The sequence below is a fragment of the Schistocerca americana genome, chromosome 6 (genome assembly GCF_021461395.2).
Source record: "Schistocerca americana isolate TAMUIC-IGC-003095 chromosome 6, iqSchAmer2.1, whole genome shotgun sequence".
Lineage (NCBI taxonomy): Eukaryota > Metazoa > Arthropoda > Insecta > Orthoptera > Acrididae > Schistocerca > Schistocerca americana.
This window is the reverse complement of record NC_060124.1, coordinates 450,850,078-451,426,793: the sequence shown is the minus strand read 5'-3', so window position 1 is coordinate 451,426,793 and position 576,716 is coordinate 450,850,078. Positions and strand designations below refer to the sequence as shown.

At 41.0% G+C, this 576,716-nt stretch overlaps 5 protein-coding genes and 1 non-coding gene across 9 annotated transcripts; 2 read left to right on the top strand and 4 right to left on the bottom strand.

Annotated features, from left to right (window-relative positions):
• Nucleotides 1-60,035: 60,035 nt before the first annotated feature.
• On the bottom strand, nt 60,036-60,142 carry LOC124620908. Its single transcript, XR_006980419.1, has one exon. It is a non-coding gene; the product is annotated as a U6 spliceosomal RNA (small nuclear RNA).
• A 25,226-nt stretch (nt 60,143-85,368) lies between these two features.
• Nucleotides 85,369-140,227, top strand: LOC124619815 (protein ATP6V1FNB-like). Its single transcript, XM_047146411.1, has 2 exons — nt 85,369-85,454; nt 139,521-140,227. Exons 1-2 carry the CDS (start codon nt 85,412-85,414, stop codon nt 139,778-139,780), a joined length of 303 nt encoding a protein of 100 aa, XP_047002367.1. The 5' UTR covers nt 85,369-85,411; the 3' UTR covers nt 139,781-140,227.
• A 31,491-nt stretch (nt 140,228-171,718) lies between these two features.
• Nucleotides 171,719-247,850, bottom strand: LOC124619897 (digestive cysteine proteinase 1). Its single transcript, XM_047146527.1, has 11 exons — nt 247,270-247,850; nt 246,681-246,821; nt 240,448-240,620; nt 240,203-240,307; nt 237,821-237,983; nt 232,666-232,858; nt 225,113-225,333; nt 209,981-210,081; nt 199,885-200,016; nt 178,477-178,666; nt 171,719-172,686 (listed from the first exon to the last, which is right to left on the bottom strand). Exons 1-11 carry the CDS (start codon nt 247,310-247,312, stop codon nt 172,502-172,504), a joined length of 1,647 nt encoding a protein of 548 aa, XP_047002483.1. The 5' UTR covers nt 247,313-247,850; the 3' UTR covers nt 171,719-172,501.
• On the top strand, nt 247,643-306,385 carry LOC124619898 (ethylmalonyl-CoA decarboxylase-like). 3 transcript variants are annotated; one of them, XM_047146528.1, is made up of 4 exons: nt 247,643-247,782; nt 302,056-302,270; nt 303,248-303,481; nt 304,411-306,385. In XM_047146528.1, the coding sequence occupies exons 1-4, from the start codon at nt 247,757-247,759 to the stop codon at nt 304,857-304,859; spliced, it is 924 nt and encodes a 307-aa protein (XP_047002484.1). In that variant the 5' UTR covers nt 247,643-247,756; the 3' UTR covers nt 304,860-306,385. The 3 variants fall into 3 exon arrangements, with proteins under 3 accessions (XP_047002484.1, XP_047002485.1, XP_047002488.1); XM_047146529.1 differs by lacking the exon at nt 247,643-247,782 and adding an exon at nt 250,245-250,368; XM_047146532.1 differs by lacking the exon at nt 247,643-247,782 and adding an exon at nt 272,681-272,802.
• A 6,520-nt stretch (nt 306,386-312,905) lies between these two features.
• Nucleotides 312,906-417,457, bottom strand: LOC124620199 (zinc finger protein PLAG1-like). The gene is made up of 6 exons (XM_047146867.1): nt 417,105-417,457; nt 416,970-417,017; nt 416,280-416,426; nt 389,296-389,567; nt 350,305-350,392; nt 312,906-315,225 (listed from the first exon to the last, which is right to left on the bottom strand). The coding sequence occupies exons 2-6, from the start codon at nt 416,989-416,991 to the stop codon at nt 312,929-312,931; spliced, it is 2,826 nt and encodes a 941-aa protein (XP_047002823.1). The 5' UTR covers nt 416,992-417,017; nt 417,105-417,457; the 3' UTR covers nt 312,906-312,928.
• A 497-nt stretch (nt 417,458-417,954) lies between these two features.
• Nucleotides 417,955-516,723, bottom strand: LOC124619475 (GMP reductase 1-like). 2 transcript variants are annotated; one of them, XM_047145882.1, is made up of 6 exons: nt 516,564-516,723; nt 516,341-516,460; nt 514,772-515,029; nt 479,510-479,698; nt 453,703-453,905; nt 417,955-421,051 (listed from the first exon to the last, which is right to left on the bottom strand). In XM_047145882.1, exons 1-6 carry the CDS (start codon nt 516,648-516,650, stop codon nt 420,853-420,855), a joined length of 1,056 nt encoding a protein of 351 aa, XP_047001838.1. In that variant the 5' UTR covers nt 516,651-516,723; the 3' UTR covers nt 417,955-420,852. The 2 variants fall into 2 exon arrangements, with proteins under 2 accessions (XP_047001838.1, XP_047001839.1); XM_047145883.1 differs by lacking the exons at nt 516,341-516,460; nt 516,564-516,723 and adding an exon at nt 516,089-516,194.
• Nucleotides 516,724-576,716: the final 59,993 nt, after the last annotated feature.

Below are 576,716 nucleotides of genomic sequence, written 5' to 3'. Positions count from 1 at the left end.
TAATAGATTTGGACATTAATGTAATTAATTCATTTTGAATGTCGTGGCTCAGATAATGCTGGCAAAGTTGCTTTTCGTTAATACGTTGCAAGTGCCCTTTTAGTGTTAGATCATATTTGGATAACAATTTAAATAGGTCTATAAAATTACCACTGTTTGCGCTATCGTTCAGGTTTCTCGATACCCTCTAAACCTAAGTATTTTACAATATCGATCAATATTTCAAACAAGTTATACCAATACTTTTGTGATTCCCTAATCAGTCTCTCGGTTTCCTTGTACGTTGTTTTTCCGTATTTGATTCCTTTGCAGAATTCCACCCGTGTAATCATGCACTCTATGTTTTTCACCGTTACTCAATTTTCTAATAAAATGAAATTCAGAAAATGTCTTTTATTTGCACCTTTGGGGAAACTTTCATCAGGTTTCTCTAGGTTTTGTTGGGGACCATTTTGAATTAAATCATGACGCTGCGAACCTGTTACTGGAAATACCCACTTTCCCGGACCTGCCGGCCGAGGTGGCCGAGCGGTTCTAGGCGCTACAGTCTGGAACCGCACGACCACTACGGTCGCAGTTTCTAATCCTGCCTCGGACATGGATGTTTGTGATGTTCTTAGGCTAGTTAGGTTTAAGTAGTTCTAAGTTCTAGGGGACTGATGACCTCAGAAGTTAAGTCCCATAGTGCTGTGCTCATAGCCATTTGAACCGTTTTTCCCGGATCTAATTCTATAAGTGACTCTCTTATAAGAACGATTTGCTCTTGATTGTCACTTTTGAAATCTTTATTCGGCTCACAATCTCGGATAACAGCAATTTCACTCAACTCTGATGCTGTATCAGAAAGGGTAACAGATTCATTCGGCCTTGAAGCTGGTTCTGTTTCAGGAACTAAAGACACTTGGATAAGAGCTTCATCACCGAAGGCCTCTGGAGCAGTTACACTTGAAGTTTTCTTAAGAAATTTCATCATACTCGGGCTCATAGCATGGCTGGATGTAATGATCTTAGCCTTTCTTTTTCTTTTTGATGCACCAGATTCCCATTTTCTCCCTATGTCTCTGTCTCTTCTGGCTCCTCCAGACATGATGATCTAAAAAGCATTGTACGCTAAGTACGTTGATAAGTACAGTAGGGTACTTAACGTACTCAATGTCATAGTATAGAGCGAATGGGCTGTGTGATTATCATACGTGGCAGAATACTTTTTATTATTCTGTCGTATATGATAGCAGCCAAATAAATACGCCAAGAAATGTATTTGCATACTGACTTACCATAGAATGGGGTTCTTTAAGTACGTGTGGCTGAAATTGGTACAACCACAGCATCAGAGATAAAAGACTTGTTCACGGTTTCAGAGAGCTGGCATTACTGGCGAAGACAATTCTCCTGCCTGTATTGTCTCTTCCACAGAGCATTGTTGCATTTACCTGTTATTGGATCGGAGTGTCAGTCCGGAAAAACTGTGCATACTAAGCGGGCTGTGAAGATGCTATAAAGAAAAGTAAGTGTATTTTCCGTTTAACATGAATCTTTCTTTAATATGGCGATCACCTTCCTCTCTACGTATATAATTTAATAATTTATTTTACAATTTTTTTTTTAGTCTGTGTGAACGAATTTACTACAAAACATTCTCCTTCGAGTTCCATTCGTTACTGCCGACTAGTGCGCACGAGATGATTCGCGACAGATATATACCGCGCGAATTGTGCAATGTACACCACTGGCCATTAAAATTGCTACACCAAGAAGAAATGCAGATGATAAACGGGTATTCATTGGACAAATATAATATGAAATGTAGGGTTTCGCAGGGATCGAATGAAGCATAGAGCCACGGGTCGTAACACATCTGAAATGTAACGTCCACTGTTGAAAGTGCCGTCAATGCGAACAAGAGGTGACCGAGACGTGTAACCAATGGCACCCCATACCAAGTGCCGGGTGATACGGCAGTATGGCGATGACGAATACACGCTACCAGTGTGCGTTCACCGTGATGTCCCCAAACACGAATGCGACCATCATGATGCTGTAAACAGAACCTGGATTCATCCAAGAAAATGACGTTTTGCCATTCGTGCACCCAGGTTCGTCGTTGAGTACACCATCGCAGGCGCTCCTGTCTGTAATGCAGCGTCAAGGGTAACCGCAGCCATGGTCTCCCAGCTGATAGTCCATGCTGCTGAAAACGTCGTCGAACTGTTCGTGCAGATGGCTGTTGTCTTGCAAACATCCCCATCTGTTGACTCAGGGATCGAGACGTGGCTGCACGATCCGTTACAGCCATGCGGATAAGATACCTGTCATCTCGACTGGTAGTGATACGAGGCCGCTGGGATCCAGCGCGGCGTTCCGTAGTACCCTCCTGAACCCACCGATTCCATATTCTGCTAACAGTCATTGGTTCTCGACCAACGCGAGCAGCAATGTCGCGATACGATAAACCGCAATCGCGATAGGCCACAATCCGACCTTTATCAAAGTCGGAAACGTGATGGTACGCATTTCTCCTCCTTACACGAGGCATCACAACAACGTTTCACCAGGCAACGCCGGTCAACTGCTGTTTGTGTATGAGAAATCGGTTGGAAACTTTCCTCATGTCAGCACGTTGTAGGTGTCGCCACCGGCGTCAACCTTGGTTCAAATGGTTCAAATGGCTCTGAGCACTATGGGACTCAACTTCTGAGGTCATAAGTCCCCTAGAACTTAGAACTACTTTAACCTAACTAACCTAAGGACATCACACACATCCATACCCGAGGCAGGATTCGAACCTGCGACCGTAGCGGTCGCGCGGTTCCAGATTGTAGCGCCTAGAACCGCTCGGCCACTCCGGCCGGCGGCGTCAACCTTGAGTGAATGCTCTGAAAAGCTAAACATTTGCATTTCACAGCATCTTCTTCCTGTCGGTTAAATTTCGCGTCTGTAGCACGTCATCTTCGTTGTGTAGCAATTTTAATGGCCAGTAGTATAATAGCCCCACCAAAAACAATCTGCAATCCCAAACTTATACGCTTGGCGCGCTGCCGCAAAGGTGTACACCTCAGATGGATTTTGTAATGGGCCTTAACTTTCATAATGTTGCCAGACAACCCTAAATAAATACTATTACATTCATACGGACACAGAGACGGACAACTAGGTAGCTAAAATTTTAACAGTTTCAACAACTTTTTTGCGAGGGCCACACAGGCGCGCCGGCCGTTGTGGCCGAGCGGTTGTAGGCGCTACAGTCTGGAACCGCGCGACCGCTACGGTTGCAGGTTCGAATCCTGCCTAAGGGCAAGGATGTGTGTGCTGTCCTTAGGTTAGTTAGGTTTAAGTAGTTCTATGTTCTAGGGGACTGATGACCTCAGAAGTCCCATAGTGCTCAGAGCTGTATGAACCATTTTTTGAACCACAAAGGCGCGAGGCCGTCAGCGACCGCCGACGTCGCCGACGCCTAGCACCGCCACTGACTCGGTTAGTTACGGATACGGGGAGGATCCTGTCGGGCAGTTGTTACTGAACACACATAAGTTGCTAAAGTATTTGGTACTGGACGATTCGCAACTAACACTGTCAAATCTCTTATCCTAAATGATAAACTGGTCGGGTCTTACTTCATAGCGATGCGATCATTGCGTCGAGGTTCATTATACCACGACAATGTAGGGCCACAGGTTTTCCACAATAACTTTGAGCCTCCAGCGCTCTTCTTAAACACCAGTTAACCTTGATGCTTTGCACTGTGCCCAATTACTTCTCCACATTCTGCCTGTCCATCCGTACGTGGGGTCTTGCCGTGAAACAAGGATTGCCTCTCGCAGCAGAATTCCTCCTTTGCGTCCGATCCGCTCGCTCGCTACTAACCGACTCTCGTTACCACCTGGCAGACAGTGCCCGACTGCGCAGCGCTTCTGCGCCCAGCAACAGTACGACAATAACAGTAACCTCTTTGGTTTACATAACGATAATACCCGACTTGGTCAGTGCATCTACTACGATTATTTACGTTCTCTCGCAGCAGAATTCCTCCTTTGCGTCCGATCCGCTCGCTCGCTACTAACCAACTCTCGTTACCACCTGACAGACAGTGCCCGACTGCGCAGCGCTTCTGCGCCCAGCAACAGTACGACAATAACAGTAACCTCTTTGGTTTACATAACGATAATACCCACTTGGTCAGTGCATCTACTACGATTCTTTACGTTCTCTCGCAGCAGAATTCCTCCTTTGCGTCCGATCCGCTCGCTCGCTACTAACCGACTCTCGTTACCACCTGACAGACAGTGCCCGACTGCGCAGCGCTTCTGCGCCCAGCAACAGTACGACAATAACAGTAACCTCTTTGGTTTACATAACGATAATACCCGACTTGGTCAGTGCATCTACTACGATTCTTTACGTTCTCTCGCAGCAGAATTCCTCCTTTGCGTCCGATCCGCTCGCTCGCTACTAACCGACTCTCGTTACCACCTGCAGACAGTGCCCGACTGCGCAGCGCTTCTGCGCCCAGCAACAGTACGACAATAACAGTAACCTCTTTGGTTTACATAACGATAATACCCGACTTGGTCAGTGCATCTACTACGATTCTTTACGCTCTTTTTCACTGGTTACTTTGCACAAAGGAAATTATTAAGATATATATATAGCACTCCGTCTTCAGGCCACAAGTGGCCTACCGGGACCAACCGACCGCCCTGTCATCCCCAGAGAAGGATGCAGATAGGAGGGACGTGGGGTCAGCACACCGCTCTCCCGGTCGTTATGAAGGTATTCTTGACCGAAGCCGCTACTATTCGGTCGAGTAGCTCCTCAACTGGCATCGCGAGGCTGAGTGCACCCCGAAAAATGGCAACAGCGTATGGAGGCCTGGATGGTCACCCATCCAAGTGACGACCACGTCCGACAGCGCTTAACTTTGGTGATCTCACGGGAACCGGTGTATCCACTGCGGCAAGGTCGTTGCCACATTAAAATAGATATACATCACTATAATATGCACAACGTATTTATACACTTCATTTAAATGTACATAGTTAATAGAGCAGGGAAAAAAATATATGTGGGCACTGTGTTATTGTGTTACACGTTGACATAGTCTAATTCGCGTAGCGCACTCTTGAAGGAATCAGTGTAATCGTTGCACCTTCTGGTGAATAGTTGTTGTTAGTGCAGAGGTCATTTGACGTAACAGTGCCTCATAATTTCCTCGCTTCTCTGCGGCTGGTTCAAAAGCCGATTCTTCTTAATTAGCGACTCAAAGAACTTAACCCGACTACAGAATCCTGACCCGTTTAGATCTTTGCCCAGCATAATCTCCTTCTTGATCCTTTCCCGCGTGTCTTGCGACCAAAATGTGTTAAGGAACGCGTCCCTTAACTCTTTATGTCAGCGACAGCTCTCAGCAACACTGCTCATATGTTCCTAAATCGATCCCTCTAAAAATCCGGAGATAAACTCCAGCTTGTATTTCAGTGGCCACAATTCCGGTAGCCCTTTGTCGCACTGAGCAATCCAACTCTTTGGATATAATGTATTGCTATTCTCTTTCTACACTTGGGAATTCCGAATGGTAAGAAATGTTTGAGGGCGAATGGTTCTGCATTTCTTGTGAACGAATTTTTCCTCGTTTCTGCAGCACGCGAGCGACTCCATAAATCGAGATCCAAACGATCCTTGTACACTGTTAGGGCCTCTTCTTGTGTCGTCAATTTCGCAGAGTAATGTTTCCGTTCGTCGAAGACGTGCACAACTGTGTTCTGTTTCGGTTTCTGCCACACTTTGCGTCTCCGACGTCACGCGCTCTTTCGTGCGCCCTATGGCGGCTGGTGTGTTCTCCTACGGCATTCACCCTTGTGCCGGTGATGTAGCCTCATATTGCGCATCGAAATGTTGTAATACAAACTGTTCTCTCCTTACCTGGTCATGGGGGAGTGCTGCCGTACCAAGCAGTGATTCTAATTGCGCAACCCGCAAACGTGCTTGCTGGACGTCATTTGCTATCTCGTTTTGTTGTAAGGTGATTCGAGCCTCCAAGATTTCTGTTCTTTAACCTCTGATATTTCTGTTTGTTTGTTCTCGATCTGCTCGATGCGCTCGCTAATTTTTTCTTGCTTTTTCTGGATGGCCTTTCTTCCACGTTTTTGTAGCGTGGCAGGAACGTTTTTGGGTTTGCGCATTTCGTTTTTGGCCTGTTTTACTTATTCTTTCGTTAACCAAACGTCCTTGCTTGCACTTTGCGCTGGTAATCTTGCAGCCCTCGCATCTCGTTTAGCCTCGCTCGCGACCTCTATTGTCTCTGTCAATGGTTTCTTGATGCTTTTCTACCTCTTCTTTAACACCCACTACTTCCTTCTCAACCTGCTCTATACTTTCAACAAGCTGTTCAGCTACCATCCGTATCTCCTTTGTCTCCTTAGTGACTAATTTCTTCGTCGCCTTCGTAGCTATCTCCTGTCTCTCTTGCCTCTTCTTCTCCGCTTCCTGTATGAATTGAATGAGGGTCTCAAATATACCTCCAGGACTAGATGAATGAGATTCCATCGCTTGTAAGTAGGCTCTTTAGGTTTTTATGTTGGTAACGTCACGTAGCGCTCTGTATGAAAATCACTGACTGTTCTGTGTGCAGTCTGCGGCTGGTTTGCATTGTTGGAATATTTGCTATTGTAGTGTTGGGCAGTTGGATGTGAACAGTGCACTTGGAGGTGAGCCGCCAGCAGTGGTGGATGTGGGGAGAGAGATGGCAGAATTTTGAGAGCGGTCGATCTGGACGTGTGTCCGCCAGAAAAAGGAAATTTGTAAGACTGGATGTCATAAACTGATGACTTTTGAACATTATTAAGGTAACTACATTGTTTGTTCTCTATAAAAATCTTTCATTTGCTAACTATGCCTAACAGTAGTTAGTGCCTTCAGTAGTTAGAATCTTTTATTTAGCTGGCAGTATTGGCGCACACTGTATTGCAGTAGTTTGAGTAACGAAGATTTTTGTGGCGTGAGAGATTCATGAAAGCTATATGTTATTGTTAGTCAGGGCCATTCTTTTGTAGGGATTATTGAAAGTCAGATTGCGTTGCGCTAAAAATATTGTGTGTCAGTTTAGTGATGATCAGAATAAGTAAAGAGAAAAATGTCTGAGTTTGTTCAGTTTTGCTCAGCTGTTTGAAAATCAAATAACGTAGAGGTTTATCAGCACAGTCATTAATAATTTTTCTAAGGGGACGTTTCAGGACTGGTTTTCGACACCCACTTAACTTAGCTTCCCTATCTTCGTCAGCTTAAGCAAAAGTGCTAACAACATCTTAAAATTATTCGTTGTCTGAGTCATACCGACTGGGATGCAGATCGCTCTGCACTGTTGCAGCTGTACAAAGCCCTTGTACAGTCCCGTCTTGATTATGGGAGCCTGGCGTATGGTTCAGCATTGCCCTCAGCATTGTGGGTGCTTATCCTATACGCCACTGTGGAGTACGACTTGCGATGGAGGCTTTCCAAAAACAGCCTACTCATGGAAGCTGAGGTTCCCCCATTTCTGATCAGGCGACAACTACTGTGATCTATCTCCAGCAACGGTGCACCAGATCGGGGTTTCCAAATGCAGTCCGTGTTCGGTCTCTTCGAGTCTTTCCCTCTACCACCTCCCTTCCGCGTCCACTCAGGTACACCTTCATGGTGTATACATCGATCACAGCTACGTCTGGGTCCCCAAAGACTCAGTTCATTCTGCGGCACTCCGCTGCCTATTTCTCTTTATATTTGAAGCGTCAAAACGTCCAGAGGTAGTTTACATGGCTCGATGGTGATGGTGACGTTGGGTCCGCTTATGCTCGTGCATGACATACCGATTTGCGCTTCTTGCCAGAAGACTGCAATGTTTTCACTGCAGAGCTGGTAGCTATCTCTCACGCTCTTGAGCATATCCGTTCCTGGATTAAGGAGTCCTTCCTCATTTGTAGCGACTCCTAGAGCGCCCTACCAGCACTCAGCCAGTGCTATCCTCGCCATCCTTTGGTAAAGGCCATCCAAGAGCCCGTTTACGTCCTTGAACGATATGGACGTAAATCCTGGGATACATCGGAATCCTGGGAAATGAACTTGCCAACAGGCTAGCCAAAGAGACTACTTGCATACCGCTCTGGAGGTTGGCAAACCGGAATCTAATCTTCGATCAGCCTTCCGCCGTAAAGTTTCTTGGTTCTGGAACGCCGAATGGCGGTCCCTGACTTTCCCAAATCAGTTACATATGATAAAAGAGAAAACGAATATGTGGAGGTTCTCCATGCGAGCCTTTTGTAAGGACACCATTGTCCTTTGCCAGCTCCGCATCGGCCATACTTGGCTGACTCACGGTCACGTCCCATGTAGAGAGGCTGCACCTCAGTGTCACTGAGCTTTACGTTTCACAGTGGTCCACATCTTGTGAACTGTCCATAGTTAGCCACCCTGAAACGGACTTTGAATCTCCCTGACGTGCTCCCTTCGATTTCAGGTAACAATACCTCAACAGCTAACGTAGTTTTAAGTTTTAAACCGTGAAGAGGGTTTTTATCATTATTTTTAAGGTTGGGCGCCTTAGCATCATCTTTCAGGCCCTCTCCCTTCCTGCATTGTAGCTCCTCTCTCTCTATCTCTCTCTCTCTCTCTCTCTCTCTGGTTCTGTCAGTTCGATTTGGCGTTCGTTGTTTCACATCTGAGTTTCTCTTGCCTTGTGTTTATAGTTTATAGGCCGGCGATTTTAATGTGTTGCAGAATGGCTGTCTCATCTTTTTTTTATTCTTACGATCATCCAGGCAAGGCCGTCTGCTATACTGTTTTAATAACTTTTACCGCTTTTTTTCCTTTTACTTAATGTTTTCAGTTTTGGCTTGATACTTTCGTTTTCTATTCCAGTATGGTTACACACATAGTTTTGTGTGTTTTGTTCCTTCCCCGAATTCCAGGCGATAGGATTCTTTTAGTGAATGGCTTTATTTCAACACCTGTGTGACTAAAGAAAAAGGGACTGATAACCTTGCAGTTTAGTCCTTTTAATCCACAAACCAACCAACCACAACGCCGTTCTCCATCAGGAACAATCAACAAGTGACACAGAAATCACAACAACAAATGAATAAAAATCCAGACAAACGACCAAACAAAATTTACAAATCATCGATGTACACTCCTGGAAATGGAAAAAAGAACACATTGACACCGGTGTGTCAGACCCACCATACTTGCTCCGGACACTGCGAGAGGGCTGTACAAGCAATGATCACACGCACGGCACAGCGGACACACCAGGAACCGCGGTGTTGGCCGTCGAATGGCGCTAGCTGCGCAGCATTTGTGCACCGCCGCCGTCAGTGTCAGCCAGTTTGCCGTGGCATACGGAGCTCCATCGCAGTCTTTAACACTGGTAGCATGCCGCGACAGCGTGGACGTGAACCGTATGTGCAGTTGACGGACTTTGAGCGAGGGCGTATAGTGGGCATGCGGGAGGCCGGGTGGACGTACCGCCGAATTGCTCAACACGTGGGGCGTGAGGTCTCCACAGTACATCGATGTTGTCGCCAGTGGTCGGCGGAAGGTGCACGTGACCGTCGACCTGGGACCGGACCGCAGCGACGCACGGATGCACGCCAAGACCGTAGGATCCTACGCAGTGCCGTAGGGGACCGCACCGCCACTTCCCAGCAAATTAGGGACACTGTTGCTCCTGGGGTATCGGCGAGGACCATTCGCAACCATCTCCATGAAGCTGGGCTACGGTCCCGCACACCGTTAGGCCGTCTTCCGCTCACGCCCCAACACCGTGCAGCCCGCCTCCAGTGGTGTCGCGACAGGCGTGAATGGAGGGACGAATGGAGACGTGTCGTCTTCAGCGATGAGAGTCGCTTCTGCCTTGGTGCCGATGATGGTCGTATGCGTGTATGGCGCCGTGCAGGTGAGCGCCACAATCAGGACTGCATACGACCGAGGCACACAGGGCCAACACCCGGCATCATGGTGTGGGGAGCGATCTCCTACACTGGCCATACACCACTGGTGATCGTCGAGGGGACACTGAATAGTGCACGGTACATCCAAACCGTCATCGAACCCATCGTTCTACCATTCCTAGACCGGCAAGCGAACTTGCTGTTCCAACAGGACAATGCACGTCCGCATGTATCCCGTGCCACCCAACGTGCTCTAGAAGGTGTAAGTCAACTACCCTGGCCAGCAAGATCTCCGGATCTGTCCCCCATTGAACATGTTTGGGACTGGATGAAGCGTCGTCTCACGCGGTCTGCACGTCCAGCACGAACGCTGGTCCAACTGAGGCGCCAGGTGGAAATGGCATGGCAAGCCGTTCCACAGGACTACATCCAGCATCTCTACGATCGTCTCCATGGGAGAATAGCAGCCTGCATTGCTGCGAAAGGTGGATATACACTGTACTAGTGCCGACATTGTGCATGCTCTGTTGCCTGTGTCTATGTGCCTGTGGTTCTGTCAGTGTGATCATGTGATGTATCCGACCCCAGGAATGTGTCAATAAAGTTTCCCCTTCCTGGGACAATGATTTCACGGTGTTCTTATTTCAATTTCCAGGAGTGTATTTAGCGTCAGTTATTCTTATGGTTAGGCGAAACTAATTTACCTCAGTGCACCAATTGTATTTCGGCATGGGAGAGCAGAAACCTTGTATCGGAAATTGCATCTGAGAGTCACAGAAGGTGTCATCGATTCAGGATCATGCCAGCGGTAGCCAAATGGCAGCGGCTACGCTGGACTTGTGGTATGTTTTGGAGGGTGACAGGCGACTATGAGTTTACGCCCTGACAACAATCACTTTACTATTATGCCTTCCACTTGACTATCTGGCCCATGTGTCTGCTAAATTGATTTTGCTCTTTGACTGTGTTTGTTGTTGATAGGCTGCATTAGAGGTTATTGCATTTATCAGACTCTAAATGAACTTGAATACTGAAATAATATTATTGGAATGGTGGCCATGACATTATTTTAGTCAACTGTTGATGGGTGACTAATATATCAACGTGGGATTGATCTTTTATAAAAGTTTTGTTACAAGTTTATTGATTAAAAATATGACAAAAAATACGTGTTATGTGTGACGACAAATAGACATGAACTGATGGAAGCACAAACAGTTAACACTGCCTGGGTGGTGACTGGTTGGCAAAGACTAAGGTCTGTCTCGTGGAACTATTTACTTTGGCTTAAAACACCATAAACGCAGTCTGAAATTATCTGACACTGAAGAGACTTTAATGGATTTATTCTACACATAAGTTATGCAGCTGAGAACTAGTGGCGAGACTTTGATCCTGTTTGCCCTAACAAGCCGGAGCAGCATTACAACGCCGGCCGGTGTGGCCGAGCGGTTCTAGGCGCTTCAGTCTGGAACGGCGTTACCGATACGGTCGCAGGTCGCAGGTTCGAATTCTGCCTTGGGCATGGATGTGTGTGATGTCTTAGGTTAGTTAGGTTTAAGTAGTTCTAAGTTCTAAGGGACTGATGACCTCAGATGTTAAGTCCCATAGAGCTCAGAGCCATTTGAACCATTTGAACCAGCATTGTGGTTGGTTTGTGAGATTGAAGGGACCAGACTACTATGGCCATCGGTCTGAAACAGCATTACAACACCCCTTTTCTCGATGTTTGGCGCTATCGCAGCTGACGTTGTAGTTCAAGTGATGTGCTGGTCCTGCAATTCGCTATTGCGGGCATGAAATATGCAAAGTCGCGGGTGGCGATCTGTTAGACAGATTGCAGTTACTCTCTCATGGAGCCCTGAAATCTCGGCAGATTCCAGCGTGTGACACCCCCTATCGCCAGTCATACCATAGATCAATTTGACTCACTTATACGGCAGTGTGCACAAGGAGATCAAACAACAAGCTGGCAGACCAGTCATGAATAAAAGTGCACTCGGCTCAGCGAGTTGTCCGAGATGACTGGGATCTAACCAGTGGGTACAGCTAAGTCCTCCCCATAGGCTTCCCAGTCAAGACCAGTGCTAGTTCAAAGTCACGCTCAGGACAAGTGTCCCACTAGTAACAAATGTCAAGACCACAATTCTCTCCAGCCCGGAATCTGAAGACTTCTCTATACCAGAATCTGAATCAGAATATCGTCTCCAGGCTGGAGTCTGAATCGGAAGATCCATTCCAGACCAGAGTCTGAACCGGAAGACGTAGTGTGTCTTCTCCTCATTTTCCACCAAACTCACTGAACTCCACAAAAGCACTCCTGCAACTGCCCACACAGTGGTTTCTTACCAATCACAAGATTCCATGAGCTCCATGTCTCCCCTCTAACTGATCAACTCGGTCCATTAGCCAAACCTAATAAAAGTTAACAACATTCTTCTCTTTTCTGGAGAAGCAGCCAGTCCCTGACTCGTAAATTCCCGAACAGAGAGGAGGAGACATTGTTGTCACGACTTGTTTCTTCACACGGCCACTTTAGGTAGGGTGTTTGAGTTCCTTTATAGCTCTAAAGTGAACAACACATTTATCATTGTGATCATTATCTGGACGACCCAAATGTTACTGTGTGTCTGACCAGGGGCCCCGGCTAAACTAAGAGAAGTGGTTTTGTGTCCCAGCATAGATCATTTCATTTCAGAGCCACCAGCAATGTGGCGTTCCTTCTAAAATTATTTTGAAGGCCTGAGGCTTCCCAAAATGCTCTGCAGGCAGAGGGATGACAGCACGTGACGGCTCTCTTGATAGCGTGTGGTCCACAGTGAACGTAGAAACTCACGATTTTTTATGGTCACTATACGTGTTCACAAAGGGCGTTTACAATACTGTAATAACTTGTTGACCGGGCAACCTAGATTTCTCTGGCGCCCCTGCCCCTGCTGTGGCAAGAGGCACCTAGCCGGTGTCAGGTAGGGAGCTTTCTCAAAAACTGGTTCAAATGGCTCTGAGCACTATGGGACTTAACATCTGAGGCCATCAGTCGGCTACAACTTAGAACTACTTAAACTTAACTAACCCAAGGACATCACACACATCCATGCCCGAGGCAGGATTCGAACCTGCGACCGTAGCGATCGCGCGCTTCCAGACTGTAGTGCCTAGAACCGCTCTGCCACACCGGCCGACGGCAGCTTTTTCGCCTCTTCGACCGAACACATTGTCTGCACACCGGTGCAAGACATTCTTGGGACCAGCATTGTGGCCCCAGTAAGTACTTCGAGATGTTCCTTTCCCTAATAGCTACGTGTGGCTTTTAAGCCCCAAAGTCCACTCCAAGATTTACTGTTTAATGACCAAACTGCCTTCTTGCTCTCAGTTCCAGAAATTATTATTCTAAGGAGAGCCACCATAAAGATCCTGCACGCATGAACAACGTACATGCTCCTCAATGCCTGCTCATATTGGTAACTTCCTGTCATATCATAAAAACGATGTGTTGAGTGTAAAATCAACGTTAAATTGTCCCCTTGAATATTGAGAATAGTAAGAGGGAGTAACCCGTCTTCTCTCACAATTCCCATTCCCACTTGCATCTTCATGGTGCTGATTATTACTGATTCTTCGTCTTTAGGTGCAGTTTCTCATTTTAAGACAGAATGTTCTGCACCTCTATTCGCTTCTTCACACACTTCTCGTCACTAGTAAAAAGAGGATGAAATTTCAGAAGTCGCAGTTTCGATTTTTGTTTGGAACTCAACTAGTGACTGTAGATCGAATGTCTTTGGAATAGTAATCAAAGATAAAGGCCTCTAGACCAAGGCTGCTACAGAGACCAGGTGCTGAACAATAATGTACATGGTGGATATCTTGCGTACCGGTATGTCATTATATACAACTTGTATTTCATGTATGACTAACACTGAAGAGTTTACACTTAATATACTAAACGGCTTAAATGATCACCAGTTATATAAGTAGCATGCAACTGGAAGAGGAATGACTGGAATTCCAGTTGCAGGATGCCTATCCATCAGCTTGCAAATGGCTCTGAGCACTATGGGACTTAACATCTGAGGTCATCAGTCCCCTAGAACTTAGAACTACTTAAACCTAACTAACCTAAGTACATCATACACATCCATGCCCGAGGCAGGATTCGCACCTGCGACCGTAGCAGTCACCCGGTTCCGGACTGACGCGCCTAGAACAGTACGGCCACCGCGGCCGGCCCATCAGCTTGCAGGGCCAACAGAAATCTGATGCAGTATTTCCTGTAGTTGCTGGAACTGAACAATTTAAAATTTTGTCATTAATTCACTCATTAAGAGCTATAATCTTATGTTTTATTACTGTAAGACAAGTAGGAAAGTTACTAACTGCATATATGTGTTGCCCGCGAGGGGTTGCCTGTCCCCCCTCAGGCGCCTCCCCAGGTGGCGGATAGGGGAATGCTCACCTGCTCAGCAGATATGGTGGGTACCGGGGAAATAAAATACCCCGGGGTGGACCAAAACCAGTGAAGAGAACAACGGCTCGGATGCCGGAAGAGAATGTTTTTATAGCATTCCAATGGTAGAAAAGGCGGAAGGCATCTCTACGGGGCAGGCAGAGCTCAGGACCTGGGAAAGGCAATCTTCCTAGGAAACGATAATCCAAAATGTTACTCAGCAAGCTTGGAATCTGTGAGGTGGCAGCCCCATCACCAAGCTTAACCTGCACAACGCTCGTAGCGCGGCCAGGGCGTTCTATACCTACTGGCTCACATCAACGATTTGCCTTGGATGACGGATTCAAAGGAAACGGACATAGGCTATGGAACAGGAATTCGCGAGATGGAAACAAGAAACACTGCTCCACATTTGGGACATGGAACGATCGTAGTCTTAATAAACCAGCTGCGGCAGCGACTTCGATATCTGAACTAAAAACATACAAGACAGACCTTGTAGCACTACAGGAAGTTAGGTGGCTTGGAGAAGGGATACACACGGAGGATAATTGCGTCATTTTTTACCAGGGAGATAAAAAACATCATGAATTTGGTACTGTTTTTGCTGTTAAGAACAGGATTGTTAATCGGGTTAAGGAATTCCATCCCATTAACAAAATAACGTCTTACATAACAATCAAACACCAGTGGTACGATATAATATTCATAAATGTCCATGCACCGACTGAAGATTCAACTGAGGATGAGAAAGATGAGTACTATGAAGAACTAGAGAGAGTAGTCGACAGTATTCCAACAAGAAATATGAGAATTATCCTAGGGGACTTTAATGGAATAATAGATAAAGAGGATATGTTCATCCCCATAATACGAAAATATAGCAAGCACTCGACCACAAACGAAAATGGATTAAAAATAATCAACTTTGCACTGTCAAAGAATATGAGAATTTGCTCGACGATGTTCCCTCAGAAAGATATACACAAAGGTACATGGTCAACTCCAGATGGGAAAACAGTAAATCAGATTGACCATGTTACGACAGATCAACGTTTCACTTCATTTATAAGAGGTGGCAGAACGTACAGAGGAGCTGAAATTGGCTCAGATCATTTCCTAGTGGTAGGAAAGGTGAAAATCAAGATGATTTGGAATCAACAGCCAAAAGCCACACCAAAACCTAATTTAGACATCGAACGACGGAAGGAACTGTCTGTTAAAGAAGCCATGCGATTGAAATAAAGAACCGATTTCAACATTGCAAGAAGCCGAGGAGGAAAATAGTGTCGAGAAGGCTCGGGAAAGAATAAAGACTGTAGTAACAGATGGAGCAGAAAAAGCACTGGGGAAAAAAAGAAAACGAAGAAACAGAAATGGTTGAAAGAAAAGTGTCAGAGGGCAGTGGAAATGAGGAAAGAAGCCAGGATGCTGTGGCTGCATAATAAGGAGAGTGAGGACAGGAGAGAGAGGCGGTTAGTAGAGAAACAGCAAGAGTTCTACGAACAGAGAAAAGGAAATATCTAACTGGAGTCCTAGAATCTATAGAAGTGGAAGGCAGGAATGAAAACTCAAAGAAGCTGTTTCAGTATACATAGAAAAGTAAGAGAGGTTAACAAAGTGAAAACCTATTCAAAAAAAAAAGATAAAAATCAAAATATGCTAACACAGCTGGAAGATATCCTAGAAAGATGGAAAGAGTATTTCTCAGAAATTTTAAATTGTACTGATCCGCACATAACCTTCAATTACGCAATGTCTGAGAGTGACAGCACTAATAATGGCGAATGTAGAATCACAGAACAGAAAGTGATCCACACCAATGAAAAGCTCAAAAACAACAAGGCAGCAGGCGAGGACCAGATATCAGCACAGATGTTAAAAGAGGGCGGTAGCAAACTACACAAAGAAACCTGGAAAACTGAAACACTACCTGAAGATTGGAAAACTGCAATAATTTGTCCCATACACAAGAAAGGAAACAGAATGCAATGTGGAAATTACAAAGGAATTAGTCTGCTGAACATAACATACAAAATCCTGTCGTGATCATTCCGGAAAAACTTAAACCTTACGCAGAAAACATTGTTCAAGATTACCAGGCTGGATTTCGAACAAACCGTTCCCCAACTGATAATTTATTTACTAGACGACAGATCTTTGAGAAATACTCGGAATTCAACAAAAACATCCACTGTCTCTTCATTGACTTCCAGCGAGCCTACTACAGCATCCACAGAAGTAGCCTCTAAACATATTACGAGAATTTAGTATACCCAGTAAAATCATTAGGATGATACAACCGTGCATGGATGGCTCCCAGGCAGCAGTGAAGTTCAGAGGATGCACATCCCCCGCCAATTAAAACAGGATTACGACAGGGAGACGCTCTTTCATGTGTCGTATTCAACCTAGCATTAGAGAAAGTGGTTTGGGAGAGTAATTTACATCTATACAATGGTCTCCGATTCGAACACAGTGAAGTAAAACTCCTGGCTTATGCAGATGATATATTATTGCTGAATGAAACTGAAAAAGAACTGAAAGACATGTACAGATCTCTCAGGCACAGTGCCAACTTTTGATTAACCAAGAGAAAACCGAATATATGGAAATAGGTCGAGTCATAGACACAAATCCTTACTTTGAAATTGACCACCATTCTAAATTCAGAAAACTTCTCCAGTTTAAATACCTTGGATCACGTTTCAACTGTAAAAATATCATAGCAATGGATATAAATGAAAGAATAGCCTCAGGGTCAAGATGTCTACACGCACTAAGCAACCCAGTCAAAAGTAAAGCTTTGCCAGTCACCTCAAAGATGAAGATATGCAACACTATCATCTGTCCCATAGCACTGTACGGTTAAGAAAGCAGGGCGCTTACAAAGAAAGAGAAAAACTGAATGTTTTCGAAAGAAAAGTAATGAGAAAAATCTGGGGACCTGTGTTGGAGAATGGCGTATGGAGAATTCGAAAGAACAATGAAATTTATCAGTTAATGAAGCAATCCACTATCATCCATAAATGAAAAAGTAGGAGACTGCAATGGGCTGGACATGAGGCTAGAATGGAAAACAACAGAATCATCAAGAAAGCATTTTAAGGAACTCTCCAGGCAACAAGACCATTGGGCCCACCTCGTACAAGGTGGAAAGATGACATAGAGAAGGACATCGCAGCATTAAGAATTTCCGCAGGATGGAGAGAGGCTGCGAGAGATAGAAGGCGGTGGAAGCAGCTCGCTGATGCATCGCGTGGTCTACAGGGCTTGTGAACGCTGAGAAGAGAGAGAGAGATCTATATACACTATTTGCCATTAAAATTGCTACACCACGAAGATGACGTGCTACAGACGCGAAATTTAACCAACAGGAAGAAGATGCTGTGTTATGCAAATGATTAGCTTTTCAGAGCATTCACACAAGGTTGGCGCCGGTGGCGACACCTACAACGTGCTGACATGAGGAAAGTTTCCAACCCTTTTCTCTACACAAACAGCAGTTGACCGGCGTTGCCTGGTGAAACGTTGTTGTGAGGCCTCGTGTAAGGAGGAGAAATGCGTACCATCGCGTTTCCGACTTTGATAAAGGTCGGATTGTAGCCTATGGCGATTGTGGTTTATCGTATCTCGACATTGCTGCTCGCACTGGTAGAGATCCAATGACTATTAGCAGAATATGGAATCGGTGGATTCAGGAGGGTAATACGGAACGCCGTGCTGGATCCCAACGGCCTCTTATCACTAGCAGTCGAGATGACAGGCATCTATTTCGCATAGCTGTAGCGAATCGTGCAGCCACGTCTCGATCCCTGAGTCAACAGATGGGGACATTTGCAAGACAACAACCATGTGCACGAGCAGTTCGACGACGTTTGCAGCAGCATGGACTATCAGCTCGGAGACCATGGCTGCGGTTACCCTTGACGCTGCATCACAGACAGGAGAGCCTGCAATGCTGTACTCAACGACGAACCTGGGTGCACGAGTGGCAAAACGTCATTTTTTCGGATGAATCCAGGTTGTGTTCACAGCATCACGATCGTCGCATCCGTGTTTGGCGACATCGCGGTGAACGCACATTGGAAGCGTGTATTCTTCATGGCCATACTGGCGTATCACCCGGCGTGATGGAATGGGGTGCCACTGGTTACACGTCTCGGTCATCTTTTGTTCGCACTTACGGCACTTTGAACAGTGGACGTTACATTTCAGATGCATTACGACCCGGGGCTCTACCCTTCATTCGATCCCTGCGAAACCCTACATTTCAGCAGGATAATGCACGACCGCATGTTGCAGGTCCTTTACGGGCCTTTCTGGATGCAGAAAATGTTCGACTGCTGCCCTGTCCAGCACATTCTCCAGATCTCTCACCAATTGAAAACGTCTGGTCAATGGTGGCCGAGTAACTGACTCGTCACAATACGCCAGTCACTACTCTTGATGAACAGTGGTATCGTGTTGAAGCTGCTTGGGCAGCTGTACCTGTACACGCTATCCAAGCTCTGTTTGACTTAAATCCCAAGCGTATCAAGGCCATTATTACGGCCAGAGGTGGTTGTTCTGGGTACTGATTTCTCAGAGTCTGTGCATCCAGATTGAGTGAAAATGTAATCACATATCAGTTCTAGTATAATATATTTGTCCAATGAATACCCGTTTATCATCTGCATTTCTTCTTTGTGTAACAATTTTAATGGCCAGTAGTGTATGTCTTGAGAAAGCGTTAACTGACAGTGTGCACATCACCCATACTATACAGAGTGATTCTTGTGAATACTTAAAAAGAAACCCTGAAGCGACTTAGATGACGCTGAGATAAGTAATTTGATATGAGACAAGCGGTCAGAAACGTCCGAAAATACCCCAAAAGTGGATGATAAACGTTGAACAAGCGACGTCACCGGATAACCTACTTCTTCACGTGTGCAGTGGTTGGACCTGTCGATCCCACTCTTGCTGGTAGGGGGTAGTGCTACACATCGCTCCCCCAGGCTACTCTGTTTCCGTAAATGTGAACCGATTCATCGTAGTCTGGCATTACTTCTACCGCGAGCACTACCGTATCACACCAGATATTGCAAGAATGTATACAGAGAAGGCTAGTGTAGCGATGTGTATCACTGCCCCCCTACCGGTAAGGCTAACATCGACAAGCCCGACCGCTGCACGTGCGCTGAGGTTCTTCATCTGGTGACGTCACGTGGTTAACACTTATCATCCACTTTTGGGATATTTTGTAATATATTGATTATTCCTTACTACTGTAGTGTTATCTTGAAGTTGTGAGAAAGGAGGACAGGCGCTCCAAGGCGCGGAAGCAGAGACGAAGCTGAGGGCAGACGAAGCTAGGAGAGATATTGTTACATGAAGTAAACCGTAAGGGGAGAGCCTTGCGAAAATTCAGACGGCCCCAGACGCGGTCCCAGGGCGCTAGTTACTCTTCAAGGAATTAACATGCAACTTCATATGTCGTCTATTCGCTGTGGTAGGTTGCCACCGTAGAACTTTGTAACCAACAGGCACGTACTGCGTATAAAGCCAGCTTGATACCAGCCCTGAAAACAGCAACGTCAGTAGACTCACAAGGGTTAGAAAGAGAGCGAAAACGCCAAAAAACTGTTGACCCAGCAGTCCCTACACCGGGGAGCCCGAGGGGCGGGGAAAATGACGTATAACAATAATGATGCAAACCTTATCTGGCAGAGCAGTTACGTTTAGCTTTCAACTGAACAATGTTGATACCAAATACGGAGTTAGTTAGTGCAACTGCATTAACATCCCCGCCTTAGGAGCAGTAGAAGGGGCCTAACTAAACCGTGATTGACAGGCGCCTGCAAGAGACCTGCAGGATTGGCTGGGTGGCTTTAAGTGGGACAAACAGTACTCCCACGCGACTCATAAAAAACCCTAGATTCCGCATTTTGGCGGAGTTCTCAGTGAGACGATCTTGGCGCCGAATCCGCGCTCGTTGACTCCGGCCTCGGTCCAGCTACGCGTAAGTCTGCTCTCTCACTTGGAGTGCCTCAGTGAACAGTGTCATATTCAGTATGTTTTGTTTTGCAACTAATCTGTTGCCTTAAGATGCTACTAGTGTTTGCTACTGTGGTTAGCATCCACTCCTGGGACTTCTGCACTGGCTTCTGTTGTAACAGTGTTATTCATGCTTTTCTAACCCTAGAATTGGCCTCCAGTGTATTAGTTAGTCCTGTCTGGAATAAACAACTATTTGAAAACTCTGTTTGTCCAAGAGTCTCCACAACGAGTTCCCTGCCAAGTCTCACCACCTGCATTTCCAGTAAATGCCTGCACCAGTGTTGGCTCAGATAGAAGAAAACAATCAAATGCCTTCACTGTGAACTGTCCTTCTGCCTTCTTCTCTGTACCGCTCGGGAGCGCAGACTGACGAGTAACCCCTTTTCTCCCTCTCCCACCTATGTCAGGACACGACAATTTTCGATATTTGCGGCCCTATGCGTCTTATATTAAATTACTTGTCTCAGCATCATCTACGTCGCTTCAGGGGTTTTTAAACGTTAATAAGAATCACCGAGAATTCATTCAGTATTTGAGATTGAGATTTTGCGACTTCCAACAAACGTGAAACATAATTTCAAACCATTTCGAAATTTTTTCTTGTTGACACCTACTACAAAATAATGAAAGGAAAAAACTAATCGCTCACTACATTTTCGCTGCTCATGCAACAAAACCTGAACAGAGGGCATGGCTTTTTAATCCATTACTTGTTTACTATTGGTTCTATTCACAACACATATTTCAGATTGTATTCACATATACCACTGATCGCACCTGCAAACTTTTATCATTGTACAATACTTAGTTCAGGTGGAATGACGTCATAAACATTGAGATGCGTGAAACAGTAGATTTTCTTAAAATGGAACGTCTTCAACCGTAAGGACTTTACACGCTTAGCATCAAATATTTAACACATTAATTAATGTGTAAAATAATCAGACGTTTGAAGCTATTTTATTCATGGAAGTTCCATTTCTTACGGCGTCAGTGGACTGTTTACTGGTCCTTAATGTTACGACCTTGTCTAGAGCAGTTATTTACTTTTGTCGCATTAGCTATCTTATTTGACTTTTCACACGATCATTGTGCTATGTCAACCTTTTACATCAGTTAACTGTATTATTTTGTCTAACTACCACAGCACCAATCGGTCTGCGTGATTCTCTCTCTTATTGTATACAATAAATATTACAATGGCCACACCATCGTCAGATGCATGTCTACGTCTTCTACAATGTTAACTCTACATCGTTAACCAAATTAGTGTATTTATTCAGCACTTACTGTATTACTGGCGTCCACAGGCGATGTTTGCGAGGTGCCATCTATACGATCGAGAGATTCTGCATTGCCTTGCGTGTGTAAAAACAGTGATCAATACACACAGCAAGCACGAGCCAAGCGCCAGAGCAGCAGGCGGAGAAAGCTAAACTCAGTACACACGCGATGCGACATTAATGTTTGCGGCACATCTTTGACCGTCAGTTAGTACTGAATGTGTTCGCGCTAACTTTGCTGAACACGAGAAACACAGAGAATAGCAAATGATGCTGATGATGGAATAAAAAACTAAAACAACACGGGACAATCAACAAGTAATGTAACACATTTTTTTCTCGAAGCATGTTGGTTTTATTCAGAATTCCAGTACGCCATATTACTCCCCATTCTTTTGGCTGAAAAACCATATTTTTCAACATAATCTCCGTTGAATGCGACGGCCTTACGCCACCATACTTGTAGGGCCTGTAAGCTCGCATTGTACCAGTTTACTGGTCGACATCAAAGCCAACGTCTTGCTGCAGTAATAACCTCCACATAATCCATGTACTGCTTCCCGCGGAGTGTAGCCTTCATTGGGCCAAACGGGTGGAAGGCAGAAGGTGCGAGTTCCGGGCTTTCGAGTGGATGAGGAGGAACAGTCCAATGAGGTTTTGTGAGCCCCTGTCAGGTACGCAGACTTCTGTGAGGCCTTGCGTTGTCATGGAGGAGGCGAAGTTCTTTTGTATTTTTGTGGCGACGATCAAGCTGAAGTCCTTTCTTCAATTTCCCTAGGGTAGCACAATACATTTCATCTATTTCTTCATCATCTGCAGAGCTAGTTGGCATATAAACTTGTACTACTGTAGTAGGCATGGGCTTTGTGTCTATCTTGGCCACAATAATGCGTTCACTATGCTGTTTGTAGTAGCTAACCCGCACTCCTATTTTTTTATTCATTATTGAACCTACTCCTGCATTACCCCTATTTGATTTTGTATTTATAACCCTGTAATCACCTGACCAAAAGTCTTGTTCCTCCTGCCACCGAACTTCACTAATTCCCACTATATCTAACTTTAACCTATCCATTTCCCTTTTTAAATTTTCTAACCTACCTGCCCGATTAAGGGATCTGACATTCCACGCTCCAATCCGTAGAACGCCAGTTTTCTTTCTCCTGATAACGACGTCCTCTTGAGTAGTACCCGCCCGGAGATCCGAATGGGGGACTATTTTACCTCCGGAATATTTTACCCAAGAGGACGCCATCATCATTTAACCATACAGTAAAGCTGCATGCCCTCGGGAAAAATTACGGCTGTAGTGTCCCCTTGCTTTCAGCAGGGAAGGAAAGCGTTTCTGAAGAAGAGAAATTTGTTAACATCGAGTATAGATTTAAGCGTCAGGAAGTCGTTTCTGAAAGTATTTGTATGGAGTGTAGCCATGTATGGAAGTGAAACATGGACGATAACTAGTTTGGACAAGAAGAGAATAGAAGCTTTCGAAATGTGGTGCTACAGAAGAATGCTGAAGATAAGGTGAGTAGATCACGTAACTAATGAGGAGGTATTGAATAGGATTGGGAAGAAGAGAAGTTTGTGGCACAACTTGACTAGAAGAAGGGATCGGTTGGTAGGACATGTTTTGAGGCATCAAGGGATCACAAATTTAGCATTGGAGGGCACCGTGGAGGGTAAAAATCGTAGAGGGAGACCAAGAGACGAATACACTAAGCAGATTCAGAAGGATGTAGGTTGCAGTAGGTACTGGGAGATGAAGGAGCTTGCACAGGATATAGTAGCATGGAGAGCTGCATCAAACCAGTCTCAGGACTGAAGACCACAACAACAACAACAGCACAATACACTTCAGAGTTGATTGTTGCACCATGAGGGAGGACATCAGACATAATGTCTTCGGTGTCCTAGAAGACAGTCGCGATGACTTTACTGGGTGACGGTGCGTCTTCGACTTTTTCCTTGGAGGACATGTGATGTGGCGCCACTGTATGGATTGCCGCTTTGTTTCCGGTTCGAAGTGATGAATCCATGTTTCATCGCCTATGACGATGTTCGACAGCGAATCGACACGATCACCTCGTAACGCGAAAGCAATTCCGCACAAATGGTCCTTCGTTGCTCTTTATCATCTTCTGTTAGGTGGCGAGGAACCCAGAGGACACACGCCATTCAGTACGCCAACTGGTGGACCTGTGTGTCGGCAGTAAGAACAGAGAAGTCCAGTTGAGAAACGAGGAATGAGAGTGTCTGCACGTTCCAACATTGCAGGAGTCACGGCTGTGCTGCACGCCGGAGATCGGACAGGTTTGCTCGACCTTATTGCTATGATGACAGACGCGTCCACCAAAGACTCGCCGTGCTTCTGTTCACTGCCGGTCTCCGTAGATATTCTGCAAGCGCCTATGAATATCTGCGATACCCTGGTTTTCCACAAAAGGAACTCAATGACAGCTCTCTGCTTGCTGTGCACCTCCGCTACAGACGCCATTTTGAAGGCTGCGTATAGCGTCACCTCCTGTCGGAACTTCATGAAACCATAGGAGTTTGGGCGGGAATATTCTATCTTGTCCCACCAGAAATTCCGCATTTTTTCAACCGAAACTGGCGGAGAAAAAAAAAAGTGTTGCTTTAGTTAGTGAACGCCCCTCGTATCGCATGTGCAATGAAGTGTGACTAACACGATGAACTGTGATTTATTTTCAAAGAATATTCTCAAGAAATTATTTTATTTACTAGCGATTCATCAAGAACATTAACACATTTAATCACACTATGTAAGCATGGAAGTAGTTGCCACGGAGTAACTGATGAAATCATAACCAAATTCCTTTTAACAAATGGGAATTTTATTCACTTTAATAGTGCCTAAAAGCATTTTTTAAAAGAAACAGATTTAAAATTATAATCAGAAAGCACCTTCTAAATATCAAAGTTACAATTTATTCAGAGGCAGAAAGAAACAAGTTTTGACTGTATGAACTTTCGGGCAGAGAACCTCGCCACTCCCTTTTGACACGGCCGTAGTTACGACCGCTCACAACAGCCTCTGTAAGACTACACTGGTGCAAATCTGCAACACATCAAATAACTTTAAACTAAGAGTTTCAACAATTTACACAAGCACACAAACTATGCACCCCCCATAGGAGGGATGGAAATGGTACAAAACACTAACAATTAAAATATTAACCTTGCCACCGAAGATGCAACTTGATTTTAACTTGTAAGAAAAGTCTTACGCTGAAAGGGTGGCAATTTTATATACTAAAATGATCATTTAAATAAAAGCCCATGAAATGGAATCTTATATAAAATTCTACAAGGTTAGCCAAACAATAGTTAGGATGCTCTACAGTGCATAGATACCGCCTCCAAGATCATAGGCAATAATATCAAAGTTTTCAAAGATCAAAACATATATCAGGTATTAGGCCGTTACACTCCAAGCAATAAATTCGTTAACACACCAAATCCAATTAACATGACAGAGGCAGCTATTAACGTACGGTAGGTTGATAGGGAGATTACCGAACAACCCAAATCGCAGGTTGCTCTAACTGCCCCTACTCCACAAGGGAAAAACGTACCACCCAATTTATAAACAACCACCTTCCCGCGGGTGGGCAAACGGAGAAGAATGGTGGGACGACCCCAAAGCAAAACGGCTGGGGACCTCACCAAGAAAACAAGTAGAATTTAACAAGAGTAAATCAAACAACATATCACCAATCACTTAACTTCTAATAAACTGCGATTTCTCGAGAAGACCTGGCGCAGCACGCCCGAATCGCTCTCCCGAACCGTCCGCTGCCAGCCGCTTCAACGGACGCAGGAAGGCGCGCCGATCTCCCGTCTCACGGCGTCGCAGCTCGCACCGGCCAGACTGATGTCGTGGGTTGACTCCTGTTGCTCTCCTGTCGACCGCCGAACCACTCCCCTCGCTATACGGCGCGGCCCACTGGACTCACGTGGCGACCTCACATGCGCCGACGCTCAAGGCGGACAAGTCATCTTGTGTCTTAGTGCGCGACCGACCAACCGATTGATCCAACCGCCAATGACCATTGCCTGAGCAAACTCGAGCAGACTGGCGGCCTAACGCGCAGACTCAGATGCAGGAACTCAGCCCCGACCGGGCGATCACTAGCTGAGTTCTCTTACTGGCGGAGTGGAAAGATTCTCATTTTACCGGCTTTAGTGGTTGATCCGATCAACAGAAATACTAGCATTCCGAACGACAGACAGACACTAACTGCCTAACAAATGCGGACGAGAGACAGACTAGCAAGCTGGGGACGAGAGACTGGCCCAGACCGACCGACTGGCGAGCTCATAGCTCCCCTTAAATGCACGTGAACAGGCAAACTTTCCCCTTTCCCACCAGAGGGAGACACCAAAGCTGCGACCGCCACAGCGGCGCGACCGCCAGAAACGGAGGGCGACTGCTTCACACTACGCGCTGCGGCGCGCTCTTCAAAACAGCAATTTTTACCACGGCTCACACGAACTTTCGGTTTATTTCTAGATCCTACTTGCAAATCTACTGTATATTAAAGTGACCTGACAAAATATTTATGATCCCTTTAAAAGAACACAGTAGTCTTGGAGCGCTGCAGATTGTGTAGAACTGGTATCAGACGGCGCGGCTGTCATAAGTAAACTAATGGCGCTGCTGTGGTATGGGTGCGCATGTCGGCTGCATGGTATAAGCGCAGTTAATATGGGTGGGTGTGGAAAGGTGACAGAACGGCGGAAAGGAACTACCGGGTTTGGACGTGCCCCATGACCACGCCGTGAATCTAGACGCTCCATTTGTTGGTGTATCGCCGCGAACTGCACAACACGGTTACAAGGAACGGTATACCAACTGCATCCATGTAAGGGAGACCGGGGCGGAACAGCCTGCCTAACGTTTGGAGCAAATTTTTGACGTCTCAGTGACGAAAAAAACTTAGAAACATTAGGGACGATTTATTCAAAAATTTTTGTAATAAAATTTACCACTGAAGATAACATAAAATTATGTATTTCTATTATTATATTAATATTAAAAATATGTCTTTAAGTCCATTTACCCCGTACACAGGGCAGAACGGAACGCTTTCTTTTTTTTTTTTAACTTTCCCGGTAACATATTTTATAAGCTGGGCTTCATCGTCCTCAGCATCTACGCCAGCACACGAGCTATGAACACACTGCTTGCACTTCTGACATGCAATCCAAACCTCAGTTGAAGTGGAATACAGTTTCTTGCAGAATATACGTGCCATATATTAGTCGTCTTCGGATGTTTCATTTTCTGCGGAGTCAGTTTATTTTTCTTTGTTCTTCCTCTTCTTTGACTGAAGACCTTTTCCTTGTCCTTTCACTTTCTTCTGCTCTTCTCGAGCTACCAGCCTGATCTTTGCTCCGTTCTCTTTAGCATGTTTAACTTTCATGGATTTTTTTGACCGCTTCTTGTAGCTTATTCTTGTAGAGAGATGATGCGAGAATAGCGGCTTTACCATTCATTCTTGTCTCTCGTGCCTGCCTTGGTGTAACTGTGGTTATTGGTGTAACATTTTCCCAGATAAAAGGAGGGAAGTTTGACCAAGTGAAATCTTAATGGATGCATTTGGAGTAGCGGGCATCAAAGAACAATCAGGGATAGATTCCCGCTCAGTGCTTTGTACGAGTTCACGAGGTGGGTTTGAGGAGTCAATAGGAGCATTCGTAGCTAGATTTCCAGATAGACTGCCTGATGGAATTTCAGTGGCAGTGGCTGCTGCTTCAATCGGAGTATCAGTCGTAGCAGCTGACTGGAAGTCATCATCTCAGAAGAGATTGAAATTCGCTGGCCAAATACCAATTTTCTCAAATCCTTTCAAGTGAAGTTCTCATGTTCGCAGCTTGTTCCTAGTTTTTCGAGGACCAATTTTGTCTCTCCGTTTTCGGTAGATAATTACGTACCATCTGCAACGAGAAGGACAAAACATGTGGTAGAATTCGACAAACGAAGAATAAAAGGCGACCGCGGCTGAACGGACTGTACCAGTAGATCATTCCGCCCCAGACACACATCAACTGAGAAAATATTCAGTAATCACCGAGCAGTTTTTTTCCAACTGTATTGTACACAAAAATAGCTAAGAACACGCTGATTTAAGTGGACTAAACGTTGATTGTGAAGAAAAAGTCCACAGGCTCTAAGCGCTGTCATTCGCTCTCCTCATAGCTTTTTTGCTGCTTGTACGTTGTTGGCAGTGCATTAGATCAAGGCAAGCTGAATTTTCTGTTCTTGCGTGCGATATCGTAGGCTCACATATGATTTCAGTTTTCCGTGCGATGGTGCATATGGTAGTGAGCGAAATGAAGGGAAGGCCAACGAGTGACGCTACGCAGGTCGGTGTGCGTAAAGGTAAAAAGATATTCGAAATAGTTATAAAGTTGTGGTATCGAACGTTTGGAAGGTTTTCTTTTACTGATTTGACTAACAGTGAAGAAGCCAAGAATAATATAAATTTTGTGCAAGTTCATGAAATGACAACAAAACCTTCTGATCCCCGAATGAGATTTTCACTCTGCAGCGGAGTGTCGCTGATATGAAATTTCCTGGCAGATTAAAACCGTGTGCCGGACCGAGACTCTAACTCGAGACCTTTGCCTTCCGCGGGCAAGTGTTCTACCATCTGAGCTACCCAAGCACGACGCCCGCCCCCTCCTCACAGCTTCACTTCTGCCAGTACCTCGCCTCCTATCTTCCAAACTTTACAGAAGCTCTCCTGCGAACCTTGCAGAACTAGCACTCCTGAAGGAAAGGATATTGCGGAGACATGGCTTAGCCACAGCTTGGGGGATGTTTCCAGAATGAGATTTTTACTCTGCAGTGGAGTGTGCGCTCATATGAAACTTCCTGGCAGAGTAAACCTGTGTGCCGGACTGAGACTCGAACTCGGGGCCTTTGCTCTTTTCGCGGGGAAGTGCTCTACCATCTGAGCTACCTAAGCAATATCCTTTCTTTCAGGAGTGCTAGTTCTGCAAGGTTCGCAGGTGAGCTTCTGTAAAGTTTGGAAGGTAGGAGGCAAGGTACTGGCAGAAGTGAAGCTGTGAGGACGGGGCGTGAGTCGTGCTTGCCCGCGAAAAGCGAAGGTCTCGAGTTCGAGTTTCGGTACGGTACAAGTGGTTCAAATGGCTCTGAGCACTATGGGCCTTAACATCTGAGGCCATCAGTCCCCTAGAACTTAGAACTACTTAAACCTAACTAACCTAAAGACGTCGCACACATCCATGCCCGAGGCAGGATTCGAACCTGCGACCGTAGCGGTCTCGCGGTTCCAGACTGAAGCGCCTAGAAGCGCTCGGCCACTCTGGCCGGCTGTCTCGGTACGGCACACAGTTTTAATCTGCCAGGAAGTTTCAAAACCTTGTGATATTCCCGAATCGACGGCATTCAGTATCAACAGTGCGTTAAAATCGGCAGAATCTCTAGTTTGAGTAAGTGTTTTGGTTCTCCAAGAAAGGGATGTAAACGAAAACCGAATTTCGGGAATTTGGTGACTTTGGAAAAAAGTTGGCGTATAAAACTGTACTGCGATACTACGACAAAGAAGGGTATCCGACGGCTAGAAAAATACACGATGGTCTCCGTGAAAAAATTAATTATCCTGGTTCAGGAACATCCGCTCTTAGTTTTCACCACTCACTTGGTTCTGGATTCAGAAAGTGTAATGATGGATGAAACGTTTTAATGTGATGCGGAGACACTGCAGTAACAAGAATGAAGTTTTGTGTACAATACACTTACTGCGATCTGAGGACATTAATCTTGTAGTACACTGCCAGAGGACGTGGGCTGCATAAAATCATGCGCACAAATATATTTTCCTTGACTTCAAAGGAAATATTGACTTGAAAGTATCTACAGTTACTTTTTTGTATAGCGTATATCGGCAACTTGAGTGATGGGGGCAGTGACGAAGGGTAAAAGTTTGCAGGAAGTAGTGAATATTCTCGGTCCTGTCAAAGCGAGCCGTCGAAACTAAACTCTTGGCAGTAGCACGCAAGTACTCGAGCGCTGTCGCGCACGGAGTCTCTCGTAAATCAAATACGTCCATTTGTGACACGATATCATAGTGACATCTCAGATGTAACTAAAATTAATTTCATAGTTTTCTTAACAAATTTCTTGCTGGAAGTTTCTACAAGGTCCAACACAACTCAAATTCATCAGCGACGTCATTTTTCGTAACAAAGGTGGAACAGTTACACATCTCTTATGGTATTTTATTTTTCATCTCAGAATAGTTTTATGTTTTCACGATAAAATAAGTATCACATGCAGCTATAAACTTTGAGAATGTTTACACCTTTTTTTCAGTCGAAATACGTTAGTGGTTCCGTTTTTTTCAACAGGATGAAGTAATTTTTTTTCTCGAAAAATTCCTTGTAACGTTGGTTTATAATCTTTTTTGTAGCAGTTGGAGAGAATACTTTTTTGGAAAGTACTCCATCATATTCTAGACTAAAAATGGAGATGTCTAATTTTTTCCGGAATTTTTGCTAAGATTTGGAATTATCACTACCTGGCAATGCTGTAGGACGGTCAGATGTTCTAGAGGTGCAGAGGTATAAGACAGCCGCTGTAGCCACTTGAAGACGACGCTTGCGGTCGGTAACCTAACAGGTGTGATCCATTTTCGTTGTGTGCTTTCTTTCTATGCGCGGCAAGTTTATTTTGCGCTACAGAATATCTGAAGCTGGCAGAGAATTGTGGTTTCTAAACTGAATATACAGAGACCCGTTCACTTCACATTTTGCGTGATCAGACACATGAGTTTGTGCGGTGCGGCAATATTTCGAAAAGGGGGGAGACGACCCTGATGCGAATCTACAGCTTCTAATGAAGGTAGAAAGAACGGCAGACGCTTTGAAGATTCATAAAAAAAACACTGTAGTGCAAATTTATGAGGAAATATACTGTCCAGAACAGGAAGGCTTGGTTCATCTAAACTGCAGACGCCCAGTAAAGAGAAAACAGAACAACAAGTAACGAACTTGGACTCATTCCAACCAGATGCTTTTCGTCGTCACATATACAGATATTACCAGACAAAGGAACTTCCAGAAATGAACAAACTATGCGTTACTCTCAGTGAGGCAGAACTATTCAGCGGCAGCAAGACTTCTTTGTTAACAACTGTCAGAACCCACCCTTTCAGGTACGGTAAGTTAGTGGACGCAAAATTGTAATTGAGAAAAGTTATATAGTCTTGTCACGTTCCCGATTTTCAAGAGACATTGTTAACCATTTGCAGGCACTGTGTGGCTCGCTCTTCTACAAGAAACATCGTTATTAAGCAATATCCCTCTTGGCAAGTATGATGGAGCACATGCACATTCAGTTTGTATTATTTTAACGTTGTTAGTTATTGTATTCATATGAACGGTTCAGATCCATTTGAACCCCCCTCTCATATCGAATACGCCAGCTACACGTAAATCGTGCTGGTTACCGTAAAAGACAGTGCACATCCTGTGCTTTTGTTACCTTGTTCCCGCCGTTCGCCTACAGGGATAGGCCACCCCTCATACAATGGAACATCACGTGTTTGCTTTCATGCAAGGCGTTGCCTCCCCCACGTCGATCACCAGGACGACATACGGCAGTACAAGCGCCACCAGAGGTCATCCTTGCCAGGGATCTATTTCCTCACATGTGCGAAACTGAATAGGCAAGAATTCCTCCGCACCCCGGGTGTATAGGGCGGCGCCAGCCAACTCCTCGGCCAATTCATGCCCCGACTCTTAGCAGCCCATCAGTCAGAGCCCAGCCGGTCGTTGTGACCGAGAGGTTCTAGGCGCTTCAGTCGGGAACCGCGCTGCTGCTACGGTCGCAGGTTCGAATCCTGCCTCGGGTATGGATGTGTGTGATGTCCTTAGGTTAGTTAGGTTTACGTAGTGCCAAGTCTAGGGGACTGCTGACGTCCGATGCTAAGTCACGTAGTGCTTAGAGCCATTTTTTTAGTGAGAGCCCGGTCGGAGGCCACGGCAGCGGGATCTACGACTTTCCAGCGATATCGCGAGTCGTACCCGTTGGCCAACTACACCGAACGCTCGATCTCCGTAGTTAGGGATTATCAGTGACATATTGTTCACGCCCCACTACGTTTATTCACTGTTTGTTCCAGGTGTATACCTGTTAGTCTCTGAGAAGTTATATTATTTTTTCTTTGTTATTAAATCTCTCTACTGTGGTCGTAATACCCCTGCTCTTAATGAGATTTTCACTCTGCAGCGGAGTGTGCGCTGATATGAAACTTCCTGGCAGATTAAAACTACGTGCCGGACCGAGACTCGAACTCGGGACATTTGCCTTTCGCGGGCAAGTGCTCTACCAACTGAGCTACCCAAGCACGACTCACGCCCCGTCCTCACAACTTTACTTCTGCCAGTATCTCGTCTCCTACCTTCCAAACTTTACAGAAGCTCTCCTGCGAACCTTGCAGAACTAGCACTCCTGAAAGAAAGGATATTGCGAAGACATGGCTTAGCCGCAGCCTGGGGGATGTTTCCAGAATGAGATTTTCACTCTGCAGCGTAGTTTGCGCTGATATGAAACTTCCTGGCAGATTAAAACTGTGAGCCGGATGTTTCCAGTATGAGATCTCATTCTGGAAACATCCCCCAGGCTGCGGCTAAGCCATGTCTTCGCAATGTCCTTTCTTTCAAGAGTGCTAGTTCTGCAAGGTTCGCAGGAGAGCTTCTGTAAAGTTTGGAAGGTGGGAGACGAGATGCTGGCAGAAGTAAAGCTGTGAGGAGGGGGCGTTAGTAGTGCTTGAGTAGCTCAGTTGGTAGAACACTTGCCCGTGAAAGGCAAAGGTCCCGAGTTCGAGTCTAGGTCCGGCGCACAGTTTTAATCTGCCTGGAAGTTTCAACCCCTGCTCTTGTTTACCTGTGTCTTATTATTTCTCATCGAGCATCTCCCCTGGGAGGTACAGCACAAATAATAGGAAAAAGGTATCATTTTATGCACAAGAATGCAATAGAGCGACACTAACACAACGATCTTGTAAAGCGAATTCTATACTCCACGTTAACAGGGCACGTGAGAACACAGTACTGATATGCTCAGCTGTTAACTGCTAGAGCCGTACTGCACGGTCGCGCACCGGTGAAACGACAACATCGCCTCCTTTCACGCTCAGGTGTGCTTTGTTGTCAATATTTTGTTATTCTGATCCAGGTATTCCGAAAACGTCGATCGTGTGAAGTCAAACTCACTCTTTTCTCACATGACATGCTGAAAGCTTTTGATCAAGGCAGTCAAATAGATGCAGTATTTCTTGAATGCCAAAAATCATTTGACTCAGTACCACATCTGCGCTAATTATCAAAAGTACGATCGATGGGGTATCAGCCGAAATTCGTGACTCGATTGAGGGTTTTTTGGTAGGGAGGACGCAGCAAGTACTCTTGGATGGAGAGTCGTCAACAGATGTAGAGGTACATTCGGGTGCGTTCTAGGGAAGAGTGCTGGGACCGTTGCTATTCGTGTTGTATATTACTGCCCTTGCGGAACAATATTAATAGCAACCTCAGACTTCTTGCAGATGATACAGTTATCTATAATGAAGTACTTTCTGAAAAATGCTGCATAAATATTCATTCAGACCTTGATAAGACTTCAAAGTGGTGCAAAGATTGACAATTTTCTTTAAATGTTCATAAATGTAAAACTGTGCACTTCACAAAACGAAAAACGTCGTATCCTATGACTACAATATTAGTGAATCACAAATGGAATAGGTCCAAATATCTGGTGTAACACTTTGCAGGGATATGAAATATGTAAACTGGCATGAGCTCTTAGGACCGCGCGGCATTAGCCGAGCGGTCTAAGTCGCTGCAGTCATGGACTGTGCGGCTTGTCGAGGCGGAGGTTCGAGTCCTCCCTTGAGCATGGGTGTGTGTGTTTGTCCTTAGGATAATTTAGGTTAAGTAGTGTGTAAGCTTAGCGACTGATGACCTTAGCAGTCAAGTCCCATAAGATTTCACACAAATTTTTTGAGCTCTTAGGCTCAGTCGTGCGTAAAGCAGATGAGAGACTTTGGTTTAGTAGTAGAATACTGGAGGAATGCAATCGGCCTACAAAGGAGATTACTTACAAATACCTCCTGCGACCGATCCCAGAACATTGCTCCAGTTTGTGGTACCCGTACCAGACAGGAGTAACAAAGAAGGGCAACACAAATGGTAGCAGGTTTGTTTGATGGGGGCGTGTCACCGAGACGCTGAAGATACTGAACGGCAGACTCTTGAAGACAGACGTACACTATGCTGAGAAAGCCTACTTACAAAGCTTCAGGAACCGACTTTAAATGTTGAATCTAGGAATATGGTACAACCCTCTTCATATCGCTACTAGGGATCGCGAAGATTTAAACAAGGACGGTGCAAATATCCTCCTTGGATGGTTGATAGGTCCGCTCTTAATTTGGACATGATGGAATACAAGATCAGCACTTCACTTACAGTTTTAAAAAGGAGTTTAAACAGAATTTTATTGGTATATCGGGAACACTCAGTGGTTTTTACCGAAGGATCAAAGTAAGGAGAAAATCTCGGGAGTTTTGTTATTTTCCCTCATTGTATCATTAAAATCTGCCACTAAGTCACTTCTCAGTGTACTAGGCAGCACTTTGGGCGTCCAAAAAGGCACTGGAGCACGTGAAACTTCTTGGTGGAGGGAAATTTCTCGTCTGCACGGAATTTCTTAGCGCTCTGCAAGCTGTTCAGCAAATGTTTCCAGCAGATACCGTAGTTCAGATGGTCCGGGACACTACGCACATGCCGGCCAATGTTGCCGAGCGGTTCTAGGCGCTTCAGTCCGGAACCGTGCTGCTGTTACGGTCGCAGGTTCGAATCCTGCCTCGGGCGTGGATGTGTGTGATGTCGTTAGGTTATTTAGGTTTAAATAGTTCTAAGTCTAGGGGAATGGCCTTCTACCAGGTCCCTAGACACACGGGAATCTAGGGGCGCAAGGAAGGGACAGAGCAGCGAAAGCAGTCTACCTGGAAAACACCACGTTCCAGTGCTGGCTTGCGTGTCGTTGGTAAAAACGAGAGAATGATAGCTGAGTGGGAAAGACAAGTGACTGGAACAGGCCAACAACAAGTTATTGGACAGTGACGCAATTCCTTTCCAACCACTAGAAGGGACGTAGTGGTCCTCACTCGCCTTCGTATCGGACACTACGCAATGAGGCATGCTATCTCTTGCGGCATGAGGGTCAACCGGAAGGCAGTGTCTGCGGAGTCACACTCACGCTGCACTACGTTTTAACGTCGTTTGTTTTGTATGCCGATAGGAGGGAAGCCTTAGTCTAGCGAAGGACTTACCCTCAGTTTTAGACTATGATGAAACGATAGTAACGAATTTGCTGACGTTTTGTGTGGCGTTAGGACTCCTGCCAAGTTTAATTAGCTAACGGTTTCATTATGTTTTTTGCTGGCTGACTCAACCAGCCACCTTAATGCCATCCACTGTTTTATTAATACTATTAAAGTACAACAACGGTAAAAATAGATATACTAGAAATCGTATGAGAAATTTTTTCATGATTGTGCCTGTAGGTATATGGCCTCTGTCTATCTTTTTAACAAGAGAAGTACACATACACAAGAACCGCAAGCTTCAGAACGAGTGCTGATGACCAAACCGTTCAGTGTCCCACAGTTTTAAATCGCTCCATCCTTGCTTTCGTAACCAAACTTGTGCTCCGTCTCTAATGACCGCATTGTCGACGGGACGTGGAACTCTAATCTTCCTTCTTGAGCGTGTCTTAGGCGAATTAAAAATACACCCTTAATAATGAAACGTATATAATATTGCGTGAACTTACAAACTATTAATTGTTTATTTGAGGTTATTCAATTATTAATTGGCAATTTAGAAAACAGCTTTATCATTAGTTCTTTTATACCACAGTAAGTCTCGTACATTTTCCGGAATCTTGATGTTTACCTTACTGCCCAAGTCAGCTTTCAGTGCGTAAAGCACACTCCTTGAGACCGATGCTCAATGTCGACCAAATTTGAGACCCTGTCGTATCACTATTCATATCGCTTACGTGTTACATATAAAATTGCTTACAGTATTTCTATTTGGTCGAAAAGAATGAATATATTTTGCAAAAGTATTTTGATATTGACTGTTATCGGCCAATACCTGGATTAAGTGTGGCCAATAAAGATTAACGTAATCATCGAAACTTTAATTAAGCTAAAGCATCATCCTTAACGCTGAAATTCTGGGACGTCGAAGATTTCTAACTACTATCTGAAACCCCAAATGGGACTGTGTAGCCATCCGAATTAACTTAGTGGTTGAGGGACGAAGATAGTTACAGTGAACTGTGATGAGTGATCTCTATACTATCAAGTGGAGAGGCTTGGTCTTGGGAAATGAAACATTCCTACAGATGTATGTAGTCTGCATCGTCCGTCGTGTTGTAGTGATCAAATATTTTCGAATCCTCTTTACTTTTATAAAGGATTATTTAGTTAATTCTAGTTATAAACCTGAAGTCATTCACTATAACAGTGTCTCAAGCAGGTAACTATCACATCACTACCAGTTTGTCATACAGTACTTCACTAGAAGATACCTCATAATAAAAGTAATTCCTTTCTGCACATAAGCTATGGATTTTAGAATCTGCAATTTTTGTGCAAGTGGTAACAGAAAAATATGACGAACTAATTAATTTAAAAATGTAAACGCTTATTTGTTGTATGTATCCCGCAATGTAGTGACAATCATTTGTAACATCACTCCCGAAATTCCTATCTCTTACACTGCTTTAACAAGCCACATATAGAACCCAAGAGTACAGATTATCTTCCTGACTACTCGATATTAAGGCCCTGTTAATAGAAATACACCGTTACATTTGCTTTGCGTATTTCAGTGCGAATGAATGGCAACATAAATACTGGTAGGCATTCAGAGACCAACATTGTAAAAATATATTTCCTTTCATATTGAGAAGTACGTGCCCTTGCACTTTCTGATATCAGTTTTGGCATATTCGAGCAACCAACGACAGTTTTGTCCAAGAGGCATCTGTACACTCTCGATTTTAGGGATGTTGTAAATTGGCAAGAAACGAAGTACGAGAGAATCTTTTGCCGACACTCTCAGACAGCTGCAGTTCAACATCAACCTTTAATCTGTAATTTTGAAACGGCGAGACTTTCCAAGGGCTACCTGAATGGAATCCTAAATGGGAATGTGTACCTATCCTATTTATTTCAGTGGTCGAGACACGATTGAGATTGTAATGAACTCAGGCCATTGATCTGTATTGTACCTGGTTGCAGAACTCTGAACTATGAGCATAGATCTTCAGCATGCCTGCAAATTACTGTCATCTGCATCGTCCGCCATGCAGTGGTTAAGTAAAATATTACCATCTGTCTGCATATGCTTGTTGATTTACTTGTGGTTGCCTATGGCTCTTATGTCCACAGCTCGTGGATATCATTGGATTGCGGGGCTCTGGGTTCAATCCACGGCTGGGTGAGAGATTTTCTTTGCTCGGGGACTGGGTTATTACCTTGTCCTAGTCATATTATTTCATCTTTCCCACATAGTCGCCAAAATGGTGTTAAATAGAAAAATTTATACCAGGCGGTTGAACAACCCCAAAAGGAGTCTACTGGACATTAGTGCCTTACGATCATTTCATATACCTTACTTCATTTATGTAACAGTGTGTGAAACAGGGAACTATAGGATTAGTAGAATTTCCAATTACTTAATTATATGACCGCCAAATAATCATAATAATCCCTTCTTTCCCATGAACTAAGGATTTCGCAGTTCGTCTTATGGTTTTACTCCCACAAACGGCAACAGCAAATTATGTCCAACTCATGAAATTAAATTTGTGTAGACACATTTAGTATGTGAAAACGGTAGGAAATTGATGAGCTTCTGTAACACTATACGGGGTGCTTCAGTTCCCGCTACCGATGTCGCTTTGTGCAACCTTCAGTGTTATATCTGGCCTTATAAAGATTAAATTTGGATCGAACTGTCAGCGTAAGCAGTTCATTTTCATGTTCTGTGGCTCGCTATGTGTGAACTATTAGTCCTACAGAAGAAATGAACAGGATCTTTCAGTAGGAAATTTAATGTGGTTAAATTTTATACTGGGATATCTTTTCGAGCTGTTCAAGAAAAACGTACTCAGCCACCGCCGGTCAGATTACAAGTATGTCGTTGAGGCACTCCGTCTTACCACTGTACAATAATCTGCGATGAGCGAAATATTTCCCACATTCAACCTTTTATGGTTTTCATTGACTTGTCTTATTACGTCGCCGGCTTGGTGGAGCACTTAAAAATTGTAAAATTTTCGTTTGTGTCAATTTTACCTAACTATTTTATGAATTTTAACAGCATAAAGTAAATAAGTACATCGTTGCATTTACCAGGCGTTCTTACTACGAAACTGCTGTGCTTGTAACGGTTAAGTTTGGATCGAACTGTCAACGGAGATAGTTTTAGCGTAACGTTTGCAAAAGTCGTTTTTCTTTCATTATCCTCACTGGCATGTTTAAATTAATAACGTTAACGAAATATATGACTATGCTGATAGAGTAACAGCCCAATCAATAGAGACGAAAACAGGTCGAGTATCAGGAATAGTTTGTATACTCGGAAGTCTTCGTACAGTGGTAGGAGGGAGTTATAACCCTACCTCTACTATTGTTATTTAGTATGCTTTTACCTAAATAACAGAATAACCTTTCTCTAGGTTGTCACGTGTACTATATCCCAACAGAACCAATGGTCCAGTTACGGGAAAAGCCACGTATTCCCCTCCTACTAAAATTTAATTTAGTTTCCATATAATGTACACTATGGGAGGATAGTCCTGTTAATAGGAAAAGATAATCAGTAGAGTAACCCCTTTTACAGGATTTGACTGTGTGATGTGACTAATGGATAAGTATATCAGACTATTCAATTTTTTCCTAAGATTTTTACCCAGCGGTTAAATAGAAACGCAGTACGAATGGTATTATCTTGAAGCCCGGACAACTCAGTCCCAAGTTCATTTAGTGGTTTGAAACAAGTGCTAATGGTCGCTAACATATCCAGGCAATGAAACAATGAAGTACTGGAAAAGCAGAAGTTGAAGTTTTTGCCTACTTTCTTCCTATTGTTTAATTTGGTTCTTCAAATAAATATTACTGCACTAAACAATGTTAGTGCAGACACTGGAATTTCTTTTTGACTACTACACCCTTATGCATTACGTTTTAAAAAGAGAAAAAGTCCAGTAGATAACTTCAGGGAAGTCAAAAAAATTTAGCCAGCGGGGGACATATAGAAAATCATTTTCCATAATAAACAAACTTAAATACAAAATTACTGAGATACTAAAGCACACACTCTTTATACTGATCATTTCACTTCAAGAAAACCTCTTTCTTACTGGAATTTACTTTCAGAAGCTATTATTCTTTGAACTAACTCTGCATAGTCATTTACCAGATTCTAGTAACTTGGCTACACTCTGATTGAATTTTTCGTAAGCAAACTTTTACTGTAACGCTTTGCAGTTGTTAAGAAAACACAAAAACAATTGAAATGGTGCCTCTTTATATTAACTTGGCACTTCGTAAATCTGTAAAATTAGGTAATCGGATTCGTTAAACACCAGGAAGGAACCTTAGATAGGTGTATGATTACAGGATTTGACTGTGTGATGTGACTATTGGATAAGTATATCAGACTATTCAATTTTTTCCTAAGATTTTTACCCAGCGGTTAAATAGAAACGCAGTACGAATGGTATTATCTTGAAGCCAGAGGTCTGAATATGGGAAGATGGGGGCAACAGAGAAATATGACGAGAACGCGCAGAACTTTAGTACACCCAAGCATTATGACATTACTGACGAGTTTAACTTTTTTGCAAATAAATATGCCTCTGTAATTATTAACAAGATCGTAACATATGTGTATAGGATTAATGTAAGAGTAGAAAGACTAACACTTGATGACAGAGCGAATAAAAAAATATTTGAGGATCAAGGTGCTCTGGAAAAAGTAAGACTCGCTTGTAGTAATAAGCTAGGTCCGTTTAGTTTAAGGCCGGAACGTTCTTCAGGCGTTCCTTGGCGAAAGTACAGTAGAAGGAATCGTTTTAAATTTGTTACATATTCAAAGCCAGAGACCAGTGCAGATATAACTAAAGTAAAATCGTGGACCGATTTGTAGAATCAATGCAAATGTAAGAACAAGCTGTTTCAAGGTGTCAATCCGTTTTATATTGGTTTAGAAATAGCTGGAGACGAACCAGCGAAAAACGATGTTGTACAAAGTGAAGTAAAATATGTAACGTTTGTAGTTAGGAACAGAGTGTATATGACTTTCGGTAAACGTAAAGGTACGGTTACATTCTAAATAAAGATTATTCTTTACAGCATATGTCTGCGTTGGAATTTTTTTATGGAAACTGGGACCATATCCGGAACTACCCGGACGACCTGCGCCTGGCCTTCCTTGTTCCTACCACTCAGCAACGAATCGACGATTTAGCTTTAATGTTCAAGAACGATTACTAAACCACAATTTAAATTAATGGTTCACGCTGTACAAAAGTAAATTTATTATAAGAGTATTTTCTGGTAGCTGTAGGCTTGGGTGTGGCGATCAATTATGGCGCCTACACTACCCACAGTACGGCCTGCAAGTCTCTTGCTGTATGGGCTTAATTTCTCTTTTTGGCGTCGTTCAAGTCTACATACAGTAGCCCAACAACTCGCAGCTATGCCGTCAGCCGTTTTCAGTCTCCATCCGAGGCATATTGTGCGAATTTGCAGGCAAAACTTCTCCTCATCCACAAAGGTGTTGCCTCAATCACTGCTGCCTGGAGACAGTGACTTACTTCCCGCGCTTGCTCTAGGTAGAGCGCCAATTCGCCCTTGCCACCTTTTCCATTCCCCAGAGCTACTTTCGTTTCAAATAACACACTGACTTTTACATAACTCCTATTTCTTATTGTTGCTAAGCGTGACCATTTCTTAAATTGTCAAATTTGCATTAACGAGAACACTACAATGGGACTTAACATCTATGGTCATCAGTCCCATAGAACTTAGAACTACTTAAACCGAACTAACCTAAGGACAGCACACAACACCCAGTCATCACGAGGCAGAGAAAATCCCTGACCCCGCCGGGAACTGAACCCGGGAACCCGGGCGCGGGAAGCGAGAACGCCACCGCACGACCACGAACTGCGGACTTAACGAGAACAATTTATACACACAAATATTTTGAAATACGAAAGGTCATCACAAAATTATTTAACATTATTAAGCAATTTACATAGTATTTCACGTACATTACTCATTTACAATGCAAAGAACTTTAATCTCTAGTATAGTACACTTTACATATACAGAAAATTTAGTATCAATCTGTGAAAAATTTTTAAAGCAAAAAAAGTTATAAAAAATTTAAATGAACCATAAACAAATATTGTTATAGAGTGCCATGAACAACACACTAGAAATCTAGACTGGTGGGTACTGAGAGTGGGAGAGGAGGTGCGTTGGAAGTACTTTCGTAGGTTTTCCTTGAATAACTCGAAAACAACGGCCTCTAGCGAAAGTGTATCCAAGTACAAAATTTAACCGCATAATTTCCTACAAAAACGTCCTGTTCATTTTTTGTGCAGGACTAATAGTTTACGCGTAGAAAGCCATTGATGACCTTCAACTGTCTAGAACGAAATTAGAATTACACTCCTGGAAATGGAAAAAAGAACACATTGACACCGGTGTGTCAGACCCACCATACTTGCTCCGGACACTGCGAGAGGGCTGTACAAGCAATGATCACACGCACGGCACAGCGGACACTCCAGGAACCGCGGTGTTGGCCGTCGAATGGCGCTAGCTGCGCAGCATTTGTGCACCGCCGCCGTCAGTGTCAGCCAGTTTGCCGTGGCATACGGAGCTCCATCGCAGTCTTTAACACTGGTAGCATGCCGCGACAGCGTGGACGTGAACCGTATGTGCAGTTGACGGACTTTGAGCGAGGGCGTATAGTGGGCATGCGGGAGGCCGGGTGGACGTACCGCCGAATTGCTCAACACGTGGGGCGTGAGGTCTCCACAGTACATCGCTGTTGTCGCCAGTGGTCGCCGGAAGGTGCACGTGCCCGTCGACCAGGGACCGGACCGCAGCGACGCACGGATGCACGCCAAGACCGTAGGATCCTACGCAGTGCCGTAGGGGACCGCACCGCCACTTCCCAGCAAATTAGGGACACTGTTGCTCCTGGGGTATCGGCGAGGACCATTCGCAACCGTCTCCATGAAGCTGGGCTACGGTCCCGCACACCGTTAGGCCGTCTTCCGCTCACGCCCCAAAATCGTGCAGCCCGCCTCCAGTGGTGTCGCGACAGGCGTGAATGGAGGGACGAATGGAGACGTGTCGTCTTCAGCGATGAGAGTCGCTTCTGCCTTGGTGCCAATGATGGTCGTATGCATGTTTGGCGCCGTGCAGGTGAGCGCCACAATCAGGACTGCATACGACCGAGGCACACAGGGCAAACACGCGGCATCATGGTGTGGGGAGCGATCTCCTACACTGGCCGTACACCACTGGTGATCGTCGAGGGGACACTGAATAGTGCACGGTACATCCAAACCGTCATCGAACCCATCGTTCTACCATTCCTAGACCGGCAAGGGAACTTGCTGTTCCAACAGGACAATGCACGTCCGCATGTATCCCGTGCCACCCAACGTGCTCTAGAAGGTGTAAGTCAACTACCCTGGCCAGCAAGATCTCCGGATCTGTCCCCCATTGAGCATGTTTGGGACTGGATGAAGCGTCGTCTCACGCGGTCTGCACGTCCAGCACGAACGCTGGTCCAACTGAGGCGCCAGGTGGAAATGGCATGGCAAGCCGTTCCACAGGACTACATCCAGCATCTCTACGATCGTCTCCATGGGAGAATAGCAGCCTGTATTGCTGCGAAAGGTGGATATACACTGTACTAGTGCCGACATTGTGCATGCTCTGTTGCCTGTGTCTATGTGCCTGTGGTTCTGTCAGTGTGATCATGTGATGTATCTGACCCCAGGAATGTGTCAATAAAGTTTCCCCTTCCTGGGACAATGAATTCACGGTGTTCTTATTTCAATTTCCAGGAGTGTATATTAATATCTTCAGCTGCTGACGGCGTTGATATAATCAACGGGGACAGATGAACATGTGTACCCCGACTCGGCTCTAACCCTGGATCTCCTGCTTACATGACAGACGCTCTATCCATCTGAGCCACGGAGTGCACAGAGGACAGTGCGACTACAGTGACTACCTCGCGCACGCCTCCTGCGAGACCCACATTCTCACCTTGTATGTCCACACACTACATTCGTAGTGTCCCACCCCAACACGCTCATTACTCGTGGAAGACATTCTTACTAAGTCCCGTAAGAGTTCGTCCGCAGCTCGTGGTCGTGCGGTAGCGTTCTCGCTTCCCACGCCCGGGTTCCCGGGTTCGATTCCCGGCGGGGTCAGAGATTTTCTCTGCCTCGTGATGACTGGGTGTTGTGTGCTGTCCTTAGGTTAGTTAGCATTAAGTAGTTCTAAGTTCTAGGGGACTGATGACCGTAGATGTTAAGTCCCATAGTGCTCAGAGCCATTTGAACCATTTTGAACCCGTAAGAGTTGGCGGAATATGTGTACATCCGCGAAGGAGGTCATGGCCCGTATTGCCAGAACTATATACTTATATGGATATGGCGGACATGTCCGAAAGAACAGCCACCATATCCATATAATTGTATAGTTCTGGCAATACAGGCCATGACCTCCCTCTTCTTCTGTGCGGATGCACACATATTCCCCCAACTCTTACGGGACTTAGTAAGAATGTCTTCCACGAGTAATGAGTGTGTTGGGTTGGGACACTATGCAAAATAAATAAATAAAAAATAAAATAAAATATTAATTATTATATATGTATGATAGTGATTGGTTGTAATTAATAATTGCTTATCTAGAACATGGACGTTTAATTATTTGGTATCAGACGCTTGATAAAGGCTTTTTCGTAAATGCAATGTTATTCCTTGTTGACCGTGAAATGTAACTCAAATAATCGGACTTCGTATTTAAATCGTTTCCAAAGACTGCTGCGGTAGGTGCGGACTCAAAATCTCAGCATTAGAATAATTTGCACTACACACCGGAAGCAGCTACTAGGGTAGCAGAGTACGTGTGGCGTGCACACGGGGGTTTTTTAGGTTAGAGGGACCCCCCCTTGGGCGAAACGATAAAATACCTGACGGCTTACCAGAGAGGACATTATCATCGTTGATAAAGAACGTCCGTCCTCAGAGACCAAAAACAGGAAAAGTTAACGTAATATTGGTAAACTGCAGGAGTATCCAGGGCAAGGTTCCTGAATTAGTATCTCTTATTGAAGGAAATAGTGCGCATATAGTATTAGGAACGGAAAGTTGGTTAAAACCGGAAGTGAACAGTAACGAAATCCCAGACACAGAATGGAATATATACCGCAAGGATAGGATAAACGCCAATGGTGGAGGAGTATTTATAGCAGTAAAGAATTCAATAATATCCAGTGAAGTTATTAGCGAATGCGAATGTGAAATAATCTGGGTTAAGTTAAGTATCAAAGGTGGGTCAGATATGATAGTCGGATGCTTCTATAGACCACCTGCATCAGCAACCGTAGTAGTTGAGCGCCTCAGAGAGAATCTGCAGAACGTCGTGAAGAAGTTTCGTGATCATACTATTGTAATAGGGGGAGACTTCAATCTACCAGGTATAGAATGGGATAGTCACACAATCAGAACTGGAGCCAGGGACAGAGACTCTTGTGACATTATCCTGACTGCCTTGTCCGAGAATTACTTCGAGCAGATAGTTAGAGAACCAACTCGTGAAGCTAACGTTTTAGACCTCATAGCAACAAATAGACCGGAACTTTTCGACTCCGTGAATGTAGAATAGGGTATCAGTGATCATAAGTCAGTGGTTGCATCAATGACTACAAGTGTAATAAGAAATGCCAAGAAAGGAAGGAAAATATATTTGCTTAACAAGAGTTATAGGGCACAAATCGCAGAATATCTGAGTGACCACCATCAAACATTCATTTCTGAGGAAGAGGATGTGGAACAAAAATGGAAAAAATTCAGGAACATCGTCCAGTACGCCTTAGATAAGTTCGTACCGACTAAGGTCCAAAGCGAGGGGAAAGATCCACCGTGGTATAACAATCATGTACGAAAGGTACTACGGAAACAAAGAAAGCTTCATCATAGGTTTAAGAGTAGTCGAATCATAGCTGATAAGGAAAACCTGAACGAAGCGAAAAAGAGCGTAAAGAGAGCAATGAGAGAAGCATTCAACGAATTCGAACATAAAACATTGGCAAACAATCTAAACAAGAACCCTAAAAAGTTTTGGTCATATGTAAAATCGGTAAGCGGATCTAAATCCCCTATTCAGTCACTCGTTGACCACGATGGCACCGAAACAGAGGACGACCGAAGAAAGGCAGAAATACTGAATTCAGTGTTCCGAAACTGTTTCACTGCGGAAAATCGTAACACGGTCCCTGACTTCAGCCGTCGCACGGGCGCCAAAATGGAAAATATTGAAATAAACGATATCGGAATTGAAAAACAACTGCTATCACTTAGTAGCGGAAAAGCATCCGGACCAGACGAGATACCCTTAAGATTCTACAGTGATTATGCTAAAGAACTTGCCCCCTTTCTATCAGCAATTTATCGTAGATCGCTGGAAGAACGTAAAGTACCTAGCAACTGGAAGAAAGCGCAGGTCGTTCCCATTTTCAAGAAGGGTCATAAATCAGATGCGAATAATTATAGGCCTATTTCGCTTACGTCAATCTGTTGTAGAATAATGGAACATGTTTTGTGTTCTCGTATTATGACGTTCTTAGATAATACAAATCTCCTTCATCATAACCAACATGGATTCCGCAAACAGAGATCATGTGAAACTCAGCTCGCCCTATTTGCCCAAGAAATTCACAGTGCCGTAGACACTGGCGAGCAGATTGATGCCGTATTCCTGGACTTCAGGAAGGCATTTGATACGGTTCCGCACTTACGTTTAGTGAAAAAAATACGAGCTTACGGAATATCGGACCAGGTTTGTGATTGGATTCAGGATTTCCTAGAAGAAAGAACACAACATGTCATTCTTAACGGTTCAAAATCTGCAGATGTAGAGGTAATTTCGGGAGTACCGCAGGGAAGCGTGATAGGACCTTTATTGTTTACAATATACATAAATGACTTAGTTGACAACATCGGTAGCTCCGTGAGGCTATTTGCAGATGACACGGTTGTCTACAAGAAAGTAGCAACATCAGAAGACTCGTACGTACTCCAGGAGGACCTGCAGAGGATTAATGCATGGTGCGACAGCTGGCAGCTTTCCCTAAACGTAGATAAATGTAATATAATGCGCATACATAGGGGCAGAAATCCATTCCAGTACGATTATGCCATAGGTGGTAAATCATTGGAAGCGGTAACGACCGTAAAATACTTAGGAGTTACTATCCGGAGCGATCTGAAGTGGAATGATCACATAAAACAAATAGTGGGAAAAGCAGGCGCCAGGTTGAGATTCATGGGAAGAATTCTAAGAAAATGTGACTCATCGACGAAAGAAGTAGCTTACAAAACGCTTGTTCGTCCGATTCTTGAGTATTGCTCATCAGTATGGGACCCTTACCAGGTTGGATTAATAGAAGAGATAGACATGATCCAGCGAAAAGCAGCGCGATTCGTCATGGGGACATTTAGTCAGCGCGAGAGCGTTACGGAGATGCTGAACAAGCTCCAGTGGCGGACACTTCAAGAAAGGCGTTACGCAATACGGAGAGGTTTATTATCGAAATTACGAGAGAGCACATTCCGGGAAGAGATGGGCAACATATTACTACCGCCCACATATATCTCGCGTAATGATCACAACGAAAAGATCCGAGAAATTAGAGCAAATACGGAGACTTACAAGCAGTCGTTCTTCCCACGCACAATTCGTGAATGGAACAGGGAAGGGGGGATCAGATAGTGGTACAATAAGTACCCTCCGCCACACACCGTAAGGTGGCTCGCGGAGTATAGATGTAGATGTAGATGTAGATGTCAATACGTCGTACAGAGGTAACTGTCTACTAAACATAAAAAAGTTTACACAGTTAGTTAAATCAGATATATTCAACGAATAAGCCTACAGTTAAATAATTCAACTTACTTTCATAAATATAGAATCTTAACAGAGTCGAGTGCCTAGTGAGATTGCAACTCGCAGTGTTCTTATATATGGCGGTGTGCCAGTTAATAAAATATACGTGCTTCCCGCACCAGCCATTGTACAAAACCTATTTCTTCTTAATGAAACATATGAGTGTCGTAATTGTATTTTGTTTTATCAGCGACATAGCGCTGCAGTTCTGTGCCATAGGCATTATTTATTTGTCAGAGATTAATTATTTAATTAAGATTTCGTGTTTTCGAGGAAACTTACGCACGGCATGCAAATGTGCCTTTGTAACTACGAATGTAGTGTGCGGGCATACAAGGTGAGAATGTGGGTCTCGCGGTAGGCGTGCGCGAGATAGTCACTGCAGTCGCGCTATCCTCTGAGCCCTCGGTAGCTCAGATGGATAGAGCGTCTGCCATGTAAGCAGGAGATCCCGGTTTCGAGTCCCGGTCGGGGCACACATTTTCACCCGTCCCCGTTGATTAAATCAACGCCCGTCAGCAGCTGAAGGTATTAATATAATTCTAATTTTCAGATGTTGTTCAGGCATACTTACTGAGTATTTTAGTATGAGGGACACACTGCCTTCAGCGGCCCGTTACAGAGTAATAATGCAGTTACAATTTATTCGGTTTATTACCATGGCTATCCTCGTTTCTGCGAAAATACTGGCACATCAGTGAAGATGCCTGTAATATGCAATAACCAAAACGAACAACACACAACACAGAGTAATACAACAACCCCCAGAAGAAACGCTGTACTGTGATGTGAGTGACGTCGGTGTTGGCATCGCTCAGCATAGCGTCGTGGTGCCGCTCGTCCATTGCATTCGGTGAAGTCATACACGAGGTGCATATCGACCAACTATCCATAGTAATGCTATATACCCACACGCCAACCGAACAGGTCTCGGAAGACCCTAACGGCACCGACCGGCCGCCGTGTCATCCTCATCCTACAGGCGTCACTTTATGCAGATGTGGAGGGGCATGTGGTCATCACACCGCTCTCCCGGCCAGTGTCAATTTTCGTGACCGGAGCCGCTACTTCTCAATCAAGTAGCTCCTCAATTTGCCTCACAAGGGCTGAGTGCACCCGGCTTACCAACAGCGCTCGGCAGACCGGACGGTGATCCATCCATGTGCTAGCCCAGCCCGACAGCGCTTAACTTCGGTGATCTGACGGGAACCGGTGTTACAACTGCGGCAAGTCTGTGGCAATACTGCTGTGTATCACTGTTAATGTAGAATTAACACTGCTGGACAAAACAGAGCAGTACTGAATGCAAACTTGAAGGCAATGATTAACGAGGACATTACTGTTGTCAACAGTAGTAACCGTGAGCAAATAGAAACAAGACACGCCGCAAAAACCGTCGATATTTGCGCTGTACTGCACTATTTTCAGTGCACAACAGATGGATAAGTAACTGGAGCAAGAAACCAAACAGAATGCAGTAATTGTAATGAGCCGCCAGAGACCGTGTGTCCCTTATATTAAAATACTCCGAACATATCCCTAAACAAGCTCTGATTTATCGGTGGAGTTCTGGTTCACCCTGCATAGTCCCGAAATAATCATCACACTGTGCTCGTCTCACTATATTAAAGATAGGCCACATTTAGTACTCAAAATGCAGATTATCTTCCTGATAACTAGATATTTGACGATCTTCTGAGAGATGTACGTTATTGCTGTTGCAGTGCGCCTCTCTTTGTCAGTGACAATGTAAATGCGCTGAGGCAGTATATTCCTTCAGTTACCAAAGATACGAACGTGTGTTTCACTTCAGATAACAGATGCCCTTGCGCCTTTTAATATCAATTTGCACTTAAAGAGTAGGTACATTTTTATTTTAATCGTCAGTAGCGGCACGTATGAGTAAGCAATGTCAATTTTTGTTCAAGGAGCGTCCTCATTTTTTACGATACTTTGTTTTATGAATGTCATAGTTAGGCAAGAAACGAAGTACGACTATTTTTCTCAGAATTTCCTTGCATGAAATGATGTCCAGTTCCGTGGGGATATTTATTGCGTGCGTTTTGCTTCTTCTTCGTCTAAGCGGCACGCTCAGGAGGCTGAAGTTCGACATCTTCTCTAAAGTCGTAATTCTGTAAAGTCGTGGCTTTTCAACTGATATCTGAAAACAATTCCAAATAGTCACGTGAGGTTGGAATGACGCTGTTGTTCATCTTTCGCGCGATGAGATAAGCTTTAATATTGCTAGTATTTGAACTGTTTTCACATATTTATTTATTAGTTATAGCAATAGCAAGGACTTGACGCTGCTACGGATGCAAATCGAAATTCGTCAAAGATGGAAAAGATACTTCTCGTGTATGAGTACTGTGATCGTCTAATTCTGGTTATACTAGTAAGAGACGTTTAATTTGTTGATTAATATCTAGAAAGAGTGTAATAAAGAATTACTATTGTACGACTAATTTATGTAACTATATGGCCTTAATTTTAGGAGACAAGTACTAGATAAAATACGCAGTATGGTTGTGAGAGTATTCAGATTTAGAGGAATTTTCGCCTGCAGATAAGACTTACATATGTCAGACTCAATCTTTACCACCAAATTATACATTTTTCCAAAACATTATTTTAAAGTAGTCACAATAGGAATGTCTAGTACTACTACATAAAATTATATCTAAAATCATTAAAGCGATCAACATATTCTTTGTTTCCCTAAGGGTGAACGAAGAGTAAACATATGACACCCTCCGCCACACACCGTCAGGTGGCTTGCAGAGTATGGATGTAGATGTAGAAAATAATAACGGGATAATTTCTTACCTAAAAATATTGAGTGATTGCTAATTTTCGGTGCGTCATAGCTACATATCCAATGTTCTCCAGTGACATCGAATTCAGAGTATTAAGATGGCTCTGAAACTTGTGTACAAAATCCACTGTACTTCTGAATGGACTCTGTATTAGCGTTGTAATTACATTCAGGATCTGCAGCGCGGTTTCTGAGACACCTTACGCCACAGTATACTCACGTTATTTTGAAATCAAACGTATATTAGCGACAAAAATTCTGTTCTCCACAGCTGAATGCTCACTCCATTGATTTTTCTACTCTGTGGCCGAGACACGAATATAGCTCTAGTGAACTCTGTTAGTATGAGTATCTTTGGTTGACAGAACTGGCCTTCTACCCTCTCTGGTGCAAAGAGCGTCTCTGATGTAAATTGTTTAAAGCGGTTACTGCGCGCACATGTGCTCGCTGCCTGTTTTCAAAATTATCGCCGTATGACGTGGCTGCTCCTCTCTTTCGGCATTTCCTTAGTGATAATCTAGTTATGTATAATCAGCAGTTCCGATGGAGCGGCGCCTACGACGCGCAAACACAGCGGCTAGGCTGCGAGCGCGTGCTCAAAGAAGCAAAGATGACACTGCGCTGGTTGCACGAAAACCGCGACCTGGCGTACGGACGGGCGGGCGAGCAGCGGTCCCCCGCCACACAGCAGTTGCTCAATGAGCTCGAGTACCAGGGCTTCGCACCGGGTCCACTCGAGACGTGGTTCACGGGACCTGGCAAGGTGAGCCCGCAACTTTCTCTACATGCAAGTTTTGTAAACATCCTTGTTCGCTGCAACCATGTTTTTAGGATTAGTGCGCATGTACCAGGAGCTTACTTGTGCAGACTACGGGGTATTTTCAAAATGAGTATTCGGGTCGGTTTCGTAGCATTTATTACATTCAGTGTACTATTATAATTCATCAAATGAAGGAGAAACCGAGGTAATTTCCAAGAATGATTGCCTCTCGAAGGCGCGCGTCCAAAAGATACATATCGATCGTGCGATCCTAAATCGATCACTAGACTCAGGTGACGGGCGTTATGAGTATGTTTACAGTGGTCACTACAGCAACGACAAAAGAAGAGCTTTACAAAAATACTTGTAATTACGAAGGAGACGACTTACCTTACTTGTCGGTGTTGTCGTCATGTGAAAGTCCATGTGATGTGTACGCTACAGGAACAATTCCCTTCTTGCCATTAATTCGCGGAGGTGTGTATCTTATAGCAACTAAGGGAACGACATAAAACAGATAAAAATGACGATCGCAAATAATTGATCACAACGATCGCCACCAGAGTCGCGTGATCGATTTAGGATCGCATGCTCGATATGTATCGTTTGGACCCCGCGACTTCGAGAGGCAATCATTTTTGGAAATAACCCATATCCATGCCTGAGGCAGCATTCGAACCTGCGACCATAGCGGTCACGCCCTTCCAGGCTGTAGCGCCTAGAACGGCCGGCTCTGTGGTTCAGTTTCTTCCAATTGAGGAAATAGGTATCATGGTAAGAAACATCAATTACAGATGCTTCACCGAAAATAAAGGCCCATGAACTTGTCGCCGGGACATGGCATAAAAAAAGAAACATTCAGTTTGGGGAGGCTGGTTGCAAATGTACCATCTCGAGGGGATTTGCTGACCACCAGATGTTCACATTATGTGTATTCACTTTTCAAATTAGGTGAAATGTTGAATCATCACTGAAGACGTGATTCAGAAATACTTCGCGCGGTTTGAGGCGCCATGTCACGGATTGCGCGGCTACTCCCGCCGGAGGTTCGATTCCTCACCCGGGCATGGGTATGTGTGTTGTTCTTAGCAAAAGTTAGTTTAAGGTAGTTTGTGTAGTGTTTAAGTCTAGGGACCGATGACCTCAGTTGTTTGGTCACACACATTTGAACATTTAGAAAATCTTCATCATCATGCAGCAAAATTTCGTTTGAAGTGCTGGCATGTAAACCATAGTCTGTTGGCTTTAGAGCTTGTTACAACTGCAAACGTTAAGGACGTAGTTGTAAGCGTCCTCTTAAAAGTCTTCACACAGACGTCAATGGAGCTGCTAACTCAAGGCTAGCCCTCCGAACTGATTTCTTGAGGCTACGCGTGAAAGACTGTCACTTGTTCAACACGTACTTGAGTCACTCTTGGTCGCTCCACGCTCTCCCTTTGCATTTTCATTTAATGTATTATTTATAATTGTAAATTGAATGTTATAAATGCTACAAACCCTTAAAACCCGCATATTCATTTCGAAACACTCGGTACTTTACAGCGAGGATTTCTCTTTCATTGTGGCTCCCACTTAGTTTTCCGCCTTTTTACTCTCCCAGACACTTTTTTGGGAATGGTTTTAATCTGCAACCTGTTAGTATGTGGAAAAAGGGATTTATGATCATCTACTTTGATCCCTTTCTCTCCAAACCAAACAACCAACCATCACTTGTTTTCCAAGACAGCTTACGTTTTATTTTTTAAGATTGTGTTGTGTGTCGTAGTTCCCACCTATAGAGTTCCTTTTTTAATACTCGGTCTGTTTTCTTTCTGATAAACGTTTCTCTTATTAACTTGCTGTAACTCGAAATATTTTTTGCGTCATGCAGTAAAAATATACATCGTCTCACACATGTTCACTATGCCGTTGGTCAAAGCCGACGGCTAGTATCGCAATTTTCACTCTAGCCAGCCATTCTGTGTAGGTCGGGAACAGTCAGTACCCAAAGGTTACGCTCTCTGTCTGTTGCCCTTACCAGTTTCTTGTTGGTTGTATCTGTGTCGATATTTACTCCTCTACTTGTTATGCTATTGTTAGACTATTCCATTTTTCGTTCCAGAAAACGGTAGCTACGAATAAGATCAGCTATGGACACATCATTTTTTTGTGATACGTTACAATACAGCATCACCGGTCTTTTGCGGTCTAACTGTGTTGGTGAGGCAGTAAATTTATCCACAGGGCAGTGACACTGCGTCACTGCAATCCACTTGGGAGGTGTGGCGGTGGGACTTGTAGTCCAGTACCACCCTCCGACAGTGACAGCACTACATCAGTCAGGCAGAAAAATTTAGCCTAACGTGGGCAGGTAGGATGGGAAAGTACTGGACGTAGAATGGGGGCTAGTTCCGCCAAAGTATGCATTCGTGGTGGGCGTTCCAGGCCTATCGTTAGCCATGGTTGGAATCCGATTCCTCTAGGATGGTTAGGGGAACCGGATGTCGATGTCTCCGGCGTGGAAGTGTGGTCCCAACGTGGCATAACTCATGGACAGTGTCCCGCAAGGCATCCATTTTCTCATAGAGCCGCCGCGCGTTGTTGCGTGTGGTCGTCTTTAGGGGGACGATATCTGCTTCCTCGTGGAGAGTGACAATTCTCGTGAGTGGCGGGGCGTGCAGGCTCCACCGGAGCACCTTGTTCTGCAGGCGCTGCGATGTCCGCATCCTGGTGACACTAATCGTGGCCCATGCAGCAGATCCATACGTGAGGCCAGGCAGGATAACTGTTCGGTATATGCGGAGTTTGGTATGCAGGTTAAGTTCCCTACTGCGGAAGAGTGGGTGCAAAGCCCTGGTCAGCTTTTGCCCCTTGTTGGCGACATACTCCCGCATGACAGTGGATGAGCAACTTGTGGTCCATCTGGACCCCGAGATAGGTGGTTGTCGGGGACCAGGGCACCTGCACACCTGCGATCGAAATACTGCGGCGGAGGACAGGGCGCCGTTTCGTGAATGGACTGCGGTAGTTTTGGCGGCATTGAGAGCTATTTTGTTTGTCTGGCACCAGGTGATGGTGGCGTCCACCTGTCGCTGGAGGCGGGCGACGACGGCGTGAGTAATGCGGCCAGTGGTGTATAGTGCTGTGTCGTCAGCATATTGTTCAAATGGCTGTGGACACTATGGGACTTAACTTCTAAGGTCATCAGTCCTCTAGAACATAGAACTACTTAAACCTAACCAACCTAAGGACATGACAAGCATCCATGCCCGATTCGAACCTGCGACCGTAGCGGTCCAGAGGTTCCAGACTGTAGCGCCTAGAACCGCTCGGCCACCCCGGCCAGCTGCATACTGTGCTAGGTGGCCCTCAGGAATGACCAGTATATCATTTACATAGACATTACATTGGATGAGAGGTAACACCGATTTACTCCCGCTATATATACTCGTTGCCCTACATTGTAACTACGAGTAGACATCGTCGTCTGCATTGGAGATAAGTATATTTTCGTCACTACAGTCATAATTATATGAGCATAGACGAGAATTTATCTATAAGTGCGTACAACAGTCTCGACATACGTATATCCACGGTAAAGGAATTGGTTAAATTGTTGTAGGTATTGCTTCGTTGATGATGACTATTTTGGCTCTCACTGGTTCACATCCTCTAAATATCATCACTTTTGTTTTTGAAGTCTAGGTATTTAACACATTCGTGAGCGGCCTCAGTCGCCTTCGAGCGAGCATCTGGATTGCATTTCTTAACACATTTTCCCAAAAACATAGCTCTGTATCTGCAAATGCAATAAATATGTATGATGTTTCATTATAAACGACGAAACACAGTTTATGCCATCTTAAAACTCTTATTATGAAATATTAAAACTAGCAGACATACGATCCGTTATACTGAATCACGTTTTTATTCTGAAGGAAAACTTGTGCACACCGTTCTTACACATAATTTGTCGGTGTGGGGTACTGTTTGAAACATTCCAGCATGTAGACAGCTGCATCACAATTTGGACAACACCAGGCTGTTTCTTTTCGGTACGTTTTTGCATTCTGCTTCTTATTGACATTGGAACACACTTTGCACACACGTGTTGGGTGCGGTTTTTTATGGTACGTTTTACTACCTGAGTTGTTTTACCAATGTTCTTTTAAGCGATTCGAACGCTTCACTAATTTATTTCCTTTTATTTATTGCTTACTGAGCATTCAGCCATACAGAAACCTGGACCAATATCAGAATCATCAGCTTCCCCGTCTGAATTGGAATCACTGATATCTTCTTGTAAGACATTGCCAACATAGCTATCATCGAAATTCCCAATATCAAAGCCATCCTGAGCGCGAGGAGTGGGTCCAACAAAGGTTCAGGTAGCCGACGAAAGTAGTATGGGACTCAACATAGCTCAGGAATATAACAAGCGGTTATGTGCATTTCGTTTCACAACAATGGATTTGTCGCGGTGATCCTAAAGGAAGGAAGGAAAGTACTCTACGGCATTGGTCCCCTATTTAGCTTGCATTTATAGCGAATTTGTCAGCCAGCGCAAAGAAAGTTCCAAGCGACTGGAAAAAAGCGCAAGTGACTCCGGTATATCAGAAGGCCAAAAGGCAGTACCTGCCGAATTACAGGCCAATATCCGTAACATCGGTTTGCTGCAGAGTGCTTGAGCATATTCTCAGTTAGGACATAATAAATTTCCTTGAGAAAGCCTCTGGCCATAAATCAGCACGGCTATAGAAAGAATCGCTTTTGCGAAACTCAGGTTGCCCTGCGGATTCCATTTCCTAGACTTCCGAAAAGCGTTTGACGCGATGCTCCACTGAAGACTGTTAACGAATGTTCGAGCATACGGAGTAGGTTCACAGATATGTAAGTGGCTCGTATACGTCTTAAGTAATAGAATCCAGTACGGAGTCCTCGACGCGAGTGTTCATCAGAGACAAGGGTCAGGAGTGCCCCAGGGAATTATGATTAGGACCACTGTTATTGTCTGATCTGACGGACAGGGTAAGCAGCAGTATGCGGCCATTTGCTGACGATGCTGAGGTGTATGGGAAGATGACGTCGTTGAGTGACTGCAGGATGATACGAAATAATTTAGATACAATTTCTAGTTTATGTTTTGAACGGCAGCTAGCTCTAAATGTAGAAAAATGTAGGTTAATTCAGATGACACAGTGGCGTTGATGAAATATCTAGGCCTACAGTGGCAAAGCGATATGAAATGGAACGAGCCTGTAAGGATTGTAAAATGGAAGGCGAATGGCCAACATCGGTTTATTGGGAGATTTGTAGTAAAGTGTGGTTCATCTGTAAAGGGCACCGCATATAGGTGCGATACATTCTAGACTACTGCCAGAGTGTTTGGAATCCGCGCCACATCGGGCTAAAAGAATACATCGAAACAATTCAGAGGTGGGCTGCTGGATTTGTTACCAGTAGGTTCGAACAACATGCAAGCACTCGTATTCCGAAAATGCTTCGGGAACTCAAATGGGAATCTTTGGAGGGAAGGCGACATTCTTTTCTAAGGACACTATTGAGAAAATTTAGAGAATCAATATTTGAAGCTGACTACAGAACTATTTTACTGCCGCCAACGTACATTTTGCATAACGACCACAAAGATAAGAGAAATTACGGCTCGTACTGTGGCATAGGAACAGTCAGTTTTCTCTCGCTCTGTTTGCGAATAAAACAGGAAAGGTAATGACTAGAAGTGCACTGTACGGTAGCTTGCGGAGTATCTGTGTAAATGAAGAAGAACCTAGTTTACGAGACTTCGATCGATATTGACATAGATCTTGTTACTATTATTGCCGCAGCTGCAGGTTATGTCGTGGGAGCAGGAGGGGGGGGGGGGGGGGGGGGGTTGCAGTCATGATGTGTACCCAGTACCCAGTTTGACTGTGAGTCGAATTTTGTGTCGTGAGATCCTTGAATGTGCCATTCATGTGGTGGTGCGTTGCTGCACACGCTGCTGTGAAAATGAAGTTTGACCTTATCAACAATACATGTAATGGTACAGCTATGCACTCGTTATGTAGCGTACAAACAGCACTACGATATTACTGTATGTGTTTCGCTTTAGGATTGTTGCATTACTTTTGTGTTTGGCGTTGTACAGTTTGGTGATAGCATATTATAGACTTTTTCACTGTGGTGAAGTTTTTTTCACAGAAGCAGGTGTACCTGGGATAACAGAACGAATAAATTATAATGACATTATTACTCTATTACTCTATCCCGAGGGCATGCAGCTTTACTGTATCATAAAATGATGATGACGTCCTCTTGGATAAAATATTCTGGAGGTAAAATAGTCCTCCATTCGGATCTCCGGGCAGGGACTACTCAAGAGGACAACGTTACCAGGAGAAAGAAAACTGGCGTTCTACTGATCGGAGCTTGGACTGTCAGATCCCTTAATCGGGCAGGTAGGTTAGAAAATTTAAAAAGGGAAATGGATAGGTTAAAGTTAGATATAGTGGGAATTATTTAATTTCGGTGGCAGGAGGAACAAGACTTTTGGTCAGGTGCATACAGGGTTATAAATACAAAATCAAATAGGGGTAATCCTGGAGTAGGTTTAATAATGAATAAAAGAATAGGAGTACGGGTAAGCTACTACAAACAGCACAGTGAACGCATTATTGTGGCCAAGATAGACACGAAGCCCACGCCTACTACAGTAATACAAGTTTATATGCCAACTAGCTCTGCAGATGACGAAGAAATTGATGAAATGTATGATGAGATAAAAGAAATTATTCAGGTAGTGAAGGGAGACGAAAATTTAATAGTCATGGGTGACTGGAATTCGAGAGTAGGAAAAGGGAGAGAAGGAAACATAGTAGGTGAATATGGATTGGGGCTAAGAAATGAAAGAGGAAGCCGCCTGGTAGAATTCTGCACAGAGCATAACTTAATCATAGCTAACACTTGTTTCAAGAATCATGAAAGAAGGTTGTATACATGGAAGAACCCTGGAGATACTAAAAGGTATCAGATAGATTATATAATGGTAAGACAGAGATTTAGGAACCAGGTTTTAAATTGTAAGACATTTCCAGGGGCAGATGTGGACTCTGGCCACAATCTATTGGTTATGAACTGTGGATTAAAACTGAAGAAACTGCAAAAAGGTGGGAATTTAAGGAGATGGGACCTGGATAAACTGACAGAACCAGAGGTTGTAGAGAGTTTCAGGGAGAGCATAAGGGGACAATTGACAGGAATGGGGGAAAGAAATACAGTAGAAGATAAATGGGTAGCTTTGAGGGATGAAATAGGTAGAAGAGGATCAAATAGGTAAAAAGACGAGGGCTAGTAGAAACCCTTGGGTAACAGAAGAAATATTGAATTAATTGATGAAAGGAGAAAATATAAAAATGCAGTAAATGAAGCAGCCAAAAAGGAATACAAACGTTTCAAAAATTATATCGACAGGAAGTGCAAAATGGCTAAGCAGGGATGGCTAGACGACAAATGTAAGGATGTAGAGGCTTATCTCACTAGGGGTAAGATAGATACTGCCTACAAGAAAATTAAAGAGACCTTTGGAGAAAGGAGAACCACTTGCATGAATATCAAGAGCTTTGATGGAAACCCAGTTCTAAGCAAAGAAGGGAAAGCAGAAGGGTGGAAGGAATATATAGAGGGTCTATACAAGGGCGATGTATTTGAGGACAATATTATAGAAATATTATAGAAATCGAAGAGGATGTAGATGAAGATGAAACAAGAGATATGATACTGCGTGAAGAGTTTGACAGAGCACTGAAAGACCTGAGTCGAAACAAGGCCCCCGGAGTAGACAACATTCCATTAGAACTACTGACAGCCTCGGTGAGCAAGATGTATGAGACAGGGGAAATACCCTCAGACTTCAAGAAGAATATAATAATTCCAATCCCAAAGAAAGCAGGTGTTGACAGATGTGAAAATTACAGAACTATCAGTTTAATAAGTCACAGCTGCAAAATACTAACGCGAATTCTTTGCAGACGAATGGAAAAACTGATAGAAGCCGACCTCGGGGAAGATCAGTTTGGATTCCGTAGAAATGATGGAACACGTGAGGCAATACTGACCCTACGACTTATCTTAGAAGGAAGATTAAGGAAAGGCAAACATACGTTTCTAGCATTTGTAGACTTAGAGAAAGCTTTTGACAATGTTGGTTGGAATACTCTCTTTCAAATTCTGAAGGTGGCAGGGGTAAAATACAGGGAGCGAAAGGCTATTTACAATTTGTACAGAAACCAGATAGCAGTTACAAGAGTCGAGGGGTATGAAAAGGAAGCAGTGGTTGGGAAGGGAGTGAGACAGGGTTGTAGCCTATCCCCGATGTTATTCAATCTGTATATTGAGCAAGCAATAAAGAGAACAAAAGAAAAGTTCGGAGTAGGTATTAAAATCCATGGAAAAGAAATAAAAACTTTGAGGTTCACCGATGATATTGTAATTCTGTCAGAGACAGCAAAGGACTTGGAAGAGCAGTTGAACGGAATGGACAGTGTCTTGAAAGGAGGATAGAAGATGAACATCAACAAAAGCAAAACGGGGATAATGGAATGTAGTCGAATTAATTCGGGTGATGCTGAGGGAATTAGATTAGGAAATGAGATACTTAAAGTAGTAAAGGAGTTTTGGTATTTGGGGAGCAAAATAACTGATGATGGTCGAAGTAGAGAGGATATAAAATGTAGACTGGCAAGGCAAGGAAAGCGTTTCTGAAGAAGAGAAATTTGTTAACATCGAGTATAGATTTAAGTGTCAGGAAGTCGTTTCTGAAAGTATTTGTATGGAGTGTAGCCATGTATGAAAGTGAAACGTGGACGATAAATAGTTTAGACAAGAGTAGAATAGAAGCTTTCGAAATGTGGTGCTACAGAAGAATGCTGAAGATTAGATGGGTAGATCACATAACTAATGAGGAGGTATTGAATAGAATTGGAGAGAAGAGAAATTTGTGGCACAATTTGACTAGAAGAAGGGATCGGTTGGTAGGACACGCTCTGAGGCATCAAGGGATTACCAATTTAGTATTGGAGGGAAGCGTCGGGGGTAAAAATCGTAGAGGGAGGCCAAGAGATGAATACACCAAGCAGATTAAGAAAGATGTGGGTTGCGGCAGTTATTCGGAGATGAAGAGGCTTGCACAGGATAGAGTAGCATGGATGGTGATGTTTAGCTTGTAGGGCGCTCAACTGCGGGGTCATCAGCGCCCGTACAAAGTCCCAATTTTTTCACAGTCCAATTTTTACACAGTCCAGTTTAGCCGCTGTCACGAATGATGATGGTGAAATGATGAGGACAACCCAAACACCCAGTCCCCAGGCAGATAAAATCCCCAACCCGGTCGGGAATCGAAGCCGGGACCCCGTGATCCAGAGGCAGCAACACTAGCTACTTTCTTTTTCTTTTTTTCCTTTTTATCTTTTATTTTGTTTTTACGTGTCATCCTTGCGCAGGGTCCATGATAATCTACTCTGCATCGTTCCAATTTTAGTATATGTACCGCCGAAGCGAGTACTCCACTAGACCACGAGCTGCGGGCGAGTAGCATGGAGAGCAGCATCAAACCAGTCTCTGGACTGAAGACCACAACAACAACAACTGTTAGTTCCATGACGATGCTAAGTAAATGCTTCGTAAGTTAAAAGAGGTATACGAAAGATAGGGCCTCACAATCAGCTTGACAAAAACCAAATAGGTTAGCGACAATACCAGAAAGAGGGGGAGGCCAAGAAATCATTTCGCAAGTCGTGCTCTGTCTCGAGTGCCATAGGACTCAGCCTGCTTGCGCACTTCCCCGTCATGCGATACTGCCTCAGTGGGAGGAAGGGGAAACTGCGAAGCGCAATGTTTCGATGAGAATTCAGTGGCACTACGTACGACTTAGTTTCATATTTTCAACAGCATAGATCACGAACAAAACAAATTTTCGATATTATATAATTATTTCTTTCACCCTGCAGACATAAAACATTTTTTATCTAGTAAACTGTCGACCTACGGACAGACGCAGCCCATTTCACAGACTTTCGCCCACGGCTTGCCTCGTAATCGTGACTTATTTAGTTTTGTAGTCGAAAAACAGTCCTTCACACATATATGATGATCGAAATATTATAGTACTTCTGCAACCTCACTGTGGAGACCTGAAACTCAACCTGACGTCCTGTACAGTTTTAACGTAAAAGCATTTGTTACACTCCACATCAGTCATTTACATCGGCACATGTACATGGGCACTTTCAACCGAAACGGCAAATGGACTAGAAAACAACTCAAAAACAGATGTAAGATTGGCAGTGTCCGCAAAACGCTTAGAAAACTATCCTTGTAATTCTTTCAAGGCCACAATGAATACTTTCAGACCTTGCATTTCTTTCATACCTGTGAGCTTAGGGAACTGGATTCTGTTTGGCAGGATTTGTCCCTTCTGTAATGTAATTTTCTTTTTAAATGCATCCACATCATATCAGAAATGTTCCTCACCATGCAATGTCTCATTATAGGCAGTGCACAGTGAAATCCACTTAAAATCCGAGGGGTGCAATCCATTCCGGGTGTTCTAATTCTCGTTCCTGCGCTTCTTTTTCCTTCATAGATTCAACATTAGTGGGTTTTAAATCGAAAACTAGTTTCAAGCCTGTCCCTACCCAACATATGTTGCAGTCATACATAGTCTTCATACTCTTTATTCACTTCCGTCGAAAAATGTTGCAACTGACAGTAGAATAATATGCTACTGGTCATTAAAATTGCTACACCACGAAGATGACGTGCTACAGACGCGAAATTTAACCGACAGGAAGAAGATGCTGTGATATGCAAATGATTAGCTTTTCAGAGCTTTCACACAAGTTTGGCACCGGTGGAGACACCTGCAACGTGCTGACATGCGGAAAGTTTCCAACCGATTTCTCATACACAAACACCAGTTGACCGGCGTTGCCTGGTGAAACGTTGTTGTGATGCCTCGTGTAAGGAGGAGAAATGCGTACCATCGCGTTTCCGACTTTGATAAAGATCGGATTGTAGCCTATCGCGATTGCGGTTTATCGTATCGCGACATTGCTGCTCGCGTTGGTCGAAATCCAATGACTGTTAGCAGAATATGGAATCGGTGGGTTTAGGAGGGTAATACGGAATTCCGTGCTGGATCCCAACGGCCTCCTATCACTAGCACTCGAGATGACAGGCATCTTATCCGCATGGCTGTAACGGATCGTGCAGCCACGTCTCAATCCCTGAGTCAACAGATGGGGGGGGGGGGGGGGGGGGACGTTTGCAAAACAACAACCATCTGCACGAACAGCTCGACGACGTTTGCAGTAGCATGGACTATCAGCTCAGAGACCATGGCTTCGGTTACCCTTGACGCTGCATCACAGACAGGAGCGCCTGCGATGGTGTACTCAACGACGAACCTGGGTGCACGAATGGCAAAATGTCATTTTGTCGGATGAATCCAGGTTCTGTTTACAGCATCATGATGGTCGCATCCGTGTTTGGCGACATCGCGGTGAACGCACATTGGAAGCGTGTATTCCTCATCGCCATACTGGCGTATCACCCGGCGTGATGGTATGGGGTGCCATTGGTTACACGTCTCGGTCACCTCTTGTTCGCACTTACGGCACTCTGAACAGTGGACGTTACATTTCAGATGTGTTACGACCCGTGGCTCTACCCTTCATTCGATCCCTGCGAAACCCTACATTTCAGCAGGGTCATTCCACACCAAGTGGTCTAAAACTGAAAAAAGTTCCCACCATCATGGTCTCCAATTTTCGTCAAATTTTAACTGTAGCTTTAGTCAAGTGTTGAAGTAAGTTTCCCAAGATTTCAGGCCTCTAGCTGCAATAGCTGCTGATCTAGACCCCCTTGTCTGAAGTGTACTTAGTCCGTGTGCATGCAACATAAAAAAAATGTCATATTTGGAGTCTAATAAAATCGAAACTAATTCATAAGAATGGTTAGTAAGATGCGACCCTGTACAGTTTTTTTTGCTGATTCCAACGAAATTATGTATAACATTACTCATGCAAACCCCGGTCAAATAACTCGACTCAAAGTATACTTCAAAATTTGTCGTGACACAACGCGACAAATTTTGACCAATATTAAGACTGCAATGATTTCCTTGCAGTTGAAGATATGGACTTGAACTTTTGGCCAAGCTTCATGCTTGTGCTAGACATAATGCAGCCGGATTTGCAATGATCCAGGCCATATGGTCGCCCTGCAGTATCTCTTCAAATTAGGCAGTGTCAGCACAAACGGTAAAATTTACCAAAGTTTCAAGCCAATTACTAAAAAATAGTTGGCCTGAATCTGCTTGTGAATAGTATCACCTAAAAGAGAAACTCTTGCTCTACAAGACTGACATTTGTTTTTTTTGCAACGCGACCATTAAGTACTCATTAACTCACATCAAAGTTGTTATATTTTGTATGCGCGATGCACTAATTTTTCTTCATTTCTAGGAATTTGAATCTTAATAGTCGCTTAGAATTAATGATATAATTGGATATTTCATTCGTGTTTTATTCAGTGATTGGCCAGTGAGAGATGTCAGAAGTTAATGAAGAAGAAGAATCGTTGGCCCCCTGTTCAATTGGAAAAGATGCTGCTGCATCGAAGTGCCATGTTATCTTCTATGCTAAGAAGACTGGATTCAAAGCGTTTAGTGATTTCACAGAATGTGACCAGAAATTGCTTGTTTCGCGTTCAGAAGCCAAACTTGACGAAAATTCCATCATTTGCTTCCACCATGAAGCCCTCTTCCTACATGAATATCAAGCGATGCAAAAGAAATGTTGCAATCCATTCAAGAAGAGGAATCACAATGTAAAAGCTGGACTTAGACTGCTTGATAATGAAACAGCTGCCAAACTTTGCCTGTTAAAGAAAAAAGAAGTGATTGATATAAAACCTGGTCAGAAGCTTTGCCCTCGCTGCATGTCGGCACTGAACCAAAAGCTAGAAGATTCATCATCACTATCAACCCAATCTGAACAAGATTTCACAACGGATGAAACTGAACCAGCCATCAACAAAAGTTTATCATTTATTGGTGCTTCACCATTGAAAAGAAGACAACTAAGTAAAAGAGATAAGCAAAGCTATGCAAAAAGAAAGATCTTGGATGCACAAAGTTTAATTGGGAATCAAATTGCTGCTGCTGTAGGAATCAATTACGATGAACAGCCAAGTTCAAGTAAAAGTCGCCCATGCAATAATTGTGCAGATCTTGATAATCTTATAGAAGAGTTGAAAGAAAAATGTAAAGTGTCAAATCGTAGGACAAAAGTTCAAATATTGACCTTGGTTCCAAGAAGCTGGACAATTAAAGATACGACAACAGCATTTAATGTATCAGAAAGAATGGTAAAGCAAGCGAGAAAACTGAAGAATGAGCAAGGTGTTCTAGCTTTTCCAGCAAATCGGCAAGGAAGGAAGCTTTCAGATGAAGTTGTTCAGAAAGTACATGACTTTTTTCAAGATGACGAATTCAGCAGACTTTGTCCAGGGAAGAAAGACTGTGTGCCTGTGAGAATTTCAGGAACAAAGGTGTACAAGCAAAAGCGGTTGTTGCTTTGCAATTTGAAGGAAATGTACGTGTCTTATCAGAAGCAAAATGGACCAGAAATTGGCTTCTCAAAGTTTTGCGAGCTTAGACCAAAATGGTGTGTTACAGTTGGCTCTGCTGGAATGCACTCAGTTTGTGTCTGTACAATACACCAAAATGTCAAGCTTATGCTCACTGGTGCATCAATCAATGAAGACTACAAGGAAATTCTTAGCAAAGCTGTTTGCAGCTTGGAAAACAAGGATTGTATGCTTCATCGTTGTGAAAACCGCCCTGGTCCAGAAGGTGTAGAAGCAGTTATTGCAACATATTTTGAAGATAATGACCCTGAAGAACTGATTGAGTACAAACAATGGATTCATACCGACAGGGATACTTTAGAAACAAAGCAGCTTTCAACAGAAGAGTATGTTGAAGATATTGCAGCAAAAATTTGGAACCTGTCTTGTCATCACTACATTGCCAAGCATCAAAGCCAGCACCTGAAAGCTCTCAAAACTGATTTGAAAGAAGGCGAATTCATAATACTAATGGATTTTGCTGAAAACTATTCATTTATTGTTCAAGATGCAGTGCAAGGCTTTCACTGGGAAAACAGTCAAGCAACAGTTCATCCATTTGTAGTCTACTACTGTGAAAACGAAGAGGTGCAATGTGTGAATCTTTGTGTTATTAGTGACTGCCTTCGACACGATACGATTACTGTCCATGTTTACATTGGAAAAGTAATCAATTACCTGAAGATGCAATTTTCCAAAATAAGCCACATCCACTACTTCAGTGATGGTTCAGCTGCACAATATAAGAATTTCAAGAATTTTCTCAACTTATGCTATCACAAAGAAGATTTTGAAATAACAGCAGAATGGAATTTCTTTGGAACAAGCCATGGAAAGTCGCCTTGTGATGGCATTGGAGGCACAACAAAACGGTTGGCAGCAAGAGCAAGTTTGCAACGTCCATATGAAAACCAGATTCTAACACCCAAAGATCTTTTCAACTTCTGCAATGATAATATCAATGGAATCAAATTCTTTTTCATCAGCAAAGAGGAAGTTGAAGAAGAAAAAGCTTCTCAAGAAGAAAGATTCCTGCAAGGGCACACTCTAGCTGGCACAAGAGAAAACCACCATTTTTTGCCCATTGATATGACGACAATTAAGGTCAGTAGAGTTTCTAATGATGCGACATCTTTTTTGGCCAAAATTAGTGCTGCTGAAGTAGTAGTTCAAGTCATGGATCTTCAGCCTGGGCAGTATGTTGCTTGCATTTATGAAAAGAAATGGTGGATTGGAAACATCGTTGAAATCTCAGTCGAACAGAAAGATGCTTTCATAAGCTTTATGCATCCTCATGGTCCTGCAAGTTCATTTTATTGGCCCTTAAGACGTGATACTTGCTGGATTCCAGAACAACTTATCATTGGTGTTATTCCAGCTCCATCAGTGACATCATCTGGTCGGCAATACAGTTTTCCTGAAAGCATTCTCTTGCAAATCAACGATGCTTCCAGAATGATGAAGTAACTGAGGAAGACAGGCTTGGGAACCTGCATAAAGAAACCCACAATCAGGCTTGGGATCCTGTGGTAAAGACACCCTGTAATCAGGCTTGGGAACCTGCAGTAAAGATACCCACCCGTGGCTGTTACTGCATGGCTATCGGGCGTGGCCCCTATGGCGATGGGGATGCTGGTTTTATTGTGATAACCAGTAATGGCTCAGCCATCATGGACCAACGCAGGGCACTGCGCACACAAAATATAAGATACTTTGACCTGAGTAAATAAGCACTTAATGGAAGCGTTGCAAAAGAAAAATATATCCATCTCGTAGAGCAAGAGTTTCTCTTTCAGATGATACTATTCACAATTAAATCCAGGCTGACTATTTTGTAGTAATGGGCTTTGAACTTTGGTAAATAAAGCCATTTGCGCTGACACTGCCAAATTTGAAGAGATTTTGCAAGGCGACTATAAAGCCTGGGTAGTTGGAAATCCAGCTGTATTATGTCCAGCACAAAGATAAGACTTGGTAAAAAGTTCAAGTCCATATCTTTATCTGCAAGGAAATTATTGCAGTCTGAATATTGGTCAAAATTTGTCGCATTAAGTCACGACAGAATTAGGGGTACACTTTGAGTCGACTTGTTTGACCGGATTTTGCATCAGTAATCTTATAATTAATTTCGTTTGAATCAGCACAAAAAACTGTACAGGGTCTCATCTTACTAACCATTCTTATGAATTGGTTTCAATTTTATGAGACCCCAAAAATGGCATTTTGTCTGATGTCGCGCGCATGCGAACTTACTACCCTTCAGACAAGGGGGTGTAGATCAGCAAGTATTGCAGCTAGAGGCTTGAAATCTTGAGAAACTTAATTTAGCACTTGACTAGTGCTACAGATAAAATTTGAAGAAAATTGGAGACATGATGGTGGGAAGGTTTAGACCACTTGGCATGGAATGACCCAGCAGCATAATGCACGACCGCATGTTGCAGGTCCTGCACGGGCCTTTCTGGATACACAAAATGTTCGACTGCTGCCCTGGCCAACACATTCTCCAGATCTCTCACCAATTGAAAACGTCTTGTCAATGGTGGCCGAGCAACTGGCTCGTCACAATACGCCAGTCACTACTCTTGATGAACTGTGGTATCGTGTTGAAGCTGCATGGGCAGCTGTACCTGTACACTCCATCCAAGCTCTGTTTGACTCCATGCCCAGGCGTATCAAGGCCGCTATTAGGGCCAGAGGTGGTTGTTCTGGGTACTGATTTCTCAGGTTCTATGCACCCAAATTGCGTGAAAATGCAATCACATGTCAGTTCTAGTATAATACATTTGCCCAATGAATACCCGTTTATCACCTGCATTTCTTCTTGGTGTAGCAATTTTAATGGTGAGTAGTGTAGCTGCCTCTTTTGCTGCAAAAAGCCACATGAATCTGTGGAAGTCCTTTATACCGCAAACAAATAACGAAGGGTAAATAGCGCTGACACCACAATTCTGCCGACCTGAGAGAATTTTGCCGCCCGAGAAATGAATGAATGAGTAGTCGAGCTGTACTGGGTTCTTTCCGAGAGGTACCGAGCAAAGCTGGGATGTTGCCCGATCCTCGGCCCATACGTGACCCGCACATCTGGCTGTTTGTATGCCTTGGCCGGCCCTGGAGGTTCGAGCGAGTGTGATCAGTGGATGTAAGTCTTTTAAGTATCTGAAGATTATGATGTCATCAAACGGAAAAGTGATGGTGACATAAACAAGAAAATAGGACAGAGCAGGAGGGCCTTATGACAACTGAACTCGGTCGTTTGGAATAACAAAATAACAAAAAGGTCCAAACGGGGTATACACTGTCCAGTTGTTGAAAACAGCGCTATGCACCGAGCAGAAACGTGGCTAATAAACAAGCGTCAGAGAAACAAATTGCTTGCACTAGAGATAGACATTCAGAGGTGAAGTCGTGGCATCTCCAAGCTCAACCGAGTATCAAATGCCACCATTACAGAACCTTTGGGTGTCGATAAATCAGTAATAGACACCAGAGAGATGAAACGTCTAAAATGGTACGGACATTTAGACAGACGATAACCGATGTGGCAGCGGACTCCAGCGGAAAGAAGAAGCGTGAACGGCCTAGGAGGGGCTGGAGTCGAGAGGTCCATGATACAGTGGATGTCAGAGGACTACAAGAAGGAGACTGGCTCGATCGGAGGAAGTGGGACACAGCAAGCTAGAAGTGGCGCCAGCCATAGAATACTCGCAAGATGAAGATGATGATGATGATGCACTGTGAGTTAACGGGATTAACCTCACATACTTTTCATATGAGAAAAACTCATTGTGTTAATGCGCTTTATTTGGGCAGTCACTGAATATCGATAGTTCTAAATACGCACTGTGGTAACGTCACAGCGACCATACACGGTGTTAGGGGAGGAAAGGTCAATATTTTACACAGTGATAGTATAAGTAATTCTGAACAAAAAATGTTATATGAACATAGCTGTTCAAAATGCTTCGTTAGGGAGGTATGGGTATTGAAAGGAGCTTTAATTCTGCAAAACTGATGTGCAGAACTGAACGTATACGCAATACAACTGGACTGTAACGTGATTTTCTTGAAAACAATGTTACAGAGAAGTACAGTTACGTTACACATTTTTACATAATGTTTATTTACTTTGCATTTAGTACATAATGCATTACAACATGCATGTTACATGTATTCAGTTGAAAAAGACGTACCACGTCTTTTACAGACGTCGTACAGTTCACAGAATAGGTTCGACTATCCCATCGTGAACGTCAATGCACTTTTGCGCTCTAGCGATAACATGTTGAGTTGTTTGTTCAGTTGCCTGTGGTTGGTTCCTAATCAATTCAGCAGCGACGAAGCAGTTCATTTCGTGTACTTACCTTCACTTTGTGCACCTCTGATTTCATCCAACTCCATAAACAGAAATCTAAAGGTGTAAGGTCAGGTGATCTTGGAGGCCACGTGCACGCTCGGACGAAAAATGTCTACTTGGAAGAGAGCCTGTTGCACGCAAAGTGATAAGCACTTTGGTAAACACCCTGCGATCAGGTAATCGTCAAGCCGGAAAGCGTGTGTGGTATTCTTCTCTTGAACTGGTAGCACTACCGTCGCAGAAGCCATAAACATAGGCCTACACCAATCTACATATTCCTCATTACTGTAGACGTCTGGCGTTGTTAGCAGCGCTAGTACGAACACAGTTAACAGCATGCACTACACAGCTAACCGATCCGTCGCCGGTACACTACACAATGCGGCTTACACGGCACAAGTGCGCAAACAACGGCTGATTATACTCGTACTACGTAGTACGTGCGTCACATGACCATAATATGCGGTAGGTTGCATAGCGTAAACATAGCATGAACTAGTGCATTGTCTGGAAGAAAATCACGTTACGGTCTCGTTGTATTACGTATACGTTCACGTTGTGCACATTAATTTTACAGAACTGAAGATCCTTTCAATACCCACACCTCCCTAACGAAGTATTTGCGGGCCTATGTTCGTATAACATTTTTTGTTCAAAATTACTTATACTATCACTGCTTAAAATATTGATCTTTCCTCCCCAAACACCCCGTATTATTCGCGTTTCTGGTGAAAGTCGACTGGTTGTATCACGCACTCTCCTTGACCCGAAAACTTCACGATACCCGATTAGTGCAAACACCAACATGCAGAAGATGTGGTCTGCATGATTTTAGTTACTCATTTTACACAATGAGGACTGTGCGTATGGAAGTGATAGGAACAGAATACTCAGTCACTTGCATTAAGATCGCTGTTTTCGTTGGTTTTTTTTTTTTTCGTGAAACTGAACACTGGGCGTGCACTATTTTGACTACAGTTTTGTCTCGGTGGACATGATGAAGTTAGTTAGTTACATGTTTCAGAGATCATTTGAACGATCCATTTATCGAAATGATCTGGAACGAGTCAGTTTACAGAACATATACAGGGTGTTACAAAAAGGTACGGCCAAACTTTCAGGAAACATTCGTCACACACAAATAAAGAAAAGATGTTATGTGGACATGTGTCCAGAAACGCTTAATTTCCATGTTAGAGCTCATTTTAGTTTCGTCAGTATGCTCTTCCACCTACGCTCAATGGAGCACGTTATCGTGATTTCATACGGGATACTCTACCTGTGCTGCTAGAACGTGTGCCTTTACAAGTACGACACAACATGTGGTTCATGCACGATGGAGCTCCTGCACATTTCAGTCGAAGTGTTCGTACGCTTCTCAACAACAGATTCGGTGACCGATGGATTGGTAGAGGCGGACCAATTCCATGGTCTCCACGCTCTCCTGACCTCAGCCCTCTTGACTTGCATTTATGGGGGCATTTGAAAGCTCTTGTCTACGCAACCCCGGTACCAAATGTAGAGACTCTTCGTGCTCGTATTGTGGACGGCTGTGATACAATACGCCATTCTCCAGGGCAGCATCAGCGCACCAGGGATCCCATGCGATGGAGGGTGGATGCATGTATCCTCGCTAACGGAGGACATTTTGAACATTTCCTGTAACAAAGTGTTTGAAGTCACGCTGGTACATTCTGGTGCTGTGTGTTTCCATTCCACGATTAATGTGATTTGAAGAAAAGTAATATAATAAGTTCTAGCATGGAAATCAAGGCGTTTCCGGACACATGTCCACATAACATTTTTCTTTCTTTGTGTGTGAGGAATGTTTCCTGAAAGTTTGGCCATACCTTTTTGTAACACCCTGTATACGTCATTTGGTAGGATATGTTCTGAGGCATCAGAATCACCAATTTGGTATTGGAGGGCAGCGTGGAGGGTAAAAGTCGTAGAGGGTGACCAAGAGATGAATACACTAAACAGATACAGAAGGATGTAGGTGGCAGTAGGTACTGGGAGATGAAGAAGCTTGCACAGGATGGATTAGCATGGAGAGCTGCATCAAACCAGTGTCAGGACTGAAGACCACAACAACAACAACAGTGTTAACATTAATGAACATATTTTTAGTGGTGCTCGTGCAACAACACTTAACCGGACGACCCACATGTGGTCTGAAGTTATGGTCTGTAGCTAAAAGTCGTTATGGTTATCTTTTAACTTTTTCTTAAAAGACTGTGAAATCTTGCTTCTTGAGCGTTTTAGTGTAGAGTCGAAAAGTTCAGTGCTTACCGCACACATTTGGTGCTTATTCATTTCATCTCAGCAAATGAGGATTCTTGTGGCTATCATTTTCTGGTCATGAATCTCAACCGAGCGGTTGGCTCGAAACTAATGCAGAGATTTTGAAAAATGACTTCAAACTGGCAAAATGTTTTGCGTTTTTGGATCAATAAATTTTTTTAATGAGCTCATGGTGTGCCCTTGACATGACTTACGGCTTATTTCATGCATAACATTAGGACTGCTAGAGGTCTACAACCAACGAAAATTGAACTCAAGAACTTTTTATGCCTGAGCTCTTCAACCCACCGCCTTCGTATATATTCACTGTTCCTCTTTCAGTACGCTACGTGCCTGTGAATACTGCATCACAACAAGGTTCCAAAATACTGTGAATAAACAGTGTGTCACAAACAAAAACTACAGCTTATATCTGAGAATTTGGCGTTCAGTGTTTTTCATTTTCTTGACACTCCGTTGGAAATGGAAGAAGCGTTCTGACAAGGGTCAAGGAACTGTTATACATTCGGTCAAGAAACTGTTATACATTCGATCAAGAAACTGTTCTACGTTATCTAAGGAAAAATAGCAGGATGCCCCTACGTAATTTCACGAGTGGGGAACCAGCCAGTATAAGACGAGTTGGGAGAAGTGTTGTCTTGCCAGGGGCCCTATTCTGTATCGTTCATACCGAGCGGTGTAGTAGGTTAGTTTCGGTAGTGACGTCATTTTCGGTTCTTTCTCGAAATATTCTATTCAGTAATTTTCTGAGACTTGTTACCGAAAGGTCTTCCCACCGATTTTACGACAATTGTACCGAGAGGTTTTGTATTTCGGTCTGGCCCTGTCGATCGGTGAACTGTGGTTTATGTACACCTATAATTTGTTATTTTAAACATATTTAGCGGTTTTAGCTTTGGATTTAGTGATTGTGTTACTAAAGAATCACCAGAGGACGCATCCAGTTGGAAAGTGAGCTCGTAATAGACTATTTTCCTTCGTTAGAAATATGGTTAGGTTAGGTTGTTAATGTGAATGATTACATAAAAAAAGTTTTCGATCAATATTCTCTCAAAATACGTGTTATTTTTATGCAAATAAGAGTTTAAAGATCATTAAATATGAAGACATCGGCTCTGCTTACGTATATTACATGAGTGTGAACTGACGTTACTAGTGCCTTTGTGTACCTTTTCCCACAAATAGGTTAGTTAGTAACTATCGAAACGTGTTTACAACTTTCAAGTAACAATGGAAAGCAATTATATGAAGCCTGATATTGGAAACCTTCCAAACTATCACGCATTTATGACTTACGCAGCACCGTTTGGCAACGAAGTCAGCCTACGTTTCTCTACACAATACTACAACAAATGAGCACTGCGTGTCTGTTGTCAGGCGTGGCCAAGTGGTGAGTAGTTGGCCTTTGGCTGTGCTGCGGTGAGGACGCTCTGTTTGTGTTCCTGCCGCGGATCGAGCGCTCGTGTTGTTTACATCGTACTCGGCCGTTTCGCGCGTGCCGTACTCAGCATATAGATCACTATGGCGCACCAATACAGAAAATCGACGCTCTAATTTACGTTCCGCAACGAATTTGCACGGCCTAAAGCACTAGAAGTCGAACGATTTCTACGAGAAGAAGTTAAAATCCCGGCGACCGACATTCTCGGCATTCACTTGTCCATTGTGAGTAGTATCGTATATGTCAAGATCATCAACAACGCAACATGTGAACGGATCCTTCGGGACACGAAACAGGGCCTCCGTTTCTCCCATGCTGATGGCAATGTGGGCACTGTGCACGTCGATTATTCTGGCATGGGACTTCGCACGATCACTGAATATCGGTGGCTGCCGTGCCATCGTCATCTACGATGGGCAACCGAAGACCTGCTCTGGTTGCTGGAAGGAGGGACACCTCAGATCAGAACGTATCCAACGTCGAATCACTCAACTGCCGCCAGCTGACGCGGACCCGCCATCGCAGCCGACGCTGCTTCCCGTGACTTATGCAGCAGCCCTCACGACAGCTACCATTTCACCACGACAGCCGACATCCACTGTTGGGTCTCGGCTCCATCCTCCAATACAGGTCGATGATGACGCACCCGTTCCACAAGCTACGGATTCACTTCCGAGGCCGCCGCCCCCGTCGACGGATAACAACATACATGACGATAGCATGGTCGTAGACTCGCTTATTGTGCCTACGGCCGCCTTTGTGCCGGAACGTCGTGAATCTTTGCCATCGTCTGACATAGAAGGACACACCAGGAAGTAACGCTCTCCGAAGCGACGGAAGCGGAGGCGTAGAGCAACTTCCGAACGGGATGAGACACAGCCTCCAGAGGACGACGACTCCACCTTCAATGACGACGCTACCACAGAGACAGCCGCCATTTGCTGCAGTCACCGAACGGAACTGAGGACAAACCACATATATCTCCAGTGGCAAAATCGGATGCCGATATGCAGGACAGATGCTGCCCACCACCTTCTGCCGTGTCCTGAGGAAGCTAGGGAAGCCGATCTTGCTTTGAGTTCCCCGACGTGGGCGGATGACCACGACGACGACGGAACCATGCCAGTTACGCCAACAGGGCCCACGCCATTGGCGGCGGCTCTGTAGAAAGGACTGCAGGTGAGGTTTGGGGGGATGCAGAGGTGTCAATACAGTCAGAAGCGTCATAGGTAATTCCAGTCTTAATGGATAACTTAACACCTGCGGTTCGGCAACAAGCTTATCGTATCGCCACGCTTAACCTCAACACGATACGAACGGCAGTGAAGATACAGTTGCTGCGTGAGATGCTTCGTTCTTCGGATGTTGACACTGCCCTGTTGCAAGAAGTGTATATAGCGACCCTCCCCGTTTTCTACGGTTATGTGACATATGTGTCACCGGCGGATCGGAATGGCAGCGGTACGGCAATACTAGTGCGCGACGGAATTGCCATCGACGAAGTGACTTACCTTCCGTCAGGCAGGGGGCTGGCGATCACAGCACTGGGCACGCGCATCATTAACATTTACGCTCCATCAGGAACTGACCAACGCCGCGAACGATCGCTGTTCTACTCGGAGGATATCGCCCCCCTCTTTATCAGCCGCTTCGATCAATATATCTTCGGCGGCGACTTTAACTGTGTGCTCCACCCCAAAGACCAAGTCCCACATTTCTCGACTTGTCAAGAACTTCGGCTCCTGGTTCGAGATCTGCTTCTCACCGACACGTGGGAGACAGTGCACAGTGACCGTCCCGGGCCGACATACCTTACTAGTCACTCAGCCAGTCGCCTAGACCGCATTTATGTCTCACGAGCTCTAGCGCCGGGAGTATTGGACGCCGAACGTTGGCCGCTTGCCTTCTCTGATCATAGCGCTTTCATATGCACACTCACTCTACAACAGCAGCGGATATGGCGCAGCCGAGGACCCTGGAAGCTGAATGTGGCACATCTTCAAACCCCGGAATGCCGTCAGATTATCGCCAACACATGGCTGGATTGCGAAAGTCGCATTTCCCCGATACCCTTCGACTCTAGCTAGCATGGTGGGTGGACTGTGCAAAACCAGCGTTTCGGCGTGTGCTAACACAATTCGGAAAAGATATCGCAGCTTGGCATCGTCACACATTGGACTTTTATTACACGATGCTCCGCGAACTCGCCAGCCAACCACCATCTCCAAACCGACAAATGGAAAGCCGCCGAATTAAAGGTAAAATATTGTCTCTTACGAGGAAACGTTTGGAGGGGGTCGTTGTGCGATTGCGACGTCAAGACCGAGCGGAAGGAGAAAACCCATCTATGCATCACATCGTGCTCGACAGCTGCCGACGCCGACAGCAGCTGATCACGGACCTCTTATTGCTAAGTGGTAGGGTCGTAATGACTCAGGCGGCGGTTACAAAAGCCTTTGCAGATCACTATCGCCAGTTTTACGACGAGGTGAATACAGAGGACGAGGAAGCGGACGATCACGACATACTGCAGCACGTGTCGCACACCCTCGACAATGCAGCAGCGGCGACACTGTTAGGTGGAATTACACGGGACGACATCGAGGACGCGCTTAACAAGGGAGCACTCAACAAATCTCCCGGGCCAGACGGACTGCCGCTCGAGTTTTATCGGACTTTCCGCGATCTAATGATGCCCCGATGGATTATCATGTACCAAGAACTGATCACCCCCGGTTCCCACGTGCCACCTGCATTCGTGGAAGGTCTCCTTATACCGATACACAAGCCATCCAGAGGTCGGACCGTCGAGGACTACAGGCCAATTACAATGCTCAACTCGGACTATAAAATCTTCGCCCGCCTACTCGCCAGCCGCATAAAGAAGGTTCTGCCCCTACTCCTCTCAATGGAGCAAACGACACAGGGCGGAGTGACCAACATGCAAATGGCAACCAGCGAATGCAGGGATTTAATAGCCATCGCCACATCCTGTCGCCTTCGAGCTGCTCTGATCTCCACTGATTTCGACCACACCCTCGACAGAGTTCACCACAAGTTCCTTCTGTCCGTTATGGCCCTCATGGGCTTCCCGCCTGACTTTCTCGACATCTTTCAGCGCCTTTTCCGTGGAGCTGCATCCCGTGTACTGGTGAATGGACGGATTGCGGGTCCCTTTCCGATCCGACGGTCAGCTCTCCAAGAATGCCCACTCTCCATGATCCTTTACGCGATCGCACTCGAACCACTTGTCGGAGGGTTGAAAAACAGGCTCTCGGGCATGTCATTGAGGGATCACACCTTTCACTGCAGGATATATGCTGATGACCTTCTATTACTTGTCCGATCTGCTGACGAGGTACGCTCGGTGATACAATGGATCAATCGCTATGGATTGGTAGCGGGCAGCCTCATGAATGTGGCCAAGTCGGCAGCAATGCCCATTGGGAGAGGTCTACAGGAGGACGCTTTAGCCCCACTCCCACTAGTTAACAAGATCCGGTTCTTGGGCATAAAATTTACACAGGATGTGCGCCGCACCGCTGCCATGAACTATGCACGATTACTACAGGCAATACGCACAGAAGTTCGCCGGAACTTACTTCGACGGATGGACCTCCTACAGCATGTGGAATACCTCAACCTTCACGTGGCGACTAAGATGATCCACATGGCCCAGGTCCTACCGATATCGACAGCGATGGCACACAGACTGCAAGCAGCGTTTGGATATTACCTTACCGCCGCACACCTATTCAAAGTCCGCTACGAAACACTCACCCTCCCTCCGCGTGATGGCGGACTGGGACTTATAAATGTACGAGCGAGAGCTACAGCGTTATACTTGTGCACAATGATGAAATTGTGGACCCACAAAGATGCTTCCCTTACGGGACGTCTGTTAGAGGAATTGCTGCCGGCGTCTCTTCTGCCACGTGTCACGGTTGCGCACATTACGCCCTCACTCTCGCACCTCTCGGCATCTATTCTTGAGTATAGTTACGTGCATCCAGACCTTCCCAACACTCGCACTCCCAAGGCGAGAGAAGTTTACAGACTGCTGCTAAGGTCCATCCCTCGCAATGTGATTGAGAGAAAGAGCCCTATGACCCTATGGCCTGCAGTGTGGAGAGCGGTCTAGAAGCCGTTCCTCCCCACGCGGGTACGAGCCGCGTGGTACCAGGTGGTGAACGGGAAGGTTGTAACACGACAAAGGCTGCACGCTATTGGGATGACGGATTCCCCCCTTTGCCCACGTTGCCACTTCGTGGCTACTGACGAACACCGTTTAACATGCGGATCGGCGTTAGAGGTATGGCTGCTAGTGCAGAAGATCCTCGCCTGCTACCTACGTATCGCGCCTCGCACAATTGAGCCACGGCTCCTCCTTTGTCCAGAGGATACTTATTTCCCACCTGCGAAAACTCACGCTCTCACATGGTTTAAAGGCATGTCCATATACTACCTCTTTCGAGATGATGAGAAGATGGTGCTTGATTATTGGCAATTTCTCCAGGACAGTCATAGCACACTTGAGTGTACACCCCGATACCGACAACTATTTGCGAACTATTTGCGCAGTGTATTTGATAACCCCCCTCACAGTTGGGGAGTACCGGGCAGAGGATGACCGCCTTCATGGGGCTCCACACGCTGCGAAATGTTGTGCCAAATTGGAACATGGAATCTGTACGCAGATGGGCCATGCACATGGAATGGCGTGCGGGAGTTGGTTACATTTTTCTTTCTTTATTATCTATCATCACACTATTCATTTCAAATTCTATTTCTTTAGGTTAGAAGGAACTCTTGTTCTGTTGTTGCTACGGATGTACATTCTAATTGTCGTAACTGAAAGACGCCTTTTCCATATATTAAAAAAAAAGGTTGGCAGAGAAAATAATTTACAATTTAAAAAAAATTTTTAAAACGAAAAAAAAGTGTTTAGCGCGCGGGAATGCGATACCAAAAGGCACAGGTTTGCGCATGGCGGGATGCAAAAAAAAATTTATTTTTCGTCCTCATATATGGAACACGTTCTGAAACATTGTTATTCGTGTAAGTTAAGATTTTTCTGCAATATTCGTTATTACTTACATGTAAGAGCGCACTTTCTCAGTAATGATTTCTGTGTGTTTAAAATACGAAATATGAAATTGTCGGAGATGAAATAATTCACCATTTTTTCCGAATATGTAGCGATTTCCGAGTATACGGTTAGACAGGAATCTAAGAGCACCACTTAAATTACTGGGAATGTAACTAGCGGCAGTCATCTTCATAATCTTGCTTGTCACAAGTATTTATCTGCGATCGAATCCTCAACCACAGTAGACAGAGATGAAAGATCTCTGCCGTAATATTTTTAGACTGTAGAACCATATACGAAACATTTTCGTTCATGAGATACATGTTATAAACTTCGACGAACTGCGGGAGCTCTCGAAAATGCGTTTTTTTTTTTTCAATTTTTGTTTTCAAGACCCAAATCGTTGACGCATCATATAGCGAAGTGGGCTACTTAATCATTTGGAGCTCTAGGAGCGTGTTGTAACCACATTCTGTTCGTCTTCTTATTCTTTGGAACTCTCAGAATCAATTTTTCGAGTGTTTTTATAGATGTATTAGAACAATGTGGTACTACACACTATTCCTAACTCATTTTCCGAAACGTAAAATCGAAAACACGATGTCAGTGTGAATGAGAATAAGATGACATAATGCGGTATTTACGACAATCTGCAGAACACAGTCAAATACGCTATCTTTATAAGGCATGCATGTAAACATGCGGTCAGAGAAACTGTAAAATTTTTTATGCATTTCAGCTGAAAATCATGGAAATGGATATACTGCGCCTGATACTGTTAAGGAGGAGGCAAGGGCGATGAAGGCGGGCACGTCAGCTCGATGGAATGCGGCGTCATGCGTTATGGCAACGTAAACGCAATTTTCGGTACTTGGAAGAATAGCGCGCCTGTGTCGTCTGCTAGCCGCTTTGTGTTCGTGGCGCTGTGCGCGCTGCAGTGCGCATGCGCGGGTCTGCGACCGCTTGCTTTTGATTGACTTGCGCTACACGAACCGACAACAGCGCTTCGGTTCTCTAGACCCGAACGGTATCGCTGCCGAAATGCATATTGAATAATGCAGAGACTCTAACTCGAGTACTAGACCGTTCGGCGCTCTTGAGTACCGAAACGATCGGCGCAATGGCGGAAAGATACAAAATGGTCACCCAGTAGAGAAGCAGTAACAGCAGAATGGTTCGACCAGGAGAGCTCAGTTACTCAAAAGCGGGCGACGCCTGAGTAACAAATTCATCAGGAACATTTCTCCCCTTCTAAAACAAGAAACAACCACAAACAAACCAAGACCAGGCAGACCTCATGTACTGACGGACAGAGACCGTCGAGCATCACGGAAGGTGGTTGTAAGAAATCGCATGAAACTAGCAGAAGCAATCACTCGTGAGTTCCATAGTGCTACCAGCAGCCCAGTTAACACAATGATTGCGCATAGAGTGGAGTAGAGTGGTCGAACAGCTCCTCATAACCCACACACTTCCGTAGTCTATATTAAACGATGCTCAAAATGGTGTCAAGAGCGACGCTACTGAACTGTGGATTACTGCGAACGAGTCATTTGGAGAGATTAATCACGCTGTACTTCGTGGCAATCCAATGGAAGGGTTTGGGTTTAGCAAATCTATGGAGATCGTTACCTGCCATTATGTGTAGAGCCAATAATGAAGTACGGAGGAGGTGGTGTTAGGGTATATGGATATTTTTCGTGGTTTGGTTGTGGCCCCCTTATGGCGCTGAAGAAAACACCAAATGCAGGAGGATACGAACACGTTTCACAACATCGTGTACTGCGTACAGTAGAGGAACAGTTCAGAGGACATTATGGTTTTATCAGCATGGCAACACAGCATCTGCGAGGCTATGCTTTGTGGACTATAGCATTCCTAACATGGACTGACCTGTCCAGAGCTCCGTCGTGAAGCCAATGGAACATCTTTGGCATCAGTTACAATGTCGACCTTAATCCAGACTGCAGCATCCAACATCACTATCAACTCATGTTTCGGTTCTTGAGGTAGAATGGGCTGCCAATTACTGCACAGAAATTCAGTCATCTCGCTGAAAGTGTCCCCAGCAGAGTTCAGGCTGTCATGTAGGCGAACAGTGGTCACTCAGTTTCTTACTGTCCACTAATAGCTGCCCAGATATTTTTCTACAAACAGCGTATACGAGATCTGTTCAGAAAATTCCGGAACTTTCTCCACAGAATTTGTTCACCTTACCTTTTACTTACGCGCGACGGCCTTGCCGCAGTGGTTACACTGGTTCCCGTGAGATCACCGAAGTTAAGCGCTGTCGGGCATGGTCGGCACTTGAATGGGTGACCATCCGGGCCTCCGTGCGTTGTTGCCATTTTTCAGGGTGCACTCAGCCTCGTGATGCCAATTGAGGAGCTACTCGACCGAATAGTAGCGGCCTCGGTCAAGAGTACCATCATAATGACCGGGAGAGCGGTGTACTGACCCCACGCCACTCCTATCCGCATCCTCCATGGAGGATGACACGGCGGTCGGATGGTCCCGGAAGGCCACTCATGGCCTGAAGACGGAGTCCTTTTTTTTTTTACCTTTTACATATTGTGCACGGTCTCCTTCGAAATACTCTCCTCCATAATTGATACGCCGCTCCCAATGCGCGTTTCCACTTATGGAAGCAATCTTGGTACGCCTCTTGCTGAATCGCGCGAAGTGCCATCTGCGAATTTTCTTTTATCTAGTCTATCGTTGGAAATCTTCGTCCTTCCAACGGGGTTTTCAACTCTGGAAAAAAAAGTCCACAGGGGCCACATCGGGAGGGTACGAAGAATGAGGCACCACAGTGATTTCGTTTTTTGTGCAACTAGTACGCTCCAACAGGGATGACTGTGCGGGTGCGTTATCGTGATACAAGAGCCACGAATTGTCTCGCCACATTTCAGTTCGCTCTCACATTTTCTCACAGGCGACACAACACATCCCAATAGTACCATCGATTAACAGTTTGTCACTGTGGCATGAATTCATGATGAACTAATCCTTCAAAGTTAAAGAAAGCTATCAGCATGGCTTTGACATTTGACCTGTCCTTGAAACGTCCCCTTTGAACAATTATACATGACTGTGCTTAAACTGACACACAATATTCTTAGCGCAACGCAATCTGACTTTCAAAAATCCCTACACAATAATGGCCCTGACTAACATTAACCTATACCTTTCACAAATCACTTACCTCACAAAAATCTTCGTTACTCAAACTACTGCAATACAGCGAGCGCCACTACTGCCAGCTAAATAAAAGATTCAAACTACGGAAGGCACTAGCTACTGATAGGCATAGTTAGCAAATGAAAGATTTTGATAGAGAACAAACACTGTATTTACCTTAATAGTCATAATATATATAGCAGTTCATGACATCCAGTCTTACAAATTTCAAAATTCCGCCGTCTCTCTCCCCACACCCACCACTGCTGGCGGCTCACCTCCAACTGCGCAACACTACGCACTGTTAACATCCAGCTGCCCAACACTACAATGGCAGACAACAATGCAAACTAGCCACAGACTGCACACAGCACAGCCAGTAGCGTTACCAATATAAAAATCTAAACAGCCTACTTACAACCTGACGAGCTTTTTTGGTCTTGGTCAATCTTTCTCGACCCATTCTAAAGATTTAAGATTGAACCTTGGTCTCAACGTCATAACTGTGGACCCGCATCTCATTCTCTTAAGGAATATCTCGTTCTCACAGCCCTTCACAGATTGCGAGGCGAAGATCTTTCTGGTGTTGACTCACGATCCGTGGGACGAACTTGGCGACAACACAATGCATTCCAAGACGCTGTGTCAGGATTTCATGACATGATCCAACTGAAATGTTACATTCTTCTGCACTCTCTCGGACAGTCAGTCTTCGATTGATCCGCACCATTTCGTTGATGTCCCCGACACGAACCTCGTCAGTAAATGTCGAAGGGCACCCTTATCGACGGTCATCTTTAACATACGTCTGGCCATTTGTAAACCGTGTGAACCATTCGTAACACCGAGTATGGCTTAAGCACCCTCAACGTGGGCTTCCTGCATCGTTTGGTGTGTCTCTGTAAAGGTATTCTTGAGTTTCACACAAAATTTAATACAGACGCGTTGCTTCTTTACTCTTGCCATCTAGAAATTCGCAAACTTTGCAACACAACGTTCTACTCAATGCAGCACTGAGCAATAACTAACGGACATACGACAATGAAACTTTCGGTAGTTACACATTGAACACAGGCGTGTGCAGGGATGTCAACCGTATTTCGCTCCAACACAGCATTGGCGCGATACTACGAATGTTCCGCAGTTTTTTTGAACAAACCTCGTGCGTGCAAATTTGTACCGTTCTAGAATTTACTTAGCAAATGCTGAAATTTCATTTGAACTAAATCCTGTTGCTAATTTCAGCTCCCGAGAGAAATGTATACAGTTAAATTAGAATCCTTGGAAGTTTCAACGATGCTATACGACGGTTCCTTAAGCTGATACCGTAAATCATCTTGCTATTCCTTTCCTAAGGGGGGAGACTTAATCTCCCCTGTGTTCGTACTTTAAAAAGATGCAATAGTAATTCAAAACAAAAATATAAACAACTTTCTACTAAGAGCACTAAATGTGCGAAGACATCAGTTTTGTAGCCCGCGCCGCCGCACCATGAGTATTGGGGTGTCTGCCTGCTTGAGACTCGACTGCCCTCAGTCTCTGCCTATCTTCCCTTACCTGGCTGTGTGCGCCTGTGCGTCCTCGGCTCCCCTCCACTTCCCCTCTTCCACGAGGGGCGGTGCGCTGCACTTGCTAGCAGGTATCGAGACTAGTCTCTGCCGCTTCTATGCTGGCTTTTAACACGGAAGTGAACAGTCGCGCGGTTTGTGTTCATAGCCATTCTTGTGTGATTTTAGTGCATGTTTTCGGATGTCGCCAAAATGAGTGAGCGAGCAACTGAATACCTTATAGAATTTTTTTAAAACGCCTTTTTCTACATTAACGTACCGTAGGAAAAAAGTGCGAATTGAAGGACAAACGACCTACTCCTATACTCAGTGTTGTTTTAAGTGAAGCCAAACAAAAACTCACTTTTCAGAGAGCCTGGTACGAAAAGTATACTTGGCTGACTGCGAGTGCAGTTAATAACAGTTTATATTGTTATATATGTCTTCTGTTTGGTGGTGAAAAGGAATGGTGCAATAGGGCATTTGTACAATAAAGAAGTTTGACAGGAAAGCAAGCACCAAACCATCAGATATCAAAACGTTTCCTGCAGAACAAAGAATCATTTCAGTTATTGGGCAAAAGTAGAATTGAGCACGCCCTTTCTGAAGCCGCTCGTCTGACACCAATAAAGTCAACGAAAAAGTTGCATCCAACAGGAGAGTATTGGCTTGTACTATTCAGGCAATTGTATTTCTTTGTAAACAAGAACTAGCCTTTCGCGGCCATCGAGAAGATGAATCCTCTAAAAAAAAAAAAAATCTATGGTCATCAGTCCCCTAGAACTTAGAACTACTTAAACCTAACTAACCTAAGGACATCACACAACACCCAGTCATCACGAGGCAGAGAAAATCCCTGACCCCGCCGGGAACCGAACCCGGTAACCCGGGCGTGGGAAGCGAGAACGCTACCGCACGACCACGAGCTGCGGACATGAATCCTCCACCTACAATGGTAACTATATGGAAATGTTGGATTTACTAACTCAAGGAGAGCAGTTAATCCAAGACCATTTGTCATCATCTTCAACCTTTAAAGGATGTTCTCCAGATGTATAGAATGCTGTAATAGAAATGACAACTCTGGCAGTTAATGAGAAAATAAGATCCAAAATTCAGAACTACAATTTGATTTCGATTCAAGCTGATGAAATATTAGACGTGTCATGCAAGAATAAAAAAAAAAATGGTTCAAATGGCTCTGAGCACTATGGGACTTAACATCAGAGGTCATCAGTCCCCTAGAACTTAGAACTACTTAAACCTAACTAACCTAAGGACATCACACACATCCATGCCCGAGGCAGGATTCGAACCTGCGACCGTAGCAGCCGCGCGGTTCCGGACTGCGCGCCTAGAACCGCGAGACCACCGCGGCCGGCCGCAAGAGTCAAATGAGTATAATATTCAGATACTGTATTGCAGACAAAATTGAGGAAAGATTCGTTGAATTTTACGATGTTTCTAGAGATAAAATTACTGAAGGTTTGTCAAACATTATTCATGCAGTATTGAAAGAATGGAATGTGGAAAGAAAAGTGGTTAGTCAAACATATGATAGCGCTTCAGTACTGGCGGGCAGAGAAAGAGGACTACAACAATTGGTGAAACAGTTCTGTCCCTATGCGCTGTTTATTAATTGTTATGCACACCAACTGAATTTGGTACTGTTACGTGCCTCCAAAATCATACGACAAGTACGCATGTTTGTAAGTGATTTTACTGCATTCCATTCGGTTTTCAGCAAATCATCAAAACGAACTGTATTGCTAACTGAGAAAGGATTTAAACTGCCACGTGTAAGCAACACCCGCTGGAACTTACATTCCAGGGCAGTTTCAACAATAGCTAGTCATTTCTCAGAACTATATATAGTGTTTTTAATTATACAATTGATGATACAGACTCTCAGTGGAACCCAGAATCTTTGAGCTGTGCTGTGAGAATGAAACGACGGATGGATGAGCCTACGTTTGTCTACTTGCTTTGTTTCTACTGAGGGTGCTTTGTTTATGTTGTTCATTTCTTTAATGTTCTTCAGTCAAAATCTCTCAGTATAACTGCTTGCCACGACGAAATAAGAACTGTTTTGAGTAACTTACGACAATTAAGAACGGAAACATTCATTGATGAATGCATTAAATGCAGTTTGTGTTTGAATGGCAACTTATCATTCCGTGACAATCAAAAGACACCTCTCAGGGCACTAACTTACGAGATACTGGATTTGCAAATTGTTCAGATGGAAAGAAGATTTCAAGAATTTCCCCAAATTCAGTTTGTGAACTTTTGAACGAAAAGTGTTTCCCGAACTGTCAAAAAGAATTCCCAAAGTTGCAACTGCTTCACTTATTAGAACAGTACCCTTTATTCAAACAAGAACAACTTGAAAATGCACTGTGTAACATATACGTTGATGTGAAAAAAAAACACTTATGTCCAAGAATCCTCTTAAAGCACATTGTCAAGAATGATTTAGACTCTGTTTATGAAGAAACAACGAAGTTTCTGCGTTTGGTTTTGACCCTACCCGCAACTACAGCAAGCAGTGAACGAAGCATGAGTACTCTTAAACGAGTGAAGAATTGTTTAAGGAATTCAATGTCCAACACTCGGCTGTCGTGTTTGAGCACGTTAGTAATAGAAAAGACACTACTTGGAGAGCTATCCAGTGATTAGATCTTTGTAGACCGAGTTATAGACTCATTCGTGGAAAGAAAAGGCGCATTGCGCTTATGTACAAGAAAATATAAGTGCTTCTTCTCTTGCTGCTGGAGTTCTACAAATTTGTCATCGTTTCTTGAACAAATTAGTTATTATTATTATTAGTGGCGGCGGTAGTGGTAGCAGTAGTAGTAGTAATAGTAGATGTTGTTTTATTTCATGCATTTTGTTTCATTGGTTTAAATTGTTGTTTATTGTACTATTTTGTCTCCCTATAATAAATGTAGTCTCCCCAACCTTTGCAGCCACGCTACACCACTGCTTTCCTTACCTAATAAAATGCTTTAGATGTGATGCCACATAAAAAAAATGACTACACAAATTCCCTCTGCTGAAAGCTCTATCCCCGTTTCAGCTGAGCGACGAACGTACTTGTAAGAACTTGGTCACAGTGGATGAACAAATCTTAATAGCTTTGTTTCTTTCAGATAGAGACCTACCTGGTGCCTCAGAAACTTCCTCCACTCCCAAGCACCGACCCTCGCTGCACACTGCATACCATGCGGCCAATTCCAGAAGACCAGGAGAAATTATTATACACAGGTAACGACTCGGCTGTGGTGGGACTAGTTTCCCTGTCCTAGTAAGCAACTGAGAAACTAGAAATATCAATAAGTGTTGCTAGCATTCCATTCTCTCTATTGCAGCCTTGTTTGCAGTGAATGATTTCAGAGACAATATTCATATTAAGTAACCGGTTTTTGCCGTGCGTGACCAACTTCAGATCGCCTTCATGAACAACATAATTCGGTGGAGAGTGTCGCTACAGCGCACTGCATTGTGACTGCGATAGATAGCATAGCGACGATAGCAAAGATCAAGAAGGGAACAGCATTTGAAATGTCGTGTTAAGACTAATGCTCGAAAATTAGATCGGTAGACCAGATCATTAATAAGAGGTACTGAATCGACTCGGAGAGAAAAGTTGTTTACAGCACAACTAGGCTAAATGAAGGGATCGGTTGATAGGCCACCACCTAAGGCATCGAGGAATTGAGTAGGGCCCCATTAATTCGAGCCCCGGTATTTCGAAGTTCCGTGTAATTCGAGCTGGATTTTAAGAAAATCAAAATTTTACATAAAACTAGAGTAAAAACCTGTTTTCACACGTTGTCCGCATATACGTTTTACGCACTTTCGAATGTACCACATTTTGAAGTTTCTTTCAATTTTCCGTGTAAAATACCGGTAAAACTGTCCCACTTACGGTTTTCGTTCACAGTGAGTAGAAATAACCTTGGCCTCAGATATCTGATGCATTTCTATTACAGATGGATACGTTCCGTTAGGTTTCGATGGTTGCACTTGCTCTTTCTTTGACGATCCAACAGTGGGACCGCCTGACAATCAATTGTAACATCCATATTGTTACCACGTTTTTGTGACTACTCAGCAACAGTGGTCTTTAAAATCAGTACGCCCAACTAACAATACAGTACACCCTTGCTGTACGTGTATGTCTGTTGGTTGTGTACTGTATTGCAGTTGTGTACTAACATCTGTATTGTAATGAGCCCACCTGTACGTGTATGTCTGTTGGTTGCGTACTAACATCTGTATTGTAATGAGACCACATGTGTCACGTTAATTTTAAAGAGTTGAATGTATGTTGTTGTTGTGGTGTTCAGTCCTGAGACTGGTTTGATGCAGCTCTCCATGCTACTCTATCCTATGCAAGCTTCTTCATCTCCCAGTACCTACTGCAGCCTACATCCTTTTGAATCTGCTTAGTGTATTCATCCCTTGGTCTCCCTCTACGATTTTTACCCTCCACGCTGCCCTCCAATGCTAAATTTGTGATCACTTGATGCCTCAGAACGTGTCCTACCAACCGGTCCCTTCTTCTTGTCAAGTTGTGCCACAAAAACCTCCCCAACCCTTTCAATACCTCCTCATTAGTTATGTGATCTACCCATCTAATCTTGAGCATTCTTCTGTAGCACCACACTTCGAAAGCTTCTATTCTCTTCTTGTCCAAACTATTTATCGTCCATGTTTCACTGCCATACATGCCTACACTCCATACAAATACTTTCAGAAACGACTTCCTGACACTTAAATCTATAATCGATGTTAACAAATATCTCTTCTTCAGAAGCGCTTTCCTTGCCATTGCCAGTCTACATTTTATATCCTCTCTACTTCGACCATCATCAGTTATTTTGCTCCCCAAGTAGCAAAACTCCCTTACTACTTTAAGTGCCTCATTTCCTAATCTAATTCCCTCGGCATCACCCGACTTAATTCGACTACATTCCGTTATCCTCGTTTTGATTTTGTTGATGTTCATCTTGTATCCTCCTTCCGTTCAACTGCTCTTCCAAGTATGTATGTACAGTGTACTATTCATGTGTAACTAGGTGTTTCTTAATGTTTTAATTTATACATTACAATGAGTGGCTGGAGTAAGAGGAAATTTGTGCCGTTGAATGTGAAACTGGAGGTTATGGAAACACTAGACAAAGGAGAAACATTAAAAAAAACTTGCTGCTGAGTATGGAGTCGGTGAATTGACAGTTAGAGATTGGCGAAGAAACAGAGACAAAACTGATCTTCGCGATCTGTACGCAGAGAATCCATATGGGAAACACGTGGAACAGTGCAGCTGACCTTGACTTGCTTGTTCAAACCTCTCCGTTTGTTTGCCTCTTATGAGAGAGTCCTTCACAGAGAAGTCGCTGCAAGCACTGATTGACCTGCTAGACGATAGGTTGGCAACGTGACAACGTCGTTTAGCAGACGTCTGACCTACTTCCCCTACGCACAGTGTAATGTCATGCTGCGCCATGTACAAACGAATCATACTTGCTTCTGCAGATTAGGGAGAAGTAAAATAGGAAGCACACAACATTTCTTTTACAAATTACAAAGAGTTGCAAAGAGTACTAAAAATGATGATACAGAAAATGTGGAAACAATTTCTTTGTTATCTTGCATTTCCAAAACCATAGAAACGATCATGAAAAAAAAACGAATGTAGTACCTAGACAAATACAACTTTCTCTGCAATTAACAAATCGGTTTGAGGCCCACAAGAGGTACACAGTCAACTACAGTACAGTTTACCTGAAGTTGTACTCGAAGCACCAGACAAGGGCGTGAACGCAACAGGCGTTTATTTATAACTGGAGATGGGTCGAACTCGTTCCTTCCCGTGAACTACTTCATTCATTTCACTCTTTGCCGTGAAGCATTCAAATGAAGTAGTTCCTTCACCAAGTACGGAAGCCTGGCGAAGTTGCCCAGTTCGCCGCTCAGCCGCGGCTACGCTCGCTTCGCCTCGCTCGTACAATAAAGATTCGTAATACTTAATAATTTTACCAACAGATGGCCGAACTATGCAGTAACGTGCACGCAACGTTTCACGCTCTTACAGCTTCTGAGTCAACTTACATAGAGCATGGTCGAAGGGGACAAAAGGAAAGATAAACAGAGAAGCCTGTCACATACAATTTAATCTTGCTCGAAATTTTCTCATGAAGCGCCCAAAAAAGTCTTTATTTGCCAAATGAAACATTATTTGTTGTATTCATGGACTGAAAACTAGGGCTACCAACGAAATGCAGTCCAATCTTATGTTCCTTTTAAAATTTAATCCGAAATAGAATGAATGTGTTTACCACTGTCACAAAGTCTATATACCTACGTTAGGTAATTATTCATAAGTTTTCCTGTAGATTTAATTTTTGTTGAGAATAATAACCCTCCAGATTCAAAACGTAAACTGTCACCTGTAGTCATTGGTACGATTTCAGGTTAGATCCCTCTTTCAGTGTTACTAACAAACCTTTTATTTTCATGTTGGCTGTGCGTGATCACACAGCCAGCCTCTTCGTTTGTATCTTTAATATTCATTTGTCTGCAAGCGCTGCCAACGGTAGGTTACCCTAGACGCGAAGTATAACTGCACAAATAGCCATGGGTAATGAATGATGCCAGCATTGCAGGAAGCAGCTGACGCTGCCTTCCCCTCGCCCCTCACCTCCACAACCCCTCCTAAACCTATCGTTCCCCACAAACACCGCGCTATTCGTCGACAGGCAGTAGAGGGAGGACTGAAGAGAAGGGAGGATGAGTGACGTAGCGCCGATGTAGTGGGAGAGGGAGAGGGGAAGACAGTGAGTGGACTAGAAAATAGTGTGGAGTGTGCTATCTGTGAAGAGTTTGAAGTACCAGTTCATTGAAATTGAGTGGTTAGTTCACACTTCACTGGAGTGAAGCGTTCATTTGAACGACTCATTCACTAGCTCCCCATCACTATTTATAACTGTCAAAGGTATTTGATGCAGTTGACCACAGTATTTTATTACGCAAGTTAGAACTATTATGGACAAGGGATATGGTAAAGAACTAGCTTGTCATACTTGGAAAACCAGGTGCAAAGAATTGAAATCTCATATGTTTCTAAAAGACTAGTAGTAAAACACTTGTCAGATCCGAAACATATTTAATATAGGCGTCCCCCAGGGAAGTTTATTGCCGCAATCCTCTTCCTTATGCATGTAAATGATTTTTCACAGATTGTCAGGCACGGAGAAAATATGCTATTTGCTGATGACAGCACCGTAGTTGTTACAAACGAAAATTTAACACAGTTAACAGAAAAATCCAATGAAGCTCTTAGAGACGCCTACAACTGGTCATTAAAGAACGGAGTAACTTAAAACGTGAAAAAGACAAATTGTATAAACTTCCGACTAAATAAAAAACCCAATTATACTACACTGAAAATAAACAACGATATACTAGATTGTGTAACTGATAGCAAATTCTTGGGGTTGAATGTAGACTGTCAATTGAACGGACAGAACAGGTGAGGATTCTGGCAAAGAGGCTATCCTCAGCATGTTATGCCCTGAGAATCCTTGAGCCACAATGCAATACTTCATGCCTCATAGCAGCCTATTTCGGATATATGCCTTCAATCCCCAGTTATGGGGTAATTTATTGGTGAATAAGTGCTGGGAACATCAGACTATTTTTAAGATACAGAGAAGAGCTGTATTAAAAATAACGAACAATAGTAACAGGGCATACTGTATAGAATTATTCAAAAATCTATAAATTCTGGTTCTGTGTGAATACATTTATCACAACATAATGTAAATAAGAAAAAAATCTTAATCTATTCACCAAAAACAGCACAATGCGATACCATGGAATCAAATCCAGACACTGTTTACATCTAAAGAGATGAAATAAGTCAAAAACTCAAAATGGTGTATTATACCATGGAATAAAATTGTACAACAGACTGCCACAAAAAAGTAAACATGTAAATATTCCCCACACCCGTAACCAAAGGCTATATTTAGTAAATAATAGCTATTACACTGTAAATGAATATTTAAAATAACTAGAGATAATAACCTAACTTTCATGAACACTGTACAACCTAAAAATGTATGACATGATTACGAAAGTAGGACTAAGTTTAAGAGCTATAAATACTGTAAAAGACACGTTCATTTTAATAAGAAACATTGTACAAACATTTGACGACACCCATACAAAGTATGTTGCTCTACAAATGAATAAATAAATGAATCAATCAATAAACGATTAATTGCAGTTGCCACTGCAGAGATTATTCTTCACATCAACTTCCTGTGGTATGATCATCTGGACAGCCCTAATGAAAGGTGTTGCTAAGTCGATTTCCAATTTAGGCTCATGTAAAGTAGAACATACACACCACGTTGCGCTCATTTCTCTAAAAAAGATACTTAACTTGCCTACAAGTGAGACAGAGACATTGACTATGTGCTTATGTTGTTGCTGTGGCTCCAAATTGGCTTTCACGAGTGCTTGTCTCCCATATGACACATAATTTCCCCCTTATTTACTACGAAGTGAACATAAGGGATGAAACTTATGCAAATTCCCATTCCAAATTATGGTGGAAAATTCTGGTGTAGTTCAGAATATGATGCAACCCGTCAGGTCTGACCCTCATGTCAATCAATGTAGCTGCTGTGCAGTCCATCAGTCACATGTTTTTCCGACTACTCACAATCGATTACTTAAGAACTATGTAACAATTAAGTGTTAGGTATTCTGAGTACATTTTGTTATGAGATGACTGTAATTCCATTTCCTGTCAAGGCTTACCTGTGATCATAATTGCAAAAATTGTACTCGTCTGATTATATTGTAGTAGCATCAGTTCTTCCTGTGCAACCATCAGTAAAATAATGTAGAACATGTCGCGTATTACTTTGATCACACTGTCATTCTGTTACGGTTGGACCACTGCAGCTATAGAGATTGTACGGAGCTAGGTAAAAGGGTATATCATTTCTACATGAAGCTCTGTGGGTCGTCAGAGAGAGACCCTGGTGAAATGCGTAAGTACATTTCGTGAAAGGAGGAGAGAAAATACGACACTTTGAACACTTTATGGGTCCTACTAATGATTGTCTTCTCATCACTGCATCATACGATAAGCGCACCAGACAGAATGTTAAACACTCCCAGGGACGTCATGCTACTACCCTGCAGTTCTGCCTCTATCTACATAAATAAAAATGTAAATGTTCATTTGTCCAAGATCGTGTGTCTCTGGTGTATCTCCGAAAGTGCTTGACAGGTTGCTTTGAAATTTTGACACAGCGTTGCATCTAATATAGACATGTTTTAGGTACCTATTTCTATAAAGTTTTGTGAGTTTCTGTAACGGCGTTTCTCTATTATTAAATTTATAAAAATTATATATTACACATATTAAAGAATAGGTATATAAAAACACAATTGCATTCCAATGCAATGTTGTTTCAAAATTTCAAGGCATTCGGTCAAAAACTTCCGAGATTTGCGAATACAAACATTACATTTCTATATAAGTACAAATGCAGGTGTTCGTTTCTTCAAAATCTCAAAAGTTCTTCATGGATTACTTTCATATTTTGACACAACATTGTTTTCGAACACTCACGTGTTTTTATACCTACTGGAAGACCCTCTGGTAAATATGTAATATGTACGTAATAAAAGGGGCAACATTATAAAAATGTATAGTTGGTTTTCTCAAAACCGTTAATTTCAGAATGTTCTTGACCGATTGGTTGGCGTGTTACCTAATTCTTCAATACACGTATATTTTTAACACACACACAATCACACAGGGAAATTATTCTTACCAAAAATCTCAAGATGTACCTTTCTGATTTACACGTTGCTGTAATACATGTTTAGACACGTTGAAAGCAAACAAGAAAGTTGTATTTATGGTTTATTGGTTTATGATTAGAATCTGAATTTGCAATAACAATTAACAAAGCTCAAGGTCAGAGAGAGAGAGAGAGAGAGGAAGAGAAGATGGACAGTGGGATCGGAGAAAACGGGCATAGAAGACGGGAAGGAGGAGATTGACGGAGAGAGGGACAGGAGAAGATGGAGAAAGAGAGAGAGATGGGGTAGGAGATCATGGACACAGAAATCGAGGGAGACGGTGATGGACTTAGAGAGGAGGAGAGAGAGGGGGTAGTAGGAGATGGAGAAAGAGAAGGGGGAGGAGAGGATGGACATAGAGAGGGGGGGGGGGGGGGGAAATGATGGACAGAGAGAGAGGGAAGGAGGAGGAGATGAGGAAAAAAAAAGGTGAGCGGAAGATGGACAGAGACAGGGGAGAGAAGGAGATTAGGATGTATATCCAGATCCCATACATAGTACAGGATTGTGTTTTCTCTTTTCTTTCTTCTTTATTTAAGCAGATTGAGCCACAGCGAAGTGTGGCTGGGTACAACTAGTCCTTGATAATGGTTTTAGTTCAGCGAGGAAAAGGGTCCATCAGCCCATCACGTATGCCATATCCAGCTGATGATCCCGTAGACTTACCAACTTTAAAGGCACATTTGCAGGATGGGCTTGGATATATAGCAAAAACGTAGATATAAGTTCAGAATATAAATAAAGAACTACTTAAGATATCAATTCGTATAAGCGGTTGCATCTATTGTGGTTTGCAGCCGCTGCAACATTATAATAATTATGCAGTTCAGTTGTCTTGCCGAGAAGGCGACAACTTTTTTGTTGTGGTAGTTGTCCAGATAGGACGCATATCTGCCATTGCGGTAGATAATTATTTGGCACACCGCCATTATTCTATGAGATGCAATCTCACTAGGTGCACTCATAGTTGCACACAGCAACAGAATTAATGTGTCTATGTAATTTAGTTTAGTATAATATTTTGTGAATACAGTGATATCATTTAATCTTGTGTTTCATTTATGTTGCAAGCTATTGTTCCAATTAAATGGCGTCTTGGCAAGGCTAAGGTTCCGTGTTACAAATTATATCAAAGGTCCAGTACGAACCAAAGCTTTGGAATTCAATCTACGTATTCAATCTACGAAGTCCAATAAAGAAATATTTACAGAAAAATCACTCACGGTCAAACTTACAATGAACGGACCTTACGCAAAAAGCCATTGTCAAGCGCGCAAAGTTTGTATGTATAAACTGATCACATGTTATTATCATTATTTATTATTGTTTGTTTGTTCTTCGATATTCTCAAAGCAGACAGGAGAAGCCACTATAAATGAAACAACCTGCAGGGATGATGATGCCACATTTCACCTGCTGTTCCAAATAGTCCTCGAAATTTAATGTGTGATTAAGATTGGGTGATTTAGAGGGCCAGTCGATCTGCAATAGGGTGTTTGAATGTTTGTCAGTCCATGGAATGTATGCATGCAGCTTGGAAGATGGGAGTGTCCACTGCGCATATGTCATGAAGATGCAGAAGAAGTGGCAACACTTACTGAGCTCATCATCCAGGCCATGAAGGCCCAAGGGTCGCCGAAAATGTTGAAATAAACATCCTGATTAGAGTTGCGCTCTGTCAAAACTACGGTTCGGTAGATCTAGAACAGTACATAAATAATGCAGCAGACAGTAGGACAGTGGGTGGTATTGGTAGCAGTGGTACGAAAGAAACGTAAATGAATGAGTGAAAAACTGGGAGCCGACGTGTTCTCTTTGTTTTTTTGCTTTACTCGTAATTAGAATCGCACGCCGTTCAGCGTTAGTCCATTGCATATTTTATTTCCGTACAAAATACAGATTGCTTTTTATAAGTAATAAAAATTAGTTGACCACATAACCCGTGCAGTTTTATGTAACCAAAGCAATTACTTTTGATGCAAGGGCAGTTTACATGTACAATCACAAAAAATCCATATAATCTTTGTTCTTATTTTGAACTCAATGGAACGTTCTTCAACATGATAAAAGGCAAGAATTTCCTGTTAATATTGATGACTGAGAAAGTTGTTTAGCAATAACACGAACATGTCTCATATAAGCTCAACGAAGTACAGAAGCTATGTCTGAAACGTTTTTGTTTTGCGTTTTTCTTTAAATTTTACCTTTTTTTTAGGAAATTGCGTTTTCTATCGCTGTATGATAAACCTATATTTTTAATTCATCTTTACTACAGCACCGTCTCTTTCACGTTAGAAATTAACAATTTTCGAATAAAACCTCAATGAAACATTGAAAATTTCAATGTTGCTATAACTACTATTTATTTCTAACTAGCGCACCGGAGGACAATTATGTAGAACAACAACGTTTCTAGGTTTCTTTACACACCCTCACTCCGTTTCTGGACAGTTCACCACGTCAGTTTCTTGGGGAATCTAATAAGACACTGATGACATATGCAGACAAAGCGATCGAAATGAGGTAACTCCCAATAGTATGCTACACACCTAATGTACAGGTAATGCAGTTACGATCTTATCTGACTAAAGCTACTAGGAAAACTACCATAGTCTACGATTACTTACGATAATGTGCGGTAGCCTATGGTAGTTTTATGGCTCTGATCCTGACTCGTGATCACAATTGCTATAGTGAGTGGCCCAAAATCGTGGTACGAGAACACCCCTAAAACATCACAGAACCATCTCCGACCTCAAGTACATCCTCCATGCAATGCAATTTAATCGCCTCGTTGAGTAGCCCTTAACGCCAAGCAAAGCATCACTGGGACAAAAATCGCGACTTGTCGAACTACATTGCAGTCCATCACCCAACTATTGTCCTGTTTCTGTGTTTTTGGAATTCTGTACCTATCAGTAAAACCGGAACCCTTATAGGATAATTTTGTTGACAACAAAGTCTATCTGTCTGTCCCTCCCACAGTTCAAAACCCCTTTCCTCAAGGACGGGTAGACGTATAAGTTTGAACTTCATGCCACACTATAAGGTCTACGTTCCCTTGCCAGTGTAAGAAACTGAAGCTTCTAAGCCAATACAATCAAAAGATACGGCTGTTTATGTGAAAATTCTGACACTCAAAAACTAACTCACGCATCAAAACCTTTAGGGTATTTCCAGTTAATTTGGAATAATGAAATTTGGAAAGAAGCAATGTTTCGCAGTACAGTTAACGGCAAAAATTGGAAACTTGTTAATTTGTAATTATATCACACGAAAGAATTTTTTTATTTGTTATCCAACTGTTTGTTTATCCAACCGTCTGTTAAGACCCCTCTCTCTCGGGAATATGTCGATGTATCAAGTTGAAATTCATGTCATATACTAAGGTCTAGGGTATCTTAATAGTGTACCAAATGTAAAGTTAAGTCAATGCAATCAAAAGATACTGCCATTTATTATTTTGACACTCGCAAACTCAGTCATCAAAATCTATACACTGAGGTGACATAAGTCAAGTGATATCTCCCAGTATCGTGTCGGACCTCCTTTTGTCCTGTATACTCCAGCAACTCGACGAAGCATGGACTCAATAAGTAGTTGGAAGTCCCTTGCAGAAATATTGAGTCATGCTGCCTCTAGAGCCGTCCAGAACTGTGAAAGTATTGCCGGTGAAGGATTTTATGCCTGAACTGACCTCTCCATTATGTCCAATTAATGTCCAGTGGGATTTATGTCAGGTGATCTGGGTGGCCGAACCATTCGCTCGAACTGTCCAGAATGTTCTTCAAACCAATCACAAACAATTGTGACCCAGTGAAATGGCGCTAATTTCATCGTTGTCTGGGAATACCAAATCCATGAATGAGTGCAGATGATCTCAAAGTAGCCGAACATAACCATTTCTAGTCAATGAGCGTTTCAGTTGGATCAGACGGCCCAGTTCATTTCATGCAAACACAGCCCACACCATTGTGGAGCCACTACCAGCTTGCACAGTGCCTTGTTGACAAATTGTGTCCATGGCTTCGGGGATCTACACCACACTCGAACCCAACCATGAGCTCTTACCAACAGAAACGGTGACTCATCTTGCCAAGGCCATGGTTTTCCCATCGTCTAGGGTCCAACCGATATAGCCACAAGCCCTGGAGACGCACTGCAGGCGATGTCATGTTGCTAGCAAAGGCACTCTCATTGGTCATCAGCTGCCATTGTCCATTAACACCACATTTCGCCGCACTGTCCTAACATGTACATTCATCGTATATCCCACATTGATTTCTGTGGTTATTTCACACTGTGTTCCTTGTGTCTTAGCACCAACAACTCTACGCAAACGCCGCAGCTCTCTGTCGTTTAGTGAAGTCCCTCGACCATTGCATTGTCTGTGGTGAGAGATAATATCTAAATTTGGTATTCTGGACTCACTCTTGACACTGTAGAACTCGGAATGTTAAATTCCCTAATGATTGTCGAACTGGATTGTCCTATGCGTGTAGCTCCAGCTACCATTCCGCGTTCAGAGTTTATTAATTGTCGTCGTGCAGCCATAATCATGTTGGATGCCTTTTCACATGAATCACCTAAGTACTAATAACAACTCCACCAATGCACTGTTCTTTTATACCATGGGTACGTGATACTACCGCCGTCTGAAAATGTGCATATCGCTATCCCATGACATTCTCACCTCAGTGAAGAGCACTTCCCGTTGACCTAGAATCGTCACATTTGGCAGGAAGCAAGTTTTCACAATACGAGTAAAGGAAAAAAATCCGAAAATTGACAATTTACAAATATATCACACGAAAAACATTCTTGAAAGTCTTGGAGCTCCCAGGACTGCTATGATGCCAGTATCAACGTCGGCATCAGGCAGAAATCGTCGAGATTCTTGATTCTCGGAATGGATGAAGTATTTTTACGCATAATTAAGTTTGTTCGAAATCCTCAGCATGCGAATCCTACTCGCTCCTGTACAGGTTTTTTGTCGCACGGAAGACGTGCAGCTTTAAGTGGCTCTGTGAGCAATGGCCTTTTACGGAGTACCCGACTCCAAACGTCCATTTCACGCCATTCCCTTTTCAGTCGTCAGCTCGGAAACTAGATGAGACGGAGCTGCCTTCACTAATAACAGCAGTTCCTGTCGGATTTGAAACTGATTGACAAAGCAGTACACTCGTCTCTGGCCGCTGTAGGTCTTTTATGACCACTCCCTTAGGACATGATACATGATTGTGAATTGTACGCTATATCTTGTAGACATGTTGGACAGTCTGTACGGATAAACTAATCAATCGGCAACTGCATTCATCAGTATTATAGGCAATACCATCCTTAGTACTTTCGCTGTGACATCTCATGTGTGGGTTGCCCACATGCAAGGGCGGGGCTGCGACGAGGAGAGCGCCCGAATTAGCGCCAATATCGCAAAAGTGGGATATCTGAAACTTGTTCGCCGTCTTTTTTCTTGTAAGTCAACCTCTGACTCACAAAGATATTACAACGGTAGTTCATTCTAATTACCCCTGAGCCGCTACCTTCCCTTACATGTTCGACCTCTGACACTTGCTCCAGCGGTTTTTTTCTCTCGTGTTCTAGAAATATGCTAGCGATTCTAACGGAACACGTGTGACGTGTAGCTGACGCATCGCACTTCTAACAAAGTTCTCAAGTTACATCACTATTTAAAAATAAGAGCCAAGTCGGAAATTGTATAGTGTCCCACAAATCCTTAACGTTCGCTTTCTTGATGTCTCCACAAAAACATTCCTGCCAAGTATAAGCTGTTTACCAAAATAGCCCAGAATTTCATCTTTTCTGTTGTACACCATTCCAAAATACTAAAAAGAAAAATTCTCTATTTTATCATCTCAGGACTTTCTAAATGATTTGTTTCAGCATTTACGAAGCTAAACTAAATCTAACAAACACTAGTCTTAAAACCAGCAACCTAGAATTACGCGTATATGGCATTCAAGTTCAAAAAAATCACTAAACTCACAGACTTTGAGCGAGATGCAATAAATCGTTGATCAAGAATATATCTAATTGCATTCTCCTCAGATGAGTTCGTAATATACACATAATGACTTCAGATTCAAAGATTGAATTCAATATCATCCAGTGTGTATTCCAAATACCATCTTCACTCATAATGTGAATTCTTTCGCTGTAAATCGAAAAATTATCATAGACTCAGTTCTCTTCGAGGTACTGGAAGCATCTGGCTAGTTCAGCTTTCAGTCACTAGGACCGCTAGTCAGACCACCCCCCTCCCCCTAAAATGTTCAACACCCAATGGTTCATACTGAGATCACGTGATACTGCGTCATCACATCCATATAAGAAATCTCTCTCCAACTGTCTTTCTCACGCGTCCATTGTTCGTCGCATCATTCGTTTGTTCGTGTGTGTGTTCGCCATTTCTTTTATCCCTGCAAAGATGAAGAGAGTTAACTCCAATAACAACATCTCAGAGTGTAGTGGGAAGAGACATAGAGTCCAGGATACGGGATTGCCAAGTGAGTAAATAATTTCTTTTTTGATTGTGAATTTTCTTGTTTATGTTAAATTCGCCTTATTAATTATGTCTCCTTGCTATAGTACATTTCGCGGATTTTGTCCTCGAGTGTGAGGAGCGGGCTGGGCTGCAACAGGCTCTGGAAATCCAGCCTCCTGTGTTCGATACAGTCGGAATTCTCTTGTGAGTATAATTTTCATTCTAATTTGTACTTCTTCTTCTATATTAGCCATTCAAATTTTTTTTCTTATTTCATACTTTTTTTTCTAGAGCACCTGAAACAAATTCAGATTCAGTTGGAGACAGAGCTGGGAGATGTTTGACGTAACAATGCTGCAATAGATAGTTGTTTTCAGCTCCCAGCTGTAGATAACCGAGAACAGCACTCACGTAAGTACTGAGAAAAATATCAATGTGTGTGATCTTTCAGTGTAACTAGGCAGTCAAAATAAATAAAATTGTCTCTCATCCTGATACAGGAGCAGCTCTAGACGATCTGGATTTACTGGACAGGCAGCTGAAGGCTGTTCATCGGTGGATGCGGGAGCAGCCTCCAGCAAGTAATAATGAGATGGCCAGGCAGCATACTTGTAAATTAAAAAAAAAATTACCTATCTCTAATAGTAGTGCTCTAGGAGAGGACCAACCGACAAGATCAATCATATCTCCCGCTCCTGTACAACAACTATGATGATTTTTTGATGGTGTGGTGGAGTCATCTGATGGATTGTTTATGCCCTGGACCAAGAGCGAAAAGGGTAAGTACTCACTCTGTTTATAACCATGTGCTCGTTATAATTCATTCTTTCATCGGACCAGCAGTGGTAAACAATGTACTTAACTGTTATTATTTATTTTATCTCTACTTGTTTTTCTACAGCGATTGTGCCTCATCACGGCATTGTGCGCATAACGGTGCCAGCTAAACCATCCTCATTATCATCAAAGCAGCGTCCGGAAAGGCACACATCTCCTATAAGGGCTCCGCTAGTCGCTGCACGTGACGCGCTTGTCGCAGCGGCCATGGCTGCCGTACCTGGGGGTGACCCTGTCCTGGGCTGCTCTCACTGGGAAGAAGCCACCGCAGCCCACCCCACCACCACCGCTGCAGCTGCTGCTATCCCAGCCGCTACATCATCACTCTTCTCGCCATGGGCCACCCTCTCGCAGCGGCTCAATTCATCATCAGCGTCTCTTCCTGCACCGTCACATGAGTTACAGAGCGCACACCTATCCACCTCACCAACTGTTGAATAGTTCTAGTTATAGTATTAGTGAAGATCCTGTGGCTAGTGGCAGTTCCCTCCCCTGTTCTTTTAGTGAAGGACATCAGGTCAGTGATACGTGGTGGTCAGGTACCACAGTTGCAGAACTCGATGATTGCCAACGCCTTTGAGGAGCAAATCTCGTTCACCAGGATTGAAAACCTGGCAGGAGAGTTCTGTGATCCTGTTGGATTTCTAACCACGTGCCTTCCTGTCATGGAAACAGAGCTCCTCAAGGTAGTCAATGATTCGCGGTATCCCGCCATTAAATGCAGTGCAATGCTTTGCATTGAATTATCGCCCCCCTCCCCCCAAAGTTTAGTCTGGCGTTGGAGAGACGAGTATTCATTACCTTTGGGGCGAAAATGGAGTGATAATGCTGAGCACATCAATCACCGAGTGGTTTCGTAAATCCACCTTGAGTGCTATATTGGGCTGGTTTTCAGAGATGGAAGTGAAAGGCTCAGCTAAGGCACTCAGCAGAATTCTACACCTGTACATCCATATACATGTCTACAATCCAGCAAATGGAAGGCCTAGCTATATCAATCTCCATAAAGATATAGCTAATAAGCAGGCATGCATTAATGTCGAAATTAGAAAGGATCAGGCTTGTTTTGCATGGTCAATCCTGGCTTGCAAAATAAAGTACAATTGAAGGGATTATCCTGAACATCCCAGTACATACCATGTAGGTGATAATATTCATTCGTGTTATGAATTTTATGGTATAGAGTTCCCCATCAAGATCCAGGACATACCTAAATTTGAGGCCCAGAATACCAGCATATCAGTTCATGTTTATGGCCTGGAGAAGAAAAGCAAGTCAGATGAGCAAGACAATCGTCAATCCCCTCCATATCTCAAAATTTGCCAGTGAGTGTGAGCTGCATGTAAACATGCTGCTCCTCTCTGAAGTTGATCAGTATCATTATGTTTGGATCAATGACATGTCCCAAATCCTTTCCTGCCAACTATCAACTAATCATTGTGTAAAACATATTTGCTTAAGGTGTCTCAATTATTTCTCATCAGATGATTTATTAGACATGCATGTAGTAGACTGCACTTCCAAGGAACTGGTGCATGTTATTATGCCTATGATGACAAAAAATTCATAAAGTTTAAGAATGCTTACCACCAGGAGCGATGCCTGTTTGTAGTGTATGCCGACTTTGAATGCCTCCTTGCTCCTGTGACCCACTGTGAAGGTGAGCCTACAGCCTCACACTCAACCTGTACAGAGAAACACGTACCATATGCAGCAGCATACCAAATTGTATCATCATACGATTCAAGTCTTAACCGATACAAATCTTACGTCGCAGACGGTACTGCAATTTGGTTGCTCACTGAGCTCGAAAAATTTTCACGGGAGGTTGATAAGCTTTACAGCAGCAACATTCTCATGACCAAATCGAGGAGAATGAAGATTTGTATAATAAAAGTGGTTGATTGTCATATTTGTGGGCTGCCATTAGACATAAGAGCGGAAACTCCTCGTAGGGACCATTTTCATCTTACAGGGAAGTCCCATGGGGCAGCTCACAACGCATGCAATTTCAAGTACCAGCTACCTAGACACATACCCGTTTTCTTCCACAATTTAAGTGGGTATGATGCTCACTTTCTAGCTGAGCACTTGGCTGATTTTGGTTTAGAGAAAGATTAGGTCAGTGTCCTACCTGAGAGCGTCGAGAAGTATATTTCATTTTCCAAATGAATGACGCCAAGAATTATGCTCCGCTTCCTTGATAAGCTATGTTCTATGCAGGCATCACTCCAGAAACTCGTTGAAACTCTACTCGGGGGGATATGCATATCACTTGAGCTGCATTTCCCGACTAGGAGAAGGTTCAGCTTGTGACTAGGAAGGGGGTTTTCCCATATGAGTATGTGGATAGTATGGCGAAACTCAACAAAACCAGGCTACCTATACATAACTGCATTCTCCAGCAACCTCACAGGCGATGCCATAACGAATGCAGAGTATGAGCAAGCTGTGAATGTCTGACGGGAATTCAATATTTCCACTTTAGGAGAGTACCAACGGCCTTACATGCATGGACACAGACATGCGCTTGCTTGCGGACGTTTTTGACAAATTCCGGAGTCTAAGCATGACCACATATTCTCTGGATCCTGCCTTTTATTACATGGCACCTCGGTTGTCTTGGGACACAATGCTCAAGAAAACGAAGTGCAGCATCAAATTATTGACCGATCCCGGCATGCTTCTTTTCTTTGAGCGAGGGATCCATGTGGGACTTTGCCAATGTGTCCATAGGCATGCAAAGGAAAATAACCCACAGATGGGTGACAGGTTCAATTCATCCCTTGATTCGAGTTATATAATGTACCTTGACATGAATAACTTATATGGGCATGCCATGCAGCAATCACTGCCAATTGGCGAGTTTCGGTGGGTGCCCAAAGACGAATGCAAGGGATTAGGTGGAAAAATCATGGGGGGTATGGCAGCTGATTCTGATGTAGGGTTTGTGGCACAGGCAGAACTCTCATACCCTATTAGTTTGCATGATGCGAGGAGGTTCCACACCAAAACTGATGGCAACGCTGGGGGATAAGTGGAGATATATTATTCATTATTGTAACCTCCAGCAATGCCTCAGCTTTGGTATGGAGCTGGTTAGAATCACCCAGGCTATCTCCTTCAAGCAGTCCCCCTGGTTGAAGGAGTATATTGATATGAATACGAGACAGAGAGCTTCCGTGACTCATGACTTTGAGAAAGATTTTTGTAAATTAAATGAATAATTAAATTTTTGTTAAAACTATGGAGAATTTGAGGGGGTGACGTGAAATTTTTATTAGAACCGAATGGGATGGGCGTTATGGCATGAGAAAGTGCATTGACACACCAAATTTTAAGTGGGTACCATATTCAATAAGAACTTTGTTGCTGTGGAGATGGCAAAGACTGGCTTCGAGTTTATCAAACCGATTTATGTGGGGATGTGGATACTAGACCTATCCAAACTCCACATGTACGGCTTTCATTATGAGTTTGTGAAAACTCATTTCGCAGATTCTAGGTTACTTTTTATGGATACAGATAGCTTCATCTATTGGGTGGCACTGTACACTGTACTATAGTCTAAAATCGGTCTGTCACCTCATGACAATAAAAGGGTCATTCGTGATTATGGGACTGAAACTCGCCCGTAGTCACACTACTCACTTGTAGTGAGAGAAGGGCTGGGGGACTCTGATTGAGTGATAGTGAAAGAGTGAGAGAGAGAGAGAGAGAGAGAGAGAAGCTGTGTCTGCAGAGTAGTAGTATGAACCTTTTATCATAGTGTAATTAATTTTGTGTGTGTGTGTGTGATGTAAATATTTTTGTGTGCAATGTACTCGTGTATATATAGAGAGAGAATGTGTGTAATATATTTTTGTATACTATGTACATGTGTATCATAGAGAGAGAATGTGTGGAAAAGAAAGGATAAAATGGAAAAAATAGAATAAAATTTTATGTTTATATATTCACACCAGGTGTGTGAAAGGAAGAAAAAGCACAAAAACCCAACAATAGAAAAAATTATATATTCATTTATTTACAACGTATTTCTATACTGTAAAAAAAAAAATCTACAGACCATGTGTGTGTGTGTTTTTTTTAAAAAATAGAATAGCTTTTAAGTTTTTCACCTGCTGCTAGCCATTCAAGTCAGAATAGTTTTTTAAGTCTATATATATAGCTCACAGTCCATCAGAATTCTTATTGTAAAAAAACCTTTGCTATTGTGGGCTGTTAAAATTAGATTCTAAGCGTGTGCAGTCCATCAGAATTATTGTAAAAACTATGCTAATGGGGCTGTCAAATTTAGTTGTAGTAGTAGTAGTAGTAGTAGTAGTAGTTAAGAAAGTATCTCCACTTTAGGTTTTAGCATAGATTTATAAAAAAATGTCATACCACTGTTACCGTTGTAGCGTTTAAGTTAAAAGTATTTCTGTATTGGAATAGCAGAGTCAATTTGTACCTCAAGAATACTATATTTTACCTCAAGAATACTATATTGTACTTCAACAATACTATATTGTATTTGTGTGAACTGAATAAAGCAAGAAAAAAATTAGTTGCCGTACATCTTTCTTGTTGTTATTTACAAAAACCCTATCCCTATTGCATTATGTATGTATATGTATGTATATAAAGGCTGTGCATGTCTCAAATGATATTAGTTTTGCTGAGGATGAGTGCTATTAAGGAGGTGAAGTTTAACATGGATGATAACAAAATATATAGAATGGTTACATGGAATTACGCCTATCATGCAACATGAATTGGGTTATGGGAGCAGGAGGCACGTGACCATGTCTGCTTCCAAAGATATATAGCAAACGTGTCTAAAATTATATCTCCTGTACTTGAAGAAAAGCACAGACATACATTGTCAAAGCAGGAACAGGGTTGGGAAAAAAGAACATAGAGGTTGTGAACTAAAAATTCAATTATTTCTCATCCAATTTAAAAGTAATTTTACATTTTCATAAGCAGATACAGCAACACTTTCTTGATACATGTTCTTGAGTCGATGGAGAGAAGGACACCCATAGAATTCCAGGTCTTGAATAGTGGCAAACTTAAAGACTCGACGCATCCATGAGATCTTCTCCTTCCCCTTCACGTAGACAATGGTATCTGTGTGATCTAATACTTTAAGCGCAGTCACCATGTCTTTATAGGGTACGCCAAGATCATCCCAGTGAATTCCATGGTAGAAATGTGCTAACAACTTTGCACTCTTCCATGTCTTAGCACACCTCACATACTTGAAAGATCTTGGTGATGCAATGTTTGCTGAGAATGTGTCTATTATTCCAGCATCTTGTGTCTATGCTACAAACGCAACATCTTTAAATACAAACTGTCTATGCCTACCATCATAGAAACCCTGAGCATCCACAATGATGTTCACACCTTGAGACGTCATTGTGAAAGGCTCTAGGTATCATGCAGCATCTATTCATTTACAGTATATAGCTCATTGCACAACACTGGTGAGCAGGCAGTAGTTGATCACACAGTCATGTAGAACTAGAGCATACGCAGCAGTGTGTTCTGCGAAATTTGTTGATGATTCACATTCAGTTCACACTTCTATAGATCCTGATTCAATTATCTCGTTCTGCTTCGAGCAGTCTATTATGATGGTCGGTGAAAGCTCCTTTAACTTACGTGGTCTTAGTAGACACCCTCCTCCCTCTAAAAATGGTTCAAATGGCTCTGAGCACTATGGGACTCAACTTCTGAGGTCATCAGTCTAAACCTAATTTGCCTAAGGACATCACACACATCCATGCCTGAGGCAGGATTCGAACCTGCGACGGTAGTGGTCGCGCAGTTCCAGACTGAAGTGCCTAGAACTGCTCGGTCACACTGGCCGGCTCCTCCCTCTCCTTCGGCTATTTCATAGTAAGGACCACAAAACCTTGCATATATGTCATAAGCTAGACTGTATACATTTTGATTCCACTACAGATGTAAATCATCATATGGGTAGAATTCTGAATTGAGGTAGACTTCGGCATTAGTTAACTCGCAGTTGTCGAACATGTTGGAATCATTTGCTATATTACCTCTCCTATCGGTCTGAAATGCAAGCATGATGAATCTGGGTGTCTCTAGATGGGAGGAGGTTTTAACAGCCCTTCTTTGTCTGCTCGCAGTCAGTAACACTGGGTACTCGAAAACCTCCCACAAGCTAAATGTCAGTGGCAGAAATGTACCAGAATTCAGCACTTTTAAAAACTTCGAACGCTCCTCGTCGGATACACTGATGTGAAGCATTTTTTATATTATCTTGCTGATTGTGATCATATTCTCCTCTTGAGCTCCTTGAAATATGAGTTATTGTCGGTTGCACTCCGCACCAGAATGACTTCCTGTTTAGCATTCATAATAATCTGTCTAATGTCCTCAAAGTATCCCATAAGCATTTTTAGAGGTATGCACACAGCAAATCGCTTGTACACTGCAACTGTTCTATCCTCTGAATCGTCTATGAACCATCCCGCGTTTTCTAAACTATGCAAATCTGCGGGTGATGCAGAGACATGTGTTTTAAGGGTTGATGTTATGCCGACATTGAGTGTACTGTCGATCTCAGGTCCATTGAGTTCATAGCTTACTCGTGGAACAGGAATGCTAAAGCATTACTTGTAAACTTGGATCCCACTGTATCGCTGCCATCAGTTTTCTTGAATGATCCCTCTAGATGTATGGAACTCTTGCATGGAAGCATGAGTGCATCTTGGTGCTGGATGACAATTTCATTGTTCTTTTTAAATGTGGTTGAAGCGTAAGGTTTATGAGAGAAGTATTCTCATCGTACTCTACTGGACTGGCTATATTGAGTGAGGATGTCATTGCGCAGCTTCAGACCAACTGATTTAAGAAACTCGGTGTTCACACGTGTTATCACTTTGCTGTTCGATAGCGAAGTGCCATGCTGTGGATTCTGTGCACTTGTTTTATACTGTGTGCCCATCCTGCCTTAGATGTAATCGTACAACGATTTCCTCACCATGAAAGTCAACAAGTTGATTATATTTGTCAACAATACACAGCTCCAAATAGTCCAATGTCTGACCTGTCACTGGAAGGTACATTGCATTGGCAGGGGTCTCAACAATCTTATACCCCATTGCAACTGAGAGGAAGAATCCATAAATTGTGTGAATCAGACTATCGTTCAGATAGGAGTTTGTTGCAATGTTACACTCAACTCGGATTGTGCTGACGGGAAGTATGTCCACAGTCTGATCTGATTTGTAAAATTTACTTGGATCCTTCTTCAAAACCTGTCCTTTTGTGAAACCCAGCAGGTGTCCTATTGAACCTTTCAGTTTAAAGTCAATGGCTGTATTTATCGTCCTTATTTCAAATTTAAGTGTATTAATCTTTACACGTAGTTCAATACCTTTTCCAGACTGTTTTAAGACTTTGTTTAAATTGTTGATGTCATATGCACCTGGTTCTATTTCGACAATATCTTTTTCACTGTTAATATCCAGATGCAGTTTGTTGTTAGTCTCAGTGATATTAGGGATGTTGTTGTACTTCTCCAGTCTAATCAACGCAATACTCCAGTCACCAACGCTCATATCAGTTGGTGAGAAGTAATTTGCACGCAATACAGATGATCGTTCTTTTAACGTCAAAGTGTACGAAATTGCATCTGAACCTCAACTGATGAAGAAATTTTTAAAGCTCCTTCTTGTATAGCATGTTTCTTCTTTTTCTTCTTCTTCTTTGTGAACGTCAAGATAATTGTAGAACACACGTCTTCTGTGAGTGAAGTAGCGTTGTAATTCTTCTGGTGGTTGCAGGTCACCAAATGAGTCGACATAGTAGACACTATCCGCATTTTTCATAACATATGATACCCAGTGGGTGTGGGGGTCTCCAGCAACATCTAAATTCACAATGCCACATTCAACAGTTTTCCATGTAGTCTTCGGTAACGTATCCCACATAAACACACCATGGAACCTTGGTATCTTGAATTTGTTTCTAACAAACTTAAGAAGATCGGTATTTGTAAGTGGTCGATCTGGTACGACCGTTAATGGGCTTTTTTTTATTTATAAATAGAGCAAGCCTTTTCCTGCATAGTTTCAAGTATAGTCCTTTTCCGATGGCTGCAGCTTCCATCAGCTAAAATCCTATCTGCAATGTGACGACTTGATAGATCTTTATTTGCAGCATATGCAATGTCGTGTTCCATACATGCTTCGTTGAGCATATTAAGCCCCTTATCACATCGTGCCAAGCGTTTCTGAAGCTTTGTCCCAAGTCCACAGTAGTTATACCCAGGGATGTGTAATTCTACTGGCCGTTTGTCTAGAATACCACCACCTCCTCTAATGTGTCTCCTAGCATGCATGTTATGCTACTGTGGTGGTTGTGGATTATGCACCCCCATTGTATAGCAAATCGTCTGCATCAGTCCAACTGTTTTGTGTAGCAGGAAAACCAAGCCATTTGACTAGTGCATTATGTCTTCTTGCCTCTTCTAACTGTGCTTGGGAGTTTTGCGTGTTCTTAACTGTTCAAGCGATAGCTGCAGTACCACCAGCGAGGGAACCTACCGCCGAGAGCGGGGAGAGGGCTGGGATGAGAAACAGAATAAAACTGCCAAATGTCTTGGGTATCGGTAGAACTCAAGGTGCTTTAACTGATCTTCTCCTTCTTCTTCTTCCTGAATCTTTCTGCTTTGGTGCATTGTTAGCTGCTTACAGCGCTGTCAGGATACAGTTCTTCAAACAGCCCTGCTTCTCACCCTTGTCCTTCTTCTTGTTTGGAGCACAACATGCAGCATTCATAACTCACTTGATATTCATCACTCCTCAATACAACTTAATTTTTCCTCGCACAGTTTTATCAACTTCAAATGCTGCGATGCATTGACCTATACCAATATCCCTTCTTCTCTGTATCGCCTTAGCCTTATCAGCTAAAATCCTATCTGCAATGTGACGACTTGATAGATCTTTATTTGCAGCATATGCAATGTCGTGTTCCATACATGCTTGATTGAGCATATTAACCCCCTTATCACGTCATGCCAAGCGTTTCTGAAGCTTTGTCCCAAGTCCACAGTAGTTATACCCAGGGATGTGTAATTCTACTGGCAGTTTGTCTAGAATATCACCACCTCCTCTAATGTGTCTCCTAGCATGCATGTTATGCTACTGTGGTGGCTCTGGACTATGCACCCCCATTATATAGCAAATCGTTGGCATCAGTCCAACTGTTTTGTGTAGCAGGAAAACCAAGCCATTTGACTAGTGCTTTATTTCCACGACATCTTATGACTCTCTCCATGAGAAAAACATCTGGTTCCGAGCTTTTCTGCAACTCCTCAGTGTAGAAGCAGCCTGCAATTTCTTCATCTTTACTATCCTTCAATATATAAGTTCTAGGATTCGTTCTTTGCACTTTTGAAACTTTAAATATCTCAGCTGACTAGTTCAGTAGGTATGATTTCTCAAATACCGTCTTGTGTTTTGAGGTACACACCAAATCACCTACATTAAATTTCTGTCAGCGTGAATCCAGCATCTTAATGCGATAGTACACCATATCCATGAGTCCATTGTCACAAACATCGATTGGTCTCGTTTTAATTGTGGTATGTTTGGTTCGATTATACTGAGCAATTATTTCTGGGAGGATATCTGTCCATTAGTGTGAACCTCGAATGTTCATAAGCATCAACATTCAACCTTTTATTGTTCTGTTCAGATGCTCCTCAATACTTGCCTTCAGGTGAGTGAATGTCGAGTAGTGATTTATTCCATACTGCTGCATAAGGGTCTTGAAATACCTATCGTAAAACGCCCCACCATGATCGGTTTGGAGGTTGTCTGGGCATCGATTCATCCCTGTCTGTAGCAAATGCTGAAAAACATCTGCGACATTGCTACCCTTTTTTTGTTTTGACAGGTAATGCTCAGGCAACTTTGGAGTATGTATCAATAACCATTAAAAATATATTTGAATCCATTTTTCACATGTGAATATTCCGTCATATCTACCCAATCATCTTGCCATAAATCATCCAAACCTTTAATCATAACATGCCTACGAGGGTATGTTTTGTGTGCTGGTTTTTACAGCTCTCAAACTACTGTCTCCAAACTTAATCGATGATACCTCTCTCTCTAAACTCAGAGATTATTGAAACAACCTCATTCAAATGAGCTGTTTTACCTGCAGCAGCTTGTAACCTCCCCCTCACTTATCGACCTTAATGACAGTGAAAAATTAAATCGTGTGCACCTAATGGAAATTTGGGAAAAGCAATCGTCACCGAAGTTAATCTGCCGGTAAAGAGGGAGGAAAGAGTTGCATCTAAATGAAAGGTAAAATGCAAATGAAATTGGTGGAAATTAATTTTGAAAAGGTGTAAAGTTAATAAAGAAAGTAAATGTGTGGTCGTTACATTAACAATTAATTGGCGTTAATTAGATATTTGAGATTTGGGGAAAATTACGGTCGCCAGTCCCATGGACAACTACTATAATAACTAAAAATGAAAGATTAATGCACATATATTTAGCACTAAAACCGTGGCAACGGAACGTTGACACGTGTTGTGTGAAAACTGAATGTTTGTCAGAAGTAGTAAATTTCGCTACACTCTTGACTTAATTTAGCAAAAGAATTAATAAAATCAGAAAACTGAAAGTTAATTCAGTGACTGAAATTAATAGTGAATTTTGTTCCTGAAGCACTACGAAATTCAATAATAAGCATAGTCTTGGGCTACCTCAACAATCATTTCAAAAGCTACTTGAATCTATGCAATTCAGAAATAAGAGATTTAACTTTGAACTTGAATTAAATGATTCTGAACAATTAACAATAGTAAAATTTAGTACGTACCAAGCTGAGCTGCAGTCACAGGTAAGCTAAAATATAGTAACAAAACTCGCACTCTTAAATTCTGCTTATGTAATCTAAATATTGTAGCCAGCTATGAATACATTAACTGAACTTTGAAATTAAAGCAGTGAAATGGAATGATATTACTTTAATGCTGGCGTATGAATTTCAACAACACTCGGGTTCATTGCAGAAAAGGAAGGGACCCTACTTGGTAATGCAATTGGGACAATGAGCAACAAAGGTTCATGCTAAGTTGCTGTATTTTTGTGATGCAACAGTTTTAAAAACTGAGGTCTACCATACAGTTCTAAAAGTTTATGTGCTTCCAGTCTTCCTTGTTGGTTGATTGAAGGTTTGAAGCCGTTGATCGAGGAGGTGGCGACAGTCACTCATTGTCGGCCGTCGTTGTTGCAGAAGCTGGATGTTGACGCACCTCCTTCTCGACTCGGTCACCACGCGAAATGGGCTCTTGATGTGTGCCAGCTAATGCTTCCCGTCCGTGACACCGTGTCAGAAACTATCATAGCAAGTCGTGCACAATTACATGCTGCCAAACCCTGAAAGCGCGGCAACTTGTGGGGGCGTCACACAACACACCTGTTCCACCTCCCTACCCCAGCCAGACTCCCTCTGCCCACACTCCATGCGGCAGAGTTAACGCTACCAAAGATCCTAAACACTTTGGCTCTCCACACGACCTATCGATGTAATAGTTCGATAGCATAGTTTTCCCTAAGCCAGACCCAGCGTAAAAATACAAATAATATTTACAAAACAAACCAATTATACATCGACATAAATGCATAAGTATATATATATATATATATATATATATATATATATATATATGTACAAATAGTAAAACAATTACAATATATAAATACACAGAAATGTCGTATCTTCAGGTAACAAAATAAGGAAAAAAAATTATAGTACAATAGATGGAAATAGGAGGATATGCATTTCCGGCGTTACACGTGCCCCACATTGTCTGAGGATGTTTGTGTAACCTAAACAGACTCAGAAAATGTCCCAAAAAGGAAAAGAAACAGCGGAAATGAATATGCTCAAAACATCAAGAAAATTTAGCATTAGGCGAATTAACCATAAACCAATTTTTAGACCATAATAACTGAGTGGAGACACTCCTAAACTTATTCCACTCTGTCATCTGACACAAAAGAAAACAGGTTGACAACATATTAAAATTCATAGAAAACATAGAAAATGGTTTAGCTATTCAAAAAATCAAAATTCTTAACAGTATCAAGAAATGGAATACTATTTACAAAATTAATCATAGTTTATGGTCATAAAAACAGGTAGATCAAAATACGCAAATTAATATTTAATTACATAGAATGCACATTTTTATATAATCTTTTGATAATTAATATTCTTGTCATGAGAGTCCACTTAACGCTAAACAAGAAAATAATACACAGCAGATCGAAAAAAACATAAATATTGACTGCAGAATTCTTTCAGACCAGCTGTCCGGGAAGAAAAACAACTCCGCCTTCCGTACCTGCAAGTACAAAGAATGCCGAGAGCAGCACAAGAGCCGACAGCTGCTCCGCCTTGACAGTATTGTTGCGCCCGCCTTTGCGGCACGCTTGATCCCACTGGCCTGTGTAACGGCATTTCCAGAACGTCCGTTTCACTTAATCCTTATGGAAAAACTCACTCCCGAGTAATCTCAAGGAGTCCATTAACCCACAGTGGATAACTCAACACTGTCCATCATCACATGCATGTACTGGCCTGAAACTTAAAACAGCGTCTAAATACTAGTAAATCACATATTTATGAAATCTTACAGCTAGTTACAAAATCATATTTACATCTTAATCTACTGTGACTCAACTGAAAACTTAAACTAGCAGCTTGGATTTTTCAATTGATTAATAATCAGTTACTCTTAAATCATTTAGTCAAAATTACTTATTAATTACAACTTCTTTAGTGTCCTATTGGTCAGGCAAAAGCATGACAATCTAGCAAATCGTTAAATCTTACACTCTATATATACATACTGTACAAATTACCCATTCTGTGGTATTAATCAATCCTTGGTAGGTACAATTCCAAGTCTACAATGTTCCGTATACCTAATAGTTTTCCAGAGCTTGGATACTCTAAGCAATAAGCATTTGTGTGAGGTATACCAATGACTTTATATGGACCATTATAAACAAACTTAAATTTAGAGATTTCATTGTCTATCTCACTGAGATTTCTCATGAGCTTTTACAAGTACTAAGTTACCGATTGTAATCTTAGCAAAACGCACTTTAGCGTCATGACGATGTATGCGAGCATCGGCTTTTAGCTTCATTATTTCTCGCAAATGATCTTTTTTCACACCAATACTAATGTCAATCCGTGGAGGGAATTTGATTATCTCTTCCACTAAACTTTTACTTCTGTCATCTAACAGGATTTCCTCTGGAGAAAATCCCGTAGATTCATGTCTCAAGGTGTTCATAATTCTCTCAAATTCTGCTACATATTTGCCCCATGCCCTATGGTTGTGATGGCAATAGGTACGGCAAAGTTGGCCTAGCTCACGCATATACCTCTCAGCGGGATTTCCAGCCAGACAGTAAGCTGAAATATGGATCACTTCGACCCCATTACTTGCCATGCCTTCATTCCACAACTTAGAAGTAAATTGTGCCCCATTGTCTGATAGAATCGCCTTGGGCTTACCAATATGAACAAAATAATCGTTCACAAGCTTGCTATAGACTGCTTTGGCTGTAGCTTTCCTAATCGGGAATAGTTTGACGAACTTGGAAAAAGCTTCTAGCACTACTAAAATGTAGGCAAAGTTTCCTGATGACTTGGGCAAAGGTCCATACAAGTCCACGCACAGTAATTCAAAGGTGTCGTTAGGCCCTATACTTTGCATAGGACCACGACTCGTACAGTTCGTAACCTTTACCTTTTGACATAAATCGCAAGTTTTCACTCTGTCAGTAACGTGTTTTAACATGTTGTTAAAATGTACTACTTCACTCAGCTTTTCCGTACATTTCTTTGGTCCACAGTGAAAATGGTTCAAATGGCTCTGAGCACTATGGGACTCAACTTCTGAGGTCATTAGTCCCCTAGAACTTAGAACTAGTGAAACCTAACTTACCTAAGGACATCACACACATCCATGCCCGAGGCAGGATTCGAACCTGCGACTGTAGCGCTCTCGCGGTTCCAGACTGCAGCGCCTAGAACCGCACGGCCACTTCGGCCGGCGGTCCACAGTGACCATACGCCAAATGGTAGTAGTCTATTACTTCCGTGACGTATTTGGTGGGTCAGCATACCCGCCAAATATTACTATCTTCACCCTTACGTATGTACAAGATATGATTGTATATCTTGTAATACTTCCTTAATTTCTCTCCTTCTGGACTCCTTTCATCATATCGGGTTTTCACCATATTTAAACAACAGTTCTCGTTCTGATGACGACGTAGATTCTTACAGATGTTCACTATTAATTTACATCCCTCAACTTCTTTAAAATAGTATAATTTGACCACTCCATCTGCCTCATCTTTCAATACATCTCGATTAGACTCGGGCAACCGCGACAGCGCATCCGCTACACAATTGTCGGTCCCTTTTATGTAACAGATGTCATAGTTAAATTGCTGTAAATACAGTGACCACCTAGTCAGTCTTTCGTGAAGTAGTTTACAATCCTTCAGATAAGTGAGCGCCTTATGGTCCATATGAATAATCACCTTACGGTCCCATAGGTAACCCTTGAACTTCTTGAATCCCCACACGATAGTGAGACACTCTTTCTCAGAAATCGTGTAGTTTCGCTCACTTTTTGATGAAGTTCGACTCGCGAATGCTATCGTCCGGTGTTCCTTATCCTCTCCTTTACCAGCTTCTTGGAACAGTTCTACCCCCACCCTGTAATTCAACGAATCCGTTCCCAGATGGAAGGGTAGTGTTAAATCAGGATGAAATAGTATGTTAGATCTTAACAACTTGTCTTTTAATCTCTCGAAAGCGGCCTGACACCCGTCAGTCCACACAAACGGAACATTTTTGCGTAAGAGGTTATTCAAATTTTCATCATTAAACACTTGTTCTTTTAAATTTACGGTAAAATCCTGTGAGCCCTAGAAAACTTTTTAACTGTTTCCTAGACTTGGGTGGAGGACAATTCCTTATTGCCTCTAGTTTCTCTGGGTCTTTCGTAATACCAGCAGTGGTAATTACACGTCCTAAAAATTTCAGTTCCTGCTTCACAAATTCACATTTCTTTAGCTTTAGAGTCATTCCGCCATGGCGCAATGCTCTAAAAACTTCATGTAACAGGTCGCAATGATCATGCCAAGTGGCATTGGCCAACAATAGGTTGTTAACATATACAGTTAATCTTGAACTCAAAACCGGGCTGAGCACTTTATCTAGGGCCCTGATGAGTACGGACAAAGATATATTAAGTCCAAACGGCAGTACTCTATACTGATAACACCTGCCCGCAAACAAGAAGACGGTGTATGGGCTAGATTCTTCTTCGAGTTCTATTTACCAGTAACTAGCCGTCAGATCGAGGTTAGTCATGAACTTAACGTCATGAAAACGTTGCAAAATCTCCTCCAAACTCTCTGGTCTGTCTGTTTCGCATTGAACGACCCTATTCAACATGCGTGCGTCAATCACAATACGCACACTGCCATCCCGTTTTGCTACAATGACCAAACCGTTATTGTATGGACTCGTACTTCTTTCAATCACTCCCCACTCGATCATCTTATCTATCTCCCGTTGCACTGCTTCCTTTTTGGACAGCTGTATAGCATACAGTCTCACGAAGAATGGTTCATGCGGAATTACATGTAACTTGCATTTATATCCTTCCACAAGTCCCGGTTTGTCTGAAAACACACTCTTATTCCTCATTATTACTTCATACAGGCCTCGTCTTTGTTCGTGTGTTATGTTTGACACACCGTCTACAATACTTTCCAATTCACTTTCTACACTATTGTCAATGCCGACATTCCTCACGTTACAGTAGTTCAAATTCATACCTACGTCAATAGCATCCGGGCAGTTAACAATGTGTATAGGCTGGTATTGCCTATGCACACCGTCTCCTGCCTCGTCAAAACTAACTACTATTGTTTTATCTTGTGACGTACATGTCAAAGTTTTCCTTTCGCAATTAATCACTGCACGGTACTTAAATAGCCAATCTAACCCGATAATTACTTCCGTAGTTAAGTCTGGCACGACGACAAACTCTTGTTCAAATCGTGCCTCACATATCTCGAAGTTGACAAAAATCGGTTTTGTGACCGATTTACTGGCCTTCCCAGTAGCACCGATAATTTTCACTCCTGTTACTGGCGTAACTACGATGCCAGGTCTGTCTTTCAGTAACTCAAATATTTTCCCAGATACAGCACTCAATTCTGCACCGGTGTCAATCAACACGTTTAGTTGTAGGTCGTGCATATTAACAGACACTACTATCTGTCTACACTTGTCCTCGACTGTTTCTTTATTTTCCCACTGTAAAACCTCGTCTATATCCAGGTCATTCCAGAAAAAAACATTTAGCTTTGATCCTAAATCTGGCTTATCTGGCGGCTTTTTCAGCCTCTGTTCACATACAGTGTTAATTTCAACACGTTTGTCCTGAGGCTTAGCCTGTAGCTTCGCCTCCAATACCGAAACCTTTTCCTGTAACTCGTCAACTAGTGAGTGTTGCTTTGCTATCAATTCACTAATTGTCACCTTCATTGATTCCTCTTTGGCCAGATTGATCTCATCTGCCAATCTACCTGGACGAATGTGCCCAGTAGTATCTGCAATTACTTCCTCTGGATCTGCGCAGCCCATACTGCTATCATCCGACCGTATAACGTCAGCTCTAACCTCATACACGCTGTAATCTGCGTGCTTTTCTACCAATTGTGTCCGGCTATCACTAAAATTCTCATAATCTTTCTCCTTAATACTTTTGCAATGTTTAAACTGGAGTTTTGCGTCAGATGGGTCGGCCACTTCTACCACTATAACTTTCGGTAAAGTCTGCCGGTCAGGGCGAGAACTTTCCGTTACTACTTCAACATCTAACTCCTGCGGGACGAAACACGACGAATCTTGCTTGTGCTCCCCATTAGCATCAACTATTTCTGGTAAAGTCTGCCGATTAGGGCCAGAACTTTCTATCACTTCACAAACACTATCTTCCTGCGGGACGAGATGCGGCAAATCCTGCATGCGCTCCCCATAAACACTTATCCCATACATGCCCCTATAATCTCTTAGTTCGTCGTATAAGCGACCGAACTGCCTTAACCAGACCTCATCCCTCTCTGCATCCCCTCACTCGATGACGGACGTGTTATCCGACATCTGGTCTTCTCTCAACAATTGCGAATCATTCTTAAACTCAATCTCCAGTTCTACTGTGGGTGTTACAGCTGCCACTTTATAATCGATTTCCGGAACACTACTTACATTGTTCTCACTGACAGTGAATGTATTTTCTACTGCCGTGTCTACAGCTGATCTACTACTTGTGGGCGCACTCCTTTCTCTTAACACTGGCTCACTCTCCCGCCAATGAATATTCCATACGGAATTTTCATAACGACGACACCTGGGTTTTCTCCTGTTATTGGGCCGCCAAAATTTCTCCATGCCCGGTCGGCCCCTCACCGGCGCGGCTAATGGTTTCCCTGTCTCGTCTCAGCAGATACGCTCCCCGGATGCTGCTGAGGTGGCTTATCACACCCTCTGGCATTATTACTATTCTGTGAAGCCCGTATCATGTTGGTATGATATAGGTTTCCACCATTCCTGTTATTATTTGCATTGTACCAATTGTTATTACGGTCCGAACCATTATTGTTATTGCTGCCATGGTTGCGGTATGCATTATTCCCATAGTTATCGTTATTGTGGTTCCCGTTGTTGTTACCACGGCCTCTACCACTGTCGCGATTATTGCGCCAATTGTCCTCGTCCTCAACTCTTTCCAGGAAATCATTGATTGTCTTGTAATTGCTTCCTATGTAGCGTTTTGTATCATCTGGAAGCTTCTTGTAGAGTTCCCAGACTATTTCGGATTCCGTGCGGCGATCACGCGAATATTCCAACTTGCGGATCCAGCCCTCACAAAACTCCTTCATCGAGCCACGCGAATTCGCATCGAAAGGCCTCGATACGACAAATTCACGCCAGACACTTCGTTGTTTTTGCTCTGACCAGTATTCAGCCAGAAACAAATTTTTAAACTCGTCAATAGTCAGGTTCGTAATGCTGAGGTTTAAGCCCCAGCGCTTGGCATCACCAGCCAACAGATCAATAACCGCATTAATTTTTCTCTCATTAGTCCATGATCTGGGTAAAACTCTTACACAATTTTTAATGAAATCCGTCGCGTGTATACTGCCTTTTTTCGTGGGGTCGAACCGCTCCTCTTTTGTCAACAATTCCGAACTATGGGCACAGATTGGCACATAGCTCTGTTTTGCCTCAAGTTTCTTTTCTATTTCCGACACTCTCGTAATTACTTGGCAAGTGGTTGTCGTAAGCGTTTCCACTTGCCTCTTTTTCTCTTCGCAGGTATTAGCCTGCTTCCTCACTTTAGTATCTACTTCGGACACTAACGCCTTTAAAGTTTCCACCTTCTGTTGATCCTCTTTTTTCACTAATTGAATTTGTTCCGTCACCTTATTCTCAATGATTGGAGCAACTGCTTCTCCTCCACTTTTCTCGATTCTGCTAATTTCGGAATCAAAACGAGTATTTATGCTCGCAATTTCCACCTGAACGCCTATCATTTCCTGTTTAAGATTACCGATTTCGGTATTAATTACAACAATATCTTCTTTGATTTTATCAACTTTTGCGTTCACAACTCCAACATTGTTGTTAACAACATTAATAGCTTTAATAAAGAAAGTAAATGTGCGGTCGTTACATTAACAATTAATTGGCGTTAATTAGATATTTGAGATTTGGGGAAAATTACGGTCGCCAGTCCCATGGACAACTACTATAATAACTGAAAATGAAAGATTAATGCACATATATTTAGCACTAAAAGCGTGGCAACGGAACGTTGACACGTGTTGTGTGAAAACTGAATGTTTGTCAGAAGTACTAAATTTTGCTACACTCTGACTTAATTTAGCACAAGAATTAATAAAATCGGAAAACTGAAAGTTAATTTAGTGACTGAAATTAATAGTGAATTTTGTTCCTGAAGCACTACGAAATTCAATAATAAGGTTAGTCTTGGGCTACCTCAACAATCATTTCAAAAGCTACTTGAATCTACGCAATTTAGAAATAAGAGATTTAACTTTGAACTTGAATTAAATGATTCTGAACAATTAACAATAGTAAAATTTAGTACGTACCAAGCTGAGCTGCAATCACAGGTAAGCTAAAATATAGTAACAAAACTCGCACTCTTAATTTCTGCTTATGTAATCTAAATATTGTAGCCAGCTATGAATACTTTAACTGAACTTTGAAATTAAAGCAGTGAAATGGAATGATATTACTTTAATGCTGGCGTATGAATTTCAACAACACTCGGGTTCATTGCAGAAAAGGAAGGGACCCCACTTGGTAATGCAATTGGGACAATGAGCAACAAAGATTCATGCTAAGTTGCTGTATTAATGTGATCCAACAGTTTTAAAAACTGAGGTCTGCCATACAGTTCTAAAACTTTACGTGCTTCCAGTCTTCCTTGTTGGTTGATTGAAGGTTTGAAGCCGTTGATCGAGGAGGTGGCGACAGTCACTCATTGTCGGCCGTCGTTGTTGCAGAAGCTGGATGTTGACGCGCCTCCTTCTCGACTCGGTCACCAGGCGAAACGGGCTCTTGATGTGTGCCAGCTAATGCTTCCTGTCCGCACAATTACATGCTGCCAAACCCTGAAAGCGCGGCAACTTGTGGGGGCGTCACACAACACACCTGTTCCACCGCCCTACCCCAGCCAGACTCCCTCTGCCCACACTCCATGCGGCAGAGTTAACACTACCAAAGATCCTAAACACTTTGGTTCTCCACACGACCTATCGATGTAATAGTTCGATAGCATAGTTTTCCCTAAGCCAGACCCAGGGTAAAAATACAAATAATATTTACAAAACAAACCAATTATACATCGACATAAATGCATAAATATATAAATATACAAATAGTAAAGCAATTACAATATATAAAGACACAGAAATGTCATATCTTCAGGTAACAAAATAAGGAAAAAAAATTATAGTACAATAGATGGAAATAGGAGGATATGCATTTCCGGCGTTACAAGCTGATGCCACGAGCAGCCTTAGTCGATCATTAGCTTGTTGGGGTCGTCATAAAAAATACACTGCGGGATTTGATTGTTCATTGCTTTATGCTCAATGTCAATACCATCACCACTGCTGCTGCTGCTGTTGTTTTCGCTTTCAAGTATTGGTTTTATAATGGTTTTATATTTCTTGTTGCTCAGGATTTTCGTGATCTTATGTACACCAGTCATATTCAGTATTTCACAATACATTTCCCTATCATTAACTGAATAATTTATAGGTTTTTTGGTAGGTCTTAGGAAAATAAAATTCATTAAGCCGAGTGCTCTCTCAAACTGCCTGTAACCAATCTGTATTGTGTCATCAGTTACAGTTATTGGATGCATATCCAACATGTACGGTCTTCCCCTGCTAACGCCGAATGTTCTATCTATCTGACCAGGGGTGTGATGGATAATGAATTTGTCAGTGGCAACACCCTCATTATCCTGTGCTTCTGTTTTTGCTGAGAGCTATTGGAGATATTCAGTAACCGGCTTAAAGGTCTCTCATAGTGTTTGCTGTCGATCCATATGCCCTAACCTCAGCAACCGTAATTTCTCATGAACTGCTTTCCGCACTTGAATCACTTTCTGCTTCATCTACATCTTGGTGTATACTAATCAGACATCTCCACAGCATGAGGCTTTATATATCTGGTCATTTTCTTCTTCCTCTTACGATGTACATGCTCCCCCTTCTTAACAACAAGGAACTCGACCTTTTCAGTTAAGTCAGCTACTTTCTTACCGACTTAATTAACTAGCTCATTTAATGCAGTCATCATTCTCAAAAGAGTCCGATAATATCTCTCTAGTCCCCTGCGCATACCTCCAACTTTATGCACAATAGCTTGAATTTTCACATCCATGTACAGGCGTATGTTCTGTCTGTGTACATCCATTCTCTCGGGTTGAGAGCTAGACATATGCGCAAATTTGTCCATGGTGCAGCTTATACTGATGTACTAGCCTCTCTTACAATGCTATATATGCAAAATCTCTTGAAAGTTTCGCCTGTACCTACCATCACTCAGTTTTCTTGTTTTATCAATAATGAGAAACCCATACTGTGAATGATTCTAGCAATCAGCGCATATCCTTACAAAATCGTTGAACAACATGTCAGTTCTGACGTGTGCCTGGTAAATGTGTTTTAAATTCAGATTTTCTTGTTTGAAGGCTATAATGAGAGTTACATTATCCCTAACCAACTGTTTCGGGATTCTGGAATATGTTTGGCTTAGCTAAAATACATCAACACCCATATGACGACCGAAATAGAAATATTTTCGAATTTGGTTTTAGTTTTCCACGGCAACATCGTCAAATATGAAGACAATGTTTGGGTTTGCTTTTTCAGGTGGAGGGATATCACCGCTTTCACTGAATGTCGTGTATGTAACACCATGTGTGTGTAACACCATCTACACCACGCAATATCTCCTGCAATAGCTGATACCTGAGTTGAAACAGCATTTTTGAGAATACACAAAAATGCTCAAATCGGACTCCATCTACATGTGTTAGCAGCATCATGAGGACATTAGTCTACCCACAATTGGATGGACCTGCAATAATTGCTTGTGTATTATCAGTAAAGAGAATTCCATTCTTCTTGTTCTTCTTCAGGTCTTCTTTTTTATCTTCTTAGGACCAGTCACAGACAACAAAGTCTTTGTGATGAGGGTGTTTCACCCACCATGCCATGATACTAACTACACCAGGTACCGACACGCAGATGACATATGAGCTGCTCGGGGGAACACAATGGTAAGCGCCATCGCCGTGTATTTTGTGGTTGATGGCTAATGACACCACCTGTGGGATGCACAATGCAGTAAACTTACTAGTAGTTCCAAATTCACTCAATAGATGTCAGGGCGGAGCTTAATGGGAAGCGCCACTGTCCGTCTGTTGCGGAAACATAATGGTAAGTGACTAAGAGAAAGGCGGCCAGTAAAAACATCTCTGAGATTATGGCAACAGTGAACATGGCAGAAGACGGGGAATATACTTCCAATGATACTAATATCTTCGAGAGGGATCCAGAATACATTCCTAACGAATCAGATGACTCAGAGGTATGTTATTTTGTAAATATACTGTCTTTAGTACATTTCACGAACATAATGGTAAGTGCATGTACATACCATTATGTTCCTGAAGTACAATTGAAAATTACGTTCGCTGACAAGTACAAGATGTTTACAGTCCAGATCAGAGGTGCAACATCACCAAGAAGTCGGCTAAGAAGAATCCATTGTTTGTATATAATATGAAAATAGAGGATTTCTATCAAACATGACACTCTAAAGAAGCGTTTGTCTTCAGAAAGAAGACAGTTGATGGTCGAGATGTCAACCTAAGGAAAGTATGTATGGAAGGTGACCTCTGGATATCCATCATCTTTATTCATCAGCGAGACATTTTGTCATGACATTTGGCATGAAATAAACTTCAGGAAATGTGGAAGGCAAGGACCAGTTCCTACGCTTCAACAATGGACAATGGACCAAGGCTTATTCAAAAGAAGAAAGTTGCTGACGTCCTGTCGCTCCTAAATTACATACCTCCTGTCTACCATGGATTTTTCCTGTCACTAAAGCCAACAGTTTTGGATGAAAAAGACATTAGTAATGAGAGTGATGAATGATTTTGCAATTTCAGTAACGTCTTGAAGACTTACTGCAAAATTTAATATGTAATGTTCTATCACTATGTGTTGTTAGTGGTGTATGGTAATGTAATAATTTTTGTATATTTCATTTGTTTTAGTCAGTTCTGAGTTTCATTTATGTCTGTATAGTAGCAGATAGATGTTAGAATCACTACAGAATAAAAGGACTGTTAAAAAAAAATTCAGATTTGCAGATCAATTGAAACTTCAGATGCGCTGTATCTCGAAACTGTGATTTTGGCGCTTACCATTTTGTTCCCCCGAGCAGGTCATTTATAGAAAGATACATTTGAAAGGATAATAATAGTATGTGTAGCCACTATAGCTCCATCACTTAACTGACTGAGCAATATTGACTACACAGAGAAAACAGCTATACATATATTTATATATATATTTTACCCATGAAGAGTAACTTAATCATTCATTATGTGAATAACTGATACAGCACTGGAAAAAAATATTAATTATTGTAATACTTTGAATATAATGAGAGAGGTATGAAATAAAACACAAACACAGTTTGAGATTATATATGTACATAAATTGTTTATTTATTTCAGTATCATACATAGGGCATAGTATTTCAGGAATATCATTACAATCTGTATGTATCTTCTTCTTCGTACCTGTACAATATTTGCCAAATAAAGCTTTTTGATGTGTAATGAATTCAGCAGTCAAGCCAATAGATGCCTCACAGTACTTAGGTTTTTCACACACACATTTAATCTGTTTCTCTTTAGGTTCAGCGTTCATGTGCAGACAAAAGTGCTGCTTAAGATCATCAACATGTACTCTATGCACACATAGGGAATTTAGAACATCATTGTATGCAGAGTCTATGCTAGGCAACCAGTGATTCAGTCTCTCCAAAGCAACACATAGCACAGTGTCAGATCGTATAACTACATAACTGAGGCATGCCTTAGATAAACACAGTTGTCACCCTATTTCACACATAATGCACAGTCATCACACACAGTTTTGTAATAGAAAGTGTCACACCAGTAAGGCAAATGTCGGGGGGGGGGGGGGGGGGGGGGGGGACCAGTTGGATAATACTCTGCAGCCATCTTCTGATTGATGTAGCACTCTGCACGACATATTTCGTCCCAGTCGAAGTCGGGAATTGGCACATTAACACCCCTCGATACATTTTCAATTTCCATTCTCACATGCAAGCCCCAACCCCGATGTGCTTCTATACCAATGTATACACATGTTGTCCCACTGGGAGTTAAATTGTACATGGTAGTGAAAAGCATGGGTACACTCGATACCTTCTTATCCTCATCATCTGCACTCTGTGGTTGCACTATCACAGGGATGTTCTGCTGGGATGGATCGTATGTTGGTGACCAGTACTGTCCTCCATCTTGATGTTGTTTAGGACCACTAGCAGCTGCCTTTGATGTGTGGGGGCAGATTGTGTGTCCTCATCACACAAATCAATGAGTGGGATGGACAACGGCAGCTTGTTGTCCTTCTCCAGCAATGGGCAAAGTGCACTACAGGATTCCATGTGGCTGCTACAGGTTCAGATGTGCTGGAGGTTATTGCTGCCACAGCTCTAGAGGTAGTTGCAAGATGGCAGCTGGGTTTACTACAGGTCCGGACGTGGCTGAGATTGGTATGCTAGCGCTCAACCCTGCGTCAAGGGCTACTGCTGAACAAAGACGAGGAAGCATTAGACATGGACCAATATGAAGAAACAATGAATAATAATAGTAATAATAATAATGCTAACCACAGAGAACGATGTGATGTGGGATACTTACTTTTCCGTTTCCTCCTGTTCTGCATGACCAAGTTGGATTGCGACTGCTGTTGATGCTTCATGGTTCTTCTTCTTCTTCTTCTGATGCTGCTTACTGACTGAGCAAGACTGGGGTCCCAGAGCTGCTGAGCCTCCCCTATACCCCCTCAAATAACATCACCAAATACCGCCATCCAACTGGCTGAAATCTGACTGGATTAAGGGTTCTTATTGGTTTCCGCCATTTCCCCCACACCAGACAATCATCTTGGATTACATCACGGATGACAGCGCCCTCTGACAGTGGTACTATGTACTAGGCCTGGACCTCATGGCAAACACACTGTTACCCTCCATCTTGGATAACAGTACTTGCCTCATCAGCTGATGTCATGGCCACCATCTTGGATTATGTAACAGAATGGACGACAGTGCGCTCTGGTGGTGGTACTGTGTACTAGATCTGGACCTCATGGTGAACACACTATTTGCCACCATCTTGGATAACGGTACTTGCGTCATCAGCTGACGTCATGGCCGCCATCTTGTGTTACGTAACGGAATGGATGACAGAGCGCTCTGGTGGTGGTATTCTGTACTAGACCTGGACCTCATGGCAAACATACTCTTTGCCACCATCTTGGACAATGGTACTTGTGTCATCAGCTGACGTCATGGCCGCCATCTTGGATTATGTCACAGATGAGAGCACTCTCTGCTGGTGGAACTGTGTACTAGGTCAGTTGGAGTCTGGACCTCATGGTGAACACACTGGATTGCTGTACTGCATCAAGCTGTTTAAATAAAGACTGGTGCATGCAAAATGCAACCCGCCATTTCCTAGGACGAGGTGGCAGTTGAATGACTTAGGTTAGTGGAGATAGCCTAAGTGACCTATTTTCCTGCCATTTTCTTAGGTGTATTGCATTGTCCTGATGGAATTTGAAATTCCCACTGTAGTGTTGGCAGAAGAGCCAACACTGTGTTACTAGAGGAAGCCGAAATGCACGCATTTAATTACACGCTGACTGGCGTGAGGTCTGGAACAGTTAAGGGAATTAATAGTAGCAAATAAAGTACGTAGTTGATATAATACTTAACTTTAATCCACAATTGTAGAACATCTCTCGTTACGGTACATGCTTCACAATATTAATTATCAAATGCTATGGCACCTTGCTAGGTCGTAGCAAATGATGTAGCTGAAGGCTATGCTAACTATCGTCTTGGCAAATGAGAGCGTATTTGTCAGTGATCCATCTCTGGCTAAGTCGGCTGTTCAACTGGGGCGAGTGCTAGTAAGTCTCTCTAGACCTGCCGTGTGGTGGCGCTCGGTCTGCAATCACTGACAGTGGCGACACGCGGGTCGAGCATATACTAATGGACCGCGGCCGATTTAAAGGCTACCACCTAGCAAGTGTGGTGTCTGGTGGTGACACCACACCCACCATTTTCTGGGGAAGGGGGGGGGGGGGGGGGGTTAGGTTACTAGAGGTAGCCCAATTGACCTATCTTCCTGCCAAAATCAGCCATCTTGGATGACATCATGGCTGCCATCTTGGATGCATCATGTGCTGTTGCCAAGTCTGCACGCCGCCATCTTGGATGATGTCATTGCCTCCATTTTGAATACATCTGGCAACAATGGAAAGTGGGGCCATACGAACTTTGTCCCACTACTTGTGGTAGGAAGTCAAATGGTCGTCTTCAGTTTATTGGGAGAATTTTAGGAAAGTGTGGTTGACCTGCAAAGGAGATCACATGTACGACACTAGTGAACAATTGTTGAGTATTATTAGAGTGTCTGGAATCTGAACCAGATTGGATTAAAGGAAGACACTGAAGCAGTTCAGAAGAGGGCAAAAAAATTGGAAATTTATTGTAAGTTCCTCTGGGACCAAACCGCTGAAGTCATCGGTCCCTAAGCTTACACACTGCTTAATCTAACTTTAAGTAAGGACAACACACACACACCCATTCCCGAGGGAGGACTCAAACTTACGACAGGGGGGATCCATGCGGACCGTGAAAGAGGAGGGCTGCTAGATTTGTCACCGGTAGGTTCAAACAACATATAGTTATTTAGGTGCCTTGGGAACACAGATGGGAATCACTGGATGGAAGAAGACATTCTTTTCGAAATTGTGATGTTTTTGGCAGTAGGTGTTTGATTATGTCACCTGAAATGACAATGACAATAATGAGTTTAAAAAATGAATACACACGCATACATACATAAACTTGTCTGCTATCATTGTCAGTACCTAGGTGTGCTCATTAGGCAACAGTCAGTTAGGGAGTATGGTAATGAAGGTATGTTATTTTTTGTATGAGCTATTTTTGCTTATAATAATTACTTTACTGATCGAGCTATAGCACCTATACGTATTTTTAACTTCACACTCATGTTACACTCATTTTTAAACATTTTTATAATTATTTCACCAAGCCATAATTAAAAGGACATTTTCAATGGGACATAATGTCATTTGGTTTCTTGTAAACAATACAAAACATAATTTTTTTGACCCTAATTTAGACAATCATACTTCTCAGTATTGTGTACATTAACTTCATAGAACAGCCGCTGCTTCATAAAAGTCATTTTCTGTCATCGTTTATCATAATGCATGCCACTGTATAATAATCCATTGCTGGCAGTTCACATTCTACTCTGTTAACCACATAGCTATGTTTCTTACTTGAAGTGTTCACAAATTTGAGAATGACAATCTTGATGAGGTGATCACATTGAATGAAACAAACTTGACTTCACCTTCATTTAGTTATGTTAACGCATTTCTTTGATAATGAAGTAGTTAGAATCTGTACACACACACACACACACACACACACACACACAGATATATATCATCATCCTCCAATATACCGAAGCATGTGGGTCAAGACTTGCCTGGAACAAAGAGTGCAGTAGGCCCTCATCTTCTGCACTTATGCAGTCAGGTTACTGCATGGGAACATGTATATTGTCTGGTTCTCAGCATCAGAATAGTATGGAACACCTGCAAACCATCTATCTTTAGAGATGAAGCATGGGAATTAGAGTATATTTGGTTATCAGTGGCAATGAGGAAATTTTTTCTGGCATCAACAGAACATCCGGAGGACTCTCACATGTGCAAGTTGGAGACAGCAATGGATGGGGGGTGCAGGTAACTGCCTGGAGTCCTGTTGACCTGCTGTAAGTTATGCCAGAGAGGTGACACTGTGGGTTGGTGTGGTCTGTGGCATATGGCAGTCCTGGTGCAGGGAGGCAGGTGGGAGACAACCAGAATGCACTGGCCACAATAGTGAGGATGAGTAGGGAGGTAATGCCAGATGCTGCACACTGGTCATTGCCTGATTCAGTGCTCCTATGCTGTAGGGAGAGGGTAGGATGTGGTCAGTCCTGTACAGGCTGCTAGTTCTCCTCACATAAGTCCCAATCTTTCAAGCATATCTGAATCTTAAACTGCAGTGTAATGGTTTAAGTAACATGTTATAATGTTTAAATAAAAACGTCACTGCTTCAGCATTATAGTGTTGAAATAAAAGTATCTATATTACTCCAGCATAATGGTCAAATAAGAACATTCTTGCTCCATTATTACCACTTGAATAAAAATGCCAAATGTCCTCACTTCATTGTAAATGTTTAAAAAAAATCCTTTCTCTTTGTTTAACAAAACCAAATGTCAATGACACTCCTACTATAGCACTGAACACTACACAAATGCTTGGCAGTAGTGGGGGCATTTGGAGCAGCAGGAGTGGTGTGTGTGGTGAGGTCTGTGGAGTTAGTAATTGATTTAAACACCTATATAATGTAACTGCTTAAATGCCATAATCATTTACATAAAATGGATGCTACGTTATAATGTTTTAATGCTACATATGCTTCTGCCATCTTGTTAAAGGTGTGGGGGAAAAAATGAGGAAGTCCTTTGTCTGTCCTACAGTCAGCCATCTCCGATGGGGGTGGGGATTGAAGAAGAAGGGAAATCCTTTCTCTGTCTCAAAATTCTCCTATGGTTAAGGGGGAGGGTTGGGGAGATGGTGGAGGTGAGTTTGACCTTGAGGGAGTGGCGGGGAAATATTTTGTCTGTCCTTATAGTTGCATTCAGCCCCTACCTCCAAGGAGTCGTGTGGTGGATACACTAGCTACCATTGGTTGATCCCACTGGGACTGTGGCTAGCAGTGGTAGCTCACCAGTGACTCCGCACCAGGGCAGATGCACCCATGCCATGCTTGCTAGAAAATATGAGATCTGTTCAAAAAATTCCAGAACATTCATAATTTCGTGCCAATGGTGTATTGGAACAAAATGGAGCTGGCACCCCTACACACATATGTGTTTAATATGCAGCTGCCAGGAGTTTCAGTGTTGTATGTCTGTTAGTTATTATCAGTGCTGTATTGAGTAGAATGTGTCACACAGTTTGCGAATTCTGAGATGGCAGAGTTTGAGGAGCAACGCCTCTGCATCAAATATTGTGTTAAATTGAGGTAAACCTTTACAGAGACACAACAAATGATACAGGAAGCCTACAGTGATGAGTGCTTAAGCTATACTCGATGTTATGAATGATTCACACAGTTTAAAATTGGCCAGATGGATGTTCACGATGACCCTCGTTCAGGACACCCTTTGACATCTACCAACGACATTAATGTCAGGAGCCTCCACAAAATTTTCCATACCAATTGAAGACACTGTTTGAGAGGTTGCAGAAGAACGTAAAATTTCAGTTGGATCAAGAGATAAAATCCTGACACAACATCTTGGAATGTATTGTGTTGTCACCAAGTCTGTCCCATGGCTCGTGAGTCAAAACAAGAAAGACCTTTGCCTCACAATTTGTGAAGACCTTTTGGATCGCACAAATAAGAATGAGATGTTTCTTAAGAGAATTATAACTGGTGATGATACATTGGTGTACAGTTATGATGTTGAGACCAAAGTTCAATCTTCACAATGGGTCAGGAAAAGTTCTCCAAGACCAAAAAAAGCTTGTCAGGTCAGGTCAAAAATCAAGCCAAGCTGATTTTTTTTTTCTTTTCTTTTTTTTTTTTTTTTTTTTCAAAGGATTACTTCATCAGGAATTCTTGCCACAGGGATAAACTGTTAATGGGTGGCATTACTGGGATGTGTTGTGATACCTGCAAGGAAACATGAGAGCAGCCTGAAACGTGGCAAGACAATTCATGGCCCTGGCATCACAATAATGCACCCGCACATTCACCCCTTTTGGAGTGTGACTATTGCACAAAAATTGAAATCACTGTGCTGCCTCATCCTCCATACTCTCCAGAGTTGGCCCCTGTGGACAATTTTTTATTTGCAGAGTTGGAAACCCCATAGAAAGGATGAAAATTTGCAATGATAGATGCGATAAAAGAAAATTAGCAGGAAGAGGTGTATCAAGACTGCTACTGGAAGTGGAAACAGCGTTGGGAGTGGTGTATCAATTGTTGGGCAGAGTATTGCAAAGGAGACCATGCACAATAAGTAAAAGGTAAATGTAGAAAATTTTTGTGGACAGAGTTCCAGAACTTTTTGAACAGCCCTCACAATGGTAGCTCTCTCTTCTTTCTCATAAAAAATATAGTAGATATCCGTGACACTGGTTGAAAACATTATGACCGTGCATTTCTCTCTTCAAATTTGTAATTCAAGTTCATTCTAGACACAGAATGCAAATCTTTATGATGCATGTGAAACATATGTACAAAGTCCACTGTGTGGGCAGAACTGGTATGTGTCTCCCCTGTGTGTGTTCTATGATGGTCTCATGGGTACCCTGGTCATTGTCTCTGAGAAGCCTTGTGCTATTGCACTTGGTCTAGACATGACTGAGCACTAATGCAGGCAAGGTGACCAGCCCCATGATATCATGGATGCTTGGCACACATGCCACTGTCTTTGTGCTGAGAATTCACCTGTGTGTTTCACTGTTATACACTACCACAAGCCCTGGTCATAGTGGTTGCTTGAATATTGTAACATCAACTGTTGTGTTTTGCAGACCATAAATTTTTAATATTGTAATAGTATTTCATTAACTTCTTCAGGCATCAGCCAGGTATCTACCCTCTATGTCAGAAAACCTGTGTGCCTTGGGTGGTGCTCCATTGGCTTCCTGACCTCAGAACACCACTAATCATGGTGTCCTAGTCCCAGTACACTGCAGGTAGGACACTGGACTCATATTGACGATGACAGCAGTTCATATCCTTGTCCACTCATCCAGATTTATGTTTCCTGTGATGTCCTTATATCACTTAAGGCAAGTTTCTTTGGGAAAGACATAGTCAAATGCCTGCCCCAATTTGAGCTTGTTTTTCGTCTCTAATGACCTCATTGTCTTCCTTTATTTGTGAAGTCATGTCATCCCTGACTGCTAACTCCAGCTGTATCTCAACTTATACTTGAGGCCAAAGAATGTACCATGTACAAATCATCCTTGTAAGTTGAACCTCCACCAAGAGAGTAGATACATCAGGATCAATTTCCAGCTTTCAGATCACTCCACATTGGATGAAACATAACCTCAAAACAGTCCCTCATGCATTTCAAATGGTGGCATTCACACAGATTAGATTAGATTAGATTAGATTTACTTCCATTCCAATTGATCCGTAGTGTCAGAAAAACAATAATACATGACAAATATTTACAACTGAAACAAATAAACTAATGTACCTTCCACAGGTCCCAAGTGGAATGATCGTCATTTTTTTTAATGAACACTATATCAAAGAATCATTTTACAAACATGCATTTACTAAGATCACATGACTGCACTGAATTTAAAATTAGAAAAAATGTTGTTTTTTTTTGTTATAAGGTAATAAACATATAACAGAACTACTACAATATTTATTTACAATGAACACATTACTACACTGAAATGGTGCAGAAGTTAGATTGTACTTAGACACACGGGAAGAAAGTTTTGATACGGATAATGATGAAGGGGAGGTGGCATCATCATTGGAAGTTAACCTATTCTCACCACACTCACTTATATTATAGTAATGGATTTTGTACTTTTGTTTCTTCTTAATCTTTGTATTTTTGTTTGGTTTGTTTTGGTGACACATTGCAAAGGTTCTACGAGGACTTGTCTATTTTTCCTATGATAGTTCTCCCCTAAGAGGCCAGATATCTTAAAGTGAAAATTGATTCACATTTTGCAGTATGTGGACAAAGAGAAAGCCTATACTGCACCAATTTCCACTTAAAAAGAAAAAAGAAAGAAAGAAAGAAAAGAAAAGAAAAGAAAAGAAAAGAAAGAAAGAAGAAGAGTTAATTTAACAGAGAAAAAGTCAGCTGTATTTATGTTACTGGTATTTATAAAGAAGGAAAACACCTTGGATAAGGTAAAAATACTATGTATAGCTTTCTAAATATTGTTTACATGTATACAGTTTCTCTTGTAAATAAATGTCAATGTTTTGAAATACACTGACATGGTAAAAGATCATAGCACAAAAAGGTAATTAATGCAGACAAATGAATTTCTGGGACTACATTTGTCTATATAACATACACTAACAGAAGAAATGTACACTTTGTAGAGGCTTCCAGTTCCTCAAGATTTATTATTGCAAAAGTGCATTTGGAATATGTGAAATGTTTACAGATCAATAGCACACGCAGCTCTGAGGTATCAGGTATCAGTCCATGCTGAAACACCCATATTAGTACACAGGTACATCCAGTTAATCACACAGATGGCAAATACTATCCTGGGATACGTTATGCCATGCCTCCTCAACCTCTTCACATTGTTCTGTAAGAGTCATTGGTTGACAAGTTGCGTGAGTCACTTCTTGTCCCATCATAGCCCACACATACTTGATTGGAGACAAATCCAGAGATCATGTTGGCCAGATAAGTTGCTGCATATCTTGCAGAGCATGTGAGCATGTGGAGTTTCGCAGTCAGTGTGCTGGTGAGCATTATCCTATTGAAACAACACATCACCTTCCTGTTGCAAGAAGAACATACTGGGCACTGGTTAGCATCCACTCCAGAAATACCAAATGTTAACAAGAGTTGTAGCTTATTGCATCCCAGACTATAAGGCCCGGGGTGGGGCAAGTGTGTCTTCAATGAATGCACTCTAAGAGACAGTGCTCATCAGTACTAAGTCATACATGCTGGTGTGCATCACTTGCGTGCAGGCAGAATCTACTTTCAGAGCTGAAGACCAAGACACATCATTCCATCTTCCAAGTGATCATCTGACAACACCAGTTGAGCCATGCAAATTGATGCTGTGGCGTGAGTGGAAGACGGGCTAGAGGTGTGCATGCCTGCAAATAACCAGTTTGCAACAATTCGTTTTGACACATCTTGGATCACAAGCCCTCTTATCTCTGCTGTGGCAGCTGTAGGATCTTCCACTGCTGCTCTTACAATATGATGGATGTGGCAGGCATCTGTGTTGTATGGACACCCAGGACCTCATCTATGCGTGTGAGAATATTCATATGACCACTGATAGCATCATTGCACAACTGCCACAGTACATCCAACTTGTTTGGCAGTTCTCTGAAAGGACTATCTGACAATCGGAAGGCCACAATTTGATGCCTTTCAAACTCACTCTGTTGGCTGTAGGAAGCACGAGTGCAGCTCCATGGCATGATTACCTACTTGCTTCACATGTTTGCACCACACTGAGCCTTCTGGCTGTGAGTGTTCACCATTAAAGGGTAGACACAGATGGTGCTCTGGTAGTCATGCCAGTATGCTATACAGAGTGGTCCATTGATCGTGACTGGGCCAAATATCTCATGAAATAAGCGTCAAACGAAAAAACTACAAAGAACAAAACTTGTCTAGCTTGAAGGGGGAAACCAGATGGCGATATGGTTGGCCTGCTAGATGGCGCTGCCATAGGTCAAACGGATATCAACTGCATTTTTTAAAATAGGAACCCTCATTTTTATCACATATTCGCGTAGTATGTAAAGAAATATGAATGTCTTAGTTGGACCACTTTTTTGGCTTTGTGACAAATGGCGCTGTAATAGTCACAAACGTATGGCTCACAATTTTAGATGAACAGTGGGTAACAGGTAGGTTTTTTAAAATAAAATACAGAACATAGGTACGTTTGAACATTTTATTTCGGTTGTTCCAATGTGATACATGTACCTTTGTGAACTTATCATTTCTGAGAATGCATGCTGTTACAGCGTGATTACCTGTAAATACCACATTAATGCAATAAATGCTCAAAAAGATGTCCGTCAACGTCAATGCATTTAGCAATACATGTAACGACATTCTGTAAGGCTCGCACATGCATTGACAATGCGCTGACGCATGTTGTCAGTCGTTGTTGGTGGATCACGATGACAAATATCCTTCAACTTTCCCCACAGAAAGAAATCGGTGGACGTCGAATCCGGTGAATGTGTGGGCCATGGTATGGTGCTTTGACAGCCAATGCACCTGTCATGAAATATGCTATTCAATACTGCTTCAACCACATGGGAGCTATGTGCCAGACATCCATCATGTTGGAAGTACATCGCCATTCTGTCATGCAGTGAAACATCTTGTAGCAACATTGGTAAAACATTACATAGGAAATCAGCATACATTGCACCATTTAGATTGCCATCGATAAAATGGGGGCCACTTATCCTTCCTCCCATAATGCTGCACCATACAGTAACCCGCCAAGGTCACTGATGTTCCACTTGTTGCAACCATCGTGGATTTTCCATTGCCCAGTAGTGCATATTATGCTGGTTTACATTACTGCTGTTGGTGAATGACACTTCATCGCTAAATAGAATGCATGCAAAACATCTGCATCATCCTGTAATTTCTCCTGTGCCCAGTGGCAGAACTGTACATGAAGCTCAAAGCTGTCGCCATGCAATTCCTGGTGCATAGAAATATGCAGCTTCTCATAGCCCTGTTAAGGGGAGCCGGAGGTGTTCAAATCCAAAAAATTACGATTTTTTTTTTTTTTTTTTTTTTTTGCTACTGAAAATTAATTGGAACATTCCTCTTTAATGTAATCTTTGAATTATTGTTCTACTCGCCCTAGAAGTGGAGTTATTACCATTTTCCCCCACGCCTGCAGAGGAAATGGGCAGCCGCTGAATGCATCTAACACCCTCTCGTGACTTCCTGGCTACATTGTTTTCTGTGACAAATGAAGCACTAAGAGCGCGGAACATCGTCTCTTTGCTGCTTACCGTTTTGAATTAGTTCAGTGTTGCGCCTGTTGTTGGTAGTAATATAATTCTTGTGTAAAGCATTGTTCTGGTTATGCTGCCACGTTTTAGTAACCGTGTATAAGAAGAGGAAGAATGTAGGGAAAAGAAAATTAACACTAATACCAAGTTGCGATACTACAATTACTGAAACAGTGCGTTCTTCTGCTAACCAACACATGGCAGGCCATAGGCCTGTGACATCTTCTAGCAAGAAGCTGACTGGTGGAAGTGACAGATTTCGTGAATATGTTAGTGACAGTGATGATATTAACAAAGTACTGAATATTGGATTATTATCTTCTGTGCTGAAAGAAAGTGTTCTGTGCAGAATGTGTTCAAGTGTAGGAGTGGGAATAGAGATAACAAAGCACTTTGGTTTAGCTTGTGAGATGAAGACAATCTGTGCATGTTGCAAGTATCAAGTGACTTTCTACAATTCACATGCCAGTCTCTTTGGTGAAAATGGACGATCTAGAGTGTTTGATGTGAATGTTCGACTTGTGTATGGCCTTCGATCCATTGGAAAAGGGTCTGCTGCTGGTAAACTGTTTTGTGGTGTTATGAACTTGCCATCGCCTCCAAGCAAATTTGGGTACTACTGTGAACTGATAGGATCCTCTGTTGAAGATGTGGCTTTGAAAACCATGAAGGAAGCAGTGGAGGAATCTGTAGATATGAATGGTGGTTCTAGAGATTTGGTAGTGGCATTAGATGGTTCCTGGCAAAAGAGGGGTCATAAATTCTTGAATGGGGTTGTAACTGCTACTTGTGGTGATAGTGCAAAAGTGATAGATGCTGCAATATTATCAAAACATTGTAGGTGCAAAAATAAAATCAAAGGAGAGCACAGTGGAACCTGTGAGGCAAATTTTAGTGGATCAAGTGGAGCAATGGAAGTGGACAGAGTGAAACAAATTTTTGAACGTTTAGTTCCCAGGTACAACGCTAGGTACAAATACTACCTTGGGGATGGTGACTCCAAAGGTTCAAGACTATAGAGGAACTGAAACGATATGGACATGAATTTGTAGTTGAAAAGTTGGAATGCATTGGGCATGTGCAAAAGCGTATGGGTGCACGGCTTCGAAGGCTCAAACAATCTTTGGGTTCAAGTAAGCTCAGTGATGGAAAGACAATAGGAGGGAGAGGCAGACTTACTGATGAGGTGATTGAACATCTACAGAGATACTATGGGTATGCTATAAGGCAAAATACTAGTAATGTTAGTGACATGCAAAAAGCAGTGTGGGCATTGTTCCTTCATACTGCCTCTTCCAATGAATACCCTCAACACAGCCTGTGCCCAAAAGATTCCTGGTGCAAATATAATGCAAAAAAGGACTATGATCACAAACATGGTTTGCCAGCAGCTGTGATAAATGCAATAAAACCAATTTTTCATGACTTAGCACAGCCAGAATTGTTACACAATTGTCTACACGGAAAGATGCAGAATCCTAATGAGAGCGTAAACAATTTGATTTGGAAAGTGATTACTAAAAGGGTGTTTGTAAGCATAAAAACACTGCACTTTGGCATTTATGATGCAATAGCAACCTACAACCAAGGGAACAGTGTGAAGTGTGAAGTTCTGAAGGCATTAGGATTTACAGCTGGGGTGAACACTGTACGAGCACTAAGAAATATTGACAGAGAAAGGATAAGAGGAGCAGAAAGAAGAGAAAGGCATATGAAGTATGATGGAACAACAGGCCAGAAAAGAAGACAGAAGAGGAAGCTTTTGGAGGATGAAGAAGAAGACCCTGATAATCCATCCTATAGTGCAGGAATGTATTGAGAAACTTTGATAGCCATTTCCCGTAAATTAGAATTTTTCGAATATAAGGAACATTTTCTCAAAATCCACTCAAGCTAGAGAGATGAAATTTTTATACAGCACTCCTAGTGGTCAAACTTACATTGTAACACAGCCATTTGGCAATATGATCAGTATTTTCATTTCAGTTTAATTATAAAGCGATTATTTGTAAAAAAAAATTGGGTCATTAATAAAAAAAATAATTGGAAGGAAACTAGAAAAGATACTCCAAAATCCCTCTGTCATAACTGTAATACTAAACCACTCTATATGTAAAAAAAAAAAAAAAATTCAAATTTTTCTATTTGGTATTTTATTCATAAATGTTCCTCAAACTTAGTGATTTTAACATGGGCAGCATAGGCACCTCCGGCTCTCCTTAACCACAACCCCATTCTACCTCAGTGAAGTGTTGACAAGGTCATCTTTGTTGCCTTAAAGGCATTTTTGACTGTCAACTTACAAAGGCCAGTCTCAAAGGTAACTAATACTCACGACCTTTACAACATGTATTTAAATCAGATCTGATTTGCACCCTCATAGTGGTGCTACAAGCACCACTCTTATGCGACTGGTGCAAAATTTGAAAAACAGTCATCCTTCAGATGTAGAAACATGCCTACCAACTTTTGTTTATATTGGACATCTCCTTCATGGTTTCACTTTTTTTTTCTGTCAGTGTTTTTGGACACAAATTTCCCTATTTTTAACTTTCAGCAGATTACCACACATACTTTGTCAAAAACCAATGTTATGAACATTGCTTTGTCCATTCCATCATTGCTACTTCCTTAATTCTGTAGTAACTTCTGACTTCTTGTATAATGGATGATATATCATAATCTCACTTTCACCATTTGCTACTGGGTTAAGGGGAGTGACAATGTGTGAATACACCAACATTTGACGCAGGTACAGATCCAAGGGGAGAACAGTTTACCAAAACCATTTATCTTTTTGCATGTATTGAATCCCAAACTTTTAATGAACTTATACAGAATAATGTAACATAAAAATAAGTGGAAAGACCTTCCATTAAGAGAAAAAGATGCCTTAAGGCCATAGGGTACTTCTGAGTGATGAAAAAATTGAATTTTGTAAAACTTTATTAAATTCTATACACTTTTCTTATTACACTGATATACACATTATTGGGTTTAGAATAAAAAATTGTTGCTATATACTTAATGTTGGAGTTATGGCCATGTACACTGCCACACCCCTTTATGTCAATTATAGAAAACCATTATAATTTTGCAAAAAACTGGAAAATTTTTTTCTTCCAGTGATTCTATTTGGGATATATTCTATATATGTTTGCAACACTGCTGATGTCCAGCATCTGCTCTGGTGAATTGGTTTCTGTCTTACAGAAAGTCTGTTGCATAAGTGCTACAGATATTTGTGGTGTACATATTACTTTGTGTGCAGTGACGCATTCGATGATAAGCATTAAATGTAGCTCTAACATGAAAGACCAGTTGCTTGTCGGTGACAGAATACAGGTGCAGGAGGTTGAGAGGTTTGCTCTTCCAGTCACAATGTTCTGAGGCACAATTTATTTTATTCACAATTTCCAGTAAGTTGTGTTTTTTTGAATTTAGGTGCATATATCTACTGAATGCTATAAAGCATTACACCAATTTTTTTCTGCAGCTTGCAGTTGTCTATACCTCTCTGGTAGATATAAACATTATTGTAGCTTCAGGTAAATTGCAGAGAAAGAAAATTTTTAATTAGGACAAATTTTCTGAAAATTAAAATATAAGGAATAATAATATTTTTCATGTTAATACATGTAATGTGCAGAACTGAATGTATCTGGTATTACATCAATCATGTGATATACATTTGGTAAAAATTTTGCTTTCTTGTATATGTATTATGCAATTAAAAGGTACCTGGATTTTTGAGGAAGTAATTTAGAAATTTTGTACATAGATTTTTTTGTTATTTTTTTAAACATCAGTACTTACTGAATTGTTCAAAATGTTTGTAAATTGTTTAGAAAGTATTCTACATTAACTGTGATAAGGTATAAAAGTGTAAAATGTATGCAAAATAAACAGTGCTTGAAAGAAACAGGTACTGACTTTCACATAATATGACGATGAAAAAATATCCTGTGTCCTTGACAATTAATTTTCATCAAATGATCAAAAAAGATAGCGGTCCCCCATTTCAGCTGAAAAGTCATAATGGGTAGTATATGTTGTATTTTGTACTATGTAAATTATTATGTTTCCAAAGTTGGAAAAGTTTGTTGCTATTAGTGTTCATAAACTAAATGCTATGACTGATTTATTTTTCAACTTTTGACACAAGTGCTTTTCAAATGATATACACTCTAAGACAAAAACAGATGCACCATGAAGGAATTATCCAAATAGGATGGCAATCTGTAGATGTGACATACATGTACAGGTGAACAAATTATTACAATTCCAGAAAAACTGGATGATTTATTCAAGAGAAAGAGCTCCACAAATTGAACAATTCAGTAGCACGTTGGTCCACCTCTGATTCTTATGCAAGCACTTATTTGGCTTGGCATTGGTTGACAGAGTTACTGGAGTCCTGAGGGATACTGTGCCAAATTCTGTCCAATTGGCAGGTTAGATCATTAAAATCCCTATTGGTTGGAGGGCCCTGCTCATAATGATCTGAACGTTCTCAACTGGGGAGAGATCCAGTGACCTTCCTGGCCAAGGTAGGATTTGAAAAGCGCAAAGACTCCTTTGGCTCTCATCTGTGGAATCCTTACAGCACAGCAGTATATCAATGATATTCTATGCTTGTTGCCCCTCATGAAAAGTCATTCTGAGCTTACATTTGAGCAAGATAATGCCTGCCTGCACACTGTGAGCATTTCTATTGCTTGTCTTCATACTTGCCAAACCCTCCCTTTTCCAGCTTGGTCACCAAAGCCCTCCCCAATTGAGAACATTTGGAGCATTATGGGCAGGCCCCTCCTACCAGCTCGAAATTTTGATGGTCTAATTCACCAATTGGACAGATTTGGCATGATATCCCTCAGGAGGACATCCAACAACTCTGTCAGTAAGTGGTAAGCTGAATAATTGCTTGCATAAGGACCAGATGTGGATGACCGCATTATTGACTTAGTCAATTTGTAAAGCTCTTTTAATCATCCAATTTTTCTAGAATTGTAATCATTTGTTTATCTGTAATTTCCATCAGCCCCACTCCCCCCTTGATCTAAACAGAGATGAAAAGAATGAAATGCATGTTAAAAATGTCCTTAACAAACTGTGCCCCATCCCAGAATCGAACCCAGGATGTTCATCTCTTTTGACAGTGATGTTGTCTCCTATTCTGTTGAACTCCACTGTGGATCACCCTGACATGTGAGTGTTTCAGGGCCAACAAGAGATGGCAGGCTGAAGTACCTGTCACTGCGGGAGAAGGTTTCGCCCATTGACCGGTACTACTACCCCGCCTCGGTGAACCAGCGCTACGGCTGGCTGGCACCAGCAATGCGTCAGGCACTGAACCGGCCAGAGTGTGCGAGGAGCGAGCAGCCACGGCGTGCTGCGCTGCGCAGGAAGGATGTGCGGCCAGACCCACCTGGACTCCGGAGGCCACTCACTACTAAACCACCGGAACGTGCCGAACTCTAGTCCTATTCTACTGCTGTCCCAACCCTCAATGCCACTTTTTCTCTACTATATACTGAATATTGTTTGCTCCTGTTATACCAAAATTTGTACCAACGCCACATTCTTGTTCCTAGCTTTTGTTTAGTGGACTGAATCCTTGCTTTATGTTCCCTTTTAGGTTAAAAGGTCACCACACATGAACTTAATCATTTCACATGCTGAAATGAGATCTACACAAGGTTAATTTTTGGCAAGTAAACAAGTCTCCATGAAGACTCATTTTTAGATTCCAAATTCCACACCTCCTGAGGCTATACTAATAATTTTCATGTTTTCTGTTCTGTCCTGAGGTGTATGTCTATGGTTTCTTTTGGTGTCTGAGGTTATGTAACTCTTGTGTTACCAATGAATAACAGAAACCCTTTGTGTAATGTTTGTTTATGTTTTTCACTTGCAGCTCAAATAAAGATAGAAATGAAACACACATACTGGTTTGAATTCCAGGATGACTGCATCAGTATTATTTTATTTACTTGTTTATTTGTTGCTGTATCTGTTAAACCTATAGCCTTGTTAGCTAAAATGAGTAGCAATCAACACACTGTCATCGGAAAATTTATATTATACAAGTTGCTTCATTTATTAAATCAATTTACAGTTAAAAGTACCTAAAACTTATCACACTGACTATTAAGAAAACATAACCATAAACCAAAGCTAATAATCAAAACTTGGTACTAAAAACTGATTTACCATATGGAGGAAAAAACAACTACTGATTCCCATTAGCTAAGTGACTCTTCTGGAAAAAGACTAACTCTGTTCATATACTGTACCAGCAAGCGCCTATTCCTATTGTTGATAACAGTGACTCATATATTGTTACTACAGCTACCTCCATTGCCACTGGTATATTCCACCAAATCAGTGAAATTCCCAATTTGTTTCTGAGGCAAGCTACGGGTCTAAATACAACATACTCTAAACTGCTTATATTTTATGATTAAATGAAACCACTGTAACACATTAAAAGTACCACTACATAAAAAAACTGCTTAACTGCTGATTAACATTCAGATGAACATTCAGATACCATCTACACTATGTAGAAAGAATTTTAAAGACTTAGTTGATGACGAAATGGCAAAAAATTATGATTGACAGAAAAGATTTATTATCCCAGACATCGAAAAGCGCCTTGTGCTAAATTTTCAGGCAGGAGGCAAATGATGAAATGGATGGTATAAATAGGAAATTTTCTTAAGTCTCATGCATTATTCCACTGTCTGTTGCAACAGATTTTGATGGAATTGAGTAAAGAGTATGGAGACTATATAAACTGCAAAGTATGTTGGTTAAGTAAAGGGGCATGCCTGGAATAATATTTGATTTAAAAACCAATAGTTTTGAATTTGTGAAGGAAAAAGGAGAGCAGGAACAAAAATTAGAATGACCCCACATTTCAAGTGGCTTGACTGCACACTGCGCACAATATGACATTGTAAGGTGAGAAACAACTTATTTCTGATTTGATGAGGATGCATTTAAAAAGAAAATTGCATTATGAAAAGGACAATTTCTGACAAAAACATCATCCATTTCCCTTAGTTAACTGGCATTAAAGAAAATGTGAGGAATCTTGGTTGGCAGTGTTCCATAATATAACCAATGTCACAGCATTGAGCACCAGCATCTGGAAGGAATGACAGCATAAAAGACAAGATGTCACAAGTAGTAGTAGTAGTAGTAGTAGTAGTTTGTTCATCCAGCAACAATGTACATTGTATGCATTTTGTCAAAGAACATAGTATAGCAAAATAAGATAAGGGTGTACAGTTTCTTACGTAACGCAATGGTTCATTGTACCCATCATAATATTTTTGGGCAATACAACTTTGATTACTGTTATAATATAAAAGTATGAGAAGGATCTTTTATATGAAATACATTACAATTAAATAATTGATTTACCACTTTTGTTTGGGTCCTTTTACATGAAATATATTGCAAGTACATAATTGATTTAACACTTTTGTTCAGAAAAATTAACACTGAGGCTGCGTCAAGCATTTGCTTTATGGTATTATTAACATATAGTTAATTAATGTAGTTACTTGCTACAAGGTTACTGCAAATATTCATTTATACTATAATAGCAGTTGGTCATTAAGAATTTAAATATTGCTTCCTTGAATGTAGACAATATTTTTATTTCTTTTAGCTGAGTTGGAAGTTTTTGTGCAAAATAGTACCTTCAATGTTGGTTTCTTTTTGTGTTAAAGCCTTGTTTACTCTTTTTATGTGGACGTCATTGCACATTCTTGTATTGTACAAGTGAAGATCTGAATTGGTTTTATAATTATCAATGTGCACTTTTATATTAGCAACACTTTGTTTCATATAGAGGCATGGCAAGGGTAGAATATTTATGTGTTGAAATAACTGTTTGGAAGGTGTTAGCCTTTTACTGTTTGAAATTATTCTAATAGCTTGTTTTTTGTAGGGTGAAGATGGTTTTCATGTTTGCCTTATTATGAGCCCAGAGGGTTAGGCCATAGGTGATAACAGAATGGATGCAAGCAAAGTACACAGATCTGCTACACACTATACTACACACAGAACTAATTATGCGTAATGCAAAGCAATCAGAGTTTAACTTGTTAGTGAGGTAGAGAATGTGGGCTTTCCAGTCTAGATTTTCATCAATTTGCACACATAAGAATTTTGTGGCAGCTACCCTTTCAGTTTGTTTATTTTGAATTTTGAGGTTCACATCATGATGAGACTTTGTTTTCCTGTAATGTATATAATCAGTTTTTGAAATATTTAAGTTTAGCCTGTTCTGTTCAAACCATTTTTGTATGTATTCCAAAACTCTGGTTGCAGATGTTGACAATACCCTATTTATGTCTGTTACAACAATATTTGTGTCATCAGCAAACAAACTTATGTGCGTACCTCTGATTGGGATCTTGATATAAGAAATAAGGGAGGTCCTAGAACACTGCCCTGAGGTACTCCGATCGGTACAGTCTGTATGTCTGATCTGTACACAATGCCTCGGTTTTTATTGTTTGCCGAGGTAATTTCTACTACCTGTTTTCTATTGTGGAGATATGGCTGAAACCATTTTAATGCAACTCCTCGTATACCTATAGTTGCTAGTTTGTCTAGCAATATATCATGATCAACAGTACTGAATGTCTTTGATAAGTGCAAGTTTATTCCTACTGTGCTGTTATTACTGTCAAGTCCTATTACAATGTTTTCGATGAACTGGGTAACTGCCGTTTCTGTACTCATGCCTTTGCAAAAACCATATTGATTTACAGACAAGAGACTGAATTTTTCGAGGTAATTTGTAATTATATTTTTCATGGCAGTCTCTATTATTTTTGAAAATACACATAACAAAGCTATTGGTCTATAGTTTCCCACTTCATACATATTACCCTTTTTATACAATGGTTTTATTTTTGAAATTTTTAATCTTTGCGGGAATGCCCCTTCTGTTAATAATATGTTTATGATATGTGAGAGTGGTTCTGCTATGACACTAGGGCATTTAATTATGACTGAACCTGATACCTCATCAGTTCCAGAGGACATTTTATTCTTCATTGTTTTTATTATCTTAAGAACTTTTAATTTATTTGTGGGACATAGCAATATTGAATTACTACTTTGCTCTCTTTGAACTGTGGTACTACTATTACTAGCAAAATTTTTACTCAGATTGACTGCAGTGTTTATGAAATAGTCATTTATGTAATTTGCTAGAGTATCATTTCTGAGTAACACACCACGATCATCTTTTAATACAATGTCATCTTGCTTTTTAACACTTGTTTGTTTCCTTTTTTACTACATTCCATATTGTTTTCGACTTGTTTGCTATCCCTATGATTACTTTGTCATTGTGCATTGTCTTGCCTGTTTTAAATACTTTCTTATAAAATTTTATATGTCTTAACATAGTCTGCAAAGTGTTCATCTTGGTTGAGTTTTCTCAGTTTATTGAGAAGTTTTAGCTTTTGACTATATACTCTGACAGCAAGTGTTATCCACTGGCTGCTGTTTCTTGGCATGACATTAATTCTTGTCAGTTTTTTTGGAAAACATATCTCAAATATGGACGTGAAAGTATTATAAAATGCATTGAATGATTCATCAGCTGATGATTTTGAGTACAAATCTTCTCAGGTTTCTTTTGCTAACGATTGGATAAAAATATTAACCTTTTCTGGGTAGAAGTGCCTTTTATATTCCCACTTGTATTTAACAACCTCAGGTACAGAAGAATTTAGTGTGTTGTGGTCTGAGAGACCTAAGTTTATGTTTTGTGCCTCAGTAACATAATTTTCTAAATTTGTAAAGACATTATCTAATAAGGATGACGATGACTCTGTTATTCTAGTAGGGTCTGTGAAGAGTGCTTTCATGTGAAAGCTGTTTAGGATACTCAAAAGCTGTCTTTTTTTCTTCATTTTCAATTAACAAGTTGATGTTAAAATCTCCACATAGTAATAAGTTCACTTCATTGTTATACAAAATCTTTAACACTGCTTCAAAATTTTTAAAAACTATGTTTTTATCACCTAGTGGTGACCTGTATATTGATATGACAATTAGATTTTTACACTTCTCCTCAGATTTTAGCTCTATGGCACATGATTCAAAGTGTTTCTCGATATTTAGAGGGTATGTTTCAGATCTAATTTCATATTGCAGCCCAGCCCTAGTGTATATGCATACTCCACCATTTTTACAAACGCTGCAGCAATAATGAGATGCTAATTGGTTGGTTGGTTGGTTTGGGGGATTAAAGGGACCAGACTGCCATGGTCATCGGTCCCTTTTTCCAAAGACAAAGAACACCCACAGAGAATAAAAACAAGGAACAGAAGAGATCACAGACGACACAGAACAAGAGATACTGAGACAAAGACAAGACAAAACAAACTAAAACCACACAGAGTGTGACGGTGGTTGGCCGACCATAGACATAAAAAGGAAAGGCCAACCACTGAGAAACACATTAAAAAATCAGTGTAAAACCATAGGCCAAAGGCCAGAATCAACACAAATCATTAAAAGAAAACAGAAACACTCAGAGTAAATGATAAAATCCCCCTGCCCGAATAAAACGTAAAACTGAGTCAGCCATAGTGGAGTCGTCTGTTAAAAGGGCAGGGAGCGTAGCAGGCAGCGCAAATGTCTGCCTGACCACAGCTAAAAGGGGGCAGGCCAGCAAAATGTGGGCCACTGTCAAAGCTGCCCCACAGCGACATAGAGGAGGGTCCTCCCGGCGCAGTAGATAACTGTGTGTCAGCCGGGAGTGGCCAATGCGGAGCCGGCAAAGAACTACTGAGTCCCTGCGAGTGGCTCGCAGGGATGACCGCCACACAGCCGTCGTCTCCTTGACAGCACGGAGTTTATTGCGCATTGTCAGTTCCCGCCATTCAGCGTCCCATAGCGCCAAGATTTTGCGGCGGAAGACTGCCCGCAAATCAGTCTCTGGGAGGCCAACGTCCAGAGATGGCTTGCTGGTGGCCTCTTTCGCCAGGCGGTCAACATGTTCGTTACCCGGGATACCGACATGACCGGGGGTCCACACAAAGACCACAGAGCGGCCGCAACAGGCGAGAGTATGCAGAGACTCGTGGATAGCCATCACCAGACGAGAACGAGGGAAACACTGGTCGAGAGCTCGTAAACCGCTCAGGGAATCGCTACAGATAACGAAGGACTCACCTGAGCAGGAGCGGATATACTCTAGGGCACGAAGGATGGCGACCAGTTCAGCAGTGTAAACGCTGCAGCCATCCGGCAAGGAACGTTGTTCGGAATGGTCCCCTAGAGTGAGCGCATATCCGACACGACCAGCAACCATCGAACCGTCAGTGTAAACAACACCAGAGCCCTGATACGTGGCCAGGATGGAATAAAAGCGGCGGCGGAAGGCCTCAGGAGGGACTGAGTCCTTAGGGCCCTGTGCCAAGTCGAGCCGAAGGCTAGGGCGACGAACACACCATGGGGGTGTATGCAAAGTAGCCCGGAAAGGAGGTGGAACAGTGAAACCCTGGAGCCCAGAGAGAAGCTCTTTGACGCGGACCGCTATTGTACAACCAGACCGCGGCCGACGTTCTGGCATACGGACGACCGACCGCGGGAACAGGAGGCGATAGTTTGGATGCCCGGGCGAGCTTAGTACATGGGCAGCATAAGCGGCCAGCAAACGGTGGCGTCGGAACCGCAGTGGAGGTACACCTGCCTCCACTAGTACGCTGTCCACAGGGCTGGTGCGGAAAGCACCAGTGGCAAGGCGTATCCCGCTGTGGAGAATCGGGTCCAGCACCCGTAACGCAGATGGGGATGCTGAGCCATAAGCCAGGCTCCCATAATCCAGACGGGACTGGATTAACGCCTGGTAGAGCCGCAACAGTGTAGAGCGGTCGGCGCCCCAGTGGGTGTTGCTCAAGCATCTCAGAGCGTTTAGATGCCGCCAACACGTCTGTTTAAGCTGCCGGATATGAGGCAGCCAAGTCAACCGGGCATCGAAAACCACCCCCAAAAACCTGTGGGTCTCCACCACAGCAAGGAGTTCGTCGGCAAGATAAAGCCGCGGCTCAGGATGGACTGTTCGGCGCCGGCAGAAATGCATAACGCAGGTCTTGGCTGCCGAAAAATGAAACCCATGCGCTACAGCCCAAGACTGCGCCTGACGGATAGCGCCCTGTAGCTGACGTTCAACAGCTGCAATGCCAGTAGAGCTGTAATAAAGGCAGAAGTCGTCAGCATACAGGGAAGCGGAGACAGAATGTCCCACGGCCGCAGCAAGCCCGTTAATGGCTATTAAAAACAGACAGACACTTAAAACAGAGCCCTGTGGCACACCGTTCTCCTGGGCGTGGGAGGAACTATACGAGGCCGCGACTTGCACGCGGAAGGTACGACACGACAGAAAATTGCGGATAAAAATCGGCAGAGGACCCCGAAGACCCCATCCATGAAGCGTAGAAAGAATGTGATGACGCCATGTCGTATCGTACGCCTTCCGCATGTCGAAAAAGACAGCGACCAGGTGCTGACGGCGGGAAAAGGCAGTACGGATGGCCGACTCCAGGCTCACCAGATTGTCGGCGGCGGAGCGGCCTTTACGGAACCCACCCTGAGATGGAGCCAGAAGGCCCCGAGACTCCAGTACCCAATGCAAGCGCCGGCTCACCATCCGTTCAAGCAACTTGCAAAGAACGTTGGTGAGGCTAATGGGACGGTAGCTGTCCACCTCCAGAGGGTTCTTTCCAGGCTTCAAAACGGGGATGACAATGCCTTCCCGCCACTGCGACGGAAACTCCCCCTCGACCCAAAGACGGTTGTAAAGATCGAGAAGGCGCCGCTGGCAGTCCACTGAAAGGTGTTTCAGCATCTGACAGTGGATGCCATCTGGCCCAGGAGCGGTATCAGGGCAAGCAGCGAGGGCACTGCGAAATTCCCACTCACTAAATGGAGCATTGTAAGATTCTGGGTGGTTGGTGCGAAACGAAAGGCTCCGACGTTCCATCCGCTCTTTAATGGAGCGGAAGGCCTGGGGGTAATTCGCAGAAGCGGAACTCATACCAAAATGCTCTGCTAAGCGATTGGCAATGACGTCGGAGTCAGTACAAACTGCTCCATTCAGTGAGAGCGCAGGGACGCTGGCAGGTGGCCGATAGCCGTAGACGCGTCGAATCTTGGCCCAGACCTGCGAGGGAGTGACATGGAGGCCAATGGTGGACACATACCGCTCCCAGCACTCCTTCTTGCCTTGGCGGATAAGGAGGCGGGCCCGCGCACGCAGCCGTTTGAAGGCGATAAGGTGGTCGAGGGAGGGGTGTCGCTTGTGACGCTGGAGCGCCCGCCGGCGATCTTTAATCGCTTCAGCGATCTCAGGCGACCACCAAGGCACAGCCTTCCGCCGAGGGGACCCACAGGAATGGGGAATGGCAGATTCGGCGGCAGTAACGATGCCGGTGGTGACCGATTGAACCACCGCATCAATGTCATCGGTAGAGAGAGGCTCAAAAGCGACAGTGGAGGAGAACAAGTCCCAGTCAGCCTTATTCATAGCCCATCTGCTAGGGCGCCCAGAAGAGTGGCGCTGTGGTAGTGACAAAAAGATCGGAAAATGGTCACTACCACACAGGTCGTCATGCACACTCCATTGGACAGACGGTAAGAGGCTATGGCTACAGATTGAAAGGTCAATGGCGGAGTAGGTGCCATGCGCCACACTGAAGTGTGTGAAGGCACCATCATTTAACAGCGAGAGATCGAGCTGCGACAATAAATGCTCAATGATGGCGCCTCGACCTGTTGCCACTGACCCACCCCACAGAGGGTTATGAGCGTTGAAGTCGCCCAATAGCAAGAAAGGTGGCGGCAATTGGGCGACCAGTGCAGCCAGGACATGCTGCGAGACATCACCATCCGGTGGAATGTAAAGACTGCAGACGGTAACAGCCTGTGGCGTCCACACGCGTACAGCGACAGCCTCTAAAGGCGTCTGGAGAGGGACAGATTCGCTGTGCAGAGTGTGAAGGACATAAATGCAGACGCCACCAGACACCCTTTCATAAGCTGCTCGGTTCTTGTAATAACCCCGATAGCCACGGAGGGCGGGGGTTCGCATCGCCGGAAACCAAGTTTCCTGGAGAGCAATGCAGAAGAAAGGGCGAAGGCTGAGAAGTTGGCGGAGCTCAGCTAAATGGTGGAAGAAACCGCTGCAGTTCCACTGGAGGATGGTATTGTCCATGGCTGAGAAAGGCGTGACAGGACGGGGAAGGCAGATTACGCCGCTGGGTCACCTGCTGCCTCCGATTGAGCACCCGTGCTAGTGTTATCCATGGCGTCTGAGGGACCGGCGAGTTCTAGGTCCTCAGCGGACGCCAGGATCTCCACCTCGTCCTCAGACGCAGAGCTGTAAGGTGGCGGTGGGGTGGCTGCCACCGCGAGTTCCTTGGGCTTAGAGCTCTTCTTCTTTGATTTCTCACGCTGCTCCTTGGGTTTAACTGGCTGGGAGGGCTTCACCGATTCAGTCTCCGGGACTGAGGAGGATCGTGAAGCCCGTCGACCAGCTGATTGCGGGCACTTACGCCACTGGCGGTCGTCAGCCTTCCCACTGGTGGAAACCTGGGAAGGGAGGGACCCGAGGGACCCCTTGCGAGCGTGAGAAGCCGAAGAAGTTGGACACTTCTCCGGCTTAGAAGCAGGGACGGACGTCCCTGATGGGGGGGATGGTGTTGCCCCTGAGGTAGGTGGCGCAGGAGCAACCCGGTGGGTAGAGCCCCCCACTGGCAAGGGGGCAGGAGGAGTCTTACTGGTTATCGAGCTGGCTGGAAGTCGTGAAACTGATGGGGCGGGCACAGGTGTCGTAGCGGCGGCGTAGGATGACGTCATTCGCACGGGATGTAATCGGTCGTATTTCCGCTTGGCTTCAGTATAAGTCAGTCGGTCCAGGGTCTTATATTCCATGATTTTGCGTTCTTTCTGGAAGATTCTGCAGTCTGGCGAGCAAGGTGAATGGTGCTCCCCGCAGTTGACACAGATGGGAGGCGGGGCACATGGAGTATCGGGATGAGACGGGCGTCCGCAATCTCGACATGTGAGGCTGGAAGTGCAGCGGGAAGACATATGGCCAAACTTCCAGCACTTGAAGCACCGCATCGGGGGAGGAATATAGGGCCTGACGTCACATCGGTAGACCATCACCTTGACCTTTTCCGGTAACGTATCACCCTCGAAGGCCAAGATGAAGGCACCGGTAGCTATCTGATTTTCCTTCGGACCCCGATGAACGCGCCGGACGAAATGTACACCTCTGCGCTCTAAGTTGGCGCGCAGCTCGTCATCAGACTGCAAAAGAAGGTCCTTATGGTAAATAACTCCCTGGACCATATTTAAACTCTTATGCGGTGTGATCGTAACAGCAACATCCCCCAACTTATCACAAGCAAGTAACCGTCGTGACTGGGCAGAGGATGCCGTTTGGATCAGGACCGATCCAGAGCACATTTTTGACAAGCCCTCCACCTCCCCAAACTTGTCCTCTAAATGCTCGACGAAGAACTGAGGCTTTGTTGAGAGAAAAGACTCCCCATCAGCTCTCGTACAAACTAAGAATCGGGGCGAATAAGTGCTACTGCCATCCTGAGATTTACGTTCCTCCCACGGCATGGCCAGAGAGGGGAACGTTTTCGGATTGTACTTTTCAGCATTAAAGTGAGCCCGAGAACGCTTAGAGACTGCTGGCGGCTGGCCGCCAGCGACAGATGATGTACCACGCTTCATTGCGGGTCATCCGCCCTGATGCCACCTACTCCGACCAAGGGCCCTCCCCACGGGCGCCACCCAGCCACAGCAAAGGCCACCTGGCAGGATGGCCATTGCCGGGAGTCCCGATGCCCCAGGGAGATGGGCATCTACTCCTTGGCATACGTGGGGAGTGAACGGCGCAGGCATCAGTAGAGCGATCCCTGTGTTGTCAGGGGGCTACAACCAAGAGGGTACATAGCGACCCCACCACAACGGACTGGCTACCGTGCTGGATCTTAGGTGCAAAAATGGCCAAGGTCGTCGTCACAGTTAAAAGAAACACTGCAGAGTGCAGCGTGGTAATCGCCCATGAGATCGAAAACGAGCGGGACACCATCGCAACGACGAGAAAGACGGCAATAGGTCTAATTGCACGAAGGATACAGTGCACCATGTAAGGTGCCCTTCCCCAATTGGCTCGCTCTTCGGAATAATTTGGATAGATGGAGGTCAAACCCGAGAGGGGACCATCACCTAAGGCCGAAACGTTTGAGACTCCTTTTAGTCGCCTCTTACGACAGGCAGGAATACCGCGGGCCTATTCTTACCCCCGAACCCACAGGGGGGGTGAGATGCTAATTCAAAATTGCTTATATTTATAAGACTTAATTCAGTGACCCTGCACCAATACTCTGATGGAAACTTACAAGAGATATCTACAAAGTTGTTTATGGCAACGTCTAATTCTAACACTTTATTCTTGAGACACTGAATGTTTTGACTCATTATCTTGAAAGTTTTGTAAGTATTTGTTATTTTATCAATACCTGGTGAAGTGCTGCTTTGTTGTTGGTTTTTGACACTTATCTGCAATTTTTCAGGCTGTTCTGGCACAATCTCTTCCTTTTCTTCGTTTTGGTGCCATAAAAAATCATCACTAAGTCTCTTGCCATTAAATACGTAGGAGTAGTAGTAGCTTTATTCATCTGTAGGTCTCTTTTTACAAGGATATAGGACATGTCAGAGTATTTACATGTTTAGACAAATTTAAATATAAGCTAATTCATATATGTATACATTTACAGACCTCTAGTTAGAGACAATCGTTAGATTTACTCCTGGTATACAATACTTTTTTTACAAATAACTTATTAAATAATGTAATACCACACTGTTCACTCATATCTCACCATCAGTCACTGCACACACTACACACACATTGTTTCATAATGCTTCACTCACTACACACACGCGTGCACTCGTGCACGCACACGCATGCGCACGCGTGTGCTGGTGATCTCTGGGCCATTTCCTGTACTGCAACTTCCCATTTGCTATCCTGAAAAACTGAGTCAGCATCGCTCTATGATGAGTGAGATGTTCAGCTCAGAATGATGAAGAAGTGGTACTATTGTGCTATGCATAGCTTGGGGGTAAGTTTTTCTAGAAAAGGAAAAAAACATAGTGTGAAGGTTTTATGTGGAATGTAGGATGTTTTATAATCATTATTATTATTTATTTGTATAACATTTTTTTACCAAATCCCTACTCTGTTTTATCTAAGTAATCCTTCAATGTATAAAATATATTGCATAACAGGTACTTCTTAGCTACCTTTTTAAATAAGTGTATTTTTGCAATTTCTTAATCTCTGTTGGTAGTTTATTGTACAGTTTTATTCCTTTGTAGAAAATGGTGTTTTGAGTTTTATGTTTATTTTTCCTTGGTAACTGTAAGTTGAGCCTAGCTCTTGTCCATGGTGATGGGTAGAGCTGTTTGTGCAGTAATTACCAATGTTATTTTTGATGTGTACAACTGACTGGTAAATGTATTCACATGGAGCAGTTAATATCCCCAGTGTTTCAAACAGGTCTTTACAATGAGCTCAACTACTATTTTTGGTTATTATTCTTAAGGTTCTTTTCTGGAGTTTGAAAATTGCGTTCATATTTTGCGTATTTGTTCCCCAAAAAAGAATGCCATAGCTAAGAACTGAGTGTACATATGAATAGTATGTAACTAAAATACATTGCATGTTACACACTGACACGTTTCCAGACCATATTGTCATAAGTAGGCCAAACTATTAGATTTGTGGAAGAACAATGTACTGAACACAAAGAGCACACACACACTTAAGACAGTTGGGAAAGTCGGCAGTCACAAAGCAGTCCTTGGAAATTGACACTGCATAAATTTCAACCACAAAACCTGCTAACACATACCTCCAACATCTGGAATTCCACTGCGATGGAATCTACTGAATTTAGATCACAGATAACCACATTAACTGTAACTTTGACTATTGCCTCAGGAAAGTATGGGATAATGCTTTTGATGTGCTTAAGAAACAGCAGAAACTTACCCCAGAGTATGAGAATGGAAAAGCAAAGATCAAGCAATGAAATGTAGAGTAATGTTGGGGATGACAGACAAAATGATAATGCATTAAATGAATTCACAATTGCAAATAAGGACAGCCACCAGCTATAGAATGGAGTGATGGCAATGAAATTGGTGCCGAACTGGGACTCGAACCTGAATTTCCCACTTATCATGAGCAGTCGGCTTAACATTTGGCTACCCATGCACGGCTCACGGCCAGATCCAAACTTTATCATCAACCATGCAGATGTACTTGAAAGTCACTTGCCCAGTATTAGCAGATAAATACGATAGTGCAGTGCCTGTGTTATCCTGATTACGATGCATAGCTCCTAAGGCAATATGGTGACTACAGCTGTTATGAAATACATTAAATGTATTTGCAAATGTATTATCAGTTAGGATCCTACTGTCTTTATCCATCCATGCTGTAGAGTTAATTACTGAGATCAAATTGTAGGACCCAAATAAGGTTTCCAGATTATTTTTCCTATTAGCGTCCTTTAAGAAATCTACATTGAAGTCAGCACAGACTTTTAATTGTTTGTTGCTGTCTGACAGATAACACTGAAAGGAAGCCAGACTCTTCAAAAAAAGTCCATTTATTTCCAAGTTAGGATCAACACTGAAGAGCCAAAGAAACTGGTAAACCTGCCTAATATCATGTAGGGCTCCCGCAAGCATGTATCAGTGCTGCAACACAATGTGGATGGACTTGACTAATGTCTGAAGTAGTGCTGGAGCGAATTGACACCATAAATCCTGCACGGCTGTCCATAAATCAGTACGATTATGAGGATGTGGAGATCTCTTATGAAAGCACACTGTAAGGCATCCCAAATGTGCTCACGTCTGGTGAGTCTGCTGGCCAGCAGAAGTGTTTAAACTCAGAAAAGGGTTCTTGGAGCCACTCTGTAGCAATTATGGATATGTGGGGTGTCACATTGTCCTGCTAGAATTGCACAAGTCCACTGGAATGCAAAATGGACACGAATTGATGCAGGTGATCAGACAGGATGCTTACACACACGTCACCAGTCCGAGTTACATCTAGACTTATCAGGGGTCCAATATCACTCCAATTGCACATGCCCCACACCATTACAGAGCCTCTGCCAGCTTGAACGGTCCCCTGCTAACATGCAGAGTCCATGGATTCATGAGGTTGTCTTCATACCCGTACACATCCATCCACTTGATACAATTTGAAACGAGACTTATCCAACCAGACAACATGTTTCCAGTCATCAACAGTCCCACGTCGGTGTTGACAGACCCATGCAAGGCGTAAAGCTTTGTGTTGTGCAGTCATCAAGGGTACATGAGTGGGCCTTTGGCTCCGAAAGCCCATATCACTGATGTTTCGTTGAATGGTTTACATGCTGACACTTGGTGGTGGCCCAGCACTGAAATGTGCAGCAATCTGCGGAAGGGTTGAACTACTATTATGCTGAACGGTTCTCTTCAGTCGTCATTGGCCCCATTCTTTGCAGGATCTCTCTCCAGCTGCAGCAATGTCGGAAATTTGATGTTTTATTGGATTCCTGATATTCATGGTACAGTCATGAAATGGTTGTATGGGAAAATCCCCACTTCATCACTACCTCACAGATACTCCCGCTCACGTGCCGACTATAACACCACATTCAAACTCACTCAAATGTTGATACCTTCCTTCGTATTAGTAGTAATCGATCTAACAACTGCGCCAGACACTCGTTGTCTTATATAGGCGTTGCTGGCTGTAGCACCATATTCTGCCTGTTTACATACTTCTGTATTTGTATATGCATGCTTATACCAGTTTCTTTGGCACTTCTGTGTGTGTACAGTTACAAGTGAACTATTTTTCAGTATTAATTCAAAAGCACACACTTATTTGTACTGATCACTACAAAATCTGCCTGTCTCAGTACTTTTGAACTTGTGTTCTGTCACAATATATGGAACAACTCCTCCTTTTCCGTTATTATTTCAGCATTAGTAAGGTGCTGGAGTGTCATCTCTAATATGTAACTTGTCTAACCCTGTGCTTATGTGGTGCTCAAATAGGCACAGGATGTCTTTATTTTTTCAGAGCTTCCTTCATTCTCCAAACAGACAAGAAGCTCTTCTACCATATTACTCAGTCCTCTAATATTTTGATGAAATAAGCTAACCTTATGAGGCATGAATTTCCCCCAACATATACAGAGGTCAAATAAATTACAGGAATATAGCCAGGTGACATCACTGACAATCATTGACATTTCAACAGGGGCATACAATACACTGGTCCTCCACATTCCTGATAATATAATCAATATATGACATGGGAGGATGACGTACGAAGTGACTGGGAGGAATATGGTAAACACACCCCTTACACAAACCAAGATCATCCTTTACAGAACCTAAAAGGACCCTGATCTTAGACAGTGGTTGAAAAACACATTTCACATCATATTTCCGCAAACTATGACCATTCCTGTTCGAAATGCTCCATGCGCAATGCAAAATGGCCATAGGCTTTAGTGTCATGTTGGTACTATCATCACTCACCTGGTGCACAGTTGGTCAATAGCACAACACACATCTGATCTGTCTTTCACTATAATCTTTCTGATGAAAGACGACCTCAGGATGAGCTAACTCAGCTGACAAACTCTCAGGGTCCAAGATGACATGTGAACCAGGGTATGAAGTATGATGCAGCAGATCAGAAAGGATACGAATTGGTCAATCAGGCATCTTCTCTCTTGGCAGACATACAGAGGAAACTGTCCAACACAGAAGCCCTGCTTCTTTGTTTACCAAGTACATTGGTTCCATTTTCCTGCAAGACATCACCAAGCTCTTTCATGTACATCTCACCACAAGTTATTTCATGGGAAATGGCAACTGCTACGAATGGCTGGAAGGTGTCGCCATGGGTAGTCCATCCACTCCAGTGGTGGCCAACCTCTCCATGGAACATTTCCAAGCACAGGCACTGGACTCTGCAACTTTTAAACCTAAGGTGTAGTGTGGGTACATAGATGATACTTTTGTTGTGTGGAGCCATTCTGAGGAACAGCTCGGAGATTCCTAAGACATCTCAACAGCTTCCATGGCAACATAAAATTTACCATGGAGGTAGAGAGGGAGCAACAGCTATCCTTTCTAGATGTACTGGTCATGAGGAGTGGTGGAAACCTGGGACACAGCATGTATCGAAAACCAACACACAAGGACCAATACCTGCACAAACTGTCAAATCACCATCCAAGCCAGCAAAGAAGCAATATTAATACACTTGTAACGTGAGCCACAGCATCTCAGATGCGAGATGCATCAAATAGAAAATGGTCTGACAAGCAGTAAATACTCCACCAGTTACATAAGAAGAGTCTCAGGTAAAATGCTTGACAGAGTGACACATCATAAAAAGAAATATTGGGAACGGCCTTTCTGCCATACATACCCAAGGTGATGAACAGTACTGGCCATATATTTTGCAAACATGACATAAAGACTATTCACAAACTGACAAACAAGATCAAAGAGTTTCTCAAATTGTCAAAGTAGAAAAGTTCCCACCTGCATTGTCAGGAATATACCACATACCATGCAGAAAGGTCTCTTTTGGAATGACTGGATGATCAATATACATCAGGATCACCGAACATAACCAACATTGCAGGTTGGGGTAGGTGGAGAAATTGGCCTTGGTGGAGTACACGCTTTGTGATACCCATCACACAGTAAAATTCGCCGACATGGAAGTTCTTGCTGTAGAGAAGAGCTACACACACACACTTGTTGAGAGATGCTATAGAATGACACACACACATGGCAATAGCTTCAACAAGAAAGATGAAAGCTTTAAAGTGAATGGATCCTGGATTCCCACGCTGCAGGTATCAAAGGGAGAATGGCAGTGGAAATGGCAACAGAAAAGCCCTTGGACGTTTGTGCACTAGTTACATATAATCTGCAGCTGTGAGCTTGACTCCACACAACCACCAGCAATGGGTGATAAAGTTTTGACAATGCCAGCCATTCATGCTGGTGAAACATCAGAAAAATCATGAAACAAATATCAGCCAAAGAACCTGAGAAGAAGCAAACAAGCTGTCTGTCAGCAAGTGACCACAAAAGCCTTAACAATTTTGAATGAAGTACCCCTTCACAGTGAGCTGTATGGTGATAACTACAAATACATGTGAGTCTGCAGATACACGTCAGTCTGCAGATACATGTCAGTGTTAGTAGGCTTCCCATAAATGGCACATCCTGATGTACCATCAACCTTCCACCTGTCCAATACATCAAGGAAGGGAAGACAGCCATCCTTTTCTACCACCATTGTGAAATAAATATTTGGTTGGATTGAATTCAGGTGTTCTTAAAAGTCGTTCAAATTCACATTGCCATGAGACCAAACAACAAAAGTATCACATACATATCTGAAATAAATACACAGGTTTTGAAGCTGCTGACTCCAAGACTTTTTCCTTGAGTGTCTTTCATAAACAAACTGACAACAATAAGTGACAAAAGACTCCCCATCACAACTCCATCTGTCTGGTTGTAGTACTGGTCATTGAATAAAAAGTAGGTGGAAGTCAACACATGTTGAAATAGGTTGAGTTAAGAGAGAGACCATGTAAAACCTTACTAGAATGTCAGTCATTCAAATGCATTCCCTCTAAACGATGTAAGAAATCTGGTGAGTTCTTAATGTGCTGCTCACACCGACCTGCTATTGGGCTCAGCATAGTAGTGAGGTGTTTTGCTACAAGATAGGATGGAGCACCAATGTTACTCACAACCAGTTGAAGAGGAACCCCTTCTTTTTGGACCTTAGGAAGGGTGGAAGGCTATATAACGTAGAAAGAACAGCACAATAAGAATTAAGACTTAGAATAGGAACTTTTCTTCAGAAGGCTGTTACTCTTACTCTTAACACCTTTTATGGGGTCTGGGGTAAGCACTGATTCTGTGATATGCTGAATCAGACAGTAAACACTGCATCTATTGAATGTAATCCTGCATATCTGAAACAATGGTAGCATTGCCCTTGTCTGCACATAAAATAACTATATCTGAATCGAGTCTAGTCGAATGTAAAGCAATGCTGTCAACTGCTGTAATGTTAATCTTGGGTGGACGTGGCCTGGTCAACACATGACATGTCTCCCTCCCAGCCCCCTCTGCAACATCAGGAGGTAGTTTAAAAACAGCTTGTTCAACGGAACATGTGTTTCATTACTTCTGCTGCCACCATTTGCATCAAGCAATGTGCTGGCCCAGTTCTTGTTCATGAAAGGACCCATTGTGCTCATTGACAGTTGGATTTTGTTTCCAAGGAATTCTTTGGGCTTCATTTAATGGTTGTCTCAAAAATTTTGCTTTTTCTTGGGATTGGCTGAAAAATGTTCATGGTCCCAGTCTGACTGGGAATTTCACTCTGTAACTGCCCGGCATTTGGTGAAGTCTGAACGTTTGCGTGACTCAAGAGTGTAATACCATAACTTGACATTCTGTGATAAATCTCGAGGAGAAAGCTTTCGACAATGCAACTTTATCCGTGTTAGGGAAGGATTTAAGTTTTGCACCAGTGCCCAAGTGTTTTCCAATGGTTGATCTTATTAGTTCTGTTGAACAGGCTATTTTTGAACTACCTCTTGAGTTGCAGAGGAGGCTAGGAGGGAGGCATTTAGTGTGTTGACTGGGCACGGCCACCCAAGAGTAATACCACAGCAGCTGAAAGCGCTGCATTATGTTCACTTATAGTTGATCCAAATACTTTTATTTTACTCGCAGACAAGGGCAATGCTACCAATGTTTTGGACAAGCAGGATTATGTTCGAAAGATGCAGTATTGCCTGTCTGATTCAGTGTATCACAGAACCAGTGCTGACCCCAGACCCCACAAAAGGTGTTACAAGAAACACCAACAACCTTCTGAAGAAAAGTTCCCTGTAACAGGAGACTATCTGGAGTCTTAATTCTTATTTAGCTGTTGCCCCTAAATTATTTGGCCTTCCTAAGGTCCACAAGGAAGAAGTTCCTCTTCATCCAATTTTGCTCCGATATATCATGTAGCAAAACACCTTGCTACTCTATTGATCCCTATAGCAGGTCGGTGTGAGCATCAAATTAAGAACTCAGTAGATCTCTTAAGCTGATAACAGGGAATAAGTGTAGATGACTCTGATATTCTAGTAAGTTTTGATGTGGTGTCTCTTTTCACTCATGTTCAACTGTCTTGAATCTTTACAGTTGATTGTTGACTTCCACTACTTTTTATTCAATAAACAGTACTATGAGCTGACAGATGAAGATGCATGGAATGTCTGTTGTCACCTATTACTGCCAATTTGTTTACGGGAGACTTTGAGGAATGTGTCTGAGACAGCAGTTTTGAAATTTGCATACTTTTCCAGATATTTAAATGATATTTTTGTTGTTTGGCCTCATAGCAGTGTGAATTTGAACGATGTTTTAGAACACCTGAATTCAATTATTATTATTATTATTATTATTATTATTATTTTGGTCAGGCTATTAGGGCTGTTGAGAAGCAATGTAATGAACTAAAGCATTACACATGCTTACAACAGCCAAGCAAATTTTCCATTGCAGGACATTGTCTTTGCATCATTCATCCTATGGAATATAATAACGTGGATTTTCTGACAGGCACTTCCAGCCATTGAGATGGTGTTATTAAGGAATCAATTGAAATTAAATTAGCAAGTAACTTTATAAATAGAGATGGTTGTTTTAGTTCAAATTCTGCATGGACTCCCACTCTCCTCTTCGTCAAGAAAACTTAGGGATGAGCTAATGCTATGTTACCTATTGAATATATATGTCATTATCAATAACTTCTGATGTTAGTCATCTTTGGTTTGTGGTGGCACTAGCTCAACCAATTTGGCTACAGGGGAATGCCCTAAAAGTGCTAGAGAAGGGTCTCAACTTTGCTCCAACACCCATCCACTGTCTCATTAGCATGTGGAACAAGCTGCTACTAGACTTCCTTTCAAACAACTGAGGAGATCATATGGGAGACATGTTGGATCCTCAACCATGTGCAACCACGAAAGACAACATTTCAGGTACTGATGGGGACAACCTTGCAATACCTAAGGAAGATAAAGAACTAATCAAATAATGGAAAATCCAGGATGGAATGTAACAATATTAGAGAATGAAAGTTGCTACTCACCATACAGCAGAGATGCTGAGTCACAGATACGCACAACAAAAAGATTCTCACAATTATAGCTTTCAGCCATTCAGGCCTTTGTCAACAACACACACACACACACACACACACACACACACACAGGACTGCAGTCTCAGGCACTGCGAGCAGCAGCACCAGCATGATGGGAGTGGTGACCTGGTGGGGGTAAGGAGGAGGCTGGGGTGGTGTGGGGAGGAGGAGAGATAGTATGGTGGGGGTGGCAGACAGCGAAGTGTTGCAGTTTAGCTGGAGGGCAGGGGAGAGGTGGGGGTGGGGGAAGTAGCGGAAAAGGAGAGAAATAAAGAGACTGGGTGTGGTGGTAAAATGATAGCTGTGTAGTGCTGGAATAGGAACAGGGAGGGGGCTGGATGGGTGAGGACAGTGACTAATGAAGGTTGAGGCCAGGAGGGTTATGGGAACGTAGGATGTATTGCAGGGAAAGTTCCCACCTGCACAATTCAGAAAAGTTGGTGTTGGTGTGAAGGATCCATATGGCACAGGCTGAGAAGCAATCATTGAAATGAAGGATATCATCTTTGGCTGCATGTTCAGCAAGAGGGTGGTCCATTTGTTTCTTGGCCACAGTTTGTTGGTGGCCATTCATTCAGGCAGACAGCTTGATGGTTGTCATGCCTACATACACAGTCATTTCAGACTTCACTGCACTGACATTCTTGTCACCTTTGACATAGTTTCCCCTCTTCCACAGGTGCCACTTTAAGTGTTTATAGCTGATTGGCAAGAAATTCAATGACAAGATGGCAGATCTATTTAGGCACATTCTTACCTCTACCTATTTTCTTTTTAATGAAGACTACTATAAACAGACTAATGTGGTAGCCATTGACACAAACCTTTATATGGAACACTTCAAATAGGAAGCCTTAAAATCAGCTACATGTAAGCCAGCTTGGTTCTTTCACTATGTAGACAACACATTTGTGATTTGGCCACATTGGAAAGACAAAATAGCAGACTTGCTACAACATAATATAAAGAGGAGTAGAGAAGACAGCATATTAGGACATTGTGTTTACCCTAAACCCACTCTAAACGCTGACAATCACCACCATCCAGCACAGCGTAATGGTATTCTCAAGGGCTCACACCTACCCAATCAGATTCTGAAAACTTAGCAGCCAAACTTGATCATCTGAAAACAGTATTTCACACTCCTTGCACCCTCTGACATGCACTAATGAAACATAGGATACAATGCAGGAGAGGAGGTAGATAAGCCATGAACAACTGCTATCCTTCCATACACTAAGTACAAGGGATAATACATATCATCCCTGCATGTGAAGACTACATCGCTCCTGCATAGCATAAAAACAATTTAGGCCTCCGCAAGTAGGGAATGTACCACATCCCTTATCAATGTGGAGGAGCTGTATGGATTTCAGTGTAAGCATTACATGACATCAATTTTTGCTGCTGGTTGAGGAAGTTATGGACACAGTGAATCACTGGAATTTCTTCATAGACATTTTCATAGAGGTCTCCTGTATTTTGGACAATGTATAGCATCACAAAGTCCTGTTCATAATTTTTAAGCAGGGGATTTCTGCATTACACAATAGTTTCATTTGGCCATACCTGCAAGAACATCATGTATTTGTGCCCAGCATTGGGATCTCTTAGGCCACAACATCCCACCAACTACAGTGGGAGACGGACAGCTGACTTCTTAGTCACTTTCATCATTGGAACAATTCTGGCAAACAAAGCAGGGATCCTTTTCATTTGTATCACACGCAACATTGCATCCAATTTTTCACTGCATCTGAATAGTTTTCTTACACACATTGCACACATCATTCTTATGGGTATTACATTCATATTTTTCACTACCTTCTTGTTTGCTCTCATAGCCTTTTTCTCTTTTAAATCAGTAATAAAAGTAGGATCTGTCAAAACGAATTGTGTAACCATCTTCTGTTTGTTTTTGGGAGATCCCAAAGCCAATGGCCATAGGACTGAGATCCTTGAAGCTACTTGTCCCATTCACAGTGTCTTTGGTGACCTGTTGTTGATTGTGCCTGCAGTTCCTCCACCCAATTATCTCTTGGTACAGTTATCACTTGTGGATCTGCTGTTCTAGTGTCAAGATTTTGTACTGTGGAATTAGTGGGGTCTTCAAACACAGTAGCGGGAGCAGAAACTTGCTCAGGATAGCGATTCCGGTTGAAGGGTTGAATCTCACAGGCATTGAAGCCTGTAGCTGTACTGTTCCATACTTCAGCAAAAATAGCTCCATATGTCACTTCAGTAATGCCTTTCCCTGGATTTCTTCTTGCGTACATCCTGCACCAATCACTGTAAAATGTGTCTAGCGGAGAGAAGAAAGAGACATTAAGGGTCTGTAGCCTGTGAGTACTGTAAGGGGGCAAACACAAAAGATGCACACTGTTGGCTATAGCCTCCTCCAGAGTTGAAGGATGTAAACAATGAGAGCTATGGCCATCCAAAAAGAGAACAAAGAGTTCAGGAGGCTTCAAATTAATAAAATGGTCTAAGAACTGAGAAAACTGTTCCCATTTCATGTAGCCACTCTCTGAAGGATTACTTTTGTAACAGGAAGCATACCCCTTTCATAACAATGAAAGGAGGAACCTACTGATCTGTAGCAGAAATACATGCCATTATACTTACTGTTTCTCCTTTTCTGCAATTAGTTTGGCTAACAATGTCTCTCTTACCATGCTGTGACATAACTTTTTTTGGTTTGTAAATGAGCTGTAAACCCGTCTCCTCACAGATGTAAATGTTTGAGGATTTTTTCCACAAGCTCAGGTTATCTAACATTTCTGTAAATTGTTGTAAAACACAGCAACCTTCTCTTTCATCATTTCTTTGGTTCTAGCATGTGAAAGATCTTCAAAAACTCTTAGACCAATATTCTTTTGTTGACTAAGAAGTCCTTGAATCCAATCCTTACCTGCCATTTGTAAGTCATTATTAAATGTGTGTTTTATCCAATTTACAAATGCATAACAATATACCAGACTGCCCAAGTCTTTGTACATTAACTCATCTCCGATGGAGTCTGGTTTCACAAGGCATTCTACCAAATGCAATTCTGTACTTTGGGAAAAATTGTATGCTGCCAGAATTTTGCTAATAACTCATCATCATCTTAATGAACAGTGTGAAACTGAAAAGGTTGCAGCTGCTGTGGCCAGCAGCATGCCATTTTTTGAAAAGCCTTCACACCTAAGTGTGTAATCTCTTCCGTCCAAGAGCATCCGTCTGTGTTCCTTTTACAATTACGGACCATTTTGTAAGTAAATACAGTATTCAGTCTCAACTACTGACATGTATTAAAATTAAAATTAGTAGTCAGTAAAAGATATTTGTAATATTACAAAAAAATCAATGAGTCCGTTTGTGCCCATGAACATGTGTCTGGTTTCTGCCTGCCATCTGCTTTACACCTTCTTCCTGTTTTCATGCTTGATTTGTGTTCAGTTTTTGACGGGCAATGCTCTAGGACATCTTACCGCTAAATCTGAGGGTTTGAGATGGGAAGTTTCCCTTGTCAGGAAATAACGGGAAGATGGAAGAGATAAGACAAGACAGCTTGCAATCTATAGAGGAAGTTACATTAGAGAAGGTGCAAGAGCAACATGGATGCTTTTAGATCATATGGAACCAAAAAATCTACAGGAGGCCTTTACCCTGCAGTGGATTTCAAATTGCTGATTATTATAGATATGATAAAGCAAACAATGGAAAATCCAGGATGGAATGCCATTATATCAATTATATGTTTTGCATCATCCCGGTTCCCAGAACTCCTGAAGATATACGTTGACTGTGGATATTGTACCACAGACTCAGTCCCTTTGACTTTTCAGAGATCTCACTAAACCTCCACCAGGAAGGAGGTACACGACTCATGTTGTCTGTAGTTCAATCGTGCCTAGATGGTCAATACCGCAGTTCGATCGCATCCGCATTGTTACTTTGTGCCAGGAAGGCTCTCAACAAGGGAACTGTCCAGACGTCTCGTAGTGAACCAAAGCGATGTTGTTCGGACATAGAGGAGATACAGATAGAGAGAGGAACTATCCATGACATGCCTCCCTCAGATCGCCCAAGGGCTACTACTGCAGTTTATGACCGCTACCTACAGATTATGGCTCAGAGGAACACTTGACAGCAATGCCACCACTTTCACTAATGCTTTTCGTGCAGCCACAGGATATCATGTTACAACTCAAACTGTGCGCAATAGACTACACGATGTGCAACTTCACTCCCGACTTCCATGGCGAGGTCCACCTTTGCAACCATGACACCCTGTGGCATGGTGCAGATGGGCCCAACAACATGCCAAATGGACCACTCAGGATTAGCATCATGTTCTCTTCACTGATGAGTGTCACATATGCCTTCAACCAGACAATCGTAGGTGACGGTGTTTGGAGGCAAACCGGTCAGTCTGAATGCCTTAGACATGCTGTCCAATGAGTGCAGCAATATGGAGGTTCCCTGTCATTTTCGGGTGGCATTACGTGGGGCAGACGTACGCCACTGGTGGTCATGGAAGGCGCTGGACGGATGTATGATATGTGAATGCTATCCTCCAACCGACAGTGCAACCACATCGGCAGCATATTGGCGAGACATTCGTCTTCATGGATGACAATTCGTGCCCCCATCATGCACATCTTGTGAACAACTTCCTTCATGATAACGACATCGCTCGACTAGAGTGGCCAGTACGTTCTCCGGACATGAACCCGATTGGACATGTCTGGAATAGATTGAAAAGGGCTGTTTATGGACGACGTGATCCAACCACCCCGAGGGATCTACGCTGAATCGCCGTCGAGGAGTGGGACAATCTGGACCACCAGTGTCTTGATGAACGTGTGGATAGTATGTCGTGCCGAAGACAGTCATGCATCAATGCAAGAGGACGTGCTACTGGGTATTAGAGGTAGCAGTGTGTACAGGTAGCAGTGTGTACAGCAATCTGGACCACCACCTGTGAAGGTCTTGCTATATGGCCGTAAAACACACAATGTGGGTTTTCACAAGCAATAAAAAGGGCAGAAATGATGTTTACATTGATCTCTCTTCCAATTTTCTGTACGGGTTCTGGAACTCTCGGAATGAAGTGATGCACTTTTTTTTTTTAAGTGTGTGTAATTTTATCGGTAGATATAATAAAGCCGTATTAATACACTGACAGTAGTTTAGCACAAGTGTCGCACTGTCTTGCTATTTCACGAGTACTTTCTCTTGCACTTACACATCTTGTTGCTTACATCATTTGGAAGCTGATGCCGTCCCCCCCCCCCCCCCTTCCCCTGCTGCACTAAGGGATTAGCAGTGTACAGCGCACAGAGACTTTGGAGAGCGCTGAGTGAGTATGAGCACAGGACACAATTGGGAAGGCTGTGTTGCCGGATGTACTCCACGGCCTGATACAAGGCGAAAAGCTTGGCTGTAAATACTGAGGAAGCCGATATTGAAAGACATGGGTGCCAATGACAAATGCACACCCAACCCCACGGTCAGTCCGAGAGCCATCAGTGTATATAAAGGTACTATCGCTAAGTTCCATGCGAAGGTCGTGAAACTGGAGGCGAAAGACCGAGGCTGGAGTAGTGTCCTTAGGAAGCGAATTAAGGCCAAGGTTAACATGGGCCACTTCACGAAGCCAAAGTGGTGAAGGGTTCACACCAACAGGGAAAGTTGCAGGTAGTGTGAAGTTAAGCCGCCGTAGCAAATGGTGGAAGCAGACACCGGGAGGTAACAGAGAAGAGTGACGAGCCCCACAATGACTATCTAAGGAATCATCAAAGAGGGAGGCATAGGAAGGGTGGCCATGCATGGCAGACAAATGGCATGCATACTACCTGCTGAGGAGAAAGTCACGGCAGTAGGACAGTGGTAGTTCAGCAGCTTCAGCATACAGACACTCAACCGAGCTGGTGTAAAAGGCATCCGTGGACAAACGGATGCCACGATGGTGGATAGTGTTGAGACGGCATATAAGGGATGGGCATGCAGATGCATAAACAAAGCACTCATAGTCGAGTTTCGAATGGACAAGGGACCGGTACAAACTGAGGAGGGTGGTTCGATCGGCACCCCAAGAAGTACCATTGAGGACACGGAGGACATTGAGGGACTGTGTACAGTGGGCTTGCCAGGTAAGACACATGGGAAGACATGAGGGTTTCCTATCAAGCATGAGACCCAGGAATTTCATAGTGTCAACTAACCTAAGGGCTACAGGCCCAAGATGTAGAGATGGTGGGAGAAACCATTTGCGCTGCCAGAAATTCCTACAGACGGATTTGTCAGTATAAAAGCGAAAGCTATTGGCAATGCTCCGGGAGTGAAGACGGTCAAGACGGCACTGAAGACTCTGCTCAGTGAGACAGGTCTGTGGAAAACTGCAATAGATGGCAAAATCTTCGACAAAAAGGGAGCTGGAGACACCCGGCGGAAGACAGGTCATGATAAGGTTAATGTTGATAACAAAGAGGATGGCACTCAGGACAGAACCCTGAGGCACGCCATTTTCCTGAATAAAGGTGTCCGACAAAGCAGAACCCACACGCACCTTAAAAACTCAGTCTTGTAAAAATGCGCGATGAAATCAGGCAGGCAGTATGGAGGATACCAGTTCTCCGCAGATGTCGTAGACCTTCTCCAAACTGAAAAAACTGCCACAGTCTGGGATTTCCAAAGAAAACTATTCATGACATGGGTGGACAAAGTAACGGGATGGTCAACTGGAGAATGCCGCGCTTGAAATCCACACTGTGCATTCGTGTGTAAATGGCGAGATTCAAGCCACCACACCAGCCAGGCATGAATCATACATTCCATCACCTTGCAAACACAGCTGGTAAGAGAGATGGGGCAATAGCTGGAAGGAAGGTTTTTGTCCTTACCAGGCTTAGGTATGGGTATGACTGTGCCTTCATGCCAGCATCCAGGAAATGTGCCCTTAGCCCAGATGCAGTTGTATCTGTTAAATAGAAAGTGCTTGCCCACAAGAGAGAGGTGCTACAACATCTGAATGTGGATAGCATCTGGCCCTGGGGCGGAGGACCGGGATGAACTGAGAGCATGATCTAGCTCCCTCATAGTGAAAGCGGCAATGTAGCACTCACGATTCGGAGAAGAGAAGGGTATTGTCCGAGCCTCCTCCACTTGTTTCCTATGGATAAAGGCAGGGTGATAGTGGGAAGACCTCGAAACTTCCACAAAATGGCGGCCCAAGGTGTTGGAGATAGCAACAGGATCCACGATGACATCGGCACCTACTGTTAGGCCAGAAATGGGGGATGAGGTTGGCCCACACAACAGAGGAAGGAACTAGTGAATAAAATCCAACTAGTTCTTTTGCTATCCTGAAGAGCTCGACGACACTTTGTACGCATCTGTTTATAATGAATGCAGTTTTACAGAGTAGGGTGGCGGTTAAAAACGCGGAGAGCACATCTCCGTCCCTGAATTGCATCGCGGCACGTCTCAGTCCACCAAGGGACTGGGACACGACGTGGTAAAGAGGAAGTGCAAGGAATGGAATGTTCTGCAGCAGTAAGGATAACGTTTATGAGATAGTCCCCCTGCTCATCACAACTGAGGAAATCTTGTTCTGCGAAGGTCACCACGGAGGAGTAAAGCTGCCAGTCAGCCTTTGTAAGCTGCCATTTGGGCATGCATGTGGAAGGGGTAGGAGTCAGCAGACGGAGAGCACACGGGAAGTGGTCGCTCAAGTAGGCGTCAGAGAGAACGGACCACTCAAGACGAGGGGGCAAGCTGGGCAGTGCACAAGGACAGGTCCAAATGGGTATAGATGTGTGAGGAGTCAAAAAGGAAAGTGGGTACACCAGTGTTAAGGCAGCAGAAGAGGTTGAGTTGGTTAAGAATGTCGGCCAAGAGGGCACCTCTCTGGCAGGCCCTGGGAGAACCCCTAAGGGGATGATGCGCATTAAAGTCACCGAGTAGCAAAAACGGTGGAGGTAGCTGCCCAATAAGCTGAAAGATGACAGCCCTGGTGACACTGAAGGACGGAGGTACATAAATGGTACAGAGGGAGAAAGTCAGGTGGGGAAGGAAAAGGCGAACGGCAACAGCTTGAAGACGGGTAGTCAGGGAGATGGATTGACTGTGAAGGTCATCCCGTGTAAGCAGCATGACGCCCTCATGAGATAGGAATGCGACCTCAGGGGGAAGGTCAAAACGAATCAGTAAATAATGTGGAAGCTCAAAGCAGTCTTTGAGGGTGCAATTTCGTTTCCTGAAGGCAAAATACAAGAGGATGCTGTGATGTTAGAAGCAACCGTAAATCCTCTTTGTGGGACCGAAGGGCGCGAACGTTTCATTGGAGGACAGTCATGAGGAGGAAGAGATGTAGAGGTGTCAACTCAATGTGCGCTGAGGGACAGCTGGTGGAGTCGCTACTACAGTGCACAGAAGCAGGAGGATCCTGCTCAATGGGGTCCACACAAGCACTGGCATTGGTGGTGTGCACCAGCGAGACAGAGGCTAGCCGGGCTAAGTGGCCATATGGTGACACCATCGAGCAGGATCTTTGAGTTGGTGAAGGAGAAGACCATTTGTCTTTAGCAGACTTCTTTGAGCCCTTCTGCTTAGAGGAAGACTTGGGTTTTGGTTGGCTGGAGGGACGGAGGAAGTCTTCCCAGGAGTACTCCTCCTGGCCTTTCCTACCTGCCAGTTGTGAAGTGGGTAGCTTCGCCTCATGAGGTGAGAGTTTGACAGTTTGTTGCACAGCAGGACGGGAGGGGGGGGGGGGGGGGGGGCAGTGACGCTACCTTGACACTGGGCGACTTCACGGCCTCAGAGCCGAATTTGAGGTCACATGTCTGTGTTGCCATGTCCCTCATGGAGTGAGGGCTAACTAGAACTGAACTATAAGAGCCAGAAGGGGGAACACAGGGTTTTCGGCTAGCCAGTAACTTGCGAGCTACTGGGGAAGGCACCTTTTCCTTCACCCAAATCTCCTGAACAGTCCACTCATCGAGATACTTGAGACAATCCCAAGAGGAGGCAACATGGCCGCACAGTTGAAACAGCGGGGAGAAGGAGGCGGACATTCACCCTCATGTGCATCCTTGCCACAGGTTACGCATTTGGCTGGGTGTTGACAAGATGTTCTAGTGTGATTGAACCAATGACATTGGTAACAGCGCATCAGTTTCAGAATGTACGGCCAGACTGTGATGATTTCATAGCCTGCTTTAATCTTGGACGGCAGCACCACCCTATCAAAGGTGAGGAAAAGAGTGCGGAGGGTGACCAAGGAAGAATTGACCTTTTTCATGACACTATGAACGGCAATGCAATGACACCCTGATCAGAGAGGTAAGACTGTATTTCAGCCTCAGACAGACTGTCAAGCAGCCCGGTGTAAACTACACCACGGAAAGAATTCAAAGTTCTATGTGCCTCGACACGAACAGGGTAGCCACGGAGAAGCGAGGCAGCAAGTAGTAGTTGTGCTTGAGTATCAGAAGCCGTCTCCAAAAGCAAAGTTCCATTCCGTAAATGAGAGCAGGATTTCACAGGGCCAGCAATGCCAATAACACCTTTGTGAATAATAAACAGATTGACCGTGGCAAAGGACGGACCATCGCAGTACGTGATACAACAAGGAATCGCGGTGCAGCGGGAAGGGTCTTTCAAATCAGTAGCCTCATTATGCTTTCATTTTGTCGACGTCGCAATGGAGAGGACGAGTGACTCATCTCGAGGAAATCTCCCGCAATTGCCAGTGTCTCCGATGGTGCGCTCCTTTGAAGTGGGTGCCCCCTACACAAGGGAGCGCACCCACCTTAGGTGATTGTTCACACCTCAGGTCACACCTGCCGAACACCTGACAGAGGGACCAATGGGCAATCTGGGAAGGTTACAACTCATGCAATCACCCCTCCCTGGGCCTGGCCTATACAAGGGGGTATGCGCAAATCCTACCTGTTGACCCGGGGCTGGGAATTATACATTACCCAGTCACCTTTTACGTGTCAGACACATGGGGCAGCTTTCAGGAGCGCACAGGGAGGAAGAAGAAAAAAAGAGGATCCTCAGACGCTGAAGCATAGGAACGAGAGAAGAAGGGAAACAAAGAAAGGAAAAAAGGAGCCAAAAAGAAAGTTGAGACTGTTCGCAGGTCAGCAACAGAAGGCAGAACATTCCCAATAATACCCCAGACATGTTCCCCAAAGGAGGGAAAAAAGAACTACAAGATAGGCATGCAGCACGGAAGGGAAAAAGTGCTGCAAAGGCTGGGGCCCCGTGGTAGCCAAGCACGAACCCGCCAAAGAGTGGCGAACCCCCTGGGGGGCTTCCACAGGGTGTAAGCGCATTTTTCCTTGTTAAAAAAACACTTTTTCCACGTGAAAATACCTTGCGCGAAGATACATTTTTTTGTGTATTAAGTGACAATATGATCACCCATGGTGCTGTAAAACTTATCAATCCTTTGAATGGTAAAGGTTTTATACCAACTTAGAACTTCCTGGCACTTTAGGAAACAAAGTCCAACAGGACAAAAAAGTATTGGAAACATCTTTGATGCATGGCACTGTGTACATAGCATATTTTTGTAGTACAAAAGTACAAATATGAATCCCACCAAATACAGCACACTATCTTCCAAAGACCTGAAATCGAGACTGAGCTGTGCGATGCACTTTTGATAGCCAGTCACAGCTCATGTCACACGATCTCGCCAGCCAATGACATCAGATATTCAGAGCTTAGGACATGTGGTGTAGTCAGCCAAAAGAAACATTCACTGTTAACTAGTGCATACACAAAAATAGGAAATGTAAATGGTTGAAATTAATATACTTACAATATAGCTACAAGAGAAGCTAGGCTTTCACATATAATATTGGTCATCAAAAAGTTTTTGCTGGTTTTTTCTTCTGAAGGATTGGTTAGGGAAGCCCTACAAGCACAGCATAAATTGCAACTACTGAATATTTCTGACAAGTATGATTATAAATTTCAGTGTGGTGCACAGGATATTTTGTGGATTACCAGGCTGAATACATGTTCCAGTACACACTTAGACTTTTCCATAGATAAGCCAATTATGTGTGAAATTGCTCAAGAACTTACCGCACTTTTTTAAGATAATTATACTTTTTGCCATTGTTATTGCATAAATTTTAATCTTTGAAAGAACTAAAATAAATACGAAAAACTACCTTGAAGCTTGGTCTTTTTTTAGTTGTAACCATTTAAGATAATCGACACGAATGTGCGAGTAAAATTTTAAATAATGGCATAAATGGCTGGTCTTCCGGGCCAAAATGTTTCTGAGTGGCTAGTCCTGAAAGTGTTGAGCTTTGAATGAGTCAGGCACCCCGTGATTTAAAAAAATTCTCATGTAACACAATTGATCTTGCATAAAAAGAAACTTACTTTAGAAGTAACACTTCTCAAACCACCATTTTCAATATTTTCCCAAGACCTGTTAGAAATGTAAACACGTGTAATGTCACACTCACCAAAAGCACTTTGTTGTTACAAAGTATTGCGTAGGCTTCGTCCTAAAGCTTTTGCTGTTGGCAAATGCTTGCGTATACACTGTGTTTTGCTGTTGTAAATCACGTATTTTCTTTGCAGTTGCAGTTTTATTGTGGTGTTATTCTCGTGTTTATGTTTTATTGCTGCAGTATTATTATGCCGTTGTGGGCTAAAGTAAAATTCTTGGTTAGACTATCAGTCAAAATTACAGAAATTTAACTGAAAACTAAAAATCTGAAAAATTTCGGATTTATCCCACATGAAAAGATTCCTGCATTTTTCCCCGATTTCCCAGTTGTCCCAGAGTGTACACTCCTTGTTCCAGTATTTGATTTAGAAGTGAATGGCTGTTGTTACAACACAATATTTAGAATCTGTGTCTTCTGTGCTTGCTAGACTAAATTAAATGGCAGCAGGGCTTATAATGCATTGAGTTTATGCTTAAATTAATGCACTGACCTTTCATATTGGAGAATTTTGTACTTTTAAGTCTCCTTGCTAGTTCAAAATTTTACTTAGAAATAAGGAAATTTTTCTACTCCTCAACTTTATTCTTTGCTACAGCTGTAAAATTGACATCATACAAAAAATCTGAATAACAGGATGCACAATGACACAAAGCTTCACAATTTTCACATCAATTTACACGAAAATTTCCTACTCAATGAAATTCGTTAATACACATAAAAATAAGGGTTCACGCGGTTTAAATATCACACTGCTTCAGAAGCTAGCATACAATGTCAGAGAAAAGGTAACTGTAAAAAAAGAAAAAAAAATATCTGGTAGAAAAAGTAACAGAATCCTAATTGACTGAATCCAAGCATGTTAAGTAAAGTGTCTGTATAATAATAAACACAATAGTTCAGCAACCTTCTGAAAGGCTGAGAAAAATTTAAAAAAACAGTTAAAAAATATCAAAAAATCACAGTTCCCTTTTCTTGTATCACAGATCTGTATATGCCAGCAGCCACGAAAGACTAAGTACAAAATATTATGTTAACATTTCTCAGACACTGGCAATTTGAAATGTCCACCTTTTAGGAACTCAAATTTGCTTAGCTTTTTAATGTTAAGCTAGTTATATTATATGCAATTGCCGGCTCTTTTATATAAAAGTCTGTAGAACAGTTTTAATAGTCTCCACCTTTCAGATTCACATTACAGATAAAGAACCATGTGATTAATATCCAACAGAAATAATGCACATTATAATGAATCACTCTTTGCTCTAAAGTGTGTCTACTGCTCAAGTGTCTGCTTGAACAAATCATCCAATATCGACTTTTTTTCTTATTAAGCATCACACTAGATTACATTGTGACATATGTTGGTGCAGTCATAACACCACAGTTGTTCTCTTTGGGAGACATCAAAATATAACCATCATTTCCCCAATATGTTGACCACGAGTTTTTAACAAGCCAGTACTTTTTGTCACCAAGTGCTCCATAACCAACCAATAGAACAGCATGGTCAAGTTCATCTGGAGTGTTACCTGAAACATTTCAAACACCTACAGACACAGGCTGAAATTATAAGGAGAAAATATGCGAAACATTATCACACAATTCTTTACTTTTGCTAGCAGCAAAAGAAAGGTAACACTACATACTGTTAATACTGCTGCCAAAATAACAAATGAGAGCCAGATAAAGATCTACCAAACGAAATGAAGTGGAATAGAAGAAAACAATCATGAGCATCTTAATTTTGAGCATCTTGCTATTTTGTTAAAGAAACTCTAGGGTAGTTGGAATGTGTTCACTCCAAATGAAAGAAATATTTTTTGTAGTGTCTTGCATGGTGGAATAATTACACTATGAAAAATTGGCATGCTACTGTTGACTGAAAGGTGAGGAAATGTGTCTGCATGAGTTTATGAGGGTGGAAGAAAAAGAAGCCATGTAAAATTCTCTCTTGCAAATAACATAACATGAACACATAACAATAAATTTCTCTTCTTTTGTTTTTCTAATTAAAATGTACAGGCAGGTACCTGCACTGGGACTGTATATATACAATTAATTTCAGTTTGCTCCATACTTTCCTTTAAGAATGAATAAATCCTATACATTTTGAGAGTGGATTTATTGCATTTTGTGGACAATTATCACATTTATCACGGCTTTTTTCTAACGTTATATAAATATGTTTACCTACAGTGTTATTCTTTCACTGCTGTCAGTACACTATGGAAACATGCTATTACACACAAAATCAGCCACAATAATTAGTGTATTGAGGAGACAAGTTGTATAGATGAAACTCATCTATTTTGTATCCTTCCACTTATATTATAACAATGAGAAATAATTTCAATTGATGATTCAAACGACGTGGTGTCTGCTGCGTAGACGGTGTGGCAAATTACTAACTGAAGGGGACCTAGTTCAATTCCTGGTCAGGTCAGAGATTGCCTCCACACTCAGACTGAGTGTTGTGTTGTCCTCATATTTGTATCATCATAATTGGCATTCCACTATTGAGATTGCTGTATGGGCACAAAAACCTATGTAGTGAAACTCCACACGATACGTAGACATGACATGTTGTGCCGAACACACTTAGAAAGTTTCTTGGACATAAAATTCTTGATGCTGCTCATAGGTAGCATTGCAGGAACACCAGCACAATGTGCAGTTATCTGACAATGTGACAGGAATGCATCAGTGGCCTGACTGGGCTTTTAATACATTTCTGAATGGCCGTTGTAGACAACCTCTTACACAAAAATAGTGAATTTACTCCAAATTTTAATTTTGTAAAACTGCATGGCTTCAGGCTTCAGGATTGCTATTGTTGATTGCCTCCTCATCAATGTGGCATATTAACCTCCAGTTGTGACATGGATTCCTGGAATTCTGATATCAAAGGAGTCGAGAGATTATCAGATGACCAATTTATGTGCTGGCTAATGTGCTTCATTATTTGGATGGATGGTGAAATCTCCATAACATTACGCATACTGTATGCTGATAAAGTCCCTACGAATGCAACACTGTTCCTGCAGCTTGTTCCCTCCAACAACTTTCACTTTCTGCCTGACCCCTCAGCAAGTGTATTAAGGAGTTTTACTGCACATTATTCCATTGCTTTTTAAGTTGTACAAAATGAAATTTGAAGTTAATTGTTTGTCTAAATGTCCATCATTTTTATGAAGCACATAGTTAGGGACATTTTGTTGCTGTAATACTACAACATTATTGTGGCCAAGATAGCACGAAGCCCAAGTCTACCACAGTAGTACAAGTTTATATGCCAACTAGCTCCACAGATGAAGAAGAGATTGATGAAAAGTATGATGAGATAACAGAAATTATTCAGATAGTGAAGGGAGACAAAAATTTAATAGTCACGGGTAACTGTAATTCGATAGTAGGAAAAGGAAGAGAAGGAAACATCATAGGTGAATATGGAATGGGGGTAAGAAATGAAAGAGAAAGTTGCCTGGTAGAATTTTGCACAGAGCATAACTTAATCATAGATAACACTTGGTTCTAGGATCTTGAAAGAAGGTTGTATACGTGGAAGAGGCCTGGAAATACTGGAAGGTTTCAGATAGATTATATAATGGTAAGACAGAGATTTAGGAACCAGGTTTTAAATTGGAGGAAGAAGAAGAAGAAGAAGAAGAATGGGTAGCTTTGAGGGATGAAATAGTGAAGGCAGCAGAGGATCAATTAGGTAAAAAGACGAGGGCTAGAAGAAATACTTCAGTAACAGAAGATACATTGCATTTAATTGACGAAAGGAGAAAATATAAAAATACAGTAAATGAAGCAGGCAAACAGGAATACAAACGTCTCAAAAATGAGATTGACAGGAAGTGCAAAATGGCTAAGCAGGGATGGTTAGAGGACAAATGTAATAATGTAGCGGCATTTCTCATTAGGGGTAAGATAGATAATGCCTATAGAAAAATTAGAGAGACCTTTGGAGAAAAGAGAACCACTTGTACGAATATCAAGAGCTCAGATGGAAACCCAGTTCTAAGCAATGAAGGGAAAGCAGGAAGGTGGAAGGAGTATATAGAGGGTCTATACAAGGGCGATGTACTTGAGGACAATATTATGGAAATGGAAGAAGATGTAGATGAAGGTGAAATGGGAGGTACAATACTGCATGAAGAGTTTGACAGAGCACTGAAAGACCTAAGTTGAAACAAGGCCCTGGGAGCAGACAATATTACATTAGAACTACTGACAGCCTTGGGAGAGCCAGCCCTGACAAAATTCTACCATCTGATGAGCAAGATGTATGAGACAGGTGAAATACCCTCAGACTTCAAGAAGAATATAATAATTCCAATTCCAAAGAAAGCAGGTGTTGACAGATGTGAAAATTACCCAACTATCAGTTTAATAAGTCACGGCTGCAAAATACTACAGCAAATTCTTTACAGAAAAATGGAAAAACTGGTAGAAGCCGACCTCGGGGAAGATCAGTTTGGATTCCGTAGAAGTACTGGAACACGTAAGGCAACACTGACCCTACGGCTTATCTCAGAAGATAGATTAAGGAAAGGCAAACCTACGTTTCTAGCATTTGTAGACTTAGAGAAAGCTTTTGACAATGTTGACTGGAATACTCTCTTTCAAATTCTGAATGTGGTTGGGGTAAAATACAGGGAGCGAAAGGTATTTACAATTTGTACAGAAACCGGATGGCAGTTATAAGAGTTGAGGGGCATGAAAGTGAAGCAGAGGTTGGGAAGGGAGTGAGACAGGCATGTAGCCTGTCCCTGATGTTTTTCAATCTGTTTATTGAGCAATCAGTAAAGGAAACAGCAGAAAAATTCAGAGTAGAAATTAAAATCCATGGAGAAGAAATAAAAACTTTGAGGTTCGCTGATGACATTGGAATTCTGTCAGAGACAGCAAAGGACCTGGAAGAGCAGTTGAACGGAATGGACAGTGTCTTGAAAGGAGGATGTAAGATGAACATCAACAAAAGCAAAATGAGGATAATGGAACGTAGTCAAATTAAGTCCAGTGATGCTGAGGGAATTAGATTAGGAAATGACACTTAAAGTAGTAAAGGAGTTTTGCTATTTGGGGAGAAAAACAACTGATGACGGTCAAAGCAGAGAGGATATAAAATGTAGACTGGCAATGACATGGAAAGAATTTCTGAAGAAGAGAAATTTGTTGACATCGAGTATTGATCTAAGTGTCAGCAAGTCGTTTCTGAAAGTATTTGTATGGAGTGAAGCCATGTATAGAAGTGAAACATGGACGATAAATAGTTTGGACAAGAAGAGAATAGAAGCTTTCGAAATGTGATGCTACAGAAGAATGCTGAAGATTATATGGGTAGATTACATAACTAATGAGGAGATATTGAACAGAGTTGGGGAGAAGAGAAATTTGTGGCACAACTTCACTAGAAGAAGGGATCGGTCGGTAGGACATGTTCTGAGGCATCAAGGGATCACCAATTTAGTACTGGAGGGCAGCATGGAGGGTAAAAATCGTAGAGGGAGACCAAGAGATGAATGCACTAAGCAGATTCAGAAGGATGTAGGTTGCAGTGAGTACTTGGAGGTGACTAAGCTTGCACAGGATACAGTAGCATGGAGAGTTGCATCACACCAGTCTCTGGACTGAAGACCACCACAACAACAACAACAACAACAACAACAATGCACCTGTAGCTCAAACCTGGCACAGATCCCAGCAATGGGGACGGCATTATAGTTGGGGTTAAAGCATCTGTAAGGCAAATGAGAACTGCAAGGTTGCAGCACAATTGTACCATAATTATCGTACATGACAATTCATGTTCTGTGAAAAGATGGCTCCAAGAACGCAGAGGAATATACAGTGTAATGTTCACATTTGTGTTCAACTTGCACTGAACACGGTGCTGTCAGTCATCAATTCTGCATTATTTCACAGATGACTTCAGATTTTTGTTGCAATATTTGCATAAAAAAAGCTTTGAGATGTTGCGAAAAGCAACAATAGTTTTGATTCACCATTCAAAAGTACATGATGTACCTAACAATGAAATACCTACATCCCTATAAAGATAAAAGCGGCTGCAGTGCTGCAACTCAGGCAAACTAGTAAAGTATGAACTTTTAGAACAAGGCATACATTTTGAGAACACTTGAGATTTAAATGTTATGCCCCCTTCTCAAACAAAGCATGCATCAGCAGGAACGGAATGCTGTGCTAGTGTCCATGATTATGATGTGGGATAATCCTTAAAAAGCAACTACTATAAACATTTGAGGACAGGTATATATTTTTGATAACTGCACGAGAAACTCAATATCTGACATACTGTCATGCTATCTCAGAATGCATGATAAGTTACAAGAAACACTACCTTCCATCAACTGAATTGTGTAGATGTTGCTTATGTGCATCCTTAGTTGACTTTCAGCATTTAAATGAAATATGTAAAAACTATATTGGAGCTCTAATTCCTGTCAATATAAGATGCTACATCATGTGAGTGAGTAACAAAGGCATTTGAGAAAGAGAAAATACCTTCTTTGAACTCTTACAATAAGTACAGCAAACAACTGCATAGTAAATCTTTATATATTTTTTAGACATTTAACATACAAAATTTTCTTTTTTACAAGTGTTTAGTGGTAGAAGTATTAGCCTAAAAAATGATTGATAATGAAAACAAATACTGTTAAACTATAATAAAGAATTGGTCAAACAGTCCAAGGGTGTACTGCCGGTTCATGGCGTCCAGTGGGCACAAAATTTCAGCAATCAGGCATCATCATCATCATCATCATCATCGGGTGTGCTGACAAACTGACCTTCTGGGGGTGCATGGCCAACTTCCACTCTCTCCCACTACAGGATGCTCTCCACAGGGTTTGCAACTGAGGGCTGAAAAGGCAATTACATCAGTATCTGTAATCAGCGACACAAAGCACGGTGCCCCGGCAGCAGTACTGTGGGTGTACACACACCCCTGGCTGTCTGCTTAATTAGACCCAGTGCTGGTTGCAAAGCCTTGTTGTTACTATAGTCTCGGTCCCAATTGATAAGATTGACCCTGGGGCGATGCTGTCACCTCTTCAATTGCCAACAACGGCTCTAGGGCATGGACTACGTAGGGAGGGGCTCTTGGGTAGAAGGCTCGGGTGTGCACCCACAAGAGGTAAGTTTGTCAGTGCACCTGATGATGGTGGCATGTTATAAGCCGGAATATTGTGCCAGATGCACACTATGAAGCAGCAGTACCTGTGTGGGACTGTTCAAGCAACAAATATGCCAGGAGAACCTGAAAAATCACACAATTAAGAATTACTTACCACATTTTGTTTCAAAATATACTCCATTAGAGTAAAATGTGAATGACTTATGGGACGCATCTATACCAACAGATATTGGCCCATGTTTCAGTAAGGCAACTTTCAATGCATTTGCATCATCTGGGGTAACATTTACATAGCCTGTAATCTTGGCAGTGAGAGTTATATTATCCACATGACAGTATCCATCCTGTAAACAATAAAACCAATAGAGACATCCTTTTTTTTCTTCACGAATACATGCAACACATTGTATTCTTTCATAGGAAAAACCTCTTGGAAAAATTCTTTAAACAAACATTTTGTATTCTGCTCTGCTCTGCTCCTGAGAAGATCTGTCACAGATCATAGTTATTTATACTGTGATTAATTTATGTTTTTTACATTTCAGAACACAGTGGCATATTTTTGGAACAAAACAAGAAATTTAACATTAATTTCTTGTAAGTTTTTATAAAATAATTGGAATACTTTCATTAGTATTATATTAAAACAAGACCAGAGTACTAAATACTCTTTCCTGACACAAACTGCAATGACAAATACGGAAGATAAAACATGATAAATTCTTGACCTTTGGAATGTGTAATTTATTTGCTTACATGAAAAGGTGCAATGAGAGAAATGGGGGAACACAAAATTTACAAGCAGTACTGGCAAGCATGTTTGCAAACAATGCTTGGAGGACAGTCTAGAAAAATCCTTTACACTTACCTCAAATTAAGGAATTGTTGGTTATAAGAGATCAGTATTTCAACAGCCCTACTTTTTTATTGAACAGTAGGCATGCCTTCTATCAGGGTGTATACATGGACAAGGAAAAAAAATTTCCGGATTTTTCCCGGATTTCATGGTTGAAAATAAACTTTCTCCCGGGTGAAAATACACTTTATCCGTGTTAAGTGACAGTATACTTTTCCTTGGCACTGTAAAACTTATCAGTCTTTTGAATGTTTATGGTTTTCTACACAGAAGTAGAATCTGCCGGCACTTTAGAAAACGAAACCCAGGGGAAAAATAACACGTTTTGGAAAGATCTTTGATGTGCAGCAACATGTATGCTGCATTTTTTACGGAGGTATAAATTCAAATTCCGCCAAACACTGCATGTTATTTTCCGAAGCAATGAAATTGAGATTGCGATACGCTTTTGTAAGCCAGTCACAGCTCATGTCACGTGATCTCGCCACCTCATGACAGCGTAGGACACGTGATGTAGTCAACCAATAGCAAGATCACTCTTAAATAACGCGAACACACAAAAAAGAGAAGTTAATGGTTTAAATTAATATACATAGTGTTGTTACAAGAAAAACAAAGCTTTCACAAATAATATTGGTCTCTAAGATTAATAAGCTGCAAGAGAAGCTAAGCTTCCACATATAAAATGATGATCTTTTCGCGAGTGTTACACTTAAAGATACATCACACAAATGTGCCAGTAAAATTTTTAACAACGACGTAAATGTCTGATCTAGGCTCGAAATCCTTGAAGATGGTCGTCCTCAAAGAGTTTATTTTTAAATGAGAGTTAAACGCTCTGTGATTTAAGAAATTCATTGTACATTCTTGCATATAGTTCATCTTGCGCAAAAGGAAATTTACTTTCAAAGTAACACTTTTCAAACCACCATTAGCATTATTTTCCCGTGACCTGCTAGAAATTGGTTCGTTTCGGCAGTCGCCAGAGAGCGCCAGATAACAGGCGTCACTGCGCCTGCACAGCTATGATGACGCAGGAAGCCCGCATGTTCGTACGTGTAAAACATTAAAAGATCTTGCATTATGTCAAACTTGTGAACCATACTAAAATGCATAATTCGGCTTAAAGAGCACAATCGTATGTCCAGATTCGGATGTAAATTTTCTTGAGTACCAGTACCGTATTATCTCATGTTTGGTTCTTTATTATGGCATAATGCCATACGAGCTAGAATATGGAAACGTGCACTTCAGATACAGCGAACAGTTGAAAACTAGCCAGCAGTGTGAAATTAAACACTTCGTTTCAAATAAATGGACTGTCTCAATGCAAAAGATTAATAAAAGCCAAATCTCTTTAGCAAAGCGACAAAAGTAACTTCATTCTTCTGCAGCGCGATTAATGCTTGACTGTCGGAAAGGTGGAAATAAAACCTGAAACTAACAACATATTTTAGCCTTCCGTAATTATGCAAACGTATTTTAATTCATTTGGTAGCTCCCGGCCACAGAAATCCATTTTGTTTTCATTTAATGCGAGAGCAATAAACGAAGAGCAAACAGCAAAATCACTAAATGTAAACACAGGTCACGTGGAGACTACCCATCTCCCCACAACAACTCAGACTGCTCTGTGCGTCAGCCCCGGATCTACAATATTTCCGAACCGGAGCAATTTAGATAGTGGCGCCCAGCCACTCATCTGTAGCCAGAAGCTGGAGAAGGTACTACTCATACGCGACTCAACTGCACATTCGCAAGAGCCCACCTGCAACTGCTCAAATCAATCTAATGTAAACAGTTGTCATGTCACGCTCATCGGAGGCAATTTGTTGTTAGGAAGCACTGTATATTCTTCCTAAAGCCTTTGACACACTTAGGCTGGCAGACGCTTGTAGGAGCACTGTGTTTTGTTGTTGTATATGGCGCATTTCCTTTGTGACTCAAGTTTTATTTTCGTTTTTTTCCCCTCTCGTTCATGTTTTGTTGCTGCAGTATTATTCTGCAGAAGCGGGATACAGTAATATCCTTCGTGAGAGTATTGGTCCTTACCAGTCAAAATCCCAAAAATTTAACTGGTAACTAAAACAATGAAAAATTCCCGGGTTTTCCCCGGTTTTCTCCTGGACGAAAAAATTCCCGGGTTTTTCCCGGATCTCCCGGGTCGTATACACCCTGTATATGCTAATGCACTTCATTCTTATAGAAAAATTAAATTAAGAAACAGGAAGTGAAACAGACCAAAATGAAATGAGATCTAAATTGTTATTACACAACTTAATATAATGTGACTTGTCAAAGCTGACACTCAGAAAGTGCAAGTGTGCTCGACTGTCCTCAGAAACAAAAAAAAAAAAAAAACTGAAGTGCATTTTGGACTAAAGTTTTTAAAAAGTTACACTTTTTTAATAAAGAAATGCCAGCTAAGTTGCTTCATTTTTCAATAATGACAGATGTGGGAAACATTTGAGCCTGTTCACACTCTTGCCGTCCCCTTATTTTCCTTTCACTGTTCGAGCAAGAACACCTTAATTCTCCTCTTCTAAAACTCTGCAGCTTTAATGGCCTTGTCAGAGCATAAAAATAGGTCTTCCACAGTGCAAACAAACTCAAATCTTGAGCATATGAGCAAATATTCAGTCGTCTTGTGTTTCTCCAAATTCACACAGGTCACCTTCAGACTAGCCCCACTTAACCATGTTTACTTTGCATGTTGTGACTCCAGTTCTTAATCTATTCAGCAATATCCATTTGCTGTACTGTAATTGCTGCTCTTGTGCGATTTTCTTTTTGGGGTGCAGGTTTGTTTTCTTGCAGAATCCAACAATGCAGATCTCATGTCAGCTTTCTGGCGGTACTGTACGTTGGACCTCCCTTGACTTAAGATGAGTTGGAACTGTTTGGTGGTTAAACATTAAGTGCCATGGGTCAGTTGTTTTTTGTCTCTCTCTAGTTTCGTAGTTTATTAGGCAGACAGGATTTAAATGAGATAGCAGCAAACATGAAAGAATACATGGCAAAATGTTTATATTCATATTATTCTTATGGTGAAGAGACTACTGCATGTGGTTCACAATTCATAAAAGTTCCTATTAGCAACCATCTCTTCTCACAGGTAGGAAAGAATTCAGAATGTAGAGTTGGCCATATTGACAAACATCCCAAACAGTCTTGCCAGTCGGATTTTCGTAGTACACTGGAATACTGCTACATTTGGAGATGAACAATACAGAATTTGTATTTACTTCGTTGGATAATGTATGAAAATGCAGTAGTCGAAACTCGGGGCGGAGAAAAAAGCTCACCTTCCACCTTTTTTTTTTTAATTTATTTACTGACGCAGAGGTTTTAGCGCCAGTATTTATCTTTATGCCTGTAAAGCATGCCTGTGTAGCGCTACAAATATTTGACGGCAGAAGTTAGTTGTGGCGGCACCTACCAACATTTTTCAGAACTTCCACTTACTTTGCACTCGATTCTAAGCTGCCGGCAGTTTTTTGGATCAGAAAAACTGGAAGAAAAGTGCAGCTTAGATTCGAGTAAATACGGTAAGTTGAGTCTAGCTCTTGTCCATGGTCATGGACAGAGCTGTTTGTGCAGTAATTACCAATGTTATTTTTGATGTGTACAACTGACTGGTAAATGTATTCACATGGAGCAGTTAAAATCCCCAGTGTTTTGAACAGATCTTTACAATGAGCTCGACTAGTATTTTTGGTTATTATTCTTATGGCTCTTTTCTGGAGTTTGAAAATTGTGTTCATATTTTGTGTGTTTGCTCCCCAAAAAAGAATGCCATAGCTAAGAATTGAGTTTACATATGAATAATACATAACTAAAAGACACTGCATGTTACAGACTGATGACAGGATTCTAAGGGCATAACATGCTGATGACATTCTATTTGCAAGTACCTTTGTGTGTTCACACCACTTCAACTGAGAATCAATATTCCGTCCAAGAAATTTTGCATTTGTTACAGAGTCTATAGAGGTGCCATCTACATTTAATTTAACATTGTCATTTTTCCTCTTCTAACTGAAATTCATGGCACTAGTTTTCTTTATGTTCAATATCACTTTATTGCTTATTGACCAATCGTAAACTTCCTTGAGAGTTTCATTAGCTTTCTCAGTGACTATAATATTGCTGTCATCAGCGAAGAGAATTTTTTCCACCGTGAGTAATATTACTGGGAAAGTCATTGATGTATATCAGGAATAGTATTGGTCCTAATATGCTACCTTGCAGAACCCCTATATTAATGTATTTTGGTTCTGATAAGTGTTTTACTAAATGTTTAGATCTATTTGAAGTATGTGTTATCTCTACTCTTTGTTCCCTATCTGCTAGGTATGATCAAAACCAGTCATTAGCTACCCCTCGTATTCCTTATGCTTCTAATTTATTTAATAGAATCTTGTGGTCGACTGTATCAAACACCTCAGAAAGATCAAAAAATATGCCTGTGACACACTCATCTTTATCAAGAGCACTAAGTACAACTTTTGTGATTTCTACTATGGCTGACTGTATTTTTGCCACTTTGGAAACCAAACTGTGATTTGCTTAAAAGATTGTATTTATTCAGGTAATTCATTAACCTGTCTTTCATAATTGCTTCTATTATTTTTGAGAATGCTGGCAGCAGGGAAATGGGCCAGTAATTTTTTATGTCTTCTGCATTACCTTTCTTAAGCGAAGGTACAACTCTTGCCTGTTTTAACTGCTCTGGAAATGTCCCTGATGTGAAGGATTCATTTATTTTACTTGTTAAGGGGCCTTGAACAATGCCTACACATTGTTTCAGTACACACATTGGACCTTCATCTAAGCCTACAGACTTTTTCTCTGCAATACTTGAAAAATACTTGTTTACACAGTTTGCTAAGTGTTGTGGATCATTTATTACCTTATCCCCCTCCCTCAGCAGTATGTTATTCTGCGTTTGTTTGCCTCTCTTCGTTTGCTTTTTTATAACATCCCAGCCTGCTTTGCTTTTATTCTCTGTGTTATATATTATTTTATCATTAAATGACTTTTTTGTAGCAATCAGCACCTTCCTATAGATGTTTTTGTATCTATGATAGAAATTTAAGAATTCTAGATCACTGCGAATCTTCTTTCATGGAACTGAGGTGTTTAAGTGTTTGGGAGGACTTCTTAATATCTGCTGTTATCCATCTGCTTTTGTGAGATGTTGATACAGATGTGCATACTTTTGAAAATGACTTTTCAAAGTTCAATTTAAGCAATGTGGAGAATTTCATGTTTACATTGATTTCCTTATACACTTCATCCCAGCTTTGTTTTTCTAGTTCTTTTGAAAAATCTTTTATTTTGATTTCTGATAGATGTCATTTGTAGGCTTATAGTTTAGGGAATGATTTGATGCCTGATTTTACTGTTGTTATTTGGCAGAGATGGTCTGATAATCAGAGATCTTTTACAGCTACATCACATTTTTCCCTGTCCATATTTGTGGCCACATTGTCAATTACTGATACAGTCATTGTAGTGACCCTTGTTACACTATTGACCAATAGGGACATGCCAAAACTTTGGAGGATGTTTAAGAAGGTGCTGCCAGGTTCATTTACGATATTAGTGTTGATGTTTATGTCCCCACACAGAATTATGTTGACCTTTGTACTTGAGACTTTATCTAGAACTTCTGTTAATTAATTGAAAACTGTGTCCACACTACCACTGGGAGATCTATACACACATAAAATGATTAATTTCTTGGTGATAACAAGCCCTGTTAATTCAATAGCTGATATTTCAAGGTGTTTGTCTTCACTTGCTGTACTGAAGTCATGTCTTGATTTAAACTGTGTTCCTTTTCTGAAATAAATGCATGATCCTCCACCCCATGAAGTAGTTCTGCAGTAAGAGTTTCCCCCTTTCATACAATGGTAATGCTAGATGTTGGATTTCTGTGTCTCTACACCAGTGCTCAGTAATACAAAGTACTGTGCAGTTCAAAGATGGGAGCTCAACTTCTAATAGTTGTATTTTATTTTTTATTGATTGCATGTTTTGATGGAGGATTGTCAAGTCTGTGAAATGCCCCATGTTACTCTTTCCAATGGCTTGTTTTTCTTTGTGACATCTGGTATGTGTGACATTTGAAGTGTTAAAATCTGTATTGTAGGTGATCGTTTCAGTATTTTTTGAACTGCTGGAGATACTCTTTAGGCAGGTGAGCCTGCCGTCTGTATTTATCCTAAAAAAGACTTCTCCTACCTATGACAACAGGTATTTGACCATGTGTGGCCCGACATCCACCCCCTATACTTTCATGAATCTGCTGTACCAATCTTCCCTTCCCAGTCCTGTTTAGGTGTAGGCCATGCCTAGTGAAACCCCACCTGTTGGTGGTCCTGACAGGCACCAGAGACACATGAGCAAAGTTGGCCGTCCTCAGAGCCATCCCTAAACCCCATATTGATTCGCCTCACAGCTCCATCAAGGTGCGGTCGATCATGACGCCAGAACAGCTCAACGAAGTGTACATTGGTGCCACGAGTCAGGGAAGCTATCTATTCCAGGTCACCATCTATGTAATATGCCCCATCCCTGTCCAAACTGTTTACCACCCCACCCACAATCACTACATGGTCCTCTTTTGTAAAGACTTACATAAAGACCCTAGGTCCTTTATCACATGACTTAGCCCTGCATTTGGCTTTAAGATACAGTTGGCCTGCTACAATGCCCCTGAACTTTCCTGTAACTGAGGGCCTACACCTCGCCCATGCCTACTACCTAGTAGCAGCACTTTCTTCTTCCTAACGCTTAGTACATTCCTTGGCTTCTTGGCCTTGGTTGAAGTGTGCTGTACATTTCCTGCTCCTCGTTCTACCTGAGTAGTATGTTGGTGGTCATAATATTGTGGCTGATCAGTGTAAAGTGTAAGTTAATTTAATTGTTGTTGAATTAAACCAAGATTAAACTGTGATTTTGCTCAGACATATTTACCTCGGTAATATAAAAACAACTAGTCTTTACAAAATACTTGCGTACAAAGTGCACCGTGACCAGCTTGTGTTACAAAAACAGTGTGCCGACTTGAGGGTTAATTAAACTGCAGTAATCTTAAGATGGATAAATAAATAATAACTGAGTTAGTGGGAAGCTTCAGCCCAATGTTTCTGGAGGAGGAAGGCAATTGGATAGCTGGCAGACACCAATGCCATCGCAAAATGGGTCACAAGATGTTCCGCGAGAACCAATGGTTCTGTAAAAAAGCCATCCGGGAGGGCAAGGCCCAGGATGCAAGAATAGCTGTTGGCAACCTCGGAGGGTGTGGAGCACAGCCCACACCCACTACGAGGGGACAGGAGAACCTAGGGAGGAGACAAAGCATTTCCAACACCCTTGCTTGCTCTGTCTGATTAAGTAATGGACTTTTACACGAAGAAGTTTAAAGGAGGATGGGTGCCACTTAAGGCATTGCAAGGCTTGATGGTGATCACAAATGATGATGGCAATAGCTGTGCTCCACCATGGAACCAACTAGTGGCATAAGGTACCCATCGAGCAGGGGGTGGCAATGCTGGTGGCACAGGTATCGTGTCTTAACACGTCACTACCAACTTCATCAATACAAACTGACAAAGGGGGTAAACGGGATGTATACTGAAACTTTGGAAAGCCCAGTGGTATAACCTGGCCACTGGGAGCCAGGAAGCGAATGAAAGAATCAACAGGAAGTGATCACTATTGCAGAAACCATCATGCAGCAACCAGCGTAAAGATGGGAGAAGAGGAGATAAAGTAAGTGAAAGATCAGTGGCAGAGAAAGTGCCGTAAGTGGTACTAAAATGGGTAGGGGAACCATTATCAGGAAGGCAAAGGTTGTGGCCCACAAGAAACTTGTCTATGAGGAGACTCTGGCTAGATGCAAAAGCACTTCCCCACAAGGGGTATTGGGCATTAAAATCCTCAAGGAGGAGGAAGGGAGGGGGAGTTGCTGAAGGAGGGCAGTAAGGGCAAAGGGCATAGGTGGTCTGTCAGGAGGGAGACAGAGATAGCAAACAACGACTGCAGAGTCCAAGTGGATCTGGATGGCAACTGCTTCCAATATGGTACAAAGGGGGATCCACCTACCAACAATATCCATACAGACCAACGTGCAAACTCCACTGGAAGTCTCCACATGGCTAACCCAGTTTCAACAGAAAGCATGGAACCCACAAAGGGTCAGTGAGTGAGGCTTGGTTAAATAAGATTCTTGCAGAACAAAACCTGTGGAGTAAATGGAAATAAGGGATTGCAACTCCAAAAGGTGACAACTGTATCCATTACAATTTCATTGAGTAAGCATGGAATGAGGACCCACAAGAATGGCGAATGGGCCGAAGCGGGTCATGCCACCGGGTCACCAACTGGGACAGTGTGACACCAATACACAAGAGCTCAGTCGCAGGTTGACAGGGAGGAGTCAGCACCTCTGGGGGCACCGGAGAGGTCTTTTACCAGGACTTATGTTTCCTCCTCCTCCTCCTCCTCCTTCATAGTTTGAGGGGGCCAGCGGCCACAGAGTTAGCAGGCTTCAGCAAAGTACTGAACTGAGAAAAGGCACGTGACTTGGGCAACTTGTAGCAGCAGGCTTCCGGTCTGGAAGATAGGAGAGGTACCCAATCATATTGAAATCATTGCTGGAGACTTTAAGCATCCAACAATTAACAGCAAAAGTTAAAGCTTTGTTAGTGGTGGGCATGATAAGGCAGCCTGTGAAACTTTACTAAATGCCTTCTCTGAAAACTACCTATAACAGGTACTTAGGAACCTCACTCATGAGGGAAATACATTGGATCTAATGGCAACAAATAGATCAAACCTTTTTGATGATGTCCACATCGAAACTGGTGTAAGTGACAATGAGCATGTAGAGAAACTTCGGCTCAAGTTTAAAATAATAGTTGACCATGCACTGGATAAATATGCAGCCAGTATAACAGTTTATAATGGGAGGGAACCTTCATGGTATACAGTCACAATAAAGAAACTTCTAAAGAGAGAGCGATTACTGTATAACAGGTGCAAAACAAAGAGTTGAACTATAGATAGAGAGATGGTGAATGAAATGTGGCTATCAAGACATCAATGCATGATGCCTTCAGTGGCTACGGTAGCAGAACACTGTCAAGTGACCTTTCACAGAAACCAAAGAAATTCTGGAAGTATGTAAAGGCTGTTAGTGGCAGTAAAGTTAGCATCCAGTCCCCAGTGCATTAGACAGGAATTGAAACTGAGGGTAGCACACAGCAAAAGCTGGAATGCTTAGCTGTGTTTTCAGTTTTTCCTTTGCAAAGGAAAACACAGGAGAAATGCCCTAATTTAATCCTTGTAACACTGAAAAAATGAATGAAAAATACGTATTAGTGTCAATGGTGTTGAGAAAAAGCTGAACTTGTAATAAATGAACAACGCTCCAGAAATTCCTGTCTGATTATATACTGAATTTGCAGCTCAGTAAGCTCCTCTTCTAACTATAATCTCTCATAGATACCTCGAACAAAAAACCATGCCCAGTTCTTGGAAAACCATAGGTCACACACCCGTATACAAGAAGAGTAGTAGACGTCACCCACAAAACTACCATCCAATAACCCTGACAGCAATTTGTTGTAGAATCTTGGAACATAATCTGAGATCAAACATAATGAGGTATCTTGAACAGAATGACCTCCTCAGAGCCAACCAGGATGGATTTTGAAAACATCGATCATGTGAAACCCAACTCAACTTCCTCACACACCATACTAAAAGTTTGGACCCAGGCAACCAGGTACACGCAGTATTTCTTGATTTCCGAAAAGCATCTTACTCAGTACCACACCTACACTTATTGTCAAAATGTGTGATCATATGGGGTATCAAGTGAAATTTGTGACTGGATTCAAGACTTTTTGATAGGAAGAACAACATAGATTGTTATCTTGAATGGAGAGTCATCGTCAGATGTAGAAGAAACTTCAGGTGTGCCCCCATGGAAGAGTGTTGGGACTCTTGCTGTTCATGTTGTATATTAATGACCTTGCAGTAAAATTGGGCTTATTGCAGATGATGCAGTTATCTATAATGCAGCACTGTCCAAGAGAAGCTGCATAAATATTCAGTCAGATTTTGTTAAGATTTCAATGTGGGGCAGAGAGTGGCAACTTGCTCTAAATGTTCAGAAATGTAAATTTTTTCACTTTACAAAATGTAAAAAAAAGAAAAAAAGACTATGACTATAATATCGATGAGTCACTGCTGGAATTGGCCAACTCTTAAAAGTACCTGAGTGTATCACTATGTACGGAATGATCACATAGGCCCAGTCTTACGTAAAGCAGGTGGTAGACTTCACTTTATTGGTAGAATACTGGGGAAGTGCAAGCAGTCTACAAACGCCATTGCTTACAAATCACTTGTGTGACCCGTTTAGAACATTTCTCAAGTGTCCAGGTCCTGTACCAGATAGGACTAACATGGGATATTGAACATATACAGAGAAGGGCAGCATGAATGGTCACAGGTTTGCTTAATCCGTAGAATAGTGGCGGAACTGAGCTGGAAGACTCTTCCTGATAGACGTAAACTATCCAGAGAACCGGCTTTAAGTGATTACTCTACGAACATGAGGATAAGATTAGAATAATTACTGCATGCACAGAGGCATTTAAACAATCATTCTTCCTGCACTCCATATGCGAATGGAACAGGAAGATACTCTAATAACTGGTACAATGGGATGGTTTGCAGAGTATAGCTGTAGATGTAGATATAGCTATAGCTGGTGAAGGGAAGGGGCCCTGGAGGGGTCCCGCAATCACCAACAGGTGCCGAAGATGGAGGGCACTTCTCCTGCCATGTAGCGGAAGTGGCACTGAGAAAGGGGTGGGGGGAGGGGGTGGGTGAAAGAGGGGAGTGGGAACCACAGGTGAAGGGGAGAGAAGAAAGCAGCGTGACTGGGGTGAGGAGGAGGAAGGAGTGGGACAGGACGTAACAGAGACAAAGTCAGATACCATAGACACAGGGTGAAGTTGGTCATATTTCTGATGAGCCTCACTGAACAATAAACAATCAATGGACATACACAGCAGTATCTTCTTTTCCTTCTTATAAAACATGCAATCATGGCGATCATGCTAAGTGATGATCATGAGATGACAACAAACATACACAGCGAAGAACCCTCATGGAGTGGATATCCACATTCATCGCATAAGGGGTGCACTTTATAGAGAGAAGACATTGCCACAATACAAACACTGAAAATTTGAAAACTAAGTTTCCTACAAAAAATGACTCCCTGAACCTATTAAATGACTGGGAATGAGTTAAGGACACTGAGATGTTGCCAAGACGGTCACACGAAGGGACACGGACAGGGCAGCAGGATAAGGTCTGAATAACAGCAAACCCAACCTCATCTTACCCAGTAAGTCCTCTCTGCCAAACTTGTCTTTGCTAGTTTCCATGAAAAATAATGGCTTGGTGGTGGTAAAAGTAAACAGCCAGTCCTGCTGCAGCCCAAGTAGTAGGGAACGATTTCACTCCAAGCCGGTGAGTCTGGCCCTCGTCCCAAGGGGTAGCCGGGGAAGGGAAGTCTGCAGGGTCATATGAACCAGCATTAAAAGATCCTTTCCTAACTAAAGAGATGGCCTTAGAGGAAAGGCCAGTTGTTTTGAGCTTAATGCACAAAGTGTCCACTCTGATCCACCCACTCTGACCAGGACATCTCCCAACGGGTGCCTAAAAGCCACAGCAAAGGCCACCTGGCAGGGCAGCCATAGCCAGAAGTTCTGATTCTCCAGAATGGCAAGCAACCATTCCTGGACATACGAGGGTGGTTTTTAAAACCTCTCAGAACCGAATAGAAAAAAATTACTGACATCACTGAAACCTTTTATTTTTCAATATAGTCTCCTTGTAGATTAATGCACTTGGTCCAAGGATGTTCCAGCACCTTGATCCCATCTCGAAAATGAGTTTCCTCCAGGCCTGTAAAATAGTTGTCAACTCTGGCTATCAACTCTTCATTTGAAGTGAATCTTTGTCTATCATGAAAAATTTTCAATTTTGGGAAGAGATGAAAGCCTGACAGGGCCATATCAGACGAATAAGGCGGGTGTGGCAACAAATCATACCTTAGTTCAAGCAATTTTGCCATGGCGACGGCACTTGTGTGCGAGCACACATTGTCTTGATGGAAGATGACTTTCTTCCTTGCTAAACCTGGCCTTTTTTTAATATAATTTGTTGCAATGATTATAAAGAATTCACCTTAATTGCAAATAGAAACCGGATATCGACCTAGGTTTCAAGCGCAGGTAAGTTTCAAGTGCAGATAACCACACCTTCTTCGAAACACACTAAAACTACAAACTGCCTAAAGAGGCGCGGTCCAACATTAATACAGAAAGTTCTCATTTGTTGCAATTTGTCCAAGAGGTTAGCACAGTATTCTCCAGTAATTGTTTGTCCAGTTGGGAGATAATCTACAAAAAGAATCCCTTTCGCATCCCAGAACTCTGATCCCATGACCTTTCCGCCGAAGAAACTGTCTTTGCTTCCTTTCGTGGTCGAGAATCAGCATGTTTCCACTGCTTTGACTGTTGTTTTGTCTCAAGGGAATAGCTGGTCACAAACCAGTACAAAACAATCTTTTTCATTTCTCCTTAAATGGGCCAAGCATTGTTCCGATATGTCCATTCTCACGCATTTTTGATCCAGTGTCAGGAGTCACAGCATCCATTTGCAGATAATTTTTTCATTTCTAATTTTTCAGTTAAAATGTGATATACCCTTTCAGATGACATCCGGCAAGCGTGAGCAATTCCATGCTCTTCCAATCAGCAATCCTCCATGACCATTTAGTGCACTTTTGCAATGATTTCTGGAGTAGTGTCTCGTCTTGGCTGACCATTGCGCAGATAGATCATCATCTAACCTCTCCCAACCAAATTTCCATTTTGCAACACTTGAATATGAAGGAGCACTGTCTCCCAGTGTATTCTGGAAATCAACATGAATGTCCTTTGCTTTCATACCTCTCTTTATGAAGTACTTAATCACTGCTCGAAGCTTGATTTTTTCCCATATTCGCAAATCACTATGCGGGAACAACAATACAGCCATGTCATTGCCACAGCTCTCTTCCAAGAGCATTGACATGGCCCATGTTTACAGGCAACAGTCCAATGAATATCACAGAACAACTTGTGCTAGCGCTGACCTCTCATGGTGATTCCGAGAACTTTCCAAACCACCTTGTACACAGGGAGGTAGCAGCCCAAATATCACAAGTGTGAACCATGTGCTGTCAAGCGGCTCAACAAAAAGGGTACATAATGAGCCCACCACGCAGACACTACCATGCTGGCTATACAGCTTTGAAGGACAACAGCATTGAGGAAAAGATGGAAGAGGTGGTAAGGTCACACACCAGAGATACTAAGTAAGGTGTTCCTCCCTGGCTGGCTCACACTACGGAGACAAAATTTAGAAGTGGAGGTCACACCCAAAGGGGGACCAAAAATGCCAGAAAAAGGGAAAAATGCATGCAAGACAGCCAAAACCACAAGGATAGACATGCCAACATAAGCAACAACTCCGAGAGATGGGAAGGAGGGAGCAGAGAGGAAGGAGCGAGAACTGAGAGGAAGGAGCACGGGGAAGGGAAATGAGCTTGGTAAAGAAGCAAGGGCCACAATAGCTCGGAACCCCATGTGCACCACACACGATCTCATAAAAGAGCTGTGAGCCCCTTGGGAGTAGGAGGGTGGTGGCTGGAACAGGAAAAGGGGGGAGCAGCAGCGATATACGAGCACCCTCCACCACATACCTTAAGATGGCTTGCAGAGTATAGATGTAGGTGTAGGTGCAGATTCCTTGCAACTGCATTTACAACTTGATACCTCCTACTTGGCTCAAAACTAAAGATAGACCGGCAGTTCTACAAACAGTGCCACTGATTGTGAATTTCACCATGCGAGTTATCATAATTTTCTCTGTTTGTTGGCAAAGAATCACAATAAGAGTTTAAACCCCAAGTGATACATGCAGGCATGTAGACAACAACACAGTGTTATTTCCAACATTCATGTGTGTGTACCCTCATTATATGCAGGTTTGGCTGCCCAAATAGCGCACGATGAAATTTCTTCTCCATTCCCAGAGGCCTTCCTGTTAGTTACAACAAGGCATCACTAAACTAACAACCGTCAAAAAAAAAAAAAAAAAAAAAAAAAAATAGTGGCATATTTAAACACTACTTTCTGGATTTACTGCACAGTTTATACGAAAAGGTGCCATCATGCGTAATGTGAATGGCGATTCCCAGGAGAAAATTTCTAGCTTGAATGCAGGGAGATTAAATTCCACTATTACTAGAAGAAAAAGTATTTTAACTTTGAGATGCTATACAAAAGTGAAGATGTTATAGAAAGTAAAGAATAAGTTGTAGCTTTGAAAGAATTTCGAACTTTGGAGGAACCCACCATAAAGTGCTGAGGCCAAGGCAGCGAAATAAAAATATGAATGGTGGGGGAAGGAAAGATAGCAAACAGAAATTATACATTTAAAATTAAACAAGTGCAGAATTTTAATGAAGAATTCCTTGTTCATGTTTTAATGCAAAACAGTTACGAAAGTATTTAGCAGAGGAATGGAGCTCAACCTCCACGAAGTCATTATGGCAGGAGTCACGCGAACTGAATAAATGTCTGTCCCCATGTTTAGACCTAATGAGTACTCAAATATTTAATGTATTCCATGCTGAAGTTGCTTTATAGACTGACCCATGGAAAATTAAAAGCATAAACAGTCTAGGCACGCTGTCTTAGGAGAACACAGTAACCACCTTTAAAATGATCTTCTGTTAACTGTATTTGAGCCTCAGGTCACATAAATGGTATCACTGACTTTTCAACTTCGTAGCATGACATCATTACATGACCTATTTAAAAGAAAGAAAAACATGATAGAACAACACTAAGTAACTGAATTACAAATTCAAACGTACTAATACTCTTGAAAATGTTATCTAACAACTCAACAGGCCAGGACAGGTGCTCACAGTGTAGACATTACTGTGATATCATAGCTGGAACTGAAAGCAACAGTTAACAATGTAACAGTATGAAGTTGGTACCTCTTAAAATGAAAATATAAGAAAAAATATTCACAATATAAAATTGCCCTTCTGAATACGACAGTAAATAAATTACGTAACGACTGCTGTAGTTAATATACACAAGCACTACAAGCAGGTTAAATGATGCCTTCTACAGATGTGATCCACGAGTATAAACTGGTCACCAGCAGTTGTAAGTGTATTCGAAACATCCAGTGTAAAACAGTTAAGTATTACAATGTGCGGCGGCAGAAATACTTCGAAAAAGGCTTTGCTATGGAAATCACTTTGGGCATTTCTGTTTTTTGTTTTTTATACTTTAGTAAACATTTCCAGCTCTTTAAGAGTATCAGAATGGCATCCTTTAAGAGCATGATTTCTAATGTGTGCTACTTGAACCAAAAGCAGTTTTATTACTATCGATGTTACAGTGTTCTTCAGAGTGTACACAAAAGAGCTGCCTGCCTGACCAACTTAAAATTTTCACCAGGCACCAAATTTTATCTTATGCTCACAAGATGGAGTATTTATTTTTGTTTATGCCAAATTTTGTGTTGAAGTTGAATCTCAGTACGAAAGACTACTTCTGTTTTATTCTTAATGAAAGAAAGATCAATGCTGTCTTTTCTTCTTTTCCTTAGTCATCTATACAGTTTATCCAATACTGAAACACATTCAACTTCTCAATAGCCTCTGTCAATTAGTCTTGAGTATCAACCCACAATGAGACTATGTCACTGACAGCCAGTATACAGTTAATAAAGAGAAACTAATCATAGCGTTATACATATACCGACACCTTGATATCTGTCAGTAGGCATAAAAAGGATGTCTGAGTACATTTAGTGCTTGGGGAAAAAAATAAAAGAAATGCACATAAATCGTTAAATGAACAAAGCGATTTCCATAACACAGCCCTTTTCAAGGTACGTTCTGGTTTGTTACGATGTGTCTTCCCCCTGGATGTGGTCTCTCTCTCTCTCTCTCTCTCTCTCTCTCTCTCTCTCTCTCTCTCTCTCTCTCTCTCTCTCCCCCCCCCCCCCCTTTCTTAGGAGAGGGGAGTTCACTTTTATGTAGACTCATTCTGTTTGAGAGTGATGTCTGTTGAACAGATGTTTCACACAAACCGTTTAGCACACACTTGTGACACCAGTAACCAGTAGACAGGCATCATTACACCTATTTCTAGTGTATGTCTAGCTACCTTACCTACACTGGTGACCACATATTATTTTGATTAGATTTGAATTTTATATATTAGTATTCCTAATCTTCATTTTTGTAATTTAAAGTTACCAACTTTGTACTAGCACACTGTTAATTGTAGCCTTCAGTTCCAAAAATCAGTGTGCAGGTATGTTTACGTCATCAGCCAGTGACATGTCCCAACATCTCACAGGTAGCGCAAACTATATATGGCTGAACAATTTGTCTGGCATAAAGTCATGCACAAGATTCAGAGAACACTGGGTAGCTTAATATCATCAGGGTCGCGATAGGCACAATAAAAAGATTCACACAATTATAGCTTTCGGCCATTAAGGCCTTTCTCAACAACACACACACACACACACACACACACACACACACACACGTCTGCAGTCTCAGGCAACTGAAACCACACTGTGAGCAGCAGCACCAGTGCATGATGGGAGTGGCAACTGGATGGTGGTAAGGAGGAGGCTGGGGCGGGGAAGGGGGAGGGATAGTATGGTGGGGGTGGCAGACAGTGAAGTGCTGCAGTTTAGACGGAGGGCAGGAGAGAAATTGAGGAGGGGGGGAAATAGCGGAAAAGGAGAGAAATAAATAGAAATTAAATTAAAAGATTGGGTGTGGTAGTGAAATGACAGCTGTGTAGTGCTGGAATGGGAATACGGAGGGGGTTGGATTGGTGAGGACAGTGACTAACAAAGGTTGAGGCCAGGAGGGTTATGGGAACGTAGGATGTACTGCAGGGAAAGTTCCCATCTGTGCAATTCACAAAAGCTGGTGTTGGTGGGAAGGATCCATATGGCACAGGCTGTGAAGCAGTCACGGAAATTAGGGATATCATGTTTGGAAATGCGTTCAGTAATAGGGTGGTCCACTTGTTTCTTGGCTATAGTTTATCGGTGGCCATTCGTGCGGACAGAGGCATGCCTACATGCCTACATAGAATGCAGCACAGTGGTCACAGCTTAGCTTGTAAATCACATGGCTGGTTTCACAGGTAGACCTACCTTTGATGGGATAGGTGATGTTAGTGACCAGACTGGAGTAGGTGGTGGCAGGAGGATGTATGGGACAGGTCTTTCATCTAGGTCTATTACAGGGGTATGAGCCATGGGGTAAGGGATTGGGAGCAGGGGTTGTGTAACAATGGACAAGTATATTGAGTAGGTTCGGTACCGGCGGAATACCATTGCAGGAGGGATGGGAAGGGTAGTGGGCAGGGCATCTCTCATTTCAGATCACAACGAGAGATAATCAAAACCCTGGCGGAGAATGTAATTCAGTTGCTCCAGTCCTGGATTGTACTGAGTTAGGGGAATGCTGCTCTTTGGCCAGACTGTGGGACTTTGGGAGGTGGTGGGAGACTGGAAAGATAAGGCACGGCAGATTTGTTTTTGTACAAGGTTGGGAGGATAATTACGGTCAGTGAAGGCTTCAGTGAAACCCTTGGTATATTCCGAGAGGGACTGCTCATCACTGCAGATGCGGCAACCACGGGTGGCTAGGCTGTACGGAAGGGACTTCTTGTTTAGAATGGGTGGCAGCTGTCGAAGTGGAGGTATCGCTGGTGGTTAGTAGGTTTGATGTGGACAGAGTTACTAATGTAGCCATCTCTGAGCTGGATGTCAACATCTAGGAATGTGGCCTGTTTAGTTTAATAGGACCAGATGAAGCAAATGGGCGAGGTTCTGGAGGAATATGGATAGGATGTCCTCACCTTCAATCCAGATGGCAAAGGTGTCATCAGTGAATCTGAACAAGGTGAGGGGTTTAGGATTCTGGATTTTTAGGAATCCTTCTGTGGTCGTCGCATCTGCAGTGACGAGCAGTACCTCTCAGAATATACCGAGGGTCTCACTGAAGCCTTCACTGATCGTAATTATCCTCCCAACCTTGTACAAAAACAAATCTGCCGTGCCTTATCTTTCCAGTCTCCCACCACCTCACAAAGTCCCACAGTCTGGCCACAGAGGAGCATTCCCCCCCTAACTCAGTACAATCCAGGACTGGAGCAACTGAATTGCATTCTCCGCCAGGGTTTTGATTACCTCTCGTTGTGCCCTGAAATGAGGAACATCCTGCCCACTGTCCTTCCTATCCCTCCCACAGTGGTATCCTGCCGTCCAATAAACCTACCTAATATATTTGTCCATCCCTACACAACCCCTGCTCCCAACCCCTTACCTCATGGCTCATATCCCTGTAATAGACCTAGATGCAAGACCTGTCCCATACATCCTCCTATCACCACCTACTCCAGCCTGGTCACTAACATCACCTATCCCATCAAAGGCAGGTCTAGCTGTGAAACCAGCCATAAGATTTACAAGCTAAGCTGCAACCACTGTACTGCATTCTATGTAGGCATGCCAACCAACAAGCTGTCTGTCCGCATGAATGGCCACCAACAAACTGTGGCCAAGAAACAAGTGGACCACCCTGTTGCTGAACACACTGCCACACATGATCTCCCTCATTTCAATGACTGCTTCACATCCTGTGCCATATGTATCCTTCTCACCAACACCAGCTTTTCTGAATTGCGCAGGTGGGAACTTTCCCTGCAATTCATCCCACATTCCCATAACCCTACTGGCACCAACCATTGTTAGTCACTGATCCTCACCCATTTTCAGCCTCCCCATTTCCATTCCAGCACTACACATTCGTCATTTCACCGCCACACCCAGTCTTTTAATTTAATTTCTCTCCTTTCCGCAACTTGCACCCCCCGTCCCGTCCCCACTTTTCTCTCCTGCCGCTCCGTCTGAACTGTAGCACTTCACTGCCTGCCACCCCCACCATACTATCCCTCCCCCTCCCCGCCTCCTCCTTACCCCCACCTAGTTGCCACTCCCATCATGCACTAGTGCCAATGCTCGCAGTGTGGTTTCAGTTGCCTGAGACTGCAGATGCGTGTGCAAGTTGGGTTTTTGTGTGTGTGTGTGTGTGTGTGTGTGTGAGAGTGTGTGTGTGCGTGTGCGTGTGTATTGTTGACAAAGGCCTTAATGGCCAAAAGCTATAATTGTGAGATACTTTTTGTTGTGCCTACCGCAACTCAGCATCTCTACTGTATGGTGAGTAGCAAATTTCCTTCTCTAATATTGTTACATTCCATCCTGGATTTTCTATTGTTTCAACATCATCACTTTCATATAACTTAAACAGTGTAGGCAATGCAGGTGGAAGTTCTCAGGACTCGTGAATGTTATCTGCTCCATATTTCATTAGTTTTTGGAGTGACTTCTCATGGCAATTATGGGAGCAGATCATTATGTAATTAATCTGTTTACTACCAATGTAAATATTCCATGTGGATCATAGGTGCAAGCATGTGACTGGATATATATTTTAATTTGTAGCACATCATGTATCTGAGACTGCCTGAGAGGACCATGTCTGCAGGCCACAAAGAAAATAAAACAAAAAAGAAAACACTTGATGATGACAGCACCCCTCCAGTAAAGCTTAGTACCAACCAATTCATTGTTAAGACTCATGGCTGCAGTTCTTTGTTGTAGACCATTTGTGGCAGACTTTTTTGCCCTATCATACAAAGAATCGTATTCACATCCATGTTTGATTCAAGGAAAGCAGGAAGCTGAAAGTTGACTCATCTGCTGCGCTGCTGACAAAAAGATATTTTACGCAAATGAAGCGAAGATGCATCCCATGCTGAAGTAGTTTTTCAGAAAATATTTTACTTTTTGCATAATAAATATAGAACCACAGATTTTGGATTTGCATGTTTTTTCACTATGTAGCTGTTCTGAAATAATATTATGAAAAGGAAAGTTGCTACTCACCAATAGCAGAGATGCTGAGTCGCAGATAGGCACAACAAAAAGACTCTGACAATTAAAGTTTTTGGCCATTAAGGCCTTCATTAACAATACCCCCCCCCCCCCCCCCCCCCCACACACACACATACACACTGTAACACAACTCACACCCATGACTGCAGTCTCAGGCAACTGAAACCACACTGTCCTGAAACAATTGCAATAAACTGGATGTCACTTTGGCAACTTGCATGCCCCTAGTCAGTTATCCAACTAGGATAAAGGAGACCTACAGTGTAATGTGGGATCTAAACCTCATTTCACTTCTGTTAAATCTCCACATTACACAGATGAATGTTAGGTTAAAAGACAAAAGTGGATGCTACACACAGGTGTAGCGATGCTTTTCCTTGTGCTCAGACAGCTGCTGTATATTTCAAAAGTACAATAAAACGTGTCTTTTACTATAATGCAAGAACTGTTTTATGTTATTTCAAACTGCATAGACAATGAGGAAAAAATCTGAAAACATTCGCAATTAATACAAAAATCTTTTAGTGAAAGACTGGTAATGTTTACCTGGCCTAGATATGGCCCATATTCATCTTCTGTAGGAAGTCCACCGTGTTTCATCATCCATTGGTAGGAGCGGAAATCTTCACCACCATCACAGCCATTGTTGCCATAACCCCAGCTACAGTCTATCAGTGCCTGAAACATAGTATTGTTATTTAGAAGCCAAACCCTGCTCGTCACCTCTTTACAATACTATGATTCCCTGTCAAGAGCAAACCAAGAAACAGTAAAAAGAGCAGTTTATACAAGAAAGTTTTTATGCATTTGGATGCAGCAGTTTTATTATTATTCCTTTTTCAGACGTTAAGTCTGGTTAAAAATGGAAAGTGACGCGGATCTTGATCAAGTGTGACTTCCTTTTAACCGTACGGTATATGTTACATTGCATTTAGGAACTTTCGGGTAATTGAACACGTATCAATAATTACAGATTTCTGTAGTTGTATATATAAGTTTGGATGTAGCTGTATTGTGTTGATGTACTGGTGGATATTGTGTGGTATGACTCCTGTAGTTGATAGTATAATCGGTATAATGTCGACTTTATCCTGATGCCACATGTCCTTTACTTCCTCAGCCAGTTGGATGTATTTTTCAATTTTTTCTCCTGTTTTCTTTTGTATATTTGTTGTATTGGGTATGGATATTTCGATTAGTTGTGTTAATTTCTTCTTTTTATTGGTGAGTATGATGTCAGGTTTGTTATGTGGCGTTGTTTTATCTGTTATAATGGTTCTGTTCCAGTATAATTTGTATTCATCATTCTCCAGTACATTTTGTGGTGTATACTTGTATGTAGGAATGTGTTGTTTTAAAAGTTTATGTTGTATGGCAAGCTGTTGATGTATTATTTTTGCGACATTGTCATGTCTTCTGGGGTATTCTGTATTTGCTAGTATTGTACATCCGCTTGTGATGTGATCTACTGTTTCTATTTGTTGTTTACAAAGTCTGCATTTATCCGTTGTGGTATTGGGATCTTTAATAATATGCTTGCTGTAATACCTGGTGTTTATTGTTTGATCCTGTATTGCAATCATGAATCCTTCTGTCTCACTGTATATATTGCCTTTTCTTAGCCATGTGTTGGATGCGTCTTGATCGATGTGTGGCTGTGTTAGATGATACGGGTGCTTGCCATGAAGTGCTTTCTTTTTCCAATTTACTTTCTTCGTATCTGTTGATGTTATGTGATCTAAAGGGTTGTAGAAGTGGTTATGAAATTGCAGTGGTGTAGCCGATATTATTATTATTATTATTACTATTATTATTGTAATTGGATTAAGTTCTTTGCTGCACAGCAGTTATTATTATTATTATTATTATTATTATTATTATTATTATTATTGTTAGTTAGCAGCAAATCTGAAATTATTCTATACATAAAATGAAAGTGTAGCTCCCTACACGTCAACCTTCACAGGTTCACGCGAAGTGCAGTGTTGTGCAGTGGTGCTAGGGTGTTGCGCGTGCATACCAATTGAATCACTGTTGAGTAGTTCCAAGCCTGGCTCTTCGTGCTCACATTTACTCTCAGATTTAAATTTATGCTCTGTTGTTGTTCTACTCGACTAATCTCTGACATTGTGCTACGGAATTTCTCTCTGTTTGTTATCACTGTGAAAAATAAAAAATAAAATTTTCCTGTTAGTTACCATTATCTGCATCTTTGGATTATGGATAAAACAGAGTAACTACATGGGTGACTGAGAGGAACAGTACTGCGTCAGAGTCTCTGTGAATCGTGCAATGGTCAAACACTGCCCCATTTCAAGATTAGCACTTGCTTACCACCATTCTGGCCTGACAATCCTGTCCTTTGGTTCGTGCAAGCAGAGGCAAGTGTGTGCTGCACAGGAGTAACAGCTGACGTGACTAAGTCTGCCCTCATCCTAAGTCAACTGGACCACAGATTTGCAGCCAAGGTACAGAACATCATTACCGCACTACCCAATCCGGACTCATACACTACACTCAAGACAGAATTGATATGATGTGTGGCTACTTCCCAGGAAGATTGCATAAGGCAAGTGCTAACACAGTACGAAATAAGCGATAGCAATCCATCACAGCACCTGCATCATCTGTGCAGCAGTTGACACAGGCACAGTACCAGATAACTTTTTATGCACATCATGGAGTAGGCACATGCCACCACAGATCACAGAGCAAGGCAACTGTCACCTCACAGATGGACATGCTGCTGGATGCCATAGCGAAGCTAGCTGACTGCATTCTAGACGCATTTGCAACCGCTCAGGTCAATACAGCTGTGGTGTCAGATAACTGTGTAACAACCACATCAATGGTAGTGTGAGCAGACAGTGACACACTTGTAGCAAAAGTTGAAATATTGTGTGTCCAAGCTGGCACATTGTCATCACGCGACAATTCCGTAAACAGTAGAGGACATTACCAATGACATTCGAGGAGTAAATCTGCTACCCGCACTACGACTCAATCGAATGATACACAGATGTGTTGCTATCAACACCGGTTCGGCGATCAGGCAAAGAGGTGCTCATCACCATGCCGGTAGTCGGCAGTAGGCAACCGATTGCCAGACATGCTCTAAGAGACTGGTTTTCACTGATAGAGGATCAAGCATGAAATTCTTAACAGTTACTGGGCCAGATGTAAGCATCTTGCCTCGAATGTCAGTGTATTGCTACCTGCTGTCAACTGCTTTCCATCTGACCACTGCAAACAACTCCAACTGCAATGTACAGCATTCAGTGGTTGGGGGCAACCTTGGACTGCAAGATTTCACCATCGCGAACATCACAGAGGCCATCATCAGAGCAGACCTGGCACACTACTGGCTACTACCCGATGTCATGAATTCCTGGTAGGCAGACAGCATCACCAGCCTCACTGTCACTGGCTTCCATTGCAGCACAGCAGTCTACAGTGCCAAGTTGATACAGGCTTCATGTGGTGAGTACACTGCATGGCTGAGTGACTACAGAGCAGGCCACTCAGTGCCCTAAGATGCATACCACATAATACAGTGCACCATGATGGACCCCCTTTGGCATGCAGGTCTAGACATGCTATTTAGCAATTGCAAAGGCTGAATTTGATCTGATGTTATGGGATGGTACAATATGGCCATCTAAAAGCCCATGGTCCTCAGCACTGCACTTGGTGCCAAAGAAAGGTGGAACCTAGTGCCCATGCAGTGACTGTCGCACACTTAATTCTCAAACAGTTCCTGGCAGATATTCTGTACTGCTGTTAAGGGACTTCAGTGACGCACTACGTGGTGCCACTATCATCACCGTCTTGGACCACGCAAAAGCTTACACCCAGATACCTGTAGCTGTAGAAGACATACCAAAGACTACCATAATCATGCCTTTTGGTTTATGCAATGCAGCTCAAACTGGGCAGAGATTTATAAATTCCATAGGCCTACCATTCTGCTTTGCATACCTGGCGTTCTCTGCCAATCTGGAATGACATCGTCAGCACCTGTTTTAAATTTTTGGACAACTAGAACAATATGGAGTTGTACTGAACACAGTCAAGTGTGATTTTGGGCAGCCAGAAGTGAAGTTTCTTGGTCATAAGATCTCAGCTGCAGGCTCCCTTCCTCTGACAGAAGGTAGAAGCAATACTACAGCTACCCAGACCAGCCTTAGACCCAGACCAGCCGTAGTCAAGAAATTGCGACATTTCTTGGGTGTGCTTAATTTTTACAGGCGATACCTTCTCAATACCACAGATCTACAAGAACCTTTGATGGCAGCATTGTTGGGTGATTATGTTAATGGAAAATTTCTTGTGCATGGGAAGATATGTGCTCCGCTTTCAAGGCTGCAAAGAAGAGCATGCCTGACACAGAGCGTTTAGTGCACCCAAAGGTTGATGCACCACTAGCTGCTGTTGTGGATACAAGCCATACAGCCATTGAGGCAGCACTCCAGCAGCGGATGGATGAAGCCTGGCAGCCATTGGCATATTACTCACACAAACTGTCTCCTTCACAAAGGAAATACAGTACAGATGACCGTGAGCTCCTGGCTGTGTACCAGGCAGTCAGATATTTTCGTCTGCAAGTTGAAGTGGGAGTTTTTACTATCTGTATGGAACACAAGCCCTTCACATTTGCATTCAGACACAACAGTGTCAACAGCTCACTTAGACAATTTAATCATCTAGAATTTGTGGTTTAGTTCATTAGATGCATATCTAACAGTTAACAATGTCATTGCAGACTGTCTGTCTCGGGTCAGCAGTGTCTCAAGTCCAACAGATTTTTTTCACACTTGCCCAAGTGCAACAGGAAGACAATAAGCTCATATATATGTCAACGACCCAGCACCAGAACTGAAGTTGCAGCTCTTGGGTGCATCAGGAGAAGATACACATCAGTGTTGTGATGTCTCAGGAGGTCAACCTCACCCTTTACTACCACCACCTTTCAGGAGGAAAGCTTTCAACATGATTTACGAGTTTTGCCATCCAGGTGTGCAACCTACCTTCCATCTGGTGTCTCAGCACTATGTGTGGCCGAGCAGGAAGATAAGACTGCCACAAGTGGGCCAGATTCTGTCTCAAGCGCCAGCGAAGCCGAGTGAGTTACATCTTGTCTCAAGTGCCAGTGATGCACAATTTCTTGACAGGTAAATGCTCCAACTGGCCATTTTCCAGATACCACCACACGTTTTGCTCACGTGCATTTGGACTTTGTTGGCCCACTTCTCCCATCTGATGGACAGAGGTATTTTTGTTGTCCTTCATTGATCGTAATACCTGCTGGCCTAAAGCAGTACCGGCAGCCAATATCACAGCCGAGGCATTAACTTCGTCTTTCGCAACAATAAAGTTGGTGAGATATGGGTGCCCGCTGCATATCGCTACTGACCGCAGGCACCAGTTTGAGTCAGACTTGTTCGCCCAGCTGACCAAGTTTAGTGGATACAACCATCACAAGACCACGAGCTACCACTTGGCTAGCAATGGGATGATCAAGCGCAGGCACCACTGTCTGAAGGCAGCATTAATGTGCCTCCTCAGGGGACACCGCCTTAATGTAGCACTGTCCGTGTGGGTGAGGAGGTTCGTGTGCTCTGGATCCGGAGGGCTATGCTGGTGGTAGCGTACCTACCAGCAGGGTCACACATGCTGGACAAGCCGAAGGGGAGGAGCCAGACCAATGTGTCCCTCAACGACCTGTCGAAAACCTGTCTCCTATCCTTTTCCCATCCCTAGCCCAACCTTTTTCTTTTCCTTCCCATTTCCCCTCACATAACCGACGCTAGTATAGGGGTGCGGAGGAAATGCCAAGCCCATTTGCCAAACATCTGGCAAATCGTCAGTGCCTGGGCGATAAGGTGGCAGCCCCACCAAGGCAATTGGAAGCGGTGGGCCAATCACCCGCCCTTCTTAAAAAACCTGATTACTGAAACCGAGACGAGAATACAAAACCAGATGGATAAACTGGTAACGACCTTTGGCATGAAAAGGAAAACGAAAATTGGCTTTTGGAATATATGAACCTTGAGGGAGAGTAGCAAGCTGAAACAAGTGACAGGGGAAATGAATAACTGTAAGCCTGATATCCTGGGATTGAGTGAAGTGAGGTGGCCACAATTTGGTGAAATGCAGACATCAGATGGAATTACGTTTTTATATTCAGGATGTGAAGAGGATGGAGTTGGGCTGTTGTTGACCAAGGCAGCAAAGAAGAGCCTCTTAGAATGGAGACCTGTGTCTATTAGGATCATGACTGCCAGATTTAATATGAAGGTCCAAAACATGACGCTTATCCAATGCTGTGCTCCCAGAGAGACATCAGAGACTGAGAAGAAGGAGTTCTATTACATGCTACGATAGACTGTAAGGAAAGTGAGCAAGAAATATATCCTCATTGTTATGGGAGACATAAATGCCAAGGTGGGAGATAACAATGCGGGTTTGGAACAGATAATGGGGGTACATGGCTTGGGTGAAATGAATGATAATGGGGAAAGATTTAGTGACTTCTGCACGAGCCATGACCTTGTAATAGGAGGGACCTTGTTTCCTCATCAGAGATGTCATGTATCCCCAGATCATATTACAAAAAATCAAATTGACCACATCGCAGTATCCAGGGAGTTCAGGAGAAGCCTGGAAGATGTGTGGAATAGAAGAGGAGCAGACGCAAGCAGCGACCACCATCTTATTACTGCCAGTTTCCGAATGAAGATTGTGGCTTCCAGAAAGAAACTCGAGCCAAGAAATAGATGATTCGATGTACGTAAACTGAAAGACCCACAGATAGCTGAGGGGTTCCAGCTGGAACTCCAGAATAGATTCCAGGCGCTGGAACTGGAGATGGCTGAGGATAAGGACATGGAGGAAATGTGGACGGAAGTTAAAAATACTTTTGTGAAAGTGAGTGAGAGACAACTTGGCTTTAAAAATCGCCTGCAGAGAGATTGGACGTCCGAACACACCTGGAGAAAAGTCACCCATAGAAAGGAGGCCAAGGGAAGAGTAAATCAGAGCAGGACCAGGCAACAAAAAGCACAGGCACAAGACTATATAGCAGCAGATAAGGAAGTGAAGAGGAGTGTGAGAAGAGACCACAGAAGATGGATAAATGAACAAGCTGATACAGCATAACAGGCAGCGCGCAGGGGGGATGTGAAAGAACTATATGATATCACTAAGATGCTCTCAATGAAAAAGCTTCCAGAGGAACCGACCAGTAAGGAATAAGAAAGGGGAGATACTAACTACACATGAAGAACAATCACGTACGTGGAAGGAACACGTTAAAGAAGTTCTAAATAGAGACCTTGGTGGGGAAGTAGAAGAACAAGAACAAACGGAAAGAAACGGAATACAATGATCCTAGTCCCAGCATTGGTGTAAATGCACCCACGAAAGCAGAAATTCGGATAGCACTGAAGCAGATCAAGAATGGGAAGGCACCAGGACCAGATAATATAACATCCAAGATCCTGAAAACAGACTTGGACACCACTGTCAAGATATTGCACATACTCTTAGAGAAGATATGGAGAGAGGAGAAACTGCCAACAGATTGGAAACGAGGTATTATCATGAAAATACCCAACAAACGAGATGTTACTAACTGCAACAACTGGCAGGGCATTACCCTATTGTCAGTACCGAGTAAGATACTTTTGTGGATCATTTTAAATTGCATTAAGGATTCTGTGGAAACACAACTGAGGAGAGAGCAGGTGGGTTTTAGAAAACATCGAAGCTGTGTAGACCTCATCAATACTCTCAGAATTATCCTGGAACAAAGTGCAGAGTGGCAACACACTCTCTACCTTACCTCCATTGACTTTGAAAAGGCTTTCGACTCTGTCAATCGAAGAGTCATGTGGGATACTCTTGCAAAATATGGCATCCCAACAAAGATTATTAACATCATCAAGGAAACGTATGAAGACTATGAATGCCAAGTACTACATAATGGAGAACTAACAGACCCTTTCCAAGTTAATTCGGGAGTACGACAAGGGTGTATTCTTTCGCCAACACTATTTCTTTTGGTGTTGGACAATGTGATGAAGAGAGTGATGGGGGGACAGGAGAGAGGCATACAGTGGGGGATGTGGGATACGCTCAAAGATCTAGATTTCGCAGACATTTGCTTAATGGCACAATGAGACATTGAAGAGAAACTGGCCAGGTTACAGAGAGAGGCGGAAGTTACAGGCCTCAAGATAAATGTTTGCAAAACTAAAGAAATGTGGCTAAATTCGACCATCACAAATAGGCTGGCCTTTAATGGAGAGGACGTAGAACAGGTCCAATCTTTCCTCTATCTCTGAAGTATAGTCACGACTACAGGAGGTGCTGAGGACGACATCCATAGTAGAATCCGCAAAGCATATGTGCATTTGTACAACGGTACCCTGTATGGAGAAATAGGAACATCTCAAAGAAGATCAAACTCCAGCTTTTCAATAGCAATGTGAAAGCTGTTCTGTTGTATGGTAGCGAAACTTGGAAGGTGACTAACCACATCAACAACCAGCTCCAAGTTTTTATCAACCACTGTCTCCGGCGTATTTTAAATGTGAAATGGTGAGATATAATGACAAATGAAGATCTTTGGAGGGAGACAAATGAGCAACCAATCAATATACAAATCAAAGAAAGAAAATGGAACTGGATTGGACATACACTGAGGAAACCAGATGGAGCTATTGAAAGGATGGCTTTGGATTGACGTGGAAAAGGATGATTGAGAGAGAAGCTGCAGTGTGAGGAAACCAGATGGAGCTACTGAAAGGATGGCTTTGGATTGACGTGGAAAAGGATGATTGAGAGAGAAGCTGCAGTGGATGGGAAAACCTGGAGTGAAGTGAAGACACTTGCTAGAAATCGTACCAGGTGGAGGAATTTCGTCACGGCCCTATGTTCCAGAGGGAACGACAGGAACCAAGCATGCAGCAAGTGTTAATGTGCTGTGACGAATCTTTGAAATTGGGACTCCTCTTGGTATTACTCGGCTTACAGACAACTTTCAAGTCACACATCATCGCATCAGCAGCAGAAATAATTTGCAGTGAAACATCACGTCTGCCTGGTGATTTTGTCAGCACAGGAACAATCAAGACAACTGTACAAGACCAACTAGATTTTTCACAGCATTAAAGACAGCATGCCTCCAAAATCTGGCCACCACAGGCTTCGCAACATGGTTCACTGCACTCTTTTATGCACAAAGACCTCGAGCATTGTACTCACGTGATGTTCCAAGCAGATGGCGTTAAATGTCCACTTCAAGCCCCATATTCTGGCCTCTAAAAGGTACGCCAGGAATAGGAACAAACAGTAAACATTCTGGTGAATGGCAACACTACAATTGCCTCACTGAACCGAGTAAAGCTAGCATATGTATTCCACGAGACGCCATTGCCAGTGGCCCAGCGTAGATGACAACTAGCCTCCCATCGGGACTCCATGATGCATCTGTCGCCTCTACAGTGCAGCATCCACCGACTGACGCAGTACTTCCTCCAGCGTGGATGGCCCGCAACAGCCACAGAGTTCGAAACTGACACTCCACTTCTGCTAGGGAGATTATGTAATGCCCTACGTGTCAACCTCCATGTATTCATATGAAGTGCACTGTTATGCAGTGACAGTGCAGTTTATGTGTGCATACCAAGTGAATCGCTATCGAGTAGTTCCACACCTGGCCACTAGGAGCATTGTGTTGCACATGTGATTCATTTCTCCATGCACATGTTTACTGTTGGATTTAAATTTATTTTTTGTTGTTTTTCTATTTGACGATTCTCTGACACCACGCGATGAGGCTTCTGTATATCTCTTACCCCTTGCAAATGAAATAATAAAGTTTCAGTTAATTGTCATTATCTGCATCTTTTAATTACGGATAAAGTTGAGTAACCACAAAAGAAATAGGGGTCTTAAAACACAGCTTCTGCAAAAGCTAAAGCAAAGATAATTAGTTTGTCATATTAACTTTCAGCACAATTTATAGCCGTAAGTAATGCATTAAATAGTTTTCTTATGCTCTCTCACTTATGTAGTATCTGAGATTCAGTAACTACATAATGTTACTGAGACACATACTTGGATTTCAATGGAGACATATTCCAGCAAGTGAAAGCCTCTTCGTCTCTCACATGCAACATTCAGAGACTATTACTTTTGTTTAGGCAGTTCCTGGTGGAGAAGGGATTGCTAGTAATGACTAATGCTAAATCAGTAATGAAATAGAAAACTATGAAAAGGGTATTGGATGAAATGCTGTTTCACCTTTCAGAAGGGAATGTGAGAGGCAATAAAGACCGAGACGAATCGAATAAAGGACAGAAGAGAGTCAGATATACAAAAGGTAACAGTTTTCTTCTTTTAAAAGAGCACATGAGAAATAACAATAACCTAGCAGGAATAAAAAAACGGTAAACAACAATACCACAAAATAAAGCAAAGAGCATAAATATTTATACAATAATACACTTTTCTGAAAATAAAATTAGAACAACTAAGAACACATAATGAGTAAATGAATGTGTGTGTGTGTGTGTGTGTGTGTGTGTGTGTGAGATATATATATATATATATATATGCATGATGAAATTTGACATACCTGTTGTGACAGGCGAACTTGATACCCATGGGTAACAAAGAATGCTCCTTCAATTGCACCTGTTGTGCCAAAGCTCCAGCAAGAACCACAGACAGACTGATCTGTAATAATATGTTGAATAATATGCAGTTATAGATAGCATGCATACTTCAGCAATTTATTTGAAAGTACTGTAGCCACAAATATATATACAGGCAGCAAAGTTACGATGTTTTGAAAAGTTACTTTCATCAAAGACCATATGCACTGTTAGCCTCCTTATGCAGAAGACGTGTGCTATGCTCCATGACTCTTTTTTTTTTGCTACAATGTTCTGGCACACTAAAACAGAAACTGACAAAAACCATCTAAAAAAAATTAATGCTTTTTGCAGCTTAAGCCAACTTCTGGCATTTCCTTTGTGTGTAAATGGGATTAAATGTCAGATACATTCACTTTTAAAATCTAGATCCTAACATTTTACTATAATTTAAATATTTTTTTGTTGATTGTATCACTTCTTGTCTGTGTGTCATAATTTTTTTGTGTTTTCAAATGCAGAGTGCTGCAGAAAAATACATTCCACACTTTAAACTCCTCTGGGCCTGGAGCATTATCGATGTGTTGTAAGAAATCCTACCAACAAATGTACCACACAGACCAAAAATGTAGTGAAAAGCTGGAATAAAATTCCCATTGATTGCGAAAAATAAAATACTTAGTAATGAACCCAAGGACACCTAAATTATATGGACTACCAAAAAGCCACAAAGAACAAATCCTAATATTAGTAGAAAGCTGAACATCTGCTCACAAAATACTATACATCAGAAACTATTCACAATATAAAACTCAAGAACATTAATACACAACATAAAAGACATAATAATTTTTAAAAAATGGAAACTTCTCTACACCAATATTCCAATAAAAGAATTCATACCATATAACACAACTTCCACAATATAGAAAATGACAACACATGAATGCAGGAGAACATTGAGCAGCTAAAGCTAGTAATAAGCCAGAATTACTCCGAGTTTAATAATGCATTATACACACAAAAGGTGGATTCAACATGTGGCGTAGCATAGCTGGCACCACAGCTGATATGTTGTTTAAACACATTAGAACAAAAAATTTTTTGCCCCACAAACATACTTCCAAAGAAAACTGTAATATATTACCATTCTGTACATGACAGATTGTTCCAACACAGACATTCAACAAATACATAAAACATTTAATGAACTTCATACGGACATGAAATTTACAGTGAAAACGGATAACAATAAAACAATCAACTTTGTGGTCCTAACAACAACAAAAACTCATGACACACATCAATCTGAAGTCTATAGAAAACATGCATCATTAATGCAAATTCCTGTAATCCTAAAACATACAAACATGTATACTTTCATATAATTATAGACTGACTGATCTACCATTACAACAATCTGCAAATAAGAAGGAATTGGGGATCCTTTAATGCACAGTACAACATAACAACTTCAATCCCAACAAAGTCGACCAAATCTAAGGCTAACAAAACAAACAGATACAAATTAAGATTCACAGTGACATAAAACTGACAAGAGAGGTACCAACAAAACAGGAACTAACATACAAATCACATATATATATAGGAAATATATCAACAAACTCAACATACTGCTAAAGTAAACTACAGTAAGTTTTGCATAAAACACTGCACACAGCCTAAGAACAAAAATTCACTCCAGAAAAACAAGACCACCTTTGCACACACCCAGGCTTGTACAAAATTGACTGTAATGATTGTCAAAAATTCTTTATCGGCCAGATGGGCAAAAATTTCGAGATTAGATAAGAAATAGACATCTATATACATCAGCTCTTGTGAGTAGATCTAATGTTGAAACTAGTATCAGTGACCATGAAGTGACTGTATACCCTGTTCATCATAAGAATAAACCTGGTGTAAGCAAACACAAACACGATGGATTGGTCAGAAGCCATAGCACACATGAACTGGTGCTGTTGTGCTCTTTGAAGTAGGTCCTACTTACATATTAGATGTATTATTACTAAGTTACGTTAAATGAAACTTTAAGATATTCTGATGTATTAACAGCCATCAAAGTTTTTCTTAATCATGCTTTAGCTACGTAGCTTTTAGTTCAAAAATCATGTACAGTCACAGTCTCTGTACTGTTGTTCTCCGATTGTCGCGCTATTAATATGCAGTATGAAAGTGTTTGAGGCTGCTTCCTGATCTGTGGTGAAGCACACGTGTGGAACATGGTCAAAAGGTGCCGAGAAATAGGTTGCTCTTAATGTTTTTCATACATTTACGGGAACAAACTGCTTTGAAATTTCCAAGGGACTGTATTCGACAGTTGAGGTGCTAATATAGACTGAATGTATAGCGGAATCAGTAGTGTGGTACAGTGATAACTAAGTGCAGTTCATGGATCGCCTTGCTCACCTTTTTCTCCTTCACTTTGAAATACCTACATCTCATAATTGTAAAATTCATCATCGTTTTTTATGAATAATGCACATCTTCTTGTTTCTAATTACATATTGCATGCAAAACTCCTGTTTTCATTTCAAATATAAATTCTTAATTATCGATATTTTATGAAAGATTGTTAACAAAGATCACTTAAATTACAATAACATAACAATTTAACTTTTTAGGACAAAAATGAAAAACAAAATACTCTTTATTTGTACTACGTCCATTGTTTTATAGCACAGATGTAGTCTCACATCAACCAGAGTGATAAATTAGGTGGACACATGAAAAACAATCAGTTTCGCAATATCGAGACCACCATACAAATGCTGTTTTTGTTTTTTTTTAAATGTGCCACTGTACCATTACAATATGAACTCAAAAGAACTGATCTGGAGGCAAGGTAGACTGTTAAGCTGCCAGACGTACTGCACTAACAACACAGCTTTTTTGCATGTCACTGCCGAACGTTGGTGGGATATAGAATGGTATGTCATAAAAGAAGAGGAGCAAATGTGGCCACCTTAGTAGCTTTGTGGATTCTGTTGTTGATCGACTCTCAATCACCGTAGCACATGGCAATTCTAGAAATGAAATGTATTTCCTGGATTCGGAAAAGGAAGGAGCTAAGAGATTACCAGACGATTGACTGTAATTAATATCTTCAGTGGCTTCAGTATTAACCAGTACAGTGAAATCCCTGCATCATGCTTTTGCAACACACGAAGCTCGTTCAAAGGAATTATCCTGTGTTTAAGTTAGGAATTTTCATCACTCTTGTTTGTAATTAGAATACTACATTAGGTGGGAATGAGAGCATTTTATGCTTTCCTTCTGGACACATATGTCTCACATTATCCCTCATTTATGTGTGTCTAACACAGCATAAGACATATCCTTATGATCATACTCGACACAGATTGGTTTCCGCTCCACATGAAATGAAATCCAATGAGATTCCAGCGAACGCAGAATAATACGTGGTGTAATGTTTACATCAGGTTTATTCTTATGATGAACAGAGTATAGCACTAACAATAACTAAAGTACAATGGGCAATTAAAACAAGTAGGAAGATTTAAACATTCAGCAACCAAAATAAACACGTAGTAGCGTCACATCTAAACACTGTGGCATGGTTGGCACTGTCCCAATTTATGACCTAAGTTGCAATACCAGAGAAGGAAAGTTACTACTCATTATATAGCAGAGATGCTGAGTCGCGATAGGCACAACAAAAACATTCACACAATTGTAGCTTTCGGCCATTAAGGCCTTTGTCAGTAGTAGACATACATACATACATACATATGCATGCATATACACACACACACACACACACACACACACACACACACACACACACACACACACTCAAACGCAACTTGCACACACATCTGCAGTCTCAGAGAACTGCAACTACACTGTGAGCAGCAGCACTAGTGCATGATGGGGAGTGACGACTGGGTGGGGGTGCCTCTCAAAGTACCACAGTCTGGCCACAGAGGAACATTCCCCTCGTAACTTAGTACAATCCAGGACTGGAGTAACTGAATTACATTCTCCGCCAGGGTTCTGATCACCTCTTGTGCCCTGAAATGAGGAACATCCTGCCCACTGTCCTTCCCATCCCTCCCACAGTGGTATCCTGCCGTCCAATAAACCTACACAATATATTTCTCCATCCCTACACAACCCCTGCTCCCAACCCCTTACCTCATGCCTCATATCCCTGTAACAGACCTAGATGCAAGACCTGTCCCACCACCACCACCACCACCACCACCACCTACTCCAGTCCGGTCACAAACGTCACTTATCCCATCAAACTCAGGGCTACCTGTGAAACCAGTCTTGTGATCTACAAGCTAAGGTGCGAGCACTGTGCTGCATTCTATGTAGGCATGACAACCAACAATCTGTCTGTCCACATGAATGGGCATCAACAAACTGTGGCCAAGAAACAACTGGACCACCCTGTTGCTGAGAACACTGTCAAACATGACATACTTCATTTCAATGACTGTTTCACAGCCTGTGCCATATGGTTCCTCCACCAAACACTAGTTTTTCTGAATTGAGCAGGTGGAACTTTCCCTGCAATATATCCTAAATTCCCATAAGCCTCCTGGTCTCGACCTTCATTAATCATTGTCCTCTCCCATCCAGCCCCTTCTCTGTTCCCAACCCTGAACTACACAGCTTTCATTCCACCATCGTACCCAGTCTTTTTATGTCTCTTCTTTTCCACTAACCCTCCCCTCCCCACCTCTCCCCTGCCCTGCATCTAACGTCCAGACTGCACATAGCTGCAGTACCCTCTCTTCACCTCATCCCTGCACACTCCCCAGCAGCACGTCACTGTCCGCCACCCCAACCTACTATCCCTCCCACTCCTCGCACCAGCCTCCTCCGTACGCCCACCCAGTCACCACTCCCACCACACACTGGTGCTGCTGCTTGCAGTGTGGCTTCAGTTGCCTGCGACTGTGTGTGTGTGTGTGTGTGTGTGTGTGTGTGTGTGTGGTCTATTTTTGATGAAGGCCTTACTGGCCAAAAGCTTTATTTGTGAAAGTCTTCTTGTCATGCCTATCTGCAATTCAGCATCTCTGCTATATGGCGAGTGGCAACTTTCCTTTCCACAGAAGGTTATTTGAAGTTTTACAGGGAGCAGTGGGCAGTGATGAAATTAGCAAATGAAATACAATAGAAGATGGATGGGTAGATCTGAGAAATAGTGAAGGTAGCAGAGTATCATATAGGAGGAAAGATAAGGCCTATTTAAGATCCTTGGATAACATACATGAACCTAAATTTCATTGAAGAAAGAACAAAATATGAAAACCAAGCAAATTAGTTAAACAAAAGTGACATAGATGTCTAAAAAATGAGGGTGGCAAAAATGTGAAAGCTTACAAAGCAGGAATGGTTGGGAATAATTGCAAAGCTGTAAAAGGACGCATAACTATAAGAAACCTAGAGTGCGCTTAAGAGAGCTTTGGAGAAAAGATAAGCACCTGTGTGAACATCAACAGCTCAGACAGCAAGCCACTGCTAAGAAATGAAGGGGAGGATCAAAGGTGGAAGGAATACGTAGGAAGGCTTTATAATGGCAAAAAACTCAATGGCAGTATTGTGGTAAGGGAAGAGGGAATGAAAGTGAGATAGGAGACGTGACACTGTAAGAAGATTTGACAAAGTATTTAAAAGATCAAAACTGAAACTACCTACCTACCTACAGAAAATGACACTCCACCTGTACTATTAAGATCCTTGTGAAGAATCAGCCATTGCGGGCGGGGAGGGGGGGGGGGGGGGACCACCAGGTGCAGACAGGTGTGAATATTACTTAACTATATTCAAAGAAATGTGACTGATGCCTGAACAGGGACTTACATGCATCGAGAATAGAAAACAGTGAATTGAGAATGGCTAGCCACTAGCCGAAATCTGTATTTGCGTAATAAAATCTAAAAAAGGATGACTGGTTGCTGCACTCTATAATTTATAAACCACATAACAATCGCTGAGAGCACCCACTTTCTGAATTGAAGGTAACCTGACTTAACTATCAGTTTACTAAGTCTTGGTAACAAAATGTATTAATAAGAATTATCAACGTAAGGATGGAATGAAGTAAAAGCCTACCCAGATGAACATCAGTTTGGGTTTTGAAGAAATGTATGATTGTAAAAGTAATACCGCCACAATGCTTATCTTAGAAGATAGGATCTTAAAAGACAAGTAGGAAAAAGCAAACCAAAATTTATAGCATTTGTAAATTTACAAAAATCTTTTGAAAACGCTGCCTGCAATATATCTTTGAATCCCAGAAGTTATAAGGGATAAAATACAGATAGCAAGTGGCTATCTACAACTTGCACAGAAATGAGACTGCAGTTATGAGCCTGAAGGCATGAAAAGGAAGCAGCAGTTGAGAAAGGTGAAAGGCAGGGTTGCAGTCTGTGCCCCATGTTGTTCGATCTGTACCTTGACTATGCAATAAAGGAGAGAATTAAAGTTCACAGAGAAGAAACTTTGAGCTTTGCCGATGACATTGCAATTTTTTCAGACAATAAAGGACTTAGAAGATGAGTTGAACCGAATGGACAGAGCCTCGAAAAAAGGTAATAAGATGAACATCAACAAAAGTGAAACAATGGTAAAGGAGTGTAATCAAATTAAATCAGGCAATGGTGACAGAATTAGGTTAGGAAATAGCCCATGAAAAGCAGTAGATGATATGCAAATGAAAAGCAGTAGATGATATATCATTTATTTTTGAGAAAATTTCTCCTGGAGAAATAGCGGTCTTCATAAAAGTACTTTAAAAATGAATCATAAACAATCTTGATTGCAAAAACATTTATCTCAATGGTAACAGGTTTTTGTTAATATTTGCCCATCCTCAGACCCTCACACCAAGATGTTAAGCAGTGGTAGTGAATGGAGGAATTGTTGTGACCTCCATGAATGAGCATTTGACACTTGTGGAGTCACAACACACACACCATTCATCGCCACTGCCTACCATCACGGTACAAGGGTCTGAGGGTAGTCAAATGCAGACCGAAACCAGTATAGTAGCTGTCAATGGCAGAAACAAGGAGGATATAAATTGCAGACTGGTGGTTAACAAGGAAACTGTTTCTGTAAGTGAGATTTGTATTTCATTAGTATTTCACTGAAGTGCTTGAAAGTCTCTCCTGGTGGGAAAAATGCTGAGTGTAGCATTATCTGGAAGTGAAATGTCTGTGATCAAAGTATAGATTAGACAAAATACAAGCTTTTAAAATGAAATGTTACAGAACAATGTTTAAGGTTAGATGAGTAGCTCAAATAACTAATAAACCGGTACTGCATTAAACTGGAGAGAAAAGAATTTCATGGAACAACTAGACTAAAAGAAGAGAGGTTGAAAGGACAGATCCTGAGGCATTAAGGACTTGTCAGTTCAGTTAGGAGGTTAATAATTGCAAAGTGGCTCTAAGACCTGACTACAACAAACAAGATCATGTGGATGTTGGTTGAAGTACTTATTCAGAGATAAAGAGACTTGCACTTAACAGACCAGTATGCAGTGCTGTAAAAAAAAACAGTCTTCATAGTAAAGATCACAAAAAGAGCAACAAAAACAAACATTTCAACAAGCCTGGATGAAATTATGACAGGTATGAAGATCGATGATGTTTGACTCCTTAAACCTACTGTAAACACAACTAAATCTGAAACTTCCTGGCAGAAAGGATTGCTAGTTCTGCAAGGTTCGCAGGAGAGCTTCTGTTAAGTTCGGAAGGTAGGAGACTAGGTACTGGCAGAAGTAGGGGTGTGAGGACGGGGCGTGAGTCATGCTTGCGTAGCTCAGTCGGTGGAGCACTTGCCCGCGAAAGGCAAAGGTCCCGAGTTTGAGTCTCTGTCCGGCACACATTTTTAATCTGGCAGGAAGTTTCATGTCAGCGCACACTCCGCTGCAGAGTGAAGATCTCATTCTGGACAACTAAACCTGATTAGAGGGCATAAGATTTTCAAAACTGAGTAGAGGGCATAATTTTCAGCTGTGAACTGTGTGTACGGAAATCCACAGCGTTTTTATCGGTTAAAATAAAATATTATTTCCTTTTACAGATTAGCTTCATTTATTGTGATACATCTGACACACACAGCTTGTAATTGCTAACCACAATACAGCCACAGAATGCAACAGAACTGTGTCCATAGTACAAGGAACAATGGCTTTTCAGAAACCAACGTATAATGTCCAGATTTAGATTTCAGTCATAACAATGTACTTCACACATTGAGACATGTGGATATCTGTATATAGTAATTGAGAGATGCACACAAATTATAGGATCCTGTTATACAGAATTACAATACAACAATAAAGATAAATATAAAAATACAACCACCTACATTAATGCTGAACAGGAGAAGAAGAATTAGCATAAATCCCAATGAAGCTACCAAAATCATGGCAAAAACAAACAAACTTTTGAACTCTCATGAAACCAGAAGACTTCCCAAAATCAACACAAACAAACCAATAAGAACCAACCATGAACACACAAACCCCCCCAACCGCCCAAGAAGTGGCAGCAGCACTCAAGGAACTGAAATACTACAATACTTGACACAGAGGACTTAAGAGTAAGTAGCATCGAACTGGAGAACATGTAATGTGATTTCGGAGGAATAGCCACCAGTTTGAAACTGCAACCACATCTAGATAAGGCTCTTATCACACCAATCCATCAGTTCAAGCACCCCAGATCGTAATAACATCCACAGTTTCCACTGAAGAAAGCAATGAAAACTATATAAAAACTGAGTGGTTGGAATGGAGGTACACACTATTTTAAGTGTAGGGCAATCACAGACAAAATATTACACGATTTGAATAACAAGACTGCTGTGGATGTTAGAATTCCTTATTGGAGAACATGACTGGTTCACAAATAAATTTGCATCTTCAGGTGCTTCACTGTATACAATGGGGAAAAAAAAACTTATCAGAAATTTAGTCATGCCAAGAACCAGACAAATAAAAGATCCTTATGGTCAAAAGATAAAAGGTCCTATTTAAATCGAATAAAGCCATTCCCAACATTTATATCCAGGTATTTATTATGTCCGACTCATGAACGTGCAAGTGTCTATGATAAAATGTATTGGAGGCTAAGATCAACCCAAACCTAAGAAAGAACCCAGTAAAAAAGTCAAAGTAAGGACGTAGTAGCTATTAAAATAATTTATAAAGAAAAAAATAATGACAATACTTAACAAAAACATCGCATTTGAAACATTAAAAGAGAAACAGTTGTCAAAAGTGTCACACTTTACCTCCATTATAGACAACCTGGCGAGGAAGCGTTCCTGTTGGCGGCACCGACCAACCACTACCTGTAGCAAGGTCTACACAGAGAGCCGTGCATGCACAGTGTTGCAAATATTACGCAACCAGATACCTTGACTGAAATGGTGGGGGCTGGATACACCTGGAGATGCAAATTTAATCTGTGAAACTGTTTGTGTTCTCCAATAAAGAATTCCAACAGGCACAGCAGTCTTGTTTATTCAAATCAGAAGTGGAGGTCACTAACAAGTGTGATCTACAATGCAAAACTGCCTGTTCAAGTCAAAGGAAACACATAGAAGTGAGTGATAAGATAAGCTCTAATTTAGGGTTCATAATGTTGGGCCATGCACAGATCAGATGAATGGAAGCTCCAGGTTACAGACACAAGAATGCTACGTACGTCTGTAGGAATGACTCTAAAAGAGAAGAACAAGAAACAACCACATCCGAGGCTTGTTTATGGCAGCAAACATAGCAGTTAAGCTTGAAGAAAACTGTCTACACTGATAAGGGCATGTCCTGTGTATTGAACCTTAGTCTATGGCAAGAACAGCATTTGATATAACCGAGCAGAAAAAAGGTGCCAGATGACTACCAAATGCATGATCAGGACCCAAACGAACGACCTGAAATGGACAGGACTGTACTCTGAAACAACACAAAAAAGACACAGAAGAAGAAGAAGTAGTAAACGTTTTCACCAAAATTTGGAAATATGTCTGAGACTGTTTGGATCTACCTATGCATGGCTCCATCAAAAATTCTGACAACAGAAAAATTCCTTGGACTTTGCACAATGGATAAATCCATCTTCTCCACAAAAAATGAGATATGAGCATTCCAGATAACTACAGAGGTATATCCGACTGAACAACATTCGGATCAAAAGGTAGGTGAAAACCAGGAATGCCTAAGACTATGGAGAAGTGCGCAGAAAAAAATCATCACTTCAGAATAAGTCACGGAATATTACAAGAAATACTTAGGCACCAAGTGCAATAGGTGCCAACAAGAAGACACACAACATACATCACAGCGACATTACTTTATCCCACACAAGGCAGAAATTCAAACCAGCCAGCTTACTAGCAGATTGACAGGGGGTGACACAAGTAGGCATGCTAGCAGCGACTCCATCTACATCGATACTCTGCAAATCACATTTAAGTGCCTGGCAGAGAGTTCATCGAACCACCTTCACAATTCTCTATTATTCCAATCTCGTGCAGGGCGCGGGAAAAACGAACACCTTCATCTTTCTGTACGAGCTCTGATTTCCCTGTGCTCCAAGACACGGGCAGCTTCTAACAGCACACACAGGCCAAACTGTTTACAACTTTGGCTGAAACTAACTTGAGCTAATTTAACAGTAGTGTTACTCCACAAGACAACTATTTAGGGTAACACCACAATGGCAATCAGCAGTTCCATTGCAGCCAGTAGCAACTTTAAGAACTTGTCACAAAAATTCCAAAGAACGCACTATAATACTGCTGGGTCAATATTAATGCACAACTGGGAAGACAGAAAAAAACTTCAGGAACATTGCTGCGACTACCCAGCTCACAAAAGGACAAATAAGAATATCAAATGACTAATAGAACTACACACAACGATCAACTAGTAATGAAATTCACAGCTTTTAACCCTTAAGTAGCTACATCGGGTGAAAATGACCCGAAAAACTTTTCTTTTGCTTAATTGCTTTGGCACTTTACAGCTCAAACTTGCAGACGGCATGTATTTTCTTTTACTGTTAAGCTGTTTCAGACAGTGTATTCAGAATCACCACTGCCTTCACTGTACTTGATTTGACACAATTGTTTGCATGTTCACACTTATTTTTCACCTGTGGCCCAATGGGAGTGCAAGTGTTCAACCGCAAAATACAGAGGCAACAAGAGTACGAACAACTGCATTTCTTCTTTCCTGCATAAGTAAATCAAATAATTTACCAATATTATTTTTATTTCATATTTTCTTCCCTCAGTCGAAAGTAATGTGACTTGCATCCACAACTAAAATGGGAGATCAAGGAAATAATCAAACCCCTCAAAAACAATAAAACACCTGGGGAGGATTCCATAACTGCAGAATTTTAGAAACATTCAAATAACAAATATCTGGTCAAGCTAACTGAAATCACTGAAAACATTTGGCTAACAGGAGTGATTCCCAAAGACTGGAAGACAGCCTTGATCCAGCCACCGCACAAAGTAGGTGATAAAACTGATGTTAACAACCACAGAGGCATTTCTCTCTTATCGATTACCTACAAAATCTCATCAAAAGCACTGTTAGCTAGGGTAGAACAACAACTCAAACCTCAAATTTTTTTGATTAGATTAATTTACTTTTTGTTCAAATTGATCCATTGTGAGGAGATCCTCCAGGATGTAGAACACGTTAGAAAAAAAAAGAATACACAAAAATAAACATTTACAATGAAGAACAAATATGCTAATGTATATTCCATAGATCCAAAGTTGAGTGATCACCATGAACATGGAACAAGTAAACAAAATTTTTGAATGTATCTTCAATTACGAGGCAATAAACACTAAACAGAAAAATCATTTTACAACAGTTATATACAATGAGTGCATTATTGCACTGAATTTGTACAGACTTCAGATTGTACTAATACTCGCATCATTTGATATCATTAGTGACACTCACATATACCAGTCAGTTCTACTAAGAAAGTCATCAATGGAGTAGGAGGAGTTACCGCCAATAATCCTTTAAGCTGCTCTTAAACTGAGCTTTATTGGTAGTTAAACTTTTTACAGCTACTGGCAAGTAACTGAAAATGTGTGCTTCTGAATAATGGACACGTTAAATCTTTGAGAAGATTATTCTTATTTGCAGAATTGGTTCCGTAACTGAGCTGTTTGTTTCAAAAAATCATATATTTTAATAGCAAATTTCATTCAGCAGTAGTTTATATCCCTAGTGCCCTAAACAGGTCTCTGCGGGATGTTCTTGAGCTTACAACATAAATAATTCTTATTATAAGTTTCTAGAGCTGGAAAACTTAATAGCTTGGCTTGATGAATGGCTCCAAAAAATAACCCTGTGTGATATTACAAAATGAAATTGTGCGTAGTATGTCAGCTTTTTCATTTTTATATCCCCTACATATAACAACTTTCACATTGCAAATAGAGTTTTGTTTAGGTGGTTCAGCAGTTTCTGTGGTGTGCTCCTCCAATGTGGATTTATTATCAAGCTGTAATCCCAAGAATTTATCACTATCCACTTCTTCTACCAGTTTATCATCATATTTTAGGCATACACTGGTGGGAAACTTCTTACAAGTTCTGAACTGCATGTAGGGTGCCTTTCCAAAGTTTAGTGACATAGAATTGGCTACGAACGATCTATTAATGCCCGTGAAAATTTCATTAACTGATTGTTCTAAGGCCACACCTGATTTGCTATTTATTGTAATGTTTATATCATCTGCAAACTAAATAATGGCATCTGGTAATGTTACTGATGAGCAATCACTGATATACACAAGAAAAGTAAAGATCCAAAATGTAACCTTGTGGAACACCACATGCAATTAGTTCCCAGTTGGATGATGTACAATAATTTAATACATGCCTCTTTCCTAATGACATCCTCTGTTTCCTGTTGGAGATACAGGATTTGAACCATTTTGCAGCATTTCCTGTTACACCGTAGTATTTCAATTTAATCAAAAGGATATTGTGAGTGATTTACACGATCAAATGCCTTTGACAGATCACAAAACACACCAGTAGCCTGTAATTTATTATCTAATAAATTAAGTACATTTCCACTGTTTGTGTAGATGGCCTTCTCAGTGTCGGGACCCTTTATAAATCCGAATTGCAACTTCGACAATATATTATTTGTAGTCAGATGGTACCTTCAAAGTCTACTAAACTCAGAAGCACACTCTATAACTTTGTAGACATTTTATCCTAACTACCAGGAAATTTTGATTTTAAAGGTTTTAAGGTGGACGTTACATCTGGTGGGGCAGTGGTTTTAGAAAGAACAGGGCATATTCAGAGTGGATTTTCAACTTAAAGGCAATAATACCATATCTAAAAAAACATCAATCAAATTGGTTGACTTTAGGTATGTTTATGACTCAGCTGATAAGAAGTCACTGTGCGAAATTCTCAATGAACTGTGCATGTGTAGTAAAACCACAGCTCTAATTAAGCAAACAGTCATAAACACCCATTCTGAAACGAAATTTAGAGGTGAAAATTCTGAAAGTTTTGAGACTAAAATTGGAGAGTCAGAAAGGATCGTCTCTCTGCCCTGCTACTTGAGTCCTACAAGAAGTCATAACAGAATGTCATTAGCAAAATTCCATAACAATGAGGGAGTTAGATTAGTTGACAAAAGGGGCACTCTACAAATACACTGTCTTAACATTTGCATATGACCAAGCCATTTTTGCAGCCATTGAAGAGACAACTGCTGCAAGACCAAGCTTAAAAATCAGGCTTACAAATCTCCTTTGACAAAATCAAGTTCATGACAACAATTAAGGCAGCCCCTAGATAATGGAAACTACATATGGAAAAACAGAACTAAAAAGTTCATAATCTAAGAGAAGTAACTGAACAAGACATTTCTGGGAAAAAAGCAATTAACATAAGGGTTTAATACAATGAAAACAACATACCACCTCATGAAGGGTCATAGGTTTTCCTTGTGAATATGCTGCTTGAAAAAGTCTTGGGGCATGCAGCCAGATTGACTGATCACTGGAGAACAAATTTTTAACAGCTTAATGTGCCATAATCATCATCATCATCATCATCATCATCATCATCATCATCATCATCATCATCATCATCAGGTTACTCCTGCTGATTGACATCCTGGACCAGTGCGCGATTTATATACCGGTTGTCTCCAACCTCCACTGCTCCTATGTATGGACTGTGCCATGTGCTTGATGTAGCTCACACCCACTGCACCAGGATGTCGGTCAGCAGAAGTAACCCGAAGACGACATGTTACACCACTGAAAATTCGTTCTAAGTGATCAGTCAATCTGGCTGCATGCCCAAGAGACTTTCAAGCTGTTTAACTATTGAAAAAAGGGCAATGATGAAAGCAAAACAAATCATAGAAAGAAAAGTACTACGGAAAATTTTTGAACCAGTTAAATAGCAATTACGATACAGAAGATGCCATAATAGTGAACTTTACGTACAGACTGAAAAAATTAAGAGATATGGTTAGGAAAAGATGAATCCCAATGGACTGACAAAAAGACGGTTCATATATTCAGTAAATAAAAAATGCATAACACATACTCCAAAGACATTGGAAGGAACAGGGATGAACTCTACATTATGCCACAAGACACTGAGGAATGACTGCCACTCAAAAAGAAATTGCAATTTTCTAAAGGTTTCTGTGAAAAATCCAAGAAAAAGACTGAAGCCACATAAACAGAACAAAGAAGAGAGAAATATACAGAAATGTGGAAGGAAAGAAAGGAGAAACAGTTGCAATAACAGTAGTTCATAGTGGCTCATATGTAAAAGAAGAAGGAGACAAACAATGGTAACGATGATTTCATACGAAGGAAGACAGTTACGATCTGAGAGAATGTAGTAGTAATGGATCAACAGGAAATCAAATTTTTTTTTTATATATAAAATTGACTAAAGTGGTCCAAGAGCATGTAAACAAACACACAATGAAGAACAGTTCCATTAGCTAGTAACATGCAAAAGCTGCAAGTATTTCATCCCAGTGAGTTATTTTGAAGCATTATATTGCTGTTTACCTTTAACAGGAGTGACTGCTCCATACAGGCGCCAGTCAAATGTACTAGGAAGTCCATTCTTCAGTTCAACAGATACATTGTAAGGGAAGGGCTGACCACCATTATAACCTGGTGTGTATTTGCGACCACGGAGTGCTTGCAGTTCCAAGTCAGTTCTATCGGCTAGGTGGTTGACTGCCAGTGTATAGCCCACATTTGCACGGTTTTTTGAATGAATGAACCTTTAAATAATTTACAAAATGATAACAACAAATCAAACATGAGATTTGTGAAATCTGTCTAGAGAGTATAGATAGATACAGATATAGAAACACGTGAATTAGTAAATAAATACATTCTGGTAGTACAAATGAACACTGCTAGCTAAAATATAAAAACTACACACAAGAACTATATTAGGTAAATTCATTAGTGCTGATCATTGCTTTTTGTCCTCCTCTTTCTCCTTTTTTTAGTTAAAAAACTATTTTTTCCATTCTGACAGCCAGCCTGCAAAACTTTCGATACCACACCAATAGTCGCCATGTTACCGTTAAAACAAAACAAAAAATCAAATTGACTGTATGGAGCAATTTATTATTGTAGATGACGATGGGTCAACTAATTCATGCAAGAAGGAGATCAGTAAACAAATCACTATGTTAGTAGGTGGTCCTGCACCAAAGAAGTAAGTTGATTTTTTCTATCAGGAAAGTCAGGGACAGCGTTTTCTGGTATGAGAGAAGATAAATAAAGGAGGAGGGGGATTAATACCAGTACAACACACTTTTTACCAAGAAGATGTTTCAGTAATGGAAAAAATGAGGAACTGAAACTTATTGCTGCAACATCCATCCCTTTGATGTTCCTCTCTAGCATCATACGGATATAAATTTGTGATGAATAAGTTTTTGGTGAGATGAGGAGGGTATGGCTACTATACTTACTTCTCAGAGGCTCTACTTCCGGGATGGAATCCACTCACTGGAAAAATGTTGACCTGTGTGAGGCAAACTCACACTCTATCAAAAAATAATTGAATTTTAGAGAGAAAAGGACCTTTTGCACGCACGTGGAAAATTTCACGCCTTGTCACAGTGAATAGTTGATCTGCTGCTGGAAACTTCTTCAACCAAAACCTATCTGCAAACAAAACCTGTAACTTCCTACTTCCTCACCTACATTTCACACTCCGCAGCTATTATTTCAAAACTGATTTTCTGAACTTTGTTCTATAGTGAAGACAACCCTACCCATTAACCTTCATCACACAGTGGCTTTCATCACTCTTGTGGCCTCTGCAATGCACTGAGCAGACCCTATACTATAAGTAATTCACTTCTTTGGCACACAGCTCCTCTAAATATCATTTACACCTTGTTTCACAACTTTTCTTATGCAATTTTACCACAAGTAAGGTCACCTCAAGCAGTGAAGGACCTACTTCAAGGTGTATATGCAGACAAGGAAAACAATTCCTGGATTTTTCCTGGAGTTCCTGGTTACAAACACATTTTTCCCCAGGTGAAAATACACTTTTTCCATGTTAAGTGACAATATACTTTCCCCCAGAACCATAACACTTATCAGTTCTTTGAATGGTTAAGTTATACACCGGCATAGACTTTAGCACTTTAGAAAACCAACCCCAGAGGGGAAGGGAGGGAAATGTGTTTTGGAAAGATCTTTGATGTGCAGCAACATGTACACTGTCATAAACAGAACAGGATATCAGAGGATACTCCAAGACCATCGGAATTTTGTAAATAATATTAAAATGCATAATTTGGCTTAAAGTGCACATTTGTATATTCAGATTCACAAAGAAGTAGGTCCCAGCCTGATATTAAGCTTTTCAGTGTGAGTTACGGGATGCAAATTTTCTTGGAGTGCCAATAATGTAGGAAATACTACAGTTTGTTCTTTATTATTGAATAAAGCCATATGTGCCAGATGATGAAAAAGTGCACTTGAAATTTGGCAAACAGTTGAAACTACCCAACAGTGTGAAATGAAACACTTCACTACAAATAAACTGACTGCCTCTGCAGGAAAGATTATTGAAAGTCAAATTTCTTTACCAAATCAACAAAAATAACTTCATTGTTCTATAAGGTGATTAATGCTTGACTGCCAAAAATGTGGAAACAAAATCAGTAAATTGAAACTAAGTTAGCCTTCTGTAATTACATGAATGTATTTTAATTCACTAGATAGCTCCTGGCCACAGAAATCAATTTGTTTTCATTTCGTGTGAGAGCTGCAAATGACCACCCCCCTCCCCTGTACAACTCAGACTGCTCCGCATATGGGGGAATCTGGCAGTTACTGTACTGGCGCACCAGAAATATTATTCCGGGCAGCATCTGGCTGCTTGTTGCTACTGCTGATACAGCTAACAGACACAATTCAAGTATCCAGCAGCAGGAGATGATAGTGCTCATACGTGACTCAACTGCGCATGCGCATGAGCCCACTGGCAACTGCTCAAACGAACCTAATGCAGACGGTTGGGATGTCACGCTCATCGGAAACAGTTTGTTGTCATGAAGTACTGCATAGCCTTTGTCCTAAAGCCTTTGACACGTTTTGCTATTGGCAGACTCTTGTGTGTGTGCACTGTGTTTTGTTGCTGTGAATGACACATTTCCTTTCCAACTTAAGATTTATTATTTTTTTTCTTTCTCATTTATGTTTTATTGCTGCAGTATTATTCTACAGTAGTGGGATACAGTAAAATTCTTTGTTAGAGTATCAGTTTTTACCAGTCAAAACAATAAAACTTTAAAAAACTATGAAAAATTTCCAGAATTCTATAAATTTCCCAGGTTTTTCCCTTTTTTCTCCCAGACGAAAAAATTCCCACATTTTCCCCGGATTTCTCATCTGTCCCAGGGATATATACACCCTGTTCTCCAAAAATCCATATCACATGCAAGTTGAAGTACAAATACCATCCAACTATGTATAAGCAATGGTCTTACCAACTCAAAGCTTATACAGGGAGCGAACTAGTATTTCAACATTAGTATGCAGAAAAAAATTCTATATTTTGAATATGCACCCCTAATCAAATATTTGGTGCAATTAAAGGAACTGCAATCCAGTTTTTAGTTGGCTGCCTGACAGCAGGCACTTTGAAGGGTGACTTTGTTAAATACAACATGTGGGCAAACACTTCCTCAACAATACACACCCCCACATGTACCAACTATTTGTGGTGCCAAGGATTGTGAAAGCCTAATGCTAATGGTCACAGGAGAATTTGAATGCAAGGTTGTCATATCAAGCATACTCCAGTCATCCAGCTGCTTTATCATTCACTATAATGAATGTATCACATAAATGTGATCGCACAGTGCAATGTTTACTGACCAGCTGTGGGAGCCAACGCAGGATGAATAGTCTGTGTGGGCTTCACATGTGCCCTTCAACAACCATTTCTTCCCACACCTAAGCACCCAACGTAGCAATATCAGTTTTAAAGGTTTGTTCTTGTGGACAAGATGGTTGTACGTGGTGGACTCTTTCTCTAAGTTACCAGTCAGATGTCAACAGCCACAACACAGACTGCAATATGGGCACTGGTGTCAATCATTGCAACAAAGTCCCTGTGGAGTTAAAAAAAAAAAAAAAATTAAAAAAAAACTGGATCCAGGTCCTGGCCATCTCTCCTCTCCACTCTGCTCCACAGTTCTGCTGAAGGAGAGGGATCGGCAAGTACATTTTAGGCTCAAATATAGAAGACAATGAAAACAATGACATTCTAGGAAGCACTGATAGGCTTCCCCTGCCCCAAATGCAGGGTCTTACTGGATTTGGCCTAGTCATCCCAGGAAATAGTCTCACCTGCACCATGTGCCTGCACCATTCACCACTCACCTGGGTAGACACAAGAGGTCACCTGGGTAGACACAAGAGGCTTAAAATCCCAAAAGTCACAAAACGCCAAGAACAACTGATATATGATCAATATTAATCAAAACTGTGACATTCCTACAACAGTGCCATCACAAGACCAACACAATCACAACACGAATGTTCCAGCATCGTCCCCAGTCCACTAACCACCAGTTGACTTGTGCCTCAATCCATACCTCTCTTGCCAACTGGATAATGTTACAACACATGTCGTCATCACCATCATCCACTGCAACAGCAGGAGGGACAAGTGTGTGACTCAATAAGGACAGACTCCTTTATAAACCACCAGGAAAGTGATAACCCACATCTTAGCAGGTGGTTACAAGCACTGTGCCGAAACCTATAGTGGCTATCTGAACACCTCATCCACAATGGTGTAGTCCTACATTCTGGTGTCTGATAAAGAAAAGCACCCCTGGCTAACTGAGCCAGATTTTACTAATGTCATTAGCAGGCCTGCAGTTTGTTAAGAAAGAAAGGATTTTGCATTCCCGACAAAGACCAATGTCTATGCTGTTCTGGCCCAACAGATTCGCCCAAAGTAGGTATTACAAGCTAAACAGCTGGTAGCCACATCAAGTAAAGCCAATCACACTGTCACCGTCAGTCAGTATCTTGCATACTGGAGACCGCATAAACAACATCTCGAACTATCAAGTTCTTAATGGATCTGGTCACTGTTTGGATATTTTGTGAATTGAATGTATAACGAATTCAGGTTTCTCTTAACAATACTCATTCGCCTCAGCAATTTCATTGTGTATTTGCTCAAATATAACAAACTTGTGTGTGAACCGTTTCAAGTATAGTGTATCAGCACATAACACGTGTGTTAGTAAAAAATACTCAATTATTTAGTGTTGAGTTGGACACTTCACTATCAGCATCATGTAATGGTCATATGCGCACAACCACGTTGTTGTTGCTGTTGTGGTCTTCAGTCCAAAGACTGGTTTGATGCAACTCTCTGTGCTACTGTATCCTGTGCAAGCTTCATCATCTACAAGTACCTACTGCAGCCTGCATACTTCTTAATCTGCTTAGTGTATTCATCTGAATCAACCTCAACAATTTTTAGCCTTCACGCTTCCCTCCAATACTAAATTGTTGATCCCTTGATGCCTTAGAATGTGTCCTACCAACTAATCCCTTCTAAACAATTTGTGCCACAAGTTCCTCTTCTCCCCAATGCTATTCAGTACCTTCTCACTAGTTACGTGATCTACCCATCTAATCTTAGCATTCTTCTGTAGCACTACATTTCGAAAGCTTCTATTATCGTCTTGCCTAAACTATTTATTGTTCATGTTTCACTTCCATACATGGCTACACACCACACAAATCCTTTCAAAGTGGACTTCTTGCTACTTAAATCTATACTCCATGTTAACAAATTTCTCTTCTGCAGGAACGCTTTCCTTGCTACAGCCAGTCAATATTTTATATCCTCTCTACTTTAACTATCATCAGTTATTTTCCTACCCAAAACAGCAAAACTCATCTACTACTTTAAGTGTCTTATTTCTGAATCTAATTCCCTCAGCATCACCTGATTTAATTCGACAACATCCCATTATTCTCATTTTGCTTTTGTTGGTGTTCATCTCATATTCTCCTTTGGAGACACAGCCCATTCCATTCAGCTGTTCTTCCAGGTCCTTTGCTGTCTATGACAGAATTAGAACTTTGTCGGCAAACATCAAACTTTTTATTTCTTCTCCATGGATTTTAATTCCTACTCTAAATTTTTCTTTTGTTTCCTTTACTGCTTGCTCAATACACAGATTGAATAACATTGAGGAGAGGCTACAACCCTGTCTCACTCCCTTCCCAACCACTGCTTCCCTTTCATGCCTCTTGACTCGTATAACTGGTTCCTGTACAAATTGTAAATGGCCTTTCGCTCCCAGTGTTTTACACCTGCCACCTTCAGAATTTGAAAGAGTATTTCAGTCAACATTGTCAAGAGCTTTCTCTATGTCTACAAATGTTAGAAACGTAGGTTTGCCTTTCCTTAACCCATTTTCTAAGATAAGTCATAGGTTCAGTATTGCCTCGCGTGTTCCAAATTTCTACGCAATCCCAACTGATCTTCCCCGAGGTCAGCTTCTACCAATTTCTCCATTCATCTGTAAAGAATTCGTGTTATTAATTTGCAACTGTGACTTATTAAACTGATAGTTCGGTAATTTTCACACCTATCAACACTTGCTTTCTTACGTATTGGATTTACTATGTTGTTCTTGAAGTCTGAGGGTATTTCACCTGTTTCACACAACTTACTCACCAGGTGGAAGAGTTTTGTCGTGTCTGGCTCTCCCAAGGCTATAAGTAGTTCTAATGGAATTTTGTCCACTCCTTGGGCCTAGTTACACCTTAGGTCTTCCATCACTCTGTCAAATACTTCATGCAATATCATAGCTCCCATTCCATCTCCATCTAAATCCTCTTCCATTACCATAATATTGACTTCAAATACATGACCCTTGTATAGGCCCTCTATATATTCCTTCGACCTTCCTACTTTCCCTTCTTTGCTTCAGACTGATTTTCCATCTGAGCTCTTCATATTCATACAAGTGGTTCTCTTTTCCCCAAAGGTCTCTCTAATTTTCCTGTAGGCAGTAGCTATCTATAATTCAAGAACAGTCTTAATCGCATTTATTATTGTTATAATACCGCCAACCGGTTTCAACTCGACATAGGGGTCATCTTCTGGGCGTTTACACCATTGGTCAACTGCTGGTGTAAACGCCCAGAAGATGACCCCTACGTCGGGTTGAAACCGGTTGGCGGTATTACAACAATAATAAATGTGATCAAGACTGTTCTTGAATTATTGATTAATCATACTAATCACTGCTTCTCTCCACAACCATGTTGTCCAAAAATCTAAGTAGCTATCTAACTCCTAGAGACACATGCTTCTACATCCTTACATTTGTCCTCTAGCTATCCCTGCTTAACCATTTTGCACTTCCTGTCGATCTCATTTTTGAGACGTTTGTATTCCTTTTCACCTGTTTCATTTACTGCATTTTCATATTTTCTCCTTTCATCAATTAAATTCAGTATCTCTTCTGTTACCCAATGATTTCTACTAGCCCTTGTCTTTTTACCTACTTGATCCTTTGCTGCCTTCACTATTTCATCTCTCAAAACTACCCATTTTTTCTTCTACTGTATTTCTTTCCCCTGTTCTTGTCAGTCATTCCCTAATGCTCTCTTTGAAACCCTCTACAACCTCTGGTTCTTTCAGTTTATCCAGGTCCCATCATCTTAAATTCCTACCCTTTTGCAGTTTCTTCATTTTTAATCTACACTTCTTAATCAATAAATAGTGGTCAGAGTCCACACCTGCCCTTGGAAATAGTTTACAATTTAAAACCTGGTTCCTTAATATCTGTCTTAGCAATATATAACCTATCAAAACCATGTAACACATCAAAAAGTAATTCAAAGACCAACATTCAATTACAAACTTTTTGTTATTAGTGCGAACAGTCATTTGTTTGGTGCTGAGGTAGAATAATACATGCTAGGTAAATATACCATACACAGTAAGAAGGGAAAGATTTATTAAATCTACTTAAAACAGCTAACTGAAAGGAACTTCAATAGCTAGACAATTGGTCAAATAACACAATTACCTCATATTCTGCCTGAACAATTCTTTCCTCTGAGAATGTTCTACGTCACTAACATAGCTCTTCTTGTGGATGTGTTTGAACTCTTCAAATGCTTTGTCTACATGTTTGTCATAATTATGGACAAATTCTTTCATTGGATTGAAAGTGTATATGTGTTTACTTCCAGGTCCCGGGAATGATGTGCACGTCATATCTGCAACAAAAGACAGAATTAAATGATCAAAGAAAGAAATGGCACATACAAAAATATGCATGTACACAAAACAGATTGTAAATGTGGTAACATCCTATTTTTCTTAGTGTCATGACTAATACTTTCACAATGGTTTCAATATACTCTCGCCAGATAGTTTAGATAAACAGAATTGTGACCGACATACTGCATTATTATTATTATTATTATTTTTATTTTTATTTTTTTTTCCGGGGAAGGGGGGGGGGGTGAGGGAGGGGTAGGGGAGGTGCATACTTGAGAAGGGTTTGCATGTAACTTAAAAAGTAGGCAATACGGTGAACTACAATAGTCTGTTGGCTGGCTCCTCTTACTTGACTTGTTGAAAAATCAAAAACGAAGTTATTTGAATTGATGTATAAAAAAAGTTGCAATAATCGTGAAATTCACATAATTAACAAATCACCATTAGCATGTCTTTTTTTATGATTTCAACTGCTAATACACTGCCTGACAAAAAAAAGAAGCACCGTTTAGTGTTGTTACAAGCCAGAAATGGGTATAAGAAGAGATTTGAACATCATCACATATTGATCAATCACTGTGATGACACAGATATACCATGTACTTGGGTGAGAAAGCTTATCAGTTCCTGACATATCGAAAGGGGAATATTTTTTGGTCTTTATTTGGCTGTCTGGTCAAATAGTGTGATATCCATATTTGAGAGGCATTTTGATGTGACATTGGTCCAATGTTGAACCACAGGGGAATGCGAGACACGCATATTCATTGCCACGGTTCCATTCAATCACATCTGACCGTAACAATGGAGGATCACTGTATTCTGCACCTTGCATATGTTAACCCCTTTACATCTGCACATGCCATCCGAGGATAAGTAGTGGAATCCCTGCAACATTCTAGTCATCTCGCATCATTGGTCAGAGACTAGGAGCAGTTCGGTTACGAAATTATTGTTATGTCTATAGGCTGCTGTAAAGACAACACAAACGGCTGCATTTGGAGTTATGTCATGATCCGGAAGCATGGAATGGTGATGAATGGCATCGCACTGTGTCCAGTGATGAATCATGTGTAGCACTGTGCTGGATAATAATCATTGACAAGCATGGTGGCAAAGTGGGGAGAGGTCTCATTCTTCCAATGTTGTGAGAGGCACAGCGGTGTTACTCCTGCCGCCATGATATGGGGAGTCACTGGGCTTTGATCTCATGTTATAGCTTGTAGTGGCTGAGTGATCTCTGCTGGCCCAACAGTATGTCACAGACATCCTCCTGTGTTACCTCACATGCCATGCTACAGTATCACTGTGCCATTTTTCAACAGGAGAATGTTCATCTACATATATTAAGTTTGTATACCTAAAAACAAAGATGATGTGACTTACCAAACGAAAGCGCTGGCACGTCGATACACACACAAACACAAACATACACACAAAATTCAAGCTTTCGCAACAAACTGTTGCCTCATCAGGAAAGAGGGAAGGAGAGGGAAAGACGAAAGGATGTGGGTTTTAAGGGAGAGGGTAAGGAGTCATTCCAATCCCGGGAGCGGAAAGACTTACCTTAGGGGGAAAAAAGGACAGGTATACACTCGCACACACACTCATAGCCATCCGCCAAGTTTGTGTATGAAATGCGTGCTGTTGACCTGGTCTTGTGGCCAGCAAACTCCCTAGATCTGTCCTGAAACAACTGTGGGACCAGCTCTACAGTCAATTCCACCCCAGTGCAAATATAAACGATATACTGGATCAGTTACAACAGTTTGGGCTAACTTGGCACAGGAAAGGATATAATGTATTCATGACATCTGTCCCAACTATAGTAAAGGCATCCATGCCAAAAGGGATGCAGCATCACACTGATAAGTGGGCTCATATACTGCCAAGTTCCTTCTAAATTTGACTTGAGATTGTAATCACTGAAATAATATCACATACCCTCACAACGGGTGAAGTTTCACTCAACTTCTTGATCCCTCCATCTCTCCTTGAATTTTGCTATAAAAATTGAATAAAATGTAACAAAGTTTTACAAATGTTGAATATTGCTCTTTATGAGTCTGCGGCAAGTAAAACAAAGATTTACAATGGTATAGGCAGTTCCAAGATGACTGTGGAGAAGTTCAAGATGACTGTTTTCCTGGACACCTCAGCACATCAACAACTGACGAAAATGTGGGAAAATTGAAAGAAATGATTATGAACTATCATTGAATCACAATCAGAGAAGTCACCAATGATGCCAGCACGAAATGAAATATTTTTCAAAGTTTTGGGTATGAAACATGTGACACCAAAATTTGTGCCAAAGGTGTTGAATTTCGAGCAAAAATGACAGCGAAAAGACGTTGCTCAAGACTTGCCAAATGAAAACAACAATGCAGAACTACTGAAACATATCACGACAGGTGAAAAAACACGAGTGTACAAGTATGACGTTGAAACTAAGGCTCAATTGTCCCAGTGGAGGCACCCTGGATCACCAAGACTGTAAAAAGCTCAGCCACTGTGGTCAAAAGCGAAGATTTTGCTCACTGTTTTCTTTGATTTTGTTGGCCAAGTCTGAATCATCTCCAAAATGCTCATTGAGTATTAATCACAGAACCACCGTTACAAATAAATTCCTCCACAACAAATACACGATGCTCACCAAGCCACGCCATGGCACACTGAAAATGGCTTCTACACTGCTTTCAAACAAATCACACTCCACATCAGTGTCCTCACAACAACTCACACACTGGCTATGTAAAAAGCAAGAAGTTTAGTGCCGGGCCCTGTACTCAAAACTTCCATTACACATTTTACGGTCAGTAGCATAAAGGCCATTTACTGTGCCCAGATTTGTTGGAATTTACGTGTAGGTATGAAAAAGAAAAATGCCCCGCACAGTGCAGAAAGCGACAATGGATGAGTAATATGGACTGGCCAATGAGGGGGTCACTTGCACTTTGCAGTTGTATGGGGAAAGGGGGGGGGGGGGGGGGGTGCTGTGGACTCCAAATAATAAAGTACGAACTTATGGTAGCATTGAAGAGCCACGTATGAACATGGTGTCTGAAAAGCTTTTGAAAGAAGCTGCATAAATTTTCAGTGAGATCTCAGTAAAGTTTCAATGTGGTGCAGAGATTGGCAACTTGCTCTAAATGCTCAGAAATGTAAAATTGTGCACTTCCACAAAATGAAAAAAACGTAGAATACTATGACTATAATATCAATGAGTCATTGTTGGATTGAGCCAATTCATACAAATAACTGAATGTAACACTTTGTAGGGATATGAAATGGAATGATCACACAGGTTAAGTCACAGGTACAGCAGGTGGTAGACTTTGGTTTGTTGGTAGAATTCTGGGAAAAAAAAGTGAAATCAGTCTACTAAAGAGACTGCTTATAAATCACTTGTGCAACTGGTTCTAGAATATTGCTCAAATGCGTGGGAGCCGTATCAAATAGGATAAACAGGGGATATACAACGTACACAGAGAAGGGCAGCATGAATGGTCACAGGTTTGTTTAATCCATGGGAGACTGCCACAGACATACCGAAGGAGCCAAACTGGAAGACTCTTAAAGACAGGCATAAATTGTCCCAAGAAAGTCTGTTAGCATAACAGAATGTACCCTCTGCCATGCACGTCGTGATGGTTTGCAGTGTATAGGTGTAGATACAGAAACCATGTTTTGCAATTTCGTAGTGAGTTGTTTAAATGTATAAGCTGTTTTAATACCTGACACTGCATGGGGGGGGGGGGGACACGTCTACCAGGAAATTCGAAAAATGAGATAACTTATTACAGGGAACAAGTACAGTTTGGCATCTCGCAATACATCAATCACTTATAATCAACCCACAACAAGCAAAATGACGTCAATGTGCACTTATATGGACATTTGTAACCAGGTATCTCATCACGCCACAGTAGCTGGTGACTTCAATCTACTGAGTGTGCTCTTGGATGAGGTAGCTGATGGGAGTAATTGAACATACACTGACATTAATTGCTTTTTGCTCTGTCAGCTAGCAGACAGTGTCGTGTTTATGTCTATAGGTGCACAAGTGACATACTGAGTTAACAACTGCTGGAATGTTAACTTCAACTGAGATTTAAATCATCTGATTTATTGACATGCAAAATACAGTGTGTTTATAAATGAGTATTGGGGTTTTAATGTTTTATAATATATATTATATTAAACTTACAGTTATAAATTATATGTCAAATGAAAGAGCAACTCAGTTTTACCAAGAACCTTATAAATGTTCAATGTGAGCACCATTTCTCACATGGCACAAATCAAGTCTGTACCCAAGCGGTGGATAGGATGCAAGGGGCCCAGTGACAGGGCTTGCTTTGCATGGCCTCTACATTTACTCAACCTAATGCCATGCGATTTTTTCCTTTGAGGCTTCATCAAGGATTGTGTGTACGTGCCTCCGCTATCAGCAGACCTCCCTGAATTAAGAAACCGGGTCAATCACACCTATCAACATTTGGGAAGAACACACCCAAAATCAGTTCTCTCTTTCCTGTCCAGCGATTTAGTGCAGCATGCAGTGATTTACATTGATTCTGTTCATGTGATTTTTAGTTACCAGTGTCAGTTAATCTATTTTGCTTAGTTACTCAGAAGTGTATTATATCGCAAGAAAGTGCACAATGCAAAGAAGAGAGATCCTTAGAGTAAAGAGTGTTCGCTTGTGTTTAATGTGATTACAGCGCAGTTACAGTGTTCTTCCGGGATGAGCCACGTCCCCCACCAGGTCGCTGCTCGATCACGAGTTTGTCATCACACTACAAGTTTCACTGCATGACAGACAGGGCAAATCATGTTAAAAAAGATAAAACAGTTATTTTCTGTCACGTTAATGTTCTGTCTTAATGTGAACTTTTTTCAAAATAGTTTTCATAAAATCGCTAGTCAAATCTTGTTTGACAAGAAATACTTACTTGCTGGTATCTGGAACACATTCGGATTTGGTGGGGAATCTGAATATTCATCATATTCCAGATAGTAATGATCATAATGAGAACCAAGAAGAGAATTATAGCCTTTCATCTCATAACGGACTGGAATAGCAACCATATTTTGAGGTGGTTTTTGTGCTGCCCCCTGCAAGAGAGGGATGAGGCTGCATTACTATGAAATTTGAATGCATGCTTCACTCTTTTACACACACACACACACACACACACACACACACACACACACACACAAAATTATATACTTTACGACTATAAGCTGCATTTTTTCTTTGAAAAATATAAAAATGTCCAGTGTTTGATATAAAATTCCCACCAGTCATAAAAATGTCCATATATTTGATGCCACAAGAAATGTAAGTTTTATCTCACAACATTGGATTCAATTGGCAGCAGCAGTGCATCAATGAGACGAACATGAGTTGTGGGAATTCACAAGCTTGCTAATACTGTCTCCCTCCCGCCCCAACACCACAAACCCAGAGCACTGTCTAGCCTATAATGTGTCATTGCAGTCTACAGTCCCAGTGAAACTGATTTGTGTTATCAGAAACAGTACAATATTTTTTGTTAGTAGCTAGTTTCATAATGGAAAAAAATAAAAGGTATTCATATGATGCAGGCTATAAATAGAAAGTAATAGCATATGCAGAAGAATATGGAAACAGCAGCTGAGCAGCATTTCGGCCCTCCACAGTAGAAAAAAACCATTCACAATTGATGGGCTAGTAAAGAAGAACTGAAAAACATAAGGAAGATTATATGTGCAAATATATAAAGGACTGAATGCAAAATCACCAAAACTAGAAAATGGCATACTGAAATGGATTCAAGGACACCATCAAAATGGCAATGGAATTAATACAAAAGTGATTCAAATAATACATGCTCGTGAGCTAACGCTACAATGGGCCTAAAGACTCTAAAGGGTGGAGTTGGTTGGTGCTACAGATATATGAAGCATCTTGGACTTAGCATGCAAAACAAAACCAAAATATCTCAGAAAATGCCACAAGGGTACGAAAACAAAATATTATCTTTCCATCAGTTTGTTACTCAGCATCAAAAGAAAACCAGTGTGAAACTAAACCAAATAACGAATATGGACAAAACTCCTTTGACATTTGATGCAAGTAACAACTGTTGCCATTAAATGTGCCAAAACTGTAAAAACAAGAGGACATGAAAAAATGCACTACAGTGTTGTCCTTTCATGTTGTGCTGACAGCACTAAAGTTAATGTACTGATTATTTTCAGGTGCAAGAAAGGCCAAAATCTTCTGAAATTCCGCCAAGTGGTGGTGTTCATGCATGTGAAAAGGATGGGATGGACAAGCCTGGGAGAGAAGGGAAGGTGCTTTACTGAAAAAGATCTTTCTTCTTGTGCTAGATCAGTTTAGTATTCATTTGAAAAATTCTGTGAAAGAAAAATTGAGATGGGGAAATATAGAGCTTGCTAATATTCTGGGAGGACTTACTTCACAATTGCAACCTCTTGATGTTTCAATAAATAACCAGTTTAAAGGGTACATATGAGAGGAATAATAGATGAAACCTAAAATGAACTCGCACCGAAAGGAGCTTTAAAATAATCTACTATCAAACAAGTGCGTCTGTAGATAAAACAGTCTTAGTCTAGAATGAGAGAAGACGTTATTGTTAAATCTTTCAAGAAGTGCAGCATAAATAACACTCTTTGTGGCAATGAAGGCCATCTTACATATGAAGAGCACAACAATGATGACAGAGAGGATGAGGAAGAAGAAGAAGTAAGTTCAGATGACACTTTTCAGGGATTTTAAAGGTCAGTTTGGTTTTATAATATAAAATCTTTTTTTAGTCTAGCTTTGTAACCTAATAATAAAAATGGTAAGAAAGTCATTTAAAAAAAACTGCTTAAAAATTTAAGTGTGTCATAGTCCAAGCACGTTATAGTCTGTAAAATATGGTATATACACCTTAAGAATTATATGCAAGAATATTTCACTACTGATATTGGTAAGAAAGGTTTTTTTAAACACATCCCCCACACACTCAGAGTAGAAGTGATTAAAACTGACACCATGTACCGTGTGATCATTAAAACATGAAAGGATGGTAGGAAAAGATAAATAACTCTTAAGTTCACGGTTGACTTCGCATACCTTACAATTAAGATTCAACAATGATACAGGTATATTTATCCCAAATACCAATTGAGATTCAACAAGGGAACAGTTATATTTATCCAAATACCCTCAATGCACTCAGAATATCACATCTATGACAAAGTTAAACTGAATCAGAAAATGTAAAATATTGTTGTACCATAACATAATCTTAGAACAGAAAATAAAATTTCAGGGATACCTTGTAGTAGATCCACATTGTGTATTTGTTCACTTTGGCTCCAACTTTATCAACAAATCGCCACTTCTCACAGGACACTCCATTTACAACTTCTTTGCCAATAAGCTAATAAAGAGGAAAAAAAATTAAAAGATACAAATAGTATGTCAAAATATAATTGTTCTAAAAATAAGTAACATCTTCCTCCTCTCCTAACAAATTTCAAACACACTCATTACATAACGCATATGTAAGTTAATAATTACCTGAAAATCTGAAAGATCTGGTAGCACAGCTTGTGGTTCGATTTTAAACTTGTCAGTCCCATTTACTTGGAGGCATGTCTGCTTGTTTAACTGAGTGTCAGTAGATACAGGAGCTACCTTTATGCTTGTCCCATATTTTGAAGATTTACTCAGTTGAAAAGTTTTCACCATATCTGCAGGCAATAAAAAATGTACATTTGCACCTTCTAAGGCTCAGACACAGTGGTGGATACAGAAAAACCTCAAGGAGGGGGCACTAAAGATATCTTGAGCTACCTTTACTTTTATCGTAAAAAAAAAAAAAAAAATCAAGTCACATGCAAATTTTAAGAAAGTTTTATTCAAACTGATTATACGTATATACAAGACAATCCCATCTTATGATATAAAAAAGTTACAATTGTGGTTCTCTTTCTTAAGTGATTAATTCTATGCACCTATTCTTCCTGGCAAATTGGTTATTACATCGTCAATAGGACAATCAATGTCAGGATGAGTGTTCAACAGAGTTAAGCCATTGTCGACCTCAGCCATGACTTTGTACATCACAATGTTGAAAAACTTCTTTCTACTGTAGCAATAGATGCAGGTAGACAAGTAAATATTTTGTACAGCGTTGCAAAGTAGGATAGTCAGATCTAGGACAAATAGACAACTTATTACTTATTCATTCTTCAGTCTTAATATTTCTGCTTCTGAATGTAAACTAGCTTCCTATTTGGCAAATAGTCCATATTTGTAACGCTACATATCAAAGGTTCTCTGTACAAGAAATCAGTAGAATATTTGTGACTTTTCTTGAACAAATACCAGACAGAATAACGTGTCTAAATCACTAAAATTGCCGTTAGTTTTTTCGTAGATATGTGTTAGCTATCTATGTGCCAGACAAACGTATAAAATACAATGACGCGGACACGCGTGCTACATAGGGAAGTACAACTACTCGTCAACTCTATTCAGTTGAGTCTGTCTGACGAACGAAACGAACAAATAGCGTGAGGGCTGACTGGAGGGGGCAGTGTGGGTGGCAACGCAGGCAGCCCCGCAAGGGGGGGGGGGGGGGCATGTGCCATCCCCCCCCCCCATATGTACCCGCCACTGCTCCAGGAAGCAGCTATTATGGTAGCCAAGTATGTGTTGCATGCACATGGTTTCGTTAGATGAACCTTTCCTTAGGAACAAAACTGAGTTTCCTGTTGAAAATGAAGAGCTCAGTCACATTACCCTCTTGAGATAGGAGGAGGAGGAGGAGGAGGAGGAGGAGGAGGAGGAAGAGGGAGGAGAATACTAAGAGTTTAATGTCCCGAAAATTACTTTGAGCAGAAAGTTGGAGAACTGACTCGTGAGGGTAATATTTCAGACCACACAGTAACTAACAGACCTGAGCTTTTCAAATCAGTTAATGTAAAGGAGAGCATTCTTATCATAAGACCGTTATAGCATCACTGACTACACACGTTACAAGGAATGTGAAAAAGGTTAGGAAAATACTGTTGTTTAATAAGCCTGATAGGAAACGAATTGCAGAGTATGTGAGTAGCCAAAGTCAGATATCCTGTTCTGAGGATGAAGATGTGGAACAAAAATCCAGAAACAAAGTGCCTTAGACATTAGCTCTGTTAGAAAGTTGCTACGAAAGAAAAGAGAGCTTAAGCGAGGTCAAAGTCCAGTTCATAAACAAGATGAAGAAATCAAAAACGAACATAAGAAGAGCAATGCAAGATGTGTTCAATAATACCATAGTAAAAGTTTGCCAACTGATATGTCTAAAAATCATATGAAGTCCTGATGCTAAGTCTGAAAGTCGATTGAAATCATCCCGTAGTTTGTATTTGGAGAAAACGTATGGCCTACTTAGTGATACTATGTACAGGAAGATTGATGATGACCCTACAGCATGTGTGCAACAGAAGACGTGTACACTCCTGAATTCTTCCGCGTTACCTCCAGAGACCTTCAAGCGGTTAAGGCCACATAGCATCATACCACCAAGGCTGTATGGTCTTCCTAAAGTGCACACATAAGGGCCTACAGTGAATAATATTGATGCCCCCATAAATGGTTTAGCCAAACATCTGCTTTCTTGCCGACATCAATGGTTGGCAAATGTCCACATAATATACAGAACTCAACCAATTTTATCAACAGTCTGGGGACTCTCCACCTTCGTAGTTCAGATGTTTTCCTGAGTTTTGATGTAGTATCTCTCTTGAAAAAGGTACCTCTTGCTGATTCCTTGGTACTAATTGGTAAACAATTTCAGTCAGGCCTCATTGTTTTGTTTCGGCACTCTCTTTCCTCAACCTATTTTTTGTTTAACCAAGAATATTTTGAAGATACAGACTGTGTCACCATGGGCAGCCCCTTGTCTCCCTGGTGGCTAACTTCTTTATGGAGGATTTTGAGAAAAGAGCACTTGACTAAGTTTTTTGGAGGTATATGGATGATACTTTCATACTGTTGCCCTACGGAGAAGATAAGTTAGTGGAGTTTTTACACCATCTTACCTCTATTCATGAGAACATTCGATTTACTGTGGAATCAGAGGAAGATGGTTGTCTGCAATTCCTGGATGTTCTGGTTAGATAGAAGACGGCTCCCTGGGACATTCCATTTATTGTAAGCCCACTCAAACTGATTTGTACTTGCACTCTTCAAGTTGCCATCACCCATCCCAAACCATGAGTGTGCTTAAAACCCTTGTACACAGGGCCCATACAGTGTCAGATGCAGATAGTTTACCTAAAGAGTATCCACATTTAAGGGCAGTGTTAAGAGACAATGGCTACTCGACCCAGAAAATTAAGAGGGCATTCTCAGCTAAAACCAAGAACCCGGAAATGGATACAGAGGAGAATTCGCCAGCAAAGTCCCTAGCTTTTCTTCCTTTTGTTGGAAATATTTCCTTCAAAATAGCAAGGATCCTTAATAACTTTCTGGTGAAAGTGATTTTCCACCCACCAACTAAGATTTTGGACCTGCTGGGATCAGTAAAGGATAATTTGTTATAGTAGAAGGCAAGAATTTACCAAATACCTTCCCAGTGCAGTATGGCCTATATACAACAAACAACACGCGCAGCAGAAGAACGTTGCACAGAATATAAACGTCCCACTCACATTCTGCAACCCAGCAAGTCTGCAATTGCGGAACATTGTATCTCCATTGAAATTCAATGGAGTATGACAAAACATTAATTTTGGCCACAGCAACATTTTTTTGGGACTCCATTATAAAAGAATCCATTTAAATATGCATCGTGGAAAATCTAATATGTGATTTGCTCCAGACGAAGACGCAAGAATACTTTGATGACTGTGGCAAGCGGCAACGCCGAAGACAACTGATCCTTCCAGTTCCACCAGCGAGTGCACTGCTGCCGGGTGGTGTGGTCCTTCTGTCACTGCAACTCTTACACACACGGTAACACTATCAGCACACTATATAAGGCAAAGTGGAGAACGTCTTCATCAGTCTTTGATGGCTCACTTGAAGATGACTGTCAGGTGTCCAGTTGAAATATTGTGGAGTGAACTTTACGACGACCAGGTGTAAACCCAAAATCTCTTTGAATATTGTCTTTTCAGTACCTTGTTTACTTACTCGTTTGTGAAGCTAGTATCGAATTTAGTGATTTTCAAATTCGTATCAAATGTACAGTTATTGACGAATCAATTCTAGTTCTCTCCAAGAAATGTTTTTGGTATGCCCAACTGAGCTTCAAATTTTCGAAGCAACCAATACTGCAGGTGATAAATCAATGTCTACATCTTGATCCCTCTACCCCACACAAAATGTAAGAGTAAAGGAGGACAACTCACTGGACAGTAGAAGCATTGAGTCATCGGTGTAGCAACAAGCATGTGACATATATGTGTATCCAGTTAGTTGTCTCCATTACTCCTAATTTATTTACTGTCACCCAGAACTTTCCTTACCCTATTGCCTACATAAAACAAATTCTAATTCCAATTCAACAGATTTATACTACAGTACCTTTAGGCTGCCAAATAAACAAAAAATGATCTTTTTATTGCTCAGTTGAGTACTAAATTGGCAATAAGTTGCTCAGTGCATTCTTCAACTCAAAAGCAAAGTTCTATCAATGTCTGTTCTTTCCGACATCTCTGAAACAGGTGATAATGAACAAAGAACACTATATCTATAGTGGGCTAAATCGAGGTGTGCTTGGATAAACAAGGCAGTAAAGGCAACTGTTCTCGAGAAGCAGAGCATCTGGGTTCAAGTCCTTGTCCAGCACAATTTTTTACACGACGCCGTTGCACTTAATGCAATGCCCTTACACAGCGAGATCTGAAAATTTATCTTTCAAAAGTAACTAATCTGCTGATTACAATTCCAAATGGAGAACAAGCTACCACTTACCTAAGGCAATCAGCAGTGATACACAGAAAAACTTATCCAACGAATGTATTTTTTCAAGTATTAGACACATGCACAGATACTGGTACTTATTTCCAGACACACACTGGAAAAAGTGAGCTGTGCTCTAGTTGTTGGTGGCAGCTAACAACTTTTATAACCATGAGTGTGTGTGTGTGTGTGTGTGTGTGTGTGTGTGTGTGTAGAGAGAGAGAGAGAGAGAGAGAGAGAGAGAGAGAGAGAGAGAGAGAGAGAGAGAGAGAGAGAGAGAGAGAGAGAGAGAGAGAGAGAGAGAGAGAGAGAGAGAGCTTCCAAAAGCTACAGAAGTGCACAAGTAGTTTGGGCACATTTCTAAATTCATCTGTAGCCAAGTAATTGCCTTTTCATGTATTTTAATTACTTCTATTTTGGGTTGTCATGTTGTAAAAACTGCTTGGTTATACACACATAAAAGTACAAAAATTTGCAAAATCACATCAACCAAAAATACCTAAGTTTATTAAACCTTGTATGTAACCACAGTACGCAAATATCTGATAAGTATTTTCAAGCTCATTTTCCCATCTTATCCAGGATAGGTAAACAAATAAAACACTATCCACTACGAGAAAATATGCTCCTTGAAACGAAATAAAAATAAAGATTAATTGAGGTGATAATATTTAGCAACACATCAGAATTTTACACAAAAAGTTTAGATGCCATGTTAACATACTAATTACATCTCTAACTCTCTCAAATAACTGACCGAGCAATGTGGCACAGTGGCTAGCACACTGGACTTGTATTCAGGACAACGGCGGTTCAATCCTGCGTCTGACCATCTTGATTTAGGTTTTCCGTGATTTCCCTAAATGCCAGGATGGTTCCTTTGAAAGGGCACAGCCAACTTCCTTCCCCATCCTTCCCTAATCCGATGAGACCGATGACCTTGCTGTCTGGTCTCCTCCCCCAAAGAACCCAACCCTCAAATAACTGCTGCAACTTCACAGCATTCATAACAATTAACTTCTCCATGAAACTACTAAATGGTACATATAGTTTGTCTTAAATTACTGTAGCTACAAAAAAGTTGCAGATTATCACAATCAATTTTTCTGCAATCTTGACCTCAAGCAGGACAAAACTGGTGAATCACTGAGCCTTGAAATATTAACAATGTGATGAGGATAAAATGTGTGCATTTAATACTAATATTTCCCTCACATTACTAGTACATACTAGTAGTTTCAATATTAAGTAATCTCAAATCTGGCCAAAAACTGACCGAGATGAGAATCCATCTGCTCAAGACTGATGACATTAATCTCACAGTATTCTATTATACCAAATAATATTATATGGTGTGCCAACAGGATAGATTTTGCTGTTTAGCTCTGCCAGAATCCTTTGTGAGGTCATATACAGCTTCATATGAGCATACTGCTTTATGAAAGAAGAACAGGAGCAGTTTATTAGTTCTGCTCTGAAAACTGAGTTGATATTCTGCTTTAATCGCCTTTATTGAATTTTGCTAGAAAACTGGAAAGGGTGAAAAGGATATATAGCTTTCTCCAACTTTTATACAAGGCTATCACTGCAGTACATTTGAAGTTGCTATTGTTTATCATTCAGAGGCTTGATTTGTGTCTTTATTCCATATTTGCAATTACTGGAGTATGACATATTAACAATAACACATTTATGACAGCCATCCAATTATTTGTATACGAATGAATACAATAGGCAATACATATAAGTCAGAAACATCAGAATTCAAACAAGCAGAAGTATGTCAAAATAAAGACAGAAGCTGATTAAACATTATATAAATTATCTGGGCGTAGAAAAATATATTTGAAACTTACCTCCATAATAATCAATTCGACTGGCCCCCTGCTTCAGGTCGAACCATGCATAAAAAGGTTCTTCAATCTCGGCATACGGTATATATAATGTCCCTCTCACTGAGTAACTATCACTAAAACTTGGAGGACTAGCACAGTACACTGTAAACCACCACAAAGACAATTAAGTTCACATGAATGTAGGCCTACATGCTAGGGTTAAGGCAATAAGAGATCACTTACAATATAATATTCACAAGTGAAAGTAAATCTTTGCCATGGGAGTGCACCAGTTGTCTCACAAGGTTGGTGACATGAATTTTATTTTGTACAATGTTCCAATTGTCACAGGGATGTATCTTATGTTGTGTGTGACTTGCAGACTATACTTAAAAGCTGCATTGCGTAGTTTCGTATGAAGTAAAGGCAATAAGTTTTCTTTCAGATAGCTATTTACATTACTATATTGTCGGCGCATATTAAAACTACTTTCTGTTCCCTTACACCCGAGAGTTCTAATATTACTTTCCTCCTGACTTTCGGGCCAACGACAACAAATAAAATAGAAAAGGTAAACAAACTGCAATGTGTATTTTGCGAAATAACTTACCTTTCACGATCAGAATTAAAACGAATACAGCTTTTAGAATCATTATGATCAACGATTCCGACTTCTACTTTGCTCAGTGGGCGAATATTGTACTGCGTCGCCTGCGACTGTTATGTACCCACGGTGCCTTACTGCCTTTATTTCCTGCTTGCCCAACACGTGATGTCTGTTCACCGTCACACAGATACTGACTCAACCTTTTATCTCTATTGTCTCTTTTTTTCGTCGTCCCTCAACGCAAGCCAACAGTGGCATGTCTGAAATGTCTGACACTTCTAAACGTCAGCATAAGTGCAAGTAGAACGACGAAATCATCTACGCAGCATTTCTGCAGCTGGCGTTCCCATTACAATAACAGAGAGGGACATCACCGGTGCTTATCTTTCTTCATGCTTCATACAAAATTGCCAGTCATGCTTTCAAAAACATCGTCTCACGCCTGTCATTTTGTACTTGACCCCAACACTCAAGTCCTTATAGCGCGAGTATGGGTATAGTAATACGAACTTTAAGGTAGGCTTAGTCGTAATGCACTAATTGCCCATGGTCAATTTACTCCTTCTACTATAGTGAAAGGGAACCTTTTGTCAGTACTCAGTAATGTCAGCTTTGTTATGACTTTCTGACTGCAAAATACAGAAAAAAAAGAACTGACATACGTTCGAAGTAATCCTCTCCGCATTCTTGAAACTACCCACGTCTGTTCCGTGACAGGCTTATCCAATTTTCATGTTACAAAACAAGAAAAATAGATTTGCTATTTTTTATTCATTTCATAAAATATTGCAGCAAAGAATTCGAGCAATAATTACTTGCGCAGAAATTTATGAATGAGTTCATATCGACAACTTCGGAAGTAAAACCACTAAACCAGTGTCGGAGACTTAATGCCGCGTTGTCTGCATAAATATGTATCAAGCAATAAATGTACCTGTTTATATGAAAGGATCATCCAGAACTCGATGAATCCGTTGTCGAAAAAAGACTAAATGCGAATTTTTATGTTTTTATAAATGCAGACTTCAGTTAATGGAGATTACTGAGAGTTTTATCAGCAACAAGCCCCTTCATACGCCTACTCCCACGGATTTTATAACTTTCCGGAAATTTATTTATTGTGTTGTCCTAAAGAAAAGTATATCGGCTTGTTTTACATGTTTTCATTCTCTGTCATCCAATCGGCAACAGCGAGCAGATATAAATACGCATCTTGCTTGCAGAAGGCTTTTTAAGGCTCTTGGATCCTCACAGTACTTTTATCTCTGTAAGAGTTTTTATTGATAGTGTTTCCAACAGAGTACGAAAGATTTGCGCCCACATAATGAGCCTGGCCTTATCCAATAAATTTAATGCAACACCAGCTCAGCGCATTTTTCCAGAAGAGTGAAATGTGCCGTTGTTAAACCCCTCTTTAAGAAAGATCATAAGATAGCTGTCAATAACCACTGACCTGTTTCACTGCTGACGTCATTTTCCAAAATGTTTGACAAGGTGGTGTATTCTATAACAGTATCTCACCTTAGCAACAATAATATCCTCAGCATATCACAGTTGGGGTTTCAGTAGGGTTCTCAACTGAGAATGACATTTACATGTTCACTCACCAGATTTTACAAGCATTAAATAATAAAATAGCATCAGCTGGTGGTATTTTCTGCAACCTGTCTAAGGCATTTGATTGTGTGAACCGTAGTATTCTCCTAAATAAATTGAAGTCTTGCTGGATTGATGGTATAGCCAGCTGATGGGTAGCGTCATATCTAACAAAAAAAAAAAAAAAAAAAAAAAAAAAAAAAAAAAAAAAAAAAAAAAAAAAAAAACATGCAAACAGTTGTGCCTAGTAGTTCTACCAATACAGTTTGGGGACATAATTCTGACTGGGGATAAATCACATACAGTGTTCCCAAAGGTTCAGTCTTAGGTCCACTATTGTTCCTCATATATGTAAACAATCTTCCATATCCTATACAACAAGCAGAATCAGTTCTCTTTGCAGATAACACTATTACTGTATTCAGTCCAGTCATATTCAAATTTATTCACCTTTAAACATTTTACATGTAATCATTGTCATATAATAAAAGTTACAGACACATTGTATACATCTGTATGTACATGTATTTAACGAGACAAATTGCCTGCGTAATATTATATTTCTAATTTTGTAATATACTCCTTTCACAAAATGTACCATCACAATTCAATATCATTTATTGCACTCTCTAGAAGTTCTTGAACTGTATAAAATACCAGTACCTTACTTTTTATCCATTTTGCTACTTTTATTTTAAATTTATCCATGGGCATAGAATGTGCACTTTTGGGTAATCTGCTAAGAAATGTGGGTGCTAGATACTTATATCTGCAGTGAATCTTTGATAGTCTGGCAAACAGGATGTCAATTGTAGTCCATTTCTTGTATTATGTGAATGCATTGCCATCCTAAGGTCAAAATTATTTAAATTTTCTTTGGCATATATCAGGCAACTATAAATATACAAGCCAGGGACTGTCATTATATTTAATTCTTTAAAATACTGCTTGAATGAGTCTCTGGATAGTAGTCCTACAAGACATCTGATTGCCTTGAAATTGGACAGTTTCCCCATAGTACAATCCCATAAACAAGATGAGAGTGGAAGAAGGCAAAATAGGCATATAGTAGGGGTGTTCTACTAACAGACCCTCTCAGTTTATGTAACAAAAAGATTACACGTGTGAGTTTCCCAGTTAAGTTTTTGGTCGATATGGAACCCTAGTAGTTTTACAGATTTGTTTTCATGTTTGAGGGCATTCAAATTAAATACAATATCTTCTGTCTTAGTATTTTTTATCTGTAATGAATCTGCCTGAAACCAGCTGGTCCATCTGCCCATTCCTATTGTTGCATTATTCTGTAATTCATCCAAGTTGTTTCCTTAGTAATTAGCATTGTATTGTCTGCATACAGTGCTGTGTCAAAAGCTACTGAAGAAGGCAAATCCTTTATGTAGACTACAAAAAGAAAAGGTCCAAGTATGGAGCCCTGTGATACTCCTTTGATAATTGACAAGAAACTGGATCTTCTTTCATTTATAGTCACTGTTTGTTTTCTATGGCGTAAGTAAGATTGTAATAGATGGAGAGCTCTCTGTCCTATTCCATAATACTGTAGTTTTTGTATAATAATATTGTGGGTTACAGCATCGAATGCTTTCTTAAGGTCCAACACTCTCACACTAATTACAGATTTATTCTCAAAGGAGTCGTATGCTTTAGTGACAATGCTCTCTGCTGCCTTCACATTTGAGAGACCATTTCTGAACCCATACTGTGTGGAACATAGCAGTTTATTCAGTTCAAAATACTGGCTCATTTGCTGTTGGATGCAGTACTCTATTATTTTTGAAATTATGGGAACTAATGAGAGGGGTCGGTAATTGTCAGGTAAATCTTTGTCATCTTTCTTATACACAGGCATGATAATAGAAATTTTTAAACAATCTGGGTAAATACCTTCATTTAATATCTTATTTATTACCCTTGTTAAGGGGATTATTATTTCTTCTCTTATATTTTTTATAACATAATTAGATAAACCATAGTAGTCTTCAGCTCCGTAGTTACTGAGCTTGCCTATTGATCCACTGACCTGTCTAGAAGTTACTAATGCCCATTCAAATTTATCACAAAATTTTCTGTGTATTGTAGGTAGCAGTGCTTCTGCCTTTCTCACATTTTCCTCTATCTTAATCTCAGAGACAGGAATGGTAAAATGTGCATTTAATATATGTGGAGGAATTTGTGTACTGGTCTTTTTTTTCCCAGCTTACTTCTGTTTTAATGATTTTCCATGCTGCTTTGCATTTATTTGTTGAATTGAGTATGAATGTGTCATTGGCTTTGCATTTTGCTGTTTTAATTTAAGACCTACTGTGTTTTCTGGCTAGTTTGTACATATTTTTATCTGCTTCACTACGGTGAGACCTGTCACGATACATGAGCATAACTCTTCTTAAATTGTTTAATCGTGGTGTGTATCATTCTTTCATTCTTTTGGTTTTCTGGTGGGTGGTATTCTTGTGGGTTCTATGGTACTGTTTAGGGCAGGTTTCTTCAAATATTTTAACTACTACGTATAGGAATTTAATGGTTGACACATTAGCTTTCATAGCTTCTGTGATTACTTCATCCCAGTCTATTTGTTTTAACCTGGATTTTAAATAGAAGAGCTTTTTTCCATTTACTCTTCTTATTGCTCTACCTGGCTCATCTGAATAGTTTCCTATTTTATTATGTAGTGGAAGTTTAAGCCAAAGCCCATCATGATCTGAAATGCCTAGTTTAATTATGTTGCTCTGGCTTTCATTTATTTGAAAATTACCAATTATGTATTCAAGACATGCATTCTGTCTCGTGGGTGTATAGTTTATGCAGGAGAAGGTAAGTGCTCTTAATGTGTTAAGTAAATAGTTTACAGTTTTGCTTTTAATTCTAATGTCTATATTTATATTACCGAATAGCAAAGCTCTGCATTTTTTCTTCTTAAGGAGCAATACTATGAGTTTTAAATGATTAATGGAAAATCTCATATAAGATGTGAAACAAATACTAACAAAGAGATAGAGGGGCTGGCCAGTACTTACCTCAGCTCAGTACAGCCGATAGATACACATAAAACAGAACTGAAAGTTTACATTTCTAGCTTTCGGAACTTTGTTCCTTCATCAGGGAGGAGAGAGGGGAAAAAAGGGAAGAAGGGAAAGTGGATTCAGTTACTCACAACCCAGGTTACGAAGCAACAGGGAAAGGTAAACAGGGAGGGTAGCAAGGATGGAGGCATGGTTGTCAGAGGGAAGCCAAAGATATTCTACTGTAAGTACTGTGCCAGCTTCAAACCAAAGAGAATGCATACAGAAGTAAAGAGGTATATAGTATGAAGATAAACACCACTATGTAGGATGAAAAGATGCGTGAATGGCTAAAGAGGAAAGGGAAAGAGGAGAAGACTGAAGAGTGAATGGGAGTGAGGTTGTTTAACGTAGGTTCAGTCCAGGGGGATGGCGGGATGAAAGGATGTGTTGGAGTGCAAGTTCCCATCTCCGCAGTTCAGAGGGACTGGTGTTGGGTGGGAGAAGCCAAATGGCACATACGGTGTAGCAGGTTCCTAGGTCCCTAAAATTATGCTGGAGGGCATGCTCTGCTACTGGGTATTGGGCATCTCCTAGGCGGACAGTTCGTCTGTGTCCGTTCATGCGCTCAGCCAGTTTGGTTGTTGTCATGCCGATGTAAAAGGCTGTGCAGTGCAGGCATGTCAGTTGATAAATGACATGTGTAGTTTCACACGTAGCCCTGCCTTGAATTGTGTATGTTTTACCAGTAGCGGGGCTGGAGTAGGTGGTTGTGGGGGGATGCATGGGGCAGGTTTTGCAGCGGGGTCGGTTACAGGGGTAGGAACCGCTGGGTAGAGAAGGTAGTCTGGGAATATTGTAGGGTTTAACAAGGATGTTACGGAGGTTAGGGGGGCGACGAAAGGCAACTCTGGGTGGTGAGGGGAGAATTTTGTCAAGGGATGATCTCATTTCAGGGGTTGACTTGAGAAAGTCATATCCCTGGCGGAGTAATTTGTTGATGTTTTCGAGGCCAGGATAATATTGGGTGACAAGGGGGATGCTTCTGTGTGGTCTGGGGGTAGGAACATTGTTGTTGGACGGGGAGGAATGTATTGCTCGGGAAATCTGTTTGTGGACAAGCTCTGCAGGATAGTTGCAGGAGAGGAAAGCACTGGTCAGGTTATTGGTGTAGTTGTTGAGGGATTCGTCACTGGAGCAGATACGTTTGCCACGAATACCTAGGCTGTAGGGAAGGGAGCGTTTGATGTGGAAAGGATGGCAGCTATCAAAGTGAAGGTACTGTTGTTTGTTTGTGGGTTTGATATGGACAGAGGTGTGGATGTGAGCTTCAACAAGATGCAGGTCAACATCCAGGAAGGTGGCTTGGGTTTTGGAGAAGGACCAAGTGAAATTCAGATTCGAAAAGGAGTTGAGGTTATGGAGGAAATTAAGGAGTGTTTCTTCACCATGAGTCCAGACCACAAAGATGTCATCTATAAACCTATACCAGGCCAGGGGAAGCAGCTGTTGGGTCTTCAGGAAAGCCTCCTCCATGCGGCCCATGAAGAGGTTGGCATAGGAGGGAGCCATCCTGGTTCCCATGGCCGTTCCCCTGATTTGTTTGTAGGTCTGGCCTTCAAAAGTGAAGTAATTATGGGTGAGGATGAAGTTGGCAAGTGTGATAAGGAACGAGGTTTTTGGAAGATCTTCGGGTGGGCGTTGGGAGAGGTAGTGCTCAAGGGCAGAGAGACCATGGGTATGTGGGATGTTTGTGTAAAGGGATGTAGCATCTATGGTGACAAGAAAGGTTTCAGGTGGGAGAGGAGTGGGAATGGATTTGAGGTGTTCTAGGAAGTGGTTTGTGTCTTTGATGTAGGATGGGAGTCTGCGGGTGATAGGTTGTAGGTGCTGGTCTACCAGAGCTGAGATACGTTCGGTTGGGGATTTGAAGCCTGCTACAATGGGACGGCCAGGATGGTTCTCTTTGTGGATTTTGGGTAATAGGTAGAAGGTAGGGGTACGTGGCTCAGGTGGAGTGAGTAAGTCTATGGAAGCCGTTGTGAGGCCTTGTGAGGGACCTTGGATTTTTAGGATTTTTTGCAGCTCAGTCTGGATGGAGGGAATGGGATCCTGGGTAACAGCTTTGTAGGTTGAGGTGTCAGAGAGTTGACGCAGTCCTTCTGCCACATACTCCACACGGTCAAGTACGACAGTTGTGGAGCCTTTATCCGCCGGGAGGATGACAATAGAGTGGTCTATTTTCAGCTCCTTAATGGCACGGGATTCAGCTGGGGTGATGTTGGGGGTTGTCGGGATGTTCTTCAAGAAGGACTGGGAGGCAACACTGGATGTGAGGAATTCCTGAAATGTCTGCAAGGGATGGTACTATGAGTTTTCCAAGACTCTGTATAAACAAGTCCTCAATTTGATTAGGGGTGCAATACACAGTTACAACTAATATATCCATACTTGGAAACAATACAGCTGCTGCTTCAAAATATGTTTCAGTACAGAAACTACTTATATCTATAGCTCCATATATTAATTTCATTCTCTTACAAATACATATGGCTGCACCACCATGCTTCATGTTAGTTCTACAGTACCCTGTAGCTAGTTCATAACCATTAGGTGTATTCAAATCTATTTATGTATGAGATAGCCAATGTTCATTTACCAAAAGCACAGTACAATTAAGTTATTTTTCATTGACTGGATATTAATATGCAAAAAGAATAGACAATTTTCATTGACAGTTGGCACTGGCTGTCTGTGAGTTTGACACGTCTTCCTCATTTCTGACGCATCGCTTACCTTAGGCAACTTCTTCTGTGTGTTTTTCTTCTGGTTTTCCTCCCTATTCTGCTTCCAACTAAAAAATCACTCAGATGAGTGGGAGGCACAGAAACAGAAGAAATGGTAAACAAAGTTCATAAAAGTATCACTCACTGGTTTTTGGGGAGTGGTCTCACCCTCTGTTTTAAAAAGAGTCAACATATGGTTCTGCTCGTCTATGGGTACTACACCAATGATAAGTATAACACAAGGAGAAGAAATAACAAGTAAGGTGGGAACTTCAAAATATTTGTGTCCATATTGATGAGAATTTAAATTGGGAATAACACAATCTGGACCTCTTAAAACGATTTAGTTCAGCCACATCTGCACTTAGAATCATTGCAAATCTTGGGGACAGACAAATCAGTAAGCTGACATATTTTGCATATTTTTGTTCAGTTGCGTCATATAGAATAATGTTTTTGGGTAACTCATCTTTAACAAGAAAGTCTTCATTGCACATAAATGTACTTTAAGAATATATGTGGCACTCACCCACAATCATCTTGTAGACATCTGTTTAAGCAGTTGGGTATTCTGACTACTGATTCACAGTATATTTATTCCCTCATGAAGTTTGTTGCAAATAATAATTCAAAAGGAACAACGATGTGCATGATTACAATACCAGAAGGAAAAATGACAGTCATTACTCCACATTAAGGTTGTCTTTAGCACAAAAAGGGGTGCACAGTGATGCAACAAAAATTTGTATCAGTTATCCAGTGATATAAAATGCCTGACAGACAGCAAAGTAAAATCTGAAAACAAACTGAGAAAGTTTCTCCTGATAGCTCCTCCTAAATGTAGAAGAATTTCAGTTACTGCAATGTGTAAAGGGTGATGTGTAGGAATCACTAACTGACATCTGCTTATCTTTGTCCTTTTTGTAAAACAAAATAAAATAAAAAAAACTTAAAAGTGTTCAAAATGTAACCTTATGTACAAATTAATTTGCAATTTGAATCTAAAATGACTCCTTCCACATCATTATGATCTATCATGCAAAATGACCTATGGAACATGTAACTAATTAACTAACAAACAATTTAAAAAATCAGCTTTATTTGAACTGTGATCTACTCACTCACAATACATGACACAAGAATAATTTTCATGTAGAGTATGTCTCTGTGCCTGCAATTTAGAGTGAAATTATTTGCTCAGATGCAAAGACATTCAGCAGGCTCCTGTTTAACTTGAAGCAAGAAATTTTGAATCCTACCAATTCAACAGAAAATTTAAACTGTACCTCGTTTGCTACTGGTTCTACAAATTATTTGAATATCTAGGTTCAAGAACTGAAGACTTCTGTTAGGTTCATCGTAAGTAGTAGTGTTTCACTATAAATCTGTGTAAAAACTAGTATCATATTGTAAACAGGACTACTTTCTTTGAAAAAATACGATTGTCATCATCCTCATCCTCCTTCTCATCATCATAAGTAACAGTTTTCAGCCACTGGCCTAGCTGGTTTTGATATAAGCCTGAATTTCCCCACATCTTTCCACCACTGCTCTGCCATAACCCTGTTCTAGCCTTTCCTTTTCCCATTGATCTTTCATGTTAGAAACTCAATTCATGCATCCTCCTCAGCGTTCCATCACATTTTTAAATGGGTTCTGTTACTGGGCAACAACAGAACTGATGATGGTCAAATTAGAGAGGATATAAAATGTAGACTGGCAATGCCAAGAAAAGCATTTCTGAACAAGGGCAATTTACTAACATCAAATATGGATTTACATGTTAGGAATTCTTTTTTGAAAGTATTTGTATGGAATGTAGCTATGTATGGATGTTAGATATAGATGATAAACAGTTTAGACAAGAAGAGTGTAGAAGCTTTTAAAATGTGGTGCTACAGAGGAATGCTGAAGATTAGAGAGGTTGATCATGATCATGTAACTAATGAGGAGGTACTGGGGAGAAAAGAAATTTGTGGTGCAATCTGACTAGAAGGGGGGATCGGTTGGTAGCACACATTCAGAACCATCAAGGGGTCACCAGTTCAATATTGGGGGGAAGTGTGAGGGGTATAAATCTTAGAGTGGAAACCAAGAGATGAATACAGTAAGCAGATTCAGAAGCATATATGTTGCAATAGTTATTTAGAGATGAAGAGGCTTGCACAGGACAGAGTAACAAGAAGAGCTGCATCAAACCAGTCTTCGGGCTGGAGACGACTATAACAACAACAACTACTACTACTACTACTGCTACTATGTACATATCCATTCACTGAATAGTTTAAGCATCGAATCATCAAGATACATGAGTAATTTCCTTTACTCCTAAATTATTTACATTCTTCCAGAACTTTCCTTACCATATTCACATGTCCAAACCACTCAAACCTTCAATTTTTTGGTCCTGTCCTCCTCAGTTGCGCGTAATACTACGGTATGTTGATGATTTTTCACTTATGGACCGTCTGACAGCAACTGAATAAAACACAATTTTAGTGCCATACGCGTTTCGCCTTTATTTTCTGCAAGGCATCATCAGTGGCAGGTTGCGTAGACAGTTTCTTACATATTACGCTCCTGTTGCATTTTTGGTCTTGTTCTTCTTCCTATGAGCGCCAATTTGCTGTTTTTTCTGCATTCCACAGCACTATGCACTGAACGCTTGTTTTAATGCAATGTTTTGGTTTCTGTTGCCGACTGTCAAATCTGATTTGACAGTCGGCAACAGAAACCAAAACATTGCATTAAAACAAGCGTTCAGTGCATAGTGCTGTGGAATGCAGAATAAACAGCAAATTGGCGCTCATAGGAAGAAGAACAAGACCAAAAATGCAACAGGAGCATAATATGTAAGAAACTGTCTACGCAACCTGCCACTGATGATGCCTTGCAGAAAATAAAGGCGAAACGCGTATGGCACTAAAATTGTGTTTTATTCAGTTACTGTCAGATGGTCCATAAGTGAAAATCATCAACATACCTTAGCACTCAAACCTTGCTTATTCTATCTCCTCCTGAAAGGGTACTTCCTTTACCATCTCCCTGATCTCTTTATTTCTTATTATGCCCACACTTGTTACTCTCACTCTTGTTCTGTGAAGTATCATTTAACATGCCTGTGTCTTGCTTAAATCCCCAGATTTAGGTTTTAGAAGCACACGTCGTGGGTCGGTTCATAGTAGGGTCAATATATTATTCTCTTGGTACACTATGGAACATCTTTATACCACACCAAGCTCTTATAACTTTTCAGAAATGCTATTGCTTGCCTCCCTCTGTCATTCGCTTCCTCATAATTTGCACCATTTATTTCCACTACTCTTTCAAGATATTTAAAACCAATAACTTTTTTGAGCCATTCCCGTGTGGGTCTTGTGGTAGTCTTCTCCTCCTTTCTTTCCACAATAATAAACTCATGCTTCCGTATATTAAATTTCATGTAATGTAATCCATCCATCTCTGCCAGTACACTTGAATTTCATGTTCCTTATTCCCATACAACATTTAAGTCATCATAAGTAGGCTATTAACTTACCTTATCTTCTCTAACTCTTTCAGCCACATTGTGCGTTATGTGATCCATGCTAGCCACAAGAAGAAAGAGTGATAGTGCACTTCCTTGTTTCAGACCCTTTCTCTGCTTTATTTAATCTGTCACCTGCTGTCCTAATTTAACATACTGCACCTGACGAAAGGCCTACCTGACGGGAGGTCCTAGACACACGACATTTACATTTTACCATGTTCATTGGTCAAGTTTTTCATGCCTTTGTTCTCCAGAGCTTCATGTACCTTTCTGCAGCACACACTATCATATACTGCAGACAACCTTATAGGTGGGGCAACTACAGCTATGAATATTCATCTTGGGTATTAATAGCTGCTTCAGCTGTATTTGGTCCTTTTATTACTGTTCCACTACTGGTTTCATGGTGCTAAAAGCCACATAATCCATAAGGTGGAAAAGAGAGGGCATTTGCCACCTCATGAAATCTGACACTGGGGAGGAGGTTTGACTTTTTACTTGGCTCTTCAGGTATCAAACTAATATTCCTTCAAAACATTGAGTGGATAGTTATCAGTAGTTTGATATACAGTAACTTCCGTGTAGGTCCTATCAAATTTGATTCTTGGGGCAGGATAAATTGAGCTAGTTGTATCAAAAATGGCAATTTTAGATTCTTGCCCCCTATTGGATAAATTTCTGCAGATGCCTATGGCCATATCCATAATGTTTATCCTGTGACTACTTTCACACGAATATAATGACTATCATTTAGCTCCACAGGCAGAAGCTGTGTTGCTGTTCCATCATTTTATTCTCACTAGAATTTCTCAAATATTTTCAAACAGTGGCACATCAATGTGTCCCTCTCTAGTTCTTAAATTCTTAGATGTTTCCTTTTTGAGAATAGGGACAAATATTCCTTTTTTCCAATCTTCCATGAGTGTCTTCTCCCTCCAAATGACCCTGTCACACAGTATAGCCACTGCTTTGCTGTAACTCCAGCTCCTCTTACTATTTCTGTTGACACCTTATCTGCATCTGGTGCCTTTCCTCATTTCATATTGTGAAGTGACGATTCCACTTATGCCCAGGTCAAATCCTTTTCAATTTCTTCCCATCTCTTCATTGGGTACTTCCTCAGTTATTAAATGTGGGATTTAAGAGAGCTTTCTACAACACTTTCAGTTGCTGCTTATCATCTACTTATTTTACATTTGCACCCAGCATAGTGGGGTTTACCCTCTTAAGCTTCACCATCCCAAACACTATTTTTCTGTTTCTTTCTTCCATTATCTCCATACGTTTGTTGGTCCATTTCACCCTCTCCTCTGCTACTGTTTTACCAATGTAATCCAGAAAATTTTATGTTGATACAGCAGCTATTTAATATAATTGAGGAAGCAACAGCTTTTTTGAAACTAGTAGCATTCTTTTTAATTTACTTGGTTGAATTTAGGTTGCATAATCACTAATAGCACTTAGCAGTATATGACTGTTTATTATTGATTACATTGCACATATTAATTTTTGTGATTTGCTTGTCTTTTGTTAATGTATACCTTGACTTGTTCCACATCCCAGGGATTCTCCCAGTATCTACACAATACAGTGAATGATTGAATGAAAAATTCGAGCAGATTGAGATAAAATTTTCTTTTTAACTTGAAGATACTGTATAAATAATGTATGCCCAAAGACAAACTAGAATGCACAGAAGAAGGGAGTTAAGAATATGGTTACACATGAAATTGGGAAGGCTGTAGAGGATTTTGGAATTTGTGCATGAGGGATACCAAAAAGATAAGAATCAGGTCAACAAGGAAAGTTACAAAAAAACAAAGATTCAACAGACGAATAATAAAAGAAGCTCAATCACACTACCTAATACAGAATTTGACAGCAGTGGAATTAGGCCAATTGAGACTGTGGTTTATCATTCTATGTATTGCTCCTTGCGTTACTCAGGATTCCATGACTGTTGTGTGAATACAGAAGCCATGGATTCAGAAATGCCACACTCAACATCTTGCAGGGTCTCAAAGGTACACATGGGTGGTGCCCAAGAGGACAGACACATTGATTGCTCACCCATGCAGGATCGTGCAGCCATGTTCCTTGAGTCAGGAAATGGGCTTGTTTGCAATAAGCATCCACACAGGCTGTGTGACGACATAGCAAACACTGTTGCTGCTTCCCTTGACACAGTAGCAGGGAGAGACACATGGACATTGATGTGTGTAATGACAACACAGGAGTGACACCAACTCATATCTTCAGATGAGTGCCTGATCACACAGGACATATCTATGTCTGGAGGCTCCAAGGACAATGAATCTTGCAAGATTGCATTCATATTCATTATATGGGCCCAGCCCCTGGCACAATCATATGGGATGCTTTTGGGCACACAACACAGTCACCTCTGGTTTGCGTAGCCAATATTTTGGACAGCAGCTATTACATTTCCCACATGTTAAGGCCAGTGGCTATGCACTGTCTTCAAGGTGTATGTGCTGTTATCTTTCAACAAGGTAATATAAGACAGCTTGTTGTCCTGACCTACTTGGATACAGAGGATGTTAAGCTGTTGCCCTGACAAACACATTGAAAACATCTGGTCTTGGGTTGTAGAGAGAGTGGCATGTTACCACTTGCCAGACATAATGACTGATGAACCCTGGTGTGGAGCCGAAGCTGCATAGAATGATGTACTTGTGTCTGTCATCCAAGCTCAGTTTGACTCAATGCCCAGCTCGTTTAGAGCCAGTTTTGCTTCCCAGTGTGGCAGCTTTGTGTACTAACTTTCGCATGCTGTATACCCAATAATCATCTACAAATTTAATAATGTATTTTCCCTACTGTACTGTATACATATAACACGTAAAATTTTGTTATTTAATGAATTTCCTACGCTTGGACTTCTAATAAATGTAAGAATGCTTAAATATGATAATGAAAGTTCTGGTAAAATGAGGCATAAAGGAGACCATTCACGAAATATTAGAAGTGTTAAGTCTTCAACAGACACACAAAACAGAATGAAAACCTAACACAATGCTTCTTTTTGTTACTAACAAAAGTTGGCAAAAAACTGAAGTTGTATAAATAATAAGTACACTGAGAAATAAGAGTATAGAAGGTTCAGAAGGAGGAAAAAATTTCATTGCCCGAAGAAAAGTAAAATAAATCCCTAAGTCGGTACTGAAACCACTTCTATTGATTCTTTACATAAATGTCTGTTACAGAAGGTGACAATGTAATTATGTATACTGATGACACTTGTTTTACAACTAGCAGCAACACAATGGAAGAGCATGAAATTTTTTAAAAACATTTCAGTATTTAATGGCAGTCTGGTAGATAGTCTCACAACTCTCTACTATGTATTGTGCATGTCAGGATGTGGCTGAGGTGGAAGTGGGGTCTAAAAAAGAACAAGTGTTAATTTTTCAACTCCAGTCAGCAAACTGCCTCCTGTTTATTGAGAAAACATTTACTGATTGACCTAGCCGGGGTACATTATGTGAGTTTAGCGGCCCTAGGGTGCAAACAGATTGAGCCAGGGCTCTAAAAGTGCACGGAGGCAACTGGCCAATGCATCTGATCTCATCGGGGGCCTGTCAGTAAAAGAGAGTGATCCACCCGCCTCGTCTGCACAGCTCGGCGCGGTGGGTGCTCACACGTGATCTCCTGGACCTTTCTGATTGGCTGCTGTAGGAGCTCTGCCTAGGCAAGTGACTCTTCCCTAAGCGTCACCCTGTCAGCAGAAAGGTTGTTTGTTCGTCGAGTATGTGAAGAAACCGTGGGATAGCGGCACATACTGGAAAAATCTGATGTGTCGACAACCCATGGCCCGTGCACGGCTTTGTGAAGATCCATTGCCATCCATAGCTCACACATTTAAAAATAATTTCCCTTTTCTTTTATTGAAAATAAAGGACTCTCGTACTCAATCTGTCAGCACCTGTACATCTCCTTCCCCTTCCGCAGGAGCGAGGTTTTATGGTGAAAATTAGTTGTTGCTTGTTAATAAAAGAAAACAATTTGCTCCCTTGGTCGGATGTGCTAATATTTGCAAAAATGGGGGTGGGGTGAATCTAAGTTTTACTAAAACATCTATGTATACTGGAGTGGTTTTACAACAACATAAAAAGAAAGTCCCTTTTTTTAAAAAAATAAAAATTAAAATTAAAAAAAGAAAACGATATTATACAGGAAGATTGTTGTGAGTTTAGTGATCAAAATCATAAAACATTTAGAGACATTGATCTTATCACACATAATTCAATACGATAATTTCCCATCATCATTACTGTATCAGAATGCAAATCTTAGCACAAAACGTTAAAGGTATGTCAAAAGTTTCATAACATTGGAATGAAATATTACAGATTCTGTTAATCATATATACTTTCAATGCTAAACTCGGTATAGCAGAAGTGTAGATGCTGGCCGAACTGAATCAGCACTGATTTTTTGAAGGTTACAGGCGCCTCTAGAAATATGTAATTGTTTGTGTTGTTTGGCAAATGTTAAACTCGTTGCTACATAGTGGAATCAGTTTCAGAATATAAATTGAAATATGAAGGTAGTAATTGTAACAAATTAGTTAATTCTACAAAATACAGGTATTCAATTCACAAACATAGTTAACATAAACAGAATATGAAGATAGTAAATAATTAGATAAAACATTGAAATTCTCAAACTGAGAGGTAGTTTCTATGGTCAATAGCTTCAAAATAATAATTAAAGACTTATTGAAACACTAACAACCTAAAAAATTGCTTCATATACAGATGATAGAAAGTTAAAACATGTTCATAATGTAACATAAAAGTCATTTGCTTCTGTGTAGGGACACTGATTGCATTTGGTTAAACACATGGTTGATGGTATATCTTCCACATATAATATAGATAATCAATGAAAAATAAAAAGAGTGAGAATCTTTAGGTCAGATGCGACGCTGTGATGCGGTGGCCCATGTGCCACTGACGAAGAGCAAGGCAGCACAGGGCGCTGCGTAGCGTTGCATACGCTGTCGTTCCCTCAGGTGGGGACGGCGAGAAGGAGGGACATGGTGGCAGCTGCTTATTGTGTAGGCAGGTACTGAAACACTCCCCCTGGGATTGTATCAGTAAAGTTTGCAGGGGTGGGCTTCAGTAGCAAATAAACTAAGGTTTCCTACATTCAGTGGTCATCTCTAGCATCTTTACCCAATAGTTTACATGATTAGATACATTGATACATGATAACAATAATAGTAAATGAACATTAGACAATACAAACTTTATTTCAGTTGAAGAGTGTATTTCACTATGGTAGACCATGCCTGATATTACTCTTGTCGAAATTCACCCTCGGGCTGTGCCTCGGGGAGAGTTGGTTGTGTTGACTTAATGTGTTTACAATATCCTTTCTTATACAGGCACCAGAGAATGGCTCCTGCGACAATCAGGGTTGGAACAGTCAGGGCACTAGGCAGAGTTACCGTATACAATTTTTTCTGTGTCCGCCAGGTAGCTATGTGAGCAACAGCTCAATCCAGGGCGATTTGGCCCTTTTCGTGAGCTAGTAATTCGTCAACTGACTGAAGTAATCGAACATTGGGTAGCCTGGGTACACCATCGGGTGATGGTAGTACCACAGGTACCTCAGGGAAATAAAGTAAAAGGGGTCCGAGGCTCAAATTTTTCACTTGTGTTAGGTGTGCTGACAGTTTGACAGTAGGTGTTATTAAATCACAGGTGGACATGTAGAACAGTAATCTACTGTTTTCTGGCGTGAAATGATATGTCCGAGACACAAAAACATGGTCATAGCATATTAAAGCAATTGTAGATGTTTGAGGTACAAAATATAATAAACTATCCCCTACTGGTTTAAACCAAGGCTCACGCAAGGTCCTCTAAAAACAAGGCCACCTCACAATCCTTAGTTCCAGTATGAATGGATAAGTTTGAACACATATAGTAATTAGTGTGAAGGCACTGATGGAGGTCAGTCAGCTGCATGACAGAATGTCTTTGGCAATCTTTGCTAATAGCTAAGATATCATTAGTTTCCCAAATCACTTGCTTTCGTAGGGCAACCCAAGTAACCGGAAAGGTGTGTAATCGGTAGCATTCAACTCGCAGTTGGCGCATGTGATGGGTAGAGAAATCTGCACACAGTCCTTGAGAAGTTCGCACAAGATGTACTGTAGCTGCTGCATAATAATGGGGTAGCAAAGATTCCCATACGGGGTAAAGCATTTGCATTGGTGATGCCAGATGAAACGAAACATTAGCCAGAGTTTGCAGGAACATTTCTGCAGGCATTAACGTGGGGCTAAGCTTATACTGTAGTCCTAGCAGAGTAATAGTATGGAAGGTGTTAATATGTAACTGAATGGCATGGGTGCTGTATAGTAACATCTGTAGCACTCTCGCTATCTCCAAAGTGTAGGTAACATTAGTTATGGTATGATGTAAAAACTCAATGTCCCATTGGATAACATTCCTGAATGTTTCATACCGGTGTACAAGGTCAGTTGCCACGACACGAATTTGCCTAGTAGCAGTTAATAAACTGTCTTCAATATGGGTGAGGCATAATTGCTGGTGGACCAGTACGTCCCGATTTTGGTTGGTAGTAAAAGTTACTTGGCAAAGGATTTGGTCCCAGCGGTTAGCGTCAGCATGGTCGTGGGTACCAAAGATAGTTTTGAGTATTGCACCTCCGGCATTGAACCAGGCTCTCTTAACCCGAGTTAGGGGCACAGTGTCGAAGATGCTTCGTAGTTGTTCTTGAGTGTTTAGCAGTGCTTGTTTTAAATCCCACAGAGTGCGTAAGGTGGAAGTCTGCCCTGATTGTTCAAGTAAAGGTTCACAGGCCAATAGGCGATTGATAAGTTGTTGTAAAGCTAGCTCTTTTTCCTTAATGGAAGTTAGTTGTATATCGGCACGTATTACCGCTTGATGGGGGGTATATAGCAAGTTGTTCAAACGTTCAAACATGATGCCTGACGATGATGGATGATTACTAAAGGGTGGGAGACTGACAGTTCCAGTACAAAGAATCAATAAAGCACAGCATCTCTTGGTGTAATGTCTGGTCGATATTCTCCTGGTAGTTATTCAACAACTCCAATAGATTATGAGTGACACCGCCGAAGTGACCGATGAAAGGACAAAGTGTAGTAGTGTCCTGCATTCAGAAGAGAGAGAAGGCATGAGAATATCTCTATGCAATTGTATGTAGTAATGACGACAAAATATATCACAGCAGTGCGTAATAGTGTTTGGTTAATATTTACTGTGCAACGGAGTCGGAGATTAGTATGTTCCGATGAGGCGGATGCAACTTCACTGTTAATACTGAACTGGCCAGTAAGTGAGTGGTCACAGGTCTTTATACAATAGAAAGTTGTCAGGATTGCTGACAAGTATCTATAGTCAGCTATCATGTGTAGAAGACTGTCACGGCAATGGAATAAGCCCGCGGCTAAGTAAGAAGTGTGACTGAAAGGGGATCAGCAGCGCCTATGTGTTATTTGTGTGTGTTTTTGTTTTATACATAGAAATTGATGGGTCTTCACCCAGAATATTGGTGCGATATCAATGAGAGTCAATCTGTTGAGGTGGAAGGTTTCTTAGCCGCTAGATGCAGATAAACGTTTAAGTGTGTTGATGGAAGCACTTAACCATGCGATAAAGTACATGACTGCTTGTCTCCTTTACAGAGAAGGTTACACACAGGTAGAGAATGGTGGTAATTACATTTTGTAAGTGATAACAATTTTCAGAACATTCCGTACGCCCTTTATCTACGGAGTTTTTATTTCCGGGGTGACTGTTCAGATCGCTGCAGCTACCCTAGACAACACATTGCGTACTATGTTGAAAAGCGTTTTCTGCACGAACTGTAACAGGTTTTCCCGGTGAGAAGTATTTAACGAATAATTCTCTCCAAATAAAATGAGTAGATGCAAAAGCGATAATCAGATAGAGGGTTTAACCGCCAGAAATGCAAACAAAACAAGTGCAGCTGAACCCTTTTAATACATCTCCTGTAGTAGAGTTTATACTCTCCCCTTCAGGGTAGGGTGAGTATGACTGTGTATACGTATCATGTGGACGAGGTGTCTGTGAATGTGTAAGGAACATTGTGCGGGTGTTCATGAAGCGATAACATGTAGTTCATACACTATGTCTGACAATGTGTGGCTATTCTTCGCTATGGGTTGCCAAAGTGAGATGGAACTTCATCATCATAGAAGCACCAGAGGTAATGAGAGGAAAAACCGATGATAGCGGCCATGAAAGAGATTCTGGTGTACAAGGTTGTGATTACCAGATGGGCTGAATAGTAACTAACTTCAAGAAGGACTTGCTACTGCTGTTGTTGAGTGGTCGAGATTTGTGGATTAAGCAAACCAGTGCATATTTACAAGGATAACAAAATGTTTCCCAGCATCAGGTAATAAGTAAGGCAGAGCATGGCAGAAAAGGATGAAATAGCAAGCATTTGTGGAGAGATGGTTACGTGAGAAGCATTGGCAACAACCAAGGACCACACTCGTTATGATATCAATGCATTAAGCAATTAACAGCGTGACTGAAGTGGTTACTACACCCCGACTGCTTCAGGCAAATTGGGAACAGCAACTTAACAAGACAGATACTTCGGCTCTTTACTCCTATGAAAACTCGAGATTCGCTGATGCGACTGTTGGAGAAGAAATGTGCCAACATCTGGCATAATACTCGGGTTCTAAGAAGGCAGCAAAATAATGCAGTATGTAATGACAGTAATACAAGAAAAGGCGGATCAACATTGTAATAATGTATAGCATTTTAAAGCTCAGAGTGACTTACTGCCCATTCTATGGATAAAGATTCTGAGAGGTGAAGCGTAGCTGAACAGTAAAGTTTACCGGTTACAATATGTACGCGTGTGGCTGCTGATCAGGCAGCTCGTGCCCGCACGCACACGTGTGTTGTGCGCTGCACTGCTTCACAGTAGTACGCGAGGGGATTAAAACTTCCCTCTTACAGACCGAGTATTGGCGTACTTACTTTAGCGAGTTACACTGAGAGATAATTTATGTTGGCTCTAAGAACTATGTGGTGGCTTTTCCAAGTACGTATCGTATCGTTGCTACGACGCAAATTACGTGTCGCACTTGTGTTTAGTGTCACGAAAAATCACGAGCAGCAAGGAAAAGTGAAAATGTGAACATGATGATTGTATTTATGTACTTTAAGGGAGGGACAAAGCTCTCCTTAGGAACAACCAAGTAATGCCCATGGTTACATCTTTAAAAATTTCCAACGCAGGTTTTTGCCTTCTTCACTTAGCTAGATACCAGAGACACAATTTTCACTTCACAATAGATCGTCGGAGAATAGCTTCAACATGGACACTGCAACAAGGGAGGAGCAATACCTCGATGAGAAAGATGGCTGGAAAGATGGATAGGACTGGTATTGTTGGAGTAATTTACAGTACCACTGCATACTCGTCAACAAAAGATGAAAGACAGGATAGATCCGAGAGCTCGGCAGTAGAGTAAGTAATAAAAGGGGAGGGCTTCAAAAATTAACGGCAATCACAGGCGACTGCAGGTATCCACCGATTGAGCAGCACGGATACCAGCATGTCGTGTGTTGTCAGTAGCGTGAAAAAACCGAGCCAATGAAATAGTTGTACCTATTACTCGTTGTCCATTGTGAGTGCGAATCTGTCTCTCGCTGAACTAGTCAGTTGTGATTCAGGCCAACTCAGCAGGTGTTCCTTTACCCTTGACCAATTACTATGTAGCGCTTGGGCCCATTCCTGAGTAGTTCCCATAATTTACTGAGTCCAACCTATCAATCTGACACGTCAGTGACTGTGTCAGATAGTCTTCCATCGTTGTGGTGGCAGTGAAACATTCCCACAGACAAAGAGGTGTATTAGTTTTTATCGCGGAGCCGCTCCTTGTTATGCAAGGCAGCAGAATGACCAGCATGGCTTAGGTGCTATTTGATTCATAAAGGAAAGATAATAGTAAGTAACTATCCCTTAATACAGTGAGGGGAGGGGGAGAGTTGAGACATGGCTCCGTGTTCCCTGCGTATACAAACTGAAGGTATACAACATAAAATGACAAAAAAATGCATACATACAACATAATAAACTTACATGAGGCATAATGCAATTAGCAGCACAATAAAATAATACAAAACAATAAAATGAAACACACAGCATAAATTAGCTTATGACTCAGATCACTGAGCAAGCATTGCAAAGCGACTGGAAGGCAGTATAGTCGTCTCAGGACTAATAAATGTGCAATCTGCTACGAGTTGGCATTTAATTCCAGACGAATTATGTCACTTGAAAGGAGACTGTCATGATCCATGGCTATGAATACTAAGGACATCCATTACTGGGTATGTGAAAACATTATTTGTAATGCAAGGTGGTGTGATTGGTACAAAGTGTGTAAATGACGGTAATAGCAAATAGGAGCGAGTGGGACTGTGGTGATGCGAGTCAAATGTAATTCATTGAGGTGTTACATTGTAATAAAATCGTGGCAGTGAAAAGATAAGATTCTCTCACTTGTTTGGTACCACCTATAACCCCTGTCACACTCTCTAATAAATGGTTCTTTCTTTACTCTGTTATGGTAAAATATGCATACCCTATTGAGCTTGACTCGGAGTATAGACTTGCATGAGTAATTATGCAGACCAGCTGTCGCCATAGGTTGCATTTCAGACAGCATAAGAGTGTGAATTAGTTGCAAGGCTGTAGATAAGGTAGGAATAATTTCGTTTTCTAGTGTGTTTTATGTAATTTGCGTTTGGTTAGGTATAAGATACTTCGTGTAGTAGTGTAATTCATAAACTAGGATGTGTGTGGTTTATTAGATGACGTAACGAATGACAAAATGTGGCGCAGTGATTCATTCGATGTAGTGTGTACTGGTGTGTGGGTGTGCGTGTGGCTGCGTATCTGACGGAATGCGCTGCTCTGGCGCCTCCAGCAAGGACGCTCTATCAGGCAGCTGTGCACTTTTTCGTATGCTTAGTTATGTTTTGTTTTTGTCTGTGATGGCGTGGCCTGTTATTTGTCACTATGTGGGTGAATGACTTTAGTACACTAGTGTTTGACTATGCCGAACTAGGGAAGTTGCGATACTCAATACTTCAACTCTAACTACAATTCTGATTCTATTCTTCTTAAAGTAGTGCTCTCTATTGGACGATTCCGAGCCCAGCTCCCTTCCATACATAGCCAGGTTGGATACAGAAATGCACATCATAGTGGCCGGCTACACTAAGTTATGTATATCCGCCAATTCCTGAATGTGTATGGCAAAGAAGTACGCCTGAAGACGCCCATGAGCGGCACTACTTCCTTTAACTTGCAACCGCGAATACCAATAGTCTCTTTAATGGTGGAACACAAAAACTTTTAATCCCTGTTTTCCAAGATGGCGGAAAAATATTATTGGGGGCTATACGAACTGAGATGTATTACATTAGAAATGACTGTGTCCTCTACCAATTACGTAGTAGTGCCAGTATACGTCAGCGCATAGACAACGATCTTTCTATGTGAACTTTGACTAAATAAGTTACTTTTTCATCACATAGTATTGAAGAATTTACATTGAATATTCACTTGGTTTGTAACCTGGGAAAAGTTTTAACTAGCTTCTGCTAGGCAATCAATAAAAGTTCCTCTTAAAAGATAGCAATTTGTGTTGTGTACATCGGCAGACATCATTATGAAAAGGTGTACTTTATTTGAGCATTAGACAAAATGATTTGTGGTTAATAGCTATTGCAGCGATATTCAAAAGGGAAGTTACCAGTACTGTCATATGGAGGATGAATGGCATAAATACTACAAGTGTAGTTCCCATAACCAGGTACCATAACACAGATCACTCCTCTTCACAGAATACTTACTATTCAATGTTCTTTGTCATACTCTCCAGCATTTCAGTATAGGCATATGACGCGCTAAAACTTCGGTGCAGCTACCAGCTCTCTTTCATTACAGTGACACTAGTAGGTGTATTTTGTTACTGATAGTCATACGTACTTTGCATAGGTATGCTGTGTAGATGGACAGTGCAACGTGTGAAAAGAAATATCATTAAAATTGCTGTGTCCTTCCAGGCTGAATGTTAGATTTGTATGTACTGTGTAATTATTTCTTTCAATAATAAATAATTCCAAAACCTCACTATTCTCGTCCTGTTACCTTGTTGATACATAGATTAAACTCTGGGGTAAACTCCATAGTTCAAGCACGGATTTGTGCTCTCAGGGTGGGAAACAGAGAGAGAGAGAGAGATGTGGTGTGATATTTACAATGAGGCAGATGAAGCTAGTATGAAGGTGACCCAGCGATTACAAGCATTGGGTCTGATATCTAGTGTGATACACAGGAACTGCAGAAAATGTGGACAGCTGTATTCGTTCCGTTATCTTAAGCTCTGGAGAATTTAATTACGTGGAAGATACAAACAGTGGCTATAACTGATCTAATACCCCAGGATTGAGTTTTAAACTCGTGTTAGCGTAGGATCATGATAGTCTTGTATTATTTGTCAATTACTTTTTCCATTCAGGAAGTGCTTAGGAGCTCTTGCGACAACTTATCATACTATTTGAGCAGATATCTCCTCATCGAATATAATTATACTGCCGTTCCAACCCATACTTCCAGCACTTTGCTTGCTCGCTACTTACTCTACACTTTGCACTTACATATTAGTAGGCTACACTTAAGGCTGCATATGCAACTGAACAAGTATTACATGAAACTTCAAATGAATATGAGTTAACAGCTACGCTTGATACACTACAAAACAAGATACAAACTTAGTCTCTTGACCTCAATGCATAAGGATGCTTGTTCCTTAAGGAATATCTAGGTCTGACAGGTAAAGGTTTTACCTTCTTTTTCTTTACTTTAGTCACTGTAGGTCCTGGCATAGTTGATACGCTACTAGGCGATGGATTAGGCAAAACTGTCGGAATGGAAGGTGCTTTTCCATAAAAGGGTTTCAGACGATCAAAATGTACTATCACTAACCGATCTGGCAACTGGATTTCAGCATTTACTGGAGAGGTTAACCGAATGATGGGGTATCGTCCCCCATACTGAAGTGCAAACTTCTTTGTTCTTCCTTGTCTTACTGTTGGGTTATGCAACAAGATTAAATCTCCAGGCTTGTAAAGGGGCATTACTGCATTCTTATTACTCTGCTGTAATTGTTTTTTGGTGGCTTTGGAATTATTGGTTTGAACTTGTTTCCAAATTGACTTGAAACGGAGAGCTAACCTCTTGATTTCAGTTATGTCCACACCTGGGGGCAATTTGTCCAATTCAAAAGGTGAGTTCATAGGTTTGCCAAAAACTATCTCATAAGGACTATAGCCTGTTGACTCATGGACATGGCTATTATAGGCTGAACGACTATATTGATATAACAGTCCCAATCTGAATGCGTTCTGTTTACATAATAATTTAACATTTTCTTAATTGTCCTGTCGACACGTTCCAGGCGGCCATTTGCCTTTGGATGAAAGGGGGTGGTTCTTCACTTTTTGATTCCTAGAAACTTGCACACTTGAACGAATAAAGCTGACTTAAAGTTCGTCCCTTGGTCTGTTAGAACAGCATCAGGGCTGCCGAAAGGCAAAACTAAGTGATTGACAAATTCTCTAGCAACTGTCTCTGCTGTCATATCAGCGAGAAGTACCAAAACAATGTATCGAGAAAAGTGGTCCATAATGGACAGGATATATTTATTGTTTTGATTGCTTTGTGGCAAAGGACCGACGATAACCAGGGCAATACTCTGAAATGTTCTCCTCGCCTTTGGAAGGCTTTGTAAAGGTATTTTGGTCCTAGGAGGGGGTGCTCTTTGAGCGCAAGGTAAACAATTTTGAATATACTTTTGAACATCTTTCTTTCTGGTTTTCCACCAATACCATGCAGCTATCCTGGCATCTGTTGCTCTTCACCCATTATGGCATGCTTGCAAACTATCATGACATTGAGCTATTATTCTGGACTGCAATTCCTTAGGAATTACAACTCTATTACCACCCGGAGTCTTTCAGTATAAAATACCATCTTCAGTAATGAAATCTACACTGGTAACATACCTATGACATTCAACATCTCGGCTTTGTACCTCTTTCAGTTACTCAATCAAAACATCATTTGTTTGAACTACCCTTTACGACTCAGGGAGTCAGCATTAGAATGCAGTCTACCAGGTTTATGCTTAACCTCGTAGTCATATTCAGCAAGTTTTAAAGCCCATCTAGTTAAACGACTGCTAGGATCTTTCAGATTCAACATCCAAGTTAATGCCGCATGATCTGTTATTACAGTGAACTTTCTACCGTACAAATAACATTTAAAATAGTTTACCCCGAACATAAGTGCAAGCAATTTTCAGTAGTACTATAATTTATTTCAGCCTGATTCATCTGGCGGGAGGCATACCCAACAGGTCTTTCCTCTCCGTTATATTCTTGGCTAAGGATTGCATTAAGAGCATAATCTGAGGCATCGGTTGCAAGAATAAAAGGTTTTTCAAAATCTGGACAGACTAACAGAGGTGAGCTTGTTAGTACTTCTTTAATCTTCTTTACAGCTACTTCACATTCTTATGACCACTCGAAAACTGCACCTTTTTTCAACAACTTGGTTAATGGCTTAGCTATGGTGGCATAATCTTTCACAAACCGGTGATAGTAATTACATAGGCCAAGCAGTAACTGTAACTCTTTTACATTGGTTGGGGTGGGAAAATCTCTCACAGCCTCAGTCAACCGAGGATCTGGTTTGACACCTTCAGCACTAATGACATGTCCCAAGTAGTGGACTTGTGACTGTGCAAATAAACATTTTTCTATCTTCAGACTTAAATGGGCACTCTGCAAACGTGACAAAACACACCTCAACCTTTCTGCATGTTCTTCAATAATTCTAAAAAATACAATAATATCGTCTAAATAAACTAAACATGTGGTGAGCTTTAAACCACGTAAAAATAAATCAGCAAATCTTTGAAAGGTTGCAGGAGCATTCCTGAGACCAAATGGCATGCGTAAAAACTCATACAAACCCGAAGGCACAATAAAGGCTGTTTTAGGTCTGTCCTTGGGAGCTATAGGAATATAATGATACCGCATATCTAAAGTGGTGAAATACTTGCAGTTTCCTAATTGATCTAGGGTTTCATCAATACGAGGCAAAGGATAAGTATCAGGTGTTGTTACTTTATTCACCGCTCTCATATCAACACAAAGCCTATAACTCTTCTCGCCATTGATTGATTTCTTACGAACCAGAACGATTGGGGACGACCAGGGGCTGGCAGAGGATTGAATAATCCCTGCTGCTAGCTGCTGTTGAACTGTGTCTTCCACTATTGGTTGTAAATGATAAGGAATTCTATATGCCTTTTGAGATACAGGTCTAGCATCCCCGGTGGGAATCTCGTGCTGTATGAGGTCAGTAGCAGGCAAATATTGCCTTTCCTCAAACAACCACGCAAATTCTTCCAATACGGGCCATATTAGCCTCTGCTCTGCTTTACTCAAATGCTCTAACTTTTCATTAAATTGCTTTTGCAAAGAGGGTATCAGGGTATGCACACTTCTAATAGGGAATTGCTTCCTATTTTGATTCTTACCTTCATTTATTTCTGAAAAATCATCATCTACTATTTCCTGACCACTTGCTAAAACTGTTCCACGTGGAATCTCTATCCTTCTCAAACCAAAATTATCGACACATACAGGTACACAAAACTTCTTCCCTTTTCTCTCTACAGCACATAAACCTCTCTTCACATGAACTTGCAACCTGTCCAACACATCGTTTTGACGGAACGGATCCACAAAAATGATTGAACTAGTAGGCAATGGAGCTTTGATATAAATCCATAGAACCTTGCCTGTCCCACTCTCAATGGTAACTGGGCATAACAATTTAATGGGCCATGTACGCGGTTCTGTCGGATCCTGTGAGAGCGGCCATCCCTCACAGTTTCCTCTCGCGCTTTCGGTCCAAATGCCGCCGAAAAAGTGAGTTTCCTCACCAAATCGGACGGTGTGCGTCCTATAATCGATTACCCCTTGGTACTCATTGAGGAAATCATTGCCTAGAATGATATCAAAGTCCCTCCTATGTTTCCGTACAACCTCCATATTAAAACCATATGTTTTTTTTTACTTTACTGAAAACTAACGAAAGATGACCCGGCAGGAATGATCAGTCCTTCACCCAGTCCAGCAATGTGAGAGTGGGGCGGTTTCAACCTCTACTTATCATGATTGGGGACAAACAGCACGCTAATTTGTGCTCCCGTATCTACTAACACTCTAATTGTTCTACCCCTGAGTTTACCCTCTAGCAAAACATTTGCCACCTCATCTTTCTGCTGTTTTTTATACACCGGTTACATTACTTTTATCGGGGGCGAGGGTAGGTGACTGAGCCTGCCCCCCGACCATTTCCCTGTTGGTAACTACCCCGTTGCCTGTTTGTCTGTGGAACATTTCGCTGCCTTTGTCTGGTTACTTTGTTTTGGGGGCATGTGACATTAGTATGCCCGATCTTGTGGCATCTGCCACAACACAGTGCATGGCAGTATGATTAAACTTCCTGCAGTGCTGACATTTTGCATCATTAAGAAACATGCGCCGCGACTCGTTACTTCGCGATGGGTTAGAAACAAATCTCCCTGCTTCCTCACATAGCATTGCAATTCACACAGCTTCGTGCAATGTAGTAGGGGAAGCCATTTTCACTTCTGTCGTGGTTTGCGGGTTAATCCCTCAAATGAACACATCTATAGCCCTTGCTTTTGCTTCCTCTATTAAAACTTCATTACGGGCCTGGCATTTGCTAAGCACATAAGTGTGACACGATACCATGCGGATTCAATCAGCAAATACTTCTAAATCTTCATTGGTTTTCTGTCATAAGGTAGACAACAAATCCCAATAATAACTGACACCTCTCGTATCGGAATAGTGCCCTGCTAACCCTTTAGCCAAGGCTTCAAAAGTGATAGCATCTCGCAGAGCGTCGACTGACTCAACATATGTTCGAGCGTCTCCTGCTAGTTTCAGCTTCAGCACACACAAAAGGAAACTATCAGGCCAGCCACAAGTCCTACCTACATCTTTGACACACTGCAAAAATGTCGTTACATTTTCGTTAGTTTTACCCGCGAAAGTCGGGATGAAATTTATGGCAAGAAAACTGCGAACAAGAGTGGACATAGGCGGAACTGGGCTAACTGCAGAGGCATGACTAGCACTTGCAGTTGCTTGTTCAGTTGTAACTTTTTTGTTGCTTTCTGCCGCAAGCGCATTGCACTGCTCTCGCAATTCCATCTTTTGCACAGTTAACTGTCTTATCTGTTCTTCTAACATAGTGACAGGGTCTGCACCAGGAATTTCGGCAGCAGCTCCTGCTTGCTTATTTGAATGGGTGTCAAGCATGTTTACAAAATGACTTCACAAACAACTCAAGGAATTGCTACAAAGATAGCGAGGTCAGGCTACTGCAATTGCTCGCGACTTACACTACTTCATTATGCTGGAGGTGGCGACGTTGGCGGTGGCGGCGTAGGCAGACGAAGCGGCAGCCGGGCATTGACTGCAGGCTGCGCAGCAACACTACAGTGGTGGTGAGAACTGCTGCCCCAGCAGCATCTGACACAGTAGCATCCGGGTTGTGGTGAAGTTCCCTTTGCTTCCGCAGCAGTTTTCTAACTCGGTTGTTGTACCACAGTGGCTCTTTCCCATCTCTTACAATCTTGCTTGGCACATACTCACCTAACGCATATTGCACAATGGTTTTGAACTTTGTCCACTGATCCTCAACACTATCTGTACTTAAAACAAAACTTTTGTGTTGAGCCATCAGGTACTCTGAAATCTGCTTTTTGTCACTTTTGCAGAAAAATCTTCCTACCTTATTTAATATTTCTATTTACGGCTGAAATCATCAATGCAATAACCGCTTTATGATTGCTGATTCCCTGTTCTGCATTAACTGTTTCAAATAGTTTGGGTCTGTTTGTCACCAGAAGGTCTAATATGCTATCGCCACGAGTCGGTTCTCTGTTTAACTGCTCAAGGTAGTTCTCAGATAAAGCACTTTAAAAATTTTCACTGGATTCTTTGTCCCTGCCACCGGTTATAAACATTTGAGTCTCCCAGCCTATATCCGGCAAATTAAAATCTCCATCCAGAACTATAACATGGTGGGGAAATCTACTCGAAATATTTTCCAAATTATCCTTCAGGTCCTCAGCCTCAACAGCTGCTGAACCAGGGGGCCTATAGAGACATCCAATTACCATGTCTGAGCCTGCTTTAACCGTGACCTTCACCCAAATTATTTCACATTTCGGATCTCCATCAATTTCCTTCGATACTATTGCACTTCTTATCGCTATAAACACACCTCCCCCTTCACTGTCCAGCCTGTCTCTGCGGTATACATTCCAATCTGAGTTTAGAATTTCATTACATTCAGGATGTGGCTGAGGTGGAAGTGGGGTCTAAAAAAGAACAAGTGTTAATTTTTCAACTCCGGTCGGCAAACTGCCTCCTGTTTATTGAGAAAACATTTACTGATTGACCTAGCTGGGGTACATTATGTGAGTTTAGCATCCCTAAGGTGCAAACAGATTGAGCCAGTGCTCAAAAAGTGCACGGAGGCAACCGGCCAATGCGTCTGATCTCGTCGGGGGCCTGTCAGTAAAAGAGAGCGATCCACCCGCCTCGTCCGTGCAGCTCGGCGCGGTGGGTGCTCACACGTGATCTCCTGGACCTTTCTGATTGGCTGCTGTAGGAGCTCTGCCTAGGCAAGCGACACTTCCCTAAGCATCTAAGCATCACCCCGTCAGCAGAAAGGTTGTTTGCTCGTCGAGCACGTGAACAAACCGTGGGATAGCGGCACATACTGGAAAAATCTGATGTGTCGCCAACCCAGGGCCCGTGCACGGCTTTGTGAAGATCCATTGCCACCCATAGCTCATGCATTTTTAAAAAAATTTCCCTTTTCTTTTATTGAAAATAAAGGACTCCCGTACTCAATCTGTCAGCACCTGTACAGTATTTAATTAATTTTTAAATCAAGGTGTTGTCTCTAAAAGACTCGAATACGCAGTTGTCAAACCATTCTCCAAAAAAGGTGATAAAGCTCAGGTTTCCAACTTATGACAAATTTCGTTACTAAATACTGAAGATGCTTATGTAGAAGAGGATTATGGAGTTGATACACACAGTATCCTAAATTTAAATCAGTTTGGTTTGCAAAATGGCATTTTGACTGAACAGGCGACTTTCTCATTTGTTAGCCATCTGGTCAAATCTATAAACACTAAAATGTTACCAGACGGAATCTAAAGCATTTGACTGAGTAGATCACAAAACTCTACTTAGGAAGGCTGAGCTCTATCGTTTACATGGTAAAGCAGGGATGTGACTTGAGCACTATCTACATGACAGAAAGCAGAAGGTTGTGTTGAATGATTCTACAGTGACACCTACCTGCTCTGACTGTGGCACAGTGAAACATGGAGTACTGCATGGTTTAGTGCTTGGTCCATTACTATTCTTAATTTCTATCAATAACATGCTGTTGTGTATGCGCAAAAAAGCACAGTTCACCCTGTTTGCGGATGGCACAACCATTACGATTGACAAAATACTCAATTGCTGTCCAGAGAGCTCTGAGACAACTATATACAAGAAACTCTAGACTGGTTCTCTTCGTATAACATGTCCTTCAGTTTTGACAAAACTCAGTTCATTCAGTTTTACACAGCACATAAAAACAGGATGATGTAGGAATTAAATGTGGTGACAAAGAAATATTGAGAGTTGCATCTTCCAAATTCCTGGGATTACATATTAATAAACTAAATTGGTTGGTTCATATGGTTCAAATGGCTCTGAGCACTATGGGACTTAACATCTGTGGTCATCAGTCCCCTAGAACTTAGAACTAATTAAACCTAACTAACCTAAGGACATCACACACATCCATGCCCGAGGCAGGATTCAAACCTGCGCCCATTGCAGTCGCGCGGTTTTGGACTGAGCGCCTAGAACCGCGAGACCACCGCGGCCGGCACTAAATTGGTCACTTCACATCATATACCTACGTAAAAGTCTGAATTCGGCAGTGTTTATCATTCACTTAATTGCATCTGCTTGTGACTTGGAAACAATAAAAACTGCTTATCTTGGATATTTCCATTCACTTATGGCATATGGCATCATATTCTGTGGAAACCAGTCACAAGTCTTCATGGCACAGTAAAGGGTCATCAGAATTATGAGTACAGTTAACTGTAGATGCCCATGCAGAAATTTATTCAAACAGCTGGTGATCCTCATCTGCCCATGCCATTACTACAATTTACAAAATAAGCAGTGCATATCATGACATCTTGAGGTGTTGGGTGTTCTGTCAGATATCAGTGTCATCCACGCACAATATTTTGACAATGTGACCCGTTGTCTTCAATCAGGTGCTACCTGAGACTGATAATCAAGTGTAATGGGTCCAATATTTATACCTTCTGTCTTCCCGCTCCATGATCACTTATAGAACTGACCACAGAGGTGCACCCAACCAAAAATTGAACACCAGCTCATGGCCAGGTGTACTGGATTGAAGATGGTACAGCTCAGAATGCTGATAGTGGGAGCAGGCCACAGATGGAGTGCTTAGAAGTGGCCATGAAGGGAAAAGGCAGGCAGTATAAAGATGGGACCCATTTCACTTGGGCAGCAGTCTCAAGTAGAACTTGATGAAGACACTGTCACATTGTTGAAATATTGTGTGTGGACAACACTGATATGTGGCAGAAGGCCTAACATCTCAAGATGTCAGCAGATTGCCAGGAAATCCTGAAGAAATAGTCATGATCCAAGAAGTAAATGTGATATTCACAAAGATACCAAAAAAAGTCTCAGTGTGGTACAGAAAGGAGTACACTATTCAAGCATAAAACTATATAATCAACTTTCAGTTCATGTCAAATCAATCCTTGGAAATCTGACTAAATTCAGAAAACAGCTAAAACCTTGTCTTTTGGATAGCTCTTTCTTACAGGAGTTTTTTGACAGTGTGTAATACTTCATGAAACTGTGTTTAATTTTAAGCATTACTATTTGAACTTACTGTGTAGCACTGGTATATCATTTACTAACGGAACACTTTGCACATGAATTAGAGTCTAAGCCTTATAATTTGTCTGTGTGAATATTATTACTACAGTTGATCTGAGTTATTATCTGAGCACTTTCATTTCACTTTTCATGATCTATTTCCATGTGATTTAGATTGTAAGCCTTATGACCACTTGTATATGGTTATTATTGTAATAATGTGACACATTTGCGTTCTTGGGACATAATGATATAGGATTTCTTGGATTTCAAGCACGTTGGGTTGACAATGGGAATGCAGTTTGTGTTAACTGGTTTCATGTAGAAAACAGCCAGAGTTGCAAAATTCAGTTCTTTTTACTGACAAAATGTTTTGTCCTGCCAATGGTCACTGAAAAACTTGACTTCGACACAAGTATGTATGATATTAACATGGTTTGCATGCTGTCATGGAATACACCATTTTTCTATGTGGGTGATTTGAGAATGGGCTGTGATATCCAAAATTGGTCATCGGTAAGATAAAAAGAACCATTGCCTGTCTTCTACCTCAGACTGATATAGGATTTTTCATCAAAGTACAGTGAAAATATAGATGTTGGCAGCTGTAACTCCTTTTGTTGTAATATTGTACAGATGCAATAGCAGAAGTAATGGCAACTCAGTCTTATTCTGCTTCCACATGAAGAGATCCACAATAATACTGAATGAATATAATAGAGGGAAACATTCCACATGGGAAAAATATATCTAAAAACAAAGATGATGAGACTTACCAAACAAAAGCGCTGGCAGGTCGATAGACACACAAACAAACACAAACATACACACAAAATTCAAGCTTGTGTCTGTGTATGTGCGGATGGATATGTGTGTGTGTGTGTGAGTATATACCTGTCCCTTTTTCCCCATAAGGTAAGTCTTTCCGCTCCCGGGATTGGAATGACTCCTTACCCTCTCCCTTAAAACCCACATCCTTTCGTCTTTCCCTCTCCTTCCCTCTTTCCTGATGAAGCAACCGTTTGTTGCGAAAGCTTGAATTTTGTGTGTATGTTTGTGTTTGTTTGTGTGTCTATCGACCTGCCAGCGCTTTTGTTTGGTAAGTCTCATCATCTTTGTTTTTAGATATATAATACTGAATGAAGTATAGAGTGGTAAAAAGTCTCATAACTATAGAACACATCAAATGAAATCTTGTAGGCGAGCATACAATAAGCTGAGAGCCAAGCATGCCAGGCTTATATTGGACTGTTGTACACATGGCATAGTGCTTGCTGTGCCGTCTGTCCAGGTTGTGAGGCAACCTGTCTATGCCTGCCGTGAAGGCACTTGTATTGCACACTGTGTGACTGTGTGAGCTCCACTATGGAAATGTCCACGTCCATGTCTTCACCAGTAGGTGACAAATGCTGGAGCAGGTGTTCTGCTGCCACAGGAGAAAAAGGTCTGAAATGACATCGGTGTGGACAGGCATGGCGCCCCCTCCCCTCCAAGAGGCTGTAAGGAAGCAATGGTGATGATGGTGCTGTACCCACGTCCACATCTGGGCAGGCACTTGTCGCTGGAGGCAGCTGGGGGAGGTGACAGCAACAGCAGCTATGGAGATGAAGGCAGCCTGGTGCTGACTACTTCGTCTGGCAGCTGTGGCTCCCAGAGTGAAGACAGCACTGGAGCTAGAGGAGGTATGGACCACACCATGGGGTCTGGCACAATGTTGGTAGAGGCAGTGGGGGTGGAAGGCTCTCTGGAGCATGGTTGGTCTTGCATGCATGGAGCTGGTTGTAGTGTCATTACACCAAGCCATCAGAGATGCACATAATGCAGAGGTGGCAGCCTTAGCAGTGCTGGACTACCGGTAATATCCACGTACGGTGGCAGCCAAATCCACGGGCCCAGATGGCAGAGCCCCAATGGAATCACTGAGTGCTTAGGGGGCTGGCAGAAGTGAAGCAGCTCTGTCGTGCTACAGTCACCAACTGGAGTGAACATATAGGGTCTAAAGAACCTATCAAGGGCATCCTCGGGAGAAGATTGAGTGATATATGTTTTCATATACGGTCTGAATGTATGGACAAGCTGCTCCGCCTCTCCATTGGAGGGGCCATAACGTGCCAGATGCCACTTTTTGTACAAAAACCTTCAAAATCTTGAGACAGAAAGTTGTGCGCTGTTGTCCATCACAAGCATATACAGTAATCCTTGTAGGGAAAAAAATCTTTGAGAGGACCATGACTGTAGCCGTCATGGACATGGATGGGCAAAGAACCACATAAGGAAATTTTGAAAGAGCACCAACTACTACAAGCCAAAAGGAGCTAAGGAACGGACCCACAAAGTCAACATGAATACACTCTGAGGGGTGCTAGGTGAGGTGACCATGGGGAAAGAGAGGCCTGTGATGCCACTTAATGGGTGGAACACTGCGAGCAGTCTGTCACTTCGCTTGTGATATCATAGCCAGTACCCGGCCAAAACATGTGCCGATGGACCAGCAATTTTGTAGAGGGACACCCAAATGGTCCAGATAGAGAAGGCACATGACATACCACTGCAATGAGGATGGGATCACAACTGTGGGTGTCAACTCTTCAGTAGCCAACAATAACACACCATCTCGAACTGAGAGTTGGTGGTGGAAAGCATAACAATTATGCAAAGGATCCAACAAGTGGCTCAGTTGTTTATCCAGCCAGCTGTGGTGGAGAAACTGAACAACCTCACATAAGGCTGGATCAGCCGCAGCAGCCACTGAAATACAAGAACTGGTAATGGGATAACCATCCATAGAATTTTGGTCTTAGACATCTAAATGGAAACTAAACAGTTCTTCCTGACAAACAGTTCTTCCTGACCAAATGCTGGATTAATGCCAATTGGCAATCGAGAAAGAGCATCAGTGTTAGTGTGTTCTGCTGTAGGTCAGAATTGAATCTCTTAGTTTTAGTGTGACAAAAACCAAGCCCAGTGTTGCGGATGATGGGCTGCTTTGCTGGTAAAGATGCCAAAGGATAGAAAAGATAAACCAGAGCTTTATGCTCAGTAATCAAATGAAACTTAGAACTGAATAGGAAAACATGAAATTTTTGAAGTGCTTATGCAATAGCAAGGGCCTTTTTTTTTTTATCTGCGAGTAGTGCTGTTGTGCCTTATTCAGTTTTGGTAGCTTATGCAATGGGGTGTTCAGAACTGCCTGATCAGAACTGCCTACATATTTGTATGCAAGAACAGCCCCAAGGCCGTACTGGGAGGCATCTGTAGCCAAAACAAAATGTTGCCTGGCTGGAAGGTAACCAAGAGAGGTGCAGCGAGTGGAAAGGAACATGTTTATGTAAGAGAGCATGGCCAGTGTAACTGCACCAGGAATAAATTTACGGTAGTACGCAATCTTTCCGAGAAAGGTTTGCAGCTCTTTGACATCAGTAGGATGTGGCAAAGCTGTAATGGCATCAACGTTCTGGTAAAAAGGCTTGACACCAGCATGCAAGACTTCAAAACCAGGATAGATGATAGACGGCTAAAACACTGTGATGTGTCCAAGTTAAATTTCAAGCAGACAGCCCGTAGCACCATGAACAAGTCACGAAGATTTCATAGATGTTCATCTGTTGAGGAATCCGAGACCCCAATATCGTACAGGTAGTTAACACACCCAGCAGGGAGGCCATGGAGAAAATGACAGGGATGCTAGCCATGCTGAATGGCAAGTGCTGGTACTCATATAATCCAAAGGGGATATTCACTACAAGGACATGTTTGGAATCATCATCCAGAGGCAGTTGTAATTACACTACTGACAAGTCTATTGTGGAAAAATATTAGCTTCTGGAAAGCTGTGCTAAGAGTTCATCTGGACGGGGTAAGGGATAGGTATCAATAATAGACTCTGAATTTACAGACACTTTGAAATCACCACAAAGCCAAAGGTTGCCATTAGGTTTTTGACTATTGACAATGGTGTAGACAGTTCACTAAAGAAGACAGTCATGACAACATCCAAAGATGTAAGTCATTCTAGTCCCAATTTGACTTGCTCCTGTAAACCTACTGGGACTGGGTTGGCACGAAAAAAAAGGGTGTGCATCGTTGGTTTCATTGTGATGTGAGCCTTGAAACTGGTAGCATACCCGAAACCTACTGAAAACAGCGAGGAATAATCTAGCTGTTGGTTTTGATCAGATACCAGGTGCACTTCATCAGAAATAGAGAACCCAAAAACTTTACAGGCATCTAACCCAAATAAGTTTTTAGTTTTGGCATCATCCACTACGAGAAAGGTCAAAGGCTGAACAACTTCTGTGTTTACTATGGAAGTAGAAAACTGTTCCAATATGAGTTTTTGTTATTTGTAACTCACCAACCAATGACATAAAAGGGCAATGCCAGTGATCCAAGATCCACTTAGGTCTGTGAATTTAACATAGTCACTGCTGCACCCATGTCCACTTGCATTTTTAGCAACTTGTCCATCACATGCACTTCATTGTAGAGTTTGTTTGGGGCCACCATCGCTTGGGAAACACTGTTCACATCCACATTCATGTCTGGTGAAGGAGGTTGAGAGTTGCAAACATATGGGTGCTCATGTTGAACAAAACAACACAAACTTCCCTGTGAGGGGCCAGGTGTATTATAGCATCACAAAACCATTAAATTAGCGTATGAGCCCCAGTAAGCCTCAATAACAAAGTGGCAATGATGGCTATGCCCATGAAGTTCTGCTGCCCAAGCTCTGTACAACTGTTGCAGCTGCTATTGACAATGGTAGAACTCAATGCTAGCAGCAATAATGTGAGTATATTTGCAATGGTAATTAAAGAGCAACTAACTCATTTCATTGAAAGAGAGACTGACAAATTCCTGAAGATGAGCTAGCTGACACAAATGGTGATAAACATGAGGAGAAATGGAGAAATCCATAACACAAATAAAGCCTTACACAAATTGGAGTTGCCGACTCAAAGTTTGAAAATGTTGCTGAAGACATTTTTTCATATGCATTCCCAACTTCGGCAGAATCATCATTTGGATGAAATGGGTCTTACATAAACGGCAGTGCAACCTGGCAGTGTCAACAAGGATGCCAAATTGTTTAGTGCCATGGAGAGAGCCTACTGCTGGTTGGTGACAGCTCCCTGTTGTTCAACAAGAGACTGAAGAATTCTTCCACTGACATGTTGGCCACTATATTGAAACAAAGCGGCACTTGTCACCAAGTATGTTGTAACATTGTACAGACACAATGTCAGAAGTAAAACCTATCATTTTTTATTCTGCTTCCACATGAAGAGATCCACAATAACACTGAATGAAGCATAAAACAGTACAAAGTCTCATACCTATAGAACCCATCAACATACAGTCTTGTAGGTGAGCATACAATAAGCAAGTAAACATAAGTGAGACTGAGGGCTTGGTGTGCCTGGGGTTATAGTGGGCTGCTGTGCACATGGCACAATGCTCGCATGATCTGTCCAGGTTGCAAAGCAACCTCTGCTGTAGGCTGCCCGTGGAGGCACTTGTATCACATGCTGTTTGATTACACACACACACACACACACACACACACACACAATAGGTTTACAACAGCTTTGGTGCTAGTTACCATCACCTAGTATTTCAACTGAAACTCTCATTAGACCTCATTTTTACAGACAGAGACATTTGCAGCCTTCCAGCAAGATACCTCTCCGAGTGAAAGAGTATTAGGGATATGTAATGAAGAAAGATGTGGAGCTGCTTTTGGGATTCTATTGCAAAATGCAAAGAAGAAAATTCTATGCTGTCACTGAATGTCACTATTCATTTATTCACAAAGCTCCACCAACACAGCTCTTGGATTTTTTATTAGCAGGCAGTGTCACAAAAATAGTTAGGTAAATGGTGCACAAATGTCAGAAAACGAAACTATTTTCTATCAAAATATACAGTGTTTAGGCAGCAAGCAAGGTGAAATGGAAGTAAGTCTGGATGACTATTTAAAATGTATAAATGGACATTGGCTAAAAGATAATATTGTTACATTGGCTAAAAGAAATGCATGTATGTATTGCTGTTATGTGAGATTGAAATGATAAATAAGTTTTATAGAATTAACAATAAAGAAGGTGGCACTTGCATATATGTTAGGACAGAGCTAAATGCAAAGGAAATTAAATATAATAAGTAAAACGCATGGAGAAAAACTCTGAGTAATGTGTATGTGAATTAAACAAACTCAAAATGGTTACTGCAAGTGTGTATAGATCACCATCAGGCAATTTTACTTTTTGCCTGCAGAATGTTGAATTCTGCTAAATTAACTCAAAAATCAACTAGAAAATACAATTATTCTAGAAGATTTTAATGTTAATTTTAATAATAACTGTAATAAACAACAACAATTGATAAATCTGTCCTTATCATATGACAGCAACAGCATTCAAAAACACTAGATGTACAAATGGGTCTGAAACAATAATTGATCAAGTATTTGTCAATAAGAACAAGTGTGAGCATATCACTGAAGTAATAGATACTGGGTTTTTGGATCATAGGGCAAGTTACATTGACCTTAAATAGTATATCTAATAAAGATTCAGCAGTCTGTGGTAAATACAAAGAAAGGAGATTTATTAATAAAGCCAGCATAAGGCTCATTGATCACATACTAAAAATATAACTTGGGACATGGAATCAACCTGTGATGTAGATAAAAAGTTTGAGTCATTTCTTGCAAGTTAGAAGCATTGTTATGGTGTCTCATTTCTTATCAAGTGATTCAGACTTAAAATTAAAGCAAAGGCATGGGTAATCCAGGGAATAAAAAATCAGTAGACACCCTGAGAACATTAAACAAATCTGCCAGAACTACTACTGCATTAAAACCGTATGCAAAAATTTACAGAAAATTATATAAGAAGGTTATAATAGCAACTAAGAAACTTAATAATGACTCGTATATCATGAAAGGCAGCAACTAAATAAAATCAACCTGGGAGATAATAAATAGGGATATAGGTAAACAAAAAAACAACAATTTTATAATTAAAAGTGAAAGGAATATTGTTGAGGACCCACTGAAAATAGCCAACATATTTAATAAAAATTACACTAACATAGCAGCAAAGCTAACTCGAAGATAAGTAATTTCAGCTCCAGAGTGCAAATCCCCATGAACAATAAAAACATGTTTCAGTGTCCTGTTACTGCATAATAGGTACAAAATTCTATAAATACTTTAAAAAATAAAATGTCATATGGAAGTTATGGGATTCCACAGAAAATAATAAAGCACAGTGCAAGATACATAGATACCCAACTTGCTGACATCATAAATGTATCATTTAGTACTGGGGTCTTCTCAGGAAAACTAAAATGTTTGATTGTTAAGCCAATTTACAAGAAGGGTGACCAGTCTGATTTTATCAATTACTGACCTACATCACTGTTATCTGGATTTTTGAAAGTAACTGAAAGAGTAATTCATGAAAGACATGTCTCATTTTCTTGATGAAAATCAAGTATTATTTAATGGACAAAATGGTTTTAGGAAAAATAGGTCAAGACACTAAAGGAGTTAAAGACATTAGCTGCCAGTGGGCATTGATCTATATCAATGGAACAGGTTGAAAATCTGTGCCAGACTGGAATTCGAACCTCGGTTCCCTGGTTACTAAGCAGATTTGCTGACTACTACGCTATCCAGACACAGTGGTCACCGCAACTGCATGCACTACCTTAGTACAACTTCCTTCAAAATTAAATTCTCAACTTATGCCACACGTTACTGATGTACAGCTCCTCTTCATTATCCTCATTACTTGCAACCACTGTATCCAGATTATGTAGTGGTCAGCTCATCTGTCTAATAAGCAGGAGACCTGAGTTCAAATCCTGGTCCAGCATCAATTTTCAACTTGCCCCATTGATATAAATTAATGCCCATTGATAGTTAATGTCTTGATTCATTGTCACTGCAGGACCAAAATGGTGTCTGTTCTCTTGGACATGTCCGAATGAACAGACACCACATATGTAAAATAGGTCAACTGACCAGTAAGCTATATTTTTTTAAAACAGATCATAAATTCCATAGACAAAAATTGTGGTCTGTTTTTGGATCTATCTAAGGCAATTGATGTTACTGACCACAATTTATTGCTCACACAAAAGCCATGTATCAAAAAAGTACTCTTTATCATCTCAAAATCCTGTATAATGAACTACTAAAGGAAATTACAAGACTATCAAAATTCTGCATAAACAATAAAGAACTCAAGAAATGCTAATTAGCAAGAGTTTTTATAGTGCCAAGGAATACATAAATCATCAGCATTCAAAACAGAGCAGATTATTTCCTTTGTCATAGTGACCCAAAATGCTCATTTGAAAAATGAATTGTATTCATTTATTATTCTAATTTAGTATATTATGACTGCTCTTATGTGTATGATTTCATGTTGTACATAAGAAGCCAACATATAACTGTAAATCTTTCATGTCCTATTACATACAAAAGATCATTATGACAAATAAGGTAACATTTCATAATGATGAGATACAAGGATTCTAAGTAAATAAATAAAATAAAATAAAGTCTCACATCATTATCTGTAAATCCCCATCATGAAGGAGAACAATCCAGGATGTTGAACAAGTGAGTCATCTGGCAGAAGCAATCACTTCTTGCTTCTTCTTCTAAGTTATTATTAATAGTGGTTGTCTGCTCACACTGATAATTACGGCAATTACTTCTGAATTACTTTATATATGTTTATCAGGAAAACTAAAGTTATTTTGAAAAAAAGCAATTTTTTTTTTTTTTTTACTGCTCAGCTACTGATTTTATCCAATACTTTAGACAAAGCATTTATGCAACTTCATGCATATTACTACTGTATGTCTATTAAACTGATGAAGTTAAGATTCTCTAATACACATATTACAGTTAAGTGAAACTTGCATTTTTGGGCAAAAGTGAGAACTGTAATCACTGAAGTCAACATCTACAAAAAACAAAAATTTCAGGAAACACATTTTATTGAATTAGTTTAACAGTATACATTTATGATGTCTTACAATATTATATTTCACACATAAGCTCTAGATACATAATATAATGGTGAAAAAACCATTTCTATAAGCTTTCAGTTGCAATAAAAGATACGTAAAAATCATGAATTTTTTTCCATACAGAACATCTACAGATTAATTATTTTATAGCAATAATGGTCCAGTTTATTTTAACAAATTCACTCCCATTATTAACCACTAATACAACTAGGAATAGGAAACACATGTATCAGCATGTAAGTGTAAGAATCCCTAGGTTTCCCAAAAGAATTCTGTGAGATTCTCAGTTGCCAACCGCACACAATATTTGCATAACGCTCCCCTGTAGAATAGACACTCCTTTCACCCCAGCTGCACTGCCTCAGTAGACCATACCACAGCACAGTATGAAAGTGTGCAAAGCACGCCAGCAATACAGTCTGCAAGTCAACATAATAAGAGAGATCTCCACACGCAAAGCAGGCAGAACTGAACTCCCAGATCAACTCCTCTACATGCTTCGTGTAGACTAGGTGATGCCAGCTGTTACTTTACATTCTTCTGAAGTTGACTGAATCCTTAAGTTTTATTTAAAGGCCTTGCTCTATTTGTTATCAATTTCAGGTTGCACCATCTTCAGACTTCTCTATTATAAACTGGATAATCATATCGATAACCAGATAATCACCTTAATTCACTTTGATGGAGATCATGATGAAATAAATGTCCATGGTAATGAATTCCTTCCTTCATGCTTATGGTATTAATAGTGCCAGCTGGTAGGAAGTCTGGTAGCTAGACTTCCTTCTACTTGAGGTGCTGGTACCATCAATATCATCAACAGAAAGGATGGAATTAACTATTAAGGACATCAATTTGATCAAGCCCTCTATCTAGGTGTATTATGGTTGTTCCAATAATTATCCAGTTTATTACAGAGGGGCCTAAAAATAATGCCTTGCAGTCATAATGCCCAAATTGACAGAGAATAAAACAATACCTTTAAATATGCCTGACAGATTCATTCACATTGAAAAAAAGAAAAACATCCACAAGCTGGTGCCATCCCATCCTATCATCTATCTGGATATCTAGTAAGTTCACATGTGAAGCATTACCCAGTGAACACCCACTAATCTCCACTTATGGTACCTGTAAGGCACCGTGTAGAATTGCATAATATGAGCTCCTGCAAGATTAAGGGTGAAACTACTTGCTGTGAACCAGCTGTAAGCCTATTCTATGATTCTCCCAGCTGCACCTGGCATGAAAGTGTCTGGGCTGTTCACCAATATTTTTGCTTCATCAGCAAACATTATAGCTTCTATTCTAAAAGCAGAGTTGACAGTCATCTTATATGATCCTCAGTATGCTTCCTAACAAGAGAAGGAACTGAACATAATAATACTGTATCACAGATAAGGGATTACTAACCTAAAGCATTCACACAGCCGAAGAAAGACTCAACATCTTCCATGTGACATACAGGACCTGCTTACGTTATGACAAAATCACCAAAAGGTCTGTCTCTGTTCGATGAAGTCATGTAATGGTATTAAAGGAAAAAAAATTGTACATTATAAAAATCACATTGGATAACACGCTGACAGTTGCTAACTGAATCTATCTTGCTATTGGTTTCGATCCACTAGATCTTAATCAGGGTACAAAACATCACCCCTACAAATGCATGTTAGCACATCATGATTTTGATAATGGTAATTCTATTTCAAGTTTTTTTTTATGTATTGGACATCAGTAAACAATTTAATCTGATGTGAGAACAAGTGATGGTGAGCACACTGACATTGCTAACTAGAGCTGAAAGTAATACATTTCAAGTGATGCAATATGTGACATGTACACCTGACATGTACACCTCGTTCTTCAACATTTTCTGGCATTTGAAACCAATGTAGAAGTGCTGGAGTAGGTGTTGATCTTTCAAGTTAACCTGTTTACTGACAATCACATGTATGTTCAATCTGTATTTTTGTTCATATCTGAAAACTCAAAGACAGAAATTTAGAGATAGATTTGACCTTACATGATTTAAACTTGAGACAGAATAGTCAGTACTGAAGTCACAGTTGACTATACATATGAGGGGATAATGAAAAGTGACACATCTGAATTTTTTACATGAAAACATTTAAAGCTTTTTAAATGAAACAGACATCATTAACACACTACATCTGTATTATTTCATGTCTACATATTTGCAGCCCTCTGCCAATAGGGGGCGTGGTGTGTAATGTAACTATGACGCTGCCTGAGAAACAGCACGCTGTATTCGAGTTTAAAAATTGAAGAGTTCGTCCACACATGGAGTACACTCTGCTTCATCATCAGAATGCGAGACTACACTCGAGAGCTGCAGTATCTCCAACAGTGCCACAGCTTGGGTTCACTGTCATCAGTCATCCTCCCTACATTTCAAATGATGCCACAAGTGACTTTCCAAAACTTAAAGAACATCTTCGAGAACTTCACTTTGATATTTATGAAGTTGTGCAAGTAGATGTGAGGCTGTAGCTCTGTCAAAAAAGTTGAACACTCAACAGTGACAGTATCAAAAAACTGTCGCCTCATCATGAGAAACATGTTCATTGCTAGCTGAGAAATAAATATGTAAACTTGAAGAATAAAGATGTAGAATGAAACTTCCTGGCAGATTAAAACTGTGTGCCTGACCGAGACTCGAACTCGGGACCTTTGCCTTTCGCGGGCAAGTGCTCTACCATCTGAGCTACCGAAGCACGACTCACGCCCAGTACTCACAGCTTTACTTCTGCCAGTACCTCGTCTCCTACCTTCCAAACTTTACAGAAGCTCTCCTGCAAAGGTCCCGAGTTCGAGTCTCGGTCGGGCACACAGTTTTAATCTGCCAGGAAGTTTCATATCAGCGCACACACCGCTGCAGAGTGAAAATCTCATTCAAGATGTAGAATGTTAATAATATTTGTTTTATTTAAAAACCTTTAAGAGTTTTCACATAAAAAACTCAAAGGCACTAATTTTCAGGATGTTCTTGTACATATGCCAAGGAGAAATTTTTGGCCTGATTACAGCCATACTGTAGGAGAAGGAATTGATCATATCATGTTGTATCACAGATAAGAACTTACTACCCTAAAGCATTTACACAGGTGAAGAAACAATTATCATCTTGCACGTGGAATACATGAACAGCTCATCTTATGACAAAATCATCAATAGGTCAGTTGAAACTGGTGGCACAATTAAAGAGATTCATTAAGCACCTGTAAAGTGTTTTTTCCAACACAATCTTCCTAAAATATGCTGCAGTTTTGGAGCATCAGTCTACTTCTGTAGCTCAGTGGTCAGGATGTCAGACTGCTATTCAGAGTGCTGCCAGGGATTTTACCTTGGTGATAGGACTGGAATGGGTTGCACTCAGCCTTGTGACGCCAATTGAGGAGCTATCTGAGTAAGAAGTAGTGGCTTCAAGATCTAGAAATCTGACAATGACCAGGAAAGTGATGTGCTGACTCCATAACCGTCCATTCTGCATCCAAATGACACTATTAGCAGAGGATGACATGGTGGCCGGTAGCTTGCAATTTGGGTGCCTGGGCCAGAATGTGGAGCTTTGCTTTTGGAGCACAACATATCAAAAAATTTTCAAAATGGTAGATGTTTTGGTTAAAGGAAGCCAAGCACAACAGAGAATTTAGTCATTCTGAAATCTCAGCCAGCACTTTCTTAAGAAGACTGAGAGCTTTATTCATGGAATTGTTGAATAAAGAATGGCACAAGTATTCCAAAGGCAGGTGAAGGTCTTATTCAGAAATATAGACTTTGCTACAGTGTGTCAGTGTAAAGACATCTGCCAATGTTTAGTGGGCATCAGAAACACCACTACTGGTTTGACATTGAACATCAGATACAACACAGTATTTACAAGAGTGTCAATCATATTTTCATGCACAAACAACACCTTTGCATTTATTATTGGCAAGTTTTTTGTCTGTATTTGTGGTTAAAGTGCAAGAAAGAGATAGATATTTATAAGGAGTCACATACACAAAGAAATTTGCCATTAAAATGAACTAAACACAAATTTTAAACAACTTACACTTACCAGATGTATGCAGACTGTCAAACAAATAATTTTCATTGCCAACATTCCTGTCACTGAATGTCATTGTAGTTCCCTTGACCACATGTCACACAACACTTCTTTTATCCGTGATCAGACTCAACACCACAACACTTCTTTTAATCCGTGATCAGACTCAACACCTGATGAGTAGTATTTCCTCCAGTCCTCATAGTTTTCATCAAATGATGTGACATTTGATTTTGAAAATAATGTTTGTGTGTGTTATATAAACCTCAAAAAATTTCTATAAATACAGACTTAATTTATGAATTACTTGCTTTATTATCATCAATACATTGCTTCCCTCAGTTTGGGAATGCTAAGCACTTAATAGAGTCCCAATTACCTAGTTGTAAATTAGCATACAACATTTATTTGAGAAAAAGAATGGAAAATGAGAGAAGTGCTCAGATTAAAAAGAATAAAGCAAGGAAGCAGTCTTCCTTCTTTCATATATTGAGGAAGCAGTGAAGGAAATAAAAGAAAAGTTCAGAAATGGGATGAACATTCAGGATGAATAAATATGACTGATAATTTCCTATGAACTTGTTAAGCTATTCTGGCAGAATAACTTGAAGAGGGAAATTTGTACAAAGACCAAATAGAATGTCAAGAAGTATGTTTGTGGTAACAGAAATTAATGATGCAGATAATAAGATAAAAATTTTATGGGATATTGTCAAACAGGAGACAGGGCAGCTAGGCAATGTACAAGATACCATAACAAATAAACTAAATAATGTTGTGACTGATAATTCACATGTTGTGAATACTTTTAACAATCGTGTTCCAAATGAAGCTGAAAAAATATGATTAAATGGTTCAGTTAATGTAGCAAGAGAATGTATTAAAATGTCATTCCACAAAACTTTAAGCATCTAGAAGTAATACTAACATCCTTCACTGAAATTAATTATAAATATTCTAAACAACAAAAGCTCATATGGTGTTGATGAAATTTGAGATGAATTCTGAAAAATTGTTCTAACTTAATAAGTAATGTCCTAAGTGATTGTTGAGGAAATCTTTCCAGACAGATTAAAATGTACAATGTTGAACCTCTTTGTATGAAAGGTAACAAGAAGACGTAAAGAAGTATCCTCCAATTTCCTTACTGACATCTTTGTCCAAAATATTCGAAAAAGTAATATACTCAAGAGTAGACTCACATTTAAGTAGAAACAATTTACTTAGCATCACAGTTGCTTGAATGAGACTGCTGTTTATATGTTCACTCACAAAATATTACAAGCCTTAAGTAATAAAATATCATCAGTTTGTATATTTTGTGATCGTTCCAAGGTGGTTTGATCGAGTAGATCATGTTACATTTTTAGAAAAGTCTTATACAATTGATGACTTTACATACAACTAGTTGACGTCATACTTAACAGAATGCAAAAAGTTGTGCTGAATAATTCAAACAATTCTGAAAGGATAGACAATTTGAGTGAGTGCGAAGAAATCGCAAAGGGAGTCAGACAGGGTTCAATTTGAGTTCACTCCTATTCCTTATAAATGTGAATAATCTTGCACTTTAACATTCAAAAAGCAAAATCAGTACTTGTCAAAGAAGATACTAGTATTATAACGAATGCCACAGGAGAGAAAACAATGGAAAAGATTGTTAATGATGTTCTTCAAAGAATTATTAACTGTTTGTCTGAATATGGACTCTCCTAAATTTTGATTTTAAATGTAGCTCTGTACAACAAATAGTGTCATACCAGCAACCGATGTAGTGCACGTACAGGAGTCAGTAAAGAGGGTATAATGCTCTAAATTCTTGAGTACACATCTATAGAAACTGAAAGCATGTTACTGAGCTTCTCAAACAATTAAGTTCAGCTGCTTTTGATCATAGAACTAGTCTTTAAAACAAATGATATTTTGCATATTTCCACTCAACAATGTCTATGGAATAATTTTCTGGGGGTAACTCACCACTTTCTAAACAATAGAAACTCCAGGTAGAAATATCAACAATGAAGGAAAAGATGGATTGCTAGGTACCATAAAAATGACTTGTTAAGTTGCAGGCAGGCACAATTAAAAGACACACATAGCTTTCGGCATAGCCTCCATCAGAAAAAGAGAAACACACACCATTCATACACACAAGCAACTATACCTCACACAAATGACAGACAACTCCGGCAGCTCGGGTCAGAATGCAACTGTCACAAATGGGATAGAAGCAGCAGTCTGGACTGGGCGTGGAAGGAGTAATAGTGTATCGGTGGGGGAAGAGAGGAACACTGTCTGGCGGAGTGTGCAGGGACTAGAATGCCAACAGGCACAGCAAAAGGTTATCGGGCAGAGATGTGGGGAAAAAAGGAGAGGAGCAGGGAAAGATGGGCAGGTGCATTGGCAGAGGGCAGCAAACAAAGAGGGTGGGAGACAAGAATGGGGAGGAGATAATATGAAAGAGAAGATGGAAACTGTCAGGTGAAGGATGTAGGGACAGTATGTTACCTTATTTTGAGGCCACGATAATTATGGGAACAGGGAATGTGTTATAAGCATAACTCACATCTGCACAGTTCAGAAAAGCTGGTGGCAGAAGGGAGGATCCAGATGGCTCTGGCAGTGAAGCAGCCACTGAATCAAGTGTGTTAGTTCAGCTGCACACTGTGCCACAGGTGGCAGTGCCTATTCATCCTGGTGGACAGCTAGTTGGTAGTGCTATACCTCCCATGGAGAAATGCTGGATAAGAAATAAGACACAAGGGGAAGGAAGAAAAAAAAAAGATTTATTATGATTCCAGTAGAGAGATTTACGAGGGTTGGAACTTTAACAGAGGCAACTATTTATTTACAGCTTGTACAAAATAGATACGTGATTCAAAGTTTTACTGACCTTCAAAGTAGTCAGCAGTATTGTTTATAGCCTGTTGCCAGCGATGTGGAAGTTGTAGAATACTCTTGTGCCAGTTGTGTTGACAGTTTGAGCACCGCAGTCTATTGTCCGACAAATTTTGTAGCAAAGCCGTGAAGTGTTTCCTTCAGTTTAGAAATTGAGTTGAACACACGAGGGCTTAAGTCGGGGAAGTGCAGTATGTGGCATAGCACTTCGCAGCCCCATCAGTCAAACAAATCAGTAATGCTTGCACTGTATGTGCTTGAGCATTGTCCTGCAAAATGATGGTCTGGTCCTGCAGAAAGTGTCATCACTTCTGTCTCTATGCTGTTCATTTTTTGAACACAACCTACGACCTGCTTAGAGACAGAAGTGAAGACACTTTCTGCAGGATCTGACCATCATTTTGCAGGACAATGCTCAAGCACATACAATGCAAGCAGTTACTGATTTGTTTGACTGATGGGGCTGTGAAGCACTATACCACCTACTGCACTCCCCTGACTTAAGCCCTGGTGAGTTCAACTCAATTTCTAAACTGAAGGAAACACTTCATGGCATTCACTTCAGAACTGCTACAAATTCGTCAGGCAATAGACTGCACCACCTGAACTGTCATCACAACTGGCACAAGAGTATCCTACAACTTTCACATCGCTGGCAACGGGTTATACACAATGCTGGTGACTACTTTGAAGGTCAGTAAAACTTTGAAATGTATCCATTTTGTACAAGCTGTAAATAAATAGTTGGCACTACTATAGTGCCAACCCTCGTAATAACAAAAGAAAACTCTTCTCAATAAAAAATAATACAGCTTCTCATCCACAAACAGGCGTATGAATGGAACACACAGTGAATAAACATAGTGGGCTGTGAAGACTGTACCACTGATAACCCTTATAATGGAGGTCGAGTGTTTGGCTTAGTTGGCTGACAGGTACATCTTGGGATATCAGTGAAAAGTCGTAGGCCCTGCTGCGGTGGCTTGCGACTGGACTCTGACTGATGGGCTGCTGAGAGCTGGTGCATGAATTGGCTCAGATGGAGCAAACTGCCAACATGTTGGCTTGCACCACCCAGTACAGCCGGGGCATGGAGGAATTTTTGCTGATCCAGTTCTGAACAAGTGACATGGTGGAGGAAATAGCTCCCTGCCATGGAGAACCTTTGGTGGCACTTGTCCTGCCATCTGTCTTCCTTACTGTGATCAAGGCAGCCTAGGGAGGCTTATACATTATGCAAACATGTGAGGCTTCAGTATCTGAGGGGTGGCTTCAGTATCTGAGGGGTTGCTGATCCCTTTAGGCAAATGGCAGGTACTTAGCAGGTAGTCATACAAATACAAAAAGTTCTGCAATGATTGTAGCAGAACTGGTAAATGACAAGGCTGCTTCCACAGATGGCCCAGCCCCTGACAGGCTGGGATAAACTTGTGACAACACTGGAATAGAATGTGCTGAGTGGGTGGATGGATTGGGCAGGTCTTGCATGGGGATCTCCTCTTTGTGGCAAGGGGTTGGGGTTGGGAAGGCATAGTTGTGGACAAGGATGTTGTGGAGGTTGGGTGGGTGATGGAACATCAGTTTAGGAGAGAGTGGGAAGGATCTTGGGTAGGATGTCTCTCATTTCAGGTCATGATGATAGGTAATCAAAGCCCTGGTAGAGGATGTTGTTCAGTTATTCTATTCCAGGACATTACTGTGTGACGAAGGGTGCACTCTTTGTGGCTGGTTCTTGGAGGTAGTGGGAGGATTGGGGGTGTGAGGGGAAATGGCATGGGATATCTGTTTGCAGACTAGGTCTGAGGGATAGTGCCTGTCTGTGAAGGCCTTCGTGAGACCCTCAGCATACTGGGCAAGAGAGTTCTTGTCGCTGCAGATATGCCATCCCCAGGTGGCCAGGCTGTATGGGAGGGATTTTTTAGTGTGAAAGGGATGACAGCTGTCGAAATGCGCATACTGTTGGTGGGTAGTGGGTTTAATATGGACAGAGGTGCAGAGTGAGCTATCAGAGAGGAGGACATCAACATCTGGGAAGGTGGCACACTGGATCACCAATGAACCTGAACCACACTAGGAGTTAGGATAAAGTTAGTAAGTGTATGAGGAATGAGGTAGCAGGTTTGGAGTCTGAAGGATGTTGGAAAAGAGAGTGCTCAATAGGGGTAAGAACATGGGCATGAGGTATGTTGGTGTATAACAAAGTGGCATCAACAGTGACAAGCGGGGATCCAGCAGGTAAAGGGGTGGGGTTGGCGGAGAGTCAGTGAAGGAAGTGGTTGGTATCTTTGACATGAGAGACCACATTACGGGCTATTGGTTGGAGTGTTGGTCAACGACAGCCGAAATTCTTTCAGTGGGGGCAATAACCAGACATAATGGGGTGTCCAGGATTGTTTGGTTTGGGGATTTTGGGCAGCACGTAGAAAGTGGGTGTGTGAGATGTCATAGGGGTGAGGAGGGAAGTGGTTTCAGGGGAGAAGCTCTGGGAAGGGCCTAAGGCTTTAAGTGGGGATGGAAGTTGTGTTGGACTTCTGGGATAGGACCACTCTCGCAGAGTTTATAGTTGTAGTAAACAGATAATTGGTGAAGCCTTCTGCCAGGTGGCCACTGTGATTCATAACAACAGTTGTGAAACCTCTGTCTGCAGGTAAGATGCCACACAACCTCCTGCCGCTGTGCCTGTTGGCATTCTAGTCCCAGCACACGTTGCCAGACAGCATTCCTCCCTCCCACCACCTGTATACTACTATACCTTCCCTTCCCCGCCACCTCCAGACTGCTGCTTCCATCACATGTGATAGTTGCATTCTGGCCTCAGCTGCCAGAATTGGCAGTCACGTGTGTGTGAGATGTGCTTGCTAATATGTATGAATGGTGTGGGTTTCTCTTTTGCTGATGAAAGCTGTGGCTGAAAGATTTTTGTGTCTTTTAATAGTGCCTGTCTGCAACTTGACATATCGCCTCTATGGTAAGAAGCTATTTGTCTTTTCCTACATTGCTGATATCACCACTTACTAATAAAACACTGACTGCACAAAAGAGAGCAATCAATAAGAATAATTCATAGTGTTCACCTGCCATCGTCATGTAGGAACCTCTACAAGGAATTGAGCATTATAACTGCACTATCACAATACATATATCTAGTAATGAAATTAATCATAAATAATAAATCACAAGTTGAGAATATCAACAATGCTAGAAGAAAGAATGATCTTTATCACCCATTATTAAAATTTTAATCATTCACCCGATAACATAAAATGTCTGACAGATAGCAAAGCAAATTTTAAGTCTAACCTAAAATTATTTTTCCTTAGCATCTCATCCTATTACATGGAAGAATTTCTATTCAAAACTGGCACCCTGGAAAAATGGAAAAGAAGAGAGAACTAGTTTTTAAGAGTAGTTGCATGAGAGGGCTAAAAAGTATCGTGTTCATTAATGTTAACACTAATCATTCAAATGAAAGAAATTTCTGTATGGAATAATACATAAAATACAGGAAAGGCAACTACTCACCAAAGGCTGACAGATGTGTGGCACACAAAAGCACTCAACAGAATACTGTATTTATACTAGCTTTCAATCTCTGGCTCTTTCTCTAGCAAATGTACATGCAATCACATTCACACACACAACCACTTGGACATCCAAATGCTCATACTCACTTGCATATTGACTGTTGATTACTGAAGGCAGTAGCCTGGGTAGATGGAGGTGGGGAATGATGCACAGGGTGAGGATGGGATAGCGCAATAGTGTGAGTCAGCCTTTTGATAGTTGAATCAGCAACTGCACAACAAGATGAATGGAGTTCAGAAGGTAGAGCATACAACAGGTACATAGAGGAAGGGGAGGAAAGGAGATAAAGGGGGACAGAAGAGAAAAAGGGTGAGAGGTGGAAAAGAGAGTAAGGAGGACAGGAGCTCTCTCCGCCTTTTCAACTCCTCTCCCTTTCTCTCTTCCCTCCCTGTCTCCCTCTTTATCTCCTTTCCTCTTCCTCCCCTCCCTCTTATATGCTATATTCTCTGAACTCCTTCCATCTTGTCGTGCAGTCATTAGTTCATCTGTAGAAAGATCTGTTTCACACAATCTAACTACCTCTTCCTTGCCTAATGCATCCTTCCATGCCCTTTCACCACACCCATTTACCCAAGCAGCTGCATGTATATGTGTGTGTGTGTGTGTGTGTGTGTGTTATATAAAAATGTGACTTACCGAACGAAAGTGCCGAATCATTCAAATGATCCATGGAACCTGTAACTTCCTAACTAATTTGTGATACTCTTCTTGGGTTTGCACTGGACCTTCAAGTCAAGCTGATACAATATTCAGATAGTCCACCTGGAGTCATATTCTGATGAGGTGCTGCTGTTGCTGAGACTAAGCAACAGAAGCGTCTTGCCTGGAGATATCACCAGGTGGACTGTCAAAATATTGTGTTGATTTGAAGATAAGGCTGCAAACCAGACAAGAGTATCGTAATTTTTGCTGATGAGACAGTTCTATCGTTAGTGAAAGTGAGTAAGGATTACAGGACTTTCAGAAGGGAAGGGACAGTCTAGTGAGCACAGAACACGGATTCAGAGTAAACTAAAGAAAGATGAAAGTACTGAGAAGTACAGCAGAAATTCAATTAGTGACAGAATTAATAAAGAAATTTTAGTCCATGAACTAGACGAAGTGAAGGAATTCTGCTGTCTTGGAGGCAAAATAACAAATGACGAATTAAGCAAACAAGACATATGAAGCTAGTTAAAGCGGGCAAAGAGAACAATCCTAGCCTGTCTACTAGTATCAAACACTGCCGTTAATTTGGGAAAGAAATTTCTATTAATGTACGAGGTCTGTTCAAAAAATTGAAGAACATTTGTAATTTCACACCATTGGTGTATTGGAGTGAAATGCAGTTAGCATCCCTGCATATTCCTGTGTTTAATACATAATTGCTGGAAGTTTCATTGTTGTATGTTCGTTAATCATTGTTCAGTGCTTTACTGAGTAGAACGTTATGTCGCACACATTGGGAATTTTGAGATGGCAGAGTTAGAGGAGCAACAAGTCTGCATTACATTTGGTGTAAAACTCAAGAAAACCTATACAGACACACACCAAATGATGCAGGAAACCTACAGTGACGAGTGCTTACCCTAAGCCCTACTCGGTGTTATGAATGGTTCACATGGTTCAAAAATGGCTGGACAGAAGTTAAGCATCACTCTCATTCAGGACACGCTTCGAAGTCTACTGATGATGCTCACCTCTGGAACACCAATGAAATAGTGTATGCCAATTGAACACTGATTGTCCGAGGTACTACAGAAGAACGTAAAAATTCAGTTGCATTGTGTCATGAAATCATGACACAGATTTTCGAATGCATCATATTGCCACCAAGTTTGTCCCATGGCTCATGAGTCAAGACCAGAAAGACCATCATCTCACAATCATGGAAAAGCTTTTGGAACACGTACATGAGAATGAGATGTTTCCTAAGAGAATCAGAACTGGTGCTGAGATGTGGGTCTATGTTTATGATGTTGATACCAAGGTTCAGTCTTCACAGTTGGTTGGGAAGGTTCATCAAGGCCAAAACAAAAGCTCGTCAGGTCAGGTCAAATGTCAAAGCCATGCTGCCAATAGTTTCTTTGACTTTGAAAGACTAGTTGATCATGAATTCGTGCCAAAGACACAGACTGTTAATTAAAGGTAATATAGGGACATGTTGTGATGGCTGTGAGAAAATGTGAGAAGGAAACGGCCTGAAATGTGACAAGACAATTCATGGCTCTTGCATCACGATAATGCACACGCATGTTCATCTCTGTTGGTGCATGACTATTGCGCAAAAAACGAAATTACTGTGTTGCCTCGTCCTCCTTACTCTCCAGGCCTGGTCGCTATGGACTTTTTATTATTTCCAAAATTGAAAACTCTGTTGAAACGACAAAGATTTGCAACAATAGATGAGATAAAAGAAAATTAGCAGACATCACTTCACACGATCCAGCAAGAGGGGTACCAAGACCACTTCTGCAAGTGGAAATGGCATTGGAAGCAGCATTTCAAATGTGAAGGAGAGTACTTTGAAGGGGACAATGCACAATAAGTGAAAGGTAAGCACAGAAAAATTTTGTGGACAAAGTTCCGGAATTTCTGAACAAACCACATACACCTGGAGCACAACATTGTATGTAAGTGAATCATAGACCATGGGAAAACTGGAAACAATGTGAATAATAGCATTTGAGACATTGTATGACTTGAGAATGCTGAAAATTAACTGGATTGATGAGAAATGAAGGGGGTTCTCCACAAACCAATGACCAAAGGAATATGTGGAACACTAATCATAAGAAAGGACAGTATGATAGCACATATCTAGAGACATCACACAATAGCTTTCATGATACTAAAGGAAGCCTTAGAGGGAAAAATTGTGAAGAAGTTACCAATGGAGAGAAATTGTATTGAGTTGCTTCAGGTCATTCAGAAGACTGATATTTTGTTCCACAACAAATATTGTACCAGTATATAGTTTTCACTATAAAAATAAACTATAACTTTGGCTTCATTTACAGCAATGTATTAATAGCTTTGATACATATAACATGATTTATAATTTCTGAAATTGTTTCAGGTCAATTGCAAAAAGTCTAGGGATGTTAAAAAAGCAAAATAAAGGCCCTGATACAAGATACATTAATTATTATACAGGGCCAGAAGAGGACATGACGACAATAGTTTTGAGTTTATCAGAGTATGGAGGTGGAAATATAACAATGGAAAAAGATGAAGCAACAGGATTAGTGATGATATGTATAAATAATCCTCAGAAAAGAAATGCTTTTAGTGGTAAGAATGCTGATACCAGTGAAATCTTGGATAATTATTCTTAGCACCATTTTGCAGCCCATATTTGTAGCTAAATAAAACCTCAAACACCTATTTTACAATAGTAAAATAAAACCTTCGAGAAAAAAGATAGGACAAAATAATTATCAGCTCAATGAGCAGGACAAGATGATTTATCATGCCTGATAAATTAAGCATTTCTAGGTTATAGGATTTCTCCATTTGTTTAAAAAATGGACATGATAGACAGCAAAAGTGTGTAGGCTCCTCAAGCTTAAATAAGAAGGCTAGCTAGGGCCCAGAGATTAACAGCAGGCTAGGTGCCATATTTAAAAAAAGTCAAGAGCACATCTACCTTATAACTTTTGCAGCAATTACAAACTGTTACCCATAGCTTTTTGAGGAGTGTATCAACTGACATTGGCAATGTAATGAAAACTGTAAGCAGTGTCCTGCACTGCACAAACTGCTTTCCGGGTATGATATCAATTCTAACAACTTGTACTGATGACGCATTTGTGATATGCATACGACTAAATCCAAGCACACTAAATAGTCCAACTTTAATCTTATTTGCAACAATATTGTACTCTGAAATCAGCTTATGATGTTCTATAGTTCCATTTCAAGACTTAATAAGTAAAAGAAAGAACATGTCTTTTTTATGAAGTTTTATATTTTTCATAGCAGACAGGGACTTTACAATATTGTGGAAAGTAGTAATAAAATGGTGGAGTAGTTAATTTCTTCCAAACCTATTTGAAGTACAATAGCTGAACAAATGTGAACTGTCCCCTAACAATGGCAAACACTTTCAGTTACTAAGTGAGATGCAGGCAAAGTATCTCAATCCTTTATCATGAAAGGATCATCATCTAAATATGACCTATTTCTCATGTTCTCCTTTAGTTTACTTTAAGTTGCACTTGCAATTAGATTGTGGTTGCTAGAGATTACCTGTTTCATTCTTCTTGCAGGCAAAATGATGGTTGAGCTCCATAATGCAGTTACTGAAATTGAGAAATGGAAAACTGGAAAAGGGCTCATCCTGTATGGTGCAGAAGGGCATTTTTGTTCTGGCGGAGACCTCAGCTTTGCTCGAGAAAATTGTAATTCTCATGCAGGATTTCAGATGGCAACAATTATGACAAATACTCTCCACAGGCTACACAACCTGCCAATCATAACAGTTGCAGTAATAGAAGGAGCAGGTCCGAATCAAACAGAAATCAAATATCATATCGAATTATTTCAGAATAACTTTTGCACTTCTAATTAAAACTGTAGGTATTCTGTGATATATTTAGTAAATATGAAAAAAAAAGTATCATAATTATTACACCCACAAAGCTGCTGCTTTATGATTGGTAACTTACACTAAAAAAATGAGGTAATTGGAGATATCCTAATGGCTTAATTTCTCCTCACACCTTTGCTGCTTCATATGCGTTATTTTCGGGCCTTAAAATGGAGTCATCACATGTAATGAGCTTACTCAGCACACCTTTGGCAGCGATTTCCATAGTTTAATGGCAACAGTCCCAAGTACAACAATATATTGTATTTTGATGTCTTATATAAGGTGAATTTGGGTGAGATACAAGTCAAATGTCTGCACTCAGCTAAATATGAGTCAAGAATCAATTAAAAACAATATAGGTGATTGTTAAACTGTTAACCATGAATCTGTGGTGCATATGTTCACCCTGCCCTGTCCCCTACAAAGAAGCCTGGAAGCAAGTTACATACCAGTACATGTAACATAGCCCAACACTGTATTTTCACCTCTGTACAAAATGAAATTCTTTTCATGTTACAAAAATGATATTTTGTCTGTGAAATATGCACAAATTTCATTATTTTCAGAAACATAATTACAGAAACATCATAATCTTTCATTTCAGATTTGCAGATGAAGCTGTAATGCAATAATTTTGAATGTACAGATTGCTTATGTGCAAATATATTAAAAAACAACCTTCACCAAATAGTTCAGTTGTGTTTTGCCTTACTAATGGTACACTAGATACCCTCAGCTGCACACCATACTGTGGTTTGCAGAGTAAATATGTAGACGTAAGCAAGTTGAATATTTACAAATCCAACCAGATTAATACTTATCCGGACATTAACTTTCTAGGTGCCTTGGGTGGAGGTGCAGAACTAGCAGCAGCCTGTGACTTTCGTCTTGCAAGTAAAGGTGCAGCTGGAATAGGATTTGTTCATGGCCGCATGGGAATTATTCCAGCCTGGGGTGGAGTTACATGGCTTGCAGATGTTGTAGGGTGTCACAAGGCCCTTGACTTAATCTCGTCTTCACAAATAGTGACTCCATCTAAAGGCATACAGATTGGAATAATAGATGCCATTATCAGTGATGATAATCCACTAGATGATGCAAGAGAATGGTTAAAGGCACGAACACGAAGTGATCCTGAAGTTATTCATGCAATGAAGGCAGCAATCAGAAATGCTAGAGAGTTGGCATACAAAACTTCACTTCCAGTTGAAAGAAGAATTTTTGCTCCATTGTGGGGAGGACCAGCAAATAAGCTTGCTCTCCAAAGAAATGTGAAACACAAACTGTAAGATTAAGAACTGCTTCACAGTATTACACTTCGCTACGAAACTATGCAACAGTTTTGATGCTTGTTTTGTTTTTGTGACACCCATGTGTGTATTGTTACCAGATAAATTAAGTTTAAGTATACGAAGGCTTAATGATAGTACCATTAGAAAAGATAACCTAACTAAAAAGTTATTAAGCTTACACTTTTTCTCTCTGTTTTGGTGCCAAAAACTTTCGTACTGTTCTTTGCACATACTATTTTACACTGTATGAAAATAATATTCTTTAATCTGTTATTTAGTACACTCCCACAATTCATTTTGAAGATATATTACATAAATGTAAAAGGATATTTATCTCATTCTTTATCATTTCACTTTGTTTTCCTCTTTGTTAGAATGGATTGTTATACAACTACATCATTAATATATCCTAAACATACTTGTAATTAATACAGGTCACATAACAGATAACAGTTTTTATTTATTTAGTTTCACAATGGCACTGGCACTTTTTGTTTTGCCTTTTTTTCTTTTTTAAAAAAGGAGCTATTACATAGCACTGACATATTTCAACAAATATTTGCATTCCTTAAAATAATGAGTATTTCAGTTTGTACAATAACAAAACGTTAAGAGAAGGAAAACTACGGTAGCACATACACTGTAAAAACTGAATGGTAATTGGTACAGCAGTCAACACAAGGGTTTGAAACACTATGGCATAAGTAATCCTTGGTCTTGAGGTTCTTCAGTTCTATTCAGTAATGCTACAGAAAGTCTAATTTGTCTAAGCTTTCAGATTTTGCATGAAAATAAGAACAATGTCAAACACATCAGTAAGACACTTAACTGTGCACTACGAATCTGATTAAAGCGAAAAGTGTTTTTTGTACTATGACTCACTGCAAGAACTCAGCTGTATCAAAGAACCTCGAGACCAAGTATTAACATAGTTAAATGCAACACCTTACAGGATATGACTTGGGTGCAACACTTACACTTTTACTCTTAAATCAAATGACTAGTGAAATCCTTGTAAGAACTTTCTAGTGTGTAGTCGGAAATCACCGATACGTAGATTTTAAAATTCACTTAATGCTGAATACGAAGCAAGAGGAAGAGATGGTAAATTTTACTTTGTGGGTGTAAAATTTTTTGGAAAAAAAAAAGAGCTGTTTCTATTTTAAGTTCTTTAAATCCCACCACTGCAAACAGTATGGGAAGAAATAGGATCTTAAAAGCATATTATAGATCTTCCTAGCAATATGATACTGAATTAAAGTCCTGTTGTGTGTTGATAAATAAATGAGATGAAGCCCAGGGATGGGGGATGTATCTGACATAAGCAATGATAAGATAAAGCTTACAGTGTGTAGGGTATCATTATTATACACCAAAGAAGCACATTGTTTTCTTTTTGTAATAAAGGACAGTATTCATCCGAAAAATATGGAATAAATTTCCACTTTCTTATTTTCAAACAGGGCATTATCTTTAGGAAATATAAAGAAACCCATTCATTTATAAAGTCTTTAATAATTATATATATAAATATATATATGTATATATTTATAACATGGTCATTTCATTTATTTTTTACATTACATGTATTATTGGACTGACTAGTTTCAATTCAGTGTTTCATTATGAACAAGCAGACTGTTAAAATTTATAAATATTATGGGTAAATTATTCTAATTTATAAATGAATTCTTTTCCAAATTTGCAATTTATCTTAACATAACATTATTATGATCTCCAAACCACTTGTAGTCATATATTCGAGATTAAAATGGCACACAATTTTGTAGAACCTGTGCCATAACTGAGGGGGAAAAAATAATCATTTAACTTCATGTAAATTTTCAGGATTATACATTCAGTGGTTTTGACACCAATTTCAAGCTTTGACTGGACTGAATAAAATATCTAAATTTGGATTCTTAAAAGAGACCAAACAGTTGAAAAGTTTTGTTTATAAAAAAAAGGGAAATTAAAAATGGAAGGTCAAAAACAACTATATAAGCAGAAAACTGTACAACAGATAAATATAATCTGTCCAACAACAACATATGATAATAACTGATGTATTCCTAAGTCTGATAAAAACATTTATAAATCTGGAATTAGTGAGGTAAAAAGAGAACTGGAAATGTGAAAATATGAGAGGAAAGTTGAATACAGTGGATACTCGATTATCCGACCCTCATTTATACGGATTTGTGATATCTGGATTGTCAACCATGAGAAAATATCTCTGTACTGTCTAGTCTGTACACTATCCACCTGCAGTGAGCACAGCAGACCAACAGCAGGAAATGTAAGAAGACGATATAGAACAAAATGTAGAGCTTTCGAATGGTTCGAATTACAGTGTGATACTGTGAGTTCACTATGATTAAAACAAATTCGTGATGTAGCAGCAACGAAGAGAAAAAACGGTTTGCTTCAAATGATAGTTGCCAAATATTTTTAAAGAAATTAGATACAGTGACTGTCTGATGTGATTTTGTTAGGTATTTCATGTTTAAGGTTACAGTATTTTAGTAATTTTAAGAAAATATGTACGTGTGTATGAAAACTTGTCTATAATCTCCTACCAAACATTGATGTTTTGTTGATTTTAGTAAGTTTAATTTGTTTTTATTGTTCTGAATGAACAAATAATATTATGTATTAAACCTAGAAAGATAACCATGTGACAGTGTACCTAAAAGATAAGAATGTGCAGGTGATGTAGGTTATCATTCTAAGAATTAATAATACAAAAATCTTTTTTCTTCGTAAATTCAAGTATCCAGATTTTCGATTAGCCAAATTACTTACAACAACAATTAGTTCGGTTAACTGAGTCTCCACTGTACTTATATTCCAGAAGAAAGTGACTCTTGTGGGAATCAAAGTGAAAAGAGGTGGAAATGAATTGCTTTGAGGTAAAGAAAAAGTTGAGGTAGGTACTAAGCAACAAACCTGAGAAACAGCACATATTCGGTGGGACTGTTGTTGTGGACGGGATTACCTTTGCCTGTCTGTACTGCTACCAAAAGAAGTAGTTGCTGGAGCCCACATAAAAACAGCAATTTTACAGCTTAAGACATGATAATAGCAACGAATCAGATGAAATGAACTTAGGATTTCACGGAGTGGTCCCATTAAGAAAAGTACATCTGGTTTCTACAGCTTGTGGTTTAAATGCTATACAACATAAACAATGCCATTGCAATGTGAAATACAAACATGGAATGCACGAAAAATGATGCTAACTGGTAAATATATATGAATTTTGAAAATACTAGTACAGTTAACCAGACATATTTCAATTAAACTTTAAAAAAAATTGTTTATGAGAATTTTTGGTTAAAAAGTGTAGCTCCATTCACAATTTTTTAAATAACTTTTCATAATGTGCTGCTGCAAAGATAATTTGGATGGTTTTCAAATGAGGAATTAATTTTGCACTTTTTTTATTTGGCAGAAACTGTCCCATAAGACTGCCTCACACCACATGAAATGAACTAAAAGTTTTCTTGTTAAGTGCTATGGAAAATGGCAACTTTTACAGTATTTAAAAAATATTCTCTTTGGATTCTGAATAACTGATTACACAGCTAGTATAGTTTCCTTCCAGCAGAATCCTCTGGACTTCTTCCAGTCACACTTGTCATCTAGGTGTAATTTTACATTAACACTTTTCCAAAATAAAATGCTAAGCCTCTGCAAAACACCATTTAGCTAAAACAACACACATACAAAAATAATTACAATTTAATTATTTAAATCCCTATTCCTACGTATTTTGTACTTTCCTGCAGGCTGGATTCTAACCTGCATCCCTACAGTCCATTTCACACTCAACGAGGTAGATTCTACAACACACATCAGAACAGAGACCTGCAGTTAACAGAGAATACACTCATCACCATATGCAAGGCACAATGGCATTTCTTAATTTCTTAAACATACACATCCACCATCTTTTTACATAGCTATCTTCTGAACCAATTTAACAGAAATATAAAGTTACATGGCTAACTAATAAGGACTGGGCTGGAGGTTTCTAATGTATTTTGGTTACTGGAAAGGTTGTTGAACATGATGAAATTTTCAACAACATGCTGCACAAACAGAAATTTAGTAAAATTTCACTTGATGTTTCGAGCACATGAATACAAAGCTCTCCAGATAATGTAGGTTTGATATCAGCAAAATTATTTTTTAAGGATATCACAGGAAACAACAGAGAAACAAAGCAATGCTCCACATTCTATAACTACAACTTCAGATGACATCAGAAACAAATTAAGAATTATACTGGACTAGCAGCACCACACATTAAGTCATGAGCTCAAAATTGTTTGAATTTAACGACGCTGTTAAAAAAGATACACCACGTATTTAACCGGCAATACTTACAAAGCTACAAAGTCTTTTCAAGCAGAAAATTGGTGATGTCAATAATGACCACATACATCATAAAAATGTTTAAGTGGTAGAACTGTCATGACTTGTAATTTCTAGGAAGTGTATGATTTACTCTTACTTCAATGAGGACTTTTTGTTATTAATTGCTGTTTAAAAATCTCTGCAAAGGAACATGATTATGTTCTATGCTAAGTGGAAAATAATTGAATCTGTGAAAATAAGTTGAGGAAATAATTGTACGGTGAGCACATTGCTTGCTTTCCTTGTAACTACATAACAATAAACGAATCATTGTAAAAATTCTTGAACAAACATCAACGGAAGATAGTCTTTAATGGCATTTAACTCTTCTCCATTTTTTCCTTTAAGCTCAATTAACATTGGAGAAAGGAAAGAATTGCTGAAAGTCTATGTATTTGAAATGTTAGTTAGCACTATCAAATCTGGCAATTGCGTATGATATACACAAGACTAGGCACTATGAGGTAGGGAAAAAACAGGGAGGGCACAGACAAATAGAATTTATCAGTGTAGCTAAAGCAGAGTAAAAGAAGTGGAGGTACATAGTTTAAAAACGACAACTGACAGAATCTTCTGAATTAGATGAGTGTTGGTACAATAAAATACTCTTTCAAAGAAATAAAAGAAATGCAATATTATATTTCAAGTGATTGTGGCTGCACCTGATAAGGAGTATACTACACTGACAATGCAGTGCAAACTGTTCCCACTACTATGCTAAATGATTGGAATGGTTTCCCTGTAGTAAAAACTGATTAAATAAAATATTACAACATAGTTGCATACTGCCATCTCATTCAGCAAAAAGCTGAACAAGGATAAATATACACAAGAAAATGAAAAACATCACGCTTTCTATACTACTAACAATATCATTCTTCTAACAGATGGTTTTTATGAACTCTGTAACTGCAAGCCTACTGCCATGTATTCCAAACAATAAAATACTGTCATACAAAAATAGCGGACATATACAGATATATGTAAATATGTATCAAATATTAGTTTAAAATTTATTTCTAAGAATAAGTACACTCCATTATGTAAGTAAAAACGTAACTTTATATTTAAGAGAGGTAATATTCCATGTGCTTACAAACAGGCTATCTGTTTTAAATGCTAATTTTAAATAATTAAAACTGGGAAGTTGGTGGAGTAACAGTGCATTCTACAACTACTTTGGTTCAGATAACACAGAATTCTACATAAATGTAATAAATTACATTTGGTTAGCTTTAAACAATATATACAAGCAGCACAATCAATATAGTCATACCAAAAGTCAGCAGAGGGAAGGGAATATGGCATTAAATAATGAAACTGTTAACATATCAATCAAAAATGTTAAAACAACACAAGAAATGAACTAAGTCTTTTCAGAATTACAGGCTACTTAATAAGCAAAATAGCTGCTATCTTTTGTGCTGCAAGAGGCAGTAGATCTTATGCTGAAGGCTTCAGATCTTGGAGAGGTGATTGCAGATATCACATAACTACTAATGCCTGCATTCATAGTGTCAAATCATAAAATGATAAGTTACGAGGCTCTTCACACTTTTGTTTGTTTAGCGTAACCAACTCACTATTAATGAACTCATTATTTTTAAAAAGAAACTTCTGTAATATACTTCCATGTGCTGCTTGTAAAGGCTTAAAGCTTTCACATTCCTATAATTTTTTCAACAACTATTCAAAATTAAAATTCACAAAGTATCTACATATACAGTGTTTGCCAAAACAGATAAAAGGCAAAGAGTATTAGGAGGAGCAACAGATGTACTGCTGAGAAACCAATAGTAAGGAATGAAATTTAAGCTGAAAAAAATATTGTGCCTGAGACGAAAACAAAAGACATAGGAATAAAACAGGGTGCATAATGAATCATCTGTACATAAAATAATGGAAAGGCAACCACTCACCTGTAGTGGATTGATGCATGGACCACAGAAACACATAATGATAAGCAAGACTCTTGCCATGGCCATGGGAGAGGAGGAGATTGCTGTTTTAATGTCTCATTGACAACAGGGTCATTACAGGTGGAGAACAAGTTTGTTATGCGTTTCGGTGCTCCACACATTGATCTGTTATAGGTGAAAGGTTGCCTTTCCCTTATTCTACATATTGCGCCAGCAAGGAATTTTCAGTTACTGAATCATCTACACAATTATTCTACTCAGTAAACTGAGGCCGTATCACAGATTATAAAATCGACTTCAGGATCGAATAAATGACAGCATGATCTTTCAGATGCCTTCAAAAGTTCTAACGACAAATGTTTTATGTAATATTGATCAGAGACTGGTCAGTATTGTGCTCGCATCTTTTTTCCCAAATGAAGCATACATCATCATTTGAAATATTTCATATTTCTCAAATGTGTAGAATGGTAATCCTGAATTCATACAGCACATACAGTATATCTAAACGTTTATAGAAAGGCAGTTGTAAGATATTTCCCTCACATAAACTTACTATAAAATAAAGGGAAATTTCAGTTCTCAGCAATATTCTGTATCTCTCTCTAATCAAGACTCATATCACTATTTCATAAATCATTGGCAAACTGTTGTATCCAGTGACTTTAGTTAATGCATGTGTCATTTAGTTACTGGATTTTGCAAGTGTGTTGGGTAAAAAGAGAAAGAGTGTTGTGAGAGGGAAAATTATTTTTACATCCACTGCTCTTATGCAAGATATTGAAACTATCAAGATTTCAAAACAATTTCATTTTTAATAACAGTGACTGTTGTTTGTATGCTGTGACCCAAATTAAGTCCTGATTAATTTCTGGGGCAGAAACGGTTAAAATGGAATGAAAATGTTAACAACTGAGTAACTGAGAAGATTGTATAAACAATACAGGCAAAAATTACCCAACAATGGCAAGCAAGCTGATCAGCACAACACTATTACAATTTTTAGTAAAATACTTGTTATATAAAAATATTAATTTAAGGTACTTTAATTCTCTTAGAAGCAGCTAGAGTACCAACCGGTTATGCAAATTATGAAAGAATTGACAAAAAATTTGTCTCATGTACAAGAAATGGTAGCACAGATTTGATCTAACATATTGGCTGTCATCTTGACTGATGAGTTTAAATATACCACAATGCTCAGATAAAAAGTATCTTGGTTCATTGCTTCAACACATCTCAGCCTTTATTATTAGGATGTTATCCCTTTGTATGGCAATGACAGTGAAATGTTATACAAAATATTCCTACAAACTCACTCCTAGTTGGCTTTAAAAAATACTGTTTCAGAGCAGAATTACTGTGCACCTTCAAAAACAGGAGAGGGTGGGAAGTGTAATCTAAAACAATCAACTACGTCACTCTATACCCCTACTGCAGGAATACAAAACCTATATATTTCCATTTTGTTTTAGAAACACAAGTAAAAATAATTACAAAACTGACACATAACGGAAATACGCAGAATTAAAACATCACAAATGACTAGTAAACAGATAAGATAAAAAAAAAATCCAGACTGAAAATATTATGCATTGCCAGCCAGTGCTCTTGCAGCTTCCTCAAGAGTTGAATAACACGTGGATATGTATGCAAGATAAACAACAGTGTCACAAACAAAGACAATGATGGTGGCAGTAGAGACAGTGGATGATGCCATCCCTGCTATTGTTGTTGTTGTTGCTGTTGTTGGGGTGCTGTAGGTGACTGCTGTTGCTGTAGTTGGGATTGCTGCTGTTGCGGTTGCTGCTGTGGCTGGGGCTGCTGTTGCTGCTGCTGCTGTTGTTGTTGCTGCTGGAAAGCTTGGTTGAAGCGAGGTAGTGGTACAGGTTTGTTTGAAACATCCTCTGATGATTCAAGGAGTGATGCCATCATTTCAGAGGAAGTGCTGGCAGACCCAGATGCTCCTGTTATGTCCAGAGATGTTGCTGCAGATTCCATTAGATGTAAAAATTGGGAAGAAATATTTGGGTCAGGGACAAGGAGGCCCTCTGAGCCTGATTCACCTACAGAGAGCAATCGATGCAGTTCTTCTTGCACACCACCAGTACTTTCATCCACTATGTCTTCAGATAATGAAGCTGATGTCGATGGTATTAGGCTGAGATATGGCGAGAAATCCATCGTCCCCTCTGATTGTGAGAGAGAACTTGGTGAAGGATACTCCATTTTTACACCACTTCCATGTTCAAATGACTTAAACTGAGATGATGGTGGGTATGGAGGTGGTGGAGGGACTGGATGCTGGTGACCATAAACCAATTCTGTCAATAGTTCAGTAGTACGGGAATCTTCTGATACTTGTGGTCTGTGGTGCACTGTCACTGCAGATCTCTCACCTGATGCCATAGCTGTCGTTTCTGATTTCAGCAGAATTGAACTGCTCCTTGAAGGCGAATGCTGGAGAATTTCCTCAATAGATGGTGTTTTTAGTGGATCATCTTCCACATCTTCCTCCAACATCAGTATATCCTTTGTCTCTTCTACTTCACAAAACGATGAAGATGGACCAGGTATTGTAGAAGACTCTCCTTCAAACTCTAAACTTGTAGATACAGTGGCTTTTGATGTCGAGGGTCTAGGGCTTACAACAGATGATTTTCGAGATATCTCAGCAGCAGCGGCAGCAGCAGCGCGAACTCTTTTACCTCTGCCCCTCGTCACGGGGCCTGCTGCTGCACCATGGTGACTCTTTTTGATATGACGCACCAGATGATCCTTCCGGCCGAATCTCTGGGGACAGAACTGGCACAAAAAATCTCTCTTCCCAGTGTGGACTACTAAATGTCTACGGACATCCTTACGAGTGAAGAATTTACGGTCACAATGGTCACAACGATACTTTTTATCTGAAGGGTTTTTGACAGTTCTTGATCCAGCATGCACTTTAAGATGGTAAACAATTTCTTCTTTGTTGGCAAACACTTTTCCACACATTTTGCATTCCAAATTTCCTTCTTCAGCTGCATGCACAGCAACATGCTTCCGGAAACTCAGAAATGAACTGTATTCTTTCCCACAACCCTCTCTTTCACATCTAAAAGTTTTCTTCACTGGGCTATGAACTTTCACATGGTTCTTCAGATGATCTTTGCGATGGAAAGTTCTTTCACATACTGTACACCTATACCTTCTCTCATCAGAATGTATAAGAACATGTCGCACAAGCTTAAACTTTGAAGAAAATGCCTTTTTACACTGTGAGCATTCAAATGGTCTCTCTCCAGTGTGAGAATACATATGCTGGCTCAGTTTACCTGGGCTGCCAAATGCTTTCAAACATACATGGCACACATGTCGGCCAGGTGATGGCCCCATCCTAGACCTTTTTCTTTCTGCAGATGAGGTGCCACCACTTTCACTACTGCCATTGCCACCACCGACAACGCCTCCACCACTGGCTGCAGCACTTCCGCTACCTTCACTTCCACCACTACGACTAGATGCTGCTCTCTGAAGATTTTCTTCATTCTTTGCATCCTTCTTACTTCTTCCCGAAGACTTCCTAGAACTGCTACTAGTTCTCATCAAACGTTGTCCCTCCAAAATACTACCACTTGCTTCCATGGCTGTGTCGCCGCTTCTAAGAGTATGTCGTGATGTGCTAGGTGTAGACATTTCTGTGGTAGTACTAAGAGGGATGTTAATTTGTGCCTCAGCAACTGGAAGGTGCTCTTCTTGTAACACTTCATCTCCTCGATGTACTGTGGAGAGAGAGGTACCTGGAACTGCCCCATCGCTACTATCATCTCGGGAAGACATGACGGCGGGAGTCGGGAGCCCGCGCCTAGTGCTGGAACGACCACCCGTCGCCAGAGCCTTGGTCAGGGTGGCGCAACGGTTGCACACCTGGCGTGTGCCCACCAGTCGTCGATGGCACCTCCGACAAGTGGCTGGTGGAGCACCCCTGGCTGGGGGCCGGGGCCGCAGCTGCCGTGAACTCCCGTGCTCTTCACGGGTTTCTGTCAGTGTAAAAACAAAAAAATGGCATTGATTACTGTTACAGACAGATTGTTATCCCAACTATTATCAATTTCATGATGACTGATCCCTATCTTCAGGCCCCTCACTGGCCTCATCACATGATCATCACCGTCTTGCAACTCTCAGAAATGTCTACTTTTATTTTGTAAGTGTTATATCTTGGTTGAAAAGTGGGCAATATAGGCAGAAGTATTTACCAGAAAGCATGCTTCTTTAGAGCATTACTTTTTCTTGAAAGTTTCAACTTTGAAGAGGTACAGAAGCCAGACTATAGTTTTCGGGAACATTCTCCAGTGCATAGGTCAAAGATCATTCTCTATTTACTGGCACATTTTCATTGTTTTGTGAGTAGCCATTTCATCACAACAATGTCAAATGCAAGTCACTAAGATTGAGCTTACCATCACATTTCAAGGAGGACTAAACATGGCCGTAAAGCTTGGACTTTTGTTGCTTACGTCTCATATCATTACTAATAAACAGCCCCTATGTGAAGTAAGAGTGAGTAAAACAGTTCCTATAGGAACTGCAATTTATGTGAGGATCACCACAGTTGCCACACAAATGCCATGTCACTACTATTTTGTGTGAGAAGTGCCTATTGCATCAGCAGAGATTGATTACACTGTTTCATACATGACAAAATGGAATACCTATAGCTGTCCTTCTGTCCTTTCAATGTTATTTATTATATGGGTACCAGTTTTGGTGATTCAATACACTACCTTCAGGCCTTAATTGACGCATATTGGGTTTACTCCAAGTGTATACATAATTCCATCAATGGCCAACATCTATGAACTGTGCAGACTGTAACAATAATGATGTGTTTCCAAGCATCAACTACCAACTTTCCCTCCAGGGATCCCAATTTGAGTTCCTGAAGCATCTCTGTAATACTTGTGTGTTGCTCGAAACTACCAGTAACAAATTTAGCAGCCCACCTCTGAACTGCTTCAGTCTCTTCCTTTAATCGCGTGGAAAGGTCACAATAGTGTCCTATATGCGGTCTCCTTTACAGATGAACCACACTTTCCTGAAATTTTCCCAATAAACTGAAGTCAACTATTTGACTTCCCTACCTCAATCCTTGTATGCTTGTTCCATTTCATATCACTTTGCAACATTATGCCCATATATTCAGACGATTCAACTGTGTTAAGCAGGACACTGCTAATGCTGTATCTGTTCATAATGGGTTTGTCTTTCCTACTCATCTACATTAAAACATTCATTTATGTACATTTACAGCTAGCCACCATTTATCACACCATCTAGAAATTTTGTCTAAATCATCTTGTATCATCCTACAGTCACTTATCTTCGACACCTTTCTGTACACCATAGCATCACCAGCAAAGAGCTGCAAATTGCTGCCCACCCAATCTGCCAGATCATTTATGGATGTAGAAATTACAGACATCCAATCACATATTTGTGTGGGGCACTCCTGACAATATCATTGTCTCTGATGAACACTCGCCGTCAAGAGCAACATACTGGGTTCTATTACTTAAGAAGTCTCCAAACCAGTCACATATGTGGGAACCTATTCCATATGCTTGTACCTTTGTTAACAGTATGCACTGAGGCACCATGTCAAATGCTTTTCAGAAATGCAGAAATATGGAATCTTACAATATTAAGAAGGAAAGCTGTTACCATATAGCAGAGATGCCGAGTCATAGATAGGCACAACAAAAAGACTCTCACAATTATAGCTTTCAGTGTTAAGGCCTTTGTCAACAATACGCGCGCGCGCGCGCGCGCGCGCGCGCGCGCGCGCGCGCACACACACACACACACACACACACACACACACACACACACACAAATGCAAACACAACTCACACGACTGCAGTTTCAGGCAACTGAACCCATCCTGGATTTTCCACTGTTTGAAACATGGAATCTGCTTGTTGCCCCTTATCCATAGTTTGCAGTGTACCACGTGAGAAAAGGTTAAGCCGAGTTTCACGTGAGTGATGTTTTCTGAAACCACGGTTTTCAGTCTCTGTGAAAGTTATTACAATCAAACTCAAAATATGTTCTAGAATTCGAAGGATATTGCGCTGTAATTTTGTGGGTCCGTTCTTTTACCTTTCTTATAGACAGGAGTCACACACTTTTTTCCAGTTACTTGGAACATTCACTGGGACATTGTGCTGGGCAAGAGATTTGCGATAAATGCAAGATAAGTAAGGGACCAATGGGACAGAGTACTCTTTATAAAACTGAACTGAGATTCCACCCAGAGCTGTAACTTATTTGTCTTCAATTCTTTCAGTTGTTTCTCTACAGAAGGGATGCTTGTTACTATATTGTCCATATAGGCCTCTGTGCAATAGTCAAACAATATTTGTATGATTCTCCTGCATGAACAATTTCTTAAACTTGGAATTTAAAGCTTTGGTTTCTGTCTTCCTATCTTCAACTGCCACAACAGACTGGTCAACAAGTAACTGGACAGAAGCCTTCGATCCGCTTTGCAATTTTACACAGGAACAAAATTTTTCTCAACCCCTCCCGTAGCACCCAAACTATCCTCTTGATGAATGTTCCATGACTTGCTAAATACCTCAGAGCTTTCATACTTCGGGTTTTAGCCAGCTCTTTGCCCCCAAGAGTAACTTGAGCTAGAGAACTTTCTTGCAGGCCAGTAAATTCAGGAAGTTTGTTATGAATACTTCAACAATTTACCAATAAAATTTTGACAGTTGAAATGTCTTTACTCTGACCAGCGCCTGATGTCCCTATCTGCATGTCGACTGGTGGGTGATCATCAGAGTACGCCAAACAAACGCCCAGCCTAAATGCTACAAACTGGAAGCTTTGGTTGCACCCCTCCTCCCCCCCCCATGCGAGACCAGCAATATTCACCACCTCCACTAGCTAACTGTATAAACTGAGAATGGCTGCAGAGCCCATGCAATAGGTGTTGTTGGTGGCGATGCCAGCCACAACGTGCACACAACTGCACCCTGCAATCCTGATAGCCAAAGGCAAGGCCGCCACCACATACATTTAACACTTTGACAACCAACCTCAAGCATAACTCCAGCCACAACACTGTGTTCACAGAATCATGGCTGAGTATATCTCGGCCCATGATTTTCATAATGCACAAGGCACTTGTTGCTCAAAAACTGGACTCATTTTGTACGAGAACAATGTACAGACACTTCGCTACCCGACCCTTGGAAAGTGCTACTTTCTGTTATCAGCTGTTGGAATTACTTCGAAGTAAGAAGTAGTGATTGTAAGAGCTTACTTTTGTAACTGACTGAGCCATTGTCTGCTCACGTTGTCACAAGTTTCATTTATGTACTTGTTAAGTTTTGCAGTTTGCTGTAATTTCGCTACAAATATGTCACATTTGTTGAGTGAGCAAGAAATTTTGGAAATTCAAGAGGAAGAATTCAATGATTTTGGATCGGAGAGTGATATATGAGTGGGAACAGTCTGAAGAAGATTCTTATTCAGGTAATCTGTAGCCTGCGACAATTTTTTGTCACTAATATTATTGCTACAGATATTACTGCTGTTATTATAATTTAGTTCTGTTTTAGTTACCTTAAGCTTATCTTTTTTACAGTGAATCTGGTGACAAAGCTGCATCCAAAGTGAGTTTCAAAGATTCGTTCAGCAAACAAGAGACAATTTACTGGAAAAATAAGCTGGTATTGTACTGATGGCAATTTACCTCTTTGCATGCCAGAATGCTTTAGACTTTCTCATACAAAGCAAATTACATGTGAAATAACTCAATAAGTCACCACAAACATTACTTTTTTTTTTAGGATAATTATGCTTTGTCATTATTATCATAAAATTTTTAATCTGTCTAAGAACTACAACGAATATAAAAAATAGACCTTGGAGCTCGGTCTTTTGTAATGGGTATTACCCTTTAAGATACATCAAATACAAATTTTCCAGCAATATTTAAATAATGGCATAAATGGCTTATTTTCTGTACTCAAAATTTTTCTTTGCGGCTGGACACCAAAGTGTTAATGGTGTTGAATTTACAGTGGACCACAGACAACCAAAAATGTGTAATTTTTTTTGTACACTGAACACAATATTCTCTCCAAAAATAATTCTTGCAATATGAATTACAGTGGCATGTATTTCAATACATCAGTGTTAGCAAATTCCTCTTAAGACCTGTCACTATATGGAAGCTCCATATTATTGTTTTCCAGCATTTAAATAATAAAATCCTTACTCCATTTCACAGGATTCACTGGATTTAATTCTCTCCACAGATAAAACATATTAATGGTGTTGAATTTACAGTGGACCACAGACAACCAAAAATGTGTAATTTTTTTTGTACACTGAACACAATATTCTCTCCAAAAATAATTCTTGCAATATGAATTACAGTGGCATGTATTTCAATACATCAGTGTTAGCAAATTCCTCTTAAGACCTGTCACTATATGGAAGCTCCATATTATTGTTTTCCAGCATTTAAATAATAAAATCCTTACTCCATTTCACAGGATTCACTGGATTTAATTCTCTCCACAGATAAAACATATTAATGTAACATGTGAAATCACATCATGCCACAGTCACACAACATCAACACTTTAAGTGCATAAAATAAGTGCATAAAAACAAAAGTATGCACAGGGCTTGCATTCACATTTCTAATCTCATTCACATGTTTCACAATAAGGTGGATGTCAACAACCTGCAGCTCACGATATTACAACAAAATAACTATCTGGAAAGCAATGAAACTTTGCCATTAAATAGATAGGACTTACACCTTTAAAGCATGCACACGGGATCATTCATGAAAGCACAGCCAGGCATCTGTGACTTTTCAAAAAAAAATACTTCTGGGAAGCATGCTTTCAAGTAAATATTTTCAGTCTTTTCAACTAAAATACAATGTTCACATACGAAATAAAAGAGGAAACTTTCATGAACCTCAAGAGGTCTGACACACTGCTACTTAAAGCCAATAGTAAATCGTAATGATGTGGATATTAGTAAAGTTATTCTCTATTATTAGATCAAAGTATACTATAACAAATCATTATTGTGAATAGGCAGATAGTTTCTCAATGAATAAATCTTTTTTGGGTGTTATTACACAAAGTCTTGAAAGATGTCACTCTCCTGTACGAGGTTGATTTTTATTTGAAACAACATTTTATTTCATTGGCGATTGGCTCATATTTCTCCTCGAGCACTATTAAGCAATATCACAGAAAATAAAAACAATGAGAATCTAGAATGGAGTATTTAATTTATTTACCATATGGCGACAAAAGCAAATATTAAGATATATGTGTAGTTTGCAATTATACATTTAAGGATTTAGACACAAAGCTAATAAGTTTAAATTCTGAAAATTAATAATTCAACAACACTAAAATAACATTTAAAGCATAAAATTAGGACTGTTAATCAAAATAGATAAATTTAACCAGAGTTCAACGTCTAGTGAATGAAGTGAATTGATAGAGAGAGCAGCAATAATAAGGTCACTGAATGGTCACTGATATTATCCTAGAGCGCAGCCTCTGATAATATACTGAGTGGTTTGTTCTTGGGCCCCAGAACCACAGGTTGAAGATTTTTGAGTCCCCACTTGTGCATCATAGCATTACACCGGGCGTTAATGGTTCCTACCCTGTTCAGTCATGTCTGCTCATTCCTCTTCAGATCAAATCATGGTAGGCTGGCCGATGGATCTTTAACATCTCGATGTTTTATTGTTGTGTCATTCCATCTCTTGCACCACTCTTCTTTAATGTCAAACTACTTCTTGTTTCTTCCATTAAGCCGCAGTGGAATGCGTGATATCAAGCAGTCTGGAGGAGTGTCATTTAAGACTATATGAATCTGGAGGTTTTGGGGGTTGTCAAGTTGATGCAGTTTCCTTCATTCCTGATTGGTTGCTTTTTGGTGTTGCAATTCAGATGGTGGAATATTAGTGATGGTGTGCAACCGAGGGATTGGTGTGGATTTTACTGTACCCGTAATGATTCTCATCGATTCCTTCACATGGATGTCTGGTTTTCTTGTATGAGCACTGTGTTGCATTACTGGGGCACAGTATTCAGCTACTGACCATACTAGTGTCAAAGCTACAGTCCTTTGAGTGGATGCTCCAATACCTCAGGTTGTGCCAGCCAGTTTATTTATGATGTTACTTCAGGCCTTTAGCTTTTGGCTAGTGTTTTCCAGGTGTGTTTCATATTTTAAAGACCAATCGACTGTGATATCAAGGTATTTAGACTGGAAATGTGTCTGATCCTCTGTTAACAGATTCACATTTACCTGTTGGTTTGCATTTATATTGTTTAAGTGGAATTCACAGACTTTTCTTGGCTGCATTTGGTTAGAGTCTATTTGCTTTGTAATAAGCATTCAGACAATATATTTTCTCCTTACTCAACATGTGCTGCTTAGTATGGCTATGGCAAGGTCATTGGCATAGCAAAACTTTTGTCTAGTAGTAGTTGGCATGCCACTTATGTACAGACTGAAGAACAAGGGTGCTAGGATGGATCCTTGGAAAAGCCCACTTTATGGTAAATGACTATTTTTGGAATATTAACAATGTGAAAAGGATAATCTGCTATTTGCCCAGTAGAGGAGGCATCAAGTGGCACATAGGCAAATTGTAAAAGAATGCTGTCATGTCCAGGTGATAGGCTGGGCCTTAGCACCTGGAGACAACTGAGGCCATGTGCATGTGAGTTGCAGTTGTGTGAAGGTATGTGAGTTTTCTATGTCTGATGAAGGAGTTAGCCCAAAAGCTGAATATATCTAGCATTCTTTTACAATGCACCTGTCTGCCACTCAGCACCTCTTCTATGTGGTGAGTAGATTTCATATTTTTGTTACAAATTATCAAATTTTGATGTTGTTTGATAAAATTATTCTCTGCCAAGTAGATGGTAGGTTAAATGTTGCACCTGCACAAACTAAGCGGCCTCATCAAAGTTTTCTAATAGTCAGCACCAACATACACTGTCATAATGCACACAAGATGCTGTTACAGTACATGATAACTACCCTAAATACTAATTATGAAGTATTATATCACCAATATTGGCACAAATCAATGCTCTCTTAATACCCCTTAAATATGTAAGCATTTTCTTATCAAAGAACACATTATGTATAGGAACTCCTACTATTACCCCCTACCACCCTCCACTTTTTCCCTCCTTACCCAGAACCATGGAGTTTGCCACATTGGGATGGCTTGCCTTAACGATACAGGTAGCTGAATCATAGATGCAACCACGTTAGAGATGTATATGAGAAGAGAACAGATTAATACATGGTTCCTACAGAAGACCAGCAGCCTTTTCAGTAGTTACATGGGCAACAGTCTGGATGTTTGATCTGGATTTGTAACGTTAGTCAAGGGTTGGGTTGTTTGGGGGAAGAGACCAAACTGCGAGGTCATCGGTCTCATCAGATAAGGGAAGGCGAAGGAAGTTGACCATGCCCTTTCAAAAGAACCATCCTGGCATTTGCCTGGAGTGATTTAGGGAAATCATGGAAAACCTAAATCAGGATGGCCGGATGCAGATTGAACCGTCGTCCTCCCGAATGCGAGTCCAGTGCGCCACCTCGCTTGGTAATGTTAGTCAACATAGCCATGCTATGGTGGTACAGCGAACAGCTGAAAGCAAGCAGACACTACAGCTGTTACATTTCCGGAGGATATGTAGCTCTACTGTATAGCTTTATGATAACTGTATCCTCTTGGGTAAAATATTTTGGAGTTCCCCATTTGAATCTCTGGCTAGGTCTATTCAGAGGGATGGTGTCATGAGAAATAATTAATCTGGCATGCCATGTGTTACGATATGGAATGTTAGGTTCCTCAATCAGGTAGTTAGGTTAGAGGATTTGAAAAGAGAAATGGACAGATTGAAATGAGATACACAGTAATGAGAATTACTGAAGTGCATCTGCCAACACGCAATGAAATGTGGGTAACATATGAGCAGGACTAATAATGAATCCAAAAATACGAATGAAAGTAAGCTACTATGAACAATACACCAAACACATTTTTGCAGCCAAAATACACACAAAGAGGAGACTCGTAGAAATAGTACAAGTGCAAGGCCTACTATATCAGTGGACGATGAAGATACTGGAAAGAATGTATGATGAGATAAAAGAAATTATTCAGTTACATAATGGAGATGAAAATTAATTTGTGGTGGGGCACTGGAGTTAAATAGCAGGAAAAGGAAAGGAAGGAAGGAAAAGTAGTAAGAGCATATGGACTGAGGAGAAGACTGAAAGGGAAAGCCACCTGGTAGAATTTTGCACAGAACACAGTTTGATCATCGTAAACACTTGGTTTAAGAATCATCATAAAAGCTGGTATATTAATTGTTCACTCTAAGAGGAGTTATGGAACAGTGACTGTTGGGGAGTAACTGTTTGAATGGAAATCAGTACAAGGTATATGACTTCGGACCAATATTCACTCATTTTCAGACAAGCCTTAGCTTTCAACACAGTTTGCAATGATAATTTCATTGAACATATCAGCAAATTTAAATCTTTACTAATTCAATTACATGTGATATAAAATTCTGTGTGATGTGTTTGCTTTTGTTTGAGACTAAAGCAATGGAAATTCCTTGAATAGTTGACGTTTGTTTAAGACTATGTAGATGTACTGAACACACTGTCGACTGCTAGCTATGGTTGACTAGGTTGATTGTGCTGAACTGTCAGCGCCGACCAAGGCTATTAAGCTTCTATTGAAAATGCTACTTTTGTCAGCCTCCACACATAACTCTTCTTCTAGTGAAGAATTAATACATGGGTGAGACCACGAGACATCAGAAGGTTTCAGAGAGACTGTACAATGGTCAATCCAGGGTGTACAAATGGACAAAGAAAAAAAATTCCCAGGTTTTTCCCGGATTTCCCGGTTAAAAATACCCTTTCTCCCGGGGTGAAACTACACTTTTTCCGTGTTAAGTGACAGTATGCTTTTCCTTGGAACTGTAAAACTTATCAATCCATTGAATTGTTGTGGTTTGACACCAGTGTAGAATTTCCCGGCATTTTACAAAACGAAACTTAGGGAAAAAAAAAAAAACATGTTTTCGAAAGACCTGTGACGTGCAACAACATGTAGGCTGCATTTTCGTGTGACGAAAGTATAAATTCGAATTCCGCAAAACACTGCATGTTACTTCCAGAAGCATTGAAACTGAGATTGCAATGTGCGGCTCATGTGACACAATCTCGCCAGCCGACGACAGCAGATATTCAGAGCATAGGACACATGATGTAGTCAGCCAATAGCAACATCCTTTTTCAGTAGCACAACCACACAAATAGGAAAAGTTAATGGTTTGAATTAATACACTTGGTGTTGCAACAAGAAAAGCAAAGCTTGCACATATAATATTGGTCTCTAAGATTAATGAGCTGCAAGAGAATCTAAGTTTTCACACATAATGTTGATCTTGTTTGCGCATGTTACACTTTTAAGATACATCACGCAAGTGTGCCAGTAAAATTTCTAATAACGACACAAATGTCTGATCATCTGGGCTCGAAATTCTTCTAATAGTCATCCACAAAGAGTTGATTTTTAAATGAGAGTAAAATGCTCTGTGATTTAAGAAACTCATTGTACATTCTCGCACATAGTTTATCTTGTGTAAAACCAATTTATTTTGAGTGTAACACTTTTAAACCACCATTCACAATATTTTCCCATGACTGTAAGAAATACATTCATTTCAGCAGTTGCCACAGAGCGCCAGATAACAGGAACCACTGCGCTTGTGCAGCTATGACGACGCAGGAAGCCCATATGTTCGTTCACATCACAGGATACTCCAAGAGCATCGGAATTTCATGAACCATACTAAAATGCATAATTTGGCTTAAAGTGCACATTCATATGTCCAGATTTGGATGTAAATTATCTTGGAGTACTGGTACTGTATTATCTAATGTTTGGTTTTTATTACGGCATAATGTCATATGTGCTAGAAGATGAAAACGTGCACCTGAAATGCAGCGGACAGTTGAAACTAGCCAATGGTGCGGAATTAAACACTGTGTTTCAAATAAATGGCCTGCCACAGCAGAAAAGATTAATAAAAGTCAAATTTCTTTAACAAATCGACAAAAATAACTTCATTGTTCAGCAAGGCGATTAATGCTTGACTTTCAGGAATGTGGAAATAAAATAAAAACTGAAACTAACAACTTAGCCTTTTGTCATGGTAAATGATAACAGCCAAACAGTTGCAGGATGAAGATTATTGAAATCCTTGACCACGGTTTCGGTATATCTAAATATACCTTCATCAGAAGTAAAATACACTAAAATCACATCCTGCAGTAGATATACATAAAACAATCGTGCCAAAGGCGTCGTCAGTAGTTAAGACATCATCTCCACTTGTACAACATAATTATGAACAGAAGGTTGATGTGAACACGGCATAGCATCAGTACTTTGCCTGTGAACTAGTGTGAAGAAGGACCCTTGTCACGCTAGTTCACAGGCGAAGTACTGATGCTATGCCATGTTCACATCAACGTTCTGTTCATAATTATGTTGTACAAGTGGAGATGATGTCTTAACTACTAATGACACCTTTGGCACGATTGTTTTATGTATATCTACTGCAGGATGTTATTTTAGTGTATTTTACTTCTGATGAAGGTATATTTAGATATACCGAAACCGTGGTCAAGGATTTCAATAAATCTTTATCCTGCAAATGTTGGGCTGTTTCATTTACCATGAAGAATTTCAACAGTTGCTGTTTCAGCCATGTTTAAAATCTTAGCCTTTCGTAATTATGTGAATGTATTTTAATTCACTTGATAACTCCCGGCCATAGAAATCTGTTTTGTTTTCATTTGACGTGAGAGCAATAAACGAAGAGAAAACAGCTAAATCACTAAACATAAACACGGGTCAAGTGGAGACTACCACCTCCCCACTGCAATGTAGACTACTCTGTGTATCAGTCCCGGATCTACAATATTTCTGAACTGGGGCAATACTAGATACTGCCCCCCTCCCCCATCTCCAGTGTTTGAGGTACAATGCCAAAAATTAAATCAACTTTTCAAAAAATGTTAATTTTGTAGCGCACATCTTTCTAAAGAGTCTGATACGTAAAACATAAATGTCTTCGAGGAAATGTAAGACAAGTTATTTTGTCTTAAGTGTGCTAAATTGCAGTGCCACGCATCTCCAGATAGCATTCTTCTATCGCACATCACTGTATTTCGCTCTGTCGAATTCAAATGGGTATATTTTGTAATGGATGCCAAAAACTATATTCAGGACAGTATAAATTAAAATGTCCTGTAGTGCCTCTCCTGCTTCCAGTCAGCCGTTTTGGCATCTTGTCCCTCTTTTTTTTTAAAAAAAGAAACTTACAATTAAGTGGATGGGATTACTTGTAACCAGAAGAACAAGAACTCTTCAGAAAATCTGCACTCTTTATTGGTCATTAGCTAATAATTTGCTGTTATGTGTGACACAAAATTAAACATAGGATACATAATACCACTAAAGACAAGAAACAAGCAAGACAGTACACATTTCTTCAAACCTTAAGTCCTAGCAAATTGTTCTCCTTAATATAGCTACAGCTTTACATGAAGTGCTTTCCTTTCTGCGAAAGAATCCATTACCTCATCAAAGTTCGTCAAATGTTTTGCTACATGAAAAAACGAAATGTCATTGTCTAATACAGAAAAAACTGTTAATATAAATAGTACACAAGACTGGTGTGGTTTCTCGAGTTGATAATGTGTATTTTGTCACTGTTGCTAGATAAAACAAAATAGGCCTGTCTAATATTGCAGACGTTGTAATATACACCAAATAAGTGAGACTGTTTTGGAACAAATGGTCATTTTTATGACACGACAAAATATAGTTCACAAAGTACGAATATCAAATGCCCATTAGGCCTACTACAAGCAGAAAGCTTTATGTTAGGAAATAGTTTCACATTTCATTCATATGTTCCAGCTTCTCAAGCATAAGATTGAAAAGTAGTAGTACGAAATTTTTATATAAATTTGGAATCGTCATATTCTTCTATAATTTGTGTGATGTCCACATTTCTTCTCCTTCCTCGTTCTAACACACAATCTTGTCATCACTAATTCTGTAACTATTCCTTCCAGTGTCAAAACTTACTCTTCGGTTAACTTCACTAACCCTGCCACAATCACCAGTTTAGCTATCCAGCGTTTATTCTCCGGTTAGGCATTATTACATGTTCGTACAATGCTTTTTCTGTGATACTCCCAGAATATAACTTAAGCACCTACTAGGCGGGGACTGTACAACTGGTCCCTACTAGTGTAGCGGTCTGGCTAAAAACTTTCTGTCTAAATTTCATTTTCTTGGATACACCAAGAAGATAACATGTAATCTTTCTTACCTGTTATTCCTGTTAGTCATTTATTTCCACTCTGGTAGTTTTAATCTACAGCTTTCGCTAGTAATTATAGCAACACTGATCATTCCAGACCCAGTCACTCACATAAACAGCGACTGGTATTCACCTGTTCGGCATTATTCCGCTCAGCTCGTATAGACCCATCACCTTTTGTCTGCAGAAAAGTTTATTTCTAGATGCGACAGGGATTGCCCTGGCAGAGGCATCACATACACTGTACACACGTTCAAAAATCAACTTAGAATGTGTTCAGAAATGTTCAAAAACTAACAGGGATGAGTTTCAAAATCATATGAATAAACAATAGACCAACATACCTTGGATGCTAGGCACTTTGTGAAACAAGTTGCTTCACCCGTCCCCTCCCCCCTGGAATTGCCACCCAGGGCAGATGCCCCACTGAGAACTGAAACAATGAAAAACTCCCGGAATTCGAAAAAATTCCCGGGTTTTTCCTGGTTTTCTCCCGGTTGTCCTAGGTCATATATACCCTGTCAGACAGAGATTCTGGAACCAAATTTTAAACTGCAAGACATATCCTCGAGTAGATGTTAACTCCGACATTATTTACTGCTTATGAACCGCAGATTAAAGATGAAGAAATCACAGAAAGGTAAGCAATTAAGTAGATGGGACATGGGTAAGCAGAAAAAAACACAAGTTCAAATGGGTCATTAGCCAACTATAAACAGAAATGGGAGAAAGGAATGCAACATAAGTACGGGTAGCTTCTAGGGATAGATTAGTGAAGGCAGTAGAGAAACAGCTAGGCAAACAGACAAGTCCTAGTAGAAATCTTTGGATAACACAGCAGATTTTGAATTCAGTTGATGAAAGAAGAATATATAAGTGTGCAGAAAAGGGGATACAGGTGTCTAAGAAATGGGACTAACAGGAAGTCCAAGATAGGAGATTAAGAAAGGATGCAGAAAAAATGCAAAGCTGTAAAAGCACACATAGCAATAAGAAATACAGATCCTTCATATAGGAATGAGAAGCAGCTGTGTAACTATCAAGAGCTTAGAAAGAAGGGAAGATTGAGGTGTGGGAAGGATTACGTAGAAGGGCTACATAAAGTAAGCAAAATTGAAGCCATTGCTATAGAAATGGAAGAAAGTGTACATGCAGATGAGATAGGAGAGCTGATATTGTGAAAAGAATATGACATGGCATTAAAAATGTGTGGTGAAATGAGGCACCTGGAAAAGACAACTGGAGAAACCAACTATAACAAAACAAAGATGGCAGATACAGAACAGTATGACTATTACTTACTAGTTTAATAGGTCATGATTCCAAATATTAGAATGAATTATATATAGCTGGATGGAATATCAGGCAAAAGTTGTCCTGGATGACTACCAGTTGAGAAATTTAACAATATACACCAGTGACTTATCTTAGAATATAAGCTGACGAAAGGCAAGCCCAAATTTACAGTATTTGCATATCTAGAATAATATTTCCACAGTGCTGACTAAAATATATTCTTTGAAATTCTGAAGTTATCAAGGGTAAAATACAGTAGCAACTGGCTGTCTATTGTTATCAGAAGGCAAATGAAATACAAGTTACAGTGAATCTCACTAATGAGGATGGTGACAACAGCTTGTATTTCATGTGAGGCAGTGGTGGACAACGTGTGTGAGTTTCCAGTCACTAAAACACATAACCACTGCATTGGGAGGGGGATTAAATTATTACAGAACACCTTTGTGCGGATTTAAATGTCTGCTGCTACCAATGACAATATTACGAGATGGACTAGAAGACGCTAGCACTTCCATCAGAACATGAAAGGTGATAACATGCCTTTTTAAACATTTATTGTCATGGCTAGGAAACTGATAAGATTTTACTGCAAAGAGAATGTTTTTAAGATGCTGACTACATCCGAGATGTAGAAGCAGTCAGAAATGGTCTGGGAGTTCTTAAGCACTGTTTACGTGTACCTCAAACTTTTAGAGTTGTGCAGTTTCTGAAATGACGATGTTCAGGCATTAGGTTTTATATTATAATATTATATTATACTATAAAAACTACTGCACTGTATTAAGAGAATTTATTAAAGAGTCCAGAAGTATGTGCATTATGTCTGAGATTAGCACATCTGATTATAAAATTAAAACAATTTGGAATATTGTTAAAAGGGAAGCAGGGCAACCGAGAGCACAGGAAGACTGTATTCTGTCAAACACAATGAAAAGTTTGTTAATAAGAAGTCAGAACTGGAAAACATTTTTAATAATAATTTTTTAAGTTTTGTGGAGAAAATAGTATCCAGCTATTCATTAGAAAATGCAAGGCAGTATATGGAAAAGGCAGTACCTATGCAATTTGATAAAATTGAAAATCAACCCACCTCTCCTACTGAAATTAGGAAAATAATAAATTCACTCAAAAGTAAAAGCTCACACGGAATTGATGGCATTTCCAACAGAGTGCTAAAAGGTTGTTCCCAACAAATAAGTAGGATTCTCAGCCACATATGCAGTAGCTTGCTGAAACAGGGCATTTTTCCTGACAGACTGAAATACGCTATTGTTAAACCATTGCATAAAAATGGCATACATCTGATGCTAACAACTACCACCCAATCTCACTTCTGACAGCTTTATCCAAAATTCTTGAAAAAGTAATGTATTCAAGAGTAGCATCACATACTTGTAAAAATGAAGTGCTGGCAAAATGTCAATTTGGTTTTCAGAAAGGCTTTTCAACAAAAAATGCTACATATTCTTTCATTGATCAAATATTAAATGCACTGAATAGCCGAACATCACAAATTGTGATATTTTGTGATCCTCAAGGGCTTTTGATTGTGAGAATGATGAAATAATTCTAGATAAGTTTAAGTATTGTGGTATGAGTGGGACAGTGCACAAATGGTTTCATTCATACTTAACTGGAAGCATGCAGAGTCCTCTAACTGAGGAGGTATCAATAATGGTGTCCCACAGTGTTCAGCCTTGGTTCCCTTACTGTTCTTAATATATGTTAATGACTTTTATAGTAATCACACCCAACAAGCAAGAGTCAGCTGAGGAAATTGTAAATAATGGTCTTTCAGAAAATTATTAAGTGGTTCTCTGCAAATTTTGAGAAAACATAGTTTATACAATTCTGTACAGTAAATGGCATAACACCATTGATAAATATAGACTACGAACAAAAGTCTGTCGCTAAGGCAGAATATTCTAAATTTCTGGGTGTGTGCACTCATGGGAAATTGAATTGGAAGAAACACATCGATGATCTGCTGGAATGTTTAGGTTCAGCTACTTATGCTATTTTGGCGATAAACATATCAGTAAATTAGCCTGCTATGCCTATTTTCATTCACTCCTATCATATGGCATCATATTTTTGGGCAATTTGTCACTAAGAGAGAAAGTATTCATTGCACAAAAGCGTGTAATCAGAATAATAGCTGGAGCCCACCCAAGATCACCTTGCAGACATTTATTTAAGGCACTTGGGATATTCACAGTACCTTCGCAACAAATATATTTGCTTATGAAGTTTGCCATTAATAACCCAGCCCAATTCAAAAATAACAGTGAAGTGCATAGCTACAACACTAGAAGAAAGGATGATCTTCACTATTTTGGATTAAATCTCACTTTGGCACAGAAAGGGGTGAATTATGCTGCCACAAAAATCTTTGGTCATTTGCCAAATAGTATTAAAAGTCTGACAGATAAAAATTAAAAGAATTTCTGCATGACAACTCCTTCTACTCAATAGATGAATTCTTAGACATGAAATAGTAATTGTAAAAAAAAAAAAAAAAAAGATAAAAAAATTAAAAGAAAAAAACTAAAAAAGAAAAAAATCAATTAATTATTTTGTGTAAAGAAAACTTATGTTAAAGTGACATGTTCCACATCATTACAAAATGTCATATTCATGGTCTATGGAACAAGGATTAATACATGTATATGTATGTATGATGAAAGAATACTTGAAGTAGTGGACTGACAAAACTCAAGCAATGGCCACTTGTATGCCCACACCTTGCTAAACAACTTTAATGCATGGCAAAATAAATAATAATACAGACCCACTGCTCTTACCACTTTTCATTTAGGGAAAATAACTGAAGAACTTTAGGGTTTGTGGTAGCTTTTTACAGATGCCGAAGGAATATCAGAATTAAAATAGCTAAATCATGGAAATGGGAAGAATTAGCCACAGAAATCAACACGGAAGTGAAGAATGTATTTGGATCAACAAAAGTGAAGAAGAAAGCCTGGTGGAATGAAACCTGTGAAAAAGCAGTTACAGAATGAACAAAAAAGTGGAAAAAATGGAAATGTTATCAATGAATTTAAAATGTGAAGGAATGAATTTATATTGCGAAAGAAAGAAACAGTGAGAATAATAAAGAGTGCAAGACGATCTTTTGAGAAGTCGCCAATTCTTGACGTGCAAAACAGCTTTGCAAAAATAACTCCTGGAATTCCTATCAGACGTTTAAAAAGCACATAAAGGGCTACCAAGTATTTGCTTCGGAGATGAAAATGGTAAAATACATCTAAGCAATACTCAGAACTGTGAAATACTAAGAAACACTTTAAACGACTAGTGAACTGTGAACAACTGAACTGTAAACCAGAATCTCAAGATCTTCATGAAAGCATAGAAGCAGATCCATTACCTACAGCTGAAGAAATTAAAAAAAAAAGCAATAAATACCCTGAAAAATAACAAATCCAGTGGAAAAGACTGTATTATAGCTAAACTTCCAAAATGATCTCAACCAAAAATTATAACTAACCTTCAGACCATGTTTGAAGATGTATGGGAAACTGAAACATTTCACGAGACTGGAAAGTGGCTGTTATCCATGCTTTACACAAGAAAGGCAATAAGCATGATGCAAATAACTACAGATGTATATCTCTGTTGACAGAGATATGTAAAATATTTTCAACAATAAAACAAGGTAGAAGCAACACTTTATAGCCATTTGGGAGAATATCAGAGTGGATTTAGGAAGGGCAGATCTTGCTCAGAACAGATTTTCAACCTGAAGTCCATAATCTGCCACAGACTTACAAACCCTAAAGACATATTGTAACATTTAAAGATTTTAAAAAGGCATTTGACTTGGTTGATAGGTAAACACTGGATAAAATGACCCAAGAATTTGGCATTAAACCTAAACTAGCAAAGCTTATTCGTGAAACGCTTACAGACCCGAAATCAAAAGACAAGTTCTGGGTGAAACATCTAAGGTATTCCAAATAAAACAAACAGGTCTAAGGCAACATAACGGCCCGTCTACACACCTCTTCAACTGCATCCTAGAGAAAAAGAACATAAGGTATCACCAATGAGGATGGGGACTAAGGGCAAAGGTACTGAAATTCAGTGTCTAGCATTTGTGGATGACTTTGTCATTTTTTCTGAAAAGCTAAGAAATGCAAAAATACAAATCAATCTCTTAGTAGAAATGGCCAACAAAGCACGTTTAAAAATTTCTGTTGAAATAAATAAATAAATAATTATAAACATAAAAAATGCTCCAAAATCCTAGTAACAGATATTGGACAGATAAGGAGGGTTAATAAATTTAAATATTTGGGAGAAATGATTCAAGAAAATGGCTTAGAAAAATTTGCTGTAGAAGAAAGAGTATGCAAAATGGAGAGGGCATGTGGTATAACCAGGAACATTTACAAGAGATCTCTGTCTAAAAATTTGAAAATACAGCACTACCACACAGTAACAAAACCAGAATGTCTTTATGCAAGTGAATGTTTAGTACTGACTTACTAATTACACAAAACTGAAGTCCTAGAAAGAACAATCATTCAAAAAATACTTGGTCTGCTAACATATACAGAGGTATGGAAATTAAGAAGTAATGAAGAAGTATATTGCAACATAGAAAACATAGCTGAAACACTACGGAAAAGGTGACTGCTATTTTTTTAACATTTATGTAGAATGAATGGCAACAGATTAACCAAACAGATTTTTAAATATCTTTGCGACAAGAAGTCAAGAACAGCCTGGATTCATGAAGTAAGGAAAGATATGGAAAGAAACAAGCTAAGTGAAAAATATGCAACAGAAAGAGAGAGTTTTAAGAAGAAAATGTCAAAAATGGAAGGATTCCAAGGCAGGAGGGAGCAGAAGATAGGGTCAAAATGGTCTGAGGAGAGGAAAAGGATACATAGTGAGAAGATGTGAGGATACAGGAGGATGAAGAAAGAAGAACAAAGGAGGAAGTACTGAAATTGGCGAATGGTCCTTAGATGATCCAAACAGAAAAAGAAGAAGAAAAAAGAAAGAGAGAAAGAATAATATCAGAAAAAACAATAAGACTTGTTTTAAAAATAAGTGAAAGACATTTCACAGATATCATTTAATTTTATGCATGAATGGGCTCACATTCTGATAAGAAGGTAGACAACCTTTATAGCAAATTAAAGATATTGACAAACGACAGTAAATTCCACAAAATTATAAGAATGGGGAACTTTATTGCAAAAGCAGGACAAAAAGCAAAGAACAAGTCTTCTGTGGGAACAAGATTTTGGAAACTTTGGTTATGATAGGAGTTACGGCATGGGTCGCATATCAGCAGAATATTATGAGCATGTATAGCCTCAAGACAGTTTTCCATAGGAAAAAAAATAGAAAATGGACTTTGAAAAGATCAAATGCAACTAAAATTGAAATTGACGATACTTGGCCAAATAATAAATAAATTGTACACGTGTTGTCATAAATTCATAAGAAGTAGAGCAAACAAATACAAAGCTAGAAAGAAGCAGACTCATGACGTATGAAGTCAGAGTAGCTAATTAAGAGAAGTCATTTCAGAAGATGGAGGTATTCTAGATAAAATTAAGCAACAAGCTCAGTATCTTCTAAAAAAAAATATGTTATTCAAATGAAGGCAACAGGCTAATTCGTTAAGAAAGGTATTTACACAAATAGCATCTGCATCTACATCTACATGGTTACTCTGCAATTCACCCTTGAGTGCCTGGCAGAGGGTCGAAGCATTTTCATACTAATTCTCTACCATTCCACTCTCGAATGGCGCATGGGAAAAAGGAACATCTAAATCTTTCCGTTAGAGCTCTGGTTTCTCTTATTTTATTATGATGATCATTTCTCCCTACATAGGTGGGTGTCAACAAAATACTTTTGCATATGGAAGAAAAAGTTGGTGATTGAAATTTCGTAAACAGATCTCACCACAAATAAAACCACCCTTGTCTCAGTGACTACCACCCCAACTCGCGTATCATATCAGTGACACTCTCACCCCTATTGCACGATAACACGAAATGGGCACTTACACTTTATCGATGTCCTCCGTCAATCCTACCTGGTACGGATCCCACACCGCGCAGCAATATTCCAACAGAGGACAGACAAGTATAATGTAGGCTGTCTCTTTAGTGGGTTTGTCGCATCTTCTAAGTGTTCTACCAACAAAGTGCAATCTTTGTTTCGCCTTCCTCACAATATTATCTATGTGGTCTTTCCAATTTAAGTTGCTCGTAATTGTAATTCCTAAGTATTTAGTCGATTTGACAGCCCTTAGATTTGTGCGATTTATTGTATACCAAAAATTTATTGGATTTCTTTTAGTACCAATGTGGATGACCTCGCACATTTCTGTTTAGTGCCAATTGCCACTTTTCGTGCCATACAGAAATTCTCTCTAGATAATTTTGTAATGGAATTGATCATCTGATGATTTTACTAGATTGTAAATTACAGCATCATCTGCAAACGATCTAAGGGGGCTGCTCAGATTATCACCTAGATCATTTATGTAAATGAGGAGCAGCAGAGGGCCTATGACACTACCTTGCGGAATGCCAGATATCGCTTCTGTTCTACTCAATGATTTACCATGCATCACTATGAACTGTGACACCTCTGAGAGGAATTCACGAATCCAGTCACACAACTGAGATGATACTCCATATGCACGCAAATTGATTAACAGTCGCTTGTGAGGAACAGTATCAAAAGCCTTCTGGAACTCTAGGAACATGGAATCGATCTCAGATCCCTTGTCGACATCACTCATTACTTCGGGAATAAAGAGCCAGCTATGTTGCACAAGAATGATATTTTCTTAATCCATGTTGGTTATGTATCAATAAGTTATTTTCTTCAAGGTGATTCATAATGTTTGGGTACAGTATATGCTCCAAAATCCTACTGCAAATTGAGGTCAGTGATATGGGTCTGTAATTCAATGGGTTACTCTTATTTCCTTTCTTAAATATTGGTGTGACTGTGCTACTTTCCAGTCTTTAGGAACAGACCTTTCGTCAAGTGAGCAGTTGTATATGATTGCTAAGAAAGGTGCTATTGTGTCTGCATACTCTGAAAGGAACCTTATTGGTATACCATCACGACCGGGAGACTTGCCTTTCTTAAGTGATCTGAGTTGTTTCGCAACACCTAAGATATCGACTTTTATGTCACTCATGCTAACAGCTGTTCTGGTTTCGAATTCTGGAATATTTACTTCATCTTCTTTTGTGAAGGAATTACGGAAAACTTTATACAGTAACTCCGCTTTAGTGGTAACATTTCCATCGCTATCATGCAGTGACGGTACTGACTGTTTTTTGCCACTGGTGTACTTTACATACAACCAGAATCTCTTTGCGTTTTCTACCATATTTTGAGACAATGTTTCACTGTGGAAAGCACCTCGCATTGACGTCCACACTAAATTTCGAGCTTCCGTGAAACTTAGCCAGTCTTGGGGATTTTGCGTTCTTCTGAATTTGGCATGCTTTTTTCGTTGCTTCTGCAACAGGGTTCTGACACGTTTTGTGTACCATGGTGGATCAGTCGCGTCTCTTATTAACTTATGCGGTATGAATCTATCTGTTGCTGTCGATACTGTATCTTTGACTTTGAGGCATATCTGTTCTACAATTACTTAATTACCTTGGAAGAAATGGAGACTCTCTCTTAGGAAGGCATCAGACGAATCTTTATCTGCTGTTTTAAATAGATATATTTTGTGTTTATTTTTAGTGGTTTTGGTTTATGTGGTTTTGAGCCTCGATACAATGACCTTGTGTTCACTAATCCCTGTATCCATCATGATGCTCTCTATTAGATCCAGATTATTTGTGGCTAGCAAATGACGATATACCTAAGAAGAGAGACATTCAAATGGAAGGAGATCACTATTAGATATAGGTGGAGTGTTCAAGAAAACAACAATAAAAACATGATTTATTCTGCTGAATTAAACAAAACTCTTTGAAAATGCCTGCCAGATGGAATGACAGGATCCCATGAATATAAGAGGAACAAATGAAAAAAATAAAAGGATGAAGAACAAAAACAAACACTCTTGTTGGGTAGATATTACATTTCATAATTTAATATAGCAGCCAGCACATCAAATAACAATGGAGAAAAACTGTTCAACCATGACATGATTTCTTCAGATGTTTCTACAATCTGAAAGATCACTGAAGAACACAGACAAAATATGTAAAATAACAGTGATGTTGAAGTAACCCCAATGTGGTGGATTAAGCCAGTCACACTATGCAAAGGGAAAACTACTGAGCCATAATGATGTTTCAAAAGAAATAATTCAAGCTGGAAGGAAAGTAATACAAAATGAACTTCACAATCTGTTTACAGAATGTCTGTTGAGGAAGATTTCCCCAAAACTGGAAGAGTGGTGTAAATATTCTATTCTACAAGAAACAAGACAGACAAGTATTAAAAAAAACCACCACACAATCAGTGTCCTTTCTATAATGTACAAGAAATTTACTAAAAGTGTCCCTAAACAACTTAGAAACATCTTTAGTATTTATTTAATCAGGCAGAGGAACAAGCTGCCTTTAGAAATGGATATGGCAGAATTCGTCATTAGTAACTCATATATGGAACAATGAGTATGAATAACCATTTTATCTGAGATTCACAGATTCTGAGAAAGCTTTTGACTCTGTTTTAACTAAACCTTTACTGCCTGCACTTGAGAAACAAACAACTAATTCAACCTACTGAAGAGTACACACAGCATTCTGTTATTTTGTCGAAAACTGATGTCAGAGCCCATGGCTGTGTACAAAATATAGGTTGACTCTCACATAGAAGACAACAGCAACCAGCCAGTTTTTAAAATGCAATTTATTTATTTTTTTGGTTCTTTAAATAGTACCATTAGTACTTTGGACTGAAAGATTCATCTTCAGATGGCTAGTTCATGTTAATATACATTTTACATTAGCTTTCACACCCTGTTTTCCTTAATGATGAAATTTCCTTGGGGGTGGTGGTGTCACTGAAAAATCCGGTCCATTACATTCCAGTGCTGACTGTTAGTGATCATGCAGCAGCGAAGACTGTATGGTGCACGTTTTTAAAATATAATAATACCAGAGAAGGAAAGCTGATACTCACCATATAGCGGAGACGCTGAGTCGCGATAGGCACAACAAAAAATTCCACACAATTATAGCTTTCGGCCATTAAGGCCTTTGTCAGCAGTACACACACACACACACACACACACATGCACACACATGCACGCACACGCACGCACACGTCTGCAGTCTCAGAGAGCTGAACCTACACAGTGTAGTTTCAGCTCTCAGAGACTGCAGACGTGTGTGCAAGTTGATAATTGTGTGAATCTCTTTGTTGTGCCTATGGTGACTCAGCATCTCTGCTATATGATGAGTAGCAAATTTCCTTCTCTGGTATTGTTGCATTCCATCCTGGATTTTACATTGTTTGATTTTTAAAATATATGTACACACATAATCCAAATCACCACTCGCACACCAAGAAGTTTCACCACATGGGAGTATGTACACAAAGATGGCAATATCACAACCATAACAATGCCAAAGACTTTGGCATGGTTATGGTTGTGATATTGTCATCTATGTGCACAAATTACATAAACTGACAAACAACAGTAAATTCCACAGAAGTATAAAAGAATGCGGAACTTTATGGTAAAGACTTCAGCATTGTTATGGTTGTGATATCGCCATCTGTGTGTACACATTTCCATGTGGTGAAACTTCTTGGTGTGTGAGTGGTGATTTATATATTGCGTGTACATATATTTTAAAGAATTGCATCATACAGTATTAGCTGCTGCATGATCACATGCAGTCAGCACTGGAACGTAGTGGCACAGATTTTTCAACGACACCACCACCCAAGGAACTTTCATCACTTGGGAAAACAAAGAGTGAAAGCTAATGTAAAACGTATCTTAACGTGAACCAGCCATCTGAAGACGAATCTTTCGGTTCTAAACCAGTAATGGTGCTATTTAAATAAATAAATAGCACTGTAAAAAGTGACTGGTTGCTGTTGTCTTCTCTGTAAGAGTCAACACATCATTCTACTTCTTCAGAACAGTGGGAGTTTTAGCACTGAAAGGTTAATCATGCAACAAAATTCAACACAACAAAAACTTTTCTTGCCAGCATTAGAGGAATTTTTCCAGTATCTAAAATGAGAAAAGAAAAAGGAATGTGCTTTAATGCAACACACAGAAACCACCTTTCTTTTGCTGATGACATTGTACTGTTTGCCTCAAGTGCATATAAACTCAACAACTAACGGCAGAAGTAAATAGTGGAAGTTTGCAAGTAAGCCTGAAAATTAATTACAGTAAGACTACAAAAACAAAATATTAACACATTAAAAATAAAGTTGTACAAATTAACAATAATATGACTGAGCAAACTGACGTATTTAACATCATTGAAAACAATAACTGGATGGACAGAGGAAAAAATTTAAAAAACTATTTAAGAAACAGAAGAGTAAACTTTTAAACTATGAGACCAAGTTGCTGACCAGTACTTCCTTCAGGAGACAAATTTCTTATTACTGCTGATAGACACATGTAAAGGTAAAGGAAATTACCTCAGATTTCAGAACCAACAGTTCCTTCTTCGAGGTGGAAGGACTGATAGTTTGGGGAGGATTAAAAAGGAAGAGCAGGATGCTCAGGCCCCAGGAAGGGTGGGATGTACCTGTAGTGATATAAATAGATACATAATAAGGGCATGGAATGCTTCTGACAAACAAAAATTTTCAGAACTAAGATTCTTATATACCTGAAATAGATAGTTTCCAATCAGTATGCATTACTGTTTCCTACCTATGGCAGCCACTGACTTTTCATTGGGAAAAAACATTCAAAATTGGCACTGCTAAGCAGGCAATTGAGAGAGCATATTGGAAATTAAAAGAGAGAGAGAGAGAGAGAGAAGACTGATGTGGAAGGTTTAATCATGACAGTGAAGAAAACAAAATGGAAGTTGAAAAATTTGTGATAAGCTCCTATGGGACCAAACTGCTGAGGTCATCAGTCCCTAGCCTTACACACTACTTAAACTAACTTATGCTAAGAACAACAGAAATACCCATGCCCGAGGGAGGACTTGAACCTCTGACGGGGGGCAGCCGTGTGAACTGTGGCAAGGCACCTCAGACCGTGCGGCTAAAATGGAAGTGGACAGGATATCTAGCCAAGTTAAAGGATGGTAAATGGACCTAGGAAGATCTTTGCTTGATTTCATGTGATAACAAAAGAGAGAAAACGAGCTAATGGAAGGTGGGCATATGATAGATGGCAATATGTCACATAACATGCAGTAGTGACATTGATGTGTGAAGCAGAAGCTTGTAAATCATGGAGTTTTCTGCAGCTGCTTCCACCCAACAGTAGATACTGCAGGCTACTACAGACAGGAAGGTAGGAAAGCACGAGAAAATGCACATACACAGTTTTTGGTGAATGCTCTCTGACAGCATCTGATCTGGACCCACATATAAAGTGTGGCCGAATTTTGTCTGAAGCAGTAACAGCATACAAGATAAAGTTTATTTCAGGACTTAAAGCAACATAACCATATCCGCAAAATTGTTATAATTCAATGGTCTATTTAATTCATTATATAACATGCAAATACCTCAAGCCAACTGGGATAAAATTACAAAAACCACAACAAACTAGAAAATGTGTTCCATGTGGTACTGTCAACATGACACATTCCTCAATTTGGCAGATGAGAGGAAAGGGTTAGAAGGTTAGAAGAAAAGGAATTATTCAGGGATCAGACAGGTAAGTTATTGAGGATCAGGGTACAAGGAGACACAGCATGAATAGGGCAAAATAAAAACTAACAATGCAATACCAGTGACATTCAAAATGTGAAATCGCTGAACAGGAGGCAAAAATTTGGGCCCTTGAGGCTGAATTAGAGAATGTGAATTTGGAATTATGTAGACCAAGAAAGGAAAAAAGAGGTGGGATGCTGAGAAAAGCTAGCAAGCAAAGGGCAAAAAAGGGAGACACTTTTTAAAAAAAACTTCCGAAATTCCGTTAGTAAGTCAGTTTGGCTTGCTATCTGAAGTAGTGGAGGAAAGGCCACATCCAGATGTAGTTGAATGTAGAGTGAAGCAGAATATTAACTGAAAGAAAAAAAAAAGACAGATCAGGGTCAAATCAGAACAGGAAGACAAGAATTCTGCTTCTAGGTAGCAATTCTGAGAGGGGTGTAGGCCAGCAGCTTAAGGAGAAATTAGGTGCCCAATACCAGGTCACAAGGTGACAGAAAACTTCAGTCAGCTATGCAGGGACTTTGAGAAGGAAGATTAGGTAGTAAGGGGGAGTAAGAAACAGCCTGGCTATATGAATCCAAGACTTAGTATTATGAGTGACCTGGATAAAATAGGAGCAGAAACTGGGCACACAAATGTGGGGTTTGTGGAGGTCTCTCAGCACCGTGATTGGCCCTGGGTAAACACTGCTGTAAGGCATGTTAACACTGAGCTGAGCAGGGCGATCCAGACACCAGCAAAATCTCACGTAAGTGTTGTTCCAGTTGATGCTATTGGTAGGTGGGGATAGACTACACATGACCTGCACCTAAATAGGAAGGGGAAAGATACGTTAGCTTCTCTATTAGCAAATACTGTAATAGGGGCCACAGTCACACAATGGATGATCCCTGTGGTTAATGGGATCATGCAGACAGGTTTTTTCTGGTTAAAACCAAAGTCCAGACAGACAACAATCAAGAAAAATAGAATAAAAGAAGCTCCACATACCAAATATTGGGATAAAGCTAAGGATAGTATCAACTTACTTCATCAAAATATCAGGGGAGTAAAAAATAAAGTAGTGAGCAGTTAGTACGTCTAGATGATCTCAAAAATAAGAATGAGATTGATATACTCCGTCTGACTGAACACCATGTAACTGTGGGGATGGAAAGTCTCAGTATAAATGGGTATACTGTAGCTACTGACTCTTGCAGATCCAGCACAGATAAAGGAAGAGTTGCCATTTACACAAAACACGTGTATAAATACAAAACTGTAGAAGTAACAAATTTTGTTCCGATCAGCACTTTGAAGTTTGTGCATGAGAACAACAGATAGATAATGTAGTGTTGATATTAGCAACAGTGTACTGGTACCCATTGGGGATTGGGAGCTATTCATAAAAAAAAGTTTGACTACCTGTTATGCTGTCTGTCAGACAAAAAAGAGAAGTTGTTAATCTGTGTTGATTTCAATGTATACTTTCTAAGCCATTCTATAGGAAAAGTAAAATAGAAATGTTATTAATGACATATAACTTAGAATCAGTGATCAATTTCCCAGCATATATAGCTCAAGACAGTAGCACTCTAATCTTGTTGTGGTCTTCAGTCCAGAGACTGGTTTGATGCAGCTCTCCATGCTACTCTATCCTGTGCAAGCTGCTTCATCTCCCAGTACCTACTGTAGCCCACAGCCTTCCGAATCTGTTCAGTGTATTCATCTCTTGGTCTCACTCTAAGATTTTTACCCTCCATCCTGCCCTCCAATACTAAATTGGTGATCCCTTGATGCCTCAAAATATGTCCTACCAACCGATCCCTTCTTCTAGTCAAGTTGTGCCACAAATTTCTCTTCTCCCCAAATCTATTCAATACCTCCTCATTAGTTATGTGATCTACCCATCTAATCTTCAGCATTCTTATGTAGCACCACATTTCGAAAGCTTCTATTTTCTTCTTGTCCAAACTATTTATCGCCCATGTTTCACTTCCATACAAGGCTACACTACATACAAATACTTTCGGAAATGACTTCCCAACACTTAAATCTATACTCGATGTTAACAAATTTCTCTTCTTCAGGAACGCTTTCCTTGCCATTGCCAGTCTACATTTCATATGCACTCTATTTCGACCATCATCAGTTATTTTGCTCCCCAAATAGCAAAACTCATTAACTACTTTAAGTGTCTCATATCCTAATCTAATTCCCTCAGCATCACCCGACATAATTCAACTACATTCCATTATCTTCATTTTGTTGATGTTCATCTTATATCCTCCTTTCCAGACACTCTCCATTAACTTCAATTGCTCTTCCAGGTCCTTTGCTGTCTCTGACAGAATAACAATGTCATCGGCGAACCTCAACGTTTTTATTTCTTCTCCATGGATTTTAATTCCTACTCAGAATTTTTCTTTTTTTTTTCCTTTACTGCTTGCTCAATATACAGATTGAATAACATTGGGGACAGGCTACAACCCTGTCTCACTCCCTTCACAACCGCTGCTTCCCTTTAATGCCCCTCGACTCTTATAACTGCCATCTGGTTTTGTACAAATTGTAAATACCTTTTGCTCCCTGTATTTTACCCCTACCACCTTCAGAATTTGAGAGAGAGTATTCCAGTCAACATTGTCAAAAGGTTTCTCTAAATCTACAAACGCTAGAAAAGTACGTTTGCCTTTCCTTAATCTATCTTCTAAGATAAGTCGTAGGGTCAGTATTGCCTCACGTGTTCCAACATTTCTACGGAATCCAAACTGGTCTTCCCAGAGGTCGCCTTCTACCAGTTTTTCCATTCGTCTGTAAAGAATTTGCGTTAGTATTTCGCAGCCGTGGCTTATTAAACTGATAGTTCGGTAATTTTCACATCTGTCAACACCTGCTTTCTTTGGGATTGGAATTATTATATTCTTCTTGAAGTCTGAGGGTATTTCACCTGTCTCATACATCTTGCACACCAGATGGTAGAGTTTTGTCAGGGCTGGCTCTCCCAAGGCTGTCAGTAGTACTAATGGAATAATGTCTACTCCTGGGGCATTGTTTCGACTTAGGTCTTTCAGTGCTCTGTCAAACTCTTCACACACTATCATATCTCCCATTTCATCTTCATCTACATCTTCTTCCATTTCCATAATATTGTCCTCAAATACATCGCCCTTGTATAGACCCTCTACATACTCCTTCCACCTTTCTGGTTTCCCTTCTTTGCTTAGAACTGGGTTTCCATCTGAGCTCTTGATATTCATACAAGTGGTTCTCTTTCCTCCAAAGGCCTCTCTAATTTTCCTGTAGGCAGTATCTATCTTACCCCTAATGAGATGCCCCTACATCCTTACATTTATCCCCTAGGCAGCCCTGCTTAGCCATTTTGCACTTCCTGTCGATCTCATTTTTGAGACGTTTGTATTCCTTTCTGCCTGCTTCATTTACTGCATTTCTGTATTTTCTCCCTTCATCAATTAAATTCAGTATTTCTTCTGTTACCCAAGTATTTCTACTAGCCCTCATCTTTTTTACATAATTGATCCTCTGCTGCCTTCATTATTTCATCCCTCAAAACTACCCATTCTTCTTCTACTGTATTTCTTTCCTCCATTCTTGTCAATCATTCCCTAATGCTTTCCCTGAAACTCTCTACAACCTCTGGTTCTGTCAGTTTATCCAGGTCCTATCTCCTTAAATTCCCACCTTTTTGCAGTTTCTTCAATTTTAATCTACAGCTCATAACCAATAGATTGTGGTCAGAGTCCACATCTGCCCCTGGAAATGTCTTACAATTTAAAACCTGGTTCCTGAATCTCTATCTTATCATTATACAAACTATCTGAAACCTTCCAGTATCTCCAGGTCTCTTCCATGTACACAACCTTCTCTCATGATTCTTGAACCAAGTGTTAACTATGATTAAGTTATGCTCTGCGCAAAATTCCTCCTCCATTTCTTACCCCCGTTTCACATTCACCTACTATGTTTCCTTCTCTTCCTTTTCCTACTATTGAATTCCAGTCACCCATGACTAAAAAATATTTATCTCCCTTCACTATCTGAATAATTTCTTTTATTTCATCATACATTCCACCAACCTCTTCGTCATCTGCGGAGCTAGTTGGCATATAAACTTGTACTACTGTGGTAGGCATGGGGTTCGTGTCTATCTTGGCGACAGTAATGCATTCACTATGCTGTTTGTAGTAGCTTATCCACACCCCTGTTTTTTTATTTATTATTAAACCTACTCCTGCATTACCCCAATTTGATTTTGTATTTATAACTCCGTATTCACCTGACTACAAGTCTTGTTCCTCCTGCTACCGAACTTCACTAATTCCCACTATATCTAACTTTAACCTATCCATTTCCCTTTTTAAATTTTTTAACCTACCTGCCCGATTAAGGGATGACATTCCATGCTCCAATCCATATAACGTCAGTTTTCTTTCTCCTGGTAACGATGTCCTCCTGAGTAGTCCTTGCCCAGAGATCCGAATGGGGGACTATTTTACCTCCGGAATATTTTACCCACGTGTACGACATCATCATTTAACCATACTGTAAACCTGCATGCCCTCGAGAAAAATTACAGCTGTATTTTCCCCTTGCTTTCAGCCGTTCTCAGTACCAGCACAGCAAGGCCATTTTGGTTAGTGTTACAAGGCCATATCAATCAATCATCCAGACTGTTGCCCCTGCAACTATTTTAAAGGCTGCTGCCCCTCTTCAGGAACCACACGTTTGTCTGGCCTCTCAACAGATACCCCTCCATTGTGGTTGCACGCACGGTATGGCTATCTGTGTCGCTGAGGCACGCAAGCCTCCCCACTAACGGCATGGTCCACGGTTCAGGGGTGGGCGGGGTGGGAGCACTCTAATAGATAAACAGATTATTTAGCACTCTAATAGATAATGCATTGGTACAGGAAGGAATGTAAAACTAACAAATGCTTTCCCTGTGATAAATGGATTATCAGACCATGATGTACAACTGATTAACTTACAAAACTTAGCAGGGTGTACAGTTCAGAAACCATTAAGTAAAAGTGTAAGGCTGCTTAACCTGGTATCTATACAGCACTTCAGAGAAAGTTTTAGAAATTTTCTTGACAAATTTATTTCCCTTTTTTAACATTGCTGTCAAAAAAAGCTAGATGCTAAATGTAACACCAAACAGTTTTCAAAGAAACCTTGGATTACTACTGGTATTAAAGTGTCTTCAGAAAGAAAAAGAAAACTGAGACAGCAAAATTAAGTAAAGACCCAGAACTAATTTTATGCTATAAAAATTATTGTAACATACTGGGAAAAATTGTCAGAAAACTCAACAAATATGTATCTTAGAGATGAAATTAACAACTTGAGCAATAAAATAAATTCAATATGGAATGCTGTTAGAAAGGAGACAGGAAAAGTAACCACTGGGGTAGGTAGTATTACTATTAAAAGAGAATGAGACCATCTTAGCCAACAATACACAATTAGCTAATGTATTTAACAACCATTTCTTAAGTGTAGGTGAAAACATTGGTGAAAGTAGTTCAAAAGAAAAAGCCAAGCAGTGCACGGAAGAGTCAGTCAGTTTCAAGAAATCTTAGTCTGATTAATTTTCACCTAACAACCTCTTGTAAAATAAGGAAAATCATTAAATCTTTGAAAAATAAATGCTCTGTTTGAGTAGATGACATCTCAAACAAGGTATTAAAACAATGTGGAGCAGTTACAGCTGATGTTCTGAGTCACATTTAATGCATCACTAACTCAAGGTATTTTCCCAGACAGGTTAAAATATGTCATTGTCAAGCCTCTCTACAAAAAATGGGACACCACAGATGTCAATAATTACTGGCCAGTATCCTTGCTTACAGCATTTTCAGAAACTGTCAAGAAAGTAATGTACTCAAGAGTGGTTAGCTATCTGAACAGTAATGGGATACATAGTAAATCACAGTTCGGATTTCAAAAATGCTGTTCCACTGAGACAGCAATATACAATTTCACTGCCCACATAATAGTGTCTTTAAATAGCAAAATGTCATCAACAGAAATTTTCTGTGACTTATCCAAAGCATTTGATTGTGTAAACCATGACAGTATGTTACAGAAATTACATTCTATGGTATAAATGGAACAGCATATGAGTAGTTTAAGTCATATCTACAGAACAGGAAGCAAAAAGTTTCCCACTTCAGCTAACTTCAATCATGGGTCCCCTTCTGTTCTTGATATAGGTGAATGACCTCCCTTCTTATCTGAAATAAGGAGCTAAACTGACACTGTTTGCTGATGATACAAGCATAATTATTAATCCAGTAAAAGAAGCTCCAATATAAAATGATGCAAATAATGTCTCTGGAAGAGACACCAATTGGTTTTCTGCGAATGTGCTTGCTCTGGACTTTGAGAAAACACAGTACATCCAATTTTCTGCTGCAAGGAGTACAGTTCTTTCGATAAATATATCAACAGCAATCAGTAGCAAAGGATGAGCGTACTAAATATTTGGGTGTACTTATAGATGAGAATCTTAGTTGGAAAATTCGTATTTTGGATCTCCTAAAGCAACTAGGTTCAGCAACTTTTGCAATCAGAATAACTGCCAATTTTGAGGATACAGAAATTAGTAAGCTAACACACTTTGCATACTTTCACTCCCTGATGTAATACGCAATAATATTTTGGGGTAACTCACCACTTTGGCAAAAAGTATTCACTGCTCAAAGGAAGGTGGTTAGAATAATGAGTGGGGCCCATACACGCTCATCTTGTAGGATCTGTTTAAAAGGTTAGGAATTCCTAGAACAGCCTCACAGTCGTTTATATAGTAATGAAATTTGTTCTCAATGACATGGACCAGTTTAAGAACAACAGTGACATTCGTGATTATAATACCAGAAGAAAGAAATACTTACACTACCCTCTACTTAACCTATCTTTGGCACAGAAAGGGGCAAACTATACTGCTGTCAAACTTTTTGATAAATTACCAGATGAAATAAAATGTCTGGCAGACAGCAGTAATATTTTCAAAAATAAATTGAAATGGTATCTCCTTGACGACTCCTTCTACACCACAGATGAATTCTTGAATAAGAATAAATAAGTCTATAGGTATAATATATGCATTTTGTGGCATTTAAGGGAATGGGGTAGGTAATAATTTTAAGCTAAAAAAGAAAAGAAAAGAACCAAACTTGATTCATGTGTGCATTTCTTATGCACTTGACACATTCCCCATTTTAATGGTTACCATGAGGTTGATCAATGGAACAAGTAACTAACTAACTAGGAAGTTAGAAAAAAGGTAGAGAGGGAAGCTGACAAGTCTGAGATTAGGGAATGAGGGACTGTAATGAGAAATGCAGGGGTGACAAGCATAAACTGTGAAACGTTAAAAGGAAATATACATAAAAAACGGAAAATAAAAGGAGGAGGAAAATGGCAGACATGACATGATAGAAGAAACAGTTTGGGAATCACACCAGGTGCAAAAAGAGAATAAAAAGAAAAAGACAACAGATCATGTGGGTGACATCAGAAATGCACACTTAAGAAAAAGTTCCCACTTGCATAGTCTTAAGGTAGGGGGCACTGGGAAGAAGAGCCTAAATTGTTCCAATGGTGAAGCAGGCTTTTATATTCAAAAGCATATTCAGTGATGGACAGACTGCAACAATAAACTGAATAATGGACACAAATTAGCAGGTTCATGAAACGGGTCACCTTACTACTCTTTCCTTTTTTGGGAAGGCTTGTCCTATCAGTTTCTTGACTGGGGCAGGCAGTGATTAAGAAAAGAGAATTGTGTAAGCAGAATATGAAAATGTGGCTAAGAAACAGGTTGAGGAGTGTTACGGGAAGACCAAGATATCACAGAGGATGCTAAAATGTTGGTTAATGAAGTACAGGGTGATTCAAAAAGAATACCACAACTTTAAAAATGTGTATTTAATGAAAGAAACATAATATAACCTTCTGTTATACATCATTACAAAGAGTATTTAAAAAGGTTTTTTTTCACTCAAAAACAAGTTCAGAGATGTTCAATATGGCCCCCTCCAGACACTCGAGCAATATCAACCCGATACTCCAACTTGTTCCACACTCTCTGTAGCATATTAGGCGTAACAGTTTGGATAGCTGCTGTTATTTCTCGTTTCAAATCATAAATGGTGGCTGGGAGAGGTGGCCGAAACACCATATCCTTAACATACCCCCATAAGAAAAAATCGCAGGGGGTAAGATCAGGGCTTCTTGGAGGCCAGTGATGAAGTGCTCTGTCACGGGCTGCCTGGCGGCCGATCCATCGCCTCGGGTAGTTGACGTTCAGGTAGTTACGGACAGATAAGTGCCAATGTGGTGGTGCTCCATCCTGCTGAAATATGAATTGTTGTGCTTCTTGTTCGAGCTGAGGGAACAGCCAATTCTCTAACATCTCACAACATGCGTGCTACATTTTCATCACTCGTTCTCGGCCATCCAGAACTTTTCCCTTTGCACAAACACCCATTCTCTGTAAACTGTTTATACCAACGTTTAATACACCACCTATCAGGAGGTTTAACACCATACTTCGTTCGAAATGCATGCTGAACAACTGTCGTCGATTCACTTCTGCCGTACTCAATAACACAAAAAACTTTCTGTTGAGCGGTCGCCATCTTAGCATCAACTGACGTTGACGCCTAGTCAACAGCGCCTCAAGCGAACAAATGTACAACTAAATGAAACTTTATAGCTCCCTTAATTCGCTGACAGATAGTGCTTAGCTCTGCCTTTTGTCGTTGCAGAGTTTTAAATTCCTAAAGTTGTGGTATTCTTTTTGAATCACCCTGTATACTGGATAAGTGAATGTCTTCAACAAATCATAGCCCTTACAAGTGGCTTGAACATTTCAGATCCGAATAGTAACCAGTATTTGAGGAATTATGTTTGTTTTGTCTAAGATGATAAATCTGAGACACCTATAATGATATAAAGAACTTGCTTGTGAGTTTGCTGATGAGGTAATTATGGGAACTGGTTGCAGAGGTGATTCTGGCAGTGTAGTTTTGCAGTAAGTCAAAGTGCAAACAGATAAATTTATTGTTAGTTCTGAGGCTGTACACAAGGGTAAATTCCAAATGGAAAGAATAACAAAAATTTAAGCACAATCCCCACGTTTACAACTTACAAAAAAGAAAAATCTTTATGATTTAAACTAAAAGAAGGAAGCAAAAATGAAAATTACTGAGATGGAGCGAAAAAAAGTAATGTGAATTAAAACAGTGTGTGCTGAGACATTTGCTGCACAGATCTGCATTATGCAAAGGCTCGAGACAATTTCTTAATTTGACACACAATTTCATCTATGAAGTAGTTTCATTATAGCGTAACACTGCTGAAAGAAAGCTTCATTATGATAAAGAAAATCTGCTTGGAATTTAATATCACCCCTTGCTTTTGTAGATGTTTCCTCCTTATACTTATACATTACTTAATTTTTACCTTCTGTTTTGTGTAGAGGTGAAGTTCCCATGCAGGCGGCATATTCCTTGGCATACCACACACGTAACTCCTCCCCAGCAGTGATATCCTAAAGTGAAAAAAACATTAAAAATCACTATTTAGTTCTCTTTAATATCTTGTGTAATTTTTAATAAATTAGACAACAGTCTCCTGTACGCCAATCACACTATTTTCTTCCTAACCTTCGAATTTTATCAATGTGTAATTATAATGCAAGTAGCTTCGAACAATAATTTAAAAAAACGTACTAAATGTGTGCTGTGTTGTGAAAGATGTCATTTGTGAATGCTGTCTTGCTCAAGATAAATATGTATTTTAGTTGTAACGGCATAATTCTTGTCAAAAAATGTGAGATATTTCCCTCTTGCTCATTTGCTTAGCATACATGGTTAAATTTTTAGATATGTACACAATCACAAATTATCCAAAATTACAACTATTTGGTATTAATGAAATTACTGGATGATGTTAGTTAACAGTCCTCTAATGAGTTACATGTATGTTGTTCTTACATGTCTAACAGAGATTAATTTTTGGACAACAGAAGAGTCTCACCGTTCCTATGCAGGTACATTTTTTTTTTTTTTTTTTTTAAAGAAGGTAGATTAAAGTTACCTCACTTGGCATGGAATGTATATTGAAAAGACAGATTATATGCCATAGAAGGGGAGAGTGTTTATCAAGAATGAAATAGGTCTGTCTGTGAAGTTCTCTGAAAGCGAGTAACAGGTCTAGGTGAACTCAACGTAACTATTGAATTTTTTTTACCAGTCAGTATGTAAGACATGGCAATAGGTATTCCTAGTGTAGAGAAAGAGTTGAAAACAAATAAGTTGTCAGGCCCAGATGAAACTCGAATTCAGTTTAACAGAGAGTACTTACTCTATGGTATTGATCCCTTACTTAGCTTGCATTTATCAAGAATCTATCACCCAGTGCACAATCTCAATGACTGGAAACAAGTTCAGGTGGCTGCTGAATACAAGAAGGGCAAAAGAGTGGACTGCAAAATTATAGACCAATATCCTTAACACTGTTTGCTGCAGAATTCTTGAACAAATTCTGAGTTTGAATGTAACAAATTTCCTTGTGACAGAAAAGCTTCTGTAAACAAATCAGCACAGATTTGGAAACTATCTGTCTTGCAAAACTCAGATTTCCCTTTTCTCATATGACATTCTGTGAACTATGGATGAAGGGCAACAGGCAGATTCCATACTGCTAGATGCCCACAAAGCATTTGACGTGGTGCCCTGCTGGAGTCTGTTAACAAAGGTCCAAGCATATAGATCAAGTTCCCATATATGTAATTGGTTCGAAGACTTCTTAAGTACTAGAAACCAGTAGCCCGTACAAAGTCCCAATGTTTACACAGTCCAATTTGTTTTACAGTCCGATGGAGCCACTCTCACAAATGATGATAATGATAAAATGATGAGGACAACACTAATACCCAGTCCCTGGGCAGGGAAAATCCCCAACCCGGCCAGGAATCGAACCCGGGACCCTGTGATCCAGAGACAGCAGCGCTAACTACTAGACCATGAGCTGCGGACTCTAGTTGTGATGAATGGCAGCTTGCTCTAAATGTAGAAAAATGTATGTTAATGCAGACTGAGTAGAAAAAAAGATTTCCATAATGTTCTAATGCAGCATTAGTAGAGTGATTAAATATCTAGGCATAATGTTGCAAAGTGATATGAAATGCAACAAGCACATAAGGACAGTAGAAGGGAAGGCAAATAGTTGACTTTGGTTTATTTGGGGAAATTATGAAAGTGAAGCACATATATAAAGGAGATCACATATAGAACACTAGTGCGATCCATTCTTGAGCACTGCTCAGGTGTTTGGGATCTCCACCAAGTCAGATTAAAGGGAGACATTAAAGCAATTCATAGGTGGGCTGTTAGATTTGTTACCAGTAGGTCCAATTAACACACAAGTATTATAGAGATGCTTTGTGAACTCAAATCGGAGTCCCTAGACTGAAGATGATGTTCTCTTCATGGAACACTATTGAGAAAAATTAGAGAACCGGTATTTGAAGCACACTGCAGAACATTTTTATTGACTCCAACATACATTTCACGTAAGGACCACAAAGATAAGAGAAATTAGGGCTTGTTGTTTTTCCCTCACTCTGTTTGTGAAAGGAATCAGAAAGGAAATGACTAGTAGTGGTACAAGGTACACTTCATCAGGCAGCATGTGCTGGCTTGCAAAGTATGTAGATGTAGATGTAGAGTTCAATGACTAATCAATGTCTTTGGACAAAAAATTGGTAGGTCAGATGGACAAATACCAGAAAGGGAATCAGTGAAGGTATTTATGCCATATTACTCAGGGGAACAATGACATCTCTAAAACAATAATGGCAAACAAGGTTTTGTTCCTGTTTATTCCCTTATCCTGTATGTTTCTTAGCCACCCAGTCACCTAACCTGGCAACTTCTTCGCCCCCAAATGACCGATAATGAAACTATTATTTTCTTGTTCAACTCCTGCATTTCATTTTTTTTAATTCACTCAGTACAAAATTTAGTTATAAGTAATGCAGAGAGGAGAAAATTTATGTCTATGAGTTACCATTTCTGCATTTTGTTGACCTTAAATGTGTTTTTTTCATGAATGCATTAATTTTCATGTTTTCAGTGTGGGTGGGAGGGATTTCCATTTGTTCTTTTATGGATGACGTTAAAGAAACTATAGTATACAGGCTGAAGACCCCCTTTCCTAACTTCATGTAATTTATGAGCAAAGTCTGATAACTTCCATTTTTAGAAAAAATACTCTAGGAAATTCAATTTGCTTATCACAGTGAATATGCCAACAAGAATACAGTAGAGCAGCTGGCAGACAATATTTACATTAGTGTCTCAATAGGGGATAGTTTCACTGTGGATGGGGTTGCTAATGAATTAGCAGATCATGAATTAGTAGGTATTGAGACAGAAATCAGAGTACATTGATGTGCAAGAAATTTAATCAAAAGCTAACATTTACATAACTCATTAACGATCAGCAATGGCAGGTAGTGTACATATTATTAGTACTTTGCAAGTAACGTCTTATAGCATGAGCTATGATGGCTGCATGAACAATATCTATGAACTTTTTTTAGGTGGGGGAAGAAGACAGCACAGACATGTAGTGACTGTTACTGAATTCACATTGCTTGATTGACTCCATTCAGAAAAGTCAAGTAAATTATCAATTCTCTAAGCAGTAATGATGCACGTATGTGTTAATAATATTCTACAGAGTCAATGCTGTGAACTGTGTACAATACATACAAGACTGGTAAGTTGACTTAGCCCAGCCCACTAATTTGAAAAATGTGCTGTTGTGGGTTGCTGACATTAAGATTGTACCAGTGAGTAACTTAAAGAAACACATTGTCATGGGGTTTGAAAAGAAATGGCTCATTTAGTGAACTGAATATGAAATTTTCACAGGAAATGTTGAAAGCATAAACAGAAGACTTCAATAATATGTCATTCAATGGAAAATATGTGATTTTTCACAAAATAAATGGTAAACACTTCTATAGTGAATGCACTACATCTAATTTTCACATAGAAGATAATTTTTTTCTGTCAACTGCTGAGACCTACAACAAATTATCATTGATTAGGATTTAGACAGAGAAAATCACATAATAATGAGAAACTATTGAAGGAAAATGAAGCTACATAATTTTTACAAATCTCTGTGATTTAAGAAATAGTAGGCCTATTGTACACGGAGATGAGACTTATGTGCGCTTGCCACAAACTACATGCCACACTAGGAGTGATGTTAGTTAACATTTATGCCTGGGATAAAATTTTTGATTATCACAATGATATCAATTTTGAAAACTTTGAGAAAAAGATCAGACTTTCCCACTAAACTCGTTGTAAGTGATCATGACTCTTACCGTAACATTAAAAAAAAAATAACCTCCCCTCCCCCCCCCCCCCCCCTCACACACACACACACACACACACACACACACGCGCGCACACACACACACACACAAGGGATTCAATTTCATGAAGTTAAGAACAAATCACAACTGTACACTTTTATTAACATCAATATGGAAATATACAAAACACTGAACACTGATTCTATCCTTGCAGAACACAGCTGTTAAGTTTTAGATCACCATCTTACCGTGCAGATTAACATAATGAAACCAAAACTGTATCATGATGCTTTCAAATAATGATAGGATTAAAATTGTAGAAGAAAAGTTTCATACAACAGGTAACGATTAGACAACAGATTAATTCATTATTAATTAATAGGCCAACAATAGTCTTTAGAACAATAGGCTTGGAGGGAGATGAAGCTAGGAGACAGGTTAGGAATGCGAGATTGATTAGCTTGTTCTGCGGCGGGCAGGGGGAGTTGTGTGCAGCACACCATGAAGTGGAGGAGTGAAATGGGAGTGAGAGACAGAACATAGGAGGAGAGGGAGACTGTGGAGGGGTAGTGTAAGGATATGTTAGTTGAGTACAGCAGAAGGCACAAGGACAGCAGTGCAGCTGGGTGTGAGACATGAAGTAGCATATGATGTGACCAGAATGACTGTGGGTTTGAAAGATATGTTGAAGGGACAGTTATGATCTACATAAATCAAGAAGCCATGTTCTGACATTAGATGGCCATTTCTGTCTTGGCCTCAGTCTGGTAGTAGCCATTCATTCAGGTGGATAGTTCATTAATGGTTATCCTGACATAAAAGTCTGTGCAAAAGGTACAGCACAGCTAAAGTATCAAATGTCTGCTTTCATGAGTGGTTGTGTCTCATAAGGTAGGGCATGCCTGTGACAGGACTGGAATAGGACAGAAAGAAGGAAGGGAGATTAGTGTTAAATATCTGCAGACAACAAGGTCATTAGAGACAGTGCACAAGTTCTGATTAGGGAAGGTTGGACAAGGTGTGTGTTAGGGATGGGTCAGGATATTTTGTAGATTTAGTGCGTAGTGGGGTACCACTTTGGGAGAGGTGCTAACAATTATGAGTAGGATAGACCTCAATTACGTACATTATGAAAGGCAGTTGAAGGATCTGATTCAGTTGTAATGTTACATATACTGCCCGAGAGAATGAAGTTCTGTCTGCATGTGTGATGTCAGACAAATATTTATAATTTTATATTTAGTACTTACTTTAGTTTTATTTCAATACAGTCATGTAAATCTGTTTCTTTTTTTGTTTTGTGTAGAGTTCATGAGCTCCTGACAATGTGATAGCATCTTTCTCAACTGATAAGAAGCTTGAAATATTGGAACACGTGAGGCAATACTGACCTTACGACTTATCTTAGAAGAAAGATTAAGGAAAGGCAAACCTACATTTCTAGCATTTGTAGACTTAGAGAAAGCTTTTGACAATGTTGACTGGAATACTCTCTTTCAAATTCTAAAGGTGGCAGGGGTAATATACAGGGAGCGAAAGGTATTTACAATTTGTACAGAAACCAGATGGTAGTTATAAAAGTCGCTGGACATGAAAGAGAAGCAGTGGTTGGGAAGGGAGTAAGACAGGGTTGTAGCCTCTCCCCGATGTTGTTCAATCTGTATATTGAGCAAGCAGTAAAGGAAACAAAAGAAAAATTCGGAGTAGGTATTAAAATCCATGGAGAAGAAATAAAAACTTTGAGGTTCGCCGATGACATTGTAATTCTGTCAGAGACAGCAAAGGACTTGGAAGAGCAGTTGAACGGAATGGATGGTGTCTTGAAGGGAGGATATAAGATGAACATCAACAAAAGCAAAACGAGGATAATGGAATGTACTCGAATTAAGTCGGGTGATGTTGAGGGTATTAGATTAGGAAATGAGACACTTAAAGTAGTAAAGGAGTTTTGCTATTTGGGGAGCAAAATAACTGATGATGGTCGAAGTAGAGAGGATATAAAATGTAGACTGGCAATGGCAAGGAAAGCGTTCCTGAAGGAGAGAAATTTGTTAACATCGAGTATTGATTTAAGTGTCAGGAAGTCATTTCTGAAAGTATTTGTATGGAGTGTAGCCATGTATGGAAGTGAAACATGGACAGTAAATAGTTTGGACAAGAAGAGAACAGAAGCTTTCGAAATGTGGTGCTACAGAAGAATGCTGAAGATTAGATGGGTGGATCACATAACTAATGAGGAGGTACTGAATAGGATTGGGGAGAAGAGTAGTTTGTGGTACAACTTGACCAGAAGAAGGGATCGGTTGGTAGGACATGTTCTGAGGCATCAAGGGATCACCAAGTTAGTATTGGAGGGCAGCGTGGAGGGTAAAAATCGTAGGGGGAGACCAAGAGATGAATACACTAAGCAGATTCAGAAGGATGTAGGTTGCAGTAGGTACTGGGAGATGAAGAAGCTTGCACAGGATAGAGTAGCATGGAGAGCTGCATCAAACCAGTCTCAGGACTGAAGACCACAACAACAACAACAAGAAGCTTAGCAATGTTGGCCAACACAAAGTAATCGCCAATTACCAGTGACCGAGAGAAAATGGGAGCTGCATTATCAAGGGCCTTATTGTGCTTTATTACAATAATTAAAACATGGTATATAAAAGCTTTGGAATAATAGTACATAATTCAAATAATTCAACGAGTGAGCTCTTGCTCGTCTCTCAAAGGAAACAGTTAACAAATGTATAATACTGCTGTATATTAATGTTGATAATGACTTTAGCTGTAATTAGAAGATAAATAAATGAAATTGTAGAGGAAATCAGACCATGGAAAACCCAGGAGGGAAGGTACAGAAGAATTATTCAAAATGTAAAAAATTTGAAATTGTGGAATTTTATGTTATTCTGCAAAAAACTGGAAACTTATTTTGAAGTGAAAAAACTTGAAATTTGCAAAAATGAATAATTGGAGTTTCATCATTCAGCAAGTGCAACACTATTCTTTTATTGTAGTAATTAATGGTAGTAATCAGTGACTGCATAAATATGATCAAATTTTTCAAAACGCAAGAAATTTAAGTTTGAAGTAGTTTTTTTGCACTGAGACTCGAAAATGAACCTGATAAAAAAGTGTTAATATAATTTAAATGAAGTAAGACAGATATTGCAATGCATGATTTCATATCTTTGGTTTCTTCTGCATACTTACAAAGTCTGATAATGAAGCAATCTTCACATTCTGGATGTTCAAAATTAATATTAAATACTGTCTGAGTAAGGAATATTAACAGTGAAAATTATGGGACATACTGTGACCATGACAGGGCAATGGTAAAGAAGACAAGTTAACAGGAAATAAGAAAACAAACACTGTCATCCACTAAGATACGGAAATGCCATGTGCATGTAGATGAAATTCTCACATTCACAGAAAATGTGTTTACTGCTTAGACTCATAATTTGCTGATGAGCTGAATCAGCAGCTGTGTGTGTGGGTGGATGAACTGAAGAAATTACCTACAGTATCTGAGCATACTTTGTCATTTTAGTCACCGGAGAACGATGATGAAGATTAGGGACTAAATCTGCCGCTGCTACCTACTTTCAGTACACACAAAATTAACGAATATAGTGAGTTGTTACAAAAATGGTATTGCAAGAAAATGTTTTGAGTGGTGATAATTGTTATATGATAAATTAAAAAAAAGTGTGGGTTTTAACCACATTATTAACTTGTACCGAACAGAATAAAGGGAAAAGGAACCAATAAAAATAGTAGTAGTAGTAGTAGTAATAATAATAATAATAATAAAAGTTCAAACAATGGAAAATCCAGGATGGAATGTAACAATATTATGAAAGGGAAGTGGCCACTCACCATATAGTGTAGAGCATGAACAGCAGATACAAACAACAAAAAGCCTGTCACAAATAAAGCTTTCAGCCATTAAGGCCTTCATCAATAATAGACGACGGACACGGACACACACACACACACACACACACACACACACACACACACACACACAGAGGCGTGCACGCGACTGCAGTCTCAGACTACTGAAACCACTCACATGACTGGTATCACAGGTAGCCCTGCCCCTGATAGATGATGTCAGTGGCCGGACTGGAGTCGGTGGTGGTGGGAGGATGTATGAGATAGGTCTTGCATCTAGGTCTACTACAGGGGTATGAGCCATGAGGTAAGCGGTTGGGAGCAGGGGTTGTGTAAGGGTGGACGAGTATATTGTGTAGGCTCAGTGGAATGCAAAATACCACTGTGGGAGGAGTGGGAAGGATAGTGGGCAGGACATTTCTCATTTCAGGGAACAAAGAGAAGTAGTATAAATCCCGGTGGAGAATGTAATTCAGTTGCTCCAATGCTGGGTGGTACTGAGTTATGAGGGGCTTGCTCCTCTGTAGCTGGATGGTGGGACTTAGGGAGGTGGTGGGAGACTGGAAAGATAACGCACAGAAGATTTGTTTTTGTACAAGGTTGGAAGGATAATTATGGTCTGTGATCTGTGAAGGCTTCAGTGAGACCCTCAGTATATTTCGAGGAGAACTGCTCATCACTGCAGATGCGACGACCAGGGGTGGCTAGGCTGTACGGAAGGGACTTCCAGGTATGGAACAGGTGGCAGCTGTCAAAGTGGAGGTATCGATGGTGGTTAGTAGGTTTGATATGGACAGAGGTATTGATGTAGCCATCTTTGAATGGAGGTCAATATCCAGGAAGATGGCTTGTTAGGTTGAGTAGAACCAGGTGAAGCAAATGGGGGAGAAGTTGTTGAGGTTCTGGAGGAATGGGGATAGGGTGTCATCAACCTCAATCCAGATATCAAAGATTTCATCAACGTATCTGAACCAGGTGAGAGGTTTAGGAGTCTGGGTTTTTAGGAAGAATTCCTCTAGATGGCCCATGAATAGGTTGGTATAGGATTGTGCCATGCGGGTGCCCATAGCTGTACCCCGGATTTGTTTGTAGGTATTGCCTTCAAAGGAGAAGTAATTGTGGGTGAGGATAAGGTTGGTCATGATATCTAGGAAGGAGGTTGTTGGTTTGGAATCTGCCGGGCATTGGGAAAGGTAGTGTTCAATAGCGGTAAGGCCATGGCCATTGGGAATGTTAGTGTTAAGGGAGGTGGCATCAATAGTGATGAGCAGGTAAAGGGACAGGAACTGTAGAGAGCCAGTGGAGGAAATGGATGTGGGCAATAGGCTAAAGGTGTTGGTCTATGACAGCAGAGATTCTCTCAGTGGGAGCACAGTAACCGGCTACAATGGGGTGTCCTGGATCACCAGGTTTACGGACTTTAGTAAGTATGTGGAAGGTAGGAGTGTTGGGAGTGGCAGGGCTGAGTAGAGAGATGGACTCCGGGGAGAGGTTCTGGGATGGACCTAAGAATTTGAGTAGTGACTGGAGATCCTGCTGGATTTCTGGAATGGGGTCACTATGGCAAGGTTTGTAGGTGGAAGTATCTGACAGCTGGCGGAGGCCTTCTGTCACGTAATCCTTGCAGTTCAAAACAACAGTGATGGAGCCTTTGTCCGCAGGTAGGATTATAATGTCGGGTTCAGTTTGTAGATGGTGTACTGCGGTTCTTTCTGCAGATGTATGGCTAGTTTTCATTTTGGGCATGACGGTGAGGCAAGGTATGAGATTAAGAAATTCTGGAAAGTTAACTGGGGGTGATTTGGGGGGGCTGTGGGGGTGGATCACGGTTGGATGGAGTAGTGAACTTAGGGTTCAATATTGGTCTTTGGTTGAGTCTGAGTGGTAGGGTTGTGGTGAAAAAGTGTTCCCACTGTAGGGATTAGTAGAAGGAGGGAAGGTCTTTAACAAGTCCTTCAAGACTGAATTCGGGAGTGGGGCAAAAGATGAGGCCTTTGGAGAGGACTGATATTTCTATTGGGCTAAGGCTTCTGGAGGAAAGGTTCATGACTGTTTAGGTCCTGGATTGTTTGTGGTGGTGGGAGGGAGTTTTGGAGAGTGGGGCAAGTGTAGTAGGTCTGCGAGACAGGGTTTGTCAGCTATGAGGGGACATGGTGGAGGTTTGGAGTTTGTTGTAGAGGTGGAGGACAGTGGTACTCCAAGGCGGGAGAAGGAAGTGAGCAGGACGAAGAGCTTTCTGAGGTGGGGTTGCGCATGTTGCTCAAGTTCCTGCAGGGAAAGAGTTTCAATGTGTGTTATGGATTCCAGGAATTTGGAATTGCATAGCAGGAGAATTTTGCGGATGAAGAGAAAGTACTGCAAGGAGGTTTGGGCTTGGTAGGTATGGTTTTGCAGGACCATGTTGGTGAGGACTATAGACTGGCAGAATCTGAACAGGTGGAGGTCATTGTGGAAAGAGGGATGGCAGCCAGAGATGGTTAATTTGATGTTAAGGCCATTAGGGGGGATTCCAGGAGCCAAGCAACAATGCAGGAGCAGATTTGACTAGGGATAAGGAAGCTCTTCTGTACTGATGAAGATGGAAGGAGCAAGGATCCGTGATGGTGGAAAAAATGTGAAGAATTACCAAAACAACGTAGAATTACGTGCAAAAAATTTCACAAAAATACACCCAAATTAGTGTGAAAAATCACGAAAAGGATTAAATGGATGCAAAAGGGGGAAACAAGATGACATCTGAGGGAGTCAACGATAGCGAAAGGCAAAAACTCACTAAAACTGGCAAGAAGTAGTTGTGCCCCCAGAATGTTACGAAAGTCTGGAGACACTTGTGTTCCAGCCGTTTCGAACACGCGTTATTTTAAAGCAGGGGGTAAGGATGAGCATGGGATACTGCACCCTTTTATTGTTTGTGCAGGCGAAACTGGAAGGGAGATAGTTTGTCGGCGCTGGCAAGTGTTCAGCGCGACCTACGAAGAATGAACACATACGGCCCGGAAGCTCCATGGCCGGCTGCAAAGAGTAATGTAGCTTTGTATTGTTGAAAAACAAATGGAGTGACCCGAAGCAGTGACTGTTTTAGTAGACGCTGAAATGCTGTTGAGAGTACGTGGACTGGACGTGGATAGTCAGCCACGATAAAAGCTTATGTATTAATTGTGTTCGAAAATGTGTAATTAACTGATTCCGGGTGCCCGGTAATGTGTGGGCTTACATAATTAAGTTTAGTTGTTTTTCTGTACGAAGTGGAAATAAATATGTTCTGGTGGATTGAATGATATTCCAAGAGTAGGGTATTTTTTAAATAAGAAGAGATAGAGCGAGAAAGTGAAAATTTCCCCTTCTTATCAGTGAAATCTTCGGAGAAGCATCCGGTGCTAGCAGAAGACATCGGCGCTGCAAGAAAGCAAAACCAGCATTCTTCAACAAGCAAGTCCACGGAAAACGCTTAACATTACACCAGGCCACCGCAAGAACGTGGCAACCGTAAAGATGGGACCTGAGAAAGTAGGGGAAATATTAAGGCTAATTTCAAGTTGCCGCCGCTCATACCTCACCTGTCTTTCAACAACATCTTTGCCCCTGTACTTCTGCCTCGACTGACATCTCTGCCGAATCTCTTTGCCTTTACAAATGTCTGCTTGTGTCTGTGTATGTGTGGTTAGATATGGGTGTGTGTGCGAGTGTATACCTGTCCTTTTTCCCCCTAAGGTAAGTCTTTCCACTCCCGGGATTGGAATGACTCCTTACCCTCTCCCTTAAAACCCATATCCTTTCATCTTTCCCTCTCCTTCCCTCTTTCCTGATGAAGCAACCGTTGGTTGCGAAAGCTAGAATTTTGTGTGTATGATTGTGTTTGTTTGTGTGTCTATCGACCTGCCAGTGCTTTCGTATGGTAAGTCACATCATCTTTGTTTTTAGATATATTTTTCCTGTGTGGAATGTTTCCCTCTATTATATTCATATCATTAATTTGAACCCAACAATTACGTTTGTTATTGTCACTGTTGCATTTCGAAATCTTTTCTGTCGTCTTATTTTCTCTTTCTGTTTTGCCAGTAGGTTCACTTTGTATTCACCTTCTCCTTTTTACCGTAATCTACTATACAATTTTATCCCGCCTATATATACTCAATAATACGTAACCCACTTCCAAACCACAACCAAAAAAAATTTTTTTTTCCGCTTTCAACACTACCGCTGCTATAAAATCCACCATTTCTAGTTCACAAACAGTTCCTTTCACCTATTAAACAACCATTTCGGCTAGTTCTAATAACTTTCGCTTTATTTCCATTTCCATTTTTCCCACATCATTGATCATTTTTAGCCGCTTCCCACAGGTTTTAACGTCATTATTTCTTCGTCAGACAATTGTTAGCCTCATTCTCATAATTGCCACCACAAAACCACTCCTTTGAATACATTTACATGTAGTTTTTTCGAAATTTTCCCGAATTTCTCCACCCTTCAACGTGTTTTGGCAGCAACACAACCACCTAACCTTTATGCACATCGTTGTCTACCAACCCAAGTTCACCACAGGATCAACACAGCCCAGCTTTAACCAACACTTTTTCGCCTTTTTTCACACCAGATCTCCAGTTGCTTTCTAGTCCACCTTTATCTCTCCCCAAATATTTTTATTTTCATTTTCATTTCAGCCTCATGTTACACTTTCCACCTTCTAATACCATGTCACCCTCACAACACCCCCACAACGACACCATTAAGTTTTATTTACATTCCCTCCGCAAACATGCCTTCGCCCTAGCCAGATTACGCTCCCATATTTTATTTTCTCAGGCTTGTCTGACATTTGGCATTACCCCCGAAGGTCTCACACTTAAAGCTCCCACCTCTGGCTGCAACCCTTCTTTCCATCAGTCCCTATACCAGTTCCAAACTGAACAATCCATTGCCCTCACCCACCTAATCCTTCACCTACACATCAACTCAGCCAATGAACACACCCGTCAACTCCTATCCTCAATAAAAGTCCTCAATCTTTCCTCTCCCACATTCACACCGGCTGTTCAGAGCATCCTCCTACAGGCCAACCGCAAATTAGAACAGCATGCCACCCTCCACCTTAAAAAACTATCCAATCTCCTGGTTTCCCACCTCCGGAAAGGCAACTCACTCACCCTTCACAACCTTTCCAGCAAACCTCAACCTTCTCTCATTGCACACAAACCCAGTCTCTCCCATCTACTCAATCTCCCTCTTCCAGCTCCACTCCCTCCAAAACCTCAAAATTCCAATCAACACAATCTGGAACCACAACACCCTAATTCAGTAGTTAACCTTTCCTCCAAGCTTCTCTCCCAATCCGAAACCTCTGTCCTATCCAAAGGCCTCACCTTCAGCCCCACTCCCAGATTCAACCAAACAGCCCTCGTCAAAGATTTACTGTCCTACACTCGTACTCTCTGCTGGAAATATCACTTTGCCACGAAGAAAAATGATCCTAATCCTACTCCTAATGATCCAACTCCCCAAGACACTATCCAAATTGAACCCTGCCTGGAACAGTTCCGTCCTCCGTCACAGTGGGACCCACCTCCTCTTCCTCAAAATCACCCTCTCCAAACCTTCCAGGAATTTCTGACTTCCAGCCATGCTTCTCAATCCTCCTTAAAAAACCTTAATCCTACTCCCAACATCACCACTGCTGAAGCCCAAGCTATCCGTGATCTGAAGGCTGACCGATCCATCGTCATTCTTCCGGCGGACAAGGGTTCCACGACTGTGGTACTTGATCGTCGGGAGTATATGGCTGAGGGACTGCGTCAGCTTTCAGACAACACCACATACAAAGTTTGCCAAGGTAATCCCATTCCTGATGTCCAGGCGGAGCTTCAAGGAATCCTCAGAACCTTAGGCCCCCTACAAAACCTTTCATCTGCCTCCATCAACCTCCTGACCCCACAGACACCCCGCACCCCTACCTTCAACCTTCTTCCTAAAATTCACAAGCCAAATTATCCCGGCCGCCCCATTGTAGCTGGTTACCAAGCCCCCACAGAACGTATCTCTGCCTACGTAGATCAACACCTTCAACCCATTACATGCAGTCTCCCATCCTTCATCAAAGACACCAACGACTTTCTTGAACGCCTGGAATCCTTACCCAATCTGTTACCCCTGGAAACCATCCTTGTAACCATTGATGCCACTTCCTTACACACAAATATTCCGCACGTCCAGGGCCTCGCTACGGTGGAGCACTTCCTTTCACGCCGATCACCTGCCACCCTACCTAAAACCTCTTTCCTCATTACCTTAGCCAGCTTCATCCTGACCCACAACTTCTTCACTTTTGAAGGCCAGACATACCAACAATTAAAGGGAACAGCCATAGGTACCAGGATGGCCCCCTCGTATGCCAACCTATTCATGGGTCGCTTAGAGGAAGCCTTCTTGGTTACCCAGGCCTGTCAACCCAAAGTTTGGTACAGATTTATTTATGACATCTTCATGATCTGGACTCACAGTGAAGAAGAACTCCAGAATTTCCTCTCCAACCTCAACTCCTTTGGTTCCATCAGATTCACCTGGTCCTACTCAAAATCCCATGCCACTTTCCTTATCATTGACCTCCATCTGTCCAACGGCCAGCTTCACACGTCCGTCCACATCAAACCCACCAACAAGCAACAGTACCTCCATTATGACAGCTGCCACCCATTCCACATCAAACGGTCCCTTCCCTACAGCCTAGGTCTTCATGGCAAACGAATCTGCTCCAGTCCGGAATCCCTGAACCATTACACCAACAACCTGAAAACAGCTTTCGCATCCCGCAACTACCCTCCCGACCTGGTACAGAAGCAAATAACCAGAGCCACTTCCTCATCCCCTCAAACCCAGAACCTCTCACAGAAGAACCACAAAAGTGCCCCACTTGTGACAGGATACTTTCCAGGACTGGATCAGACTCTGAATGTGGCTCTCCAGCAGGGATACGACTTCCTCAAATCCTGCCCTGAAATGAGATCCATCCTTCATGAAATCCTCCCCACTCCACCAAGAGTGTCTTTCCGCCGTCCACCTAACCTTCGTAACCTGTTAGTTCATCCCTATGAAATCTCCAAACCACCTTCCCTACCCTCTGGCTCCTACCCTTGTAACCGCCCCCGGTGTAAAGCCTGTCCCATGCACTCTCCCACCACCACCTACTCCAGTCCTGTACACGATCAAAGGCAGAGCCACGTGTGAAAGCACCCACGTGATTTACCAACTGACCTGCCTACACTGTGAAGCTTTCTATGTGGGAATGACCAGCAACAAACTGTCCATTCGCATGAATGGACACAGGCAGACAGTGTTTGTTGGTAATGAGGATCACCCTGTGGCTAAACACGCCTTGGTGCACGGCCAGCACATCTTGGCACAGTGTTACACTGTCCGGGTTATCTGGATACTTCCCACTAAAACCAACCTGTCAGAACTCCAGACATGGGAACTTGCCCTTCAGTATATCCTCTCTTCTCGTTATCCGCCAGGCCTCAACCTCTGCTAATTTCAAGTTGCCGCCGCTCATACCTCACCTGTCTTTCAACAACATCTTTGCCCCTGTACTTCTGCCTCGACTGACATCTCTGCCGAATCTCTTTGCCTTCACAAATGTCTGCTTGTGTCTGTGTATGTGTGGTTACATATGGGTGTGTGTGTGAGTGTATACCTGTCCTTTTTTCCCTCTAAGGTAAGTCTTTCTGCTCCCGGGATTGGACTGCCTCCTTACCCTCTCCCTTAAAACCCACATCCTTTCGTCTTTCCCTCTCCTTCCCTCTTTCCTGATGAAGCAACCGTTGGTTGCGAAAGCTAGAATTTTGTGTGTATGATTGTGTGTGTTTGTGTGTCTATCGACCTGCCAGCGCTTTCGTATGGTAAGTCACATCATCTTTGTTTTTAGATATATATATTAAAAAAAACAAACAAACAAACAAACAAACAAACAGTTGGGAGTTGCTATAGCAACCGATAACAGCGAGGCTGAGAAGCGATTTCACGATACTTATCCAGAAATATCGTGTTGATAAATGGTGAAATGATTAAAGGAATCAAGAAAATCGCACAACGCTGCAGTTAGTCTCAAATCGCCGCCGCCGCCATCTATAAATGCTGACGCCGCCGCACACCAACGCCTACGCAGCATCACACCAACGCCGACGCAGCCGTCCACAAAAGCCGACGCAGCCGTCCACAAAAGCCGACGCAGCCGTCCACAAAAGCCGACGCAGCCGTCCACAAAAGCCGACGCAGTCGTCCACTGGTGCCGACGCCGTCGTCCACTGGTACTGGTTGAGCTACTACTGACCTTTCATTGTTTGTGAAGTGTGGGGTGTTGTGTAAATAAGCGAGTGTACTTTTAATGGTAACTAGATTAAAGGCAAAACAAAACACAATGGAAAAGGAACATCAATCTGTAGAGTCTGTTGGGGCTATGGGAATTGAAAAACAGGGGCCAGATTTAGGCGAATTAATGAGGTTTATCAAAGCGCAGTTTGAATCACAACAGGACGAACTGAAGGCCGAATTAAACTCTAAGTTAAATTTGCAAAACACAAAACTAGAGGCTCAAGTTAATATCCTAAGTAATCAGAAGCAAGAATGGAAAAAAGAATTGAAAAAAGAATTGTCTGATTCCCTGAGTGAACAGACAAATATTTTATTTAAGGATTTAGAACAAAGAAATGAAGATAATATAAAAGGGTTAGTTCAAAAATTAGAATATGATGTAGACTGTAAATGTAGTAGTATGGAAACACAATTTAACGAAAAATACGACTCTTTGTAAAATGTATGTACTGTTACATTTGATGTGGTCGAACAAGAATTAACTACACTAAAAACCAATGTCCAGAAACAAGATAAGTTGGTCCCCCTACTACAGGCACAAATTTCAGGGGTCAAATCACTGAGTGGAAACCGTAGAACAGAACTTCAAAGAAAAGTTAATGACTGCAGAGCTTATAAATTTGATTGGCTTAGAAGAACAAGTAGAAGAAATAATAGGATGGAAGGTTGAAGAGAATCTAAGTGTTGATATCTCTTCACCTATAGTAACTTCCGATTTAGATAACACCAAGAAAGACTTAGAAACTTTGAGGAAAGAACTCAAGCTTGTGCAGGAGAAGCTAGAGAAAGGCACAGTTCCCCAAAATATTGTATTAAATAAGGACACGATAACTGATTTGCAATGGGGATCAAATTCAGGCTTGTCGAGACAGTTTCCTAAATTCAAACCAGATGGGGAGGTACACCCCACCCATTTCTTAAAACGGTTCACCAAGCCATGCCTAAAAGTTGGGAGGATGCTAAGAAAATAGAGTTTGCGGTAGGTTATTTGGAGGGTGGAGCTTCAGAATGGGGCACAGTAAATATTGAAACCTTCACATCCTGGGAAGATTTTAAGAGAAAGTTTAAGGAAAAATATTGGTCTTCAAGTGCAAAAGAGTAGTTGATCTCAGATTTGTGAGATCTTAAGTACTATAGTAATGCCTGAGGTACAATGCGCAAGTATTTTGACTGGCATCTGACAAGGGCGAAATATTTAGATCGACCAATGGAAGAAGAGGGATTAGTTAGAATTTTAATAAGACATCTACCTACTTATGCTAGAAAAGATACTCTATGCAGTGGGTGGAAAATGGTGGAGGAACTGTTATCCATTGTAGATGCACTTGGTGCAATTAATAAAGACAGGAACGAGAACTTGCATGCGCAAGAAAATCTGAATTTTAGGAGGAATAATATGAATCACAATAACCAGTCAAAGCCTTATGAATCAAATCTTACCCGAGTCCACCGACCTAGCAGGAATGTAAATAGAGGGGGTTGCTCATGAGGACCATTAACGTCCAACCTCGGTCCGGTAACTATGCAGGAATTCGTGCCCAGCAACAGCTGTGGAGTAGGGGGTAACACAGTTCCAACGTTTGGAAATCGTCCCATGGTTGCTACCCATGAGGAAAACGTGGAGCGATCTGGACCCAGGGCCGGGGCCCAGGTCGTCGAAATACATTCAGAGGCCTAAATAAGAGGGTACAGTTTTCCTTTATGCATAAAGTACCTACCAAGGAGTGGCTACTGCTGGAGGAAACGAACAAAATAACTATGCCACCACAACCTATTATAACAGGAGAGATAGAAAACCACAAAGTAGACATACTCAGCGATTCTACATCTACATCTACATCCATACTCTGCAAGCCACCCGACGGTGTGTGGCGGAGGGTACCTTGAGTACCTCTATCGGTTCTCCCTTCTACTCCAGTCTCGTATTGTTCGTGGAAAGAAGGATTGTCGGTATGCCTCTGTGTGGGCTCTAATCTCTCTGATTTTATCCTCATTGTCTCTTCGCGAGATATACATAGGAGGGAGCAATATACTGCTTGACTCCTCGGTGAAGGTATGTTCTCGAAACTTCAACAAAAGCCCATACCAAGCTACTGAGCATCTCTCCTGCAGAGTCTTCCACTGGAGTTTATCTATCATCTCCGTAACGCTTTCGCGATTACTAAATGATCCTGTAATGAAGCGCACTGCTCTCTGTTGGATCTTCTCTATCTCTTCTATCAAACCCATCTGGTACAGATCCCACACTGCTGAGCAGTATTCAAGCAGTGGGCGAACAAGTGTACTGTAACCTACTTCCTTTGTTTTCGGATTGCATTTCCTTAGGATTCTTCCAATGAATCTCAGTCTGGCATCTGCTTTATCGACGATCAACTGTATATGATCATTCCATTTTAAATCACTCCTAATGTGTACTCCCAGATAATTTATGGAATTAACTGCTTCCAGTTGCTGACCTGCTACATTGTAGCTTAATGATAAGGGATCTTTCTCTCTATGTATTCGCAGCACATTACACTTGTCTACATTGAGATTCAATTGCCATTCCCTGCAACATGCGTCAATTCGCTGCAGATCCTCCTGCATTTCAGTAAAATTTTCCATTGTTACAACCTCTCGATATACTACAGCATCATCCGCAAAAAGCCTCAGTGAACTTCCGATGTCATCCACAAGGTCATTTATGTATATTGTGAATAGCAACAGTCCTATGACACTCCCCTGCGGCACACCTGAAATCACTCTTACTTCGGAAGACTTCTCTCCATTGAGAATGACATGCTGCGTTCTGTTATCTAGGAACTCTTCAATCCAATCACACAATTGGTCTGATAGTCCATATGCTCTTACTTTGTTTATTAAACGACTGTGGCGAACTGTATCGAATGCCTTGCGGAAGTCAAGAAATACGGCATCTACCTGTGAACCCGTGTCTATGGCCCTCCGAGTCTCGTGGACTAATAGCGCGAGCTGGGTTTCACACGATCGTCTTTTTCAAAACCCATGCTGATTCCTACAGAGTAGATTTCTAGTCTCCAGAAAAGTCATTATACTCGAACATAATACGTGTTCCAAAATTCTACAACTGATAGACGTTAGAGATATAGGTCAATAGTTCTGCATATCTGTTCGATGTCCCTTCTTGAAAATGGAGATGACCTGTGCCCTTTTCCAATCCTTTGCAATGCTACGCTCTTCTAGAGACCTACGGTACACCGCTGCAAGAAGGGGGGCAAGTTCCTTCGCGTACTCTGTGTAAAATCGAACTGGTATCCCATCAGGTCCAGCGGCCTTTCCTCTTTTGAGCGATTTTAATTGTTTCTCTATCCCTCTGTCGTCTATTTCAATACCTACCATTTTGTCATCTGTGCGACAATCTAGAGAAGGAACTACAGTGCAGTCTTCCTCTGTGAAACAGCTTTGGAAAAAGACATTTAGTATTTCGGCCTTTAGTCTGTCATCCTCTGTTTCAGTACCATTTTGGTCACAGAGTGTCTGGACATTTTGTTTTGATCCACCTACCACTTTGACATAAGACCAAAATTTCTTAGGATTTTCTGCCAAGTCAGTACATAGAACTTTACTTTCGAATTCATTGAACACCTCTCGCATAGCCCTCCTTACACTACATTTTGCTTCACGTAATTTTTGTTTGCCTGCAAAGCTTTGGCTATGTTTATGTTTGCTGTGAAGATTAAGGACGAGACTCCGTTTTTTTTTTTTTGCAAACCATACCCTATAGCTATAAGCCTTAAAGAAGCGGTTAGGGAGGAGATTAATAAAATGATTGATCAAGATATAATAGAAAGTGAAGTATCACTTATTTCTAAGGAATAGTTTAATACATTAAAAACTAAAAGTAATTTACCTGTTTTACCAGTAATTGGGGTATACATACTTGGTATAATTGGAAAGAAGAGTAAGGTTGTTAAATACAAAACCTTCGCACAACGCTGTATATGTGATATGATGTTTTGACAACCTTTGCTAGTAGTGGAAGACATAAATAGAGACGTATTGTTTGGTTTAGACTGGTTAACCGATTTTAATGTTATATTAAATTTCGACGAGAACTGTAATTATGTGGGGGAACCCGAGAATAAACATTGCATTAAGTTTGTGACAGACAGCGATGTGTATAAACAAATATCTGAACACCAAAGATTACAATTAACCACGTCAGCTCAGTTGTCTCCAGAGATAGAATTAACTTTTACAAAAAGGTAAGTTAATCTGAAGTGTTAAATATTGAACAGCAAACGGATTTAGTGAGAATTTTGTCGAAATACCATTCAGTATTTTCAGAGAATCCGGGTACCGATAGCGATTATGTTTCCAAATTTAAGATTAAGGATGAGACTCCGTTTTTTTGCAAACCATACCCTAAACCTATAAGCCTTAAAGAAGCGGTTGGGGAGGAGACTAATAAAATGATTGATCAAGATATAATAGAAAGGAGTATGAGTGTCTACAATAATCCCTTAGTAGTAGTGAAAAAAGCAACAGGTGGAGTGAGATTGGTGCTAGATGCACGCACTCTCAACCGTCATACTGAAACCGAAAGAGATCGTCCCGTTAATATAGATGAACTATTAACTAAATTTAAGGATGCCGAGTATTTTAGCTCTGTTGATCTGATGGCTGAGCACTGGCAAATCCGGTTACATCCCGATTCAAAAAAGTATACTGCTTTTTTGTTCGACGGAAAATCTTACTACTTTAATGTACTACCTTTTGGACTAAATATATCGGTATCGGTATTTATAAGAGCACTTGATAAGGCTATTGGATGAGAGTTATTGAAAGAACTAGTTATTTATGTGGATGACATCTTGATTATTTCATCTACTTGGGAAGAACATAGTAGGACATTGGAAAAAACTTTGGAGCAATTTAAGGAAAAGGGTATCACCTTAAAGTTACGCAAATCTCACTTTGCGAGGCAGGAATTAAATTTTTAGGACACATCGTGGGAGTAAAAGGCATTAAACCAGACCCCAAGAGAATCGAAATGTTAAACAACTAAAAGGGTTTCTGGGAATGGCAGGTTGTTACCGACGCTATGTGCAAAGCCAAGAAATGAACGACCCTAGACTATTAAGATTATTACGTAAAGGTATATCATGGAATTGGGACCAAGGGTCCCAAGAAGCCTTTGACAAACTAAAACAAGCTTTAGTAAATGTGCCAATCTTACAACATCCTGAAATGATTGAACCTTTTAAGACAGCAACTGATGCCTCAGATTACGGTATTGCAGCAGAATTATTCCAAGGGGAATGGAGGATAGAAACCTATGATCATAGATCTATAGCATTTATTAGTCGAAGCTTAAACAAGCATGAACAAAATTATACCGCTACTGGGAAAGAATTGGTACCGATCATGTGGAGTATACAAAAGTTCCAAACTTTGATATGGGGTTCGGAAATCTACATTTATACTGACCACCAGGCTTTGCATTCCTAATGAGTAGTACATTATTACACAGTAGACTAATGAGGTGGATGTTGTTTTTACAAGAATATGATATTAAAATACGATATATAAAAGGATCAGAGAATATAGTACCTGATGCTTTGTCGCGACTACCTCAAAACATGAAAGATCTACAACGTACAGAAGGACCTGGGGTAGTTTTCGCGATCAATTTTATAACAACAGAATATCCAGCAAGGGAAGTACACGAGTTAGCCCAAACGATAAGGGAAAATATTAAACATGACCCTCATTGGGACTGCGACTGCTGTGTTCAGATGCGGGTTGAGTTGGCATCCCTTCGCTCCCAGCTTCAGGCAGTGTTGGCTTCGGTCACACAGCTTGAGGCTGTTGCCAATGGGCATCACTGTGGGGGTCGGGATGGGGGCTTGTCGGGGACGGCCAGCTCGTCCCACACATCCCCCGATCAGGCTACGGCTGTGGCTGCCCGGGATACTGCCCACACTGAGGCTGACCCCTCACCCGTGGTAGAGTGGGAGGCCATCTCAAGGTGTGGCAGGGGGCAAAAGACATTCCAGAGGGCTGAACGGAAGGCCTCTCCAGTTTATCTGACGAACCAGTTTCAGGCTCTGTCTCCGGGTGGAGGGTCTGAATCAGAGGCTTAGACGGTTCTGCGACCGTGTGGGCTGCAGATTCCTCGACTTGCGCCATAGGGTGGTGGGGTTTCGGGTTCCGCTGGATAGGTTAGGAGTCCACTACACACAGCACGCGGCTACATGGGTAGCAGGGGTTGTGTGGCGTGGACTGGGCGGTTTTTTAGGTTAGATAGCCTCGGGCAAGTGCAGAAAGGGCAACAGCCTCAAAGGGTGCAGGGCAAAGTCAGGACATGCGGGGACCAAGCAGCAATCGGTATTGTAATTGTAAACTGTCGAAGCTGCATTGGTAAAGTACCGGAACTTCAAGTGCTGATAGAAAGCACCGAAGCTGAAATCGTTATAGGTATGGAAAGCTGGCGGAAGCCAGAGATAAATTCTGCCGAAATTTTTACAAAGGCATAGACAGTGTTTAGAAAGGATAGATTGCATGCAACCGGTGGTGGTGTGTTTGTCGCTGTTAGTAGTAGTTTATCCTGTAGTGAAGTAGAAGTGAATAGTTCCTGTGAATTATTATGGGTGAAGGTTACACTCAACAACCGAGCTAGGTTAATGATTGGCTCCTTTTACCGACCTCCCGACTCAGCAGCATTAGTGCAGAACAACTGAGAGAAAATTTGGAATACATTTCACATAAATTTTCTCAGCATGTTATAGTCTTAGGTGGAGATTTCAATTTACCAGATACGGACTGGGACACTCAGATGTTTAGGACGGGTGGTAGGGACAGAGCATTGAGTGACATTATACTGACTGCACTATACGAAAATTACCTCAAGCAATTAAACAGAGAACAGAGAACCGACTCGTGGACATAACATCTTGGACCTACTGATAACAAACAGACCCGAACTTTTCGACTCTGTAAGCGCTGAACAGGGAATCAGTGTCATAAGGCCATTGTAGCATCCCTGAATATGGAAGTAAATAGGAATATAAAAAAAGGGAGGAAGGCTTATCTGTTTAGCACGAGTAATAGAAGGCAGATTTCAGACTACCAAACAGATCAAAACGAAAATTTCTGTTGCGACACTGACGATGTTGAGTATTTATGGAAAAGTTCAAGGCAATCGTAAAATGCGTTTTAGACAGGTAAGCGCCGAGTAAAGCTGTGAGGGACGGGACAAACCCACCGTGGTTCAACAACAAAGTTAGGAAACTACTGCGAAAGCAAAGAGAGCTTCACTGCAAATTTAAACGCAGCCAAAACCTCTCAGACAAACAGAAGCTAAATGATGTCAAAGTTAGCATAAGGAGGGCTATGTGTGAAGCGTTCAGTGAATTCGAATGTAAAATTCTATGTACCAACTTGACAGAAAATCTTAGGAAGTTCTGGTCTTATGTTAAATCAGTAAGTGGCTCGAACAGCATATGCAGACACTCTGGGATGATGATTGCATTGAAACAGAGGATGACACGCATAAAGCTGAAATACGAAACGCCTTTTTCCAAAGCTGTTTCACAGAGGAAGACCGCCCTGCAGTTCCTTCTCTAAATCCTCGCACAAATGAAAAAATTGCTGACATGGAAATTGGAAATAAGCGTCCAAGGAATAGAAAAGCAACTGAAATCACTCCACAGAGGAAAGTCCACTGGACCTGAAGGGATACCAATTCGATTCTACACAGAGTGCGCGAAAGAACTTGCCCCCCTTCTAACAGCCGTGTACCACAAGTCTCTAGAGGAACGGAATGTTCCAAATGATTGGAAAAGAGCACAGGTAGTCCCAGTCTTCAAGAAGGGCCGTCGAGCAGATGCGCAAAACTATAGACCTATATCTCTGACATCGATCTGTTGGAGAATTTTAGAACATGTTTTCTTCTCGCGTATCATGTCATTTCTGGAAATCCAGAATCTACTTTGTAGGAATCAACATGGATTCTGGAAACAGCGATTGTGAGAGACCCAACTCGCTTTATTTGTTCATGAGACCCAGAAAATATTAGATACAGGCTCCAGGTAGATGGCATTTTCCTTGACTTCCGGAAGGCATTCGATACAGTTCCGCACTGTCGCCTGATAAACAAAGTAAGAGCCTACGGAATATCAGACCAGCTGTGTGGCTGGATTGAAGAGCTTTTAGCAAACAGAACACAGCATGTTGTTATCAATGGAGAGACGTCTACAGACGTTAAAGTAACCTCTGGCGTGCCACAGGGGAGTGTCATGGGACCATTGCTTTTCACAATATATATAAATAACCTAGTAGATAGTGTCGGAAGTTCCATGCGGCTTTTCGCGGATGATGCTGAAGTTGCAGCATTAGAAAATTGCAGTGAAATGCAGGAGGATCTGCAGCGGATAGGCACTTGGCGCATGGAGTGGCAACTGACCCTTAACATGGACAAATGTAATGTATTGCAAATACATAGAAAGAAGGATTCTTTATTGTATGATTATATGATAGCAGAACAAACAGTGTTAGCAGTTACTTCTGTAAAATATCTGGGAGTATGCGTGCGGAACGATTTGAAGTGGAATGATCATATAAAATTAATTGGTGCCAGGTTGGGATTCATTGGGAGTCGTTCGACCTATACTTGAGTATTGCTCATCAGTGAGGGATCCATACCAGGTCGGGTTGACAGAGGAGATAGAGAAGATCCAAAGAAGAGCGGCGTGTTTCATCACAGGGTTATTTGGTAATCGTGATAGCGTTACGGAGATGTTTAGCAAACTCAAGGGGCAGACTCTGCAAGAGAGGCGCTCTGCATCACAGTGTGGCTTGCTGTCCAGATTTCAAGAGGGTGCGTTTCTGGATGAGGTATCTAATACATTGCTTCCACCTACTTACACCTCCCAAGGAGATCACGAATGTAAAATTAGAGAGATTCGAGTGCACACGGAGGTTTTCCGGCAGTCGCTCTTCCCGCGAACCATACGCGACTGGAACAGGAAAGGGAGGTAATGACAGTGGCACGTAAAGTGCCCTCCGCCACACAGTATAAATGTAGATGTAGATTTTACAGAGATCTATGCCATGTGTATAAGAGAGTCATTACCGGTAAACAAAAGGGAACAGTGGAAGGTAACAAATCACAACTTGTTCTGGAGAAACAGCAAAGAGTCAAGCTACTGGCGGCTGTGTATACCACAAATAGCAGAGTCTAAATTAATACAGTACATTCACAGTGGATATGGCCACTTTGGAGTGAAAAAGTGTATAGCTCAAATGAATAAGTTTTATTATTTTAAGCGATTAGGACTTAAGGTAACTACTACTATTAAAAAGTGTGGCATCTGTCAGAAAGCTAAGAAGAATAATATCCTGTAAAGTATAAGATGTATCCGATTATTCCTAAAGCATTACATGACCTCATAGCTGCCGATTTTTTTGGACCCATACCTAAAGGGAAGGGAGGCGTGGCTTATATATTACTACTTATAGACTGTTGGTCGAAATATATAAGACTGTATCCTATTAAGAAGGCAAATGCGCAAACCCTGATCAAGTGTTTGCAGGAATATTTTATAGCTACAAGTAAACCGAGGCGTTTTCTTTCTGATAATGGACCTCAGTTTACCAGCCATGAAGTTAAGGAATTTTTTAGCCAGGGAAAATATACGACACATTTTAATATCCAACTACAATCCATCTTCGAACCCTTGTGAAAGAGTAATGAAAGAGATTGGTAGGTTGTGCCGCACTTATTGCCACGACTCTCATACCTCATGGGCACAAAGAATTAAAGATTTTGAGCTTATTCTAAACGAACTACCGCATTTGTCTACAGGAATGACGCCCGTAGAAGCCATTGGCAAGCCATTTATAGGAGAACCTCTAATTAAGTGTTTTATGTGGCCGGAGCAAAAAGCTACTGATCACCAAGCAATTCAGGAAAGAGCTGGTAGAAACTTACATAGGAGCGCCCAACAAAGGGTAGATAAATACAATGCAACCGCAATGAACCCAGAATACCACGTAGATGACTTAGTATTAGTAAAACAACACCTTCGGAGGTCAGCACTGAAAAAAGAAACACACAAATTTTTTTCCGAAATACGTAGGACCTTATCGTATTCAATCAATAGTACACAAAAAAAACCTATATTTAGTAGATCCTGCGACGGGAGAGGAAAAGGGAATGTATAATGTTAAGGATATAAAACGATTTATACAAAACCCCAGGGACGTTGATGTTCTGTGTCAAAAGGCGGAGTGATGTCCACCGGTTTCTGAGTTGGGTTCGGTGTTACTTCCACATTAGTTTTCCTACACCGAACTCCCTTCAAATCTTTGACTATCCTGTAATCTATTTATAGCCCTTAAGCTATCCTATCATATTAGTATTAGAAGAGACCAATTATGACTAATTTAAGGAGTCACAATAAACAGTAACCTCTAAGCACGAGATAAAACTCACAAGGTAACATTCTAACAGGAGATATAATATGATGGTACTGTTTAGGAAGAATTATACCTAGATGACGTAAACTGAACATGTGTATGAAATACAAAGTGAAGTGACTAACTGAATAAATATTTGATTATAGTGTATATAATTTCTATTTTTATAGAATGTTTTATATTTTTTGTAAAGTGTGATGTGGTTGGGGAGGGTTTATATCTAATTTTGAAACGGGTGAGTAGCATAGGCACAGACATGACCCACACACCACGCCCTTCATACAACCCTCGCAAACAAGTGTGACTGGTTCTTCATCATTTGCCTTTCCATAGGAGTTGCTAAGATCTTTTCTTTGGGGACTTCAAAGGTGATGGTGAGAATGTCCGTTCTGCAGGAGACGCCGAACATCATACCTCCTCCGGCTTCTCACTTAAGTACCGGCGAAGTGGAGATCCTGGGGAAGGCGGGTGGGAAGGGTTTCCTGTCTTTGGGGCTGTCTTCTTTCTTTCTTCGATCTAAGCAACCAATTCTTTTATTTCATTTCTTACTTCTCTTGAGAGTACCAATCTATCTTTCCCTTTGTCCACATTCATATACTTCTATTGCTGAAGTCCTTCTCTTTTCCATGATTTCTAAAAATCTTCAACTAAGAACCTTAGTGGGCCGAAGAAACAGGATGCACGATCACACTTCCACACTCAAACAATTAAATACAAAGACAAGTAATACACAGGGAGATGTAACAACCGTCACAGATAAGGGGGGAGGTAGTGCTCAGGAAGGGCTTGAGCACATGTGCTAAGTAATGACGGTTGCACATCTCAAGTAAAATGGTATAGTAAGCTTAAACTAAAGGAACAAGGGGGGACGAAGTGTATATCCACCTGTGTTCATAGCACAAAGTAATATGAAAGGAGATAAAAAGAAATAGATATTAAGCCAGAGGTATTGAGTCAAATAAGTTTCTGATGAATAATAGGATAGTGCAGACCGAATAGCCCGAAGAAAAGAAATAAAGTTACAACCATGGACGAAACATATTTAGTTATTAAGGCTATATTAGTGAGCTGTAAGCAATGAACAAGCGAAGAATTTAAGCAGGTAGGCAGAAGGACTCAGGAGGAGGAAAGGAGAGGTAGAGAGAAATTTTACCAGGAAATTTTAAATAAAATAGTGTGCAGAGGAGTACGAAACAGGCAAGACTATGAATCATTGTTAGAGAAGATAGGGAGGCTGCATCTGACATAGATGAAATGAGAGAAAGAGAGGCAGGTAGGCAGACCCAGAGGAGGCTGACCTATACTGTGCGGGCAGGGGCACCAAAAAGGGGATTGACCCGTACCATAGTTTAGTATAAATGGAAGGGGTGTACCTGGCCAAGGATGAGGAAGGAGATGTTTTCATAGTATCAACCCTTACGTAGATTGGAATCCAAAGGCTAGTGGAAAGTTTCACCTGGTAAATTTGAATTCTAAAATTTTTTAAATAGAAAAGATGAGTCCTGCGTGAGAAGATAGAAAAAAGAGAAAACCCCCAGTACAACAAATTTTTTTCAGACCCAGAAAACTGGTTGCAACCGCATCTTTTTTTTAAAAAAAAAGGGGGGGGGGGAAGAAGAAGAAGTAAAGGCTCAACTCAGAATAACGCCTGAACTTTGAAACTGGCTAAGGGGAGGGATTTATTTTGGCTCAATCCTGGAAGCAAGAGTAGATAAATCTATTGGAAATAGCTAATACTTGTTGTACTATTATTTTATCACACTACTATGTCTATTAAAAGATATTACCAACAGCTTAATGAAATACCGGGGATGGAAGAGTGTTTTTGTACCTAATGTTTTATGTAGTACAAAGTAACAAGATAAGTGATAAGAAATAAAATTATTAAAATATACGTTTTGTGCAAAAACGAGTGTTTGAACTAAGGGGAGGGATATGTAGTGCCCCCAGAATTTTATGAAAGTCTGGAGACACTTGTGTTCCAGCCATTTCGAACACGCGTTATTTTAAAGCAGGGGGTAAGGATGAGCATGGGATACTGCACCCATTTATTGTTTGTGCAGGCAAAACTGGAAGGGAGATAGTTCGTCGGTGCTGGCAAGTGTCCAGCGTGACCTACAAAGAATAAACACATATGGCCCTGAAGTTCCGTGGCCGGCTGCAAAGAGTAATGTAGCTTTGTACTGTTGAAAAACAAATGGAGTGACTCGAGATAGTGACTGTTTTAGTAGACGTTTAACTGCTGTTGAGAGTACGTGGACTGGACGTGGATAGTCAGCCACGATAAAAGCTTATGTATTAATTGTGTTCAAAAATGTGTAATTAACTGATTCTGGGTGCTCGGTAATGTGTGGACTTACGTCATGAAGTTTAGTTGTTTTTCTGTACGAAGTGGAAATAAATATGTTCTGGTGCATTGAATGATATTCCAAGAGTAGGGTATTTTTTAAATAAGAAGAGAGAGAGCGAGGAGTGAAAATTTCCCCTTTTTATCAGTGAAATCTTCGGAGAAGCGTCCGGTGCTAGCACAAGAAATCGGCGCTGCAAGAAAGGAGAACCAGCATTCTTCAACAAGTAAGTCCACGAAAACGCTTAACATTACACCGGGCCACCGCTAAGTCACAAGAATCAAAGTAAAGAATAAATAACAAAAATACAGTAGAGTCCCATTAATCTGAACTAATTGGGACCGGACCTTGTTCGGATTACCGATTTGTTCGGATTAGCCGAAATTATGGTGACGAGTTTCTAGAATGAAGTATACAAAGCAGATAAGTAGGTACACCATGGTAACAAATGGGAACAAGTGTGGGAACAATGGCTCACTCTCACTCCCTGACCTTGTTGTTGTTAATTGTTGAGACCTTTGTAGCATCTGCGATCAGTGCACTGCCAGTTGGCTCGCAAAGCGCTTGGTTATGTTAGTTATCGATTGCTGGCACGCGTAACAGTTGTATTGTATTTGTCCAGATGTATGTATTTTCGTCATGAATAAACGGAAACATATAACGTTAACTCTCAAAGAAAAACTGAATGCTTTGAAGCGGACAGACAATGGTGAAAATGTATCTAAACTGGCAACAGAACTGGGTGTTGGTAAAGCAACCATTAGTGATTTGAAGAGGAACTGAGTGAAGCTTGAACAGTACTGTGCAACGTCTTTCGGGAAAACACTCGAAATCCGGCAGACTTTGAAACAGTCCCAGTACGATAAAATGGATGAAGCTCTTTTCCATTGGTTTATGCATGAAAGAGAAAGGGGAACTCCTTTGAGTGGAGCACTGGTTCAGGAGAAGGCTGTTTACCTGAACAAGTTAATGAATGATGATGAGTCTTTTAGTGCGAGTACGGGTTCGTTAGACAGATTCAAAAAACGTCATGGAATCCGTCAGCTAACAATTCCTGGAGAGAAGCTTTCTTCTGACCATGATGCAGTAAAGGAATACTTGAGTGAGTTTGAAAAAATGATAAGAGAGGGAAGTATTATCCCCAACAAATTTATAATGCTGACGAAACTGCCCTTAATTTTAGGGCATTGCCAAGAAATAACCTGGCATCAAAAGCAGAAGACCATGCTCCTGGTTTTAAAATGTGCAAAGATCGTGTGACTTTATTAGCATGCAGCAACGCTGCTGGTAATCACAAGCTGCCTTTAATGCTGATCGGCAAATCTGCTAATCCCAGAGCTTTTAAAAACTGCAACATGAAGTCCCTGCCAGTAATTATCGCAACCAGAAAAAAGCATGGATGGATAGTAAGCTGTTCAAAGAATGGTTTCATGGCCAGATTGTTCCCTCAATTCGAAGGTTTTCTAAGGAAAGTCATTTGTCTCCCCATGCAGTCCTTTTGATTGATAACGTGCAATCTCACCCCAGCAGTGAGGAATTATGTGATGGAGAAATTGTGGCAAAGTTTTTGCTGCCAAATGTTACACCCCTTCTACAGCCGATGGATCAGGGTGTACTGCAAACACTAAAACTGATTTACAGAAAACAATTTTCACGAATGCTGATCCAAGATGATAGCATTCCTTTAGTGGACAAAATAAAAACGACCAATGTGAAGGATGTTGTTTATTGGGCTGCTGAGCATGGCAGAATATTTCAGAAAATACTCTGAGAAAATGGTGGAGAAACCTGTGAACATCTCTTGAATTTCAGGACAACCTAGTTGAAAATGAAGACAAAAATCTACTACAAATGATACAGACAATCCCTGGTTGTGAAGAAGCTAGAGAAGGAGACGTAGATGAGTGGATGGCAGCGGATGGGGCATGTGTGGAGAACTTTACCGACACTGATTTAGTTGCTGCTGTGACTCAAGACCAGGAAGAAGTGGACTGCTGTGACGGAAGTGACAATGACCTGAAAGCGACAAAGGAGAGCTGGTGCCACACAGTGACACAGCAGAATCCCTTGACCTCATGTTATGTTATTTGGAGCAACAGGCCACTGCTAAACCTGCTGATTTGATGTTTATGAGATGATGGCAAAACTATGCATCATATAACAGACCGTCTTCATTATGCCAAAAAACAAAGACTGAGTTTTTCTCATCTAAAAAGTAGGAATAAAATGTCCGCTGTATTTTAGCAAGTTTGACAGTTTTTCTTTCATTGTTGTGCATTGTTTAAACCTAATGTTTTCTTGCCAATTTTTCTATTTCATGTTTACTGTACTGTGTAAATTAAAATTGCGTGTACTTACAGCAGTTTACTGCACAGTTTTCCATACTTAGACTAATATTTTTCATGTTCAGATTAACCAAACGTTTGGATTACTGGGGTTTGGATTAGTGGAACTCTGCTGTATATATATTACTGTGGGTAGCTGGTCTGAAGGTGGATAAATGTAAAGGAGGATGGCAGATGTGACTGGATGAGGACAGAACTGGGATAGAATAGAGAAAGAGTGGGGGGATGAGGAGGGGCTTGTAGGATGAGATACAAGATCATGTAGCAATGGAAAGGTGCGGGAAGTAACACTTGACAATACGGGAACTGGTGCATGGAGAGTGATCAATTTGCAAGTATAGGATTAATTATATCAGCAGGAGTAATATGGGACATAAGATGCTGCAACAACAATCAGCATGGTCTTGTAGCTGCCTGCTGTGCACAGCTGAGATGGTTCATACAGTGAGGCTCGAAAGTAGAGCATGCAGTGTGGTTTGTAAGGTGAGAAGAGAAACACAGCAAGAAGAGAAAGAAGGACATACATTAAGTATAGTGATGCATAACAAAATACTAACAAAGGGGAACAGCACTGGGTTAGGATGGAAGAAAAGCCATCAGGCAAAAAACAAACAATGGAAAATCCAGACTGGAATGGAACAATATTATGAAAAGGAAAGTTGCCACTTACCATATAGTGGGGATCCCGAGTTGCAGGTAGACACAACAAAAAGACTGTCACAAATAAATCTTTCGGCCATTTAGGCCTTCGTCCATAATTGACGACCGACACACACACACACACACACACACACACACACACACAAAAACGGGCAACTGGAGCCGCACTGCGAGCAGCAGCACCAGTGCATTGATGGGAATGGCTACTGGGTGGGGGTAAGGAGGAGGCTGGAATGGGGAGGGGGAAGGATAGTATGGTGAGGAAGGCAGGCGGACAGTGAATTGTTGCAGGTTAGACAGAGGGTGGGAGAGGTGGGGGGGGGGGGGGAGTAGTGGAAAAGAAGAGAAGTAAAAAGACTTGGTGTGATGGTGGAATGACAGCTGTGTAATGCTGGAATGGGAACAGGAAAGAGGCTGGATGGGTGAAGAAAGTGAATCATGAAGGTTGAGGCCAGGAGGGTTACAGGAACATAGGATGACTTGCAGGGAAAGTTCCAACCTGCGCAGTTCAGACAAGCTGGTGTTGGTGGGAAGGATCCATATGGCACAGGCTGTGAAGCAGTCATTAAGATGAGGGATATCATGTTTGGCAGCGTGTTCAGTAACAGGATGGTCCACTTGTTTCTTGGCCACAGTTTGATGGTGGCCATCCATGCGGACAGACAGCTTGTTGGTTGTCATGCTCACATAGAATGCAGCACAGCGGTTGCAGCTTAGCTTGCAGATCACATGACTGGTTTCACAGGTGGCACTGCCTTTGCTCGGATAGCTGATGGTAGTGACCGGACTGTAGTAGGTGGTGGTGGGAGGACATATGGGACAGGTCTTGCACCTAGGTCTATTACAGGGTATGAGCCATGAGGTAAGGGATTGGGAGCAGGGGTCGTGTAAGGATGGACGAGTATATTGTGCAGGTACGGTGGATGGTGCAATACCGCTGTGGGGGGGAAGAAGAAGGGAGGATAGTGGGCAGGACATTTTTCATTTCAGGGCACAACAAGAGGTAGTCTAAGACCCTGGCAGAGAATGTAACTCAGTTGCTCCAGTGCTGGGTGGTACTGAGTTATGAGGGGAGTGCTCCTCTGTGGCCGGACGGTGGGACTTAGGGAGGTGGTGGGAGACTCTAAAAAAAAAGGCACAGAAGATTTGTTTTTGTACAAGTTTGGGAGGATAATTATGGTCTTTGAAGGCTTCAGTGAGACCCTCAGTATATTTTGAGAGTGTCCACGGATGGCTAGGCTGTACGGAAGGGACTTCTTGGTATGGAAGCTGTCGAAGTGGAGGTATTGCTGGTGGTTAGTAAGTTTGATATGGACAGAGGTACTGATGTAGCAATCTTTGAGGTGGAGGGTCAGCATCAAGGAAGGTGGCTTGTTGGGTTGAGTAGGACCAGGCGAAGCAAATGGAGGAGAAGTTGTTGAGGTTCTGGAGGAATGGGGATAGGATGTCCTCAACCTCAATCCAGATATCAAAGATGTCATCAATGAATCTGAGCCAGGTGAAGGGTTTAAAATTCTGGGTTTTTAGGAAAGATTCCTAAATAGGATGGTATAAGATGGTGGCAGGTGGGTGCCCATAGCTGTACCCCGGATTTGTTTGTAGGTATTGCCTTCAAAGGAGAAGTAATTGTAGCTGAGAATATATGGTTGGTCAAGACAATTAGGAAGGAGGTTTTTGGTTTTGAATCCATTGGGCATTGGGAAAGGTAGTGTTCAATAGTGTGAAGGCCATGGGAATTATGAATGTTAGTGTAAAGGGAGGTGGCATCAACAGGAACGAGCAGGGTACCGTGTGGTAAAAGGACAGGAACTGTAGAAAGTTGGTGGAGGAAATGGTTGGTATCTTGTATCTAGGAGGGTAGGTTCCGAGTAATAGACTAAGGGTGTTGGTCTACAAGAGCAGTTTAGTAGATAAAAGTATTTAACACTACTAAGCAAAAACAGAAACTGAAATAGCATGGGTGTTTGAAGGATTCAAAAAATGAACTTTAAAAAGAAATAATAAAAAGTAAGAAGAAATCAAAAAATGAACAAACTTTGTTTTGTCGGGTAGCAAATTCAAGCATAATCTTAATATAGGCTCTATTTAATAAAAAAATCAATTTCCCAAAGACAATTCTAATAACATAAAGGGAAGAATTTTTTGAATTTGATGAGGTAGTGCAGTCAGACCTAAATAAGAAGCTGGATAGATGACTTTTGGCATTAGAAGATGAAATAGAAATCAATAGAAAAGAGACTACATCCCTTGAACTACAGGTTATTAATATAATAGATGATACAGTCATGTCCGTACTAAAAAAGAGGGGAAAATACAGATTCTTCACAGTGTGTGCTAGTATGTACATCCAGGAACACGGAATTATTCAGCCACATAGGAAAAAATGGAAGGGATTACTATTTGAGATGCCAGAAATTGGTGGTAGCAATTTCCTATAAAATGTAATACCCATTTGGCTAACGATTTCTAGGACTGACAGCAGAGAGCACTATTCACCCAAAAATATTTCTGAGAACGTTGCAAACTGGCATTGTGAGACAATCTTGTCAGGGTATAATGCAATGTTTCCAAGAAGTTTTCAGTAGGTAGCGACATATTAAGTGAATCCGTGTACATGAAGTTTGAAATATAACCTCAGGGTGGGTGAATTTGTACTTGACAACTACAAGGTTCCATGAAGCATTTATTCAGTTTCTTCAACTATCTGTATCTATCTAATTTTTTTAAGACAGACAGACGAGGGAGAGGGAGAGGGAGAGGGAGAGGGAGAGGGAGCTACTCAATTGTGAATAAAAAATATTATAACAAAAATATAAAAGTATGAGAATGATTCTATGAACCACAATCAGTTTTTGTTATGTTTGTGAGCAATTATCAGGAACTTCAATACACAAATCTTATCAGACAATCTGTATAATCATAGAAGTAAACAAGAAAATCGTTATAGCAGCAAGTGTCCTTACTACTGCTCTAGATGAGCCCTCTCATGATACAGTCCAAGTGACCTGCCCTCAATTTCTGACCTCCCACAACCTATCCCTCTCTTCTCCTTGAGGAAGGAACTATTAGTTCTGAATCCTAAGATAGTGTGTCACTTTTACTTTTACACATATCTATGAGCAGTACTACATACTTTGTATCATGAATGTTAAGCACTGGCCGATGATTCTGTCTCATAATTATTAATATCAGTAATGTCATTATTAAATGGTTATTATGACTTTAAGAACAGTATAAGTTTCTGTTATTTAGTCAAACATATTGTCATTCAACAAGGGAAAAATAAATATATTTAAATAAATGGGGCACATAATGTGTGGGCACCTGTGAGAAATGTTCAGATATCTTCACCTGAAGATTTGTGGCAGGTGCCCAGATGGAATACTGTGCATGGCTGAAAACAATGACACGCCGTCTGTCCAAAAAATTATTGAGGACTGGAAAGTTATCTTGAAACAAAGTGTAAAACATCTGATTTGCAAAGATGAGTAATTGGAAACTGGGCATTCTGAGAGTGTAATGCAACACTTTTATTATTGTAAGAAGTGACAACAATCTGGAGCTGTGTAACTATGAACTTTAACAAAATGCTCAAAATTTAATCTGTAAGTAGTTGTTCTGTTTTCTGCACCGAGATGTGAAGATGTGCAAACAAAACAATGAAAACATAATTTTCAATAAAATAAATAAATATTGTATAAAGCTTAATTTAAGCTCTTTGATACAAAAAAGAAAAAAGCAGTATATTCTAAAGTGTTGGCATTTATTATGTTCTTATAGAGTCTGATAAGGTTAATGATGAAATTCTCAGATGTTGGATGATCTGAACAAATATTCAAATACAGTCTGAATCATCATCATCATTTAAGACTGATTATGCCTTTCGGCGTTCAGTCTGGAGCATAGTCACCCTTATAAAATTCCTCCATGATCCCCTATTCAGTGCTGACATTGATGCCTCTTCTGATGTTCAGCCTATTACTTCAAAATCATTCTTAACCGAATCCAGGTACCGTCCCCTTGGTCTACCCCGACTCCTCCTACCCTCTACTGCTGAACCCATGAGTCTCCTGGGTAACCTTGCTTCTCCCATGCGTGTAACATGACTCCACCATCTGAGCCTCTTCGCCCATACTGCTACATCTATAGAGTTCATTCCCAGTTTTTCTTTGATTTTCTCATTGTGGACACCCTCCTGCCATTGTTCCCATCTACTAGTACCTGCAATCATCCTAGCTACTTTCATATCCATAATCTCAACCTTATTGATAAGGTAACCTGAATCCACCCAGCTTTCGCTCCCATACAACAAAGTTGGTCGAAAGATTGAACGGTGCACAGATAACTTAGTCTTGGTACTGACTTCCTCAGAGACTAGATCGTAACTGAGCGCTCACTGCATTAGCTTTGCTACACCTCGCTTCCAGTTCTTTCACTATATTGCCATCCTGTGAGAATATACATCCTAAGTACTTGAAACTGTCCACCTGTTCTAACTTTGTTCCTCCTATTTGGCACTCAATCCGTTTATATCTCTTTCCCACTGACATTACTTTCGTTTTGGAGATGCTAATCTTCATACCATAGTCCTTACATTTCTGATCTAGGTCTGAAATATTACTTTGCAAACTTTCAATCGAATCTGCCATCATAACTAAGTCATCCGCATATGTGAGACTGCTTATTTTGTGTTCACATATCTTAATCTCACCCAGCTAGTTTATTGTTTTCCAACATATGATCCATAAATAATATGAACAACAGTGGAGACAGGTTGCAGCCTTGTCTTACCCCTGAAACTACTCTGAACCATGAACCCAATTTACTGTCAACTCTAACTGCTGCCTGACTATCTATGTAAAGACCTTTAATTGCTTGCAAAAGTTTGCCTCCTATTCCATAAGCTCGTAGAACAGACAATAACCTCCTCCTAGGAAGTCTGGAACAGTCTGAATAAATAATAATAATAATAATCAAAATCAGAAGAAAGACAACACAGTCCAGGGTGGTACTGATTAGTGAGGTGATGTGCTCCCTTGCATCTCATCAAGGCGATTCGAGGATTATGGGCACATGTGGTTATTTATTGGAAGATTTGTTTGTGGGCTAGGTCTGAGGTAGTGCCTATCTGTGGTGGCCTTAGTAATATCTTGAATGTACTGGGCCTGGTTACTCATCTATGGATGATCAGACACTGTGGCGAGAATGTTTTTATATTTTTCTGAAAGTGAACGAAGTCCAAGATGAACACAGACCTCTGCATGAAGCCAGGGCAGTGAAGGGCTCTCACCCATCAAGAATGTGGCAGGTGACTTAAGGTTAAGCTTCCATAGCAGTATACAAAAGTGGACTCTAGGAGGCAACAAAGAAGTTGCACTTACCCCATGTTTAGGGGTGGAAGCAGACTATATTCAATTTATATGGTAATACAACTTTGGTAAAAATAATAATCACTAAAAAAATCATCATCTTCCAGTACCATGTTTAAACATTATAATTCACAGCTGCCAGCCTTTGCAAGTCTTTCTGCATTTCCTTACAGTCTTCCAGTATTCAACCTCACTACCTCGAATGACGAATGTGGTATTATTTATGTTTAATTTTCTTTGTACAGAACTGATGATTCATCATTACTGCAGTACCAGCAGGTGTGTCATGTCAAGTATGCCAACTGAGGAAAGTAAACAAAACTGGAAAAGTCAGTTATGTGGTATTCTCTCTTCAATGACAATATGTATTTGACACTGTTGTTCATGAATTCTCACCCACTTATCACCACCTAATGTAAATCATCAGTTTATTTACAGGCGTAACATTCTGTTATGATGTATATACAACAAAATATACGAGTCATGTTTGTAAGTGCAGTAGATGGGAATCCCTAGAATTGCAGGAACATGGTAGTATGTAAACTCACACTGGAGTGTCCAGTTGTGTTAAATATGTCAGTAAGAAATCCCACCAAGTGAAGCCACATGCTTTTATCTGAATCCTAATCATGAAAGAATAACACTTACCAAAGTTAATTTGCGAATCAGAAAGGTTTATGGTGAAGGTGTTATGAAGAGAGAGAGAGTGTGTTTCAGTGGTGTAGGGATTTTAGTGGAGGCAGAAAGAATGTCCATGATGAACAGAAGAACAAAAGACCTTCCACTCTGATGGATGAATGGTGCAAAAAATTGAGGAAACTGTTCGTGAATACCGCTGATCAACACTGAATGAAATCTCTGTTATGTTTCCACAACTCTCCAGAACACACTTATATCACACATTGACAGAAATGCTGGGTTACTGTGTGCAACATGGGTCCTGAAAGTGCTGATAGAATAGCGCAAGAAAAACTGGGTCAATAGTGCCCGTGAGTCTCTTGAATGACTTGAAATGGAAGGTGAGATTCTCTCAGCTCTACTGTGACTCGATGAAACGTGGGAAGCTTGTACATGCCCGAGACAAAAAGACGGTCCTCACAATGGTATCACACCAATTTGTCATCTGCTGAAAAATTCAAAACCACAATTTTGGGCAAAAGAATCATGGTCTCAAGTGTTTTGGGACTGAAAAGGCACCATTCTGGTGGAATTTATGCCTCCGGGGGAGACCATTAATGCATAACTATATTGTGAGACCCTAAACAAAATGCAAAAGGAGCCTTCACATGAAAGGAGGGGAATACTGATGAGACTCCTTAGCCACCAAGGAACTATTGGTCTAATTTGGCTGGGATGTTTTCAACTCCCCCCCCCCCCCCTCCCCCCCGAAGAGACATGAGTCAAATTAAGATTTCAACTGATGACCACATGCGGAAAGAAATTCTGAAGCAGAGAAAGGAGCTGGTGGGAGCGTTCTTTGAAGAGGGTATAAAGAAGTTAAATATAAAAATGTTATACACTTACTTTCTGAACATGCCTCATATTACAAAACATTCACTATGTAACACATCAGTTCCATAATATGAAAATTAAAGAAAAGGATACAAAGCAATATATAAATATATAAGACAGTATGTTACCTTTGTGGTCACAAAATAAATACCAGATTGGTATTGAAATGCTGCTAAATTTTGTTCTTTAGCTGATCTTGCAACAGCAACAAAGATCATCCAGTTACATTGGCCTTCATTTCCAGATTCTGTATCAAACCACTGAGGGTCTCTGCCTGCAAGAAACAATTTGAAAGGTAGTGTTCTTCTGTCTCGGATTGGATTTCTGGATTTTCTTGGTGCCTGAAGGGGTCCAAATCTTGTGCGACGTTTTATATTTTCACGTGTAAAAACAGATATACCTGAGAACAAGAAGAATGAATACAGGGGAAGTACTTGAAAGCTAACAATAAAATGATACTGAAGATGAGCTTCACATACTATGCAAGCATGTACTCATATTACATTTTCTGATCAAATTAAAAGGTTGTAAATCCAAGGTCTACTGAATGTCATATACAGATAATATCCATGTGCTTGTCTGGCAAATCAAAAGAACATGAGTGAATGACTGTGCTATCAGCTACTTGCTGAGGTGGGAATGAGTAAATCTGAACAGTTATCTCTGTCAGAAATGCTTTTCAGTGTCTTGTAGTATAGATATGTGTTGGTTAACAGTGTCTTTACAATATTAATCTCCTCTGCATTGGTTTGATAGGTTAAAAAAAAATCAGACAAATGTGAGTAGGAATCCGAGGGTTCTGTACAACTTTATTATTATTATTATTATTATTATTATTAAATCTTTCTACTCGATGCAACTTTGGTGACTTGTATGTCTCTAACCTACCCTAGGAAGCAAACTAGGGAAAGGTGAGCGACAGTTTAACATGAAATCCAAACCACAAGTTGTTTCTGGTGATTCCTTGTACCACTGAGAGGTGAAAGATAGGTTAAAATGAAGATTCAAAAATCCGTGGTCCGACCGAGATTCAATCCCGTGAGCGCTCACTTTCCATGAACGCACTTTACCACTAGACCACCACGCCTGACAAGCCTATACGAGGGCTGTCTGAAAAGTTCTCGGCCTTGTCCAGAGATCGTAGCACTATTAGCATTATTTTTCCCCCCTTATGATGGTACGTGTCAGCAGATGCCATGTAAAACTGCAAGTCAGGTGAGGCAGCAGTTTACAGTAGGCAGTAGTCTGAAGCAGTTTTGGTGCATGTGGTGTTGAAAACTGAAGAAGAAAAAAAATCTAGTGTTGAGCAGTGATTAAATTCTTCATAAAAGGAGGTTTAACACTGACTAAAATTCACTTATGGCTTCTAAATGTATATGGAAACTCTTCACCTTCAGTTTCTACCCTGAGGAAAAGTACAGGTGAATTTAAACGACACCATGAAAGTGTGCAAGATAATTCACGAAGGACGTCAAGAAAGTGTAAGAACACCGGAAATCATTGACAAAGTGTCCAATATGATTTTCGAAGAATGGTGTCTAAAGGTGCGTCAAATTGCTAAAGCTCTAGGGATATCAAAAGAATGGGTTGGTCACATCTTGCACTTCTTCAGATTTGAAAGCAGATGCAAGTCTGAGGGAGCCTAATGTGGGGAACAAGGTGGATGTTCCAGCACCTCATAGAGCAAATCTCTCAGTTTCCGCACTGCCAGGATACTTTTGTGGGCAAGTGCACTGTCTTGAAGGAAGATTATTTTTTTCTTCTTTCAGCTAGGTCTGTTTTCACAAGGAATTGAAGATGAGAAAGATTTACGCAAGATGGGTGCCAGGTGTGCTCACTTCAAATGCATTTGTGCAACACTTTCCAAAAAGTGCCTGGTGCATTTTAAGAACAACAAAAGTGACTTTCTGCATCAATTCATTATGGTGGCTGAAACATCATTCACCACTACACACCTGGACACCAGAATCCACACAATAGTCTATGTAGTGGATAGAAGCTTGTTCTTCAGCTCCAAAGAAGGCAAGGATGGTGCCATCGGTGGGTAAGATCACGATGTTGGTGCTTTGGTATGCAAATGGAATTTTACTGATTGACTATCTCCAACAAAGTAAAGCTATAATTGGAGAATACTACTTTCCACTTGTAACGAAACTGGACACAAACATTTGTGAAAACAGACCCAGCTGAAAGAAGAAATAAAATCTTCTTCCATCAAGACAATGCCCCTGCCCACAAAAGGGTCTTGGCAGTGCGGAAATTGAGGGATTTGCAAATTAAGTTTTGGAACATCCACCCTAATCCCCAGATTTGGCTTTCTTGGAGTTATGTCTATTCTCAAAACTGGATAAATTCTTTGCAGGTCAGCACTTTTCGTCCAATCAAGTAGCCATTGCAGCTGTAGATGGGTACTTTTCAGTACTTCCTGAGGAACACTAAAGAGAGGGTATAATGGCAATGGAACACTGCTGGATGAAATGTACAGATATTAGAGGACATTATGGTAAAACATAAAACTTTTTTGAAAGCATAATTTGTCATATTCACTATCAGGCTGAAAACTTTTCAGACCACCCTTGTACATAGTTCATCGATAGATTTTGATGAATGAGTTGGCGAGTGGCAAATTTGTACCCTATATGGCCATATTTTTTGACTGCATTGACTTAGTTGCTTAAATTATTTACATCGCCAAGGGACTGTTGACTTTAGTATTTGACATAAATTTGAAGTTGATACATCTACCTGCTCCCGAGGAACAGGGGTCTTAATTTTATGATTATGGGTCAATGGGAAATATTGTACAGGTTGTGAAGAATGAGTTTGTGGCATCAAAAAATATGGCATACATGGCCATAAACATATTGCATTGACTTAGAAGCTTAAATTTTTCACATCATCAAGGAACCGTAGACCTTAGTATGTGAGATAAATTTCGAGGGTCTTAACAGTCAGACAGATGGACGGACAACAATGCGATCCTATAAGGGTTCTGTTTTTACCGGATACGGTACGGAACCTTCAAAGCATAGGAGATGCAGCAATTGTTAATCTGTCACACAGTGAATGTACAGTATTTCTCCAAAGGTATCAGAGGCTCTTATTGAACATCACTTAAAGGATACAAAGCTGAACTCTGCAATATTTATCAACATTTACAAGGATTTTCATGTCAACAACAGTGTTCTGAATTTGTATATAGTGAACAGCTAATTCTATTCATCTTTTTACAATGCACAGCATAACCGTATTTATATGTTAACAGTGTTTCAATAAAATATGCATGTTTACCTTCAGAGTTGGAATTCTGAGGTCACCTGCATAAATAATTATTCTAAGATAATTTTTTGAGGCTGTTTTAAATAATACACAACATTCTCAATCACAAGTAATACTTCAATTCCAACAGTGGTATGGGCAGGACAGATAGCACATTATTATGACACTGAACATAACAACAACAATTACAACAAAGCAACAAAGATCAGTACATATATTTTAAATGCAATGGAAATTATGTCTGACAACATATTACAAACTGACAAAGTTAACTCGCATACACTTCTTGACATTACAATCACAACAATAAAAATGAAGTAGTGTATTAAATGGGAACATAAAGCAAACCTGTACACTTCTTTAAAACATGTGCATTTTTTTAACTTATACTGGAAACATAAAAATAATAGTAACTATCTTCAATTACAGAGTTATCGAGAAAGGGTGGAGATAGCACTTACAAAAGGACAATTGGGTCCCTACCAACATTAGCTCATACATGTAGGACAAAAGACTGATAACTTGAGAGGGGGAGAGGAGGAGAGGGGGAAGGGGGAGGATGGTAACTCTTGACAACATTTACCACATTCTGGACTTGTTTCACAGAATATTGGTCAAAGCACTCTGCGCAACAGTTAGTACCCATAATATAGCAATCTTTATGGATAGTTTTGTCAGAAACAAACAAGGATGGACTGCTCACCAATCCTCTTCGCAACAGGGTGGTGAGTCAGTGTCTATACATGCCTCAAATGTAATGCTTTATGAGTCACATAAAGATCAAAGTGCCAAATAACATATGACATGAGTGTTCTACTGGCATGTCATCAGCATGCTGAGACTAATGAGAGGAGTTCACTGTGTTGACACACTTTTTTTTGGTAGGCTAATGTTCCACGGCTATGGTTGTCAGAGCCTTTATTAATGTTCAAGTTCCTGGAACATCAGTATTTAGGCCCACGTTAAAGACCATCAGGAACAGTTGACTGAGGAAACTGGAGCAATGACTTCAGGCCATGGAACACACACAGCTGCTTCTACACTCACACCTTGTTACAGGCTACCTGGCAAAATAAATATTAATATACATCTTAGAAATCCAAATGTTTCTACCACATCTGAGAACAGGGAAGTTGTCTTCACAATGCAGTTCATAACCATATCAGATGAAGTTTTAAAAATCATTAAAGGAAAGGATCCAAAATCTACTGCCTTAATCTTGACTGACAACATAATATTTTCAGCTGAGATAAAATGGAAGTACAAGGTAAATTAGATTTGTAGCATGAATAATTTATGAGACCACATCTAGAAACCCGCATAACATTGACAAAAGTATAGTATGACCACACATTTATCAATAGTTCTTTCAAGAATTGGCAACTGAAAGACAGAAATTGTGGACAACTTATGATATTTTTAAGTTTCATACTTTTGAAATGTTCTCTAGTATTCCTCCTGGTGGTGATGTCCAAGGGATGGATGACATCACTGGGCCGAATACCATAGAACTTTTCAAAATCCTCATACACCGGTATATTGTACTTCTCCGATAATAAAAACTTACAAATTCTACAATGTAGGGTGTCACTACTTTGGGATGAAACATTTTCACAAGTTTTCCATCATTACTCTATTTAAGACATATTTTGTAACTGTATGAAAGTATAGACTGGAGGCACGAACAGTTATTCAGCTGGTTATGAGTAGCCTGAGGAAAAGAAATTACATTCCTTTGTTCTTGTCTATGGTAGAAAAGAAGAACGATGCTAGCCTGCAACAGCTAGGATCGCAAGTCTCAGTCCACCAAGGGACTTGGGAGGAGGAGGAGAGGGGGGGGGGGGGGGGGGGGAAGAGGAAGTGTGAGGAATGGAATGATCTGCAGTGGGAAGGATAATGTTTGCAAGATATTCCAATTGGTCATCACAACTGGGGAAATCTCGTTCTTCAAAGGTCGCCAAGGAGGAGTAATCTGCCATTTGGCTATGCATGCATGCGGGGTAAGAGTCAGCAAACGGATAGGACATGGGAAATGATGGTCACTCGGGTAGGTGTCAGGAAGAATGGACCACTTGAGACAATGGGCAAGTTGGGCAGTGCACAAGGGTAGATCCAAATGGGAATAGGTGTGCAATGAGTTGGAAATGAATGTTGGTGCTCCTGCAGGGTATATACATGGGAGAGAAAAAAAACGGATTTCAAGATTAAAAATACACCCTTTTCCCCCAATTAAAATACACTTTTTCTGTGTTAAGTGACAGTATACTTTCCCTCAGGACTGTGAAACTTATCAATCCTATGAACAGTTAACGTTTTATACACCAGCGTAAAACTTGGCACTTTTGAAAATGAAACGCGGAAAAAAAAGCCGCTGCACATTTTCGTATTACGAAAGTATAAAGTCGAATTCCACCAAACACAGCATGTTAGTTTCCAAAGCATTGAAATCAAGATCGTGATGTGCTGTTGTAGGCCAACCATAGCTCATGTCACGTGATCTCACCAACCGATGACAGCAGGTATTCAGAGCTTAGGCTATGTGATGTAGTCAGTCAATAGCAACATCACTGTTAAGTAACATGAACACAAATAGGAAAAGTTTATGGCTTAAACTGATATACATAGTGTACATACAGTATACATATAATATTGCTTATTTTGTGTGTGTATTACACTTTAAGATACATCACACAAATGTGCCAGTAAAATTTTCAATAATGAATAAATGTCTGGTCTTCTGGGCTCAAAATATGTCTAAGTGGCTGGTCCTCAAACTGTTAAGTTTTAAATGAGAGTCAAATGCTCTGAGACTTAAGCAATTCATCCAACATTCTCACAAGTAACATAATTCATCCTGCATAACAGGAAATTTACTTTGAATTAACGCTTCTCAAACAACCATTTGTAATTTTTTCCTGCCACCTGTTAGAGACAGGTTCGTTTCAGCAGCTGCCATAGTGTGTCAGAAAACAGGCATTCCTGTGCGTGTGCAGCTACGATGATTTAGGAAGCCCATATGTTTGTACCAACTTACATTGTGTCAAAAAAGAAACAGGACATTAGAGGCTACTCCAAGAGCACTGGAATTTGGTAAACTATACTAAAATGCATAATTCAGCTTAAAGTGCACATTAGTATGCCCATATTCACAGTGAAGTAGGCCCCAACCTGATATTAAGCTTTTCAGTGTGGTTTTCAGGACGTAAATTTTCTTGGATTACCACAATTGTTTTATTTCATGTTAGGTTCTTTATTATGGCTTAATGCCATATGTGCCAGAAGATGGAATTGTGCATTTGAAATACAGTGAACAGTTGAAACTAGCCTACAGTTTGGCCTGAAATACTTCGTTTCAAACAAACTGACTGCCTTTGCAGAAAAGATTAATAAAATCTGATTTTCTTTAGCAAACCGACAAAAATAGCTTCACTGTTTTGCAAGGTGCTTAATACATGACAGCCAAAAACATGGAAATAAAATAAAATCAGAAAACAAACTAACAACAATTTTAGCCTTTCATAATTATGTGAATTATGTGAATTCACTTCAAGCTCCCAGCCACAAAAATCAATTTTGTTTTCATTGACGTGCGAGCTTTGAATGAAGAGGAAACAGCAAAATCAGTAACAACCACACTTCAAGTAGCCAGAAACGGGAGACAGTACTGTTCATACGTGACTCAGCTATGCATGCGTGTGACCCCACTGGAAAGTGTTCAAATGAACCTAATGCAAACAATTGTGACTTCACGCTCATGGTAAGCAGTTTGCTGTTATGATGAATTGCACACTTTTCATCCTAAAGCCTTTGACACATTTTGCTGTTGACAGATGTTAGTGTGTCAGTTCTTACAAGCCAAAGTTACAAAAAGTTAACTGAAAACTAGAACACTGAAAAATTCTCAGAATTCTAAAAAATTCCTGGCTTTTTCCAGTTTTCTCCTGGATGAAAAATATTCTGGGTTTTTCCCAGACTTCCCAGTTGTCCTGGGGCATATACACCCTGTCCTGTATTAAGGCAGAAGAGGTTATGTTGATTAAGAAGGTCAGCCAAGAGGGCACCTCTCTGACAGGTTCTGGGAGAGCCCAAAAGGGGATAATGCGCAGTAAAGTCACCTAATAGCAGAAATGGGTGAGGTAGCTGCCAAATAAACTGGAGGAAATCTGCCCTGGTGACATCGAATGATGGAGGGATATAAATGGCGCAAAGGAAAAATGTCAGGTGAGGAAGGAAAAGGCGAACTGCAACAGCTTGTAGATGGGTAATTGGGGGGGGGGGGGGGGGGCAGAGGGTGTGTGTGTGTGTGTTTTGGGGCTTACGGACGCTCAACACCGAGGCTATCAGCGCCTTGACACACATTATAATAAACGAATGTGGACAACATTTGTAAAATGGGAGCATACATGCAAAGAAAGCGGGAAAGTGAAATGAGAAAAGAGAGTCAAGGACGTCACAGGAAATTGTCACTGGCTGGCCACTTACGTAAAATGTGGGCGAGCCAGTCACCCTGTGAAGAAATTAAAACCCACTCCCTAAAATCTTGGTAAAAACATTGGACAAGTCACAGAACATTAAAATTCTAATCACAATTGTCTGATTATTACCTAAAAGAGATGGCAGATCCGCCAGCAAGTCAGCCGCGGCCCACTGGTCAGAAAATAAAATGCAGTCCAATAAAACACGGTGCACAGTGACCTGGATGCCACAAGTGCCACACATTGGAGGGTCCTCTCACCAGAGCAGGAAGCCATGCGTCATAGGACTGTGGCCTATCCAAAGCCGAGTGAGGAGAACCTCATCCCATCTATGTGGCTGAAAGGAAGTAGACCAAACACACATTGTGGGCTTGACGAACCGGAGCTTATTGTCAGTCACTTCCAGCCACTCATCCTCCCATCGATGCAAGACTCTTGACCTCAACAGCGAGGTGAGAGCGTGCAGGGGGATGGCCCACTGAAATACTTGCAGATCGAGACACGCCTCCTTGACTGGGAGATCTGTCCTTTTGTGAACAGCATGACTCCCCCATAAGATGGAATGCCGACCTAAGGCGGAAGGTCAAAATGGACCGGAAAAAAATGCGAAAGCTCAAAGTGGTTGTGAGGACACACTTTTGTTTCCTGAAGGCAGAGTGCAAGGGGAGGCTGTGCTTCTAAAAGCAGCCATAAATCCTCTTTGTGGGATCGAAGACTGCAAACATTCCATTGAAGGAGAGTCACGATGATGAAAAAATGACAGGGTGTCACTTTGGTGTCAGCTGAGTACCAGCCTGTGAAGACTCACTGCTACAGGGCACAGAGGCAGGAGGATCCTGCTCCATGAGGTCCTCAGAAGCACCAGCTTTCTTGTGCTGTCAGTCTGTGGAGTCCAACGCAGAAAATGATTGGTAGGCAGAAAAAGATTGGTGGTGTGCACCGGCAACACAGAGGCCAGGCAGGCGAAGGTATCATCACATGGCGACACCGTCGAAGAGGACCTTTGAGTCAGCGAAGGAGAAGACTACTTCGAGCCTTTCCAGTTAGCAGAGGAAGACTCCAGTTTTGGATGGCTGGAGGGACGTAGGAAGTCTTCATAGGAGTACTCCTCCAGTCCTTCCTGGCCTGCTGGTTGTGTAGCTAGTGGCTTCGCCCCTTGAAGTGAGAGCTTGATTGCCTGTTGCACAGCTGGATGAGGGGACGGCGATGCTACCTTGACACTGGATGATTTCACAACCTCAGAGCTAAATCTGAGGTCGCATGTCTGCGTGTCCATGTCCTTCAAGGATAGAGATGTAGCAAGAACAGAACTACACTCCTGGAAATTGAAATAAGAACACCGTGAATTCATTGTCCCAGGAAGGGGAAACTTTATTGACACATTCCTGGGGTCAGATACATCACATGATCACACTGACAGAACCACAGGCACATAGACACAGGCAACAGAGCATGCACAATGTCGGCACTAGTACAGTGTATATCCACCTTTCGCAGCAATGCAGGCTGCTATTCTCCCATGGAGACGATCGTAGAGATGCTGGATGTGGTCCTGTGGAACGGCTTGCCATGCGATTTCCACCTGGCGCCTCAGTTGGACCAGCGTTCGTGCTGGACGTGCAGACCGCGTGAGACGACGCTTCATCCAGTCCCAAACATGCTCAATGGGGGACAGATCCGGAGATCTTGCTGGCCAGGGTAGTTGACTTACACCTTCTAGAGCACGTTGGGTGGCACGGGATACATGCGGACGTGCATTGTCCTGTTGGAACAGCAAGTTCCCTTGCCGGTCTAGGAATGGTAGAACGATGGGTTCGATGACGGTTTGGATGTACCGTGCACTATTCAGTGTCCCCTCAACGATCACCAGTGGTGTACGGCCAGTGTAGGAGATCGCTCCCCACACCATGATGCCGGGTGTTGGCCCTGTGTGCCTCGGTCGTATGCAGTCCTGATTGTGGCGCTCACCTGCACGCCGCCAAACACGCATACGACCATCATTGGCACCAAGGCAGAAGCGACTCTCATCGCTGAAGACGACACGTCTCCATTCGTCCCTCCATTCACGCCTGTCGCGACACCACTGGAGGCGGGCTGCACGATGTTGGGGCGTGAGCGGAAGACGGCCTAACGGTGTGCGGGACCGTAGCCCAGCTTCATGGAGACGGTTGCGAATGGTCCTCGCCGATACCCCAGGAGCAACAGTGTCCCTAATTTGCTGGGAAGTGGCGGTGCGGTCCCCTACGGCACTGCGTAGGAGCCTACGGTCTTGGCGTGCATCTGTGCGTCGCTGCGGTCCGGTCCCAGGTCGACGGGCACGTGCACCTTCCGCCGACCACTGGCGACAACATCGATGTACTGTGGAGACCTCACGCCCCACGTGTTGAGCAATTCGGCGGTACGTCCACCCGGCCTCCCGCATGCCCACTATACGCCCTCGCTCAAAGTCCGTCAACTGCACATACGGTTCACGTCCACGCTGTCGCGGCATGCTACCAGTGTTAAAGACTGCGATGGAGCTCCGTATGCCACGGCAAACTGGCTGACACTGACGGCGGTGGTGCACAAATGCTGCGCAGCTAGCGCCATTCGACGGCCAACACCGCGGTTCCTGGTGTGTCCGCTGTGCCGTGCGTGTGATCATTGCTTGTACAGCCCTCTCGCAGTGTCCGGAGCAAGTATGGTGGGTCTGACACACCGGTGTCAATGTGTTCTTTTTTCCATTTCCAGGAGTGTATAAGGGCCAGACAGTAGAACACAGGGTTTGCAACTAACAAATAACTTGCGAGTGACCTGGTAAGACACTTTTTCTTTTACTCGGATCTCCTGGATAGCTCAATCATCAAGATAATCAGGACAATCTCGAAAGGAGGTGGCATGGCCACCATTACAGTTGATACGGTAGGGAGGAGGCAGCAGACAATCATCCTCGTGTGCATCCCTACCACATGTTACACATTTGGCTGTGTGTTGACAAGACATTCTAGTGTGATTAAAACAATGACACTGGTAGCAGCACATTGTGTTTGTAATGTACACTTGGACTGTGACAATTTCATAGCCTGCTTTCATCTTGGACAGAAGCACCACTCTATCAAAGGTGAGAAAAGAGTGTGTGTGGGCACTAAGGAGGACTCTACTTTTTTCATCACCCGATGGACGGTAATGACACCCTGATCAGAGAGGTATGACTCGATTTCAGCCTGTCAGACCGTTTAGCAGCCTAGTGTAAATAACACCACAGGAAGAATTCAAAGTTCCATGTGCCTCTACGTGAACAGGGTAGCCAGGGAGAAGCAGGCAGCAAGCAGTTGTTGTGCTTTAGAATCGGAAGTAGTCTCCAAAAGCAAAGGGCCATTCCGTGAACAAGAGTAGGATTTCACAGAGCCAGCAATTCTGAATAATAAACGGATTTACCATTTTCAGTACGTGAAACCATGAGGAACTGTGTTGCAGCTGGAAGGGTCTTTGAATCGTTAGCCTCATTCTGTGCATGTTTCAGATGTTGATTGTGAAGATGGTTGGCATATTGCGAGGAAATCCACCATGATTGCCAGCATCTCCGACGGCGTGCTCCTTCCAACTGGGGGGCCCCTTCACAAGGGGGTGCACCCGCCTTAGGTGATTGTTCACATCTCAGGTCACACTTCCCGAACACCTGACAGAGGGACCAATCAGCAATTTGGGAAGGTAGGAGCTCTGGCAATCACCCCTCCCTGGGCCTGACCTGTACCAGGAGGCACATGCAAAACCTACCTGTTCAACCCAGGACTGGGAGTTATGCATTATCCAGTCACCTGTTACGCATCAGGTGCATGGGCTGACCTTCAGGAGCTCACAGGGAGAAAGATGAAAAAGAGGAACCTCAAACGCCGAAGCGGAGGAAGGAGAGAAGTAGGGAAACTACAAACAGAAAAGGGAACGATAAACTCTTGTCAGCAATGGACAATGTGGAACATTCCCATTAACAACCCAGACATGTTGCCCAAGAGAGAGGAAAAAGAATAGCAAGAAGACAGACATGCAGGATGGAAGGTAAAATATGCTGCAAAGGCTGGGGACCCTTGGTAGCCAAATACGAATCAACCAAATAGTGGTGAGCCCTCTGGGGAGAATGAATAACCTGAGAGGAAGCAGTAAAGGTGCTGCAAGACGACATCACTGAACCTTCAGAGAGCTCTTGATCCCCTCCTGTAGTCCTTGTGAAGATGAAGAGCACATTCCATTTTCAAGCTGACTACCCCTGATACAACAATATCATGAATAAAGGTATCTATGCACTGCTGTGCATTAATCACATCCTAAACTGCTTGAAAGGAGCCTAATATTTTTGAACTATGGACATACAAACAGGCTACTGGCAGACTGAGGTTCACGAGGCTGGCTGGGAAAATATTGCTTTCATAGCTCCTGGCAGCCTCTATGTGTTCAAAGTTATGTCATTTTGTCTGTTTAACATTCCAGTCTCCTTCAAGCATGTGATGGACAACCTACTTCGACACTTTAAATACACAGTATCTTTGCTATCTGGATGACACTGTCAGTTTTTCTAAGACATTTGAACACTGAAGCCATCTGACAACCGTTTTGAAGTCTGTTCAGACTGCAGGCCACTGCTTGAATCTGAGAAAGTGCATCTTCCCCATTAAAGAAATAAAAATATTGGAGCATCTAGTGAATGGTGGTGGAGTCCATCGTCATCCAGAGAAAATAAGAACAGTTACAGATTTTCTGACTCCTTGACACATTTTTAACGTTAAAAGTTTTCTTGGAATGTGTTGTGTTATTGGAGATTTGTAAATGACCTCCATATCAAGGCATGTCCCTTGCACAAACTATTGCAGTGGTAGACAAAATTTTCCTAGAAAAAGGTAAAAGAAAGATATTTCCTCCAGTCCTAGCATTGTATGACGAGAATGGCAAGACAGAACTATACACTGAAATTAGCAATTACGAGGTAGGTGCACTTCTAGAACAAATTCAGAAAGTGCTGAAAAGGTGATAGCTTATGCTTCCAGAGCTCTCTCCAAGTCTGAGATGAAGTATGTTACAACCAAGAAAGAGGGCCTTGCAGTTATTTCGGCCCCCAACAAGTCTCAGCCATATTTATTTGGTAAACCATTCACTGTTGTGACGGACCACCACACACTATGCATACTGAGTAGTGAGATGGGAAGCAAGGATTCAGGAATGTGACACCACAGTGGTACAAAAAAGTGGATACAAACAGCAGAACACAGCAGTGTGGATGAAAACTCTGTCACCGCTGCATTAAATGACACTGTTACTGAGCAGAGGGAAGGTCCGGCACTGCTGAAAATTGTAGAAGCTTTGAAGGATGAGAAACTAATCAAAGGAGAATCCCAGTTAACAAACTTAACACTGTATACAGGAAACTAGATACACTGGGGTGCAAATGGTTGCTCATCAGCCCAGCTCATCATGGCCAACCATCACAAAATATTTCCACAATACTTCACCACAAGGTCAACTGGGATTTTTGAAGACTCTAGATAGAATGAGATGCAGGTATCACTGGGCTGGTCTCTAATGATCCATTAGACACTTTGTGAGTCACTGTAAGGATTGCCAGCAACAGATGAATATGAAGCAATTACCTCCAGGGCATCTGGTACCAATTCCCCTGCAGCAGCAGCATTCCACCAAACTGGAACTGACCACATGAAGTAGAAAAATGGGAATCAATGGAAAATAGTCTGCACCAACTACCTCAAGCACTATGCTGTCACCAAAGCTGTTCTGACTTCTGAAACTCCAAAAATAGCAAGTTTCTTCTAGAAGACACTATTTTGAAGCACCAAGCACACTGTGTGATGATCTCTGATTGTGAAAAAGTTTTCCAGTCAAGACTAGTATCAGAGGTCATTTTATGTTGCAACATCAGCCACAGGATGACAACTGCTTACCATCCACAGAAAAATTACCTCACAAAACACTTTTAATTAGAAGTTCATAGATAAGCTCTTGATGTACTTTGATATTGAAATAGAGACTGGAATAAAATATGACCTATTGTGATATTCACGTATAACACAATGAAGCAAGACACTATCCACCTTCACACTGTTCTTTCTGCTCCATGGTTACCAGGTAGAAACTAAAATGGATACCCATGTCCTCTGTATGGAGCACTACTACAGAGCTGAGGGCAGATCGAGGATGGAGGTTTCTCATTCAAGGAAGGTGACGACTCACTTGAGACTGAAGCATTGATGGGAAGGCTACCTTTGATGGTCATTGTAGAGAAGAGTATGTGACAACATGACCAGAATGCGAGGATCTGCCACTGGTGGCATATAAAGGACCATTGACGAGATCTAGATCCAGGGTACTGTAGTCAGCTCCAATGAGAACTTCTGAAAATGCGGGTTGCTGTTACTCTTGGAGATGGAGTAATGTTGTGAGCTGTGCTGCATGCAGTGTGGCAAAGTGGTCAGCATCATTGACTGGCATGCTGAATGTCTTCAGTTCAAACCCAACCACCAGTAATTATTTGTTCTTAGTATTTATCATTTCTGGATGGTTTCCATAATAGATTATATCTGCAGTGCCTGTATATTCAAAGTCTGTAAAAATAGCAACACTCTCCATTCAGTTCTGTTCTGTTATTTTCTGTTCTGGCTGTATGTTCAGAATAAATGTGCTCTCAGTGCTAAGTGTTGCATTTCATTGACAACTCTGCTTTTATATTTGGATTTGACTGTGGTTATATTGTGGTAATACTTTCAGTGGGATACAGATTCACAGAATGAATGGGTGATAAGGAAGCAAACGACATGCAATTACTTGTAACTAGCCACTGGAGGCTACGGGCCGCTCACAGCAAACTACTCAAAAAATACCTCTGAGTATATGCTTGATTTTTGTCAGTGGAGCTTATGTTAGCTCTGCAGAAATAAAACTAAATGTGCAGAGAATGTTCTAAGCAAAAAGTTGCAACTGCTTCTGATTAGGAAATACTGACAGTAAAGAAATCCCCTGACACATGGTCTTATCAAGATTTGATATGTCAAACTTAAAAGCACTACATTTTTTTAAAACAAATAGTAAAGTAACCAGTTTCAGTTGTTGAAGAACTGTCTCCAAATCACAGCTCCTCTTAAAACAATGACCACAAACGAAAAGCTAGAAAAGAATGTTGTGATTTTGTAAATGCTATTTTCATAGATGCAGACAGTACTGTGGAAGGCAACTGCACCTGACATGATGTTCCAAGGACCAGGAAGGTCAAAGAAGAATTAACTTGTGTAATACTGAAAACAATGAAACAATTATCTGATGTGCAGGGCAGCACAAGATCCTCTACTGACAGTTGGTGTTCAATGCTCACCACCACCACCACCACCACCACCACCAGCAGCAGCAGTGGACATCACATTCCAGGCAAATCAATGACCCACTTGGCAGAAACTCACAATACTTAACAATTTTTTTGGTACCACATCTCACGGTAAGACAATATACGGCACCACTTACTCCATTCTTGCATTTTTCAAATTCTGTGCTACACCATTCATACCCTGAAAAACAAATCTCTTGAACTTGGAAGTTGCAGTAAATGACACCACCACTGACTGCAAGTGTGTTATGGAACATAGCAGCAGGAATTTTGACCAAAGTAATGTTAACATTAATCTATATGTTTTGATATGTCATTTTTGGAGAACAATGTGATAAATGGATGTATAGCAATTTTTCTTAAATACAGCTTAGAAGGTAGCTGAAAGAGTAAAAGTGTTGAGTTGTGAAAATATTTTTGAAGCAGCAGCTCTTTAACTGCATGAAGATATTTAGAACAATATATATATGATATGAGAGTATGGAAACATTCATCCACACATGAGAAGCTTTGTTGAACAATGTATTTATCTGGAGACACACACACACACACACACACACACACACACACACACACACACACACTGTAATTGTCTGTGGGACTTCACAGTATGAATGAAATTGCAGCAAATGAGCAGTTGCCGATTCCTTGCTTACATTTAACATATTTTCTATCGCAAATGGCCACTGATGAATAACAAATAGAGCAAAAAGTCTGACATACAACTTTTTTTTTCAAATCTAGACAACACAGAAATAAAAATAATTAATACAGATTTAATGACAATATTATGAAAATACAAATATTATGAAAATTTTCATAATATTGGCATTATTCCATACTAGATTTTCCACTGTTTACTTAAAGATTTAAGCTGTCTGACCACAATATGGAAAATTATGCAAGTTTTCTGGTCAGGTGTGCTGGCACAAATGAGTACCACCAATGCTTACAAGTTTGGCTTTTCAAACAAACTGGTCAGAATCTAATAATGTGGAATCACTAAATCCAATACCTGTAATACAGGGCACCTCAAGAGAATGTTTATATGTAAAATGATCTCTGTGCATGAGCAACAAATCGGAGGAGAGTGAGGGGTATGATCATGGTTTGCTTGGTCTTTAGAAATTCGGCTGATATGGAGTGCTTCTTGAGACTGGACCTGCATTCTGTGTGCAAGAATTTTACAAAAACGGTGATTCGGTGACTGTAGCATGGATGAAATTTTGCAGTGATCGCGGACTGAATAATGTATACGAGGCTCAAGTTTTCCCCTTATTATTACTTAAAGATTTAAGCTGTCTGACCACAATATGGAAAATTATGCAAGTTTTCTGGTCAGGTGTGCTGGCACAAATGAGTACCACCAATACTTACAAGTTTGGCTTTTCAAACAAACTGGTCAGAATCTAATAATGTGGAATCACTAAATCCAATACCTGTAATACAGGGCACCTCAAGAGAATGTTTATATGTAAAAAGATCTCTGTGCATGAGCAACAAATCGGAGGAGAGTGAGGGGTATGATCATGGTTTGCTTGGTCTTTAGAAATTCGGCTGATATGGAGTGCTTCTTGAGACTGGACCTGCATTCTGTGTGCAAGAATTTTACAAAAACGGTGATTCGGTGACTGTAGCATGGATGAAATTTTGCAGTGATCGCGGACTGAATAATGTATACGAGGCTCAAGTTTTCCCCTTATTAGGAAATGGATCAAAAAATTTGAGGAAACTGGTTCTCAACACTGGCCGAGGTGATCAACAATGGGTGAATCTGTGGAGCGTGTAAACCGATCTGTTTGTGATGATCCTAATCTCTGCATTCATAAGCACGCAAGCTTTTTAAATGTGCATAAATTATCACTGCAATGAATTCTGCAAAAATATCTTAAACTGCACTCTTACAAAATCCAACTGTTACTAAAATTAAAGCCTCAGGGTGCCAGACACAGTGTGCCCTTCATTTAACATCATCTTTTCTGACAGCTCATTTTCACCTGAATAATCTTGTCAATAAGCAAAATTGCCACTACTGAAGCGGCTTGCATCCTCAACTGAAGCATGAGAAACCCCTTAATTCATCAAAAGTTACTGTATGGGCTGGGGTATTGGTTCGAGGAATAATTGGTCCACACTTATTTGAGGACGAGAGCAGCTGTGCAGTTACAGTGAATTCAGAATGGTATGTGACAATGTTAAATGACTTTTTGGTGCCTGATGTGTGAAACTGTCCTGGTTATAACCAAAGAACATCGTTTTAGCAAGACATAGCCACGGCACACATGTCCAGTGCGTCTATACTGTGAGTTTGTAAGGTTTTCCCTGGTAAATTGATCTCCAGGAGGGGTGATATAAAATGGCCCCAACACAGTCCAGATTTGTGCGCCATGGATTGTTTCTTATGGGTATATGTCAAATCTAGAGTGCATGTCAATAATCAAACTTCTCAGGAGCAATTCAAAGCAAACATTCATAGCGAAGTGGCAACCATCCCAGAATCTTCAAGCCAAGGTGTCAAGCAAAATTTTGTTCATCATTTAAATGAGTGCCATAGGCATTCTGACCAGGGGTGTGGGTGGAAACATATTCCTCAGGGCTAACAACCCTGAGTAGTATCTTTAGGAGATTTGTCCCCCTGACTCAAGAAGCAGCCAACAAGGGAGACACACTTTGTTAGAGATTTTACCCCAAGGAGCACCCAGTCTCCCATTTCCAAGGAAATGAAAAATAGCCATTAAGATTCTGGGGGCTTATGACATCATCCAAAGAATGACGTTGGAGGATTCTGAAACCTGCCTTAAACAACAAACCCAAAAATCAAACTCACCCAGCCACTTTTAATGTCAATTCACTCCAAAAAACAGGAAAACTTAAAACTTTAATAAATTTGGTAAGGGGAAAAATATAATATAACAGCTCTGCAACAAACAAGATTTACTGATGAATATCATTTCAAATCAGAAGGATTCAGGACATTTAAGGGGACACCAGCAAAAAGACTTATGATGAATGACCCCAATTTGGAACAGGTTTCACGGTAAACAAATGCAAATTAAACTCAATAACAGAATTTAAATAAATTAATGAAAGACTTTCCACACTAACAATTGAACTGCCAAACAAAGCTTATACTATTTTAACATTATGAAAAAGGAAAGTTGCTACTCACCATATAGCGGAGATGCTGAGTCACAGGTAGGCACAACAAAAACTGTCACAAATAAAGCTTTCAGCCAGTAAGGTCTTCATCAAAAATAGACCACCCACACACACACACACACACACACACACACACACACACACACACACAGACAACTGAAGCCTGAACTTTAGTTGTGGCTATCTGCGACTCAGCATCTCCGCTATATGGTGAGTAGTAACTTTCCTTTTCATAATATAATCCTGGATTTTCCATTGTTTGGCTTCTACTATTTTAAATACACATGCACCAACAACTAAGAGAAACAGAACACAGACAAAGCAAACAAAAATTTTGGCAGAATAAGTCAAACACCCTACATCACATCCCACTGAAAAACACAGTGTTTCTACTTGGATACTTTAATGCACAAATTGGCAAAGAATGTCAGTACAGATCAACAGTAGTAGAAAAATTCCCTGCACATAAAAGAACCAGTGTAAATGGGGAAAGACTATGCATGCAGGATAACATAGTACTAAAATTCATCAAAAAACTTCCTAGAGAACAAACTACATGGGTAGTTCCAAATACGATTTGTGGTGAAAAACAACTTAATCACAATGCTATCAGTATCCAATGCAAAAGTTGACAAAAGTGTTGGTTTAGTTTCAGATCCACCATCCATCATCATATTCAAGACCAGACCAGTACTTCAAAAGAAAATTAACACAAAAAGTTTGACATACAGAAGTTATCTAAAAAAAAAATGAGTACAAAATGCAGCTAGAAAAATATCTAAATGTTGGGAACAAATTCAAAAAGACATTATTGAGACTGCAAATGAAACCATGCCGTTTAAAAAGAAATGGAAACATGCTTGGTGGAATAAAGATTGTGATGAGTTAATTATAAAAAGACAACAAGCTTGGAACATCTGGAATGCAAATAAAAACGATAAGAACACAAAAAAATTATAGAAGCAAGGAAACTTGCATCAAAAGGTCTCAAAAAGGTCAGAGTGCAATGTATAAAAGATCAATTAGTGTCAACTGAGTCACACTTAAACCAGAACACCACAAGGAAGTTTTAGAAAACATTCAAAAAAGACACACACACCACAAAGTTTACAATTTATAAATAAAAAAAATAGCATTGCATATAACAGCACTGAGAAATGCAGAATACTTACTGACAACTTCAAAGAACCACACAACTGTGATCTACTAAGAGAAGAATTTAATTTTGATAATGTAATCCAAACACAACCAGACACAAAGCCACCAACATCAGAGGAAATCAGAGAAATCATGAAATAACTTAAAAATAACAAAACATCAGAAGACATTATAGTTCCTGAATTTCGGAAACAAACTAGTGATAACATTATTCTATGTATAATACAAACTATTAATGAAATTTGCACAACAAACAGCTTAACAGCTTACCATCAGAATGGACATTAATATTAATCCATCCACTACATAAGAAAAGAAAGCCAACTGATCCTACAATTACAGAGGGATCTCCCTCTTGCCAGTAACATATCAGATCCTGACCATAGCACTTTTAAAGAGAGCTGAAGGAATACTCGACCCATAGCTAGTAGAATATCATGCAGGATTTAGGTAGGGGAGGTCTTGCACAGAGCAAATACTAAATCTAACAAACTTAATAGAAAATGAGGAAAACCAGAAACTTGAAATAAGAGACACTTTCATAGATTTTAAAAAACCATATGACTCAACTGATAGAAATGCACTAGTCAGCATTACACAGGAATTTGGACTCAACAATAAAACAACAGAGATAATTAAAGAAACTTTAACAAACACAACATCAAAAGTAAAATTTATGGGGGAACTGTCAAACACTTTTGAAATAAAATCAGGAATAAGACAGGGAGATGGTTTATCACATCTACTTTTTAAATGCACATTAGAGAGTGGAGAAAATGTGTCAATACTAAGGGTGTTCACCGAGGAAGAAACCAAAATAAAATCACCACAGATTGTCCAGCTTTTGCAGATGACATGGCTTTAATTACTGACTCACTGGATAGTGCCAAAGAACATACTGCATAACTACAGAAACAAGCAGACAAAATAGGACTTAATGTATCATTCAAAAAACACATTTCATGAGAAACAGCAATCTTAAAATTCATAAAACACACTATCTAAAACCAACTATTTTAAATCCCAAGAGAATGGAAAACAAGCAACACAAAACAAAAGATAGCCAGAGAAAATTAATACATAAAATGGATAAAACATTCCAAATGACAAAAAATATGTATAAAAAAAATAAAAATAAAAAAAAACTTTGTCCTTGAACACAAACGTAAGAAAGTGATAAGGCCTGGAACACTATATGCAGCAGAAATACCAAAACTAACAAGATTTGGGAATCTCGAAAAACTGGAAAAAGTTGAAAAGAACAATTCTAAGGCAAATACTGGGATCTAGAAGTAACAGTACTGTAGAATACAAATTAAGCTCAAACAGAAATATCTATTTGAAAATGGAAAAGATAACTGATGAAATGAGGAAAAGAAAACTATAGTCCTATGGACACACATACCGAACAGATAACAACACACTAACCACGAGAATACAGCTACAAATCCAAACCCAAATGGCTCACTGAAATTGAAAAAGTGATGAAAAATAGAGGAAATAGAATGGACACAATAGATAACAGAATACTTTTTAGAAAAGCAACACAAAAAGTAGGATTTCAGGAAAGAAAGAGGTCTGCAAAAGGCAGAAAGTGGACCCAGGAAAAAAAGAGCGACACTCTGAAAGGATGCAGGAAGTGTGGGAGCAATGAAAATTAAACTCAGAGAACAAAACCAAGGTTCATTGACCATGCCCTCCAAAAGGATTATTCGAATAAATAACTACATACATAAATATTAATCTGGAGAAAAACTATCTACATGATTTTCAGCAATTAGAAACAGGAATACATGCATGTAAGAAAACATGGATGTATTCATGGATGAAAAAGGCCTGGAAGTATTACCTCCAATTATGTTTTCAGGTACAACAACAGACCGCGAGTTAAACTGACAATAGCAGATAAACACTGTTTACAGTAAGTTAAAACAGTAATGTCTGTAATGAAAAGGCTGGCTTAGGGTGCACTGTCATGAACATCTTAAGCCATATATGCAACATGGAATCACACAACAGAGGGAACTTCGTCAGAGAAATGAAAAGAGTATTTACATTATAGGACCGAGCGAGGTGGCGCAGTGGTTAGCACACTGGACTTGCATTTGGAAGGACGACGGTTCAATACCGCGTCCGGCCATCCTGATTTAGGTTTTCCGTGATTTCCCTAAATCGCTCCAGGCAAATGCCGGGATGGTTCCTTTCAAAGGGCATGGCCGACTTCCTTCCCCATCCTTCCCTAATCCGATGAGACCGATGACCTCGCTGTCTGGTCTCCTCCCCCCAAAACAACCAACCAACCATTATAGGAAAAAATTACAGAAAAAATGACTTTGGAAGAGAAGCTGAAAGAATCTTTTAGTAATCGTTTTAAGGATATTAAAATCTCATCATTTCCCTCACTGTATTCAAGACCATTGTGGTTGCCATTACGAAATCCCACTGTTCATCCCGTAAGAAACGGAACTTCAAACAACTGTGGAGTCTTTCACACTGACTACAGACCTTTGAAAAAATGAGCTCAATATTCCAGTAACATATTAAAACAAGCATTACCAACTGAATTCCAATGCCTCAAAACTCAAAACTGATCTTTCCCTGCAACCCTAAAAATTTTTATGGTATAGGAAGAACCCCATAGTGTGGCAGAGTGTGTAACCAGAGAATGAGCCTAATTTGCTTGTTTACCCTGTGAATAACAAATCTCACATACCACATTACAAGAAAATGAACTATCATTAGACCTAGCTGTATCACTTATTTACAATCGAAGACAATGTCACAAAACTGTATTTTTTCAACCTCTGTATTGTAAATTATTATGAACTGTGTTGTGTAGTGTATTGTAAAGTATTATATAAGTCAGTTCAAATGGTTCAAACGGCTCTGAGCACTATGGGACTTAACATCTGTGGTCATCAGTCCCCTAGAACTTAGAACTACTTAAACCTAACTAGCCTAAGGACATCACACACATCCATACCCGAGGCAGGATTCGAACCTGCGACCGTAGCAGTCGCGCGGTTCCGGACTGAGCGCCTAGAACCGCTAGACTGTATAAGTCAGTGTTATAAGTTGTAATGTATGTAGTGTGTAAGCTGTTTTATGTACACATTGTCTAGATCATAAGCATGGTGCACAATAGGTGTAAAAGCATATCACTATAGACAAAGATGCTGGATGAAACGAGTTTACCTATCAAGAGAGTATTGCGTGAAGTCTTCAATGGCTAATGTAGCAGAATATTGTCTTTCACAAAACACAAAGAAATTCTGGTCATATGTAAATGCTCTTAGCGAATGAGACAGGAACTGAAATTTGGCAAAAGCTGAACTCCATTTTCAAATGTTCCTTTACAAAGGAAAATCTAGAAAAATTGCCAATTTAATTCTTGTACCAATTAAAATACAAGTGAAATGTGTGTTAATGTCAGTTGCTGTCAGTAACAGCTGAAATTGTGACAAATGAACAAAGCTCCTGGGCCCGATGGAGTCCCTAACAGATTTTATACTGAATTTGCAGCTGAATTGGCTCCTCTTCTAACTATAATCCAATGTAGATCATCGAACACGAAACTGTACCCAGTACGTGGAAGAATGCACAGGTCACATGCTTTTACAAGGTTAGTAGAAGCAACCAACCAAACTACTGCCCACTATGCTTGACTCTGAATTGTTATAGAATCTCACAACATATTCTGAGCTCAAACATAATGCGTATCCACAATGAGCCACGAAGTTTCACAATGCACTATCTTGAACAGAATGATCTCTCCTGTGCTAACTACACTATGTTATCAAAAGGATCTGGACATCTGGCTGAAAATGATGCACAAGTTCATGGTGCCCTCCATCAGTAATGATGGAATTCACTATGGTGTTGGCTCACCCTTAGCCTTGATGACAGTTTCCACTCTCACAGGCAAACGTTCAATCTAATGCTGGAAGGTTTCTTGCCGAATGGCAGCCCATTCTTTAGGGAACGCTGCAGTGAGGAGAGGTATTGATGTTGGTTGATGAGGCCTGGCATGAAGTTGGCATTCCAAAACATCCAAAAGGTGTTCTGTAGGATTCAGGTCAGGACCCTGTGCAGGCCAGTCCATTACAGGGATGTTATAGTTGTGTAAGCACTCCGCTACAGGCCGTACATTATGAACAGGTGCTCGATCGTCTTGAAAGGTGCAATCACCATCCCCGAATTGCTCTCCAACTGTGGGGAGCAAGAATGTGCTTAAAACATCAATGTAGGCCTGTGCTGTGATAATACCATGCAAAACAACGAGGGGTGCAAGCCCCCTCCATGAAAAACATTACCACACCATAACACCATGACCTCCGAATTTTACTGTTGGCACTACATAAGCTGGCAGATGATGTTCACCAGGCATTCACCATACCCAAACACTGCCATCGGATCACCACATTGTGTGCCATGATTCGTCACTCCACACAACATTTTTCCACTGTTCAATCATTCAATGCTTACGTTCCTTACACCAAGCAAGGCGTCATTTGGCATTTACCAATGTGATGTGTGGCTTATGAACAGCTGCTTGGCCATGAAATCCAAGTTTTCTCACCTCCCACCTAACTCTCATAGTATTTGCAGTGGATCCTGATGCAGTTTGGAATTCCTGTGTGATGGTCTGGATAGATGTCTGCCTATTACACATAACGGTCCTCTTCAACAGTCAGCGGTCTCTGTCAATCAACAGACGAGGTCGCGCTGTACACTTTTGTGCTGTATGTGTCCCTTCACATTTCCACATCAGTACCACATTTCACTATCACATCAGGAACAGTGGACCTAGGGATGTTTAGGAATGTGGAAATCTCACGTACAGACGTATGACGCAAATAACACCCAATCACCTGACTACACTAAAAATCTTTAAGTTCTGCAAAGTGCCCTATTCTGCTCTCCCTCACAAAGTCTAATGACTACTGAGATCATGATATGGAGTACCTGGCAGTAGGTGGCAGCATAATGAAGCCAATATGAAAAACTTACGTTTCTGGGGTGTCCGGATACTTTTGGTCATGTAGTGTAGCATGGATTCCTAGAACATTGAGCAAGCAAAGTGTAACCGGCATTTTTCTCACATGACATAATGAAGGCTATGGATCAAGATAGTCAGGTATATGGAGTATTTATTGATTTCTGAAAAGCATTTGAATCAGTACCACATCTACACTTCTTGTCAGACGTACTATCATATGGTGTATCAAGCAAAGTTTTTGAGTGGATCGAGTATTTTTTGGGTAGGGAGGACCATTATTTTGGATGGAGAGTCATCATATGACAGGGTAGAAGGGAAATGTGTTGGGACCCTTGCTGTTTATGTTGTATATTAATGAGCCTGCAGATAATATTAATAGTAACCTCGGACATTTTGCAGATGATGCAGCTATCTATAATGAAGTACTGCCTGAAAGGAGCTGCATAAATATTCTATAAAACATCGATAACATTTCAAAGTGGTGCAAAGATTGGCAACTTGCTTCAAATATTCAGAAATAGAAAACTGTGCACCCCAAAAAACGAAAAAGCATGGTATCCTAAGACTATAATATCAATGAATCATAGCTGGAATTGGCCACCTCATACAAATACTAGGGTGTAACACTTTGTAGGAATATGAAATGGAATGGTCACGTAGGCTCAAGTCATAGGTAAAGTAGTGGTAAACTTTGGTTTATTGGTGAAATGCAGTCACTCTACAAAGCAAATTGCTTACAAACCACTCATGCAACCTATTCTACAAAAAGGCATTTAAAGAAATTATTCTTCCTGTGTCCCACGTGTGAATGGGATGGGAAGAAACGCTAATAACTGGTATAATGGGATGTACTCCCTGCCATGCACTTCCCAGTAGTTTGCAGGGTATAGACGAATATGTAGAAGTAGACTGATGTGCCCTAAGTACATATCTGTACAAAACATTATTTACAGGACCAATAAAAATCACAATCACTTGTACAACTTGTACTGCACGCTACAGATGGACCAATAAATGTAATACAATCAATACTTAAATCTGAAAATGCTACAGCAATAATACAGCACTTTCATTCCACAAATGAAAAGACCCTACCTATGAAGCCAACATATATAATTGACACATCTAACTGATAAACTAAAACTGGACATGATGTAGCTACAAATTAACATAATCTGAATTAGATTTGGAAGTACTGTCACATTACCCAAATAAATTTTACAGAAGTTAAGTGTCACTTCATAATTGTATATGGACACATTTGCAAGATGATAAAGTGGTTCATTATACCATTATCAAACTGCAAAAAACTTAAGGGTGCTTAAGTTTTTGTAACATATCCATGTTCCTCCAAGTAATGATGGAATGTTTCATAATTATTATTTGGCTTTAATTATGAAAGCCAGAAGCATAATCTATTTACGAACAGAGTACATGAAATACAAAATGATGAATAAATTCAAATTTGGGTTTGAAATTGTGAACATTAAACAATGTTTTTTTGGTAAACCAGTAGTAAACAAACTGAGAAACTAGCAATGAAGGTTTGGTTGTTACCGTGGTGCTATTGATTGTATTGTTAAGTAGATGAAAGAGAAAGTATGGGAATGATTGAATAGAATGACAGAGTAACAAAGGCAGTGACAAAAGGGAGGCCTTTTAAGGTAATGTAAGAGTTTTTGTAGCAATGAAGAAAACAGGAAGCTTTGAAATATTAAGACACTTAATTGCAACAAGGTATGTGAATCAGTTCGTGTGTGTGTGTGTGTGTGTGTGTGTGTGTGTGTTTGACGTTTACGGGCGCTAAACAGCGGGGTCATCAGCGCCCAAAATCAGTTCGTGCCCTATTTCAAGTAAAACCATCTACTATGTTTAGCGCACACAATTCATCAACCACAAAGTGTGAATTCCTTTAAACATTTAACTGTCTAACCTTAAGGCTGCCAAATTAGATAAAATGATTATATTGCAAGTTCAGTAGTTATTTTCAATACAGGAGACACAAATCTTATGCCAGGAAGTTTGTTTTCACACATGCTCATACCTTTCATCCTACTGAAATGTGTGGAATTGTATGTGTACTGTGTGCAATTAATACAACTGAAGAATCTACCTGAAGTGCAGTACAACATCTGCATTTTTGAAGTTTTTCAGAAATGATAGCATTTTTATTGATAGGGGTGGAGATGCAATGAAAGAAAAGGTAAAATCCAGTTTGGCATTCAGTTGTACAGGTGTAATCATATAATCTTCCACATGTGATGGCATTTATTAAGTAATCTTATCTGACAGGTTACAGATCAATGAAACATAATTTTCCACCACAAGCAATATTTAGCATGAAAGGTGATATAGTAAACCACACATTACTTTGTCATTGAACAAAGACTACAATGGTGTTCTTCAAATTGTCACAGATTACGACAAAAATGAGGATTTTTGTGGGCACACTGTAAATCAATATTTCAGGAGTAGCTAAATGTCTAAGCAGAAATGTGCTAAGGCAGCATCTGATAAAGAGATCTCATCTGTAAACTCACTCTTTCTGCCAAAATAATGATATTGTGACATCAGTTAAGATGGGCTTCACAAAATGCATTTAAATAATAAAAAATAATAAAGAAAGAAAAAATTATGAATATGGACAGTTTGAAAATTAGAACATATGAATTTTTTGTTTACCGTGCTTTGTATCACGATTCCTCCTAAGCTCTAATGCTGATGGCAATGACTGTCTTGCTCTGCTAATAATGGATGAGTCAGGAATAATAATAAGTGGTCCGTGTTGATTACATTCACCAGTATTACTATGCTCACAATCTTCACACCCTGAAATTATAAAGGTTTAGCAATAATTCTTATCATCTGGTAATGGAACGTTTATTTTCTCTGGAATAAAGCTTTCAAGAGGAAAATTATAAAAAATTTTATATACTACAACAACCAGTTTTCAGCACTGATATAAGAAATATGCTTAAATCAACACCAAGTTACTGTGGTGCATTATTATTTCATTCACTGCAGTAAAAACAACATCTTTTTGTGGAATAATTAAGCAATTCTGTTATAAATTGTGGATGATACTGGAACAAAGGCTCCTATTATTTTCCGCTTAAAATGGTTTAATTAAATTTTTACCTACTTAGGAAGGGGTTCTTTTGATTAGTTGCAATGTTTAAAAAGGCAAAGTTAATAAACTGAGGTGAATTGGCCAGCAAATTAAAAACGAAGTCAAGGCCAAAGAACAATTCATGTCAACTGCAAATATCCAGTTAAAATTAATGACCAAGTTCTTTAACACGTAAGTCTTAAACACTTAATAAGTACTTTTATTTTAGAAACCTTCTTATACTCAACAGCCTTATCACTCACATAAGTTGGAGTCATCAAACATGTCATAAGGAACTTGGTAGGCAGCATCTGCAAATGTAGGTCATCATTTGATATCTAGAACAAAATACAGCAACACAGCTGCTAGATATTTAAAATACCAAATACAACTCTAACCTTGAAATGTAATCAAGGTTACTGTCTCTTCCTATATCTTTTATCAAACTGTCACAACGAAAATCGGGGGATATTCGCGAAAATAACACTCCTCTCTCTGATTTTATTCAATGCCATTGAAATGTCAAAATAAAAAGTTCGCACAACAACAAAAATTGTCAGAACTGTAGTTTTTAGAGGCAACGTCGTCATTTAGTCTTAATTGTTATAACGCCAAGCACTCGCACTACATTCTTCAAGCACTTTAAATTTTGATGCTTTCCCTTTAAATTTGTTTTTGTTGCGTCGTAATCTCTGCACGTGAGCTCAGACAAATTTTGCTCAACTTGAAATGTCATAACTTACACGGACATGTTTTCAAATTATTGTAAGTTTATTTAAAATTAGTTCTAAAAATAATTTAAAATTACAGGTACGACAGACGTAGTTTTAATTTTTCGCATTTCCTAAAATTCGTTCCGAAATACGCAATATCGTTCCACAGACAATGCATGTGGTAGACATATTTTGAATGGTGAATCATGGGTAAAATTGAGCGCGAACCGATGGCCAAGGACTGTTTCGTGTGACGGCACCCATTTCGCCAACAGGTGGCAGTAGTTCCAAAAATGGCAATCAGCTGAGTTGTTGCAATTTATTGAGTCTCCGAATTTCGGTCCGAGTAACGCTTCGAATTCTTGCTACCGGATCTCAGATTAATTTTCGCTAGCACGACGTGTACTTCTGTTTTGAAAGCTAATCTGCCATTACTGATAAATCGTAGTGGAATCTAGAAGTGTATTTCTAATGTACTTAAGAGAGAGGAGACGATAGGTTGGTGCATAAAGGATTTTTGAAAATGAGTACACAGTTAAAATCAACAGGTTTATTCAAAATAAAATTTTCTATTAAGCAACAATAAATTTTAGGCATATAAATATTTATAAACAATAAAAGTTAATTGCAAAATACAGTTGTTTATATGTGATTCCTCTTGTATAATAGTGCGTTTAAATCACAGCCTTTTTGATCTTAATACTATATCTTGCATTTTGGTAACATGGAAACTAAGTATTATTTCGTTTAATATATTTGAGCATAGTATGTTTTAATGTCCAGATGCGCAGTAAACATACATCATGAACTAAAGTGTGCTCTCTTCAAAATAATTTTAACTTTAGAATCCCTATTATATCAATTACAAGCTTTGACAGGATCACATTTTTTTTTACATTAAGTATAAATAAAATCACAAAACTATACAAATTTTAAGAAGTGTCAAAACATAACTTATAATTTTGAAGATACATTACATATTTGACAACAGCAAATGTGCAGGGTGTTTTTATTAGTTTTACTACAAGTCACATTACTGATAATCAAAAACATGACAACATTTTTGAAACAGATAATCAACTCACAGGTAATTAAATATAACTGTCTTTTCAGCTATAAGTTGATACAATGTTATTGACAGCGTGCTATTGGCAGCCAGTGATATAAAGTATGGTCTTGCTATCTGAAATATACCTATTCAAAATTGTTTAATATGCTGCTGCAGGGTTGCTTTATTTCTTTGGAAATACAAGAACATTCTATTTTGTTTTTAATTCTTTTTATATGCATGGAAAATTTTTAAACACTTCTTGTTGCCCTTGTATGGGTGTTTGATGAAGTTGACACAAAAAATACCTGCACCTATCTTCTGTACCATTGAGGCACACCAACTTGGGCAGTATTGTGAAAGTTGTACATTTTATATTGGGTCCTATCCACTAATGTTGTGCATTGTGTCTGTATACTTGTAAGGGAACTGTCAGCACGGTTAGATATAAAACAAGCCAAGAAGCAAATAATCGGCCAAAATTTATTATTGGAACTCACCCCCCACCCCCGGAAAAAAAAACACACAGACAGACTGATGTGTAATTTAGCATGCGGTGTAGGTTAGGTTGGAAGTTGATAATTTGGTTGTGAGTTGGCAAAGCCAGTGAATGTGAAATCAGTAAAATCTGGTTGTGGTAACAAATTGTCCTGTAATAAAGCCTAATATTAATATTTGTGTCCTACTGAAATGCGCTTTGGGGGGAAGGGGGGTGTCCAATATGAAACTTTTACCAAATAATTAGTGAAGCGCTTATGTACAAAAGATTAATCTTTCATTTGGACAAGCTCAGCATTCTAATTTGACAAATGAAACACCTATGTTTGTATTTTTTCTGGGTCATCTTACAGCATTCAACTATTAACCCGTAAAATTCAAATGCAAAAGCTGGCAAACTGTATCATCATTCAAACAATGTGCTACTGAATGAAGGGAGAACACTAACAGTTTGAGAGAAGAGCATTTGTATTTGCAATAAGTCAGGTGGTGAACTTGTAATATTTGATCAAGTATGGGCAAATGCGAAGAGAAAGACAGGTGGGATTTAGTAGTATTGACTAGATTTTTAAGTATTATTATGCATAAGGAGCGTAATTTAAAAACATTGATAATGTCTGCCATATATTATGCTTATTTATACTGGTAATGAAGCATCAATCACAATGTGCAGAACCTACAATCTGCATGTTGGAAACAGTAGATCATTTATAAAAGGTACTTACAGAGTTGCTATGTAAGACACAAATTTTGAGACTCTTGACAAGAAATAAGACATATTTGGAAGTTTAATGTACACTAAAATCCTCGAAGAATGGTACGTGTACTCAGGTTCAATAACAATGAAAAAGAGCAATATCTTACATTAATTTCTTTTTTCCTTTTTTTTGCCCAAAGGTATTTGGAGAATAAATAGTGCAGAAGGAATATTACAATAATAAGGCTTAAGCAAATCTGCCTACAGATAAACACTGTCACAAATGGCAAATAGATTAGTGTCTGTAAGCTCTCATACAAGTGATGGTTCTGAGCTGAGTTGAAATGTTGTAAACTGTCCTTTATTGTCTTGAGTTGTTATACCGCAAGGACTTCCTCCACAAATAAATAAAAAACTGAAACACTAGTCAGATCTTTGAATATACTTCATTTGTAAGTAGTCTACTACATGAAAGGTGCATCACAAAAATAGTTGTCATTTCACCATTGGGTATACTTCAGATTTACACTTACATTTACCCACTCCACTCGACACACCCCCTCAACCCCCATCTGCCTGCTGAACTGCAGCCCTAACATTAACACAGCAAAAGGGTGACAGAAAATAAATGGAATAGTTCCTGCACCTGGATATGGAGCCCCCCCCCCCCCCCCCATGCAGATTGAAGAGGCATTTGAAGCTGTACTTTATGTACTTTGCTAATTAAGAATTTACAGCTCTATTATTATTATTATTATTATTAACAGAGTTGAGTCTAATTGAGGAAGATAAGCAGTGGAGACCAATGATAATTCAACCAAAATTGTATTAACCGACTGAAAATTTTCAAGTATTTTTTGGTTTCTACATCAGACTATCTTTAACAAGAATAAAATTTTAATACGTTTAGATGAGACATCATAATTGATTAATTAAAGTTAATCAATATCTATATTTTTCATAGAGAAATCCTGCAGACGTAAGTATTTGTAGAATTTTATTCTTCTAAGATAAATAATTGCTAAGCAAATTGTGCTTAGTTCAAGTGATTATGGGAGACAAATGAGAGGTGGTCTCTGTCTCCCTCATTGTTTTAGTGAAGGGTGCTTCACAAGCAGTGTCATACAAAGAAGCAAAGGCACAAATTGTTTGTCAATGGAATGAAAATTTAGACCTAATTTTCAGGAACATTAGTCACCCTTAGTTACACCATCATACACTTGATTTACTTGCTGTGTGCAACGAATAAAAGTTGCTCGACGAGGCAATTCCTTTAGTTTAGCAGCACCTGTGTAGGTACAAGCAGAACGCAAACCACCCAGTATGTCTAAGACCGTTGACTCCACATCTCCTCGGTATGGCACTTCCACTGTTTTTCCTTCAGATGCTCTGCAAGTAAAGCAGTGAATAATTTTAGAAATAGAATAATGACACAACACTCCAAAATAAAAATGTAGCTCTGCCCCCCCCCCCTCCATCTACATACACACACCAAGCTTTCAGAAACAAAATTTCCTCTGGAGGGGGGCTGGGCCAGAGAGAGAGAGAGAGAGGGGGGGGGGGGGGCTTCAAATGCCAAGAGCTGTTGGTAAATGATCCCTTATTCACAACAAGTATCTTATCTTGATCAGTGCAAATGAACATCTTATGTTAAGGGACAGGCACTCCTTATTAAATTTCACACTTCTGATTCATTTTACCAATAACAGTTTTGTCCACTGAAATATTATGGTGGCACGTTTGGCTTGGCTAGGTAAATCTCAATATATTTTCAGAAATACTCTCATACAGTTGTTCTATGGAGCTGCTCCAGCCATACACAAAACTTTAATATTTTCTGAAGGTCGTGCCCCACAGCTCACAAGTATTTGAAAAGTGTCATATTGGAAATATGACTTTTTCAAATACTTGCAACCTGTGGGGGGAGGGGGGGGGGAGGTGGCAGCACCTTCACAAATGAAGTTATTACATCAGAAAAATGAGAGGTGAAGGTTGGAAGGTATGAGAGTATTAATGGATTGAGCAGAGAAGTTACACTCAGGATCCTCGCTGCAGGATGACTCATCAACACAGAAATAATTTCTGTAACAGACAAGAAATAATTGGCACAGAGGATATAATAAAAGAAACTTCGCAAAGTCAAGGTTTTTCAGAGATTGCTGAATCTATCTGAAAAGAACCAAACTAATTTCAGGCCTCGATTTGTTACTGGTAAGTGCATTGTAGGTTTACTGTACATGTCAAAAACAAAGCACCAATCACAAGCAGTGGCTGGAAACTCTTGGCCCCATCTCATGAAAGATGAAAGTCTGCCAGAAATGTTTCAGCCACTATTTTGTATGGTAAAAAGGGTCTCATCTTAATGTGTACCTTGCAAAGAGTAAAGTATTAACTATATAGTATTATGGAAGTCTTCACAACCAGGGATCATTCCTGAGACAAAGCTTAGGTTGCAAACGAAAGTAGAATACATCCTGTTCATTGTTTCTTTTTGTCTATATCAGATACTCTCTGTATTTAATTTAGAAGTTAAGGTTACAACTCACAGAACAGTAAAGGCATTGAGTCATTGGCTGACACATAAATAGGACTGAAAACTTTGGTAGCTTTGGACTTTGCTGCTGAGGCACCTTCTGCTGTACCTAGTGCAGTGGATCTGCCCCCACAGCAGGGTGAATGGTGGGTAGTAGGTGCTGGGTGCTAACACATTTGTGTCACTTGAGGTGGAGGGCCAATGTGGAGGATGGGTGTCTGGCTTTACCTGTTTGCCCTATAAGTGAACAGGTGGCCATTACTTAAGCAGGATCTGAGCAGGCACAGGTGGGCAGGGGCTCACCAGTTATCGGGAGTTCCAATGGTAGGCACATTGGAGCCCCTTCAGAAGAGAGTGTCCATGGCTAAAAGGAAAGCTAATGTGCACTCGATTTGTCTACCAGGGGTCTCATCCAATATGTGGAAGCGGCCTTGCCTTTGGCTATGTGGGATGCAGTCATCTGTAAGTTCTGGCTCACATTGGCACCAATGACTCATGTCACATGGGTTCTGAGGCTACTGTCAGTTCGTAGATGTAGGTGGTGACAGCTGCTGACGTCACGTGTGGGATGCAAGCAGAGCTTGCAATTTACAGCATTGTTCGCAGAGCTGATTGGGGTCCTTCAGTATGGAGCCGAGTGGAGGGTCTCAAACAAAGGCTTTGTCAACTCTGACGGTCATAACGCAACCTTCTAGACTTGCGTTATCAGATGGGGAATTATAAGACTGCCCTTCTCAGGTCAGGGGTGCACTACACAGAGGAAGCAGCTGCTCTGGTTGCTGAGTACTTGTGGATTACACACGTGGTTTTTCAGGCTAGGCAGTAGTTTGAGGTACTCTGATGAACACTCACCATTTTATACGCAGACAGGGAAATCAGATCATGTTCAGAGTAAAGACATTTCAACTATCAAAATTTGATCAGTAAGTTGTTGAAGTATTTGTAATGAAGTTCCCAAGTTTACTGCCCTCCAGGAAAGTTCTCATGTTTGAATTATTCTTGGGACTAAGAGCTAGTTAAAACCCAAAGTAGAAAGCTCTGAGATATTTAGTGAGTCCTGGAATGTTTATCAGAAAGACCAATTAGATGTCATAGGAGGGGGAGTGTCCAATGCAGTTAACAAAAATATTGTCACCAATGGAGGTTAAAACTGAGTGTGACAGTGAAGTTACCCCGGCATTCATAACAGGCGTAGGTGAAACCAAGTTAATCGTTGAACTTTTTACTGGCCATTCGACTCTGCTGTGACAGTTCTAAGGGCCATTCAAAGAAAATCTACAGTCAGTACTGTGTAAATTCCCAGGTCATTCAGTACTAGTTGGAGGCGATTTTAACCTAATGAGTATAGACTGGGATGTCCAGGGATTCATTGCAGGGGGAGCAGGCAGGCAGTCTTGCGAAGTACGTTTTGACATGTTTTCCAAAATCTGTCTTGAGTGGCTAGTTTGGCACCCCACACACAATGGAAATATCTTACACCTTGTAGCTACAAACAGGCTGGATTTTATCAACAGCTTCAGTACAGAGACGGAGATTAGTGATCATATCATTGAACTATGGTTATGAAAGTTAATAAATCAGTCACGAAGGCTAGGAGAGTATTTCTACTAGAAACAGCAGATAATTAATTGTTAGCATCTCACTTAGGCAATGAATTGCAATCATTTAGTTACAGTATGAGGGGCACAGAGGAATCACGGGCACAATTTAAACCGATTGGAAATCTGTTCTCTGGACAAGTACATGCCTGCTAATTAGATTAAGGACAGAAGAGACCCACCATGGTTTAGCAAGGTAATTTGGAAAATGCTGAGAAAGCAAAGGCTTTTTCACTCGTGGTTCAAAAGAAAACACCCAAATGACAGGGAAAAGTTGGTAGAGATTTGTGTGTATGTGGAAAGATCTACGCGCGAAGCCTGCCATACCACCGTCATACCTTAGCGAAAGATCTGGCCGTGAAGCCATGAAAATTCCGGACCTATGTAAATCGTTTAGCGGATCTAAGGTTCCCATCTAGTTACTCATTGACCAGTCTGGTGTTGCTATTTGTTGTTGTTGTTGTTGTTGTTGTTGTGGTCTTCAGTCCTGAGACTGGTTTGATGCAGCTCTCCATGCTACTCTATCCTGTGCAAGCTTCTTCATCTCCCAGTATGTACTGCAGCCTACATACTTCTGAATCTGCTTAGTGTATTCATCTCTTGGTCTCCTTCTATGATTTTTACCCGGCACGCTGCCCTCCAATACTAAATTGGTGATCCCTTGATGCCTCAAAACGTGTCCTACCAACAGATCCCTTCTTCTAGTCAAGTTGTACCACAAACTCCTCTTCTCCCCTATCCTATTCAATACCTCCTCATTAGTTTTGTGATCTACCCATCTAATCTTCAGCATTCTTCTGTAGCACCACATTTCCAAAGCTTCTATTCTCTTCTTGACCAAACTGTTTATTGTCCATGTTTCACTTCCATACATGGCTACACTCCATACAAATACTTTCAGAAACGACTTCCTGACACTTAAATCTGTTAGCAAATTTCTCTTCTTCAGAAACGCTTTCCTTGCCATTGCCAGTCTACATTTTATATCCTCTCTACTTCGTCCATCATCAGTTATTTTGCTCCCCAAATAGCAAAACTCCTTTACTACTTTAAGTGTCGCATTTGCTAATCTTATTCGCTCAGCAACACCCGACTTAATTCGACTACATTCCATGATCCTCGTTTTGCTTTTGTTGATGTTCATCTTACATCCTCCTTTCAAGACACTGTCCATTCCGTTCAACTGCTCTTCCAAGTCCTTTGCTGTCTCTGAAAGAATTACAATGTCATCGGCGAACCTCAAAGTTTTTATTTCTTCTCCATGGATTTTAATACCCACTCCGAATTTTTCTTTTGTTTCCTTTACTGCTTGCTCAATATACAGATTGAATAACATCGTGGAGAGGCTACAACCCTGTCTCACTCCCTTCCCAACCACTGCTTCCCTTTCATGTCCCTCGACTCTTATAACTGCCATCTGGTTTCTGTGCAAATTGTAAATAGCCATTCGCTCCCTGTATTTTACCCCTGCCACCTTCAGAATTTGAAAGAGAGTATTCCAGTCAACATTATCAAAAGCTTTCTCCAAGTCTACAAATGCTAGAAACATAGGTTTGCCTTTTCTTAGTCTAGCCTCTATGATAAGTCGTAGGGTCAGTATTGCCTCACGTGTTCCCATATTTCTACGGAATCCAAACTGATCTACCCCGAGGTCAGCTTCTACCAGTTTTTCCATTCGTCTGTAAAGAATTCGCGTTAGTATTTTGCAGCCATGACTTATTAAACTGATAGTTGGGTAATTTTCACATCTGTCAACGCCTGCTTTCTTTGGGATTGGAATTATTATATTCTCCTTGAAGTCTGTGGGTATTTCGGCTGTCTCATACATTTTGCTCACCAGATGGTAGAGTTTTGTTAGGACTGGCTCTCCCAAGGCCGTCAGTAGTTCTAATGGAATGTTGTCTACTCCTGGGGCCTTGTTTCGGCTTAGGTCTTTCAGTGCTCTGTCAAACTCTTCACGCAGTATCGTATCTGCCATTTCATCTTCATCTACATTCTCTTCCCTTTCTATAACATTGCCCTCAAGTACATCGCCCTTGTATAGTCCCTCTATATACTATTGTTGTTGTTGTTGTTGTTGTGGTCTTCAGTCCTGAGACTGGTTTGATGCAGCTCTCCATGCTACTCTATCCTGTGCAAGCTTCTTCATCTCCCAGTACCTACTGCAACCTACATCCTTCTGAATCTGCTTAGTATATTCATCTCTTGGTCTCCCTCTACGATTTTTACCCTCCACGCTGCCCTCCAATACTAAATTGGTGATCCCTTGATGCCTCAGAACATGTCCTACCAACCGATCCCTTCTTCTGGTCAAGTTGTGCCACAAACTTCTCTTCTCCCCAATCCTATTCAATACTTCCTCATTAGTTATGTGATCTACCCATCTAATCTTCAGCATTCTTCTGTAGCACCACATTTCGAAAGCTTCTATTCTCTTCTTGTCCAAACTATTTATCGTCCATGTTTCACTTCCATACATGGCTACACTCCATACGAATACTTTCAGAAATGACTTCCTGACACTTAAATCTATACTGGATGTTAACAAATTTCTCTTCTTCAGAAACGCTTTCCTTGCCATTGCCAGCCTACATTTTATATCCTCTCTACTTCGACCATCATCAGTTATTTTGCTCCCCAAATAGCAAAACTCCTTTACTACTTTAAGTGCCTCATTTCCTAATCTAATTCCCTCAGCATCACCCGACTTAATTAGACTACATTCCATTATCCTTGTTTTGCTTTTGTTGATGTTCATCTTATATCCTCCTTTCAAGACACTGTCCATTCCATTCAACTGCTCTTCCAAGTCCTTTGCTGTCTCTGACAGAATTACAATGTCATCGGCGAACCTCAAAGTTTTTATTTCTTCTCCATGAATTTTAATACCTACTCCGAATTTTTCTTTTGTTTCCTTTACTGCTTGCTCAATATACAGATTGAACAACATCGGGGAGAGGCTACAACTCTGTCTTACTCCCTTCCCAACCACTGCTTCCCTTTCATGTCCCTCGACTCTTATAACTGCCATCTGGTTTCTGTACAAATTGTAAATAGCCTTTCGCTCCCTGTATTTTACCCCTGCCACCTTTAGAATTTGAAAGAGAGTATTCCAGTCAACATTGTCAAAAGCTTTCTCTAAGTCTACAAATGCTAGAAACGTAGGTTTGCCTTTCCTTCTTCTAAGATAAGTCGTAAGGTCAGTATTGCCTCACGTGTTCCAGTGTTTCTACGGAATCCAAACTGATCTTCCCCGAGGTTGGCTTCTACTAGTTTTTCCATTCGTCTGTAAAGAATTCGTGTTAGTATTTTGCAGCTGTGACTTATTAAGCTGATAGTTCGGTAATTTTCACATCTGTCAACACCTGCTTTCTTTGGGATTGGAATTATTATATTCTTCTTGAAGTCTGAGGGTATTTCGCCTGTTTCATACATCTTGCTCACCAGATGGTAGAGTTTTGTCAGGACTGGCTCTCCCACGGCCGTCAGTAGTTCCAATGGAATATTGTCTACTCCGGGGGCCTTGTTTCGACTCAGGTCTTTCAGTGCTCTGTCAAACTCTTCACGCAGTATCATATCCCCCATTTCATCTTCATCTACATCCTCTTCCATTTCCATAATATTGTCCTCAAGTACATCGCCCTTGTATAGACCCTCTATATACTCCTTCCACCTTTCTGCTTTCCCTTCTTTGCTTAGAACTGGGTTTCCATCTGAGCTCTTGATATTCATACAAGTCGTTCTCTTATCTCCAAAGGTCTCTTTAATTTTCCTGTAGGCGGTATCTATCTTACCCCTAGTGAGATAGGCCTCTACATCCTTACATTTGTCCTCTAGCCATCCCTGCTTAGCCATTTTGCACTTCCTGTCAATCTCATTTTTGAGACGTTTGTATTCCTTTTTGCCTGTTTCACTTACTGCATTTTTATATTTTCTCCTTTCATCAATTAAATTCAATATTTCTTCTGTTACCCAAGGATTTCTACTAGCCCTCGTCTTTTTACCTACTTGATCCTCTGCTGCCTTCACTACTTCATCCCTCAAAGCTACCCATTCTTCTTCTACTGTATTTCTTTCCCCCATTCCTGTCAACTGTTCCCTTATGCTCTCCCTGAAACTCTGTACAACCTCTGGTTCTTTTAGTTTATCTAGGTCCCATCTCCTTAAATTCCCACCTTTTTGCAGTTTCTTCAGTTTTAATCTACAGGTCATAACCAATAGATTGTGGTCAGAGTCCACATCTGCCCCTGGAAATGTCTTACAATTTAAAACCTGGTTCCTAAATCTCTGTCTTACCATTATATAATCTATCTGATACCTTTTAGTATCTCCAGGGTTCTTCCATGTATACAACCTTCTTTCATGATTCTTAAACCAAGTGTTAGTTATGATTATGTTGTGCTCTGTGCAAAATTCGACCAGGCGGCTTCCTCTTTCATTTCTGTCCCCCAATCCATATTCACCTACTATGTTTCCTTCTCTCCCTTTTCCTACACTCGAATTCCAGTCACCCATGACTATTAAATTTTCGTCTCCCTTCACAATCTGAATAATTTCTTTTATTTCATCATACATTTCTTCAATTTCTTCGTCATCTGCAAAGCTAGTTGGCATATAAACTTGTACTACTGTAGTAGGCGTGGGCTTCGTATCTATCTTAGCCACAATAATGCGTTCACAATGCTGTTTGTAGTAGCTTACCCGCATTCCTATTTTCCTATTCATTATTAAACCTACTCCTGCATTACCCCTATTTGATTTTGTGTTTATAACCCTGTATTCACCTGACCAGAAGTCTTGTTCCTCCTGCCACCGAACTTCACCAATTCCCACTATATCTAACTTCAACCTATCCATTTCCCTTTTTAAATTTTCTAACCTACCTGCCCGATTAAGGGATCTGACATTCCACGCTCCGATCCGTAGAACGCCAGTTTTCTTTCTCCTGATAACGACATCCTCTTGAGTAGTCCCCGCCCGGAGATCCGAATGGGGGACTATTTTACCTCCGGAATATTTTACCCAAGAGGACGCCATCATCATGTAATCATACAGTAAAGCTGCATGCCCTCGGGAAAAATTACGGCTGTAGTTTCCCCTTGCTTTCAGCCGTTCGCAGTACCAGCACAGCAAGGCCGTTTTGGTTATTGTTACAAGGCCAGATCAGTCAATCATCCAGACTGTTGCCCTTGCAACTACTGAAAAGGCTGCTGCCCCTCTTCAGGAACCACACGTTTGTCTGGCCTCTCAACAGATACCCCTCCGTTGTGGTTGCACCTACGGTACGGCTATCTGTATCGCTGAGGCACGCAAGCCTCCCCACCAACGGCAAGGTCCATGGTTCATGGGGGGGGGCTATATACTATTAGGAAATTAAAACAAAAGCCAAAATTTTAAATTAACACGTTCAAGAAATCATTCACACAGGTGAATCATACAAGCATACCACCATTTGACCATCACACAGTCCCATATGGACGACACAGTAATTGGCATCCCTGGTGCAAAGAAACAACTGAAAATGTTGAAAACAAACAAGTTGCCTGGTCCGGATGGAATCCCAGTTCGGTTTTATAGGTAATACTCTACAGCTTTGGCCCTTTACTTAGCTTGCATTTATCACAAATCTCTTGCCAGTGCGAAGTCCTGCGCAACTGGAAAAAGAGTGCAGGTGACTCCTGTATATAAGAAGGGTAAAAGAATGGAACTGCAAAATTACAGACCAGTGTCCTTTACATCAGTTGCTGCAGAATTCTAAAACATATTCTGCATTTGAATGTAATAAATTTCCTAGAGACCGTAATGTGTATGTCCTCGTATCAGCGCAGATGTATAAAACATCGCTCATGTAAAACAGTTTGCTCTTTTCTCACATGGTGTAATGCGAACTGTGGATGAGGATGGCGGGGGCGGGGGGGGGGGGGGGGGGGCAGCAACAGGCACATTCCGTACTTCTAGATTTCCAAGAAGCATTTGGCATGGTACTCCGCTACAGACTTAACCAAGGTATGAGCATAAGGAATGCCGCTCCCAGAAATTTGAGGGGCTCAAACAGTTCTCAAATAATAGAACCCAGAATGTTGTCCTCAATGGAGAGTTCATCAGAGACTAGGGTATCATTGGAGTGCCCCAGGGACGTGCAACAAGACAGCTATTATTTTCTATATACCAGGTGGTTATAATTAAACTTTCCCTATCTGATGGAAACTAATTACTGTATAAATACCAAACTTGGTAGCATTAATGTCAAGAGTATGGGGTGCACGATTTCCATGCATTTCAGCACCGCCATCCAGCTCCAACAATGGACACCAGGTGCCGTGATCAGTCATCGTGATTCATAGTCTCACACACCTGATCCCAGTTGCAGTGCATTTGTTGTTGTGTCAACATGAGCTTGGAAAAAAGGAGCAGGGCATTATTGGTGAAGCTGTATAATGAAAGCAATGGTAATGCTGCAGCTGTACTTCGAGAATATCGCCGGCTGAAAGGATTACAGTAGGGTCCTCTTTTCCCACCTCCTGTGTGGAGCATGGTGAAGTATGAAGTAGTTCAAATCAACTGAAGAACTAGGCATCATTCCGGGAAGAGGCCACCTCTGGTTGACGAAATTGCACATAATGCTGCGTGCAATTCCCAATCGTCAGGCAGTGCATGTGCTGTGTCACAACAGTTCCAGACCCCGTGGTCCACTGTACGGAAGATGCTTCAAACTATTCTCAAATGGTATCCATACAAGATCCATCTTGTATAGCAGCTTGCACAACAGGACACACAGCGACCTGTTGACTTCACTCTCCACTTTCTCGCAAGGACTGAAGTTGATGAGTACTGGCCCTGGACCATTCTAAGAGCAGATTAGGCTCATTTTTCTCTGATGGGTGAGTTGAACACACAGAACTGCCAAGTGTGGTAATCTTCAGTCCAGTCACTGTGCATGAAGTTCCTCTGTATGGCAATCGTGTTACCGTATGGTTTGGCTTCACAGTTACATTCATCACTGGCCCATTCTTTCGTGAACAGGTTGGTGCTCAAGGACCAAAGACATGCAGTTCAACTGGCCAGCGTTACTGCAACATGCTTCGCCAGTACGTCATACCTGCCCTACAGGAGAGGGATGCACTGAACTCAACAGTTTTCATGCAAGATGGGGCTCACTGTGTATCACTCGTGAAGTTCACCTGCTTCTCCAAAACACATTTGGAAACAAACTATCAGCAGAGCATTTCCAAATGCTTAGCCAGCACAATCATCTGATCCCACTCCCTGTGATTTCTGGTTGTGGAGCTACCTGAAGGACAGGGTTTACCAGGGAACATTAACACATGCTGATCTGAAGTGCAGCATATCAAGAGAGGTAGTCAGCATACCTATGGACAGGCTTCGTTCTGCTGTGCAGAATGCAATCCTGTGCTTTCAGTCTCTTCTGGACACTGATGGGCACCATATTGAGCCCCTTTTATAGCAGTAATGGTACCAGTATGTAATGGTATGATGTACCATAGCTACACATTGGAAGTGTTTCAACTGAATTGATTCTGCATTATTTCTCTTCCCAATGTCCTTGACATTAATGCTACCAAGTTTGGTAATTGTACGGTAACTAGTTTCCATGCTATAATGTGTTAAATAGGGAAGTTTAATTATAACCACCCGGTGTATTAAAGGTGTGGCAGACAGGGTGGGCAGCAATCTGCAGTTCACTGATGATGCTGTGGTGTACAGGAAGGTGTCCAGCTTGAGCAATTGTATGTGGATACAAGATGACAGACAAAATTTCTAGTTGGTGTGATGAACAGAATCTAGCTCTAAATGTAGAAAAATGTTTGGACACAGCGTTAGTAGTGTCCTGCTTGACACAATCATGTCATTTAAATACCTTGCCATCATATTACAAAGCGATATGAACTGGAACGAGTATGTAAATATCGTGACAGGGAAGGTGAATGGTTGACTTTGGTTTATTAGGAGAATTTTAGGAAAGTGTGGTAAAGGAGAGACCACATATGGAATGCTAGTGTGACCTATTTTTGAATACTGTTAGAGTGTTTGCAATCTGCATCAGGTCAGATTAAACAAAGACATGGAAGCAATTCTGTGGCAAACTGTTAGATTTGTTACAGTAGGTTCGAACAACATGCAAGTGTATAGAACCCTCAATGTTAGTCATACTTGCAATTGTATGGTTTTACTTAACCCATCAGAAATTTTTCTGTGCAGAAGGAATTGTCAAGCATGTATGTTTTCAGTTTTTCTTTGAATCTAACTTAATTAGCTCACTATTATCTGCGCCATTCTAAGACTGAGTAAAGAAAAGTGTAAGCCATTTCTTCGTATTTTATTATATTTGTGAATGTTACTGTCATTTCTGAACTGTGGTTTGTTATTGTTGACTATAAATTTCATATAGGAGTAAATTTACTCTCATGCTGCTGTTATTATGCCCAACTGTTTAAAGAGTTGTTTACAAGAGGTTCTACAGTGGATCTCGCATATCATCCTTACTGCACACTTCTGTGCATCACTTTCTTCCTTGATGACGAGTTACCCCACAATATGAAGCCATAAGTCATCAGTGAATGAAGATAGGAATACTAAGTCTACTTTTTGACATTTTCATCTGCAAAATCTGATATTACAGTATATGTAATGCAAATACTGCAGAACTTACATGTTTCAAAAGATCTGTGGGTGTTACTTCCAGTTGGGGTCTTTTTGAATATAAACACCCAAGAATTTAGGATATTGTGATTCATTTATTTATTTAAACTGAGGTATCATTTGTAATTTTGTGGCAAGACTTTGTAGAGCAGATAATTGCATTTATTGTGTTTTAACTAAGTTCAGTGACAGCCCATTTGATAAGAAACAATCATTTATTTTAAAAAAAATTATTTACATGCAAGTGGCAAAAGTTCGTCCATAAAGTATGATTATAATACTTGCACTGTCGGCAGAGAGAACTATTTGTGCTTCTTTGATATATATGGTTGCAGATCATTTACATATAACAAGAACAACAGAAGGCCAAATTTCTGTCCCTCTGATACACCTACATGTAGTGATTATTTTCCGTTCTGAAGATGTTGTTTCTTTGTTTATACTCCTTGAGTTTCTTAATTCAACAGTCTGCATGCTTTCAGTCAATCTGTGGGAGGCAGAAAGAGGGGTTCAAGCTAGCAGCTTGGAAGGAGGGAGCTGGTTTGCTGGCTAGTAATGGGGGAGGGAGGGGGTGGCTGGTGCACAGGCTAGGCATGTGATGCAAGGATACCAGGGCCAGAGCTGTATTGCGCACAATGGGTGTGGGGTCAGTGGGTGATTGAGGCCAGCAGGATTATGAGAGCAAAGGTTGTGTTGTAAGTTACTCACATCTGCACAGTTCAGAAAGACTAGTTGGTGATGGAAGGGACAATCCCAATGGCAAGGGTTCAGCCATTGAAATCAAGCATATTGTGTTGCTTTGTTCTTGGCCACAGTTTGGCAGTGGCCATTCATTCTGGTGGACAGCTTGTTGGTTGTCATATCAATGTAAATAGCTGTGCAGTGATTGCAGAAAAGTTGGTGTATGACTTGCCTGTTTCGCAGGAAGCCCCACATCTGATGGGACTGGACAGGATACGCCTATGACAGGACTGCAGCAGAAAGTGCTGGGTGGGTGGATTGGACGAGTCTTGTACATCAGTCTTCCAAGAGGATACGATCCCTGTGGCAATGGGTTGGGAGTGGGAATAGGATAGGGATGGACCAGGATATTATGTATGTTGGGTGGGCGATGGAATTCCACTTTAGATGACCTGTGGTGGATCTTGCTTAGGATGTCCCTCATTTCTGTGCATGATGTTAGATAATCAAACACCCAGTGAAGGACATGTTTCAGCTGTTCCAGTCCAGGGTGATAATGGGTGATTGGGGGGGAGGGGGGGGCAGTCCTTTGTAATTGATTCTCTGGGGTGGTGGGAGGACTGGGGGTGTGTGAGAATTTGGCATGGGAAATCTGTTTATGGAGTACACTTGGTTGGTAGTGCTTGTCAGTAAAGGTCATCGACAGGCCTTTAACATACTGGGCAAGGGATTTTGCATCACTACAGGTGTGTGTCCATGTGTGGCCGGGCTGTATGGGAGTGATTTTTTGGTGTGGAAGTGATTCCAGCTGTCAAAATGTATTTACTGTTGGTGGTTTAATACAGACAGAGGCGTAGTGGAGCCATCAGAGATGTGAAAGTCAATATCCAGGAAGATGGGACATTGAGTTGAGGAGAACCAGATGAAGTGGATGGGAGAGAGGATGTTGAGGTTGTGGAGGAATGAGAATAGGGTGCCTTGGTCCTTAGTCCAGATCTTATCATCAATAGACCTGCATCATCTCTGTTAACCCCTGTCCCCTCCCCCTCCATGTCACTATCCTCAAACTCCACATCGCCTTCATTGTGTGCTGCACTCCAATGGCTCCAGTACCCATGCATCAATGACTCAAAATTCGGCTATTCGATGTGCAGTCGCCAGTACTCCTAAATTATTTACATTTTACTAGAACTTTCCTACATATTTACTTTGAGAGAGGTGTGTTATGGTTTGAGTGTATATAATACAGGGTGTTTATAAATTAATTACACAAAAGTAGCCTTTAATTGTTAAAAATAAATAAATAACTTACAGAAATTGTTAATACAGTATATCTTCAAGTTTTATTCCTGCCTTTCACTGTTAGTTCCCGATGTCCCACCATGCGGCATGCATGAATGAGTTTTTCGATCAGTCACATGGAGTTTTATAACATCACAAGCCCTAATTCAAAGACAAACTGATGTTAATTGGTACAATGGTTTTACTGAAACTGGCTGTGTATCACGTAGGGCACCGAGTGAGGGTCTGCCAACAGTATCTGATGCAGCAATTGAAGTAGTGTGGCATTCTTACATTTGTAATCCGAATAAATGAGCGACATGTGCCAGCTTTGAACTGAATGTGCTTAATGTCACAATATGGCAGGTATTACAGGAGATGTCTGTCTTTCAAACTGGAACTGTTGCAAGTTTTTAACAGAAAATGACAAAGAAAAAAGAGCTGAGTTTTGTGTAGAAATGTTTAACAAAATGCAGATTGAAGATGATTTTCTTAATAAAATTGTGTTCAGTGATGAAGCCATCTTCAACAGCTGTGGTAAACTGAATGGGCAAAGATATATGGGACTTGGCTAAGGAAAATATTTTTTGTGTTGTAAGCTGTAACAAGATTTATGATCCTTTATTTTTTGCCAAGTGAACTGTAACTTGTATTTCATACCTGGATGTGCTTGAATATTATAAAATGCCTTAATTACAACAGAATATGGGCAAAGAATTTATTTTCCAGCAAGATAGCACACCACCACAGTATCTGTGTGAATTTGTTGCATATCCCCATAGGAATGTGCCGACTTGGATTGGATGTGATGGAACAATATCCAGACCACCACAATCACCTGCCTTAATCCCAGTGGACTTCCATGTGTGGAGTTATATTTAAGACAGTGTATGTTCCTCCACTTCCGGGAAACACTGATGAGCTGTGACAACAGATAACACAAGCAGATGCCACCACAGATCAAGTCTTGCTTCGCAGGATTTGGCATGAAATTGATTACAGATGGGACATTTGTCATTTTAGAAAAGGTAGCCAAAATGAAGATTTGTCAATAAAACTTGAAGGTATACTACATTCAGTTCCGTATTAAACATTTCTGTAAGTTATTTTCCTTTTCTGCAGGGCTGGGGGAAGGTTCAGATGGATAGAGCTGGGGATGGACAGAGAGAGGGGGCAGGAGGGGATAGATAGGGAGAGGAAGAGATGATAAGAGAGTTGGAGGGAGAGGAGGAGATGGACAGGGATAGAGGGATGAGGGGAACGAAGGGATGGACAGATACAGGAAGAGCAATGTGTGCAATGTTTGTGTTGAATACATATGTAAGCTATTTCTCAGCAAAAGAGACTAGTATCTCGTATAAATGTATGTGTGTATATTCAACATCAAAACTACTAAATCAATTTCAACTAAACCTGATACATATACCCCTTACTGGATAGAAGCACTGTGGGTATAATAACCACCTACTTTTTAAAGGATTGGGGTGGGGATGAACAAAAAGCATAATACACCACACACAAATATAAGTACCTAGACTATATTCATCCAGTATTTGAGATGAGAGGACTGAGCGACTTGCAACAAATTTTACATATAATTTCAAACCTATTCCAAACGTTTTCTCACTTACATGCTTAACATCAAATATTTAACACATTAACTCATTTGTAAAGTAATCAAAAGTTCAAAGCTGTTTTATATAAAAGAGTTTCATTCTTTAAGAATCAGAGGTTTACTGCTCATTTACTATCTGGAAAGAAGTGCTGTGATGTTAAGAATCACCTGCACCCCATTTGGGTGGGTATGAAAAGGGGGTGACACTGAAGAATACATCACAAACACCTGGGGCAATTTCAACCAAATATGGTAGGTACATGACTTATTTTTTGTATAGTTATACTGTGGGAGTAAGACTCCCCACTATCTCGAGGAGTTGGGGTGTGGATGAGAAGGGGTGATGTAAAAATGTTCAAAAATGACCTGTTGATATTTATTTCCAGTATTTAATTGATATGGGCTACTTTTAAAAGTATGTAGTGCAATTTGTCTCTTACTTGTGCTCTTCAGTGTGTCAAACAGGATGCAAGAATGAGCACTGCAGCAAGCCAATAATTTTGTCAATGTGTTTCCAGACCTAAGGTCAAGCCTCAGAGCTAAGTATCACAGATTTAACATCCACTCTGGAGTCATATGGTGTAAAACAGTAGTGAATCAGACATGCATGTGTGCAACATATGTGACATAAGTATATGTTTAACATCATCTGCTAATCTCCTGGATCGATTTCAGCCAAACTTGGTACAGTTACTACTATTTGGAAATAAGTACTGTGGAGGTTAAAAACCACCAAACTCTCATTGGGGCGGGGGTGATGGACAGAAGGGTGGGAAGAGGAAATGGACAGAGAGAGGAGGAAATGGGCTAATACAAGACTGGAGTAAATGAATACCCTGGAAACAATGGGTTTCTCAAACAGTAAATTTTGATGCTCTTCTGAATTCTCATAAAAGGCCTATTTAAAAATAAACTATGGTGTACAGTATAGCTTGGTTTTTGTCAAATTTAAAAACAGCCTTTCCCTCACTACTAAACAGGGAGGATACTTGCTCCAATCCTGTGTTCGAATGCTCAGTCTGTCTCACACTGTTTTGCAAGCTGTTTCTTTACTCTTAATACCAAACAGTCCTGTTGCTCTTTTGTGATTTACATATATTTGTTCTACTGATGGTCAGACAAGATCACAGACTAGAGACTGCAGAACTGACTGGACCTCATATGCACGTTGAACCATGAAAACCTTCTGTAAAAGTTTAGTATCACCAACTAAAGGTGAAGGTCATATGGTTGTTTTGCCATGCCATGTTCTAATGGAGGAATCAAGGTATTTTGAGCAATATCAAGCTTGCAATTGGAGTAGTTGCATAAGATATAAAATGAATGTACAATGTATGGTCTGATCAGATTTTAGAGCGAAGAGCAGATTTGGGAAAAGGGGGGGGGGGGAGTCCTTGAACTCATCTGCAGCAAGAGGCACAAACCACTTCCTCCCTCCATTCCCCAGCCCAATCTACAGCTGATGCAATGTAATAAACAACACCCCTCTAGACTGGTGCAAATGAAGTCAGTAAAAGTAAAAGAGGTAAGGATCAAATGCATACCAAACATTAGGAAGAGGCAAATGAGAATAAAACTAGATAAAAGACCACACCAGCATATTGGTCTGACACAGCTTATGGGCCCCTGGCAGGCCTTAGCAGGCTGCAAGAGATACAGCCACCCCGTCCCAGATCCAGTACGGTCCAAACATTGCAGCTAACAATAAACCTCATCTTCTCAAAGAAAGCATAAACCTGTTTGACTGTTCTTTCATTGTCGACCACTATCACAGATAAGAAACCTTTAAGATCCCACATTTACTGGAGCTCTAGAAGAGGGTACTCCACACACTAAGCATTATGACACCATGAGTCAAATGAATTGTCTAGTATGGAGAGAGCATAAAACTGTGGCCTCCATGAATGGAAGGAGGAAAGCCACAGGGCAATGGTCTCCTTGTTGACATGCAGTTTTTAGAGGGACAGGTCGACCCCATTCCCTGTTCCAGCAGTGACAGGCCACCTTTCACAGATGCGTTCGTATGTCAGGACTCAATACTCCCACTGCCAGAGTCAGTCTAGTGCTCACCTCCCTGGTTAGGCAATCACCCATCTCATTCCCCAGGGATACTAATATGACTCGGGGTCCAGTGCAAGACAAGTGAGATGCCATAGAGGCTGTGATCATGTAAAACTTCCCAGAAAGTAGACTCTATTGGGTGGTGTGTCTTTATTTATTTTGTTGTGATTAGTCTTCTGATTGGTTTGGTGTGGCCTGCCATGAGTTTCTCTCCTGTGCCAGCCTTTTCATCTCAGAGTAGCACTTGCAACCTACACCCTTAGTTATGAGCAGGATGTATTCAAATCTCTATCTTACTCTACAGTTTTACCCCCTACAGCTCCCTCTAGTACCATGAAAGTTATTCCCTGATCTTGTGATAATGTCCTATCATCCTGTCCCTTCTTCTTATCTGCCTTTCCCTATATTCCTTTTCTTGCTGATTCTGTGGAGAAACTCCTCATTCCTTACCTGGTCAGTTCACCTAATTTTCAACCTCAAGTGCTTCGAATTTCTTCTGTTCCAGTTTCCACACGATACAATATTGCGCTCCAAAAGTACATCCTCAAACATTTCTTCCTCAGATTAAGGCCTGTGTTCAATACTAGGAGACTTCTCTTGGCCAGGACATCACCTTTGCCTGTGCTAGTCTGCTTTTTACGCTGGCCTTTCTTTGTCCACCATGGGTTATTTTGCTTCTGAGGTAGCAGAATTCCTTCACTTTGTCTACTTCATGATCACCAATTTTGATGTTAAGCTTCTTGCTATTCTCATTTCTGTTCCTTGTCATTACTTTTGTCTTTCACAATCCACATTCTGTAGTCATTAGACTGTTCGCTCCTTTCAACAGATCCTGTAATTCTTTCTTACTTTCACTCGAGATAGCAATGTCATCGCTGAATCTTATCATCAATTTTCTTTCACCCTGAATTTTAATCCCACTCTTAAACCTTTCTTTTATTTCCATCATTGTTTCTTCAATGTGTAGATGAACAGTATGGGAAAAAAATTACACCCCTGTCTTACAGCCTTCGTAATAAGAGCACTTCACTCATGGTCTTCTACTCTTATTGTTTTCTCTTGGTTCTTGTACTTCCTGTACATTACCTGTTTTTCTCTACAGCATACCCCTATTTTCCTCAGATTTTTGAACATCTTGCATCATTCTACATAGTCAAAACTGTCTTGATTTTTCTTCAGTCTTTCTTTCATTATCGATTGCAATGTCAGTACTGCCGCTCTGCTGCCTTTACCTTTCATAAAGCCAAACTGATCGTCATCTAACAGACCCTCAGTCTCCGTTTCCATTCTTCTGTACATTATTCTTGTCAGCAACTTGGATGAATAAGCTGTTAAGCTGGTTGCGTGGTCTTTGGAATTGTGTGGATTATTCTTCTTGAAAACCTGATGGTGTATCACCAGTGTCATACGTTCTACATACCAACATGAATTGTCATTTTGTTGCCACTTCTCCCAATCATTTTGGAAATTCTGATGGAATGTTGTCTATCCCTTCTACCATACTTGATCTTCATCTCTTTTAAATTCTGATTCTAATACTGAATCCCTCCTCTCTTCCCTGTCGACTCCTTTTCTTCTTCTATCTACTCTCTCATCTACATTTAACACTGGAATTCCCACTGCACTCTTAATGTTGCCATCCTTGCTTTTAATTTCATCAAAAGTTGTTTTGACTTTTCTAGATGCTGAGTCAGTTCCTCCAACAATCAATTCTTTTTTTATTTCTTCACATTTTTGTGCAGCCATTTCACCTTAGCTTCCCTGCACTTCCTATTTATTTCATTCCTAAGGAACTTGTATTTCTATATGCCAGAATTTTCCTGAACATTTTTGTACTTTCCTTTCTTTCATCAATCGACTGAAGTATTTCTTCAGTTACCTATGGTTTCTTTTCAGTTACTTTCCTTGTGCCTTTGTTTACCTTTCCAACTTCTGTGGTTGCTCTTTTTAGAGATGCCAATCTCTCTTCAACTGACATGCCTACTGAGCTATTCCTTATTGCAGTACCTATAGCCGCAGAGAACTTGGGGGATTTCTCTTCACATCTTAGTATTTTCATATCCCACTTCTTTGCGCACTGATTCTTCCTGGCTAGTCTCTTAAACTTTAACCTATTTTTCATCATTGCTATTTGTGATTGGAGTCTGTACCTGCTCTTGGGTATGCCTTACAATCCAATGTCGAATTTCGGAATCTGTCTGACCATCATGTAATCTAACTAGAATCTTCCCACGTTTCCTGGGATTTTTGAAGTATAGTGATTCTTGAACAGAGTATTCACTATTGCTAACTGATATTGCGGGACTTCGTCACTCTTTTCCTCTCTCATTCCTACTATCTAGCCCATAGTCTTCCATAAGATGATGATCTACTCTTGCCTCTATAACCCATTCAGTATCCTCATACATTTTCTCTACCTCTTCATTTTCTGCTTGCTGTCCATGTGGTTTGCTGTCGATTCTGATGAGAACAACGCTTTCACTGAACTGTTTACAATAACCTACTCTCTGAATACCTATCTATTTGTATCAAATCCTACTCCTGTTGTAACATTTTCTGCTGCTGTTGATGTTACCCTATACTTATCGACCAGAAATGCTTATCTTGTTTTCACTACACTGGCCCCCACTGTAATGAGATTAAACCTTAGCATTTCCCTTTTCATATTTTCTAACTTCCCTACTACATTCAAATTACTGACTCCTAGAATATTATCCTTTCGGTTTTATTCCATATCTCTCTCTCTCTCTCTCTCTCTCTCTCTCTCTCTCTCTCTCTCTCTCTCATGGTCACCTTCCCCTTGGCAGTCCCCTCCTGGAGATCCAAAAGGAGGACTAGTGTGGAATCTTTTGCCAATCAAGAGATCATCATGATAGTTTTTCAGTTACATGTCCTCTGGATGCACATTATGTGTGCCTAATACAGTGGTTTCCATTGCCGTCTGCATCCTCATGCCTTTGATCATTGCTGATTCTTCAGGCTTTAAGGGGCAGTTTTGCACCCCTAAGGGCAAGAGATGTCCAAACATCTGTCCACTCCTCTACCCTTCATGACAAGGCCATTGGCAGAATGAGGGTGACACCTTGTGTCGAAAGTCTTCTGCACCTGTTGCTGATTTTTATTCAAAATTTAAGTAGTGGCAGGGTTTGAACCAACCCAGGACTGAGGAGGTTTTGATTACTAGTCAAAGACATTACCCCTAGATCACAGCAGTTGCTAATAGCCTGCAGACTACTCACTGAGTCATTGTATATCAAAATTTGGTTCATCTACGTCTACATCTATACTCTGCAAATCACCATGAGATGCATGGCACAGGGTACTTCCCACTATAGCAGTTATTAGAGTTTCTTCCCATTCTATTCACGTATGGAGCGCAGGAAGAATGAATGACTGAATGCATATGTACGTGCAGTAATTATTATAATCTTATCCTCACAATCCCCATGTAAGCACTACATATGGGATAGCAGTATATTTCTAGAGTAATCATGTAAGGCCGGTTCTTAACACTTTGATAACAGACTTTCTTGGGATAGTTTACATCCTTCTTCAAGAGTCTTCCAGTTCAGTTCCTTCAGTAACTCCCACAGATTAAACAAACCTGTGACCATTCATGCTGCCCTTCTCTGTATGCATTCAATTTCCTCTGTTAGTCCTATTTGGTATGCGTCCCACACCATTGAGCAATATTCTAGAACCGGTTGTAGGAGTGTTTTGTAAGAAATCCCCTCTGTAGACTGATTACACTTCCCCAGTATTCTATCAATAAACTGGAGTCTACCACCTGCTTTACCCACAACTGAACTTGTGTCGTCATTCCATTTCATATCCCTACAAAGTATTACATCCACGTATTTATATGAGTTGGCTTATTCCAACAGTGGCTCATTGATATTATAATCATAGGATACTATTTTTTTTTTTTTTAAATTTTGTGAGAAACACAATTTAACGTTTCTGAACATTTAAAGCAAGTGACAGTCTTTGCAAAATTTTGAAATCTTATCAAGATCCAACTGAATACTTGTGCAGCTTTCTTTCAGATAGTACTTCATTATGGACAATTGCATCATCTGCAAAATCCTGATTAATATATTGTCTGCAAGATCATTAATATATAACATGAACAGCAATGGTCCCAATACACTTCCCTGGGGCATACCCTAAGTTACTTCTACATCTGATGATGGCTCTCCATGGTGTACCTCTAGGTAAAAAGGAAGGCTCTGGCAATAGCTTGTGAAAATGACACAGATCTCTGGCAGAGAATGTATTCCTGGTTGCTCATATAATTCAAAGTGTATCCTGTCCTTCTGGTATCTCTACAGCCTTTACCACAGATGAGTTTGGTACCTCTGGACTCATAACAGAGAGAAAGATGTGTTGATGTGAAATGGGGCAAACAGAAATTTAAAAGCTGTGGAGTAGATGTAACCTCTTAACCTATGATATAGGTAGAATAAGAGGGAGGGGGGTACATAAAGTAATCCAATGGATACAGTCGAGTGGAGAGAGAAAAAGATTTAAAGATCTCCACAGAGGATTTCCAGCCAAATTCCAATTTGGAGTTATACCCTAGATCAAGCATCAAGAGACAACACTCATGGGGAAGGAAAAGAACTTTATAGTTTGGTTGGTTACGGAATTGGCAGACTGTGGAGGCATAGTTAAGCAGTAGGTGGTGGTACAGAAACCATCTCGATAGGATCCCAGACTCCACCAGAAGATGGTCACCTGGCCTTGCTTAGAAAGCCTCAGTGGCAAGCCTTACCACGCGACAGTGTCTTGAGTCTGGTAGCCTCAATGCTGATAGTGTCACTGAACCACACACTTGGGATCCATGGTCCAGCCATGGTAAAACTTAAGAATGTAATAGTGGTGTGGCCCAAGCCCACAGAGGTATGACCGAGAAGTTTAGTCTCTGAATTTGGGCTGATGGATGTGTGACAGCTACATCAGATTATTGCCAAAGAGTATGCCTACAAAACAGGATTGTACATCTGCTTCAAGATGCTGAGTTTCTAGTTAATGTTCTAAGTTAGGGTGGATCCTGGTGCACTGGTTGAAGTTCAAGATTGCTTTGGCATGGGAGAAATGAAAATCATGGTCAAGGGCCCAGACAAAGCTCTCTGAATGACTTCTTGGACCTGCCACTCAGTGAGGGCATGGACAGAGCTGTACCAAATGCGAAAATCATCTACGTTGATGGCAGGAGTAACCATTGGTCCCACATTAGCACACAAGTCCATTGATAGTTCTGAGGAAAAGGGAGATGTTGAGGACGGAGCACTGGGGTACACCATTCTCCTACAACTGTGGTGAACTTGGATGTGTTTCGACTAACCTTGAATGACTACTGGGACAAGAAATTTTAGATAAATGCCAGTAACACACCACAAAACCCCCAACCATGGAGAGTGGTCAAGGTATGATGGCAGCAGGCGGTGTCACACACTTTATGTAAGTCAAAGAAAAGGGCAATAAAATCATGGTGTTTAGTAAGGGCTAGTCATACTGCAGTTTCTAACGTGACCTAATGTCTGATGTGGACCACACTGGTAGGTGGATAAAAGGCTCCATACATCCAGCACAGTCAATGGATCACAGTCTCCTCAAGTCATTTACATAGCACACAAGTAAGGCTGATTAGTCGGTAGCTATCAGCGGAAGCTGGGTCCTTTTCTGGCTTAAGGATTGGGGTGAAGATCTTCCATCAGTATGAGGGGCATCCACTTCTAAGCCTGGATGTTTCATAATGAAAAACTGATAATTTAATTTTTTCTAATCCACAGTCAGGTATCAAATCATTTGATTACAGATCAAGTCAGGTTCTGGGGCTATGTCTTGAGATGAGTTGAAGACACAAAGCATCTCTCATTATTTTGTTAGTAGTTGGTAATATAGCTCTGTACAGTATACAGTAAAGGTCAAGTAGATGTCCTCCAGCCTATCTTTACACGCCTTGAAAGTGGGAGTGTAAGAAGCAGTCACTGATGCAGCTGCAGTGTGGATTGTTGCAAAATGTTGTATTTTGACAAGTGAACGAGGGGAAATACCACCACGAAGTCGAAAGCTGGGAGTAGTCACGGAGAACTTTAAATCACAGCTGTTTGAAGATTATGAGACTGACCATCAAGGGGCGTGACAGGAATTGTTGAAAATCTTGCTGGCAGTCTTGGATTGTCGCCACAATTTCCTCAGGCCGCCTTGTGAATGGGATTGCTACATCAGATGCACTGGTAATTGCAGTTGTTACATCATGAACACTGTCAATAAGTCCAGATAGCACAACAGCAAAATCAGCGTTCAAAGTGTGAGAATGCCCTCTGGAATGCCTGATGAGCCTGTCACTCTGAATTGGGTTGGAATGTGGATGACAGGACCACCAGGTAGCATTCACAGTTGCAGAGATCATTACATACAGTCTACTGTGATAAGTTGACTAAGTTGGGCGAGGAAAGAGTAGTATCAATGGCTGCGAAAAAGCTGTGTGTTGCACTGAAATAGGTAAGGGATTTGTCATTGAGAAAACAATTCAAAATCATCAAGCAGCTTTTCAGTGAGAATACCCCAACTAGATTGTCTGGAACTCTCCCAGGGAGGGACTATGCACGTTAAAACCCACAAGCAGTGGGATGGGTGTGGAAAATTGCTGTATCAAGTTAAGCAACTCAGGGTACCATATTTCTGTATGATGGCAGCTAAATGTTGCAAATAGTGAAATAAGTGGTTGCTCAAATAAAAAAGATCACCACCTCCAACACTGTTTGGTGAGGCATCCATTTATTTGTGTGAATGAACATGCAGACTCCTCCATATGCCCTCTAGGAACTGGCATGTTTCCTACAGTGAGCACAATATGAATGCAGCTTAGCATAGTGATTACCAGGAAGAAGGATTTCTTAAAGAGTAATACAGATTTGCAAGATAGAATGAATAGCTGTTGTAGTTCAGGGAGCCGGGAGTAGAACCCATGGGTGTACTATGGAGGAGAATGAAAAGACTAGAGTAGTAAATCACGCTCCAGTGTATTCACTTACCAGCATCTACATTTGTACAATGTCCAGGAATAGACTGGAGGTCAGTTAAAACAGGGTGATCCAGGGGCCATTGAATCTGTCAGAATCACCTTTACCGTGGCGTTCTTTGCCTTTCGAACTTCTGAAGGTTTTTAGGTCTGCAAAGGAATGTCCAATTTCTGATCAGTAACAGAAGGTGAGGGGGGAGCTCTACAGCCTGCAGTTTCTTCAGCCACTGGCTGATGTCAAGTTTACCTGGATCTAGAAAGGAGATTCCTCGGAGGAGTCCCCTCTGCCAGAAGACACCAGAGAAGATTCCTGGATTGAGGTCCACAATTTTGGTAGGAGATAACATGATAAAATGGTTGACACTGCCTCAGATCATGATCATTTCATTGCAGGGTGATGGGTTGATCTGGATGGGCAGCATAATTTTTTTTTTTTCACTGTTGTCATGATAACAGATGAAGGCATTTGTACTACTTTTTAGCAACAAATAGGAAATCGGCATGTGGGAAGGGTGCCAATTCTCACAGCTGACACTATGTATAGGATAGACACAATGTTTCTACCATGCTGAGTTCATTCATAATTGACACAGGGACACCAAGATGACCTATGTTTGTAATGGATGCATAGCATATGTGGTGATCTGTAGGATTTGACATCACAAAGGTAAACCATCATCATGTAAATGTTCTCCTTTCCCAGGAGCACCATCTCTTTTAATGCTAGAATAAATGCTCTCGTGACAGCTATTACCCTTTGGTGCCTTCTGGATATGCTGGACCCCTCACCATTCCAGGTTGGCATGTAGTTCTTCATCCCATTGTAATATCAAGTATGAGTAAAAGATAATGCATAGTGTTTTGTTAAAAATCCTATGGAGAGTGACTGGAATACTGCCCAAAGAAGTAAATGAAAATAAGGCTCCAGACTGAGCAAAGTCAAGTTCCACTTTCTTGATCAGGAGGGAGCTGTCCTATATCTTTTGCAATGTTGTCACCTCTCAGTACTTACCTTTTTGGGGTCTGGTCATTAGAAAGGTCTCACTATCTAGTCTAGTATAGATCAAGTACAGTGGTGAGTAGGGTTCTCCATGTTGATGTTGCTGTCCATTCCCCACGGCATAGACGGGGTGAGAACACTTTGGGCTGTCATGGTGGGCGTCACAGAGTTCCAATTATGGTCTCATTTGAGTTACTTCATGGCAGACTATCCACCCTGGTGTCACCCACTAAGATCAGCCAGAGTTCCAGTGCCCCAATAGGAATGGGCATTTATTCCTTAGAATGGGTGGAGAAATCACAGTGCAGACACCAGTAGTGCCCCAGTGGGGATGGGCACTTATTCCTTAGAACGGTTGGTTGGTTGGTTGGTTGGTTGGTTTAAAGGCGGGAGAAGGGACCAAACTACGAGGTCATCGATCCCTTGTTCCTAATAAAAACAATGCCACAAGTGCGAGAATAAAATGGACGAAACATATAACACAAAATGGAAAGAAAGGAAAAGCCACAAGAACAAAGAGAAGGCAACGAACACTAAAAGGAACAAAAGAGGACAAGAAAACAACAGAGAGGCTAGAAACAGAAGAGAGTAAAACATTAAAGCAGATTACAGTGGCTAGCCAACCACGAGGAGAAAAAAAGGGAAAGCCAGCCACTCTGCAACACATTAAAACCTCCACCCTAAAATCACTAGAGTGGAGGACACAGAGGGGCAAAGGACATGCACTAAAAACTACATAGAAGTATAAAACCCACTCTCACAGATAAAATGTAAAACTAAAGCTGCTGTGGAGGCATTGTCGCCCAACACCAAAGGCAGGGTGCTGGGAAAGTTAAAAGTCTGCCGCAGAGAGGCTAAAAGTGGGTAGCCCAGCAACAGGTGGACGACTGTCATTTGGGAGCCACAGTGACACTGAGATGAGTCCTCATGACAGAGTAGGTAACCATGCGTTAGCCACATATGGCCAATGCGGAGCCGGCAGAGGACAACTGATTCCCTGTGAGAGGCCTGCATGGAAGACTTCCACACATTCATAGTCTCCTTAATGACATGCAGTTTGTTGTGTGTGCTGTTATGCCATTCCGTCTCCCAAAGCCTGAAAACCCTGTGGTGTAAGACAGAACACAGGTCACCTTCATAGATGCCTATCTCCAGAAGCGGCGGTTTCCGCGTTGCCTGTTTGGTCAGCCTGTCGGCAAGTTCGTCGCCAGGGATTCCTAGGTGTCCTGGAGTCACACAAACACCACGGAATGGCAGGACTGTTTCAGGGCATAGATGGACTCCTGAATGGATGCTACCAGATGGTGGCGAGGGTAGCACTGGTCGATAGCTTGTAGGCTACTCAATGTGTCAGTACACAGGAGAAATGACTCACCAGGGCATGAGCATATGTACTCAAGAGCATGAGATATGGTCACCAGCTCTGCAGTGAAAACACTGCAGCCAACTGGCAAGGGGTGCTACTCAATATGACCGCACAAGAACCACAATCGTTATCCCCGATCTGGGCCACCGATGCAGGAGATGGACTGCTGCAGACAGGAAAAGGAGACGGTAATTCGGATGCTCAGGGGAATTATGAATGTATGCTGCGTAACTGGCGAGCAGTTGTGCACGTCTGATCTGCAGTGGAGGGACACCAGCCTCCACCAGTAAGCTGGTCACTGGACTCATCCTAAAAGCTCCTGTTGCTAATCGAACCCCACAGTGGTGCACAGGGTCGAGTAAATGCAACGCTGAAGGTGCTGCCGAACCATAAGAACCATAAACCACACTCCCATAGTCAATTCGGAATTGGACAAGGGATGCAGCAGCGTACAGCGATCTGCACCCCAATTGGTGTTGCTCAGGCAACGGAGGGCATTGAGGTGCGGCCAGCACTTCTGCTTAAGCTGACGAAGATGAGGGAGCCAAGTCAATTGAGCATGCAAAATCAGTCCTAGGAATTGATACGTCTCCGCTACAGTGAGTGGATCATCATTAAGGTAAAGTGCGGGTTCCGGATGAACAGTACAATGCCGACAGACGTGCATGACACACGACTTTGCGGCTGAAAACTGGAAGCAGCAGTACGAAATGTGGAAGTCATCTGCATACAGAAAAGGTGAGACGGAGGGCCCGACAGCTGCTGCTAGACCATTAATGGCCACTAAAAATAGAGACACACTCTACACAGAGCCCTGCGGGACTCCATTCTCCTGGATATGGATGGAATTATGGGAGTCACAAACTTGGACATGGAAAGAATGGAACAACAGGAAGTTTTGGATAAAAATCGGGAGTGGTCTCTGGAGACCCCACTCAAACAATGTGGCAAGGATATGAGGTCACCAAGTCGTGCCGTATGCTTTATGTAAGTCAAAAAAGATGGCAATTAGGTGTTGCCATCTGGAAAAGGCTGTTCGGATGGCAGACTCGATAGACACAAGATTATAATAAGTGGAAGAGCGACCCTGGCGGAAGCCGCCCTGACATGGAGCCAGCAAGCCACGTGATTCCAGGACCCAACCACACCGCCGACATAGCAGATGTTCCAGCAGCTTACAAAGAACGTTGGTGAGGCTGATGGGCCAATAGCTATCTACATCAAATGGGTTTTTATCGGGTTTGAGCACCGGAGTGATGGTACTCTCCCGCCATTGCGATGGAAAGACGCCACCTCACCAGATCTGGTTGAAGGTGATGAGAAGATGTTGCTTGTAGTCAGATGAGAGATGTTTAATCATCTGGCTGTGGATGCGGTCAGGCCCAGGAGCTGTGTCGGGGCAATGTGCAAGGGCACTGAGGAGCACCCACTCTGTAAATGGGGCATTACAGGATTCACTGCAGCACGTAGTGAATGAGAGGACGTTCCCTTCCAGCTGCTGTTTGAGTGTGCGAAAGGCTGGGGGGGGGGGGGGGGGGGGTAATTCTACGACACAGAGGCTCGAGCAAAGTGCTCGGCAATCGCGTTTGCGTCAGTACATAACTTGCCATTTATAGTAACACCGGGGACAGCTGTTGGGGCCTGGTACCCGAAAAGACGTTTGATCTTTGCCCAGACTTGGGAAGGTGATGTGTGGCACCCAATGATGGAGATGTATCTTTCCCAACACTCCTTCTTCCGTTGTTTTATATGGTAGCAAACACGGGCACAGAGCTGTTTAAAGGCTATGAGGTGCTCCAGGAAAGGGTGCCGCTGCAGAGCTCACCGATGCTTCTCAATTGCTTCAGTGACTTCCGGTGACCACCAAGGGACTGCCTTAAGCCTCTGGCACCCTAAAGAACAACGGATTGCATTTTCTCCCGCAGAAACAATTGTGCTAGTCACTTGCTCAAGCATCACATCGATGTTACTGTGTGGGGGAGATTCAGCGGTGACAGCGGAGGTGAAAGTTCCCCAGTCCGCCTTGTTCAAAGCCCATCTGGGCAGGCATAAGTGTGGCTGACGCTGGGGCAGTGACAGGAAGATGGGGAAGTGGTCACTACCACACAGGTCATCACGTGCTCTCCAGTGGATAGATGGGAGAAGTCCTGGGCTGAAAATTGATAAGTCAATGGCCAAGTAACTACCATGAGCCACACTGAAATGTGTGGTGGCCCCAGTACTTAAGAGGCAGAGGTTGAATTGCGACAGTAAAGTTTCGACATCTCTCCCTCGGCCAGTAAGCATGGTACCACCCCACAAGGGGTCATGGGCATTAAAATCTCCCAAAAGTAGGAAAGGTTTAGGGAGTTGATCAATCACTGCAGCTAATGCATTCAGGGGTACTGCACCATCTGGAGGAAGATGTACACTGCAGACGGTTATTTCCTTCATTGCCCTTATTCTGACAATCACAGCTTCAAGAGGGGTTTGAAGGGGCACATGTTCACTACAGACCAAGTTTATGACATAAATGCAAACTCCACCTGACACTCGATTATAGTCCTTACGGTTCCTGTAATATCCCTTATAGCCACGGAGGGCAGGGGTCTGCATTGCTGGGAACCAGGTTTCCTGGAGGGCAATGCAGATAGCAGGTGTAAAGCGTAACAGTTACCATAGCTCAGCTAGGCAGTAGAAAAAACCGCCGCAATTCCACTGGAGGATGACATCGTGAGACTGGGAAGGCATGGAACATTCAATGAGGCAGTTTACGCCTCAGAGTCACCTGCTGTCACCGATTTATTGCCTGAGCAGTCTATATCCATTGTATCTGAAGGTCTGGCAAGATCTAGGTCCTCAGCGAATGCCAAAATCTCCACCCCATCCTCAGCCGCAGAGCTTGTAGGTAGCAATGGTGAGGGTGCCACCGCAATTTCCTTGGTCTTAAGGGTTTTCTTTTTGGATATCTCCCACTGCTCCTTGGGTTCCCTGGCTGGGAGGACTTCACTAGGTCAGTCTCCAACACTGAGGATGAGCATGAAGCCCTACAACCAGCTGCGTTTGGGCTCTTCAGCCACTGGTGGGTGTCATCTTTCCCACTAGAAGAAACCTGGGAAGGGAGTGACCCAGGGGACCCCTTCCTAGCGAGAGAAGCTGAAGAAGACTTATGCTTCTCTAGCTTAGAAGTGAAGACGGACGTCCCTGATGGTTGGGGGGGGTGGGGGGGGGGGGGGGGGGGGGGTTGCTCCCAGAGTAGGTGGTGCAGGAATGAGGAGGAGGGAAATCCCCCTCACCATCAAGGGGCCAGGTGTGGTCTTCCGGCTCTGAGAGATGACCTAGGTTGGTGGAGCTGATGGTGCCACAACTGTTGTAGCGGCGGCGTAAGACGATGTCATATGCACAGGATGCAGGCATTCAAATTTTCTCTTAGCCTCAGTGTAGGTCAGTCTGTCCAGGGTCTCATACTCCATGATCTTCGTTTCTTCCTGGAGAATCCTGCAGTCTGGCAAGCAAGGTGAATGGTGCTCTCTGCAGCTGACACAGATGGGAAGCAGGGCACGTAGAGTATTGGGATGTGATGGGTGTCTGCAATCTCGGCATGTGACACTGGAAGTACAGCGGGAAGACATATGGCCGAAGTTCCAGAACTTAAAGCACTGCATCGGGGGAGGGATAGGCTTTACATCACACCGGTAGACCATCACCTTGACCTTCTCAGGCAATGTATCACCCTCAAAGGCCAAGATGAAGGCACCGATGGCAACCTGATTGTCCTTCGGACCCTGGTGGACATGCCAGACGAAATGTACACCTCGCTGCTCTAAATTGGCGCGCAGCTCATCGTCCGACTGCAAAAGAAGGTCTCTGTGAAATATGATACCCTGGACCATATCTAAGCTCTTATGGGACATGATGGTTACAGAAACTTCCCCCAGCTTGTCACAAGCGAGTAATGCCCATGACTGGGCAGAGGATGCTGTTTTGATCAAGACTGACCCAGATCTCATTTTGGACAAGTCCTCCACATCCCCGAACTTGTCTCTAAATGCTCAACAAAAAACTGAGGCTTCATCATCATGAAAGATTCTCCATCAGCTCTCGAACATACAAGGTACCGGGGCGAATAAGATCCACTGCCATCCTTAGCCTGACGTTCCTCCCATGGTGTGGCCAGGGAGGGGAGCTATTTGGGGTTGTACTTCTGTGCGTTGAATTGAGCTCATGATCACTTAGAGACTGCTGGTGTTTCACCACCAGCAAGAGATGATGGACTATGTTTCATCGCGTGTCATCCGCCCTGATGCCACCCACTTCGACCAACGGCCCTCCCCACGGGTGCCACCCAGCCGCAGCAAAGGCCACCTGGCAGGATGGCCATTGCCAGGAGTCCCAATGCCCCAGGGGGATGGGCATCTACCCCTTTGCATACGTGGGGAGTTAACAACGCAGGTATCAGCAGAGTGATCCCTGTGTGGTCAGGGGGGGGGGGGTACAACCAACAGGGGACATGGTGTCCCCACCAGAACGGACTGGCTACCGTGCTGGATATCAAGTGCAAAGAAGTCCACAGTCATTGTCAACACAGAAATCGATAGTGCACAGTGGAAAATGCACCCAGGAAGGTGTCCTCACCCAAGAGATGGAGAATGGGCAGGACTGCAATACGATGATGAGAAAGTATGCTGAAGATCTCAATGCACGGTGGACATGATGCACCTTGTAAGGTGCCCTTCCCCAATTGGCTCACTCTTCGAGAAAATTTTGAAGAATGGAGGTCAAACCCTACAGGGGACCATCACATAAAGGCCGAAACGTGTTAAACTCATTTTAGTCACCTAGTACAACAGGTAGGAATACCTCGGGCCTATTCTGACCCCCGGACCCGCAGGGGGTATTCCCTAGAATGGGTGGAGAAATTACAGTGCAGACGCCAGCAGCGCAATCCTTGTCAGGAGAGTACAACAGTGCAGGTACAAGGCAACCACTACAATGAACTGGCCACTGCATTATGTTTTTTGTCTGTCATGGATGGGTGCTAGGATGGTCATACAAGGGCAGATACCCTTCCCTGCACAATCTGCACATTGGAAAAATTTGGGAATGGCTGTAGCTCATATCTGGGTAAGGATGATAGAGAGATGTTATAAATAACTGAAGAGCTCATGAGAATACACCAAGGTAAGTGAAGCCATATTGTCATCACGAGATTTGGCAATGATAAGAGTGAGTGGGGAACAGAATAGGAGGAAGCAGGAACTGCATTACAGGAGAGACATAGCAGTGGTCTGGAGCCCCACACTTGCTAGGGACATATCCAAAAATGAGACATAGGCTCCCTGGGGGTTAATAACTTGGCAGGAATGTCATCTGGATTTGGTGACTATTTTTGAATATTGTGATAATCTCCAGGACCGCCTGATCAACTGTCATTTGGCAATAGTACCCTCAATAGTAATCCATCTGGCTCTTGTAAACCAGTAGACAGTTGACCATTTTCCACTGACTCTGGGTGACGCAGTTTGGGTACCAGTATGTATGGCATGCCCAATACCTTCTGAACATTCACCCTGTTCAACAATGAAAGAATAAACATTCCAGGCTGTATAAGAGAGAGCTATAAATCTGGTTGAGTTCTCTGTTGGACAGCTACACAATGACAACTCTTGATGTGACAATTGTGTTCCAATCTTCAATAGAGAAAAAACAATAAGGAGTGATGACAATCATCACTTCCAGAGCTGTACTTAGGTGATCCTGTGCCCTGGGCAGATATGCCAAATGGGTATATGACCTGCACTCCTCCAGATTGTGAGAGTCCACAGCCTTATAATATGCGCAGCTTCACTCAGTCCCCAATATTAAGACCAGCATCTTAGCTACTGTGTGAATCTGTAAGGAGTACTCAAAAGAAAGGAAATGATGGGGGATACTGACTACAAAAACAGCAGCCCTATGCATGTGTGCTGTGCAATATGTTGTTATGACTGAAGCAGACAGGATACTTTGTTATCGATCTGCTGGTAGAATTCGGTTATATTCAGGGACCCCCCCCCCCCCACCCCCCCCCCCCCCACACACACACACACACACACACACACACACACACACACACACACACACACACACACACACACACACACAGAGAGAGAGAGAGAGAGAGAGAGAGAGAGAGAGAGAGAGAGCACAGTTATAATTCAATGCAGCAACACAAAATAAGAGTACACATTATCACCTGTATTCAGCTACCCCTCCAGCATGTTTGTCCATTGCAGTGCTAGAAGACATTCCATAGAAAAGCTTGTATTTCTTCCCATTTCGCTGAATTGTTTCACCACCACACTGATCATGGCCAGCAAACATTCCCCCCATCATTACAAAATCTGCTCCAGCACCAAATGCCTTTGCTACATCACCTGGACAAGTGCAGCCTCCATCCTGAAAGAAAAAGTTGTGCTTTAACAAACTTATGTACTGTGTCACAGTCAGTCAAAACTACATAAAATGGGGCTTACAAAAACAGTCATCAAACAAATACATGGCTTCTCTACAACTTCACTTCCTTTTTCAAATAAAATTTCAAAGGTACTAATATTATGAGTAGAAAAATAATCGCATACACATCAACAAATTTTTTCTGCCTTCTCTTCTCAAGTCTTTTAGATAACTTTCCATTTTTTCCCCAATATCTCTCTTTTTCTATCCCTCCCCTCCTTTCTGTACTTTTAAATTTGCCTTTTTATATCGTGCTCCCTAAACTTTTCTTCCTATCATTATCTTGTTTCATCTGTAAAATGTTATACTTTCCAATTTTCTTTTCAAATCCTCACAGCTGTCTACTATCTGTGGGTCTACAACAGAAGCCAGGAATTTTAGTACACATTCTTTGAGACAAATATATTTATGATTGTTAAAACTGCAGCAACACGAGCAATGCATGTGACTAATATTCTAATTAAGTACACAGCAATACACACATGCATTTGATCACAGAACTACACATTATCTCTAACATTGAGAATTCAGTGTTACATGAGGCCCCCATATCCTGTTATCAGACACTCTAAATGTTGAAGTCTGGATTCCAAAAGTTACCTGGACAAGTGCGAGGAAAGTGGTATTGTTAGTTTTGCTGAGAATGAACTCTTCGTGGTTGCATCTGAGAGGAGCTGTATCTATCATTAAGAAAGTGCTAAATGTCTGCCAATTGGCATTTACAGGGTATCCCAGGAGAAATGGTCAATATCCAGGATGACAATGTACAATCATTTGAAGCAAAAAACTTCATACGAACATGTGCCCCGTTTCAAATGGTTTCTGAGATAGAAAACACTTGATGTACATTGTTATTTATATGGTCTGTTATTCAATGAACTGCCAGGTTTACATATGTACAACATTTAGTAAACATTACAATATGTGTTTTCCAAAGTATCAATTGAAAAACATATTTTAACATATTCAGCTCTAAGTATTATCGTACTGTGGCATCTGCATCTCCTTAGAGTTGACACGACTCAGTGGCGATGGTTGTCCCAGTCGGTATGATGTGGAAGGGTGTCTGTCACTCACGACAACGCCACCCAGTACGTAATAAGAAAACAAACTCCATGCCTGGTTTGGCAATATTTCAGATACCGTCTTTTGTGGTTAATGTCAATATTTCGATAGAGCAGAGCATCAATGTGTAAGCCGCTCTTCCTTCTTCACTGATAAACGTGACAATTGCACCACTCGATGACGCGATGTCTCCTTTGCCCTGAAATGATGACCACCAGTTTTCTTTTGTTGTGAGTCTATTATGCCTGGTTAGATAATGGATGTTGAATATTAATAATATAAAGTCTTGAATCTTCAATCCATCACCCAAGTTGTGCTATGGAATTGTGAGGACGTAAAGTTGATAAATTGTTTTTCCGTTGTCAAGACACCGCTACGTTGCGTGTTCAATAACTACACGACAAAATTCTAGAGATAACATATACTTCAGCAATGTTCAGAGTGTGTCGTAATCTTGGGACAAATCAATGACTGTTCACTGTTAAATAACCATGAATTCACTTTTCGCTTCATAATATTTTTATAGTCAATTAATTGTCACTAATACACATGATAATGTCTATTCAGTTATGTAGGCGACATGAAGAATTAAAGTTTGAATCCAATTTTATTGTTCCTTGTAATTAATTGTCCCTACGCTGAGCGGACACACCGATTTCTCAATCAGGGAATTGCTTCCATTTGCATCAGTAATCCTGTCGTGACCACAACTTCTGACAACTTGGCGCAATTGTACGTTCTTCCTGCTTGCATTTGTCTGTTACCTACTTGAGACTAATAATTGCTTTTCTGTCAGTGATCTTTCTTTATCAAATGTCCTTGAATGTTTGTGCTTATTCAGTATCACGGGCTATATCCCATCACAAATCTCACACAATTCAATTTCGTCATGAATCTCCATATCCCGTTATCTTGCTAATGGTAAAGATGACTTTGCTTTAGTATGACTTCTGAATAATACTTCAGTCTATATTGCAAAACTTTCAAACTTCCGATTAGCTTAAAACAATCTAGCAACACTTATATGCATGCTACGATCACAATAGTACTAGAGAGCAACTAGATAGCAACTGAAGCGAACATTTCCATTTCTGAGTTACACTGTAGTCACATCAAACTAAATTTTTGATGCGGCTACAGCTCCTTCTATGGTAAATGTTATCTTTGGCCAATTTACCATCTGGGCTTTAACCTTCATTTTTAATTATTTTGCAATTCTTTCTTTGATGTTTTTGTTGTGTATCCTATCATGTTCTTCCATTCAGTCTCTATTTCATGATAAATATTATTATTCACATGACATTCCTGTTGGTCAAATTATCACAAAGTATAAATTTTTTCGTCAGTAGCTGCCATCAGTGTCAGGATGACTAATTTTCCTACTTCTTTTACAACAGAGCGTTGGTTATTAGGGTTTCTGAAATTGGGATGTTACACATGGCCCCCAGACGATGAAGTGGGTATGTGACTTCCCACTTCAATGCCCCTAACCAGGTAAGGCCCTTGTTTTTATTGTTGGCACACTAACATGCACCCACATACACACCTATATATAAAAAATTTAAATCGTTGCAATGTTTTTTGTACAATAATATGAACTTTAGGTTCGTGTCTTATGAATAATTCATTTTTCATTTTATTTTCAGTGCATCGCCACACTGATGCTCCATCTGCACCAGACCACGCAAGCTGCAAACGTGGCCTGGTTCGAAATCAGTTTCTTCTCCTCCATCAACCATGGTAAAGCTGCCACAGCATCGGATCGTATATGGCAGCAAGTACGATCCGATTACTCGTGCTCGTCTGGTTACTCTCGATGTCCAGTGGTTGCTCTCCCAGTAGACTGCACTAACATCTCAGCACAATCTGCCCCACGAATGTCCGCATCACCACTGTTGTATATGCTGCAACAATTAGATCACTTCTCTTCTCAGTACACAACATTAGATTACACATTACTATCACAGTTCATAATGTGCATTCTGCACATTATCTATTCATTCAGTTAATAATGTTTGTGGTAAGTATGACTAGTCTATCGTCACTTCACAACTGTACTATCAGTCCATGCACAAGTACAACATTCTACACATCGGCACCATTCTACGAGTTTTTCTTTACCAGTTAGTTTTTTTTTCCTTTTTCTCAAGTCATAATATTGGTTCATTTATTCATTTCTATTCTCCTCTAATTGTCTCTCATCTTTTCCCTCCTCAAAATAAGTGATTTTGTTTAAAAAAATTTTCGTATTCCCGAATGATTGCGGTAAGATGTTTCATTGTGCTCGCGTATTCTATCTTAAACTGATGCCTCATTGATCACACAACATGTAGAGGCATGTTAGCATATGAATATCAACATCAATTATTAACTAATAATATACACATAATTATACTACTTAATAAACTTTCAATGAACAAAATGATGATTACGAACTTGTAGCTTGTTATCTTTTCTTTTTTTTTTTTTTCAGGACTTAACTACATAAAACTTCGTTGTTGCAAGAATTATTCAGCACTAATTCATTGCCTACTAATTCTATATAGAAAACTTCATAAACATTATTATAATGTCTTCCTGTTTTTTGACTTATCCTAGTTTGCATACTTAAATCTAAACTTTCAATCAACTAAAATATTTCTTTTAACTCTAAATGAGGGTACACCCCCTTTATTTTCTTGGTATCTTCATCTTCCAGCAGGTAACTTCCTTCTTGTGATATCTTAATAATTCAATATGGTCCTTTATACAAATTACACCATTTTCGATTTAATTTTCTTATCTTCGAAGATTTAGAATGTTTTTTTAATGAAACACTATCACCAACTTTATACTTTACTTCTAAACCTAGCTTTTGGTCAAATTGACGTTTTTTAAGATTTGCTTTATGTTGTGATTTTAAATATACCTTCTTTATAAATCCATTATGATCTTTTGGTTTATTATGCAGAAGTGGTAAATTACCAAGCCAATTATTATATTTTGCTGATTAAATAAGGTCTCATTCAGCAAATACCCAGTTGATATAGAAGGCACTTCATTGTACATCTCTTCAAAATCTTTGACTAATTCGATCCATCTATGGTTTTCATTAGGTACGTAACTTCTTATAAATCTATTCAATTCTCTTAAGTCTCTTTCTCTTGGGTTTCCTGACGGATTAAAGCGGGCAACGAATACTCAAAGAATTCCACATGTCTTCATTGTATCCTTCCACACTTTGCTTCGAAAATCTGATGCATTATCTGAAATGAGCATTTCAGGTTTCCCTAATGAATGCCATATACTTTCTGGATTCCTTTGATATTTTAGTTTGCCAGTAGGAACTTCGGAGGTCGAGGGAGGTCAAGAATTTCACCGCGTGAAATTTCTGCAATAGTTCTTTTAAGTTCTCAGGGCAAGTTCTTATTAATGTCGTGAGCGTCAAGAACTAGTCAAATATCGCCGTTCAGTTTAGTCACCGCTAACAATGGACTTGAGTCCAGAATGAGATTTTCACTCTACAGCAGAGTGTGCACTAATATGAAACTTCCTGGCATATTAAAACTGTGTGCCAGACCGAGGCTCAAACTCGGGACCTTTGCCTTTCGCAGGCAAGTGCTCTATCAACTGAGCTACCCAAGCACGACTCATGCCCCATCGTCACAGTGCACACTCCGCTGCAGAGTGAAAATCTCATACTGGAAACATCCCCCAGGCTGTGGCTAAGCCATGTCTCCACAATATCCTTTCTTTCAGGAGTGCTAGTTCTGCAAGGTCCGCAGGAGAGCTTCTGCAAAGTTTGGAAGGTAGGAGACGAGGTACTGGCAGAAGTAAAGCTGTGACGACGGGGCGTGGGTTGTGCTTGGGTAGCTCAGTTGGTAGAGCACTTGCCCACGAAAGGCAAAGGTCCTGAGTTCGAGTCTCGATCTGGCACACTGTTTTAATCTGCCAGGAAGTTTCAATGGACTTGAGTATTCGGAAGTTGAAGTCTCAATTATTACCCAATCTGTCATCTTTTTTATTTCTTTCATCACAGCTTCTCTTTTCAACCAGGGGCCTGAATAAGTAGTTTTACAATACGTAGAGTGGGGGTACGTTTGAATACAATATTGAAAATCCTTAATTACGCCTGGTTTCTTATTAGATACAGGCAAATATTTATGCAATACTTCTCCCAATTCATCCTGTTGTTTTGTTGATACATGTTCCGATTCGCAGACTTTTTCTACGATGCTTGATACATCTGTCTCAGTATCAGTTTGTCTAACACAATCAGTACCCTTCAAATGCAAAGTATTCACAGGTAGACAATTAACTGTTATGTTTTGGCAATACTTTCCCAAAATAATCTTTTTCTTTAATAAAGTTACCCTAAATGGTTTGCCTTTACCTATAAAAATATGTACACCCTCCTTAATATCAATTACTGCACCGTAGTCACATAAAAAATCCATTCCCCAAATACACGGCATTGATATTCAAGACACTACCAAGAAAGTGCATTCAATGGCTACTCCTTGTAGTTCTACCATCACCCATACCTGTTTAATGATTAGTTGCGCTTTAGCACTAAATGCCCCTGACAACGTGTGGCCTGTTACTGTTGAGGTTTTTTTTTTTTGTTGCCGACTAACCATATTCAAGCAAACTCATCGTCATCACACTAACCGCCGCCCCTGTATTATAAGTACATTAATCAGTATGTCATTAATTTTTACTTTGGCAATTGCTTGCAACGTATACCCACTCTCATTCATTTCCTGTTTTGGATCCAACATGTGATCTTCCCAAATATCAGTTTTCTTACTACATTCCAGGATATTTATTAACTCGTGAAGTTTGCCTCCGTCCTCAACACCAGCCACCCGAGAAAGGCCTAAAATGACTGGCATTAGTTTGACCATCCATCTTTTAGGCCCCTTGACTGTTCATGCACCTCAGCTACATGAATTTCGTTTCCTGTTTGTGGATATGGATTGTCCACAACTACATCACTTCCGTCTGATAACGATATGGGTCTGCTGGACCCAGAATATGCACCTGTATTATTAGAGTTTCCCCAACATACATTGTGCATCGCACAATTTCTCCAATTTGATTTATTCTGTGACTCCACAGGAATGCAATTATTCTGCCATCTTCACAACATTGACTATTCAACAATTGCCACCCCCCCCCCCCCCCCCCCCACACACACTTTCTTTTCCTGTTGGTAGTTACGATGTAAACTCGTTGAAAACCTCCCGCTCCAGGCACTTGGTTATTATTTCCTACAAAACAAAATTCCCTTTTGAATATTGGTAATTCATGTTCCAATAATGATTTTTCTTTTGTCCGCGATCTAAATGATCATTACTGCTCTTAGAATTACAGTAATTTCGGTAAAATTCTGGAAGACGACTGTTAATTTGATTGCCACTGTTCCAGTTGTTATTACTTGTGTTATTCCTAGAATAATAATAGTTATTGTTATACTATGCCACTGTTTAGCATCCTCCATCAGCATGTCGATAGAATCGATTACTGATAGGAATTGTTGTATGTCAGAGTCAGGAACATGAATTAGTTTTTCGCGAATATTTAAAGGAAGCCTGCCCATCAATATTCAAATCACTTCTCTACTCGAAATCGGTTTGGTCCAATAACGCATCTTATTAAAATAGCATTTGAAATACTGCCTAAGTATTTCCTTTTTCAAGTTGTAAAATTCTGGTTGGTATACTTCCTTCTGTAGTTTCTCTTGTTTACTTAAGGACCAATATTTAGCTAAAAATAATCTTTCAAACTCAGAAGACGTGTTGCAGGTCTCTCTGACTTCAGCGGCCCATAACGCTACTTCTCCTACAATTTTCGATACTATAAACTGTAATTTATAGTACTCCATCTAACTATGGGGAAATATTCTTTTAAAGGAATTTTAAATACTCTGGGGTTGCTATTATTCTTTTCATTTGAAAATGTCGGGAACTGTTGGCTTTTGAAAATACTATGTTCTACTTTTAATGGCGAAATGCATCCTCTCTGAATGTAAGGATCACCCTTCTAGTCTGATTGGCTGTTCGTTTCCCACGGTTCCCCTACTTACGTGCTATGTTGCACTCACAGGCGTTTTCTCTCACAGTTGATTTCATGTTGTTACGTATTTGTTCAATTTCCTCCTTGGAATTGCTTTCTGACGGTTGCTCGGAAGACCGAGTGATACTAATTGCTGATTGACAGGGCCATTAGCACATTCATCGACAATTTTGTCTTTAATTTGCCAAAATTCTTTTACAAAGGTCTCTGTCAAAGAATTATTGGTCATCACCTGTCCCCATACTTGCTTTTGGGCACTCTAAATAGCTGAACGCACCTTTCCGTCATCTTCTACTGTTTTGTTTTCTATCCATTCAGACAGACTTCCTCTTAGTTTCCTAGTTTAATGTAGCATATATGTAACTACTTTACTTATTGAATTTTTCTCGAAATCTTTCAAACAATCAGTTAATCCCTTGATACAGCTGTTATTCTCAGCTAAGGCATCAACCTTTCCAGACACAGCCTCAAACTGTTCTGAAAAAGTATTGACACTTTCACTGATTTTATCTGCACAGTCAATAATTCTAACCTCCTCCTCCTCCTCCTCCTCCTCCTCCTCCTCCTCTCCCCCCCCCCCCCCCCCCCCATCGGTTGGCTAGCCTTGACTCTAGAATTTCAAACTTATTATCAACTTTAGCCTTTTGTTCAACAAATTTGGCCTCCCAAATGGCAATTATATTAACCTCTTGTTCCGCACATTTAGTTTCTAATGCCTGTTGCTGATCACTAAACTTAGCATCAATAGATGCTTGCTGCTCTGTTAAACTAGCATCAATTTCAGATACTTATTCTCTAACAAGGCCTGCTGTTCCACTAACTTATTGTCCATGTCAGAGAATTTAAACTTTAAATCATCCACCATAGTCAATTTTGCTACTATAGCAGTAAAGACATCTATATTTCCTGACCCTGTTGATGTAATATTTGTCATGTAATCATTGACTGCTTGTTCCTTAGGCTCGGAATTATTACCATCAGATTCCATTTTCTTGCTTTCTAACCCAGAGCCAGATACATTAGGGATGTTAATTTTGTCTAACTCTGCGAAAGATTCTATTCCCACATTGACAATCGTTCTATTGATCTCCTCATGGTCTGATACTTCACTCAATTCATCACAGGATTCTGGAACAGTTTTTTCGAAATCGCTATGTAACTTTCTACCTCTTCTTGACATGATGTAAATTTTGTTAACTACTTTTTACTAGTACCAACACCAACTGTAACCATAATTGTCACACAATACTAAACTTACTATCTACTTGACACCAGCACAATGAAATACTCACAATTACCAATTTGGTGAAGTAACAAAATCTATCGTACCTGAATAATCACTTATTTTGAGTAGTGACTACTGTTTGTATAGTGCTTGCATGTTGTTGCAGTCTCGCTCACGTCACTGCCAGCCGCTGATGTTGCTGTCTCGACCGACGTTCTGCTCTGTTCCTGTTCTCCAATGCGTTGCATCGCTCTGTCTGCAGATGTCTCTTAATCACGAAGCATCTACCCTCACGTTGGTGTCGTGGTGGCGTCAAGCTCTGCACATTGTGTCGTTTGGCACTGTCAGGCCCCACATTGTATGCACCAAATAATGTGGCGTCTGCGTCTCCTTAGAGTTGACACGACTCAGTGGCGATGGTTGTCACTGTCGGTATGACATGGAACGGTGTCCATCGCTCACAACAATGTCACCATTTCAGATACTGTCTTTCGTGATTAATGTCAATATTTCAATAGAGCAACGCATCAGAATGTGTAAGCCGCTCTTGCTTCTTCACTGATAAACGTGGCAATTGCACTGCTCAATGACGTGATGACTCCTTTGACCTGAAATGGTGACCACCAGTTTTCTTTTGTTGTAAGTCTGCAACAGACTATTCAGCTTGTGCGAACTGGCTAACTATAGTTCTTTTCTTTATTATGCCCAGTTAGATAATGGATGTTAATATTAATAATATAAAGTCTTGAATCTTCAGTCCACCACCCAAGTTGTGCTGTGGAATTGTGAGAATGTTAAGTTCATAAATTGTTATTCCGTCGTCAAGATGCCGCTACGTCGCATGTTCAATAACTACACGACGATAACATATACTTAAGCAATGTTCAGAATGCGTTATAATCTTGGGACAAATTGATGACTGTTCACTGTTAAATAACTATGAATTCACTTTTCACTTCATAATATTCTAATAGTCAATTAATTGTCACTAACATACATGATAATGTCTAGTCCATTATTTAGGTGACATGAAGAATTAAAGTTTGAATCCAATTTTATTGTTCCTTGTAATTAATTGTCCCTACGCTGAGAGTGCACACCGATTTCTCACTCAGGGAATTGCTTTAGTTTGCATCAGTAATCCTACCGTAGACGACAACTTCTGACAACTCAGCGCAATTTTACATTCTTCGTGTTTGCATTTGTCTGTTACCTACTCGAGACTAATTATTGTTTTTCTGTCGGTCTGTCAGCGATCTTTCTTTTTCAATGTCCTTGAATGTTCGTGTTTATTCAGTATCATGAAGGCTAAGTCCCATCACAAATCTCACACAATTCAATTTCGTCACGAATCTCTGTATCCCATTATCTTGCTAACGGTTTAAAGATGACTTTGCTTTAGTATGATTTCTGAATAATACTTCAGCCTATATCGTAAAACTTTCAAACTTTTGATTAGCTTAAGACAATCTAGTAGTGCTTAAGTGCATGCTACTATCGCAATAGTACTAGAGAGCGACTAGATAGCAACTGAAGCTAACATTTCCATTTTTGAGTTACATTGTAGTCACATCGAACTTCCTTTTCGATGCGGCTACAACTCTCTTCTATGGTAAATGTTAACTTAGGCCAATTTACCATCTGGGCTTTAACCTTCGTTATTAATTATTTTGCAATTATTTCTTTGATGCTTTTGATGCGTTTCCTGTCATATTCTTTCATTCAGTCTCTATTTCATGATAAATATTATTATTCACATGACATTCCTGTTGATCAAATTATCACAAGTATAAATTTTGTCATCAGTAGCTGCCGTAAGTGTCAGGACGACTATATTTCCTACTTCTTTTACAACAAAGGGTTGTTTATTAGGGTTTCTGTAAATTGGGCGATACAGTACACAACACATTACAGCAGTTGTACAATTCACAATAAATGTTCGAATATCCCACTGCCAACTTCAGTATATTTGTGTATCCTTGCTTGTTGCTTGTCTGAGTGCCTCTACACATTCCTTAATGAGAGCAGCAGATTCCACGGTGTAACCAAGTAGTTAATTTTGTGTATTCACCATCTGTTTGCACATCCCAGACTTCACCCAGTCCCATAAACAAAAAATCTAATGGCGTAAGATCTGGCAATCTTTGTGGCCAGTTAACTGTACTAAAATAACCAATCCAGCAATCGGGGTAAGTACAATTGAGACGTTCCCTCGCTCATCTAGCAAGAAGTGTACAGGCCGGTTGGTTGGTTGGTTGGTTGGTTGAGGTTAAAGGGACCAAACAGCAAGGTCATCAGTCCCTTGTTTCAAATAGACTCCATTCTACTAACGGGACATCTCAGTATAGTCAGAAAAATAAAACGGATAAAGGGGAAACGTAAAAGGGGCAGTCACGTTGTCATTAGTAAAAACAAATGAGGGAAGTTGGCAAGAGAACGAACCCAACACTATGCTGAAACAGCATAGGCAAGACCACCTGTGACTTAAAAGGTACAACTGCTATAATGCAGAAAGTACGTATGGGAATAGAAAAACTAACCAAGCCTTAAAAAGAAGGGGTAAAAACAGAGTAAAAGGGAAAGAAAAGAGGATTCCGGTCAGGGAGGTGAATCGGGAATCTCTGAACACTGCCTACAGTGGGAGACACCCAAACACTCACCGCCCTGCCCCAACACCAGAGGGAGATTAAAAACTTTAAAACTGAGAATAAAAACCACTCTCCCGGAGGAAACCTAGAACCAGAGAGACCATCCGGGAATCGTCAGCCAACATCAAAGGTAAAGTGTGGGGGAGTCTGTACTTAGCACGCAGAGCCAAAAGAAGGGGGCATTCAACCAAAATGTGGGCCACTGACTGGAAGGCTCCACAACCACATAGCGGGGGTGGCTCATCACGCTAAAGGAAACCATGGGTCAGCCTGGTATGGCCAATGCGGATACGACACAGTGTGGTCGAGTCCTTGCGGGAGAGGCTAAAGGAAGAACGCCATGGGCCTGTATTCACCTTAATGGCACGAAGTTTATTAGACAGTGGAGTAGCCTCCCAAGAATTGGCCCATGACTGTGCAAAGTGGGATTTGATGTGAAGCCGTAAATCCGCTGCAGGAGGGGTTACAGAAAACGGGGGGTAAGTAACTGCTCCCCCAGCCAAACGATCAGCGAGCTCATTACCCGGGATACCCACATGGCCCGGGACCCATAGGAAGTCAATGGAACAAGCAGCACGGTGAAGATCAGCGAGATGGTCATGGATGGCAGAGACCAAGGGATGGCGCGAAAAACACCGGTCAATAGCAAGAAGGCCACTCATCGAGTCCGTACATAACAAAACGCGGTTGTGTTGGGATTGTTTAATAAAGGTAAGGGCCCGGGAAATTGCCATCAATTCCGCAGTAAACACCCCACGTGAGGGTGGCAGTAGATGATTTTCCGTTCCAACAAAGGACGTGAAGGCATACCCAACATGATCAGCAGATTTAGAGCCATCAGTGTAAAAAACAACAGCATCCCGAAACTCCCATAAAATTTGGCGGAAAAAGGAACGGAACACCACCGGGGGGATGGAATCTTTCGGACCGCGGCGGAGATCCATCCGAATTCGAGGCCGAGGAACTAACCAAGGAGGGGTGGAGGGGAGGGAGCGAGGAAGACAGGACAAAGAAGGAAGCCGAAAATCACGGGTAAGAGACGCAAGGCGCAGCCCAACCGGTAAACCCGCCCGAGGGCGGGAGTCAGGCGGGCGACGTCCATGGTCTGGGAATAGGATAGAATAGGAAGGATGAGCGGGAGAAGAACGGATAGTAAGGGCATAAGACACCAGAAGCTGGGACCGCCGAACAGAAAGGGGGGGGATCCCAGCTTCAACCAGGAGACTATCAACAGGGCTAGTAGGGAAGGCACCGGTGGCCAAACGGATACCATGATGGTGGACTGGATCCAGCACGTGCAGCGTGGAAGGAGCAGCTGAACCATAAACTTGACAACCATAGTCCAAACGTGACAGAACTAGAGCACGATAAAGACGGAGGAGGAGGGAACGGTCCGCACCCCAGGAGGAGTGGGCAAGGAAGCGAAGGACATTGAGTTTACGGAAACATCCTACCTTCAGGAGTCTGATATGGGGCAGCCAAGTGAGCTTGTTGTCGAAAAGAAGACCTAGGAAACGAAACTGTGGAACCACAGGCAATCTTTGTGCAGCGAGATAGAGCTCTGGATCAGGGTGGACGGTAGTACGGCGACAGAAGTGGACCACCCGGGATTTTAAAGGAGAGAATTGAAACCCGTGGGAGAGGGTCCATGCAGAGGCACGCCGTATAGCCACCTGGAGCTGCCGTTCTGCAGATGGCATCGAGGAGGAACTAACCCAAATGCAGAAATCATCCACATACAGGGCAGGGGCGACCAAGGGACCGACAGAGGCCACAAGTCCATCGATAGCAATGAGGAAAAGAAGGACACTCAAGACAGAACCCTGTGGGATGCCCGTTTCCTGGGTCCGTGGAGAACTGAAAGCAGTACCAACTCGAACTCTGAATGACCGATGGATCAGGAACTGGCAGATAAAAATCGGGAGTGGGCCCCGAAGACCCCACTGATGAAGGGTTAGTAAGATGTGATGGCGCCAGGCCGTGTCATAGGCCTTGCGAAGGTCAAAAAACACTGCAACCAAATGGCGACACTGGGAAAAAGCCTGCCGAACTGCGGATTCCGAGCGAAGCAAATGATCGATTGGAGATCGTCCCTCTCGAAAGCCACACTGGTAAGGGGACAATAGATCCCGAGATTCGAGGACCCAAGTGAGCCGACGGGCGACCAGCCGTTCAAGTAACTTACAACCAACATTGGTCAAACTAATTGGCCGATAGCTGTCAACAGATAGGGGGTTCTGACCAGGCTTAAGGACAGGAACCACAATGCTATCCCTCCACTGAGAAGGGAAGTCACCCTGGAGCCAGATACGGTTAAACACCCGAAGAAGATGGTGCCGTTGTGGAGCACTGAGATGTTGAAGCAGCTGGTTATGAATGGAATCTGGGCCAGGAGCCGTATCATGAGAAGCAGATAGAGCAGAAAGAAATTCCCATTCAGTGAAAGGTTCGTTGTAAGATTCTGACTCACAAGTGGTGAAACATAAGGTGACAGCTTCAGCCTGCTGTTTTTGATGAAGGAAAGCAGCTGGATAGGAGGCCGACGCTGATGCCACTGCAAAATGGGTCGCAAGATGTTCTGCGAGAACTAATGGGTCCGTACAAATGCCATCTGGGAGGTGAAGGCCTGGGAGGGTGGACTGCCGATGGCAACCTTGGAGAGAGCGAAGTGTAGCCCATACCCGTGACAGAGGGACAGTGGAACCAAGGGAAGAAACGAATCGTTCCCAACATATCCGCTTGCTCTGTTTGATTAAATAACGGGCTTTAGCGCGAAGGCGCTTAAAGGTAGAAAGGCTGGCTACAGATGGGTGCCTCTTAAAGTGTTGCAAAGCTCGACGGCGATCACGGATGGCAATGGCAATGGCCGTACTCCACCACGGGACTTGCCGACGACGAAATTGTCCAGATGAGCGCGGGACAGCAAGGTTAGCAGCGCGAACAATCGCGTCAGACACGTCACGTAGGACGTCATCTATACAACCCGACAAAGAGGGAGAAAACTCGACCTGTGCAGTATATAGAGGCCAATCGGCGCGGTGGAAAGACCAACGAGGTAACCTCTCCATCGGGGAGCGGGAAGGGAGCGTGATAATCAACGGGAAATGGTCACTATCACAAAGGTCGTCGTGTGGCGACCAGTGTAATGAAGGGAGGAGAGAGGGAGAAGAAAGAGAAAGATCAATGGCAGAAAAGGTACCATGACCAGCACTGAAATGAGTAGGGGAGCCATCATTAAGAAGGCACAGGTCGTGGTCTGCAATAAATTGGTCGATAAGAAGACCTCGTCTAGATGGAAAGGCACTGCCCCACAAAGGATGATGAGCATTAAAATCCCCAAGGAGGAGGAAGGGAGGAGGAAGTTGCTGAAGAAGGGTGGTTAAGGCAGCAGGTGTAAGAGTTCTGTCAGGAGGGAGATAAAGATTGCATACTGTGACTGCAGAGTCTAAGTGGACCCTAACAGCAACCGCTTCCAATGTAGTTTGGAGAGGAATCCACGTGCTAGCAATGTCTGTACGGACCAACGTACAAACGCCACCAGAAGCCCGCAAGGGTCTGACCCGATTTCGACAGAAAACACGGAACCCACGGAGGGTCGGTGAGTGAGCATCAGTAAAATGAGATTCCTGGAGAACCACACAAGCTGCTGAGTAGGACGAAAGAAGGGATTTCAATTCCGGAAGGTGACGATAGTAGCCATTACAATTCCATTGGAGAACCACAGAACGATGGTTTAAATGAGGGCTGAACACGCTAAATCCAGTCATACCGCCGGGTCCCCACCCGTCACCGACAAGGAGGGGGCGACATCCATAAACGACAGGTCAGAATCCGGTTGTGAAGCCGGGGAAGGGACCTCCGGTGACACCAGAGGCTCTTTGACCCGGGACTTATGTTTCTTCTTCTTTTCAGGCTGAGATCGAGGAGGGCTGTGTGGCATAATGGAGCCAGCTGCAGCAAGATCAGGAACAGAAAGAGACCGGGCGACCTGGGGGCCGATAGACCGCGGCTCTCGCGGTCGCCGCGCTGCAGCAGACCTTTGACCTGGAAGGTGCCGGGAAGGGGCATCCCGGGAGAGGCGCCCTTGACCGACAGACGCCGAAGGAGTGGGACACTTCTCCGGCTGGGGAGGGGGAGCGGCGCCCAGAGGAGAAGGTGTGGGAGCCGCAGGGGAGGGGGGAAGGAGAGGGGTCCGGGACGGGGGTAAGGAAGGGGGAGGAAGGGATGAAGATGTAACCAAGGCGTAACTAGATGTCATGGACACAGGGTGCAATCGTGCATATTTCTTACGGGCCTCTGTGTAGCTTAAACGATCAAGAGACTTATACTCCTGTATCTTTTTTTCTTTCTTATAAACTGGGCAATCTGCTGAACGTGGAGAATGACTACCATGACAATTTACACATACAGGAGGGGGAACACAGGGACTCCCCTCATGGAGTGGACGTCCACAGTCACCACAGAGAGGGTCCTGGGTACAGCGAGAAGACATGTGGCCAAAACGCAAGCACTTAAAACACCGCATAGGAGGTGGGATGTACGGCTTCACATCACAGCGATAGACCATAATCTTAACTTTCTCAGGAAGGGTATCCCCTTCAAAGGCCAGGATAAAGGCACCAGTATCAATACGATTATCTTTAGGACCCTTCTGAACACGCCGAACAAAGTGAACACCCCGCCGTCTGAGATTGTCCCGAAGTTCCTCATCAGTTTGAAGGATGAGGTCTCTGTGAAAAATCACACCTTGTACCATATTTAGAGACTGGTGAGGGGTAATGGACACGGGAATTGTGCCAAGATGGGTACAGGCACGAAGGGCCGCAGATTGGGCAGCCGAAGCAGTTTTTATCAGTAATGAACCCGACCGCATCTTGCTCAGGGAGTCCACTTCGCCGAACTTGTCTTCAATGTGTTCCACAAAGAATAAAGGTTTGACACTGGTGAAAGTATCTCCATCAGTCCTGGTGCAAACTAGATAACGGGGGAAAGGTTTTGCCCCTAGACGACGGGCCTGACCCTCCTCACAGGGGGTAGCCACGGAAGGGAAGGCCGAAGGGGCAAGAGAAGCAGCACTTGAGGAATCAGTACCACGCAGAGAGACGGCCGCAGAAGAGTGGCCAGAGGTTTGGACCCTTATGCGTTTCATCTGCATAGCGTCCGCCCTGATACCACCCACTCCGATCAGGGGCTCTCCTCACGGGCGCCACCCAGCCACAGCAAGGGCCGTCTGGCACGGCGGCCATTGCCGGGAGTTCCGATGCTCCAGGATGACGAGCAACCACTCCAAGGCATGCATGAGGAGGTCACAGCTCAGGTATCAGAAGTGTGATCCCTGTGTGTTCAGGGGGCTCAACCAAAAGGGTACATAGCGACCCCACCACACGGGCTGGCTACCGTGCTGGCTATGCACCCTAGCATCAGACAACGACGTAGAAGAAAAGGTGGAATATACTAGGAGGGCACACGTCGGAGACACTAGGTAAGGTGCTCTTCCCCAAATGGCTCACACTACGGAAGAGGAATTTTGGAATGGAGGTCAAACCCCAGAGGGGGACCAAGGAATGCCAAAAGGAGGAGATGATTACGCAACAAAGCCAGAGTGTAAAACCAACAGAACCAGGAGGATAGCGGGGGCCAACATAAGCAAGGACACCAATAGAGGGAGAGGAGAGGGCGAGGGGAAAGGGGTATGGAGGGGAAAGGAGGGGAAGGGAAAGGAAATGCAGCCCGGGAGAGAAAGAAGGCTGCAATGGCTCGGGGCCCCGTGCTCGCCACGCATGCATCCACAAAAGAGTTGTGGACCCCCTGGGGGGGTGTACAGGCCGGAAGTACATCACAGTTTTCATGGCAAAAAGATTCCTGAGCAAAGATATTGAAAGCAACAATCAAATGAAACTTAGCAAAGGTTGGGTGGTAAAAAATACAGGGCATGCTGCTAGTCCAAAAACAACTGTACGTTAAACCACTTCTTTCTCTCAAACTATTTAGAAAAGGGCGTATGCGCATAGCATGTTTCTTGCTTTCAAAGAGTACTCTTGTCACATCCCTGAATACTGACCATTTCTCCTGCGACACATTGTACATTACAGTTCCAATTGCCAGGTTAACAACAGTTTCCAGGGTCAACAAAAATTTTATTTTCAACAATACATGTAATTATAGACCAAATTTAAAAATTTAAGATACTTTTAGTATCTAGTCATTAAGAGCTACAATCTTATATTGAAGATATAATGCAAGAAGATAAGTAGTAAAATTCAGAACTATGCATATGTCTTGAAATAGTGTAACTCACAGTATGCAAATTACTCAAGAGTGCATTCATTTAGTATTTGAGAATGATAGCACTTAGCAACTCTCAACAAACTTTACACATTATTTCAAACTTTTTTGAAAATTTTTCCCACACTCTCATGCAGATGCCGCTCACATAAACATGACTACAGCCTAGCACCTGAAGCCAGACTCTGTCTGTCTGTCTGTCTGTCTGTCATCTTTTTATTGACAAATGCCTTGTTGGCCAAAAGCTCATTTGTGACAGTCTTTTTGTTGTGCCTATCTGTAACTCAGCATCTCCACTATATAGTGAGTAGCAACTATTCTTTTCATAACATTGTTACAGTCCATTCTGGATTTTCCATTGTTTGTGTTCTCTCTACTGATACTTGGGCTAGGTAGGGAATCCAAAATATTTGAATTTGATAATCAAACCGTTGTATTTTTAGTGTATATTTTACAAATCTACATGTTTCAGTATATTGTTGGGTGAAGTTTTACTTCATAAGGCACAGTTTCTTACTTATTATACATGTGTAACTGTAACAGCAAATAGGCTCTAAGACAAGAAAACAACATACCATGAGGGACTTATCTTAATGGGACAGAAATGTGTACATGTGATGTACATGTACAGACAAGAGGATGATTACAGTTTTAAAGAAAGAGAAGGTGCTTCTCAAATTGAGCCAGTCAGTAACACATGGTCCATCTCTGGCCCTCATGCAAGCAGTTATTCAGCTTGGCATTGATTGATAGAGTGTACATTAGATGATGAAAATCCTGGGATGGTTGGAAGGCCCTAACCATAATGCTCCACATGTTCTCAATTGGGGAAAGATCTGGCAACCTTTCTGGCTAAGGTAGGGTTTTGCAAGCATTAAGACAAGCAGTAGATAATCTCACTGTGTGCAAGGGGGCATTATCTTGCTGAAATTTAAACCCATGATGGCTTGCCATGAAGGGCAACAAAATGGCACATAGAGTATCGTCAACATACCACTGTGCTTTAAGGTAGCCATGGATGATAACAAAAAGGGTCCTGCTACGAAAAGAAATGGCAACCCTGACCATCACTTCTAGTCATCAGGCTGCATGATGAATGACTGACGAGTTGGTATTCCACTACAATCCAGGGCATCGCCAGACATCTTCACTGGTCAATGGGGCTCAAATTGAAATGGGGCTCATCACTGATGAGTCTACTTCGAATAGAGCCACGATGACCTTGAAGACATGTCTGGAGATGCCCTGGACAGTGATGGGATACCAACTTGAGTCGCCCACCATACAGCTCAATACCCAGGAGTGGTCTGGGATGCCATTTTTTTCATAGCAGGAGCCCTTTATTTGTCATCCATGGCACCCTTACAGCATAGCAATACATCGACGATATTCTACAGCTGTTTTGCTGTCCTTCATGGCAAGCCATCCTCATCTAACATTTTAACTAGTAAGTTTCCACCTGTGCACAGCAAGAGTTTCTACTGCTTGTCTTCGTGTCTGGAAAACTCTAAATTGGGCAGCAAGGTCACCTGATCTCTTCCCAATTGAGAATGTTTGGAGCATTATGGGCAGGATCCTCCAGCCAGCTTGGGATTTTGAGTGTGCAGAATTTGGCATGGTGTCTCTCAGGAAGACACCCAACAACTTGATCAATCAGTGACTGCTTGCATAAGGCCCATAGGTGGACCAATGCCTTACTGCCTTGCTCAATGGTGAAGCTATCTCTCTCTTGAATAAATCATCCACTTTTTCTGAAAGTGTAAACATTTGTCTATACATGCACATCACATCTGCTGGTTTCTGTCCCATTCAGATAATTCCTTCTTTTGGAGTGTAGTCTTTTAAAACTGCAATTTTTTGTTAATGTTATACGTATTTAACACTAGTTTTGTGTGGGTGCTGTATTGACAGATTCAATGAGTATCTCTGTCAAGTTTAGGTGATCTCTACATGGAATAAATATCCCCATTTGAAACAATGTCTTTAGTATCCACTTACACTTACTTTAATCGTGGTTCATATTTTGACTGTACATATTTGTGATTCAAAGTATGTTTCTCTTTTTATAATTATAAGCAGAAGGAAAAAAATAAAGTAACAACAACAAAAAAATATTAAATTTAAAGGCAACATCCTCCACACCAGCACCACCTGCCAGCAAGAACTCATACAACTGTATAGTTTTTAAACCAGTATTTAGTTGATACCCTGATTAGGTATTGAGGTATCAATTCTAGTATTGATACTAAACCTCATTTCAAAAGTTTCAGGTTATTTGTGAGCGAACCTGTGAAAACATTTTTTAACTTTTTAAATTTTTGGACCTTGATGATGTATAACAAATTCCTTTTATTCTTTACGTTTCTTTCATCTTAATGGCAGATATCTGATAATGCCAGATGCTGAATCATCATAATAAATAAAGACATTTTATTTAGCAATCTAAAACATTTTATTCATAAAACATAGATGACATGGGGTCAAACTTCATTCACTTATAGCACCTCATGTAAGGTGGGTGGTTGGTTGGTTGGGGATTGTTGGTTGGGGTTGGTTGGTTTGGGGGAGGAGACCAGAAAGCGAGGTCATCAGTCTCATTGAACTACGGAAGGTGGGGAAGGAAGTCGGCCATGCCCTTGTGCCCTTTCAAAGGAACCATCCCAGCATTTGCCTGAAGTGATTTAGGGAAATCACGGAAAACCTAAAGCAGGATGGCCAAACACAGGATTAAACTGTCATCCTCCCAAATGAGAGTCCAGTGTGCTAACCACTGTGCCGCCTTGCTCGGTTGTACATAAGATTTTACGTAACACCAGAAAACCATAATCTTAACTTTCCCGGTAATAAGTCCATTGCAAAATTCCAGATAAAAACTTCCGTATATACCTTCTCATCTTGAGGCCAGAACACGATGAGAAAAATTGACACTAGGTCTTTCCAAAGTTGCATGTAGTCCCTTATCTGTGGAAGGTTACACACTTAATCATATTTTGGTTCCTGTGAGAGGGGATTGCGAGAGTGATGTCACCAAGTTTGTCACAGTTAACAACATCCACAACATTGGGGGAGCCCATTTTAATCACCACAGATCCATTTTGCATTTTGTTTCTTGACATGCCCTTGACATACTGGTCTTCAATTTCCTCTACAAAAAATTATGTTTGGGTATTTAAGGGGAGCCGGAACGATCCATCTCCTCCATGTTAATTTTCGCAAATAGAAGGAACATTTTTTATAAAACCATTAAACATATTGCTCTGAAATTTGGACTACATGTTCAGTGAATATTTCTCTACAAAGTTATAATGCCATGTCAAGAAATATTTATTGGTTTTTGTTTTACAATTTTTTTTAAAACAGATGCTAATTTTTTCTTTAAAATTTTGCAGTTTTCCTTCTATAACTCATGAATCATACAATATTTTTTTTACAATTTGTTACAAAAATGAAGGAAAAGAAGTAAACAATATTGTGTATAAATTTCATTGATATACTGTTAGCAATTTTTGAGAAAATGTTCCTCAAAGATGAAAATTTTTAAGCTACGGGAAATGGCTTCCAACGTTTTTTAATACATTCCTGCCCCATATGATGGATTATCAACACCCTCTTCCTTTTCCAGTGTTAGTTTCCTTTTCACTGGTCTTTTCTTCCATTTTGCTGCACATTGTAGGCTTTTGTCTCTTCTTCCTGCACCTCTTAGTCAGTCTTCATCAATTAGGTGCATTGTGGAAATGGCATTGTGTCCTGGTTGGAAACCTAAATGTTACAGCACATCACATTTGATAATGTTTCCTTCAGTGTATGTTGCCACTGCATCACACATTCCAACATGCAATGTTTTTATCTGTACAAACACTCTTTTGAGAATCCTAATCCAAATTAAATTATTTACACTTTCATTTGGATTTTATGTTTTCCCATGTAAACACTTTTCCAATAAACTTGGCTGTGATAAATCTCTGAATATGGGCTCAATTACATCTATTACAGCATTTGGCAAACTGTTTTATTCCTTTCCTGATTGGTACTTACACCATGAGTCAGCACCTGCGGGGCACAGTGCATGTTGTGGGTGCTCATTTGTTGATGCAGTATGAAAAAATAATGCCCATACTGCTCTCCTCATATGCTCAATGCTTCTTGTATTTTGCCTAATTGCACACCCATAATACCTCTGCAATCTATCAATTGCTTCATCTGCCAATCTTTCTCTTCCTCCAAGGGTCTTACCATCACTAAGCTTCTGGGATCCTAATGTCTGCTTTAGTTTGTGCAACCAAGCCCACATGCATTTCTGCACATGTCCAATGCACTCCTGTTTTTTCATGTGAATTTCATTGGCATAAGGTTTGAGTTCCTCTACAGCTTTATATCCCTTAGAATCACCATATCCTAGATAGTTAGTGTATCGTACAGTATACCATTGGTGTGATCTGGAAAAAATTGCTTTCACTCCCTCTACTCCCATCACTCCATTCGTGCCGTGAAAATTTGCTTCACAACTTTCACTATGTTCGTCCTTGGTATTGCCCTTACATCTACAATGTTTTGAGAGAATAGCAACATCAATTACTTTGCAACTGTCTCCACTGGTAGCTTTCACAACTCCATTTAGAGATTTATGACCTCTATGTTGCCATGATCCATCTAAAGCAACAGTTAAATCTCTACAATTCCCATTATCTGTCACAGCTTCTTCATATGCTTTCTTCATTGTTGCTTGAGCAATATCTTCAGCAGAAAACCCTACTAATTCATTATAAAATCCAAACTTGGTTGGTGGTTTTGGCAAGTTCATAATTTCACATAACATTGTCCCTGCAGCACTGCCCTTGCCAATACTACACAAGCCATACACTAGCCTAACATTTATATCATACACCTTCTTTCCACTATTACCACTATGAGGAATACTGTTAGAATTAGAAAACAAAACTTCGGCAGCACATTTGTTACACTTCAGTGACATTTTACGCGCCAAACCAATGTGTGAAGTTATTTTCAATTCCAGTCCTGTTTCTTTGCAAACTTGACATAATACGTTATGTTTCAAAATATTAGAGAGCAAGGAAATGTTAATTATTTCATTCACATCATTACTGTCACTTTCACAGTTTTCAAATTTTTCTTTGCTGTCACAAAGTCTCTTGGTGGAAGAAGTTCTATCACATTCATTTGGAGTAGTCGGTGAAGCAGTCTGAGCAGCATCTCCCTTCGAAACAACAAAAGAATTCTTCTTCCACTCATTGTGCCTTTTCTTAAACACTCGATTGCTGAAACGGGGCATACTGATATCCACAAACCAAATACGTAAAAAAGGTACGAGCAAAATTCGTCGAAGACGCAAAATTTAACAGCTAAACAACACAAAGCAAACTCCATAACTCAACAAACACGGTATAGCATTTATGTTTACTGATATGAACAGTCACTTGTCACAGAGATAAAGCCATACAACGTTGGAAAACAAAACACCGTCTAATTCCGCAAAGATACCCTGCTTGCAGCCAGTGAGCAGCGCTGTCAGAGGTGACACACCAAGTCGCTACAACCGTTTACATGGTGCGTCAACTTTGCAGTGATAAAAAACACTTAGAATTCACTTAGAAGGGTGAAACTTGATTTGTTTTATTCAGAAAACTACAAATAATTTTATAACAAAAAAACCAAAAAACGTTAATTTTGTCATTTTCATCATTCCGGCTCCCCTTAAGAACGATTCACCATGCCTCCTGATACATTCCAAGAATTAAGGCAAATATCTTGTTCATTGTTTGACATGTCTGTTTTCATCTTGATTTGTAGCTAATGAGGGATATGCACTGGGGTTATACGAGGGTCATTTCAAAAGTTCTGCACACTGTAAGATATAATTGAATAAAATAATTTATTTTACAAAATGCCTTTACACACCTCCAATATTATCTCCATCTTGCTTATAACAGCTTCCCAAGATTTTAGCAACTTACATATTCCAAATAGGGCACCTTCATTGTTAAGCTGTCAATTACTCAGGTCATCTCACTGGAAGCTTTGTCAGTTGTATCAAAACATTTATCATGGTGGTGTTCCTTCAATTTGGGAAACAAATTTAACTCTGGTGGGCTCATATCAGGACTCTGTGGTTGGTCATGAAGTATTTCCCATCAATATTTGTTGATCGTTCCTATCACTGGTAGGGCAATACACTATCTTGCATTATCGTGCAGAATGCAGACACCATCTGCAAGCTTGTTAGGCCTTCTTTGACGAATTTTTGGATGCAAAAAATTTTTGCACAGAACAGTTTGTAGTATGCACCTGTTACAGACATCCCTTGGGGCACTATTTGTAGCTGTGACTCCATTCATGTCACATGCAAAGATCTTCATCAGTTTCACCTTTGAGTGTTAGCAGCAGAATTTTTTCTGGCATGGAGGGTCAGAACTTTTCCATTATTACAACTGAGACTTCAGTCCCATCTCAAAATCTTTTACTCAGGTTTCATCAAGTGTGACAATCCTTTTCAGAAGCTGTTCTCCTTCTGTTCAATAACCTTGAAGAAATTCTTCTGTGACATCCTTTCTGTTCTTCACTTAGATCATGCAGAACCCATCTGGCAGCAACTTTTCTCATCTTTAACTTTTTAGTTATGACTCTGTAGACTGAAGTTACAGACATTCCGGCTTCATATGGCATTTCCTGACACGTTTTTCATCAATCTTCTTTCAAAATGTCACAAACAATAATGTGAGGGGTGAATTTGCAGATGATGGCGTTACACTTCTTGGTTTGTCCTCATTGCTTACCTGGCATTCATGGACAAGAGCAGACCACTATGATGCTGTGCTATGATCCACTACACTATTCCCACTCTCAAAGCATTTTAAGTTTCTGCTGGGTTCCTTCCAAGTAGAGATTAAATTTTGATGAAGGAACACTGATCACTACATGCAATCCAACCTGACTCAGTTTCAGCTTACATTTTAAAACTGAATTACTCATGACACAGGTATGTGAATGAGCAAACAAATATACAACCATCATACCTAAAATATGAATTTCAACTCGATCATGCCACCATAATGATCATGCATGCTTAGTATGCAGTACTTTTGAAATGACCCTCATATTTCTCTGCATTAAAGCAAGTTGTGCAATCTGACAAGAGTTACGTGATTTGTCCACCATGACATGAAGCCACTCACTCCAACAGAGGGCTCTCTCCATTGGTGCCACCCTTCAACACCAAAGGCTACCTGGCATTGACGTTGTTGTCTGGAGTTCCCATATTTCATGAAAGTCAGACATACTCCTGGGCCTCATGCCAAGTAATCAGTTTAGGTACCAACAGTGTGATCAGTGCATTCTCAGGACCTGCCACAGCTCAACTACCAACCATGCAAACCCACAGTACACCAATCACCACCCCAGGTGCTGGACCTGTATGATGACAATTAATGAAATGTGGAAATGTTCAGTCTCCTCAGAGCCTCCACATGGTGCTGAATAAAGAACCAGGACCTGGTTGAAAACATGATGGGTGCCATTGCACACACCACTGTCAGTGTCACTCACTTTACTGCCTTGTCAAGGGAAGAGACTACAATGGTTGCCATGCTCCAGTTGTTATTGCACTGTGTGTCGATATTCTTGATGAAAATAAGACCATTTTCTGGCTTAGGGTCTGTGACATGGCTGTACAATCCTGCACAGCCGAGTGGACGCTATGTCTGCATCTTTGGCATAGTCACTTATGGCCATTGGGATTCTGTATGGAGTTTAGTACAGTCTTCCTGAACCAATCAATTCCATGGTCACAATGCAGACATGGGATCCCAACCAAAATGATCAACCACAGTCTTGAAAGGCCAGAGTCCTGCTACTATCAAATTCCAACACTTGCTGCCTAACTCTTCTTCTCCTCATTATGAAGCTTAACATGCTCTCATAAATAAACAACACTTGCTGATTAATGGTGCATTATGAAGAAAAACTTCCACAAGAAGGAGCTGCCTTCCAAAATATTTGAATTCAATAATCAAAATGTTGTATTTTTATTGTATATTTTACATATCTACATGTTTCAGTATATTGTTAGGTGAAATTTTACTTTGTAAGGTGCAGTTTTTTACTTATTATACATGTGTAAGTAAATGTATTATGAATTTCAATAACTAGAACATTAACTAAATAAACTCTTCAGAGAGCTAGATTTTTCCTCTGCTATTAAAGTATAACAGGGCTTTCTAAATAGAAAACTTGTGTGAATAAAAAATACTTACAGAGATTATATGCCCTTGCAAGCCATGGGCAGCATCAGCACATTCAATTACAGCACTCAGTTGAGGATAGCCTACACCTGTTTTTATACGTGTTGTGCACACTGATCCTGGACCTATGCCAACTTTTATAACATCAGCACCTGAGAGTATCAATTCCTCAACCATTTCTCCAGTTACTACATTACCAGCCTGGAAAAAGGGAACTTATGAAAAGAAAATATTTAGTATCCACAATTTAAATCATTTCAGTTGTTATACATGAACAAAATACGGCATGGCCAAGTGAAGAGGGTGCCTGGTAATGAATACACATGTATAATGAACACTGATTTATGTCTATTGGCAATATTAATGGCAATTTATTGACAAAAGAGACACACACAGTAAAAATGAATTTTATCATTCTTGTTAAGCTCATCACTCTGTTACGTGAGCATAGTTATAATTGTTTACCATAACTGATTACACAGCCACAATCCATTAAAAAAGTTGTCATTCATTTGCACCTTTTGTCTTGGTTAGCTGCAAATTACTTGCTATCTCTTTTTAAAAGGGAAAGATAAATATGGGAACTGTTGTACAATACATGACATTCCATTGTATTTGCTGTGAATTTTAGGTACTCAATGGAACATAAAGAGAGATTAAATGTGTCACTGGCCTGATAACACTTTTATAGGCTCACAAAAAATAATTAAGTGACTTCTTTGATCAGGGAATAATTACATATAACAGTACACATGCCTAACAGTAAATCTGACTAACTCTAATATTTGTATCCAGTAGAACCTGATTTTGCCAGTATATACACAACTAATACTGGTCTCTGCAGAGTTACAATGCTTTGTTTGAAGTAATAGAAAAAAACAGCAGCTGAGTAGATGAGATGAGCAGTCGGTCTTTTTAAAGTGGCTGTTTCTCTCCTAATGTGTGTACACACACACACACACACACAAACACACACACACACACACACACACACACACACACACACACACACACACACACACACACACACACACAGATATATACACACAAAGATGATGTGACTTACCAAACGAAAGCGCTGGCAGATTGATAGACACACAAACAAACACAAATGTACACACAAAATTTGTGTGCATGTTTGTGTTTGTGTGTCTATCAACCTGCCAGCACTTTCGTTTGGTAAGTCACATCATCTTTGTTTTTAGATATATTTTTCCCACGTGGAATGTTTCCCTCTATTATATTCATATATATAAAGTCATTACATTCATTATCAGCATCAGTAGATCAGCAATAGACATAATTTGTTGTTGTTGTACTTTACAGAAGCACCCAGCAGTATTTGCTTCTGCCTGTTAACATAAGCTATATTCCCGAAGGCTCTCCATGCCGGGATTGCCAGAACTTTGTGTGAGATTGAATGAATGATGTTAAGTTGCCCAATGCTCTTTTTCTCAGTCACAAATTGAATTTTCTTGTTGATGCTGTAGAGATGTACCAGGAAGACATCCAACTCCTCTTCACTATGGGTCTATATTATAATAGCAGCATCCACATAGCAGTGCCAGTTACATTAGCTGGTCTTTTATTGGCTACCTGAAGTGCTTATTGCTCGAGAGCCCCATGAACTGAATGGCACAGGTGGACAAAGAGGACTGCCTGTATCAATCCCAATAATTTTTAAGGCTGCAAAACCACTATAAGTCATTGCTGTAACTACCAATTTTGTGTGTGTGCCACTTCATAGTTCACGCATGAAGTTTGTGCTCGATTCAGCCACTACAGGCCATCTAGCTTACTAATACGACAGCAGTTGTATGTGCAGCCTGCTGGCTGTGGCCCTGTTGGAACTAATGACTATACATGCCAGAGCGCAAGGCTCCACCGGCTACTTGTGTATTGCTAATAGAATTTTACCTCACCTTCCATGTGTGTGTACTGTTCAAGCAATAAATTACATTGTTCATGGGTTAGAACAGTTGATGAGAATGGTATTCATTAGTCCCTTGAGTTTAATTTCCTTGGAGGCAGGCTTAAATCTCTTCTTGACCCACAGCAGGTGCTGAAAGTTGCTATTTCCAGTTTAACAACTACAGTGGCACAACGTGTGGCCCCACCAACAACATACCCACCACCGTTCCCACCAAACGGTAATGCAGAAAAGGACTGGGACACTTATGAAAAATGCTTTACAAGAACCTACAAGTCTTTCTTTCAATCAGTGGTGCGAGTTAGCTTCTACCTATCACTGTAAATATACTTATGTTATGGCTACTCATGGGGAGTTTTACCACTGACAAAAGAGACCAAAACCATCATACAGGGCATGGGCAGCAGAACTACATGGAATTAGCTGTTGTCGTAGTTTCGTGACAAATGTTCATAAGGAACCTATGCCAATCAAACGGTTTGTGATGCAATCATATGATTTGCTCCTGACAGGGAAGTTGAGAGTGGGCTCTACAGCGTGAAAATCCTATGCTTTCAGAAGTATTGAACATAGCTCATTCATTTGAAGTTTCATGGGCTGCAGGTAGTCAGAAGCCTGGCCCAAAGTTTCAAAAATCAATTCCTCTCACCCCTCCCAGCCTTCAGTCAGTTCACAAGGGAACGTAGTCACTAATGCAACAGTCCAGCAGATGTCTCAGTATTGTAGAGGTAATCGGTGTTCGTGACAACAAAAGTCCACATCACAATGGCGACAGCCTTGTGCACTGCAGCCTTGATGTCCATACTGCTTCATTCAACAAGAACGGACCATGTGTCTCAAGCCCTGAGCAACATGTAATAGTTGCTATAAGAAAGGATACATTGCTGCTGAATGTAACTCTTTTACAAACCTGAATGAGGATGAAACAAACATGGCTGTGAACAGTGTGTCGGCAGTGACTGTCTCAAAGCAGGTTACACAATGAAGTACGTGTGTTTAACAAGTCATTGAGAATGCTGGTGGACATGGGTGCAGCAGTAACATTGGTGAATTCTCAGACCAGAGGGTTCCTGCCCTCCCGCCTTGTCACATTTGCTGATTGGTCCAGTTCCAGAGTTTGATAAAGCGAAACTACTTTGTATCCATTTAGAAATGGAAGCAAAAAGTGTTGTTGATCATTTTCCTATTACTACCACTAAAATTGCAGCCCCAGTAGCTGTGGATCCTGTTTTAAGTAAAGTTGTTTCTTTTGTGCAACATGGCTGACTGGACAAACCTCTGGGCCATGCTCCTGATCCTTTGAAAAATTATTTTTCATTACGAAATCATATTTCCGTTTGGGATGGAATGTTGCTATTAGCTACAGAAGAGTTGTGTCCGCTTGAGGTTACACATTCATTACATGTGAATCATTGGGGGGGTGTCATGCACAGAAGCGTTAGTGCACAGACATATTTTTTGGCCAGGCGATGGTGCAAGTTGTTGTAGCCTGCCCACAGTGTGCCACCCATCAGGTGACTCCCCAAGCTTCTTTGTCACCGTGGCCAGATCCACAACAGCCTTGGCAATGAATTCATGTACATTTTTTGGATCTTTTCTTGAATTTCTACTGGATTATTGTAATTGGTGCTTATTCTATTTTTCCATATGTGATGCATTGTCTTCCTACTTCTGCGGCAGTAACAATTTCTGCTTTGTCACAAATTTTTGCAATGAAAAGTCTTCTGTACACATTAGTTACCGACAACAGATCCCAGTCCATATCTCTGGGATTTTGTAGAAAAGTGGTGTTCGCTGTGTCACAGCTCCTCCTTTCTGCTCTCAATCAAACAGGGCAGCATAATGACTACGACAAACATTTAAGACTCAGATGAAAAAATACATTTTGGATGTGTCACTGAAAGTAGAGGGTGTTACGACACATCAACCAGCTATGACCTCGCACGGATGGCTGGGCACCGGGTGCACTTCTGCCGCTCCTGGATCCTCCATCTGCCCGGCCGTCTCCTACTTCGTGGTCAGTTCCCTCATCTCCTCTGCTGCCACTGCTGATGTTTCCACAAATGTCTTCTCTGCTGTGGGTGCCCCCTTCAACTGTCGGGGGTCACAGTGGGATACCAGCTCCTGTGCTATTGCAGCCGACACCTCTCCCGCTGCCATCTCCATCACAGCTGGCACCACATGTTTCGCCATCTTTGCTGTGACCTTCTTCCCTGACATTAGACTTTGATGTGGAAGTGGGATGTTGCACGGTGCTGCCTATCCTACCATACAGCCTCTCACAGCGGGCGGGCACTGCACACATCACACTCGTGCAGTGCGGCGCATTCCTCAACGACCTATGTTGACCACAGAAGAAATAGATGTGAGCACAGTGCTCAGTTCTTCACCAAGGAAACAGAGTACTGTAACTACCAACTTTGTGTGTTCATCGCTTCATAGTTTATGCATGAAGTTTGTGCTTGATTCGGCCACTAGAGAAAGCCACCAGTTCTGCTAATATGACAGCAGCTGTATGTACAGCCTCCTGGCTGCACCCCCTGTTGGAACTAATTAATATATAGGCTGGAGCAAAAGCTTCCACCAGCCACATGGGTATTGCTAACTCTATTATACATTGTTTTCCATGTGTGTGTGCTGTTTGAGCAATAAATTACAGTGTTCTTGAGTTAGAACAGTCACCATGTAAGACATTACAGCAAATATTGAAGCAGGAATCCATTCATTATCACAACAGGCAGCACAGTATAAGTTTCCTTATATTCCTATAGTGCCGCTATCAATGTGATGCTTTAATTTCAATTATGAGGGTAAGACCCCTTCCACAAAAGAGAGGTGCCTTCAATGCAGTCACATTATTTTTCCCATGCAGAATTTCATGGTCTATTCAATCTAAGTCCCTGACAAGGTCTCAGAGTACACCAGCAGGATAGTTTTAGCCACTGTCTGGAGCGCATCGTGCCACAGTTTCACCAGTCCATTGTTGTTTGATTGATAACCTGATGTTTAGCTACCATGAGTGGCTGGAGCTGCCAAAACAGATTATCAAACAGACGTTGTCTACAGAACCCACAAGAGATGCCCCCAGGCAATGTAACTGGCCAGAAGAGTCTTAACAATTACAGGATACTTTTTGGGAATCTTGAAATTTAACTGTACTGAATACTCATTGGGAGTTCAGCTAGTTGTCCATTACCATCATGCACAATATTTTTTCTGGGTACTTGACAGACCTATTCAGTAGAGCCATCAAAGACTGACATTGTCTGTCCATACCCCACAATATATTAGCACACTTAACGTGCTTCACATATGCATCAAGACTGTAATTTTATGCCTGACCATACTTGTAGTAGGCAGCACCTACAATAGTGGAAATGTGATACTCAGCTGTCCAGTGGGCTGCCACCTCCTCAGTGTGCTCTGTCATCTTCACTCAGAATGAGTTGTGGAAATAATGCATTACCCCACTGACAGCCTCTGTACCATTTAATGACCTGTTCTGCCAAGCAGATCTCCTTGGACTGTTAACTAATAGAACCTAAAAATGAATTAGCAGTACCTAAAATTGTTGTTTTATCATATTCTACTGTAGGCCCAGTGGATACACAATGTTCAGCAGAGGCAGACTTCATAAGTTGCAAGCTGTGAGTGCAGCACTGATGTTGCGTCTAACATTCTTACGTGCTGCTTATGGTCTGACCTATGCAAGCCTTACAACACTGAGAAGGAATTTTATATACACTAGCCTCCTACTATATCAAATCATCCTTTACTGATCCAGGAAGGACAGAAATTTGAAATAGTGGATGCAAAACAGCTTTAACTTGAGATTTTACTGGTGATCCTGCCGGACTTGAATGAATGTGACACTACAACCTTTACTGATAATGCCCTGTTGATCTGACGGGCAGAATATCAATTCCATGAAGACTGCTCAAATGGGTGAGCTCGTTAAACTCTCAGAATAGAAAAGTGTGTTTCCTATGCACAGGTGTCTCTAGCACACTCTCGGTTTGTGATGATTGTTGACAATTTGAAGACTGTAAATGTAAGTCTGTGAGAGAGGGCTTACAATAAACTCAGTGACCCACAGAGCACTCTTTCTTGTATCTAACCAAGACATCCAAGAATGGCATACAACTTTTTTTTCTGTTTCCATGGTATACAGGATGTTCTTATTAATCAGGACAGCACCTGTCAACTGAGTATCACATGGAATCTCATCATTTCCACGTTCTGCTCTCAGTGAAGATGAGAGACTACACTGAGGGCCATGGAAAGCTGAAACCCATCAGACAACTGAGTTTTACATTCAACCAGAGAAAGTGCTGCCTGCTGGCAGTGTGGTCAGTCTTGTAATTAAAGTCTCTATGGATGAGTGAAATGCATACAGTGTGCTGATAAATTGTACATTGTGTTACATAGGCAACTCGTCAGTCTTTGATGGCTCACCTAAATGTTGGTAGGAACCAATGTGAAATATATTGAGGGGTGGTGAATGGTATCTGGCTGCACTTCCAAATCGTCATTCAGTACAACAGTCTTTGTCAGCTCTGGCAGGATTTCATTCTCCTCTGTAAAGGATTCTTGATGAAAGACAAACTGGAGATGCATTTTGCATGGTGGATTATTTAAAAGGCAGTCAGCACCCCATTGTAAGCTAATTTATCATTTTTAAGACTTCTTGTAAAAATTCCATAATTAGAAGTAATTTCCTTTTCTCCAGTTTTATAAATGGATGTCACTACTGCATTTTGCAGTCTGTCAGGAAATATTGATTATATCACTGACTAGTCATGAGTAGTCCTGTGATGACCGAAAAAGGGTGGAACAGAAAATTCTAAAAAAATCTAGACTGGGGAAACCAAAGAAAAATGTGTAGGCGCTACAGAATAGAACAGAACAGAATACGCTGATGTAAGCATAGCACTGTAAGAGAGCTAACAATTAGGAAATTAACTATCAATTGACAGGAGATTCCAATTCCGGAATATTACTAATTGTCAAGCTAGAGTATTTACCACACTGAATAACAAAGACACCAGTACAAAAAATGAGGTAAGTGGCCAAGCAAGAAATAATATATATCCTGTACGTAACTGAGTTGCGCCATCAGAATGTTTAATTGCTGTCAAACTCAATGACATAGAAACAACATTATATCACCTGAGTGATGTTTCTACCTTATGCTTTACCAAAAGCACTGACTTAGTGAAATATACAGGGTGATTCAAAAAGAATACCACAACTTTAGGAATTTAAAACTCTGCAATGACAAAAGGCAGAGCTAAGCACTATCTGTCGGCGAATTAAGGGAGCTATAAAGTTTCATTTAGTTGTACATTTGTTCACTTGAGGCGCTGTTGACTAGGCGTCAGCGTCAGTTGATGCTAAGATGGCGACCGTTCAACAGAAAGCTTTTTGTGTTATTGAGTACGGCAGAAGTGAATCGACGACAGTTGTTCAGCGTGCATTTCGAACGAAGTATGGTGTTAAACCTCCTGATAGGTGGTGTATTAAACGTTGGTATAAACAGTTTACAGAGAATGGGTGTTTGTGCAAAGGGAAAAGTTCTGGACGGCCGAGAACAAGTGATGAAAATGTAGCACGCATGTTGTGAGATGTTAGAGAATTGGCTGTTCCCTCAGCTCGAACAAGAAGCACAACAATTCATATTTCAGCAGGATGGAGCGCCACCACATTGGCACTTATCTGTCCGTAACTACCTGAACGTCAACTACCCGAAGCGATCGATCAGCCGCCAGGCAGCCCGTGACAGAGCACTTCATCACTGGCCTCCTAGAAGCCCTGATCTTACCCCCTGCGATTTTTTCTTATGGGGGTATGTTAAGGATATGGTGTTTCGGCCACCTCTCCCAGCCACCATTGATGATTTGAAACGAGAAATAACAGCAGCTATCCAAACTGTTACGCCTGATATGCTACAGAGAGTGTGGAACGAGTTGGAGTATTGCTCGTGTGTCTGGAGGGGGCCATATTGAACAACTCTGAACTTGTTTTTGAGTGAAAAAAAACCTTTTTAAATACTCTTTGTAATGATGTATAACAGAAGGTTATATTATGTTTCTTTCATTAAATATACATTTTTAAAGTTGTGGTATTCTTTTTGAATCACCCTGTACTTGAGTTGACATACCTCCCTCAGTTCAAACTAGCAAGTATATTTTGTAGGACAATATCGAGCCACTGTGGTATAATGTAATTGGAGTGATAAAAGATTTACTCACCAAGCATTGTAACTTGATAGATAAAGGATTTACTCACCAAGTGGTGACAGAAGAAGACACATATGAAGATATTAAAATCTGCAAACTTTCAGAGCTAAAGGGTCCTTGTTGTGGCAGAAGGGTTGAAGGAGAAGGGAGAGGGGTGAAGGAAAAGGTCTGGTGAGATCTATGAAAGGGGGTAGAGGTCAGAAAAGTTGGCCAGGACCCTGGGTCAGGGAACTTACCAGGTGGGATGAGAAGGAAATCAAATTATTCTCAGTAAAAACCCAAATATGCTAAAAAGTTGTTTTCAAAATTCTGGAGAAATGTTGGGAATAATTAAGTATTACTGTTACTGTTATTTTTATATTCTACTTTGAGTACTAATTTGAAAAGAAATAAATGTAAATTTCTCTAGATATTTTGACACTTTGAAACATCACTGTGTTGCAAGTTCTTTTATCTTTGGTCTTCTGGAGCCAACATGTTTTGGAGAAAGTCTTCCTCTATTCTAGTACTAGTATGGAGTCTAATTTGCATAGTAGTTAGCTGATTTGTCATGTTGAACATTAAAATTTTGTTCAAATAACTTAAGGGAATGCAGCCAAATGACATAATTGACAACCACCATTATTTCGACAGAAGCACACCCTACCATTTTCAATGCTGCATTCCCGTAAGTTATTTAAACATTGTCTACACCAAGAGAAACTCAAGTGTCACACAGTTATAATCTTATTAATGTGGAAACAAAAAAATACAAAATACACAATGAAGAAAATAAAATAATTGATGGATGAAATTTAAGTACATTGTTTTATCAAAATAATCAAATCTGGATCATTTTCAGCAAGCCACAAGAATCAGACGAGTAAAATATATTTTACTATTGCCTGATATTCCTTTGCAGACATACATTAACTGTACTACACTAGCAAAGGAATAGCTAAAAACAAGAAGTGCAACTGATTTGGCATTTTTAAAAATTTCAACATTTTAAATGTTTTTTCATATTGTTAAAGAAGAGTGTCATCTCAATGCACGTACAAAATCGGTTTCAACACACTGCTCTCAGTAAAGGCACAATTCTGTTGATGAGTTTAACAATTATCTGCAAGCAGATTCAAAGACAAATCCCTGTTTTCAGCCACAAGGAAATCAGTTTGCTTCTTTTGTTATATAACATGTTTAGGACTTGTTCCCATGGGAAAGAAACTAGATTTCCCACCACATCTAACTTCAATACACCTCAACAGAGCTTTCAGAATAGAAGTGGGAATGGAAGGCAGACTGCTGTTTCCGGATGTGTTGGTTAGGAGAAAAGCAGACAAACAGGCTGTTAATGGCACCAAAGTTAGTGTCCAGTCCCAAGCAGATGAGACAGGAACTGAAATTGAGGGTAGCAAAACAAAAGCTGAAATGCTTAGCTCCACTGTCAAATGTTCCTTTACAAAGGAAATACCAGAAGAACTGCCACAGTTTAGTCCTCATACCACTGAAAAGATGAATGAAATTAGTATTAGTGTGAGTGGTGTTGAGAAACAGCTGAAATCGTTAAAATTGAGCAAAGCTCCAAGCCTCGATGGAATCTGTCAGATTCTATAGTGAATCTGTGGCAGAGTTAGCCCCTCTTCTAACTATAATCTACTGTAGATCCCTTAAACAAAACAAAGTGCCCAGTTCTTGGAAAAAGGCATATGTCACACTCATCTGCATGAAGGGTAGTAGAAGCCATCCACAAAAACTACCATCCAATAACCTTGACATCAATTTGTTGTAGAATCTTAGAACATACTCTGAACTCAAACATAACGTGGTATCTTTTAAAGAATGACCTCCTCAATGCCAACCAGCAAGGATTTTGAAAACATCGATCAGGTGAAACCCAACTCGCATTTTTCTCACATGACATACTGAAAGTTTTGGATCAAGGCAACCAGGCAGATGCAGTGTTTCTTGATCTCTGAAAAGCATTTGACTCAGTGCTGCACCTACACCTGTTGTCAAATGTATGATCATATAGGGTATGAAGTGAAATTTGTGATTGGATTAAGGACTTTCTGGTAGGGAGGACACAGCATACTATCTTGGATGGGGAGTCATTGTCAGATGTAGAAGTAACTTCATGTGTGCCCCACAGTAGTGTGTTGGGATCCTTGCTGTTCATGTTGCATATTAATGACTTCATAGACAATATTAATAGTAAAACCAGGCTTTTTCTGATAATGCAGTTATCTATGATGAAGTACTATCTGAGACAACCTGCATAAATATTCAGTCAGATCTTGATAGGATTTCAACATGGTGCAGAAATTGGCAACTTGCTCTAAATGTTAAGAAATGTAAAACTGTGCTCTTCACAAAACAATAAAACATTGTATCCTATGACTATAATATCAATGAGTTACTGTTGGCATCGACCAGCTCATACAAATACCTGGATGCAACACTTTGCAGGGATATGAAATTGGAATTATCACACAGATTCAGTTAGGGGTAAAGCAGATTGTTGACTTCAGTTTATTGATAGAATACTGGGGAAGTGCAATAAAATTTGGAAATTTGTGGTAAGATCTCATGGGACCGAACTGCTGAGGTCATCAGTCCCAAATCTTACGCACTACTTAATTTAACTTAAACTAACTTACGCTAAGGACAACACACACACACACACACACACACACACACACACACACACACACCTGAGGGAGGATGGGGGGAGCCGCGCGGGCCGTGACAAGGCACACTAGACCGCGCGGCTACCCCGCGCAGCTAAGTGCAATCGCTCCAAAAAGGAGCTTGCTTACAAATCACTTGTGCAACCCATCCTAGAATATTGCTCAAGTGTGTGGGACCCATTCCAGATAAGACTAACAAAGGTTAATAAAGATATACAGAGAAGGGCAGCATGAATGGTCACAGGTTTGTTTAATTTGTGGGACAGTGTCACTAAGATACTGAAGGAACTGAATTGGCAGACTCTTGAAGACAGATGTAAATTATCCTGAGAAAGTCTATTAAAGTTTCAAGAACCAGCTTTAAATTATTACTCTACGGATATACTACAAACCCCCTGCATATTGCTCACACATGGCTTTTGAGGATAAGATTAGAATAATTAATGCTTGCACAGAGCCTTTCAAAGAATCATTCTTCCCATGCTCCATATGTGAATGGTACAGGAAGAAATTCTAATAACTGGTGCAATGTGCCATGAATCTCCTGGTGGTTTGCAGAGTATAGATGTAGATGTAGATGTAGATGAAACACAGTGTTTAGCATAACCCCTCATTCACATCAGTATCTACACAATGGCAGTCATCCCATCTAGCACAGAGAAATGGTACATTGAGTTTGTATCATGTTTGACATTGAAAATTTAGCAGATTAACAATAGCATCTGACTGATTGATTAATTGAGGGGAGAGTTATGGGACTAAACTGTGAGGTTATTAGTCCCACAATGCCAAAGTTACACATGGAAGAAAGAGGGTCCGCTAAAACTGGATGGATCCAGTCAGAGGAGTCAAACTACAAAAACAAGGAAGTTAAAACACACACAGGAGAAGGTATAAAAGCTTAGCCCAAATCTAAAAACTGGGAAAACAGAGGGATAAAAGAGTGGTCTTTGCAAGAGGGAGTGATCATGGGTCCCAGACAGATAAAACATGAAGAGAGGCCCCAACCACAACCCCTGCCCTGGCTCCAAGAGTAAAGCAAAACCTTACATCTAAAAATAAACGGCTCTTTCACAGAAGAAACTGAGGGCAAGTTCAGCCATCTGTGAATTGTCTGCTAATATTAAATTTCAGGAATCTGGAAGACTATACTTAGTATGAAGGGCCAAAAGGGGAAATTCCCCCAATATATGGGATACCATCAGTCTGGCTCTACAAACACACTGTGGGAGTAATTCATTACACAAGTGGAAACAATGAGTGAGCCTGGTATGACTAACACGTAGACGGCATAAAACAGTGGACCCAGAGGAGTGGAAGGAAGAGCTCCTTGACTGTGCATAGTTTATTAGTGAGATTAGTAGTGCACCAGATGTCATTCCACTTTTAGACAAAGAGAGATTTGAGATAGATTCATATATTCACAGGTGGAATCACGAAAGGAAATGGGGTTAAGTATTGCTTCCCTAGCCAAAAGTCAGCCAGTTCACTCCCTGGGATGCCCACGACTTGGGACCCAGAGAGCAACAACTGAGCAGGCAGCATGGCTAAGGGCAGAGAGATCAAGAATAGCAGAGACCAAAGGGTAACGAGAGTAGCATCAGTTGATAGCCTGCAGGCTGCTCACTGAGTCTGTACATATTAAAACACTGTGGAGGGAGGCCTGAGCAACAAAATGGAGGGCCCTGTTGATGGCTAGTAGCTCTGCTGTGGACACACTACATGATCCCAGCAATAGATGGTGTTCTAAGGTCATCATGAGATGTGACAGCATATTATTGTTGTTGTTGTTGTTGTCTTCAGTCCTGAGACTGGTTTGATGCAGCTCTCCATGCTACTCTATCCTGTACAAGCCTCTTCATCTCCCAGTACCTACCACAACCAACATCCTTTTGAATCTGCTTAGTGTATTCATCTCTTGGTCTCCCTCTACAATTTTTACCCTCCACGCTGCCCTCCAATACTAAATTGGTGATCCCTTGATGCCTCAGAACATGTCCTACCAACCGATCCCTTCTTCTAGTTTAGTTGTGCCACAAACTTCTCTTCTCCCCAATCCTATTCAATACTTCCTCATTAGTTATGTGATCTGCCCATCTAATCTTCAGCATTCTTCTGTAGCACCGCATTTCGAAAGCTTCTATTCTCTTCTTGTCCAAACTATTTATTGTCCATGTTTCACTTCCATACATGGCTACACTCCATACAAATTACTTTCAGAAATGACTTCCTGACACTTAAATCTATACTCAATGTTAACAAATTTCTCTTCTTCAGAAACGCTTTCCTTGCCATTGCCAGTCTACATTTTATATCATCTCTACTTCTACCATCATCAGTTATTTTCCTCCCCAAATAGCAAAACTCCTTTACTACTTTAAGTGTCTCGTTTCCTAATCTAATTCCCTCAGCATCACCCGACTTAATTCAACTACATTCCATTATCCTCGTTTTGCTTTTGTTTATGTTCATCTTATATCGTCCTTTCAAGACACTATCCATTCTGTTCAATTGCTCTTCCAAGTCCTTTGCTGTCTCTGACAGAATTACAATGTCATCGTCGAACCTCAAAGTTTTTACTTCTTCTCCATGGATATTAATACCTACTCCGAATTTTTCTTTTGTTTCCTTCACTGCTTGCTCAATATACAGATTGGATAACATTTGGGTGAGGCTACAGCCCTGTCTCACTCCCTTCCCAACCACTGCTTCGCTTTCATGCCACTCGAGTCTAATAACTTCCATCTGATTTCTGTACAAATTGTAAATAGCCTTTCACTCCCTGTATTTTACCCCTGCCACCTTCAGAATTTGAAAGAGAGTATTCCAGTCAACATTGTCAAAAGCTTTCTCTAAGTCTACAAATGCCAGAAACGTAGGTTTGCCCTTCCTTAATCTAGCTTCTAAGATGAGTCGTAGGGTCAGTATTGCCTCACGTGTTCCAACATTTCTACGGAATCCAAACTGATCTTCCCTGAGGGCGGCTTCCACTAGTTTTTCCATTCTTCTGTAAAGAATTCACGTTAGTATTTTGCAGCTGTGACTTATTAAACTGATAGTTCGGTAATTTTCACATCTGTCAACACCTGCTTTCTTTGGGATTGGAATTATTATATTCTTCTTGAAATCTGAGGGTATTTCGCCTGTTTCATACATCTTGCTCACAAGATGGTAGAGCTTTGTCAAGACTGGCTCTCCCAAGGCCGTTAGTAGTTCCAATGGAATGTTGTCTACTCCAGGGGCCTTGTTTCGACTCAGTTCTTTCAGTGCTCTGTCAAACTCCTCACGCAGTATCATATCTCCCATTTCATCTTCATCTACATCCTCTTCCATTTCCATAATATTGTCCTCAAGTACATCACCCTTGTAATAAACCCTCTATATACTCCTTCCACCTTTCTGCTTTCCTTTCTTTGCTTAGAGCTGGGTTGCCATCTTAGCTCTTGATATTCATACAAGTGGTTCTCTTCTCTCCAAAGGTCTCTTTAATTTTCCTGTAGGCAGTATCTATCTTACCCCTAGTGAGACAAGCCTCTACATCCTTACATTTGTCCTCTAGCCGTGCCTGCTTAGCCATTTTGCACTTCCTGTCGATCTCATTTTTGAGATGTTTGTATTCCTTTTTGTCTGCTTCATTTACTGCATTTTATATTTTCTCCTTTCATCAATTACATTCAATATTTCTTCTGTTACCCAAGGATTTCTACTAGCCCTCGTCTTTTTACTTACTTGATCCTCTGCTGCCTTCACTACTTCATCCCTCAGAGCTACCCATTCTTCTTCTACTGTATTTCTTTCCCCCATTCCTGTCAATTGTTCCCTTATGCTCTCCCTGAAACTCTCTACAACCTCTGGTTCTTTCAGTTTATCCAGGTCCCATCTCCTTAAATTCCCACCTTTTTGCAGTTTCTTCAGTTTCAATCTGCAGTTCATAACCAATAGATTGTGGTCAGAATCCACATCTGCCCCTGGAAATGTCTTGCAGTTTAAAACCTGGTTCCTAAATCTGTCTTACCATTATATAATCCATCTGATACCTTTTAGTATCTCCAGGATTCTTCCAGGTATACAACCTTCTTTTATGATTCTTGAACCAAGTGTTAGCTATGATTAAGTTATGCTCTGTGCAAAATTCTACAAGGCGGCTTCCTCTTTCATTTCTTCCCCCCAATCCATATTCACCTACTATGTTTCCTTCTCTCCCTTTTCCTACTACTGAATTCCAGTCACCCATGACTATTAAGTTTTCGTCGCCCTTCACTATCTGAATAATTACTTTCATTTCATCATACATTTCTTCAATTTCTTCGTCATCTGCAGAGCTAGTTGGCATATAAACTTGTACTACTGTAGTAGGTGTGGGCTTCGTATCTATCTCGGCCACAATAATGCATTCACTATGCTGTTTGTAGTAGCTTGCCCGCATTCCTATTCATTATTATACCTACTCCTGCATTACCCCTATTTGATTTTGTGTTTATAACCCTGTAGTCACCTGAATAAAAAAATAGGAGTGCGGGTTAGCTACTACAAACAGCATAGTGAACGCATTATTGTGGCCAAGATAGACACAAAGCCCATGCCTACTACAGTAGTACAAGTTTATATGCCAACTAGCTCTGCAGATGATGAAGAAATTGATGAAATGTATGACGAGATAAAAGAAATTATTCAGGTAGTGAAGGGAGACGAAAATTTAATAGTCATGGGTGAATTCGTCAGTAGGAAAAGGGAGAGAAGGAAACATAGTAGGTGAATATGGATTGGGGGGAAGAAATGAAAGAGGAAGCCGCCTTGTAGAATTTTGCACAGAGCATAACTTAATCATAGCTAACACTTGGTTCAAGAATCATAAAAGAAGGTTGTATACCTGGAAGAATCCTGGAGATACTAAAAAGTATCAGATGGATTATATAATGGTAAGACAGATTTAGGAACCAGGTTTTAAACTGCAAGACATTTCCAGGGGCAGATGTGGATTCTGACCACAATCTATTGGTTATGAACTGCAGATTGAAACTGAAGAAACTGCAAAAAGGTGGGAATTTAAGGAGATGGGACCTGGATAAACTGAAAGAACCAGAGGTTGTAGAGAGTTTCAGGGAGAGCATAAGGGAACAATTGACAGGAATGGGGGAAAGAAATACAGTAGAAGAAGAATGGGTAGCTCTGAGGGATGAAGTAGTGAAGGCAGCAGAGGATCAAGTAAGTAAAAAGACGAGGGCTAGTAGAAATCCTTGGGTAACAGAAGAAATATTGAATGTAATTGATGAAAGGAGAAAATATAAAATGCAGTAAATGAAGCAGACAAAAAGGAATACAAACATCTCAAAAATGAGATCGACAGGAAGTGCAAAATGGCTAAGCAGGCACGGCTAGAGGACAAATGTAAGGATGTAGAGGCTTGTCTCACTAGGGGTAAGATAGATACTGCCTACAGGAAAATTAAAGAGACCTTTGGAGAGAAGAGAACCACTTGTATGAATATCAAGAGCTAAGATGGCAACCCAGCTCTAAGCAAAGAAAGGAAAGCAGAAAGGTGGAAGGAGTATATAGAGGGTTTATTACAAGGGTGATGTACTTGAGGACAATATTATGGAAATGGAAGAGGATGTAGATGAAGATGAAATGGGAGATAAGATACTGCGTGAAGAGTTTGACAGAGCACTGAAAGACCTGAGTCGAAACAAGGCCCCGGGAGTAGACAACATTCCATTAGAACTACTGATGGCCTTGGGAGAGCCAGTCATGACAAAACTCTACCATCTGGTGAGCAAAATGTATGAGACAGGTGAAATACCCACAGGCTTCAAGAAGAATATAATAATTCCAATCCCAAAGAAAGCACGTGTTGACAGATGTGAAAATTACCGAACTATCAGTTTAATAAGTCACAGCTGCAAAATACTAACGCGAATTCTTTACAGACGAATGGAAAAACTGGTAGAAGTGGACCTCGGGGAAGATCAGTTTGGATTCCGTAGAAATGTTGGAACACGTGAGGCAATACTAACCTTACGACTTATCTTAGAAGAAAGATTAAGAAAAGGCAAACCTACGTTTCTAGCATTTGTAGACTTAGAGAAAGCTTTTGACAATGTTAACTGGAATACTCTCTTTCAAATTCTGAAGGTGGCAGGGGTCAAATACAGGGAGTGAAAGGTTATTTACAATTTGTACAGAAACCAGATGGCAGTTATAAGAGTCGAGGGGCATGAAAGGGACGCAGTGGTTGGGAAAGGAGTGAGACAGGGTTGTAGCCTTTCCCCGATGTTATTCAATCTGTATATTGAGCAAGCAGTAAAGGAAACAAAAGAAAAATTCGGAGTAGGTATTAAAATTCATGGAGAAGAAGTAAAAACTTTGAGGTTCGCCGATGATATTGTAATTCTGTCAGAGACAGCAAAGGACTTGGAAGAGCAGTTGAACGGAATGGACAGTGTCTTGAAAGAAGGATATAAGATGAACATCAACAAAAGCAAAACAAGGATAATGGAATGTCGTCAAATTAAATCGGGTGATGCTGAGGGGATTAGATTAGGAAATGAGACACTTAAAGTAGTAAAGGAGTTTTGTTATTTAGGGAGTAAAATAACTGATAATGGTCGAAGTAGAGAGGATATAAAATGTAGACTGGCAATGGCAAGGAAATCGTTTCTGAAGAAGGGAAATTTGTTAACATCGGGTATTGATTTAAGTGTCAGGAAGTCGTTTCTGAAAGTATTTGTATGGAGTGTAGCCATGTATGGAAGTGAAACATGGACGATAACCAGTTTGGACAAGAAGAGAATAGAAGCATTCGAAATGTGTTGCTACAGAAGAATGCTGAAGATAAGGTGGGTAGATCACGTAACTAATGAGGAGGTATTGAATAGGATTGGGGAGAAGAGAAGTTTGTGGCACAACTTGACTAGAAGAAGGGATCGGTTGGTAGGACATGTTTTGAGGCATCAAGGGATCACAAATTTAGCACTGGAGGGCAGCGTGGAGGGTAAAAATCGTAGAGGGAGGCCAAGAGATGAATACACTAAGCAGATTCAGAAGGATGTAGGTTGCAGTAGGTACTGGGAGATGAAGAAGCATGGAGAGCTGCATCAAACCAGTCTCAGGACTGAAGACAACAACAACAACAACAACAACAGTCACCTGACCAGAAATCTTGTTCCTCCTGCCACCGAACTTCACTAATTCCCACTATATCTAACTTTAACCTATCCATTTCCCTTTTTAAATTTTTTAACCTACCTGCCTGATTAAGGGATCTGACATCCCTCACTCCGATCCGTAGAACGCCAGTTTTCTTTCTCCTGATAATGACATCCTCTTGAGTAGTCCCCGCCCGGAGATCCGAATGTGGGACTATTTTACCTCCGGAATATTTTACCCAAGAGGACGCCATCATCATCTAACCATACAGTAAAGCTGCATGCCCTCAGGAAAAATTACGGCCGTAGTTTCCCCTTGCTTTCAGCCGTTCGCAGTACCAGCACAGCAAGGCCGTTTTGGTTAGTGTTACAAGGCCAGATCAGTCAATCATCCAGACTCTTGCCGCTGCAACTACTGAAAAGGCTGCTGCCCCTCTTCTGGAACCACACGTTTGTCTGGCCTCTCAACAGATACCCCTCCATTGTGGTTGCACCTACGGTACAGCTATCTTTATTGCTGAGGCACGCAAGCCTCCCCACCAACGGCAAGGTCCATTGTTCACGGGGGGGGTGAGGGGGGGGGGGTGAAAGCATATCCCACCTTATCCATCATCTTAGAACCATCAGTGTAGAAGATGGTGGCACCTTGGAATTCTTCAAGGACGGAATGTGTACAAGATGCCAGAAAACCACAGGGGTGACAGAGACCTTAGGACCCTGTAATAGGTCAGTCCTAATCGGTGGTCTAGGTACCAACCTGGGGGAGAGAGAGGGGGGGGGGGGAGGAAATATGTGGTACATTCCAGTGAGTGGAGATGGAGATCCCGACAGAGGGAAGTGAGACACATCCCAACCACCTGTGGGCAGTTATCGGGAGGGAGACATCCCTCGTTTGCAAACAGGACAAGGTACTCGGGATGATCAGGGAATTGGCGAATGGCAATAGTGTAAGAAACCAGGAGTTGGCTCTGTCGTATTTGTAGAGGGAGAATCCCCACTTATGTGAGGAGACTGTCAACAGGACTAGTGCGAAAGGCACCAATAGCCAGACGCACACCACATTGGTGAACAGGGTCAAGTATTTTCAGAGTGGAAGGAACCGCTGAGCCATAAACCTTACTACCACAATCCAAAATGGACAAGATCAAAGCACAGTAAAGATGGAGAAGAGAAGCACAGTCTGCACGCTGAGATATGTAGGCCAGGAGGCAGAGAGCATTAAGCTTCCACATGTATGTAGTCTTCAGGTGATGAATATGGGGCAGCTATGTCAGCTTTTTATCAAAAATAAGCCCCAAGCAATGGGACTGTGCAACAACATCAAGGAGCTGGTTACCTAAATAAAATTATGGATTGGGGTGTACTGTGGGTTGACGACAAAAATGCATAACCTGCATTTTGGAGGGAGAAAACTGGAAGCCACGGGAGATGGCCCACGCAGAGGCGCATTGCATGGCACCTTGGAGCCGGCACCAAGTGGGAGCTGCACCAGATGCAAAAATTGTCAACATACAATGCCGGGGTAATCACAGGCCCAACAGAGACTACAAGCCCATTGTTGGCTATGAGGAAGAGTGTGACACTTAGCACAGGGCCCTGTGGGATATTGTTCTCCTGAATCTGAGGGGTGCTGAGTGAAGTGCCTACTCGAACTCTGAAGAGCCAGTGGGATAAAAACTCATAGATAAAAACCACAAGGGGGCCGCAAAAGCCCCGTTCGTGGAGGATAACTGAAATGTGATGGCGCTAAGCTGTGTCATATGCCTTATGTAGGCCAAAGAAGACTGCAACAAAGTGCCTGCATGTAGTAAAAGCCTGTTGGGTTGCTGTTTCCAACCTTAGTAAATGGTCAGTTGGAGATCATCCTTCCCGGAATCCACACTGACACAGGTACAGAAGGCCCAAGATTTGAGTACCCAACATATTGGGAAGCTAAGCACCCTCTCAAGCAGTTTACAAAGCACATTCATCAGGCTAATTTGGTGATAACTGTCGAGAGACATTAGCTTCTTTTTGAGCTTAAGGATGGGGATAACTGTACTGTTTGTACCGTTCTCGGGTCTCCGGCCAGGTGCAGGTGTTTTCAAACCACGATATTTCAACAGCATTCCTTGCCATCATCTTCAGGTGATACCTGCAGACTGATCATCTCCGCTGAATCTCCTCCCCTTTATACTGTGATCACTCCCCACCCCTTCCCCCACGTCCTGCCGCACGCGGCGCCACGTGGGGTGGTGGTGGGGAGGGGTGGGCCGCTGGCTGCTGGATGCGAACTGTGGACCATCAGATGTCCTGTGGCCTTCATCGGGCGTGGAAGTCGCTTTGGATCGGCGCTGGGCTTTTAGTTGGCTGAGTGCTGGGTCCCAGGCTTTGCTGAGGTTGAACCCGGTGTCTCTGTTGATCAGCCCATCAGCTACGTGTATTTCAATCGCCTCCTTCAGAACACAGTCCCAAAAAGACAAGGCCTGGCATAAAACTTCTGTTTTCGCATACTCCATAGTATCTCCAGTATCCATGCAATGTTCTGCAACCGGAGATTTTGTAGGCTGCTTCAGTTCAGTGTGTCTTCTGTGTTCCTGGCATCTTTCTTCAATTGTCCATACAGTTTGCCCGATGTATGCCTCACCACATTTACATGGAATACGGAAACACCGGGTGTTTGCCGTATTACTTGTAAATGCGGGAACTGATATCCCTGATGGTAGGGGGGGGGGGGGGGGGTTGCTCCCGAAGTAGGCGGTGGTGGTGCAGGAGCAACAGGGAGGGAAGAGCCCCCCACCACCAAGGGGGCAGGTGTAGTCTTCCAGCTCTGAGAGGTGACTGGGGTTGGCAGAGCTAATGGGGCTAGAACAGTTGTAGTGGCGGGATAAGATGATGTCATACGTACAGCATGTAGCCATTCAAATTTAGCCTCAGAGCGGGTCAGTCTGTCCAGGGTCTTGTACTCCATGATTTTCCTTTCTTCCTGGAGAATCCTGCAGTCAGGCGAGCAAGGCGAATGGTGCTCTCCACAGTTGACACAGGTGGGAGGCGGGACACATGGAGTATTGGGATGTGATGGGCATCCACAATCTCTACATATGATGCTGAAAGTACAATGGGAAGACATGTGGCCGAACTTCCAGCATTTAAGGCACTGCATTGGGGGGAGGGATATAGGGCTTTACATCACAGCCGTAGACCATCACCTCGACCTTTTCGGATAATGTATCACCCTCGAAAGCCAAGATGAAGGCACCGGGCCAACCTGATTATCCTTCAGACCCCACTGGATACGCTGAATGACATGTACACCTCGCCGCTCTAAATTGGCGCGCAGTTCATCGTCAGACTGCCCTCCCCACGGGTGCCACCCAGCCGCAGCAAAGGCCACCTGACAGGATGGCCATTGCCGGGAGTCCCGATGCCCCAGGGTGACGGGCATCTACTCGTCGGCATATGTGGGGAGTTAACGGCGCAGACATCAGCAGAGCGATCCCTGTGTGGTCAGGAGGCTACAACCAACAGGGTACATGGCGGCCCCAACACAACGGACTGGCTACCGTGCTGGATATCAGGTGCTACCAAGCAAACAAGTCCAGTATCATCGTCAGCGTAGAAAATGATACTGCACAGTTGATGGAAAAATATGCACCTAGGAGGGTGACCTCGCCCAACATTTGGAGAATGAGCAGAAGTGCAGATCCACATCAATAAAGGCTGTAAAAGGTCTCAGTGCATGGTAGACATGATGCACCATGTAAGGTGCCCTTCCCCAACTGGCTAGCTCTTTGGGAAAATTTTGAAAAATTGAGGTCAAACCCTACAGGGGACCATCACGTAAAGGCCGAAACGTGTGAGACTCCTTTTAGTCACCTCTTACAACAGGCAGGAATACCTCGGGCCTATTCTAAACCCCGGACCCGCAGGGGGATGTGGCTAGGGGGACAGCTGTGCCAGCAGCATGAGGAATAGTGGCAGGGATGCCCTGCATTACTGCATCAATGCAATTCGAGAGAGAGGTGCTAAAGTGCATAGCCAACTGACCCTGTGGAATGCTGAATGTGGGGCCTGTCTGCCTGGCAGCAGGGGACTGATAGAATCACTGGAAAGTGGTCACTATCACAAAGATTAGCATGCTGTGACCAATGTAGGGAAGCCACAAGAGCAGGGGAGGAGAATGTGAGATCAATAGCAGTAAAGGTGCCATGAACAGCACTGAAGTGCATAGGGGAACTGTCATTGAGGAGACACAAAGAGAGTCTGTGATAAGTTGGTCGATTAGGAGACTCTACACGATGAAATGGCACTTCCCCACAGGGGGTGGTGTGCACTGAAGTCCCCGAGGTGGAGAAACAGGGGTAGGAGTTGCTATATTAAGACAGACAGTTCAACTAAGGATGTGGCCTACCTGGAGGGAGTAAGACATTGGAAACAGTGATTGTCAGAGTCATTTCCACTATTGCTTCCAGGTTGGTATGAAGGGCGATCCAGTCACTAATGACATCTGTGCAAACAAAATCGCAGACCCCTCAAGATGCTATCCCGGGGCTGGCATGGTTTCAACAAAATGCCCGATAACCACAAAACATTGGACTGTAGTCATCACGGGGGTGCATTTCTTGAAGAGCAAGATATAATGCAGTACAGGAGGAAACAAGATGTTGTATTTCCAGTAGGTGATGATAGTATCCATTGAAATTCCAATTTATTATTGTGTGGTGAGAGTCCAGGTTAGACATAATGAAGCCAAGAGGTCATGGCACTCAGTCAGTGGTCGTCACTGACAAGGATGGAGTGACATCCATAAATAAAATGTCAGACTCAGGTTGCCCTGGGGGGAGATGGCACCTCCGGGGGCACTGGAGGTGGGGGATTGGGGGGGGGGGGGGGTGCCCTGGGACTACTACTACTACTACTACTACTACTACTACTACTACTTCTTCTTCTTCTTCTTCTTCTTCTTCTTCTCTTTCAGAAGTGGAGGAGGGGAGGGCACAGAGGGAGTACAGGTTTCTGCAAAACCAGAATTGAAATAGAGTGGGAGACCGTAGGGCGCACAGATGGTGCATCTCATGGCCAAGTTGTGGTAGTAGGCTTCTGGCCTGAGAGATACCGGGAAGTGGGGTCCCATGGGAGGCATCACTGCAAGGTGCCAAACAGGGAGCACTTCTTTGGCCAGGGAGGGGGAGTGGCTCCTGGATGGGAGGTCCTGGGGATTGCAGGGGAAGGGAAGGGAGAGGGGGATGGGGCTGGGGTAAGGAAGAGGTACGAGGGGGGAAGGATGTAACAGAGGCAGAAGTTGAAGAAAGTAACACCATATGTAGTCTCATAAATTTTTGGCGAGCCTCTGTATAAGACAGGTGATCCAGGGACTTGTACTCTTGGATCTTCTGTTCTCTCTTGTAAGATGGACATATGGTGAGCGAGGGGAGTGGCGGCCATAACAATTGACACACACAGGTGGTGGAACACAGGGGCTTCACTCATGGTGTGCATGTCTACAGTCACCACACAAAGGGTCTGCTGTACAGCGGGAAGACATATGCTCATAATGCGAGCACTGAAAGCACCTCATCGGTGGCGGGATGTACAGCTTAATGTCACACCTGTAGCACATAAACTTGTGCTTCTCTGAGATGGTACCCCCTCGAAAGCCAGGATGAAACACCAGTATCAGTGCAGTTGTATTTGCGATCCTTCTGCACATGCCAAATGAAATGAATGTTGCGTCACACCAAATTAGCCCAGAGTTAATCAGTTTGCAGGATGAGGTCCCTATGAAAAATCACTCCATGGACCATATTCGGGGATTGGTGAGGGATAGAAGATGCATACCGAGATGATCACAAGCATGAAGACCTGCAGACTGGGCAGTAGAAGCAGCTTTGTTCAGCAGGGTGCCTGACTGTACCTTACTGCGAGACTCCACTACACCAAACTTGTCCTCAATATTCTCCATAAAAAAACAATGGCTTTATGGCTGCGAATGTGTACCTGTCCATCCTAGTAGAGACTAGGTAGTGGGGAAAGTGCTTTGTCCAAAGAATGCGAGCCTGACCCTCCTCCCACGATGTAGCCAGGGAAGAGAAGGTTGCCGGGTCATATGAAGCAGCAGTCAGTGGTCCTTCACCACTCGAAGAGACAACCATTTGACAATGGCCAGATTTTTGCAGCTTGATATGCCCATGTGCCAAGCATCAACCCTGATACCACCCACTCTGGCCAGGGTCTCTCCCCATGGGTGCCACACAGCCATAGCAAGGGCTGCCTGACATGGCAGCTGTTGCCGGGAGTTCCCATGCTCCAGGAAAACAAGCACCAACTCCTTGGCATACATGGGAAGGGAACCCCTCAGGTATCAGTAATGTGATTCCAGTGTTATCAAGGGGGCTCAGCTAGGTGGGTACTTAACAGCCCCACCACACGGACTGGCTACACATGCTGGTGACCTAGCAGGGTGGAGAGGGTCTATGATGGGGAAGAAAGAGGGGAAGGAGGGGGGTATAGCGGGTAATAAAGAAGGGAAGGAGGGGGGCTACAGCAGGGAAGGAAGAGGGGAAGGTCGGAGGCTACAGTGGGGAAGGAGGGGGGGAGAGAAATCCTTACCAAAGACACTAGGGAGAGAGTTGTTCTCCAAATGGCTTACATTAAAAACATAAAATTTAGAAATGGAGGTCAAACATCAAGCAGGGACCTAAATGCCAAGAAGGATTAAAGACAGCAGGCAGGGGAACAAAATTGCAAGCAATACAGGGAACCAGTAGATAGTGAGGTCAACAAAAATCAGAACACAGAAAGGGGAAGGAGGGGACAGCAGGAAAGGAGTAAGGATAAGAAGGGGCAGGGTGAAGGAAATGAAGCCAGAAAAGCAATAGCTTGGGGTCCTGCGTGCACCATACACAACTCTTGAAAGAACCATGGGGCCCCTGGGGAGAACTGCATCTGAAAGTGGTATCCTGCAGCAAAGGTTCCACCATACAGACCACATGGACCACACAAGAGGCATCAAAGAAGACACAAGTGACTGGTGACTGCCTTCCTTCCATCAGCTGCCATAATGTCTGTAGCAGTATCCAAAGAAATAAAATTTGCGTGTTTCATCAGGACATTAGAGGACTGAAAAATGAGATAGATGAGCTTCTTGTATGCCTAGAAAATGGGGTAAATTCTGAAGGTATAGATGTTTACTGTCTCTATGTACACCATGTAACCGCAGGGATGGATAAGTTAAATTTAAGGGATTACAGATTAGCATCTTATTCATTAGAGTCAACATGGAAAAAAGAGGAGTTGCTACTTATATAAAAACTGGACACAATGTCAAAAATATTGAAACAAATAGCTTTTGGGTAGATCAGATCCTTGAAGCATGTGCTCGTCAGTTGCTACTACAATATACTTCTATAGTAATTGTAATAATCTACATATCCCCTAAAGGTAACTTTCAGCTATTCATGAAAAATCTAAAGGCATTATTGAGCTACCTGCCAGACAAAAAGAAGCAGTTAGTGGTTTGTGGTGATTTTAATGTAGATTTCTTAGAAGATACAGATAGGAAAAATGAGCTAGAATCTTTGTTTGGTTGTTTCAATCTAGTATCTGTTGTAAATTTTCCAACTCATGTGCAGCAGCATAGTAGGTCACTTATCGATAATATTTCATAGACAGTGCTCAGGCAGAAACAATTAATGTGTACCCAGTTGTTAATGGACAATCTGATCATGATGCACAGTTAATGGAAATAACACATACAACACGTTACAGGATTCAGGCAGGTTCATACAAGGCAGGGAGGCATATTAATGCGAACAGGATACAGAGTTTTAAGTGCAGCCTAGAAGAGGTAGAATGGGATGAAATATACGCAGAAAATTATGCGGATACCAAATTCAATTTATTCCACCGTAAATTTGTCTCTATATTTGAGAGTTGCTTTCCTGATACATTATCCAAAAAAGCCATTATAAAGCCAAGTAAGCCATGGATTACTAACGGAATTATGATATCGTGTAAGAGAAAGAGGGAAATATATGGACAGACCAGAATAAGTCAGAATCTGAGGTTACTTGCTTACTACAAAAGATACTGTAATATTTTAAGGAAAGTCATTAAGAAGTCGAGAAGCTTATGTGTTCTGACAGAAATTAATAATGCGGATAGTAAGATTAAAACTATATGGAACATTGTGAAATGGGAGACGGGGCAGCCTGACAGTGCACAGCATACCATAGCAATACAGCTAAATGATGATGTTGTGAGTGATAATTCACTAGTTGCAAGTATTTTTAACAATCACTTTCCTGAATGTATCACCAAAAATAGGGTTAAAGGGTTCAGTTGAAGAAGCAAAAAAATATGTTAAAAATGTCATTCCCCAGGACTTTATGCCTTTAGAAATAGCACCAACATCCCCCACTGAAATTAAGGGAATTACAAATATACTGAAAAACAAGAGCTCATGTGGTGTTGATGGAGTCTCTAACAGTACTAATTTAATAAGTGGAGTCCTTAGCGATATATGCAATGCTTCGGTAGCACAGGAATTTTTTTTTAGACAGATTGAAATTCGCAGTTGTCTAACCTCTTCATGAGAAAGGGGACAAGAGTGACTCAAATAATTATAGACCAATCTCACTGCTGACTTCATTTTCTAAAATATTCGAAAAAGTTATGTATTCAAGAGTAGTTCCACATTTAAGTGGAAATAATTTACTCAGCATTTCACAGTTTGGATTTTGGAAGGGTTACTCGACTGAGAATGCTTTCTACACATTTACCCATCAAACAGTACAAGCTCTAAATAACAAATTATCGCCAGTTGGTATTTTTTGTGATCTCTCTGAGGCATTTGACTGTGTGGATCACGTCACACTCTTAGAAAAACTCAGGTTTTATGGAATTGAAGGCTATAAACACAGCTGGTTTGAATCGTACTTAATGAACAGAAAGCAAAAAGTTGTGCTGAATAGCACAAATAATGTTGGGAGTGTGGTAAATTCTAGTGAATGGGGAGTTATCACAAAGGGAGTCCCACAGGGTTCAATTTTGTGTCCTCTGCTATTCCTTATTCATGTGAATGACCTCTCACTTAACATTCAGCAAACGGAACTAGTACTTTTTGCAGATGACATGAGTGTTATAAAAAATCCCATTCCAGAAAAAGTAGCTGAAGATATTGTTAAGGATGTCTTTCAAAAAATTATTAAGTGGTTCTCAGAAAATGGACTCTCCCTTAATTTTGAAAAAACTCACTATATCCAGTTCTGTACATCGAATAGAGTCATACCGACAATTGATGTAGCATATGAACAGGGCTCAGTTAACAGGGTAGATTAATCCAAATTTTTGGGTGTTCACATTGATGACAACTTGAACTGGAAGAAGCATATTACTGAGCTTCTCAAAAATTAAGTTCAGCTTCTTTCACTCTTCGTATAATCGCTAGTCTTGGTAATAAACAGATCAGCCTCCTAATGTACTTTGCATATCTCCACTCAATAATGTCTTATGGAATAGTTTTCAGGGGTAACTCACCACTTAGACACAAAGTATTGATTGCACAAAAGAGAGCAGTGAGAATAATTAGTGGTGTTCACCCAGGGACGTCATGTAGGTGCCTTTTCAAGGAGTAAGGTATTTTAACTGCACCATCAGAGTACATATATTTGCTAATGAAATTCGTTACATTCGTGAAGAACAGTGATGTTCATACATACAACACTAGAGGGAAAAATGACCTTTCTTATCCATTATTGAAGATGTCAGTTGCTCAAAAAGGATTACATTATTCAGCAACAAAAATTTTGGATCATTTGCCCAACATTATGAAGTGTCTGGCAGGTAGCAGATCAAGTTTTAAATCTAACTTAAAATCATTTCTTTTGGACAACTCCTTCTATTCCATGGACGAGTTTCCATTTCAGAACTGGTAAAAAAATAAATAAATAAAATTAAAATTGTACCTCTAAATGTAGTTGCATGTGTAGAACTAAAAATTTCAGTAATATTAATATGAGCACTATTCGTGTGTGTGTGTGTGTGTGTGTGTGTGTGTGTGTGTGTGTGTGTGTGTATATATATATCTTGTAATCTGACTTTTTCCACATCATATCGATAAAATAACTGTGAAAATGATCTATGGAACATGACATAACTAAAACTAAACTAAGACCATTCTGGGAAAACTGCTCAAAAATACTTTCAACAAAATTATTTACCATTTCTTCTATTGCTGAATGTATCTTTGGACTGACTACAATACTAGTGTCTTCCTGCTTGTTTTTTGTCAATATTATGAAAAGGATAGTTGCTACTCACCATATATCAGAGATTCTGAGTCACAGATAGGCATAACAAAAAGACTGTCATAAAATACGCTTTCGGCCAATAAGGCCTTAGCCAAAAATAGACAACGGAAATGAACGGATGCACACATGCGTGCGCGCATCCCCCCCCCCCTCCCCCCCACTCTCCCTCTCTCTCTCTCTCTCTCTCTCTCTCTCTCTCTCTCTCTCTCTCTCTCTCTCTCTCTCTCTATCTACCACACAGTCTCTGACAGATGAAGACAGACGATTAACAGCAGAGCATGAGGGGAGAGGCAACAGGATAGGAATAAGGAAGAGCCTGGGGCAGGGAGAGGGAGAAATAGCAGGACAAGGGTTGAAGATGGTAAAGTACTGCTGGGGGAGGATGCAAGGAAAAGGTGGAGAGAAGATAAGGCAGCTAGGTGCAGTCGGGAGGTTAAGTGGGGGGTGGGGGAAGAGTGGGAGGCTAGTGGAGAAAGGGAAGTAGGAAGACTGTGTTGGTGGAACAGAGGCCCGTATAGTGCTGGAATGGGAACAGGGAAGAGACTAGATGAGAACAGACACTGACTGAAGAAGGTTGAGAACAGGAGGGATACGGGAACATATGATATAGGTTTTAAATTGTAGGACATTTCCAGGGGCAGATATGGACTCTGACCACAATCTATTGGTTATGAACTGTAGATTAAAACAGAAAAAATTGCAAAAAGATGGGAATTTAAGGAGATGGGACCTGGATAAACTGACTAAACCAGAGGTTGTACAGAGTTTCAGGGATAGCATAACGGAACAATTGACAGAAATGGGGGAAAGAAATACAGTAGAAGAAGAATGGGTAGCTTTGAGGGATGAAGTAGTGAAGGCAGCAGAGGATCAAGTAGGTAAAAGACGAGGGCTAGTAGAAATCCTTGGGTAACAGAAGAAATATTGAATTTAATTGATGAAAGGAGAAAATAAAAAAATGCAGTAAATGAAGCAGACAAAAAGGAAAACAAACGTCTCAAAAATGAGATCGACAGGAAGTGCAAAATGGCTAAGCAGGCACGGCTAGAGGACAAATGTAAGCATGTAGAGGCTTGTCTCACTAGGGCTAAGATAGATACAGCCTACAGGAAAATTAAAGAGACCTTTGGAGAAAAGGGAGCCACTTGTATGAATATCAAGAGCTCAGATGGAAACCCAGTTCTAAGCAAAGAGGGGAAAGCACAAGGGCGATGTACTTGAGGACAATATTATGGAAATGGAAGAGGATGTAGATGAAGACGAAATGGGAGATATGATACTGAGTGAAGAGTTTGTCAGAGCACTGAAAGACCTGAGTCGAAACAAGGCCCCGGGAGTAGACAACATTCCATTAGAACTACTTATGCCCTTGGGAGAGCCAGTCCTGACAAAGCTCTACCATCTGGTGAGCAAGATGTACGAGACAGGCGAAATACCCACAGACTTCAAGAAGAATATAATAATTCCAATCCCAAAGAAAGCAGGTGTTGACAGATGTGAAAATTACCGCACTATCAGTTTAATAAGTCATGGCTGCAAAATACTAACGTGAATTATTTACAGATGAATGGAAAAACTGGTAGAAGCCGACCTCGGGGAAGATCAATTTGGATTCCATAGAAATGTTGGAACACGTGAGGCAATACTGACCTTACGACTTATCTTAGAAGAAAGAATAAGGAAAGGCAAGCCTACGTTTCTATCATTTGTAGACTTAGAGAAAGCTTTTGACGATGTTGACTGGAATACTCTCTTTCAAATTCTAAAGGTGGCAGGGGTCAAATACAGGGAGCGAAGGGCTGTTTACAATTTGTACAGAAACCAGATGGCAGTTATAAGAGTCGAGGGGCATGAAAGGGACGCAGTGGTTGGGAAGGAAGTGAGACAGGGTTGTAGCCTCTCCCCGATGTTATTCAATCTGTATATTGAGCAAGCAGTAAAGGAAACAAAAGAAAAATTTGGAGTATGTATTAAAATCCAGGGAGAAGAAATAAAAACATTGAGGTTCGCCGATGACATTGTAATTCTGTCAGAGACAGCAAAGGACTTGGAAGAGCAGTTGAACAGAATGGACAGTGTCTTGAAAGGAGGATATAAGATGAACATCAACAAAAGCAAAATCAGGATAATGGAATGTAGTCGAATTAAGTCGGATGATGCTGAGGGAATTAGATTAGGAAATGAGACACTTAAAGTAGTAAAGGTGTTTTGCTATTTGGGGAGCAAAATAACTGATGATGGTCGAAGTAGAGAGGATATAAAATGTAGACTGGCAATGGCAAGGAAAAGCATTTCTGAAAAAGAGAAATTTGTTAACATTAAGTATAGATTTAAGTGTCAGGAAGTCGTTTCTGAAAGTATTTTTATGGAGTGTAGCCATGTATGGAAGTGAAACATGGACAATAAATAGTTTGGACAAGAAGAGAATAGAAGCTTTCAAAATGTGGTGCTACAGAAGAATGTCGAAGATTAGGTGGGTAGATCACGTAACTAATGAGGTGGTATTGAATAGGATTGGGGAGAGGAGAAGTTTGTGGCGAAACTTGACTAGAAGAGGCGATCGGTTGGTAGGACATGGTCTGAGGCATCAAGAGATCACCAATTTAGTGTTGGAGGGCAGCGTGGAGGGTAAAAATTGTAGAGGGAGACTAAGAGATGAGTACGCTAAACAGATTCAGAAGGATGTTGGTTGCAGTAGGCACTGGGAGATGCAGGAGCTTGCACAGGATAGAGTAGCATGGAGAGCTGCATCAAACCAGTCTCAGGACTGAAGACAACAACAACAACAACAACAACAACAACAACAGGATATATTGTAGGGAAGAGTTCCCATCTACAAAATTCATAAAAGCTGGTGTTTGTGGGTGAGGTAAAAATTGCTGTTTTGTAGAGCGCGTTATGTGAAGCAGTCGCCCTCCGTTTCTGGCGGTCGCGCCGCTGTGGTTATCACAGCTTTGGTGTCTCCCTCTGCTGGGAAAGGTTGCCTGATCACATACATTTAAGGGGCGCTATGAGCTCGCCAGTTGGTCAGTCTGAGTGAGTCTGGAGTCAGTCTCTCATCCCCAACTTGATAGTCTGTCTCTCGTCTGAATTTGTGAGGCAGTTAGTGTCTGTCTGTCATCCGGAGTGCTAGTATGTCTTTCGTTTGGATCAATCTTTAAAGCTGGATAAATGAGAGTCTTTCCACTCTGCCAGTAAGAGAATGCAGCGACTGGTCGCCCAGTCGGCGCTTAGTTCCTGCATCTGAGTCTGCGTGTTAGGCCGCCAGTCTGCTGGAGTTGCTCAGGCAATGGTCATTGGCAGTTGGATCGATTGGCTGGTCGGTCGCGCAGTGAGACACAAGATGACTTGTCTGCCTTGAGCGTTGGCGCAAGTGAGGTCGCCATGTGAGTCCAGTGGGCCACGCCGTATAGCGAGGGCTAGTGGCTTCATGGTTGACACAAGAGCAACAGGCGTCAACCCATGACATCAGTCTGGCCAGTGCGAGCTGCGACGCCATAAGACGGGAGATCGGCGCACCTTCCTGCGTCCGCTGAAGCAGCTGGCAGTGGACGGTTCGGGAGAGCGATTTGGGGGTGCTGCGCCAGGTCTTCTTCAGAAATCGCGGTTTATTAGAAGTTAAGTGATTAGTGATATGTTGTTCCATTTATTTGTTAAATTCTACTTGTTTTCTTGGTGAGGTCACCAGCCACTTTGTTTTGGGGTCATCCCACCATTCTTCTTCGTTTGCCCACCCGCGGGAAGGTGGTTATTTATGAATTGGGTGGTCCGTTTTTCCCTTGTGGAGTAGGGGCGGGTTACAGCAACCTGCGGTTCGGGTTGTTCGGTAATCTCCCTATCAATCTGCCATATGTTAGTAGCTGCCTCTGTCATGTTTGTCGGATTTGGTGTGTTAACGAATTTATTGCTTGGAGTATAATGGCCTAATTCCTGAAATATGTTTTGATCTTGCCTATCATCTTGAGAGGCGGTATCTGCGTACTGTAGAGCAGTTAACTTGTTTGGTCAACCTTGTATAGTCTTATATAAGATTGCATTTCGTGAGATTTTATTTTAATGGTCATTTTAGTATATAAAGTTGCCACCCTTCCACCGTAAGACTTTTCTTACAAGTTAAAATCAAGTTGCACCTTCAGTGGCAAAGTTAATATTTTAATTTTAGTGTTTTGTAATATTACCATCCCGCCTGCGGGGTGCGTAGTTTGTGTGAATTGTTAAAACTTTTAGTTTAAAGCAATCTGGCATGTTGCAGATTTGCACCTGTGTAGCCTTTCAAAGGTTGTTGTGAGCAGCCTGCAAGCTCATACAGTCAAAAATTTGTTTCTTTCTGCCTCTGAATAAATTGTAACTTGATATTTAGAGAGTGCTTTCTGATTATAATTTTAAATCTGTTTCTTATAAAAAATGCTTTAGGCACCAGTAAAGTGAATAAATTACCATTTGTTAAAAAGGAATTTGCTTATGATTTCATCAGTTACTCATTTCCACGCTCACATAGTGTGATTAAATGTGTTAATGTTCTCGATGAATCGCTAGTAAGTAGAATAAATTCTCAAGATAATTCTTTGAAAATAAATCACGGTTCAGTGAGAAGAATCCTGATGGCGCAGGCTGTGAAACAGTTATTGAAATGAAGAACGCTGTGCTGAGCAGCATGCTCTGCAACAGGTTGGTCCACTTGTTTTTGGCCACAGTTTGTCGGTGGCCATTCATGCAGGCACCTCATTGGTTGTCATGCCCATATAGCACACAGCAAAGAGGTTGCAGTTTAGCCTGTAGATCACTTGACTAGTTTCACATGTAGCTCTGCCTTTAATGGGATAGGTGATGTCTTTGACCGTACTGGAGTAGCTGGTGGTGGGGGGAGTATGAGATTGGTCTTGCATCTAGATATATTAAAGCGACATTAACCATGAGGCTAGGGGCTTCGGAGCATGGGTTGTGTAGGGATGGACAAGGGTATTGTGTAGGTTCAGTGGACGGCAGAATACAACTGTGGGAGGGGGGTGGGGGAGGGGGGGATAGTGGGAGGAACATTTCTCATTTAAGGCCACGACGAGGGGTAGTCGAAACCCTGGCAGAGAATGTAACTCAGTTGCTCCAATCCTGGGTGATGCTGAGTCACGAGGAGAATGTTCCTCTGTGGCCCGACAAGGGGTGGGGGGTGAACCCTTGGAGGTGATGATGGGTGACTGGAAAGATAAGGCATGCATAGGAGATCTGTTTTCTTACAACGTTGGGGGGGGGGGGGGGGGGAGGGGGGTAATTACACTGTAAAGGCCTCAGTGAGATCCTCAGTGTATTTTGAGGACGACTGCTCATCATTGCAGATGTGACGGCCACGCGTGGTTAGGCTCTATGGATGGGAGTTCGTGTTATGGAATGGGTGGCAGCTGTTGAAGTGGAGGTATTGCTAGTGGTTGATGGGTTTGATATGGACAGAGGTACTGACGTGGCCATCTTTGAACTGGAGTTCAACATCGAGGAAGGTGGCTTGCTGGGTTGAGTAGGACCAGGTGAAGCGAATAGAGGTGGTGTTGAGGTTCTGGATTTGTTTGTAGGTAATGCATTCAAAGGAGAAGTAATTGTGGGCAAGGATATAATTGGTCGTAGCAACAGCTCCCAACCCCTTGCCTCTTGGCTCATATCCCTGTAACACACCTAGATGCAAGACTGTCCCATACATCGTCCCACCATCACCTACTCCAGTCTGGTCACAAACATCACCTATCCCATCAAAGTCAGGGTTACTTGTGAAACCAGTCATGTAATCTACAAGCTAAGCTGCAACTATTGTGCTGCATTCGACGTGGGCATGACAACCAAGTTGTCTGCCCGCTTGAATGGCCACTGACAAACCGTGGCCAAAAAGCAACTAGACCATCCTGTTGCTGAGCACGCTGACCACCACAACATTCTTCATTTTAATGACTGCCATCTGGATCCTTCCCACCAACAGCAGCTTTTCTGAATTGCACAGGTGGGAACTCTTCCTGCAATATATCCTATGTTCCCATAACCCTCCTGGCCTCAACCTTTGTTAGTCATTGTCCTTACTCATCTAGCCCCTTTCCTACCCCCATTCCAGCACTTCACAGCCCTCTATTCCACCAACGCACCCAGTCTTTTTACCCCTCTCCTTTTCTGTTACTCCTCCCCTCTGCCTAACCTCCCGATTGCATCTTGCTGCCCTATCCTCTTTCCACCTCATCTCTGTGTGCTCTTGCAGCAGTACTTCACCGTGCTCCACCCTTACTCTGCTGTTCCTACCTCTCCCCGCCCCAGGCTCTTCCTATATGCCTTGGTGGCCGAAAGCTTATTTTGTGACAGTCTTTCTGTTGTGCCTATCTGTGACTCAGCATCTTTGCCATATGGTGAGCAGCAAATATTCTTTTCATAATATTGTTATAGTCCATCAATGATTTTCCATTGGCTGCTTGTTTCGATTACACATGAGGTCATTTAAATTTATGAGGCCAGACTATGAAGAAACAAAGGCTAATCAATGAGATCGGTAGAAAAGCATTAAGCGCATTAGGCGTAATGACGCTGGCCCAACTATGGCACATTAACTGCTTCAGCCTCCTGGAATCAGCCCAGAATGTGGTTGCTGACAATTCATTCTCTTACTGAAATACAGGTATTGTGCATCTCTTGCGACATTCCGACTGTTCATCCTGTGATTTTTCTTACATAGTATATGCCAGCAAAAACTGAAGAATTGCACAAATCAAACTATTATATGATCAAATAAAGGTATAGGTGGATTAGTAAATAAAGGAAATTAAACACACATTCAGTGCCAGTGTGAATAAAAGGAACATAAGATATTCCAGTTTAACATAACAATGAATCAATCAACTGTGACTATAGCTAATTACACCCATTGTGCAAAGATCCATTTATCTCTCATTATCAATCATTTTTAGTTTTGTTTTGTTCTCAGATTTACTCTAATTTATCATTTCAATGAAAAATTAGCTACTGCTTGGTATAACTTACAATTATTGTGTGTGCAGGAAATGCAGCTCTAACTTTCCTCACATATTCCACAAAGTGCTGAGAATAGCCATTGGCGACATCAATACATATGAACCTCACTGCAGGTATTTCTGTTAAAATTTGTTTCAAGCGTTCAAAATCATCTTCTCCGGTTCCAGAACTGGCAGCAATATATGGAAGACATTCTGCATTGTTTTGTGCAAATTCTTTCCATTGTTCCAAAGTGTAGTACTTATGTATTGTCGTAAAAAGTCCATGCTGTTGACATAAAAACCACTTTCAGTAAGCAGAAAAATATTAACCATACTTTCAAGGAAGGTATGCTTTTATAGTGTTCTCAATATTTCAACAAAGATAATAAGGGCAAAATGATTTAATATTACAACTTCTAATGGTGAGAATGCCATATACACATCAATGAGGTAAAATCAACGAGACTCCGTAACTGTCAAGACTTCATACCAATGTAAACACAGAAACAGATGTTGCCAAAAAACAACCTGGCAATTGGTATTTATTCTGTTATGATCATTTGTAGCATTGTTAAACATGTAGGGGTGAACTTATGACAAATATGAAGTATGTTTAGGGTGCTCCAATAATACAATTGGCAGCAGAGTGCCTGTAATTGGTACCGTACATTAGTCTTTTTCTGGCACATATGTTTAACTTATAAATGTTCAGTGAACTGACTGTCTTAAATTTTCATTCGCCTTAGTTTAAAGTGTCTCTCTCACCAATAAAAGTTATCGATATGGAAAGCCCAAAGCTTTATTTGTTAAGATTTTCCAGTAATGTTTAAACTGGCCTCCTGAATGCACAATTAAACACTAGTATTCCTATGAGCAACGCAGAAAGGTCCAACACTCTTAAAAATTACGGTATCAAGCTGCTGACACTATGATAAATTAAACGTACAATAGCATTCTGGCAAGGTACAACACAGTAACACGACAACGGCTCTGTCGAGAGCTTTCCAGAAATAGCATAGAGCATTACTATTCGCAATAGACAATATCTGAGGAAGTTAATGGCTGTACGATATATACTTTTGAACTGGCAACGATTAGACGACCGATGACGTCTTACTCCTCGAAAATAATTTATGAAATATAATATAGTATAAAATTAATGATATGTTGCTAGTGATATTTAGTTTGTACCCGTCGTTCCCGACAAACTATCAGCTTTGAAACAACAATTTCATTACAAACAAAAATGTGCGAACATACTACAAAAAACACCGCGTTATTACTGACACACAAACCGTAGGCCTACTGAGAAATGTTCATGTCTTAAAGTTGTTTTTTTGAATACCTTATTACAAAAACTGTCCTTCCAAGTCATCTACCAGCACAGTTATTTTTTTCTCTTTTCTTTCCGTTGTTTCTGCACTGTCGCGTCTACATCCGGGCAGGGATTGGTAACCAATGATTGCTATGATTTGCAGACACTTCCATCTACCAATGCATATAAATTCATGAAGCAATTGGAAAGAAAGTCAGAATCAATGATTAGAATAAAACTGAAAGTTGTTCATCATTTGCCATTCACTCACACATCAGTTACCTTCGAGATCGCCTTTGCCATTTCAAATGTGCCGATCGTATCCATATTCGAGGCAATAAGAGGTATGCCTTTATATGACTGTTTGGAGTTTCTGAAAGTTATTTCGCGAAACAAATTAACCTGTGGAAAGAACGGAACTGTTACGAGCATGTTCTAAATTTGGATTCAGGTTTCTAGGTTGTACATAATTTTCTACTATAGTCTACGATGCAAGGCAGCTCACGTCGGAACGACTTCGCAAAGTGCTTCTTTTCGGTCGTAACAATACGTCTTTGAAGTCGAGCTTTACGTCGTTAATTATATTCGGCATAATGTCTTTTTACTTCACTATTTGAATTCTATATGTCGTCTGCTCCACTAGCAGAAACACTACAAAGAACATAAAGTAACTAAAGATACAACGACTCACAGCCTACTACAGTGGCATCAGCAAGATTTGCGTCAAGTAGGAGCATCTTTCAGACTATATTCCCACAGGCACTGAAAACTTGCACATTGATAACCTCACCAACCAACTTCCCTCAATTAAGGACCCCGTAAACATTAAAACAAGCTGTGAAACTGTACTATTTTGGCTAATTACTAGACCGTGTATGGTGCTGCTGACGTGTTTGTCAAGCATACATTGTGTTTGCGAGAAATTTTGATTGATGGAAAGTTTGAGAAGATGGAGAACGTTGCTTATGTCTCTGCATCGCCGCATGTGGTTAGTAAACAACTGTTTACCTCACCATATCGTGGGTCTCCACATCTCTGGAAACTGCTAACAAGGACGAAAACAAAATAGTATTGACCATTACCAAAATGGCAGAGATATCACACTTCTTGCAACCATAGACTATATTACATAGGACAAGGTGAAAAAGAAAATCAATATTTTATGCACAACACTCAGTCGGGAGTGGAACGAAGTAATGTTCCCACGTTGTGTTACGGTATTTTAATGATCTGTCATTAGATGACCAAATAAAAGAAGATAAGTTTTCGCATACTTGTATCTTCTTTTTCAATTTGATGGCGAAGTAATTCTAAAGAAGTTATTAAACGTTTCACTGTCCATCTGCAAAAAATTGATGTAATCATGAGGTCCTTTAAAAAATGAAATGTATTCCCAACTGCGAATATGGGCAACCATCAGCTGTATAACGGAATGGCGGCAATGAAAATTTGTGCCGGGCTGGGACTCGAAACCCGATTTCCCACTCGCCTTGCCATTAGGCTGTCTGAGCACGCCCCACTGCCAGACCCAAACTTTTATATGTCGTCAGAAAGACGATGCAGTGTTCCTTCAACTTTCATCAATGTCTGAAGGAACATTCATCGTCTTTTTTAACAATACAGGCACTGCAATATTGTATTTATCGACCAACACCGGGCAAGCGACTTTCAATTAAAATGTCTTCCCTGTACGGGAATATACATAATGGATAGAGGAGTGGTGGTTGTAGACACATGGTTGACAACAATGGAAGTTTGGGTCTGGCCGTTGGGCATGTTCAGATAGCCTAATGGAAGGCGACCATTTGCGATAAGCCGGAAATCTGGGGTCGCGTCGCAGTCCAGAACATGCAGGCAAGTCCAAAGGAACATTGCATCTCCTTGCTGAGTAACTGAGGCATTGCACTATGGCATTTCCCTTAACTGTTTCATTCGTAAATTTCTCTCTCATTTTACGATTCACTGGACCAGCGTCTTGTTTTCTTCCTCTTCTTTAAACACAGTGCCAGAGCCAATGTTAGAAATGCTTTGTCTGCACATGTAGTCATTCCCACCAGTGCCAAAATACAACACACACGAGAAGCATCTGCTTCAAAACTAAGGTTAAACTGACGAGCTTTCTTGGTACATGTATGGGCCTGTTTCACTCATCTGTGGCTAAATAATAGCGAATCTCTCAGACCAGTTTGCTCTTTTATGAGGGCCATAACAAGTTGTACAAAGTTCCGTTATCCATTCGAAGGAAATTGATGTAATCATTGGGTAGGGTGACCAACTCTCCTGTATTTCCTGGGATCTCCCGAATTTGACCATATTTTTGATAGTCCCCTGGCTCCCATATTTTCAGGCTCATTGAACGTTTTTCTCCAGTTTTTAACTTTATTTTTTATGTATGTACAAATGTTTTTCAAGCATTTAAATTTTGCAATGATAATTAAATCGACACACTAGCTGCAAACAGGCGTTGATATACATCACTGGGGAATGCTGAAAATATGTTCCCCGACCGGGGCTCAAACCCGGGATCTCCTGCTTACAAGGCAGACGCTCTATCCATCTGAGCCACAGGGCACAGAGGATAGTGCGCCTGCAGGGACTTATCCCTTGCACGCTCCCCATGAGACCCACATTCCAAATATGTCCACACCACTACATTCGTAGTGCGCCTAATAGATGTTTGCCCATTACACTCATTACTCATGGCAGATTAATCTACCAAGTTCCATACGAGTTGAAGCATAGCGTGTGTGTTCACAGAAGAAGGTCAATGGCTGGGTAGCCATATTTTAACTATATATGAAGGTAGTATCTGTTGCCGAAAGAACAGATACTTTTGATGACCATGCAGCTTCTCTAGAATGAAATGATAGTTAAATCTACACACTAGCTGCAAACAGGCGTTGATATACATCATAGGGGACATGTTGAAAATGTGTGCACCGACAGGGTCTCGAACCTGGAATCTCCTGCTTACATGGCAGACGCTCTATCCATCTGAGCCACCGTGGGCACAGAGGCATAAGGCAGCTAGGGTGTCAATTTAATTATCATTTCATTCTAGAGAAGCTGCACGGTCATCAAAGGTATCTATTCCTTCAGGAACAGATACTACCTTCATATACATTTAAATTTTGCGCTTATAGTCAGAATTCATTGAAAAGTTGGACAGCAGATACAATTGATTTTATATCGACATTAAGTCTATCGATTATCTTAGAAGTGGACAACCAACACTTGGCGGTTAGATGTGATATTCCCAGAATGAGATTTTCACTCTGCAGCGGAGTGTGTGCTGATATGAAACTTCCTGGCAGATTAAAACTGTGTGCCGGACCGAGACTCAAACTCGGGACCTTTGCCTTTCGCGGCCAAGTGCTCTGCCAACTGAGCTACTCAAGCACGACTCACGCCCCGTCCTCACAGCTTTACTTCTGCCAGTACCTCGTCTCCTACCTTCCAAACTTTACAGAAGCTCTCCTGCGAACCCTGCAGAACTAGCACTCACGAAAGAAAGGATATTGCAGAGACATGGCTTAGCCACAGCCTGGGGGATGTTTCCAGAATGAGATTTTCACTCTGCAGTGGAGTGTGCGTTGATATCTGCCAGGAAGTTTCAGATGTGATATTGTTTCAGTGTCAGTGCTTAATGTGAATGGTTGTTCAAGACTTTATGATGGGTGGTGAGGATGAAGATATGACCAATAAGAAAGAAGACAATGTATATGGTTACATGTCTTATGAATTCGAAAGATTTATACTCCTGGATTGGACCAGCATGGTCAAATGCTTATAAAGAAAACTGATCAATCTGCAAACTTGAGTTTAGTATCGCATATGGCGGCAAGAACGATTGTGTACAGCACAAAATATTTCAGGAATAAATTATTACTAATTATACTTAATATTATATATCTTACTGTTCAGCATGTAGTAATTAGCCATTGGCAATTTTAGTTAACTTTTTGTATTTGCTTGTAGGTCACAAAAACAAAGCAACTGATATCACTACTTCGTCCAAGATAACTTACTCTCTTCAACTCTCCTCACCTGAGCTAAGGGCTAACAAACAATGACGTGCAAACCATTGTTGGTGAACTTTCATTAGTCTACCACACAGTACAACACTGTCTAAACTACAGGAGCTTGGGCCATGCAATCAAACTTTCAAAAAAGGTGCTCAGTGAATTTAATGTGTCACAGAAAACGAACTAAAGCTGAAATGATCATAATGAATGTATTGGCCCCAAGAAGTGTGAACGATTTTTTTGAAGTTTTAAATAATCCCAAAAAGTGTAACAGGCTTTTTTGTTGCAACACATGCCTCAAATCACGTAAACATGAAAATGTTTATGTTGTAATATGATATTTTAACCCCTTTACTGGAATTTTCTGTTATGAATAACGAGTGGGCAGATGTAAGGAATAGAATTAGTACAAAACTAATCAAATCTGAAATGAAAGTTGCCACGAATTTTTCTTATTCATATGGTGAATTCTTTGAATTTGCTAAAAATGATATAAAACTACTGACTGAGGCAAAATCTGTTGCAGAATATGTGTAAGTATTTGCAATGTGTAATTAAATATTTAGCTTTTACAAATGCTGCTTTGATTTTTGGTGAAATTTCGCCGTACTCTTAATCTCCCTTATTTTTTTGTCAAGGACATAAGTATCTCCCTTGCTTTCTTTTAAAAATGTTCGTCATCCTATCACCAGGTTCTTAGAGTAATAATTCCTTTAGCAGATTTACATGGTTAAATTTCTCATTGTATGCCATTCCCTGGATCAGTCTTGTTTTCTTTTTCTTCTTCAAACACATTGCTAAAGTCAATGCCAGAACTGCTTTGTATGTGAGCTGTTTGACATGTTTGTCAAACTTCGTGCGTGTTTTATGGTTTTCCAGAAATTTTGACTGACAGAAAATTTCACAAGATGGCGAACATTGCTTGGGTTGATGTTTCACTGCATATTTTTAGTGAAAAATACATATTTTACAATTTATCTCGCTATATCATGCATTTCCACTAGTATAGAAACTATGATCGAGGATAAAAACAAAATAGCACTGACAATTACCAAAATGGTAGCGGCAGTGCAATAAAATAAAAAAATCTAAGTATTCCTGTTTTCGCATGTTGTGGTATTTTAATGAACTGTCGTTGTAAGGCCAAGTAGAAGAGGACAAACTTTCGCATACTAGTGTCTTCTTTTGCAATATGAGGGTGAAGTAACTCTAAAAAGTTATTAAAAGTTTCATTATCCATTCAGAGAAAGTTGATGTAATCATCACGTTCTGAGTGCAACACTTCCTTTTACAGGTTTTTTGTATACATCTCTCATTTTAAACTATTTCCTGACCAGCGACTTGTTTTATTCTGCTTATTATTCTTTAAACACAGTGCCTAAGATTAATTTGGGGTACAGGCTTGTTTTACTCATGACTAAATAAAAGCGAAAATGACAAATGTTTACAAGGATCTTTAGGCCTGACCAGACAGAATGCAGCCTGGTGGTATGGGCTGTGGCCGTGAGCCATGGCGATCAGGCCACATCATCGAAATGCTTGTTACTGTATCATGCCAATCACACACAGTGAGGATCTAATGCAACAGCAACCAGCTTGCTGCAACAGCCAGTGGCCATCTACCTCAGAATTACAGATTTGAAGTAGGCCAGAGTGGCTGTTTGCACATGCGGACACCTTTGACTGCTGTGTGACAGGAGTGGCGAGGGGCAACTCTGTGTTACTGCACTACACATGCAAGCTGCTGATGAGGTTTGGCCGCTTCCAAAGTGTGACAACTAATGCAGCATCACCAGCCACTCTTGCCAGTGTGGCCCCCCTCTTGCTGTTGAACACTCTGGGCATCTGCTATGGCGTGAGCCACACCTACAGGCTGCATTCTCTATGGTTAGGCCTTTACTGGAGATGTGTTGCTGCCATCACAACTGACCAAGAGCTTCAGCAACTGCCCCTAGGTAGACTGCTCTCAAGATGCTTTCTTCGTTCGTGCCTACTGGTCCTAAGTCGTTTATTTGTGAATCTGAGTAGTTACTGTAATGGCAAAATTGAGGTTTGTCTTCAGTTCTGTAAATAAATATGGGTGTCAAAATGTTCATAAAGTTTGTGATTGGAATCTCATTCTAGCTTCAGCAATCCCTTTTAATAAACAATTACTATTGGAGTGACACTGCATCATTTGCAGAAAACCAACTTATTCCAAGAGCATTGTAGCTTAGAGTATGAACTTGCTGAGTTTCACATTACTAGAGAACTGTCAATACTTTAAAGTTATCTTGATTCCAGCATAATGATACCAATTTATAATTTAGACATAGAACATAAAGCATTACAACAAAAAGAAAACAGAAAATTTATATGCTCCTCTAGAGCTTAAAACCTGCTCTTGACCTGAAATAAATTTTCCTGTAAATCTGCTTCTGTTCTTATTGGAACAGTGGCTGAATGACAACACAGTTCTGTACAACTGCTTAAAGTTTAGTTACAACTTTAAATGGACATACGTTATATTTGTACATATATTTTAAAAGACTTGCAATCTATCTGGACCCTAACTAACTCGAACAGCCGATTCACGCTACTGCAAAAAAGTTTGACTATTATGGTACTGTAGATAAACCATTATATTTTGTTAAACCTTATCTAAGTAACAGGTAACAATTAGCATAGGTCAATAATGGGAGGTAAAAGCTAATGAAAATTAAGACAGCATTCCTTTTTATTGTCTACATTAACGATTTCTCAAACTGCATTGCCTGCGAAAATGTTCTGTATGCTGATGACATGACCATGATTTCATCCGTCGAGAACATACAGGTAGACACCAAAACAAGAAATTATGTGAAAAAGGTAGCCAATTGTGTAGTGGCAACGAGGTATGTGTAAATAAAACAAAAACGAAAAAAAAAATTCTAATATAAAGGAATGAAAAGAAGAGAACCCAACTGTCAAACTGTTGGGCCTCATTATAATCCAAAAGGATGAGTATATAACATGCATGTGTATAAACTAAGATATTCTATCAACAAAACATTATTGGTTCTCTTGTACTATACATTCTTTCAGTCACAGCTTCAATGTGCGTACTGTTATGGGGAAATTCACTAGATACAAATTGCATCTTCAGATGGCAAAAAAAACAATTACATGTATTCAAGGATGGAGTCCTACAGAATCCAGTAAGGAATATTTCAGTCAACGAAATATAATGACATTCAAAAGTTTATATTTGTATAACTGCTTAATACGTGTCAAAGACAATATACATACATCTACCACAAGAATGAATGAATACACATACCAGAAACAATTGCATGCTAGACATACCATATTCAAAACTGTCGCAGATGCGTAATAGCCACAAACACTCAAGCCTGAATATGTATAACAAACTGTAACAATCAGTAAAAATCCTCACCCTAAGTGAATTTAAAGTAGTATTAGAGGCATTTTTTAAAAATATGGCATATTGTTTAGTGGAAGAATACTTTCATAGTCACTTGAAGGACTTTCATGATGAGGAAAAAATCCTAGTTACTAGTAAATCTAGTAAGTAAGAGTATCATAGCTGTGTACTTATTCAAATCACATGTGTAATTGTAATATTCTTTTTCATTCATGTAAAATGTGGATATACTACGAAATTTTTTGTTGCAAATAACTTTGGAACAATCTGGAACAACAGTAGATACTGAAAAACGACTTTCATGGATATGAATGTAAGGCAGGGGTTCATGAAAGTACATACTATGAGTCATTCTAAAGCGTAAGCAAATATTACGGTGAAGAGTCAAAGAAACTGATACACCTGCCTGATATTGTGTAGGGCTTCTGTGAGCATGCAGAAGTGCCGCAACACAATGTGGCATGGACTTCACAAATGTCTGAAGTAGTGCTGAAGGGAACTGACACAATAAATCCAGCAGGGCTGTCCATAAATCTTTAAGAGTACGAGGGGGTGGAGATCTCTTCTGAACACCATGTTACAAGGCATCCCAGATGTGCTCAATAATGTTCATGTCTTGGCAGTCTGGTGGCCAGCGGAAGTGTTTAAACTCAAAAGAATGTTCCAGGAAGCCATTCTGTAGCAACTCTGGACGTGTGGGGTGTCGCATTGTGCTCCTGGAATTTCTCAAGTCCGTCGGAATGCAAAATGGACACAAATGGATGCTGGTGATAAGACATGATGCTTACATACGTGTCACCTGTCAGAGTCGTATCTAGACATATAAGGGACCCACATCACTTCAACTGCTCATGCCCCACACTATTACAGATCCTCCACCACCTTGAACAGTCCCCTTCTGACATGCAGGGTCCATGGATTCATGAGGTTGTCTTCATACCCGTATGTGTCCATCTACCTGATACAATTTGAAACGAGACTCGTCCAACCATGCAACGTGTTCCCCATCATCAACAGTCTAATGTCAGTGTTGATGGGCCTAGGTGAGGTGTAAAGCTTTGTGTGGTGCAGTCATCAAGGGTACACAAGTGGGCCTTCGGCTCTGAAAGCTCATATCGATGATGCTTTGTTGAATGGTTTGCATGCTGACACTTGTTGATGGCCCAGCATTGAAATATGCAGCAGTTTGCAGAGGGGGTGAACTTCTGTCACATTGAAAGATCTCTTCAGTCGTCCAGGGTCACTTTCTTGCAGGATCTTTCTCTGGCCACAGCAATGTTGGAGATTTGATGTTTTACTGGATTCCCAATGTTCAGGGTACTCTCGTGAAATGGTCGTATGGGAAAATCTCCACTTCATCGCTACCGCGGAGATGCTGTGGCCCATCGCTCGTGTGCCAACTATAACACCATGTTCAAATTCACTTAAATCTAGACAACCTGCCATTGCAGCAGCAGTAACCGATCTAACAACTGCGCCAGACACTTGTAGTCTGATATAGGTGTTGCTGGGTGCACCGCCATATTCTGCCTGTTTACACATCTCTGTATTTGAACATGTGTGCTTATATCAATTTCTTTGGCTCTTCAGTATATTTAGGTAATTAGCGTTGCAAGATCACAGGTTAATATAAATGCAAGACAAGCCATTGCCTGGTGTCGTAATAACCAGTGTATCCACCAGAATGTTTAATGCAAGCACCCAGACATGCATGCATTGTGTTGTACAGGTGCCAGATGTCCGTTTGTGGGATGGAATTCCATGCTTGTTTCACTTGTTCGGTCCATACAGGGACAGCTAATGCTGTTTATGAATGACATGGAGTTGTCGTCCGTTGATGTCTCAGATGCATTCTATTGGAGACTGATTTGGTGATCTAGCAGGCCAAGCAACACGTAGATGCTATGTAGAACATGTTGGGTTACAACAACAGTATGTGGGCACTCATTCTTCTTTTGGAAAATGCCACCTGGCATGCTGGTCATCAATGGCAGCACAGCAGGTAGAATCACCAGACTGGTGTACACTTTGCAGTCATGTTGTGCTCCTGCTGTCATATGAAATCACACCCCAGACCATAGCTCCCAGTGTAGCTCCAGTGTACATAGCACACAAGCTGTTTGGTTACATTCCCTCAACTGGCCTCCTTCTAACCAACACACAGCCATCACTAACATTGACACAGAACCAGAGCTCTCGGCTAACATCCTCAAGTCGCAAATCACGGTAGTTTGATGTCAGTGAAATGCACGCTGCATAGTGCCTGGCTCAGAGCTGTCCTTGAAATAAACTATTTGTACCAGTTCATTGTGTTACTATGGCCTCAACTGCTGCTCAGATTGCTGCTGCAGATGCAGTGCAATGCACCAGAGCCATACCCTCTTCAGTCCCGACGTACACATATGTGCACATCAGGTCTTTGTAGTGTCATCCTGCCAAATGACGTTTTCCTGAATTGAGACCTGATGTGCATGACTGCGCACATCATGCGGTTTCTGTTTCTGCCGCTAGGTCGCGCGCAAGTCAGTTTTGGCTGGTTTTCTTGCATCCTGAAACTTCCGATCTGAAGGATGGCGTCATCTGCGACACGCGAGAAAGGTAAATTCAGTTTCAGTAATCCTTTTTGAATTGTATTACTGTTTTTATAGTGTCTTACTCCAAACAAGACATCAAGAAAGTGATATGTGAATGCAATGAAAACCATAGTTTCGTAGTTTTACAAACATCGACTGTTGAATTTGAAGTACACATTTGTGTACATCAGGTTTTAGCTCACAGAATGTAGTGGTACTAACGCTAAGACTGATCTCATTGTGAAATCGTAATTTAAAACGTAATCTAAATTAAAGTCGAAAGTTTAGCTACTAATACTCTAGGAGAGCACCTAAGTTATTGTGGTTGTTGTGGTGTAATGGATAGCGTGTTGGATGTGGAACACATCTAATCCTAAAAAAATAAAAAAAAATAAAAATAAAAAATAAAAAATAAAAACATTAAAAAATAAAAATAAAAAATAAAAAATGAAAATAAAAAAATTTTGTTATTAGGTTCAGTTTCATTTCTTTATTCTATTACATCAACAGTTACTTTCACTTTATTTCATTTTCGCTTCTCAGCTCTAACAGACGATGAAATTATAAAACTGCTCGAGACGAGTGACTTGAGTTCCTTGTCAGACGAAGATGATCCTGTTGATGAACCTCCAACTCCACCTGAACGAATTGGTGTGCTTGAAGTTGAAGGATGCAATGTTGATGTTACTCCTAAGGCACCTGCATCAGCTTCATCTTCTCACTGTCGTCCACTAAGATGGAGGCAATCTAAGTAAGCAATACATTGGTGTAGTTCTGTGTGTCATCTGACACGATTTAGATCAGTATTTTTCAGTGGCACTATTTGTTTGCAGGATGTGTAATCGACAGCCTTCTGACGGCAACTTTAAAGAACAGACTGATGGTGAACTGAGAAACCCTTCACAGTTTTTTTTTGAGTACGTCGATAAAAATTTCTGGAAAAATGTTGCAGGACAAACTAATTTATATAATTGCCAAAAGAACTCAGAAAGTCTGGATACAAGTACTAATGAAATTTTGTCCCTTGTCGGAATTGAGATATTGATGGGTACATTGAAATTGCCCCAGGCAAGACTTTACTGGAATATGCAACTGGATATTCCACTTGTATCATCAACCATGACAAGAGATAGATACTACAAATTACGAAATAATCTGCATTTTGTAAATAATGTGGAAGATCATGATGTAAATGACAAACTTTGGAAGGTAAGACCTTTAATTGATGCTTTTAGAAATAAATGTATTAGTTTACCCAGGTCTCAACACCTTTCTGTGGATGAACAGATGATTCCATTCACGGGGAGGCGTAAGATGCGAACATATGTACCTTCCAAACCTAATCCACTTGGCCTCAAAATTTTTATTTTAGCGTCATCAGATGGACCTGTCCTTGATTTTGCTATATACACTGGCAAAGGAACAATTCCTGACAGCAATCAAAAAGAACATGGCCTGGGAGCGGCTATACTCAAACTACTGGCTAGAACTATACCCAATGATTACAATCATGTAATTTACAGTGACAGATTTTTCACCAGTTCAAAATCTGTTCAGCTTTTACTAGACAGGAATATATTTCAGACAGGAACTGTGATAGCCAATAGAATAAAAGAAGTTGCTTCTAAGTTCAAGAGGGATCAGGAGCTGCAGCGGGTGCAATGGGATGAGTACGTAAGGGAGGACCAGGAAATTTGCGCCCTCAAATGGAAGGACAATAAATCCGTCACTTTGTTATCCTCGTGCATAGGGAGCGAAACAGAGGGTACCTGCAAACGATGGTGTAATACAGAAAAAGCAAAGGTTAGTGTCAAACAACCAGCCATCATCAAAAGCTATAATCGCAATATGGGTGGCATTGATCTTTGTGATAGATACTTGGCATACTATAGGTCAAACATCAGAACAAAAAAGTGGACTGTCAGAGTATTCAACCACTTCACAGATTTAGCCATAATTAATTCATGGATTAAGTACAAAAGGTGTTGTCAAAAAGAAGGGATACCAAACCAAAAGTGGATGTCTCTCACAAACTTCAGAATTCACTTGTCCCACGACTTGGTAAAGTCTTCAAAAATTGTAGACTCACTGGAACTGTCGAAAGAAATTTCTCCGAGTGTGACACAGGAGTATGACAGCAGTTCTGATGAAGATGAGCAGCATCAGCCCACAAAACGAAGACGAATTGTACCAAAGCCAACTAGAGAAAGCATATGTGACAGGGTTGACCACCTTCCTGAATATATTGAGAGTAGTTTTGCCTCAAGGTGTCGGTTACCAGGGTGCAGGTCACGTTCCCGCATAATGTGTAAAAAGTGCAAAGTTTATTTGTGCGTATTAAAAATCAATTGTTTTGCTAAATTCCATAAACATGAGAAGTAATGCGTTCATAAAATGTAATGTGTACATAAAAATGAGAAGTAATGTGTACATTTTTCATTGGTAATAAAAATATGAAAAGACTATGAGATCGGCATTTTTTTCTCTGTTGAGATCCAATGTCCACACATGTGTACATTCAATTACTCAAACATTATATAAAATAAAATTTCAAAATTAGTTTTTTTGTGTTACTTTGACATCAGATGCACCAAAAAAAGCAACTGAAACATTTTTTCCATTCTTTGTTTATCTTCGGGACTGAAGAGGATACACCAAACATGATGGTCTTCCCTCTCAGTAGTGTCACATGCTTGCCACAGACCAGTCATCATGTGACCGTAACTTCTCGTGATCGCCGCTGCCAACAGTCATGTACGTACCAAGATATTTGTAACTGTTATGGGTCTTCGCCAGACTAACATTGGACACATTAATTGAATGTCCACTTCTTGTCTTATGGTCATGAATTGTGCTCCTGAGATTAAATTTACTTAGATTCTCTTTAACAAAGATGAGTCAGTTGCAAATATACATGCCTAAACTGTACATGTACAACTGCCGTGTCTTTGTCAAACAGAATTCAAGTAAATTTGACCTGAGGAGGAAAATTCACTTTGTTAGAACGTGACATTAATATTTCTACTGTTTCTATCAGAGTTGAGTAAATTTGAAATGCTTTCTTTATATTCATTACATTAGTAATCATGCCCTCCCACTAGGTTGTCATACCATAGACTACTTTCACATGTAAACTTCCAGCAATTAGCTCTAATAAAGACTTTGCCTTCCACAATATATTATGTTAAGCAGTAATAACTCGTCCAATAAAAGGAAAAAAAAGCTAAACTTATGAGAACTGCTGTTGTAGTATACTTCCGAATCTTAATATTTCAGAAGACAGGATGGGTCACAGTGACCACCACAGGGATTAAATATGAAAATTATAATTGAATCAAGTAATTTCGATGTATTATCACTTCCACTGTGAATGGTCTGTTATAATTAATTTTAGTTAGCTGCTCTGCAGGCTGTCAGGCTTCAAATCATTGTTCGTGAACAGATAGTTTGTGTAGTAAATTTTTATATAGTAAATTTTGTGTATAAATTTAGATTGCAAAGGTTCGACTTTTCTGAGGTGTGAAAATCTGCACATAATGGTATCTGGTTGGTATGCAAATCAACATGACACCAAATTGATCTCCTTTCAGTACTAATTAAACTGAAATACAGGAAGTTTTTATATCATTATTGACAAAGGGAAAACAACAGTGCTCTTTAAATGAAACAAATACAAAAATAGAGATCATAGTTATTATTACCCAATTCCTTAAATGTAATTACAATGATGCTTACATGCTAAGAAGCTGCAAGAGGGAAGACCAAAGGAGAAGAAGTCACAATGAAAGATAGAAGGTGAATCTTGCCATGTGTACTCACAAAAAACATTGTAATTGAGTCAGTGATTGCTATAGGAGTGTAACAGCAACATCTTAGATCAAACTGGTGTCGAAATATTTACTTACACTGTCCCCTTGAATAGCTGTGACATTATTAGCAGCAGTACAGAAGCACCCATTTGACATAATGTGGCCACATATAAGCTGTAAGAGACGTTACATATTGATATTTCGTTAAGTGTGAAGTTACACTATCTTTTTATGTTTCTTGTAGAAATGCAAGAAGTCCAAAACAACTGGTCCAGGTAATATAATAGTTTTGTTTGAATATTCCCTATCAAGACAGTCATTACCAAGTACAATTTAGTATTTGCAACAGTAACACATCATTTATTGGAGACATATAGTTTTTACAGGGGCGGTGAGAGCCAGGACTGGGCCTGGAGCAAAATGTGTGATTGACTTTATCACAGAGATAAAGGATCAAATTGTTTGAATAACCCTTGACCTATTGACCATTTGTATACGTAATAAAAGAATTGGCTTACTGTAGCTATCCTATAGTAAAGGCTTCAAATTTAAACACAACACTCTTTCTCTAGGCCATGCAAATTGAGCAAATCGATTGGCTCCTTTGCATTAGCTGTGGTCTAGGGTGGACCTTAGGCGGCTTATAGAAGCACAATCCCTGAGAAAACCCCAAAAAACCACGATCTTTGGGGACGAAAAGGACCAGTTGTGGGGCTGGCAACTTCTATAATTTCTGCTGATGGCAGAAACTCGAAAATTTTATCAATGTTCTTAAGATGACATTCCTGGGAAAATTCGAAACTTTTTTCGACATCATTATCCATTCCCGACAGCGAGAGGTTCAAAGTAACTGAACTTATGCTGAAAACCGTGAAAACTGATTTTTAGCCGTTTTTGCACCACGGGTCTCAAGAATCTAAATAACTAATCAATGAAAATTGATCAAATTTTTACTGTACGCTTTTTAGACATTCATCGATAACCCCTATTTTTTCCACTTTCGAAAATTACGGTTTTTGGGTACCTAAAGTAACAATTGTGAGGATGGTGACTTCTGTAATTTATATTGATGGCAGATAGTAGAAAATATCACCGTATGTTCTTGAGACAATACTCTCTAAGAACTTAGAAACTTTTCTCGATATCATCATCCGTTACCAAGATCCAGAAGTTTAAAGTTACCGTACTGACGCAGTAAATTATGCATGTAATATCTGGTCTGAAGCTTGGATGTAGTTTTAACTGGAGTAGTGGACACATGGCAAGGGTTTTAGTGTGATTGCAAGGGTTCTGAGCTCAGTAGACTATGTTTTTAGTCATCAATTTTTCACTAACGAAACCTCAGACACAGTATCTACTTCACAGATATACAAATATACTCGAAGTGACAATGCAGTAACAACAAATAGGCTGAAAAGGGTCTTAAAACGTCTGATTAAATTGACTACCAAAGAATATGTAAAACTGGAACGACTGGAAATTTAGTAAAATGTGTCTAATAACGTTTTTACTCTTTTATGATACAAATCATAAGCTGGCGGTATTCAAGAAACTGCAGTCATTGAGGAAAGTGTTGAGAAATAGCATAAAAGACACTATTTTGGGGACTCTCATATTATACATATTTATTGTTTATTTGTGTGTAGGTACATAATTGTGCCGAAGTATACAAAATTTTAGCGACCTAAGGGATTCGTTTTATATAAGCTGAATACGGTGCTGTACAAGGGAAAAGAAGGGAATCAGCAGAGAAATGGTCGTATCAGATCACAGAAGGCAAAAACGTTTCTCTTGAAAAGGTTCTAACAGAAATGCGGGTAACCAGCTGCATCAATCCTAATTCCGTCTTCCACAGCAGAAATTTTGGCATGTAAACATATTCGCCCATCTTTGTCCTGCAGCAGAGTACCAGAGAGCCAGTGACGCTGGAAGACAGAAAAGACAGTGGCAGTGGTAGATAAAGAGAGAGGAGACAGTGATGATGAGAGAGAGGCAATGTCAGTGAAATAGAAAGAGAGATGGATGAAGACTATAGCATTGGGAGCCAATGAGAATGGGGATATTGATGGTCAGCGACAGACAGTGCCAGTAAAAGAGAGAAAGAGAGAGAGAGAGAGATGCATGGAGATATAATCTGTGGGAGGAAAAGAGACAGGAGATAGTGGAAATGAAAAAGAGAGATTAGTAGAGACCACATACAGGCTTGGGGGGTCTGGACGCTCTCAGATCGGCGAACGTTAACACGTAAGTATTGGGAAGGGTGCATAAGTGAGACTGGAGAGAGTGGTAGTGATATATACTACAAATCAATGGGAGAAAATTGAGACAGTGGGAAAGAGACATAGACAGTGGTAGTGAGAGGGAGATGCTGCTGTATGAAAGCTTAACTACAAAGAGGGACTGGATAAAAGGATATAGGATGTTTTGTGAGGGAGGCATATTGAAGATTGAGGCAGCTGGTGCCCCAATTTTGTGTCAGAGTCTTTTCAAGAGGAACAAGTTCACCTTTTTGTGCTCCAACAGGAGCGTCTTCCCTCTAGTTTATACTGTGATACTATATGTTGCACGAGATGTTGCCAGTGGAATTCGAGTGAATTAACAGTTGTTCCCAGCGCAATAGGTTGAACGTGGTAGTATACACACATGTATCATTGAGACACTGTTAACAATACCTACTGCTGGATGCAGTGCTATCCTGTATTACAGAACATTTGAACATTGCAGGAAGTTATACAGGCAGTGACTAGTCATTCCATTCTATTTAGAAAGTGGATGCCACCGAAGAATTAGCACAAAGTGTTGCGTTGCACAGCAGGAAGTTTATATAAAGGTGTATCAGAGTAACTGTTCGTAATTTCTGGTGTCATAGAGGACAAGAATGTAAACATTACCGTCACTTACCAATAATACTGTGTCTAAAAATGCTTCATTTTATATACAAAAGCCAGAGCTCATCGCTTAGGTTTTAGATTCTTTTGTTTGAGTTGTTATTCTAACTGTGGAAGCGGCGAAGTACTGAAATTAGTTTGTTATTGTAAGTCACAGAATATCTTCTCTGAAATTTGACAGGCTTCCTAATGACCTAGCTGATACTGAAAATTAAAGTTTCTGCCTCCAGTACGTAATTTTTTTCTGAGCACATTTGCAACATTCACATTTCTACCTTCCAAACCCAATTTTAGTCAGAATTAGAATAGATTGTGGTAACTACAAGGTTAAATAACATTTATAAATATATACTCATGCTCATAAATTAAGGATACTGCTGATACATGTTGAAACAACGCTATGGTGGACAGTTTGCAGGTTTAAATCACCTCGGGGTATGACCACGCGGTGCATTTGACCTGCGGTCGTCGCAAGGTGGCGCTGGCAGCAGTCCACATATGCAGAGGTGTGTTGGTGCATGTCAGAGTACAGTGCAACGAGCAAGTGTGCAGACGTTTTCAGATGTGCTAATGGTGACTGTGTGTTGAAAATGGCTCAAAGAACACATATTGATGATGTTATGAGGGGTAGAATACTAGGGCAACTGGAGGCTGGTCAAACACAGGAGGTCATAACACGGGCCCTGTGTGTGCCACAAAGTGTGATCTCAAGATTATGGCAAAGATGCCAGCAGACAGGAAACGTGTCCAGGCGCTGCAGTACGGGACATCCACAGTGTACAACACCACAATAAGACCGATATCTCACTATCAGTGCCCACAGATGGCCACAGAGTACTGCAGGTAGCCTTACTCAGGACCTTACCACAGCCACTGGTATTCGCCCGGAGACCTGCAAGGTGCATTCCACTGAACCCTGGTCACAGGAGAGCCCGTAAAGCCTGGTGTCAAGAACACAGTATATGGTTATTGGAACAGTGGTCCCTGGTTATGTTCACGGATGAGTTGAGGTATAGTCTGAACAGTGATTCTCGCCGGGTTTTCATCTAGCGTGAACTAGGAACCAGATACCAACCCCTTAACGTCCATGAAAGGGACCTGTATGGAGGTTGTGGTTAGATGGTGTGGGGTGGGATTATGATTAGTGCACATACACCCCTGCATGTCTTTGACAGAGGAACTGTAACAGGTCAGGTGTATCGGGACGTCATTTTGCACCAGTATGTCCTACTTTTCAGGGGTGCAGTGAACCCCACCTTCCTTCTGATGGATGATAACGCAGGGCACCACCGAGCTGCCATCGTAGAGGAGTACCTTGACACATAAGATATCAGGCGAATGTGAGTGGCCTGTTTGTTCTCCAGACCTAAACCCCATCGAGCACATCTGGGATGCTCTCGGTCGACATATTGCTGTATGTCTTCAAACCCCTACTACACTTCAGGAGCTCCGACAGGCACTGGTGCAGGAATGGGAGGCTATACCCCAGTAGCTGCTCGACCACCTGATCTAGAGTACGCCAACCCGTTGTGCGGCCTGTGTACGTGGGCATGGTGATCATATCCCATATTGATGTCGGGGTACATGCACAGGAAACAGTGGCGTTTTGTAGCACATGTGTTTCGGGACGGTTTTCTCAACTTATCACGAATACTGTGGACTTACAGATCTGTGTCGTGTGTGTTCCCTATGTGCCTATGCTATTAGCGCCAGTTTTGTGTAGTGCCACGTTGTGTGGCACCACATTCTGCAATTATCCTTAATTTATGAGCATGAGTGTATTTGCAATTTTCATTGTATTTAATTATAATAATTTCGTAGAAAGAAAACACTTAGTTGCAGACCTGTGTGATATGTCCTTGCTAAGATCGTGTCCAATATTTGGCCATTGTGGCTGAGCAGTTCTAGGTGCTTCAGTCTGGAACCGCGTGACCGCTATGGTCGCAGGTTCCAGTCCTGCCTCAGGCATGGATGTATGTGATGTCCTTAGGTTAGTTAGGTTTAAGTAGTTCTAAGTTCTAGGGGACTGATGACCTCAGATGTTAAGCCCCATAGTGTTTAGCGCCATTTGAACCATTTGTCCAAATATTTCAGACTTGTTTTGCACTGAAGTCCTTCCAGCACTTTTATTACAATATACAACTTTCTTCATCCCAGTGCAAGTTAAAAACGACACGTAACTTGACATTATTTTACTGAGAAAAATGTTTAATTTCATGCCCTCTATTATTTTAGAAAACTAGTAATACCTAATATGATAGGCCTTTACACCTTGCATAATGTTCTTTTATAATCAAAATTATTTGGCATGTAGTAAAAAAGTAGCCATCAACCATGTCTCATGTTTCCCACTGTAGGTTTGAAAGAATTATCACACAAGGCGCAATTGTGTGTGCAAAGGTTAAAGGTACTAAGAAAGAATACTAGCGCCATGAACCTTCATGGAGTAGAAGACTGAAAGAATATAAATAAATTGCTTTGAAAAGTAGTGACGAAGGCAGTTATAAGGACCACAGACAGGGAACTGGAAGACAGCTCAGCCATGACCTACAAGACAAGGAAGAAAACTGATATGACAGACAAACGTAGAAGTTCAGCTTCAGATGCTACTCAGTAATGAAATGTATATATGCTCGATTTCATTTTATTTTTCTAAGTTGGTTTAATTTACTTTCACTCCACCTTAAAACAACCTAATAGTCATGGGGGACTGGAATGCAGTTGTAAGGGAGGAGTAGAGGAAAAGGTTATAGGAGAATACGGGCTTGGGACAAGGAATGAGAGAGGAGAAAGACTAATTGAGTTCTGTAACAAAATTAAACTAGTAATAGGAAATACTCTGTTAAAAAATCCCAAGAGGAGAGGGTATATTTGGAAAAGGCCGGGTGATACAGGAAGATTTCAGTTAGATACATCATTATGAGACAGGGATTCCAAAATCACATTCTGGATTGTAAGGTATACCCAGGAGCAGATATAGACCCAGATCACAATGTAGTAGTGATGAAGAGTAGGCTGAAGTTTAAGAGATTAGTCAGGAAGAATATACGCAAAAAAGTGGGATACGAAAATACTTAAGGAATGACGAGATACACTTGAAGTTCTCTAAGGCTGTAGATACAGCAATAAAGAATAGTCCAGTAAGCAGTACAGTTGAAGAGGAATGGGCATCCCTAAAAAGGGCAATCACAGAAGCTGGAAAGAAAAACATAGGTACAAAGAAGATAACTGCAAAGAGACTATGGGTAACAGAAGGAATACTTCAGCTGATCGATGAAAGAAGGAAGCACAAAACCATTCACGGAAATTCAGGGATACATAAATACAAGTCGCTGAGGAATGAAATAAATAGGAAGTTCAGGAAAGCTAAGACGAAATGGCTGCATGAAAAATGTGGAGAAATCGAATAAGAAATGACAGTCAGAAGGACTGACTCAGCATATAGGAAAGTCAAAACAATCTTCAGTGAAATTAAAAGCAAGGGTGGTAACATTAAGAGTGCAACCGGAATTCCATTGTTAAATGCAGAGGAGAGAGCAGATAGGCGGAAAGAGTACACTGAAGGCGTGTATGAGGGGGCATATTTGTCTGATGTGACAAAAGAAGAAACAGGAGTCGATTTTGGAGAGATAAGGAATCAGTATTAGAACCAGAATTTAAAAGAACTTTGTTGGATTTAAGATCAACTAAGGCAAAAGGGATCGGTAACATTCCATCAGAATTTTTAAAAATATCATCCACACAATTACGAAGAGCGCAAGAGTTGACAAGTGCGAGAAATGTCGCACAATCAGCTTAACAGCTCATGCATCCAAGTTGCTGACAAGAATAATATAGAGAAGGATGGAACAGAAAATTGAGGATGTGTTAGATGACGATCAGTTTGGCTTTAGGAAAAGCAAAGACACCAGAGAGGCAATTCTGACGTTGCGCTTGTTAGTGGAAGCAAGGCTAAAGAAAAATCATAGGATTTGTCTATCTGGAAAAAGCGTTCAACAGTGTAAGATGGTTCAAGATGTTCGAAATTATGAGAAAAATAGGGGTAAGCTATAGGGAGAGTCAGGTAATACGCAATACGTACAAGAACCAAGAGGGAATAACAAGAGTGGACGACCAACAACGAAATTCTAGGATTAAAAAGGGTGCAAGGCAGGGATGTACTATTTCACCACTACTGTTCAATCTGTACATCGAAGAAGCAATGATGGAAATACAAGAAAGGTTCAGGAGTCGAATTAAAATTCAAGGTGAAAGGGTATCAATAACACGATTCGCTGATGATATTGCTATCCTGAGTGAAAGTGAAGAAGAATTACATGATCTGCTGCATGGAACAAACCGTCTAATGAAACAGAATATGGATTGAGAGTAAATCGAAGAAAGACGAAGGTAATGAGAAGTAGCAGAAATGAGAACAGTGAGAAACTTAACATCACGACTGATGGTCACGAAGTAGTTGAGGTAAAGGAATTCTGCTACCTAGGCAGCATAACCTATGACGGACAGAGCAAGGAGGACATCAAAAGCAGACTAGCACTGGCCGAAAGGGCATTCCTGGCCAAGAGAAGTCTACTAGCATCTAATGTATGCCTTAATTTGAGGAAGAAATTTCTGAGAATATACATTTGGAGCACAGCATTGTATGGTAGTGAAACATGGACTGTGGGAAAACCGGAACAGAAGAGAATCAAAGCATTTGAGATGTGGTGCTACAGACGAATGTTGAAAATTAGGTGGACTGATAATGTAAGGTATCGGGAGGTTCCGCCCAGAATCAGAGAGGAAAACACTGACCAGGAGAAGGAGTGGGATGATAGGACATCTGTTAAGACATCAGGGGACTGACTTCCATGGTACTAGAGGGAGCTGCAGAGGGCAAAACCTGTAGAGGAAGACAGAGACTGGAATACATTCAGTAGGTAACTGAGGACGTAGGTTGCAAGTGCTACTTTGAGATGAGGAGATTGGCACAGGAGAGAAATTCGTGGTGGGCCGCATCAAACCAGTTGGAAGACTGATGAGTCGAAAAAAAAGATATCTTACCCTGCGAAGCTTCTGTAATTGCTCATCCAAGTTTTCTGGATGTGTTCTGATAGGTACAATGATTTTATTAAATGTCCTCATGTCTAGAGCCATGCAAATGCTCCCATCAGGTCCACAGTTAATAACAAGGGACTTCAATAGGGCTACAAAGAGGGTTAAATAATTCTTCATTCAAGCATTTGTTTAATTTCTGCAGCCATGGCTGCCATATTGGTCGAGGGACAGAATAAATTTTGTAACAGGGAACTTCGTGGGGATGGACTTCCATATTATATTGGTATATTCTAATAACACCAGGTTTACTTACAAAAATGTTGTTGTTGTTGTGGTCTTCAGTCCTGAGACTGGTTTGATGCAGCTCTCCATGCTTCTCTATCCTGTGCAAGCTTCTTCATCTCCCAGTACCTACTGCAACCTACATCCTTCTGAATCGGCTTATGTATTCATCTCTTGGTCTCCCTCTATGATTTTTACCCTCCACGCTGCCCTCCAATACTAAATTGGTGATCCCTTGATGCCTCAGAACATGTCCTACCAACCGATCCCTTCTTCTGGTCAAGTTGTGCCACAAACTTCTCCCCAATCCTGTTCAATACTTCATCATTAGTTATGTGATCTATCCATCTAATCTTCAGCATTCTTCTGTAGCACCACATTTCGAAAGCTTCTATTCTCTTCTTCTCCAAACTATTTATCGTCCATGTTTCACTTCTGTACATGGCTACAATCCATACAAATACTTTCAGAAATGACTTCCTGACACTTAAATCTATACTCGATGTTAACAAATTTCTCTTCTTCAGAAACGCTTTCCTTGCCATTGCCAGTCTACATTTTATATCCTCTCTACTTCGACCATCATCAGTTATTTTGCTCCCCAAATAGCAAAACTCCTTTACTACTTTAAGTGTCTCATTTCCTAATCTAATTCCCTCAGCATCACCCGACTTAATTCGACTACATTCCATTATCCTCGTTTTGCTTTTGTTGATGTTCATCTTACATCCTCCTGTCAAGACACTATCAATTCCGTTCAACTGCTCTTCCAAGTCCTTTGCTGTCTCTGACGGAAATACAATGTCATCGTCGAACCTCAAAGTTTTTATTTCTTCTCCATGGACTTTAATACCTACTCCGAATTTTTCTTTTGTTTCCTTCACTGATTGCTCAATATACAGATTGAATAACATCGGCGAGAGAGACTACAACCCTGTCTCACTCCTTTCCCAACCGCTGCTTCCCTTTCATGTCCCTCAACTCTTATAACTGCAATCTGGTTTCTGTACAAATTGTAAATAGCCTTTCGCTCCCTGTATTTTACCCCTGCCACCTTCAGAATTTGAAAGAGAGTATTGCGGTCAACATTGTCAAAAGCTTTCTCTAAGTCTACAAATGCTAGAAACGTAGGTTTGCCCTTCGTTAATCTAGCTTCTAAGATAAGTCGTAGGGTCAGTATTGCCTCACGTGTTCCAACATTGCTACAGAATCCAAACTGATCTTCCCCGAGGTCGGTTTCTACTAGTTTTTCCATTCGTCTGTAAAGAATTCGCGTTAATATTTTGCAGCCATGACTTATTAAACTGATAGTTCGTTAATTTTCACATCTGTCAACACTTGCTTTCTTTGAGATTGGAATTATTATATTCTTCTTGAGTCTGAGGGTATTTCGCCTGTTTCATACATCTTGCTCACAAGATGGTAAAGCTTTGTCAGGACTGGCTCTCCCAAGGCCGTTAGTAGTTCCAATGGAATGTTGTCTACTCCGGGGGCCTTGTTTCGACTCAGGTCTTTCAGTTCTCTGTCAAACTCTTCATGCAGTATCGTATCTCCCATTTCATCTTCATCTACATTCTCTTCCATTTCCATAATATTGACCTCAAGTACATCGCCCTTGTATAGACCCTCTATATACTCCTTCCACCTTTCTGCTTTCCCTTCTTTGCTTAGAACTGGGTTTCCATCTGAGCTCTTGATGTTCATACAAGTGGTTCTCTTATCTCCAAAGGTCTCTTTAATTTTCCTGTAGGCAGTATCTATCTTACCCCTAGTGAGATAAGTCTCTACTTCGTTACATTTGTCCTCTAGCCATCCCTGCTTAGCCATTTTGCACTTCCTGTCGATCTCATTTTTGAGACGTTTGTATTCCTTTTTGCCCGCTTCATTTACTGCATTTTTATATTTTCTCCTTTCATCAATGAAATTCAATATTCCTTCTGTTACCCAAGGATTTCTACTAGCCCTCGTCTTTTACCTACTTGATCCTCTGCTGCCTTCGTTACTTCATCCCTCAAAGCTACCCATTCTTCTTCTACTGTATTTCTTTCCCCCATTCCTGTCAATTGTTCCCTTATGCTGTTCCTGAAACTCTGTACAACCTCTGGTTCTTTCAGTTTATCCAGGTCCCATCTCCTTAAATTCCCACCTTTTTGCAGTTTCTTCAGTTTTAATCTACAAGTCATAACCAGAGTCCACATCTACCCCTGGAAATGTCTTACAGTTTAAAACCTGGTTCCTAAATCTCTGTCTTACCATTATATAATCTAAGTGAAACCTGTCAGTATCTCCAGGCTTCTTCCATGTATACAGCCTTCTTTTATGATTCTTGAACCAAGTGTTAGCTATGATTAAGTTGTGCTCTGTGCAAAATTCTACCAGGCGGCTTCCTCTTTCATTTCTTAGCCCCAATCCATATTCACCTACTACGTTTCCTTCTCCCCCTTTTCCTACTACCGAATTCCAGTCACCCATGACTATTAAATTTTCATCACCCTTCACTATCTGAATAATTTCTTTTATTTCATCATACATTTCTTCAATTTCTTCGTCACCTGCAGAGCTAATGAGCACAATTTAACAATAAATTTCTCAGCACTGCTTGTTGCAGTGTACCGATAGTAGTAGATTCAGCAATCTTAACTTTCACTAAACTTTCTGTAACTTCAGTGTGACCACAGGTTGTAGGTCTGTCTTTGGTGCATTGTGTTTTTATCCTAAGTAGTCTTACCCTCAGAGCCTTTTAGTATTTACCTCGTTCCAACTTGTGTTTCATTAAATTTACTATGATTTCCTGATCACCTATGTTCAAAGAGCATTTCCCAATGTCGAAGTCGATATTTGCACCCTTCTTACATAAGAAACTTATGTCAAAAATGTTTCCATATCATCACTGTAATGTAACAAGTTTACATTATGATTTTGGTTGCACCCACCTCATCCCTCAGTTTACTCTTTATGGTTACATTTAATGTTGTGAGAGGTGGCTACTTCGCCAGCTCACATTAAAAGTTGACAAATCACACACAATTCTAAGTAATAGTCAGTGTCTTATGTGTTGGTTTGTGTTTGTAGTGATCAGAGTACAGTCCTGATCCAGGATTATGCCAGCTGTCTAGGTTTCAGTCAAATCCTATCTTATTAATAACTGGCAAACTGCACTCAGTGTGTCATGTGTAACATAATGGCAGTGTCATCAGTTACATCACCAGACTGACGGTTTCGTCTCGTGACGTACCATGACAACAAAACTCTATATGCAGTGACAAATAGTGATCTGCACCACAACTTTTATTTTACTTTTTGCCGTTGCTATCGGTTCTGCTAGTCGTGAACACCAGCAATTTCTCTTTATCAGACAATTCACAGATTAAAACTGATTACTCATGTAGATGACAATGTATCATGTGCTGCTTGTTTTGCATTGAACTGCTCCGGCTGCACATTGCTGATTTGTATTGTGTCACTACAATTATTGTATTTCTAATAACATTTTGCTTAACATGCACTCAGATACATTCACTCCAGGCTCAATCATCTTTTCCAAAGTGTCAGTCTGAAGTGTTGGCTGAACAACTGAAGGTTTCACTTCTGTTTTCTCATTACTGTAAATTGGCATATTGATTAATAATTGCTCATCAGGTCAGCCATTGTATGCGTCCTAGAAGTGGTGACATGAGTGGCTAACATGCTATATTATAAAGTTAAGTTTGATACTATGGTACTCAGGCTGGGAATCTGAGAAGAAGTATCATTACATAAGGTAGACATTCTATTACATAAGGCCCTCATTTCATCTTAAGTGCACATTTCACTCCATATTTCAGATAACATCTGCTTTATCATTTCCACTAAACTATTAGGCTTAATGTTACGGTAGTTGAACGTTGAACTTGGATATTGGCGAGACCAACAATAGGATTAATGGTCCAACTTTCAGTGTGTGAACCAAGTTCAGAGCTGAAGTGTCTATATCATACACAACCATATCAACATTTTTACTCTCATCAGTAAATTCTATTGCCTGTAAATTTTCAGGCTGTATCTAAATTAAATTCCCCATCTTTACCATAATATTTACAAAATGACCTAGGTCACATATGTTAATCAGCATTTGCATTTTAATGTACAGTACACCGACAGGATTTTCCAGGCTAGTATAACCAGGTTATCAGTTCTGAGCTCCTGTATTAATTGAAGGGCTTACATCCCTACACATAATTTTCTTAATAAATACATTTGGATGTTGGTTCAGCAGGTAATCCTAGACTGCTGCCTGCATATGATACTATTAAATAATTGCGATTTTACACTGCTACCCTGCATATGATACTATTAAATAATTGCGGTTTTACACTGCTGCTGAAATAGATATATGAAAATGTATAGCCTAAGTTCTACACAGTTTGTTAAGTATGTTCTTCTAACATCTGATAAGCCACATGTTACAATAATAGTCTCCTTATGTCAATAATATCCTACCTATAGTTGCTTCATACTAGCAGCTCACATTTTGGAGCATATTAAGTGTTTTATTTATAATATATATCTTATTTTCCAAGAATAATTGAATCTAGGAGCTGTAATTCTGAGATAGTCTGGCCTGCAAATACCTACTTAGCGATATGTTTGCTGAAATTACATTATAATGTCTGCAGCATAGTGTGATTCATATAGTTTTGTTGATGGTCTTGTTAGTGTAGGAACTAGGATTGTACATATTGTTACCTTCAACAAGACATAATATGTGCATATATAAATAAACGATAAATGTAGTAGTATGTGATGTAATTGTATTGGTGATTCAGGTGAATCAACAGTCTGTGCCATAAGCTGATATTATGTAAATGATTATGGTTGTTTTTGCTTAGAACGATAGATAATTTTTCTTTATGTAATAGCATCCTGTGTCAATGTTTCTGTCAAATACAATGTTGTATTTCAAAGAACATTTAATAATGGATGTAATGACTCACTTATGCCACCTGTTGACAAAATATGTAACTACCCATCAGCACTTCTGCTGTATGTCTTTCCTGATGCACCTTAGCTATAACGGCTCCAATGATGAAATCACCTCCAGTCTGGGGCACACTCCTGGTATTATGGACTTTTTGCTTACTCTGTTTTACGTGTTTGACACACCAATGTGGCGCTTTTATTTTATAAATAGAGTGTGCTCTCATTATGGTTCTGTGATTTGTGCACATTAATATTGTTTCCAGAAGGTATGTAAAAATAGTGTGATCTGGTTATTATATTTTTCCACTTGTATACTGGTTGTAATGTTATGCAGATTGCCATAGTCATGTTTTTCTCCTGGTAAACTGTAGAACTGAAGATGACAGCTAGACCTTAGAAACTGATCACTCAGAAAATAAAAATATTTCAACTCATGATCTTAACTGCAAAAGTTCTTGTTTATCACTTTAATAAAAGTTTTGACAAACATAGATTATATTTCTAAAAATATACATAGTATATAAATATGTATACCTGTTTTATTATATTTAGACAAGATATCATTTATTGTTGGTACCAAAAATCTCGAAAAGTTCTTGACATATTTACGTCAGATTGTCCACAATATTGTAATAAACTTTTGGATGGACATCTATTACAAACTTAAATATATGTGGTTCTTGACCAATTTACTTCAGATTTTTACTCAAAGCTCTAGTAAACATCCAGATGGATATAGGCTATATAATTTTAATATATATAATGTACAAATATACAAATTATACATAAAGGTGAATATTATTATCAAAATATATTAAAGTTCTAAACTGATTCACTTTTAAATTTTATATCTAATACACATTTGGAGAGACATACACTATACCTTCTTTAACATATATTGTTTATAAATTTATGTATAATATACGAATGGGAAACATTGGCAATAAAAATCTCGAAAACTTCTTGGCCTATTTAGTTTAAATTTTTGTATGCTACTATAGTAAACATACAGACAGGCACAGACTACACACACACAAACACACACACACACACACACACACACACACACACACACACACACATACACACACACACACACACACACACACACAAAGACACATATAGACACATATAAATGGAACACTCTTTGTTGTTATTTCAAAAAATTTACTTCAAATTTTTATGTGAGCTTTAATAAGACAAATATTTGGACAGACATTTGCTGTATATAATTTTTAATACATATGATATATAAATATGTTTGTATATAATATATAATGGTAAAAGTGGTTAGCAAATATTTCGAAAAGTTCCTGAATGACTTATTTTAAATGTTTAAACAATACTTAACTAATTGTTTGGACAGACAATGGCTAAATGTGTATGGTATACAAATATATACATAATATATAAATGTGAAACGTTGTTAGCAAAATCTAGAAAAATTCTTGAGTGCTTTACCTCAAATTTTTACAAATTACTCTATACAATATTTGGATGGGCTTAGGCACCCTAATTTTTTTTATGAAAATGAGCAGGTGTTCTGTTTAAACTGTCTGCAAGAAAATATTCTGTTCTGTGTTATGAAAATGTGTGATTACATTTTCTTTCTCAGTAAGTTTTAACTATGATATCAAGGCTCTTAACCCATTAGACAAATTGTTTCTCCCATATATATATATATATATATATATATATATATATATATATATATATACTCACTCCTTGAATATAATTTTAAATAAACATTATATGCACAACAATGTGCTGCTTTCTTTCCCTTCTTAGAGATGGTTTTAGCAGAAAACAAGGCAGTTGTATTTAAAGCTTGTCAGCTTATTAATAAAACACTACTATGGAATATGAATCATTCAAAATTTCTTAATCCCATTTGTTTGCTGATTAGAACTATGCAAAATAATGTCATCGAAGCTACCATCACACATATTCAGCAACTAGAGAGGTCTCCTTCGTATCCCATATACCAATAATCCCTACTGATCAACTCACTTATTTATAGCGACTTTAATTCCATTATCAATGTTTCGTTTGCAATACTGATAAACATCACTCACGTTCAGGGGGTGGGAGGAAATGGACCTAGAGTGGGGGAATATGGAAATGAACTGAGAGCGATGGGAGGAGGAGATGGAGAGGGGGATCGGGGGGAGGAGATGGACAGGGATAGGCAATTTTGAAGTGTTGTTGAACTCACTAATAACATATGTAATGAAAAGTGCTGGAGCACACTTTTTAAGCTGGTGTATTTGTCATCTATAGTTCCACAGCCAATTTAAGTCTTTATGAAGTTTGTTACTGACAGCCTGGTACAATATGAAAACAACACTAGCACATTGCGAAAACTACTTATAAACTGTGTATCCCTCCAGCGAATTCACTTTATCATTTGAAACACAGATTAAAGGACAGCATGCAGAATCGTATTTGTTAACGAAACATAAAATCAAAGTCGGATTTTTCTCATGTAACATCCTGGAAGCCATTGATCAAGGCAGTCAGGCAGATGCAATACTTATCACCTTCTAAAAACCATTTGACTCAGTGCCACACCTATGCTTATGGCTAAAACTGATAGTATGAGGTTTCAAACAAAATTTTTTACTGGATTGAAGTGCCACAGACTAGTTTACTTAATGCTTCCAGATAAACTTTCGAAACCTGCCCTGAAGACACAAGAGGCAGAGAAGAAAAGGTCAGTAGCCAGTTGGAATTCCAGTGAGGGAGGACCACTGACATTGTAATGAATATGGAAGGGGTTGTTATACCCTAATGAGATGAGAGCCCAAGCCAGCAACACAGCAGAATAACATCGTGCTGACAGAGAGCTGTCATCATAATGGTGACCACACATTATGGCGAAACAAAGCTTAGGTCAGATGCAAGAATAACTGTTCGATGTACTGATGTGGCAGAAAGAGCATCAGAACGGTATAATTGTGAAATACTGTAGCTACAAAGAGAGTTGACCAGATGAGGAAAGCAGGACAAGTGATATCATTGCCACCTCACAGTAGTATAGCGAAAATGTACCAGCCTCACATAAATAATATTCAGCATGTTCAGTATGCAGCCAACCGGCCTGGAGGAGGAACCTATGCCAGTCTGCCACCTATTCATCTAGCTGTCAACGAGCTCTTATGGAACACCAATTTCCACCTTCAGGACTTCGATGCTGTCAATCGCAGCGCCATCGTCCGTGCTGAAACTGATGGGAAGAATTTGGCGCCTTCAACCTGTGGGCACTGTGGAAGAATCACCTATGACTGCTGCACCCTTCCATCCTGAGGGTCTCCAGTTCGCATCTGGGGGCTCTTCTGTCATTATGAGGGGCGAGCTGACATAGGTACTAAACATCTGCTCTTCAGGGCAGACTCTGCTGCCTGTGGCTGCCTTCCCCCTGCACAGTCTCTGAAGTGGTCATGGGTGCTCTGATCATCTTATCATGGAAGTTGTGTACAACTGATGCAGTGCAGGCATGGTCCGACACTAATATGGACACTGTGTCGTTATAGAGCTGAATTGATGCCAATGTTTGACAGCAATCTTGCGCCAACCATAGTGACTGACCTCTTCTTGCCACATCAGCACTGGCCCCTGAATGTTGATATTTCAACTGTTCTACACTCCTGGAAATTGAAATAAGAACACCGTGAATTCATTGTCCCAGGAAGGGGAAACTTTATTGACACATTCCTGGGGTCAGATACATCACATGATCACACTGACAGAACCACAGGCACATAGTCACAGGCAACAGATCATGCACAATGTCGGCACTAGTACAGTGTATGTCCACCTTTCGCAGCAATGCAGGCTGCTATTCTCCCATGGAGACAATCGTAGAGATGCTGGATGTAGTCCTGTGGAAAGGCTTGCCATGCCATTTCCACCTGGCGCCTCAGTTGGACCAGCGTTCGTGCTGGACGTGCAGACCGCGTGTGACGACGCTTCATCCAGTCCCAAACATGCTCAATGGGGGACAGATCCGGAGATCTTGCTGGCCAGGGTAGTTGACTTACACCTTCTAGAGCACGTTGGGTGGCACGGGATACATGCGGACGTGCATTGTCCTGTTGGAACAGCAAGTTCCCTTGCCGGTCTAGGAATGGTAGAACGATGGGTTCGATGACGGTTTGGATGTACCGTGCACTATTCAGTGTGCCCCCGACGATCACCAGTGGTGTACGGCCAGTGTAGGAGATCGCCCCCCACACCATGATGCCGGGTGTTGGCCCTGTGTGCCTCGGTCGTATGCAGTCCTGATTGTGGCGCTCAACTGCACGGCGCCAAACAAGCATACGACCATCATTGGCACCAAGGCAGAAGCGACTCTCATCGCTGAAGACGACACGTCTCCATTCGTCCCTCCATTCACGCCTGTCGCGACACCACTGGAGGCGGGCTGCACGATGTTGGGGCGTGAGCGGAAGACGGCCTGACGGTGTGCGGGACCGTAGCCCAGCTTCATGGAGACGGTTGCGAATGGTCCTCGCCGATACCCCAGGAGCAACAGTGTCCCTAATTTGCTGGGAAGTGGCGGTGGGGTCCCCTACGGCACTGCGTAGGATCCTACGGTCTTGGCGTGCATCCGTGCGTCGCTGCGGTCCGGTCCCAGGTCGACGGGCACGTGCACCTTCCGCCGACCACTGGCGACAACATCGATGTACTGTGGAGACCTCACGCCCCACACGTTGAGCAATTCGGCGGTACGTCCACCCGGCCTTCCGCATGCCCACTATACGCCCTCGCTCAAAGTCCGTCAACTGCACATACGGTTCACGTCCACGCTGTCGCGGCATGCTACCAGTGTTAAAGACTGCTATGGAGCTCCGTATGCAACGGCAAACTGGCTGACACTGACGGCGGCGGTGCACAAATGCTGCGCAGCTAGCGCCATTCGACGGCCAACACCGCGGTTCCTGGTGTGTCCGCTGTGCCGTGCGTGTGATAATTGCTTGTACAGCCCTCTCGCAGTGTCCGGAGCAAGTATGGTGGGTCTGACACACCGGTGTCAATGTGTTCTTTTTTCCATTTCCAGGAGTGTATTTCGTGGACAATAAATGTTTGATTTTTCAATATGGTTTCATTAACGCTTTCTGGTGTCAGACAGGTATCTACCCTCTGAGCCGAAATTATCCATGTACCTGGGTGGTGATTCCTGATCTCGACCTGATCTCAAACCACCATGTACCAAAATGTTCGTCCAGGTGGCTGCTACGTTTGTTATCATAAATGTCTACCACCTCTGTATTTCGATGACAGAGGAACAATGCTTGTCCCCATAGTGAAGAAGATTGCTCGACTACGACAGAGTTGCAGTTTTCTCGATATGCAGTTTGGTAAGTACATTCTTTTTGTTCATGCTTTGTTATGAGTGTAGGATCGCAGGGAATAAATGAGCTTTTTGGTAGATGTCTGGTTGTATTTTTATGTAAAAGATGAAGAAAGTGAAAGCAGATGATGTGTTGATTATATGTGATAATTTGTACCATCTGGGACGGGAAATTATTTTGTTGTAGGCAAGTGCAGAAGCGCTGCAACAAACATGTACGAAAAGGGCGCACACAGAACCGTGGTTGGGCGGTTCTTAGTTTTTGGTTCCTATTTGACCTAGGAAAATAGGTAAAATGTTTTTGGTTGAACACAGACCGGCGCCCGTCTATATAGTCATTTGAGCATCTGTCTTTTTGTAGCTATGCTACAGTATATTGAGCAATGTTTGAACAACGGACTGGAGATGGGACCCAGGCAAATTGCGTTAATCGACTAATTCCTTTTGCAAAAGATTTTAATTTGGGTGAAATTAACGCTCAGCTAAAGGCACCATTTTTATGCACACCATTCTCATTCTATGAGCAAAACAAGTCACCCATAAATAACTTCCGACTGGCAGGAGACTAACGGTTCAAATCTGGTCCACTGGTCGGACCTTGGCCTAAGATAAGTTTTAGCTGTTTGAAGAAATTTTGCTTCATTTGGATTTTACGTGCAAAAAACACTCTTTCTTCTGGGAAGTTTTTTGAAGCCCGCCACTTCTGTACTTCAAACTTGTACAAATCGGTTAAAACTTTGCACGAAACTAGATAAATGATTAAAGTCAAAACCAATTTTTTTATCCAATGATCTCCACTGTTGTCGAGATACAATGGTTCAAACTCGAGCCAAATATAGGACGTAAAATTCCTTCTTACGTGAGTTGCACGTGCGGAAACGGTTAAAAGAGAAGCAAGTAAATAAAAATGTTTTCTTACACTGAAACAGAAAACTCACTTCAAACAATTTAGCTTCATGAGGATTTTAAGTGAAAAAACGGTTTTTTGTGAGCTTTTTACATGCATCGCTTCTGTGTTTCAGACTTGTGCGAATCAGCTCAAATTTTTTAATAAGGTAGACAATACATTTAGTTAATGATCGTCCTGCTGTTTTGTGAAAGCATTACTGTTGCTATTATGGTCTAAGGTCCCATATAAAATCCCCTTTTACCCGAATCACACGTGCTAAGACGGTTTAAAGTGATGTAGATGATAATAAAAGGATATTCTTACGGTAATTATAAGAAGCCTTGCAAAAAGCGTTTATCGTTCTGGTTTTACATGCTAAAAATCACGCCCTTACACACGAAATTGTGTATTGTAGAACTGTGTAACATTTTAAGCATTGCATTTGAATATAATTAAAAAACTCGTTCTTACAGGTGATTATCGTTTCGTTCTTTATACATTTAAGATTCTATTCATCGGCGGATTAAAATCATCAAAACATCTTTGGACCTGCAAAACAATGAATGTACTAAATCAGAATGATGCCCAGCCCTGCATAAAACGATATAATGTTTGATTGAGGATTTAAAGTTTTATTGAAGATCACACAGAAAATTAAACTAGCCATACCATTGCTACAAAAATAATTGTCAGAAAAAGTTCACCTATTTAGAATCAATATAATTTTTTTACTGTGTTTTCTTCAGAAACTGCTATGCTATTTTGCAGAAATATATTTCTGGAGAAAATGGGTTTAACTTTGTCAAGTTTAGTACATTACTGAAAAGCTGATAGTATTTTATCATGCATACACTGATTGAGAGTTCTTCTGATTTTCTTAAACACTTAGTCACTTAGTTTGGACTGGTTATTGTAATATTTTGCATAAAAATTGTTCACCAAAGTTTTTCTAGTGGCAGTTTCTTAATTTTCAGCTCTTATTATTGAATATTTTAAATAAACAATGACAAGAATTTTAAGATAAGAAATGATAACAAGATGTATGCTTTTCAACAGTTTTTTAATTGTTGTGGGAATCTTGCAGCTTGCAATATAGTAAGCTATTAAGTAAATTTATCTATGTAATGTGTTTATTTTGTAATTTTATCTGTTTAATATAAACTATTAACATAAATTATCATCATAATCTTTGCACAGTATATGATATTTCGTCTGGTATCATACTTACATTTGTTGTTATTTTGTGCACTGGATGAAGTATTTACAGTTGTTTTTTATTTGTTTGTGTATGCAGTCTTATGTGTATATGAATAAAATATGCATAACTATAGCAAAAAAAATAAAAACGAAAAACTGAAGAAAGTTTTACAAAAATTAAAAAATATTAAACAAAGCAATAAAAAACAAAAAATATGAAAAATTAAAAAAATTTAACACAACACCTCCCATGGGCATATGACCTTGAGGTGGTGGTGTGGCTTCTGTGCTCTGAGGACACAGTAGGCTACTTTGGAAATCTTCAATCATACGAAGCAAGACTAACGATGCCCAACCAAAGCCACAAGGTTCTAAAGATGATAACAATACCTGAATGGGATCATCCATCACCCTAGTCAACAAAATGCTATATCAGCTGCCAAGCTATGATGGTCTCATGTCAAAATTATGTAGACTAAAAGTGGGAACCAAAATGGTAAATGCCCTGAAACAGCGCAAAAGAGGTGAATATTTCCTGGGCAGGAATGCAAATGAACAGAACTACGTTTCTGACTTATCTGGCAGCTTCAAAGGTTTTAATCCTCTGATGCAAAAGAGGAGTCTTCGAGACGCAACAACGTATCATTTCCTCAATAAATTTCCTAAAAATCAGTTTATTTGGTTAATGTCGTATGTACTCCTTGTAAATAGAATTGACTTTGTTTGAAAAAAAAACATTACTGGTTGCAAGTAAAATTTACTACTTTAGTTTATGAATTTTGTAATCCTCCACATACTGTGTGTGAAAGTGTTTTTTTAAACTGAGTGATAAACAAACCATCTTTCCAATTTATTTATCATCGATCAGAATGTCATGTGAATACAGTACTGATAGCAGCTGTCAGTTCCACACAGTTATACTGTTTGTTGAGAATTTGAAAGTACTGTAAAAGCTACAAGTGAGTACTCTATGAAGGTAAGTGTAGTTTTAAGTGCCAAAATATGTTAGGTGACCAGAAGTTTAATTTCATAAACAAAATAATTATGTAGCATATGTTTATTCATTTTGTAGAACATGAATGCCATACTGCCTCTAAGAGACAAATGAACATGATCTGAAGCCATCACGAACTATCGAAATTTTCTATTACTGAATGCCTTGTTGATGAAGCTTTCTTTGATCAATAAGATAATAAAGTCTGAGACTCTGATGGTTACCAGCTTTATAAGTCATCTTCTAGCATCTCAGTGAAGCAAATAGAGAAGAATTAGATGAGAGAGACTACACAATTGCTTATTTCCTTACCAGTCATGATGGAACTCAATAGAGTAAATCACTATCACTACCGACAAGAACTCTAAAATAGGAGAGAGAAAATATGAAGAACTAGTCAGTCCATATGGACCAGGAATAAGAAATGATCGAGACAAATGGGTTTGTCAGTTTTATCAAGAGGAAAGGATGAAGATAACAAACACTTAGTTTGAGCTACCACTTAGACGCTTGTACACTTGGAGAGCTCCAGCTGATCACCCTGACAATATAGTACAGAATCAAATAGAGTATCTTCTGGTTAACAAGCACATTGGATCCTCAGTAAATTGCATGCACCTATCCAGGACCCGAAGTTCCCCCCCGACCATGTCCTGCTAATAGGAAAAATAAAAATTACAAATGTCAAAAAACATACACAACAGCAGAAAATAGAACACAATTGCCTTCAAATGAAGATATGAAAAACGGGGTAACCACAAAAATCAGGGAAAGAATTAAAGATGCAGTCCAACCTCAAATAGAAGAAGGAACAGATATAAACAACGAATGGAAAGAAATGCAGAAAACTGTGACAGCTGATGCAGAAAATAAAATAGGTTCCAAACAGAAAACATGAAAGAAAAATTGGATGACAGAAGAAATTTTGGCATTATTTGAAAAAAAGAAGAAAATATACAAACGAAAGAAACCTGGCAAAATACAAGGACATGAAGAAAGGCATAAGAAAGAAGATAAGAGCAGCAAAAAATAACTGGCCGAAACAACAATGTAAAGAGTTGGAATGATTGCAACAAATACATGTCAACTTTACTTTACATAAGAAGATAAAGGAAACGGGTGGTGTATATCATAAGAAAACCTTCTCAGGTATAGAAAATGAGCAAGGAGGTATAGCCCAGGACGATCAGCAAAAGAAAACTACCTGGGAGAACTATATAAACAATCTTTCTGCAGATGAAAGACCTGAAATAGAAAATAAAGATAATGAGTGTCTATCGGGTCCTGCCATCACAATAGATGAAATCAGAGGAGCAGTAGGAATGGCAAAAGATAGAAAAACAGTTGGTCCAGATCAAATACCAGTTGAAATTCTGAAATTATTAGATGATAACAGCATCTCAGTTCTCCACAAAATATTTAATCAAATTTACGACATGGGTAAATTTCCTGACAAATGGCTGACATCACACTTCATCCCTTTGCCAAAGAAGAACAATGCAAGAAAATGTGCAGACCACAGACTAATTAGCCTGATAAGCCATACCATAAAGATATTTCTCAAGATCATTCAATATAGAATCACAGCCAAGTGTGAAAGGAATATGGGATTTTCACAGTTTGGATTTAGACACAGTCTAGTATGAGGGAAGCATTGGACACAATTCAGCTGTTTGTTCAAAAGTACTATGATCAGAGGAAGAACGTAATTCTGTGGTTCATAGGCTATGAAATAGCGTTTGACAGAGTGCAACACTATAAACTTGTAGAAATTTCGAGAAGACTGGACATAGACGGAAATATTCATTGTATAGAAAATCTGTACTGGAATCAAACTGCTGAGATCAGGACTGGCGGCCAATTGACAGAAGCACAAAAAAATCTGTAGATGAGTTAGACAAGGCTGTATACTCTCACCACTCTTCTTTGACCTGCACTCAGAATACATGTTCCAGGAGGCGCTTGAAGATTATGAGATAGGTATAAAAGTAAATGAGGTATGGATCAACAACATAACATACACAGATGACACAGTCTTAACTGCAGATAACATGAACGATCTGCAATATCTTCTGACTACGGTCGGAGAACATAGCAGGAATATGGGTCTCAATATCAGCACCAAAAAGACCAAATTTGCGACAGTCAATCGCAATTCAAATGACCATCAAAATGCAAAATTAATGCATAATTATCATCAACCCAAGAACAGGGTGAATAGATTTAACTCCTTGTGGACGTGTTCATCAGATATCGAAATCAGATGCAGAATAGAGAAGGTCCGCAGTGTAATCATGAAATTTAACGAAGTGTTCACTAGCACTCACTTTGATATTAACCTCAGAGTTAGATTTATGAAGAGCTATGTGTGGTCAGTGCTTTTGTATGGTGTGGAAAGTTGGACGTTTAAAGTGAACACCATGAACAAGTTGGAAGGTATCGAGATGTGGTTATATCAAAGAATACTTAAAATTCCACGAACAGCAAGGAAAACAAATGAAGACATCTTGAGAATATTACAAAGAGACCGCGAACTGCTAATCATAATCAAACGTGATGTGGAATGAAGGGTATTACCTTCTTAAACTGATAATCATGGGGAAGATCGAAGGCAAAAGAGGAATTTGCAGGAGAAAAATGTCATGGCTCTCTAATATCAGACAGTGGCCAGGAATAAGAAACGTCGGTGACTTGATTCATGCTGGAAGAGATAGAGAAGACTGGGCAAATTTGATCGCAAAGATCCATTAGTGGATGTACAGCAGAAGAAGAAGAAGAAGAATGAGCAGAATATAAGTAACATTTCCATGAAAATTCGTCCTGCTCTAGTAAGAGGTAGTGTAACAAAACAAAATGGAAAAAATGGCTCAAATGGCTCTGAGCACTAAGGGACTTAACATCTGAGGTCTTCAGTCCCCAGCAAAAAGGAAATTCTACTAGAACTGAAGGCTTCTGTGTCCAGAGAAGGTTTACCATCATCATTTTGGTTCGAAAGACAATTTGATAACAGTACATTATGTGGTCAAAAAGAGCAAACCTGTTGAGTTCTCTGCACCACAGCACCTCTGTTGACCGAGGACGTAAAAGCAAGTGAAAGATAGTTTTGTTCTATAATGAATGTAAATCGCAAGTTGATTCTCTTGACCTGAAGGCACTTACATACATTTGAAAGAGACAGTTAAGAAACTGTAGTAGCAGTAATTGCCTTGTGGTTATTTTCATAGCAATATTCCGCCTACATGGAAGACAGATCTGATTAAAGGAGAATTCTTCTCAAGTGGAGAACACAAGCAACAACCCACACCTCCAAAAGAAACTTCGATAAGCCATTATAAGGCTCACCAACTGAAGGAGATTATGGAAACTGGAATATCAACAAAAAGAAATTGTTTCATGTATCCATATTACTTAGATGAAAAAAGTGCTCATACATTCTGCAGATGCACAAAAAAATATATGAAAAGAATACAGTTAAATTATTTGTGAAGAGTGTTATATTTAGTGAGCAAATATTTTGATGTTGATCAGTAAAACTAAGAGTTAGTTATTTAACCTAAGGGGAACTGTAAAATAAATTAAGATATTGTATTTCATATTATACTACAATGAATGCCACAATATCATGAAAAACATTTCTTATTCCATCTGTGTCATTATCAACTCCTTCAAAAATTGATAATGGTTCTTTCATTATCAACGTTTTGTGTTTACTTTAATGTAGGGGTGTTATAGACCACTCTCAAGTATATCTGCAAGTCCAGCCATTCATGCATCCAAGGGTTAATCAAAACATCTTCACATATTCGCGCTTTTTTATGAGTTAACGCTGCTTTCCCAGTACAGTGAGCTCTCTTAGCTGCAAGGTGTTGGCACACCTGCATCTAGCAAATAATATGCTAAAGTCCCTGACTGTATGTCAAAATCCAGAAGATGAACTAGCAATAGTAAACAATATATAATATCATGTGGCTGAAGAGAATGCATGTAATAATTCAAAATGTTTTTCTGGGGGGGATAAAATTTCTGTGGTTGAATTTGATCTGGGAAAACTTCAAAGCAGTTTTTTACTTATGAGTGGGGGAGGTGATTTTTTCCTGGAAGGAACTATTTCTCCTTCAAACCCACCCCTGTTACGTGCATGGTAAGGTTGTAAGAACAAATAAACACAAATTTATGTGCTTCTAGAGCATCCCGGTTGCACACCTCTGCTACTTGAAAGGTGCGATAAGCAATTATATCTCTGTTGTTAGAGGCCTCCAATCCTGCTACAGCATTCACTTTGTCTCGTGGGTATCACGCAATTGCAGTGGTAATCCAACCGTTAACGTGTTGATTTGCGTCCATATTCTCCATTGTAAAATCAAGAACACATCTGAAAAAACTGATGGGCCATGAAGAACAACTTGTGCTCCAACATTATTGTTCAAGGTCACTACTATATTATCAATGGCCTTATAGACTGTCAGGTGAGAACACCTAAATCCCCTCCAATAGCATAGCATGTCTGTTCACCATCCAATGCTGTTGCATGAGCAGCTGCACAATGACTGACACAGTCTAAATATTGCGAGTGCTTATCCCAACTGCAAATTCCGGTTGCTGCATTATCAACTGCAAAACTTCTGCTCCCTGAATTTTGCTGCCCCACAGCTCTAGTAAAACTAGATAGCTGTGGGCTTGCGCAACTGCCCATACCTTGTATGACATCATAGAGCAGTACTGCACATGCACGCCAAGCGTTGCAGCAGCTAATTCCGGTTCAAGGTCAGGTGCTCTAGCTCACAGATAAGCTCAGAGAAATAACACAGATCAATGTGTTGATGGTTTTGTTTTTTTATTAAAAAAAACAATCGCTGCACGGGATTAGCCAAGCAGTCTAAGGCGCTGCTGTCATGGACTGTGCAGCTGGTCCCAGCAGAGATTCGAGTCCTCCCTCGGGCATAGGTGTGTGTGTTGTCCTTAGGATAATTTAGGTTAAGTAGTGTGTAAGCTTAGGGACTGATGACCTTAGCAGCTAAGCCCCATAAGATTTCACACACATTTTTTGAAGAAAACAATCTCATGGGAGACAAGGAAAGAATGATTACTTTATTTCAATCTCTATAATAAAAGGTAAGATCATCAGTCAATTTAATAGTTTGACGATTATCTTGTCCTTGAAACCGGACTCAACTTCATTTATCTTAAGATGATTGCTGGTCCTCACTACCAGTGACATATGTAGTATGAACGATTTAGGCGTTCTCGCCTGATGGTCTATAAGGCCATTGGTATTATAGTAGAGATCTTTATCACAACTTGTTCTTCATTGGCCATCGGTTTTTGTGACATGTGTTCTGAATTTTACAATGGAGAATGTGGATGCAAATCAACATGATAATTGGGTTACCGCTGCAATTCTGTGGTACCCAGGAGACAAAGTGAGTGCTGTAGCAGGATTGGAGGGCTCTAACAACAGAGATATAATTGCTTATCACACCTATCAAGTTGCAGGCGTCTACAAGGGAGACATCAGGTATCATGTTACTTTACTTGACATATGCATTATATAACATGACATGGGCGCTAATACCAACAAGTAAAAAACCTGAAATATTTTAGGATGTTTTGATTTAAATGTCTCCGAAGCTGCTAGATGAGTCGAAAAGCTAGTTCCTTTCTTTTACATTCCTAACTCTGCCCAGAACACATTCGCCATTTTTTGTGCTATGATAGGAGCATTTTTCATTCAGGCGATTTCTTGTGTTTAAATGTGCAATATAAAAGCTATGAGTAGCCATTCAGGTGGAATGTTATTTTGTAGTAAGCGTGTGATAATAGTATATTTAAGCGGCTGCATCTTAAGTTTTTCTCTTGTTGTTTGTTGGGTTTTACATAATTGTCAGAGGGTCTACCATGTCTGTCAGAAACAAAGGAAGTGTTGGGAGCTTTGGCCCTTTGGGTGTGAAAACAGGTCAGTTACAAATGAGGATTGTGAATTTATATGTGAGCAATGTGAATATGTTTAAGCAAGTAGGGGCTATTGAAACAGACAAAGCAGCTTTAGAGGAGAAAAAAGGGTTGATAAGGAGAGGAAACAAGACGCGTTTTGCTACTCCAGAGGAGATAGTGAAGAGAGAAGGAATGGGATTATATTTGTCCACCAGTAAAAAATGCTATGATTATGAGGAAGCAGGAGGAATTATGGAGAAAATGATATGCAAAGTACTGGCGTTGTGGAAGTTAAGAAAAGTAGCGTAACAGGAACAGCTCTAATGTCTTATGGAAATGCGGAATCTGAAGTAGCTGTAGTGCGAGACGCAGTAAGTGCGTGCTTTAGAAGCGTAAATGAGTATAAGATTAGCAACATGAGTATACTGCTTTAGGTGCAGTAGTGTCTACGCCACTATGTGGCAATGGTTGTTGTTTTGAGGCCAAAGTAACTGGACCACATGTACAAGAAACTGCACGTGTCTCTGACACAGACACATTTATTTCTGAAGGACGCAGTTTCGTAGCCGTTTGGCGTGGTGCTGCCTTTTCCAAAGTGGGAGGGAAGAAGAGAAGAAGGAGGAAAATGTTTGTAAATCTAATTAGTGAGCCAACACGACTGAATCCTTTTCGGAATTTATCCCTGAGAATCTACAATGGTGTAGATAATGAGGGTAAGGAAACACGCTGTGTAATTGTTCTTAAACACACAAACACTGTAAGGCATTATTTCAGCTGAAGGAGACAGTTGCAAGTTTTACTGTAACAATCTATTATCATGGATGTAGAACCACCTACAGTGCATATGACGCCACTAGGACTTAATTCACGTGGTACAGTGACGAGGTGTACAAGAAAGTAGATTATGAGAAGGAAAGGTATAAGATGGTATGGAATTGCAACGTGTAGGTAACCTGTAAATAATTGTAAATCAAAGTTAAAAATTGTAACTACCGACCAATATATTGTATGTGTTTGTACCATGAGCAGTTTTCGTTTAAGTGTAGTTTTAAGGATGTATGTTTCTTTTTTAAAAAAGTAAGAAATACCATTGTATCAAAAGACAAAGTTCCAAACGATTTATCAAAAAAGGGTGAAGGAGCTACCTGAAAGGCTAAGGAAGATGCCGAACGTGAGAAATAACTAATGGGACAATTTACTGTGGAATGATTTGCTGAGGAGGCAAAGTTTTGCGTTTCATTGTACTGCTTCTTTATATGATGAATTAATAGGGTAATGTCTATGTGTAGAAATGAAAGAGTTTGATTGATTTACTAATAGAAGCATGAATTAGTTAAGAGAACAACAGAGTAATGAATTATCTGGTAAGTTGCAACAAAAAGGCTATCACAAAATGAGCTTTCGACCAACAAAGCCTTTGTCAAAAACAGACAACACACACATACACACACACACACACACACACACACACACACACACACACACAAACACAACTCACATACACATGACCACAGTCTCTTGCAGCTGAAGCCAGACTCAGTACCTCTGCTATATGGTGAGTAGCAACTATACTTTTCACAATATTGTTAAATTCCATCCTGGATTTTCGATTGTATGAATTATCTGTTACGTGAGAAGATTTCACGAGATTGTGGACTAAACTGTGTTTGTGAGTGGTGTGCATAAAACGACTGTATTAGAACATATCCAGTAGTTCAGAGGAAATGTGTCTTTGTAAGAGTATGAGTCCCCTGGACTGAATTTTATAAAATAATGTTTTGGAATTAAGAACATAATTGAAGAGCCATTTGGTTCAAGCTAGACGGACTGAGCGTCAAACCAGAGCATTGTATGTAACTGTATTCTGCGTATCTATGCCTAGATCTTTTTCAAAGAAACCTCAGTGAAATCGGAGGTGGATTTCTTAACTCTTTGAAGAGTGGACATTTGTAACCTACCAATTACGTAGACACTTTGATAGGACGGTGGTCACTGTGGCTAAGCACATATTTTTCTTAGCTTACCGCTCCAGAGTGGTAGTTCTCTCAACTAACCAACTAATTAGTGACTAAAGTTTCCATAAATCTACATGCAATATTACTTTTTATTCGAATAGAATTTTCTATAGATCACAGATGGACTTCTTTGTGGGTGGTGGCACTAACTACCGCCGTTCTCCATCCAGTATATTTTGCCAAAAAAGAATAACAGAGGAGGAATTTTACCGAATATTGTTTAATAAAATTACATGTTGTGACAGTAGTGTTGACAATGATGAAAGTGGTGACATAACGCAACATTCACTTTGGTTAAGAGATGCAAAAAAGTTTGTTGGCTCTAAAAATAATTTCAATGACCCCTGCATTATCCTCTGTATAAAAAATAATTTATTTTCTCAGATCAAGGGACACAAATTATACGCAGATGAAAGTATTCGCCATAAAAGTATTAAACATCAGCCTATTCACTCATCATCTAGAAAAGGTGCAGTTTTCTGTTCAAGAGAAACCTTGGTCTGAACTGTGTGGATGTATTCTGTGTACAAAGAACGTTTCTGCCTTAGAGCAGGCAAGAACTGTTTCAAGATATACCACTAAAATTAAAAGAAAGTTATGCCAAAGTTGAACCACCAATTGTCGAACTTTTATACTGTTATGGGCTGATGGTTAACTGTGGTTACCACATTTAATGCTAATATTTTATTGTTGTTAATATGAATTTTTACAAACCTACTGCAGAAAACATATCACAATAATAATACTCAAGTGTTATAAGTGGATCAGATTTTAAATATGTAAATCAATGATCATGCCCCTCAAGGGCAATTTTTTATGGCGTTTACCTGCCCCCAAAGAGATAGAGGCAAGGGGAGTGAAGCACCACAGAACCATATATTTTGCCGCAGCCACATAAACCTTAGAAACCTTCCACGATAATGCAAGAGACAGGGCAGAGCAGGTCAATAGCCAGTCGGAATTCCAGTGAAGAAGGACTGCTGATATTGCAGCAAATACAAGCAATTGTGATAACCTGTTTGAGCTGGGTGCTCAAGCCAGCAACACAGTAGAATGACAAAGAGGTGCCTCCGTAACAGTGTGCCACAGTGGTAACACCGGTTCCTGTCAGATCACCGAAGTTAAGCACTGTCAGGCTGGGCTAGATCTTGGATGTGTGACCATCCGGTCTGCTGAGTGCTGTTGGTAAACGGGGTGCACTCAGCCCTTGTGAGGCAAACTGAGGAGCTACTTGACTGAGAAGTAGTGGCTCTGGTCTCGTAAACTGACATACAGCCAGGAGAGCAGTGTGCTGACAACATACCTCTCCATATCCACATCCAGTTACGCTTGTGGGCTGAGGATGACACGGCAGCCGCTCGGTATCGCTGGGCGTTCTAAGGCCTGTTTGGACGGAGTTTAGTTTTACTTTTAGTTTCATAATACTGACCAAGCAAAGTAGCGCGAGGAAGTAGAAGTTGGACACAAGGCTAATTATTCATTATAGTAACATGGCAGAAACAGTGTCTGAAAAGTAAAGTTATAAAATCATGAAGCAACCAAGTGAGCTGACCAGACGTCAAAAGCAGGCCAAGTGATGTCATTTCCGCCTCATTGTAGCATGACAAATGAAGGCCAACCTTGTATAAATATTACTCATTTCCAGTGTAAGTATGTTAAGTCTGCAGCCCACCATCCTGGATGAGGAGCCTATGTCAACCTGCCGTCTACCCATCTAGCTGTATATGAGCTCCTCTGGAGCAGCAAGTCCCGAGCTGGGGACTTGGATGGTGCCATTTGCAACACTGTCATCCATGCTGAGACTGATCAGAAGAACTTAAGTGCCTTTGACCAATTGGCCTTGACTATGACTGTGCCATCTATCACCCTGAGGGTCTCGGTTTCTATTCAGGGGCAGGCAACTGCTCTTCCATCATGCAAATGCCCGCCACATATTTCTGAGGGCAGACTCTGCTGCTGGTGGCTGCCTTTTCTGTGCCCAGTCTGTGATGGGGTCATGGGTACCCTGGGTCTTCTTCTCCTGTAAGCTGTGCGCATCTGCATGCTGTGTGGGTTCAGCCCCATGCTCTTATGACAGGTTGCTGGTCTTGGTTGTCATGGAGCTGAGTTGGCACAGCTGCCAGCAGTGAGCCTGTGCTGACCAGCACATACTGTGGTGTCGACTTCCTCCTTCCCCCTCCCCCTCCCCAGCGCTGACTGCCTGAAAATCGATATTTCAACTACTATACTGTGTGGAGAAGAAATATTTTATGTTTTAATATTGTTGCAGTAACACCTTTGGGTGTCAAACTACCCTCTAAGTTAGTATTATCCATTTTCCTGGGTGGTGCTCCGTCAGCCTCCTAATCTCGGACCACCACCTGCCGTAGTGTGCCCTCATGACCGCTATAGGAGTGAGCATTTCTCGGTGAAGAGCACGCAAGATGTTATCTTGGATGGAGAGTCATTGACAGATGTACAAGTAGCTTCAGATATTCCCGAGGAAGTGTGTTGGGGCCTTTGCTGCTAACATTTCATATTAATGACCTTAAAGTCAATATTAGTAATTACCTGAGACTTTTTGGAGATGATACAGCTATCTACAGGATAATCAGAAACAAACTGAAAAGCTTATAAGGGTGTTGCAGGATAGCTTGTGCTGAGAAGTACTTATTAAAAAAATTTGATATGTTGAACTATTTCCAAATTAACCGTTTGGTTTTCTAAAACCAAAGGCTGACCAGTCTTGTGCGCCACCATCTACATTTTGAGAACAACTGACACTAATTGTATCTGGTGGGCCACTTGAATTTGTGTATGCAATGGCCTGATTGGCTAACTTCAATGCTAATTAACTCGGAAATCGCGCAACATATCGATGTTTTTGCTTAACAATTATGTCCCAGCATAAACCTACCCTGCACCCCTCTGCGAAGTATGTTATTATTTATTTATTTACATGTCAAGTTCCCTAGGACCAAATTGAGGAGCAAATCTCCAAGGTCATGAAACGTGTCAGTACATGAAATTATAACGTAAAAGTAATAACAGATAAAAATAAAATGTTTATGAATCCAAAAGAAATCGATCCTTAAGTTTAAGCAAACGTAATCAAGAATACAACATAAGAATCAGCTTTATTTTTCAAGGAACTCCTCGACAGGCTAGCAGGAGTGAGCCATGAGGAAACTCTCCAGTTTGGATTTGAGAGTGCATGGGTAACTGCTAAGATTTTTGAATTCTTGTGGTAGGTTATTGAAAATGGATACAGCAGTATACTGCAGACCTTTCTGCAAAAGAGTTAAGGAAGTCCAATCCTAATGCATGTTAGACTTCTGCCGAGTATTAACTGAGTAAAAGCTGCTTATTCCTGGGAACAAGCTGATATTTTAATAAGAATATATATATTGAGAGACCAATGTCAAAATACCCAGACTAGTGAACAGTGGTCGACAAAAGGTCGACACCACTTATTGCCCTAACCACCTGTTTCTGAGCCAAAAATATTCTTTTAGAACGGGAAGAATTTCTCCAAAATATAATACCATAAGATATAAGCGAATGAAAATAAGCAAAGTAGACTAATTTTCGTGTCGAACAATCACTTACTTCAGATATGGTTCAAGTAGTAAAATTGGCAGCATTAAATCTTTGAACAAAATCCTGAATGTGGGCTTTCCATGACAGTTTACTATCTATCTGAACACCTAGAAATTTGAACTGTTCAGTTTCACTAATCATATGCCCATTCTGTGAAAATAAAAGTCAAGTTTTGTTGAATTGTGTGTTAGAAACCGTAAAAACTGAATGTTACTTTGATTTAGTGTTTATTTTCAAGAAGACACAAACTTATGTCATGAACTGCACTATTTGAAACCGACCCAAGGTTGCACACAACATCCATTAGTACCAAGCTAGTGTCATCAGCTAACAGAAATATTTTAGAGGTACCTGTAACACTAGAGGGCATATCATTTATATAAATAAGGAAGAGGAGTGGTCCCAACACTGATCCCTGGGGCACCCCCATTTGACTGTACCCCAATCAGACCCCACATCACACCCATTCTCAACACTGTGAATAATGACCTTTTACTATCTGTTGCTAAAGTAAGAGGTGAACCAACAGGGAGCTACTCCCCGTATTCCGTAATGGTCCGACATCTGGAGCAATATTTTGTGATCAACACAATCAAATGCCTTAGTTAATTCAAAAAATATGCCTAGTGTCCAAAACCTTTTGTTTAACCCATCCAGTACCTCACAGAGAAAAGAGAATATAGGATTTTAGTTGTTAAACAACTTCTAAAGCCAACCTACATTTGATAGCGAATTGTGTGATATAATGTGATCAATTAACCTTACATACACAGCCTTTTCAATAACTTGAGCAAACACTGATGTCATAGAAATAGGTCTACAGTTGTCTACGTTAGCCCTTTCTCCCTTTATATAAAGTGGCTTTACTACTGAGTACTTTAACCATTCAGGAAACTGACCATTCCTAAAGAAAAAATTACAAATATGGCTAAATACAGGGCTAACATCTGCAGCACAGTACTTAAATATTCTGCTGGGCACTCCATTATATCCATGAGAATTCTTGGTCTTCAGACTAAGACTTCTTTCCGACACTTTTTTAGTTTTATTTTGCTTGACCTCTGGTTAGATGTGGTTTCACGACGACACAGGACCAAGTATGGACACCATCACCAGAAAAACGTAACCGCAAGGTTGAAGATACATGTATCACTCTTATGATTTGTATAACTGTGTGTCTGTGTGACACGTGTCTTGTCTATATCTTACTCCTTCTCTTTAGTACATCGGCCTTTCTAAATATACTAAGACGACTAGGAATCGTTTAACGAAAACGTTTCTATTTGCACTCAGTTACTTGTAACGTGAATTCACGAATACGCTTCCTACTTATTTAACTACATGAAGACACACACTGATCACACTGTCATGGAAGTCAGCCAGCAGAAAATACGGACTCGTATGGCATAATTGTATTTCGAATAACTTCTCCGCGGTGACATACGCGCTAAAGAGCCCCGAGTCCCGACTCGTACGTATTCACTCCATCATCTCTCCACAAACTGACTACTTGCGCGCCTTTTTGCACGCGCAAAAAACTCACCAATTACTTAGCTGACGGATAATCCCAGTACAGCTGTGGTCTTTCGTCTAACGAAGTGTGTAAGGATAAGATTCGACTTGCAGTAGCAGTATAGATATCTGAACGTTTACAGCAAATATTCGATCGAATCGTGATAAGATTTCAAAGTGGGTACAAAGGGATTGGCAACTTGCTTTAGTCTTCTTCTTCTTATTTTATACTCCATGGCAGAGGCATTGATCCTGTTCAGACTTCTAAAATTGTCTGTACATCTCTTCTTAGGTCTTCCAACATTTCTATGTCATGCCAGTTTATATGTTAGCTGTAAGTGTAGTTTGGGAAGCCGTTTACAGCCTATTCTTTGAACATGTTCGTACAACGTCTTGCGGTAATTGGTTATTCTGCGTTAAGTTTGTTGTATTACATGTAGCACTGTTTCGTCTTTTGTATGATCTTTCCTTGAGTAGTCAGTTCTACACTTTGTATTTTACCTAATCTTTTTTGTAGGTACCCAGCATTCACTCTCAAGAAAAAGCGCTGGAAGAGCGATAGTTTTACAAAATTTTATTCTTGCTTTTGTCTGGTCTTATTTTTAAAAAAATACATTATTAATGGTGTCACATAGATTTTGAAATCGAGCTACTTTTATTCCTAGATCTTTATCACTGTCTAGGCCAAATGAATATCTCAGATAAGTGAAGAACGACATTTGTTGTTACAATCACATTATTCGCAAGGATTTTGAACCTGATCGGATCTTTGCCCAGAAAGCATCAAGTACACAGAAATGTAAAATTTTACACTTCACAAAACGAAAAATGTGGGATCGTATGATTACAACATCAGCGTGTCAAATGTGGTACCATCTAACTCGTTCAAAAACTTGGTGCACCAATTTGTAGGGGTATGAAATGTATCGACCATATAGGGTCAGTCGTAGGTGAAGCAAGTGGCAGACTTTAGTTCGTTGACAAAATACCAGTCTTTAAAGATTGTTTACAAAACACTCATATGACCAGTGATATAGTTTGAGGGAACCGCACCGAACAGAAGTAATTTGGAATATCGAACGTTTACAAAGAATAGCAGTAGGAATGATGATGGGTGTACTTGGCCCATAGGATAGTGTTACGGAGACGCTGAAAAACTGAACTAGCAGGCGCTTGAAGGTAGGCGTTAACTAGCCTGAGAAAACATACCTAGAAAGTCTGAATAACCAGTTTCAATTGATGAGTCTAGGAGAAGTCTATAGCATGAATCGCTCTCGTGGAATTGCATGCTCAAAATCAGACTAATCACCTCATGCACAGAGATGTTTAAGCAATCATTTATCCCGCACTCCACACGTTAATGGAATGGGAAGAAGCTCTAATAACTGGTACAAGGAAAGTACCCTCTGCCAAGCACTTCACTGTATTTTGCAGTGTACAGATGTAGTTGTAAACGTACAATGTTTCTAAAACGCTGTCACGGTTTACATCACATGCGATTATCGCAAACATGTCCTGTTGTAGCGCTACACAAAACTAACATCTGACATTCAGCACACGGGAGACAGTGCGATGGTGACTTATCTTATTCGTAACACTGTCATGTGACACGAAAGAAACAGTATAGGCAAGCCATATGTGTGTGACATCTGTCACATAAGAGAGATGGGCGAAACTGAAGACGACGTGCGCTATCTTCCTGCAGCCGCTGTATTCTCACGCTGTCGCAAGGCAGCGCTATCGATTCTGGCAGCTTCTTTCTGGCCGAACAATGCCTTCCACAAACTGCGCAGCGCTGGGCTCCCAGCCAGCCCGCCGAGGAGAAAATGGCGTATTTCCAACTGACACAAATCACGTCCAGCCGTCATGGCCATCAATCATTTGACATACTCTGTTGGATATAGGCCACCACAGAATTTTTACGCGCATTGCGGTATTCAGGTGTACAGATTCATGTCGCTCCTGCTTGTTTTCTAATGTAATCCACAAATGCCCCATTAGATTGTGGACTGTGTCCTTCCTTATCGCCCTTAACATCCACCAAAGAACTTCTCTGGTGTATGCATTATCCTTGTACCTGTCTAAATGTCCCCTCCAGAGCCATTACATTTTCATCGCGGTCTTTTATTACGTTGTCTCCCCCGGACTCTTTCTTCATTCACTTATCTGTTTGCCTGGCTCCTTTAGGAACTTCCAAAACGCATCTGTTTATGACTCGTTGAACAACTCTCAGATTTTGAATAGCTTTTGCCTTTAAAGTCCGTGTCTCACTGCTATACGGCAGTCTGAAATATAGGGCAGAGGTACTGACGCGAGTTGGGCTGTGAGGGGCGGTCGAGAGTCTTGCAGGGTGAGCTTTTCCTGTTTAATTTCTCTGAATTACGTGTAACGTCACTTAAAGAAGTAAGTTATCATAGCACAGTCTGCAGCTCGTGGTCTTGCGGTAGCGTTCTAGCTTCCCGCGCAAGGGGTCCCGGGTTCGATTCCCGGCGGGATCATGGATTTTTCTGCCTCGAGATGACTGGGTATTGTGTGTTTTTCATCATCATTTCATTTCATCCTCATTCGTTGCAAGTCGCCGTAGTGGCGTTAAAGAACTTGTGGAACGGCGGCCGAACCGCCCCGCGAGGGGTCTCCCGGCCACCAGTGCCATACGCTCATTATTGACATAACACAGAAAAAATGTTCTGGAAGAAGAAGTGAAAATCAGATTATATCCTCTTGAAAAAAAAAATTATTGCGGAAAGAAACTGTGCATTGGCACCTACTTTTAGTTTTTTAAAAAAAATTCCTTGCTTGATGTAAATATGTCGAAGGATGTGTTAACAATGGCTAAGCACTGCATTAACGTTTGTACTATGCTGTAGATCATTGTATTTCATCACAATAAAATACTTTTATTGAAAAAAAAAATGTCCAAGTGCGAGTAGGATGTACGCACTGAGCGTCCCGCACAAACTAAATGTTGTGTACTAAATGTTGTGTATGTACAGTTCATTCATAGTGGGAACCGAGAATCTCAACGACTTTTGCAAGATACTGATCATGGGAACTGCAAGACCATATCAAAAAATAAGCGAAAAGAGGGCATCAGTTTATACGGTATTGTATATAGAGAGAGGAGATTTAATACAACGTCTTTGATTTACGTACTAATACATGACAGCAACTTATATTTTATGTTATGAATGAGATGTTAAGTCCCATAGTGCTTAGAGCCATTTGAACCATTTGTTATGAATGCAACGTATGTTCAAACAGGAAAAGATATTTATTATGTGGTATAATTACAGTTTAACAAGTTTCACACGTTTTACTTTTATTCTGATGTGAGACCCTCCTTCATGCCGAATTCTAGGTCAATAGTTAAAAACCTTATATGTTTTGATGAGTGAGTTTTCGGCTGTCAAAATACACTGTCAAGGAAGTACGGCCTTTTGTATGAAACATAAATTTGAACTTGATACGAGAAACTGCTTCAGACAAAAGGCGTCTTGACATACGGACAGACAGACGGATTAAATATGACAAAAAATATTTCTTCTTGTCATATAATTACGAATTAACAATTTTCGATTTCTCTCCTTTACTTGTATCTTGAAACCTTCGTTCTTGCAAAATTTAATGATTCTAGGTCAACAGAATGCACCCTGTAGGTTTTGACGAACGAGTTTTCGAGTATCAAATTATGTGGCGCAAATGGCCGTATCTTCTGACTGCATTGACTTAGAAGCTTCAATTTTTTACTTAGCCAATTTTTGTACATCAACTTAGTATGTGACATTAATTCCAGCGTGATTCATCTACCCGTTGCTGAGCAAAAGGGGTCTTAACAGACGGATGGACTGACAGACAGATAACAAATGACAAAAGAAATCCGTGTGTGATAATTACAGATTTGCAGTTTTCGGTTTTTTCCTTTGATTTTGCCGTGAAACCTTGCTTCTTGCCAAAGTTCACGATTCTATGTCAATGAAAAGAAGCCTACAGGTTTCGAAGAGTGAATTTTCGAGTATTAAAATATGTGACATAAATGGTTGCATATTAGAAGCTTACAGTTTTTACACTTCCAAGGGACCACAGACCTTAACATGCGACATACACTACTGGCCATTAAAATTGCTACTCCAGGAAGATGACGTGCTACAGACGCGAAATTTAACCAACAGGAATAAGATGCTGTGACATGCAAATGATTAGCTTTTCAGAACATTCGCACAAAGTTGGCGCCGGTGGCTACACCTACAACGTGCTGACATGAGGAAAGTTTTCAACCGATTTCTCATACACAAACAGCAGTTGACCGGTGTTGCCTGGTGAAACGTTTTTGTGATGCCTCGTGTAAGGAGGAGAAATGCGTACCATCACGTTTCCGACTTTGATAAAGGTCGGATTGTAACCTATTACGATTGCGGTATATCGTATCGCGACATTGCTGCCCGCGGTGGTCGAGATCCACTGACTGTTAGCAGAATATGGAATCGGTGTGTTCAGGAGGGTAATCCGGAATGCCGTGCTGGATCCCAACGGCCTCGTATCACTAGCAGTCGAGATGACAGGCATCTTATCCGCATGGCTGGAACGGATCGTGCAGCCACGTCTCGATCCCTGAGTAAACAGATGCGGACGTCTGCAAGACAACAACCATCTGCATGTACAGTTCGACGACGTTTGCAGCAGCATGGACTATCAGCTCGGAGACCATGGCTGCAGTTACCCTTGATGGTGCATCACAGACAGGAGCGCCTGCGATGGTGAGTCAACGACGAACCCGGGTGCACGAATGACAAAACGTCATTTTTTGAATGAATCCACTTTCTGTGTTCAGCATCATGATGGTCGCATCTGTGTTTGGCGACATAGCGGTGAACACACATTGGTAGCGTGTATTCGTCATCGCCATACTGGCGTATCACCCGGCGTGATGGTGTGGGGTGCCACTGGTTACACGTCTCAGTCACCTCTTGTTCGCATTGATGCCACTTTGAACAGTGGACGTTACATTTCAGATGTGTTACGACCCGAGGCTCTACCCTTCATTCGATCCCTGCGAAACCCTACATTTCAGCAGGATAATGCACGACCGCATGTTGCAGGTCCTGTACAGAAATTTCTGGATACAGAAAATGTTCGACTGCTGCCCTGGCCAGCACATTCGCCAGATCTCTCAGCAACTGAAAACGTCTGGTCAATGGTGGCCGAGCAACTGGCTCGTCACAATACGCCAGTCACTGCTCTTGATGAACTGTAGTATCGTGTTGAAGCTGCATGGGCAGCTGTACCTGTACACGCCATCCAAGCTCTGTTTGACTTGACTCAATGCGCAGGCGTATCAAGGCCGTTATTATGGCCAGAGGTGGTTGCTCTGGGTACTGATTTCTCAGGATCTATGCACCCAAACAGCGTGAAAATGTAATCACATGTCAGTTCTAGTATATTTGTCGAATGAATACCCATTTATCATCTGTATTTCTTTTTGTTGTAGCAATTTTGATGGCCAGTAGTGTAAATTTGAACATGATACTTTTACCCACCCTAAGAAATAGCATTCCTAACAGTCGCCCAGACAGACAGGCAGGGAGATGGACAGCAAGCTGATCCTGTAAGAGTTCTGGTTTTACGCGTTGGGGCATGGAAACCTAAAAAAAAATGTCTGTCGGTAGAGCGTTTGCTCACAAGAGGCAAAGATTTCAGAATTGAATCCCGATCGGGAACACCGTTTCAATTTACAAGGAAGTTTCTGTGATTTCTTGTTAATTTGCATTAATTTTATTTTTCTGTATTTTTTAGTCTTACTAAAACACATTATCAGTCTGACTTAAACCCCGTTTTTATTAACTTCTTCCATTTGTGCTTGCTTATCTGCGTTATAGGTAAACTGTCAAGTTGCCAGCAGCAAAACAAAGGAGGTTTAGATACACTCGCTGACAACATAAATGAAGCACCCAGAAGACATGGTTCGATGTCATTATAACTTCACACAAGTACAACGATCTTCCTGGTTGTGAATGACTAGAACAGCAATTTTCTGTGATATGCAGAACGACTAGTCAGAGTGCATTAGGGTTGTTAAGTGTTTAGCGTTGTTTCCAGGTCTGGTAGGTTATAAAGGAGTGTGAACAGCATCAGCTGTGGAATGATCACTGAGAAAGATACGGAGTTTCCGCGTACTCACGTGAGACAGCGTTATCAGCACCCGGCACAACTTGTCAGTCTCCATTTGGACGGCTGTCGAATTTGCAACATTCGGGTGTGACAGAGGCCCGATGTGCGACTGCACAGCAACGTGAGGGCAAGCGTACTCATCTTCAAGATTCTGATGAGCCATGTGTGACCACCATAAGGGAGGATCGCCGTATTGTGCATCAAGAACATCTTAACCACTTCATAATTGAGTCTGCCATTCAAGAACAAGTAGTGGACTCCTGCAATATTCTGTGACATTCTACACCTTTGGTCGAAAGCAGACAGCAGTGGGAGTAGAGCATGACTGTTCCATGCACAGGCTGCCGTTCACTCCACAACATAAACGGCTGTGTTTGGAGCGGTGCCGTGACCGGGAAGCATGGCTGGTGGTGAACGGCGTCGCATTGTACTCAGCGACGGCTCTCCAGGAGAGGAGGTTCTCACGACTACAGTGGCAACCTGGGGAGAGGGCCTAACATTATAATGTTTTGCAGAGGCACAGCTGTGTTACTCCTGGCGTAAAATGACGGGAACCATTGGGAATGACTTCAGCTTACGTGTCTTAGTAATTGACGGAAATGTGATGGAACAACGGTGCTTGATAGACATTCTGCGTCCTCACGTGTTACCTCTCATGCGACAGTACAGTGGTGCCATTTTTCAACAGAACAACGCTCCTCAAATCATGGAATGTTTCTGTATGAACTGTCTACATGGTGATGAGATACTCCCACGGCCAGCAACATCGCCAGACCAGTCACTGCTGTGTGATGGAACAGCTCAGATGTCAACAATGTCTCAGTGAGGTCAACGACATCAAGCATCAGTTACAAAAGCTGTGGCCTAGTTTGCCTCAGGAGAGGATATGATGGCTTTACATTACCCTTCCCAGCTGAATCCAAGCCAGAGGGAGTGCAATGTAATTATGGTAAGTGGGCTCATACTGCCAAGTTCTTTGTAATTACTGAAGTAATTTTTTCAGGCCAAAAACAGTCTCTGCTGCGAAATTATTTAACGTCAATGAGGCGTTTCACCCTTTTGGAGCATCATCAGATTGTTTACAAAAACAAGAAACCAAACGATTAGATACAGATGGAGTCAGAGGGCATGGTCCTATCTTGCACAGCTACGCAGACAATGTGAACTAAAAGTAATGGAAACTTACGTAAATGTAGCTGGATACGCGACCCATCAGCCAAAAAACCACATATAACGTAAAATAGACACCAAGGTAGCCGGATATATAATCCATTCGTCATGACACATCTAATCCATGAAATGGACATAGTGGAAGGAGAGAAACAGCCACAACACCGAAAAAAGTACTCCATGACGCTACTCCAGGTGGGTGTAAAATGCATGTGCGCAACGGAAAACATTGAACGCTAAAATGATGATTTGGCCCTGTCTGACTACCCCCTGAAGCAGATCTTAGGATCTCTTAATTCTATAAATTGCGATTTAAACATAACTGAATGATTAAGGCAACAAATACTATTAAATGATAAACGTAGTTTATCATTATACATTTATTGTAGATTAAAAACAACCCTTTATATTACAATTGTCTATATTTCCTGTGCAAAAACTGATAATCAATTGCCCAACTCTGCCTCTTTTTATCGCCACGCGATCTAACATAAATAACGTGAGATGACTGACACCATCTACGTATCAAGCACTAGAAGATACTACTTACAAAGAGAACCTACGGTGGTGTAGCTCTAATAAGCCGAAGCAATTAGCAATATCACCGAATGTACTGTGTTTGGTGTGATGATTCTCGAACACGTCTGCAAAGATGAAAGAATTCCAGACACTAGGATAGCAGAAGGCGATCCTCTGCTTAATATACTCTAATACTGTCATCTCCTCTCTATGTTCTACAGACGAGAAACACGAACTCCCAGCCTCAAGGACGGACTTCAAATAACGTTTCAGTGTAAGTATAGGCAGAAGAAGTGCTCTCAATCACTGAATGCTGCGTACTCAACGACGACTTCCGAACCGGAGGTGAAGTCCAGAATCGTAAAAGTTCGCAACAGCACAGTGCCTAACCGTTCTAACTATAACTCTCCTGAGAGCAAAGACAGCAAGTCGTCTGTACCAACAAAGCTGATAGTGAGCGACCGTCACACACGGGCGCTCAAAACGGATGACCTCTTCTCTCCACCGCTGGCACCCCAGCAAGGCTCGGCTTCCCACCCTCGTAACTCAGAAAACAAATCGTCTTCTCGAAACCACGGAACATTCTCCCTCTCTACAGAATCTTCCGAACGCCGACCAACCATTATTTTGGTCTTTTGTCTTCCAGCGCTGAATGTTTGCGAGGAAATATCTATACTCATACAATGGTATGCTTCTGAGTAAAAGTCCGCGGAAATAACCCAGCCTGCATGATTCCCGAGGTGACGCTTCCTTGTTCCTCTCAGCTGCGTCTAAGATTTTCGTAGTTTCCGAAGTATAACCCTTCCGGCCTAGCTACAAACCGGCCAGCCGCCGCTGTATTGTGTTTCCGCATCCAGGTGTCCAGACTGTCCGTCTTGGCACTTACTGTGTCAAGCAGGACCAGCGCACCCGTGAGGGCTTTTTTTCCACCAGGACTTGAGTTCCGCCTGCCGTTTCATCTGCACTAGCGTTGCGACATCTACTAGTATAGGCAATCATTCATTACGGCGTTTCTTATAATAAAGACACTCCGTCACCTTTCATGCAAAGGCGTTAACAATTGTTTACAAGGCATATGTGACAATGTCAGTCTTCTTTAAATATTCATATATACGATGTACAACCTAGCAATTGATACCTCATTGCAGTTGTAAATCACGGCCAAGTATGTGGATGAGTGCTATTTTTTTCCTTTATTGTGATATTAATACCAGTATAACAGGTAGGCTGGCAGCAGCACAATACACCGCTCTTCAGCCAAAGATATTACAATGATAAAACAAAGAAGACACATGGGTTGGAACAAAATGGCGGGGAAAAAACAGTACACACATGGACAAAAAACATGAAGCCGTTCACACTCGATGACAATCCACACTACAAACTGTTGATACGAAGCACAAACGCTGAAGACGTCGATGGCACTGGTGAACGATGGAGTGTGACGGTGAACACTGAACACTAAACACGACGGCACACACGAGACACTGATAACGATGATCTCCGGCGCGCGAAAGTCCACTTAGCGTGTGCGAGTCCGGGGACCTGCCAAGAGGGGAATAAGGGTGAGGTGGGGGAGAGGGGAGAACAAGGATGCCAATGGCTGAGGAGATGGGGGGAGGAGGAGAGGGACAAGGGAGGGGAAGCCCGGGGGAGGAGTGGGGAGAAAACGGAGGAGGGAGGGAAGAGGGAGAGAAGGGTGGGAGGGTGCCCAAAGGAGCAAACACAGGAAGAGGGAGGGAGGATCAAAGTTGGTAGGAGGGGTAGATGGAGGGGAGGAGGGCATCATCAGGGAGAGGGAGCTGGTGGAAGCCAACTTGGGAGAGGGGATGAGTGCTTATAAGTTGCGAAATTATAGCCACCTTATAGTACAAATACATGGCGGGAAAATTTTCCACAATTATCGTGCATTACTTTGAGTACATCAGCGGGCTCCACCGTTGCCGTACAACATAGGGCCTCGCTTAGGAAACCGCGTTACGAGCCGCACACGGCACAATGCTTGTACTGGCGTGCACACAAAAGTTACTATGACAAATTGAGATGCAGGTGCCATGTATAGTGCGAGAAGAAGGACCCAGGTGGCGTGCATGACCGGCTTCAGGCACATTTTCGAAAAACCAAATTCTGTAAAACTAATAATCAAAATGTATATAAGCAACCAATGCAGACACATAAAACCCAAAAATAAATAGTGGTACCCCTATATAAAGAATAGGTAAAATGATTACATGAAAAACAACGAATCACAATATGTTATTATTCTGCTGTTTCTCTCCTTTCACTAGGTCCATTTCATGGTTTAGATGTTTCATGATGAACAGATTACATATTCGGTTACCTGAGTTCTATTTTACATTATATGTGCTTTTGTGACTTGTGGGCTCTGAATCCAGCTACATTTACGTAAGTTTTCTTCCCAAGCACCGGATTCAGGGTTCGATTTCTGGCGGCGTCAGGGATTTTTTTTCACCTGCCTCGAGATGACTGGGTGTTTGTTTTGTCATCGTCATTCATGAAAGTGGCGAGATTGGATGAGCAAAGGTTGGGAATTTGTAGGGGCACTGACAACCGCGCAGTTGAGCGCCCCACAAACCAAACATCGTCATCTGCCTCCATTTGTATCTAATTGATTAGTTTCTTGTTTTTCTAGACAATCTGATGATGCCCCAAATGGGCGAAACACGTCATTGACATTACATAATTTCGCAACCGTGACTGTTTTGTTCTAAAACCAGTTGCTGTAACAACCTGCCACGACAGAATGGGAAAATTGTCATTGAAACAACATTCCATAGGGCTGTCCGGTGTGGCGGAGTGGTTTTAGGCAGGTCGCAGGTTCGAATCCTGCCTGGGGCATGGATGTGTGTGATGTACTTAGGTTAGTTAGGTTTAAGTACTTCTAAGTTCTAGGGGACTGATGACCTCAGATGTTAAGTCCCATAGTGCTCAGGAGCCATTTGAACCAACATTCCATATCCTATCAACACTTGATGTTTCATTTCGTTTCCTCCTCCTCTTATAAGTGCACGACTTTTTTCTGCCAGGCAGCGTGTGTTTCATTACACGTACGCTTTCTTAGTAAACCCACTTTAAGAATCTAAAAATCCTCTAGGACTGTCACGAGTGGTTATGGTGAGATGAAATATCCTCGCTACACTCCTTTTTCAATTTTGGATGTGTTATAGTCATGATGGAATGCCGTCAATACAGATTTGGTCTAAACTGAACCAAAAGCTTTTACAGATTCTATGAATCCCAATGAATGTGGTCATTGGTACTCATTACTCTGTTATATAGTTCATTCAAAACATGCACACGGTCCATTCCATTGTCCTTTTCCCACTTCCAAAGCCAGTTAAGCGTCTTCCTCAATAAAATATAATTTTTATTACTTTTTTTATATAAAGAGTGTCCAGATTCGTTGTTGTGTGACATTAATTTTTATTTTTTCCCCTATTACTACAGAAATACTTCGGTGAAACCGCCATTATTGAGTGATTTACATATTTTCCACTTGGGCTGATATACATATAGCATCCTTGGCAACTGTATTCTGACTGTCGTTCTACATTTGCTGAACCGAGTTGGTAATTACTGTTACAGCAAATTAATTACCATCTCAATTCATCAAATACAGAAGGACAGTCAAAATACGGTTTACAGCTGTGTTATGTCAGTCCATCTAGACCAAAAGTGGCCAAGATTTCGATTCGTGGGCTCTGTCCGGGCCTAGTGCCAAAGCGCTCAGCCCTGCTTCATATTTGACCCACCGCCACATCGCGATTTCTGACCGCGAGGAGGGGGAAGAGGCGGAAACACTAAATGTGCCGCATTTAAATGGCACTAGAGTCGTACTCCATACGACCTGGCTTTTTATTTCACATCTCTCAACAACATGGATCACAAACAAAATAAGTTTTCAGTGTTAATTATTTTTGGCGCGCTGAAGGTAAAATACAATTTCTGTGTGGTACAAATAGTCAGTATACGGACAGATGCAGACAATTTCACAGAGTTTCGCACTCAAGTTGCCACGTAATCGTGACATACTTAGTTTCATAATCGAAAAGAGGTCTTCCACACAAATTCTCGGACTGAATCCTTTCAGCAATGTGTGCCTAAGAGTGAGAAGGTTCATGAAGTTCAGAATACTTTCTATGTTATATGCACTAAGGGTAAGAAAAAACGTCACGTAGTTGTTCTTCGGCAGCACACAGTTGAACAATATTCACATTACATTTTTTGAAATATTTACATCATTTATACATTTTCAAGTATTTACATTTTTACAATAAAAACCAATCAGGTATTTACATTATACACAATCATCTTTTTTCAGGTATTGACATTATCAA

Excerpts from the sequence above, each read along its gene's own strand:
- LOC124619815 (XM_047146411.1), top strand. The coding sequence starts at position 85,412 with ATGCGGCCAATTCCAGAAGACCAGGAGAAATTATTATACACAG. Across the intron at positions 85,455-139,520 it reads GGAGAAATTATTATACACAG|GGCCAACAAGAGATGGCAGG; the intron begins GTAACGACTCGG and ends TGAGTGTTTCAG.
- LOC124619898 (XM_047146528.1), top strand. The coding sequence starts at position 247,757 with ATGGGTATAGTAATACGAACTTTAAG. Across the intron at positions 302,271-303,247 it reads GAAAAGAAATGCTTTTAGTG|GCAAAATGATGGTTGAGCTC; the intron begins GTAAGAATGCTG and ends TTCTTCTTGCAG. Across the intron at positions 303,482-304,410 it reads TGCAGTAATAGAAGGAGCAG|GTGCCTTGGGTGGAGGTGCA; the intron begins GTCCGAATCAAA and ends TTAACTTTCTAG.
- LOC124620199 (XM_047146867.1), bottom strand. The coding sequence starts at position 416,991 with ATGTTTGATGACTCCAACTTAT. Across the intron at positions 389,568-416,279 it reads GAATCGTGATACAAAGCACG|GTATATCTGTTTTTACACGT; the intron begins GTAAACAAAAAA and ends TCTTGTTCTCAG. Across the intron at positions 350,393-389,295 it reads TTTATTTTGTGACCACAAAG|GATATCACTGCTGGGGAGGA; the intron begins GTAACATACTGT and ends TTTTCACTTTAG.
- LOC124619475 (XM_047145882.1), bottom strand. The coding sequence starts at position 516,650 with ATGCCGAATATAATTAACGACGTAAAGCTCGACTTCAAAGACGTATTG. Across the intron at positions 515,030-516,340 it reads TGGCAAAGGCGATCTCGAAG|CATGGACTTTTTACGACAAT; the intron begins GTAACTGATGTG and ends TTATGTCAACAG. Across the intron at positions 479,699-514,771 it reads TTCCTGCACACACAATAATT|GCTGGTAATGTAGTAACTGG; the intron begins GTAAGTTATACC and ends CCCTTTTTCCAG.
- LOC124619897 (XM_047146527.1), bottom strand. The coding sequence starts at position 247,312 with ATGATTCTAAAAGCTGTATTCGTTTTAATTCTGATCGTGAAAG. Across the intron at positions 225,334-232,665 it reads TTGTTCAGGCAGAATATGAG|GTTCATTCATTCAAAAAACC; the intron begins GTAATTGTGTTA and ends AATTATTTAAAG. Across the intron at positions 172,687-178,476 it reads ATATTTTGAAACAAAATGTG|GTAACACTCCAGATGAACTT; the intron begins GTAAGTAATTCT and ends GAAATGTTTCAG.